Genomic DNA, 557,451 nt, shown 5'->3' on the forward strand with positions numbered 1-557,451 from the left:
GCAGCAGAAACGTGAGCAATAATAGGATTTGAGCTCTAGGGAAGTAGATGAGCAACTACTTACCTTCCCCACTCCAGTCAGCACTGGAAGCACTGTCTCTTCTTCCCTATTCCCATTCTTCCATGTGTCAGATCAGCCTGGCCCAGGAGCGCTGCAGTGCCTGAAGCAGCATCTGCCCAGCTACTCCCAGAGCAGGGGAAGGAAAGAGTCCTCAGACAGCACAAAGCACAGGAGAACAAGCTAACTAGCTGCAGCAAGCTTATAGAGCCCTCAAAAGCATAAGCTTAGTGGATAAAAATAGGTCCTATTATATAGCACAGGGAACTCTATTCAATATCCTTTGTATTTTTAAATAAAAATTTTAATGTATGTATATATATATATATGTATAACTGAATCAGTTTGCTGTGCAGCAGAAATGAATACAACATTGTAAATTAATTATACTTTAATAATATATATATGTATATATATATATACATATATATATCTAGAGAGAGAGAGAGAACATTTGTTGTTCAGTTGCTAAGTCATGTCCGACTGTGATCCCATGGACTGTGGCACGCCAGGCTTCCCTTGTCCTTCAGCATCTCCCAGAGCTTGCTTAAATTCATATCCATTGAGTCGGTGATGCCATCCAACCACCTCATCCTCTGTTGTCCCCTTCTCCTCCTGCTTTCAATCTTTCCTAGCATAAGAGTCTTTTCCAATGAGTCAGCTCTTTGTAACAGGTGACCAAAGCAAGGGAGCTTTAGCATCAGCGTCAGTCCTTCCAATGAGTATTCAGGGTTGATTTCCTTTAAATCAACTATGCTTTAATAAAACACACATGTGTATATATATACATGTATATATATAGAGAGAGAGGGAGAGAGAGTATAATATTATCTATTTCTTTTGTGTCTCTGCCTACTACCAATACTTCTAACAATGCAGATCTTGCACCCAAGACAAGTGTTATGTGACTGACTATCTTTTACAGGTTTGGTCAGGTGGTTTGGCACACTCCAGTTTGTCTGTCACCACTACTAACATGTTTCAGAATCCTTGCCTTTGTGTAAAAGTCCATTCTTCATTAGGTGGTTTACAATGCACCTAAAACTGAAATCTGACTGTTAATAAACTTTCATTGTGAGAGTTTCAGTTATAACCCTAGACTCTTTCAAGACATAGAAATTCTTCAGAGATTACAAATACCAATACCAGGCCAAATTCTCATCCTATAGAAGCAAAGAGAATATCATCAGGTCACAGTTACTTAGCATTTTAATGTTTTGGTTCTGGGGCCTTGGAGGATACTAAAAAAGCATGTGTTCCTTTTGTGGAACATTTTGGGACTTTTGCCACATCTACTGAACTCTTTGAAAACTTGCTCTATAATTTCACAGAGAAAGTGCCGGTTGCATAGCCCTTGCCTGGAAAATCCCATGGACGGAGGAGCCTGGTGGGCTGCCAGTCCATGGGGTCGCTAAGAGTCGGACACGACTGAGCGACTTCACTTTCACTTTTCACTTTCATGCATTGGAGAAGGAAATGGCAACCCACTCCAGTGTTCTTGCCTGGAGAATCCCAGGGACGGGGGAGCCTGGTGGGCTGCTGTCTATGGGGTCGAACAGAGTCGGACACTACTGAAGCGACTTAGCAGCAGCAGCAGCAGCAGCATACTCAAAAGTAGAAGTTTACCAAGGTGACTCTTTTTTTAATTCCACAGATCTTAAGAATATGGTTGGATAAGTTTAGACCAATCCATACACCAAGTAACCAACACCTTAAAAAATTAATAAAGAGAACATTGCTAACAACCTAGAAAGTGTCCTCATGTTCCTTTTCAATTTGTCCTCGTCCTCCAAGCAACCATTGTTCTGATGACTTCTATCTCCATTGATTAGTTTTGTCTGTTCTTAAATTTCACATAAATGGAATCACGCAGTTATGTTCTCTTTGGTGGCTGGCTTCTTTTTCTCAATGTAGTGGTTTTGCTATTTGCACAGAATGCTGCAAATAGCAGTAATAGTTCTTTTTTTAATTGCTGAATATTCACAGAATATTCCATTCTGTGAATTTATCACAATGTGCTTATCCATCATTAATTAATACAGAAGCTGGTTGGGCACATGCCAGTGGTTCAATAAAACAAATGCAGCAATTCCTGTTCTTTCAAATTTGCAGTTTATACTTGGCTTTTACTAATGATTATACCCAGAGTTAAATCTGATTTGTAAATCCTTCAATCCTCAAAGAGAGTATGGAAAAAAACAGGAATCCCTTGGGAGTCTGAAGAATCTGAGCAGAAAGCAGGAGGAGTAAGAGATAGGCGGTATTAGGGCAGATATCTTTAACATGAACCAAGTTTGCTCTAGCTCCTGGCTCTTGTCAAAGACTGTGAAAAGACTGAATTAAATACAGGTATAACCCTAACCATCTCTCAGTGTTATCTTCCTCTTATCTTTCCTAGCTCTTTGACCACTGGTTAAAAATTCTTTTTCTCTGCAGACAATCTAAAGACTTTCAGTTATTCAAGAAAGCCATGCTTGCTTGAGTAGTCTGTAGTTTCAGTTAGAACTGCAGTGAAGGCAATGGTGTATATCAAAAAGTATTTTCAGTCCCTTTCCTTGTGACCAAGCACACATCAAAAAAGCAGGAAGGAAGGCTGGAGGAAATTACACAATTTATTATGATTTCTCATCATCAAGAGCTCACTGTGTCCACAGGGAAAGAATAATAGTTCCTATAAAGGTTTCTTTTGGTTATTTGTGATTCTCCCTCAAGATCTTTACAATCTATTTTGAGAAAGCATAGACAAATCTAGTTTGATCTCATGTGTTGGGAAACAAATGAGATCAATCTAATTTGATCTAATTAGTTGTCCACAGAAAACATTTTTCCAGAAGAGAATGGAGCAACCAGTATAAAAAAATAATAATAATTGAACACTATACTGAGATTATAGAAACTCATTATTGCAAATACTATGGGTATGGGTAAATAATAGTTCCTAATCAGAGATTAATGTTTTTAAACCAGTGACTATTTACAAGATCAAATCTTTAACAGATTTGTAGGTAGAGTATTTTTTAATGTGTTATTCAAATATTATCCTTTGTTTCTCAGTTGAAAAAGGAATTGCTAATATTTAGAATTACTTGAATTTCAAGTTCTCACTTTGTATGATTTCCCCAACAGGGTCTGTAATCTTTCTGAAGGTGTTATTTCAGAGTGGTATTTCCCACAAAGAGCTACATTTGTAGTTGCTTAGAAAACCTAACAGGTCTCAGTGGGATATGGAGGCATGAAGAGTCAAAATCATGCAAAACCTGTAGATTAGGTTAAAAGCACTAGGAAAAGTATTGCACTGGATGTATTTTTAACATACACCATGTACCAAGGGGAAATTAACCTAATTTGAAAATAAAGACCATTAAAGTCTTCAGAACTCTTTTTACATTAGGGAAAAAAAATAAAGACCCCATAATCACAACTGTAGTGATGATATTATTACAATAGAATATAATGTCTAATTAGCATAAATGCAAAACTCCTATTCTTGTACACTTTTGAATTTATAACATCACTAAATCAACTTTTTTACAGAATTAAATTTTTCTACTTATTAAGAGACTACAAAGGAAGAACAAATGTTGGCTTTTGTAAGATTTTTATTTGAATATTCTGTAAAATTATAATTACACTTAAAGTTGTGAGGAAGAAAGCATTATTTGATGTCATTTTGTAATTTTCCTGAATATTTATGAAGCGAAGTGAAGTTGCTCAGTCATGTCCGACTCTTTGCGACCCCAAGGACTGTAACCTACCAGGCTCCTCCATCCATGGGATTTTCCAGGCAAGAACACTGGAGTGGGTTGCCATTTCCTTCTCCAGGGGATCTTCCCTGGAATATTTATGAGCCATAAAGTATTGTGCTGGTTGTCTGTTTTCCTCCTCTTAAAATCTCTACATGTTTTTTTTTTTAATCAAAACTTTATGGAGTTTATTTTAGTGTAAACGTATGGGTACTGAGGATTCCTTTTTTTTTTCTTTCTTTCTTTTCTTTCATCCTCAATTCTCAAAATATACTGAATTAAAACCAGATATTTCTGGTTGAGATGCAGCCTAGAATTCCTTCATCTTACCCATTGCTCTTAGCTAGAACTAGGGATCTGACCCACATCTACCAGGAAAACCACAGTCCATGACTACCCAGTTGTCTCAGAACGAACTGCACTGTCTGGAATTTCCGAAGAAAGCATATTAACTCACTGAGTAATGTGCTCACAGGTGGGCACGCGCAACTGGGCTCCCTGTCACTAATGAGCTCCCCGACTCCACCTCAACTTCCCCACATCGTTTGAGTCACTGCTGTGCTTATAAAGATAAGTCCAAGGGAACAACCACTTTATCTCCCATAGAAACCCAAAATGGACACGGTTTTCCATTATGTTTGATTCTGTACTGAAAGGTCTGGGAAGTGAGTGTTACATGAACTCATTCCTTCCGCTTCAGCAGACAGATGGATAGAGACATTCCAGTTTGTTTCCAGTCTTTTGTCTTCGGAGCATTTTTGGCATTTCCCTCAGGAAACTGGAGGTTGTGACCTAAGGTTTCCTTAGTGAGCACGCTTCTGTTTCCCACAGTTAACCTTACCCAGAAATGACATCTACTCTTTTAGGTGAGGCTTTATCTTCATGTCCCAACTGTGTCCTGTGCATATTCAATGACACTTGAAAGCACAAATTCTGAAAGCTAACAATAGCACTGAGGAGCCAAACATGCCAAAATACTTTGATATAATCCCCAATGAAGATGACAATAATATCAAAACAAGAATTAAAAAATTCTGTGAGGCTTGCCATTTTATAGTTGAAGAAATTAATGACTATAGATGGTAAAGCTTTCAGACAGTATGAATCAAAATTTTTCAAAAAAAAGTGTATGCTATTCAGCCAAGATTCTACAAGTTGTTACTTTATCGCTATTGAATAGTTTTATATTGTTCAGCTGGCAGACTGGGAGAAGCCAAGACAGTCTTCTGAAAGAAATAAGTAATTTAACAGTATCTCCCATAGCCATACCGCCACCTCCCAAGCATGCTGGTGGCAAGCCAAGAATATAAACTTCTGTGGATGGGTGTGAACTGACCAAAGTGTCATAATTTAACTTAGTGTCATAATTTAACTTAACAATGATATTGTTGTACATCATTTATTTTAAAACCCATGTTTTTAGACATATTTATTACACTATTGCTTCTTGTTTTCTGTTTTTCAGCCAAGAGGCATGTGGGATCTTAGCTTCCCGACCAGGGATCGAACCCACACTCCCTGCATTGGAAGGCAAGTTTTAACCACTGGACCACTGATACTTAATTTAGTTGGGCTTGAATGTCATTTAACTCAAACAATTACATTTACTTGTCAATGTGGTATTTAGAGGTTGGTGGTTTTCATCTCATTCTTTACTACTCTTCAGTGTTAACTTATTGAAGTTTCTCTTCCTGAAAAAGAGTGGTTTCTAAACAAACCACACTTTTTTTTTCCACTCTCTAGTTTATCAAGATAAAATCCCATGAAGAATAACAGAAATTTGCCTTTAACTTTAACTCTAAAGAGGCACATAGTCAGATAGAATGTCTTACTAATTATTTTTTAAAAAGGCTCTTCACCAAAGAATCTTTAAAAAATCAGTTTATTAATGTTTAAAAGTTGATAAAGCTATGTGCAAAACGATCCACATTGTCAGAAACCTTTTAAATACTATTTTTAAAAAAAAAAGACATTTCTTGATTTAATTGCACTGGAAACCATACTAAACAGACACCAATATTTTTTTTTTATTCTTTGTGACATTTATACACATCTTCAATTAACTACTTAATGTACTGAAAACCTTGTCATGTTCCCTATCAGTTAAAGTAATGCTTTTTAAGGGCACAAGAAGATGGTATTTTCTGAAGAAATACACATTCAATGGTGTTAACACAGGTTAGGAAAATCCAATAAAATGCTGAAACAAATACATTCAAAGATTACACAAAGTACTTTTAACACAACAAAATACAGCCATCCTGTTGGTTGAAATGATTCCCACAACACTCTGAAAGAAACATCAACAAAAGTGCCAAAGATAGATGTTGTATTGTTAGATAAACTAATTAAAAAAAAAAACTCTCTTGGTTTACAAAGTCACCCCCCAACCCCGAGTCAGTTTTCACCTTCTTTTGCTTGTTTGTTTCTCTTATGACACTAAGGATACTGGCTGATGTCATTTAAATAAATTGGACTTCCTTATGCAGATTTCAGCCACGATGGATATAATACTGCAACACATTTCATTGCAAAGGTTGTTTGTTTTGTTTTTTTTAAAGTGACTGCAATTAAATTCAAAAACACTCATCCAGCTTACGTGGAAACTTTGGCCACACAGCAAGTAAAATTGCTTTCCAGCTCCAAACCATCTCCACCACAGTCTACCTGCTGGATGCAGCCTACCTGCTACATATGCTCAAGACTGGACTGTGCCACACTTCCAGCTCTGAGTGCCAGGTAGTTAAAATATAAAGTAAAGGTATTCTGAGGAGGGGTGTGAAGGGGAAGGGAGGGTGGGATGCCTAGCATAGTAGGTATGTAGAGCATACCTAGCGAAGCAGAAGTGCACACACTCACTTGCGTTGGAAACTAAAGTGAAAGAAAACATCTCCTCAAAGCTCCCGTCAGAGATGCTTTCACACAGGGACATTAGTCTTTGAGGAGGGGCCAAACGAACCCTTCAGGAGCTTGACAATGCTAGACCTTTGGCTCAGTGCAAAATCAAAACTCCGGCAAGGGGAGGAAATAGATTCCAGGCGAGGACCTGATCTCCACCCTTCCCAGTGCATTGTTCACAGGAACTAAGTCTACCCACCAACTCCAGGCACTACCAGACTGTTCTGTGCTCCTTCTCCCTCCCTCTGGCTTCGGACAGCTCCTCCCTGGAAGCAGTGGAGGCACAGAGGCTTGGTTGGTTTTTATTTTTTCTCCCCAAACACTGGGGTGGTGGGTGACCATGCAAGAACACTCCCCATGGGTCGGCAGTTTCCCCTTTTAGGAAGAAGAGTTGACGTTTCCAGAAGACATAATGGTCTCTGGGTTGTCCCCATCGTCCTTCTGGGGGTGGGAGGAGTTGTCTGACTTACTGCGGCTGAATTCCATGCCCGCGATGATGGGTCGTGTGAATTTACTCGCGGAGTCTCTACTGGGGCACTTGCAGCAGGACATGATCCGGACGAAGGCCCGACGCATCTCCTTGTTGGACAAAGTGTAAATGATGGGGTTGGTGCCAGAGTTGAGCACAGCCAACACCAGGAAGTACTCCGTTCTGAAGAGGATGTCACAGGTCTTCACCTTGCAGCCCACGTCGAGCAGGAGCAGGATGAAGAGTGGTGCCCAGCAGGCGATGAAGACGCCCAGGACAATAATCACGGTCTTGAGCAGTGCCAGAGACTTCTCAGAGCTGCGGCTGGCCTTGGAAATGTTCTTGCGGAAGGTCAGACGGCGGCTGCGAGTCCTGACCAAGGAGTAGATCCTGCAGTACAGGATGACAATGGAGAGCAGGAGCAGAGTGAAGACCGTGGTGCAGAAGAGGATATAGTGCTTGTGGTAGAGCGGCAGCACAGTAGAACAGCTGGGCAGCGTGCTGATGCAGTTCCAGCCCATGATAGGCAGGCCCCCCAGGATGAGGGAGATGACCCAGCAGGCACTGATGAGCAGGAAGGAGCGGAACCTGTTGCTCCCATTGTGGAGTTTCATCTTCAGCATGGTGATGTAGCGCTCAATGGCGATGGCCAGGAGGCTGAACACGGAGGCCGAGAGGGCCACAAACATACTCCCTTCCCGCAGAAACCACTGGGCGGGGGTTAGCTTGTAGGTGGTGGCCCCAGACAAGAGCAGGTTGGCTGTGTAGGCCACTCCCGCCAACAGGTCTGAGAGGGCCAGATTGCCGATAAAATAGTACATGGGTCGGTGGAACTTCTTGGTTTTCCAGATGGTCAGCAAAACAAAAATGTTCTCTAGGATGATAAAGCAGCAGATGAGAATGAACACCACTGAGATCAGTTTAATGCCATTGTCCTTGTCCGCGCTGATCTTCAGCTTTCCCGTGTAGTTATAATGCCGGACGATGATGTCGTAGTTGACATAGTCCGAGACAGGGCTGTGGAGGGCCTTGACCAGCGGGATACGGGTGGACCCCATGATGCGCACGGTCCCGACACCCGGGGCGGCGCTTCTCCAGATGAACGCTAGAGGGCGAGGCGGAGCGAGCCTTCACAGGCAGCCGGGGTGGTTCAAGGAGAGAGATCCAGGCGTTTTTTGTGTGTGCAGGTTTTCTTTAGCTGGAGAGGGCCTCGGAAACCACAGCCTTAAACAAATCACAAACAGCAGAGAGTCAGGGGAAAAGCCACAGCACACTGGCGTAATTCATTCTAGCAAAGGCATTGCTCCAGTTTTCTTATTGTTGATTTGTTTTAAGGAAACTTGGGGAGAGTGCAGGGGGAAGGATTTTTTTAAAAAACATCAAACTCACATTTCTTGGGGGAAAAAAGGAAGAAGGGTGAGAGAGAGAAAGAAAGGAGAAAAAAAAATTACCCAAACGGAAAACTCCGATTCGACGACAAGACGAAAACGTCCCCTATGGTTACTACATACACTCAAATGGAAATGGGAAAACTGGAGGTGTGAGCCCCATTTAATTCCACTCCTGCCTCCTCAACACACACACACACACACACACACACACACACACACACACCTCCACCTTTCCCAACGCTGTCCCCACTCCCACCAGGTTTCCAGCTCCAGTAGAAAAACTAGCCCCTAGTCACACCTTCGAAGAGACCAAATCTCCAATGTGAGACGCACACCTCTGTGCTCCGGCACTACCCAGCTAAAACCACCTCCTAATTGCCATGCAAGAAGTTAGATTTGCACGAAAATCATTTGAAAGCGTAAGTCACTTTTTAGGCTCTATTAATAATCTCTAGGAGCAGGTGTGCTTAGGGTCCGAAGGCACAGCACAGTGTGGGCAGCCAAGCCCGCCCTGGCCTTGCGGTAAACAGGAAAGCTTTAGCGCCTCCGTGAAGCAACTGCCTTTTCATTCTTCTTCTTTTTTTTTTCCGCGCAAGTCAGTGCAAGAAACTATAAAAGTACTCAGTAAAAATCATTCATAAGCTATTGCAATAAATCCCAGAAGTTTCGTACACCCATTGATTGCAAAAGGAGTATTTTTAGTTACTGTGGATATAGCCCAAACATGCATACAAAAAATTAAATTACAAACGCTAAAAATACACGCCACTGCGTTTCAAATTCCGAATGCAAAATTACTCTCCAGAAACTCATATAAACAGAAGCCTAGCGGTTCGTTGCTAAGCCAGTTTTATTTACTGCCCTCCCCCAATACGTTGCCTCGTCTCAGAGAACTACAAAGTGTCGAGGGGATGAAACATGGCACGTGTGAGCAGTTTACCCATAAGTTGTTTAAATGTTTCAGGGTGACATTCACGGTAGCAAATGCGATAAAAGTGGAATTCTCAAGACCACAGCAATTCCCGGGACCCAGAGGCTGCTCGGCGCCCAGTAGCTCCGCGTTTCCCCCCATCTAATTCCACACCCGGCTCGCTCGCAGGGCAAGTTTAAGCCCTTATCTCATCTCCCGCAGTCTTTGTCTATAGGATTGCCCAAAATAAGCGCCTTCCCTCCCACTCCGCTGACCCACCGCAGCTTCCTCTATCCCCCAACCCCAGATGGTTCTACAAAGAGGACTTAACACTTTTCCAAACTTTTTAGTGAGCCCAGAACAATCCGATCCGGTTGGGCGCCTGAGTAGCCCAGAGATGCTTGTTCTCAGCACCCAGAGATGGATGGTTTAAAAGTGTTTGCTTTGCTTCTCTCCGGTTTGAAAATTTTGTTTCTGCCTCTGAAGACCTCCGGCCGCGATGCTCCCCCGCGCGCCCGGGTCCGCGCCTGCCCAGCGCTCACTCCCTACCTGGCTCAGGCGGGACGCAGCTGCGTTCGCGGAGCTCCGGGTCTGCACTGCGCGCTCGGCATCTTGCTGCTGCCCGGGACTGACTGCGTCGAGCTCTCAATTTACTCGAGTCGGGATCCCCTCCCTCCGCAGCCGCACACTCCAATGGCCAACGCTCTTGCCGTGGCCGGGCAGACCGGTTAGCTGAAGTCGCCGAGCGCCCCGCTGAGGCTGAGTGGCTTCTTTAGGAAGAAATGAGGAGGATTGAGTGCCTCAAACCCCCATGCCCCTCCGCTCGCGCCTGGGGGCCGCCGGATCTGTGCAGCTGAGACTCACTGTCCAGGAAAGATCTGCGGCAGAAACACACAGACAAAAAAGAACCCCTCCTCCCCAAGGGAACCAAAAAAAGAAAGGGGGGAAAAAAAAAAGAAAGGGGCGGAGCCTGGTGCCCCCTGGACTCTAAATGTATAAATCACGGCCCTCGCCCTGCTATCCGCCGCTCCCTGGCGGTGGAGACCGTTTTCCCCAGCCTTAGAAAAGAAGGGAGGTGACGCGCTTTTGGAAACTTTTCTCAAGAAGAGTTTTAGGAGACAGAGGACGGCCTGGCCAATCTAGTGCGCCTTTCTGGTCCCCTAACCCCGCAGCCCGTGGGGGATCGGAGTCTGAAGATTGTGGCCGGGCGCTCCGGGCCCCCACCCCCACCCCCACCCGGACCTCAGGCGCTTCTGCGGAGGCGGGGAAACCAGCTCCGCGACCCCGCGAGTCCCGGTCGTGTTCCTGGGGACGAGATGCTGGGAAGGGCTGCCAGAAGGATGGAGGAGACATGCAGCCCGGGTAGAAGAATGGCCTGGGAGGTTCCTCCACTTCAGCTCACTTCCCTCCCTCACCTTTATCCTTCTGCTGCCTCAAAACTTGCGGTCTGAGGGGCAGAAAGTGGCTTTCGCGGGGCGCACAGTGAAATGGGCCAGCTGGGGGCGAGGTGTTGTGTGGGGGTTCCCCTCACTCAACTGGGCGCAAAATCAGGCCTTGTGTCCCAGATTCTAGCCAGTGGTGAGGTCTGTGAGGGGGTGGGCAGCTGCTGGGGCCCGAGAGTTTAAACAGCTTGGGCAGCTCAGGAGTTTCCAAAGAGAAAGGGCTACCCGGCGCGGACCAGCCTAGGACCGGCAGCTGCCCAGCCTGGGGCCGGCGCCCTTGTCTGTCTTTCTACTTCGGAGGCTCAGCCTCGGTGCTCACAACTCGCCCACTCTTTCGTTTCACTTGCATGCTGCTTCAGAATGTGAGACTGAGAGTCGGCCTTGGTCAGTTCCACCTACGTGGTAAACCGAGGGCCCTTCTGCCCTGCCCTTCTGCGTGTAGCTTTGCAAGACGGTTTCCACCCAATCTCTGGTCTCACTGGCTTCCCATCCAGGCAGATGTGAACGCAAAACTTCTCCGTTGTGAAGTTTCAATTAACACAGTACAGTCACACCCTGTACCTGAATGACTCAGAAGGAGGCTGAATGAATAAACAACAACTCCTGGCTTCTGGGATCTTATGACTTTGCAAAGGAAAAAAAAAAAAAAATCAAATGACAGTTAGTATATAGTTTGCCCAAAAGCTCTCTTCAACAGCCATGGGCCCAGCACACACCCTCAAACTCAACAACAGTAAATTCGTAAGACATAGAAACCAAGATAACGGTCCTCTAGAATAAACTCTGATTGGGTTTGAGGATGTATTTCTCTTAAAAGGTATGATATATTGAGTTTGCTCAGCACAACATAATGTGTGGACTTGGCAAACTTCACCCCATCTACTAATTTATGAGTTCTTTAAAGGGAAAAGAATTAAAGTAGATGGTACACCCAGACTATATCAGGCATGTGGTAGATTATCTAATTTAACACTACTGCTCTGTGAAGCAAATGTTGTTGGTCATTTTGTTGATGAAGGAAATGTCACACAGTTTAAACCACTGTATCGCTGAGCTAGGTTTGAAAACTCAAATGCCATGTCAAATGCCTTCAGTAAACAGTTTAGGGGTTCTGTATGTATACAACTGTCTGACAATGAAAGTCCTTTAAAACCACTTATTTCCTGACTATCAAGCTTCATACATATTAACACATTTTATCCTTACCTTACCTTTACTTATCATGATCCTAACACAAGTTAGGTACTATGTTTTTTTGTTTGGATTTGGGTTGTGTTTTTTGTTTTTGTCTTTGTGGGGGTGGCGGGGCTGTGCCATGCTGCATGTGGGATCTTAATTGCCAACCAGAGATGGAACTCACGCCCCCTGCATTGGAAGCACTGTCTTAACCACTGGACCATAGGTAAGTTCCAAGATAGGTACTATTAAAATCCTAATTTTACAAACAAGGAAACTGAGTCTCAAACAAATTAAGCAACTTGGTTAGCGTGGGCGTTGACCATAGACAAGTTGCTGATTTCTTAACCGCTACCCCAAACCACCACAATAAACCTCAACCATGTCAAAGAATTATGTGGGGGAAGTCAGTCCTTTTTTCGTGAATACTGTTGGAGGACAACATTCAATACTGATTCAATATTTAGAAGAGTTCAAATACTTTGCAGATGATTACTTAGCAATATTCATCCTTAGTGCACAGCTATGAGATATAAAATGTAGGTGAACATTCAGGTAAAATTAGAAAGCAGTCACAGTGATTTGCCGTAATGGCTTCCCTGCCAGTTTGGTACCCACATTTGTCTCTTCCCATCATTCTCATGAGAGGCCCCAAGTACTGTCCCCTCAAGCTATCTCCTGGCTGTTAGCCCAGCTCCCTTTCAACTGTTGCCTGGAAGATAAGCCCAGTGTTCCTACCTTCTTCCCCGCACACTGAGCTTACCATCTGATGCCCATTACATTGAGGTGGATCCATTCCAGACTTCTTATTTCAAAGCAGCTTTGCTGTTCTTTATGCATGCTTTGGGAGAGCTGGGTTCAGTCCCTGGGTTGGGAAGATCCCCTGGAGTAAGGCAAGGCAGTCCACTCCAGTATTCTTGCCTGGAGATCCCCACAGACAGAGGAGCCTGGTGGACTACAGTCCATGGGGTTGAAAAGAGTCAGACATAACTGAGCGACTAAGCATATGCATGCTTTAATGTTTCTCTTTAAGGGCTGCCAGATAAAATACCATGCAATGTTCATCACAGCACTGTTTATAATAGCCAGGACATGGAAGCAACCTAGATGTCCATCAGCAGATGAATGGATAAGAAAGCTATGGTACATATACACAATGGAGTATTACTCAGCCATTAAAAAGAATACATTTGAATCAGTTCTAATGAGGTGGATGAAACTGGAGCCTATTATACAGAGTGAAGTAAGCCAGAAGGAAAAACATAAATACAGTATACTAACGCATATATATGGAATTTAGAAAGATGGTAACAATAACCTGGTGTACGAGACAGCAAAAGAGACACTGATGTATAGAACAGTCTTATGGACTCTGTGGCAGAGGGAGAGGGTGGGAAGATTTGGGAGAGTGACATTGAAACATGTAGAATATCATGTAAGAAACGAGTTGCCAGTCCAGGTTTGATGCGCGATGCTGGATGCTTGGGGCTGGTGCGCTGGGACGACCCAGAGGGATGGTGTGGGGAGGGGGGGGGAGGGGGGTTCAGGATGGGGAGCACGTGTATGCCTGTGGCGGATTCATTTTGATGTTTGGCAAAACTAATACAATTATGTAAAGTTTAAAAATAAAATAAAATTAAAAAAAAAAGAATATAAAAAAAAATACCATGCAATATTTGAGACATATACTGAAACAATCATGTCGTTTTAATCTGCAATTCAGATTTCACTGAGCAAGTGGTATTTTTATTTGCTGAATCTGGCAACCCTACTCTCTTTCCTAAAGGCTCCAGTCATTTTCCAATTTCACTCTTCCCCCTAGTCTCCTGCAAAGATCCAACCCTTTCCTTATTCATTTGGTCCTAGGAGAATAACTAAACTCTTACTTCACCGAGAAAAAGAGTATCAGACTTACAAATTCCAGTTTGATAACAATTTCACCCACACTTACCTCCTTTCCACAACTCTACTCCTGCCTATATCACCATGCTGCTTTCCCCTAATTTTCTAAGGTAAAATCTGCATAGGCCATCAGTATGTGTGTATTTAGTTGTGTGCAACTCTTTTTGATCCCATGGATTATAGTCCGCCAGGCTCCTATGTCCATGGACTTTTCCAGGCAAGAATACTGAAGTGGGTTTCCATTTTCTACTCCAAGGGATCTTCCCGACCCAGGGGTTGAACCTGCATCTCTCATGTCTCCTGCATTGAAAGGCAGATTCTTTACCAATGATGCCACCTGGGAAGCCCAACTATCTAAAACTTGGATAAATTATTCCTTCTCTCTTCTGTACTTTCAATTATTGCCCTCTGACGACTCTTCACTTTCAACTTACCTTAATATTCGTGTGTTTCCTCTACTCAAAACTTACCGTCTTCCCTTCATATTAGGTCCCAGTATCTTTCTCTTCTGTTTGCCAATATTCAGAACTATGTAATGGAATATGACTGAGCTTTGGAACCAGACAGACTTGGGTTCAGCCTTAATTCTGCCAGTTCCTAGCTGTGTGACTTCGGGCAAATTCCTTTAACTTCCTGGAGCCTTAGTTTCCTCATCTCTAAAATGGTATAATGGTATTTCTTTCAGGAGTGTGAGGGTTAAAGAGCTTCATGTGTGTAAAGAGTATTACAGTAAATACTTCACCCTCCCCCCACCTCTATCTTTATAAGATTCATTGCTTTTATTACCTCACCTTCCATCTTTCCATTTGCTTTCCTTTTTGATTATAATACAAAATTATTTTAATAAAATTAATACATGCACATTTTAAAAAAATTAGAAAACTCACAGGGAAGAGCATTAGTCCTCCTCCCTGACCCTCTAATCTTTCCAACCACTTTAGAATCTTATTGATCTTTCTTCTAATGGCTATATGAGCTAAGTCCACTATTTTATACCTCTGCTTCTTGATTATCAATTTTATGCAGTATCTATAGATTTTCTGCTATGTTGAAGGAGTATGTTGAATTTACTTACCCTTAAGAAACATGCTTGTGGTATAAGCTTTCTAAATTCTTGCATGCCTGCAATTTTAAAAATTCTACTTTTACACTTGACTAATATTTTGGCTGAATACAGAACAATAGAGTGTAAGTAATTTTCCCTGAGAATTTGAAGGCATTATTCCCCCGTCTTTTAATTTCTAGTACTACTGGTAAAACTTTTAAATCTATTCTGATCAAAACCTCATGTGACTACATTTAGTCTTCTTTGGTTGTTTTTAGAATTTTCTCTTTCTCCATAGTGTTCCAGAATTATACAACAATATACTTTGGTTTTCCAAGTGTTTTCCTAGGAAGTCATCTGAAATTATTTTTTGGATAACTTTATTTTCTCTATTCTCTCTTTCTAGAACTTCTACTGTTCAGATTATGGTCCATTTGAACTGATCTTTTAATTTCTTCATATTTAAACTTCAGTACTTTGGCCTGATGCAAAGAGCCAGCTCAATGAAAAAGACCCTGATGCTGAGAAAGAATGAGGAAAGGAGGAGAAGGGGGTAACAGAGGATGAGATGGTTTGATGGCATCACTGACTCAATGGACATGAGTTTGAGCAAACTCCAGGAGATAGTAAAGGACAGGGAAGCCTGGAGTGCTGCAGCCCATGGGGTTGCAAAGAGTCGGACACGGCTAAGTAACTAAACAGCAACATTTTCCATTTTTTTACATGTTTGCCTTGTTTTCTAATTTCTGAGAGTTTTCTCAACTTGATCTTTTAACTCTTCAGTTAACATTTCCCTTGCTTTTATCAGGCCTTTAATTCTAAATGCTATCTTTTTCTTTTATGAGTATTTCAGTTTTATATAACCCTGTGCTGTTGATGCAGAGAAGGCAATGGCACCCCACTCCTGTATTCTTGCCTGGAAAATCCCATGGACGGAGGAGCCTGGTAAGCTGTAGTCCATGGGGTCTCTAAGAGTCGGACACGACTGAGCGACTTCCCTTTCACTTTTCACTTTCATGCATTGGAGAAGGAAATGGCAACCCACTCCGGTGTTCTTGCCTGGAGAATCCCAGGGACAGGGGAGCCTGGTAGGCTTCTGTCTATGGGGTCACACACAGTCGGACACGACTGAAGCGACGCAGCAGCAGCAGCAGCAGTGCTGTTGATGGCTTTTTCCTATTTTCTTTATTTCTCATTTTCCTGTTTTGTTCTCGGCCCTTTGTGTCAGAGGCTTTTCCCACTGGCAGGTAATCTCTGGCTATCTATTAATATTTCAGACAGAGTCACTGAAAGCTAATTTAAACTACTTGCAGGGAGCTTGTTAATGGAAAGATGCTGGATAATCAGACTGTGTTCTTTTGTTGGAGGGTCACAAATGTAAGCACCTGGAGATCTCTATTCCTAAGCTGGTCAATTTCACCTTGTCTGCTTTCTAGCATTTTCCCAGGTGAATCAAGAAAGAGCAGGAGAGAGAAGTAGAGGGACTCTTAGTACTCAGTATTTAGATTTGAACTGAATCACAATAATGGGGATCCCCACACACATACTCTAAGCTCTGCCACGTGTCCCAAAGACTCTCTGGTTTAGGCTCCAGGAAACTTGCGGTCATCTGCTGAAATGGGGGTATTGGTACTTGTCCTGTCATACAAGTTGGAAATAGTGGGCTGGAGATATGGCTGCTAATTTTAATTCGATTTAAAAAGTAATTTTATTTAAAAACCTGAAAGGAAAATGAATGAGAAGTAAGAGGTTGAAAGCAATGAGTCTAGCAAGGCTAGAGAGAGGCAGATGGGAGGTGATATATGGAGCATCTTTTCTCTAGTAGATGTTTCACACTCACTCCTCTTATTTTCAGATCATCATTTACACCAATTTTCAGAAATACCTATAGCTTCCATCTCTTCACATTATTTCAGGATCTGTAGTGGTAATTTGGGCTTCCCAGGTGACGCTAGTGGTAAAGAACCTGCCTGCAAATGCAGGAGATATAAGAGACCTGGGTTCAATCCCTGGGTTGGGAAGATCCCCTGGAGGAGGACATGGCAACCCACTCCAGTATTCTTGCCTGGAGAATCCCATGGACAGAAGAGCCTGGTGGGCTACAGTCCATGGGGTCACAAAGAGTCTGCCATGACTGAACGGATTTAGCACGTATGTACCCACGGTAGTGATTTAACTTGCCTCTAGAATTGCCCTCCTTCTAGCACAAGGTTCAACTTTCTCCAGTCTGACAAGCCATTTACACACATTAATTTGTTTTCCAAAATTTAATTGGTATTGTCAGAGGCAATTAACCTTGAAGCTAACATAGCTCAAACTCTCCTGTCCTGCTTCCAAGGTCCTGCTTTCTTGGAGGGAGTCCTAGCAATATGTCACGAAAAGTAAGCCATTTTACCCACGGCTAAGTTTCTTCTTTCATTCCATTAGGAAGTCTCATCTGTTTCATTTCCTGATGGGTAGGGGTGCTTTTGGAGTTACTGTAGGCATTTTGGGGATCTGGTTGGGGGGAAGTTGAGCTGCATTTAGTTTGAGTAAAGGACAGGGATCTACATTTAGATTCAATGTAGAAGGATATGTGAGTGAAATCAGGGCTTCCCAGATGGCTGGTGGTAAAAAACACACCTGCCAATACCCAGTGCTGGAGACATAAGAGATGTGGGTTTGATATGTGGGTTGGGAAGATCCCCTGGAGGAGGGCATGGCAACCCACTCCAGTATACCTGCCTGGAGAATCCCCTGGACAGAGGAGCCTGGCGGGCTACAGTCCATAGGATCACAAAGAGTCAGACATGAGCAAAGTGACTTAGCAGGCATGCATTTGAACGAGATCACAGTTACTTCCAAGTTATTACTAGCTACCCAAGTGTAGAACTGATTTTCAGAATTTCTACTGTCCTCAATGGCTACTCATGCTGTCATGATATAAAATGCAAGGCCAGTGTCACATGACTGTAAGCTAGAAGCTAGTCTGGGGAAATACTTTCCAAGATGTCACATGTAACAGGTAACCGGAGCATTTGATTCTCACTGATCCCTCATGAAAACAGAAGTTCTCTTCTTTCCAGAATATACTTGATGATTTAGTATATATAATTATTAAACACATCATACACTTTTTTTCCGCTTTTGATGGAATTCACCCAAAGAAGATTGATTGGAATTTGTGTATATGTCCAGTATTTGTAGGGTATAAATAACTATTGCAATTTGGAAATAAGTTTAGCACTATGTCAATAAAATATATGAGAAATTACAGACTCCTCACTTGGGCACATATAAAAGATACTTTATTTTGTCACCTATACATTTATTTATTGAGAGAAAATTCATATTAAAACTTAATAGAATATGGAACAAAAACAATAAAATGGGCAATTAAATAAACAGAAATTTTTCTGCTGCTGAGAAAAAAGTAGTATCAGATCACACCAAGACCATAATATGTTATTAAGAAGAAGATACATGTTTTGAATAGAAGCAATGAACATGTTTTTGGATTGTTGACAATCCATAAAATGAAGGGTAAATAATCATAAAAACTAGAAAAAGATAAGTTTCCTGCTGACTTGACATACAAAACAACTGACATGGACAAAAATGTTATAAAGTTCAAGATATGTTGCTGTGACATAAAAATACTAATAGCAAATGGTTCATGATCATCTCCATCTAAGTACATTGGCAATTAGTCAAAACACAAGAAAACTTGAAATGTTTTAAAGTCCTACAGTTTATGTATGAAAAAATAGGCAACTACTTTCCTAAATTTGGCAACAGTCCTAAAAGCTTATATGACACTATCAATATTAATGTCGAAGCTAAAAGAAGTTCTTCTAACTCATCAATTTAAAAACTTTCTTTGAGCAGTATGCTAGAGGGAAGGCTAAATTGTCTTTCTATTCTAATGATAGATTTAACATTTTATCACACGAAGAGTAGATGGGAGGCAATATGGCCAAAGATGTAAAAAAAAAAAAAATCATCAAAAATGCCTAAGGCAGTTAATAAAAACACTGTTATTTTTTTGATGTCATGATGTCTGCTGGCTTTTTAAAATTAGCAGTTTGTTGTGATGTCTTTTATTCTATTCATTTTCAAATCTGATTTTGTGCTCTTTTTGTCAATGAGGGCCTGCTATTTTGTAAGCTCCTGCCTTGTTCTTCTTCCATTCTCTTTGTCCTAATAAGTTTATTTTACTGCATCTGGTAGGATTGAAAAAGGGAGAAAACACGTACAAACCTTCATGCTTTGACAGAAATTTTCATTCATGATTTTTTAGACAGTAATTTTTATTTTAATCAAGATGTGTATGTAATTTTCAAATGAAATATTTCTATAAAAGTTGTTAATTTAAGGACTTCCTTGGTGGTCCAACAGTTAAGACGTTGTGTTTCCACTTCAGGTGGTATTGGTTCAATCCCTGGTCCAGGAAGATCCTGCATGAGGCGTGGACCAGCCTTCCCCATCCCCCCGCAAAAAAAAAAAACAGAAACAGACCAAAAAAAAGTTATTAATGCATGAAATAATACTCCCCCCTCCCCATTCTTTCTCCTCAGTGATAACTGCTTTTACCTCTTTCACTTTTCCTTTGTATATTTGCTTCCATGCCCTCCCCTGGTGGTGTCAGTGGTAACGAATCCACCGGCCAGTGCAGGAGACACAGGAGACAAGGATTCTGTCTCTAGGTCGGGAAGACCCCCTGGAGAAGGGACTCACAACCCACTCCACTATTCTGGCCTGGAAATCCTATGGACAGAGGAGCCTGGGGGGCTAGTCTATGGGACTGCAAAGAGTCAGACATGACTTAGCAACTAAATAACAAACAATTTGCTTCCATGTTTTCTAATAATGTACCTATGTTGATTTTTGGATTTTTTTTTCTATTTTAATAATTGTGTGTTGACTTTATCCTTTGAATATTAGGATTTAGCTCTCAAACACGCTGCTCCCTCAACTCCTTTCCAGTTTCCTGTCCCCAAAACACAGATCAAATATTAATTTTTATATTATTGCGACTATGCAGATTTTACTCACAGCTTAGTCATGTATGTACTATGATATGTTTACCTTCAAGTATACCTTTTGGTTTTCCCTAGGCTTGAATATTGTCATTTTCTTTGTTCAGTTTCCTATATGCTTATTACTAATTCATTCCCTCACCCTGTTTATTTAACCTATATGCAGAGTACATCATGAGGAATGCTGGGCTGGAAGAAACACAAGCTGGAATCAAGATTGCCGGGAGAAATATCAATAACCTCAGATATGCAGATGACACCACCCTTATGGCAGAAAGTGAAAGGGAACTAAAAAGCCTCTTGATGAAAGTGAAAGAGGAGAGTGAAAAAGCTGGCTTAAAGCTCAACATTCAGAAAACGAAGATCATGGCATCTGGTCCCATCACTTCATGGGGAATAGATGGGGAAACAGTGGAAACAGTGTCAGACTTTATTTTTCTGGGCTCCAAAATCACTACAGATGGTGACTGCAGCCATGAAATTAAAAGACGCTTACTCCTTGGAAGGAAAGTTATGACCAACCTAGATAGCATATTCGAAAGCAGAGACATTACTTTGCCAACAAAGGTCTGGCTAGTCAAGGCTATGGTTTTTTCTGTGGTCATGTATGGATGTGAGAGTTGGACTGTGAAGAAGGCTGAGCACCGAAGAATTGATGCTTTTGAAGTGTGGTGTTGGAGAAGACTCTTGAGAGTCCCTTGGACTGCAAGGAGATCCAACCAGTCCATTCTGAAGGAGCTCAGCCCTGGGATTTCTTTGGAAGGAATGATGCTAAAGCTGAAATTCCAGTACTTTGGCCACCTCATGCAAAGAGTTGACTCAGTGGAAAAGACTCTGATGCTGGGAGGGATTGGGGGCAGGAGGAAAAGGGGACGACAGAGGATGAGATGGCTGGATGGCATCACTGACTCGATGGATGTGAGTCTGAGTGAACTCCGGGAGTTGGTGATGGACAGGGAGGCCTGGTGTGCTGCGATTCATGGGGTCGCAAAGAGTCGGACACGACTGAGCGACTGATCTGATCTGATCCCTTACTCTCAGGGCGTTCAAACACCTGAGAAAATATAGCAGATTAATGGGGACATCACTCCTGAGTCCCCTATTCTTCTCTCTAGCCTCAACTGCTGCATGGTTATTGTCCTGGGTTGTCCTCCACTTCTCTCCTATTTGGGGCCTCAGTTCCTGGCTCTGCTTCATTCTTTATGCCTTCATATTGATGGAGCACAGCTGCCAGGAGTTTCCTGGTTAAAAGTATATGGAAGATAAAATCCTTGAGAAGTTGAATATACACAAATATTCTGTCTTAACTCTTTAGTCAGAGCTTGTCTGAGTATAAAATTCCACGTCAAAAGCTGTTTTGTTTGATAATGTTTAAGGCACTGTTGCATTATCTTCTAGCATCCAATGTCGCTAAGAATTGTGACTCCATCCTCACTCCCTATCCTTGTGTGTCTGCTGTGTTTATTGCTTTGTCCTGTCCCACCCCACAAGGCCTTCCCACAATGGAACAATTTATACCTCCCCACCAAGCGTGCAGTCTCTGTTGCCTCCAACTGAACCTGGTGGCCCTTTTTAACCAGAATGAGGTACAAATGATGCTGAGGGACTTCCAAGGCTAGGTCATAACAAGAATATGGCTTCCTCCTGGTGCTTGCTATTTCTTGCTCTTAGCATTCACACCATATTGCAGACACTACATGGAAAGAGAAGAGAAATAGAAATGCCCAGGGTACCATTTGTTCTTGTTAAGATTTTAGACACATACAAAGACCATGAGGGCACTGTGTGGATGAGCTGAGCTTGCTAAGTGGTGGACAGCACTGGAAGACAACCTGGCTGAGCCATTTCACTGGGAGACCCCTGTCAGTAGCTTTAGGCTTTTTTCTCCTGGGGTACATATTTATCGAGAGGAAAAAGTCTTTCACCCTCTTTCCTAGAATACATAAACTTGGTTGCAGCATCCTGGAAAAACAGAGAGAGAATCTCTTATCTCACTGTTCAACAGAGACTTCCACTTAATCCATCCATTTGTACTGTGGTGTTCCTTGGTCAAGGTCATTCGGTAATAACAAGGATCTACTCTAGAGCAGAGAAACCTCTATGCCATAGTCTGATGACCTATATGAGCAAATGAGCTGAAAATGAATGAATACATGTATATGAATGACAATAACTTTGCTGTACATCTGAAACTAATGCAACATTATAAATCAACTAGACTTCAATAAAATACCCCACAGCTTCTGCCCCAAGAGTGAAGAGACAGTCCTTCTGGCTATGCAGGGTTAGGGAAAGTCATGGTGAGGCAGTGAGAGGTGATGTGGTGATGATAAACGCTTCTTTTTTCCTTAAGTTTCTTTTCAGCTTTTAATTTTTATATATTAGTTATGCGTTTGCTAGTTGGTTTAGTCACTGAGTTGTGTGTGACTCTTTTAACCTCATGGACTGTAGCCTGCCAGGCTCCCCTGTTCATGGGATTCTCTAGGCAAGAATACTGGATTGAGTTGCCATTTCCTTCTCCAGGGGATATTCCCGACCCAGGGATCCAATCAGGGTCTATATATATATATATAGATAGATATAGATATAGATATCTATATATATAATATATATATCTATATATATAATATATATATATAATATATATATATATAATATATATATATAATATATATATATTTGTATAGTTGATTTATAAGAGTCTAACTGCTTCTGGAAAAGGTCAGGTGTCATTCCAGTCCCAAAGAAAGTCAATGCCAAAGAATGTTCAAACTACCGCACAATTGCACTCATCTCACATGCTCAAAAAGTAATGTTCAAAATTCTCCAAAGCAGACTTCAACAGTACATGAACCATGAACTTCCAGATGTTCAAGCTGGATTTAGAAAAGGCAAGGGAACCAGAAACCAGATTGCCAACATCTGTTGGATTATTGAAAAAGCAAGAGTGTTCCATAAAATCATCTACTCTGCTTTACTGACTATGCCAAAGCCTTTGGCTGTGTGGATCACAGTAAACTGTGGAAAATTCTGAAAGAGATGGGAATACCAGACTATCTGACCTGCCTTCTGATAAATCTGTATGCAGGTCAAGAAGCAACAGTTAGAACTGGACATGAAACAACAGACTGGGTCCAAATTGGGAAAGGAGTACGTCAAGGCTGTATATTGTCACCCTGTTTATTTAACTTATATGCAGAGTACATCATGTGAAATGCTGAACTGGATGAAGCACAGCTGAAATCAAGATTGCAGGGAGAAATATCAATAACCTCAGTATGCAGATGACACCACCCTTATGACAGAAAGCGAAGAAGAACTAAAAAGCCTTTTGACTGAAAGTGAAAGAGGAGAGTGGAAAAGTTGGCTTAAAACTCAACATTCAGAAAACAAAGATCATGGCATCTGGTCCCATCACTTCATGGCAAATAGATAGGGAAACAATGGAAACAATGAGATATTTTATTTTGGGAGGCTCCAAAATCACTGAAGACGGTGATTGCAGCCATGAAATTAAAAGATGCTTGCTCCTTGGAAGAAAAGCATGCTAAAAAGCAGAGACATTACTTTGCCAACAAAGGTCTGTCTAGTAAAGCTAAGGTTTTCCCAGTAGTCATTTATGGATTTGAGAGCTGAGCACTGAAGAATTGATGCTTTTGAACTGCGGTGTTGGAGCAGACTCTTGAGAGTCCATTGAACTGCAAGGAGATGCAACCAGTCCATCCTAAAGGAAATCAGTCCTGAATACTCACTGGAAGGACTGATGCTAAAGCTGAAACTCCAATATTTTGGTCACCTGATGCAAAGAACCAACTCATTGTAAAAGACCCTGATGCTGGGAAAGATTGAAAGCAGGAGGAGAAAGGACAATAGAGGATGAGATGGTTGGATGGCATCACCGACTTGATGGACATAAGTTTGAGCAAGCTCCAGGAGTTGGTGATGGACAGGGAGGCCTGGCGTGCTGCAGTCCATGGGGTTGCAAAGAGTGGGACATGACTGAGCAACTGAACTGAACTGAATTGCTTCTAAAGCAGAATTTTCTGTTTTCATCTTAACTTTCAACCCCACTTTCAGAGATACCTAAAATCCCCAATTCTGGGTTTTTCTGGAGTTCTATACCACAACTCAACTTCTTTTGGGGTTTCCCCTGTGGCTTAGTTTTCAGTTTTCTTAATTGTACTAAGTAAATTAGCATCCATTCTCTGGTTTTCAGTTTCCAGAATTCTGTTACTGTCATCGCTTGTCATTTCTTTCTCTTTGTTTATGAGAGAGAAAAAAATATCCCGTTACTATAATGTCAATGAAGTGTCAGGAGAGGAAGGAAGTGAAAGTGTCCAACTTGCTATCTCTAAAATCAAAATCAAAATCCTAGCAGTAAGACTTCTGCTGCAGTCGTTCTCCCTTTCTAAGAATGCAAGTGACTCTAACCAACAGAGACAAAGGCCTCTCAGGAATCCCCACTTACGGGAACTTACTATAACGTTTTTCACAGTTGACTCCCCCTCGTTGAAACTCTCTACTTTTATAGTGCTGCTCTCTCTTGTTCTCTTCTGACTCAGATTTCTCTTTCCCAGAACTCTTAACTGCCTTCTCTTTTTCTATATTACCTTAAATAGTGCTGTGTGCTAAGTTACTTCAGTCGTGTCCGACTTTGTGATCCCATGGACTGTACCCCGCCAGGCTCTTCTGTCCATGGGATCTTCCAGGCAAGAATACTGGAGCAGGTTGCAATTTCCTTCTCCAGGGAGTCTTCCCAGCACAGGAATCGAAACTTTGGGTCTCTTACATCTCCTGAATTGACAGGCAGGTTCTTTACCACTAGTACTACCTGGAATATGCTTATCCCCCCAAATAGGAAATAATTATATAATCTGTATTATGTTCCAGGCACTGTACTAAATAAGCATTTTGTTCTATTAAACAACCCATTTTACAGATGGAGGAACTGAGGCACAGAATGCTTGAGTAATGTGTCCAAAGTCCCAGTTTTTCCCTACTGTGCCTATTGCCTCTTCAAGTGTTATATCCTTGGTCTACCATCTTATTCATTCATACTTTTTTGTTTTATTCTCATCTACCTCTAAGGCTGGCTTGATCTATCACATGTAGACAAATCTGAACTGTACATTTCTAGTCTCCCTTTCTCCTAAGCTATAGATTCGAGTCTCAAATATTTATTGGAAACCCTTTTTGAACAGCTCATTCCCACCTCAACATAAAAATATCCAAGGCCCAACTATCTCATTTTCACCATTCTTTTTTCAGAACAACCCAACCTACTCTGTGTCATGCATATCAGTTAATAGCAAGCATTCATCTCATCAGACAAGCTAGAATATTGAGTCCATCCTGACTGCTCCCTTTCTCTCACCCTCTATGTGAAATTTACTGTGAAGACTGTTGTCTTCAAAAGTGAAAATGTTGATCATTCAGTCGTGTCTGACTCTTTGCAACCCCATGGACTATAGCCTGCCAGGCTCCTCTGTCCAAGGAACTGGAATTCTCCAGGTAAGAATACTGGAGTGAGTTGCCATTTTCTTCTCCAGAGGATCTTCCCAACCCAGGGATCAAACCCACATCTCCCACATTGCAGGCAGTTTCTTTACCATATGAGATCCACCAGGGAAGCCTGTCATCCTCTGATAGGGCATCTGAATTCATTTCTTCATCATCCTTCGAATGTCATTGTTAGATTCTTACCTCCTGTTTATAACACCTTCCTCCTAACTGGCTTCACTACCATCAGAATTGTTTTTCTAAATGCATAAGATCTGTTTGTTCTCTGTATTGAGGTTGGACAGGTAGTCTCCATGGGAGGGAAGGGTTCCTTACATTACAAAAGGCCAACAGAGAACCCCTTAAAGAATCATCCCATGTCTATGTTTATAGGTCAATAAATGCATACCAGGAAAAGCTAAGAGCTGTGATGTTCCAAACCACCAATGATTAAGTATCAATCAGAAACTAAACTAAAGTGATTCTGGAGTCACAGAGATAAAAATAGATCTTCGTTTATTTATTTATAAATATTTATCTGTTTTCCTTTTTACTATTTATTTGGCTGCATCAGGTCTTAGTTGCGGCATGTGGGATCTAGTTTTCCTACCAGGACTCCAACCCAGACCCCCCACTTTGTGCACTGGAAGCATGAAGTCTTAGCCACTGGACCACCAGGGAAGTCCCTGGGCCTTCATTTATTTATTCAATAATTAGTAGCCAAGCCCCTACTGTAAACAGACAGACATTCTTCTAGGAATTGGCACTGCAGCCTTGAGAAAGACGGGTAAGTTCCCTTGTACCATGGAGTTTATATTCTTATGCTGAAGACTAATAGCAAAGAAATAAGTAAATAAGTTAAGATATCAGAAAGCAACAAGTAACATGCTGAGCATGAAAGCAGGATGATATGGCCTTGAATTGTTGCTCTGGGTGGCAAGGATTGGCCTGTCTGAGATGTTGGCTTTGGATACCATGCACCATGGCAGGCTCGGGCTCCCTGGCCCAGCATTGGGAATGCATAAGAAGAGCTCTGCCCTGAGAATCGTAGGCCCAGTGAGAGGAGCTCCGAGTAGGCATCATGGGACTGATCCAAGGGACTCAATCTGTGGCCTAAGGCAAGACTCCCCCACTCTCTGGACCTCTCAGGTCCTTTCCACCACTAGCACTTCATTACTTGCCTTCTTGGGTCCTGGGTCCCCCAAAATAATCTTCTTCCATTACTACCTCTATTCTTCCAGTTTAGGACTTCAACTGCAAAGCCTGGCTGGGCCTCTCCTACATCTTCATAGAACCTTGCTTGTCCAGTGGTGGGGAGAGCACCAGGCAGGCGGGGCATAGGGTACAAATGCAGGAAGCAGCTCTCGGCAAACATGTGACTAGTGGGTCGCTTAACTCAACAAGGCTGGAAGATCTTGAGAGGCATCAGAAATGCAGAGAAGCTACACTAGCCTTCAGTAAGACTGCCTTCTCCTGAAGGAGAGTAATCTCTGTCCAGTTGAAGGATTACACATCTGTAAAGTAATATGTGAGCAAAATCTGAGTATTCAGAATGAAATTTTTAAATGAAGAACAACAAAAATGACTTTTTTATATATATTTATATATAAGTTATATATATGTACATATATCAGATCAGATCAGTCGCTCAGTCATATCCAACTCTTTTTGACCCCATGAATTGCAGCACACCAGGCCTCCCTGTCCATCACCAACTCCCGGAGTTCACTCAGACTCACGTCCATCGAGTCAGTGATGCCATCCAGCCATCTCATCCTCTGTCGTCCCCTTCTTCTCCTGCCCCCAATCCCTCCCAGCATCAGAGACTTTTCCAATGAGTCAACTCTTCGCATGAGGTGGCCAAAGTACTGGAATTTCAGTTTTAGCATCAGTCCTTCCAAAGAAATCCCAGGGCTGATCTCCTTCAGAATGGACTGGTTGGATCTCCTTGCAGTCCAAGGGACTCTCAAGAGTCTTCTCCAACACCACACTTCAAAAGCATCAATTCTTCGGCGCTCAGCCTTTTTCACAGTCCAACTCTCACATCCATACATGACCACAGGAAAAACCATAGCCTTGACTAGATGGACCTTTGTTGGCAAAGTAATGTCTCTGCTTTTGAATATGCTATCTAGGTTGGTCATAACTTTCCTTCCAAGGAGTAAGCGTCTTTTAATTTCATGGCTGCAGTCACCACCTGCAGTGATTTTGGAGCCCAAAAAAATCAAGTCTGACACTGTTTCCACTGTTTCCCCATCTATTCCCCATGAAGTGATGTGACCGGATGCCATGATCTTCGTTTTCTGAATGTTGAGCTTTAAGCCAACTTTTTCACTCTCCACTTTCACTTTCATCAAGAGGCCTTTTAATTCCCTTTCACTTTCTGCCATGAGGGTGGTGTCATCTGCATATCTGAGGTTATTGATATTTCTCCCGGCAATCTTGATTCCAGCTTGTGTTTCTTCCAGTCCAGCGTTTCTCATGATGTACTCTGCATATAAGTTAAATAAACAGGGTGACAATATACAGCCTTGATGAACTCCTTTTCCTATTTGGAACCAGTCTGTTGTTCCATGTCCAGTTCTAACTGTTGCTTCCTGACCTGCATACAAATTTCTCAAGAAGCAGATCAGGTGATCTGGTATTCCCATCTCTTTCACAATTTTCCACAGTTTATTGTGATCCACACAGTCAAAGGCTTTGGCATAGTCAGTAAAGCAGAAATAGATGTTTTTCTGGAACTCTCTTGCTTTTTCCATGATCCAGCGGATGTTGGCAATTTGATCTCTGGTTCCTCTGCCTTTTCTAAAACCAGCTTGAACATCTGGAAGTTCACGGTTCATGTATTGCTGAAGCCTGGCTTGGAGAATTTTGAGCATTATTTTACTAGCCTGTGAGATGAGTGCAATTGTGCGGTAGTTTGAGCATTCTTTGGCATTGCCTTTCTTTGGGATTGGAATGAAAACTGACCTTTTCCAGTCCTGTGGCCACTGCTGAGTTTTCCCAATTTGCTGGCATATTGAGTGCAGCACTTTCACAGCATCATCTTTCAGGATTTGGAATAGCTCAACTGGAATTCCATCACCTCCACTAGCTTTGTTCGTGGTGATGCTTTCTAAGGCCCACTTGACTTCACATCCCAGGATGTCTGGCTCTAGGTCAGTGATGACACCATCGTGATTATCTGGGTCGTGAAGATCTTTTTTGTACGGTTCTTCTGTGTATTCTTGCCATCTCTTCTTAATATCTTCTGCTTCTGTTAAGTCCATACTATTTCTGTCCTTTATCGAGCCCATCTTTGCATGAAATATTCCTTTGGTATCTCTGACTTTCTTGAAGAGATCCCTAGTCTTTCCCATTCTGTTGTTTTCCTCTATTTCTTTGCATTGATCGCTGAAGAAGGCTTTCTTATCTCTTCTTGCTATTCTTTGGAACTCTGCATTCAGATGTTTATATCTTTCCTTTTCTCCTTTGCTCTTCGCTTCTCTTCTTTTCACAGCTATTTGTAAGGCCTCCCCAGACAGCCATTTTGCTTTTTTGCATTTCTTTTCCATGGGAATGGTCTTGATCCCTGTCTCCTGTACAACGTCACGAACCTCATTCCATAGTTCATCAGGCACTCTATCTATCAGATCTAGGCCCTTAAATCTATTTCTCACTTCCACTGTATAATCATAAGGGATTTGATTTGGGTCATACCTGAATGGTCTAGTGGTTTTCCCTACTTTCTTCAATTTCAGTCTGAATTTGGCAATAAGGAGTTCATGATCTGAGCCACAGTCAGCTCCTGGTCTTGTTTTTGTTGACTGTATAGAGCTTCTCCATCTTTGGCTGCAAAGAATATAATCAATCTGATTTCGGTGTTGACCATCTGGTGATGTCCATGTATAGAGTCTTCTCTTGTGTTGATATAAGCAAACTCTGGGAGTTAGTGAGGGACAGGGAAGCCTGGCATGCTACAGTCCATGGGGTCGAAGATAGTTGGACGTGACTGAGTGACTGAACAACAACAGCAATATATATTTATATAAATACATATAACTTCACAGTATATAAAAATTTCAGAAGGAATTTTGCTTCATATAAACAAAATCAAAGAAGTTTCCAGCTTTGAAAATCCACTCAACAGTTGATCTTTCTCATGAATCATTTCTCCAGCTATTTTAGAAACAAAATGAAGACAGATTCACCAACAAATACATTATGCAACTCTGTTTTTAAAGTTTCCAAACCCGCCTTACAGGTTTGAAATGAGCTGTGTTTTACATTTGTATTTTCTTTTATTATGTCATTTTCACAAGCCTCAAAAAGATCCAGTTATTCACATGAATTGCAGAGGTAATTAAGGGCACTCTAGGCTATGATTTTCTCTCTCCACTGTGCATTGCTGAGATGAAACATAAAGACAGCATCTTGTTCTGCATTGCACAGCAGACTAGGCCATGAGGAGGAAAAAACAGTGATTGCTGCCACATTTATGTGTTTATTTTTAAGAAGATTGAACTGAATTGTGTGTATATAAATATGAAGTTTAAATTGATAAGAAATCCAAAGGCATTTTAATTTCACAACTCTGGCTGGCAAATTGAAGGTATTACTGTGCTTTTAAAGCAAAGTTAACAACTTCTGTTTGTTCCTCCCATCTAAGTAGTAAGCAGGGATTGCCGTTCTTATTTTACAGGCCAGGGAAAATGCCTAGGGAGAAAAGTGAGTTGTCAGAGGTCTCACAGAGTCTATAGCAGGGTCGGATGATAAATTATAGACTTTTATCTCCTTACCAATGCTTGAAAAATAATGAAAATGTTGAAGAGATGAAGGAAAAAAGAAAGAAATGAAAGGAAGGAAAAAGAGAAAAACTCAATGAGTATTTGTTATTCTATATTGCTTACTTATTTATTGTCTGAGCTTCCAACTGGAATGTAAGTTCCATTAAGACAAATATTTTGTCTATCTCTTTTACTGCCCTATATATACTAGTACCTAGCATAGTGCCTGACACATAGAGATGCTCAATAAATATTGATGATGAGTTACTGAATAAAAATGTCTCAGATTAATCCAGAATTATGTCACATGGAATGGATCATTTGAAAACAGCTAGATTATAAATCAGTGTTATTTTGATTTTTTATTTCAGTTTCAAATTAACATTGATATAGAACTATTGGTCCATGAAAAGACATGAAGGAAGCTAAAATGCATTATCACTAAGAGAATAGAGAATAGAATCGCTGTGTGATTCCAACCACATGACATTCTGGGAAGTTATGGTGACAGTCAAAGATCAGGGGTCGTCAGGGTTTAAGGGGGTGGGAGGGCTGGACAGGCAGGACACAGAGGAGTTTTAAGGCAATGAAACTCTTCTACATGGTGCTATAATGATGAATATATGTCATACATTAAACAATTGTCCAAACCCATAGAATGTACAACATCAAGAGTAAGCCTTAATGTAAACTCTGAACTATGGTTGATAATGATGTGTCAGTACAGGTACAGTTGTAGCAAATGTACCACTCAGCTGGAGGATGTTGGTAGTGGGAGAGGCTACGCACATGGAGATAGAGCATATGTTGGCGACTTCTATACATTCCATTCAATTTTGCTCTGAAATATAATCTAGTAAAACATTTTTTTAATTGAAGAATTTCAAAAAAAGTTTCCAAGTTGCCTCTGTCTGTGGTTCCTGTTCCTAGAGACAGTAACTTTAGTCTCTCTTTGTTCCATTGTTTTAACTTCATTGAAAGATGCTAACCTTCCTTTCTGAGGTATCCTGGGACACTCCAAGGTTTTTGTGTATATATTTTAAATTAAACTATCTAAGCAGAGACATTACTTTGCCAACAAAGGTTCGTCTAGTCAAGGCTATGGTTTTTCCTGTGGTCATGTATGGATGTGAGAGTTGGACTGTGAAGAAGGCTGAGCGCCGAAGAATTGATGCCTTTGAACTGTGGTGTTGGAAAAGACTCTTGAGACTCCCTTGGACTGCAAGGAGATCCAACCAGTCCATTCTGAAGGAGCTCAGCCCTGGGATTTCTTTGGAAGGAATGATGCTAAAGCTGAAACTCCAGTACTTTGGCCACCTCATGCGAAGAGTTGACTCATTGGAAAAGTCTCTGATGCTGGGAGGGATTGGGGGCAAGAGGAGAAGGGGACAACAGAGGATGAGATGGCTGGATGGCATCACTGACTCAATGGACGTGAGTCTGAGTGAACTCCGGGAGTTGGTGATGGACAGGGAGGCCTGGTGTGCTGAGATTCGTGGGGTCACAAAGAGTCAGACACGACTGAGCGACTGAACTGAACTGAATCTTAATTATACCCTCTCATTTTGAGAAAAGTCTGTCCAGTACGTTTTTCATAATGATGTAAATTTTATTTACATAAATTACAAATAATATATTTCCTGAAATTTTGTTAATATGAGCATTGCAAAATCACATTGATCCTTCTTACCTAGAAAAGGCTGAATTAGATTAGTGAGACATCTAAATTAGAAAGCATTTTAAAAGTAAATTCATCCTAAATTCTTTAAAATTGCATAAATTACATGAATGAGGGTAACCAAGTATTGTTCAGGAGATGGCTTTGACTAAATTAAAGGAATGGGAAAAAGCCAGCTCTCATATATGTGAGGTAAACAAATGTCTCTCAAGAGCTTAAGGGATCTTAACATGTGTACCCAGAGCCCTTAAGCATTGTTTAGAGTCAGATGGCTTAGTACACTGTCTTCACAGGTTATTTCACCCTCAGTCCATCCTAATTCTTATATGTTGCATTGTTTATAATTTCAAAAATCTCTTTTCTTTGGCGGGAGAGAAGTTGATAATTGAACAGAGAGACAAAAGGATAAACAGATAAAAAATGACTTGTGTATGTTTCCACAATTGAGTCAAGGATTTTCAACCACTGGAGTTTTCTCCCTATCATTACATTCAAATTGTTGAAAACTGAGGAATTCAGGAAGGTAATGTGGTAATTACTCTCCTGGTGTCCTCCTTATTTGAAATAAAAGTGTATTACTTAGGTAATTTAAATATTTATATGTTATTATATGTTATGCATATATTAGACATATATAACTGTATGTATGTTTATACTTGTATTAGATATGAACATAAACTAAGTAATAAAAAGGAAACAATTAAAGCTTGCTATTTACATACATTAGAAATTAATTATGTGCCAATCCCTCAACCCTTGACTTTTGCACTTACTGTTCTTCCTGGAACGTTCTTACTATCCTCAAACAGCTCCCATCTTGACTTCATTCACATCTTAGATCAAATGTTATTTCCTCAGAGAAGTCAGACTGTCCTCTCTACAAATGCACAATTTTCTCTACACTTCATCTTCTTAAACCTACTTATTTTTTTCTTTTTAAGCCTAAAGGGTGTGTTGCATTTTTTCCTTATAGTATTTCAATTAACACCCTACACATGATTTGCATGTCTCCTCCTACCAAAGTGTAAACTCTAAATGTGAAATTTTTTGTTGATGGGCCCAGAAGAGTTTCAGAGACAGCAGTCACTCAGAATTTTATTGAGTGAATGAACAAACAAACAAACAAAAAAAAAAATCACAGAAAAATAGTGATATTTCTCCTTAAACACCAAACAAGCTTTTTTTTAGAAAGTGAACATTTTGTGATTTGAAAAAAAGAAAACAATTCTCATAAAAGGCCAAAAAGAAAGCATCAGAACCTCTAAACCTTTAACTGCACCCAACACTGACCTGGTATCACCCTTGTAAGAAAGGGTTTCTGCTAAATTACTACTAAATTACTAAATTTAGTCAATCCTGTGAAAGAAATTGGACTTAACTAGTTGCTTTTTGCATATAAAAAGCAACAGATTATATAGTGGAACCTTTGTAACTTTGTTCTGTACTTTCTGAGTCTCCTGTAAATGTGTTATTATACTTTCATAATTAAAAAAATTTAAAACAAACAAACCAAATGGGCTGTTTGGTTATAGTTTTTAACCACTGATGTGACTTGAGGTAATACAGCCTTGAATCTGTAAATGAAAAATCCAGTGGCTCAAAGTTGGCCTATTTGCTAACCGAATACACAAATATCCAATATTGTATATATGCTAATGCTAAGGATATCAAATCCCTGGCAATAGCATACTCACAGTCTAGTGGAGACGACTGAGAAATAAACAAGTGTATACTGTCTAGCACAGTAAGTCTTCTCATCAGTGTATGATTCCATATCCCCAGCTGAGCCTGTGTTCTCATGCACCTACGCTGTGAGAGATTTGCTTCTAAGGCAATGGCACCCCACTCCAGGACTCTTGCCTGGGAAATCTCATGGACGGAAGAACCTGGTAGGCTGCAGTCCATGGGGTCGCTAAGAGTCGGACACGACTGAGCGACTTCACTTTCACTTTTCACTTTCATGCATTGGAGAAGGAAATGGCAGCCCACTCCAGTGTTCTTGCTTGGAGAATCCCAGGGACAGAGGAGCCTGTTGGGCTGCCGTCTATGGGGTTGCACAGAGTCGGACATGACTGATGCGACTTAGCAGCAGCAGCAGCAGAGACTACTAGAGCCTGAGCTGTCTGAAACTTGGCCTCAAATCACTGAAACCTCTGCAGAAATGGAAACAGAGCGGGAAAAACTCATTTCAAAACTGCAAGCAATTTTCTGGAGTATTTGACAGTACGTATTTGAGTTGCAGAGTTGGACTAGACTTAGCGACTGAACAACAATAAATATATGAGTCAGCTTTTTCTTTTATTCTTGAAAAACCAGCAAAATGGGCCCTTCAGTTATGCAAATAAGAAGTTAAAAGTCCAAATCAGGAAAGGTCATTTTTGAGAAACTGCCATTAGTGAGTGAAACTTCTGTTGCCACAAAGTAAAAACAAGCAAAGATAACCTACTCAGTGCCTCCAACTGAATATCTCAGACTCAATGTAACTAAAGTGAAACTTGGTTGCCTTTTCCTTCAAAACCCCCCTGAGCTCCACAGCCACCCCCAACTCCCTCCCACCCTCCAGTGCTCAATAAATAGTACCACTAGTTAGCCAGTGTCATCCTTGGTTGCTCATTTCCTTTTCCATCAGATCCAATCCCTCAGCAAGTTCTGGCATCCCATCACCAAAACACATTTTGAGTCGTCCGCTTCTCTCTTGCTCCAGTGTCACCCCTGTGTCCAGCTGTCATCACCTTTTGCTGGATCACTGTCACGCTTCTTCAGCTTCCACTCTTGCTCATCTCTAGTCCATTCTCCACTGAAGACCCAGACAGAGCCTACTTTTTTTTCTTTTACTTGGCAATTTCACTTTTTTATTTAAAAATTATTTTTTTAGAACAGTCAAATTCACAGCAAAATTGAGTGGGTGGTGCAAGGAGTTTCCATACACCCCTCATTCTGGCACATGTACCACCTCCCTTGCTATCAACATCTCCCACCAGAATAGGATCTTTTACAATCAATGAACCAACATTGATGTATCATCATCACCCAAGTCAATAGTTTACATTAAGATTCACTCTTGGTGGTGTACTTTCTCTGGTATTGACAACTATATATAAAGATATATCCACCATTATAGTATCACATGGGCTTCCCAGGTGGAGCTACTGGTAGAAAACCCACCTGCCAAAGCAGGAGACATAAGAAAGGTGGGTTCAGTCTCTGGGTCAGGAAGATCCTCTGGAGGAGGGCATGGCAACACACTGCAATACTCTTGGCTGGAGAATCCTATGGAAAGAGGAGCCTGGCAGGTTACAGCCCATAGGTTTGCAAAGAGTTGGACACCACTGAAGTGACAGCACGCATGAACACACGCATAGTATCATATAGGATAGTTTCACTGCTGTGCAAGTCCTCTGTATTCCTCCTATTCATCACCCCCTTTCTACTAACCCTTGATAATCATTAGTCTTTATTTTTTTATAAATAATTTTATTTATTTTGGCTGTGCTGGGTTTTCATTGCTGTGTGTGAGCTTTCTCTAGTTGCAGCAAGCTGGGGGCTGCTGTTCATTGTACTGCATGGGCTTCTCATTGCTGTGGCTTCTCTTGTTGCAGAGTGTGGGCTCTAGGGCAGCAGGACTCAGTGGGCTCTAGAGCACTGGTTCAGTAGTTATGGTGCATGGGCTTTGTTGCTCCATGGCACGTGGGATCTTCCCAGATCAGGGATTGAACCCGTGTCTCCTGCATTGGCAGCCAGATTCTTTACCACTGAGCCACCAGGGAAACCCTCGACTAGTTTTTTTTAACTGTCTTCATAATTTTGCCTTCTCCAGAATGTCATAAAGTTGAGATCATACAGTGTATAGCCTTTCAGATTGGCCTCTTTGACTTAGTAATATGAGTTTGAGATTCTTCCTTTACTTTTAAGGGTTTGATTGCTCATGTATTTTTAGTGCTGAATAATACCCATTGTTTGGATGTACCAGTAATTTATCCATTCACCAATTTAGGGACATTCTGGTTGCTTCCAAATTTTTGGCAATTATAAATAAATCTCCTACAGATATCTGTGTACATATTTTTATGTGGACATAACAGTTCGTTTGGATAAGTACCAAGGAGCACAATTTTTGGATTACATGGTAAAAGTAAGTTGAGTTTTGTAAGAAACTACCAAATTGTTTTTCATTCTCACCAGCAATGAATAAGAGTTCCTATTGCCTCATATTCTCATCAACATTTGATGCTATCAGTGTTTTGGATTTTGGTCATTCTAATAGATGTACAGAAGTATCTCACTGCTGTTTTGATTTACAATTCCCTAATGATAAATGATGTTAAATATCTTTTCACATGCTTACTTGCCATCTGTATGTCTTTTTTGGTGAGATATCTGTTCAGGTCTTTGACCCAGACCTATTTTTTAGGTGAGTTGTTCATTTTCGTATCACTGAGTTTTAAGAGTTCTTTGTATATTTTGGATGAAGTGAAGTGAAAATCGCTCAGTCGTGTCTGACTCTTTGAGACCCCATGGACTATAGAGTCCATGGAATTCTCCAGGCTAGAACACTGGAGTGGGTAGACTTTCCCTTCTCCAGGGGATCTTCCCAACCCAGGGATTCAACCCAGGTCTCCCATATTGCAGGCAGATTCTTGACCAGCTAAGCCACAAGGGAAGCCCATATTTTGGATGATTGTCCTTTATTAGAATTGTCTTTTGAAATATTTTTTCCTAGTCTGTGGCTTATCTCCTCATCTCCTTGACAGTGTCAAGAAGTTTTAATTTTAATGAAGTCTAGCTTAGCAATGTTCTCTCTTGCCTTTGATGTTGTATCTAAAAAAGTCTTTGTATCTAAAAAGCCACCTAGATTTTCTCCATGTTATCTTCTAAGAGTTTTACAGTTTTGAACTTAAAGTTTATGTCTATGATCTATTTCAAGTTAATTGCTGTGAAGGGAGTGAGGTCTGTGTCTTGATTCATTACTTTGCATGTGGATGTCCAGTTGTTCCAGCACCATTTGTTAAAAAGACTGTCTTTGCTCCATTGTGTTACCTTTACAACTTTGTCAAGTATCAGTTGGCTGTATTTATGTGGGCCCATTTCTGTTCCATTGACCTATTTGTCTATTCTTTTGCCAATACCACACTATCTTGATTACTATAACTTTGTATTGTTGTTGTTGTTTAGTCACTAAGTGGTGTCTGACTCTTTTGCAACCCCATGGACTTTAACTTGCTGGGCTCCTCTCTCCTTGCCCATGGGATTCTCCAGGCAAGAACACTGGCATGAGTTGCCATTTCCTCCTCCAGGGGCTCTTCCCAACCCAGGGATCAAACCTGCATCTTCTGCATTGCAGACAGATTCTTTACTGCTGAGCCACCAAGGAAGTAAGTCTTAAAGTTGGGCAGTGTCAATCCTCCAACAGAAGGAGTTTTTGGAAATGTAATTGTGTTTTAAAAACAAATCCTTCAAAGGCTTTTTATTTTCCTCAGAGTGAAGTCCAAATATTTAACAAGGCTTACAAGGCCCTTTGCCAACCTCTCCATTTCTGTGTTTTCTCCCTCCCTATTTTTTATTCCTCAGCCGTAGGGGACTTCCTTGCTTCTTGAAATGTGTCTGCTCCTGCACACCTCAAGGCCTTCACAAACACTGTTTTTGTTGCAAGAAATATTCTTTCCAACCTGCCACACACACATTTCATTGCACCAGGCTAACTCCTTCTTATCCTTTGGGAGCGTCTCATCTCTGGACATCTTCCTTGACCTTCTTGACTGGGTCAAGACCCCATGTTACATGGTAGCATTTCACTTGTATTTTCATTTTTAGCATATATTAAGTCACAATTGATTGAATCTCTGTGTAGTAATTTTGCATAATGGATATTCCTACTAGATTGTAATCTCTGTGAAGCGAGAAACTTTCTCACGCTATTTGTTGTGGTCTCTGGCACAAACCCTGGCACACAGAAGGTGTCAAAAACTGCTAGTTGAGCAAGTGAATAAAACCTCTAACCCGTATCACATAATCACATATACACTGAAACAATACAAGTGTGTTTCAAATAAGATCTGCCAGTTTTTTCAATACTAGAATTCATTCACAAAGATATATAATGTTCTCATAATTAGGTAACATTAAAAAAAGCTTTATTTTGGATTTCTTGCTTATAAAATGACTACAGCTATAATAAAAAGTCTAATAATACTCCTTAGTTTTTTCCTCTGAAGTAGATATTCTGCAAACGAGAAAATTATTCCCAATTTTAATACTGGTGTTAGATGTTCTGGGCATCCTAGGAAGAGCCCAACAATCAGCCTTTTATTAATTATATCAGAAGCAGGGCCCCAAATAATACTTAGGTGGTATTTTTGCCTATGGAGACAGAAAAAGAAACTAGTTGGTGGAGAATGGTTTTCTTTGTTCTGACTCTTTAATACCTTCTGTATTTTCCTCAGCCAGATAAATGTATAATCCTCAGCATTAACTGATCTTGGAATGTGAGCACCACTGACTTTAATTTTTAATAAGGATTAAGCTAAAGCAGGTACTATATTAAAATGCAGTTTTAGAGGAAACCTTTAAAGTTTCATTAAATATTGTAAATAACTTTTTGAACTATCAACTTGAGAAGGTAAGGTCAGCCAGCCTCTTGGAATTGTTCTTGGAATTAGGGGTGGGAATAGGTTCTGCTGCTGCTAAGTCGCTTCAGTCTTGTCCGACTCTGTGCGACCCCATAGACGGCAGCCCACCAGGCTCCCCCGTCCCTGGGATTCTCCAGGCAAGAACACTGGAGTGGGTTGCCATTTCCTCGTCCAGGGAATAGGTTCTAACATAGCTCAAATCTTGTGCAAATTCTGCAAATGGCAGAGCATGTGGTCCTATAGTAGATATTCTTTGGGGGAGTAAAGAGAACAGTTTAGAACAGTAAGAGGTTAGAAGAGAATAGTTCTATTGCCTTGTCAGGCAAAGGGGGCCACAGTGGATTAATGCCCTCAAAACTGTGTGTCCCGTCTTTTTAAAGGTTATCTTTAGCTGAACTTGTAGACATGAAGAGTAGAATGATGGTTACCAGGACTGGTGGGTGGGGGAATTGAGAAGTTGCTGTTAAAGAATACAAACTGGCAACATGAAGATGAAAGTCTTGGAAACCTAATCACAGTAGAGTTAGCAATACTGTATTATAAACCTCAGAGTTGCTAAGAGACTAGATCTTAAATGTTCTTACCACAAAAAAGAAATTATAATGATGTGACGTGATGAAGGTGTTAGCTCACACTAGTGTGGTAAGCAAGCCTGTTGCAATATACAAATGGACCAAGCCAACACACTGTACACTTCAACTTACGAAGTGTTACATGTCAATTATCTTATTTTTTTCTAAAAACCTATCTTCAGTAAGGAAACATTATGTTAAAGCTTCAATTTAGCAGCATTCTAAATAACTTCTAAAAATGTTTCTATAACCGAAGGGTGGTGTGAAGATCCCCTGGAAAAGGGAATGGCTACCCACTCCAATATTCTTGCCTGGAGAATTCCATGGACAGAGGAGCCTGGTGGGCCAGAGTCTCTGGAGTCCCAAAGAGTCGGACTTGACTGAGCAACTAACACTAGAAATAGGATCAGTTCAGTTCAGTCGATCAGTCGTGTCTGACTCTTTGCAACCCCATGAATCGCAGCACACCAGGACTCCCTGTCCATCACCAACTCCCAGAGTTCACTCAGACTCACGTCCATCGAGTCAGTGATGCCATCCAGCCATCTCATCCTCTGTCATTCCCTTCTCTTCCTGCCCCCCATCCCTCCCAGCATCAGAGACTTTTCCAATGAGTCAACTCTTCGCATGAGGTGGCCAAAGTATTGGAGTTTCAGCTTTAGCATCATTCCTTCCAAAGAAATCCCAGGGCTGAGCTCCTTCAGAATGGACTGGTTGGATCTCCTGGCAGTCCAAGGGACTCTCAAGAGTCTTCTCCAACACCACACTTCAAAAGCATCAATTCTTCGGTGCTCAGCCTTCTTCACAGTCCAACTCTCACATCCATACATGACCACAGGAAAAACCATAGCCTTGACTAGCCAGACCTTTGTTGGCAAAGTAATGTCTCTGCTTTCGAATATGCTATCTAGGTTGGTCATAACTTTCCTTCCAAGGAGTAAGTGTCTTTTAATTTCATGGCTGCAGTCACCATCTGTAGTGATTTTGGAGCCCCCCAAAATCAAGTCTGACACTGTTTCCACTGTTTCCCCATCTATTTCCCATGAAGTGGTGGGACCGGATGCCATGATCTTCATTTTCTGAATGTTGAGCTTTAAGCCAACTTTTTCACTCTCCTCTTTCACTTTCATCAAGAGGCTTTTAAGTTCCTCTTCACTTTCTGCCATAAGGGTGGTGTCATCTGCATATCTGAGGTTATTGGTATTTCTCCCGGCAATCTTGATTCCAGCTTGTGTTTCTTCCAGTCCAGCGTTTCTCATGATGTACTCTGCATATAAGTTAAATAAGCAGGGTGACAATATACAGCCTTGACGTACTCCTTTTCCTATTTGGAACCAGTCTGTTGTTCCATGTTCAGTTCTAACTGTTGCTTCTTCACCTGCATACAGATTTCTCAAGAGGCAGATCAGGTGGTCTGGTATTCCCATCTCTTTCAGAATTTTCCACAGTTTACTGTGTTCCACACAGTCAAAGGCTTTGGCATAGTCAATAAAGCAGAAATAGATGTTTTTCTGGAACTCTCTTGCTTTTTCCATGATCCAGCGGATGTTGGCAATTTGATCTCTGGTTCCTCTGCCTTTTATAGAATCAGCTTGAACATCAGGAAGTTCACGGTTCACATACTGCTGAAGCCTGGCTTGGAGAATTTTGAGCATTACTTTACTAGCGTGTGAGATGAGTGCAATTGTGTGGTAGTTTGATCATTCTTTGGCATTGCCTTTCTTTGGGATTGGAATGAAAACTGACCTTTTCCAGTCCTGTGGCCACTGCTGAGTTTTCCAAACTTGCTGGCATATTGAGTGCAGCACTTTCACAGCATCATCTTTCAGGATTTGGGACCGGAATGCAAAAGTAGGAAGTCAAGAAACACCTGGAGTAACAGGCAAATTTGGCCTTGGAACGTGGAATGAAGCAGGGCAAAGACTAATAGAATTTTGCCAATAAAATGCACTGGTCATAGCAAAGACCCTCTTCCAACAACACAAGAGAAGACTCTACACATGGACATCACCAGATGGTCAACACCGAAATCAGATTGATTATATTCTTTGCAGCCAAAAATGGAGAAGCTCTATACAGTCAACAAAAACAAGACCAGGAGCTGACTGTGGCTCAGATCATGAACTCCTTATTGCCAAATTCAGACTGAAATTGAAGAAAGTAGGGAAAACCACTAGACCATTCAGGTATGACCCAAATCAAATCCCTTATGATTATACAGTGGAAGTGAGAAATAGATTTAAGGGCCTAGATCTGATAGAGTGCCTGATGAAATATGGAATGAGGTTCGTGACATTGTATAGGAGACAGGGATCAAGACCATTCCCATGGAAAAGAAATGCAAAAAAGCAAAATGGCTGTCTGGGGAGGCCTTACAAATAGCTGTGAAAAGAAGAGAAGTGAAAAGCAAAGGAGAAAAGGAAAGATATAAGCATCTGAATACAGAGTTCCAAAGAATAGCAAGAAGAGATAAGAAAGCCTTCCTCAGTGATCAGTGCAAAGAAATAGAGGAAAACAACAGAATGGGAAAGACTAGAGATCTCTTCAAGAAAATCAGAGATACCAAGGGAACATTTCATGCAAAGATGGGCGTGATAAAGGACAGAAATGGTATGGACCTAACAGAAGCAGAAGATATTAAGAAGAGGTGGCAAGAATACACAGAAGAACTGTACAAAAAAGATCTTCACGACCCAGATAATCATGATGGTGTGATCACTGACCTAAAGCCAGACATCCTGGAATGTGAAGTCAAGTGGGCCTTAGGAAGCATCACTATGAACAAAGCTAGTGGAGGTGATGGAATTCCAGTTGAGCTATTTCAAATCCTGAAAGAAATAGGATGACTTTTACTAAAATATTGTATCATTCATTCATCCATTCATCAAATATTTATTTAAGACTAAAAGTGCACCATGTCTGGGGATTTCCTGGCAGTCCAATTGTTAGGATGCAGTGCTTTCACTGTCTTGGGTCTGGGTTCAATCCCTGGTCGGGGAATTAAGGTCCTGCAAGCCGCAAGCCATGGCCAAAAAAGAGAAGAAAAAAAAAAAAGTCCATGTCCAGTCCAAGGTACTGGGGATATACATCACAAATAAAGTAGAAAAAGATTCCTGCCCTTGTGGAGATTATATTCTAGTAGGTGCATGGTCAGTCACTTTTAGTCGTGTCCTACTCTTTGCAACCCTATGGACTGTAGTCTGCCAGGCTCCTCTGTCCATGGGATTCTCCAGGCAAGAATACTACAGTGGGTAACCATGCTTTCCTCCAGGAGATCTTTCCAACCCAGAGATCAAACCACAGTCTTCTGTGTCTCCTTCACTGGCAAGTGGGATCTTTACCACTAGTGTCACCTGGGAAGCCCCATTCTAATAGAGGAGACATCAAAGTAACCATCAGTATAATCAGCAAATTATGTACTCTTAATTCATTAAAAATATTTATTGAATATTTAGAAGGCCAGCAATAAACAAATCAGATGAAGATCTCTATCCCCGGGCATTTCACCTTCTAAGAAGGGGAGATAGATGACAACCATAACAAACAAGTAAATTATATAGCACCTTAAAAATAGTTGAAACTGATCAATCTAAATTGAAAAGAGGAAATAGTTGAAATATATTTTATTTTTCTCCAAAGTTTTCAGAAGTTCTGCATACTCTCAAAATAAAAGCTATTCATTTTAAAAGAAATTTTCTACAAACAATGGTTAGTCATGAGATCTTTTATTAATAATAGGTATACTCAGTCATCGGAGAAGGCAATGGCAACCCACTCCAGTACTCTTGCCTGGAAAATCCCATGGACGGAGGAGCCTGGTGGGCTGAAGTTCATGGGGTCGTGAAGAGTCAGGCACGACTGAGCGACTTCACTTTCACTTTTCACTTTCATGCATTGGAGATGGAAACGGCAACCCACTCCAGTGTTCTTGCCTGGAGAATCCCAGGGATGGGGGAGCCTGGTAGGAGGCCGTCTACAGGGTCACGCAGAGTTGGACACGACTGAAGCGACTTAGCAGCAGCAGCATACTCAGTCATTGCTCCATTTATTTCAAAATCATGTATCAAGGGCTTATTAGGCACAGAACATGGCCCCAAATAATGTGGACACTATCTATGCCCTCATCAGCAAATATTTTATATTCATTCCAAAATTTCATGGAAAAGACATGGATTTGAAAAAGCATGGGTCTGCATAGCACATTTACCCTAAAGTTTATGACAATTTTTTAAAGACTTCTCTCCTATTTGTTCTGTCAACTGAAAAGCTCCTGAAATGCAAAACAAATCTTTGCTACTGTCAATGTTGTTTTGTTTTCACTGTGACCAGGAAACCTTTGCTACCCCTTATTGAAGATGTGTTAACTGAGTCACTGAGGAAGGTACAGGAAAAGAGATTCTTGCTGCACACTCCTCAGGAAGGCAAGCCCATTAAAGAAACTGTAGTTTCTACGAGAATTTCAAGAACCATCTCTGTGGTCTCTTTTCAACTCTAGATCCATGTCATATTCTTAATGTCATTATTGTAATTCAGTTGCTAAGTTGTGTTCAACTTTTTGCAACTCCATGAGCTGTAGCACACCAGGCTCCTCTGTCCTCCACCATTTTCTGGAGTTTGCTCAAATTCATATCCATTGAGTTGGTGATGCTATCTAACTAGCTCATCCTCTGTTGCCTCTTTCTTCTGTTGCTTTCTATCTTTCTCAGCATCAGGGTCTTTTCTAAAGAGTTAGCTCTTTGCATCAGGTGGACAAAGTACTGGAATTCAACTTCAGCACTTTTAATGTTCCAGTGTCCAAATTGGTAAAGTTATTTTAAGGAAGAAAATACACCACATCTAATATCTTAATATGTCATAAAATGCTCCAAAGATTTTTGTGGTGGAAGATGTTCTTTTTGCTGGCTTAAAGTTTCATCCCCCTTCCCCAGATTCTAGCACCCCACTTTTCCTTTGGCATACCACTCACTTCATTCCACATGTGGGGACTGCTGATCAATCAACCCAGCTCCCTTGGCCAACCAGCGTGCCTGGGACCTGAGCCAGGCCAGGCTGCTGCAATCTGAATCTTGATCAGGGTGACTCAAGGTCAGGAAACATTTGTAGTCAAGACTTTCTGATGGTGGAGCCCTGAAGAAATCACCCATTCTTTCTTGCCATCTAGATCCCCAAGCTTATTTGAATTACCACTTATATTCTTCCAGTAAAATTCCCTTTTACTTAAATATGCCTAAATTGACTTCTGTTGCTTGTGACCAAAGAATCCTAATATACTTACTCATATAAATAGATCAAGGAATGTAATAAATAATTATTAGACCTTTAAAAATATGTTTGTTGAGACCAACAAAAGTGAGAGTTCATTGTGTTTTTCCTTAGTCATTCAGAAGTTCACTTCTCATGGCATAAAAACAGAGTTCAAATATATATGCAAAAAGCATAACTTTTTTTAATGTATTGAGAAAAACTGTATTCTCTTAAAAAACCATTATTTTATAAAAGAATATGTAAATAGACTGGCATTTTTATGTAAAATTGTTGATTTTCAAATAAATTCCATAATGCTTATAAATCCCAGTTTCCAAAGTAAGATACTTAGAGCAGAAATAAAATGAGTCACTGTTATAGCTGCCTTTGGGAGCAGTTGCCATAGTACCTGCATTAAAAAAGGCCAATTTATGTATATATGTGTGTATAGATACATATATTTACATCTGTACAAAAACAATACTTACTTATTCTACTTTTAGGCATCCATTCCTTGAGGAAGGTGTCTTTAATTATGACTGGAAACCTTTTCATTCTGATAACTGTTAAAGAGGAAGCAGGGACTTTCCTGGTGGTCCAGTGTTTAAGACTCTGGCTTGCCAGTGCAAGGGATGAAAGTTTGATCTCTGGTCAGGGAACTAAGACCCCATGTGCGGCACTGTGCAGCCAAAACTTTTTTTTTTTTTAATGAAATAAAGTAAAAAGGAAGCAAATTAGGTCCCGGTGCACCTCAATAAACATAACCCTGATTATCTTTATCATATGAGTCTCAGTTTTTAATTTCTGGGCTGGAACAATCTTTTGATAAATCAGGTAAGTTTTACAAACTTCAGAATATATCATTGATGGTGAAAATGTGGCTAAATAATAATAAACACCACTAATGTGATGACATTTTTTTATAGATAGTGTTTCATAGTTTTCAAATCTTTTTGTATACTGTACCCATCAGGTTTGGAGCAAAAAAAAAAAAAAAAAAACAGAATTTCCTGAGAAGATTCAATGAAAAGAATTTAATGAAGGGACTATTTACAGAGGTTGTAGACAAGGTATAGAGCAAACAAGTGATGTTGAGGCAGTCAGAGACTAGCAAGAGGAGAAATCCATTATTTCCCCTAAAACCTAAGGGCTAAAAGATGAAAACTATGTTACCAGAGCCACATGCAAAGTTAAGAACCCAGGAAGAGTGGTCACCCAGCTGATGCCAAAGATGTAGTACGGAAGCTGTGAGAGAAGGCAGAATAATCTTTATCCTTCTTCCCACCTTCTGATCTACTGAAACAAAGGCCAGATGGCAAGAGAGCCCTGGCAGTGCAGTTAGTAGGAGACAGCAAATCCTTAGGGCACAGAGAAAGCAGAGGAGAGGGCAAATGTGTTTGTAGGAAAAACAAGAGAATAGCCAGCCACATATATTAACTCAGAATAGAAGAGGCTCAGAGAGATTAAGCGCCTGATTAAATTTACACAACTCATAATCCCTGATCTAAGGCTTAAATACAAGTTTCCAAAACCTCCAAAGCCAGCAGTTTTTTTGCAATATGCGTGAAAATGAAAGTGAAATTCACTCAGTCGTGTCCGACTCTTTGCGACCCCATGGACTATACAGTCCATGGAATTCTCTAGATCAGAATACTGGAGTGGGTAGCCGTTCCCTTCTCCAGGGGATCTTCCCAACCCAGGGATCAAACCCAGGTCTCCCACATTGCAGGCAGATTCTTTACCAGCAATATGCTTAGTTAATGGCTTAGCTGCTAATGATTGGGAAGTACTGTGTTGTTTGGGTCAAAAATAATATTGTGTTTCAAACTGAGTAACTTCAATGAAGGTCCCTAAGAAGGTCCTTTGTTGCATATCTACCATAAGAATTTGACTCATGAAGCAAGATTGTCCAATGAATCTGGTAAATACAGTGATGATGACTGTCCTGTCCTGGTGAGATCAACAGAAAGATACAGGGAGTCATGGGAGCAACAGAGGAACAAGGCAGCAAAGAGGAGGACCTTGATGGCTGGCGGAGGGAGGCGTCACTAGGGTGGGTTAAGAGCTTGGTCATAGGAGGCAGCCAGCCTGAGTTTGAATCCTCTCCCTCTCTCTCTCTCACTATCTGGAGGTCATGCGTGCTTGCTAAATCGCTTCAGTTGTGTCCAACTCTTTGTGACCCTATGAACTGTAGCCCACCAGGCTCCTCTGTCTATAGGGTACTCCAGACAAGAACACTGGAGTAAGTTGCATGCCCTCTTCAAGGGGATCTTCCAGACCCAGGGATAGAATCTGTGTCTCTTATGTCTCCTGCACTGGCAGGCAGGTTCTTTACCACTAGCATCACATGGGAAGCCCCACGATCTGGGATACTGGGTAATTAATCTAAGTCTCCATTTTGTCATGTATTGTGACTAAACAAACCTCCTAGGGTTGATATGAGGACTAAAATGCTGCTTGCAAAATGCTTAGAATATGCTTGATGTAGTCATTCTAATTAACGTTAATATGATTGGGCTCTTGACGTGCTATTGTATCCATAAAACAGATTTAAGGTAGATCTTACTATCCCTCATTTTACAGATATGGAGATTGAGACTTAGAGAATGCTTTTCCTAAGATCACACAGCTAACACCAGTGCTAAGATCAGAATTTAAAAGCACATGCATCTACTCCATTATTCAGTTCCAGGCAAGATGGGGTTCCAATAGTTTTCCTGGTAGGGGCTCAAGCCAGAGATTTCAAAGTGTGCTTAGACAGGCTTTTTCTTGAATTTCTCAATAAAATTGATGCAACGTGGGGGACATGAGCTATAAACCCTTTTCTTGTTATTGCTCTCATCAGCTTGTCGTGTCCATTGCTGACATTTCAGGGCTAGCGCCAGAGATGTTACTGTTTTTTAAATAAAGTCCAGTGTGCCCTTGAGGAATATGCCTTTCACCAGGGGATAATTGGTTTGGAATCCCAATGCCTTTATTTATCATCACGTGGAGCTGATTTGCAAGGAACATGGCTTTGATGCTTGAGGACTGGCATTGTGCCAAGAAGTCATTGTTGGGGAGTCTGACTGTTTGATGTTAAGATTCAATCTGCTGAGGGGCTGACTAGACCTATTAATAGGAGTTCAAGCACAGTGTCACAAGCTTAACTAGGAGGGCCTGGAAAAAGGGGGCTGAATAATGATTCTGAGAGCCAGGAGGTGTTATTGGACAGGACAGTGTGACCGCGACACCATGATAAGAACTCACGAAGACATCTGAAATGTGTCAGCAGTTCCTCTGCACACCAACTCTCACTCAAACACAGTTTTGGGCACTGACCCAGCATGGAATGTCACAATTAAGTGTCCATCTTTCCCACAGAATAGAGATCTTAGAGGCAGGGATTATGTCCTTAATTCAAAAAGCACTAATCGAGGGTCTTTTGCCACTGCCCGGCATTGTACGAGGAGTCTTATTCATCTTTGTACCCAGCACTTCATCCAGAGCCCAGCACATGGCAGGCATTCAGTAAGTGCTATGGGTAAAATATGATTCACTGAAGGGCTAAATACAAACACTGTGGTCATGGGCACTTGAATGTACTTTCTCAAAATCTGCTGTAATATCCAGACTTTTTGAATTAAGAAAGTCATCCTGTGGCAATTATGACAACTGTTTAATGTGTCCCTGTTTATCTGGTATTTAAGGGCTAAAGCATTCCAATTGATTAAATATTTGGTTATCCAATAGTGAAATCTATATTTGGCAATATCAATTAAAGTATAAGCTCAATACCTGAACAAAACATAAATCATTTCTTGATGATGAAAAGGCAATGTGTATCTTACAGCTGTAATTAAGGAAACATTTACCATTGTACAGCCTCTAGCTGTACATAGGGTTAAGAGCTTGGATTAATAAATGCTATTCCTTTTAACAATATTTCTTTTTTATAATCAATTAATGACACATAATTATGATGGGACCCCCAGACTACAGCCAATAATTTTTAAAATTATTAAAATAAAAGAAAATATTGTATTAAGTATTATTTATAAAGGCAAGAGAAACTAACTCTACTAAATTAAGTATTTAAAAAACTCATTTGAAATACAATGATGAACTATCAACAAAATGAAAAGGCAACCTACTGAATTGGAGAGCATTCTTGCAAATTATATATCTGATAGGATCTTAATATCCCAAATATATAAAGAATTCATACAACTCGGTAGCAAAGAAACAACCCAATTAAAAAATGGACCTGAGTAGACATTTTTCCAAAGAAGACATACATATGACCAATGAGTACATGAAAAATGCTCAAAATCACTAATCATTAGAGAAATGTAAATCAAGACCACAGTGAGATGGTACGTCATACCTATGAAAATGGCTATTATCAAAAAGACAACAATGAAAAGTGTTGACAATAATGTTGAGAGAAGAGAAGACTTGTGTACTGTTGGTGAGAATATAAATTGGTGCAGCCACTGTGGAGAACAGTATGGAGGTTCACTCCGCAGCTCCACTTCTGGTGTTTATCTTAAAAAAACAAAAACACTAAATAAAAACGATATGTGCATCCCCATGCTAATTGCAGCATTATCTTCAATAGCCAAGACATGGAAACAATTTAATTTCCATCAAGGGACAAATGAATAAAGAAAATGGAGTTTATGTATACATAGGCTATGGTTTTTCCAGTAGTCATGTATGGATGTGAGAGTTGGACTGTGAAGAAGGCTGAGCGCTGAAGAATTGATGCTTTTGAAGTGTGGTGTTGGAGAAGACTCTTGAGAGTCCCTTGGACTGCAAGGAGATCCAACCAGTCCATCCTAAAGGAGATCAGTCCTGGGTGTTCATTAGAAGGACTGATGCTGAAGCTGAAATTCCAATACTTTGGCCACCTCATGTGAAGAGTTGACTCAGTGGAAAAGACCCTGATGCTGGGAGGGATTGGAGGCAGGAGGAGAAGGGGATGACAAAGGATGAGATGGCTGGATGGCATCACCGACTCAATAGACATGAATTTGAGTGAACTCCGGGAGTTGGTGATGGACAGGGAGGCCTGGTGTGCTGCAATTCATGGGGTCGCAAAGAGTTGGACACGACTGAGTGACTGAACTGAACTGAACTGATTTATAGGAATATTAGTCATAAAAAAGAAGGAAATTATGCTATTTTCAACATCATGGGTGGACCTCAAAGGTATTATGGTAAGTGAGACAAATCATACGGAGATAAATACTGTATGATCTCCTTTATGTGTGCAATCAAAAAAAAAAAAAATAGGAAAACAAAACACCCAAGCTTACAGATACAGGAGAAATGAGGGAAAGGGCTCAAAAAGATAAAAACTTCACAAAATAGATGTCACAGGGATGTAATATGCAGTATGGTGACTATAGCTAATGAAACTCCATTGCATATTTGAAAGCTGCTAAGGAAGGAGTAGATCTTAAAAGTTCTCACCAGAGGAAAAACATTTTTTTTTTTTTTTGTAACTATGCAAGGTAGTAGATGTTAACTAGACTTATCATGGTGATCGTTTTGCGTTGTAAACAATATTGAATCATGATGTACATCTGAGCCAATACATTGTTGTATGCTGATTATACCTCAATTTTTGAAAATTGGCCAAGGAAACTTGGACAGCAGAAATCACAGCTGACGATATGCTACAGGAGCTGTATGGATTGGCTACCCTTGGATGCTGGCTACAAAGAATGTCTAAACAGTTTCTGTGATATGGAGCTGGAGTCCACGGGGACTGAATGAAACCACTGTCACAGAACAGCAGCTCTGATGCCAGGGCATGGAGGAACAGAGGATCAGACCCCCTGAGCTACTGCAACAAGAATGTGGGCTCTGCCTCTCATAAGCCTTATCCATTGAGGGAGTCAAAAGACATAATGCCCATTATATAAACTGGGTGATTTTAAAACAAATCCAAGATATATTGTTTGGTATAAACCTTAATTATAAAAGGGCTCCCCTGGTAGCTCAGCTGGTAAAGAATCCACCTGCAATGCAGGAGACCTGGGTTCAGTCCCTGGGTTAGGAAGATCCCCTGGAGAAGTGAACGGCTACCCACTCCAGTATCCTGGCCCGGAGAAATCCATGGACTGTATAGTCCATGGGGTCGCAAAGAGTCAGACAAGACTGAGTGACTTTCACTCACTTCTTCTCCCCAAAATGTAAAACTGCAAAATCATCTAATCATATCATTGATAAAAGTTAGAGTTCACAAAGAATAAAGCAATTGTTCTCGCTTCTCTGAGCAAAATTTCACTGAAATAATGTTTTGACTTTTAGTGAATCTTGGAAGGAAGAGTTTAGCTTTTATGGAATTATTGTATATTGATATATTTCAATGCAGTAAACATGATTACTTCTTATGGTGTGGAAAGTACCACTTACATTTTTAAGTGATTCAACAGACTTGAATTTCCTAGAATTAGGAGCAACCTCTGACTATGCTGATTCTTGGTCCCCAGAGGTAAGAATTACTCTTGATTTCAAAATCAACTAAGGCAGGTAGTATTGACTAGGAGCACCAATCCAGTTGTTAACATGAAGCTTGGGTCTGAGTCTCAATGCAGACAGCCTGCATATCCGGTATACCTAGAAGTAGGCCTGGGTGCAGAGAGCTTCTGAACTTTAGCATTCCCTGAATTTTTGTACTTTTGTCTCACTTTCCTTGTCTAACTCTCCATCCACCACCAAGGACTAGAGCTCAATCCTGAATATCAACTTTTAATTACCTATCTCTTATCAATCTTCTCCTTCAATCCTGCTCTCCATGTCCCCTGGCTATTGGGGTGCATCAGGAATTGCCAGAGAGATATGATACTACTGCCCTCCCTGACTTTTAGCACCATTTCCACCTCATCCTCTTTTATTTAGCTTTAGGAGCTATGACAGAGGTCTGCAGTAGACCTATTTTAGGTAGAGTTACTTTGCAACACCCAATCGGGATACTACAGACTGAATGGTGTCCCTCCAAAATTCATATGTTGAATTCGTAACTCAGAATGTGACTGTAGTTGGAGAGGAGGCCTTTAGAGAGGTAATTAAGTTAAAATGAGGCCCTTAGGGTGGGACTGATGTTCCTATAAGATTAGGACACAGGGTAAGTCACAAGGGATCAACATTCACAGAGAGGAGACCACATGATGGCACAGGAGGCCATCTGCAAACCAAAGAGAGAGGGCTTAGGAAAAACCAAACCTGCCAACATCTTGATCTTGGACTTCCAACTTTCAGAACTATAAGAAAACTATTCTTTGAGCAACCTCAATCTCTGGAATTTTGTTACAGCAACCCCAACAAATTTACATAATGGAAAACTTTTGAGGATGGCCAAATAGATGGGGAAACAGTGGCTGACTTTATTTTCCTGGGCTCCAAAATCACTGCAGATGGTGACTGCAGCCATGAAATTAAAAGACATTTACTCCTGGGGATGAAAGTTATGACCAACCTAGATAGCATATTCAAAAGCAAAGACATTACTTTGTCAACAAAAGTCCGTCTAGTCAAGGCTATGGTTTTTCCAGTAGTCATGTATGGATGTGAGAGCTGGACTATAAAAAAAGCTGAGCACAGAAGAATTGATGCTTTTGAACTATGGTGTTGGAGAAGACTCTTGAGAGTCCTTTGGACTGCAAGGAGATCCAACCAGTCCATCCTAAAGGAGATCAGTCCTGAGTGTTCATTGGAAGGACTGATGTTGAGGCTGAAACTCCAATACTTTGGCCACCTGATGCAAAGAGCTGACTCATTTGAAAAGATCCTGATGCTGGGAAAGATTGAGGGCAGGAGGAGAAGGGGACGACAGGATGAGATGGTTGGATGGCATCACCGACTCAATGGACATGGGTTTGGGTAAACTCTGGGAGTTGGTGATGGACAGGGAGGCCTGACGTGTTGCAGTTTATGGAGTCGCAAAGAGTTGGACATGACTGAGCGACTGAACTGAACTGAAGGGGTAGTTATCAGTAAATAAGCAGAGACAACAAGTTAAATTGGGATTGTTCTGGACAAATCAGGATTGAATAGTCAAGTCAATATTAAGCTCTAGGATAGCCTGCCCCAAGGAGAGGATGGGAGAAAGGAAGTGGAAGTTATTTTAGGCTAAGGGAGCTGTTGAGCAACAAACCACCTGGGTATGTTTAAAAAATATCCTTGTGAGGTTTATGTTTTCAAAAGACCACTCTGGAAGCATGTGGCAGAGTGATTATTGGCAGAGGGATTATGGAGGGAGATTGAAGCAGGAGGATATTGCAAAGTCTTGAAAAAAAGATGATGAGAACTTGCCTGATGTATGGGAGTTACAAAGGGGCTGGTAGGAGAGACAGATGCAAGGAACACGAAGAAAACAGAATAGGCCCTGGTCACAGAGTGTATACATACAGGAGAAGCGAGAGGTCAAGAAAACAAATTTCAATGTGGATTACTTAGTCAACGAAGATGTCATTTACTGAGACAGAAAATAAAGATCAAGTTTGGAGAGGAACTTACAGACTCTTTCTAAAATTGTTAACAGGTTTGTATAATTCTTAGGTTCTAATTCTAGACTATGAAATATGAAAAAGTTGTTGTTGTTGAGTTGCTCAGTCATGTCTGACTCTTTGCGACCCCATGGACTGCAGCACACCAGGTATCCTTATCCTTCACCACCTCCCAGAGTTTCCTCAAACTCATGTCCATTGAGTCAGTAATGCCATCCAAACATCTCATCCTCTGTCGTCCCCTTCTCCTCTTGCCCTCATATTTCCCAGCATCAGCTCAGATGCCCAGCTAGCAATGCAGTCTCATATTATCCAAAACTAATCCATCATCCTTCCTAAGGTTTCCTTCCTTGTGACTTCTCTGTTTTTGTGAATGATGCCATGATAGTAATGATAAATCTTGTACTTAAACATCTTATTACTTATTTAGAAATGATGAGAACTTATCCCATTACTGAGAAATGGATGCAATGTATCCATGTTCACTGAAGATGGTATTTGGCCATATCAAGTTTTGGCTGTTTGGGTGATGGGAAGATTTGGTCCATCAACCACGAAACCAGTTGCTCCCTTGTTTCTTGAATGATGAGTTGTTGAGATCTTCCCTTTTTTATGACTCATCAGCTTTCAGTAACTCTATCAACAGTCACTGATTCATTCAGTAGCTTTATCAATGAGTCATCCATTAATTCATTCAATAACTAGCTGCAAGGAGGTTCTCTGCTCCCTAGAAGGCATTGGTATGTCTGGGGGACACAGAATTAGGATACATCTGTTGTCTTCAAATTACTCAGCTTCTCATGAGGGAACCAACAAGAAAACTGACTTCTGAGGGTACGACAATTGCCTTGATAGAACTATGCACCAGGAACTCTGGTACATCCTTCAACAAGAAGCGGGCTAACTTCTCACTACCCCAGGCCTACCACATATTCATATTTTATAAATCCCCATATTTTTCAGCAGGAGAGTAAAGATAGTGTCTGAAGTTTATAAAGAAGTAATGACAGACAAATTTAAAGATATGAGCTAACCACAAGAAGAACTAAAAATAGAAAAAGTTTCAACTGATGACCCTGGCAAAGTAACTGGTAATGGGAAAGGTGGAGCAGGGGATTGCTATTTTTCACTATACACCTCTTTATTTTATCCTTTTATCGTATGAGTGTGCTCAGTCACTCAGTCATGTCTGACTCTTTGCAACCCCATGGACTGTGGCCTGCCAGGCTCCTCTGTCCATGGAATTTTCCAAGCAAGAGTACTGGAGTGGATTGCCATTTCCTTCTCCTGGGTATCTTCCCATCCCAGGGATCAAACCCACATTTCTTGTGTCTCCTGTAGTCACAGGCAAATTCTTTACCACTGTGCCACCTGGAACACACTTGATAAAAACATGGAAAATAAAAGACTAGTTTAGCTCTTTCTCTTCAGTCCTTTCTTCCATCCGTGGCTTTCACAACTAGCCCTCAATTTTAGGTATGGAGAACACACTCAGAGCTCACTGGTCAACTGTGTACAATTCTATTCGTCTCAACATATTTGTTGCCTGATCACTACATGTTGGGCATGGGGAATATGGTGGTGGGCAAGAGAGGAATGTGGTCTTGCTCTTATAGAGCTTGTATTGGTTGTAAGGATCGGTATAAGCCAATGCTGTTTAATTTTGACCTTCTCTCTCTCTAGTATGATATGCACTAGTACCAAGTAGTCATCTGAACAGTGTGATCAGTTGGGAAGGTTTGAGCCCAGAGATGGAGCACCTACCCTCATGCTGGAGGAGAAACCATGAGGATATAATTACAAGCACTGAGTTGCTTAAGAGGAATATGCGCAGTGAATAGCTTCTTGCCGCAGTGGATGGAATCACGCACAGGTAGAGTGAAATATTAAGGGAGCATGTGCTGCAGCCAGACTTCCTGGGTCAGAACTCCATTTTTTCCACTGTGAGCTAGAAGTATAATTCCAGATAAGTTAGCAAACCTTGATGGGGCTACAATTCCTCATCTCTGTAAAGAGGATAACCATAGCAGCTACCTCATGAGTGTAAGAATTCCTTACCTGAAGCACTTAAAATAGTGACTCGCAAAGTAAGTGTCCAATAAATGTGACCATATTATTGGGTACACTTGCATATTTAAAATGGTTAAAAGAATGATGCTGATTATGATTATTTTATATCATATGTAAACAGCTTTTTAAATTTAAAATTCAGCATTTTTGTCACAGAGCATATGTGGATTCACCATTTACAAATGTATTTGAATAGGGACATGAACATACGGAAATAGATGTAAGTAGATACACACAGTGTGGCTGACCAGTAATCCCCTTTTTGGAAAATTAGATTGGAAATAGTGAAGAAGCCTTTATCATTTTATTAAGTGTTTGATGTTATTTTTATGATGGAAACGTATTCATGAACTTAAAAATAATTTTAAAAGTTAAGAAAACTATCCTATTAAAAGAAATGCTGGTGGTCAGTTGGAGATGCATAAGAAGGTATATTTACATTCAGATATTTCTACCTTCATTGATTGAAAACTCAGTTTGCACTAGGCGCTGCACTTGGTTCTTAAGTGTATGCACAGTACATGTGGAGTTACCCAGTCTGTTAAAAGGCCCTTTTCTCTCATTTTGGAACTGGAATGACATAAATTTCAGCTGGATAGTGTCAAATGAAGGCGTTTCAGTTGGAGTATCTAATCATGGCAGGCAGTATAAACAAAAGCATGAGAGTAAGAGAGTGTGAGAAATGTCCAGGAAACAACAAGTGCTTGAGTTTGAACAGATCACTAGTACTGGAAAGAGAGAGAGGAGACAGACTTGGAGAGATAAATTGGATTCAATACACAGAGAGCTTCAAATTCAGGGGAAAGGCATTTGGCTTATTTCTTCAAGTGAATGGGAATCACTAAAAGATTTTGTGTAGAGGACTAACATGATGTTTGGGTTTATTTCAGGACATGTGAGATGATGGACTAGCTGGCATCTGACTTGCTAGCTGGGCATTTGTTATGAAACAAACATCAGTCATTTGAAGATCCATGTTCAGAACCTCCTGCACAGAGAAGATAGTCAAAGATGTAGGTGTGGATAAGATGGCCTGGTAGAAAGTATGTAAGACAAGAAGGATGATGACAGAGACTTGAGAAATGATTTATTTTGAGGATGTCAGAATATTAGAAAAACTAGTGAGTGACAGAGAAGAATCACTAGCATCATGCCTCTAACGGAGCCAAGGAAGAACACGATTCTTTTTAAAAAGGGACAGGCCAACAGTATCAATATAGTAAAAGAGTTAAGAAAAATAAGGACTGAAGAGGTTACTTCCTTCTCTGCCATCAGAAATGCAACCCCAAGCACTGTAGCCCACCAGTCTCCTCTGTCCATGGAATTTTCCAGGCAAGAATAGTGGAGAGGATTGCCATTTCCTACTCCAGGGGATCCGCCCAACCCAGGGATTGAATCCAAGTCTCTTGCATTTGGTGCATTAGCAGTTGAATTCTTTACCAACTGCAACACCTGAGAATGCCTTGGGAAAAGGTAATTTGAATATTAGATGAGCCTGAAGGGTACTTGACACAAGTCCCATCACATTTTAAAGGTGGAAGGAAAAGTCATGTCAGGAAGAGAATGTGAAGATACAACTGAGATAGACTCAGAATAAAAATAGAAAAAGGTCTGGAATGAAATGAAAAGAGGGCCGTGGCTGCATGAAAATCTGATTACCCAGAGAGGGGACATTTTTCCATAACCCATGTCCCAGAAGGCCTTGTTAAGTAGGATACATTGAAAACACATGTGTACTTAGTCGTTCAGTCGTGTCAGACTCTTTGGGACCACATGGACTGCAGCCTGCCAGGCTCCTCTGTCCATAGGGTTTTTCAGGGAAGAATATTGGAGTGGGTTGCCATTTACTCCTCTAGGAGATCTTCCCGACCCAGGGATTGAACCCATGTCTCCTGCATTGCAGGAAGATTCTTTACCTGCTGAGCCACTGGGGATGCCCCAAATTGAAAACACTCAATGCCTCAAACTGTGAGTCACATAAACCAAATACTCTGCAGTGGAATGCTGGGTGAAGGGCAGATTTCCTTTAAAAAAAAAAAAATACAGATTACATCCTTCTTCTGCTCAACCACTTTCGATAGCTCTTTGCTGCCCATACAATACTTTCTAAACGTATCCTGGCAGTAAAGAGCCTTGATGAACTGGGTCCCTCTCAATATTGTTTTTCATTGTTTCTCAAAATAATTCCAGGCTGGTCTACTCACTGTCTCCCCAAAGTTCTTATCATTCTCATATCTGCACCTTTGCTGGCACTATTTCTCTTGCCTAGAATCTTCCTCCTCTCTCTTTCTTCAAGAGAAGAGGCTTAAGTCAAACAACCTCTTCTCTAAAGTTTTTTTTTTTTTTTTACAATTCAATTCCTAAAAGATTTGTTTGGGGACTATTCACTTAGCACTTGGGCTTCCCTGGTGGTTCAGACAGTAAAGAATCTGCCCACAACGCAGGAGACCCAGGTTCAATCCCTGGGCCAGGAAGATCCCCTGGAGAAAGGAATGGCTACCCACTCCAGTATTCATGCCTGGAGAATCCCATGGACAGAGGAGTCTGGTGGGTTACAGTCCATGGGTTCTCAAAGAGTCAGACATGACTGAACAACTAGCAATTTCACCCTTTCACTTAGCACTTAGAGGTTATCTGCTGTTGTTTGCTATTATACTTTCTTTAGATTATAGGCTTCTTGAAGGCAAAAAAACAATTATGCAAAAAGTACCTAGCAGAATATCATGTTTCAATTTGAGGTATTTTAAAATTGTGGTATCTAAGAGTATAGTTTGATAAGTACTGAAAAAGAGTATATACCTCTGTAAGTACCCACCCTACCAAGACAGACAGTATTTCTAACAAAGTAAGTGCTCAGTAGGCATCAGGCTCAGCTCAAGGAGGAGGAGGCAGGAACAGGAGGGTGAATCTTAGATTTGAGGCCTATCTAAAGGGATTGGATTATTCGATGTCAGATAAAGCAAAAATGACAAATACTAAAAGCAAGATGATGCAGACAAGGGGATAGAATTTTGTAAATCGGAGCAGGCTTGGGATTGTGCAATCCGACAGACAGTGGTGGAGGCAGAGACACTGGGGTGGTGATGCCAAAATCAGCTTTAGTTCTCTAGAGGGAAGAATCTGCCCTCTTAGAAATCCTAGAGAGCTGAGGGTTATAGTACATGGTGCTCTGACCTGAGTTTGAGGTGATGAGATTTCTGGGAGTTTCTTTTTAAAAATATTGACTCAAGGACTGACACACTGCTGATCTTGGCTGACTTGCATGTTCGGTTGCACTATCAGTAAAATATCCCACTCGATTTCCCAAATGCAAATTGCACTGGACTAAGAATATGTGAATAGGCCAAGAGATGGACCCTAGCAGGATACTTTTCTAACATTCTACTACATTATTATTTCTACTTTATATTGATTGTTTATTTATTTTTTTAATATTTTGGCATATATTCTTCCAAATATGTGTTGGTGGTGATATATAGATGTATGTTTATTTTCTTTTTAACAAAAAGTCATTCCGAGATCTTTGCACTTGCTGTCCTCCTTTATAGGAATGCTCTTTTGTTCCAGATCTCTCACACTAAAGCATCCTTACTTCATTCAGCTCTATCAGCCTCTTAAAATCTGCCCACATTATTCTATCTTTCTCCTCCCCATTTTATTTTTCTTCATAGTTCTTAGCGCTATCTGTGACAATATAATACACGATAACTTACGTGTTTACTTGTTTACAGTCTGTTTCCATCTCTGCAACGTCAGCTTTTATAATCTGTCATCATGTCCCTGTGACTAAAACAGCAACTGAACATCACAGAAACTCAATAAATATTTGCTGAATGAATGGGTGGATATTCATATCTTCTCATACTCTCCAGTCATTCACCTACTCCTCCAAATTAAACACCACAGAGATCATCTAGCTCGACACTCTCATTTGATAGGGGAAGAAATCTGTCAGCCAAGGAGAAGGTTATCTTGGGACTGCCTCTTGCTTTTGTTCCAGAACTCTTCAGCAAACCACGCAGCCAAATCACCTTCTTCCGTTCACACTCCACCGCACCTTGGTGGTACTGACAAGGCACAATAACTTGAGTACAGGTAACTAAAGGGTATTATGCAAAGAGCCTTCTCCTCTACCTTCTATCTCTCTGAGATCTCTCAGTTTCCTCTCTCCATCTTCTCCCTCTGCCTTTCCTTCAGCTAATCCTCAAAGTTCCACACTTCTCCACTGGTCTCTAACTATTAATAGGGTCAAGCCCATTGTCATAACATCAACTGTCATCTACTTGCATGAATCTATATTTCCAGCCCAGATTCTTCTCATCTCCAACTCACACTTCTAACTGCTTACTGGACCACTCTGTCTAGATGTCCCTGGGCATCACACACTCAATATTTACAAAGCAGATTTTATTCTCCATCAAAGGAGCTCTTCCTTCAGTGCTCCCTGTCCAATGAATGAGGTCATCTAACCTGGCAAACTCCTCACTCTCTGTTCCCCTCAAACAGTATTAGGGACATGTTGATTCTACTTCCCAAATAATTATTGCATCTATTTCACTCATTGTCACTGCTACCACTTTCATTAAACCTATCATTAGTTCTTACATAAATGAATATAACAATCTCCTATGTATCAAGGTGTAGTTCATGATGAGGCATCAGATCAATTTACTGGGTCATAACAAGCAGCTTCTTGGAAAATCTCAGTATTATTTCTGTCTATAAGCCAGAAATTAGCAGGATCAAAATTAGTAACAACACAGGGATGTTTACTGGCAGCCTTTCCTTTTTGTAAAGGTCAAAGTACTCGAAATATTTTGAATGAGCACAAAGACACGGCTAAGAGAGAAAGCCAATCCCCTGCCCCCGTACACTTAAGCCAAGTGGAGAAATGCTTTCTATGAATAGCACTTAATGGATAGCACTATCAACAGTGGCAATTCAGTTTTAATGTGATGTACCTATGCGTCATGATTGAGAAAGACATTTTGTTTCTCTGCAATATTATTCCCCACATCCATATTCATCATGCTTCCTGCCCTCAAAGGGATGAGCTCCTTAGAATAAATCCTTCATTCCTTTCTAAACATTAGCTCTAACAGCTCTCTGGGATTTGAAAATAGCAGTCAGGTACTCTTGCTTCAGGTTGGGCAGTACAATTTAGTTTTCTAGTTCCAAGGTCTGGTCAGGAGCTGAATTTCTCCCACTTACTGTGAAATTTTCCCCATTGTTCACAAGTCCAGTAATCACATCTCCCTCAAATTTTCCCCTTTCCTGAAGCAACCTCTGAATTCGTATAGGAGCTGTTTTAAGCCTCTCCATACCTGCCTTGTGGCCTTGGAGGAAACACTCTTCCACTAGTCTCGGTTTCTCCCTGTCCTGTGTAAAGCCCCGCAAGCAAGCATCCCTGGGAAAGGTACTGACACCTCGCAACAGGGGGCCATCCCATAGTCTCCAGATCTACCTAGCCTGCCAGTCACGACAACAGGGCCAGTCCAGGCCTGCGGGCATGTGGGGGACAGTGCTCAGAACTCCACGGCCCAGCAAGACCACTAGGGCGAGGTCCATGACCAGATGACGCACTGAGGCCATGGAGAGAAAGGAGAGTGCCTTCCCTTTTGCAGTAGGAGGGGTCCTTGCTGTCAGGTGGCTTGTGCTTGAGATCTCATGTCAAGAACACCCCCATGACACCTCCCCAGCAAGCTGCTCAGCTCACTATAACAAGAATATTTTTAAAACATGAAATAGAGTAGAAAGTATTTGAGTGCAGCACATGCAGCACAGTTCAACTGCTGGGTATGTGGCTAGGGCGCTTTAGTCATGTCTGACTTTTGCGACGACACGGACTGTAGCCTGCCAGGCTCCTCTGTCCATGGGATTCTCCAGGCAAGAATACTGGAGTGGGTTGCCATGCCCTCCACCATGGGATCTTCCTGCCCCAGGGATCGAACTGTGTTTCTCATGTTTCCTGCATTGGCAGTCAGGTTCTTTACACTAGCGGCTCCTGGGAAGCCCAACTCTTGTGCATGGTTGTGTGTCTTCAGGGTTTACAATGCAATACTGAGGGTAATGGTCAAAACACTTGAAAGATTATATTCTAGTTTGTTACCCTGCCTTCATTTTAAACCATCTCATATTTATTTAAGTGCAACAGCAATATAGGGAATCTCTAAGTACTGCACACAAAGTCAAACGAAGCTGGGTTTGAAACCAGACCCTAATGGTGGTGTGATGGTTAGAGAGTTACTTCAACACTGACCCCTCAATCTTCTCATGTTTGAAGCAGGAATAATAACATCATGAACTCAGGGCTGTGCAGGAAGCCCCAGGCAAGACATATTAAATCATTTACCTCTAATCTTGGCAAGAATCCCAACTAACTTATTATTATCTTCCTTTTGTTAAAGAAACTGAAGCTCAGAAAAGTCAGGCTCACTCAAGGTGATGTTATTAATATGTTCCTGAGCAAGGAGTTCATTTCAGGGTTCCCCTTACTCTTTCCACTGAGTATGAATTTCTACCCATATGATAGCTGAGATTCGTCATCTCGTGGCAACTTATGTCAACTCCTCAGTCAATGTAGTACTTAAGAAACATTAAGTGCATAGCACTGGGTTGAGAACTATAGGCAACGGTAGAGTAAAATGTGGTTTGTTCTCCAGGAATGTACACTTAACTTGGAAAGAGACACAGAGCAACAGCAAACTTATTGGTTTCATGAGTACCTAAAGCACGTTAAATATTTAAAAATCGTAAGAGGTGTTATCCTACAATAAATTTAAAAGACAGCTAATGAAAGAAATTCATTATTTTACACAAGCAAATGGATCTAATTTACAGATAAGGGATCTGCTTAGGTATGAATGAGTTTAAGTTGCTTATTTCAAATTTAGCAGAAGATGCCTATTTCAGAGACCTATGATTAGTAGAGTAATGTAATTTCATTGCATTTTAAAAATAAATCACATATATTTGTGATTTACCTAATTATCAGCCTTTTGTTCTAACAAATTGGCATGCTTTCCACTTGGGAGCTATTAGGAAAGAATGGCTTTTAAAATCATTCCTTAAAGCACTCTTGGGAAGCTGTTCCTCTTCAGTTCAGTTCAGTTCAGTCGCTCAGTCGTGTCCGACTCTTCGTGACCCCGTGAATCGCAGCATGCCAGGCCTCCCTGTCCATCACCAACTCTCGGTGTTCACTCAGACTCACGTCCATCGAGTCAGTGATGCCATCCAGCCATCTCATCCTCTGTCATCCCCTTCTCCTCCTGCCCCCCATCCCTCCCAGCATCAGAGACTTTTCCAATGAGTCAACACTTCGCATGAGGTGGCCAAAGTACTGGAGTTTCAGCTTCAGCATCATTCCTTCCAAAGAAATCCCAGGGCTAATCACCTTCAGAATGAACTGGTTGGATCTCCTTGCAGTCCAAGGGACTCTCAAGAGTCTTCTCCAACACCACAGTTCAAAAGCATCAATTCTTCGGTGCTCAGCCTTCTTCACAGTCCAACTCTCACATCCATACATGACCACAGGAAAAACCATAGCCTTGACTAGCCAGACCTTTGTTGGCAAAGTAATGTCTCTGCTTTTCAATATGCTATCTAGGTTGGTCATAACTTTCCTTCCAAGCATCTTTTAATTTCATGGCTGCAGTCACCATCTGCAGTGATTTTGGAGCCCCAAAAAATAAAGTCTGACACTGTTTCCCCATCTATTTCCCATGAAGTGATGGGACCGGATGCCATGATCTTCGTTTTCTGAATGTTGAGCTTTAAGCCAACTTTTTCACTCTCCACTTTCACTTTCATCAAGAGGCTTTTGAGTTCCTCTTCACTTTCTGCCATAAGGGTGGTGTCATCTGCATATCTGAGGTTATTGATATTTCTCCTGGCAATCTTGATCCAGCTTGTGCTTCTTCCAGTCCAGCGTGTCTCATGATGTACTCTGCATATAAGTTAAATAAGCAGGGTGACAATATACAGCCTTGACGTACTCCTTTTCCTATTTGGAACCAGTCTGTTGTTCCATGTCCAGTTCTAACTGTTGCTTCCTGACCTGCATACAGATTTCTCAAGAGGCAGATCAGGTGGTCTGGTATTCCTATCTCTTTCAGGATTTTCCACAGTTTATTGTGATCCACACAGTCAAAGGCTTTGGCATAGTCAATAAAGCAGAAATAGATGTTTTTCTGGAACTCTCTTGCTTTTTCCATGATCCAGAAGATGTTGGCAATTTGATCTCTGGTTCCTCTGACTTTTCTAAAACTAGCTTGAACATCAGGAAGTTCACGATTCACGTATTGCTGAAGCCTGGCTTGGAGAATTTTGAGCATTACTTTACTAACATGTGAGATGAGTGCAACTGTGCGGTAGTTTGAACATTCTTTGGCATTCCCTTTCTTTGGGATTGAAATGAAAACTGACCTTTTCTAGTCCTGTGGCCACTGCTGAGTTTTCCAAATTTGCTGATGTATTGAGTGCAGCACTTTCACAGCATCATCTTTCAGGATTTGAAAGAGCTCAACTGGAATTCCATCACCTCCACTAGCTTTGTTCGTAGTGATGCTTTCTAAGGCCCACTTGACTTCACATTCCAGGATGTCTGGCTCTAGGTGAGTGATCACACCATCGTGATTATCTGGGTCATGAAAATCTATTTTGTACAGTTCTTCTGTGTATTCTTGCCACCTCTTCTTAATATCTTCTGCTTCTGTTAGGTCCATACCATTTCTGTCCTTTATCGAGCTCATCTTTGCATGAAATGTTCCCTTGGTATCTCTAATTTTCTTGAAGTGATCTCTAGTCTTTCCCATTCTGTTGTTTTCCTCTATTTCTTTGCATTGATTGCTGAAGAAGGCTTTCTTATCTCTTCTTGCTATTCTTTAGAACTCTGCATTCTCTTAATGAAGGTGAAAGAGGAGAGTGAAAAAGTTGGCTTGAACTCAACATTTAAAAACCCTAAGATCATGGAATCAGGTCCTATCACTTCACGGCAAAGAGAAGAGGAAAAAATGGAAGCAGTGACAGATTTTCTTTTCTTTTATGGAGCTCCAAAATCACTGTAGATCGTGACTACAGCCATGAAATTAAAAGACCCTTGCTCCTTGGAAGGAAAGCTATGACAAACCTAGGCTGTGTATTAAAAAGCAGAGACATCACTTTGCTACCAAAAGTTTTTAATAGTCAAAGTTATGGTTTTTCCAGTAGTCATGTATGATTGTGTGACCTGGACCATAAAGAAGGCTGAGCACCGAAGAATTGATGCTTTTGAACTGTGGTGTTGGAGAAGACTCTCGAGAGAACCTTGGACTGCAAGGAGATCCAACCAGCCAATCCCTAAAGGAAGTCAATCCTGAATATTCATTGGAAGGACTGTTGCTGAAACTCCAATTCTTTGGCCACCTAATGTGAAGAGCTGACTCACTGGAAAAGACCCTGAAGTGGGGAGATTGAAGGCACAAGGAGAAGGGGGCAGCAGAGGATGAGATCGTTAGAAAGCATCACTCAGTGAACATGAATCTAAGCAAACTCCAGGAGAAAGTGGAGGATAGAGGAACCAGCATACTGCAGTCCATGAGGTCGCAGAGTTGGACAGGACTTAGCGACTGAACAGCAACAACAGGAAGCTGCATACTTAGTCACTCATCAGAACAAGCCGCACCCTTCCACACTTTGTTTACCTTTTCTGTTTTCCCTATTTATTGTTTTAAATTGATTTTCCATTTCTCTAGTGAGCACCATGTTCCAAGCAAAGCTGGGGAATTCAGTTTATATACACACTACTGACATCAGTTTTTCTATCAGGAGTTATTGAATATGAATAGGATGTATAGCAGGAAGGAAAAGAATTCAGTAGAAGTGAAGAGGCATGTGGACTTGGAGGGGATAACCCTGAACCATGCTGTTGCTCTTCTGCAGCCCATTCCAGCTGCATAGAGGAAGTGAAAGGAGCCATCAACATGCCCTGGAACCTCTGCCGTGGTTGACATAAAAGAAAGAGTCACGTAGGACCTCCTTTGAAGTACTGAAAGAAAAAACAGAAACAAACACCTGACATGAGCTATATCATTACCTTGGTTTAACTGATACTTAAAAACTGTCCGTTATCATTTTTTGAAACTAAGCTCTATCATATCTTAGCTACAACCTATGAGAAAACTCTAAGAGGAAATCCCAGGAAGAAGTGACTTTTCAATCTTCTGTCTTTCAATTTCTTTGCTTGCAAATAAAATTAGTATTAGAGGCCTTAGAACAAAATCAGTACTACTCATATCCTGTTTAGGTAAGCCAGATGACATACTCGTTTATTCAGAAACCAAAAGTTCCTTTCACTTTTATTATTTTCCACCCTAGAGTTTCAAAGAATCCTTGAACATTTCTCAAATAAATGGGAATTTTCCATGGAAGTGCATACACCCAGAGGTTGATGACAAATGGGGTTCTCTGGTTTATAAACTAAAGAGTTAAAGCTTTTAAAATGAAAAACTATAAGATCCAAGATAAAATATACAGAAGAGATCTTTAAAAACATTGTCACAGTATGAAAACTAGACAAAATATTGACAAGAAAAAGACAACTCATGCTGTAACATGTACAAAATTCCCAGCTGCCACAAATATTCCCAGACTGTCCAAGATAATAGGATTCCATTCTTGTGATGTGAGGCAGTTAACACATACAAAAGGAAACAATGACTTATGCTTAATGGAGGAACAATGGCAACATGTACACACATCATACTTGACAGGAAGATAATATGGATCAGGTTTAATCCACTGGGACTTATTATAAGGTATATGGTACTAGGCTGTATGGAACTATGAAATAAAAATCATCCTCCCCTAGGGTATGATAGTTAAACATACAAAATAATAAGCCAGGAACTAAGACATGGAAAATAGTCACCCATCCTTTCTCCAAAATAATTAAAAAGATGTAGGCTATGTGGATGGGGGCTTCCCAGGTGGCATGGTGATAAGGAATATGCCTGCCATTGCAGGAGATGCAAGGGAAGCAGATTCAATCCTTGGGCTGGGAAGATCCCCTAGAGTAGGAAATGGCAACATACTCTAGTATTCTTGCCTGGAGAATTCCATGGACAGAGGAGCCTGGCAGGCTACAGTCCATGAGGTGGCAAAGAGTCGGACACAGCTGAGTGACTGAGCACACATGTGGAACCAAAGAAAATGATTGCAATATAAAGGCACACACATTAAAAAGATCAGCATATTAATAAACTTTACAGAAATGACAATCAGATTAAACATATGTTACCTTGAAGGAAATGAAAACATTGGCTTTTCAGGTGTGCCAAAATGAGGTGACTTGACACCAGGGAAGATGCAGTCACAGAGCAGAATCCTTTGTGGTTCAGTTGAAAAATATACACTGAGTGCTTCCTATGTATATGGGTTGGTGCTGCATGTGAAAAAGTCTTTTTTAAAAAATTAAAAGATGTGATTTTGTGATATTTTTGGGTTTGTGTTTTTATATGCACAAATAGTTCTGAGGTTGGGATATAATGATATTTTTAAATGATTTTTAGTTTTAATCCCTTTTAGATGTACATAGAAGACTAAATGGTAATATGGAGCAATTGCTGAACTACTCTGGGCTAAAGGGCTTCCCTGGTGGCTCAAATGGTAAAGAATCTGCCCACAATGCAGAAGACCTGGGTTCAATCCCTGCATCGGGAATACCCTGGAGAAGGGAATGGCTACCCACTCCAGTATTCTTGCCTGGAGAATCCCATGGACAGAGAAGAATCCAATGGACAGTGGGCTGTTACGGGGTCACCACAAAGAATCAGACATGACTGAGAGACTAACACTTTCACTTTCTTTTCTAGACTAAAAGCAATTTGTGGAAGAAAAAAGTGTGGTGCTGTTTGTGTATGCATGTATAAATGAGTGTGTGTGTACACAGGGGCTTGTGTATTGAGGGGGGTAGTCTCCAGTCTAACCAAGCCTATTAGAGGAATTCAGCATATGCCCCATCTGTCTTTTTGTTCAGCACCTCATAGCAACTACTCTTCAGCTTTGTTTTCCAGATTATTTAGCCACCTAATTTGGTGAGAGGAGAGTCTTCTACCAAATGTCTTCTTTATATTCCCATAATACAGACTTGCTGGTCAACTTCACAGATCAGGTGCTTTTTGTTTATAACTTCAAAGTACAATGGCTTTGGTTAGAAGCAAAGTTTTAGTCTAAGGCACAATGAACAGTTATACTTAAAAAGTTGAACATTACTTTCACTGTCAATATTTACAATCCATATGTTATCATGTAATTTAAATACAAAGTTTTTTTATATCTAACAAGTTTGATCACATATAAAATATTATTTAATTGAACATTTTACATCTAGTTTTCCAAATAATTATGCTGAGTGAAAGAAGTCAGACAAAAGGAGCGCATGCCATATGATTGTGTTTGTATACAATTCTAGGCAATGTAATCTGTATGACAGAAAGTGGGTCAGTGTTACAGCCTGAAGAAGAGAGTGGAGAAAGGAGGAGAGGAAGGGATTACTAAGGGACACAAAGAAAGTTTTGAGGTACTAGAAATATCTGCTACTTTGACTGCAATGATGCCTTCACAAATGCATACATAGGTTAAATTAAGACTTACCAAAATTGTATACTTTAAATCTATGCAGCTACCTGAATAAAGCTTTTTTTAAAAAAATCCAATCTTGAGTGTCATGATATTCCTTTTTGCATGAACTGATAATATAGCTACTATATATTAAACATATCTGGGGATTGAGGTGAAAATTCAGAATTAGAAAGCAGGATGCAGACATATAATTGGCAGGAGGACAGGTCTTTCTGCAATGCTGTATCTGGAGGTCATGTATCTGGTGACTTATTACTTTAAGCTTTTCCAGAAACACTGAACAGTTTGCTTTCATGGCCACAGAACAAATAACTATCCAAGTCCTCACATAACACTATTTCCTACAGTCTTTTCAGTTCAGTTCAGTCACTCAGTCATGTCTCTTTGTAACCCCATGGACTGCAGCATGCCAGGCTTCCCTGTCCATCACCAACTCCCGAAGCTTGTTCAAACTCATGTCCTTTGAGTCAGTGATGCCATCCAACCATCTCATCCTGTGTCGTCCCCTTCTCCTCCTGCCTTCAGTCTTTCCCAGCATCAGGGTCTTTTCCAATGAGTTGGTTCTTCACATCAGGTAGCCAAAGTATTGGAGTTTGAGCTTCAGTATCAATACTTCCAGTGAAAATTCAGGACTGATTTCGTTTAGGATGGACTGGTTGTATCTCCTTGCAGTCCAAGAGACTCTCAAGAGTCTTCTCCAACACCACAGTTCAAAAGCAACAATTCTTCAGCTCTCAGCTTTCTTTATAGTCCTACTCTCACATCCATACACGACTACTAGAAAAACCATAGCTTTGACTAGACAGACCTTTGTTGGCAAAGTAATAACTCTGCTTTTTAATATGCCATCTAGGTTGGTCATAGCTTTTCTTCCAAGGATCAAGCATCTTTCAATTTCATGGCTGCAGTCACCATCTGCAGTGATTTTGGAGCCCCCCAAAATAAAGTTTTTCTCTGTTTCCATTGTTTCCCCATCTATTTGCCATGAAGTGATGGGATTGGATGCCATGATCTTAGTTTTCTGAATGTTGAGTTTTAAGCCAACTTTTTCACTTTCTTCTTTCACTTTCATCAAGAGGCTCTTTAGTCCTTCACTTTCTGCCAAAAGGGTGGTGTTATCTTCATATCTGAGGTTATTGATATTTCTCCCAGCAATCTTGATTCCAACTTGTGCTTCATTCATCTAGCCTGGCATTTCACATGATATACTCTGCATTTAAGTTAAATAAGCAGAGTGACAATATATAGCCTTGACATACTCCTTTCCTGGTTTGGAACCAGTTTGTTGTTCCATGTCCAGTTCTAACTGTTAATTCTTAACCTGCATACAGATTTCTCAGGAGGCAGGTCAGGTGGTCTGGTATTCCCATCTCTTTCAGAATTTTCCAGAGTTTGTTGTGATGAACACAAAGACTTTGGCATAGTCAATAAAGCAGAAGTAAATGCTTTTCTGAACTCTCTTGCTTTTTCGATGATCCAGTGGATGTTGTTAATTTGATCTCTGGTTCCTCTGCCTTTTCTAAAACCAGCTTGAACATCTGGAAGTTCACGGTTCACGTACTGTTTAAGTCTGAAGAATTGGAGAATTGGAGAATTTTGAGCATTACTTTGCTAGCATGTGAGATGAGTGCAATTGTGCGGTAGTTTGAGCATTCTTTGGCATTGCCTTTCTTTGGGATTGGACTGAAAACTGACGTTTTCCAGTCCTGTGGCCACTGCTGACTTTTCCAAATTTGCTGATGTATTGAGTGCAGCACTTTCACAGCATCATCTTTCAGGATTTGAAATAGCTCAACTGGAATTCCATCACCTCCACTAGCTTTTTTCATAGTGATGCTTCCTAAGGCTCACTTGACTTCACATTCTAGCATGTGTGGCTCTAGGTGAGTGATTACCACATTCATCTGATCGTGGTTACCTGGATCATGAAGATCTTTTTTGTATAGTTCTTCTGTGTATTCTTGCCACCTCTGCTTAGTATCTTCTGCTTCTGTTAGGTTCATATCATTTCTGTTCTTTATTGAGCCCATCTTTGCATGAAATATTCCCTTGGTATCTCTAGCTTTCTTGAAGGGATCTCTAATCTTTCCCATTCTATTATTTTCTTCTATTTCTTTACATTGATCAATGAGGAAGTCTTTCAAGAAGTTAATATTATGTAATATTTCATAGGATTATAACTGCATGAACCATGGAGCAGATTTAGTAGTTTTTATTGATAAGGGGAGGGGAATGAAAAGCAATGATTCAAGGATAGGAAAAACAATTTGGTACCTTTATTTTACCATTACTATCTGAAAGAAGGAAGAAGTTGGGTTGTTTTTTTTTTTGAAAGATATGAATTTGATATTCAAAGCACCCTTGTCATGCATTGCAAATTTCAAAACTACAAATTTACTGATGTCATTCCTGCTTAATATCCTGCTATGGCTTCCTATTGGCTGCTGCCTTTAGGAAAACTCCTTAGCATGCTTTATCAGGAGCTCAGAATCTGACCCCTGTCTACCTTTTTGACCACAGCTCATCTCTGTCTCTCAAACTACAGTCATTCTGAATGCCTTGATTTGGCAAAGCTTTTTATGTTGTCATTCAGTTTGGGCTCTCCAGGAAGTAGACTCAGGCAGGGTTTAGTGTTCAGGATGTTTATTAGGGAGTGTTCTTGAGATCAACACCCATGGAAGGGAGGGGGTGGGAGCAGGATTGAGAAATCAAGCTGTGATGCAAGCCTGACAGCCTCAGCCAACTGTGCAGGTAGCTATGAAACAGAAATGGCCCAGCAGAGTTGGTCTGCATGTGCAGGGAAAACGTGACCTTGGGCAAGGGTCACATTCTCCCTGCAACTGAAGCAATGCCTGAAGAGGTTGTCAGCACTGCCGAAGGCTGGAGAATCAAGTCCTTCCTTACAGGAGGACATTGGTATGTCCACCTCACCCTGGTATTCACCTTGTGTGAAACTCTCCTCTCTTCCAGTTTACCTAGGTAATTTTTTTCTGTTCTTCCATGCACCAGATCTCAGTGTAATTCTCATTTCTTCAGAGAGCAGTTCTCAAATTCCCAAATATGATAGGCTTCTGCCAAACGCACCACATTACTGTAGTTCCTTCTTGCAATTCTTATTATACTTGATTATGATCAGTCACTCGTTTCCATTTTCTTCTTTACAGTGGTAACTCCATGAAGACAGAGATAACTTCTGTAGTATTCACTTCTGATCCTCAATGCCTACCACAGTGTTGGCACACAATAGGTACTCAATAAATATTGACTGAATAAATGAATGAGTCCAAGGTTTAAAGAGCACTGCAAGGAGCAAGGGCCCTTACCAACACATCTGTCTTGACATATGCAAAAGATTTTCTGCCTCATGATGTCAAGACAAAGACTTTGTTTGAGCTCTATAGTCAGACTGCCCAGTCCTGCAGTCCTAGCTTAATCACATCCTAGCCATGTGATAAGTTAATTAAATTCTCTAAGTCTCAATTTATCAATAATAATAATAAGAGCAATAATAGTATATTCCCCAAATGGTTGTTGTGAGGATTCAGTGAAATAGTCTACATAGAGGATTTATCAAATCTCCTAGAATACAGTACAGCATCAGTAAAAGTTAACTATAATTATGATAATTATTATTTGGCTTTTAGCTATAAGTTCTTAACATACATTAAAAAAGAGAAAAATAAAAGGAAAAGACTTTTTTTTTATATATTTGCTTTTAAACATATACCAAAATAGCAATCTTGGAAAAATTAGAAATTGTATATAACGGGCTTCCCTCGTAGCTTAGTCTGTAAAGAATCTGCCTGCAATGCAGGAGACCCAGATTCGATTCCTGGATTGGGAAGATCCCCTGGAGAAGGAAATGACAACCCACTGCAGAATTCTTGCCTGGAGAATCAGAGGAGCCTGACAGAGGAGTCCATAGGGTCACAAGAGCTGGATACGACTTAGCAACTAAACCACCACCATATATATAATGGAGAAGAGCATTATCATCTCATTAGTTAGAGTATCCTAGGTCTATATAAATATAGTCCTAAATAAATCCTATTCCTGTCTTCTCACACAACCTAGGAATTTATGACTCAGCAGTCCTTGTAGTTCAGAAGTACTAGTGGGGGAAGGGGCAGTGGCAGAGAGAAACGTGCTTTTGCCTACCTCTAAAATGCCTTTTCCTAGCTCAGGAGATTTCCACTTGAGTATGAATTGACTTTAATCAGCTCCAGAAACACGTCCTGAACAAATCCTCACATCACTTCTTCCATGCTGCTCTTACATTTTTACCCGAAAACCATCTACCTACCTGGACATTTGTTCTAATTCCTCCTCCCGCAATGTTGCTTCTACTCATAAGAGGTGAGCTTCTTGAGGCTGATCTTCATCTTTTCTATATGGCACATTCAGACACTCAATAAATGTTTGTTGAATTGGTTTGAATTAGAAGAAAAACACCAAATCTCTTCAGGCAGATATAAATGAAGAAGCAGGTTAGGTAATCTAATGTGCTTCAAAAGCATAGAACTTAATAAGCTAGAAGTCAAAAATTTTCTTTTTTATTTAAATATAACCAGCATCCATCTTTACAGAGTATTTTCTTTCATACCAGAAACCTCATCTGACCCTTTAGAGGTTAAATTTTTTCCTTGAGAAAACAATTGTTCTACCTGCTTTATTTATGGATTTCCATGGCAATTGACTGCCAGTCCCTACCTCCATCCTTCCACTGGCATCCTCCAATTCTCTCATCTTCTAAAATACACACATTTACTACTCTACTTCTGTGCCTTTATGACGTTGATTTCTAGGCCTCCACTTCCTCCTTTCCTCCTTTTACTGTGTGTTATCTGTCCCTATATTCTTCTTAATGGAAACTCCTCTCCTGGGTACTATGAAATCATCTGATCTCTCTCTTCTTCTAACTCCTCCATCACATGCTTTAAAAACTCTCCATCAGAAATAGAAGTTCTGATGAATGCTAAAAGATCCAAATATGAATTCTTTATTTAATTCTGACTATAAAGATTAAAAGAACATGATATATTAAGATGGGTCAGTAACATAGTAGAAAAGATGACAAATTTAGAGAAAGTGATATACTTTTCTGGGTGCCAGACAAAAGAAGATAAGAAACTGAAACCACTGGCAGCCTCAAAAGGGTTAATAGTAAGAATTATGCTCAGGATACATATGGCGTGGTGAAATAAACAACACCATACAGGGAGTTCTAAAAGGTAGAGTTTTGACTGAAAATGCTATTTGTTAGTCAGTCTAAAAGGAAGAAAATTAATAATGAAAACAATGAATGGCTTTTCTGGAAATGTCTCATTTCTTTATGTGTCACTATACTTTAGCTTTTTTATTTTTGTTATTCTTCTTAACGGTTCTTTCCAGTTCTTGACAATCATGTAATTTAAAGAATTGATATTTGCGATTACAAGACCTTGCACGCAAGGACTCAAAGTGCTTATCTTAAAATCTTAATGAGATGCCTCTAATTATATTTTGAACTTTAAAAAAAATTGTACTGGCATTGTTTGAGCTATTATACATAACGGATAAAAAACTGATCTGAGAAATTTAGTGCTGAGAATACATGGTGACTACAATTAGTAAGAATACATTCTGAGACCTGAAAATGCTCACATAATTTAAAATTGGTTCAGTAAAGTGTCCAAAATAAATTATTCTTCCCACTTGGAAAATAGATAAAAGATGATGCTGTTACAAAAATCCTACCTAGAATATAAATCTTTATACTGTGTCTATTCATACAAGTATCTGTCTCACTGATAGATTTTGGAAAACCTCAAGGAAGGAAATATATGTTATTCATCCGCAGCACCTAGAACGGTGCTTAAAATATGGAAGATGTCTCAGGCTTCCTAAACGAAACATCTTAATTGTCAGTTTCTCTTTCTCTCACTGGGCTACTTCCAAGAGCCACAAAATGTTTACCTTGGAAGAGAAAGATCTTTAAAATCTCACCTTTCTTCACCACTCCCAATTCTGTGCTAAAGGCTGTACCGTGGAGGTCAGTGGCATTGCCCCCTCATGAGTCCCAGTACTCCTATTCTATTACAGTATCCTCCTTCACTGCCCTCAGAGATTCCTTTCTGCATAAAAAAGGGAGAAGAACCTTCAAAACAATTATACACCAAACACAATGTCAAGCATCTAAATATATTATCTCTAATACAACATGCAGCAGCAATGTATTACCTTAGTATTTCTAAGTGAGGAAATTAAGGGAGATTAAGTGAGGAAATTAAGGGAGATTAAATAATTGATCTTAGGAAACATGGCTATTACAGTACTGGAGCTGACATTTTTCTGATCCTGGTGTCTCAGAAGGTAAAGAATCTGCCTGTAGTGCAGAAGACCAGGGTTTGGTCTCTGAACTGGGACGATCCCCTGGAGAAAGGAAGGGCCACCCACTCCAGTATTCTTACCTAGAGAATTCCATGGACAGAGGAGCCTGGTGGGCTACAGTCCATGGGGTTGCCAAGATTCAGACACAACTGAGTGACTATTACTACTACTACCTTCTGACTCTAACTATCTTACTTCCTGGTCATGTCATCTTTTTGTTAAAAAATCACTACTGGAAAAATTTTTACTCCGGCTCTCACAGAGTAATACATAAACTCTTTGACTTGCTGCTGCTGCTAAGTTGCTTCAGTTGTGTTCAACTCTGTGCGACCCCATGGACTGCAGCCTACCAGGCTCCCCCGTCCATGGGATTCTCCAGGCAAGAACACTGGAGTGGGTTGCCATTTCCTTCTCCAATGCAGGAAAGTGAAAAGTGAAAGTGAAGCCACTCAGTCGTGTCTGACTTTTATAGACCCCATGGACTGCAGCCTACCAGGCTCCTCCATCCATGGGATTTTCCAGGCAAGAGTACTGGAGTGGGGTGCCATTGCCTTCTCCGTCTTTGACTTGATATACAAGGAAAAAGAAATCCTCCCTAATATATCTCCACTATCTTAAGCTTTCTTTACATATGGTGTGTTTTAAGCTTCAGATGGCCTGGACTTCTCACAGTTCCTCAGACTTCCAGGCCATCCCATGACTCTATGCCTTTGCACGTGCTTACTTTTCTGTGGAGTGAGTTTTCTATTTTTCTTGTCTAGTAAGTTTTATTCAACTTTCAAGACTCAACTCATGCAAAAATCAGTTGCTCAGAGGTTTCTTTGGCTTTTCCAGGCTCGCATCACTTGGGCATGTGTCCTCTCTTCTTATGAAATCACTAATCACATTCATGTGGCCTCCACCCTCATATCCTAAGGGATTGTGCTATGCTGTGCTTAGCTGCTCAGTTGTGTCTGACTCTTTGCAACCCCATGACTGTAGCCCGCCAGGCTCCTCTGTCTATGGAGATTCTTCAGGCACGAATACTGGAGTGGGTTATCCTACCCTCCTCCAGCCTAGGGGATTACGCTTCAATGTATAACAGAATACAAACATGTAGTCCATAGAGTTTTATTGAAGAAAGATGAAAGGATTAAATGCTGGTACTGAAAAACAAAATTTTCCTCCTCTCCCACCACCTCCCACCCACACTTCCTCGCAGGCTTCTTTTTTATCTCCAGAAATCAGTTTAGAAACAAGCTTATTGATGAAAGCTACCTACTTATGTGATTTTCAAAATGTGACTGCTTCAGTAGGCATTTAGTAAAACCATTAAGAAGATCTAAACAGACATTTCTCCAAAGAAGACATACAGATGGCTAACAAACACATGAAAATATGCTCAATATTGCTCATTATTAGAGAAATGGAAATCAAAACTACAATGAGATATCACCTCACACCAGTCAGAATGGCTATCATTAAAAAGTCTACAAACAATAAATGCTGGAGAGGGTGTGGAGAAAAGGGAACTCTTGCATTGCTGGTGCGAATGTAAATTGATACAGCCACTATGGAAGATGGTATGGAAATTCCTTAAAAATATAGGAATAAAACCACCATATGACCCAGCAATCTCACTACCAGGCATATACTCAGAAGAAACCAAAACTGAAAGACACATGTACCCCAGTGTTCATTGCAGCACTATTTACAATAGCTAGAACATGGAAGCAACCTAGATGTCTATCAACAGATGAATGGGTAAAGAAGCTGTGGTACATACATATATACAGTGGAATATTACTCAGCCATAAAAGGAAGCATTTAACTCAGTTCTAATGAGGTGAACAAACCTAGAGCCTATTATACAGAGTGAAGTAAGTCAGAAGGAGAAAGATAAATATCATATACTAACATATATATGGAATCTAGAAAGATGGCACTGATTAATTTATTTGCAGGGCAGCAAAGGAGAAATAGACACAGAGAACAGACTTATGGACTCGGCAGGAGGGAAAGAGGGAGAGGATGAGATGGATGGAGGAGAGATGGATGGAAACTTACAATACCATATGTAAAATAGATAGCCAATGGGAATTTGCTGTATGATTCATGGAACTATAGGGATCTGATGGGGAGGGAGATGGGAGGGAGGTTCAAGAGGGAGGGGACATATGTATACCTATGGCTGATTCTGTTGATGCTTGACAGAAAACAACAAAATTATGTAAAACAATTATCTTTCAATTAAAAATAAATAAATTAGTTTTGTTTTTTTTTTTTTAAAGAAGATACAATTAGCAAAGAATGAAAACTATTAAGGGTGTCCCAGCTGGTGATAGGAGAAGGCAATGGCACCCCACTCCAGTACTCTTGCCTGGAAAATCCCATGGATGGAGGAGCCTGGTAGGCTGTAGTCCATGGGGTCGCTAAGAGTAGGACACAACTGAGCGACTTCCCTTTCACTTTTCACTTTCATGCATTGGAGAAGGAAATGGAAACCCACTCCAGTGTTCTTGCCTGGAGAATCCCAGGGACAGGGGAGCCTGGTGGGCTGCCGTCTATGGGGTCACAGAGTCAGACACAACTGAAGTGACTTAGCAGCAGCAGCAGCAGTAGCAGCAGCAGCTGGTGATAGTGGTAAAGAACCCACTGGCCAGTGCAGCAGACATGAGAGACACTGGTTTGATCCCTGGGTTGGGAAGATCCCCTGGAAGAGGGCATGGCAACCCATTTCCATATTCTTGTCTGGAGTATCCCATGGACAGAGGAGCCTGGCAGGCTACTGTCCATAGGGTCGCTAAGAATCGGACAGGACTGAAACAACTTAGCACACATGAAAGCTATTAAATCTAAATAAACAATACCAACAGCTAACATTTATTGCATAATTACCATGTTCTAAATGGAGAAGGCAATGGCAACCCACTCCAGTACTCTTGCCTGGAAAATCCCATGGGCGGAGGAGCCTAGTGGGCTTCAGTCCATGGGATCGCGAAGAGTCAGACACGACTGAGCGACTTCACTTTCACTTTTCACTTTCCTGCATTGGAGAAGGAAATGGCAACCCACTCCAGTGTTCTTGCCTGGAGAATCCCAGGGACGGGGGAGCCTCGTGGGCTGACGTCTATGGGGTCACACAGAGTCGGACATGACTGAAGTGACTTAGCAGCAGCAACCATATTCTAAAATTTGTTCTATTGCTTTCATGAGCAAGTTCATTTAATTCCCACAACACAAATGTGTGTGTGTGTGCACGCACTTGCTTAGTCGCTCAGTCGTGTTCGACTCTTTGCAACTCCATGGACTGTAGCCTGTCAGGCTTCTCTGTCCTCGGGGATTCTCCAGTCAAGAATACTGGAGTGGGTTGTTGTGCCCTCCTCCATGGGATCGTCTCAACCCAGAAATAGAAACTAAATCTCCCACATTGAAGGCGAATCCTTTAAATCTGAGCCACAACGGAAGTCCAACAACCCTATTAATCGGTTATTACTATTGTGAGCCCCTTTTGAAATTGAGGAAACTGAAACACAGAAAGTTTTCCCCAAGAATATACAGTTAGTAAGTGATACAACTAGGATTTGAACCCAAGCAGTCTGGTTGCAGAGTCAGAACCTCCACACTGTATGAATAAAGAGACAGGAAAAAAGGGATGACAGAGAGATCTTTCCAGAAAGACTAAATGATCTCATTTCTGTTTTAGTTATTAGGGGAAAGATTCAAATTAGAAAGACCGTACTGCACTCAATATGCCAGCAAATTTGGAAAACTCAGCAGTGGCCACAGGACTGGAAAAGGTCAGTTTTCATTCCAATCCCAAAGAAAGGCAATGCCAAAGAATGCTCAAACTACCACACAATTGCACTCATCTCACACACTAATAAAGTAATGCTCAAAATTCTCCAGGCCAGGCTTCAGCAATACGTGAACCACGAACTTCCTGATGTTCAAGCTGGTTTTAGAAAAGGCAGAGGAACCAGAGATCAAATTGCCAACATCCGCTGGATCATGGAAAAAGCAAGAGAGTTCCAGAAAAACATCTATTTCTGCTTTATTGACTATGCCAAAGCCTTTGACTGTGTGGATCACAATGAACTGTGGAAAATTCTGAAAGAGATGGGAATACCGACCACCTGATCTGCCTCTTGAGAAATCTGTATGCAGGTCAGGAAGCAACAGTTAGAACTGGACATGGAAAAACAGACTGGTTCCAAATAGGAAAAGGAGTACGTCAAGGCTGTATATTGTCACCCTGTTTATTTAACTTATATGCAGAATACATCATGAGAAAAGCTGGACTGGAAGAAACACAAGCTGGAATCAAGATTGCCGGGAGAAATATCAATAACCTCAGATATGCAGATGACACCACCCTTATGGCAGAAAGTGAAGAGGAACTCAAAAGCCTCTTGAGGAAAGTGAAAGTGGAGAGTGAAAAAGTTGGCTTAAAGCTCAACATTCAGAAAACGAAGATCATGGCATCCGGTCCCACCACTTCATGGGAAATAGATGGGGAAACAGTGGAAACAGTGTCAGACTTTATTTTTCTGGGCTCCAAAATCACTACAGATGGTGTCGTCAGCCATGAAATTAAAAGACGCTTACTCCTTGGAAGGAAAGTTATGACCAACCTAGATAGCATATTCAAAAGCAGAGACATTACTTTGCCAACAAAGGTTCGTCTAGTCAAGGCTATGGTTTTTCCTGTGGTCGTGTATGGATGTGAGAGTTGGACTGTGAAGAAGGCTGAGCACTGAAGAATTGATGCTTTTGAACTGTGGTGTTGGAGAAGACTCTTGAGAGTCCCTTGGACTGCAAGGTGATCCAACCAGTCCATTCTGAAGGAGATCAGCCCCGGGATTTCTTTGGAAGGAATGATGCTAAAGCTGAAACTCCAATACTTTGGCCACCTCATGTGAAGAGTTGACTCATTGGAAAAGCCTCTGATGCTGGGAGGGATTGGGGGCAAGAGGAGAAGTGGACGACAGAGGATGAGATGGCTGGATGGCATCACTGACTTGATGGACGTGAGTTTGAGTGAACTCCGGGAGTTGGTGATGGACAGGGAGGCCTGGCGTGCTGCGATTCATGGGGTCACAAAGAGTCGGACACAGCTGAGCAATGATCTGATCTGATCTGATCTGATCTGATGTACAAATAACCAGTAATGCTATTTAAGACAAAATTAAGCCTTAGGAAAGTCTATTTTGTTTCTATAGATTGTGATTAAGGAGAGTGAAACTTATAGAATTAAACTGAAAGAATACAACAAACATTGATATATCAAGAAGTCTCTACAAACAGTTGAACATTATGGTACAGGATTTAGGGATATTGAAAAAAAACCTGTAAAACTATAAAATTCCTGCCCCAAAGAACAAACATTGTTATTGCAAAGAATGTGATTCTCACATGCAAAGTAGAAAACAGATAAACTCTTAAATTTTGTGGTACAGAAATAAAAGCGATTATAGAACAACAACTATATGCTAAATAATCAAGTTATTTTTAAAAGTAATTTTGAAAATTAAACTGGGAATTCCTTTTCTCAAATGCTTTGAGAATCATCCCACCAACAGGAGAAATATTGTAAAATTGCTACTACTATAAAACTCCATGGAAATTAAGCTTAAGAGACAAAGAACAAAACTGAAACACTCAGTTCTAGATTAAATTTTGATTAAAAAAAAAAAAAAGCTAACAAGCTTTGTTTTAGGATATGAGTTAAATGGAATAGCATTAGGAAAACTGCCTCAGGAAGTCAGAACACAATATAAATCAGTCAAACTTTCCATACCTTTCTAGTCACAGGAAATCTTAAAATATCACTCCATTCTGCCTGTGTGTGCAGCAAAGGCAAAGTTTATAAGGTATTCAAAATACTTTCTAAGGCAGAGGTTGATTATATGTTTTATCAAATTAAAGTAATAACATATATTTAACCTTGCTTATAAATGTCATTTCAAAGGAGAGTACAAAAGAGAAATAATAAAAATAAAAGACATAAGAAATCTTACCAAAATGTAATAAAAGAAGAAAAGACATGAAAAGAAAATTAACTAAATAAAGGAAATAAATGGAGAAGGAAATGGCAACCCACACCAGTATTCTTGTCTGGAGAATTCCATGGACAGAGGAGCCTGGCAGGCTACAATCCATTGGATCGCAAAGAGCTGAACACGACTAAGTGACTAACACACACAGGAAATAAAAGAAAACAAGATTTTTCCTGGCCATTAGGTGTTAAAATGTTTCAAACTTGCTGAAATGATAATTAACTACAGATTCAGAATTAAATAGCAGATTTGCCATTATGCTGCTGGAAGTGTAGAGAACAGTGGACTTTAGGGGCCAATGGAGTAGGAGAGTCAGAAAAACAGGCAGCCTTGAGAATATAAGACAGAGGATATCTTGGCCAAAAATAATCTGGAACTTATATTCTGAACTTTGTGATTTCAGAGATGCTCTAGACTACTTATCTGGAGGCCACATAATTTTGTATCACTAGCTTGATTAGGAGTCTCAAAGAGCAGTGCAGGCATTAGGTCCTCAGTCTCTTGAGAAACCTTGCTAGAAAAATGCAATGTCTTTGGGAGGACCTCTAGGCCTTAATCTTATTTCTTAAGAAATAAAAGTCTTATCTTTTCATATTATTTTACATCTGAACATTCATTTTAATCATTCTTAAATTTTTTCATGTATGTGTGTATTTATAAACATCCCCTAGATAAATTGCTGTAGCTTGTTTCCAAGTTGGCAACCATCAATTTCTTCCTTCTCTGTATCTACTCCATTGAATCTGTACTGGTTTATAACAGTTTTGCCTATTAAATACAGTGAAAGTAAGGTCCATCTAGTCAAGGCTATGGTTTTTCCAGTGGTCATATATGGATGTGAGAGTTGGACTGTGAAGAAAGCTGAGCACCGAAGAATTGATGCTTTTGAACTGTGGTGTTGGAGAAGACTCTTGAGAGTCCCTTGGACTGCAAGGAGGTCCAACCAGTCCATCCTAAAGGAGATTAGTCCTGGGTGTTCATTGGAAGGACTGATGCTAAAGCTGAAATTCCAATACTTTCGCCACCTCCTGCGAAGAGTTGACTCACTGGAAAACACCCTGATACTGGGAGGGATTGGGGGCAGGAGGAGAAGGGGACGACAGAGGATGAGATGGCTGGATGGCATCACTGACTCAATGGACGTCTGAATGAACTTCCGGAGTTGGTGATGGACAGGGAGGCCTGGCGTGCTGCGATTCATGGGGCCGCAAAGAGTCAGACACGACTGAGCTACTGAACTGAACTGAATGCTGCATGACTTCCCACGTCTAGCTCCCAGGACTTCAAGCTTTTGCTTGGGTCTCTTGGAATGCTTACTCCTTAAATTGTCATGTGGTGCAAAGCCCAAGCCAGACTTGAGAGTGGCCACATGGGGAAAAGACAGAGAGAAAGGATCCACCAGTCACCAGCTGTTGTAGATATCTCAGCCAAGCAATGAGACATGAGTAAAGGAGCTTTCATGGGATTCCAACCTCAGCTGTCAACTGACTGCAACTCTCTAAAGGATCGCAGCTGAGAAGTGCCCAGCACTGTTAACAACCAGAGAAGTGAAATATAATAATTATTATTTTAACCTACCAGATTTTGGGGTGGTTTATTAACACAGCAATAAGATAACTGGAACATGTAATAAACACTTAAAGACAGATCTAATACTTCTTTATGCATTTATAATACTTAGTATAAAATTCAGCACCACTCTGTCCTTCTGAAATGTAACAAATTTGACATATCTATCATATATTTGGCTTCCCTGGTAGCTCAGATGGTAAAGAATCTGCCCACAATGCTGAAGACCTGGGTTTGATCCTTGGGTTGGAAAATTCTCCAGTATTCTTGTCTACAGAATTCCATGGACAAAGGAGCCTGGCAGGCTACAGTCCACAGGCTCTCAAAGAGTTGGACACAACTGAGAGACCAACATTTACTTTATTGGGGACAAAAATAAATTGCAATATTTTGTTGAAAGTTGTAAGGACTGTAAAATAGTACAATAAGAGTTATATACATGAATAGAATCCAGAAGCTTATATTAATGAAAAGTGGTTATATATTCATTTCAAAAAATAAACTTTATTTTTTAGAGCAGTTTTAGGTTCACAGGAAAACTGAGTGGCAAGTACAGAGCATACCCATGTGCCCCTTGCTCCCATATATGCATAGAACTCTTCTCTAGTCAACATCTCACATCACAGTGGTACATCTGTTACAATGGATGAGCCTGCACGGACACACCATTATCACTTAAATCCATAGTTTACATTACAATCACTTGATGTTTTACATTCTATGAGTTTGGGCAAGTATATAATGACATATGTTTATTATTAAAGTATCATACCAGATACGTATCATACATTGCCCTAAAAATTCTTTGCACTCCACCTATACATTCCTGTCTCCCCTCTGACTATTGGAAACAACTGATCTTTTTACCATCTCCATAATTTTGCCTTTTCCAGAATGTCACATAGTTGGAATGATATATAGTATGTAACTTTTTCAAATTTGCTTCTGTCACTTAGTAATATTCATTTAAGAGAATTCCATGTCTTTAAGTGGCTGGGTTATATATTCATTTTTAAAAAAAATACTCTATTTTCTTATCTCTCATTCATTCTTCAATGCTTTTAAATTTAGTTTCTATTCTTATTCCTCTATGGAACCCTGTGCTCTTAAACATATGCATGCTAAGTCACTTCAGCTGCATCCGTCTCTTTGCAAACCTATGGACCATAGCCTGTCAGGCTTCTCTGTCCATGGGATTCTCCAGGCAAGAATACTGGAGTGGGTTGCCATTGCTTTCTCTAGGGGATCTTCCTGACCCAGGGATCAAACCCACGTCTCTTATGTCTCTTGAATTGGCAGGAGGATTTTTTACCACTAGCTCTGCCTGGGAAGCCCCTTACTCTTAAAGGTCACAGAATACTTCCCAGTCACAAAATCCAGAACCCCATATTATCTTCTACCTAAAATATCTGAAACTTCCCTGGTGGTCCAGTGGTTAAAGGTTCACCTTCCCAAGCAGGAGGTGTGGGTTCAATCACTGGTCAGGTAGTTGATTCCACATGCTAACTGACCAAAAACGAAAGCATCAGATCAGATCAGCCGCTCAGTCGTGTCCAACTCTTTGCGACCCATGAATTGCAGCACGCCAGGCCTCCCTGTCCATCACCAACTCCCGGAGTTCACCCAGACTCACGGCCATCAAGTCAGCGATGCCATCCAGCCATCTCATCCTCTGTCGTCCACTTCTCCTCTTGCCCCTAATCCCTCCCAGCATCAGAGTCTTTTCCAATGGGTCAACTCTTCACATGAGGTGGCCAAAGTACTGGAGTTTCAGCTTTAGCATCAGTCCTTCCAATGAACACCCAGGGCTGATCTCCTTCAGAATGGACTGGTTGGATCTCCTTGCAGTCCAAGGGACTCTCAAGAGTCTTCTCCAACACCACAGTTCAAAAGCATCAATTCTTCGGTGCTCAGCCTTCTTCACAGTCCAACTCTCACATCCATACACGACCACAGGAAAAACCATAGCCTTGACTAGACGAACCTTTGTTGGCAAAGTAATGTCTCTGCTTTTGAATATGCTATCTAGGTTGGTCATAACTTTCCTTCCAAGGAGTAAGCGTCTTTTAATTTCATGGCTGACGTCACCATCTGCAGTGATTTTGGAGCCCAGAAAAATAAAGTCTGACACTGTTTCCACTGTTTCCCCATCTATTTCCCATGAAGTGATGGGACCAGATGCCATGATCTTCGTTTTCTGAATGTTGAGCTTTAAGCCAACTTTTTCACTCTCCACTTTCACTTTCATCAAGAGGCTTTTGAGTTCCTCTTCACTTTCTGCCATAAGGGTGGTGTCATCTGCATATCTGAGGTGACTGATATTTCTCCCGGCAATCTTGATTCCAGCTTGTGTTTCTTCCAGTCCAGCGTTTCTCATGATGTACTCTGCATATAAGTTAAATAAACAGGGTGACAATATACAGCCTTGACAAACTCCTTCCAAAGAAAGGCAATGCCAAAGAACGCTCAAACTACCACACAATTGCACTCATCTCACATGCTAGTAAAGTAATGCTCAAAATTCTCCAAGCCAGGCTTCAGCAATATGTGAACCGTGAACTTCCTGATGTTCAAGCTGGTTTTAGAAAAGGCAGAGGAACCAGAGATCAAATTGCCAACATCCGATAGACCATGGAAAAAGCAAGAGAGTTCCAGAAAAACATTTCTGCTTTATTGACTATGCCAAAGCCTTTGACTGTGTGGATCACAATAAACTGTGGAAAATTCTGAAAGAGATGGGAATACCAGACCACCTGATCTACCTCTTGAGAAATTTGGATGCAGGTCAGGAAGCAACAGTTAGAACTGGACATGGAACAACAGACTGGTTCCAAACGAAAGCATAAAACAGAAGAAATATTGCAACAATATTCAATAAAGACTTTAAAAATGGTCCATGATGGGACTTCCCTGGTGGTCCAGTGGTTAAGAATTTACCTTGCAATGCAAGGGACATGGGTTCAATCCATGATAAGGGACTAAGATCCCTTTTATATGCAATGAAGCAACTAAGCCACAGCTAGAAAGTCTGTGCACTGCAGCTAAAGATCCTGTGTCTCACAACTAAAACCCTACACAGCCTATTAAATAAGCCAATAACTTTAAAAAAAAAAAAGGTCTACATAAAGAAAAAAATCTTAAATAAATAAAATGATCATCTCTCTTGCCCTTATATTCAGCCAGTTACCAAAACCTGTCCATTCTCCCTCCCTGTTCAGTTCACTTCAGTCGCTCAGTCGTCTCCAATTCTGCGACCCCATGGACTGCAGCACACCAGGCTCCCCCGTCTGTCACCAACTCCCGGTGCCTACTCAAACTCAAGTCCATCCCGTCAGTGATGCCATCCAACCATAACCCTCCCTGTTACATTTTGCAATTGTCACTTCTTTCTGTTTCTTTGGTCTCTTTCCTAGTTGAGGATCTCACTAACTCTTGTTTAAATAATGGCAATAGAGTTATAGCCAATATCTCTTTTATTTAAGCCTATTTCTTTAGTCCATTTCATTCATTCCAGCTTTCTGCCTCACTGGTTAATATCTACTTCAATGTTATTTGAAATACAAATGGATATTTATTGTTTCAGGAGTAAAATGCTGGAATAATTAATGATGATTGGGAAAACTTATTTTTATACACAATTACTAATAACTTGTAAATGGATAAAAATAAACTTTTAATTGACATCAGATAAAATTTATCAGGTGAAATAAAAAGATAATATATTCAATAAATTGAATATCAGGAGAGAGTGACTTAGATAATATAAAAAACAATATTATCCCTTTTTTAAGCCAAAAATATTTACAAAATTACAAATTATAATGCAAAGTAGAATTATAGATGTTCTATTATATCATAATTCTAATCATTTTAATAGTATTTGTACAGTGACATTCCAATTTTAATGAAATTTTTGTCATTTTATTCAGTTTAGGCCATGAGTATTTTATGGAAAGGCCCTCTTTTGTATTATTCATATCTTGAGAGTTTGTTTTATAAAGCAGAATTTTAGTCTTTCAAAATTTCCTCAAAATATAGAAAAAGCTACAAACTCATGTACAATGTATATGTTATCTTTGAGCCAAAATAAAACATGTATAAAGTTGAAAGAATTAGAAAAACACTAAGTATTCAAAATACATTAAAAAAATTTTATGTTACTAAATTTGAGATTGAGTACATGGAGGTTGCAAATTTACATTAAAACCTTGCCAAAAATTGTCTTTTCTACAGTTGACAATGAAGAATATTTGAGATGCTTTTCCAAGTACAAGTCTTGGATAGAAAAATTCCTTCTAGAAAATATATCAGTGAAAATCTTGCTTTCTTATTTGTATTTCATCTTACATAAGAAGATTAATGGTAATATTAAATATGTTGTTTCAGCTTCTTGAGCCTCAGCTTTTTGGAACAAAGAATCAAGTAGTAATAATCCTGAATAGGCAGGATGATGGGTCAAAGATAAATTCAATTGTATGTTGTATTGGAAATATAGTCAATATTTTATAACAACTTTAAATAGAATATAACCCATATAAATTTTGAATCATTATTTTGTATACATGAAACTAATATTGTGAATAAAGTATACTTCAATTAAAAAAAAAAAAAAGTGACCAGATCTCTGCATTTGTCCTTGACAATCCAGGTTTATGCTTGTTGTCCCAGTATAATTGTTAATGGAAATTTCCTTTCAGTATTAAAAGTTTCCTAGTTTAAATAATAAATTTTATACTCACTCTACCTAAGAGATATATTAATCAAATGAACTGTATTTTCATAGTTAGTATATTGATTTTAAAAAACCAACTATAATAAAACATTTGAATATTGAAAAAAATCAAACAGTAAAGGATGAATTCAATTGTACTTTTGCTTACTTGCTTGCTGAGAGATTTCTGGGTCTCAGTCAAGTAGTAACAGTGAATTTGACTGAACCAGTACAGACAACATAGAAAGTTAGTAAAAAAAAAATCATGCAGTAGTCATCAACACCAAAACAAACATAACCTGTCTATTTGGCATCATACTTTCCCTTGTGATCTGTGAATCTCAGAGGAGAAACTGAGAAGCATTGCTCCCAGAATTCCCCTTTCTAGATGGTTCTGGTTAGAGTCTGCCAGCTACAGGTACTTATATGACATCGGAATGGCGAGGAACAGAAGCTATTACTCTCCAAGGGCAATGACAGATAGATGTGTGGGCTGACAGTGGACATGAACTTCACAGTAGCTTCTGGATGAGTTCCTGCAAATTACCTTCTTTGGTCCCATAGACAACTGAGATAGCTAATGGTGCTTGCTGGCGAATTACTTGATTTGGTGCTCCAAGCTTACATAGCTTGTGGGAGCTTCCAGGAAACTCTTGAGAGACACAAAATCTTCCAAGAAAGTTTTCTCAAAGCCAACCACCAACTGGACCAATTTCCCTGTTCTTTCTCAATCCTTCCAATGATTGTGGACGCCTCTAATTTCCATATTAAAACCCTTCATACTTAGTGTACATAGAGTGCCTTCTGTTTTTCTATATGTACTTTGTTTAATATAATGTGGAGTTTACTATGCATTGTCCACACTGTTTTGATAAGCTGTTCAAAAATTACTATGTACTGTATTAATATAATTATTAGCCAAAACCAACAAAGCATATTATCTATGAGACCTTTATAAACTATCCCATCACATACTTACACAATGTGTTAAGACAAGATGGAATAGGAACTGTAACTTTCTAAAAGAATGTTTAAACAAAACAAAGTCTTAAAAGCTTTTCATATAAAAAATATTAATAAAGCAAACCTTGTAAAACTCAATATTGGCTGCTTTCAGAAAAAGAAACACATTTTGAAACCTCCTAAAGAAATAACAAATCCGACACACCTTAAGAACACAAAATTTCTTAAATAATATGTGCTAAATATTATCCTTCATTCTACTGTGGATATAAACTTCCTTTTTTGGTTGTGCTGGGTCTTCCTTGCTACGTAGGGTTTTCTCTAGTTGCAGCGATGAGCAGGGACTACTTTTTGTTGTAATATGCAGGCCCCTCACTGAGATGCCTTCTCATGTTGCGGAGCACAGTCTCCAGGCATGCAGACTTCAGTAGTTGCAGCACGTGGGCTCAATAATTAAGGCTCTCAGACTCTAGAGCACAGGCTCAATAGTTGTGGCACCTGGGTTTAGTTGCTCTGCAGCATGTGGGATCTTCCTGGACCAGGGATCGAACCCAGATCTCCTGCATTGGCAGGCAGATTCATTATCATTGAACCACCAGGGAAGCCCTGATGTAAACTTAACCTTCTTGATTTTTATTGTAAAGTGCTTTCTAGACAGGCTCTAACAACCCATGCTCTTGCTAGCATTGTTTGAGAATGTCTATTTCACTATATCCTTGCCGACAGTATGATCGTTTTTTTCAACTTTCTAACTAGTAAGATTGCCATAACATTTTAAAGAAAGTTGTTTCCTTTGACCTTTGCGTCACTGGTATTCGTAACATTAGTCTTATCTAGGTAATAAAACACAAATCTAAAAACTCGGAAACATGATATTATTCTTGGTTCTGTTGCAGATTTTTGAATCTGGCCAAATATTTGTTTTCAGTTAGAAAAAGAAATTTTCAAAAAGGACTGTTAGTAGTTCTCACTCTTCTTTCTCGAAATAGTAACTTTAAAAAAATAAGAACTGAGCACAGACAAGATGGTGCTGCCAACGCATGTCTCTCCCTCATCAAGCTCGGCCACTACTCTGCTCTGTTCCTGGGCTTGACCTATGAAGCCAAGTCTACAATTACCTGAAACACTGGGCAGGAGAGGAGAGGGTAGCAGCTGAGGAGAAAGAGAAGCAGGGTGAGCTGAAACGCATTCAGAGAGAATTGGCAGAAACCCAAGAGGACTGCATATTAAAGTGATCCTGCCTTTCTCTGGAGCAGTGTGAATGAATAAAGCTTTCTGTCCTCTGTGAATGAGAGTGGATGAATGAATATGTAAATAGATAAATAAAATATAACAGAGAAAGTTGATACATTTAAATATGCTAAATCGATAGTGAATATTTGCTTAATCATTCGTTCAACATTTGTTGAGACCCACTAACATGCCAGGCAGGTGTAAGGAATCAGAGCTGATGCCAGAGACCTCAGCCTCTAGTAGAGGACACAGACTAGCAATCAGGCAACATGCAGCTCTGTGTGTCTTTATCCAAAGAATTTGGGCCACAAGTGTCTCAGAAACAACACTATTTGTGGATTTTTTAGGAAGGTAAGACAATACTTACATATAACCAGAAATGGCTTCTGCTGGAGCCTGGGACAGCCTCCCAATAAACAAATACAGCAACATTTCCCTAATAGAACAACATTACAATAGCCTCATGTCTGTTCACGTCAGATTTTGCTGTTAATATGTTTTGGCACCAGTTTTAAAATAAACTTTTGGCTTTCAGAGCTTTTTGGATTTTGGAGTTGTAAATAAGGGAATGTAAACTTGAAAACGGTGTCATACATTCTAGGAGAGAGGTAAGAATGGAGTACTATGGCAATGTATGGGAATGGCACCTGACAGACTGACAGGCTCAGGAAGATGAGTGGAGAGAAAATAGAGGTTGGTATATAAATGCCAATGAAATGCAAATATTTTATTGTATTATTGTTCCAGGGAGATGTGAGAGAAGTTGAGGAAGAGATGATCACCTGATGATGAGCTCTGAAAGACTGCTTTGGGGTTTTCTTACTTTATTGTTGCGTTACAAACTGTTAGATACTTCTTTCTGCTGTGTTACAAAGTTAACGATGAAAATACTAATGCCTGGTCTATTCAATTTCCTTACTGGTAGAATAAAAAATATTGCAAATCTGTGAAATAGCAGTATGTCATTTAAACGCTCAACTATTTCTTGCACATCTATGCTACCATACCTGTTTTTAATACTTTCTCACATTGCTCTCTCTGGCCCCAGACAGGCTAGATATTACACCACCGTGCAGAAATGGTTATCTCACTCTCATGCCTGGAAACCTTTTAGAGTGCCCCACTAGGAGGTGGTGGGGAGATTCTATATTGCTCTCTCTCTCTCTCAATATATACTGTATAGGGCAGGAACGGGTCATCAACGGACATACAAACTTGTGTAGGAACACAAATACAAGGAAGCTTTGTGAGGATGGCAAACTTAACGATAAAGGACAGGAGGGGCAAAAAGGCTAAATGCCAAGCTCAGGAGAGATGTGTGAAAAAACATGAGACAGACCAGTCAAGAGCTTACACTGAAGATGCCTTTTGGATTGAAATGTAAGGAAAGCAGAGCTAGAACTAGAATCCCTTTAACCTGGGCTTTAAAATATCTCAATGTGTGAAATATTTGTATGTGACAAGTCACTTCTAAAGTTCGTTTTGCTTAATATTTTTAAGATTCTGCTTTTCCAAGCTTAACTGGCACAAATTATTTGCACTATTTTTCAAGGCAGCCTTTCTTAAGTAAATGCCAATTCAGGACCTGATCAAGTTATACATTAGCTAAATTAAAAGAATCCATTGGGAATCTATTAAAAAGTAACCAGCACAGGAGATAAACCCTAAAGTTAGTCATTAGAAAAGTGAATCAGGGAAATTTGAACCAATATGATTTTACTATGTTGTCTTATCATCCTTATGGATGTAAAAAAATTTTTTTAATCCTTAAAACATATCTAATAGTTCAATAAATATACCTTTAAAATATTTAAAAGCTTTAGGACATTCCTTGGTTTGCACACTGCAATGTACTTACAAAGTGCAAAACATCAGCTGTTATTTTGCCTAGCTGGGACAAAGGGCACTGAATATTAAAACTTCAAAAATGGTCATTTGAATTGTATTACGACTATGCAAACCACATGAGCCTGACTAACCATGAAAAATGCAAAATCCTTTTCATTTCTCGTTCCTTAACTTGAACTTTAATATGAGGGCAAGGACAGAAAGAGAGGCATCTAATGTCTCTTTCCCTTTCCTTTTCATACATCCTAAGATATGGGGGATCCTAATTCTGCTAAGGTCTCTTTAATGCCTCCCATCTCTAAATACAGTATTTACCTAACTGGCAATTTATTTCAGTGGCAGTTAAAAAGAAAAAAAACTGTCCCATAGGGAATCTAATTTTCCTGAAGTAAGATTGACATAAAGCTTTGATTGTGAGTATATTGGGGAAGTGGGGAATAAGAAGGAATTAAATTCCTTTTTGTGCAAACAGGGGACTGCACTCCCTGAAATAATCTTATTTTTAAATAGGTTTTAAAGATTAGGAAAATAAAGCTCAGAGGTGGAACTACGAGTCCACAGTGGAGACAGTTCATAGAACGCCCAGTCAAAACCAGAATTCAGACCCCTGCACAGTATGCTTTTATTCTCTCAAATGCTATTTATTCCCTTGTGCATTAAGACAAATACTTATTAAGTAGTGATTTAGTTTTATTTAGTAGTACCTATTGAATGTCAGATACTGCACAGGAGATATAGCAGTAAACAAGTCATAAAATAATCCCTCACTTTACAGACTTCATTTAGGTGGAAAAGGCAGAAAATAAACAAGAGAAGTAAAATATATAATAATTTTAATGGTGGAAGTACTATGAAGAAAAATAAAGCAAGAAGGGAGCCAAGGCACAAAGCAAAGAGAAACTGTAAATTTAAATAAGTTGTTTAGAATAACCACACTGGAAAAGACATTTGAACAAAGGTTTAAAGGACATGAGACATTGGACATGTGAATATCCAACAGAAGAGCATTCTAGGAAGAGACATAAATGCAGAAACCCTCATCTGAGAGGACATCTAGCATATTCAAGGAAAAACAAGGAGGGCAGTGTGGCTGGAGCAGTGGGCAAGGCAGAGAGTACAGGAAATGAGGACATGTTGTATAGTATAGGGTTTGTCTGCCTTTCATTCTAGGTGAGGCTAGAAGTCAGTGGAACATTCTGAGCAGAAGATTGAGTGAGTGAAGTTGCTCAGTCGTGTCTGACTCTTTGCGACCCCATGGGCTGTAGCCTACCAGGCTCCTCTGTCCATGGGATTTTCCAGGCAAGAATACTGGAGTGGGTTGCCATTTTCTTTTCCAGGAGATCTTCCCAACCCAGGGATTGAACCCAGGTCTCCCACATTGTAGGCAGATGCTTTACCGTCGGAGCCACCAGGGAAGTCCATGAGCAGAAGATTGACAGGGTGTAAAGTACATTATAGTTGAATCACGTTGGTTGCTCTTAGCAGAAGTCTGGACATGCAGTGGTGGAAGAAAGAAGACTGGTTCAGAAATTTTCAACAATGATTACAGTGAAATGTGGGAGAGGCCAGAGTTACAGAAGAGAAAGTGTTGATATGTGGTTAGTTCTGGAGATATTTTGAAGGTTAAGTCAAGAGGATTTCTTGACTGTTTGGGTATGAGTGGGAGAAAGGAGGAGAGGAGTCAAGAGTAATTCCAAAGTTTGTAGCCGAGCAACTGAATGAGGGAGTTGTCATTTATTGAAATGAGGAAGGCTTTAAGAATAACAGATTGTGAAAAGACTGGGGAATTCCATTTTAAATATGCTGAGTTTGAGATAGTGTTTAAGACATCCAGGTAGAGATCAAACAGTCACTTATATCTACAAATTGGGAGTTCAGGCAGAAGGCCTGGACTGGAGATATAAATGTGGGATCAGTAGCTTATATATGATATGCAAGCTGCAAGATTGGATGAAGTTATTAGGGTAGCAATTATGGACAGAGAAAAGGTCACCCTCCCAACACAGGTAGAGGACTGAACTCCGGAGCAGTCCAATGTTTAGAGATTAGAAAAATGAGAGCTATCAGCGAAATGCAAGATTAACTATTTCAAATGCATCTTCATTACCTGAAATGAGTACTGAAAACTGGCCACTGCATTTAGCAATCTGAATGTCATTGGTCGTTTCAAGTGCAGTGTCCATGGAATGCTGGTTTGCCTGAGAGGAGTGGGTTCAGGAGTGAGGGGCAGAGGAGAGGAGTGGGAGATGGCCTGGTGTCAGTTCTTACGTACTTGCCTTGATATTTCTATGTGGTTGCTAAGTGTAAAGAATCTTTTAGGAATTATAACAATAACTGTTTACTAAATTCCTTTTATATTATAGGCTTGTGGTATGCACTTAATACATTTAAAAAAGAATAACTCCTTGCAACAAAATGTAGTTTACAAATGAACAAAGTGATGATTAAAGAGGTTAAGTAACTTTCCCAGCACAGCATGTCTGGTAGATGGCAGAGCCAGAATTTGAATTTAGGTCTGTTTCATGCCAAGTCTTCATTCTTAACCACTGTGTTGCATTGCCTTTAAATATGACAAGGCCGTGTTACATTGCCAATTAAATATTAAACAGTCCCGTAAAAGTAATTCCCTCCTGAGGTTAAATACTAGCTTGGAAGGAAGAATGCACAGAGGTAAATGAAGTTCCTCTCTCCTTGTTGGTTAAGGTTTCTTATTCTCTAGCAGGCACAATAGGGAGAACTGAATAGGGTTGTTCATCATTTCAGCTGTCAGCCAACTCCCACCCGGTCACTGTATATGAAGCCTTTTTTGACATAAAATGGTTTAATGAACCAATTTTGAAGACATGTTGTTAATTTCAAGTAACTCCCATTGGGAAAAATTGAGCCCTTTGAGAATTAACAAAAAAGGAGTACCAGGGTATGTCTATAAGTCCAATACACCAAATACTAGGAGAGTAATTTGTTTGTTTGTTTTTCTTATCTGGTTGTGTTGTCTTTTTGCATGAAAAGCAGTGATATACCTTAGCAGAGAAGTGAAGTGAAGTATTAGTTGTTCGATCATGTCCGGCTCTTTGTGACATGGACTGTAGACCACCAGGCTTCTCTGTCCATGGAATTCTCCAGGCAAAAATACTGGAGTGGTTTGCCATTTCCTTTTCCAGGGGATCTTCCCAATCCAGAGATTGAATCTGGGTCTCCAGAATTGAAGACAGATTCTTTACCTTCTGAGCCACCAGTGTAGCATAGGAGGATTTGTGGTAAAGTGTGACAGACAAATCTCCTAATACCCTGTAGGCCCACTTCCTGCCCACACTTTCCATTCAGTTTCAAGTGGTGCTTTAATTTATCCTCATACTCAGCTACTGAACCTTCTGGCTTGGGCTCCGTGGGATAAGAGGAGGGTAACATCAAACAGAATGTTGATGGAGAATGTTGATAGCCGCATGGCTATCAAGAGAAACACAAGAGTATCAGAATTGTCTCTGTTCTGAAAGCCTGAGCTTTATAATTCTGTTACAGCTTGGCCCAGTATGAAGGAAAGAAAAGGGTTAAAGTAGCAAATAGACCTTCCTTAGGAAGTACTACAGCTTTGTATCAGCTGACTTTGTACTTTTTGTGTGTGGTATTAGGGAGGAAAAAAAACACTGCAGTTTAGTATGATAATCACATATTAAGTAAGGCAAGAAAACCAGAAGAGCTAGTGAAAATATTTGGGGGAATTCTGAAGAGGTTACAAACCAGCAAATGTTACCAGGTAAAAAAAAAACAAGGGATAGCATGATTACGTTGTTGTTCAGTCACTAAGTTTGTCTGACTTGTTTCGACAAAGTCATAAAGCACACCAAGCTCGCCTGTCCTTCCCTATCTCCTACAGTTTGCTCAAATTCATGTCCATTGAGTTCGTGATGCTATTTAACCATCTCATCTTCTGTCATCCCCTTTTCCTTTTATCTTGAGTCAACTCTTCGCATCAGGTGGCCAAAAGTATTGGAGCTTCAGTTTCAGCATCAGTCCTTCCAATGACTATTTGGGGTTTATTTACTGTAGGATTGACTAGTTTGATCTCTTTATGGGTATAGGGTAGAATTGAAACTGAGTCCCCATAAAACTGAGTTACTCTACGGAGTTTATGATTAACCTCTCCATCTAAAACATCATACTCTTTCTAGTCCCACTCCTGTGCCCCTCAGGAATGAGGAGTTATCAAAGAAAAGTGAAAGTGAAAGTCGCTCAGTAGTGTTTGACTCTTTGCGACCCCATGGACTATACTGTCCATTGAATTCTCCAGGCCAGAATACCAGAGTGGGTAGCCTTTCCCTTCTCCAGGGGATCTTCCCAACCCAAGGATCAAACCCAGGTCTCCCGAATTGCAGGCAGTTTCTTTACCAGCTGAGCCACAAGGGGGGATCAAAACTGAGAAGTGCCCTCCAGGATACAAAAATCCCTCTGTGTCCCCTGTTTCTTGTTTGTAGAAAAAGGCTTTCGTCTTCTAGGCCTTTCTTGAGTTCCAAAGAGCAGACCCAAGCAGTTACTGACAAGGGAAGTGAGGTGAGACAGAAATGAAAGAAAAGCAGTTAAGCAAGAAAAGTAATAATAATGGTTCAGCAATAAAACAGAATCCTAGTTTCTCCTCAAGGAGTATACATAAGAATCTGATGCATATCTTTGAGTAGTTCTGCAGAAACTAAGACACCCTCACCCTCCCAACACAGGTAGAGGATAGTGACCACATGCTGACCACAAGCATGTAGAACCCAGCCTAACAGGAACCAGAAAGTTGATTAAGATCCCTGAAACATCACCCTGGTACCTCACCACCAATCAATCAGAAGAAGGTCATGCATCCTCACCCTAAATGTTGCCTTTAAAAACTTTTCCCTGAAAGCCATCGGGATGTCATGTCTTCTGAACATGAACTGCCTGTTCTCCTAGCTTTAGTGTTAGTTGGTATTAGTCGTTCAGTCATGTCCAACTCTGCAACCTCATGCACTGTAGCCCACCAGGCTCCTCTGTCCATGGAATTCTCAAGGCAAGAATACTGGAGTGGGTTGCCATTTCCTTCTCCAGGGGATCTTCCAGACCCAGGGATCAAACTTGGGTCTCCTGCATTGTAGGCAGATTCTTTGCCATCTGAGCCATTAGGGAAGCCCTCTTCTCGCTTAGCGCCTTGCAAATAAATGCTGTGTTTTCCTTCAACAGGACTTGTCAGTAAATTGGTTTTGCTTTGTGACAGGCAAGCAAATTCAAGTTTGTTTCGGTAACAAAATCTACCGATCAGGCACCTACTTTTAATTTTATAGAAATAGAGACTTACAATAAAATATTTGTATTTGTAAAGCTTTATTCTTCTTTTTAAAAAAGCTATACCTGTACCAAGAAAAAAATTAAAATATAATAGTGTAAATTGTACAAAGTCTCCCTGACTGTTAGGTCTTCAATTCTTTTCCTCAAAGGCAACCAGTTTCTAGTTCCTTATATATCCTTCCATGTATATTTTATGAATATATCCATATTTATTACATATATCTTTGGAATAAAAACAACTGAGTCTTTCTTGATACTTTACTTTTTCACATTCTGTGGATTTTGGTATGGTAATCATATCCCATTCTGAAAAATAAACAGCGTGATTTTTTTCCTCTAAAAATATTAAGACAATTCATAAATATTTAAACACTTAAGTTGTCCTTTATTTTCAAAATTTTACTTCACAATTTCCCACAAAATATGCTTGACATTGTCAGAGATCAGAATTTTAAGGTCAGTATTTGCCCAGACAAAATCCTTAAATGTTTCCTGTTCAGTGTTCTTGCAATCACTGCATTTAGTATAAAATTAGAACATGGTGAGAAACCAGTGCTTATTAATTTACCACTGTTCTTTGATAGAGCCAGCTTTATGAACGCACCTGACAGAGGCCGTGTTACGTGACTTGCCTTTGATTTCTAAGTCTTTCTTTATATAGTCCTTTAATATTTTATGAATCCAAGGAACGATTCAGTACAAAACTGAAATACACAAGCTGGAAGAAGAGAAGAAAAATGAAGTCCCTGTATCCTCTGAAAATGAAGGCACAGAAATACATTGCATTTCGTTTACCCTTTCATTTCTTCACTGGGTGTCATAATATGTTTCCCTGATTTACCTGGATGCTGCAGCATATACAGAGGTGGGCAGAACATTTTTTCATGCTTCTTTTCCATCTAGGGAACATTTGGATGACTCAGGACCTCCCCTCTGGCTAATGGTAAGTAGTCTCTCAAAATGTGTTTAGCTTTTCCACAATAATCTGGTAGCTTTTGAGGTCTTGAGAAAGGATGAAAAGGAACCTGTTAGGACTTGGGGAGAAGGAAGAGGAAACTGTGGGATATAAAGATTTGTCATACTTATAAGTTATTGATTTCACGATGTAATGTGAGAAAAGGCAAAATGCAGCTACTACAATCAGTTAAAATAACAGATGACATTTGTGCTCAGCTGAGGTGGTTCAGGAAAATGTGCACAGAGCCCTTTGACATAGGACTTCCTCTTACTCCAATGTTCTCCTGACCCTCCCCCTCTAAAACAAGACACCCACTGACCTCGTTTCCAAAATGGCTGCTTTTTAAAAAACTGAAACTGTTTTTCACTGAAAACTTTTGACTATATAGCTACATAATAAAAAGTTAGCCATCAACATACATGAAATATATACACTCAGTGAATTTAACTTAAGAAAATTTCCTAAAATATTCATGTAAATTTGGAGGGACTAGACAGACAAAATAATAGCTAATTGAATTTTTCACTTTCACCTAATTATTTTTGGTCATGCAAAGACATAGACTGAGCTTGGCTGAACACCAGTCACTCATTTTCTATAGCTACACTTAAGAATTCAACCTTCACAGCCTATGCTAGGACAAGGGAGTTCAAATCAACATTAGAAATAATGCTACAGGTGGTAGCATTTTAGCTAGAGAAAAAAAATTCCTGGGATTCTGAAAAATTGTCTATAGCAGAAAAAACGGAAAGAGATGGGACGAAATGGAGTTTATCAGATGCATAACACACAGGATGAAAAAAAGATCATGGATACAAACTGATATAAAACAACAATATGAAACTACTTATAATAAATGAAAGAGAAGGAAAGACATGGTCATACTTGAATCAAGATCTCTATTTCTTGATGTCATATATATATATAATCAAATTCTACCCTTAAATATACAAGAGGACTAAATAATTGGTTGGCTTCTGCTTTGCTTTAAACCAAGGACAGAGTACAGCGGTCAGGGGAAAAGCTTGTAATTATCGTTTCCTTTCTTTATAGAGTACTGCTTATTGCTTTTCACTTCTCAGGATAAAAAAATACCAGATTTATGAGGGCTTTTTCCTCCTCAGCTCATCCCTGGACCCAGTTTAAGGCTTAATCATCATCCCTTCAAAGAGCACAGCATTTCAGTTCATTTCAAAGCACTGGATTGGTGCTGATGAGAATAGGACCAAAGTAAAAAAAGAGATTAGCCTTCCTGAGAAATGTCCATTGTAAGTACTGCAAGAATAGTGAACCAACCAGCCAGAATAAACTGAAGTTGCCTACTGCTGTTTACAGGAAATTATACAAAACAGTCCTAGAACAGAAGGGAATGGGGCATATGTCATCGACTTTGAAGATGGAGAAAAAGTTTCTGTATAAGGACCCTCCAAAGAAAATAAAAATTAACACATTCAAATATATTTGCTTCACAAACACACACTAACTGAGAAAAAAAAAACTAATTTGAAAATAATATGGAACCTTATTGTGGAAGTTACAGTGTTCTATTCCTTTAAAAGAGTGATAAGCTCTATGGGCTTCCCAGGGGGCTTGGTGGTTAAAAAAAAAAAAATACATATGCAATGCAGGAGACATGGGTTCAATCCCTGGGTCAGAAAACTATAGTCCATGGGATTGCAAAAGATTCGGACATGACTTAGTGACTAAACAACAATAAGCTTTATGCTGTGACCACGATAGCAAAGACAATTCTTCCAAAGAATTGACCACTAAACAGTTTTTAAAAATGTGAAAATAATTACATCAGTGTATGGACTCTGGAAAATTTCTTCTCCGGTAATAAGGTCAGATAGACATTTCCTGTTTCACATTTCTAGTACACGTTGTCTTTTAAACAATAATAGTGTGAAACAATAGATTGGCCTGAGTTCAGTGCACACTAAGAAATGCCCTGGCCCTTGAAGGCTGGGATGAATCAGCCTCAAATGGCAAAGATCTCAGTGACGACAAGAAAGACAGACTGTCTGGGGTGTGGTGGCCCTAGAGAATAAGATTCAAGAAGCTGGCCCATCTAGACTTCAATCTTTTATGTTTCTTGACCATGAAGAGTGTCTATGTTTAATGTGTACATTTACAGAGACAGCATTTAAGCTTGTGTCTGCATAACTTGGCTTTTAAATAGATTTGTTTGCAGGGTAAAACTGCAATACAGAAAAAGAATGAGTTGGCAATTCCTCCTAAATTGTTAACCAAGATTGGCCATTGTTTTCACAATTCAACCTCCTGCTCTAGCAATAATCCAGTCAACAGTGAACTCTTTCCTGCTCCTTACCAAACTTTGCAACACACTGGGTTACCCTATTCACAAGTCTTACCACTACTTGGAATAGCATGAAACAGAGCCACCCAGCAGCGGACCCCTACTAAACTTCATTATTCATACACCCATTCTTCTCTGAGGCCAAACTGGGGTCCTCAATACATTTTTTATTTTTTTTGTTTTTTATGCACTTGCATGCTCATTCAATTGTGTACGACTCTCTGGGATCCCATGGACTGTAGCCCACCAGACTCCTCTATCCATGGAATTCTCCAGGCAAGAATACAAGAGTGGGTAGCCATTCCCTTCTCCAGGGGATCTTCCTGACCCAGGGATTGACACTGAGTCCCCTGCATTGCTGGAAGATTCTTTACCATCTGAGCCACCAGGGAAGACCCGAGAATATTTAAACCAGTCATTTCCAGATCTCTCTCTTTTCCAATCTTCTGCTACTCAGTTATGGAAAGTAGATAAAGAGAATATCCTAAAATAAAACAAACGATTTTAGAAGGGTTAACAATGTGACCAGCATACAGAGTTAGGAGGGGCAGAATCTGAGCTGAGAAGTTACACAGAGAAGAAATGACAATGGGGGAAAAGGTAACTAAGAGGAGGTTGCCTTTCATCCGCTACCAGAGAATGACAGGAATGAGAAAGCTGGACATCCTCCTTGACTAAGACTTCTCCTTCACTCTGTACATGCAACTCATTATCAAGCCATCCTCATTTTTTACTACAAGGGATAAAATACCTGCTGTTTTTTCCCCAAAAAAGAATAAATTTTTATTCACTTATAAAACAATAATATTTATTTTTAAATTTAAAAACGATATAAAAAGAGAAAAAAACTAAAAATCATCTCCTACCGTACTACCTAGAAATAAGCACTGTTTTAATATTTTGTGGAACAGCCTTATAGATATATCTATGTATACATACATGCACATTCCTAAACACACATACAGACAATTTTATAGAAAGTGAGGCATGTTATACAAGGAGTTGAGAAACATTCTGTTTTTACTTAACAGATCACAGAAGTCTTTCTATTTCAATAAACATAGATATACACAATATTTTTTTCATATTTTAATGGTTGTATAATTTCCGTTGATAGGAATATGTCATAATTTATTCAACGAATCTTTCGCTGAAGGAAATACTTTCTTTCCATTTTAACAGGTAAGACAGCACTGATACTAATACCTGTACATGTGGTATATGTGTGGTTGCTTCAGTTGTATCCAACTCTTTTGCGATCCCATGGACTGAAGCCCACCAGGCTCCTCTGTCCATGAGATTCTCCAGGCAAGAATACTGGAGTGGGTTGCCATTTCCTCCTCCAGGGGATCTTCTCCACCCAGGGATCAAATCTGCATCTCCTTTGTCTCCTTCATTGCAGGTGAATTCTTTACCACTGAGCCACTGGGGAAGCCCAACCTTGCACATGCGTATGTGCTATTATGAGAATTTCTTCACTAATCTGGTAATGAAAAATAGTTCTTGTCTTTTTATTTCCACTTTTTGATCGTTAGTGAAGTTTTAACATTTTGTAGGGCAATTATATTCTTTGATAAATTGCTGCATCCATTTTTTCTATTAGAAAGTTTTTTATCTTATTGAGTCATAAGACCACTTTGACTATTAGGAATATCAACCCTCTTATCTTTCATATCATTCAGGTGTCACAAATGTTTTCCCCAGTTTGCTCCTTGCTTCACAATTTTATTATGTTTTTACTGAAGCATTTAATTTTTACATAGTAAAATTGTTTCTTGGTTCAGTCCTGCTAAATTAATTTCCTACAATTCCTACCAGCACTAACCTAAATCAGATGGCTTATCATCTTTTACCCAGATAACTGTAAAAACCTGGATTGGTCTCTCTGATCTGCCACTGGGAATCTACACTAACAGAGGTGTCAGAGAGTTCTTTTTAAAATGAAAATCTGTTCAGGTCATTCTGTCTAAGACTGTTCAGTGGTGTATGTCTCAGTGGTGTACGGCTCTTCTAGGAGTCAATAAAATAACAACTAACTATGGCAAATATTCCTGGAGCATTATTTATCTGTGAAGATTTTTGAAGAAAGAAAGCACATTAATCTTATTTTAGGAGAAACATGGGAGACTTCCCTGGTGGAAGCGGATAACAATTTGCCTGTTAATGCAGGAGACATGGGTTCGATTCCTGGTCCAGGAAGATCCCACATGCCACAGACCAACTGAGCCCACGTGCCACAACTGCTGAGTCAGAGTGCTACAACTACTGAAACCCATGCACCTAGAGCCTGTGCTCTGCAACAAGAGAAGCCACCACAACTAGAGAGGGCCCCCGCTGCTTGCAGCCAAAGAAAGCCAGAGTGCTGAAATGAAGATCCAGCACAGCCAAAAACTAATTAATTAATTAATTAAAAAGAAAAACACAAATATATTATGGAGCTGCTGCTGCTAAGTGGCTTCAGTTGTGTCCGACTCTGTGCGACCCCATAGACGGCAGCCCAACAGGCTCCCCTGTCCCTGGGATTCTCCAGGCAAAAATACTGGAGTGGGTTGCCATTTCCTTCTCCAATGCATGAAAGTGAAAAGTGAAAGTGAAGTCGCTCAGTCGTGTCCGACTCCTAGCAACCCCATGGACTGCAGCCTACAAGGCTCCTCCGTCTACGGGATTTTCCAGGCAAGAGTACCGGAGTGGGTTGCCATTGCAGCAGGACGCAAATGCAAATGAATTTTTAAGATAAGAAAGAAGGTTTCAAATACATATCAGTATTTAGGAGGAAACGTTTAAAAGGCAATGGCTATAGAGGATAACTCTTTGGTGCTTTTACATGTGCATCAGGGAGTGTCTTGCATTCATCAAAATTCACTTCCCCTTGTTGACATAGATTTACCAGCCTTCCTTGAAGTTAGGTGTGATGATGAGATTGAATTCTGGCCCATGGAGGTGGAAGACATTAGGGTGATGATACAATGTATTGCCCAAATCAGGACACTATCGAGAGTGCAAGAGGACACTATTAATTGCTGTCCTAGGAATTCAGGCATAAACTGGGGCATGTGATCACCATGGGGAGAAGTGAAGTGCATCACCCCAAGGTGAGCCCAGGCCTAACTCACTCGTCTCTTCTCCAGTCTGTTGACAGATGAGGCAGATGCTGGAGGAAGCCTAAGTGCCCTGGATAGAGCCATGGCTTTCACTAAACTGATCTGAGAGTGAGAACACCACTTCCAACATTTCAAACCATTGTAGTGACATCAGTTCTTGTCCTGACTAGCACAATGTGGAATTCAAAGCTTTCTATTCGGCCTTCCTCTAGCTTTCAGCCGTGCCTTTCATCATTCTCTAGCTTGAATTTAAGCTCTAGCGAACTGAACTGCTTGCTCACATGTTTTAAGTATCTGTTTATGTGTCAATCTCTCCCACTAATCAGGGAGCTCCTTGATAGCAAAACTTAGTCTTAATTATCTTTGTAGCAAGTCACAACCTGGCACATAAGACATTTCATGAATATCTGTGGAGTGAAGAAATATTTACCCATGTAAGGAGTAAATTTTTCAGCAGTGGCTATTTCATTATACTATCATGTGTTCACATGGAAGATCTTTTATATCTGCAAAGACGTGTTATTCAAATACAAGATTTTGAAAAATGAATTAAATACTTTTGTAGCCCTAAAACATGAATAAAAAAATTTTCTTCCTCTTAGCCGTCAATGTGCCTTTATCTCTGCTTTCTCCCTGCACCCCACGCACTGCTTATAAACACACACACAGTCGTATTTGTTCATTTCCTGGGGGAATTTTTGACTTAACTAACAATAGTAGAAGTTCGAAGGAAAAGAAAGAATTACAATTTTAAGTTCAGATCCTAATGTTGGCCAATAATCCCTGCATGAGGTGCTTTTGCTCAGCAGGGGGATTTATCTCTCCTGCTACCCAAGATGATTAAGAGTTGACTTACAATTGATGATGATGTACACTAGAGCATGTTATCAACTCAAGAAAGGGGCTTTGCCTGCATGATTTAATTAACATTAATGGTAGTTAAGCTGCACACACAGAGCATAATGTCCTCTTTGCTCTAAGAAAAGGAGGGGCTTTCACCACCTACATTATGAAATATTGATGAATTCATGTATGCTGACATCCATCTAAAAATGGAATTGTTCAATCTGTCACTCCTTCCCCCTATTCACCTACAAAAACATAATGGCAGTCCTGAGATAAACAAAAGGAGTGATGAGGGGGCGCAAATGAGGAAGGAGAATGAGTCAGGAAGGAAAAACACTGCAAATGAAATATGTCAGACTATAACCACAGACACACAACATCCACAAACAATCACACATACACACACACACACAAACACCCACTCTACTAATTAATGCAGCTTTGCTTTCATGCCAGATATTGGGGAAACATTAATTAGAGAGAAATCTCATTAATCCATTTCCCAGTTCATTAATTATGCATCAATGCCAAGTTTGTGTTGGCCTGACATAAGACAATCCTGTTCCAACAAAGATCTGATGCTGCACATTGCATAACAGTTACGGGGCTTTCCTAATTCCATGGGCTGGGACTCAGGACCTACTCAATTCACATGTTATATGTATTTGTGTCCTCTGATAAGTATTTTGTGATTATGAAATGTTCTTTAAGCTCACTACAATTGTTTCTTAGCTAACACTTCATCCGTCTCTGGCATAAACACATCAGGAATTCTATTCAGATGACAAAAAAAGGGACACAACATTGCAAATGTAGTTAATGCCACCGAATTGTGCACTTAAAAATGGTTAAAGTGGTGAATTTAATGTGATACAGATTTTGTCACAATAAAATTTTTAAGTAAAAGAAACTATCTATAGATTTTTGAAGAAGTTATTCTAGGAAGTCTATGGATGTAAAGAAAAAAAAAAGTTGACAAGTTCTCAGTTTCAAAAGACCTCACAATGTGCTTCCTTGTATTCAGAGAAAATGTTTTGAGATGAATTTCAGAACCCAGACAAACTCAAATGTGCGAAGATTTGAGGAAAGCAAGGATGTTTCGTGGTCTTATCAACAAATATTAATTGAGCATCTGTAAAATTCTAGCATTGTACCAGTTGATTTGGAGCTGTTTTTGTTGTTTAGTCACTACGTCGTGTCTAACTCTTTTGCAACCCCATGGACTGTAGTGCCCCAGGGTCCTCTGTCCATGGGATTTCCCAGGCAAGACTGCTGAGCAGGCTGCCATTTCCTTCTCCAGGGGATCTTCCTGACCCAGGGATCAAACCTGGGTCCCCTGCACTGGCAAAGGATTCCTATCCACAGTACAACCAGGGAAGTCTTATCTTCTTTATTTACCGAACAGGTTTATTTACTTAAATTCTCTTCTTCATTGTATATCTGATAGGGAACATATTGGTCCCATCAGCCTTCCACTGAGCGATTGTCTGGGATCAGCCCAGCCTGTAAGAGAGCAAGGAAAAAGATAGGAGTGCCTCTTGCCTAACACTATATAATGTGTGGAATATGAGGGAAATCATTAAAGGCTATCTAAGGAGAGACTGCTGAGAGAAGTAAGTACCTGTCAGTGTCCAAATGCCCATCAAGGAAGGGTCTCAGTGGGTTAATGAACTCTTTGCTAGGAAACCAAGTGGTTAGAGAACAAGATGCAGCAGTAGGGTCAAATCGGTGGGCTGCATTTTTGTATGTTTCTTAATATTCCTGCTCTGTCAGCAGACCCAGTTGACTTGATAAAGAGACCAGAGGGTTGGGACTGATGAGGTTCAAATATCCTCCATATGGAACAACTAATACTTATGCAGCTTTCTATACATTTGCTAAGATGGTTCTCGGGAAGAAGTTTCACATGTGTCATTTCAACTGAACCTTGAATCAAGGAGATATGAATAGTATTCACAATTTACAGATGAAGATGAGACTTGAATAATGGGCTTCCACCATAGAAACACTCATATGGGGCTTGACCTTCACTCCCGGAGTCACGTAGAAGTAAGGTCATTTCTCCAACTGGAAGAGCCAGTCTTTGGGTATGTAGTCTGCTGACCACCTCCTGACTGGCTGGTCAGAGAAGCAGCAGTAACAGGAGCTGCACTCAGGATGAGGAAGATGATGGATCCTGGAGGTCTTGGTGAACTTTTTGAGATCTCAGTTTCTCACTTAAGAGGTCCTAGAATAAAAGCAGTGGGAAATAATGGTCAAGTATAAATCCTCATTAAGTTTTTCCCTGATAAATTTCCAAATTATTTTCCAACAAAATACAGAGCAATTTAGGGCATATGACTCAGAAGCAATGAAAAGACGTCAAGTAAATTTTCAATTAAAAAACAAAAAGCCCTCTTTGCAGAGCTATCTACTTAGGTATGTGCCTCAGATTTCTTAGGAAATGTGTCTCTAAAAATAAAATCTAGAAATTGTATTGATGCTCAACCTATTGGTGACTTATAGCAGAGATGTTTGGACCTCATGTTCACAGGAAATTTTTAAAATTTTAAAGTTCAATTTATATAAATATTTTTGTTGAAATATTAATAAGAGATATTTCAGTTCAGTTCAGTTCAGTCACTGTCATGTCTGACTCTTTGCGACCCCATGAATCGCAACACAGCAGGCCTCCCTGTCCATCACCAACTCCTGGAGTTCACTCAAACTCACGTCCATCAAGTCAGTGATGCCATCCAGCCATCTCATCCTCTGTTGTCCCCTTCTCCTTCTGCCCCATATCCCTCCCAGCATCAGAGTCTTTTCCAATGAGTCAACACTTTGCATGAGGTGGCCAAAGTACTGGAGTTTCAGCTTTAGCATCATTCCTTCCAAAGAACACCCAGGACTGATCTCCTTTAGAATGGACTGGTTGGATCTCCTTGCAGTCCAAGGGACTCTCAAGAGTCTTCTCCAACACCACAGTTCAAAAGCATCAATTCTTCGGCGCTCAGCTTTCTTCACAGTCCAACTCTCACATCCATACATGACTACTGGAAAAACCATAGCCTTGCATAAACATATATTAGAATAACATCTTATGGATGAGCTGGAATGGAAACATAAGTTTAAGGGAAAAAATGATGTAAATACTTATAAAGAAAGCATAAATACTTTTTAAATGGATGGTAGGGATATTAAATTGCTATGGTATTTAGATCACATTAATTTATATTAAAAAGGAATACAACATTTTAATTTTTAAGTAAAATATTTCCCTGAGAGAAATTATATCCTCTGTAACTATCTGAACTTACAATAAAAATTTTCAGCTGTAACAATGTGCAAGAGTGACACATGCTTTTGCAAAATTCTTCTGGGCTGCCTAAATGGGAAAAGAATCTGAAAAATAGATACGTGTGTGTGTGTGTATATATATATATATATATATATATATAACTGAATCACTTTGTTGTACACCTGAAACTACCACAACATTGTTAAATCAACTCCACTCCAATATAAAATAAAAAGTTAAAAAAATTCTATTAGGCTGCATGTGAATAGGAAAGTTTAAGGACCATTATGCTACAGGAACACAGCATTTGTCTACTATTTGTATTGAAAAAGCAGTTATTTCTAAAATCTTCTGTAGAAGGCAGAAAATCATATCCTGAGAGTACAGCATCATAGCAATGTATCACTAAAGCAAACATAATCTTCTGAAATAACTATTTGTGTCTCAGCCAACACCTCCTACTATTGGCTGCCTACTTCTTCTACAAGTACATCTTAAAACTTATTTGCCAGCTCATCATGCATATCAGGGAAGAAATAAGAATTTGGGAAGCTGCTGTAACATAATAATATTAAACCACACTGTGATAAGTGATAATTCTCTTATATAATTAAAGGCACATGCATACACATGATCACATAAGCCTTGACCCAATCCAGCATAACACATGTGGCTGACATGTAGGATTACATTAGTTTTCCAGGAGTTGCTCCCAAGGACTAATCAGGAAGTTGGTTACCCTCATGGAACGTCATATACCTAAATAAAATAGGCCAACATTATACACAGGAACAACAACGCATAAAACAGGAAATGATCATCTCTTTGCATGTTTTAATTTATCTTCAGGGCAAAGTGACAGTAAACCATTAAAGTTAAACTGGAATTAACTTTTAATAAAAATCCAGGGAAAAAAGTAGTTAAAACAAGTTTGCTGGAGCTATTAGAACACAGAGTTCTGCTACAAAATTGTTCAGAAAAAGCTTTACAATCTAAACACACTGAAACTCCCTAGTGTAAAACACTCTTAGCTAAATTATGGGAAAAGCCAATGTTGTATCAGCACCAAACAATCACCCAGCATCAGAATGAAAAGAAGGAAATGTTGTTCTGAATAGCTTGCCAAGGCTAAAGAAAAGTAGAACAGTTGCTGAAGACGGGTTGTACAGACCAAAAGGACGCATTTTAATTTGTGTTGCCACTTAAATTTTGAAATAGGTCATTATCTTCAAATTTTGGGTAAATATACTGCATCAGAGTGAAAGAGAGAGAAAAAGAGAGAGGGAGGAAGAGAGGAAAAAGGGCTTGACAACAAACAGTGAAAAATACATTTTAATTTTTAGATTTCTCTCAATTGATATATCCTATAACTCATTATAGGAGTATGCAGGCTGTGTTTTCCCCGTTTAACTTTTGCTGAGAGATAAAGATTAGGTTAAGTTTACAAACAGTAGATCTGGGCATCCCTATAGTAAACAAGTGATTAACAATATCTTTTATATAGTCTTTAGAAAACCATTTTAATGTTTGTTTTCAACAACTTGACTGCTTGAGTATCTAGTGAAATATTTTTAAGCAAAATCACTTGACAATTTATCATAACACAGTGGTTCCTAACCTTTTTTGAATACAATAATATTCAAGCTTATCATAAGGGAAAATTTCAAAAGCCACCAAGTTAAAAAGAAGGCTAGACTAAATCTCTGTGTATTCATCATGTGGCTTCAACAACGCTCAACTCATGACCAATCTTGTTTCATCTGTAACACACCTACTTGTTCCACCCATATTATTTTTGAAGCAGATCCAAATTATGAGATGATTTACTTTTGTTTCTAGAGTAAAATGTTTGAGGGCCCTCTCCTGTCACATTTCAGTTCTTGCATTTTTTTTTAATTTTATTTTATTTTTAAACTTTACAATATTGTATTGGTAGTTCTTGCATTTTTAATAATACTCAATTAAGAAAGTCTACAGGTCCATCTGGATTATTGCCCACCCACTTCTGCGGCTTTGCCCTGATTCTGTGCCACCCTCCCCATCACAAGGTTCTGTGGTCCGTGGCGGGGAAGCTCCTGGAATAATGAAAATAACTGGTAACATCACTTAGAAATATGCTTATTCATTAATGCCTTCACATATACTCACAACACAAACACTGCTTGTGCAGCTTTATTTCTCAGGAATATACTTGTCACTACGAGTTTATAAGTAGATTAAGAAAGATAGAATTAACAGGACTTTTTTCTCCTCTTTATCCACCAAAATGAGCATTTCTCTGCTAACAGAACAAAGAGCTAACACAGGCCACTGTTTTCTTAAGCGTTGTTACTCCCTAACAGCTGTTAAGGGGCTTTTATGACCTTGACGTTACCTTTGGAAAAAACTCCCGATCTTTGTGGGCTGCAAATCTTTGCGCAATACAGCTTGAGAGCTGGCTGTGCTTGTTGGCAGTCTCCTGGAAAAGCTAAGAATAAATGAGAGAAGGCTGTGTTCACACACTTGGAAATGACAATAGCGCACTGGAGGCCTTGGTACACCCGCACATTAATTTCCTTTATATAAAAGGCCAATATCCAATGCTATTAGTCAGTACTTCTCTCACATATGAAATCACTTTTGTAGGAAGAAAGAAAAAGAAAGCGTCTTTTTTTCTCTACATAAGAGGGATAATTTCCTTAGTTTCCTCAGTAAGGAGCTCTAAAAAAAATCTTTCCTGATTTCTGCTCAGTGCATACATGTAATACTGATTAATGCTAATAGGGTTCACGTATTTAAAAAAGAGTGCACTCAATCTCATGATTATAAATACCATTCAGAAAGTGTGTGACTGGAATTTATTGGTATGAATTTAATTCAGGTCAGTTTTAAACTCCTAAACTTTTACGTTTAAATGAACAGAATTATCTCCATTAAATCATACTTGACATTGATTGTAGTTATATAAAGAGAAAAGTTATAGCAGTGTTACAGTTATACTTTATTAGTGAAAAGCAATCATTTCCACTTGAATTTTCTTTCTAGTTTCATGGAATATCCTGTTTGGTAACTATGAATTTCTGACAAAATACATCATCACTTGAAGATTCCAATTTTGGCTTTATTTTTCTAAACATGTCCATTGTGGAGCTGAGCAAATAGTATATATAAGATAATGAAATCTTACTTACATAGTAGAATGTTTTTCTAAAACATATTTCAAACATGAAATAAGACAATCTAGCTTTCAGCCAGGGAAATTATTATCTGGTGCATATGTATCGTACTAATTAGATTATGCCCAAATCCTGGTAATTTGCATAATTGTATTTAATTTGCCAGAGGGGTCAAATTATAGCTTTGGACCTCTTCTAAGAGGTAATGCTGCTTAGTCAGCAAAAGCCTAACACATTCTAAAGAAACTGAAATGCATTTGTAACTTTAGAATAATAAGATGTAGTGTTTTCAGAGGTCCAATTTGAATAGAAATCCCCCAAGAAGTGCAAGTAGTTACATATATATAATCATGAAATATGGTTAAACATTGTTTAGAAGTTCTTGTATTTCATCCCTTTCAGTTTAGTGTCCATTCCTTAAATGTATTTTCTGGTCATTTAACTAGCGTATCATCAAAACATAAAAGGTTCAATGGTTAAGAATCTGCCTGCAATGCAGGAGACGTGTGCAAGAGACACAGATTTGACCGGAAAGATCTCCTGGAGAAGGAAATGCCAATCCACTCCAATATTCTTGCCTGGAAAATCCCATGGACAAAGTAGCCTGGTGGGCTTCAGTCCATGTGGTCACAAAGAGTCAGACATGACTTAGTGACTACATTACAAAAACAGAACCAATTTAAATTTATCAAACTGGAATCTTAGAGGTGGGGGTTCTGGAGGTAGGGTGAGGCAGAACCTGAGAATTGTTTTAAAAGTTCCCCAGAGGACCTTTTTTAAAAGCAGTTTCATCAAGATATAATTTACCTATCATAGAATTCACCTACTTAAAGAATACATTTCAGTGGTTTTTAGCGTATTCACAGATAGCTGTGACCATCATCACTGTCAACCTTAGACCACTTTTATCATATCTAAGGAAACTCTTTAGCTATTTTCTGACTGTCCTGCCATCCACACCATTCCTGACTCTATACACTTTCCTGTTCTGGACTTTCATACAATTTGTGATCTTGTATGACTGGTTTCTTTCACTTAACATTGTGTTTTCAAGGTCCAACCAAATTGTTGCATGTATTAGTACTTCATTCCTTTTTATGGCCAAACAGTATTTCATTGTATGGATATATCACATTTTGTTTATGGACATTTGGGTTCTTAGAAGATTTAATCACTAGCCATATTTGTTAACTAATGATCAAGAGTTGATCTCAAGACAATTTCAAGCTCTCACAAAGCAAGGACGGAAGAGAAGCATGGCTGGAAAGACAAGGCTTAGGATGGAATTGGCTCTGCACTTACTAGTCATATGACCTGGGCACTGTCTTTAATTCTCTCCATTTTATTTTCTTCACTTGTAAAATAGGAAAAATGATTTCTCCTTCTTAGAACTCTCAAGAGGATACATGAGACAATCTGAGTAAAACTCTTAAAATTGCCTGGCACACAGGAATTTTACACACGACAGCTATTATTTGTATTTACCCTGTCGAATGAATATATATCAGTTATTTATATACAGAGTTATATAAATAGTTGCACAGGTATTTCCATCTAGAAAGTAATTATTATAAGTAAAATAAACTTCTCCAAGTTATAAGAAAGTGAAAGAACAGATTGAATGATGCAATTTCTTCACTTTTTAAAATTAAAGTAAAGTTACACTAAAAGTCCACACTGTCATTTGAAAAAAAAAAATAGTTGCTTCTATCTAAGAATACAAATCAGATTTTTATTGTTTCATTACATTTTCAAAGCCCACATATTTTGAATACTATGTGAAATTTCTACCCATATAAAGTGCAGGTATTATATATATATGTGTGTGTGAGTACATACAAACACATGTGAATGTACATATAATTATATCAAATAGTTAACACTGAACTCTTGATATATGCCAGGCAATGTACTTTATATTCATTAATATAAAGTATTACATTATGACTCAACCCTTCCAACAACCTTACATGATCAGCTAAGGAAATCAAAGCATCAGGTAGTCAAGAATCTTGTTCTTGATCATAAAACAAGTGAGCAGCAGAGACCAAGTTGTTAACCAGAACTCTTGTAATAGTTTTTCCTCCATGCGTTTGTACATAAGATAATGGAATAGATCTTGTTCCTCAACCACAGACTGATGTTTATTACAGCTTGAAGCAGGCTTTAATAGGTATTAGGTAAACCCTCTTAATCTATAGATGAAAAGACAGAAAGCAAGGCCTTGAAGTGTCTAGTCCAATATGGTTAGTTCTAGTCTCTTGTTCTCCAGTCTAGTTTCTTTCTACAACCTCATGCTGTCCAAGTACCAAGGTTCCATTTTTGTTTTAAAAGGCAATGTAATAGGAAAATGCCAAGCACGTGTCTGCCTTAAGAGTCCTTACCTTATTCTCCCTCTGGAATACTACCCATACTTAAGGTTCAACTCATATGTAACCTCTTCTGTGACAATTTCTCCCTAGTTATTCTGTCGTTACTCTGGAGGGTCCTTATATTATTTTTACCTAGTACAGGGCTAGCTCAATGCATATTTACTGAATGTAAGCAAATGTGATGGGACACTAAAATGAAATAACTGGGGTCAATATTGAGGTTGCTGCTGCTGCTAAGTCACTTCAGTCGTGTCCGACTCTGTGCGACCCCATAGACAGCAGCCCACCAGGCTCCCCCGTCCCTGGGATTCTCCAGGTAAGAACACTGGAGTGGGTTGCCATTTCCTTCTCCAATGCATGAAAGTGAAAAGTGAAAGTGAAGTTGCTCTGTCACGTCCAACTATTAGTGACCCCATGGACTGCATCCTACCAGGCTCCTCCGTCCATGGGATTTTCCAGGCAAGAGTACTGGAGTGGGGTGCCATTGCCTTCTCCGAATATTGAGGTTAGAAGTGGATTATAAAAAGCTTGGAATGCTATGTTAAAATTTTTAACTGAAAATTTTGAAAGCTGGAGGTGCGATAATATTTATTTTTCAGCAAAATAGATCATTGTAGTACAGTGATTCTTAACAGAAGGTGCTGGGTATAGTTCAGGTTAGTAGTTAGAAATGTTGAATTTGAGTTCAAATAACAGCTCTATCACTATCCATTTAATAACTATCCATGCTAATAAAGTGTAACAAATATGATTTTAACTAAATGGCCTATCATTTCAAGAGCAGGTTTAGATTTTCTTCTATAAAGGATTTTTTTTGAAACAACATTTGCTGTAACAAAATCTGAACTATAATATTCATTCAGTTCCATACTGAATATCCAGCATCAGATTATAATTGCCTTGTTTAATACAGTTGATATTCCATATGGAATTCTTTCTGCTTTTTATAAATATTCCATCATGGATTAGATCTTTGCTTAAGCTTATTATCTGATCACAGTTTCCATTATAATTTGTCTGTGTCTGGTCCCACAGGACTGCTATGCCCAGCTTTTCTTTGCTTGTTATCAGATGAAGATGAACAGTGCAGAACTGTGAATAAATTGTATAATTGGATAAAGTCATCTTGCCTGCCTCCAGGCTGCTGTGTCCCCTTCTGAAGACCCACATTGCCTTTCTGCTCTCCAACTCTCCTCCTCCATCAAAACAAAAAAGAGTGTGATATCCTCATTTATATTTCAGGTATTTGTGTGTAAGCTCCTTATCTCTAATTGTGGAATGAAAGGATTTATCAACAGTTTAAAATTTTGTTTTTCTTTCAGAGTTAGTGGAAGGGAAATTCTAGATTAAATGCTAACCCTGAAGGCAAAACAATTTTCGTCATATTAAGGTGCTGTATGTGTTAGGGGAGGGTGAAGCTGTGGTGAGAGAGGTTTGTCTAGAAAAATATGATCAGAAAGAAAATCTCTGCTGCTGCTGCTGCTAAGTTGCTTCAGTCATGTCCGACTCTGTGCAACCCCATAGACGGCAGCCCACCAAGCTCCCCCGTACCTGGGATTCTCCAGGCAAGAACACTGGAGTGGGTTGCCATTTCCCTCTCCAATGCATGAAAGTGAAAAAATAAAATGAAGTCGCTCAGTCGTGTCTGACTCCTAGTGACCCCATGGACTGCAGCCCACCAGGCTCCTCTGTCCATGGGATCTTCCAGGCAAGAGTACTGGAGTGGGGTACCATCGCCTTCTCCGTCTTTTAAGCCTATGGTGATGTAATTCATCAGAGCACAAAAAATGGAAGAAGCAGCCAGTGACTCTGAGCATGTGGCTGGTTACCTGGCTACAAGGTGATAGATAACCAAAGTGGAGGGTCAGGATTCTTAGTTATGCAATAAGTTGGCTCCAGACAGCAGAACCATGTGAGGCACAGAGTAGATATACTATAGAAGCTTTTGAGAAATAACTGAAGGTCTAGAACACAGGACAGGCAAGATCAATGGAATCCAAGGGGATATATAAGCTGTGTTTTGTGTTTTTTCTATTTTATAAAGATTGTAAGCTCATTTTTCCCTGGTAGCTCAGCTGGTAAAGAATCTACCCGTAATGCAGGAGACTGCAGTACAATTCCTGGGTCAAGAAGATCCCCTGGAGAAAGGATAGGCTACTCAGTCCAGTATTCGTGGACTTCCCTGGTGGCTTAGACAGTAAAGAATCTGCCTGCAAGGCAGAAGACATGGGTTCAATCCCTGGGTTGGGAAGATCCCCCGGAGGTGGGCATGGCAACCCACTCCAGTATTCTTGCCTGGATAATCCCCATGGACAGAGAAGCCTGGCAGGCTACAATTCATGGGGTCCCAAAGAGTCAGACATGACTGAGTGACTAAGCACAGCACAAGTTCATTTAGGGAAGGACTATGTATTTTCACCTTTGGGTCCTTTATAACTATAACTATATCTTAGACGAGTTTGACCTCCAGGTGTACTATGATTTCAAAGTCAGCTTGTAGAAGAAGGGCAAGAAGCAGGATTGAGCAAGGTGGGAAAACCATTCAGCACTTCAAATTGGCGTTTATGAAGGAGCATGTTGAACTGGAGCTCAGTCAAAGACAAAGTTAATGGGGCCTAATTTGCCTGGAATATGATAGCAATGGGAATATTAAAAATCAAGTCGCTTCACTGGCAGGGAGTGATATGTAGCATCCCATCCAGAGGCTGATGACATAGGAGACAAGATCCAATTCCCAGGAATAGATAACAGGCTGTCAGAGATCCAGCCAACTGGACTGGTTTCAAAACAGGTTTCAGTTCCAGGCAGGGAACTGGAATAAAAATATGGGAGACCAAAGCAAAAAGAACTCTTAACTGGGCTGTATAAACACAGCAGGAATTTTACAGATAGACAAAATTACATTTGTATTAATAATAATGGTTTGTAGTCAATACATATCACATATTCTTGCAGGAGAAGATGAATGCATGTCCTTCTACTCTGTCATCTTGGAACAGAACTTACTGTCTCATAACTACTTCTCTAAATTATATTACTTAATTTTCTCAACAACTCTCCTAGATAGATACTTTTATTATTTCTGTTTCATAGATAAGGAAATCAAGAATCAGGAACATTAAATAACTAGCCCTTGGTCACACAGCTAATGAACAGGGGATTGGATCTAACTAACACAGCCTGTTCAAGAGCATATACATTCAACCACCATTGAAAGTATTAAATGAAAGAAGGCTTACAAAGCTCTTAGCAGGGTTCCAGTTACATAGTAAGGAGTCAATGAAGATTATCAATTATCATTGCTCTTGTTAATAGTATAGTAATAAATGTGGCTCAGAAGTAAAGAATCCGCCTGTCAAAGCAGGAGGTGCAAGAGATGTGGGTTCTATCCCTGGGTCGGGAAGATCCCCTAGACTAGGGAATGGCAACTTGTTCCAGTATTCTTGACTGGAAAATTCCACAGACAGAGGAGCCTAGCAGGCTACAGTCCATGGAGCTGCAAAGAGCTGGACATGATTGAGCAACTGAGCACACAAACAGAACACAGTAATAGAAGCAGTAGCAGTAGCGGTCCCTGCAGCAGCAGTAACACGTACATGGAATTTGGAGTCAGCTGTTAAGGCCTATGGGCTTCTCACATGGCTCAGTGGGTCAAGAATCCACCTGCAGTGCAGGAGACGCAGGAGAAATGGGTTTGATTCCTGGGTTGGGAAGATCCCCTGGAGAAGGAAATGGCAACCCACTCCAGTATTCTTGCCTTGAGAATCCCATGGACAGTGGAGCCTGGCAGGCTACAGACCATAGGGTTACAAAGAGTCAGACATGACTGGAGTGAGTGAGTGCACATGCATTAAGACCTATTGACTGTTTTGTTCCACAGAAGAGGACTGATGAGATGGGCACTGTTCTAGGGCACAGGGGCTGAGAATCACGTGTGAAGGATAAGAAGATACAGGGACATACAATGCAGAACCTTGCACTTTTAACAAAAGTAATTGAGAAGTAACACAGAATAGGAGTTCAAAGCATGGACTTGTTCTGTTGTTAATTAGTAGTGAGACCTTAGGGGAGTTACTCAACAGATGTGAGTTTCAAACAACTCACAACTGTGCCCAGCAGAGTGCCCAGCATATAGTAATCATTCAGTAAATGCTTGTAGAATTAACTCACTGCTAAATTTCCATTCCTTTCCACTAAAAGAACAAACAAACCAAAAACCATCCCCGTATATATCTGCTGTTAAACTTCTAAAATAATAAGGCAAAACCATCCCACTGAATGTAGCTTTTATAACAGATATAATTTGTCACCACATCCGCTTAGTATTTCAGGAGCCTCCCTAATCTATGCTCAAAAACTGTAGCACAACCAATGAAAACTGGGTGATGTGCTATTCATTCCTGTCATCCTGATGCTATGTTGCTATAGCAGGTATTCCTGTTATTCACTTATCTGAAGCTATTTTGACTTGACAAGGAGAAAACCTTTTGAAGAATATCTTATTCCTCCCCTCCCCCTCAAAGCAGGTCAGTTTTAAAGCATTTCTCATTTTAACTATGATGTAATTAAATATGAAAATATTTATTAAAAGGAACAGGTCATCTCTTTTCTTGGGTACTCTTTCACTGTGAATTTGAATTTCATTTCCTGGGACTCAAAAGAAAATAATGCTGTAATTCATGGGGGATTGAGACTGAAGGAGAGAGGAAGGGGGCAGGGTTGGGGGAAGGGGAGAACATTACTGCCACCTCTGGCTCATTTCTCTAGAAACAGAAAGTGTGGAGGAAACTTGACACTTGCTTGCCAAATGTTCACAGAGAGAGTCTGACTTTTGTTTTTACTTCCATGACCTTTAATGGCTCTCAGTGCAGCCAGACCAACTTTGCATATATATTGACACTATGGAAACCACATAGATAAGCAGTTTGGGGTTTGCATGCTGTATTTACTTTGGCACTTAACAATGATACACATATTTTCACGTTAGAGCTCCCAAGGTCTTTGTTCTAATTTTGAGTTGCTTTTCTCTTTTATTCAGCTTTTAGATTGCTTCATAATGACTGCAAAAATGCATGTATTTTTAAACTTTTTCTTTTTTTGCTAAATATAGTTCTGTTTTGTCTTGGAGTGCATTGTTTGCTTTAAGAGAAGTAGGAAGGGTCTTGTTCAAGCTGGGAAACACACACTCTGGAGGAATACAAGTAGAGGAGTGAAGAAGGCATCCTTGCAGTCACCGAGAGGACAGAGCCAGGAGCAGGATGTCCACAGCTGTGCATGCACGCGCTAAGTCGCTTCAGTCCTCTCGGACTCTTTGCGACCCGATGGATGGTAGCCCACCAGGCTCATCTGTCCTTGGGATTCTCCAGGCAAGAATACTGGAGTGGGTTGCCGTGCCCGCCTCCAGGGGATCTTCTCAACCCGGGGATCAAACCTGTGTCTCTTGCATCTTCTGTACTGGCAGGTGTGTCTTTCTCACTAGTGCCACCCAGTTTTCTATTTCTTTGCACCCAGGAGTTTCAGAGCGCACTCTGACATCTCTAATTGTCTCTCAGAACCATCCCCTTATACCCTTCTGGCAGGAGACCACTCTCTTCAGTTAGTTCTCACACCCTGTATTGTTAAGGAAAAAGTCTATACTTCTGGAAGGCTAAAGAAAGATGTATCAAGAAGGATGGTTTTTAAAAATCTGATAAATATATTCTAATTTTACATGGCTTCTATGGGACTGAATGTTTGTGTTCCCTCAAATTGATAAAATTCATGTATGTTGAAATCTAAATTCGCACTGTGGTAGTATTTGGAGATGGGGCTTTGGGAAGGTAATCAGGTCGTGAGGTGGAGCCCTTATGAATGGGATTAGTGTCTTTTATAAAAAGAAAGACAGATGATGTTTCAGCCATGTGGCCATACAGCAAGAAGGCCACCATCTACAGGCCTGAAAATAGGACTTCAACAGACACTGAATTTGCTGCCACCTTAATCTTAAACATCCTAGTTTCCAGAACTGTGAGAAATAAATATCTTTTGTCTAAACCAATCATCCTGTGATATTTTTGTTATAGCAGCCTGAGCTGATACAACAGTACTAAAATACGTACAACAATATTTAACCATTTAACTGTTTTTAAGTGTATGGTTCAGCAGTATTAAGTACATTCATATTATTATGCAACCATTACCATTATACATCTTCAGAGCTTTTTCATTATCTTAAATGGAAACTCTATACCCATTAAAAAATAGCTTCCCAGCCCACAGGCACCATTCTAGTCTCTGTCTGAATTGAACTATTCCAGATACCTCATATAAGTAGAATCATATAATTTGTCCTTTTGTGTCTGGCTTATCTCACTTATCATAATGTCTTCAACACTGTTCTGTATGCCAGAATTTCACTCCCTTTTAAGTCTGAGTAATATTCCATTGAGACCATCTGTTCATCTGTCAATAGACATTAGGTTGTTTCCACTTTTTGGCTATTGTGAGTAATACTCCATCAACATGGGTGTACAAATATTTGTTCTAGTCTCTGCTTTCAATTCTTTTGTATATGCACTTAGAAGTGGAATTGCTGGGTCATAGGGTAAGTCTCTGTTTAATTTTTTGAGGAACTGCCATAAAGTTTCCATAGTTGTGTTTCATGTGTCTAATACTGTACAATGGTTCCAGTTTCTCTTCATCTTTGCCAACACTTGGTTTTTTTTTTTTTTTTTTGGTGATAGCTACTATCTAAAATAACAAGTGTTATTGTGTGAAGGGTGTGATCATATTGTTATCTTTTAATTTTTCATAAACTACAGTTTTGGCTTAAATTTCTAGATGTTTTTTAAAAAAAGATTTGGAACTCACTATGACAGTTTAATAACAAGAAATAATAGTTTTATTTGACTGTCAATATGGTGTCATCTTACTTTAGTGAGTATCTAAAGAACTCTTAGTTAAATAAGGTGAATAAGAAAACTAAGCTTATAGACACACTTTAGTAAAATGCACAGGACATCATGCCTAATTGGATTAGGTATTCAGAAACAGCAAGAACAGAGTCTTCTCCATGTTTCTGATACGGACAATTGATAGATGGCAGTGCTATTTACCAAGATATGGACAATAGGGTATTATAATAAAATATTATTATATTATTTTATTATAAAAATTTTAAAAATTGCCAACAAAGGTTCATCTAGTCAAGGCTATGGTTTTTCCTGTGGTTATGTACGGATGTGAGAGTTGGACTGTGAAGAAGGCTGAGTGCCGAAGAATTGATGCTTTTGAACTGTGGTGTTGGAGAAGACTCTTGAGAGTCCCTTGGACTGCAAGGAGATCCAACCAGTCCATTCTGAAGGAGATCAGCCCTGGGATTTCTTTGGAAGGAATGATGCTAAAGCTGAAACTCCAGTAGTTTGGCCACCTCATGCGAAGAGTTGACTCATTGGAAAAGCCTCTGATGCTGGGAGGGATTGGGGGCAGGAGGAGAAGTGGGAAGACAGAGGATGAGATGGCTGGATGGCATCACTGACTCGATGGACGTGAGTCTGAGCGAACTTTGGGAGTTGGTGATGGACAGGAAGGCCTGGCTTGCTGCAATTCATGGGGTTGCAAAGAGTCAGACACGACTGAGTGACTGATCTGATCTGATCTGATAATAAAATATGCTGCACATCCAAGTAGACATGTTCAGTGGAAATGCTGGGTTATATGCAACTGAGTTCAGCAAACAGGAAAAAGTTGAAGAAAAGAGAATTTTGGAGTTTTCAGCTTATGGTGATGGCATCAGCCTGAAGACAATCAACAGAGAAGGGACCACAAAGAACTGATCAGCGGATACACCAGTAGTTGAGCGTAGGCAGAGGAAGAGTAAGAAGGAATGATTATAGTTACAAGAATGATTATGCAAAGAAAGATTTTGGCCCAAACTGAAGACAAAGCTGAAGACAGATAAGATTAAAAAAATAATGAAAGCTGCCCTCTGGATTCAGTACTTAAGCAACCCCAGGTAATGTTTATAGAGCAGTTTCATAGAGATACATTGGGGAAAGGAGTGAACAAAGCAAATAGAGCACAGGCTTTCATGAAGCTTGGGGTGAGGAGAAGGAGAAATGCAAGGCGGCAGCTTGAGAAACACACTTTGTTTTTTTATGCTGAGATAGAGTTGAGTCTGGTTATAGGTTAAAGGTAAAGAGCTAAAAGAGAGGAAAAGGTTAGAGGTACAGGACAGAAAAGAGGCAGCAGATGGATCCAGGTCCCAGAGGAGATGGGAGAGAATGAGATCCAGAGCACAAGTGGCTGGATTAGAATCAAGGTTTGTAACAGAGAAAAGAGGCAAGGTTATAGCCCATGCAGTTGTGTTTGTAGAAGGTAGGGAGGGGGAGAGCAGGAACTAAGAGCATTCATGCTTGATATAGTCTTTGTGAAATAGGAAGTAAAGTCATCTACTGAGAAAACGTGCTATTTTAGAAAATCAATATGGTATACACTGAAAAAAATGAGTTAAAAGTATAAACAGGAAGCTAACAAAATAGTTTAGATATGAATTTATATGGGACTTAAGTAGGGTGACGGCAATATGATTGGAAAAGAGAGGTGGACATCATGGCTTTTTTTCTCATATTCTTAAAATGAGAAGCATTGCTTCTTGTCTGACTAAAATTCCAATAGACAATGTCCATACCATGAGAATTGCCACATGACACCAATATTTTAAAACATCTAAAATAAAAGCAGTAAGATCCTTGACATCTACCTTGGTGATAAATTTTTTAAAAATCTGACTCAAAAGCAAGGCAACAAAAGCAAAACTAAATAAGTGGGATTATATCAAACTAAGCAGCTTCTGCACAGCAAAGAAAACTATCAACAAAATGAAAAGGCTACTGAATGGGAGAAAATATATGCAAAGCATATATCTGATAAGGAGTTAGTAGTCAAAAGATATAAAGCATACAATTCAATAGCAAAGAAACAACCCATTTTAAAAAATGGACAATCTGAATAGACATTGTTCCAAAGCAGACACAGATAGTCAACAGGTACCTGAAAAAAACGCTCAGTACCAGTGATCAGCAGGAAAATGCAAATCAAAACCACAGTGAGATATCACCTTACACTTGTTAGACTGGCTCTTATTAAAAAAGATAAGAAGTCAAAAGTGTTGGAGAGGATGTAGAGAGAAAGAAACCCTTATACACTATTGGTAGGAAAGTAAATTGGTGCAGCTACTACAGAAAACGGTATGAACGGTATGAAGGTTCCTCAAAAAATTTAAAACATAACCACCGTATGATCCAGAAATTTCAGTTCTGGGTCTTTATCTGAAGAAAACAAAGTGAAAATATTAAGTCAAAAATAATGCCATGTTCACTACAGCATTATTTATAATAGACAAGATAAGATAATAATCTAAGTTTCCATCAATGGATAAATGGATAAAGAAAATGTGGGATAAAATGTATACACACACAGAGACAATAGAACATAATTCAGCTATTAAAGGAAGGAAATTCTGCCATTTGTGACAACATAAATCGACCTTGAGCATATTATGCTAAGTGAAATAAGTTATCAAAGAGAAATTCTATTTGATATCACTTACATGTAGACCAAGCCAAACCAACCAAACAAAAAAACCAAGCTCATAGATGCAGACAGCAGATGATTAGTGGTTGCCAGAGGCAGTGGGTAGCAATGGGAAAAATGGGTGAAGAGGGTCAAAAGTTATAAATTTCCAATTACATAATAAATAAGTCATGGGGATATAGTGCTACATGGTGACTATATTGTTGCATGATGACTGTATTGCATATTTGAAAGTTGCTAAGACAGTAGATCATAAAAGTCCTCATCACAAGATTTTAAAAAAATTGTAACAATGTATGGTAATGGATGTTAACTATACTTATTGTTGTGGTCATTTCATAATATATGCATTATATGCACAATATATGCATTCAATATATATCATCATACTGTTCCCCTGAAACTAATACAATGTTATCTGTCAATTATAACTCAATAAAAACAAAGGTTTAAAAAAGAACAAATGCAACTAGCCAATAAACTTAAGAAAAAATGTTCAGTATAATTTTACATATATATAAATATGCACATATGTATATAGAACATCTAGAGCTAGAACAAAACATCTTTGGAGCAACAAGATTCTCTAAAGACAAGTTTTTTTAAATTGCAGAGATGAATATCAATATTAATTTGCCCTTCCCATTTCAATCTTTGAGCAATCCATTGTAACACCTTCTCTGTCACACATACACATTCCTTTTTTTTTTTTTTGATTCCAGTAACACTTTATTTATGGACACTGAAATTTGAATTTGATATCATTTTCAGGTGTCACAAAATATTCTTACTCTTTAATTTTCGACTATTTAAAACGTAAAACCATTCTTAGCTCACAGGCAGTACAAAAGCAGGCAGTGGGCTGGATGTGACCTGCAGGCCAACACCTGCTCTAGGGTCTCCTCCGAGTCCTCAGAGTTGATCTCTGCATCCTCTGTACCCAGGTGGTGATGAAGGATCTTGTAGGAGATTTTAGGGGCCAGTTGTGCTCCCACACCACCCTTCCCCCATTTCCTTGACCAGAATTAGTTACAGGCCCTACTGGGATATAAGAGGTCTAGAAAGTACAGCCTCCTATATGCCCAAGAAGAAAATGAAATGGTGTGGGGAAGAAACGGCAACATATTTGCCATCAAATAACTTTTCTATATTTTCCATTCTTCTTGCCTTTCTTTAAAATATTTCTCACTTTCCTTTTCCCTTCCCCAGCCAGATGGTTCATCATTTCATACTGTTTCAGTATGACCTTTCTTTAAATATTTCTTCAAATATTTCTTCTTTATCTTGAAGCTTTTCTTGACTCATCTAACCAAAAATAATATCTTTCCTTTGAAGCACCAAAGAACTTCTCTCATCATTTACCTTACCTAACATGGTGAATACTTGTGAACTTTTCTTCTTCCCATCGCTAGGTTATAAGATCCTTGAGGGTTGTGTTAGTGTTAGTCGCTCAGTTGTGTCCAACTCTTTGCGACCCCATGGACTGCTGGCCACCAGGCTCCTCTGTCCATGGAATTCTCTAGGCAAGAATACTGGAATGGGTGACCATATCCTTCTCCAAGGGATCTTCCCAACCCAGGGATTGAACCCTGGTCTCCTGCATTGCAGGCAGATTCTTTAACATCTGAACCATCACGGAAGCCCTGAGGGTTGGTACTACACCGATTTTGAATTACAGTTTTCTTGAAATGAAACTCATATGTGATGAAATTGACCCATTTAAAGAGTACAATTCAACATAAAATGGTGCAGCTGCTGTGAAAAACAGTATGGCAGTTCCTTCAAAAATTAAAAATAAAATTATCATACAATCCAACAATTCCACTTCTGGGCATATCCAAAAGAACTGAAAGCAAGAACTCAAACAGATATTGGTCCACTCATGTACATAGCAGAATTATTCCCAATAGTGGCATAATGGCAACCCAAATGTCCATTGACAGATGAATGGACAAACAAAATGTGCTACATATATATATATATATATTCAAAGGGATAATATTCAGCCTTAAAAGGTGGGGAATTCTGACACACACTACATGAATAAACCTGAGGCTCCTCTGCTAAGTGAAATGAGCTAGTCACAAAAGGACAAATACTATTTGATTCCACTTACATGAGGTATCTAGAGTACTCACAATTATAGAGTATAGAATGATGATTGCCAGGGAGAGAAATGGGGAGTTCTGGTTTAATGAGCACAGTTTCAGTTACAGGATGGGAAGAGTTCTAGAGATAGATGGTGCGAGATGGTGCTGGTTACACAGCTTTGTGAATGTGTTTAATGCCACTGAACTGTACATATAAAAATGGTTATGATGTTAAGTTTTATGGTATATGTATCTTATCACAAAACGTTTTTAAAATACATAGTAACAATGTCACCAAAAAAGGAGCACACTTAAGTTGTTTTTAGATATTTGTAAAGTTGTCCAACCATTGCCACAATTTTATTTTACTTTTTTAGACTTAAAAAAAATTTTTTTTTTTAGTTTTTTGGCTGTGCCCCATGGCCTGTGGGATCTTAGTTCCCCAACCAGGGATTGAACCCATGCCCCCTGCATCGGAAGTGTGCAGTCTTAACCACTGGATTGCCTCAGAAGTATGCCACAAACAATTTTAGAACCTTTTCATCACCCTAAAAAGAAAACCTGTACCCATTAGCAGTCATTCCTCATTGCCCTTCCTCCCAGCTCCTGGCAACTACTAATCAATTTTCTGTCTCTATTGATTTCCCTACTGTGAACATTTCATACAGATGGAATCATATAACATGTAACTTTTTGTGTCCAGCTTTAACTTAGCATAATGTTTTTTAAGGCCCATCCACACTATCGGATGTATCATTTACTTTTACAGCTGAGTGATTTTTCCGAAGGAGAGAGATATTGTCCATGCATGCTCAGTCGTATCCAATTTTTTTGGACCCTATGGACTGTAGCCCTCCAGGCTCCTCTGTCCATGGGATTCTCCAGGCAAGAATACTGCAGTGGGTTGTCATGCCCTTCTCCATGGGCGTCTTCCTGACCTAGGGGTCCAACCTGTGTCTCCTGCCTTTGCAGGTGGATTCTTTACCACTGAAACCACCTGAGTAGCCCCAGAAAGAGATGCTGCTGCTGCTAAGTCGCTTCAGTCGTGTCTGACTCTGTGAGACCCCATAGACAGCAGCCCACCAGGCTCCTCTGTCCCTGGGATTCTCCAGGCAAGAACACTGGAGTGGGTTGCCGTTTCCTTCTCCACATACACATTCTTATATGTGTACATATATGTATCAGATCAGATCAGTCGCTCAGTTGTGTCCAACTCTTTGCGACCCCATGAATCGCAGCACGCCAGGCCTCCCTACCCATCACCAACTCCCGGAGTTCACTCAGACTCACGGCCATTGAGTCAGTGATGCCATCCAGCCATCTCATCCTCTGTTGTCCCCTTCTCCTCCTGCCCCCAATCCCTCCCAGCATCAGAGTCTTTTCCAATGAGTCAACTCTTCGCATGAGGTAGCCAAATTACTGGAGTTTCAGCTTTAGCATCATTCCTTCCAAAGAACACCCAGGGCTGAGCTCCTTCAGAATGGACTGGTTGGATCTCCTTGCAGTCCAAGGGACTCTCAAGAGTCTTCTCCAACACCACAGTTCAAAAGCATCAATTCTTCGGTGCTCAGACTTTTTCACAGTCCAACTCTTACATCCATACATGACCACAGGAAAAACCATAGCCTTGACTAGCCAGACCTTTGTTGGCAAAATAATGTCTCTGCTTTTGAATATGCTATCTAGGTTGGTCATAACTTTCCTTCCAAGGAGTAAGCGTCTTTTAATTTCATGGCTGCAGTCACCATCTGCAGTGATTTTGGAGCCCAGAAAAATAAAGTCTGACACTGTTTCCACTGTTTCCCCATCTATTTCCCATGAAGTGGTGGGACCGGATGCCATGATCTTCGTTTTCTGAATGTTGAGCTTTATGCCAACTTTTTCACTCTCCACTTTCACTTTCATCAAGAGGCTTTTGAGTTCCTCTTCACTTTCTGCCATAAGGGTGGTGTCATCTGCATATCTGAGGTTATTGATATTTCTCCCGGCAATCTTGATTCCAGCTTGTGTTTCTTCCAGTCCAGCGTTTCTCATGATGTACTCTGCATATAAGTTAAATAAACAGGGTGACAATATACAGCCTTGACGAACTCCTTTTCCTATTTGGAACCAGTCTGTTGTTCCATGTCCAGTTCTAACTGTTGCTTCCTGACCTGCATACAAATTTCTCAAGAGGCAGATCAGGTGGTCTGGTATTCCCATCTCTTTCAGAATTTTCCACAGTTCATTGTGATCCACACAGTCAAAGGCTTTGACATAGTCAATAAAGCAGAAATAGATGTTTGTATAGAGTAGAACAATTGATTTAAGAGAAACTAGGGTAAATCACTTCAGATGGTGATTGCAGCCAGGAAATTAAAGGATTCTTATTCCTTGGAAGGAAAGTTATGACCAACCTAGATAGCATATTCAAAAGCAGAGACATTACTTTGCCAACAAAGGTCCGTCTAGTCAAGGATATGGTTTTTCCAGTAATCATGTATGGATATGAGAGTTGGACTGTGAAGAAAGCTGAGAGCCGAAGAATTGATGCTTTTGAACTGTGGTGTTGGAGAAGACTCTTGAGAGTCCCTTGGACTGCAAAGAGGTCCAACCAGTCCATCCTAAAGGAGATCAGTCCTGGGTGTTCATTGGAAGGACTGATGTTGAAGCTGAAACTCCAATATTTTGGCCACCTCATGTGAAGAGTTGACTCATTGGAAAAGACCCTGATGCTGGGAAAGATGGAAGCAGGAGGAGAAGGGGGACGACAGAGGATGAGATGGCAAGATGGCATCACTGACTCGATGGACGTGGCTTTGGGTGGGCTCCGGGAATTGGTGATGGACAGGGAGGCCTAGCATGCTGCGATTCATGGGGTCACAAAGAGTCAGACACGACTGAGCGACTGAACTGAACTGAGGGTAAAGACAAAAAGGAGCCTGACCAAAACCCCTATGTAAACTAGAAATAAAGATTGCAATAATGGATGATTTGCTTTTTAAAAAATTGTGGTAAAATAGAGGAACTAATAGAGGAACTACAGTCCATGGGGTCGAAAAGAGTTAGACATGACTTAGTGACTAAACAACGATGATACATAATGTAAAGTTTATCATTTTAAGATACACAGTTTAGTGGCAGTAAGTATATTCACATTAATTGTGCAACCATCACCATTACCTATCTCAGAACTTTTTCATCATCTTGTATATATAAATATGTATATATATATATGTGTGTGTGTGTGTATAGGCTATTGTGAACAATGCTGCTAAGAACTAAGTGTAAAAAAAAAAAAAAAGAACTAAGTGTACAAATATTTGTTCTAATGCTTACTTTCAATTCTTTGGGATATATCTCTAAAATTGGAATTAATGAATCATGATAATTCTATGTTTAATTTTTTGAGGAACCACTATATATTTGTACCATATTATATTCCCACCGTCAATGCATAGGGTTTCAATTTCTCTACATTTTTGCCAACACCCATTATTTTCTACTCGTTTGTTTTAGTAATAACTATCCTAATGGGTGTGAAGTGGTATCTTATATATATTTTAATTTATTTCACTAATGACTAGTGATGTTGAGCATATTTTCATGTGCTTATTGGCCATTTATGCATTATCTTTGTTATTGTTGTTTGGTTGCTATCTTTGGGAAAATGTCTATTAAAATCCTTTTCCCATTTTAAAATTGGCTTGTTTGTTGTTCTTGTTGTTGGTTGTAGGAGTCATAGAAGTTCTTTATGTATTCTGTATATTAATCCCTTAATCAGACACATGATTTGCAAATACTTTCTCTCAGTCTGTGGGTTACTTTTTCAATCTTTGTGTATGTGTGTGTGTGTATATGACTATGCCGACTCTTTTGCAACCCCACAGACTGTAGCCCGCAAGGAGCTCTCTGTCCATGGATTTTTCCAGGCAAGAATACTGGAGTGGGTTGCCAGTTCCTCCTCCAGGGGATCTTCCAGACCCAAGGATCAAATCTGTGTCTCTTATGTATTGACACGCAGGTTCTTTACCACTAGCACCACCTGAAAAGTGTTGCTAATTTTTTATATTTTGATTTTTTGGCACTGAGGCATGTGAGATCTTAGCTCTCCAACCAGGGATCAAACCACACTCCCTGCACTGGAAGATGAAGTCATAACCACTGGACTTCCAGGGAGGTCCCCATGATAGTTTGCTTTATGCTTTACAGGCATACCACACAGGACATGAACCATGCTCCTTCTCACCACAGCACCAAAAACTGGGTTTCCAGCCTCTCTAGAAAAAAGTAAGAGATCTAGTACACCTGGACTCATGTTCTCATGTGTCCAGAGTCAGAACACTTGTTTTAACTTACTGCTTCCAAACCTTTTAAGTAGAGGCTCAATTAAAAAATGGTAACATTTGAATAGTACACTGGAGTCAGCAGAAGAAGCTGCTTGAATGAGGCAATGAACTCAGGTTCATTAGTACCCCAAAGGCTGTTGTGATCAATATCTGGTCACATTGGTAACCCATTCTGGTGAGCTATGAACTGCTGAGATGTTTCTAAGCAAAAGAGTGAAAGTATCAGTGCTGTATTTAGAAAGATAACTATAGCAGCAGTGTAGAGAGCAGGCAGGAGGCAATCAGATCAGTTAGAAGTTTTCCTAGATGAGTATAGGGAAATGGCTATAAAGGCTGGTCATGTGGCACTGCTAAGGACAGAGAAGAAGGTATTCCAGAGACTTTTAAAGATAGAACCGAAAGGCCTAGTGCCAGTGATAACTTCAGACTTCCCTTACAGCAGGAACTTAATGACAGAGGTAAAGTCTTATTGGTAAAAAAAATACCTGAAGCTCATGTTGTCTTAAAATCTCAAATGTAAACATGATAAAAAATCAGTTAAGTCTTCTATTAACTTAGATGCTTCCGAAGATTTTAGCCCCATGAAAGGCAAATTGATAAACAGTATTATTGTTTAAAAATATTGTTCCAAGCTTATTAAATCGCCTGATAAATAGATTTTCATTTCAGATGTTTGATGTCTTAAGTATCTTTATAAGCACTGGCTTATAAATATAAGGGTTATTTTCCCCCTCCCTTCTTCATCACATTTTAGCCTTATCTGATCTAAAAGGGTGGGGTTCATGATCCACAGTAACCACAAAGCCACCTGAGAGGCAGCAGTATGGTGTATGCAAGTCATTTAAGCACGTTGTAGTAAGTATAAGTAAGTGGGTTATGTCCAGTGCTCTTGTAATTGACACTGTGAACATTAACAATCTAATTAAAATACGTTCACCATCTTCTCCTGCATTATAATTTTTACTTCGCACCATGGAGGTAGCATAGGTGTGATTTTTTTTTTTTCTAAATGAAACTGTTGAGGGGATTTCCTACTTCTTTCCTTCTTTCTTCTCTAAAACATAAGTTTAGAGATTTTTTTTTTTTCTATAAATGATTACATGGGTACTTTGAATTTTACATAAATTTTTTTTTTCCTATTGAAATCAAAATATGGTCAGATTCCCTTGAACTCTGGCAGTTAGGAACTCAGGAGACCTTCAAAGGAGAAGACTGCAGCTCAGGAAAGGAAGGACTGACCGCAAGGCTCTACTACCCTGCCCTTCAGGGTTATCTGTTGCAGGCGGCCGCTGTCAGTTTTGAGCATAATTCACTTGAAGACAACAAAAAAAACACACTGGAGTCAGACGCAGAACATGCCAACCAAGAGAATGAGTTTGATCTATTGCATGTCTCACTAGGAGTATGAAAAAAAAAAAGGCAGGAAAATAGAGTGGTTTCAGAGAGATTCCCACTCCGCTTCACTGCAGGAAGAAAGCCTGCACCTCAGAGACCCAGAGGGGAGAGCAGCACTGGATGGATACTCCCTGCAGAGTGCCGCCACACACAGAGAAGCAAATTTGCATAAATACACAGCACTTCCTCCTCTTGTGAAAGCTGCTGGGAAGAAGTGCTTCTATGCCAGGCCCATTGTGGTTGGCCTACTGTGTGATTGAAGAATCAAAGAAGAGAAAGTTCTCCAAACAGAAGAAAGTATGATGGTATGCTTCCCCCAGCCAAGGTCAGTGTCCAGACCAGATATAATCATAGTCCAGAAGCACATGTCCTGTCAGAGAAGGTCTGGAAATTCAATTGCCTTTAAAAATCTAATATTGATCTAATTATCACCTTCACTCCCAGATTTTCCAAATTTGCCAACATTATGCTTTTTTGTTAAAGTATCCAAACTCAGTCCTAAAAAAATTTCACCAGGCCCCAGAATGGGATTGATTTCCATTGAAAACCCTTGGTGTTGATGATAAAATAAATTTCCCATACAGATTCTCTCAGAGGCAGTGAGATGTTAGATGTACATTTTAAACAGGGAGTATATAACTAGTAATGCTACAAACTGTCAAGGTATCATACACAAATCATAAGTTCTCTACAAGAGGAACTCAAGCTCAGCTTCTTCCTGATTTTCTGGCCTATTTATAGCATGACCTAAAAACAGATCTGACATCATAACCAGAATTGTGGTGCTGGAGAAGACTCTTGTGAGTCCCTTGGACAGCAAGGAGATCAAACCAGTCAATCCTAAAGGAAATCAACCCTGATTATTCATTGAAGGACTGACGCTAAAGCTGAAGCTTCAGTACTTTTACCACCTGATGTGAAGAGCTGACTCACTGGAAAAGACCTTGATGCTGGAAAAGATTGAGGGTAAGAGGAGAAGGGAACAACAGAGGATGAGATGGTTGGATGCTATCAGCAACTCAAGACATGAGTTTGAGCAAACTCCAGGAGATACTGAAGGACAGGGAAGCCTGGCATGCAGCAGTCCATGGGGTTGCAAAGAGTTGGATACAACTTAGCAACTGAACAACAATAACAGTGTAAATAAAGATCTGATTTCTTTTTAAACAGATACAATTTAATGTCTTTAAATTGTACCTCTTTAAATTCATATTAGACCTTTATGTATTAAAATATTGAAGACAATATTATAAGTGTACTTTTATTATAAAAATAAGACATAGAATTATAGTATGTGACATGCAAATTGACTGATACATTTTTCCTGACTAATCAAGAATTATTTATTGTACATTTTACTCAGAAAATCAATATAGTTTCCTTTTCTTTTTGTTAGGGGAAGCACACTGATTGAAACTGCCCACCCTAGCCAGGCACCATAGTAATCATTTGCATGAGTTGTTATGACAGGAGATCCTGACAAGGAATACGGAACTAATAAGCCACCACCAACTGGAAGAGTTCGGGAAAGGTCGAAAGGAGACACCACATTTCCGTCCACTTCCCAGAATCCCTCTCGCTAACATCCATCTTGGCTAGCGATGCGTGTGCCACCAGGAAAGACTCTGAATTAGACTGATTGGCCAAAGACCACCCGGAAACTAATCCCATCACCATAAAACCCGAGACCGCGAGCCAAGCGGCAGAGCTGTTCTCCTGGGTTCCCTTACCCTACTGCTCTCCACCAGGGTGCCCTTCCCAATAAAATCTCTTGCTTGGTCAGCACCTGTCTCCTCGGACAATTCTTTTCCGAGTGTTAGACAAGAGCCCAGTTTCGGGCCCTGGAAGGGGTCCCCCTTCCTGCAACATTTTGATATGTCAAATATAATCTTAAGATCAGATCAGATCAGTCGCTCAGTCATGTCGGACTCTTTGCGACCCCATGAATCGCAGCACGCCAGGCCTCCCTGTCCATCACCAACTCCCAGAGCTCACTGAGACTCATGTCCATCGAGTCAGTGATGCCATCCAGCCATCTCATCCTCTGTTGTCCCCTTCTCCTCTTGCCCCCAATCCCTCCCAGCATCAGAGGCTTTTCCAATGAGTCAACTCTTCGCATGAGGTGGCCAAACTACTGGAGTTTCAGCTTTAGCATCATTCCTTCCAAAGAAATCCCAGGGCTGAGCTCCTTCAGAATGGACTGGTTGGATCTCCTTGCAGTCCAAGGGACTCTCAAGAGTCTTCTCCAACACCACAGTTCAAAAGCAGCAATTCTTCGGTGCTCAGCCTTCTTCACAGTCCAACTCTCACATCCATACATGACCACAGGAAAAACCATAGCCTTGACCAGACGAACCTTTGTTGACAAAGTAATGTCTCTGCTTTTGAATATGCTATCTAGGTTGGTCATAACTTTCCTTCCAAGGAGTAAGCGTCTTTTAATTTCATGGCTGCAGTCACCATCTGTAGTGATTTTGGAGCCCAGAAAAATAAAGTCTGACACTGTTTCCACTGTTTCCCCATCTATTTCCCATGAAGTGGTGGGACCGGATGCCATGATCTTCGTTTTCTGAATGTTGAGCTTTAAGCCAACTTTTTCACTCTCCACTTTTACTTTTATCAAGAGGCTTTTTAGTTAACCTTGGTTAAAATTATCATGTATGAGGTAACTCAATAGTGTATAAGTGTAGAGGGAGTTAGGGAAGAGATGAGCAAAAATGGAATCTGAAATATTAGTGTAAATTGAGATAATGCTGATATTTTGACTGCAAATAAATCCAAAATTTTCATTTCAGCTAATTAATCTTAGCTGTCAATCTTCTTTCTCATAAAGCTAAATTCATAGTTAAAAACATAAACAGAAATACATTAAGTTTTGGTAGAAACTTTAAAAACTTGAATCATGTGTTTTTTACCAGTATATTTAGGAAATAAATTGTTCTGATTGAATGAGTTTTCTAGTTTGATGAGAAAACAAAAGCTTTTTTGCTTTGATCTCTGTAGTGGAAAACTTAGCTTAAACAAACAAGTTTACTATTTTCCTTTACCAGAAAGAATATGACAAACACAAGCAAATGATTCAGGACCATTGAATGCTGAGGGTTTTACTATTTCCCTTTATTAATTCACTTACTTGACAAATATTTACTGAACTTCAACAACGTGCCAGGCACTGTTCTGGGCAAAAGTTCTATTTTATGGTCTTTATATATACTCTAGAAGTATAAATTGGAGAAGGCAATGGCACTCCACTCCAGTACTCTTGCCTGGAAAATCCCATGGATGGAGGAGCCTTGTAGGCTGCAGTCCATGGGGTCGCTGAGTGTCGGACACGACTGAGCGACTTCACTTTCAGTTTTCACTTTCATGCATTGGAGAAGGAAATGGCAACCCACTCCAGTGTTCTTGCCTGGAGAATCCCAGGGACAGGGGAGCCTGGTGGGCTTCTGTCTATGGGGTCGCACAGAGTCGGACACGACTGAAGCGAGTTAGCAGCAGCAGCAGCAGAAGTATAAATAACAGGGTTCAATGTGCAGAAATTCCAACTTATCCCTTGGAATGTACTCTTAAAAATTTGTATTAGCTTGTTTTTGGTAATATGGTGACTTTGCCTAAAAGTTTACAATGTCTTTCTTCTGCATACTTTTAAAATAAAGCCTACATAATTGAAGTTCTGGTTCACACTTTTACTGCAGCTCAAGGTAATCTGTAAAGAAATCACTACAATGTTATGGGAACTGGCGATTGTTTACTTGTGTGTGACTGTCAGAATTCCATTGTGGAACCAGCAGTCTTCACTGTCCACATAAAAAGGCCATCTCCAGATAGAAAGCACAGTCAGTGTGACATAGAAACAGTACAGCTTCAGGAGCCAGACAAACGTGGTCATTTGATGAGGAGGTGAGCTCCTCCCTTTAGCTTTAGTGTACCACACTGAAAAATAAACCTAACGTTATTTGAAGATTAGAGAAGATAATTCATTCAACAAATATTCATCACCTGTTTTAGCCTGAGTGCCCTGGAGAATCACTATAGGGTCTTACAAAGAATGAATGAGCATAAGGTAAGATTGGAATGAGCGAAATCAGTTAGGGATCTGTTATAATTCAGAAATAAGTGCAGCTTTCATTGAAGGAGAGGTGGTGAGGAGAAAGAGAATTAAATGGATTTTAGCCTTAATAGGAAATTAAGAAAGTGGTATCAACAGGAGTGGGTGAGAAGCTGCATGTGGATGGTGAGAGTGTAAGGTATAAAGGAATATTTGGATCTCTTATTTGGGTATCTGAACAGATGGTGGTGCCATTAACTGGGAGAGAAAATGTTGGAAAAGCAGCAGATTTTGTGGGAAAGATAACAAATTCTATTCTAGACAGGTAGAGTCTTCTGAGACACCCATAGGACCCCCAAGTAATAATTTACAATATGTGGTTAGAAATACACATCTGGAGATGATGCAGGGGAACACAATACAGGCTAGAAGGTCAGTGATCGGTGGCTGCTACTGAACAGACCTCCCAGCTGGCAGTGAACATCTCTGTTTCCCTCACTGGTCTAGAAGCATCCATAGCTCAGGGACCATTAAGCATCTTACAGTACAGGCAATTCATCAACTGGAAATTTTTCACAACTACTAGCGCTACCTGAAGAACTTGTCTAGATTCTGTCTCAGCCTCTTAGCTGTGGAAAAGCAGTTCAAGAAGAGTCTTGCTATTGCTTCCCTTTCAGTGATCTATTTATCAGTTTTCCACTGTGGCTTCTTATAACTTTCTTTTTTTGAAAATTTATTTATTTATCTATTTGGTTGTAGTGGGTCTTCCCTGCTGCACTCGGGCTCTCTCTAGTCGCAGTGAGCAAGGGCTACTCTTCATTGTGGTGCATGGGCTTCTTACTGATGTGACTTCTCTTGTTGCAGAGCATGGGCTCTAGGCATTGGCTTAGTAGCTGTTGCTCCACAGCATGTGGATCTTCCTGGACCAGGGACTGAACCAGTTTCTCTTGCATTGCAAGGTGGATTCTTAACCACTGGACCACCAGGGAAGCCCAGAGCTTTGAACTTTTGAATCTATATTTCAAGATGTGCTTTAAGTATGTGTGTAAACTCTATCATTTTGATTTTCCATACAGCTATTGAGTGTAATGGGTTTACCCGGTGGCTCAGCTGGTAAAGAAAGCACCTGCAATGCAGGAGACCTTGGTTCAATCCCTGGGTTGGGAAGATCCCCTAAAGAAGGGAACAGCTACCCACTCCAGTATTCTGGCCTGGAGAATTCCATGGACTGTATATTCCATGGGGTCGCAAAGAGTCGGACACAACTGAGCGATTTTCACTATTGAGTATAACATGTTGAGGTCACAGGGTAGCTAGGGAGGAGTATTATAACTAGAGAAAACACAAGCAGCTGTGAGTCAAAACATGCTCAGTGCATTGAAGACCCACCTGGAGTGATGCAACAGTGGTATGAGATGACCTGGGAAGACAAGCAGGAGGCAGATCATGCAGCGAATGTGCAAAGATCCTGTGGTAAGAACAGGAATCACTTGTCTGATTCTGGTCATTTGTCTGAGAACCGGAATATCAGAAATTCATAAAGAGATGAAGCTGTAGAAATATTTCCGCAGAAAAGTTTGGGTCAGGAAGGGCTTTACAGCCACATGAGGAATCCAGACTTTAGGCTGACGCCCATGGTAAATTACTGAAAGATTATTAGAAAGATCATTTTAGTTGTCATGTGGAGAACAGACTGGACAAAGCAAGTGGGGGCAGCCAGGAAGGAGGCTGTTGTGAAATGCCAGGTGAGCTATAACGGTGGCTGAACTGATGCCAGGAAAGCACGGAAAGAAAAAAAAGTGGATACATCCAGTATCAGTATCTGGTGAATAGCTGGATGTGGGGTGTCAGGAAAGTAAGGCTGTCATGAGGCATCAGTAAAGCATGCCTGCCCCCCACCCAGGTTTCTCAGTGGAGGCAACAAATGGTGACACCTTCTACTCTGTCCCGTTTTCTTCTACAGAGCTTTTCTCCACCTATAGTTGCCATGCTCTATTTTTCTTTGCAGTGGTGATCGTTAAAATATTTATCTGTCACTGGTTGGTTGATAATAGGTTCATACCAAAGAAAAAGCAGTTCTGCTAGGCTGCTACTTCTTCCACTGATGCAAGAAGTTTTACCCTAATGAGTCAGTGACAACTTGAAGCCTGGAAGGAAGTGAGGGAACAGCAGCTGCTCCCAAACCCACAGGGATCAGCCTGGGACCTCCTCCATGATGATGGTCACTGCATTGTCTCATTCTCAGGGAACTAGCACCAAGGGGACTAAACTTCACGCAATTTAAGTTCCCTACTGTTTCTGCCAAAGTATATAGAGTCACAATTTCTTTAAAGTGACTATTAAAGTATTTTTCTTTCACCATACAGCTGTAAAATTCTACAAACTGAGTTGCCATATAGAAATACTCGTTCTCACCAATTCTGTGATTTGATTATTTGAAACTCTAAGAATTTCTAATTCCGCAGACACTGACCACTACCCTGAGCCACAGCTTTCTGTTTAACAGGTATTTTAAAAGCTATTGTGGCTTACCACATCACCTTAAGAGGGTTTTCTATACTGAAGCCTATCATCTGATATGTTCAGAACTACCTTTTTTAAAAAATAGTTTTAAATTCAGTCATCCTGAAGCTCTTGCTTTTAGTTTGTTGCTGATTCTGTTTCAGACAGGATGTATTTCATCTGAAAAGAAAAAGGCAGTTAAGAAATTTCCAGTTTATTTCTCTGAAACCATTGTAAGAAGTGATAAAGATTCATCACTTTTTTCTAAGAACGCAGGATAGTTTTTAGTAAATGCTCTAAAGAAAATGTGCATAATTTTAAGAAAATACAATATTTTAGACTCTATTCACTAACAACTGATGGTATTTGATAACTTTTGGTCACCAAAAGGAAGGAAAGCACTGGGTTGGGGGGAGGGTACTTCATATGAGCCAAGAGGTAGAAACAAGTTACGAAATTAGGCAAATCTTCCTTGCACAAAAGCATTTTAAGGAATACAAAATAAATGTTTTTAAGGAGACAACCTAGTTGGAATGCAGCCTTTTGTTTGTTTATTCAGTTGTGAATAAAATGAAAAACTCATTTACATTCAACATGCTGTGTATTTTATTTATTGATTGATGTCTAGGAAGAATGATATTAGTGATGTTGAAACAAGAAAAAGTTTTTCTTCTGTGCATCTCATGCCTCCCATTTTAAATAGTTTCCATGATGGAAATACTACACGTTCCATACTCCCATTTCTCTGATAGACTCAGTCAATATGTAACAGGTGAGCCTTGCCATGATTAATACCTTTAGTACTTTAAGCATTTTCTCTACATGATAGTACTTGGAATGGTTGGTGGGTTTGTTTTTTTTTTTCATTTTGAGAACATAAAGCAAAACTCTGATGTATTGATACTTCCACTGACAGCAAATATTTTGTTTTCAAAATCCTTTTACTTTTTCTCTGAGTTACATTGGAATAGAAAATTTTTATACTTGCTAAAGTAACACAGAGTTATTTTAAAAATCAAAAAATCAATCTCTTTATTTGGCAAAGAAATATTTCTAAGCATACAATAACTAGGACTCAGTTTAAATATATTATGTTATTTGTATTTTCCATGTCACTTGGCTTTGTCTCCAGAGGATTTGACATTAGAAAATTCCATGAACCCTTAAAGTATCTTATTATAAAGAAATACCTGATAATCAAGACGATTTCCTCCATTTCAGCTTTTATCATTAGCGTATGTTAAAGTGGGCTTCCCTTGTGGCTCAGCAGTCAAGAATCTGCCTGCCAATGCAGGAGACACAGGAGACAGTTCAGTTCCTGGGTTGGGAAGATCCCCTGGGGAAAGAAATGGCAACTGACTCCAATATTCTTTCCAGGAAAATCCCATGGATAGAGGAGTCTGGTGGGCTACAGTTCATGGGGTCACAAAGAGTCAGAAATGACTGAGCATGCACAAACATATTAATAATTATCCTTCTTAATATTGTATTTCCTTTATAACTTTTGATTTTGGTAATACATAGCAGAGACTAGATATCTGTCTTCCTGTTAGAAAAACTGAAAATGGGCTCTCTTGCATTGAAAAGTAGGTTGAAACTGGTGACCTTTCCTAACATTATGCAATAACAAACAGATTTTAAGGTTTTTCATGTTTTATTTTCCTGACATTGCTCTGAAGTAGAAGAGCAAATACACTTCCTCTCATCTCATAGCTGAAGAAAAAAGCTGTAACTTTCCCCCAAGTCATGTTCCCTGTAGATCTGATATTTAAACCTTTGTCTTTTGACTCTCTCTCCTTACAGAATAACCAAAGTAGCTTATAAACAACTTGTCTTTCTATTATTAGAAACTTCTTAGATGACCTCTTCCTTCCTAAACTCTTGGGATTTTTTTTTTCCCCCACTAGTAATGCTATTTCTAAAATAATGCTGTTAGAGGTATGAAGTTGAGCTAATCACCTGACTATAGATGAACCATCGAAGCAACCCAGTGGAAAAATATAAAAGATAGAATTTAATCTTCAACTTAAAATCTTATGGTTAACCATGCAAGTAAAAGATTTATCACATTTATTTGTGATCATTGAATTAAATCCTCATGACAGTTAACATCATACAGCCTTTTGATAAAACAGCATTTACATTTTAGAGTGCTTGACCACAAATTTGAAATGGAAACATGTGAAAAAGGGTCACATGTTTCCAGGATCAAATGAGTAGTAAGGGCCTCAAAACACATTCTAAGATGCTAGTTAAATGTGGTTTGGGCATGATTTTACAAATATGAACTATTTGAGAAACTGTAAGTTCTTTGTAATCAAATGCATTATCTTTCAAAATGTAAACATTATAATAACAAAACAGCAGTGCTATTCTAAGCAGAACATTCCTTTTTAGGAATTAAGTTGTTTTACTATCCCAGAGATATATCTGGAACAGGGTCTAGTTCACAATAACCGCTCAATAAATATTTGTTGAATGGGTAAATAAATGAGTCTCAAGTTCTGGCGAGAAGCATGGAATGCACCATAGATTTGAGGATCGCAGCTAAAATGGACAGAGCTGAATTCACGCCAGATGGATGAAAGAAGAGTCTGTAGTCTCAGAGGTTCTCAAGAATGCACACAGATAAGAAGTATAAGTTTCCATAGGAAGAGATTTAGTTATTATTTTGATTATATCGTGTCATCTGTAATTGGAGATCAGTAAGATAATCAGAACAAAAGAAATATATAAAAACAATAACTGTCAGACACAAAAGATAACTTAGAAAATGCAAATGAAATTGTGTTATTGATGATAGTAGACATATATAAATAAACAGAAAGAAATTTCACAAAAATATATAGGATTTACACACAAAAATGATAAAGCTCCACTTAAAGACATAAAAGAAAATTTGAATAACAGAGCACTAACCCCAAATTAGATGATAAACCTTGCAATCAACATTCTAATGGCCCACTATGCACGTATTCAGTTCAGTTCAGTTCAGTCCAGTCGCTCAGTCGTGTCTGACTCTTTGCGACCCCATGAATCGCAGCACGCCAGGCCTCCCTGTCCATCACCAACTCCCAGAATTCACTCAGACTCACGGCCTCGAGTCAGTGATGCCATCCAGCCATCTCAGCCTCTGTTGTCCCCTTCTCCCCCTGCCCCCAATCCCTCCCAGCATCAGAGTCTTTTCCAATGAGTCAACTCTTCTCATGAGGTGGCCAAAGTACTGGAGTTTCAGCTTTAGCATCATTCCTTCCAAAGAAATCCCAGGGCTGAGCTCCTTCAGAATGGACTGGTTGGATCTCCTTGCAGTCCAAGGGACTCTCAAGAGTCTTCTCCAACACCACACTTCAGAAGCATCAATTCTTCTGCACTCAGCTTTCTTCACAGTCCAACTCTCACATCCATACATGACCACAGGAAAAACCATAGCCTTGACTAGACGGACCTTTGTTGGCAAAATAATGTCTCTGCTTTTGAATATGCTATCTAGGTTGGTCATAACTTTCCTTCCAAGGAGTAAGCGTCTTTTAATTTCATGGCTGCAATCACCATCTGCAGTGATTTTGGAGCCCCCAAAAATGAAGTCTGACACTGTTGCCACTGTTTCCCCATCTATTTCCCATGAAGTGATGGGACCAGAGGCCATGATCTTCATTTTCTGAATGTCAAGTTTTAAGCCAACTTTTTCACTCTCCTCTTTCACCTTCATCAAAAGGCTCTTTAGTGCCTCTTCACTTTCTGCCATAAGGGTGGTGTCATCTGCATATCTGAGGTTATTGATATTTCTCCTGGCAATCTTGATTTCAGCTTGTGCTTCTTCCAGTCCAGTGTTTCTCATGATGTACTCTGCATATAAGTTAAATAAACAGGGTGACAATATACAGCCTTGACGTACTCCTTTTCCTATTTGGAACCAGTCTGTTGTTCCATGTCCAGTTCTAACTGTTGCTTCCTGACCTGCATACAGATTTCTCAAGAGGCAGGTCAGGTGGTCTGGTATTCCCATCTCTTTCAGAATTTTCCACAGTTTATTGTGATCCACACAGTCAAAGGCTTTGGCATAGTCAATAAAGCAGAAATAGATGTTTTTCTGGAACTCTCTTGCTTTTTCCATGATCCAGCAGATGTTGGCAATTTGATCTCTGGTTCCTCTGCCTTTTCTAAAACCAGCTTGAACATCTGGAAGTTCATGGTTCATGTATTGCTGAAGCCTGGCTTGGAGAATTTTGAGCATTACTTTACTAGCATGTGAGATGAGTGCAATTGTGCGGTAGTTTGAGCATTCTTTGGTGCCTATTAGGACAGTCCAAATCCACAGCACCAACACCACCAAATGCTGGTGAGGATACAGAACGACAGAAACTCTCATTTATTGCTGGTGCAAGACAGTATATTCACGTTGAAAGATAGTTTGACAGTTTCTTACTAAACTAAATAAATTCTTACAATATGATCCAGCAATTGAGCTCCTTGGTATTTACCCAAAGGAGTTGAAAAGTTATATCCACACAGAAACCTGCACATAGATGTTTATGGCAGCTTTACCCATAATTGTTAAGACCTGGAAACAACCAAGATGTCCTTCAGGAGGTGATGGATAAAGAAACTGTGGTACATCAAACAATGGAATATTATTCAGCATTAAAAGGAAATGAGCTAATAAGCTTTGAAAAGCTATGGAGGAAGTTTAAATGTATATGTCCAAGTGAAAGAAGTCAGTCTATAACGATTACATACTATATTATTTCAATAGTATGATATTCTAGAAAAAGTAAAAATATAGCGATTAGTGGTTATTAATGGTTTTCAGGGGTTGGGGGAGGGATATGAACAGGCAGAGCACAGAACATTTTTAGGGCAGTGAAACTGTACTGTATGATATAATGGTGAATACATGTCATATATATGATCTCATTTTGGTCAAAAATATGTATGCATATATATGTTTTGAGAAGAGATGGAAGTGATCCTCTCTGAGCAGTGGGATTACAGATGAGCAGGAAAGGGTACTTATACTTCCACATTCCACACTGTGTGAACTATATTTACAACTTAAAACATAACTAAAATGACCTTGGGAATGTTATCTACATAATCATGACAACCCCATATGACATAGGTGCTAGACAGAGTAACAAACTATAAAGTCCTAAAAGATTGGTAACACAGGCAAAGCCAGACCTAAAAATTCAGACTCTGAGCCTAGGTTTTTCCATTCCCCAGTTCACAATAACAAAAAAGATAAAGTTTAGGGAACACAGTCCAGTGCTGCTGCTGCTGGTAATACTAGTGATCGTCACTCGGGATGGCCTATCACAGGCCAAGTGCTGCGCCAGACGCTTTACATACTTTATCTAATTTAATCCTCACAATCCTTTCAGGCTTCACAAATGAGGAAACTCAAGTCAAGAGAATGTAAGTATTTTGCCCAAAGTCACAGTGTTAGTAAGTGCCAGAGCCAGAATTAACATTGAAGTTTAATCGGACTCCAAGTTCTTTTCCTCACAACAGCTAAACTGCCTCTAAATAAAATAGAAATAGAAGAAAATATTAATTTAAAAAAAAAACACATCTTGAAAGAAAATTTGATCTCTAATAGTTAAAAATGTAGTATATCTTAATGAATAACATTTAATTTTAACTGTCGTAAGCATAGCAAACTCTTCTCTGTCGTATAATTCACCTATAGCTCTTCATGTTTATACTTAAGCTTCACAGTGACTCTTTTCAGTAACCTGGCCTGTAGGCCAATGTATCAAATAAAGATGGAAAAGCAACATACAATCACTTTTGTATCAGTAAAGGGCTCTCAACTGGAGAAAAAAAAAAAAAGAATTATCCTTCCCTGCAAGCATGTGAAAAGATTACATATTTGCACTCTTCATTCCTCCATAAGAGCTAATCCAAGCTTCCTTACTGCCAAGCTTCTGAACATTTACATAAATGATAGGTTTGTTATCACTTATTACCGGATTCAGTGGATCACATGCAAAATGTGCAAAGACACGATTAAAAATCTTTGATCTTTTAATCAAAAGACTAAGCAATATTAATTCATTTTGGCAAGTGTGATACAGATAGATTGTAATACTATCTTGCATTTGAGATTATCACACTACAATAATTTCTTCATTAATGAAGGTTGGCTGCTTTGTGATTTCACTGTGGCTCTAGGCAATAATATCCTTTCTAGATCATTGGCTAAATTTGGTGTGACTTTATTTTATAAAATAATCATATCCTTTATAAAAAATAAAATTTGCCTTCATGGCATTTGATTCTGTAAAGTTCTTAGGCAGAAATATCACTGCGAACTGTGTAAACGAGGAGAGTGAAAAAATCTTCAAATTGAATAAGAAATAAGCTTCAAATTCAAAAGCTCACTGTATTTCTGTTGGTATTAATTTTGTGAAGCAAGAAAGGAAAAAGCCTTTCAAATCTTATTACTGCCCCATTCAATAATGGGGATAGATTTATAATAAATAATTATAACACAAAGAAGGATTCACATTAATGTTGCAACAAAGAAGAAGTGCCATGCTAATTATTCCTAGAAGGATCCTAGCAGACTTCATGAAAAACATATCAGTCAGTTCAGTCACTCAGTCGTATCTGACTCTTTGAGACTCCATGGAATGCAAGCACACCCAGCTTCCCTGTCCATCTCCAACTCCCAAAGCTTGTTCAAACTCATGTCCATGGAGTCGGTGATGCCCTCCAACCATCTCATCCTCTATCATCCCCTTCTCTTCCTGCCTTCAATATTTTCCAGCATCAGGGTCTTTTCCAGTGAGTCAGTTCTTCACATCAGGTGGCCAAAGTATTGGAGTTTCAGCTTCAGCATCAGTCCTTCCAATGAATATTCAGGATTGATTTCCTTTAGGATGGACTGGTTTGATCTCCTTGTAGTCCAAGAGACTCTTGAGAGCCTTCTCCAACACCACAGTTCAAAAACATCAGTTCTTTGGCACTCAGCTTTCTTTACAGTCCAACTCTAACATCCATACATGACTACTGGAAAAACCAGAACTCTAACTAGATGGACCTTTGTTGGCAAAGTAAAGTTTCTGCTTATTAATATTCTGTCTAGGTTGGTCATAGTCTTTCTTCCAAGGAACAAGTGTCTTTTAATTTCATGACTGCAGTCACCAACTACAGTGATTTTGGAGCCCCCCAAAATAAAGTCTGTAACTGTTTCCATTGTTTCCTCATCTATTTGCCATGAAATAATGGGACCAGATGCCATGATCTTAGTTTTCTGAATGCTGAATTTTAAGCCAACTTTTTCACTCTCCTCTTTCACTTTCATCAAGAGGCTCTTTAGTGCTTCTTTGCTTTCTGCCATAAGGGTGGTGTCATCTGCATATCTGAGGTTATTGATATTTCTCCTGGAAATCTTGATTCCAGCTTGTGCTTCATCCAGTCTGGCATTTCGCATGATATACTTTGCATATAAGTTAAATAAGCAGGGTGACAATACAACCTTGACATACTCCTTTCCATATTTAGAACCAGTCCATTGTTCCATATCTGGTTCTAACTGTTGCTTCTTGACCTGCATACAGATTTCTCAGGAGGCAGGTCAGATGGTCTGGTATTCCCATTTCTTGAAGAATTTTCCACAGTTTGTTGTGGTCTACATAGTCAAAGGCTTTTTTTCTAAGGAAAAGACATAATTTGAATTAATCTCTGGTGAATGGGCAGAATCAGGAAGTGGAGGGGAAAGGAGAGATGTGGAGTAGGATGGAAAAAGCATAGAGTCTTGAATGCTCATCTAAATGGTGAATCTTTACTCTGTGATAAATATAAAGCTACTGGATTTTGAGCTCAAAAGTAATATGATTCAGAGTTATGAGGAGTACTCTGATGGAACTGTGAAGGGTACACAAGATTAAAGGAAGAATATGGTGGCAAAACCAGTGGTGAAGTTACTTCAGTGATTGGTTTATTTGTCTGTCTGCTGAGTTGTCACAAGCATCTCCAGGCTAGGCGCCATGTTTTCCATAATGTCATACTCCCTGGGTCACACATATTTAACAGGTGCTGCTGAATGCATGTGGGAAAGGGGATGGGTTCCTGTACTATGCAAATGGCTGTGGGAAAGCAAAGAGATGAAACAGACACAATATAACTGAGGAGGTGACATTGTAAAGAGATGTTATCTAGTTGGATGTAGATGCTGAGGAAGACAAAGAAATAAAATCCTTACATAATTTACCCTGATAAAAATTTACTGAGTACTTACTATGTGCCCTAGTGTGATAGATATTAAATATATAAATGTAAATTAATATCTTGTCCCTACTATCAAAGACTAGGGGTGACATAAGGTGAATAGATAAACAATATATACAAATAAAATAATATGCAATATTTTACAAAATAATGTGTAAACAAAGTTTACAAATTACAAAGAAATGTAATTGTGTCTGGGGAGAATGAGGGAAGACTCCATTGAGCAAATGGTGGTGGTGGTTGAGCAGGACTTTGAAGAACAAATAGGAGTTTTCAAGGTAAAGAGGTGCAGAGCCTATCTCACACAGAGGAATTAAACTTTTTAAGTATGTGGAGGTCTCAAAAAACTTCTCCCCCCGTGTGTGTTTGTATGTGTATATATGTGTGTGAGTATTTTGCAAAAGCAGATTGCAACAGGGAACTTGGAACTAATGGGAAATGAGATTGGAGAGGTGGACAGGGGATAAAAATCTCTGCATTGTAAGCTAAAGAGCATGAACTTTATTCTGTGTGTAGATGGGAGTCAGTTAAGCTATTAAGCTGTGTGTCAGCTGGTAGATTTACCCATCAGAAAAGAGAAGATGGGAAGCATGTTGATGAAAGCTTGGTGAATGGATTGGCAGGAGGGAAGAGAAGGTGGGTAGGTGTGAAGAGAGAACGGTAATGGCAGAGTCTGTTGGATGAAAGCAGGTTGGATGAAAGATTGTGAAGTCTAAGATAGTGATGAGAGAAGGCTAGGTAGAATGAAATAAAGAGATATTGAGGTAATACCATTGGACAAATTCAGTGACATGGGATGTGAAACAACCAACTCTGAGGCAGAGCTGTGCCACTAAATGAAGAGTCCATTTGGGGTATGCTGCACCTGAAGCATCTCTGGCATACCCAGGGGGATGTTTCTGTAAACAGTGAAATTTATGTCTGTGATTTAGGGGTAATATCAGTGTTAGTGCTCAAGTTACACACTCAGAAGGAGGATGACACTACTGGCCAAAGTATGGAATACAATGTAGAAATACACAATTAACAATTGTAATTGTTAATACAATTTTTTGTTAAATACAACAGTTGTTAATACAACAATTATAATTTTTTGTTGTTGCATTTAATTAGCTGGTAGAATAACTGTGTGGATATGTCCCTATGGAGTTCAGAAGTATGATACTTCCATACTGTGAAATATTTTGAAGCCTTTTAAAGGATTAGATAGCTCCATATGTATCAATTGGGCTCCCTGGCAGCTCAGATGGTAAAGAATCTGCTTGCAATGTGGGAGACCTGAGTTCGATCCCTGGGTTGGGAAGATCTCCTGGAGGAGGTCATGGCAATCCACTCCTGGAGAATCCTCATGGACAGAGGAGCCTGGTGGGCTACAGTCCATAGAGCTGCAAAGAGTCAGACATGACTGAGCAACTAAGCACAGCACACATGCATCAATTAGGAAAGATATTCATGATTTGTTGTAAAGAAAAAAATGCAAGTTGTAGAACAATATTTAATATGATTCAACTTCCATAACAAAATAGACATGAAAATACATATATGTATGAATATATTATAGACAGAAAAGTAACATACATATAGACATATATAAATATACAGAAAAAAATGTATGGGGGAAGACAACTAATATTTTACTGAATAGTCCATTGCGTTCTTTGTATTGTTATAATGCACATTTATCACTTACAAGTTTTTTTCAGGGTTTAAAAAAAAAAGCTGTGAAAAAAATAAGATTGTCAATTGATCATGTAGAGGAAGGAAAGAAGAGTGTCAAAGGCAGGAACTTGAGAAATGCTCTAAGCACAAATATAATTTGAGAGTCAGAGAGAAAGGGGGAAAAGAGGACTGAAAGATACTTGAGGTTTAATAGTCCAGGGAAGAGTGCTTAACTAGGTGATGTTGAAGACTTCAGAAAAACGTGGATAGAATGATGACCTGAAAGTGGCAAATGGGGTTGGGAGACTGGCAAGTTTTGATTAAGCAGCGTTTTGAGAGCAGGGTCAGATTGCATTTGGTGAAGCATGAGATTAAAATGAGGACATAGAGGTAGCAGTGCAGTGAGTTACCAAGGAGAGCATCTCAGGCAAAGGGAAACTAGAGCGTGCTTGTCATCCACAGCGGGAGAGGCAGTAACTGCCAGTTCATCATACATAATTAAATTTCTTTTAGAAAGGAAGTAATACTGTATACACTTGCATATTTGAGGACGGAACAAAGTATGCTTTTCTTTACCTTGATTATACCGAATCACATTTAAGTGCTTTTACAACTATTTTTTCAATTCCCAACATTGCCATTTTTCAGACAAAAACAGGAACCGGAAAGAAATGGCTGGCAATCTGTCTGTGGTCTGACGCATGCTGCTGGCCCAGACAGCTAGAGTATATGTTGTCTTGATTCTCGTGAAATGCAGTCTTCTAATGTTGGATCAAACAACTTTAATCGTTCAAAGTGACAGTAAGTGTTAGAATAAACCACAACATCTGAACCGTTGGCAGTGATATAACTCCACCCAAAGGTCGGTTCTAAGACACACTTATGAACACTGCTATTGCATGTACTGTAAATTTATTTGGTAAGAGGTTATTTTTCTGCAAGTTGTTCACATCTTGACTACATATATCCAGACACGCACACATGAGAACAATCAAAACAGCTATATATATATATATATATATATATATATTTGGTAATTCATGTGGGGATCATGCAAGACAAATTTTAGCTCTTAGACAGTTTCCTTCCTCATAATCCATCAGAAACCTATCAACACTGTCATTAATTTAACAGTTTAAATGTTGACAGCTTTAAAAAGGGGAAACCTATGGGGTATACCTCCTATGACAGATGGTAAAGTAGAAAAACAAAAAATGCATTCTAAATCTATGCACAATTTTTAAATTATCTGTGAAACAAAATTTAGATTATTTGCCATTTGGGATTATGCATAGTGCTGGTAGAAGATTGACTATATTTAATACAAAGGTATCCTATCAAATTTCCTCCCTAAAAAAAATCATGTACCTCATGACCTTGGATTACAAGACTGTAGAATGTACAAGCTGCTGCCATAGCAGCATTTGGTATACATTTAACTATGAGAAAATGACCCTCCCCCAAATAAAAATTGTTTAAAATTCCTGATGAACATTTTCCATAGTAGTCTCACATATGGTTGGAGTTTATAATTGCATAAAGAAATAAAATTGGAAAAGATAGAGTGGGCAGGTTATGGAAAGCATTGCATGAAATATTTATTATTTCAGGGTTTAGTCAGGTACTGCTTACCAAGTTTAAGATTGCAGACCTCCTCTCCTCTGCTGCTATTGAACCTCTTTTTTGTTTGTTTGTTTGGTCTCTGCCAAGCAACACATAGGATCGTCATTTCTGGAACAGGGATTGAACTTGTGCCCCCTGCATTGGAAGCACAGAGTTTGTTTTTTTTTTTTTTGATGTGGAATATTTTTAGTCTTTATTGAATTTGTTACAATATTGCTTCTGTTTTTATGTTTTGGCTTTTTTGGCCATGAAGCATGTGGGATCCTAGTTCCCCTACCAGGGATTGAAACTGTACCCCCTGCATTGGAAGGCAAAATCTTAACCACTGGACCGCCAGGGAGGTCCCTGTGATTATTTATATAGGCACGTTTGTTTTATTATTTATAATTATCATTCATGGCACTGTCTCTTACTCCCAGATTATAGGCAATCTGAAGAGCAGGGAAAATATCTTTGTTCTCATATCATTTTATCCCAGAGCCTAACATAGTGATTGAGTTCAGTAAGTGCTCAAAGGAATAAATGAACAGAAGAATGTGAGAGTGTGTGAATACAAGTGATAAGTATACACAAGACTATGATAAGTGGCTTTAAAACAAAGGCATGCTTCTAGATAAAATTGGCCAAGTTGCACTCTGGACTCTGTCCCATGACCCTCTTTTTTTTTTTTCCCTTGAAATTAAACTGATACTCATTTTGGCATTGCCTAAAATGTCCTTATCTTTAGTCCCAAAAGCAATGTGGATCACGAGGGCCGGCACTGAGGCATGGTCCAGGGGTCAAAGGATCATGCAATGGTGTAATCTCTTGGAAAAGCATGGAGGAGATAGAATAAGTTCTGTAAGGGCAAACACTGAGATTCGGAACTGAACCAAGACCATTGCTAAGACTTTAAGACAAGTTGCAATCTAGAAATGGGAGCTAAAGGCAGTTTGCATCCTAGATAAATGCAATAAGGTAACAAGAATTACGGAGGGCAAGAAAGAAGAGGGCCCAGTACTTGAGGTGTGATGAGGGCTGCTTTCCAGAAGTTCTTCCCCTTGGGCATAGCTACATGACTGGGGTAACAGGCATAACAGGGTCAGGATGAATGTGTACTTTATCAACTTCTAGAGTTTCCTACGGGCCTCATTTTCATCCAGGGGTTTCATTCAGTGAGGCATGCTCCATTCATTTACTAAAGAAACGTGTTTTGCTGCCTATGGTATGCTGCTGCTGCTGTTGCGTTAGTCGTGTCCGACTCTGCGCGACCCCATAGACGGCAGCCCACCAGGCTCCCCGGTCCCTGGGATTCTCCAGGCGAGAACACTGGAGTGGGTTGAAAGTGAAGTCGCTCAGTCGTGTCCGACTCTTAGCGACCCCATGGACTGCAGCCTACCAGGCTCCTCCGTCCATGGGATTTTCCAGGCAAGAGTTACTGGAGTGGGGTGCCATTGTATACCAGACACTAAATGAATGTGGTGAGAAAACACAACTGTGAATGAACCACAGTCCCTGCTCCCAATCTGAAAGGAGAAACAGACTCATGAACAAATAATGAGAGTAAGCAAGCAGTCTAGAGAAGTATGTACAAGTGTTATGGAGTTCAGAGGAAATGCTTGAGTTTAGTTGGGGATAGTGATGGCTGGCATGGGAAGATCTTCAGGAAAAGTTCAATGAAACAAAGTCTGGAAGGCTGGAGTAGAAGTTTAGCAGTCAAACTAAGAAAACAAGAGTAATAGAAGTAGGTAGAAAAATTAACAAATTAAAAATCAGCACCATAAAAATCCGAGGCACATGAAAAATCAGGATATACTGAGATCAGGTTGTTAGGTGAGACGGGAAGAAGCAATGGGATACATGGCTGGAACTGTAACCATGGCCTCAACCAGAAAGCCTGGGGGACCTAGAAAAATTAATGAAAACTGGAAGATAAGTTCAGTGGTGAGAAATGCAGATGTCATGAATTTAAACCAAGACACTGGTAAGAGGGGATGAAGAGGTCATTAGATTTGAAAAGCAGTTTGGAGGAAGACTGGACAGAATTTGGTAACACGACTGCATGCTGGGGTGAAGTATGGGATAGTCATATTTGAGTCCAGGGTTTTTGGTTTGGGAAAACAGGAGATGTAGCAAGTGCGGAAGAGATGAGTCTGGTTTTAGACATGCCGAGTTAAGAGTTCAAATTCATTACGTCCAAAATTAAACTCACGGATATGGAAAACCATATGAAGAGGCCATTGGTAGTTGAAAATATGATTGTATCATGACCTGAATGAAACACCTCTCTCTACTTCTGCCAAGATCAAGGATGCATTCCCGGCTTTTTATTCTGAGAAGCGCATGTCACCCACAACTTACTCACAATGTTCATTATATATTTTGCTATTCAATGAGAGTACACAGGGTTTTTTTTTTTCTTCTTGTTTAATGCCTATGTTAAAATAAGAGAGTCTGGTTAGAGGAAGAATGAAGTCCCTTCTAATGTTCTAATCTCTGTGTTTGGATAAAGTCTATGTCTTTAACAAAATTCTACAATCCCAAAATAAAAAAAGATGAAAACACACACTTTTGGTTTTTCCTATGCAAATATAAAAGACATTCTTGGTTTTGTCTTCCCAGCATTTACATCTCCAGTTTCCTTCTGGGAAATTAACTGTGTGCAGTTTAAATGTCAGAACTGAGACTTTGGCAACCTGGCACATGAACGAGGTTAATCCAATGCATTATCATGGTATTCTGTATTTCATGAGAAATGTAAGGACAGGGGTCAAGGGCAGTATTGAGGTGGCACCCTGATCAGCCCACCCAGTGATAAAGCACTGGCTGTGGGTCTGCTCCTGGCTTTTCAACTCTAGTGGCCTTTTGGTTTCTGTCCATTTACAAGCTTCCCATTCTCTAGTCTTCTATTCGTCCTGTGAGCCTGACGTCCTCTCAATAAATCCCCTTTGCTTCAACTAGTCAGTTAATTTCTGCCACTTTGGATAAGAAATCAAACTGAACATCAGATTAAATGAAGTCACTCAACCAAAAACAAAATACTAGATATATTTCCTAACTAATTGAAATAACGGTTACTACTAACACCATTGAATCTAATCCAGAATCAGAAAAAACCTCACAGTGACTTTTTATGAAAAGACAACTTAGACACATTCCTTACTATCTGTCTGGTTATCCTTACAGTAAGTTGAACATAGGCAGGATTTTTTTCTGGAAACATCTAAATTGGTTGAGGAGTAATTTCAGTAGTATTTTTTTTTTAACTTAGTTTTAAATTGTAAAGATTTAATTATTTTCTGCAGATAAGTATCTGAATAGGAAAGATATATTATTCTTATTGCTTTGGTAGCGTGTACTGAGGGCTTATTGTGGCAAAGCAATGTGCTAGATGTTGAAAGAGTATTCTTTTTCATTATTTTATATTTTAAAGAATCGAGCACATTAATGCTTCCATAGTAAGTTCCTGTCCTTGTGGAGCTTATATTCTAATGAGAGAGACAGGGGAAAAACAATGAAAACCATAACAGTAAGTCATAGTGTGTACTATGAAGTACACAGACTAGCAGCTGAGACGGTGACCTACAATGAGACGTACCTTACATACGGTAGCCAGAGACAGCTGCCCCAAGGATAGGGTCGATGTGCCAAGACCTAGAGGATGAGAAGGGGCTGCCATTACACACAGTGGAAAAGCTCATCCTGGTGTCATTAATTACAAACTGTGGGGATTTGGGCAATTTATTTAACCTCTCTGTATCTTTGTTTCCTCATCTGTAAAATATGGAACACGATAGTACCTATTCCATACTGCTGTTGTGAGGATTAAATGCATGCATATAGAAGGTGCCTAGAACAGTCTCTAGTATGTAGCGAGTGCAAAACAAATGCCAGTTATTTCTACTGTCCCAAAAAAGAAGGGCTGGCATATGCAAAAACTTGAGGCAAGAAAGATCTTTACAGATTAGTTAAACTGAAATAAAACTAGTGAAATAAGGTAGCATCATGACTCAATGGACCTGAACTTGAGTAAACTCTGGAAGACAGTGGAGAACAGGGAAGCCTGACGTGATGCAGTTCACGGGGTCGTAAAGAGTCAACACAACCGAGCGACTGAACAACAACAACAAAGATTAACGTGGCTAGAGCAGAGAGGGCGAAGAGGTGAGTGCCCAAGCTGAGGCTGGAAACACAGCCTGGATCAGATCAGGCCGAGCCTGGTGGCTCAGAGTAAAGAGTCTGGGTTTTTTTCTTAATGAAAAGGGAAGCCACTGAAGAATTTAAGCAGGAGATTGATGTTATTTAAGTTTTAAAATGATCCCTTCAACTGTAGTATGGAGAATAGATTGAAGGGGGACAGGAGTTAAGGTGGGACATGATGGTGGCCAGGCTTAGGTGGAATGAGTGGAAAAGAAGAGAGCAGTTGCAAGATATACTTTGGAGGCACTTGGCAGTATTTGTAAATTAACTGAATCTAAGTGGGGGAGGGAGAAAAAAGGGAGAAGGCCAAGGCCGGGCTGCCACATACAGTTGTACAGCATGTTTACTGAGTGTGTGAGCTGACAAGGGCACATGGGAGCTGACATCCAACACTTAGTTCACAAAATCCTGTCCCCTGGCATGTACACTTGCAAAGAGTGCCTTTTTCTGATTTCTGCAAAGGCAAGACACAGGCTGGAAGCAGTCTCACCCTTTAATTCTGGCTTGGTGTTAGATAAAAGATACTACCACTGACAGAAATGAGGGATTCATTTTCTGTATCAGTTATAAGATTCTTCAGATTTCCATATTTTTTCTCTTTCTTTAGTTTTAGTAAATTATGTTTTCCTAGGCATTTGTCCATTCCATCTAAATTTTCAAATTTATTGACAAAGTTGTTCATAATAACAATGATAAGGATAATGATATCTTCTTACTATCCCTTTAAAACCTGCATTTGTGTCTTCTCTCTTTCTTGGTCAGTCTATTCAAAGGCTTATATCAGAGAATCAGCTTTGGGGAGTGACTGTTAATGGTACAGGGTTTCTTTCTGGGGTGATGAAAGTGTTCTGAAATTAAATACTAGTGAGGATGTACAACTGTGAATATACTAAAAACCACTGAATTGTATCCTAAAAAGATAAATTTTATGCATTTGAACTATATATTCACTTATATATATATGTATTATGTTTTGTGTGCATATATATGTATACACACAAAATAACACAACCATTATAACCTGTATAAGTACCAGTGAAGTTTATAATACTTGACTACATCAAGACTTCCAGTAAAATTATTTGTCTTAGTTTTTATACACTATAATGTTCTTCTGGGGCTTCCCATTCTTTTCATCATATAGTTTTTGACAAATTAACCATCGTTAGTATTGTCAGGAAGGTAAGATTCATTAATATATGATTTCTTTAAATCCTTCAAATTTTAAATAATGACCAGTAGTTTCCAGAGAATTCTGGTACATGTTTTATTCATAGAGACCAAATGAATCTAAGAAAAGTAGGTCACAGAACACAATCTAATTCAAACTTCGCACTAAATGATGCAATGTTTTTTCTTCACATAATCATGATGTTCTAATCATTCTATGATTCTGACCTTTAAGTCAGTGGGTAGTCTATTATTACTTAGTAGCTGCTGAATCCACAGTCAACATTTTGGAGCTAAAGAATGCCCATCTTCTTTCAAAATCATTTGGCTTACAAAAAGCTGAGCCCAGCTAAAAACTTTTGCCAAGGTTTAGTTATTTCATGCATATGAACTAAATAACAAACAGAATACAATTAGCAGAGGGTAAAAAAAATAGAGACTAGACTTCTTTTCTAACATATTAAAAACATTAAATATATTAAAACATTTTTTAAAAATTACCTTCAAGCATATTATAATCTCAAGAAACTATAAATCATATTTTTTCTACTTCTCAAATGTTATACTTTCTTTTTTCTATAGATAGTAGGCCAAAATAAAATTTTAGTCAAGTTAGAAATTTTAAAAATTCAAATAACAGAGTATCTGTTCTATCTACAGGCTACCAATAAGAGAGATCTTTTGCTTCTCAAAGATATATAATGCATACATTTAAAATGTAAAATGGTAATCAGAGATTGGCTCAACATCATAAATCAACTATACTTCAATTTAAAAAAATTTTTTTAAATTTTTGAAAGGAAAGGGGAAAGTTAGCTATGCTTCTAATTTAATACATTTTGCAAAAGTGAGTGTGTCCTTTTTTAAAATTTTTTGTAAGAATAAAGTAAAACATAGTTTTCTTTCTAACAGGAGCATTTATATTAACAATATTCATTTATATTAACAATAGATTATTTAAGGGCTTCCCCAAAGGCCCAGTGGTAAAGAATCCACCTGCAATGCAGGAGACACAGGAGACACAGGTTTGATTCTTGGGCCAGGAAGGTCCCACGGAAAAGGAAATGGCAAACCACTCCAGCATTCTTGCCCAGAAAATCCCATGGACAGATGAGCCTAGAGAGCTACAGTCCAGGGGGTTGCGAAACAATAGAACATAACTGAGCAACTAAACGACAACAGAGTATTTAAGTAATTTTTAGATATTGTCAGCTTTCCTAAGATATTTATCACCTTTCCATCACATCCAAAGTTTCTATCTTAACAAAAGAACCCCAGAAATACAATATATCAAGAGGTCGTTAGAGGTGTACATAAGAACTTTTAAGAAAGAAAGGTGATTTGAAGTCTTAACTTTTAATTAATGTAATTTTCCCTTTACTTAGGAATATAGTTTCTATATAGTGATTTATTTGGTATAGTAATAAATTGCCTCTTTGGAAAGCTAGATACACAACTCTAAGATGGTCTTCAAAGACTACAATTTTTTTTTTAGGTTAGTTGATGTATAGTTGATATAAGTTTCTGTGGTACAACATGATGATTAATAATTTTTAAAGGTTGTACTCCATTTATAGTTATTATAAAATATTGGCTATATACCCTGTGTAGTATAATATATCCTTGTAGCTTATTTATGTCATACACAGTAATTCAGAGTTCAGACTATAAGGTTCCCAACAATGAGCATTTTAACCTTCTGTCTATGAAAATGAAAATCAGTTCAGTTCAGTCGCTCAGTTGTGTCTGACTCTTTGTGACACCAGGCCTCCCTGTCTATCACCAACTCCCACAGTTTACTCAAACTCATGTCCATTGAGTCGGTGATGCCATCCAACCATCTCATCCTCTGTCATCCCCTTCTTCTCCTGCCTTCAGTCTTTCCCAGCATCAGAGTCTTTTCAAAGGAGTCAGTTCTTCACATCAGGTGGCCAAAGTACTGGAGTTTCAGCTTCAATATCAGTCCTTCCAATGAATATTCAGGACTGATTTCCTTTAGGATGGACTGGTTAGACCTCCTTGCAGACCAAGGGACTCTCAAGAGTCTTTTCCAACACCACAGTTCAAAAGCATCAGTTCTTTGGTGCTCAGCTTTCTTTATAGTCCAACTCTCACATCCATACATGACCACAGGAAAAACCAAAGCCTTGACTAGATGGACCTTTGTTAGTAAAGTAATGTTTCTGCTTTTTAATATGTTGTCTAGGTTGGTCATAACTTCTCTTCCAAGGAGCAAGCATCTTTTAATTTCATGGCTGCAGTCACCATCTGCAGTGATTTTGGAGCCCCCAAAAATAAAGTCTGACACTGTTTCCCCTGTTTTCCCATCTATTTGCCATGAAGTGATGGGACCAGATGCCATGATTTTAGTTTTCTGAATGTTGAACTTTAAGCCAACTTTTTCACTCTCCTCTTTCACTTTCATCAAGAGGCTTTTTAGTTCCTCTTCACTTTCTGCCATAAAGGTGGTGTCATCTGCATATCTGAGGTGATTGATATTTCTCCCGGCAATCTTGATTCCTGCTTGTGCTTCTTCCAGCCCAGCATTTCTCATGATGTATAATTAAGTGCAAATATGCATGACTTAAAATGCAGGTGGGTTTTGAGGAATGGAAACTCAAAATGGCAAATACAATTCTAGATTCAGTAGTCCATGTTCTTTAAATAATCTTTGCTGTGAGATGTTAAAATATTGTGAGAAAATGGAAGTGTTAAAAGATGGTTTATTAGATATTCATTCTTAAGCTTCAAGGCACATATGCCTTCATGCATTCAAACGATGAACAAAAAAAAAAATAAAACTTTTAAATCACACCCAAAAGATAATCCTTCTGACTTAGACAGATGATTTATATCTGCTTTACTAAAATTTCCTACAAATCAATAAGGAAACATACAAATCAATAGACTAATGGGATTGGGGTATAAACAGGTAATTCACCAAAGAAGTACAAAAATAAAATACACATATAAAAGGATGCTGAACTTCACCAGTTAAAACATGTAAATTAAAATACATATGATATTTTTCTAATCAGACTAGAAAAATTTTAAAGGTTGATATCAACTGTTAGACAAGTGTGAGATATGGTAAAATAAGCTTTAAAGTTTTGATGAAAGTATAAGTTTGTGCAAATTTTTGAAAAATGAATTTTCCTTATTAAAATCTGAAAAGTACAGTTCCTGTTACCTAGTAATCCCACTTCTAGGAATCCAACCTATAGATATGATTTCATGAGAATGTAAAAATAAAATAGAATGTGGTTATTACAACAGTGTTAGTAACAGCAAAAATTTAAAACAGCTTATATACCTCCTGAAAAGTGAATGGTTCAATGAAGGGGTAGACATGAAACCAGGCTTCCCTGGTAGCTCAGACGGTAAGAATCTGCCTGCAGTGTAGGAGACCTGGGTTTGCTCCCTGGGTTGGGAAGATCCCCTGGAGCAGGGAATGGCAAGTCACTCTGATATTCTTGCCTGGAGAATTCCATGGACAGAGGAGCCTGGTGGGCTACAGTCCATGGGGTCACAGAGTCTTGACGTAACTGAGCACACACACAGAGACATAAAACCAGCACAACCATGTAAAAGGCACTGATAGGATTTCCAATGTACTGGCAGTGTTCTTTTTCTCCAGCTGAGTAGTGGATGTCTGGATGCTCACTATGCATATATGTATTTACATATGTAATTGTACATGTCTTTAAATGCTTCTGAATTTTAACCAAAAAATGAAAAGGAAAGGACGAAGGTAAATCTATACGGATTAATATAGTAAGATGTATGTGATATATTAATGAAAAAAACATAAGAGACCATAAAGCCTATTACAAATGGCATAATCCTTATTTTATGGGAAAAAAAAGTATCATATATGCATGCATATGGACATATCACATGCTTATATAAAAACCATGGAGAATATGTAACAAACCTCTGGAGAATGGGATTATAAGGATAATTTTGGGGGGAACAGTGTGGCATTGGAGAGATTTCATATCTTTTCTAAAACAGAATTTTGATGGTATATATATATATATATATATGGTATATACACATGTGTACATATAGATATGTATATATACACATACTTATGTATATATTTACTTCTATAGGTTTCAGCTGACAAATAAAATCTTGCCCAAGACAGTTTAGCAAGCAAAACAAGAGATCAAATTTGAATACATTCCAGTAAATATTTATACAGCTATAGAAAGTGAACTATATAGTAAAAATTGTCCCATATGCTTGGTGAGGAATAGTTTATAGAAAAGTTTAAGGCACTGTGATTAAAACTATGTTTCTCACATTGTAGTTAGACAAATGAAATCATTTTATCAACTACAGCTGATCTATTTTTATATAAAATTTATAGCAAAGAATCTGAATTCAACTGTTTTAGAAATGTTGTTCTTGTTCAGTTGCCAAGTCATGTCCAGCTCTTTGCGATCATGTGGAATATAACACGCCAGGCTTCCCTGTCCTTCACCATCCCCCGGAGTTTGCCCAAGTTCATGTCCATTGAATCGGTGATGCCATCCAACCATCTCATCCTTTGTCACCCCCTCCTATAATATATTAAAAAATTTTCCCAAATAGTAATTAAAAGAAAATACTTATTTAATTATACTTAAGTTCTAAGCATGATTCTAAGTGTTTTTATGTATTAATTCAATTATTACAACCAATTATTATAATTATATATAGTTTATAGATGAGATACAGAGAAGTTAAATCATTTGACAAAGGTCACATAGCTTGTATCAGAACCAGGATTTAAACTCAGGCATTTTGATTCTCATTTTCCACCATTCTATACTGTCTCTTAAAGAATTTTATCTAAAACCTAATATTCATTATTAAATGATATATTGCAGCACTGAAGTATGTTTTGTGTCTACCTCCATGAGATACATGAAAACATTTTGAAAAATATAGAACATTATAAAATGCAAAATATTAAGATTGTATGTATGTACACTGATGTATAGAACAGTCTTATGGACTCTGTGGGAGAGGGAGAGGGTGGGAAGATTTGGGAGAATGACATTGAAACACGTAAAATATCATGTAAGAAACGAGATGCCATCCAGGTTCGATGCACAATACTGGATGCTTGGGGCTAGTGCACTGGGACAACCCAGAGGGATGGTATGGGGAGGGAGGAGGGAGGAGGGTCCAGGATGGGGAACACATGTATACCTGTGGCAGATTCATTTTGATATTTGGCAAAACTAATACAATTACATAAAGTTTAAAAATAAAATAAAATTTAAAAAAAATAATAAAAAAACAGCAAAAAAAATTTTTTTCATTAACATTAAAACAACTTTTTAAAAACTGTGGTATGGCCATGTCTTGGGATACCATAAAGCAATGAACATGAATAAATTCCTGGTACATACATTAATAAACAGAAGAACCTCAAAAACAGTGGTGAGCAAAAGTAACAAATCACAAAAATACAAAAAAATAAAATAAAATAAAATAAAATGCAAAATATTAAGATTGTAAAGCTTTAGTTATTATCTCTCTCTCCATAATTCAAAGATTCTTATTCTTTGGATCTACAGTAGATTATATGGAATGTTATGCTTGTCAAGACAAAATTTGCTTTTGAAGGACATAGTATATAATTTTGAGATACTGATCATAACTTTCTTATTTACTTCACAGTAATATGAATTACTTCACAGACTAATATGAATTGCCCCAACAATTGTGTTTATACATTCCAGTGCCAAGGAACTATAGAGCTTGTTAAGTCATAGTTTATCTATCGAAATTTATTCTGTGTGAATAGATAAAAGTTTCAGAGTAAATGATACTGTACAGTATTTTTTTTCCAACAAATTAAAATTCACTTTAGAGGATGGAAAGCATTTTTTTTAAATTCTGGAGAATAATTACAACATTGCATATAAGGAAGAATTAAAATGAGTGTCATAAGATACATGAGGTATATAACAGTTCAGAGAAGGTAGAAACTGTTGGATTATGAAATAATTACAGGAGTTTTTATGCCTAATTAAGTTGGGTCTGCAAGGCAGGGAAAGAATCAAGAGTTCATAAAAGAGGATAATTTACTTTTGGTTCTTAACAAATTAAATATAATTATGACTTTATTTTGCCTACTTTCTTAGAACTGTTGAAAATCACTGTAATTCTGGAGGTACATTTCAGAAAAAATCTAGTAGTGAAAAGGTTGCTGGTTTTTTCAAACTATTCATGTGATAATGTTTTTCTAACATTATCACATGAATAGTTCTTCCATTTTTTTAATCCAAGTCAATTAAATGATGAAAATCCCTTCTTTTGTAATTCTTTTAGCATTAATTACTAGAATTTAATTACCGTTTCTCTGATTTTAGTTAGACAAGCCCAAACAAACATATAGACCAATTGACTGCTAGTTATTACATGTATGTTTTACTAATGAAAAATGTAGGGGTCACTGATTGGCCAAGGTTATCTGGTAACATTCAGGACTTCAAACTTTCATTTCAAAGCTTTGCCATACTTAGGTTATCATAGCTTGGAAATATGAAAGTGAAAACACTAGGAATCTGAACTCTCAAATCAATAGTGGGAGGTAGCAAAAGACAGGGGGCCTACAATGAGTTACATCTCCCAGTCCTCTGAAAAGCAAATGTAATTTATACCAGGAAAAGTCATTTAAGTAAAATGTTACATGCTGTAAGAGAGGAAAAGGAAGTTGTCTAAGAATTGGCTGTTAAAGAACATTCAGTTAGAGGCAACTCTAATGATGGAACTGCCAGGAAGTGGTTTAAAATATTTCCTTTAAAAAAAGATAGTACAGCAACTAGTTTTATTATCCTTAATAAGTTCCCTGGGCCTTATTTATATTTACCCAGAAATCTGTGAGTGCTTACATTTACAGATATTCTTAAAAGAGCTCCCATCCTTCCTATTACATGGTGGGAAAAGAGTGGGTGTTATGTCATATTGTGGGTAGGAAAGGGTAGGACAGCACAAGAGGTAGGTTTTGGTGCCAACAGACTGAGAACTTGTCCCAGAATTAATGCCTGGAAGGAATCCAAACTCGCAGTAATCAACATTCAGTCCGTATTCCACACAAGCAAAAAGGAACAAACCATGCAATAAGAAAATCAGACAAACTAAAAAAGAAACTATTAGAGACCCCCCAAAATGGTTTCTTTTTAAAATGCATTGGAGAAGTGGTCAAGGTCATATTATTTTAAAACATAGATTATCCTTCTGATGAGCTAAGGCTACAGCAAAAGCAGTATGGAGCAGTTACCTAATCAATTACGTAGGAAGTGGAGCAAAATATTGTTCACTAAGGTTGTGTCAGGAAACTGAATAATACTGAAATTTAAGTTCACTGGGGCATGAACCCAAATGCAAACTACACACTAAAAAAATTAGCTTGAACTAACTATGAAGCTGCAATCAGCAACTGGGTTTTTTAATGCATGTGGATTTTTCAGTTAGACTCATATTGCTTTGGTCAATGAAAGGATTCCTTGATTTTTTTTTGAAGAATTGGAAATGATACATCATTACCCATTAGCTAGGTCAAGAGTATAGGTAATTGGTACTACTGTTTTCTTGAACCAAGAGAGTGTTTTAGATCAGATATATTCTTTATTTTCTCTTTCTTCCAATATCTCCTTCTTCCCAAAGGGAGAGAGAAGCAGTACTTTACTAATACACAAAAATCTTTTCTGATGCTCATGCTCTCCTCTCAGTTGTGCAGATATGGATGTGAAAAGGACATCCTATAGTCTGCAATGAAAATGAAAAAGAATATTTATCAAACTTGGTTAATAAAATGCAAAATAATATACTTTATGATGAGGCTTGACAAGATTGATAAACAATATGATAAAAAGCATAAAGAACTAAAACCCAGGAAACTAGTCCACTCTCTAGTCCTGTTACCTTGTACAGATGATGCTTTCTGGGGTTCAGTTTTATCATCTATGCACCTACTCTATGAGTGGTTTTGAGGGATTAGATGAGATTAATATCTTGAAACAAATAACAGAGCTGTATACAAAGACATGCTATTACTGACCTTGTGTTCTATTTTATTATTTGTCAATTAGCATATAAATGCAGTCTCTTATGAAGCACAATGGACCTGGAATCTTAATTGAAACTTTTCTAGCCCTTATTTTTTTCTTAATAAATAAGCAGCAGTGTCACATATAGTTCCTTTGGTGAAATGCTTTTGGTGGGGGCTCTTTATATATGTCAAATAACAAGTCATAAAATTGGGAATTTCTTGGAAATTCCAGATTCAGCATCTGGATTAGCTTAGATTAGCGTTGGGAGTAAATGACAGAAACAATAGCTTAATAAAGAGAGAAATTTGTTTTTGCCTCATAGAAAATTCCAGGAAGTGGTTCATGACTGGCACTATGACCCATATTGCCAAGAACTCATTCATCTTGATATTCTGAACTGCGGGGCTTCAACCTCCTGGTCTAAGATGGCAGCATCACATTCCAGTGGAGCAAACAGGGGAAGGCTCAGGGGATAAGAGTAAAGGGGCCTGCATCTTGCTCTCTTTTGAAGAATGCTCATGAAAACTGCCACAAGAGGAACTTCCCTGGGGGTGCAGTGGATAAAGCATCTGCCTGCCAACCCAGGGGACATGGGTTCCATCTCTGCTCCAGGAAAATTCTACATGTCGCAGCCTGTGTGCTCCACCTGCTGGGCTTGTGCTCTAAAGCCAGAAAGCCAAAACTATTGAGCCTGCATGCTGCAACTACTAAAGCCCATGCACTTAAGAGACTGTGCTCGGCAACAAGTCACTGCAATGAGAAGCCTGTGCACTGCAACCAGAGAGTTAGTTAACCCCTGCTCTCTGCAACTAGAGAAGGCCTGTGTGCAGCAACGAAGACCCAGTGCAGCCATTAATTAATTAATTAATCAATTAAAAAACTGCCAAAAGACACTTCCATTTGTATGCTGCTGGCCACGCCTGCTTGCAAGCTGGAAATAAAATGTCCATTGCAAATGGTCACAAATCTGACCTTCTACAACTCTGGGAACAACTATTGGGGGATAACTATCAGTCTCTGCCATTTATCATTTAATTTATATAACTATTTTAGTTTAGAAACTTTTTCTTCTTGAATGAGTAAAGAGACTGGACCAAGAAATATGTCAGAAAAGTGAAATAAAGCTGCTTTGTGAATGTTTATTATTGTCTTTTTAATTCTGAAGAGTAGAAAGCTCCAATGGGGGCTTCCCAGGTGGCTCTAGTGGTAAAGAACCTGCTTGCAATGCAGGAGAGGAAAGAGAGGCAGGTCCGATCTCTCAGTCCAGAAGATCCCCTGGAGGAGGGCACGGCAACCCACTCCAGTATTCTTGCCTGGAGAACCCCATGGACAGAGGAGCCTGGCAGGCTACAGTCCATAGGTCACAAAGAGTTGAACAGGACTACAGTGACTTAGCACACACACACAGCCTCCAATGACTTTAGTGGTTTAAAATGCTGATTAGGTTTATCATTGTGTAATTATTATTCCTATACTTCTGAATATCTAAAATGCTTATTTCTCTGTCTGCACATTGACCTACAACATACTAAACAAAGCTGAAACTAATGTAAGCATAAATAAGAAGAAAACAAAAATTCTCAAAACATTTGCAAGAACCACGAAGGGGAGGCAGCATGAAATATGGCAAGAGCACAGGTTTTGTAAAGAGAGTCCTGGGACAGAAGCCCACCGTCCACCCATTCATGCATTCACTCATAGCATCTATAGACATTATGTGTGTATGTTTCAGATACTGTGTGTTACTCACGGGATGCACAACTTGCTTAGGGAGACAGGAAAAAACTTACAATTTTATAAATAATAATTCAAATTAAAACTGCAATAAGTAATTCAAAGTAAGAGTACAGGGTTCTATGAATATCTAAACACAAGATCTAGCAATTACACAGAATGAGGGAAATTTATATTTACTATTTGAAAGATCTTTTACACTTGAAAGTTTAGATACATTACATGAAAAAAAAGAAATTGCAAAATAGGGTGCACAGTATAATTCAATTTCATTTATAGAGTTGCCCCTCAAAATTGTAAAAATATTATTACTGTTTTTGTGACAATATTATGCATGTATAAATCCACAGAAAAAAATTGTAGGAATTACTTTGAACTATCAACAGAAGTCATCTCTGATATTTTTGTTAAATATTTTTCTAAGGATTGAATTGTTTGCAACCAGCAAATGTATTTCATTTTTACTCAGAAAAAATTCTTTAAATGCATTTAAAATATAAGTTTAGGAATATAAAATTAACTGCAACATGAGTCTGATGCCTGGACACTGACCTACATCTAGTAAATGTTCAGTTCAGTTCAGTTCAGTCGCTCAGTCGTGTCCGACTCTTTGCAGCTCCCAAGGACTGCAGCACACCAGGCCTCCCTGTCCATTACCAGCTCCCAGAGTTTACTCAAACTCATGTCCATTGAGTCGGTGATGCCATCCAACCATCTCATCCTCTGTCATCCCCTTCTTCTCCTGCCTTCAGTCTTTCCCAGCATCAGGGTCTTTTCAAAGGAATCAGTTCTTCACATCAGGTGGCTAAAGTACTGGAGTTTCAGCTTCAATATCAGTCCTTCTGATGAATATTCAGGACTGATTTCCTTTAGGATGGACTGGTTAGATCTCCTTGCAGACCAAGGGACTCTCAAGAGTCTTTTCCAACACCACAATTCAAAAGCATCAGTTCTTTGGTGCTCAGCTTTCTTTATAGTCCAACTCTCACATCCATACATGACTACTGGAAAAACCATAGGCTTGACTAGATGGACCTTTGTTGGTAAAGTAATGTTTCTGCTTTTTAACATGTTGTCTAGGTTGGTCATAACTTCTCTTCCAAGGAGAAGCGTCTTTTAATTTCATGATGCAATCACCATCTGCAGTGATTTTGGAGCCCCAAAAAATAAAGTTTGCCACTGTTTTCCTATCTATTTGCCATGAAGTGATGGGACCAGATGCCATGATTTTAGTTTTCTGAATGTTGAGCTTTAAGCCAACTTTTTTACCCTCCTCTTTCACTTTCATCAAGAGGCTCTTTAGTTCTTCTTCCCTTTCTGCCATAAGGGTGGTGTCACCTGTATATCCAAGGTTATTGATATTTCTCCCAGCAATCTTGATTCCAGTTTGTGCTTTATTCAGGCCACTGTTTCTCATGATGTATTCTGCATATAAGTTAAATAAGCAGGGTGACAGTATACAGCCTTGACATACTCCTTTCCTGATTTGGAACCAGTCTGTTGTTCCATGTCCAGTTCTAACTGTTGCTTCTTGACCTGCATACAGATTTCTCAGGAGGCAGGTCAGGTGGTCTGGTATTCCCATCTCTTGAAGAATTCTTCACAGTTTGTGGTGATCCACACAGTCAAAGGCTTTGGCATAGTCAAGAAAGCAGAAATAGATGTTTTTCTGGAACTCTCTTGCTTTTTCGATGATCCAGCGGATGTTGGCAATTTGATCTCTGGTTCCTCTGCCTTTTCTAAAACCAGCTTTAACATCTGGAAGTTCATGGTTCACGTATTGCTGAAGCCTGGCTTGGAGAATTTTGAGCACTACTTTACTAGCGTGTGAAATGAATGCAATTGTGCGGTAGTTTGAGCATTCTTTGGCATTGCCTTTCTTTGGGATTGGAATGAAAACATGTTTTCCAGTCCTGTGGCCACTGCTGAGTTTTCCAAATTTGCCAGCATATTGAGCGCAGCACTTTGACAGCATCATCTTGCAGGATTTGAAATAGCTCAATTGGAATTCCATCACATCCACTAGCTTTTGTTCATGGTGATGCTTCCTAAGGCCCATTTGACTTCGCATTCTAGGATGTCTGGCTCTAGATGAATGAACATACCATTGTGATTATCTGGGTCATGAAGATCCTTTTTATATAGTTCTTCTTTTTATATAGTGTATTCTTGCTACCTCTTCTTAATATCTTCTGCTTCTGTTAGATCCATACTATTTCTGTCCTTTATTGAGGTCATCTTTGCATGAAGTGTTCCCTTGCAGTGTTTTGTTAAGTACTCACTGTGTGTTTATTTTGTGAGAGCCAAAATCATCTCTACTTTAATTCCTTCAGTATTCCTATAAACTAAGGGAAATCAGAACTTACTTTCATTGCTTTGTAAATGGAAAAATATAGTTATCTTTAATGTTGGATACCAAATCTTGAGTTTTTACTATGAAAGAAATAATTAACATATTTTAAAATGGGTTTCCCTGGTGGCTCAGGTGGTAAAGAATCCACCTGCAATGCAGGAGACCTGGGTTCAATCCCTGGGTTGGGAAGATCCCTTGTAGAAGGGAATACTGCACTGCTGTTTAATCACTAAGTCATGTTCGACTCTTTTGTGACCCCATTTGGCTGTAGCCCACCAGGCTCCTCTGAATATTTTACTTATTTATTCTTTTGTTTGTTAATGTTTTTCTATTAGGTCTTCCCAGGTGGTTCAGTGGTAAAGAAACCGCCTGCCAATGCAGGAGATGTGGGTTTGATCCTGAAATGGCAACCCACTGCAGTATTCTTGCCTGGGAATTCCCATGGACAAAGCAGTTGCAAGAGTCAGACTTGATTTAGTGACTAAATAGCAGCACAACATTCTTCCAATTAAAAAGGGTTGCCATTCCCTTCTCCAAGAGATCTTCCCAACCCAGGGATTGAACCCAGGTCTCCTGCATTGCAGGTGGATTCTTTATGGTCTGAGCCACCAGGGAAGCCCCAGATAGAAAATGAAAAGGACAGAGACCCTGCCTTCAAAACACTTTTGATTTAGTGATAGAGACAGATACATAAATAATTTTCTAAGTATACTACTAGAAAAGTAAGATAACCACAGGCAAATTTTAGATGTAAGCATAACTCTAACATGCCAGTGCATGCAAATTCTTCTAGAGAGTGTCACAGAATTATACACTTTATTATGAGGGAAACCAAGGGCAAAAAGCATCAATGGCTTTCTCTGTGGCAAAAACACAAAAATACAGAAAAATAAATTTGAGCTGAGAAGACAAGAGGAGAAAGACAGATTTTGCTCAAATAGCTATCATACTTATAAAGCTTCATGGCTTTTGTGTAAAATGTCACTTTCTAGTCTTTATGTAATGATCCTTAATTGTGAAACAGTTTAGCTGCTGACAATGTAAAACCATCGCAGAAAAAGTCCTTCTCCTATCTCAAAAAAGTTCTGCTTTTCTCTTTTTTGTCAGTTTTTCTAGTGGTGACCGTGGTAATAAAAGAAAGCCTTAGATCCATAGTGATAAGATGGAGTGGTTTTCTGTCTTGGCAGTCAGTATGGGCATTTATATTGAGAGCTCACTAATAAGCATTTTCATTATCAGTGTAATGAAATGCCTTCATAATGGTTTTGCAGACAGAATCAGCTCTCACTGAGACATGCACTCATTCATCCAACGAACACTCTCTATCACCTACAATATGCCAAATCATTATTGGGCTCTGAGCTCTAAGAAATAAGGAAGCCAAAGTCCATGCCCTTGAATTCACATAGAGACTCATTGTATAGGGAACAAATTTCCTAAACTCTGGCATTCCGTGGTGAATAGAATCAACCATACTGTTAACCACATGGTCTTCATTTCTCCATTCATTTAATAAACGTGCATTGAACTCCTTCTAAGTAGCAAGAACTGTGCTAAACACAAAACAGCAGTTAAAAGCAGCCATGGCCTCTCTTCTAAAAGAGTACATAGTCGGGCTGGGGCAGACTGAGGAAGCAATTGTTAGTTTCCTAAACAATTTCCACTATCCCTTCTTTTTCTCTGAAAGAAAACTGATTCTTGCATGGGGAGCAGTATGTCCCTCTTCACATAATGGGTCATGATTAGTTTAAACCTGTGATTCCCAAACTGTATGCCCAGTTTCCAAGGACACTGGAGTAAACTCACTGGGGGCCATAGCATATTTTCATTTTCAAGGGGAACACAGTGGAGCTCAGTATCTGTTGGAGAGCACACACTACTAGCTTAAGGTGCAGTTTTCACACCTGTAGACTCTGCCATATCACTGGAAAACTGGATTTTCAGTGGTTGCCGACTGAAAAAGAAAGTGTGGCGTGAAATGCATGTAGAATGAGAAATGGCAATGACCAGTGTGATTCCAGTGTTTGAGAAGTTATGGAGAACCCAATACAGAATTCTCATTAATAACACATGGCTATTATTGTTCTTTCAATTTATGTGCATAATTTATTCAAATGGCTACTAAGTTGTAAATGGAATTATTCTGTATTTCTTGGGGCTTCCCTGATAGCTCAGTTGGTAAAAAATCCGCCTGCAATGCAGAGACCCTGGTTCAATTCCTGGGGTGGGAAATATGCTGGAAAAGGGTTAGGTTACCCACCCCCATATTCTTAGGCTTCTCTGGTGGCTCAGCTGGTAAAGAATCTGCCTGCAATCCAGGATACCTGGATTTGATCTCTGGGTTGGGAAGATTCCCCGGAGAAGGGAAAGGCTACCCACTCCAGTATTCTGGCCTGCAGAATTCCACGGACTGAAGTCCATAGGGTCGCAAAGAGTCAGACACGACTGAATGACTTTCACTTGGCACCATGAAAATATTTACTGAGATCCCAAGGGAGCTGTGAACCAAGAAACTTTGGGAGCCTTTGGTCAAAGCCAATCATGTAAAACCTGTTTCCTGTTTCTTCAGCTTCCTTGTCTCTAGAGGTGACCATATGACCCAATTTCGGCCTAAACAGAAATTTACTGGGCGGTAAAGGAGGAATGAAGGTGCTCAGAGAACATTTACTTTGCTGATAACAGGGGACAATGACTAAGATTGTCAGTTGTCCTTCAAAAGTCCAATTCCTTTAATAGTAAAATCTTACAAGTTTCAGCCACAGACCACATGCTCCAGTATATTTTCCAGCTACATATGACCCAATTGACTAAACTGTGGCTAAAGGTACATGAGGAGAAGTGATACATGAAAATTCTGGATCATACCCTACAAAGGAATGAGTGCACCTTCTAGTTCTGTTCCCTTCGTGGGTCACAGCCTTGTCCTGGTGAAGGGGCTTGCATCAATCAATGAAGCCACGAGCCATGCTGTGCAGGGCCAGCCAAGACGGAAAGGTCCTAGTGGAGAGGTCTGACAAAACGTGAACCACTTGAAGAGGCAATGGCAAACAACTCCAGTATTCTTGCCACCAGAATCCCATGACCAGTATGAAAAGGCAAAAAGTTATGATACTGGAAGATGAGCCCCTCATGTAGGAAGGTGTCCAATATGCTCTGGGGGAAAAGCAGAGGGCAATTACTATATATAGTATGCTAGTACAGTAAAATCTCTTTGATATGAACACATCCTATTGATTCAAAATAATAACTGGATAAATTCTCATTATTATAATGCATAAACCATATTTCTTTGGATAATAAGCAAGATTTAGTTAGTGAGTCAACTTGAGATTCTTAACCTGTACTGCTTAGGACTAGACTCCAGCTCGTGGTAGGTTAAGGTGCGGGTCACATGATTCTTGGACTATGACTAGGAGGAGCAAAGAGGCAGAGCTTTAGGCTTTGCTCCATGAATGAGTCTCTCTTCACTGAGGTAGAAATATGAATAAGTGGCATAAAGACAAAAGAATACTTAAGAACAGACATGAATCAGCTAATGTCTCAGTTTCCCCTGTCCCACGGTTCATGTTACATCCATCTGGCTATTCGAACTGGCCTTTTCTCAGTTCTTAAATATGCCATGCTCATTCCTACTTCATGGCTTTTGCATGTGCTGTTTGCTCTGCCTAGAACACTGTCATGTCCCCAAATTTCTTCCATCCCCTCCCACTCTGCCTAGCTACATCTTCATTTTCCAGATCTCTTTCTGCACCTCCCCTCAGAGAACCCATACCTGACCCTTAGCTTAAGTTATACTCTTTTAAACATGCTGCACAGAGTCTTGTAAAACCCATGACACTTGAAAAAAGTTATCAAGTTTTCTTTTATGTTAGATTAAAATCCCCATTAGGGTGTGTTCCAATTCTGTCCCAAGTCATTGTTAAAGTCCAAGGACTTTTCTCATTTGATACATATTAGATATTTGATAAATATTTGTTCCATGAATGAATAAACAAAAGGAGAAAGAAAACCTGTACCTTCAGTTGAAATGCTCATTTAAGGATTTATGGTGGAGAAAGCCTTTCAGACAGGCTCTGAAAATGGACACAATAGTGAGACGCAGTGGGAATAGTTCATGGTGAGGTTAGGAGATAAAAAAGCTTGAGGGTGGTCGGCGAGGAGTGGACAGTTCAGTTTGGCCATAGAATATGGACCATATGCTGCTGCTGCTGCTAAGTCGCTTCAGTCGTGTCCGACTCTGTGCGACCCCATAGATGGCAGCCCACTAGGCTCCCCCGTCCCTGGGATTCTCCAGGCAAGAACAATGGAGTGGGTTGCCATTTCCTTCTCCAATGCATAAAAGTGAAAAGTCAAAGTGAAGTTGCTCAGTCGTGTCCAACTCTTAGCGACCCCATGGACTGAAGCTTACCAAGCTCCTCTGTCCATGGGATTTTCTAGGCAAGGGTACTGGAGTGGGGTGCCATTGCCTTCTCCATATAGAGAGTAGGAAAAGATTAGGTTGGAAAGGAAGGTCAACATAATATGGTGGGAAAGGCCTGTCTTGAAAATATTTAATTTTGTATTTATCATGAGAAAAATGAACAAACTGTGTACATAGGCTAAATGAAAGGGGAAAGAAGATGCATGGAGGAAACCTGTCCACAAACCAAGTGATGGTCCAGGAAACAACTAATAATAATAAAAATAGAACAGCTGACAGCAGAACTTTAATGGGAAAAAAAAGGCAGTGAGAAAAAGAATTACGTGTTTAACACGTGTACATCCATGGTGGATTCATGTTGATGTATGGCAAAACCAATACAATATTGTAAAGTAATTAGCCTCCAATTAAAATAAATAAATTCATATTTTAAAAAAAGAATTATATGTTTAATGTGGATTCTGTGGAATAAGACTGATGTGTTTAGCTAAAATATCTAGGGGGAGACAAGAAAGAGAGATAAGCTGGTGTGCTTCCTGAGATTTCTGTAAGAGTAACTGGGACAATGGTGAAGCCAGGAAAGTCAGAATAATCTGGTTTTAGAGATGGCGAAGGCAATGGCACTCCACTCCAGTACTCTTGCCTGGAAAATCCCATGGATGGAGGAGCTTGGTGGGCTGCAGTCCATGGGGTCGCTAAGAGTCGGACACGACTGAAGAGACTTAGCAGCAGCAGCAGCAGCTGCAGCAGAGATGGTGAAAGAGGGGAATGATGTAACACACTGAACTGTAACAAATGTAACAATATTGAGCTGGATTTTTTTTTTTTTTACTTTACAATATTGTATTGGTTTTGCCATACATCAACATGCATGCGCCATGGGTGTACACGTGTTCCCCATCCTGAACCCCCCTCCCACTTCCCTTCCCATACCATCCCTCTGGGTCATCCCAGTGCATCAGCCCCAAGCTTCCTGTATCCTGCATCAAACCTGGACTGGTGATTCATTTCTTATATGATATTATACATGTTTTAATGCCATTCTCCCAAATCATCCCTCGCCTCCCTCTCCCACAGAGTCCAAAAGTCTGTTCTTTATATCTGTGTCTCTTTTGCTGTCACATACAGGGTTGTCGTTACCATCTTTCTAAATTCCATATATATGCGTTAGTATACTGTATTGGTGTTTTTCTTTCTGGCTTACTTCATTCTGTATAATCGGCTCCAGTTTCATCCACCTCATTAGAACTGATTCAAATGTATTCTTTTTAATGACTGAGTAATACTCCATTGTGTATATGTACCACAGCTTTCTTATCCATTCATCTGCTGATGGACATCTAGGTTGCTTCCATGTCCTAGCTATTATAAACAGTGCTGCGATGAACATTGGGGTACACGTGTCTCTTTCAATTCCGGTTTCCTTGGTGGTTTGTATGCCCAGCAGTGGGATTGCTGGGTCGTATGGCAGTTCTATTTCCAATTTTTTAAGGAATCTCCACGCTGTTCTCCATAGTGGCTGTACTAGTTTGCATTCCCGCCAACAGTGTAAGACAGTTCTCGTTTCTCCACATCCTCTCCAGCATTTATTGCTTGTAGACTTTTGGATCGCAGCCATTCTGACTGGCGTGAAATGGTACTTCATTGTGGTTTTTGATTTTTTTAAAAAAACTCACCTTGAACACTGTAGATCGTGGTTGAAGATTAATGTAGAACTTCTGCTCTGATGAGTTTATCATTACATTTCTGATAATTCCTAGTCTGTTTTTCACATGCTTTTGTACCAGAGGGGTGCTTCAAGCCGTAAGATAAACATAGTGTGCTTTTTTGGGGAAATAACTGCAGAAAATTTGAGGCAATAACCACCAACCAACTTAATCCCTTTGCCCAACTTAAAAATACTTTTTACCTTAAAACAGACAGAAATGTGTTAGAAGAGAAGGCAAGAATCACTTGGATTTTTTTAAAAACGAATTTTATTTGTTCATTTTTTGGCTGTGCTGCGTCATTGCTGCATAGGCTTTTCTCTAGTTGTAGCAAGCGGGGCCTACTCTTCAGTGGCAGTGCACGGACTTATTGTGGTGGCTTCTTTGTTGTAGGGCACAGGCTCTAGGGTGCTCAGGTTTCAGTAGTTGCTGTGTGTGGGCTCAGAAGTTGTGGTTCCAGGGCTCTAATAGGTTGTGGCACACAGGCTTAGTTGCTCTGTGACCTGGGGGATCCCAGGACTGGGGATCAGACCCATATCCCCTGCATTGGTAGGCAGATTCTTTACCACTGAGCCATCAGGGAAGCCCAGGATTCACTTGGATTTTTAAATGACTCTCTCAAATTCAAAGAAATATCATGCTTGGCAAACTGCTTTATCTTCCCATCCCTCATTTCGAGTTTATTTTGCTAAGTGACTTGTCTAAATAGTTTTTCATATCTGTTACAGCTAGTAAGTGGCATAGCAAGAATTTTAAACCAGATCTCTCTGGAGTGTGCACTCTGAACACTACTTCCCTTCAATGGTATTTGAGTTTTAACATTTAATATCACTCACCACGTAAATGACAACATAATGCCAAATACTGACAGCTAGCAATTTTTCAGTATGCATTAGCAGGGTCTCCAAGAATGCAATCAGAGCAAGTGATTTTTCACAGGGCTTGGGAGACATGGAAAATGGGATCATCAAAAGGACTAGTGTGCTATTTCCTAGCTCAGTTTCAGTTCAGTTCAGTCGCTCAGTAGTGTCTGACCCCATGAACTGCAGCACGCCAGGCCTCCCTGTCCATCACCAACTCCTGGAGCTTACCCAAACTCATGTCCATTGAGTCGGTGATGCCATCCAACCATCTCATTCTCTGTCATGCCCCTCTCCTCCTGCCTTCAATGTTTCCCAGCTCAGTGACCATTAATTTACATGGGTATGTTAAACATTCTTTGAAGGCTCAAACCATCCTTCAAACTTTTAAAACATAAAGCTGATATCATTTTCCTGTTCAAACTCTTGAAATCACAGCTTAGAAAGTCCTTCACAATCTAGTTCCAAGGACTTCTCTGGTGGTCCTGTGATTGGGCATCTGCAGAGCATGGGCTCTAGACTTCAAAGGTTAACAAAGGTTAGTCAGATTAAAGTGAGGAGACTGGGTTGGGAGGGAAGCATTTCAGGCAAGAACAGGCAAAAGCAACATCATGTGGAAGAAAGAGCGAGGCCCACCAAGGAGAGTTCACTGAGGGGAGGATGATGAGAGAGGCTGACAAGGCGGGTAGGCAAAAGCCAGAAGCTGGAAAGTCACGTGGAATGTGGGCCTTCCCTTCATGGGCAATGGGAAGTCCACAAAGGGTACTGAGCAAGGAATGACATGCTTAGATCAGACTTAGCTTCAGATAGTTCACTCTAGAGTCACTTGGAAATGGTATTAACAGGCACCACTCCATGACTGCTATTTCCAGATGTATTATCTTCCACTGACTTTTACAGGTAAATGTGGAAACTGATGAATGGATTTACTTGACAAAATTGTAGTTTGAATTCTTATCAGATTTTAAAACACAGTAATTAAAAATACAAAAGCTTTCCCCTGAAAGCCTTAGGGTGCATGTTAGTGTGTTTTGTTTTGTTTTTTATAAACTTTAATAACTATAATAAGCAAATTACTTTGAAGCACTCCATTTTTAAGATGTTGCTCAATACATAAAATGTGATATTATACCATTACCAAACTGCTTTATAATATTTTTTAAAAAGTCCTTATTTGAATACACAAATATGATCAATGAATACAGAATTACATAATCACCAAGAGAAGTTACTAGAGTTTTCATAACGGTCTTTTGGTTTTTCCTCTGCTGATATTGGTGCCAAAGAAATTAGGTTATAACTATTGTTTCTCTTTGTGGCTGAAGAAACATTTCCAAGTACAGAATGAATGGAGTTCATTCAGAGGCCTTGCAAATGGGCTGTGGCCCCTTATTATGCATAATGGGCCCCAGAGAGGAGATTTAGAACAAAACCAACTTCTCTTTTTTAACCCATTGACAAGGTCCTCACATTTTAAAGGAGCTCTACACCCCGGATTTACTTAAGTTTATCTGTCCTTTTATCCTTCTACAGAAGGATAGAAATTAAGGATCCTCGACAGTCTTCCCCTCAGAAAAGGCAGCTGATTCTTAAAAATTTATTTATTCGTTTAATTTTTGTTTGTGCTGGGTCTTCACTGTTGCACCTGGGCTTTCTCTAGTTGTGGCGTGCAGGGGCTATTTTAGTTATGTGTGGGCTTATCTTGTTGCGAGAAGCATGGGCTCTCAGCATGCAGGCTCAATAACTGTACATGGGCTTAGTTTCCCAGAGGCATGTGGAATCTTCCTGGACCAGGGATTGAACCTATGTCCCCTCCATTGGCAGGTGGATTCTTATCCACTGCACCACCAGGGAGGTCCTGAGTTTTTTTTTTAATAACAGGGTAAACTGCATGTTATTTAAAACTTTAATTACAGAGGACGTAAGTTTTTCCAATAGCCTAAGCCTGACACAATGACATGAAATAACATTTGAGAAGAAAATAAAGAGAGCTTGGTGGAGTAGGCAGGTCCCTGTAAATAGAAAAAAGGTGAAAAAGTGTTGGTTGCATCTTTCAGTAAACCTAATTTATTTTTGTTACTGTTGTTCCTGAATACATCAGGGCTTCATGCACTTTTCTTTGAATTCTTAAAAGATGAGAGAAGACACTACAAGTTGGGAAAAGAAATTGTAACCCACTTCCTCCACACCCTCTTGACACTTACTGTCAATCCTTCCTGTGGTCTTTGCTTATATAGTATTCTGTCTCATTATGACTGGACGGTGAAGAGTCAAATAACTGTCATCAACAATGTAGTATCAAACTGAAGGTCCCATATTTTTGTTAAACTTACCCATTTTGTCAACTTGGTCCATTCTTATCGCTTGTTCAACCACATAAAAATCTCCTAAAGGTACCAAAGTTCACAGCTGGCAAATTAGCAGAGAAGTAAAGGAGTTGGACATGACGGCAACTAAACAACAACCACAACAAAAAAAAAACCTGTCATCTAATGCAATGGCTTCAGACAAAGTCAAAGGATTTTAATCTGAGAGGAAAGGAATTTCAAATTTCTGACCTACGAGTTCAATATTTAAAGGTTCTCTCGTATTTTTTTTTTTTTAGCAAGGGAATTAATTTATTCCTAGATTGGCCAGAGATGGATCTATCTTTGTCTCAAAGTAGCTTACAGGTTGGACTGCAAAGGACACACAGAAACCCAGTGAAAAGAGAGTAGTGTGGTAGAAAGGAGGTGGGTTCTTGGCATATGCTTGCCCATCAGCCTGCACTTCTGAGCGAGCATTCAGGGGCTGGCTGAGATGCCTGCCTCCTCCACTTCACTGGCCAGCCGGGGACAAGCAGTGCTCCCTCGAACTGTGTCCTTTTGAAGTACTTGATAGAAACTCTTCTTAATGGAGATATCAAAGATTAAAGAACAATTCTGAAACTGAGTCATTTTGGAAGAATAAAGAAAGAAAGAAAACCATCTAAGTCAAGTGAAACCACCTCTGACAGAGCACCGATAGAGGACAGCTCCTTTTTTCCCAGGAACTCTTGAAGGGCTAAAGCTGCAGCGGAATAATTGCTAATTAACCCCTTCCTGTTTTCATTAAGTAAATATCTGTTAAACTTGTCACATATCCAGAGTTGTAGTTTTATTATATAAATATGGTGTAATGACCATACATGTACTCTAAGAATTTTATTACATAACAATATTATATACTTACAGTAGAAATAATGGTAGTCTACCTCATCAGGTTGTGGAAAGGATGAGATGAGATAATAAGCATAAAGTGCTCATAGCCATATTCCTCTTGCATCATGATTGCAATATGGTCACTACTATAATTATTGCTCTAATAGAAGCTGTTCATGTAAAGCTTTATTTCTTTGTGCAGCTACAAATATGTTTTCACGGAGATACCAGAGGCTAAATAATAACTGAGATTTGAGTAAGATCTGGAAAAAAGGATATAATTTTGATCCAGAGGTATTTATAAGACTTCGAACCACCCCAAGACTTGGATTTCTTCTTGTTGCTGTTGTTCAGTCGCTCAGTCGTGTCCGACTATTTGTGACCCCATGGACAGCAGCACAAGAAATCTAAAGCAAGAAAGCAAGAGAATTGTAGGTGTCTTAATTCCTGAAGTTTGTGAAGAGATTTTCAATTTTGAGAATTTAGGCTTTGACAATGAATTAGGAAATTTGAATCCTGGCTCCATGACTTAATCTCTCTGTTCCTGAGTTTTCTTGTGCATAAAATGGAACCAATAGTTCTACCTATCTACACCTCAGGGTTGTGTTGTTGTGAACAATTTTTGCAGACCCTCTGCTCTTCAGCACAATTACCCATGCGTTAAGATTTCCATGGCCTTCCCTGGTGGCCCAGTGGTTAAGAATCTGCCTGCCAACTCACAGGACATGGGTTCAATCCTTGGTCCAGGAAGATTCCACATGCTACGGGACAACTAAGCCCACGCACCACAACAACTGAAGCCCGCAAGCTATGCAGCCCATGCTCTGCAGCAAGAGAAGACACCACAGCGAGCGCCCACACACCGCAACTAGAAAGCAGCCCGGGTCGCCACAGCTAGAGAAAGACCACACACAGCAACGAAGACGCAGCACAGTCTAAATAAATAAAGTTTAAAAAAAGGAATTCCTTAGTACCCACCTGTTGGAGAGATAGCTTCCTTAATCTTTCCTAACTCCGTCATTCCCTCTTTATTTGCAAAGATCTAGGCTGACTCCTTCCATAGTCACAACATCCAAGATGCCCATGCACCTTATTTCAGTTCCTGCGGAACCTACAATGAACACCTATATGTACCCTGTTTTTCCCTTTAGAGTCAAAATGAAAAAGGAGAAAACAGAAGTGGTGGTTTCTATATAGTTATTAGCAGCTAAACAACAACAACCAAAAATAACTTAGATACAAAAATATTTTTTAAAAGTTACTAAAAAAAGTAACAGGTTCTGGCTTCTGGAACAAAGGAAGGAAGCAAAGTTATAATAATTGATTATATTCTACAAGGAGTAGAAATACCTTGGTCAAAAGTAAAGAAATTTGGTTGGGTCACTCCCTTTCCTGGTGGCTCAGAAGGTAAAGAATCTGCTTGAAATGTGGGAGACCTGGGCTCCATCTCTGGGTTGGGAAGATCCCCTGGAGAAGGGAATGGCTACCCACTCCAGTATTCTGGCCTGGAGAATTTCATGGACTGTATAGTTCATGGAGTCACAAAGAATCAGACATGACTGAGTGACTTTTACTCACTCACTCCCTAGAAAATGACAAGAAAACTGAGGTTCATAAAAGTTAAATGAAGAAGTAAGGATTCAAAACCAAGAAAACAAAAACAAAACACAAACAAACAAAAAGTCAGATGAGAGTGCCACTTAGCTATGTGATGGAATTCTTGCTCACTATGCCCACCTTGAAGCAAGGGAAGGGGGGTATATTACAATATCCGAAACTGGAAATACAAATATATTTTCTGAGTAAAGTTGTTAAATAGAATGATTTTTTTTTACATAATGAGATTAATAGGATTTTGTAAGTGATCTAAAAATGCATACAATAATAATAACTGCCATTAAATTAAATGACAATGTGCTTAGTCACTCAGTCACGTCCAACTCTTTGTGACCCCATGGACTTCCTCTCTGTCCATGGAATTCTTTAGGCAAGAATATTGAAGTGGGTACCCTTTCCCTTCTGCAGGGGATTTCCCCAACCCAGAGACTGAACTCAGGTTTCCCACATTGTAGGAGAATTCTTTACCATGTGAGCCACCAGGGAAGCCCAAATGCCAATGTAGTAGATGTTTTTCTGAAACTGCCATCCAAGATTCATTCTCTTTTCTTCTAATAATAAACCTATACTTTTTCTCTAGGGAACAATGTTCCCTGTGCCTTTTGTCCTCATGTTTTGGATGGAACGGAAATCATCCCAGATTTTGGAGGTAGGTATGTGATCTAGGTTGGACTTACTTAAAATAATTGTTTGGGGGGCTGGAAACATGCAAATATGAATTTAATCAAGGTAAGGCCAAGACTTTGTGGATTTTTCTGAGAGGAGCTGACCCTTTTTTCCTGTTAAATTGGAAATCAGTAAGATGTTAATATCACAGTAATCCAAGTCTATGCCCCAACCAGTAACGCTGAAGAAGCTGAAGTTGAACGGTTCTATGAAGACCTACAAGACCTTTTACAACTAACACCCCAAAAAAGATGTCCTTTTCATTATAGGGGACTGGAATGCAAAAGTAGGAAGTCAAGAAACACCTGGAGTAACAGGCAAATTTGGCCTTGGAATACGGAATGAAGCAGGGCAAAGACTAATAGAGTTTTGCCAAGAAAATGCTCTGGTCATAACAAACACCCTCTTCCAACAACACAAAAGAAGACTCTATACATGGACATCACCAGATGGTCAACACCAAAAACAGATTGATTATATGCTTTGCAGCCAGAGATGGAAAAGCTCTATACAGTCAGCAAAAACAAGACCAGGAGCTGACTGTGGTTCAGACCATGAACTCCTTATTGCCAAATTCAGACTTAAATTGAAGAAAGTAGGGAAAACCACTTGACCATTCAGGTATGACCTAAATCAAATCCCTTATGATTATACAGTGGAAGTGAGAAATAGATTTAAGGGCCTAGATCTGATAGATAGAGTGCCTGATGAACTATGGAATAAGGTTCGTGACATTGTACAGGAGACAGGGATCAAGACCATTCCCATAGAAAAGAAATGCAAAAAAGCAAAATGGCTGTCTGGGGAGGCCTTACAAATAGCTGTGAAAAGAAGAAAAGCAAGGAGAAAAGGAAAGATATAAGGATCTGAATGGAGAGTTCCAAAGTATAGCAAGAAGAGATAAGAAAGCCTTCTTCAGCGATCAATGCAAAGAAATAGAGGAAAACAACAGAATGGGAAAGACTAGGGATCTCTTCAAGAAAATCAGAGATACCAAAGGAACATTTCATGCAAAGATGAGCTTGATAAAGGACAGAAATGGTATGGACCTAACAGAAGCAGAAGATATTAAGAAGAGATGGCAAGAATACACAGAAGAACTGTACAAAAAAGATCTTCACGACCCAGATAATCACGATGGTGTGATCACTGACCTAGAGCCAGACATCCTGGAATGTGAAATCAAGTGGGCCTTAGAAAGCATCACTAAGAACAAAGCTAGTGGAGGTGATGGAATTCCAGTTGAACTATTTCAAATCCTGCAAGATGATGCTGTCAAAGTGCTGCGCTCAATATGCTGGCAAATTTGGAAAACTCAGCAGTGGCCACAAGACTGGAAAAAGTCAGTTTTCATTCCAAACCCAAAGAAAGGCAATGCCAAAGAATGCTCAAACTACCGCACAATTGCACTCATCTCACATGCTAGTAAAGTAATGCTCAAAATTCTCCAAGCCAGGCTTCAGCAATATGTGAACCGTGAACCTTCTGATGTTCAAGCTGGTTTTAGAAAAGGCAGAGGAACCAGAGATCAAATTGCCAACATCCGCTGGATCATAGAAAAAGCAAGAGAGTTCCAGAAAAACATCTATTTCTGCTTTATTGACTATGCCAAAGCCTTTGACTGTGTGGATCACAATAAACTGTGGAAAATTCTGAAAGAGATGGGAATACCAGACCACCTGATCTGCCTCTTGAGAAATTTGTATGCAGGTCAGGAAGCAACAGTTAGAACTGGACATGGAACAACAGACTGGTTCCAAATAGGAAAAGGAGTTCGTCAAGGCTGTATATTGTCACCCTGTTTATTTAACTTATATGCAGAGTACATCATGAGAAACGCTGGACTGGAAGAAAGACAAACTGGAATCAAGATTGCTGGGAGAAATATCAATAACCTCAGATATGCAGATGACACCACCCTTATGGCAGAAAGTGAAGAGGAACTCAAAAGCCTCTTGATGAAAGTGAAAGTGGAGAGTGAAAAAGTTGGCTTAAAGCTCAACATTCAGAAAACGAAGATCATGGCATCTGGTCCCACCACTTCATGGGAAATAGATGGGGAAAAAGTAGAAACAGTGTCAGACTTTATTTTTCTGGGCTCCAAAATCACTACAGATGGTGACTGCAGCCATGAAATTAAAAGACGCTTACTCCTTGGAAGGAAAGTTATGACCAACCTAGATAGCATATTCAAAAGCAGAGACATTATTTTGCCAACAAAGGTCTGTCTAGTCAAGGCTATGGTTTTTCCTGCGGTCATGTATGGATGTGAGAGTTGGACTGTGAAGAAGGCTGAGCACCGAAGAATTGATGCTTTTGAACTGTGGTGTTGGAGAAGACTCTTGAGAGTCCCTTGGACTGGAAGGAGATCCAACCAGTCCATTCTGAAGATCAGCCCTGGGATTTCTTTGGAAGGAATGATGCTAAAGCTGAAACTCCAGTACTTTGGCCACCTCATGCGAAGAGTTGACTCATTGGAAAAGCCTCTGATGCTGGGAGGGATTGGGGGCAGGAGGAGAAGGGGTCGACAGAGGATGAGATGGCTGGATGGCATCACTGACTCGATGGACGTGAGTCTGAGTGAACTCCAGGAGTTGGTGATGGACAGGGAGGCCTGGCATGCTGCGATTCATGGGGTCTCAAAGAGTCAGACACGACTGAGCGACTGATCTGATCTGATCTGATCTGAAGATGTTAATATAGAGGTTTGTAAGAGTCAGCATTAAGAACTTCTTTCAAAATAAAGCAAATATCAAGAAAAGCAGTTGAAGAAATGCATCAAAATCAAACCTTAGAGTACTGTTTGAACCCTTAATATTAATTAATTTTTAAAAATTTTAGCCAGTTTTCTTTTGCTTCCCTCTCTTTCCCCTTCCTTCTTCTTTTTTTTTTTTTCCCCTTCCTTCTTTCCTTTGCTTCCTATATGCCGGCAACTGAGAATGTTAATATAATCTGTTTTATGTTAGCCTGTATATACACTTTTTCTTTAACCCACACAACAAGCTTATAGTTGGGCATAATTATTCTCATCTTCTGATCATGACTGAGGAATTCCATGGTCATGCACCTAATAAGCCACAAAGCTATAATTCAACTTCAAGTCAGTCTGATTCCAAAGCAGATGGTCTTCACTATATTCGCTGCTCTCAGAGAACAGGGCTCCTAAGGCACCAAGCCTTGAGGTTTCAGCAGCTCATATGTACTTATAATTTAAGGGCCGTGTCTGTATGACAGACGTGATGTGACAATAACACACTTGCTCTGGCCTGTGATGTGAAAATTGATTTGCTTTTGAAAATGTACTGATTCCTTGACCAGGCCTCAGTTTTTAAAATCTATTATATTGAAATATAGTAGATTTACAATGTTGTGTTAGTTTCTGGTGTATATATAGCTGCTTCTTAGAATATTACTGAAATGATTATCAAGGACAAGTCATTTATAAAATGTATTTTTTAATAATTTTTTAATTATAACTTTCTTTGGCTGTGTTGGGACTTAGTTGTGGTACATGAGATCTTTGGACCATGCAGGATACTTAGTGGCTGGTGTATGGATTCTCTAGTTGTGACACTAGGGCTTGGTAGCAGTTGTGGTTAGTGGACTTAGCTGCTCTGAGGCATGTGGAATCTGAGTTCCCTGACCAGGGATTGAACCTGTGTCCCTTGTATTGCAAGGCAAATTCTTAACCACTGGACCACAGAGAAGTCCCTAAAATGTATTTCTTTAAAGCAAATTGTATTTTCTACTTATAGCCTAAAAATCAGGTGTATGTCCAAGAGAAATTTTTCATATTCATTCATCCTACAACAGACATTTAGAGATGTTTAGACATTTACAGCATATCAGGCAAGAAGCAAACAAGCAATGGAGTATCTGAACTGGGTTGCTTAGAACAAAAATTTGCCTAAAGTGGTTATACCCATTTTGGGATATATGTGTTATATCCTGTGTGGCAATGTACTACTTTGCTGTATTTGTGAAATTTCAAAGGAAGTAATTTTTTCAAAGGGTAAGAGTCTGAGAGACAGTACTGAATAAACCTCCTGTGTCTCAGTTTCCTCAACAGTAAAATGATGATAATAATGGTTTTATTATTGATATTAGTTTGGTCATGCCGCATGTGGAATCTTAGTTCCCTGACCAGGAACTGAACCACTGCCCCCTGAAGTTGGAAGGGCAGAATCTTAACAACTGGACTACCAGGGAAGTCCTAGCAATACTGTTATTAGTAAGACACCACCTCCTCCTACGTTTCTCAATTAAATGAACTTCTGACTTGAAACTTAACTATTTAGTTAAGTTTGAGTATTTATTGATTAGATTTCCAAAGGATTTGATTCAATTTCTCTTCTCTCTCACGCCCTTTCTTTCATGCACATAAAAATATGCTACATAATTTATCTCCCCCCCAAAAAAAACAAGTTATAATACATGCCCAGCATTGAAATATGTTAATTGTATTTTATCAAGGAACAAAAGATCATTGCTATACATGGTGAACAAAGAAATAGATCAATAGTTTTCATTACAAAAATACATTGTTTTAAAAATACCTCTCTTCTCAGATTTTCTGTCAATGTTAATGTAGCCTTGTGGCTTAAATAAGTTTTACAAAACAAAAGCCAGGTATCTTGAATCATTTAAAGTATGGTGACTTCAGAACAGCGATAGTATTATTGTTTAAATAACGTTATGTCACTTGCACATATTCTGTCTTTCTATCTATTTAGGGAGAAACTACGCTAAGACAGGAGAAGGCAATGGCACCCACTCCAGTACTCTTGCCTGGAAAATCCCATGGGAGGAGCTTCTAGGCTACAGTCCATGGGGTCGCTAACAGTCTGACATGACTGAGCGGCTTCACTTTCACTTTTCACTTTCATGCATTGGAGAAGGAAATGGCAACCCACTCCAGTGATCCTGCCTGGAGGATCCCAGAGATGGGGGAGCCTGGTGGGCTGCCGTCTATGGGGTCGCACAGAGTCGGACACGACTGAAGTGACTTAGCAGCAGGCTAAGACAATAGGGATATCTTTCAAATAAATGAAATTAGAGAAATGTTCCTTTATTCCTCTCACCATAATAGATTAGAATGGACCATTGGAATCTATTTCAAACAAATCAAAAGTCTCTAGTATATTTGTATTGAAAAGACCAAAATGTTTAAGTTGTCATCTCAGAACAGCAGATAGATTTGAAAACAAACACATTAATTTTCTAGCTTTATTGAGTTAGGTTAAATTTAGTTTAAGTGTTAGTCACTCAGTTGTGTCCAACTCTTTGTGACCCCATGAACTGTAGCCAGCCAGGCTCCTCTGTCCATGGAATTCTCCAGGCAAGAATACTGGAGTGCATAGCCATTCCCTTCTCCATGGGATGATATCCAGGTCTCCTACATTGGAGACAGATTCATTACCACCTGAGCTACCAGGGAAGCTCTCTTTAAGCTTTCAGTCAGTCAGTCAGTTCAATTGCTCAGTCACGTCCGACTCTTTGCAACGCCATGAACCGCAGCACACCAGGCCTCCTTGTCCATCACCAACTTCCGGAGTTTACCCAAACTCATGTCCATTGAGCCGGTGATGCTATCCAACCATCTCATCCTCTGTCGTCCACTTCTCCTCCTGCCCTCAATCCTTCTCACCATCAGGGTCTTTTCAAATGAGTCATCTCTCTCTTCACATCAGGTGGCTGAAGTATTGGAGTTTCAGCCTCAACATCAGTCCTTCCAATGAACACCCAGGACTGATCTCTTTTATGATGGACTGGTTGGATCTCCTTGCAGTCCAAGAGACTCTCAAGAGTCTTCTCCAACACCACAGTTCAAAAGCATCAATTCTTCAGCGCTCAGCTTTCTTTATAGTACAACTCTCACATCCATCCATGACCACTGGAAAAATCATAACCTTGACTAGATGGACATTTGTTGACCAAGTAATGTCTCTGCTTTCTAATATGCTAAGTTGGTCAAAACTTACCTCCCAAGGAGTAAGCGTCTTTTAATTTCATGGCTGCAGTCACCATCTGCAGTGATTTTGGAGCCCAGAAAAATAAAGTCTGACACTGTTTCCACTGTTTCCCCATCTATTTGCCATGACGTGATGGGACCAGATGCCATGATCTTCGTTTTCTGAATGTTGAATTTTAAGCCAACTTTTTCACCCTCCTCTTTCACTTTCATCAAGAGGCTCTTTAGTTCTTCTTTACTTTCTGCCATAAGGGTGGTATCATCTGCATATCTGAGGTTATTGATATTTCTCCCGGCAATCTTGATTCCAGCTTGTGCTTCATCCAGCCCAGTATTTCTCATGATGTATTCTGCATATAAGTTAAATAAGCAGGGTGACAATATACAGCCTTGATGTACTCCTTTTCTTATTTGGAACCTGTCTGTTGATCAGTTCAAACTGTTGATTCCTGATCTGCATATAGGTTTCTCAAGAGGCAGGTCAGGTGGTCTGGTTTTCCCATCTCTTTCAGAATTTTCCACAGTTTATTGTGATCCACACAGTCAAAGGCTTTGGCATAGTCAATAAAGCAGAAATGGATGTTCTTCTGGAACTCTCTTGCTTTTTCAATGATCCAGTGGATGTTGGCAATTTGATCTCTGGTTCCTCTGCCTTTTCTAAAACCAGCTTGAACATCTGGAACTTCACAGTTCATGTAATGCTGAAGCCTGGCTTGGAGAATTTTGAGTGTTACTTTACTAGCATGTGAGAAGAGTGCAATTGTGCAGTAGTTTGAGCATTCTTTGGCATTGCCTTTCTTTGGGATTGGAATGAAAACTGACCTTTTCCAGTCCTGTGGCCACTACTGAGTTTTCCAAATTTGCTGACATATTGAATGCAGCACTTTCACAGCATCATCTTTTAGGATTTGAAATAGCTCAACTGGAATTCCATCACCTCCACTAGCTTTGTTCATAGTGATGCTTCCTAAGGCCCACTTGACTTCACATTCCAGGATGACTGGCTCTAGCCTAGTGATCACACCATCGTGATTATCTGGGTCGTGAAGATCTTTTTGGACAGTTCTGCATATTCTTGCCACCTCTTCTTAATATCTTCTGCTTCTGTTAGGTCCATACCATTTCTGTCCTTTATTGAGCCTATCTCTGCATGAAATGTTCCCTTGGTATTTCTAATTTTCTTGAAGAGATCTCTAGTCTTTCCCATTCTATTGTTTTCCTCTATTTCTTTGCATTGATCGCTGAGGAAAGCTTTCTTATCTCTCCTTGCTACTCTTTGGAACTCTACATACAAATGGGAATATTTTTCCTTTTCTCCTTTGCTTTTCACTTCTCTTCTTTTCACAGCTATTTGTAAGGCTTCCTTAGACAGCCATTTTGCTTTTTTGCATTTCTTTTTCTTGGGGATGGTCTTGATCCCTGTCTCCTGTACAATGCCATGAACCTCCGTCCATAGTTCATCAGGCACTCTGTCTATCATATCTAGTCCCTTAAATCTATTTCTCACTTCCACTGTATAATCATAAGGGATTTGATTTAGGTCATACCTGAATGGTCTAGCAGTTTCCTCCACTTTCTCCAATTTAAGTCTGAATTTGGCAAAGGAGTTCATGCTCTGAACCACAGTCAGCTCCTGGTCTTGTTTTTGCTGACTGTATAGAGCTTCTCCATCTTTGGCTGCAAAGAATATAATCAATCTAATTTTGGTGTTGACCATCTGGTGATGTCCATGTGTAGAGTCTTCTCATGTGTTGTTGGAAGAGGGTGTTTGCTATGACCATGGCATTCTCTTGGCAAAACTCTATTAGCTTTTGGCCTGCTTCATTCCATACTCCAAAGCCAAATTTGCCTGTTACTCCAGGTGTTTCTTGACTTCCTACTTTTGCATTCCAGTCCTCTATAATGAAAAGGACATCTTTTTGGGGTGTTAGTTCTAGAAGGTGTTGTAGATCTTCACAGAACCATTCAGCTTCAGCTTCTTCAGTGTTACTGGTTGGGGTATAGACTTGGATTACTGTGATATTGAATGGTTTGCCTTGGAAACGAACAGAGATCATTCTGTTGTTTTTGAGATTGCACCCGAGTACTGCATTTCGGACTCTTTTGTTGACCATGATGGCTACACCATTTCTTCTAAGGGATTCCTGCCCACAGTAGTAGATACAATGGTCATCTGAGTTAAATTCACCCATTCCAGTCCATTTGAGTTCGCTGATTCCTAGAATGTTGACATTCACTCTTGCCATCTCCTGTTTGACCACTTCCAATCTGCCTTGATTCATGGACCTAACATTCCAGGTTCCTATACAATATTGCTCTTTACAGCATCGGACCTTGCTTCTATCACCAGTCACATCCACAGCTGGGTATTGTTTTTGCTTTGGCTCCATCCCTTCATTCTTTCTGGAGTTATTTCTCCACTGATCTCCAGTAGTATATTGGGCAACTACTGACCTGGGGAGTTCCTCTTTCAGTATCCTATCATTTTGCCTTTTCATACTGGTCATTGGGTTCTCAAGGCAAGAATACTGAAGTGGTTTTCCATTCCCTCCTCCAGTGGACCACATTCTGTCAGACCTCTCCACCATGACCCGCCCATCTTGGGTGGCCCCACACTGCATGGCTTAGTTTCATCAAGTTAGACAAGGCTCTGGTCCGTGTAATTAGGTTGAATAATTTTCTGTGATTATGGTTTCAGTGTGTCTGCCCTCTGATGCCCTCTTACAACACCTACTGTCTTACTTGGGTCCCATGTCCAAGAAGCAGTGGCTGCGTGGGCGCAGGAGGGCTGAGAGGAGCTACTCCACGTTCAAGATCAGGAGGGGCGGCCGGTGAGGAGATACCCCTCGTCCTAGGTAAGGAACAGCAGCTGCGCTTTGCTGGAACAGCCGTGAAGAGATACCCCACGTCCAAGGTAAGAGAAAATAATGCTAGATTTATAAAATAAAAATCTCCATAAAAAGACTTTAGTGATAAGAGAAATATTAAAAGTAAAAACAACTATTCATCCTTGATGTTTCTTTACTAGTAACATATGCTGCTTCTGCTGCTGCTGCTAAGTCACGCTTCAGTGGTGTCCGATTCTGTGCGACCCCATAGATGGCAGCCCACTAGGCTCCTCCATCCCTGGGATTCTGCAGGCAAGAACACTGGAGTGGCTTGCCATTTCCTTCTCCAATGCATGAAAGTGAAAAGTGAAAGTGAAGTCTCTCAGTCATGTCCGACTCTTAGCGACCCCATGGACTGCAGCCTACCAGGCTCTCCATGGGATTTTCCAGGCAAGAGTACTGGAGTGGGTCGCCAGTGTCTTCTCCACCTAGTGACATATAGACAACCATAAAATTCAGATTCTTAATATAAATTTATGAACTAGAGGTGAATCACTTAGGCATATACAAATTGCTAGATAAATGCCAGGAAGATGTTATAATGCTAGAGAGTAGTTCTTTATATCACTGTTTCACTATTTTAACTATATTTAACTATATTATTCTAACATCTTATCAGCTCAAATGCAATACTAAGTATTATGTTGCATGTCACTCTATACTTGATGTTAAATTAATCATAATGATTAATTATAGTATTTGGCATCATTTGTTATTTTTTTCAACATAATTAAAATTCATACAATTTTCACACAATAGTAGGATACAAATTCAAGTTCCCATAGACCATAAACTAGGAGACACTGGATCATATCCAGGGACATAAAACAAGGTGCAAAAATGTTCATGATCTAAAGGTATTGAAATCATACAGAGTCTGTTCTCTTATTACTTTGGGATTATGTCAGAAATCAATATTATCAAAAGATATTTGAAAATAACACATATTTTCAAATGCAATGTGACATTGACCAAGAGAGATATTTGATTTAACCATTAAAAACCTCAATAAAGTTATAAGACTGAAAAAATACAGAGGGTGATTGCAGAGAAGAAAGCACTTAAATGAGGAATTAATATCAAAATGAGAAACTAATATCAAAGATAGTTTTAAAAATCCCATGTATATGGAAATTAAATGTCCACTTTAAATTATGGCTGTATCTAAGAAGCTGTAATAAGGAAAATTAGAAAGTATTTGTAACAGAATAAAAATGAAAAGAAAAGTTACCAGAATTTGTTGCATGCAGCTGAAGCTGCTCAATGTGTAGTCTTGAGTAAGATATGAAAACAGATAATGGACAATAGCATAAAGTTTTGTGAAATTTGACAAAATTTGTACTTTAGTTAGTAATAGTATATCACATGTTAATTTCCTGTTTGTTTTTTTTACAACATAATATTTCTTTATATTCTCAGAATTGGTTTATAAATTCCAAGCCTCATTCAAAATTTTTTAATCACTAAGATAATAAATTTTCTAGATTTTAGCAGTAATACTAGATGCCAAAATATATGGAAATATATCAAAGTTTGGAGAGAATATAAATTAGAAATCTACCATTCTATTCATACTAAGTCAAACAAGTGAAATCAAAAGGTCATACATTTTTTAGCTAGGTAAAAATTAATAAATTTTCTAAAATATGCATATTGTATTACATATACTATTTATATATATGTATTCAAAAGCCTTTCTAATACACTTGATAAAGACTTGAGAAAGAACAACAATGACAATAACAACAAAAAAGAGACGGAGAAATTGGAAAACATAAACTAAATGCAGATACTTTTTAAGGTTTTTATGGACTTGATGAGCTGAACACTCAGTTTAGCTTCAGTGACACAATTATAAGATTTTTTAATCACACAATTATTCTTTCAAAATTGAATGTGTCTGTACAAATGTCCAGTGTAGACAGCTGTCTAAACAATAAGAATTCTATGTATCAAGACAGGTGCTGTCATTACCCTGCAAATCCATAACACAAGTGTTCATTTATAAAAGATTTGAAAGAAAAAGACTAAACATAAAAAATAAATAATTAAATATCTTGGTAGGAAAATAGAGCAATGAATTTCAATTTATCACATGCACAAAAAACTTTAATATATAGTCTGAAGAAAATTATAGACCTTTGTCCACTGCTGTGGAAGTATTTTGATACCACATAATAATACCTGATTTGAGAAATTTATTTCAGCTAACTAAGAAGTTCAGGACACTGCTTCACAGTGTTACTAAGAATTACTTGGTACATTTACAAAACCTGAAGAATCAACCTAATTTACAAATTTTGAGACAAGAGCTACTTCAGGGCAAGAACAAACTTACTTATCATGGTTTTGCCAGTATCTCTCTGAGGCTACTGAATGTATTCGGCTCTGAATGCATGAAGGAGCATGCCTGACTGAAGACCTACCCTACTGGAAGAAAAGTTGTAGCGTGGTCAGCTTACACTGTCCCATTGGCTTAAAATCAATGGGCAGGTGATCAAAAGCAGTTCTCAATTAGGGGTGATATGCCCCCCACAGTAAATTTGACAGTACCTGCAGTCATTTTGGGGTGTCACAACTGACAAGGGTGCTGTCATCGAGGAGGTAAAAGCTTGGGATACTGCCAAACATCCCATAATGCCCAGGTCGGCTCCACCCAACAGAAATCTGTCTGGCCCAAAATGTCAATACTGCTAAGTTAAGAAATCCCTAATATTCAGAAGTTAACTGAATATTAATGACAGCATTAGACAGTCATCCAGAGCCAAATCCACCAAACCCTACCTTGTTTAAATAAAAATGTTTCATTATAGAGTTGAGTACTCATTTTCCAAAAAGGAAAAGCTACTGAAATGGAAATGTGGAAGTAAAATGAAAAGCCTTCCATGTTCTCTTAGCTAATGGACAATATTTCACACATCTTTGTATTTATCATCAAATGTGTTATTTAGGAACTGTGGTTAAACATAAGTTACAATGGAATGCAAACACAGACATTTCATCTCTCCTAAAAAATACACACTCATTATTGTCATGAGAATACGGAAACAGGAAAGGTAAAGATGTTCATGGATATAGTTAACATCTCTTGAGTGCTTTCAATCTGTCAAGGACTACATTAAGTGCTTTCCCTGGGTTTTCATGTAAATGGTTAAGTTCTATCAATTTCAGAAATTAAGTGTTCCAGTAAGAACACTATTAGCTCATTTACTTAAAGTTGTATTGTAATTTATCTTCTACATATTTCTTTCCTCCTCTAGACTGTGAGATCTTCTGGAGGACACAGTCCCTTTTCTTATTCATCGTTTTATCCCCAAGGGCCTAGCACCTTATCACAAAATAGTGCATTCATTAGAGGTTTGTTACATGAATAAAGGTATCACTATTCAGTAAATCTTTCTCTTCATGGACTAATATTTACAAAATACTCTTATATATATGTTTGTCTATCAAATACCACTGTGAGAAAGTTAGATAAAAAGTTTCTGCCCTCTGAGTTTCTGTATTATAGGGAATAAGGGAGAAGAGAAAAAAGAGTCATTTTCCTTCCTTCTAAATGTCACAATAAAAAATAATATATAAATTATTATTGTAACCAAGAAATACTGATAATTGTATAGGTCTGCCCAAACTGGATGGAGAGTATATGCTTTCAGAGTATGGACTGGGTGAGTAAACACAAAATGTAACACCTTCCAATTTTTTCAACATAAACTATTTCTGTGTTTCTTAGATGAGAAAAAAAGGCCTGTGGAATGGTCTCTGGTCACTTTGAGCTAGTCTCCAACAGCAGATCCTTCTGTTTGCTACCCAGTGAATGGAAAGACCCCAAGATGGGCTGCCAGAGAGCTGCAACACATGCAAAGCACTTGCAGTCCCTCTTGTTTTCTTATTTTTCCTGTTTTCATTGGCAGAATTTTTTCCCTGCCCAAAGCAGAGCTGCAAATGAAAGCAGCTGCCCAAAGTGGAAGAAGTTCAAAGACTAGGGAAGAAAGAGAAATGAGGTGGGGTCAAATGAGGAAAGCAACTGAGGACAACAAGAAGACTCTTGGCAGCTCTGCCTGGTACAAAAGTCTAAAACAGAAAACATACCAGGGGACAGATGGACGGGCGGCAGCCATGGGCAAAGTGATGCACCCATAGGCTTTCAAGTGACAACTGAGCATCACACTTTTACACGGACTCACAAGCTCTTAATGCTCCCAGGGTGAGAAGTATTTCTAAATGCTTTTCTCTGAACTTCTGGTGGTTACTCTTTGGGTATCTGTCATATATTCATTCATGTTTCTGAATCATGCCACAGATGAAAATCTATTTGAAATCATGGTATGAATTTCTTCTTTCGTTTTATAACTTAAAAGTCTTCAAGGAAATATAGGTATGGTTATTTTGGAATCTAAATTCAATTCAATTTAGAAAATTGAATATATATCCTAGCTTTTTTTTTTTTTTAGCTATGAGGTTTAGTGCTTTTTTAGATATTAAAATTTAATCTTGAAATTTTTATAATAAGATTATCATTAAAATATTGTAATTACTTTCTTTTGAGGAATAACTTAAAGAAATAAAACAAATACAACTTTTAGGGCATTTCAGAATGTATTTTTTTAATGGATTTAAAGAATATATAAATATTTCACTATACTTTAAGACTTTTAGCAGACTTTTATGCAAATTATTTTTATATACTTACAATTCAATGCCAAATATATATGAATTACAGCATGCTGGAATTTCAAAACAGATTGGAAAAATCCATAAGAGTGGACAGATTCTCAGAAACAACTTATTTGAATATATTTGCAAGTTCACATATCTACGTTGTTAGCACAAAAACTATTCTAAAAGAATATATTTACAAGTAAGAACAACTATGAAATAAGACCTACAATTATTTAATCTATGTAGAAATTTCAGGAACGTAACTGTAGAATAGCAGACACTTTTTACAGACTAACTGCCAAATCTAGAAGCCTTTTCTTTCAGTCAACACTTTCCCACCATCGTGAGAACCATTTCTCATTAACAACCAAATTGTTTTCAGATGCTGTGCTATAAGGGGTTTCCTTAGAAACCGTTTGGTAAAAGACTGTGGCTTTCTTCCATAGAAATCTCAGCAGTGAAAAGGCAGATTTTCTGGCATAAATCAAACCCAATTTCTAGGGTTCACTAAACCCTTTCTCCTCAAAATAATGTTTTGTGACTTGATCTTAGCAGTTTATAGCACATGCAGGAGAGCTGTTGTGAGCCAGTTTTAAATGAATTTTATTCTACTTCTTTTGTCATTCAATAGAAATCACTCCCAGGGCTTGTTATACCTTGATGAAGGTTTGACCGCACAACTAATGAATAAAATAGTACATTTTACTGTATGGAAAATTCTGATTTTTTTTCCCCACTAAGTTTGCCCAAGAGAATCAATCTTTGTATTATTAGGGTACTATTATTTGTTCTGTTCTGATTTCAGAGTTGTTCCTACAACTATGTGCATGTATGCATGCGTGCTCAGTTGCTTTAGTTGTGTCTGACTCTTTGCGACCCTATAGGCTGTAGTCCACCAGGCTCCTTTGTCCATGGGAGTCTCCAGGCAAGAATACTGGAATGGGTTGCCATGCCCTCCTCCAGGGGATCTTCCTGACCCAGGGATCAAACCCCCATCTCCTGCACTGGCAGGTGAATTCTTTATCCCCTGAGTCACCTGGAAAGCCAGTATATACAATATATACTTTTTAAAATAGAAATTGGACAACAAAGTTTTTTGTACTAAAAACGTAGATATTTCAACTGGCTAGTTCAGTTCAGTCGCTCAGTCAAGTCCAACTCTTTGTGACCCCGTGGACTGCATAAGTATAGACTAATTAATGTTTTAGGAAGTTTCTAGTTGCGTACAAATTCATAAGAAACACTCCATAAATAAGCATATGTATCAATCACGTCTCAAGTGTGGGACTTGGCAGAGTACTTTAAATGGAAACCTAAAATTACTACTGGGATGGAATTATGTTTTTCCATGTCTCCATATCTTTCACATACATTGTACTCTTTGCCAACAATGTGCACCTCCCTCCCAAACAAACTTTATTCCTTCTTCAGATTCTGTTCAACCATCTCCTCATTCAACCGTTCATTTGTTCAATTAACTTTTACTAAGCACCCATCATTTGCTTGATTCTATACTAGATGCTGGGGGTGAATAAGGCAGACAGTGTCCTATCTTCATGAACTGATGGTTGATTGTAAATTATTCCTCTGTCCCTGAATTCCTAAGACAAAAACAAATACTTCCATCTTGGTGTGACCATTATCAATCTAGCAAGTATCTAACAGCATCTACTAAGTACTAGGCGCTTGCCATGTCATAGTACAATTATTTATTTGTGAACCTGCTTCACCTATTTCTTGCCTGGAAAATTCCATGGACGGAGGAGCCTGGTAGGCTGCAGTCCATGGGGTCGCTAAGAGTCCGACACGACTGAGCGACTTCCCTTTCACTTTTCATTTTCATGCATTGGAGAAAGAAATGGCAACCCACTCCACTATTCTTACCTGGAGAATCCCAGGGACAGGGGAGCCTGGTGGGCTTCCATCTATAAGGTCGCACAGAGTCGGACACAACTGAAGCGACTTAGCAGCAGCAGCAGCAGCTTCACCTATTTGACTGTGAGCTCTTTAAAGAAAGAGCCTTTATATCTCTTTGCATTCCAAACTAACACAATTCCTGGAATTTAATGGGTACAAAGTAAATGCTTGCTGAATAAATGATTGAATTAAACTAAAATATTTTAGCTAACAGGCTAGAATGTTATAACAGGCTTTCTTCTGTTTGAAAACTGTCCATAACGTATCATAGTTTTACAGAAGTATTGGCCCTGAAATGCTAAAAAATCAGCCAAACATTGTGAAAGATAAAAATCTAAAAATGGCTGAGCTGTTCTAAGAACTGTGGCAACTAGAGGCCCCACCAAAATACCAAGCATGTCTTTCTCAAGATTAAATAATAAGCCTATAGCATGATCCACTTAATTTCAAAAAATAATTCAAAATAGAAATTGGTCTATTAATAATTAAGTAACACAAGTCTTGTGGACATTTGATTTGAGGATATTTGAATTAAAAATGGATAACTTGCTTCCAAACGCATCTCACTGGGAATAAATGCCCTAAACCCCTACTATAATCTGTAAAACCCTATAAGATTTGCCACCCTGCCCCATCTCTCTGACCTCTCATTCCCTGCCTCTCTCCCCTTTCTACCAGACTAACCTCCTTGCTATTCCTTGAATATCCAAGCATTTCTGCCTTGGACCTTAGTACCTGTCCACCCTGCTGGGATCTTTCTTCCTCAGATACTTTCAGGGCAGACTCTCTCTTGCCTTCAGGTCTCTGCTCAAATGTCAGCTTTTCAGTGAGCCTTTCCTTGACATCGTATCTCAAACAGCAGGCCCACACCCTCCACTCCCAACCACTCCCTAACTTCCTTGCTGTTGTTGTTTAGTTGCTAAGTCAGGAATGACTCTTTTGCAATACAGTGGACTGTAGCCTACCAGGCTCCTTTGTCCATGGGATTTCCCAGGCAAGAATACTGGAGTGGGTCGAAGCCATCTCCTGCATGGGCAGGTGGATTCCTCACCACTAAGCCACCAGGGAAGCCCTTGATGATGTAGTAATCTATTCTAAAGTGAAAGTGAAAGTTAGTCACACAGTAGTGTCCAGCTCTTTTTGATCCCATGGACTGTAGCCCGCCAGGCTCCTCTGTCCTTGGAATTCTCCAGGCAAGAGTACTGGAATGGGTTGCCATTTCCTTCTCCAGGGGATCTTCCTGACCCTAGAATCTATTCTAAAGCACTAGTGAAATTCATAGGCTATAGGAGCCCCCTGTTCCTCCTCTCCTCCATCTTCCTTGGGTCTGAAGGTACTTCATAGGAAACTTTTAGCCTTGAGTTGAATGGATTTTGTCTTTCAAACAGACTAGATATATGGTGATATCTCTTTGCTGTTTGGAGGTTCTAGCAGTTATCCCTGGATACTCCCCTGATGTTCTCCTTTGTCCTGCATGACCCCTGAAAAGAACCAATGAATCATTCCTGAGGGGAGGGAGAGAGAGGCCTGAGGCCTTACATCTTGAACAACTCCAGAAGGTTAGGGGGACATTGTGTCAACCTTAACCAAAATGACTTTATTGAATCTGAAGAATCAGTTCAGTTCAGTTCAGTTCAGTCACTTAGTCGTGTCCGACTCTTTGCAACCCCATGAATCACAGCACGCCAGGCCTCCCTGTCCATCACCAACTCCCTGAGTTCACTCAGACTCACGTCCATCGAGTCGGTGATGCCATCCAGCCATCTCATCCTCTGTTGTCCCCTTCTCCTCCTGCCCCTAATCCCTCCCAGCATCAGAGGCTTTTCCAATGAGTCAACTCTTCGCATGAGGTGGCCAAAGTACTGGAGTTTCAGCTTTAACATCATTCCCTCCAAAGAAATCCCAGGGCTGATCTCCTTCAGAATGGACTGGTTGGATCTCCTTGCAGTCCAAGGGACTCTCAAGAGTCTTCTCCAACACCACAGTTCAAAAGCATCAATTCTTCGGCACTCAGCCTTCTTCACAGTCCTACTCTCACATCCATACATGACCACAGGAAAAACCAAAGCCTTGACTAGATGGGCCTTTGTTGGCAAAGTAATGTCTCTGCTTTTGAATATGCTATCTAGGTTGGACATAACTTTCCTTCCAAGGAGTAAGTGTCTTTTAATTTCATGGCTGCAGTCACCTGAAGAATAGAAGATAACATTTAAAAGACAATTAAATGTGGCACTAGTTGCTCTTCAAAAAATAAAAGTGGATGACTATATTTTCAGTTAAAGGAAGAATAAATAAGATTTAAGAACAAGGAAGACACCAGAGATAAAGAGATGTATTTCATAATGACAAAGGAGTCAACTGTCCAGGAGGATATAAGAATCTTAATGTGTATATATACCTAAGTGCTTCAAAATATATCAATCCAAAATTTATAGAAATGGAGGGAAAATATACAAATTTAGTTACAGTTAGATATTCAGTTATATCTAATGACTCAAAATACATCAAGCTAAAATTAATAGAAATGAAGGGGGAAATATGCAAATTCAGTTATAGTTAGGTATTCTAGCAAATGAAACAAACAAATAAAACGTTAAGTGTGTAGAAAGACCTAAACAACATTATCAATTAACTTGACCTAACTGACATATGGAGAAGGCAATGGCACTCCACTCCAGTACTCTTCCTGGAAAATCCCATGGATGGAGGAGCCTGGTAGGCTGCAGTCCATGGGGTCATAGAGTCGGACACAACTGAGCGACTTCAGTTTCACTTTTCACTTTCATGCATTGGAGAAGGAAATGGCAACCCACTACAGTGTTCTTGCCTGGAGAATCCCAGGGACGGGGAAGCCTGGTGGGCTGCCGTCTATGGGGTCTCAGAGTCGGACACGACTGAAGCGACTTAGCAGCAGCAGCAGCAGCAACTGACATATATAGAACACTCTACCTACAACAGAGGATTATCTAATCTTTTCAAGTGCCTATGGAACATTCATCATGAAAGAACATATTCTGGTCCAGAAAACAAGTCTCAGTGAATTTTAAAAGAATGAAATAAAATAGAGTATTTTCCTCTAACTGCAAGCTGATCCATTGATTAAAAGAAAAATTAATAACAGAGGATATCTGGAGGAAAATCTCTAGATATTTGGAAATTAAAACACCTCTAAAAATTATGGCCATAGAATAAATCATGAAAAAAACTTTATATATTTTGCACTGAATGAAAATGGAATCATTGCTAAAGTGCTAAATTTATAGCATTAAATGTTATATTAAAAAAAGAGGAAAACACTAAAATTAATGATACAACTGAAGAAATCAAGGAGAGAAGAAAAAATGAAACTCAAAGTAAACAGAAGAAAGGAAATAAAATAATGGCTTAAATGAAAGAAAATGAACAAACAAAATAAAATCAATAAAAACACATGCTTTGAAAAGATAAACCAATAAACTTCACATTGGGATAAAGTAGAAAAAAAGACATGCATCACCAATACCAGAAAGGAAAAACAGAGATGCAGCTACAGACCTTACACACATTTCTGGATTTCTCTATTTCACTATTCTAGTCACTACAGTTCAAGGTTATAGTACTGTTTCAATTTCTTTCTTGCTCACAGCAGTCAATCACCAGGTCTAATGTGCAATGCTTTTCTCATCTGTTCAGTTTTTCCCTGTCTAAAAATCACTTGAGTTTTAGATTTTATTACTCCGTCAAGAAGGGAACTCCCCTTTAACTTGCCTTGCTGCTTCTAGACTATCACCCTAAAATCCCTCTGTGCATTAATTAGCTCATTTTATTTACCCAAAAAGTATTATATAGTACTCTCCATGCATCAGATTCAGAAAACTAAGATCATGGCATCTGGTCCCATCACTTCATGGCAAATAGATGGGGAAACAGTGGAAACAGTGGCTGATTTTATTTTGGGGCACTCCAAAATCACTGCAGATGGTGACTGCAGCCATGAAATTAAAAGACGCTTACTCCTTGGAAGGAAAGTTATGACCAAACTAGACAACATATTAAACAGCAGAGACATTATTTTGTCAACAAAGGTCCGTCTAGTCAAGGTTATGGTTTTTCCAGTAGTCATGTATAGATGTAAGAGTTGGACTATAAAGAAAGCTGAGTGCAGAAGAACTGATGCTTTTGAACTGTGGTGTTGGAGAAGATTCTTGAGAGTCCCTTGGACTGCAAGGAGATCCAACCAGTCCATCCTAAAGGAGATCAGTCCTGGGTGTTCATTGGAAGGACTGATGTTTAAGCTGAAACTCCAGTACTTTGGCCACCTGATGCGAAGAGCTGACTCTTTTGAAAAGCCCCTGATGCTGGGAAAGATTGAGGGCAGGAGAAGAAGGGGACGACAGAGGTTGAGATGGTTGGATGGCATCACTGACTCAGTGGACATGAGTTTTAGTAGGCTCCAGGGGTTGGTAATGGACAGGGAGGCCTGGCTTGCTGCAGTTCATGGGGTCGCAAAGAGTCAGACATGACTGAGCGACTGAAGTAAACTGAACTACATGCATCAAACAATGAACTCTTCATTGAGAACACATGGTTCTCGTGTCAGTCTAGTGAAGGAGACTGACAATTACATAAGTGAGTACAATGCAGATAATAGGTACACTGTATGTGTGTGTGTGTGTGTGTGTGTGCTCAGTTGTGTCTGACTCTTTGTGACATAGACTGTAGCCCACCAGGCTCCTCTGTCCATGAGATTCTCGAGGTAAGAATACTGGAATGGGTTGCCATTTCCTCCACCAGGGGATCTTCCCAACCCAGGGATCTAAACCACGTCTCCTGCATCACAGGCAGATGCTTTACTGCTGAGCAATCAGGGAAGCCCAAGGACACTGTAGATATGTGTAAAGTTTAATAAGATAAACACAGAAGATGTAATGAACCCTTTCTAGAAGAGGAGAACATGTAAGGCTTCAGAGAGGTTGCTATGTTTAAGCTGCGTCTTAAATAACAAGTAATTCTCAGGCAAAGAGAATGATTTAGATATACAAGTACATTAAAAGCCTGGTATGATGCTCAAAGAAAGGTGAATGGTGGATATGGTGTGACTGGAATGTATTACTTTTTAGGGCACTGTGGCAGAAGATGAAGATAGATAGGTGGAAAGAGCCAGGGCACAAGAATTTGTATGATGAAAAGTTCAAACTTTGTTCTATAAGTAATAGGAAACCATAAAAAAAAGAGTGACATGATCAAATATGTATTTTTAAAAAGAACAGCTGAAGAATATGGAAAGAAATTAGAGCCGGAAAAAGACTAGAAAATGAGACAAGTCGGGCACTTTCTACAATGGTCCAAGCAATATGATATAGGCAGGAGGAATTAAGAAGTATCAGACTCAAATGATATTTTTTAAATAGCAGGGCCTGATAACAAAGTGCTGTGAATTTCAGGGCTAAAAGAAGTCAAAGATCATGCCCAGGTTGCTGGTTTGGCCAAGTGGAAATACAGTGGAGCCATTAACATAGAACTGAACATAAAAGGAGAGAAAAATCAGGGGGAAAGAGCCTAGTTTTGAATATGCAGAGACAGGTAGTTTGTACAGTCATATGGAGTTATCTAATAGCAGCCAAATAGAGATTTTTAAGTACTATCATCCTTCTCAAAATATGCTTTAACTGTGACTCCATGCCTTTGAACCTTCCCGTGGCCTCCCACTAAGTGCCGGACAGACTGCACATGTTTATTTTGGTACTGAAACGCCTCCACAATCTGGATCTAGTGCACAAAGTCTTTACTTCCACTACTTCTGTATTGCCTGTTGTGTATGTGTGTGTGTATGTAAATGTTAGTTGCTCAGTCATGTCCGTCTCTTTGCAACTCCAAGGACTGTAGCCTACCAGGCTCCTCTATCCATGCAATTCTTTGGGCAAGAATACTGGAGTGGGTAGCCATTCCCTTCTCCAGCAGATCTTCCCACCCAGGGATCGAACCCAGGTCTCATGCATTGCAGGTGGATTCTTTGCTGTCTGAGCCACCAGGGAAGCCCATTGTCTGTCACAGTCATTCTCAAAATATGGTACTTGGACCAGCAGCAGCAGCCTCCAGAAACTCTTTAGAAATGAAACTTCACAGGCATCACCCGAGACCTATAAACTCAGGAGTTGGAAAAAGTACTACTGATATATAGAAACTGTACAATCCAACAGAAATGGACTAATTGCCATTTACTCAAGATGCTCCTCTCTTGTCTCTGACTTATGCCATAGTCATTAAAAGACTTGCATCAGGAGAGCAAGTGTCCACAGACAACAGCTTATTATTGTCTGATGATCTATATCACTAACTTTGCTAAAAGACACCAGTTTCCTCATTTATATAATCATTTAGTAATCTGAAAAGGATTGCATTTAAGTATAATTAGGTCAAGAATAGTTTTCTGAAAAACTAAGTTAGTAGAATCTACATGATACCATACAAACAAGCCGCAGGCATAAAACAGATCTTCATTTAGATGAACGTGTACCCAGGCAAAGAGATGACAGCACAAAAGATTCCTCTAGTGTCTGTGAAAGCAGCTGACTGTATAAGCAGCTCATTTTGGTTAGAAAATGTAAGAGTGACTTCCCTGTAGCTCATACTTAGAGCAAATGCCTGAAATGGTGCCAGCCTAAGCATAGATCAAAGAGCTTCTTTTTTTTCTCTCTCTTCTTAGTCTCATTGGAATTTGAAAATGACAACGTTTCTTCTCACTGGGTTGTTTTAAAAAGAATAAGATGGTTTATGAGTCTCAAAACGGCCCTTTCCAGAAACTAGGAGCAGAGCAAGTGCACTGACTCACAGCAGACCATCTGGGTTCAAAGCCCAGTACCGTGACCTGCTAGGTGGGTATTCTTAGATTATCTAACATCTGAATGTCTATTTCCTCATCTTTAAAATGGTGATTTTCTCAACATAGGAGTATCTCAATATGTAACGCAGATACTAACAAACATAAAGGGAGAAACTGACAGTAACACAATAATGGTGGGAGACTTTAATATCTCACTTTCACCAGTGGGCAGATCATCTAGACAGAAAATTAATAAAGAAACACAGGCCTTAAATGATATTTTAAACAAGTTGGACTTAATTGGTATTTATAGAGCGTTCCACTCAAAAGCAGCAGACTACACATTCTTCTTAAGTGTACACAGAACATTCTCCAGGATTAACCACATGCTGGGCCACAAGGTGAGCCTTGGTAAATTTAAGAAAATTGAAATTATATCAAGTATCTTCTCTAATCACAGTGCTATGCAATTAGGAATAAACTACAAGAAAAAAATTCCAAAAACACAAACATATGGCAGCTAAACAATATGCTACTCAACAACCATTGGATCACTGAAGAAATCAAAGAGGAAATAAAATGGTGATTTTTTAAGAATTCAATAACTGTGCTTTCAGTGCAACAGGGTGACAGAGGAGACTCTTGGACTCACCTCCTCCAATGGACACACCAAATCTACACCCACTGACAGAGCAGTTCTCTCTTAGAAATATCCTGAATTCAGAAATCTACCGAATGACTCCTACATACTGGGCAAATGAGAAAATACTCACATAAAAATGGGTAAGAGAGACTGAGAAACACCCTTGCACAAACTAAATCCATGACATAGTGACATACAACTGGAAGGATCTCATAAATCCTAACTCATCCCTGAAAAATGAAGGGTTTGGGCCCAACATCTAGTGCTCTAAATTTTAAGATTTTCACTTGAGGAAAGTGGCCCCCAAAAAAATTGCTCTGAAAGCTAATTAAGCTGATGTCCATGAGACCCAAATGGCCATAGTAAAGAAATAGTTCTTATCTTATTTTATTTTCAGTTCAGTTCAGTTCAGTTGCTCAGTCGTGTCCAACTCTTTGTGACCCCATGAACCTCAGCACGCCAGGCCTCCTTGTCCATCACCAACTTCCGGAGTCCACCCAAACCCATGTCCATCGAGTCAGTGATGCCATCCAACCATCTCATCCCCTTCTTCTCCTGCCCTCACTCTTTCCCAGCCTCAGGGGCTTTTCAAATGAGTCAGCTCTTCGCATCAGGCGGGCAAAGTACTGGAGTTTCAGCTTCAACATCAGTCCTTCCAATGAACACCCAGGCCTGATCTCCTTTAGGATGGACTGTATATATTGTGAAATGATTACCACAATAAGTTTAGTGAACATCAATCATTATACTATAATTTTTTCTGTGATAACTTTAAATATTTACTCTTAGAGTTTTGGGTTTTTTTTGAATGGGGAAGCACCAAACCAGGGTGTGCTTAGTCACTCAGTCATGTCTGACTCTTTGTGACCACATGGATTGTTGCCTGTAAGGCTCTCTTAACAAGTTTCAAATATACAATATTGTTAAATACCTCATCATGCTGTACACACCATCCCTAGAGCTTATTTATCTTTTACTGGATGTTTGTACATTTTGACCACCTTTAAACATTGCACCCACTTCCCACTCCCCACCTTTGGCAATCACTAATACTACCAGAGAAGGCAATGGCACCCCACTCCAGTATTGCCTGGAAAATCCCATGGACGGAGGAGCCTGGTAGGCTGCAGTCCATGGGGTTGCTAAGAGTCGGACACGACTGAGCAACTTCACTTTCACTTTTCACTTGCATTGGAGAAGGAAATGGCAACCCACTCCAGTGTTCTTGCCTGGAGAATCCCAGGGACGGGGGAGCCTAGTGGGCTTCTATGGGGTCGCACAGAGTCGGACACGACTGAAGCGACTTAGCAGCAGCAGCAGCAATACTACCAATCTGTTCTCTGGTAGTTCTTTTTTTCTTCTGAAAATAGATTCCACATATAAATGAGATCATACATTATTTGTCTTTCTTCATCTGATTTATTTCATTTAGCACAATGCCCTCAAGATCTATGTATGTGGTTACAAATGGCAGGATTTCTGTTTTTATAGATGAATAATATTCCAGGATGTATATATGCCACATTTTCTTTATCAGTTCATCTCTCAGTGGACACTTAGGTCATTTCCAGGTCTGGGCTACTGTAAATAATGCTGCAATGAACATTGTTGTTGTTTAGTTGCTCAATTGTGTCTAACTCCTTATGACCCCGTGGACTATAGCCCACCATGGGATTTCCCATGCAAGAATAATGGAGTAGGTTGCCATTTTCTTCTCCAGGGGATCTTCCTGACCTAGGGATCGAACCCAGGTGTCCTGCTTTGGCAAGCAGATTCTTTACCACTAATCCACCACAGGGATGCATATATTGTTCTAAGTTAGTAATTTCTTTTTCTTCAGATAAAAATAGAAGTAGAATTGCTGGATGATATGCTAGTTCTATTAAAAAATATTTTTGAGAAATTCCCATATTGCTTTCCATAGTGACTTGCACCAATTTACATTCCTACCAACCACACAAACAGGTATCCATTTCTCCATGTCCTTGACACTTCTTATTTCTTGTCTTTTGGATGGCAGCCATTCTAACAGGTGTGAAGTGATATCTGGCTATAACTTTAACTTGTATTTGCCTGATGATTAGTGATGCTGATCATCTTTTCATGTGTCTGTTAGTTATCTGTTCAGTTCAGTTCAGTCGCTCAGTTGTGTCCGACTCTTTGCGACCCCCTGAATCACAGCACGCCAGGCCTCCCTATCCATCACCAACTCCCGGAGTTCACTCAGACTCATGTCCATCGAGTCAGTGATGCCATCCAGCCAACTCATCCTCTGTCGTCCACTTCTCCTCTTGCCCCCAATCCCTCCCAGCATCAGAGTCTTTTCCAATGAGTCAACTCTTCACATGAGGTGGCCAAAGTACTGGAGTTTCAGCTTTAGCATCATTCCTTCCAAAGAAATCCCAGGGCTGATCTCCTTCAGAATGAACTGGTTGGATCTCCTTGCAGTCCAAGGGACTCTCAAGAGTCTTCTCCAACACCACAGTTCAAAAGCGTCAATTCTTCGGCACTCAGCCTTCTTCACAGTCCACCTCTCACATCCATACATGACCACTGGAAAAACCATAGCCTTGACTAGACGGACCTTTGTTGGCAAAGTCATGTCTCTGCTTTTCAATATGCTATCTAGTATGTCTTTGCAAAAATGTCTATGCAGGTCTTCTGGCCAATTTTTAATCAGTTTTGGGTTTTTTTTTTTTTTTGGTTTTTTTATGTTGAGTTGTATGGGTTCTTTGTATATTTTGGATATTAACCTCTTATGGATATACCACTTACAAATATTTTCTCCCATTCAATAGGTTGCCTTTTCATTTTTTTGATAGATTCCTTTGCTGTGAATAAGCTTTTTAGTGATTTCATCCCATTTGTTTATTTTTGCTTTTATTGCTTTTGTTTTTAATGTCAAATCCAACAAATTATTGCCAAGACCACTGTCATGGAGTTGGACTCTCTATTCTTTTCCTTTCGAGTATATGTCCTCTTTTGCGCCAACACCACAATGTTCTGATTACTATAGCTCTGTAATATAGTATAGAATCAGGAAGCAGGATGCCTCCAACTTTATTCTATCAAGATTGCTTCAGCTATTCAGTCTCTTTTGCAGTTCTGTATACATTTTTTCTCTTTCTCTGAAAAATTCCTCTTCCAAAAGAAAAAAAACACACGACTGGGCTGCTATTTTATTACTCTAAATGTCAACGTTTATGAGCCTTAATATTATAAAATATAAACCATATATTATTGCTAATAAGTTTCTCAAGAAACTTATTCCATTCTGTTAAACTTTTATTTAAATCTACTGTTATCTAATAAAGCCCAATAAGAGTGTAAAACAGTATAAAAATATCCTCTCTGATTGGAAATAGTTTTATTAAATTTTCATCATTTAAAAAAGTTGAGAAATCTGTAAAATAAAAACTAGAAGTTTTTATAAATAAATATATAATTTTAATACATTTAATCTCCATAAATGTTTATTTTTTATCAATTTGCATAAAAGAATAAAACTAAATCAGAATCCACAAAGATATTTCATTGTAAGGAAACTTTACTTATTTAAGCTCTGGTCTATCTCAGGGAAATTCCCACAAAAGTGATATTACATTGAATCTAACCACAAAAAGGAAGAACCTGAAATGGTACTTTAACACCATCAAAGTTTTGAACTACACATGACATCATAAACATGTGCATCATGCTATTGGCTAGGATCCAACCATGTATGTACTTTTACTAAGAGAATCACTTTGAAATATACTTACTCTTAATATAGTAGGAAATTATAGGTTCTAACCCTGATGTGCTTGAAAACATATCTCTGTAAGAGAACTATAAAACAAGTTAAGTCAAACATGTTTATGTTGGTTACATTCAATTTTAATTACAGGTGATTCTTTGAGGATTTGCTTTGAAAAAATAAAAGGAATCTTTTTGAGAAATATATTACGGATATCTACAATGTGAAAATAGACAAAACAGTGTAAAAACAGTACCTACTATTTGATTGTGTGATTAATAACAATCATTTGTTTCACAAGCTGTTACTGGAACTGCAAATAGTCTGTCCTCTTATCTCAGAGAAACAGTTGTCCTGCCTCCTTTCCAGCTAACCTCCCACCACTGTACTTGATAACCTTCCCTTCTGTCACCCCCACTTACGCCTAAAAACTATTCTTAAGTTTTATAGCTACATCTGTTTCTGTGTCTATATCTCTATTTCTGATTCTATCTCTATATAATTTATTACCATGTCTCTTCCTCAATGTAGATCTTGCCTCAAACTACAATCCTATTTTTCTTTTAGCAAGAAATTTTCAGGGGGGAAAAAGTCATTTCCACTTTAAGCCCTCACCAACCTAGTTCTGAGTGCCTTGCAGTATAGCCTGCTACTTTGCCATTTCTCTGAAGTAAACAAAGCTCTTTGAAGTAATCAGAGCTCTTTGTACTGGGATGGTGTGCCCCTCCCCATATTTTGTGCCCACCTAGAACCTGTGAATGTGACCTTATTTGGAAATAGGGTGGGTCTTGGCAGATATAATTAAGCTAAGATTAGAACATACTAGATTAGAGTAGGTCTTAAATCCAAAGACTGAAGTTCTAATAAGAAGAGGGGAATTTCAACATAGAGACTCAGACACTCAGAGGGTAAGTGGCTATGTGACAAAGGAGTCAGAAATTATAACAATGCAGTGGTAAGCCAGCAACATGCAGGACTGTCAGTAATCACCAGAAACTAGAAGAAGCAATGAAGAGTTTGTCCCTAGAGGTTTTGGGGGCAGCAGGGCCCTGCTGATACCTTGATTTCAGCCTTCCGTCTCCCAAAACTATGACAGAATAAATTTCACTTGTGTTAAGCCACCCAGTTTGTAGGAAGCTTAATCACAAAATCTTTATTCCTCATTTTCCTCAACTAAAGGAAGGATTAATTATACCTTTCATAGTAAAATTCCTTCATTGGATCTGAACACTCCACTAACATCTTCATGAGCTATTTTCCCTCTTTTTTCACCTTACCATGGGCTTGCTTTACTATGAGTTTACTTCAAAATTCTTCGCCCTTCTTTTCATTCTTTCTCCCATAGAACCACTCCTACTTTGTGATTTCAACTCCTGCTTCTACGTGCTGCTGCTGCTGCTGCGGCTACGTCGCTTCAGTCGTGTCTGACTCTGTGCGACCGCATGAACAGCAGCCCACCAGGCTCCTCTGTCCCTGGGATTCTCTAGGCAAGAACACTGGAGTGGGTTGCTTCTATGTGGGTAACTTCCAAACCTAAATTTTCAACCCTTGCCTAACTTTTGTGCTTTAAATTTTACATTTTCAACAAAAATAGCTTTAAAATTCTGTATTTTGTTTTATCTTATATTTTTATAGGCATTTTTTTTCTTTTTTTTTTTAAGTAAAAGCCAGGGCTTCGCTGGTGGCTCAGTGGTAAAAGAAAAAAAATCTGCCTGCAATGCAGAAGCCACAGGAGACTCGGTTTTGATCCCTGGGTCAGGAAGATCCCCTGGAGTACGGCATGGCAACCCACTCCAGTATTCTTGCCTGGAGAATCCCACTGGACAAAGGAGCCTGGTGGGCTACAGTCCATACGGTTGTAAAAAGTTGGATATGACTAAATCGACTTAGCACATGCACACACGCATAGTAAGAGCCACATGGCCATTTACATGTGCCAAGCACTTTACATACAATCAGTTCAGTTCAGTTCAGTTGTTTAGTCATGCACAACTCTGCAATCCCATGGACTGCAGCACACCAGGCCTACCTGTCCATCACCAACTGCTGGAGTTTACTCAAACTCATGTCTATTGAGTCCATGATGTCATCCAACTATCTCATCCTCTGTCGTCCCCTTCTCCTCCGACCCTCAATCTTTCTCAGCATCAGGTTCAACTTGCTAATATTCACAACAACCTTATGAGACCATTACCATTATTGCATCCCAATTTAATGATCAGAAAGCTGTGAAAGACCCTGAGTGGTTAAATAACTTGTATGAAGTCCCTCAGCTAGTATGTGGTGGAGCTGGGACATAAAAACTCACACACTTTTACTCAGCACCACGAATCTTATGCATTTAGGCAACCTAGACCTCTTTGAGAATTTGATGAAAACTATGGTCATTTGCCACAGAAAAAATATGCAAAAAGTTTCTTATAAAATTTTAGTGAATTTATGTATCCCTTAGAAGTCCACTTGTGGATCCCAAGTTAAGAATACCTGTATTGGAAAGAACGTAATCCCTACAACACTAGTAAAAAAAAAAAAAAAAAAAACTGGATTCAATACTCTAATTTGATTCTCTCAGATCAGATCAGATCAGTCACTCAGTCGTGTCCAACTCTTTGCGACCCCGTGAATCACAGCACGCCAGGCCTCCCTGTCCATCACCAACTCCTGGAGTTCACTGAGACTCACATCCATTGAATCAGTGATGCCATCCAGCCATCTCATCTTCTGTCGTCCCCTTCTCCTCCTGCCCCCAATTCCTCCTAGAGGCTTTTCCAATGAGTCAACTCTTGGCATGAGGTGGCCAAAGTACTGGAGTTTCAGCTTTAGCATCATTTCTTCCAAAGAAATCCCAGGGCTGATCTCCTTCAGAATGGACTGGTTGGATCTCCTTGCAGTCCGAGGGACTCGCAAGAGTCTTCTCCAACACCACAGTTCAAAAGCATCAATTCTTCAGTGCTCAGCCTTCTTCACAGTCCAACTCTCACATCCATACATGACCACAGGAAAAACCATAGCCTTGACTAGACGAACCTTTGTTGGCAAAGTAATGTCTCTCCTTTTGAATATGCTATTAGGAAAGTACAATTTCTGTATAGGCAGCAAATAAGTAGATCTTTTTTTGGTAAATAAAATGGTGCACATCATGCTCATTCATTCAACACGAATGTAATAAATGACACCTAGTCTAGAAGGGAGGACAAAGCATTTAAACAAGTAATTACAAGATCATGCAATAATTATGACAGGAACAATGACCTTTGTGGATCTGTGGATAATGATATAGAAGGGAAAAACGCTGGTGAACAAGACCAAGTGAAAAAACAATCATGCTAACTAGGAAAAAATACACATGTAAGAGGTGATTAGAGGTTCTAACCTAAGACAATAGAAGAAATAATAAAGAAGTGGATTTAAGGGTTGACAAGGAGGAAAAAAATTATCCAACTTTAGGGGCTGATGAGAAAAAGAGCAATCAAGAACAATTCTGTGATTCCTAAATAAGATGATTAGATGTAGAGGTGGTGTTAAATTGAGATATGGAAAAAGGAGAGAAGGGAGTTGCAATGGAGAGAAAAAAAATTCTATTTGAACATCTTTGGTTTAGATGGGACTGAGGCAACAATGCAGAGATGCTTACTATATGGAAGTATAAATAGGAGTTCAGATAAGAGCCTGAGATAAATATTCTGGAGTCAAAGACATATTACGGACATAGTTGAAGAAGTGAAATGGATGAATCATATGGAACATGACAAACAAAATGACAAAGTGATCTGTAATCAGAGTCCTCCAGAAACACAGAACTAACAGGAGCTGTGTGTGTGTGTCTGTATTTAAAACAGATTTATATCAAGGCCTGGCTCAGGTGATTGTTGGGGTTGGCATCCTGAAGTCTGAAAGACAGGCAAGTCAGAAATATTTAGGGTGGGCAGATCAGCAGGCTGGAAACTCAGAAACTCAGGGAGACTACAAACTCAGATGCTACAAGCGTAAGGCAGAATTTCTTTTTTTTTTTCTGCTGGAAACCTCAGTTTTTGCTCTTAAGGCTTTCTAACTAACTAGATGAAGCCCAACCACTTTATCTCCTTAAAGTCAACTGATTACAGATGTTAACTACATCTATAAAACACATTGATAGCAGCATCTAGATTAGTGTTTGATTAAATTAACGGTATACTATAGCCTAGCCAAGTTTACATACAACTAACCAGCACAGAAGGGAAGACAGTACCCAACTATCAATAGGAAAATATAGGACTGTAAATACCAACAAGCAATCAGAAAAGTAGAAGGGATAACAGACGCCAAAAAGGAAGCAATCATCAAGAAGATGAACAAATTTATCAAGTACTAGGAGGGGTCATATGCTGAAATCTGTTCCCAGAACTTGACATTTAGTAGTTCATTGTGACCCCAGTAAGATGTGTTTCAGTGGAATTTAGGGAAGGGTGTAAGACTACAGTGGATTACAAAGTGAAAGGGATCTGAGGAAGTAAAAGGCTGATTGCAGTATATTAGTAGAAAAAATAATTGAAATGTTCCGAAAAAATGTTTTTCCCTTCCTTCAACTGGGGCCTCCCCACTACCAAATTACGTGGGTCTTCCCCAAGGCGAAAGCCACTCCAAGGGACCACCTGGCAACAGGTGCAGACACGGCTGTTTAGACACCAGGCATTATGGAAATTAACTTTAATGTCACAGATGACAAATTAGATATTTCATTGGAAATCCTGGTAATACTTTTAGGAGTTATAAAGAAATCAAATTCCTAGAAAAAAATTTAATTTTTTTTCAAAAAGAAAAATGCAACTGTATCCATTACTACATATTACTTAAAAAATAATTGATAACCAACCTCAGAACTTTTCTGGTATCAGAAAAGACTCAGTCTGTTACATGTGCAGTTTTGTTCAGGGGCCATACAAAGTTTGGTTGACTAAAGCACACTTAATAAAGAGGGTATTTATAAGAACTGGGCACACAGAATTTTTCATTATGATAGCTAAACAGAACTTAATTAGTTGTTTATCAAGATAAGTTCTAGTTTGTTCTATGGAGCAAGAAGTATTACTTAGAATGAAAATGTCAGCTAAAATGGAATTTCACAATTGTTAGAAATGTGTCTGGTGTATTTACTAGATAAAATAATAATTTTATGTGTGTTTCTTAACTAAAAGTATAAATACAAATTATTTGGGCCTTCCCAAGACTAAAACTACTCTCAGAAGTGCTTCTCCCAGCATTCAGGAGAAAGACCCTTGGACTTGTAAGTTAAAGCCAAAATTTGGCAAAATACTTATTTTTTAACATTGATATTGCAACAGAGGACCTACACTTAATTTATAAGCTAATTATAACATATATGGTTTTATTGTGGATGATTTTATTTAATTCAATAAATATTTCTACCAGCCTCAAATATACAAACACTGTCATAAATAAGCTGTCCCTTATTCTTATTTCCCATTTAAAAGTAAAAGATACAATATTAAATGAAATAAAACTACTTTAAAAAAGGAAGAGAAAGATTTTTTTTTTAAAGCAATAAGAAGAACAAACACTATCTAGGAGCACAGCTCAGTTCAGTAAAGTCACTCAGTTGTGTCCGACTCTTTGCGACCCCATGAATCGCAGCACGCCAGGCCTCCCTGTCCATCACCAACTCCCGGAGTTCACCCAGACTCATGTCCATCGAGTCAGTGATGCCATCCAGCCATCTCATCCTCTGTCGTCCCCTTCTCCTCCTGCCCCCAATCCCTCCCCAATCAGAGGCTTTTCCAATGAGTCAACTCTTCTCATGAGGTGGCCAAAGTACTGGAGTTTCAGCTTTAGCATCATTTCTTCCAAAGAAATCCCAGGGTTGAGCTCCTTCAGAATGGACTGGTTGGATCTCTTGTAGTCCAAGGGACTCTCAAGAGTCTTCTCCAACACCACAGTTCAAAAGCATCAATTCTTCAGCACTCAGTTTTCTTCACAGTCCAACTCTCACATCCATACATGACCACAGGAAAAACCATGGCCTTGACTAGCTGCACCTTTGTTGGCAAAGTAATGTCTCTGCTTTTGAATATGCTATCTAGGTTGGTCATAACTTTCCTTCCAAGGAGTAAGCGTCTTTTAATTTCATGGCTGCAGTCACCATCTGCAGTGATTTTGGAGCCCCAAAAAATCAAGTCTGACACTGTTTCCACTGTTTCCCCATCTATTTCCCATGAAGTGATGGGACCAGATGCCATGATCTTCATTTTCTGAATGTTGAGGGCAAATGCCCCTGTAATAAAGAACAACATGTCACCTTATCAAGTGGAAAGTTGGAGGAATAATGCAGGAAGAGTTTGTAAATCACAGACAAAAGTTTCTGAAGTTTTCACCAACAGAAAAACTAAGACTTGGCCTTTGAAGGACTTATATGGGAATTGTTACTCCCGGTCCCCAGTGCTCATTCCCGCTTGCCGGGTGCCCTGGTAGGCAGCATCAACTGTCCTTCCTTTCTTCATCCATTGTCATCAGCACCAGCTGCAGACCCCTGGGCTCTGAAAGGTCACTCTTCATTTTTTTTTTTTTCTTTTTGGCTGCGGCACGTGGCTTCTAGGACCTTAGTTCCCCAATCAGGGATCAAACCCCAGGGCCCATAGCAATGAAACCCCCGAGTCCTAACCACTGAACCCCCAGGGAATTCCCTGAAAGTTCACTCTTAACCTCAGACTTTAATTATTATCAGTTCCTCTATGTTAAACAGATGGGTTTACATAAAAGCTTTGAGTATAGGGTTTTTGTTTTTTTTTTACCAAGCAGAATTGATCATTGTTGAGCCTTTTCTCCCCATAGTGACTCAAAAGTTACGGAATATGTATCATGCAGAATACTGTGCTAAATACAGTAAAAAGAGGTGACATGATCAGCAAAGTGGAAAAAATAGAATATAAGCCCTTTCCTTAAGAAGATTATTCATTTGTTTTGTTTCTTTGCTTGAATTAAGTCAGGTCTAAAATGTGCTGGGATTGGAGATAAAGAGAAAACTAAGAGACTAATCAAGTCCTCTGGTTTCCAAGGATTCACAGCTAACTCAACATCTGTTTACTGATCTGACTAGGAATAGAATATAGTAAGGCAGATTAAAGCTGAAGGACCACAGACAGGTTGGGTAACATAGTGGTTAAAATCTTTGAGCCAAATGGAGTCAAGGTACAACTTCAGACCTAAACACTCTTTTTTCAGTTTCCTCATTTAAAAGACAGGGACTATCACATGAATCTCATAAGGCTGTTGTGCCAATTAAATGAGAAAACTGATTTCAAAGCAACTAGCATGGTACCTAGCCTATGACAGAATATTTTTAAAAGTTAGTGATTATTATTAAACATCTAGTCTAAATTTCTCATTTAGTAGATGAAACTGCTGGAACTCAAAAAGAATATCTAAGGCAAGTGAACATACAAGTTAGATGTAAAGCTAAAGCTAGTGATCAGACAAGTTAGGAGTAAAATCCAGAATTATTTCACAGAGGGGACCAAGCTTCACTCTGAGAACAAAGCCAGAAATCCTACTAAACCTTATTTTGTAATAGTAATGTAAAAGCATTCAAAATTTTTAATCAGATAATTCTTTTGCTAAAACAAGGCACAATTTTCTTTACTATCTTTTCAGGACCTGCACAAATATCAATTATTTCCTTCAATGCCAGGAACTAACAAAATTCTTTCCTATATTTTCACTAGAATATAGTTTTTTTAAAATCTAAACATACCTGTTTCAGTATACTTACAATTGCCTTTGAGTTCTTTTTTTTCTCCTCTGCTATTCTTTACAATATAGGGACACAGTCCTTTGTCCTGCTTCTGAAGAATATACGGCACTACCTTTCATTCATTCTTCTCTTTGGTGCTTCTCTATTTTTAATATTGATGAATTGCATTGGTAGAAATGTAACTGAACTACTGATCAGTCTGTGACTTACGTAGTATGTAAGGACACAGACGAACTGTAGAGATTACTTGGGGGCCTGGGTCAGGGAGTGGAAGAGACTTCTGAAGCAGTAGCCAAGAAGTCAGGATGCTTAGGCCTCACTGGAATGATAAAGCCACTGGACCCTACTGTATTCCAGCCTGCAAATCTTAACTGTGCTGCTTCTTCCATCCTTTCCTTTCTGAAATCTGGAACAGTGGGTAAAATGAAAAGAGTTTAAGTTTTGGAGTCAGTTGAATTAAGCTCAAATCTGGGTTCCAAGACTTACTAGCTTTGTATCTTTTAGCTATTCAGTCTTCCTAAATCTTAACATACTTATCTGTGAAATGGACTTTAGACTTCTTTACCAGGATTATAGTAAAGGTAACTGAAATAATGAACTTGCTACATCTAACTTGTAGCAAGAGTTTAGCAAGACTCCTCCTGCAATCCTGATTTTGATTTGAAGTCTGATACTGTAGTCTTTGTTTTTTATAACTCATTTAAAGATAGGCTTTTAATTTAGCATGAAGGAACCGACATGTGGCTTTCCATTTGGAAAAGAAATGATTTTAGATTTTATCAAATATTACAAAATAAAATATCATTTTGAAAAATACTGTAGTATGTTCAATGGTTTACAGAGGTACTAGTAAGTAGTGTTGCAAGAGATTTGCTTGGATTGGCTTCAGAAATGTTTTCACTGCAAGTTATACGTGTGCTTATATTTTGTTTTTTTTTTCCTAGTACATTTATATACAGTGAAATACACAATCTTAAGTGTAAAATAAGGTCTTGACAAATGTATAAATTCGTGTAACCAACAACCAGTTAATATATCACCTCAGAAAGTTCTATAGAGCACCTTTCCAGGCAAGTGCCACTCCCCATAGGCACCATGGATGAGTTTTGCCCAGTTTTTAGTTTCACTTAAATGAGAGCAATATGTATTCCTTTATGTCTAACTTCTTTTGATCAATATGTTTCTGATATTCACCCATCTTGCTGTGTGATCAGTAGTTCATTTTTAGTTGCTTATGGTATAGTATTCCATTGTATGACTGTATCACAATTTTTAAAAATCCATTTGACTTTTGATGGACATTTGGATTGTTTCCAATTTGTTGCAGATACAAATAAAACTGCTACAAAAACTTGTACAAGTCATTTTTGTGAGCATTTGTATTCATTTCCCTTGGATAAATACTGGGAGTTAAGTGGGTTATGTCATAGAATAGTTGCCTGCTTAATTGAAAAACAGGTCTCCAAAGTCCTTTTACCATTTTACATTCTACTAGAGAATTACAGTGCTCCACATTCTTGCAAACATTTCTTGGTGTTAGTTTTTAATGTTTTAGCCATTCTAATGGGTGTAAAGTGTTTCATTGTTAATATTAATATGCATTTCCCTAATAACTAATTATGCTGAGTACTTTTTCCTATGCATAACAGCTATCAATAAATCTTCTGATGATATGTCATTCACGTCATTTTTAAAAACTAGATAATCTTGTCTTTGAACGTTAGCATGAAATAATAAGAAAATACATAAATATTTGTGTCTGCTCCTAGTTCTTGACACAGAACTCTTAAAATCCTTGTAAATAGGGATGCTAGGAGAATTTTTTTCTAATAGTCTTTGACCAGAGTTCCTGATGCAGAGATGCTAAGAACTTGGTAATTTCCTGAGTGATATTGAGTGTCTTTTGTTCTAACAAGATGACTCTTGATGGCTTCCAGATGGGACTGGTCACCAAAGATTGTCATAATCTTGGAACCTTCAGCTTCTCTCCACTCCCTCCTCTTGAATGTAATCATCAGTCATGCCTATATAGAGCCTCTGTAAATATCCAAATGGAGATTTGGAGAGGCTCTAAAAATGGAGTTAATAATCAATCATTCCTTTAAGTTGAAGCCTCCATAAAAACCCCAACAGTATAAGCTTCAGAGAGTTTCTGAGTAAGTGAACACACCTCTGTGCCATGAGGGTGGCTCACCCCAGTTCCACGGGGACAGAAGCTCCTGTGCTTGGGACACTGCCAGGTGATGCTCTATGCATCACTTCATCTGGCTATTCATGTGTATCCTTTAACATATCCTTTATTGTACAATAAGCTGGTAAACATGTGTTCCTGTGTCCTGTAGTTGTTCTAGATGATCCAATGCAAGGAGGGGGTCATGGGAACATCTGATTTGCAGCCAAGCCAGACAGAAGTTGTGGGAAATGCTGTGATACTGGGCTTTATAGTAAGAAATACATTAATTGATCTCTGCCCACTGTTCCTTGCACATAGCTTATAAAACCTTGCAATTCCTTTTATAAGACCTGTAGAGGCATCTTTTGCTATATTTGGCCTTCTGTCATTGATTCCTGAAATAGCTCCAGAGCCATAAAGGTGAAAGGAATGCCTAGTTATTCACAAGCCCCTTTCAACTATACCTGAATTTATGTTAATGAGATGACTTTTGAAAATCTTCTAAGGATTGGGGCTAATTTTCAGGGAAACTAACCATGATTAAGCAATTGGAACTTTCAGTCCTACCACCTGAGCACTGGAGAAGGGAGAGGGGCTTGTGGTTGGATCAATCACCAATGGCCAATGATTTAATTAATCGTGCCTCTTTAATGGAGCCTCTGCTGAACTGCTGCTTAGTCACTTCAGTAGTGTTCAACTCTGTGCGACCCCACAGACTGTTATCCACCAGGCTTCTGTGTCCATGGGATTCACCAGGCAAGAATACTGTAGTGGGTTGCCATGCATTTCTCCAGGGGATCTTCCTGACCCAGAGATGGAACCTGGGTCTCCAGCATTGCAGGAGGATTCTTTACCGCTTGGTCACCAGGGAAGCCCAATGGAGCATCTACGGAAACTCAAAAGGAGGGGACTTGGAGAGCCTCTGGGTTTGTGAACAAGTGGCAATGGTGGGAGAATAGTGAGCCGAGAACATGGAAGCTCAGTACCCTTTCCACATGTCTTGCCCTCTGCATCTCTTCCATCTGGCTGTTACTGAGTTATTTTTGTAATAAACCAGTGATGTGTTTGGAGAAGGAGATGGCATTCCACTCCAGTACTCTTGCCTGGAAAACCCCATGGACGGAGGCGCCTGGTGGGTTGCAGTCCATGGGGTCGCTAAGAGTCCAACACGACTGAGCGACTTCACTTTCACTTTTCACTTTCATGCATTGGAGAAGGAAATGGCAACCCATTCCAGTGTTCTTACCTGGAAAATCCCAGGGACGGGGGAGCCTGGTAAGCTGCATCTATGGGGTCACACAGAGTCAGACATGACTGAAGTGACTTAGCAGCATCAGCAGCAGTGATGTGGTAGTTCTATGAGCTACTATATCAAATTGATCAAGCCCAAAGAGAAGGTGGTGATACTCTCCAACCTATAGTCACTTGGTCAGCAGCACATGTAACACTGGAATTATGACTGGCACCTGAAGTGGGGGCAGTCTTGTGGGATTGAGCTCTTAACCTATGGGATCTTACACTATCTCCAGGTAGATAAAGCCAGAACTGAGTTAAATTTGTGGGACCAAGTAAGAGAAATAGAAAATTGTTTGGTGTTGGAAAAAAAAAAAAAGTTATACCTGGGCATCTACTACTTGTGATTGGCATCTGAAGTTGGGGGGCAGTCTTGTGAGACTGAGCCCTTAACCTGTGGAGTGTGTACTAACTCTGGTTAGTTTCAGAATTGAATTAAATTGTAAGCACTGAGCTGGTGCTGTGGGAAACCCCCTACATCTGGTGTCAGAAGTAGTATTGTAACAGTACAGTAGAAACAAAGAGTTCTATCTCTTTGTAGGACTTATTTATCCAGATATATATAGATAGATATCTATATATAGAGAGAGAATATCTTCTCTCAATCTGTGGCATCACTTTTTATTTTCTTAATGATGTCTCTGGATGAGCAGAATAATTTTGAATTTTCAGTTTATCAATTGCTTTTAGGTTAGAGTTAGCACTTTGGGGGCCTTTTATAAGGAAATATAATCACAAGTCATTTTTATTCACACTATCTAAAACCAATGTGCTGTTTTATCCTCTGTAAATTTTTCAGAGTTTTGGAGGTTAAAGTCATAGAGAGATTTTCAGATTTCTTCCTATGAGTTATACTTCAGTCCAGCCTAACAGCTCTTAAGAAAGACTGCCAATATTGGTAAAATAGATTTAACATTGTCTGGTTACTTAAGGTAAATTTAATGCAGGTGGAAATCTTAATCAAGATTTAATTTGTTTATAAATAAAATTTTGATATATTATAAATGGTAAAAATATTAAATCAGTAAGAAATACCAAATTGAGGAAATAAATCTTTTCTAGGGAAGATAACTTTATCTATTCAATTTAATTTGTTTAATGCAGGACCTAACAAGATTTCATAGGTCATCAGCTTTATAAGAAGGAATATCCAAGTTTTATTCTCTTTAAATGCTCTTAATATTTGCATTAGCACAATTTCTGAAACATATTCTCTAAGTGAAGTTGGTATAACCTAACTCAGAAGTAGTTCTTAATTCTGATAAATTTTTCTCCTCTGGACAGCCTCTAACAGACTTTGCCAAATGGAAATTTATGCTATCAATTCAGTTTTTTAAGTGCCATTAAGACTTTTAAACTGTACATGAATGTCAAATTCCTTGCCCCACCCCATTTAAGAACATTTAAAGTCCACTGTCTTAGCAAATTTCAATTATACAATACAGTGTCATACACTATAGTCACCATGTTATATATCAAATCCTCAGACTTCATCGTTTCATAGCTGAAGTTTGTAACCTTTTATAACTTCTCCATATTTCCCACCACCCCCAGACCCTGGAAACCACTTTTTAACAACTTTTTAAAAGATTATACATATAAGTGATACCATGCAGAATTTGTTTGTGTCTGGCTTATTTCACTTTGTTTATTATCTTCAAGGTCCATCCATGTTGTTCAAATGGCAGGATTTCCTTCCTTGTCATGCCTGAATATTCCACTATGTATGTGCACATATACATGTATATGTGTGTGTACACACACACACACTCTGCATCTTCTTTATCTCTTCATTTGTTGATGGACACTTAGGTTGCTTCCATATCTTGGCTAATGTGAATGCTGTTACAATAAACACAAAAGTGCAAATCTCTCTTTGATATTGTTTTCATTTCCTTTAGACCACGGTCCTTTTTGGCATGATTAAAAAAGACAAATGAAGACAAATTCTAGGCTACCAATATAATTTAGGCTTTACCTAAGTTTCAATTCTGGTGGCCAGACTGTTTTAATTGTAGATGGTCTACTACTGGCTAGAGAATATAGCTGGTTTCTGTCCCCAGTTCCTGTGAGGTAGCCTTCTAAAGCCTTGGGCTTTTGCCAGTGATAGGAGTGGCTCTATTATTCACGGTGGGCTTCTAGAGTTTATACTAGTGAGATTCAGAATGGGGGAGAGACAGGCTAGAAAGAGCAATCACGAGATTATAAGACAGGGACCTTAAGCACACAATATCAGTACAACCTTTGTGGAGGGGAGGGAGGATGGAGATTGAGTTCAACCTATGGCCAGTGATTTCTGGGGTTTCCCAGGTAGTTCAGTGGTGAAGAATCCTCCTTCCAGTGCAGGAGATGTGGGTTCAATCCCTGGATGGGGAAGATCCCCTGGAGGAGGGCATGGCTACCCATTCCAGTATTCTTGCCTGGAGAATTCCAGGGATGGAAGAACCTAGCAGGCTACAGTCCATAGGATTGCAAAGAGCTGGACACGACTGAGCAACTAAGCTCACATGCATGCATGAACAGTTATTTGTCAGTCAAACTTACATAATGAATCCCAATAAAAACTCTGGACACTGAAGCTCAGATCTGCTTCCCTGGTTCAGTTCATTTCAGTCACTCAGTGATGTCTCTTTGCAACCCCATGAATTGCAGCACACCAGGCCTCCCTGTCCATCATCAACTCCTGGAGTTTAACCAAACCCATGTCCATTGAGTCAGTGATGCCATCCAACCATCTCATCCTCTGTCGTCCCCTTCTCCTCCTGCCCTCAATCTTTCCCAGCATCAGGGTCTTTTCCAATGAGTCAATTCTTCACACGAGGTGGCCAAAGTACTGGAGTTTCAGCTTCAGTATCAGTCCTTCCAATGAACACCCAGGACTGATCTCCTTTAGGATAGACTGGTTGGATCTCCTTGCAGTCCAAGGGACTCTCAAGAGTCTTCTCCAACACCACAGTTCAAAAGCATCAATTCTTCGGTGCTCAGCTTTCCTCACAGTCCAACTCTCACATCCATGACCACTGGAAAAACCATAGCCTTGACTAGATGGACCTTTGTTGGCAAAGTCATGTCTCTGCTTTTCAATATGCTATCTAGGTTAGTGATACACTAATTATTGTCACACGTCAAATGTGAAGCAGGTAGCTGACTCCATGAGGAAAGGACACAGAAACTTCACACACCGGGCCCTTCCAGACATCACCCTATAAGTCTCTTCTTTTGACTGGTTCCGACTTGAATCTTCTGTGCCTAATAAAACTGTAATTTATATTTAGTGCTTTCCTGAATTCTGTGAATTCTTCTAGTGAATAATCAAACCTGAGTGGGTCAAGGAAACCTCCCAAACTTATAAGCAGCTGGTCAGAAGTGAGGGTAGCTCTGGGAAATCATAAGCTTGTAGCTGGTGAATGAAATGTAGCTGGTGAACTGCCCTCAGGCAGTCTTGTGGAAGACCGTGCCCTTAACCTATGAAATTCGGCCCATGGGTAGACTCAGAATGGCATTGCAAAGGCTCTACATATTTACTGCCACCTGTATTCCTGAGCTACCTTCTTTAACCTCTAAGTTCTTTGGTTCAGAGAGGAATTTTGACCATTTTTAAAGAATAAGCTTGTTATACATTATATAATTTAATTGCAAGTGTAACAGTAGTGATTATTTCTGATGTAAATCAGACTCAGAGATTTTTTTCCCCAACAAACTTTTATTAAGGATATTCCATAGGTACGTTCTAGATGGCATGATACAGAGATAATACACAATTCCTGCTGCCAGGGAGTTTTGGTCTAGGAAAGACTCAGATAAACCATTACAGCAGAATTAATTAGTGTGATAAAAGAAACATGACATAGGAAACATGGCAATGCCAAATGAGTAAGTGAGAAAGAAAAGCAGAGGCCTGGAAGAAATGCTGTTAGAAGTAGGCGAGATGGGCAGGATAAGAAGGAGAAAGAGGACAGTGTGGAAGGTGAAGAATGGAGTGCCCTCTGGGACCTGATACAAAGTTGACTTGTACATAGGAGAGGTAAGAGGTGCAGCAAGAGAGAAACATTGGGCCCAGAACATAAAATATCTTACAGACACTATGCTAAGAAGTGGGAGTGTACCTTGAATGTAGTTGGGAAGCACAGAAGGATTTCAAGCAGGAGAATAAAGTAAAAGATGTGTTTCAGAAAAAAAAAACAAAATAGAACAGTGTTATAAATAGATTAAATATCAGATGAGATTGGAATCAGTCTTAAGAAGTGACGAGGTAATTCCAGACAAAAACAGTAAGCTTTGGAATTGGAAAGATGGAGTCAGAAACAAGAGATATAAAGAGGTAAAATGGGAATGTACTTTTTTGATTTTGAAGGGGTCGGCACTTAGGGATGCATCAGGGTTTGGTCTGGATGGTGCTTCTTGTCACTAAATGGAATCCAGGAAGAAAAGCATCCATGGTGGGAAGAGTAGAGTTCAGTCCTGTATGTACTGAGATGCTGTGAAACAACTAAGTATAGCAGACATATGGCTGAACATGTGAGATGGCAGTTCGTGTAAGTTATTGCAAGTGAAAATGCAGACACGAGGCTCATAACTTTAACAATGATTCTGGAATTATAGGAATGAATAAGGTATCAAATTGGAGTTTGTAGAGCAAGGAAAGAATGAATAAGACCAAGAAAAGAATCCCCCCAAACGCCAACGTTTGAAAAGTAGAGGGAATGAGAACATAGAAATTGAAGAGAAATGGTGTCACAAACCAAGGAAGAATCTGCAAAGCTGCAAAGATCCAGCAGCAGAATTTAACGCAGGTCATTAGAGACCATGGTTTCACTGTAGAAGGGATGAAAATCAGATTAAAGAACAGCAGGATTAACAAAATAGCAGGAAGGAGGAATTTGAGATGACCTCTGGTTTTTGTTCAAAACATGATATGTGAGGGGAAGAAGTATCGGGTAATAGCTAGGTGGGGTAACAATTAGAGGAAGGTTGTTCGATTATTTCTAAGATGGGTACACTCTAATATGCTGAAGGTAAAAAGCCAGCAGTGAGGGAGTAAGTGAAATTAGGGAAGAGGATAATGGTCTTCCCTGGTAGCTCAGTCAGTAAAGAAACTGCCTCAGTGCAGGAGACCTGGGTTCAATTCCTGGGTCAGGAAGATCCCCTGGAAAAGGAAATGGCAACCCACTCCAGTATTCTTGCCTGGGGAATCCCATGGACAGAGGAGCCTGGCAGGCTACAAGGGGGTCCATGGGGTTGCAAGACTCAGACACAACCTAGTGACTAAATCACCACCATAATGGATGAAGCGACGGCTCTGTGAACATGGGAGAACAGAGTAACAGAATGGGTAGAGAGATACATGTTCAACAAACAATCTGAGGAATACCTTGCGGTGAGCAGAAAAGAAAAAACAATGGTAGGGATGCCACTACGAAGAGAAAACTTAAATTACAACTCAAACTACTTACAAGGACAGGGCATTCCTTTACAATGGAAATCCTATTGAGCCTGCTGTTCTTTGAAAATGATACAAAATAGGCAATGACTTATATACGTCCTCTATAGAGGAATGCCATACATAATATCAGGCCCAAATATCCCTTCCACACCATGGTTTCCTTTTCCTGAAGAAGCCAGGAATTAACTACTGAAGTAGATACATAAGTGGACACTCTGTTTCTGCTGAGTAGGCAGAAGGCATGACTATATTGTGGAGGTATATTTATAACATTTTAAACTAGCAATCACTAGTACTCATTTTTCTATGAAAACAGTTTCATAAAAATAGACCACAAAAACTTCATTCATCCTATAACAAATTTTTCAATATGACTTCAGCAGTTTTCATGGAAAAAACAAAACACTCTGAAATGATGGTGTACTTAGCTGTCTGGAATCCTTAAAAGGTGAGTCACTCATTTATGAATACCAACCCCACAGGGCAACCAATTCAAATTTATGTCCAGGAAACAGACTTCTGAAGGGGAACTTATAAAAATGGGGCTCTCAAGAATCCCATTAGCCTGCATGCTGTGTGGAAGACTGATATTTCCTTATGTTTTCCCAGAATCTAGGTAATAATATTCACTTTCCTGTAAGATTGTATGGTCATCAAGTAACCTTCAAGTTGGTATCTGAAAGAAGGAATGTCTAAATTAGGAATACACACCCCCTACCTCTCCCCAAACACTAATAAAGTTGACAAAATGATGCCCAGATTTTTGTATGGCAGAAACAGGAAAATATAGTTAGTATTAGTCCATTGCTACGACACTGGTATTCTGGGTAACCTGGAAAATCTAGTTAACATGTTTGTAAGGCTGAAGTTTATCTGCAACTAAGTAGTTCATCTGCAATATAGTTCCCCCCTCCAAACTGTGACATAAACAAACTGGTTATCTGGTGATCAGTCGAATATCCAGTTTCCTTGTGTTACCTAGATATTATAAAAAGAACAGAATTAGATCAAGCTATTAGAGCATTATCCAGTTTAATTAATCCCCTTTTCACTCTCTTCTCCCACTATACACTGCCTGTACCTTTATTATTGCATGTATTGCTGCCTATTATCATATTATCAGTATGGAACACAGCTACTGATGCTGTTTTTCCCACCTGAATATAATTTCTAGAGGGCATAGATAGTAATTTATGCTTTTCTTTTTCCCTAAAAATACAGGGCACATAGCATTACATACAAGACACTCGATAAATATTTATTGTGTTGAACCAGGGACAATTAAGGTCAATAGGTATTATAGGGCTTCAAATTAGTTGTGAAAGGAATTAAGTTAAATCTCTACATGTGATGGACACTCACAGATATGCAAGAATATGTCAAAAATGCGGTGTTCCAGAAATTTGTATGTCTAGCTCTCAGGGCTTTTGGGGAGAAAGGCATAAAAAAGTATTCCAAGTAATTTGCAGAAATGAGTAATAGTCTCAACTCTCACTCTATTTATTCCTGTATCGAGCTGGTTACAAGAGTGGGGGGAGAAATCCCATAGCTCACTCTAGTTTTGTTGAATTTCACAAAAAAAACTGGATTTCATGTTTAAAATAATCAAATGTCATGACACCCTGGAAAGACTGAGAGTTTTTTAATGCTACATTTCTTTGTGGTTTTAAACATTACTAAAGTGAATGAAGAATATCATTAACTTAGGTCTGAATTTACTTTTATTCTCCTGACATTTGATATAAACTTCTAAAAGTAAGTTTAGAAATTTGTATTGAAACAGGTTCCAGTTTGGATTCACATCAGATTTTAATCAATCCTTGTCTTCCCTTCCTCCATTTAATTATGTTTCTGATCATCCACACTCATCTTCTTTGTATATTGGGATTCACTGGTGGATCAGACGGTACAGAATCTGCCTGCAATGCAGGAGACCTGCGTTCGATCCCTGGGTTGGGAAGATCCCCTGGAGAAGAAAACGGCTACCCACTCCAGTATTCTGGCCTGGAGAACTCCATGGGCTGTGTAGTCCATAAGGTCACAAAGAGTCAGACACAACTGAGCTACTTTCATTTTCACAAACCTGAGCAGCAATCTTATTACATGCTGTCTAATGAAGACTACTCTTTAAAAGTGCTACTCTAGTACACAATGATACAGCACATAATATTACCTTAAAATAAAAACAAACAAAAATCAAGTAACACAAGATCCAGGGTTTGTACTCAAGAAAGAGCATAGCAGGTGAACAAGTTTAAGAAACTGAAAACTGGTCATTGGGCCGGCAGGTGCAGCTGGGCAGGCTGTGTGCAGTCTATGTGAATGGCACTTTTGGTGCACTACCTGTTCAAAGGTACTCAGTAACCCTCAGGGTTTCAGACAGGTGAGTATTTAACTTTGTGGGGTCTCGCTTTGCAAAAGGGAGCTCACTCAGGGGGAGATGCATTTGAAGGCAAGAAATGGAAGTCAAAAGACTGAAATCGGTTGTATGGTTCGGTCTCTTGAAACAACAGGACAGAGATGCTGGTCCTTAGGAACTAGGCATAAGCAAGGAATCAAGATTAGTATGACTTCTGAGTGTAATTTCTATGTAAGATTATTACAGCTTCTTTAAGAAAAGGACTGGCCCCAGACAACACAATGCCATAATCCCCTCAAATATCCCCAACTTACTGATGGAGTTTAATTGGTCATAGACCAAAATTATTAGGACAGGAAATAATTGGAAGGAAATGTCATTGTATCATTATTAAAGGAAAAACATGTCTTTTTTTAATAGTGATTAATACCACATTTGCTTCCTTTCATTATAAATAACATTTCAGCTACATTATAATTTTTAAAAGCTTTGTGCTTTAGCTTAGAAATCTGTACATTTTCTGAGTATAAATATACTAATGGCAAGTTCACTTTTTGGGTGAGGGGAGAAGAGAGAATGGTCCCAAAGTACAGCTTTAGTTAGACACAGAGAAATCTTGTAGAAACCAACTGATCAAAAAAAATCTTTGTTTGGTAATATATCAACTAATGTTAATTGTGTAGCACACTGAAGGCCTTTTGATACACACTTTACATACATTACTACATTTAATCCTCAGAAAACATCTAAAGGTAGTAATATTTATAATGGCAGCTAAGAACTGAATGATTACTTAGTACAAGACACTGTTCAGAGCAATTCCTATGCAGTATTACTGCCTGTAATCCACAAGACAGTCCTATGAGGCAAATACCTTTATTATTTGCATTTTACAGATAATATATCTAAGGATTCAGGAATGTTCCTAAGGTCACACTTTTAGCACGGAGGGCCAGAATTCAAGTCTATTAGTCTGACTTCAAAGCCCAGGTCCTTAATCACAGCTTTCTACTGCTTCTGCAATTGGTATTCATGGCATAAACATTATCTTTGAGACTCAGACCCCTGCAGACCCCGGCGTCGTTAGTCCCCGCCCTATCGACGTCGCGCATGTGTCCTGGGTCGGTCCGATAGCTCTGAGGCGGAGCGAAAGGACAGATTTTCTTCTTATTCCCGCCCCTCTTCGTTCCCCACCTGCCACGTACTGGGCCCGAGCTCTCGCTAGGCTTGGTGGGTCAGTGCGATTGGTCGGGGCCCGCGCGAGTCTGCCAAATTTATTAAAAAAAATAATAATAATAAACAGTATCTTTGATACTACTGTTGCATTTTATCAAGTGCCTATTTAACGAATTAAATATTATTATTTATTTAATAATAATATTATTATTTAATGAATGTTCAAAGAGAAGCAATAATCAGAAGTGAAGATAAGATTAAAATAGATTCTATTAGAGTCTGGATACCAATAAGCCATTATTTTCATAAAATGTAATGAACTTGGAAAGTGAGGTGCTGAAAATTGCTGGAAAGAAATAATGCTACTCAGTTACAGCAGAAAACTTTACTGTAAATCAAGCAAAAAAAATCAAATAAAATAAAATAAAGTGCAAGGAAATAAGGTTAAGATGAATCATGCCCTATGCCTGCCTGGCATTTAGAAAATGAAAACCAAATCCACTCCAGGAAAATTAAGTTTGTGGAAATTCTGCAACTTGATATAGACAGGGGTTTAATTTTGGTTAAAAGGGTTTCTAGATTTACCACAGGAAAAAAACTGGCCTCTAAGTAACATAAGTGACCATATTATCTGAATAACTCAATGTCTACAGAGTTTATTAGTGTACATATTTAATAATGACAAGAACTTACATGGTTTAAAAAAAAATTTATATTCTGGTTATGCTAAAAAAAAGTACTCTTTTAGTCATCCATATTGAGATTCTGAGATTCATCCAGGCTGTTTTATGTAGCAGTAGTTCACCTTTTTAATTGCTATATAGTATTGTATTGTAGAATGGACTACAATTTTCTTTTTAATTGTTGCTGAGCACCTAAAATTCTAAAAAATTAATTGTTTACAACCCAAGTGAACATTTTCTCTGCTCGTCGGATTTTGTTTAGTAGAATACAAACAAAGTTCACCTGCATGCTAGCTTTCTTCTACTTTGAATATTAACATATTGGTAGGCAACACATATTTGGTGCCAATCAAGTCTACAGTGTAAAAGTCAATGACAGAATGATAGAAGCAAAGTTTTTCTCAGAAAAAGTACCTCAGAGTATAATAATAATGTTTGCTTAAGATGACTCTTGTGAATCAATAACATAGTCCACCTAGAGGTCTAATTGAATGATGTCAAGATTTCAGAGAACTATAGTGAATGAGGAAAAGAATGAGAACTAATCTTGGTGGAAGATGAGTCTGATTCTCATAATCTGATAGACATTGTAGATTACCATAAAATTAATTTCAAACCCCATATCTGCCATTATTGATTGAGTCTTTACTAAATGCCTAATACTGTACTAAGCCCTTAATATGTATTCTTTCATTTAACCTCATAATAATCCTATGAAGGATGGTATTATTACCTCTATTTCACAGATGAGACAACTGAAGTTTAGAAAGGGAATGCGCTACTGAAACCATATACAAGTCCCTTTGTCCCTGTCTTTTGAAATAAAACACTTCCCTCGTGGCTCAGATGGTAAAGAACCTGCCTGAAATGAGGGAGATCTGGGTTTGATCCCTGGGTCAGGAAGATCCCTGGAGAAGGGAATGGCAAACCACTCCAGTATTTGTGCCTGGAGAATTGCATGGACAGAGGAGCCTGGTGGGCTAGTCTATGGGGTTGCAAAGAGTAGGACACAACTGAGTGACTAACACACAACCAGTTTCCACTGAGTCTCCAAAGACTCGCTCAGTAGTTAATGATTAGGAAACGTGAAGGTACAGAAACAAAGAATAGACATTGGCTTGGGAAACTGGTAACAATTTAGACTACAGATTGTTATCAGTAATCAGTTACTATAGATTCTTTCACATGGCAGAATCACTGATCTCACAGTTCCCTAAAAGATATAAAGGCCTGACACACATTCTTAAGCTGTCTTTAGAGGATGCAGACCCCCACCAGATGAAAACAATGCCCACAAGCACACAGACCCTAGACCTGTTGAGACCCAAAGGTTGATGAAGCTTGAAACTTCACCTTGATGTCAACCAATCTGAGAACTATGCATAAACTGATCATGTCTCCTCCCTTACAATGCCTTTAAAACCCCCTTTCCTAAGCACCTATATAAATGCCAATAAAAATTAATTAAAAACAACAACAAACACTCACCTGAAAGCCACTGGGGAGTCTGGGTCTTTTGAATATGAGCTACCCACTCCCCTTGCTTGGTGCCCTGCAATAAATGCTGTACTTTCCTTCACCACAACTCAGTGTCAGTAGATTGGCTTTACTGTGCACAGGCAAGCAGACCCAAGTTTGGTTCATTAACACTACTGGGCAGAAACGCCTAAATTTAAACCAAGCTCTGAATGCTATCAAAATCTGAGTTTTTAATCATCATCCAAACTTCTCTCTGCATAATTCTTCCCTTACACATAATATATTTATAATACATTACTATATGTAGATGTGTACTCATTCATTCAACATATATCTACTGAGCATACATGCCAAACACTGTTCTAGTTTCTTTCACATTAGTAAACCAAATGGAACAACAAATTCTTGACTTTCTTGTGCTTATATTCTAGGATGGCACAGACAATAAACATAATAAATTAGTAAATTAAACAGTTATGTTAGAACGTAAATATGTGCTCTGGGGGAAACAGCAGATGAAGTGACTGAAACTGTCAGTTTTATACAGGTTAGGCCTCACAGAGGAGGTAAAACTGGGGCAAAGACTTCAAGGAAGTGCAGCCAGGAACAAACAGATATCTGTGGGGTGGTGGTGTGGAGAACACCAGGAGGTGAGGCCAGAGAAACAGAAGAGCAGTAAAATGCAATCACATATGTACTTATGTAACTCCGGTAGAAATGCAACAAAATAATAACATAAGTTGACAGCTGAGTGGATGGATAAATATGTGATTGAACACATATAGTGAAATGTTAAAACTGTAAAACCTAGGAGGTAGCTATCTGGATATTTATTGTAAAACTGTTTTAACTTTTCTATATGTTTGAAACTTTTAATGATAAATTGTTGATGGAAATGCAGTCATACTTGAAACCTGTTTTAAATGGCAAGACAGAAATCAAACACACAGAAACATTCTGCAAAAGAAAAATAACACCAATTTTTTTCTGCTTATATTTGCTGAGGTGGGGAAGAAAAAAGACTGCCATAACATGTTTACTTTATCTACCTCCAGAAAAGTCCTCCAAATCCACACTCCTTTTGAGAAATGAAGGCAGGCAGAAAGGTGTGTTTAAGAATTCTATAGTGAAAGTAAGTTCCTTTGACTGAATTTTGAAAACTAAAACATGAATTACTTCTGTATTTAAAAATACAGTATTTCTTTACCAACTCAGAATAACTTCACTTTCAATATAAATCTCCTGAAAATAGATAAAGTATACCTTCCTTTGGATTACAAATTATTCTTTATGGCAATGTTCTTTCCCTGTGAAGCTACCTTAAATCACTCAAGGAAAATCTGAAAACTGAAACATGCTAGAAATGATCAGTACATTGGAAAATTTACCTACTCAATAGTGAGCATATAAAGTATACATGATATGTCAGGAGCCTTTCAACATAAATGACTTCCTAAAGTATCATAAGCAAGGCATGTTTATGTTTGATAATTTCACCAATGATTTTTGACCGTCATCAAAATATCACTCTCTGCATTTCATAAAGACTGAAAAAGAAATCATTGTAACAAAGAAATTGCTCAGCTAGTAGTGAATAATGACCTATTTAACAAACATTTATTGAATACCTACCATGTACCAGACACTGTGATATGCCTTAGGGATGAGAATATAAATAAAATATGGCCCCTGATTTAATGAAATTTATGGTTTGATAAAGAAGATACACAACTACAAAACACCTAAATTGACCAGTAAGTATGTGTAAGGAGTGTTATTGTAACAAAAAGGAGATACCTAACCTAGTTTCAGGATCTCTGGGACTACTTCTTTGATTTAGTCTTAAAGAATGAGTAGCAGGGATTTAGGCAGGAGAAAATGGCCAAGGGTATTCCATGCTGAGGTGGCTGCCTGACTAAAGACAGAAAGGCACAGAGCAGCATGTTTTGGGCACAGAACTAGACAGCTAGAGAAAAAGCTCATGGTAAGTAGTGGAGGCTATAGAGGTAGAGACTATGGAGGCTATAGAGGTAGACAACTGTCACATCATGGTTGATCTTGTGGGACATGTTAAGGAGACTGGACTTTCTCTTGGCCTCAAAAGCATTTAGAAGGGGAGTGACACTGTCAGATTGTATCTTAGCTCAATCTCCTTGGCTCTTGAGAGAAGGATGAATGTGAAGGAGACGTGGTGACCAGCTGCAGGAGTGGCATAATGAGGACCTGAATCAAGATTGTGATGGTAGCCATGGTTTCTATTGAGAAAGACCAGCAGATTGTCAGATTAAAATGTGAGGTGACTTCCAGGTGTCTGGCTTCGATAAGAGTCTATAGATGGCAATGTCTTCCAATCAAAGCAGACAATACAGAAGGAAAAACTAAGTTGAAAGCTGATGGGTTCAGCTTTGGATGTGTTAGATTTGACATGCCTCTGGGTCACTCAGATGATTTCCAGAAAAAAGTTAAATACAGGATGCTGAGGAAGAGGTCTGAATGAGAGGTGAAAATTTGAGTCTGCAAAACATAAGAGAGAACCTGAAATCATGGTAATGAATATTACGGATTTTGTTTCTTAATGTAGCCATTCTAATAGGTGTGCAACAGTAGGAATGGTTTTTAATAATTTCCCTAATGTCTAATGATGTTTGGCATCTTTTCAAATGTGTATTTGCTACTCAGGTAACTTCTTTGGGGATGTGTCCATATTTAATTTTTTCCTATTTTTAAAATTGTTTTCTTACTATTGTGTTTTGACAGTTCTTTGTATATTCTCAATATAAGTCCTATATTGGATATATGCTTTGCAAATATTTCCTCCCAATGTGTGACTTCAATGTTTTCTGAAGACCATCGTTTTTATTTTGCTGAAATACAATTTTTTTTTCTTTTCTCTATCATACTTCATGTGTTGCACCTAAGAAATCTTTGCCTAAATAAGTCACAAACCTTTTTCTCCAGTTTTCCCTCGGAAACTTGAAGTTTTCCACTTACATCTATGAGTGAATTTATTTTTGTTTATTATATGAGGAATGAATCTAACAGTGACAGTGGATAGAACCAATCATTAAGAGTGTACAGAATGAGAAGGCCAAAGCCTGGATGAAATTCAGAGTGAAAAGATAGTCAAGGCTAAAGGAAGCAGAATTGAGCAAAAAAGCACTGTCAGAGAAGCATAATGAAAATTCTGAATAATCAACATTGCCTGCTGAGATGTGCAATGGAAATTGTCTTTTTAACTTGGATGAGGTCATTAGTGACCTTAGGAAGAACATATTCAGTCATAACAAATCATCTCGGCATTGGAACTACATTTAACCAACTTTAAGAATTCCCCCTGTGGAAGCGTTGTGGCGAGGTCTGAAATCCGTGAGCATTCTTAAAGGTCACTTCTCGGGGCACAGGAGGGTTTTGGGCTTCCCGACACTGACGATGACTGAGGCAGATTCCAGTCACACACTCCTTGGGGCACTCCAGAATAAGGTTTCAGGGACAAACCCGAGGAATCACGGCCCCGCTAGGAAATCAGAACCAACATTCATCACCAGTTTTGCCAAAATGACAGCTCGACAGGAAAGCAGCTGGTTAAATTACAGCCGAAAGAAAAGGCGAGGATGGGAAATGTGTGCATTAGGGCTATCTGGGGCAGACTAGGGAAACCCCTTCCACCCGCCACCCTCTGGTCTTTCTGGGGGAAAGAAGGAAGGCGTGGAGCTCCTTGGTCCAACCTCGCGGCTGGCTTTCCTCGCTGGCGAAAAGCTCTTGCACTTACCTGGTTCCAGGCTGGGATGTTTATAAAATTAGGGGATCGTGGGCAGGCCTCGTCCCTTCCCAAAGGCCATGCTGGGGAACTGGTCGGACTCCCCTGAACGGGTGAACTTTCGCCTCCCAGCCCCAGCACCCCGTGGGTCAACCTTAGTGGCGGTGGGACCCGGGTGCCCCAGCCCGGAGCCTGCAGAAGCCACCCCTTTCAGCTAGTCGTGAAATGCCGTAAAGCGGAGGCGCTTTGCGGCATCGTAGGTGAGGCCGGCGGCGTGGATCCTTTCTCCGGGTAAATCCTCCGCTTGGGCAACTACTTCTGGGGAACGGCGGCAGATAGGAATTTGGGGAGAACAGGGATTCAACTGTCGTTTTCTCAGCGGGTAATTGTCTACTCCTAGCGTTGTGTAATAAGAGAGAAAGCGGGTAGAGCTATTTAAAAACACTCCAGTCCTTATTTAAAAGGCGGGAAGTTCTTAAATCTCCCGCTGACATGCCGTCCCTCCTCGTGTTATTTTGGTTTTCGTTTTCATTACTAGATTTTAGGTATCCCCGGTGTAGCTGACACTTGATTTTCATATCCATTTCGTCGTGCAGTCACCCTCCCCCTGTTATTTGAGATGCTTTACATGATTGGTTTGGGCCTGGGAGATGCCAAGGACATCACAGTCAAGGGCCTGGAAGTTGTCAGACGCTGCAGTCGAGTGTATCTGGAAACCTATACGTCAGTTCTGACTGTAGGGAAAGAAGTTCTGGTAAGTGCTTAAGGCTTTCCAGCCTCCTGGGAAGACGGATATTTAACAGCTGATTCTTTTTACACTAAGCTGAATCGAATTTTTCAGGTCTCCTGGTTCAAACCCTTTAAAATACATCCCTTTCTCATGAAGAATCTGAGGAGTACAAGAATGGCAATCATACACTAACCATGTGACTTGGAAAATGAAAGCGTGCTTTTTCTTACAAGTCTAATTGTGTAGCTTTCTCCATTAAATAGGAAAGGAAAGTTATTTTACACTCCTGGGGATAGTCATCAGAATCCCTTATTTCGTGAGATAGCCAAGAAATCCTTTCTGAGTTGGGTGCTAATGAGGTGCTAACACAGCCTTAATGAGTTGGTTATGTATTCAGGGACCAAACTGAAGGCTTCGCCCTTTGAAGTATTTCCATAGGGAATGGTAATCACCTTTCTGTCTGTGTCATATCCAGAGAGATCTAACCTTTAAATAGGCTGTTCCCAGTCAAGCTTATACCCATACACTTGAATGGGTTAAGTGAGCCAGGAACTTGGTAACCATAGAATTTGCTAGCATATCATGCATTTAGCTGGGTTTGGTTAAAGGCTCAGTAAATTTTGAAAGAGGGGTCAGATTCAGGTTCATCGTCAAGTTTCAAATGGAATGTAGATTAAGATGCAAAAACTGATGGCTATATTACAGGAGGAGGGAGAAGATTTTAGGATTGTCTGGTCTATCAAGTCATCCAAAGAAAAAGGTGACCTAGAGAATTTCCAGTCTTCTGGCCTCTCAGATTAACAGCCCAGGGAATTCTGAAGGTCTCACAGTTACTTTAAAACCTGAAGAAGGACTGCTAACTTGAATTAGCCATACTTTGAAATGAAAGGTGTGTCTAATGACCAGCTTTGATTTGTTGGCTTCAATTTAATAGGATGGAGCCACAGTCTCCAGCTCAAGATGATAGAAATATTCCTTTCTAATTAGTTATCAGGGGCATTTAGAATGAACTTAAAATCTTCTTAGAGAATATAGACAAATAACAAGTCAGTAGTTTTAAAGAACTGGGCCTGGTTTTATGTTCTGTCACATGTTAACATGTGACCTTAGACAAGCCCTTTAACTTTTGTTTCTTACTTTGTAAAAAGAGGATAGAAATGCCTGCCTTACAGGATTTTAGCATAGTGGACGGCACATTTCCAAACATCTCCACATGTCAATTCCTTCATTTGTCAAATGGAGATAATAACCAGTTGGAAGGCTGTTAAGATTCTATCATTTATTAGTGTATTTGAAACTGCTTTGCAAATTTAAGTGCTAGCTAAATGTTAATTTTAGTTGCTATGATTTTTAGAGTTTTTCCCACAAAAACATTTGAACAAGTATTACTTATAGGGTGAAGATCTGGGCCTGGAAGGGGGATGGAAAGTGAGGGAAGCATGGATTAAGAGTTTGGGATAGAGAATGGATAAACAATAAGGTCTTACTCCACAGCAGTAAGTGAACTATAGTCAATATCCTTTGATAAACCACGATGGAAAAGAACATGACACTAGATATTATGCTTCTTAGAGCAGAGGTTGGGTATGTCCACACTGTTTGCAACATCATGCATAGAGCTTGGCATGGAGGTTGTACACAAATATTTTTCAAATGAGTGAATGAACAAATTCATAAATGGTTATGTTAAAAATAATGTAGTATCTGTCTATTTCTGCTTTAGCGGTTTCTTCCCTTTTTTAAGTATTCTTTTTAAAGAGGATCAACCATTTGATTATATTGAGGTATTAATGTGTATTTCTCTTTGAGGATTTTTTTTTAATATTCTGTTGTCTCAATTAGATAATGAAATATATCTTGAGTTAGGATAAGTGATAAATATGGAGTAAACATGATAGAAGTCTTAAGGAGAGAATGGGTTTTCTGTTGTTAAGTCATTTATAAAAGATTGTATCAGATTACTGCCAGCATTAAGCTAGTAACATGTGATTCCTTGATCTTTAAGGAATCTTAGAAGCTCAGAAAAGAACATCATTTCTTTCAGCTTTCATTAATCATATGTGTGTTCTCTTACATATGTGACTATAAATGTTCTGCAACTATTAAGTTTACTGGGCTCACAAAATTAAAATAAGGTATATAAAGTGAGTGATTAAGAAAAGGTACGTGGTAAGAGGGAAAATAAAACACTTTTCATCCATGAAAACGTTGTCATTGGGAACTTCTGGAACATTATCTCTAAGAAGATGTGCAATGAAAAGGAAAGGATCTTTTTTCACAATTGAGAAACTGATTGTAGTTAAGTATTAGGAAATAATTATCACTTGGAACTATTTAGCCTTTATCTTCAAATGCTTAATGATTTGTTCATTTGCTTGACAAATATTACTGAGTAGCTGACACTTTTCCATTATAGCAATCTTATAACTTTTGACATATGATATAATCCTTAATGACTAAAATAAATTTATTAGCATGTAAGAAATAGTATTTATCTATGCATCCACTTTTACTGTATTTGAGTTATATATTACTCCACAGGAAATCAGTTATAAGATTTGTGATCTTGCGTAATAGGTTGTAACCACTACCCCATGACCCCTAGCTCAGTCTTACATGCTGCCATTCCAGTTAAGGTCAGCCTCTTAGGTTTATGCATTGGGGTTGAACTTCTGGGGATTTGTTCACAAGCAGTTGGTATGGAGATTTCCTATATATTTAGAATTCTTTTTTTTCTCCTGCAACTCTGCCTTTTTTTTTTTTTTTTTACCAGAAACTAGGAAGTACAGTTTTAAATTAGTCTTTCCTGCAATTATGTAGGAATGATTGCTGGTTTTGTAAACAACTAAATCATAATTTTTTACTATTTCTCATTGAAATTATCTTTTATTTTCATCAGGGTCTCATAGATTTTCCCAAGGAAATTTTAATAAAACCCAACTACCATATATGTATGGTAAACATATGTTAAATAAACATATATTATTGTTTAATATATTTATTCTGTAGTATTGTGTTTCTGAAGCAAGTAAGGCTCATGCATACATATTTTCTATTTAAAGTACAATGTTTGGCCTGGTCTATTAGACCCAAATTTAGAGGTTAATTTAAAATGCAAAAAGCCTCAGATGTTAGGAAGTCTACCTCCTCTTGGGATATTAAGATAGCCCCAAAGACAGAATTTAATTGCAACATGATACAGGGTACTAGTTCATTGATGAGTTGTATTCAGGGATCAGTGTTTGGATGGTTGCCAGGATTTGCACCAGCCACAGACAAAGATTGTTTTGTGTGTGTGAGAGTGTGTATGTGTGTTTGTATGTGTTGAAATGGTCACCTGCTATCTCATTTTTATATTGAATTTAAATCTATAGGAAGAGTTTTATGAGAGAAAATTGATTCTTGCTGATAGAGAAGAAGTGGAACAGGAGGCAGATAATATTTTAAAGGATGCTGATATCAGTGATGTTGCATTCCTTGTAGTTGGTGATCCATTTGGGTAAGTCAAAGCAGATACTTTGACTTTTAATTTATTTACTTTTTTCATCACTAAGAATTATTATATTTAGAACTTTGTCTTCCAGGTGCTGATAGGAGACTCTGTTTACATAGGCTCTGTCTAAAATTTTATAGTTTAAACTTTGGTTATCTTTGAGATTAATGAAGAAAATTTACTTGGGAAAGATGGCATCATGTATCACTTACACTGGTTATCAGGTGTCAAGTTTATGTTGTTGCTTCTGCTTTCGTTTAGAAAGTCACTTAGGACATCAAGTAACAAAGTAGTATATTGTTATTAAATAAGTATATTGCATTATCAAGAGTCATACATGCCATTTATTTTGCAGGTAAGTGCAAGTGTCTTCTGCTTGCTTTGTCTTAGACTCCCCCCATTCCCGCCCCATTTTAATCATCTGCTATTTAGTGGTACTGCTATCACTTTACTTGCCTTGAATTTATCATTTATGAAGCCTCAGCTTTCAATTTCTTATATCCACTGGAAGCTCTGTTCTTGCCCACATTACTGCAAAGATGGGCTTGTACTTGTCTAGTCAAGCATCATCAATCTCTAATGTCAAGCCAAATAGAACAATTCTTTTTCTCCAGCTGGTGACCCAAAATTTATGTCACAGATTTAAGGAGCATAAGGACAATTAAATCACTTTGAGCCCACCACCAAGGATAGTTTTCAAAACAATGGAGTTATATGTACATGTGTCTGTCAAAAAGAAAATAATTTATATCAATATGAGGTTTCAGAGATTATGTATCATTATTATATTTGGTTGCAAATGGTATCCAGTCACTGACAAAGTCCAGGAAACCAATGCTACTTGAAGTAAGATTTGCAGACTGTTACCAGCCTATAAACTTACCAGTCCATGATGAGATAAGTACAGAAATTGAAGGTAAGCATTTAGATACTTTTATAGCAGTTTCACAAAATAATTTTATCTCTGCTGAAACTAATAATAAAGTAATAAAAATAAGCAGCAAATAATCACAATCTCATTGATATTCTTAAAAGATCACTAAATGTGTGGGTGAATGGACTTTAGGGAAGCAAAGTAGCCCTGGTGCAAGAGAGAAAAAAGACAAATTGGGGAAAATTTAGAAGGAAAAAATGCTCAGATGTATGTAATAGATGAGGAAAGGAAAGAAGTAAGTAAGTATTCTGGCTTTAGTAACTGAGTAGTTGATGCTGCCATTTTTTGAAATGATGAAAACCAGCAAGGAAGAGGGCTGGGGGAAACAGGAATTGGTCCTGGAAACGTTTTCACTTTCATGATACCTGCTAATGGAGCTCAGGGGAGAATCTATCCTGGTTATATGACTTTTAAAACCATCCATATCTAGATATTTAAAACCAGAGGAATGGGTGGAATTACTCTAGGCAAGAATAAGAGCAAGAAAAGAAGACCTAGGATGGGTCAGTCCCTAGGATGCTGGCATTTCATGGTCTCTCAAGAGCAGAGGAAGATGAAAACCATTAGAGTTGTGCTAAAGCAGAAGCCAAGGAAAGAGAATGTTTTAGAAAAGAAAGAGTGGTCAACTTTGATGTACTGCTGAAATGTTGAGTAGAAGACAAGGATAGAAAAGTCTGTGTAATTTAAAGACTTCATGGAGGAGTTGGTGCTGGGGGAAGGTCTGGTTTAACAGTTGAAGATTGTGAGGTAGGATGGTGGGGAGTTGGGGAGAAAGGGAAATTTCAGTATAAATGAAAAAACCTGAAGTCCAGAGAAAGTACTGCCGTGCTACTCAGAATCCTTCAGTGACTTCATGGCCTTAAGTCTTTTAACAGTTTATCTACTTTTTCCAAAAAGAGGCTGCTCCTCTTTTTGACTGTGGTAGAACCAAGCTATTTTGTAAATGTTTCAAGTATTCATTTTCTGTTTCTTTGCTCATACTGTTTCCTTAAAACATACTGTTCTTCCCAGTTTCTATTTAGTAAAATAATAGATTCTTTGAGACCCAGCTTAGATGCCACCTCTTCTAAGAATCTTCCCATATTTTATTCAGGAGTAAATGCTTTTTTTTTTTTTAACTTCTAGCGAATTAATTTTCCTTATGTCAGTGACTAGTCATATCTAACATTGTTTTCATATTTATGTGGTATTTACTGTACTGTAGTTGTTTTTCATTTACCCACTGGATTACTATTCAGATATATTAGTCATTGGAGATAAGATGATAAGGAAGGTATAAATTTTAATTGGGCCGTGAAAAATTTGAATTTAAATTAATTAAATGGATAAACCAGGAGTGGAATACAAAATGTAACAACGCACTGAAATGCTTCCTTATATGTGACCAAAAAATGTACTGTGTTTAAGTTTAAGCCCCTTTCTACTTTTTGAATAAAAAATTCAAAAAGAAGGGAAAATTGTTTACTCAATCTTAAATTATTTTTTGTAATTTTTTAAAAATTTCAAATATTTATAAATTTATAAAATTTATCATTTTAACCATTTTTGAGTGTACAGTTCAGTAGCATTAAGAACATTCATATCACTGTGCATCTATCGGCACCATCCATCTCCAGCAATCTTAAATTCATGAAGAAGGTACTTGAAAGTCAGTTAAGTCAGTTGGCGTAGTTCTCATCTTTGCCCTTTTATCTAGGTTGTTTAAAGGAATGTGGAAGTTAATCACATAACGAATGTAAATGACTTTAAAATATACTGCATCAGTAGATCTAAGTCATGTGAGAGATGACAGTGCTAAACTTTCTATCCCCGTAAAGAGCAGTTGAACAAGGTTGTCATTAAACGGATTCTTTCTAAAGATAGTTCTGTTTTTATTCCATTCTGTATTTTAATGTGCTCTGTAACTATATGTATTTTCTAATAAATGAACACGTAATTTTTTATCTTTATGTTGTGTGCCATTTCCTTCGTGGCATGCACGTGTATGCACGGACACACACACACACACACACACACACACACACACACACAAATCTACCTTTCTTTGCCTGTCTCCTGTGTACCTTAATGTGAGTCATTTGATTGTTTCCATTCTGCAAATTAATGTTATTATAAAGTAAAATGTAAAATAAACATACTAAGCCTTATATATTCAAATTGATTTTGGTTAGAGCCACACATGCCCAGAAATAGTAATAAATTTGTCTTTACACACAGCAGTGCACATATGCATGTACACACCCACTCACACACACACACACACAGCCTTTCTCAGTCTACTATAGTGAAATATTTTCATGAGCCACAGACTGAGGAATGCCTGGTATGAAGGTGTTAAACATGCAGTTCATTCCAGTTTTTTTCTTTTTTTTTTTAATGAAGCAATATAATCTAGGTAATTGTAATAAAATAACAGTTTTACCACAGTTTTTCATAGCAGAAATCTGAGAAGCTCATTTAATCACATTTATAGCAGTTTCACAAAATCAAATCACTTTGCCAGGTCATTAAATCTTCATAGTATACCAACCACATCTGGTCATTTTAAATGAACTTGTGAAAAGGAGAATAATTCCAAACCAGTTTTTCTTTCTGCTCATCTATTTAAATAACTCACCAAGTAACTAATTTCATTTTCCCATATCTTAGTGTTAACTAGTGAAATTCTGTTTGAAAGGGATATTAAAAACATTCTTTACAATGGGCATTTGTATTTTTTTAAAAAGCTTATTCTAAGTCAAATTAATGATTATTTTTATAGTAGCTGTTGTTTCATTTTATGTGTGTGATTAAAAACAGACTTCCCTGGTGGGCATTTGTTAATCTGTTTCTGACTGCCTCCTGGGGTAAAAGCCCTTGATCTTGCTACTTGGTATGCGCTGACCAGTTGACAGGTTCTGCTTGTTTGTGTGTAGTTTCTCAAACATGCTAATGTTGCTTTCCCCAGTTGGGCCTGGAGTTTTCATCAAGGGGGAAACAAGCTGTTAATAATGCAGTTCTAAATTGATTTGGGGTTAAGTTTCACAGTATCCATATTTATGTTTACATGTATTCTCCCTTTACCCTGAGAAACAAAGCCTTCAAAATAGAGCAGAAATTAAGAAGTAGTCTGGTTGTGCTATAATTTGAACCTTTGTCACAGAAATTATAAGAGATTAGAGGTCAAAATATTTGAGAATTGCTTCTCAAGTTCAGTTGCTGAGTAATATTCACAGATGTCTTTTGTAGGTATTAACAGAATAAAAAGAGCAAGTTAAAAGTTCCCTTTTTTCTGTAGCTGCCAAGGCTGCTTTAAGAGTGTTAAAGGCATAATTTAACATTGTACAGGGTCTGTGTAAACTTATACACTTGCCAGAATTCCCGGATGACAGCTTAAGCAGGTGCTTTGAAATATTTGAGGGAGAACAGTGTCCTTGACTGATTCTTCTTGACGATTTGGGCTCATGAAATGTTGTAGATTTACTGTCTTAAAAAGTCAGTTTTTGTTAGTTTAACCCAACCTGATCTTTTCTCACTACAGGGCTACAACACACAGTGATCTTATTCTGAGAGCAACAAAACTGGGGATCCCTTATAGAGTTATTCACAATGCATCCATAATGAATGCTGTAGGCTGCTGCGGTTTGCAGGTAATACTACAAAAGAACTGTTTTCTTAGTGGTATTTAGCAAAAATGTTTTTGTTTTCTGCAAATTCCCATAGATTTTATTATATTTCATGAGTTATAAGACAATATTATTTTATATAAGACTGTGTATTAAGTTTTTTAATACTAGATATTTTATACTAATTTTCCTCTATCTTAGATTTTCCCCCCTCCCCCTTAGAATAGATCATTGAAATTTATCTAAAGAAAGATTTTAATTCTGTATCCAATTGGTACATACAAAAAAGGGACTATAACTCAATTGGTTAAGTATTCCTAAAACCTTTTTACATTATTCCAAATGACTTACTCTGCATTGCTGAGGGCCATGTTTTTCCACACTGGTATTGTTTTCTGTGTGGTCAAGAGCACTATGATGGAGCACTTCTTAAAATAATACATAAAAGAGCTAAATGCCAGTGATACTAGGCTTTTAAGCCAACTTTGCAGTTACTGATATGCAAAGTTAGTTGTTTTTAACCCAGAAATCTTGGTTCTGAGGAGTTAAAGGAGTGTTCTGTAGCTGCGTTTAAGATTTTCTATTTCAAAGTTGGAACACGAATGCCAGGAACATTCATGTTCCAAGTTTGAAATTTGTGTTCTGATGTTCACATGTATGTAATCCATGACAGTTGTGACTGCTTATGGCCAATAGTAGTCTTAAGACTCCATTGATTGTTAAGACATAGTCCTATTTCAGATATAATAGGAAAGAGAATTTGCACCTTACAACCTGTGAAATAAATTATGTATTCTTCCTGGAATACATAATTTAAAATAACTTTGCAAAGTAAGGGACAACATGAGCTGAGAACTGTTGGCCTGTATTACTTGGTTTCCTCTCTGTGAATATGAAATAGACATTTTATTTTCATGAAATCTTAAATATTTCGTTTATATATGTGGAATATTCTCAAAATCAAATAAAAGAAAAAATAGTTATTCTTTGGGGAATCATTTATGTATTTCCAGTATCTTGGGAGGTATAAAGATAGCTTGATCCTTTCTGCACATTTATTTTAAAGGAAATATAATCATATAAAACTTAATTAATACTTGTATGCTTTAGTGAAGCCCATGGGTAAAAGCTGCTGTTAGTTATGAAGTAGTGGCATGATTATTCTGATAAATGCAGTTTAAAATTTTCTACACACTAGTTAGATGTCCCAGATGCATTACCACATAGAATAAGAGCTACTAATTATTAGGCACAAAGAGACGACTCACAGCCAGTGGATCACCTAGCTTCTGAATTCAGTGCTAGCTGTATATATGGGAAATCTCAGAAAACACTTTTTCTTTTATTCTGAGGGTCAATAAAATTCTATCTAATAATTCATCTGTTAAAAAAAAAAAATAGCTGTTTACAGCAAGAAGCTACATTACCCTTGGAACTCGGTGCTGTCTCTGGGGCTTTAGAGGGACCTATATTTTTTGTATTACCTAGGAAGAGTAGTTCACTTTAATTGACTAGTCCTGGCCAGTCATCCCAGAAATACTGCTTTTGGTTCTGAAGAACCAGAGAAAAAGTATAAATTATTTACCTTTCAGTATTCATTACTTGCTCTTGGTTATAATTATGTCCAAATTGGTAAAGAACTTTGCTGTCTGTTTTGTCTCCTAACAAAATGCATACTTAAAAAAGCCTTGCCAACTCAAGTCTTTTTTTTTTTACACTTAAAATTCTTTCTGAACATTTCTGTGTTGGAGTAAATTGAATTCTTGATGCTCAGATTCTTGAGTGATTCTCAGTCTAATATGCTTTCCTCTGGATAATGCTGCCTTTCAATCACTTAAGAGTGATTGCCAGGAGAAAGGAAAAAAGAGAGGGCAAAATTTTTCATGTGTTAGACAAAAATATGTGAATCTTAAGCTAATTGACTATATGTATGTTTTCATATTGGTTTTGTTTTTATATCTGAAGAAGGTTAGTTAGTCCCTTTCCATCATATTTTGCTCTAAATTATCTCATGATAATCTATTATTTAGAGTTTTTAAGCCTAAATTTTTAAAAAGATCCTTGTCTTTATTACATAAATCTGTTATCCAGACTGGTTAAAGTTAGACTTGTCCCTCTGATCCTCTGCATTGATAAAGAAGTGCAGAGTTATTTTTCTTATGTTTAAAATGAATGAAGGTATTTGAGAAGGTATTTACTAAGAGAATTGAAGTTTCTATACATATAAGCCCTCAAGATCATATCCACATTTACATATATTATTATTATTTTTAAGTGTAACTTTCAGTTTTACGTGAGATTTCCCTAAGCAGCCACAAAGTATTGTTTCCTCATCTTAGTTCTGTTCTCTAATCTGGATATGAAATGACTTACTGCTTGTGTGAAAAACAGAAGATAGCTTTCTGTTTTCTGGTTTACATATTTATGAAATCTCTATGAAAGTATAATTCTTGTTCCATGCAAGGTATTCATATGCCAGGAGAAGGGGGGATTGATGCCTTAAGTATTGATGCCTTTGTATAGTTTTCTAAGATAAAAAACATGGAAAAATAATTGTATGCATGGCATGCTTAAATTTTAAAATAAACATCTATCAGTATCCTGCATAATGTAAAAATTCTGGCAAAGTCTCCTTCCTTATATTAGCTGGTCTTTTTCTCTTTACTATTTTGACTAGCATTTATGGAAAAGACAGTAACCTGTACCAGTGGTCCTCTGTCTTTAGTGTTCATCAGAATTACCTAGAGGGACTATTAAAGAGTTTGCTGGGCCTTTCCTTAAGATTTTCTGATACAGTATATATCTGGGGTAAGGGTCTGAAAATTTGCATTTCTAACAAATTCTCAGGTGATACTGAAGCTGCTGGTTATAGGCACCACACCTTGAGAATCACCAACATAGATAAAACATTTCTTAGAAAGTTAAAAACTGTACTGTCATTCTTTTAGTATGATAGAGTTGGAAAAGTCGATCTTAGTTCCCAGAAATATGTTTGCTAAATGTAGAATGTTACCTTGCTGTGCTCTCTTGCTCAATTTCCTAAAAGGGAAGTGGGCACCACTTTCGAAAGGCATTCTGTCATCTCTGTGAAAGAGCTTTCCTATGAATTCAAAAACAGCCATCAAGTTATGGAAGAGAAGTGCTACTCTGGGTAAGGGGACAGGCCTGGACCACATGTACTTTCCAACACCTTTCCCTTAGGTTAAGGAAGAGTGGTATGAAATTCCTTACCTGAAAATGGGTGCAGTATTTTTCAGCTATCACTTATTATCCTTCCAAACTGTCTTTTTTGTTGTTTTTAAAAGCAGCATAGAGAGCTCAGAATCAACCATCGAGTATTTTTTAATTAACTTTGTAGTTTATTAACCAACAGGAGACTCTTAATTATTAGTATCAGTGAAGGTAAATAGTTGCATAGGCTAACACTTCTACTCACACACACAGACAGTTGCTATGTGTTTTATTACAGTATGCCATAAATACAGTTCTTTACCACAAATCACATATACCTAATGAAATTTTTGTTGTTGTTAAATGGAAAGTATATTAGAGGTTGCCAAGTTAGACATCATTAAGAGGAATAGTTATCTGTTTATTCAGCAAATACCGTTTGCCTTCTTATTGGGTTTTCAGATGGTGAAGAATTGGCCTGCAATGCAGGAGACCTGGGTTCAATCCCTGTGTTGGGAAGATCCCGTGGAGGATAAATGACAACCTATGCCAGTATTCTTGCCTAGAGAATTCCAGGGACAGAGGAGCCTGGTGGGTTATAGTCCATGGGGTCATAAACAGTCAGACTTGACTGGATGACTTTTACTTTCTTATCGTTTGCCTATTGAGTTTCTTTCAATATGGTAATAAACCTGACCAAGAAGGTCTCTGCTCTCAAAGAGCTTACATTCTAGTAGGACAGAGAAGCGATAACAAAATAAATGTCAGGTAGTGGTAAGTATAAGAAATTCAAGAAGTCTGCTAGGTTAGAGAGTGACTAGATCACTCCTGTTGTTGGGTGGTCAGGAGAGGTCTCTCAGGGTGCTAACATTTAAGATTAGATAGGAATCAGGAAGGGACAACCATATCCCAAAGTTTGGACAAAGACTCTAAAGTGGAAATGAGCTTGGCTTCTTAAAAGAAACAAAGGAAGGCTTGCTGGAGAGTTAGCAGGCACAGGGGAGAGTGATCTGAGGCTGGATAGGTGGGTGGACTTGGATCACTAGGCTGTCTAATACACTATCAGGAGTTTGGATTGTATTCTAAGTGATATAGACTAACTGCCTTTAGAGGGCTTTAAGCAGAGCAAATACTTGATCTGATAAGTGTGTTAAAAAGATATCTCTAGTTGGTATGTGGAGATAGAATTGGTACCAGGCAAGACTAGAAGTGAGGAAATCAGTTAGTAAGTTTATTGTATTCCTTTAGAGGAGAGATGATGGGGGCTTAGATCGCATGGAGAGGGTGGGGTATAATAGATGATAAGTTCTAATATCCTATATATTGGAAGCTAAAAAGTTGGCCTGTTTTCCAACTTATTTTTTTATTTATTTATAAAATATTTATTTGGCTGTGGTATCATGCGGGATCTTTCTTTGCATCATGCAGGCTTCCCTCTAGTTGTAGTGTGCAGGCTTAGTTGCTCCTTAGTATGTGGGATCTTAGTTCCCCTACCAGGAATTGAACTTGAGTCTCATGCATTGTACGGCAGGCTCTTAACCCCTGGACCACCAGTGAAGTCCGTTTGCCAACTTTAGGCAAAGGTTCCCTAGATTTTCACTGAGTTAACTTTGAGATTTTTCATAATTAAAATGTTAGTTACAAACATGTACTTTAAAATCATGTTGTTTTAAATACCTAGGCAACAGGTAACACATTATTTGTATTCTGAGGATTTTTCTAGTCAAAGAAAAATCTATTTATTTATCAAGAGCCAGACATATTTATACTTAAATTTATATTTAAACTTTCCTGGTAATGAAAAATCAAGGATTTTTCTAAGTATACAAAAGACAAGAGGAACAAGTCCTCTTTTTCTTGAAATCTTCAAGTTAAACATTTAGCAGTGTAATCATGCTCTGCTTTTGAAGAGTCATTTTGTGATTTTTTTCTTGATAATAAATGACATATATACTCAAAAAATTGGAAAAATACAGTAAGTATAAAGAAAATAAAAGCATCTATTGTCTCACCTCCTAAAGGTAAACACAGTTATCATTTTGGTATATTTTCTTTCAGTCTTTTTACTTAGCACTTACTGTGTGTACATTCTCCTGAATCTCACAAACTAAAGAACTATGTAATAATGAAATGCGCTTTTTTTGGCCTAGTATTTATTTATAAATAATAAGTTTATTTATTATAAATAACAAATTTATTTAGAATTTATTATTAGCAATTTGTGTGATAGAATGTATTAATTCCTGTAAAAGTTTGATGACTGAAATAATTTTGAGATATTTAAAGGAAATGTAAATAAAATGGTTTGATGAAACCAGGTAGCAATGATTTCTGCATAAAAACTTCCTTATCAGTTGTGGCTGACTTCAGGGAAAAAGGCTGTATAAAAGCATTTCATCATTATGAAATGCTTCCACTTTCTCTGACTGTTGCATGAGTGACCTTGATTATTGCCATATGTTCCCCTGTTTATATAATACCTTTCTACTTTGGGAAAAATATATATTACTTTCAAAAAGTAAGAACTCATTTCCTTCCTTTTGTAAAATAACATTCATTGTGATAGTCAACATTTTTGACCTTGTCCTAGTTCTTACTGTTAGTTTTCAGAAGCATTAAATTGGTTTCATTGTTGTCCAGGCACTATTGTAGAAATGATAAAACCTAATGAGTACAAAGAACACCAGATTAGGTAATAAGGGTATCAGAGCTCTGCATTACTATTGTAACCTTAGAAAATCTTAGAAAAACTCATCCAGTAAGTTCTCTTTTCTTTTAGAAACTTCAGAATTATTTTTGACCACCTGTTAAATCATGAGTACATTAAATTTTTTCCCCTTCCTTTTCATTTCCTTTTTTTTAGTCACTGTTTTAATAGCCATCTTACCATCATTCTCTTACAGTTTATAGTTTTCTGCTTAAATTGTAGGTCTGATTATGCCATTCTTCTATTCAAACAGTCCTGGTAAATCTCCATCCTAAAAGAGAGTTCAGTTACTTGTGTATGTTTATGTGCTCATCGTATTACAAACTCCTTAATTTACTCATCTTCACATCTTCCTTGCTACTTTATTGCAGTGTCATGCATGTAATCAATGTGCAACAAATATTTGCTGAGTTGCATTGCTTATTTATTTATCCCCCCCTGCTTGCCCCCTACCCCAAGTGAATCTTGTCTTTGGAATTGTATGCTTTAAATTGTGATTCTTTCACTTAATTTGTATGTGGGCTCTCTTATTTATATGTGAAAATATAAATCTTAAAGCTCTTCTGTCTACATAGTCATTCAACTTTATCTGTGTATCTACTTCTGTTTGGACTAAGGTTCATGACATTGTACAGGAGACAGGGATCAAGACCATCCCCATGGAAAAGAAATGCAAAAAAGCAAAATGGCTGTCTGGGGAGGCCTTACAAATAGCTGTGAAAAGAAGAAAAGCGAAAAGCAAAGGAGAAAAGGAAAGATATAAGCATCTGAATGCAGAGTTCCAAAGAATAGCAAGGAGAGATAAGAAAGCCTTCCTCAGCGATCAGTGCAAAGAAATAGAGGAAAACAACAGAATGGGAAAGACTAGAGATCTCTTCAAGAAAATGAGAGATACCAAGGGAACGTTTCATGCAAAGATGGGCTCAATAAAGGACAGAAATGATATGGACCTAACAGAAGCAGAAGATGTTAAGAAGAGGTGGCAAGAATACACAGAAGAACTGTACAAAAAAGATATTCACGGCCAAGATGATCACAATGGTGTGATCACTCACCTAGATCCAGACATCCTGGAATGTGAAGTCAAGTGGGCCTTAGAAAGCATCACTACGATCAAAGCCAGTGGAGGTGATGGAATTTCAGTTGAGCTATTTCAAATCCTGAAAGATGATGCTGTGAAAGTGCTACACTCAATATGCCAGCACATTTGGAAAACTCAGCAGTGGCCACAGGAATGGAAAAGGTCAGTTTTCATTCCAATCCCAAAGAAAGGCAATGCCAAAGAATGTTCAAACTACTGCACAGTTGCACTCATCTCACACGCTAGTAAAGTAATGCTCAAAATTCTCCAAGCCAAGCTTCAGCAATACGTGAACCATGAACTTCCAGATGTTCAAGCTGGTTTTAGAAAAGGCAGAGGAACCAGAGAGATCAAATTGCCAACATCCACTGGATCATCGAAAAAGCAAGAGAGTTCCAGAAAAACATCTATTTCTGCTTTATTGACTATGCCAAAGCCTTTGACTGTGTGGATCACAATAAACTGTGGAAAATTCTTCAGGAGATGGGAATACCAGACCACCTGACCTGCCTCTTGAGAAACCTATATGCAGGTCAGGAAGCAACAGTTAGAACTGGACATGGAACAACAGACTGGTTCCAAATAGGAAAAGGAGTATGTCAAGGGTGTGTACTGTCACCCTGCTTATTTAACTTCTATGCAGAGTACATAATGAGAATTGCTGGGCTGGAAGAAGCACAAGCTGGAATCAAGATTGCCGGGAGAAATATCAATAACCTCAGATATGCAGATGACACCACCCTTACGGCAGAAAGTGAAGAGGAACTCAAAAGCCTCTTGATGAAAGTGAAAGAGGAGAGTGAAAAAGTGGACTTAAAGCTCAACCTTCAGAAAATGAAGATCATGGCATCTGGGCCCATCACTTCATGGGAAATAGATGGGGAAACAGTGGAAACAGTATCAGACTTTATTTTTGGGAACTCCAAAATCACTGCAGATGGTGACTGCAGCCATGAAATTAAAAGACCCTTACTCCTTGGAAGAAAAGTTATGACCAACCTAGATAGCATATTCAAAAGCAGAGACGTTACTTTGCCAACAAAGGTCTGGCTAGTCAAGGCTATGGTTTTTCCACTGGTCATGTATGGATGTGAGAGTTGGACTGTGAAGAAAGCTGAGCACTGAAGAATTGATGCTTTTGAACTGTGCTGTTGGAGAAGACTCTTGATAGTCCCTTGGACTGCAAGGAGATCCAACCAGTCCATTCTAAAGGAGATCAGTCCTGGGTGTTCTTTGGAAGGAATGATACTAAAACTGAAACTCCAGTACTTTGGCCACCTCATGTGAAGAGTTGACTCATTGGAAAAGAGTCTGATGCTGGGAGGGATTGGGGGCAGGAGGAGAAGGGGACGACAGAGGATGAGATGGCTGGATGGTATCACTGACTCGATGGACATGAGTCTGAGTGAACTCCGGGAATTGGTGCTGGACAGGGAGGCCTGGCGTGCTGCGATTCATGGGGTCTCAAAGAGTCGGACGCAACTGAGCGACTGAACTGAACTGAACTGAACTTCTGTGTATAATCTTTCTTACTGTTAGCAAAAATCAGTGTGGTATCAGTGTTAAGCAAAATGCATGTGAAGATTAAAAACAAAAACAAGTATTCTATATAAAAAAGAAAACTAGTAACTCTTGATTAAATGGTTTTGTGGTACATTTTTGGACAGCCCTGCTGGCTCAGCTTTCTTTTACATCACAAATTTAAGTGATCTGGTTAGGATATACATACATAAAATGATATATGTAGGGCTCGCTAAAGTTCTTAGCAAGTTAAATTTTCTAATTTTTCCATATCCAAAAAAGATACTTTTTAACTTAAAAATCACAAAATATTTTCATTTGAATATAAAATGTGTGTGCATTCTCAGTTATGTCTAACTCTTTGTGACCCCATGGATGGTAGCCCTCCAGGCTCCTCTGTCCATGGGATTTTCCAGGCACGAACACTGGAATGGGCTGCCATTTCCTTCTCCAGGGGTTCTTCCCAACCCACGGGACTGACCGCGGGTCTCCTGCAATGCAAGCAGATTCTTTACCATCTGAGCCACCAGGGAAGCCCTTGAATATAAAATACCAAAGCATTAAAATCTAATTATAAAATGGAGTTTACAAAGCATCTGTGCTTCTGAAAGAAAGGAAATATCAGCAGTGAGATGAACAATAAGACTATTAAGGTCATTCAGGCAAGTGGTATTGAGAATTCAAACTAAGGTAGAGAGAAAAGAAATGAATAGTCTCTGGGTAAACTATAGAGCAAGAATTGACAGGAATTGGTGCATAATAAGATGTCAGGAATTAGACATGTTAGAGGCAAGTCAGGCAGTACTTACTTCTAGATAGTTGCTTAATGTCACTCTCAGTATTGCCCAAGATTTCCTGCCTCTGATCCTTTGTTTACATCATCTCGTTCTGCATGTTCAGCTTCCCTAGGCTAAATCTTACCCATCCTCTAAGGTCCAGCTTGTATTCTGTCTATTCAAAAGTTACCTTCAGGTGCTCTCTAGGTGGGGGAAACGCTAAACTCATAATCTATATCAAATTTTTTATTATTGTTTATTACCTCATATTTGTCTTATGCATTTTTTCACTCTTAACTAGTGCCTTATATATGATTAAATATTTCATTTTGAATTGAGTTTTTATCTTCAATAGATTAAAAAAAATCATTATTCAGTATCAAGTTAGATAAACTGCTTTCCCTATAACTTACTCTCGGTTAAAATAAAAAAAGCCTGTATTTACCTCATGTTTTTGAAAACTGCTCTTTTTATAATCTTTAAATGTAGACCTGCATCAGTAATGGTTTGAAGGGAAATGATCATAAGAACAAATGCTTACATTTTTAGAATAGTAGGTACACAGGCCTCGGCAACCTCAGTTCTCGTCAACTGTATGATTTTGTTCCAGTTTCCTTTTGTACTTTACTGGTAAGTCCTTGAATTGTGAAACACAAAGGGACTGGTCCTTCTGTTCTTTGAGGTACTGACATCTAAATGGTGAAACTGTTTGCATAATGTTCCAGAATTCATTGAAGAAGTTTGTACCACAGCCATGGAAATGGTTACAGTCTATAAATCAGGGTCCTAGAAAGCAGTGCTTATGTGAGGTTTTCTTTAATCGCCCAAATTAGACAGTTCAGAGAAGCTTTTACACAAAGTGTTTCAGCTAGTGTTTACATGTGACTAGCATCTCAATGCTTTTTTAAATGAACTGTTCCTTGCTTTTTGAATGAAGAATTTATGTCCATGACTATATTTCTGTGACTCTTAAAATATTGAAAACTTGTTTATTTATTTATGGTGACATGTGTAATTTTCTTTAATGGTTTTACCTTAAGGTTTTTTTAAGTAGAGTAATGTTAATATTCCAAAATCTGATCAGAGATGCCAAAAATCCTTTTCAAAATGTAAACGATTGAACTTGTCAGATTAAGTCATAAGCATAGTTTCAAATATTTGGTAATATTTGAGCTCATTCCAATAAGGAAAGCAGTTGGATTATAGTGTAACACAGCATTTTAGAGCATCTTCATTATAAACATTATCATTGTTAGATTATCACATCCCTAACATTTATTAAGTCTTTACTATAGCACTGGGCGCTACATACAGTATATCAGTTAATCCTTAACAAAACAGATTGTTAGGTTTATAATTATTGTATCGAATTGGCAGGGGAGTTCCTCCTGGAAGTCACCCAGCTAGTCACCATGATCATCCAGGTAGTAGGAACCAGAGCAATGCTTGCTCCACAGCGTTTGCTTGCTCCACAGCGTTTGCTTGCTGTGTGAGGTATTAGTAAGACTGCATATTTCCTGAGAGCTGGAGCTCTGTTTGCTTCTCACTTTATACCCATGCATAATGTAATGCCTGGCACATTGTGGATGATTCATAGTAAATATTTGTTAGATACGTTTGCCTCTCATAGAACAATAGCAGTGACAGAAACCCCCAACAGAGCAAGGCTTATTCCTTGTAGCCTACCTGAATGAATTCCAAAGATCTCACATTGAAACTCTACAGTTTTTTTACAGAGAAATCATATTAGGTATGGCTGGAAGGTTTATGATTTCATTCTGAGAGTTATATAGGTCTTTGTAAACTAATCTGTGAGTTTGACTGCCCTTGAATAGCATGGCTTCAATGCCTCTTTAGACAATTTTCAAATGGACTTTGGGAATAAAGCCTACTGGTAAGTAGGTTGGAGGTTGTGACCATGTGAGGAATATGATGAAATGAACCTTCTCTTGGTAGCTCAGAGTCATCATTATGAGTGTGAGTGATAGATTTTAAGCCCTCCATGTATAAACATCCAGAAGGGTCGAGCTTCTTTAGGCATGTAGAGATGGGGGACTCTGAACATGCCTCTTGCAGCAGCATTGTTCAAATGAAGAACTTTAGGCTTAGAAAAGTTAGGTGATCTCGTGAAGTCATACAGCTGTTTCAACCGAACAGCTAATTTGTGGCAGAGGACTAGGTGTGATTTTCAGCATTTAGTGCTTTCCAGCTGTATTAAACATTATTTTAGGCACTCTTTAAATTGAATAGTTAAGATCTTTATGTAACAGCTTTAGTATTAGGTTTTACAATATATTAAGTCTTTGAAAATAAAGTCCATTGTGCAATACCTAGATAAGAATTAATATAAGAATATCATTCACAGTTTAAATAACTTTTTACGTGTTATTTGGTTCACACAACTCTGTGGGTAGGAAGGGCATGTGTTATCACTGTTCCTATTATAGAGATTAAGACTTGGAAAGAAAGAGTAATGTCACCCAGCTAACAAGTTGCAGAACCAAAGCTCAAAACTAGATTTTCTCAACATAAGATTTGGAGTTGGATTCATTTAAGTGAGATGTGTGGCTAGCCTGGAAGCAAGTTGGAACAAAGACGCTTCTTGGTTGTGTGATGATCATATGGAGTAGATGGGCCACCGTAGGGGGAAAGAAGGAGGTTTGGGAAAAGGCCCTTATCATTGAACTCTAGAGTCAGGGAATAAAGAGTGGGGAAAGTAAGGGCGTAGGTTTTGAGATGTGACGACAGTGAGTATGCAGTGTATGAATTTTACTGAGCTGGCATGGTGGAAAGGAGCTCTCCCTCAGACCCAGGTTTGAGTTTCTTCTTACTAAGTAGCTGTGTGACCTTAGGCAAGCCAGTTCATCTTTCTGAGCCTTGGTGGACTCCTCCATAAAATGAGGGTAATAGGAACCTTGTGAATACTGCTCTGACTGCTCACATGTCTTTTTTTTTGGCTTCCTTCTGGGTTCTCTATATTTCAGTATTTTTAGCAGCTACCTAGCTAAATCATGAACTAGTTACATGTGTTCCTGTACTGAATACAGAAATACTAGAAGCCTCCTACCGAAAGGGCATCAGAATGACACCAGCTGCTATGGAGCAAAGGGAATTTTTATTACTTTTTTTGATGACAGAGTTGATCCCCAGTCCATCTCAAGTTTGGGTCTCACTTTTTATTTTGGTTGTTATCTATGAGACAGTAGTTAGTGAATTGTTACATCATTAACTAATGTTTTATTTCTTCTAGTTGTATAAGTTTGGAGAGACAGTGTCTATTGTTTTCTGGACAGACACTTGGAGACCAGAAAGCTTCTTTGACAAAGTGAAGAAGAACAGACAAAATGGCATGCACACATTATGCCTACTAGGTAAGTGCTCTGCAGTTTCTCTAGGGTCACAGTATGGAGTTGTCATATTGTTCTTGTTTTGATTTTGTATGAAGTTAAAACCGTTCTGTGTGATGTGGTCTAGCTACTCTGTGCATGGTGTGCCCTCCCCCATATTCTTGTGGAGAAGTGAATTTTCATTCCAAATAAGAATTAAGAGCCTGTCCTCATCAATTTACAGCAACTCAGAAGACTTATACTGAACATTTACTCTTACCAAGTTCCATCCTATCTTTCTTGAGGTGTCCTTTGAATACTGCAGTCGTGATGCTATCAGAATCACAGAATTGTAGATCTGAGAGAGACTCTGGAGATCATCTTCAGTGAAATTGAGGCCCAGAGACATTGGATCATTTTCCCACTTATTGGTTGCAGAATTGGTAGAATCTACAGAGCTTGTAATTCACAGCTCTTTTCACAGTATTATGCTGCCAAATTGTATTTCCTACCTAGTGTGGAAAGAGTTGGGGTGGCTGTCTTTGTGTACAAAGATGATGGCACTGATAGAGCTTCAGGAGTTTCAGCTACTGCATTTGCCAGCAGAGGTACTGGAATTATAATGATTCACATTCATTTTCAGTTCCTTTTCTACAGTATGTGTTGTAAAAATACTGTAATCAGAGCTTTAATCTGTGGCTGGTCAACAGAAGAGAAATAACTGTCGTCTTTGATAACTTGGAAGTGACACTTGTACTTGACATCAGAAGACAAAATCTGAGTGCTACTCTGTACTAGCTAGAGAGTATTTTGAACAGTCCATACCTTTGCCTTCTTTTTTATCAAATAGTAATAACCTTTTTCTTGTCTTTTGGAAGTGTTTAGATCAGTATATATGTGTGTGTGTGTATGCACATTCACATATATAAAATAAATACATAAAAATAAATGCATTTTATTTATTTACTTTAAAGTTTCTAGTCTTTTGTGTTGAAGTCAGATTACTATAACACTGTAATACTGTAAACACTGATTCACACTCTTGTAGTTTTTTTTTTTTTTTTTTTTTTTTATCATTTGTTGGGAACAAAATGCTCACATATTGGCATCAGTCCCTGGATCATACACTGAATTGCACTGTTTTGATTCTACTGTGTGTGAAGTTATCCAGTAGAAGGATGTCTGCCATGGAGCACAGAATCAGGGCAAAGAAAGAACCCATAATTTTGACCTCTGTAGTAAGTATAGATATTCAGAACATTAGAAGAGATTCCTATTTGCCAAAGACATTTAGGTTGTCTTGAGGGGCGGTCCTAAGATGGCGGAAGAATAGGATGGGGAGACCACTTTCTCCCCCACAAATCATCAAAAGAACATTTAAATGCTGAGTAAATTCCACAAAACAACTTCTGAATGCTGGCAGAGGACATCAAGCACCCAGAAAAGCAGCCCATTGTCTTTGGAGATAGGAAAAAATATAAAAGGTAAAAAGAGAGACAAAAGAGGTAGGGTTGGAGATCCGTCTCGGGAAGGGAGTCTTTAAAAAGAGAGAAGTTTCCAAACACCAGGAAACACTCTCACTGGCGAGTCTGTGGCGAGCCTTGGAACCTCAGAGGGCAACATAACCAGGAGAAAAAATAAATAAATAATTAAACCCCACAGATTACATGCCCAATGGTAGCTGTCAGTGGAGAAGCAGCGTAGATGCTCGCATCCACTACTAGCAAGTGAGGGATGGGCAGGGAGGTGCGGGCTGCATTGCTTAGGGTAAGGACCAGGCCTGAATGCCCTGAGGGCAATCTGAGGGAACTAACTTGAGATAGCAAACCAGACTGTGGGATAGCTATCCCACCAAAAGCCCTAACCTAAGACACCACCAGGCCCACTCACAGAACAAAGGACTGAGCAGAGCTAGCCAGCTGTGGATCAGCCCATCCCCTGCTGGAGACAGGCAGGCGAAGGCAGCCAGAGACGGAAGGGCGCAATCACGGCCCCAAAGAGGCACCATCTACCAAACTGCGAGCAGGCTTCATTGCTAACCAAGACTTCTTGGGATTCTGGACAATCAACGTCCGCCAGGAGGGTCGCAGCCAGAGATCAGCTCCGCAGAAGAGACACATGGCACACCTGAGAAGATGTGCTGGTTGTACACCCAGAAAACTGAGTGGCAGGGATGGGGGAGGTGATAAGTTGCAGCCTTCAACTGGGGGCAACCGCGCTCACCAAGCACCCGGTCACCTGAGCTGCTAGGACCTCGGAAGGGCACAAAACACAGGCCCAACTGAGTCTGTGCCTTTGTGGAGTACTCGAGTACCTGAACCTGTGTGGCTTAGACCTGGAAAGTGCATACAACCCAGGGCTGGCCTCAGACAGTTCCCGGCAGAGGAACCCAGAGCCTAAGCAGTGTAGACTGGGAAAGCACACACACTGTGAGTGGGGGCAAACCCAGTGTGGCTGAGACACTGCAAGCACACACCAGTGTTATTTGTTTGCAGTGTTCCTCCCTCCCCACAGCATGACTGAACAAGTGAGGCCTAAAAAAGTGACTACCGCCCCCTGGCATCAGGGCGGAAATTAGACACTGAAGAGACCAGCAAACAGAAGAAGCTAAAACAGAGGGAACCACCTTGGAAGTGACAGGTGCAATAGATTAAAACCCTGTAGTTAGCACCAGGAGAAGGCAATGGCAACCCACTCCAGTACTCTTGCCTGGAAAATCCCATAGATGGAGGAGCCTGGTGGGCTGCAGTCCATGGGGTCGCTAAGAGTCGGGCATGACTGAGTGACTTTACTTTCACTTTTCACTTTCATGCATTGGAGAAGGAAATGGCAACCTACTCCAGTATTCTTGCCTGGAGAATCCCAGGGACAGAGGAGCCTAGTGGGCTGCCATCTATGGGGTCGCACAGAGTCGGACACGACTGAAGTGACTTAGCAGCAGCAGTTAGCACCAACTACATAAGAAGGGGCCTACAGATCTTGAGAAGTGTAAGCCAGATCAAGGAACTATCTGAAAATGAACTGACCCCACACTGTTCACAACAACATCAGAGAAAGTCCTAGATATATTTTTACTATTATCATTTTTTAAATTAAAAAAAAAAATTTAAGTCCTCTATTACTCCTTTAATTTTCATTTTTATAACCTACTATTACTTTGCAAAAAAGAGACCCTATTTTTTAAAGCAAACTTCATATATTTATATTTAATAATTTTTGTGACTTTGTTTTTTTCTTTAATATTGTATTTTTGAGAATCCAACCTCTACTCTAGATTTTTAATCTTTGCTTTTTGGTATTTGTTATTAATTTTGTACCTTTAAGAACCCAATCTTCAGTACCTATTTTTACTTGGGAACGAGATTACTGGCTTGACTGCTCTCTCCCCCTTTGGACTCTCCTTTCTCTCCACTAGGTCACCTCTATCTCCTTCCTCCCTCTTCTCTTCTCTACCCAACACTGTGAATCTCTTTGTGTGTTCCGGACTGTGGAGAACACTTAAGGAACTGATTACTGGCTGGATCTGTCTTGCTCTTTTTGATTCCCCCTCTTTTCCTCCTGGTCACCTCTGTCTCCTTCCTCCCTCTTCTCTTCTCTGTATAACTCCGTGAATATCTGTGAGCGGTCCAGACTGTGGAGAGCACATAAGGAAGTGATTACTGGCTAGCTTGCTCTCTCCCCTTTTGATTCCCCATCTTATCCTCCTGGTCACCTCTATCTCCCTCTTCCCCCTTCTCTTCTCCCTGTAACTCTGTGAACTTCTCTGGGTGTCCCTCACTGTGGAGAAATTTTTCATCTTTAACCTAGATGTTTTATCATCAGTGCTGTATAGATGGGGAAGTCTTGAGGCTACTGTAAGAATAAGATTGAAAACCAGAGGCAGGAGGCTTAAGTCCAAATCCTGAGGACACCAGAGAACTCCTGACTCCAGGGAGCATTAATCAATAGGAGCTCATCAAAGCCTCCATACCTACACTGAAACCAAGCACCCCAAGGGCCAAAAAGTTCCAGAGCAAGACATAGCATGCAAATTCTCCAGCAACACAGTAACATAGCCCTGAGCTTCAATATACAGGTTGCCCAAAGTCACACCAAACCCATTGACATCTCAAAACTCATTACTGGACACTTCATTGTACTCCAGAGAGAAGAAATCCAGCTCCACCCACCAGAATATGGACACAAGCTTCCCTAACCAGGAAACCTTGACAAGCCACCCATCCAACCCCACCCACAGTGAGCAAACTCCACAATGAAGAGAACTCCACAAACGACCAGAATACGGAAAGGCCACCCCAAACACAGCAATATAAACAAGATGAAAAGGCAGAGAAATACCCAGTAGGTAAAGGAACAGGATAAATGCCCACCAAACCAAACAAAAGAGGAAGAGATAGGGAATCTACCTGATAAAGAATTCTGAATAATGATAGTAAAAATGATCCAAAATCTTGAAAACAAAATGGAGTTACAGATAAATAGCTGGGAGACAAGGATTGAGAAGATGCAAGAAAGGTTTAACAAGGACCTAGAAGAAATAAAAAAGAGTCAATATATAATGAATAATGCAATAAATGAGATCAAAAACACTCTGGAGGGAACCAACAGTAGAATAACAGAGGCAGAAGATAGGATAAGTGAGGTAGAAGATAGAATGGTAGAAATAAATGAAACAGAGAGGAAAAAAGAAAAATGAATTAAAGAAATGAGGACCTCAGAGATCTCTGGGACAATGTTAAACGCCCAACATGCGAATCATAGGTGTCCCAGAAGAAGACAAAAAGAAAGACCATGAGAAAATACTTGAGGAGATAATAGTTGAAAACTTCCCTAAAATGGGGAAGGAAGTAAGCACCCAAGTCCAAGAAACCCAGAAAGTCCCTAACAGGATAAACCCAAGGTGAAACACCCCAGGACACATATTAATCAAATTAGCAAAGATCAAAAACACAAAGAACAAATATTAAAAGCAGCAAGGGAAAAACAACAAATAACACACAAGGGGATTCCCATAAGGATAACAGCTGATCTTTCAATAAGAACTCTTCAGGCCAGGAGGGAATGACAGGACATACTTAAAGTGATGAAAGAAAATAACCTGCAGCCCAGATTACTATACCCAGCAAGGATCTCATTCAAATATGAAGGAGAAATCAAAAGCTTTACAGACAAGCAAAAGCTGAGAGAATTCAGCACCACCAAACCAGCTCTCCAACAGATGCTAAAGGATCTTCTCTAGACAGGAAACACAGAAAGGATGTATAAACTCAAACCCAAAACAATAAAGTAAATGGCAACGGGATCATCCTTATCAATAATTACCTTAAATGTAAATGGTTGAATGCCCCAACCAAAAGACAAAGACTGGCTGAATGGATACAAAAACAAGACCCCTATATATGTTCTCTACAGGAGACCCACCTCAAAACAAGGTACACATACAGACTAAAAGTGAAGGGCTGGAAAAAGATATTCCATGCAAATAGAGACCAAAAGAAAGCAGGAGTAGCAATACTCATATCAGATGACATAGAATTTAAAACAAAGGCTGTGAAAAGAGACAAAAAAGGACACTACATAATGATCAAAGGATCAATCCAAGAAGAAGAGATAACAATTATATATGCACCCAACGTAGGAACACCGCAATATGTAAGAGAAATGCTAACAAGTATGAAGCAACAGTTAGAACTGGACATGGAACAACAGACTGGTTCCAAATAGGAAAAGGGGTACGTCAAGGCTGTATATTGACCCCCTGCTTATTTAACTTATACACAGAGTACATCATGAGAAACGCTGGGCTGGGGAAGCACAAGCTGGAATCAAGATTGCCGCGAGAAATATCAATAACCTCAGATATGCAGATGACACCACCCTTATGGCAGAAAGTGAAGAGGAACTAAAAAGCCTCTTGATTAAAGTGAAACAGGAGAGTGAAAAAGTTGGCTTAAAGCTCAACATTCAGAAAACAAAGATCATGCCATCCGGTCCCATCACTTCATGGGAAATAGATGGGGAAACAGTGGAAACAGTGTCAGACTTTATTTTTTTGGGCTCCAAAATCACTGCAAGATGGTGATTGCAGCCATGAAATTAAAAGACGCTTACTCCTTGGAAGAAAAGTTATGACCAACCTAGATAGCATATTGAAAAGCAGAGACATTACTTTGCCAACAAAGGTCCGTCTAGTCAAGGCTATGGTTTTTCCTGTGGTCATGTTGGACTGTGAAGAAAGCTGAGCACTGAAGAATTGATGCTTTTGAACCGTGGTGTTGGAGAAGACTCTTGAGAGTCCCTTAGACTGCAAGGAGATCCAACCAGTCCATTCTGAAGGAGATCAGCCCTGGGATTTCTTTGGAGGGAATGATGCTAAAGCTGAAACTCCAGTACTTTGGCCACCTCATGTGACGAGTTGACTTATTGGAAAAGTCTCTGATGCTGGGAGGGATTGGGGGCAGGAGGAGAAGGGGACGACAGAGGATGAGATGGCTGGGTGGCATCACTGACTCGATGGACGTGAGTCTGAGTGAACTTCAGGAGTTGGTGATGGACAGGGAGGCCTGGCATGCTGCGATTCATGGGGTCGCAAAGAATTGGACACAACTGAGCGACTGAACTGAACTGAACAAGTATGTAAGGGGAAATTAACAATAACACAATAATAGTGGGAGACTTTAATACCCCACTCACACCTATGGATAGATCAACTAAACAGAAAATTAACAAGGAAACACAAACTTTAAATCATACGATAGACCAGTTAGACCTAATTGATATCTATAGGACATTTCACCCCAAAACAATGAATTTCACCTTTTTCTCAAGCGCACACACAACCTTCTCCAGGATAGATCACATCCTGGGCCATAAATCTAGCCTTGGTAAATTCAAAAAAATTGAAATCATTCCAAGCATCTTTTCTGATCACAATACAGTATGATTAGATCTCAATTACAGGAGAAAAACTTAAAAATTCCAACATATGGAGGCTGAACAACACGCTGCTGAATAACCAATGAATCACAGAATATATCAAAAAAGGAATCAAAATATGCATAGAAATGAATGAAAATGAAAACACAACAACTCAAAACCTGTGGGACACTGTAAAAGCAGTGCTAAGGGGAAGGTTCATAGCAATACAGGCATACCTCAAGAAACAAGAAAAAAAATCAAATAAATAACCTAACTCTACACCTAAAACAAGTAGAAAAGGAAGAAATGAAGAACACCAGGGTTAGTAGAAGGAAAGAAATCTTAAAAAATTAGGGCAGAAATAAATGCAAAAGAAACAAAAGAGACCATAGCAAAAATCAGCAAAGCCAAAAATTGGTTCTTTGAGAAGATAAATAAAATTGACAAACCATTAGCTAGATTCATCAAGAAACAAAGGGAGGAAAATCAAATCAATAAAATTAGAAAAGAAAACGGAGAGATCACAACAAACAACACAGAAATACAAAGGATCGTAAGAGACTACTGTCAGCAACTATATGCCAATAAACTGAACAACGTGGAAGAAGTGGACGAATTCTTAGAAAAGTACAACTTTCCAAAACTGAACCAGGAAGAAACAGAAAATCTTAATAGACCCATCACAAGCACAGAAATTGAAAGTGTAATCTGAAATCTTCCTGCAAACAAAAGCCCAGGACCAGATGGCTTCACAGCTGAATTCTACCAAAAATTTAGAGAAGAGCTAACACCTATCCTACTCAAACTCTTCCAGAAAATTGCAGAGGAAGGTAAACTTCCAAACTCATTCTATGAGGCCACCATCACCCTAATACCAAAACCTGACAAAGATGCCACAAAAAAAGAAAACTTCAGGCCAGTATCACTGATGAACATAGATGCAAAAATCCTTAACAAAATTCTAGCAAACAGACTCCAACAGCATATTAAAAAGATCATACATCATGACCAAGTGGGCTTTATCCCAGGGATGCAAGGATTCTTCAATATCGGCAAATCAATGTAATACACCACATTAGTAAATTGACAAATAAAAACCATATGATTATCTCAATAGATGCAGAGAAAGCCTTTGACAAAATTCAACATCCATTTATGATAAAAACCCTCCAGAAAGCAGACATAGAAGGAACATACCTCAACACAATAAAAGCTATTTATGACAAACCCTCAGCAAACATTATCCTCAATGGTGAAAAATTGAAAGCATCCCTAAAGTCAGGAACAAAACAAGGGTGCCCCCTCTCACCACTACTGTTCAACATAGTTTTGGAAGTTTTGGCCACAGCAATCAGAGCAGAAAAAGAAATAAAAGGAATCCAGATTGGAAAAGAAGAAGTAAAACTCTCACTGTTTGCAGATGACATGATCCTCTACATAGAAAACTGTAAAGACTCCACCAGAAAATTACTAGAGCTAATCAATGAATATAGTAAAGTTGCAGGATATAAAATCAACACACAGAAATCCCTTGCATTCCTATACACTAATAATGAGAAAATAGAGAAATTAAGGAAACAATTCCATTCACCACTGCAATGAAAAGAATAAAATACTTAGGAATATATCTACCTAAAGAAACAAAAGACCTATATATAGAAAACTATAAAACACTGGTGAAAGAAATCAAAGAGGACACTAATAGGTGGAGAAATATACCATGTTCATGGATTGGAAGAATCAATATAGTGAAAATGAGTATACTTCCCAAAGCAATCTATAGATTCAGTGCAATCCCTATCAAGCTACCAATGGTATTTTTCATGGAGCTAGAACAAATAATTTCACAATTTGTATAGAAATACAAAAAGCCTCAAATAGCCAAAGCAGTCTTGAGAAAGAAGAATGGAACTGGAGGAATCAACCTGCCTGACTTCAGGCTCTACTGCAAAGCCACAGTCATCAAGACAGTATGGTACTGGCACAAAGACAGAAATATAGATCAATGGAACAAAATAGAAAGCCCAGAGATAAATCCACCCACCCATGGACACCTTATCTTTGACAAAGGAGGCAAGAATATATAATGGAAAAAAGACAATCTCTAACAAGTGGTGCTGGGAAAACTGGTCAACCACTTGTAAAAGAATGAAACTAGAACACTTTCTATCACCATACACAAAAATAAACTCAAAATGGATTAAAGATCTAAACGTAAGACCAGAAACTATAAAACTCCTAGAGGAGAACATAGGCAAAACACTCTCCGACATACATCACAGCAGGATCCTCTATGACCCACCTCCCAGAATATTGGAAATAAAAGCAAAAATAAACAAATAGGACCTAATTAAACTTAAAAGCTTCTGCACAACAAAGGAAACTATAAGCAAGGTGAAAAGACAACCTTCAGAATGGGAGAAAATAATTGCAAATGAAGCAGCTGACAAAGAAGTAATCTCAAAAATATACAAGCAACTCCTGCAGCTCAATTCCAGAAAAATAAATGACCCAATCAAAAGATGGGCCAAAGAACTAAACAGACATTTCCCCAAAGAAGACATACAGATGACACAAACACATGAAAAGGTGCTCAACATCACTCATTATCAGAGAAATGCAAATCAAAACCACAATGAGGTACCATTTCACGCCAGTCAGAATGGCTGCTATCCAAAAGTCTACAAGCAATAAATGCTGGAGAGGGTGTGGAGAAAAGGGAACCAACCCTCTTACACTGTTGGTGGGAATGCAAACTAGTACAGCTACTATCGAGAACAGTGTGGAAAAACTGGAAATAGAACTGCCATATGACCCATCAATCCCACTGCTGGGCATACACACCAAGGAAACCATAATTGAAAGAGACACATGTACCCCAATGTTCATCACAGCACTGTTTATAATAGCCAGGACATGGAAGCAACCTAGATGTCCATCAGCAGACGAATGGATAAGAAAGCTGTGGTACATATACACAATGGAGTATTACTCAGTCATTAAAAAGAATACATTTGAATCCATTCTAATGAGGTGGATGAAACTGGAGCCTATTATACAGAGTGAAGTGATCCAGAAAGAAAAACAGCAATACAGTATAATAACGCATATATATGGAATTTAGAAAGATGGTAATGATAACTCTATATGTGAAACAGCAAAAGAGACACAGATATGTAGAACAGTCTTTTGGACTCTGTGGGAGAGGGCGAGGGTGGGATGATTTGGGAGAATGGCATTGAAACACGTATATTATCATATGTGAAACGAATTGCCAGTCCAGGTTCAATGCATGATACAGGGTGCTCAGGGCTGGTGCACTGCGATGACCCAGAGGGATGGGATGGGTATGGAGGTAGGGAGGGGGGTTCAGGATGGGGAACACATGTACATCTGTGGCAGATTCATGTCAATGTATGGCAAAACCAATACAATATTGTAAAGTAAAAAAAAAAAAAAGACATTTAGGTTGTCTCATGTACAAAGTTCTCTATTATTCAATAATATATAAATTTGTACATTATCAGAACCCCAATCAATATGTCTCTTTAAAAGAGAAGACTGTAGAAAAGTTTTACTAATGGTTAGCATTTCTTATAGGGTAGAATTTGGAAATTATGTAGAGCAAAGGTTAGCAAACCACCTCTGCTGGATCAGATATAGGCTACCACCTGTTTCATAAAGTTTAATTGGAACACAGCCACGCTACTTCATTTATGTATTATCTATGTCTGTTTCATGCTACAATGGCAGCAATAAGTAGTTTTGACAGAGACCTTGTGGCCTTCAGAACCTAAAATATTTACTACCTGGTTCTTTACAGAAACATTTACTGACTCCTGATCTAAAGTAAAATTCTGCCTAATGTAATGTACACCCTGTATTCCCCAGTGATTTTCTTTCCCATTACCTTGTGTAACTTCTTGTATTACCATTCATGTGAATTGTTTTATTAACTCGTTGGTTTTCTTCTTTACTTTGTAAGAGCAGGGAGTTTGTTTTACTGATTCCTCTCTTTCTAATGTCTAGAAGTGTAGCACAGTGTAGCTGTCCAACAGATATGTAATAGAAGTTAATTGGTTAACATTTACTTTTAGTTTCAGACTTGATCTTATTACCCATTGTCACAGAAAATCTTTAATTCTTGCTAGTTCATTCAGTTCCAGCTAGATTACATTCCTTTTTTACTGCAGTAAGAGTGATACCTAATTAGTTCTAGATCTAGATCAGGCCATGCATGCTTCTCTGGTATTTTTTTTGGCTTATGCCTGAATCCCACAATTTACTGGTATGATAATGCTTTCTTATTTTAGTTAATTATCAGTGTAATTTAGTAATTCATTATTAGCTAATTAGCTTTATAGTTTTGTGTTTGGATTTTCCATGTGGAAAGATACTAGTCTCCCTCTTTAGTAGTTCTTATTGGCAGAACTTATTTTGTGGTTCTTGTTAATTCGTGTGGAATATGCCATTAAAGGTATCCATCATGTTATCTTAAACTTAGAGCCAATTAAGGCCAGCGCTATGTAGAAAGTCAAAGGAGAATGATGCAAGAGGTACAGGCATTTAAAAAAGCTTTTATTAAAGGCAGAGGTAGAAATATATGCAACTGAGGGATGACAAATAGGGATTCATTGGAGCTCCGATATGAAGTGTGTGTGTGTGTGTGTGTGTGTGTGTTTAAACAACAGAACTGAGTTTTTAAAACAGAATGAGGATAAAAGTAGTCATAAGAGGCAAGCTACCTGTGATAACATCTTCATGTATCACGAAAAAAAAAATATAGGAAAGGGGGGAAAATTGGAATTATCTTTTGGAAGCTTTGAAAGGGCAGTTAGAAATTCAGCTCACAGTATTTATTAAGTATTTATGCCCACTGTGGAGTTAGGTTCTTCTGGAATACCAAGGAAGTATTAGACCTGGGTCCTGCTCTCAGGATTTTGAAATCTAGTTGGAACTAATGTGCTGTGTACCTGAAAGTTGAGAGAACAATTAAGTTCTATTGTATCGAGGCAGGAAGGACAAACCAGAACTTTGGCTCTTGAACTTTCTCTAAGAGCTGCTGCCTCTTTTCTTGGCTTTCCTGGGAAAAGACAAACAAGGTTAAACAATATATCTTCCTTGCTCCATTAACAAAAACAGGAACAAGGTGTGAAGTATAAGATATCATGATTCTGACTTCGCAAACCATAGATCTCATCATTTAATCACCTGGAGTTCTCATTATTTTTAATTAGTATGTATTTATTGAATGGCTGCTCTTATGGGCCATACCCTGTAAGGATTAGTGAGAATATGTCATGGTAAGAAACCATAGAGAATTTAAAATTTACTTGGAAAGGCAAGACTAATATATATGATGTAATTGGAGATTAACAAAATATAGCACTAATTGTATGTCTGTCTCAAAGGACAAAGAGCCTTTGGGAGGAAGTCTATAAAGGTTTCTGAAGGAGTTGGGACTTTTACTCTACTTAAGAGGTAGATAGTTTAAATTAGCTGTCATAGTAGAGCCACATGAACAAATTTATTCAGTAGAATTTATGGTGTATCTGCTAGGTACTCTACATTATGCTAGATGCTGGTACTAAAATGAATAAGAGAAGTTTACATTCTAGAAAGTAGAAAGGAATAAATATGGCCTGTGTAAATACAAGGTAAGATGAGTCTGGCTTGAATTTATTCACTAATACACACTTACATTAGTGAAGAAGCATTTGCCCATAAAAATTCTCCCCAGCCCTCTTCATTTTTAAAATAAAATTTTATAGAATGTATCATTTAAAAAGTGAAAAAATGGAAATATTAAAAACTTAACTATCACAAATAACATTTCAGAAGCTCAAGGTGAATGCATTAATAAATGTTTACTTTTTAAAAATGATTACAGCTATTAGGTAGAGGAGATCTAAGTTGATGTTTATATCATTAATTGTATTGCAGGCCATATTTCAATAACAGGTATACATATTTCCTATATGTGCCATACAATGAAAATGCCTAAATAATGAATTTCAAACCTGAAAAATATATTCATTGCTGGTTCTAAGAACATTTAGAATATATGTAAGGGATTATCTCTAGAGCATTTTCCAAGCAAATACTTAGTATTCTTTGTAAGAAAAACTTTTATAATCATTCGAGAAAGTTTATAATCACTTGAGAAAGTTGTCAAAGTCTATCAAAAAGACCACTCAGTTACACTCTATTTATTTTTGCAGTAACAAACTTTGGCCGAACCATTTGTTTTTAGCATGTAGAACAGGAAGCAGCTGTTGCTCTTGCTGTTGTGTACTGAGTTCCTGTGAGGATGTAGAGTGATTCTGCTCTTTTACCTTCTACCAGATTGTTTAGCTGAGCATCAGTGATTACAAAGCATAAAGAATCAAATCTTTGTGATGTTTGCATCATCAAGCTTTATGAGAGCAAGGGCTATATGTGTTTTGGCTGTTGTGGCTACCAGTCCATGCTTGGGAAATCCCCATTAAAGTATGAATATTTGGTATTAAAATGTTTCATAAGTTACTGGCATATCTTACCATTCACAGAAAAGCGAAAGTCTCTTCAATACGTGGTAAGAATTTTCTTTTATTTACATTACATGCATTTAAGCTTATATTCTAGTGCCTGAAAAATAGGTAAGAATAGGAACATGTTAACAAGAACTTTCCAGTTGGATCTGTGCAGTTACCAGCTAATAGAAATGAACACAAAGATTTTGATTAGCTGTTAGATAGTGTATATGCCAATATTTGTCTAACTCTTTCCTGTCTTCTTTTCCAAGAGGAAATTCAGTCCATTCAGGATGGTCTCAGGGCCAACCTCATGTTTGTTTTCTAACTAATGATCTTTATACAACCACAAGCTTCCATTCTTCTTTATATTTCCTTAAAAATGTGGCCAGATACAAGTGTGAGGGAAGATTGTCACAGACTCTCAAATTAGCATTTTAGAGACTTGAGAATAATATTTACCAAAAATTTAGGTGTTTCAGCTGAAGTTTACATGTAGGATTTTGGGTAAAGTACTTAATTAAAATAGAACTATCTGTTTTTGCTTCCTACAGACATCAAAGTAAAGGAGCAGTCTTTGGAAAATCTAATCAAGTAAGTTCGTATTCTGAGAATGCTTAATTCTATTTTAATTCCATGGACTATAAATTCTACTTAAATGACATAAGTTCTAAAGATTGTTGAAAATCAGTTTTCAGTAACAGTGCAAAATTTAACACTTTCAATCTTATGAAATGTTAAGCAGTATGATAGAATAGAAATAGCAGTAAATTTCATGGGTTCAGTATTGAGAACAGTGGTTGGCACCTAATAGGCACTCAGTAAATATATGTGGAATGAGTTAACTGAGAGTCAGAAAACATGGGTTTGAGTCATGAGTTGGACTCTGGTTATGTGCTCTTGGGAAAGTTACTTGCATTTCTGAGCCGTATTGTCTTCAATTGTATATTGGGGGAAATAACCCCTTTTTACTTATAGATGCAGTAGCTGCTACCCATATATAACTAACGAGAGCTTTAAATACATATGACTAATGTAACTGAGGAATGGAATTTATAATTTAGTTTTAATTAATTTAAAACTAATACTCAACTAAGTAACTAGATAACATTTAAGTATATTTAGAACAATTCAATATGTAAATCTACTTTTACAACCATGAATTTTATGATCTGAATACGGATCAAGTATTTCCAGTGAAAATTTAACATTTGAATTAAGATGTACTAAAATATAGAATACATTCCAGATTTCAAAGACTTAGTACAAAAATGATGTATAATAATTTGTATAGGAATAAATGTTGAAATATAACATTCTGGATATATTGGGCTAAATAAATACATTATTAAAATTAATTTTGTCTCTTTTTTTTACTTTTGTTATTGTAGATACTATTGAAAATTTTAAATTCTATTTGTGGCTTGCATTATATTTCTCTTAGACCTGAGTTACAGAATTGTTTTGAGAGTCAACAAAATAATCTATATGAATTTTTTTTGTAAACTGCAAAAGCAATATTTTGACCATTGAGCACATTTGATAGGCTTTTGAGGCATATGGAAGTAAACATATCTTATCCTCTAAGACTTTGAGATTTTTATTGCTGTAGTTTACTTTTCTTAGAGGAAGATATGAAAAGAGGAATATGTGGTTTAAACATGGTAATAAAAATGAACCCTATAAAATCTGATTAGAGTATAGAACAAATTTCTACTGATTAGAGTATAGAACAAATTTCTACTTATTTTGAATTATTTTTGCCTAAAGAACCACTTTGAATAAGAGTAAGTAGAGACATTACTTTGCCAACAAAGGTCCGTCTAGTCAAGGCTATGGTTTTTCCTGTGGTCATGTATGGATGTGAGAGTTGGACTGTGAAGAAGGCTGAGCGCCGAAGAATTGATGCTTTTGAACTGTGGTGTTGGAGAAGACTCTTGAGAGTCCCTTGGACTGCAAGGAGATCCAACCAGTCCATTCTGAAGGAGATCAGCCCTGGGATTTCTTTGGAGGGAATGATGCTGAAGCTGAAACTCCAGTACTTTGGCCACCTCATGCGAAGAGTTGACTCATTGGAAAAGACTCTGATGCTGGGAGGGATTTGGGGCAGGAGGAGAAGGGGACGACAGAAGATGGGATGGCTGGATGGCATCACTGACTCGATGGACGAGAGTCTGAGTGAACTCTGGGAGTTGGTGATGGACAGGGAGGCCTGGCGTGCTGCGATTCATGGGGTCGCAAAGAGTCGGACACGACTGAGCGACTGAACTGAACTGAACTTTGATTTAAGCATTTATCTTTAAGTTGTTGCACTTATTTCTGCCAACATTTCAGTGAGATGAGAGAGCATTTGAAATAGGACAATGAAGAAAGCTTAAGAAACTAAAGGTAAATGATTTACTTAAAGTGAGTAACAAGTGGCAGCTTCAAACAGAACATAGAATGTGGTAATTGACTATACCTGGGGGAATAATTACATTAAAAATGTATTATGTAATTTCATGGCTAAGAACAGTGGCATCTACTTTTACACTTACAGGGGAAGAAAGATCTATGAACCTCCTCGGTATATGAGTGTCAACCAAGCAGCCCAGCAACTTCTGGAGATTGTTCAGAATCAGCGAATACGAGGAGAAGAACCAGGTACTCAGGAATCTTCAAAGGGCTCTCATATTCCCCTCATGCTGCATTGAGATGAGTATGTAACATCTGAAACACACACATGCATTACCAACACCACTAAAGTGAGTCAGTGTGTTTGCATTCATTTTTTTCTTATCATTTTTTTCATCTTTCCCTTAAATCTCATAGGCTGAAAGTTCTACTCAAAAGTAATGGATTTCTTTCTAGTAATGGAAATGGATTCTTTCTAGTAATATTAATATCATTCTAGAAAGTAAGGATTTTTTTTTCAAATTAAATATAAATCAGATTTTATGTAAATAGGTTAGTATAAATATTTTGGTGAAATACAGAACCTCCATTTTAGCCCAAGTCTATATTAAGCTCTATCCTGCAAAAGTATACTGAGACCAGGTATAGTTGTTTTTTCAGGATAAAGACCAGAGAATTTACCCTTGCATTCTTAATATCTAGACACAATAGATGTGCTATATAATAAAATGTTCATTGTCAATAGATTTTTATTGAGAGGTTCTTAAATAAATCTGTCATTATATTCTATTACAAGGTGCTGACTGGCATTGAACACATATTTCTTGATGGGAAAGATACACAAAAAGATTCTTTAATAACCATTGGCCTCAGTAGGCCTTGTTAAAACCATGAAACAAAGAACCTGCAGGGGTGCTGTATGCCCATACCTTTGTACAGAGTTCCTTACTTTCCTGCTCGTCCTTGGAGAAGTCATTTGCCCCATTTTGGTCATTTGTCAATCAGGACAGCTTTTCCAACTAAAGAAAATCACAAGAGGGTCTGCTAAAGAGCAGACACACTGGAATGAATAATGAAGTTCACTAATGTATGTTATTTCGAACTTAAAAGCTTAAGTAATGTCATAATGTCTATTATTTCTTCAGGGCTGTGTAGTTTACTAAGTACTTTCATATCTATTATCTTAGTCCTTAAACCACCCTTTATGAAGGATAGTTTTCCCACAAAAAAGAAGAAACTGAAGGTTTGTCATATAGCGGAATGGTCAAGCACAGACTCAAATCTATGTATTTATCTCATAATCTTCTGCTTTTTCCAGTATATCTTGGTCAATGTGAAAATATCTCAAACATTTTATTTACAGTATAATCATGTAATAAACACTGTCCACTCAGAACCTAGTTAAAGACAAATGCTATGTGATAGAGTATGGATACAGGTAATTATTCATCAAGTCCTAAAATTTTAAACTAAAGTAAGTCTTTGGAATTCCGAAATGGTAAAGTTAGGAAGTACTACTTTACTTTAAATGTTAGGTAGTGCAAATGGAAATGGCAACCCACTCCAGTGTTCTTGCCTGGAGAATCCCAGGGACGGGATCCTGGTGGGCTGCCGTCTCTGGGGTTGCACACGACTGGGGTTGCACAGTCGGACACGACTGAAGCGACTTAGCAGCAGCAGCAGCAGTGCAAATAATTTAGAAAAGCCTTAGATAAATCAGCAGATAGTATGTCTATAATGAGTGACTAAAGGAGATTTAATATATTTGCGACTTATTTGGGACTTCTTTAAATGTATTTTTAGTACTAGTGTTAGTTTGAGTGGATTCAGGATAATGCATTTACTGAATTGAATGGTGGCATCTTTGTTTTTCTTTTAATAGCAGTCACCGAGGAGACACTCTGTGTTGGCTTAGCCAGGGTTGGCGCTGAGGACCAGAAAATTGCAGCAGGCACTTTGCAGCAGATGTCTACTGTGGACTTGGGAGGACCATTGCATTCCTTGATTATCACTGGAGGCAGCTTGCATCCACTGGAGATGGAGATGCTAAGTCTGTTTACCATACCAGAAAATAGCTCAGAAGCCCAAAGCATTGGTGGACTCTGAATACAGGCATCTTCTATTGTGAGATGTTAATTTCAGTCATATATACACATACATGTATTTGTGTAACAAATCCAATAGGTCTTTTGGTTTACCTAATAAGTATAAATTGAGTGACCAAGAAGAAAGATACTCCAACAGTGCTTGGTTTCCTGTGTCAATGAGTTTTTACCCTGTGATATCATCAGTTGTTGCTGCTAATTTGGCAGTTTTTCAGGATGAACATAAGTGGAACAGACCAAACTGGAGAACTTACAGCTAGATAGCCATAGACAGAATCATTTAAAGGCAATGTCTGTTTATGAAACCAGTTTATACAAGATAGAACTTTCTTCTCTCTTAAAAAGTCTGATGTCCTGACTGCAAGATACATTGTCCTGACAGCATGTGGTATTAATACATATAAACAGAGATGAGAAGAATATGTTACCAGCCAACAGTCCCACTTACTTAGGGCTCAGCTGAGCACACGCCACAGAATGACATCCTTTTGCATTGCTTTGTGTTGTTTAGCTGACGTCCTAATTATGTGCCTCGTATTCTGCTGTATTTTGGAGGTTATATAATTATTGAATTATAAATGTTCAGGCAGCCATGAACAGTTGCTGTTTGGTTTTAAATAGCATCTTTCACATCCATGCTGAAAAGTGGAAAATTTGCTGACTACAAAATAAAATTTTTAAAAATTTAAGCTTGAAGACAGCAATAGATTGGTCAAGATTTGTCATATCACTTAACAGTTAATATGCCTCCCTATGTATGCAAGTAGCCACATTCTTCTTCCTAGTTGTAAATCACACTCCATTTATTATGTTTCATGACTATGAAGTGTTACACTTTTTGTCAGTTCAAAATAGAAATAGCCTTGCTCCATGGCCTTGCTTCAGTTGGTCTAACTGATTTCAGTTGACCCTTGAACAACACAGGTTTGAACTGTGTAGGTCCACAAAATACATACTGAGTACTGCACAGTCCGGTCGGTTGAATCTGCAGTTGGTTGAATCCATGGACATGGAACCACAGATGTTTTCAACTGCATGGAAGGGTCAGTTCCCCTAACTCCTATATTGTTCAAGGTCAGTCAACTCTGTTTCCATGGCCTAATCAGTTTATCTGACCTCTTTGCTCAATAGATTCACTAAAGTTCATCAACTACTTCCCTCTTTTCTGGGAGCAACAATTAATAGGAGATTATTTTGAGTTACTTCATTTGAGATAAAAGATATTTTAATATATGTGAACCATTCTATTTTCAATCTGTCAGATGCAAAATAAGAGAGACCCAAGGACATTTAAGTAACAGTTCTGTATTTTTTTTCTAAAGCATTAAATTAAACAGTGAAGAATTATAAAATGAAGGACTTCTGATTTGGGTAGTGGTGGAATAGGTTGCAATGTACAAACTCTCCCAATGATAAACTCTGGGAAAATATAACAAATAACTGTCTAAAGGCACCAAGGAGTGACCAGAAGTAGTAAGAGAACTATACTTACATGATTTTTCCCTCAGGGAATTTACCAGTCAGTCTGGTGAGTGGGAGGCTAGAATGGAAGAGAAAGTTTAAGTCTTAATGACTTGAGTTGTTGGAATTGGCTGCTGCTGGAGGAGCTGTATACTGAAGGAGAAAATTCTAGAAATGAAGGTGGCACTGAGGGAGGAGACTTCTAATCTGCATGATCTCCTCTTAAATCTTTGGCTAACTCTGGCATTGTGCATGTGCAGGGAAGACTCCAGTGAACCTGATGGAAAGCTGTAGCTGGGAGACTGAAAAAGCTAAGCAGAGATTGTTGCTCTCTGTTGCAAGAGAACTCAAGAGTTTGAATCCCAACAAGTTAGAAAGCTTGTACCTTAGACTTTGCATCAAATCCCTAGAATGGTTGTTTATTAGCAGTAAAGGCTGTGCCTAGGGCTAAGGATTTGTGCTAAAACTAAAGACAGAATCTTTAACATAATGTGAAATCAAGCCTCCATAAAATCAAAGTGACTAGCCAATAATTACCTGCCTGCTAGAACAAAGCTTATCATTTCCAGAGCATAATAACAAAATGAATCAATCTATCAACAATGCCTCGAATGCTATAAAATATTATGAGGCATGCAATGAAATAGGAAAATATGACTTAAGGTCAAAAAGAGAAAAACACACAGTAAAAAGAGATCCTACCAACCCAGATATTGGAATTAGCCAACAAGGATTTCAAAGCAGCTCAGAACTGTGTTCAAGTATGAAAAGGAAAAGTGGTTGTAGTGAATTAATGTAACTGAGTACTCTTAGCAGAGTAATGGAAACAAAGAGAAAACCCCAAATGGTTGAAGTTAACAACAGAGTGCAGATGATGAACAGAAATTTTCTGAGGAAAAAAGGTTGGAGGGAAGAATAAAAGAGCACAGAACCTCAATGCCATGTGAGGCAGTATCAAGCAATTCAACATATATGTGATTGGGTCCCCAGAAGCAGAACAGAAAACAAATAGGACAGAAAAATACAAATTAAACAATCTTCATGAAAGCAGAATTAGTCACCAGCAGACGCACACTACAAGGAAAGCTGAGGGAAGTGTTTTGGGTTGAAGGTAAATGACAGCTGAAAGAAAGGAAATAATAAAATGTAAGTATAAATGACTATCAGATTTTCTTTGCTTTATGTTTTTAAAAGCTATTGGGCTTTCCTGATAGCTCAGTTGATAAAGAATCTGCCTGCAGTGCTGGAGATCCCAGTTCGATTCCTGGCTTGGGAAGAGCTAGTATTCTTGGGCTTCCCTGGTGGCTCAGCTGATAAAGAATCCGCCTGCAATGCGGGAGTCCTGGGTTCAATCCCTGGGTTGGGGAGATCCCCCGGAGAAGGGAATGGCTACCCACTCCAGTATCCTGGCTTGGAGAAGTCCATGGACTGTATAGTCCATGGGGTTGCAAAGAGTAGGACACAACTGAGCGACTTTCCCTTTTAAAAGACAACTGACAATTTAACATAGTATTGTGGCATGTATTTAGCTATAAAATATGTGCAAACAATAACACAAGTTGCAGGGGGAAAGGGAATTATACAGTTTCAGGATTATTACATTTTATTTGAAGTAGTAGAATAATAACTGTAGGTAGACTGTGTTAAGGATATATATTCTAATCCTTTGGCAACTACTACCAAAAAAAAAAAAAGCACACACACACACACACACACTTGGCAGAAGTTAAAAAAAATGAGAAGAATTAAATACTGAAAGACATATAATTAACCAAAAGAGGACAGGAAAGGAGGAAATAAACATTAAAAAACATAGGACAAAGAACAAGCAAATAGTGGAATGGAAGACTTAAATCCAGCCAAATCAATAATTGCTTATTGGTATCACAGTTGTAAATTAAGTAGTCCAACCAAAAGGAGTAGTTTTTTTTTCAAAGGCTCAACTATATGTTGTCTACAAGAGTTAAACTTTATATATAAAGACTCTGGATGAAAGTAGAAGAATAGGGAAAAAATAAACAATACAAACAGTAAGCATAAGAAAACAAGTGGCTGTATCAGCATAAGACAAAATAGACTTAAAAAGAAGGAGTATACTAGAGATATACTTTTCATAAAGAAAATGGGCAGTTCATCAAGAAGACAATCCTGCATGTGTATGCATTGAATACCAGCTTGAAAATACATAAGGCAAAAATTGGCAAAATTGAACGAAGATGCAGACAAATCCACAAAGTTGGGGATTTTAACAACCTTCTGTCAGCAACTGATAGAAGTAAACAATATCAGTAAAAGTATTGATTTGAACAAACCAACCATTTAGGTCAAATTGTTAGGTCACTACAGTCAACAGTGGTAGAATAGATATTTTCAAGCACACATGAAACACTTATGAAAGTAGACCGTAAGCTTGGCTATTGACCACACTGAAATTAAATAAAAATTGCTGGCAAAAAAAAAAAAATATCTCTAAAAGTCCCAAAATTTGGAGATAAAAGAATGTATTTCTGAGTAAAAACATAAACAAAATGTGAAAATTTGTGGGATTCAGATAAAGTAGTATTTAGAAATTTACTGCTTTAGAAAAGAAGAAAGTTTTAAAATCAGTGATCCAATTCTGGAAAAGCAGAGTGTATTAAATTTTAAGTAATTAGAAGGAAGCATCCTGGAATGCAAAATCAAGTGAGCCTTAGGAAACATCACTACGAACAAAGCTAGTGAAGGTGATGGGATTCCTGTTGAGCTATTTGAAATCCTAAAAGACGATGAGCTGAAAGTGCTGCACTCAGTATGCCAGCAAATTTGGAAAACTCAGCAGTGGCCACAGGACTGGAAAATGTCAGTTTTCATTCCAATCCCAAAGGCAATGCCAAAGAATGCTCAAACTACTGCACAATTGCACTCATCTCACACACTAGCAAAGTAATGCTCAAAATTCTCCAAGCCAGGCTTCAACAGTATGTGAACTGTGAACTTCCACATGTTCAAGCTGGATTTAGAAAAGACAGAGGAACCAGAGATCAAATTGCCAATATCTGCTGGATCATCGAAAAAGCATGAGAGTTCCAGGAAAACATCTGCTTTATTGAGTACACCAAAGCCTTTGTATGAATCACAACAAACTGTGGAATATTCTTAAAGAACTGGGAATACCAGACCCCTGACCTGCCTCCTGAGAAATCTGTATTCAGGTCAAGAAGCAACAGTTACAACTGGACATAGAACAGCAGACTGGTTCCAAATCGGGAAAGGAGTATGTCAAGGCTGTATATTGTCACCCTGCTTATTTAACTTACATGCAGAGTACATCATGTGAAATGCCAGGCTGGATGAAGCACAAGCTGGAATCAAGATTTCCGGGAGAAATATCAATAACCGCAGATACTCAGATGTCCCCACTCTTGTGGCAGAAAGCGAAGAAGAACTAAAGAGCTTCTTGATTAAAGTGAAAGAAGAGAGTGAAAAAGTTGGCTTAAAACTCAACATTAAGAAAACTAAGATCATGGCATCCAGTCCCATCACTTCATGGCAAATAGATAGGGAAACAGTGGAAACAGTGAGAGACTATATCTTTGGGCTTCAAAATCACTGCAGGTGATGACTGCAGCCATGAAATTAAAAGACACTTGTTCCTTGGAAGAAAAGCCATGACCAACTTAGACAGCATATTAAAAAGCAAAGACATCACTTTACCAACAAAGGTCCATCTAGTCAAAGCTATGGTTTTTCCAGTAGTCATGTATGGATATGAGAGTTGGACCATAAAGAAAGCTGAGTGCCGAAGAATTGATGCTTTTGCACTGTGGTGTTGGAGAAGACTCTTGAGAGTCCCTTGGACTGCAAGGAGATCCATCCTAAAGGAAGTCAGTCCTGAATATTCATTCGAAGGGCTGATGCTGCAGCTGAAACTCCAATACTTTGGCCACCTGATGTGAAGAACTGACTCACTGGAAAAGACCCTGATGCTGCGAAAGATTGAAGGCAGGAGGAGAAGGGAATGACAGAGGATGAGATGGTTGGGTGGCATCACTGACTCGATGGACATGAGTTTCAGTATGCTCCAGGAGTTGGTGATGGACAGGGAAGCCTGTCGTGCATGGGGTCACAAAGAGTCAGACACAACTGAGCAACTGAACTGACTGAGAAGGAAGCAAATACTTCACATAAGAGCAAAAACTGGTAAAATAGAAAATGGACAAATAGTAAAGAAAAGCCAATAGAATGTCAAAAATATTAAGTTGCCAGGGGATGTAATAACTGAAAATCTCATTACTGGTAGGTATATAAATTGGTACAACTACTTTGGAAACTAGCAGTTTCATATAAATTAAACATACAACTGCCCCATGAAGTTTCAAAGCCAGTCCTATGTATTTACTGAAAAGAAATGAAAACCTACTGACAAAAATAGTCCATGAATGTTTATAACTTTGTATCTTTATTCATTCATAGCCCCAAACTGGAACCAAGCCATGTGTCCTTTACAGGACAATGGACTTAAAAATTGTAGTATGTTTTGCAATGGAATATTACTTTACCGTAAAACAGAATGAACCACTGCTGACACAAAAAACCTGAGTGAATTTTAAAAACAGGTGAAAGAAACCAGACATAAAAGGGTACACTTCCATTTATATGAATTATAGCAACAGGCAAAACAGTGCTTGAAAACAGTTGTTACGGAGAGAGTAAGAGTGACTAGAAGAAGAGAGAGAGTGAGGAGTGACGAGTGACTAGGAGACAGAAAGGCACTGTGGTCATGGAAAGCTTCTGTATCTTGACGTGGTGTTGATTGTATGCGTATAAATATTTACCAAAATTCATTAAGTTGTATAAATTCAGGATCTGTGCATTTTTCTGTTATGTTTTCCAGATAAAATAGGCTTATGCATTTAAGCTGAATTTCAGATCAACAACTTTTTAAAATACGTTTATGTTCCATTCAATATTTGGGACACTTAAGAAAATATTTATTTGAAATTGAATTGAGTGCCTGTGTTTTTATTTGCTCATTTTGCCAAATCTAATCTTTATGTAATCTAACCTCAATAAATGAAATTGTAAAATGAAAAATGTGCACTATTCATCAAATAGTTTAATGCTATTTTAAACTATTACACAGTGAAACTGCTTTCATAATCTAGACACAGACTAGTTCTCTCTCTCACAAACACACCTTCACCCTTTCCCTTTATGTTCGCCCCTTCTACCCACCTATAATGCCTGGCAACCATTGATCTGATTTCTCTGTAGTTCTGTCCTTTTGAGAATATCATGTAAATGAGACTGGCTTCTTTCAATAAAATGCTGTTTAAGATGCATCCAAGTTATTGTTATGTGTCAGAAGTTCATTTTTTTTAAATTGCTAAGTAGCAGTCTCATATAGACACAATATTCTTTATCCATTAACTATTTGAAAGAGATTTGGGTTTTTTTCAGTTTTTAGCAGTTATACATATAGTTGTTAAAATAGTCACATACTGTTATTTGTATGAATGTAGATTTTTATTTCTCTAGAATAGACACCCCACAGTGCAATTGCTGCATCATATGATAAATGTACATTTAAGCTTATAAAAAACTGCCAAAATGATTTCCAGAGTGCCTATGTCATTTTGCTTTCTTGCAAGCAATGTGAGAGTTCCCATTGCTGTGTATCTTTGTCAGCACTTCATATTGACAGTTTTTTTATTTTAGCTCTTCTAATAGGTGTGTTGTGGTATATCATCATAATTTTAATTTGCATTTTCCTGGTGGCTAATAATGTTGAACATCTTTTCATGTATTTATTTACCATTTTTATACCCTGCTTAATGAAACATCTGTTCATGCCTTCTGCCCGTTTTTAATTTGAATTTTCTTATGGTTAAATTTTGATTATTCTTTATCTATTTTGGATATAGAGCTTCCCAGGTGGCACTAGTGGTAAAGAACCTGCCTGCCATCGCAGGAAACCTAAGAGACACAGATTCGATCCCTGGGTCAGGAAGATCCCCTGGAGGAGGGCATGGTAACCCACGCTAGCATTCTTGCCTGGGAAATTTCATGGACAGAGGAACCTGGCAGTCTGCAGTCCATAGGGTCGCGAAGAATCGGACATGACTGAAGCGACTTAGCACACATACCTACTGGATATAAGTTCTTTGTCAGATTGTGATTTGTAAATATTTTCTCCTAATCTGTAGCTTGTCCTTTTATTTCCTTAACTATGTCTTTGCAAAGCACAAGTTTTTCATTTTGATGAAATCCAGTTTATTAACTTTTTCTTGATCATGTTTCTGTTACATTGTATAAGAACCAATAAGCAAACTCAAGGACATGTAGATTTTATCCTATGTTTTCTTCTAACATTTTTTACAGTTTTGTAGTTTACACTTACCTGTAGTATATTTTGTTAATTTTTATCTGAAGTGTGAGTTTTAGATGAAAGTTGTTGTTTTTTTCTTTTTTTGCATGGAGATATTCAATTGCTTCAACACTGTTTGTTTAAAAAGACTATCATTATTGAACTGTTTCTGTGCTGTTGTCAAAATCCGTTTGCCATAATTATGTTGACCGTATTTGTGTGGATCTATTTCTGAACCCTTTGCTATTCTGTCGGTCTATGTCTCTCTCCCTTCTGTAATAGCACACTGTCTTGATTTCTTTAGCTTTATGGTAAATCTTAAAAGCAGCTAGTATAATTCCTCTAGTTTTCTCTTTTTTCAAAATTGTATCTAGTTTAGTTCCTTTGCCTTTTTATATGAATGTCAGAATGAACTTAACATTTATGTAAAGCTTGTGAATTTTGATTGTAATTATCTGATCATGTTGCATTTCATGTGGATATTTTAGCATTTATCCTTTGGGCATTTGCTTAGCTTCCTGTATCTTAGCTTTATGTCACCAAATTTGGGAAGTTACCAGCCATTGTTTCTTCAAATATTTTTTTCAGCACTTCTGCTTCATCATTGTATGTAGAGTCCTCTCCTTCTGGGCATCTGATAACAAAAGTGTTAAGACATTTCTTATTGTCCCACAGGTCTCTGAGCTCTGTTTTGTTTTGTTTTGTTTTTCTTCCAATCTATTTTCTCTGTTATTTAGTATGGATCATTTTTATTGATATATTTTCAAGTTCACTGACTTCTCTGTCTTCATTCTGCTGTTGACTTGATTTTGTTTTAATTTTGGATACTGTTTTAAAATTTCCATTTGGTTCTTTTTATATCTGCAGTTTTCTGTTTTAACTTTTGTTGCAAGATAAGTGATTGCTTGTTCAAGCATTTTTGTAATAGTTGCTTTAAAGTCTTTGTCCAATAATTCCAACTTTGGTATCATCTCAGCCATGGTATCTGTTGATTGTTTTTCATCTGGAAGTTGAAATTTTCGTGGCACTTTGCCAATTTGGATTGTAGCTTGAACATGTTGAATATTATGAGATTCTGGTTCTTGTTTAGATTCTGTGGTTTGTGTTTTAGCAGGCAATGAGCCTGGTTAGGTGCAGGATGCAATTACTAGTCCACCTTCTATGGATTGAGGTTCCAGTGTCAGTTGGGTTTTCAAGGACTGCAGTTCTTTTTTGATCTATCTCAAGTTTATGTGACCCAGGCTGGGACCTAGACAGTTGGATAATTTAGTCTTTTGGTATGCCAGGTAGGATCAGATACAAGCCTTACTGACTTGAGTGTGAAACTTGGGGTTGATCATTGACTCCTCCAAGTTGCTTTCCTGAGCTCCTCTTCATGATCTCGCTACTTCCCTGTTCCCTAGGTTTTTTTTTTTTTTGGTGCTCTGTTCAGAAACTTGGAGTTCCGTTTATTCTGTTGCTCTGTGACTCTTTCATGATTGGGCTTACATTCTGACCCATGTGCAGAGGCGGACAGAGGAAGAAAGCAACAGGGAGATACACTACCCTTTTGAAATCATAACTCAAATAGAAAAATTCTTCTCTCAGTTGTTGTTCTTGTGGGTTTCCTTAGTTGGTGGCCACCACTACCAGATTGTCTTTGGAAGCCAACGGGAAGTCTTTGCTCTGATTTAACTACAAATGTAGTGACTTTGTCTTGTTTTGAAGCTCTGAGGAAATCAATATGAACTGTGTACAAATTATTGCTTAAAGGGAAGTAGTATGATGCACATACAAGACAGATAACCTCTGTGAACTTGAACAACAATCTGATCTAACAATGCTTAGAGTAGAAAAACACCGTAATGGCTAATCAGACAGACCTTATTATTATAGTTTTAGAAGCAGTTGCAATGTTTTCAAAAGTCCGGGTCAAATGGCAGGGTTCTAATTGCACTGAAACCGTACCTATGCTTTCCTGACTTACCTAAAGTCAGGAAATATTTTGGGGAATGCTTTTGTTTTCATATTATTTTGTTTTTCTTCTGGCTTTAGCAGTGACTCCCCTACAAAGAATACAGTTCACTTTGCCTATCCATATAGTACTATTTTTCAAAGAGGTGCTAAACTTTATATTAAAAGCAAAATTCACCCATTTTTTCAATAAATTTTGATTGCTTAAACTGTGCCAGAGTATTGTTATACTATTATACCAACTGCTATTGGTTATAGGACTTTATTAAAGCCTGAACTTCATGGTAAATTATCTTTAAAGTGTAGAAGTAGAGCTGGATGAGCTGACAGAGTATTTGAATGAGCTAGAATCCTATTAAAATGGTGTTGTCTTTTTCTCTTTTTCATGCAGAATGAAAAATAGTAAATTACTGTCATTCTGTCTAATCTGTTAAACCTGCTTGCTTCTTCTCCCTTTCTTTCCTGTTTCTTTGGTCTAGAGTAATGCAAAGTTTGCTTATTCCATATCATGAGTAATGAGATTGAATAAGGAGGGAAAGAAAAGCATTACAAGTTGCTGAAATTATTCAGAGGAATTTGTATTTGATGAGCATTTAAGACAACCACTCAAGATTCTTGAGCTAAAGGAATTAAAAGTGGAAACTGGGTAGCTTACTTCATTAGTATAACACAAGTTGGCTTCTGGGGGAAGGAAGCAAAAACTCAAAGATTGGGTAATGAACTGTTATAGTAAATAATTTGCCTAAACATGTATGTAAACAGAAAGGGCTGCTCTAATGGGCTGTTGACAGACCACTGTAGACTTCCCTTAGGCCAGAGGCTGCTTCCAGAGAGCACAGGAAAAGCAGGGCAGGGCATCCCTGGCAGGTGCTTCAGCTCTAGGAGGTCAAAGTCCACTATGCAAAAGGGCCAGCAGAAGGTAGTCCGGAAACCAGGATAGGGGAAATGTTTGAAAAGAACTTAGGCGTCTGATTCAGCAGAAATTCCGTGTACTTCCTGGCTAAGGCCAGAATTGTTTTTGTGGTGTGTTGAGGCTGTTTGTGCATGTGTGCTGAAATGGAGGTGGCTAGAGTCGGACACGGAGAAGGCAATGGCAACCCACTCCAGCACTCTTGCCTGGAAAATCCCATGGACGAAGGAGCCTGGTAGGCTGCAGTCCATGGGGTCGCTAAGAGTTGGACGTGACTGAGCAACTTCACTTTCTTTTCACTTTCATGCATTGGAGAAGGAAATGGCAACCCACTCCAGTGTTCTTGCCTGGAGAATCCCAGGGACGGGGGAGCCTGGTGGGCTGCCGTCTATGGGGTCGCACAGAGTCGGACATGACTGAAGTGACTCAGCAGCAGCAGCAGCAGAGTCAGACACTATTTGAATAGGAGAGAAATCAGACAATTCCACATTGTGACTCTGCACACAGCAATGAAGTACTAGACAGGGCAGTGGGAATGCAAAGGTGAGTTTAAAAGATTCCCAATCAATGAGGATTTTTTGATAGGGGATTCAGGATATGGAAGGTGGCAAAGGCAGTATTTAGATTTCTAAGAATTTTGGCAAAGGCAGTATTTAGATTTCTAAGAATTCTTTAAGGAATTCTGAACAGAAATGGTAGTTGAAGAGATTTGAGTGGGGAAAGTAAAATTAGAGATGCTGGTAGTCCTGCCAGGGCGTGACAAGAAGTAAGCCACTGATGGCTTCTGATTACCTCTACAAACTAGGAAGGAGTGAAGCCGTATTACTAAGCACCACAGAAATGGTTAGAGAGCAAGCAGAAGTGCATATAGACACGTGAGATACTTGACAACACACACACTGAGGATAAAGCCCTCACTGTATAGCATAGATTGATGGTAAGGAAGAGACTGCTTGGATAAGAGTATGTTTGAGAAGATGGGATGAGTGGGATCTGGGGTTTTGCGAAGTTAGTTTAAAAAAGAATTTCTTCTGATTAGAGGGAAAAATTTGGAAGGATAATGGTCAGATGTTTTTGGTCTTCATTTCCTGTACGCTGAGATGATAGAGAACAAGGTGAGAAAATAATTTGAGGTTAAATATCTGGAGATACTTTGAGATTTGTTTATGAGGTAAAATAATGAGTAGGAGGATTTACAGTGAGGAGCTTCAGTGTCGAGACATTTCCAAGTCTCCTGCTAGCTCCTCTCTCCTGATCAGTTTTGCTGTCCCTGGGCCCTGAGAATCATTCTTTCCCTTACATTCCCTAAGCCCTCCAGAATCTGTTCCGGTAACTTAAATTCACAGTGGTCTTTTCAGTTCATCAAACTAATAGACAACGCAGGTTGTTGTTGTTCACTCACTCAGTTGTGTCCAACTCTTTGCAACCCCTTGGACTGCAGCACACCAGGCTTCCCTGTCCTTCATCTCTCAGAATTTGCTCAAACTCATGTCCATTGAGTTGATGATGCCAAGCAACCATGTCATCCTCTGTTGCCCCCTTCTCCTCCTGCCCTCAATCTTTCCCAGCATCAGGGTCTTTTCCAATGAGGCAACTCCACATCAGGTGGCCAAAGTATTGGAGCTTCATCAAATGAATAGACAATCCAGGTAAAGACTTTTTAACAGAAATTTTATTGGAAGAATTTTGATAACAATCATTTATTATTATTTTTAAATATATCTGAGGTTAAACAAAATACATGAATGTCTTCAAGTAGAAAAAAGTGAAATACACATTTGGAATTTGTTGTTCTTAGGCAAATCAAAATTGCTCACTCTAGTATATTCAAACCAAATTACAATATAGTCTTTGACATTCCAACCTAGCCTTGTGCTCAAATGTTTATTTAGAAATGTTTTGATGATGTACTCTTCACCAAAGGAATCAAACCCAAATCAAACTTGGCCATATGTTTAAACCATTAAAGACAGGGAGGTAAAGTGTTGTAGGGGTATTTAAAATATACCAAGAAGGGATTTGGCAGCTTTTCATTCACAGTATTTCTGATATAGAAGACTCATTCTGTTTGTTGATCAGACTCACAAATGTTGGGGCAAAATATCACTTGGGCAGATATATCACTAAATTTGTTGCTGTTAGAGGAAGCGATGAGACTACACAACAAGCTCTTGACAGGATATGTTTAGTTCAAAACAGAATACTGAGTCTAACTGACATATGATACATAAAATTCATATACATTCAAAACAAAGATTTTTAAGAGAAGTTTTACATTGGCAGCAGTAATGAAAAGAGACAAAATAAGAAACAGAAGCTCTACCAAAATTTAGTATTTAGAGGGGCAAAAGAAGATATAAACTACCGTAGGAATATTTAAATCAGTTCATGAATACATGTAGTGTTGCTTTTATAGAAGCACTTTGAAGATAGACATTTGAAAGAGTTTTGGATGAAAATGCATCTGGGATAAATGAAATAGAATGTTATACACAGGCCCTTAAAGTGTTGGATAATAGGAATATGGCAATTTCCTATAAAAAGAGAGACTGTGGTTTCTCATTCAAAATACACAAAATACAAACTCAGGTGATCCAGGCTCCACTGTCCCAGTTCTACCAAATTGCTGTCCTAACACAGCTTGCAAAATGGAAAACATCTCTGTATTCCCACTGTTCCTGTATTAAAATGAAGGAGTAGCTTACAGGGTGACTTTAAAAAAAAAAAAAAAAAGGCCATAGTGAATATAAAGTCACTTATCAGTGCAAAAATGCCAAAGAAAAGTTAAGATGTCTTCTGTAATAAACAGTAAATTACTGGTTTTACCTTACTTGTGTATCCACTGCTGCCTACAATAGTTACTCACTGGTTAACCAAACATTTAACTGAACATGTAAGTGTAAATTCATACTAAATTTGGTGATAATAGGATGTATGAGACAAAGACATTCTTTTTTTTTACAGACTTTCCACCATGATCAAAGTTACAAATATTAAAATTTTCAAAGCCATGGGAAGAGTTCACAGTTAAATATTAAGTTTAAGCATAGATTAATACTAATTATGAAATATATTTCTTCCTTTTGAAGAGCTATAAAGTCTATAAAATGTAATGTAAATCAAATTGTACAAATCCCTCTCATGCAGTGCAAAATCATCTGTACTTCTTAGAAGACAACTTCCTACCAATTAATTTAATGTCTCTTGGCCAGGAGGTGTTCCTCTTCACTCACACTGGCACTGACACTTGAGTCAGTCCCTTTTAAGCAGTTAACTCTGTATCAAGAAAACATTTTACATTTTTCAAAAAAATGGTCTCAAAAGTGCTTAAAGGACCTCTGATTATTCATTTTAGTCTGCAGAGTTTAAGTTAAATGGCAAAGGTAGTAAGCGTAGGAGAGGATCCAAAGAAGGAATGAGTCTAAACAAACGCTTTGTGCTGTGCTTAGTCACTCAGTCGTGTCCAACTCTTTGCGGCCCCATGGACTGTGCGATTTCCCAGCAAAAATGCTGGAGTGGGTTGCCATTTCCTTCCCCAGGGATCAAACCTGCATCTCCTGCTTGACAGGCGGATTTTTTACCACTGAGCCAGCTGGGAAGCCTCATAATTGTATGGGAGAGTGTATTTAAGTCTGATATAACTTCCTGGATCTTTAAATCACTATAGAATGACATACAAAAAACAGAGTAGTTGTCACTAAAAAGTACTCGATCTAGAATCAGTACTCTACTACTGGCCATTCCCCAGTCAGTTCATTTACATTCTCTCAAAACAGCCTCCTCATCTGTAAAATGGAGTTATGAATTTCTTCCTCATAAGCATATTAGGAGAATCAGAAAATAAAATACATTTGAAAAAGATCTATCAATCAAAATCATGCAACATTTTTTTTTAATGAAAATATAAGGGTTTTACATGTGATAACATGAAAGAGGCCATACAGAGAGCCTGATACATAAATACTTAACAAAAGGGTGTTCTTTCTGTATAATCTGTAGTTAGGAAACGGTGAAACATAAACCAAAGATACCCTCGTCAAAGACACATTGATTTATAGTAAATAAAACTACGCTTATCTGCAAATACTTTTTTGCCATAATTTTTCATTGTCTTGATTCTGTGGTAGAGATCTAGATCATGAAGACTTTTGGGGGATCATGTCTTCAAACAATCTTCTCTGAATAAAACTTACATTCAATGTTCTTCGACGAATAAAATCATTTCCTTTTTTTTGCCAAAGTTCTTGTGAATTGAAAAATAATTTGTTTTGAAGACAGTGACAAAAAGAAAAACAAAGTTTAACTTTCTCAAGGTAATGCTTTTAATGAAGAGTTGAACGTTGCAATTTAGCATTTGGGATTCTCTGTAAGACTTCAAAATTCTACCCTGTTAAAATTTTTGTTTTGTTCTATACAACATTTAATGCCCAATTTTGTGTGGCTCTGAGAATAATGTTAAGAATTCAAGATCCCTCCAGTGGCTGAAAATTTAAAGTAATATAAGAATGAAATGATATGACCTGTGAATTAGCCTGGTTTCTAAAAAGCATCAATTCACAGAACATAAACAAAATAAACTAAGCAGGCCTTAAATTGGATTTAGTCTTGAGCAATAAACAGAAAAATTTACTCACAAGTTAAAAGTATCCAATGGAGAGATGTCACTATTTAAAAAAAAAAAAAAAATCAGGAACTGGTTACACAAGAGTAGAAAAGTAAAAAAGAGTAAAAAATTAATTATATCTTTCATACAGAATACTATGGAAATAATATTCTAAACCTCATAATTTGCTATGAAAAATAAGACAGTAAAACTCCATTTATAAAGTGCCTTAATGTACCAAAAATGGAGGTCAGATGTCTTTTATTTAAAAATGCTTCTTCATCACATTTACATGAAGGCAAATATTATTACACTGGAGACACAGCACAGAAGAGTAGAAAGAACTCTTGACTTGGAGTCAGAAAACCTGGATTCTGGTCTTGACTGTGCCACTATAATTATCTCTGTGACCTGGAGCAAATGACAGCATTTCTGGGCTTCAGTTTTCTCATCTGTAAAATGAGAGGTAGAACAAGACTGCTTCTACGGACAGTCTCCTTGGATGTAAAATTCTAAAATTCTATGTTCAGCGATGAATTATTTTTATTCTTAAGCCCCAGAATTATGTAAGAGGATGCTACCATATTAATAATATCTATTAAATTGATTATTCTGTAGGAGGTTAAAAAAATTATAGAACTCTGATCAACTGCATCTGGAGTCAGTGATTTGGCTGTTTAACAAAGGTGCACAAAAGTCACAGTATTTTGGCTACTGGTGTACACAAACAGGCTTTGAAGAATGCTGGAGCATTCCAGGTATACGGGAAATGCCAGTTCCATCTGTTTCCACTTCCTCGTGTCTCTGCGGAAGAGGCTGTGGGGATATGAGGAACACTGAGCTACAGATAAGCTAGACGCTGTCATTCAACAGAGCACATGAGGAGCCCACAAAAGAAAGGAGCTGTGAATAGGGTGAGCCCTTCATCTCGATCAATGTATTCTTAGATGCAAAAACACAAAACTAGTTTAGGTATATTTCTATTCAGGGAAGTTTACTTGGCAAGGTAAACATTCCCTGAACAATACAAATTTGTTCTCCAGAGTATATTTTGGTTCTTAAAATATTAGCAAAATTATATCTCAGATTTCCCCCCCCAAATTAGCCCAACATTAGAATCTCCAATAGGGACATTCTAAATATATTTTATAAGAATAGTCAAGTAGTATTTCTCAGTGAAATTATCTACTTTAGCAATACATCTGTGCCAAGAAAACTGAGAAGACAAAAGTATTTCCTAAGAGTAAGAAAAAAAAAATTGTTTTCCTGTTGTACACACAGGTTTAAGAACATTTAATTAAATCATAAATGTTAATGCCAATCTGCTAAATGATATGAATTGGAGATCTCTTATAACAGGTGCAAAATAAAGAGTTTCATCTTGGTCAAATGTCCTAAAAACCACACTCACGCACTTGTGTACTGAGAGTGTAAAAGTTAAAGTGATGCATATTTTGACAGAAAACTTCACTTGGAACGGAGGACTCAGTGAAGGGCAGACGTGGATCTTCAGTGTGCGCTGGTAAATTTTATAGGCCAATGCAAATATTACCTCTGTATGCTAAGTAGCAGTACAGTTTCACATAATTAGTTTTTAAAGGCACACATCAAAGTCCCTCCCTTGATACAAACCCGTCACTCTCCACAATATGCCAAAACCTAAAGAATGTCTCAGGCTTGGCAGTGGATGCAAACTTCCAAGTGACTCCTTATACTTACAGTGAAAAAGCAGTACCGTTATCAGCACATTTCCTTTTATATTTCCCTCTTGAAACATCTTAACAACTGTTTAGTTAAAAGCATTCTGTTGACAGGAATTTTAAGCTTCAGAACTGCCTGGCAGTATGTAAAAATACTTTGAAAATACTACGCAATCTGCAGAAAAAGGAGACTATTGATAGTTCATGGCAATCTGCAGTGGTTTAGAAAAGCATGAAGCAAGTAGTCTGTAGTTTACAGTGTATTTCATAAACTGTAGGTCAGAAGTAGGGCAATAGGTACTCTGAAACTTAAGACAAAACCAACAGTGATTTCTGCCACATTAGTGAAAAAGTGCTTATTACTTATCTTCACTCTAAACATTCATTTCCATCCTGCAGGGTTCCCCCTCCAAAAAATTAAAATATTAAAAAAATTTTTCCCTTTCAGTTAAAGGGGAATGTACATTATGAGAAAATGAAGTACAGTGGGAAAATATCTATGCAGATCAATTTCTTCGTAAAACACAGAAATATTTAAGTAGAGTGTTCAAGCACTTATCTCAAATTGCAATTTTATTTTTCAAATAAACAAGAACCTAGAAATCAACTTATTTATGAACTTCCAAGATACTTGTGTTAGGAGTTCTATATTACCACATTTACTCCATACCTTCAATACTTCAAACTCAGTAAAATGCCACTTTAGGATTCCTGAAAGCAACTGTATTTTTGCAATGCTTGCATAGGAAAACAAATTATAGGACTTGGCATTTGAAGAACGAAAAAGCAAATCAACATTGTCACAACCTTTTCTGCTTTCACTCTACATGCTTTTCCCTTTCACTAAGATAATCTTTAAAAACAGCAAAGAAATACAGGAAAGTTTATCATAGACACAGTAGCTTTTTAGAAATTTGAAATTTAGCAAATGTGATAATTCAAAACACCTGTCTGTATAACAGAAGCATCTGCAAAGTTCTGAAAACAGTCCATAAAATAATTTAATAACCAAATTTGATTTAAAAAGCAAAATAACACCTTTTATTTTTTGATGAGAGAGCAATAAAAGGCAAATTTTTCTGTATCTAAATCTATGCTTTAAGTACACAAAAAGACATCTGTATATGTTACTAACAAGAGTCTTATTTTGTACAGAATACCCATTAAAAAAAAAAAAAAAAACATACATGACCTTTGATGGAACATTTCTATGCTGGCAAATACATTTTCTGATACAAAGGCACTTTGAAAACCCAATATGGTTTGGTTCATAAGTTTGCAAGGTACAAACAATTTCACAAACATATGATTATATTGAAAAACGTCAACAACTGTGACATTACATATAAAACAGATTTCCATTTCTTATTTTTTTTTTCTTTTTTAAAATAACACTGGTTTTGTGGGAATGAAAGCAGTGGTTTCCAGCAGCTTCAGTGAAGACATTCCAGATGATTAGAGACCCACAGTCTGAATTTCTTACTGGCTAGGATGAGGGGTGGGAGTGAGGGCATTTGAAATGAAAAAAAAAAAAAAAGGAAACAACAATACCGAGGAAACAATACCCTGGAACAAAACTAGAAACCTCAGAAATCAAAATGGTTTGGTGAGAAGAGCACAAAGACAAGACCAGAAGTCCAGGAGAGATCCTCTTACTTCTGACCCCTTAGCTGTAAACTCCTGGCAGAGCACGAACGGTGGACTCTGCCTGGTCTACTTGGCGCTGGGGAGGTGTAGTGACGATTTCTCTTTTTAGAAAGCTAGGTACAATGTTTAGGATTGTACAGTACCAGAAAAATTAGGTCCCCCCAAAAAGCATGGTTTCTTTTCACTCATTACATGGCCGCAAAGTCAATCTGTACATAAAGCTGTCTCACTCCGGCCTGAAAAGTTAAAAAAAAAAAAAAAAAGAGAGAGAGAAAATTAAACAAATTATAACAGACTACATATTTCTGAAAAGTAGTAGGAAACATTTTTTTTCTTTCTTTTTGAAAAAGGGAAGAATTATTTTTCTCTTCTGTCTTTGGGAAAGAATTCTCCATTTTTTATCATAAAGTGCCAATAATTTTATTTTAGAAACAAGTATATTAATAAGTTACAAAAACAAACAAAAAGGTTCTGCATATAGCTCTACAAAAGAAAGCTGTGCTAATTAATTACATGCCTTGCCCAAGTGAATTTTGGAAAAATGAGGTTACCCATCTACCTGTATTCTCCTAGAGAGAACACCACAGTGATTGATAAGTTGGCTATTAAAATCAGAAGTTAATGCCATCTAAATCTTCCTATGATGAATGATTTGTAAACACTGAAATAAGTAAAACCATCTATTAGTTATTGATTCCTTGACACTCCAACTCCTCCCTTCAATTTTGGATATAAACTTGCTATTCAAGGACACTGCTCTCAAAATTGCCCCCATCTCTTCTGTATCAATTTTTCTATATTTGCTGTCTACAATTCCTTTACTCTCTTCCCTCTTGAACCCATTTCAACCAAACTTTTGCTGCCAACCACTTCCCCTAAATAGCTCAGACCAGTGCTCAATTCTCAGTCCTCATCTTAGTAACCAGTCTACACAGGGGATCAGTTCCTCCTGCTGAAACACTTTTCCCACTCTTAGCTTCCACAGAATACTCACTGGTTGCCCTTTACCTCACTTATCAGTCTTTCTCAGTCTCCTTTGCAGGTTCTGCCTCCTGTCTTTGAACACTAAACACTCAAATACCCGAAGACTCAATCCTCAGATCCCTTCTTTTTTGGTACTTCCTTCTAGATGGTCTTACCCAATATTCAGACTTTGAGTACCGTCTACAGTCTCACACTTTTTGTAGGCTGAAACCTACCTATCACCTACTTGACACCGAAACACAGCTAAGCTGATCACTATCTCCTCCCCTCAAACCTGTTGATCAAGTATCTTCTCCATCTCAATTCCTCCCTCAATGTTGCAAACGCCTTTCTTTCTCTCACTCCCAACCCATTATTTGCAAAACCTGTTTGCCTCACCTCCAAAATAATGCAAATCCAGAGTCTGATCACTTTACCGCACCTCCACTGCTATCCCCTGGCCTGAGTCACTATCGTCTCTTACCTGTATTTTGTAACGGCCTACGATCTGGTTTTCACCCTTTTACCTTTGCACTCCTTTGGTCTGTTTCCAGCAGAGCAGCTATGGTCCTGTCGCTATCACTCAAACCCAACAACAGTTTAATCTCCCTTTAGTCCTTCAGTCTGAGTCCTTACAGTGGCCTTTAAAGCCCTCCCATGATCTGGTCCCTGATTCCCTCTCTTGTTTTATTTTGTACTCTTCTCCCTTTGGTCACTCTGTTCCAGCCACAACTGGCCCTTCTGCCTGGAACAATGGTCCTCAAGCCTGCCACGTGACATATTCCCTCTCTTGTCATATCTCTACTCATATGTCAGTGAGGCTTACCCTGACCATCCTATATCAAATGCAGTCAATTCATTCATCCAACAAATACATTTTGTGCATCTCTTAGATTCCTGGTACTGTTCTGTCCCCTGGGAATACAATAGCCAACAAAACAGGTATAAAATACCTTGTGCTCATGGAGTTTATAAGCTATTGGGAACTAGGAAGGAGAGGGAGATTATAAACAATCAAGTATATATAGTATGTCAGATGAGGTGATGAGATAGAGATCATCTATCTATACATCTATCCATCCATAAAGAAAAAAAAATACAAAGCTTGGTGCAAGAAATGGTAAATGCTTCAGCACCTCTGGTCTCCCTACTCTGCTCTTCTTATCTTTAACACTTATCACTTTCTAATATATCATAAAACTTCTTTGCTGTGATACTGTTTATTGTCACTCTCCATTGATAACAGACTCTCTCTGAAATAAAAAGATTGTCTATTTTTTCACTGCTGACTCCCAGGACCTCAAGTAGTGCCCACCACACAGTAAGTGATTAACAAACATTTGTTGGATGAAGTGAAATTGTACAAATTTCCTTCTTTCAAATAAACAACTTGAAAAACATTAAAGCATACAATCAGTTACAATAAGCACTCTGTCAGTAACACAGAATGAAAAGTAAATTAGAACATTTAAAACAAAGGAAAATCCAGAGTGGGGGGATAAAATAATGCTACCTTTTCATAGGAATTTCTGGGCTCCTCAAAGCATTGCTTCTAGCATGGCTTTCTTTCCCTCTAGCATTCAAGTTGGAGGGCTCTGCCCAACACTATAAATGCCCAAAGAGGCAGGAGCTGCTCAAATGAAATAAAAAGCCCGATAACACCCCAGTGCCTTTCCAGCACAGAAAACATGCTAGCTTTTTTTTTTTGTCTCATTAAAAAGGAAAAAAAAAATCCTTGCTGTGGTAAAGTTAAAGTTCTCTGAAAATGCATTTAATAGCACGTACTCCTTAAAGAGGTCTGTGGCAGAAAAAAGATAGAACTTAGTATCTTATGACTTTAAGCTAAAAACTGAAACAGAATCTCAGTGTTTCTAATTTTAGAATTGTGGATAAATATCAATCCTACCTATCTCACAAAACTGTTGTGTATTCACCCAGTATTTGACATTTAATAACCCTTGTTACGTAACAGGCACTATTGTAAGGATCATGTGTGAATATATGAGAAAGATTTTACATGCTATAAAAAACTTATGATTGATTATATTTGATTTACTCAACCCAGATGGGCCCCAAAATAACTGTACTTAGGAAACCCTTTTGCAAATTTCTTGTATATCTAACCTCAAGTTGTTGTTCAGTGGTCAAGTCGTATCTAACTCTTTATTGCCCAAATAAACTGGCTTAATTTCTTTTCAACAAACTTGTTAATGAAAGTTAAATGGACAAAATAAGTTGGTCTCCCATTATTATTTCTGCCACTTTCCTAAATCCTGGCCCAAATACAGTGAAGACGGTAATAAGAAATGAGGTAGCCCAAGGCAATAAAAAAAAAAAGGAGAAAAACAAAGAGGCTAGGTAAATTGATCTTTGCATAATCATGAGTTAATTACTCAAGCTGGTCACTGTTTCATACAAAAGCTCTGTCTAACAGGAAAAGTGATGTGTTTCATCCATCTGGCTGGATGGGCACAGCTCTGTCTCCCAGGTTCCCATTTTCCTTTCTCAATTTCCTTCAAAGTAGAGAGAAAAAGCGAAATTTTCAAAGACTCCTTATAGTATGTCACCTACTTTCTGAACACAAACTAGGTTTCCTATACCGTTTATTCTCATGACAAATACTCCAGGAGATCAAAATGGTGCTTGGTTCCCTTAAATATTCTACTACAGGGATGACATTAGCACTCAGAGGCCTGCTGAGGGTTGTCCTTCAAAAAAGTGAAAACCATAGAATACTTGTATCTTATATCCTGAGAATCAGGTACAAACCATAAAAAAAATCAGTTAAAACTTTTTAAAATAGGAAAGACAGTTATTTTTAACACCTATGCTTCTAAGAAAATAACTGTTAACATTATGTCATAGACTTAGAATATTTGCCATAAATATTCATTGCTGTGGCAAGGAAAATAAATCAGCAATAAAAATTTAGAAAAATAAACAAGAATATGGCTATAGAAAATTACTGAGTGTTTGTATTTCTCTACCAATTCTCAAAAACTACAGAAACTTTCTACTTTAGTTTTTGACTGAATGTATTATATTAATCTTTACCCCATAAAAATGAATTTTTTAAAAACTGCCTTAGTCTTTCATGTGAAAACAAAATCATCTCAGAATTCATGAAATAGTGACTGAATATGATGAAATTACAAGTCATGAAGAATCAAGTGGGTCTGGGCTCCTTTTTCTATAAACTGGGGCTAATACCCCACCTGTCTTATAAGGATAGACTAACACATTAGGCACCCATCGCAGTGCTTGGCATGTGGGGGGCTCTCAATAAGGCTCGCTGCTGATGCTGTTGTTATTTCTACCACCATCAACAAATGAGCACTTAAACCCTGTGGATTAATGAAAAACAACCAATACTTACAAAAGATTAACAGCCCCCCACAAACAGGAAAGGGTGGAAAAAACAGCTCACCACCTGGAAGGCTGGATAGCTTTTTCCTCCTTTCTACTCTCACCTCCCAGGAGACACAACAAGGTGGGGTGATGTCTGCTGTCAGAAACACTGAAGGGATTATGCATGCAGGAGAGTGGTGGAGGTGGGAGGTTCTGAATCTTGGGGACCTCTCAACTGGGCTAGTGAAGAGGCTCTTCAGCTTCCTTCTGGGTATCAGTGTGAACTTCTCTTTTGAGCCTAGAGACTACAGCATAGAAGGCTGAAGCAGGAAGCTGAGGAGTTAGGACTTAACAGGCAGAAACAGGCCAGAAGAGAAGAAAAAATGGAAAATATCAAGATACAGGTTCTGTTGAAGAGTAAATAACATGCATTAAGTTAAACTGTCTTTTCTGCTTTGTGGAGCTGAGGAGGGTTATGAGCCCAAGCATATTCTAGATTTTTCTTCTAACTTTATTTCTAAACAAAAGTGTGTCTAAAAAATTAACCGATGATGTCAGCCAGTTCAAAACGAGAAACATAAAATGATAACTGCCTTCCTCATCCAGTTCCCACGTCCACATCCTGTTCAGATACTAAATGTAAATAATGTTTTCTAGTTCATCAATTCCTTAAAAATACATCATTTTTAAAAAGTTAGTGCATGCAATGAGGAGAATGGACTTCTTCAATGTCAACAAAAATCTTGTAGTTTAAAACTGGATTATCACTTAACTAATAATCCCAAAGAAATATAAGAGACTTCTACCAGTTCACTTGTGTTATTCTACATTCGTGACAGCAACCCAGCTGCCTTAACCATTCATGATTAAATTATAACTATGGAAAATGAGAATAAAAAGACATGCTTAATGTACAGTTCCAAAAAGAGTCACAAAGCTTACAGATTTATAAACAAAACAAAAAGCTACAGTTCTCAAATTTAATGTTAACCTCAAAGTTATCTCCATACAAATTTTAACAAGAACAACTTAAAAAAAATTTTTTTAATCAATTTAAGATCAGCTCTAAGAAAAATATTTTAAAATATCATAGAAGCACCAGGTATTGAGAAAATTCTTCTTTTGGTCTTTTGGAACTAAGGCCACCAGTATTTAAAGTCTTTCTACAAGAAAACTACTTAAAGCATTAGTGTTATTTTTTTCTAAAAAATGAAGCAATCTGAGTTTTATTACTTTTGGTAAGTAAAATCTATGATTAAGATATAGTTTAAATATTTTAAAAATGTAAAAAAACTTAAATTTCAATTCACGAATTGAAAATGTTACTGCAAGCCCTAGGATATACTCATAGCATAATGAATATGTGTGATGAGGGCATAAGCAGAAAAGGAAAATAATTTAAAAAAAAAAACCCTTCAATTTCACATATTTCAAAACCAAAATAACTATCACACATCAACTTACAATTATTAAATGTGTGTAATGAAAGTTATGAGTAGGGTGACTTCACTCTCCCCACTGGGAAAAATGTGTTGAACCATTTTCACTGAAAGCCTAAGACAGTCTCTGGTCTTTGCAAGGAATGAAATCAAGCTGGTTTGACCTTAGCTGATAAAAAGACTTAAATATGTTTTAGAGCTGAAAATTTTCAAAACCCAAATACAGCTTCCAAAACCAAAGCAGCAGCTGAGTAAACTTTCAATTTCAGCCATTTTCAAAGCCAAGATTTCTACAGTTACCAGAAGAACCTCCCTCCACATACTTCAATTACAACTTCAGCAGTTCTTAGCATAGACACCACTGCTTGTGCATCTCTAAACCTGTAAATCACACTCCTTTCTCAGAGGGAGAACTGTGACTTAAGTGCCAAAGTTTTAGGACAGCATGAGGCATTCTAGAGCTGGACAGACGGCCATGCTGTGAGGGTGGAAGGTCATGGTACAACTAGGAGAAGATTGATAGACTGAAGGAAAGAATCATGATCTAGAAATGGCAGTGGAAAGCAAGGTTGTTGAAGGCTACTGAAGGCTAGCCACGCTCTCCTTTTTGCCTCTGAAAAAGGGAGGAAGTGTGAGAAGGATTCTGACTTACTGTGAAGGTGCATTATGAAACTCATAATAGTATAGATTTCTTACCGCATCTGCTAAGAAAAGACTTGGTTCTTCAAAGTCTAGGGTAAATAAATGGTACCAGTGTATTGTTTTGCAGTAGGTAAGTCTTGCTGTTGCCTTCGTTATAAGACCATTTCATTAATTATTCCAAAGGCACATAACCATACATCTCTCTTTTATTAGACAAGAGAGATCACTTAATTTAAGCTAAGGTCCTGAATTTAAACTGTCCATCTGTCCCTCTCTCTATTTCTCATTTGTATATGAGGCTTAGAAGGGTCTTTAAGGCTTTAGAGAGAAAGTAACAATTGAATTGGACCTTTACATTAGAGTAGGATTTTTGTCTCATACAGATAAGTAGATAGTCTAGTGAGGCTGGAGTATGAAGTACATGGCAGTGAATAATAGCAGTAGAGAAGCTGAAAAGTTAATTGGGTCATGCTAGAAAGTTTAGGCTTTATCCTGGTGGTAATGAGGAGCCACCGAAATTTTATTTTTTAACTTTTTATTTTGAAAAGACTTAAGACAAAAGAATAGCACAACAAATACCTATCTACCCATCACTTATATAAAACAATCACTAACATTTTGCCATATTTGCTTTTTTTTCTGTATGTGTATTTATTTGTAATCCTTTTCACTTTTGCTGAAGCACTGGAAAGTTAGACATCCTGATGCTCTGCCACTAAAGCTTTCGGCATGTATCTCCTAAGAACATGAGTATTCTTCTATAGCCACAATACTATATCATACCCAAGAAGTTTAACACCTACACAATTATGTGAACTATTATGTATCTATATTTCAATTTCCTGATTACCCAGCAGTTTCTTTTGTGATGTTTCTCCCCAGTTTAAGGTCCAATCAGGCACCACACACTGCATTTAATTGTGAAAGTGAGTGAAAGTGAAGTCACTCAGCCGTGTCCGACTCTTTGCGACTCCATGGACTGTAGCCTATCAGGCTCCTCCATCCATGGGATTTTCCAGGCAAGAGTGCTGGAGTGGATTGCCATTTCCTTCTCCACTTTAAAGTCTTCACTTTAATTGTGAAGTCTCCTCTAATTTAGAAAAAGCCCCTATAATTCCTTTTATTCCTTTCATGACACCTTTTAAGAATCCAGGGTGACAGGCCACAAGCTGGGTTTGTCTGGTTGTTTACTAGTGACTGGATTTACATTAACCGTTTCTGGCAAGAGTACCACACAGGTCATGTATACTTCCCACTGCATCACATCAGGAGGCTTGGGTCAGTTTTTAAGCACAGACTTTTATGGCATGGAATCAGTTTCCACATTAGATTTATGTTAGATAAATCTGGCAGCAGTGTCAACATCTACATTTTCTGACAAATATTTCCAGCAAACCAGACCCCCCTCCAAAAAAAAAAAATCTGTGGTCTCTCTCTCCTCAGATACTCTTGACATGATGTGCTTATTTTCCCAGTACGTTCAGAATAACCTAATAATCACTTTTAGTTTATCGGTCACTATGTCAACTCATGATGGCATAAACATTACCTCATATAATTTGGTTGCAGCCATGAACTAACTAATTCATGATTCCATATAAAGAATTAAGAAAAACTCAAGAGCATCTTAAGTTATTAAATCACAAAGAAGGAGCAGTGGCTTTGCTATTGACAAAAATGTTAAGAGAGTTTGCTTTAAGTTAAAGCGACTGACCAGGCATTATTCTTATTCCAAATACTATCTTAGAATTCCTAGCTTCAAACAGCATTTAACATGTCTTATAAGGAGTATACAGTAAGGGAGAATCTATTTTTTCATAAAGGACCTCAAATCAGCTCAATGATGAATAAACAGGACTATCTTCATTAAGAGTATTCACTAAAGCAAGGATCTCCCAAATTTAACTCTGTGATTGAAAAAATCTTTTATATGTACCTCACAGTGTAGAATATATATATATATATATATATTTAATATGTTAAATAGTAAATATTTTTAAAACTAGTAGATACAATAAATTCTTAGACCCTTAAAAGAGGTTAGTAAAAATATCATACCTGAGTAAAAATGTTATGTGTTTGGCTTAAAATCCACCTGGCATCAGCATCAGGCGCTACTACTAATTTCAAGGTCCCAACATAAACATCAGAACATAAGGTCCAGAAATGCTGTTCTTGTAAACTGTAAACTCCTTGCAACTGCTGCACCTAAAATATGAAGAGCAGATATTAACATGAAATCAAATATAAGTGGATGCAACTTAAATCATTACACATCAGTAAACATGGATTCTACCCTCTAAAGAAAAACGTGGGCTGGTGGGGTGGGTTTGAACTGATTAACAAATACCTATTGAATACTTACTATGTGCTGGTACTATGACACATAGTAAGGAAATATAAATGAACACCTACCAAAATTTGTAGGGCATAGGTGAGAGAGTGCCTAGGGGAAATTTACATTTTCAAATACAGCTGACGGGAGAACAGTGCAGGGGAAGGGACACCAGCCTGCCTCTCAGTCAAAAATCTGAGGATGCAACCAACCATGGATCATGTAGTACTGTGGTATTTACTACTGAAAAAAAAGAAAAAAAATTTCATGTGTAAGTAGATCGTGCAGTTCAAACCTGTGTTGTTCAAGAGTCAACCATACATCAATCAGAGGATAAACATAATTACAAATGAGCTAAGAAATTAGGAAAAGAACAACAAAGTCAACTTAAGAAATAAAAAGGAAAGAAATAAAGGATGGGAAGCAGAAATGTGGAAATGATGGAATTCTCAATGTCAAAACACTACTTCTTTGAAAAAAATCAGTGAGCTAGAGAGTCAGTGTTTTATACACAGTGGGGACATATTTTAGACAGGATGAGTCTTCATTGTGTACAACTGTCAGAAACTACAGGATCTTTGCACTCCCAGGACCCAGGAAACTAAATGCCAACATATACCCTTCCCCAACTCATGTGACAACCAAAAACTGGAGGGATGGCTCTAAGTCTTTCCAATGGCTCCTTAAGTGTTCCTCGCCCTGAGGTTGAGAACCAGTGACAAGACAAACTCTGATGGAGTTAAAAAAATAAAAATAAATATGTAATTAAACAAAGTACAAAATGAAAAAGAAAACTACCAATAACTGATTTAAAAAACCATAAAAGGGAATACTATATGAATGTATCAACATATGTGTATACAATATATTACAACTGAGCAGAATCCTAATCCTTCTCACCATCTCTAATGCTATCAGTCCAGTTAAAGCCACTCTAGTTTGATTAAGCGGTCTCCCTATTGCTAGCCTTGCATCTACCTCTTCATCTAGTCTCAAAGTAGGAGCCCAAGTGAGATTCTGTTGCTTTAAGTCAGATGCTTTCATTCTGCTCAAAATCCTCAGTAGAGTCCCATCTTACTCTGAACCAAAACCAATGCTTCCACAATAACTCACATGGACCCATGTGATGTGGCCGCTTGTTATTTACCACACTTACGTCATCTCCTCCTCCTCCTCCCCTCCTTGCTTCCTCTTCCCCTGCTATAGCAGCATTCTCACCACTCTTTGAAGAATCTGAAACACTCCTGTCTCGGGGTATTTGCTATTCCCTCTGCTTGGAGTGTCCTTCCTTCCACAATAATGACTGGTCTACTTTATGTGGGCCTTTACTCAAACGCCAAGGTCTCAGGAAGCCTTTCTACTGTTATCCTAGCTAAAACAACATTTTCATTTTTACATTTCTCTGCTTTGTTTTACTTTTCAGCAGCTAATGACACACGCCACATTACTCATGTTATTTATATTGTTTATTGCCTGTCTACTCTGACAGAACTCAAGCTCCATAAGAGCAGGGATTTATTTTTGAGTTTTATGTTTGTATCCTGAACACCTAAAATTATAAGCATCTAAGCTTGGCGTGCTCAGTAAACAGTATATGCATGTATATAAAATGAATAAACACTCAATTTTGGTGTTTGTTTTGGCAGCACATATACTAAAATTAGAATGACACAGAGAAGATGAACTTGGCCCTCGTCCAAGAATGACATGCAATTTGTGAAGTGTTCCCTATTTTTGTGGTGGTCATTTCACAATGTACATGTATATCAAGACATCAAATTGTACACTTTAAATATATATAATTTTAATTCATCAATTTTACCTCACTAAACCTGGAAAAAAAAATAAATAATAAAACCAGAAAAACAACAAAAAACACAATTTTAAGAAACTAGACAAAAATGAATAAATTTTGGGAAATCATTTCAGAAAATACAGAAAATCCCGTAATATAAGAAAAAAACCCCAGAAAATATGAATGGACCATTAAAAACTGAACAGGTAATAAAAGTTCTCTTTCATAAAGCCCCCTCAGCCCTGCCAAGTCCCAGAGGAAAAACTTTTAAGTAACCACTTAGTTTTGCCAGAAAATAAAAAAGAGGCACTACCTCATATAAGTAAAAATAATCTTGATCCCCAACCAGATAAAGACAGTAACATATAAGCTGAATTCTCTTATGAATTAAGTAAGCTAAATCCAACAGTATATTAAAAAAATAATGTATCATGACTAAGTTAGGTTTATCCCAAGAGGGAAACAATAAACATCAGAAAATCTATTACCGTTATTCTTTAATTAATGAAGCAAAGGAGAAAAATCACACAATCATTTTAATAAAAGAATTGCAATTACTTAATAAAATTCAACCCCTATTTATGCTTAGAAGGACACTTCCTTAACTTACTAAAAGCTATCTACCAAAAATGCATAGAAAACACTTAAGGAAAAAAACATTAGATATATTCCACTGAAGATCAGGAAAATCCTTACAAAGATGCCCAAACTACTGCTATTGTTCAATATCTCTGTAAATAATAGATCTGGAAGAGATGAACTAAGATCAGAACTCAGAAGTTAAAAGAGGCTCAATGTAAAAAGATCTTTATAACAATTAGATCAACTTAAAAGAGAAAGAGGTTACTCTGTGAAGAGATTAACCACTGGTTCCTGGAAATGGTCAAGAAGCTGGATGACCAACTAAATGTTGCAGAGGAGATCAAGTGAATAATAAGATCTTTTCAAATTCTGAGACTCTCTGATTCTTAAGTAATCTATTTGGGATGTTAACTAAGAAAAGGTTGAACTTTTTATCAAAATATTTATTTTTATCAGAATCTGATGCATATAGGATTACCTTCTATGAGCTCCAAGACTCCCGGTGGGAAACTGAGACAATACCCACTGTGCCCGTTAAAAAAAAACAAAACTGCTTTTACTGGTGGACTTTCTCTTCCTCTTTCAGGACTCCAATGACAGAGCAGTGTGAAGTTGATATCCTCTACATTTTTCTAAAGAGCATCCTCACAAATGGTGTGCTGCTGCTGCTGCTGCTAAGTCGCTTCAGTCGTGTCCGACTCTGTGTGACCCCATAGACAGCAGCCCACCAGGCTCCCCCGTCCCTGGGATTCTCCAGGCAAGAACACTGGAGTGGGTTGCCATTTCCTTCTCCAATGCATGAAGGTGAAAGTGAAGTTGCTCAGTCGTGTCCGACTCTTCGAGACCCCATGGACTGCAGCCTACCAGGCTCTCCTCTGTCCATGGGATTTTCTAGGCAAGAGGACTGGAGTGGGGTGCCATTGCCTTCTCCCACGAATGGTGTAGTGAAACACCAATGCTAGTGAAACAACACGTTGACTGAAGAGATTTCTTCTACCTCCATAGAAATAGCAGCACAAGTACATTCTTGCAAGTTATTCTAAAGCATAAGTTAAGAAATGACTCTTATAGAAATTGGCATTAACTTTCCTCAAATTAAAAATGTGCAAAAGTGTAGTTACAGATGAAAGTCTATGTTGCTCTTCTTGTTCTGACAGTGTGGTGTAACAAAAAGAGCAGGAGCTTCTAAAGCCAGAATTACATGGATTAGAATCCTGATTCAGCCGCTACCATCTGTGACCTTTGAGTTATTTAAATCTTCTGAGCCTCAATTTTACTCAATTTTCCTAGGGAAAGGAATAGGAAACTTAGCCTTCATGGTTAATTTGAAGAACAGAAACAATATATGTACATCACTTAGTATAGGGGCCAGCTTAGAGTAGGCATTCACTAAATTGCCCCTTTCTCTTCCACAATTATGCTGACTGGTCCTCCCTTAAAATCATAAAACCACAAAAGTCAAATGGGCAGCATTTCACTTTCCCTATTTCAAAAAGAACTATTCTACACCTTCTCTTTTTGCCTCTGGTCTTCTCATTTCTCTGTATGATTACACTGCCCTGTAAGTCAGAGAAAAAATAGAGGCATACAGAAAAGCTCTTCTGACCCTCCAAATCTACCAGTCAACCCTCATCTATTTCAGCATTCTCTGCCTTGCCTTGTGGGATACAGTACCTCTGGCTCCTAGCTACAATTAATTCCTCCCTAATGCTTTGGATCCTATCCCTTCTCATCTTCTCAAGAACTTGATTCCTTCATTAAATTAATTTGCTTCACTACCATATCATCAATTTCTTCCTCTCAGTTGGCATGTTCCCATTAGCAATACACATGCTCCCAAACTGAACTGTGCAATACAGAAGTCACTCGACACATGTGACTAAATACATGAAAATGTAATGAAATCTAAAAACTAGTTGCACTAGCTCAAAATTATTAAGCTTCAAATGCTCAACAGCCACAGATTCCTCGTGACTTCCATACTGGACAAGGTAATTATTGAACATCTCCATTACTGGGTAATGTTCTATGGGATGCTGTTTTAACTAATTCTCTTCCCCTTCTTACTATATCCATAGCCAAGCTTTCAGCTCATTTTTCTACTCCCTTTAACAACACTTCTTAAAAGAAATGACTGTAACCACTATCTCTACTTCCCCCATTCATTTCCACCCTAATCTACTATATCAAGCTTTCACCAAATCTACTGAAAATGTTTTTATCAAAGCCATTAATGCTGTTCATGATGCCAATCAACGGTCACTTCTTTGTTTCTATTAGAATTGCCTCACAGAAACATCTGGCACAGTTGATTACTTCCTCCTTCTTCAACTTCTGGGTTTTCCAGCTTCCTTTCTATCTATGCTCTAAATCTGGAGTTGAAACTTTAGCTAAAGAATAGAGCTGAACCCTTCCATGGTAATCTCATACAATCCTAATGTTTTAAAGGCTATTTATATGTTGATGAATCAAAACTCCTAGTTCTAATCAGTCCTTAAAATTCCAGATTTGCCCATCCAAGCACTTCAGTGACATTTCACTTAGAAGTATAGTAGGCATTTCAGTCTTAACATATCCAGAATAGAACTCTTGATATGGGAGGATTTTCCACCCTCACACCTGTATCAACCTCAACAAATAGTATTAGGGTCCAGGCTAGTTGCAATTCAACACTTTTTCTCCCCACTGCTAATATAATCTATCTCTAAAAACTTATCCAAAATATCTACTTAGCTCCACTGTCATTGCTACCACTGTAGTCCAAGCCATAACTTTTCAAGTTAAATGATAATAGCTTCTTAATTGGTTTTCTTTGATTTCATTCTTCCTAGCATTTATTCTCTAATAGCAAGCAGAATAAGCTTTTAAAATTTAAGTTCTGTGACACTCTCCCTGCATAAAAGCTTTCTAATGCTTCCCACAAAATCAGAATTAAATCTAAACCTCTTAGTAGACCAACACTTCTGTATCATCTGTCCCCTGTCATTCTCTCCAGCCTTTCCAGCCACTCTTCCCTCTATCTATTATGCTTCAGCCACAGTGGCTTTTCCTCACTGTTTTTCAAATACACTAAATTAGTTCCAGCCATAGAACTTTTTGCATTAGCATTTTCCTTTGCTTGAAACACTCTTCTCCAAGATTTTCATATGTCTGGCTCCTTCTAATCAACAAGATTTCAGCTTCCTTGAATATGACATTCTCAATAAATTTGATGTCGCCATCCATGTCTACCACCTCACTTTGTTTCACTTCTATTATAGTAATCATCACTGATATTTCCTTATTTATTTCTTGTTTAGTGCCTGTGTTTCCCTGCCAGACCATAAATACTTGGATAGACCCTGTCTATCTTGTTTACCATTACACCCCTAGGACCTTAGAAGAATACATGGCATAAAAGATGGGGGGTTCACAAAATACATGTTGAAGAAATGCTTATACCATCTGCTATTCATATTTATATTTTAAAAGAGCTGCTGGATTTCTAGACTAGATGAGGACAATTTCTACCACATTTCTTTAGTGAAGCTCAATATTTTCCAATGATTTTATTCTGGTTTAAGTGGCATTCATGGTCAGCTTTTAATCTTGTAAGAAATATAAAATTATACACACATGCTACCCATATTTATAAAAGTTGAAACCCCCAACAATTTGGAAACAATTAAAACCCAATGGTTTGGAAGCACTGAAACTTACCCTCTGATAGCACTGAGGTAAAGTATTTTCCAAAAGCGGAGGAGTTCTTTGCATTAATATTCCAACAGACTCTCTTAAGAGAGGAATAACACTGTAGAAAAGGAAGACAACAAACTTATTAGAGCCACATTCTGACCATCCTATCCTGCAAGAAAGTAATAATATACCTCCTGACAGTAGAATATAACAAAGATTTATCAGAATAACATGAGGAAAAAAAATCCAGTCACTGTTCCAAATTTTTCATGGGACAAAAAAGTTATTATTTAAGGTAAAAGTAGAAGAGTTAAATGAAATATATCAGTGTATGAAAAAAGAGTTAAATGAAATACTTCAGTGTATGAAATATTAGTATAATACTAATATTATACTACTGAATAGTACTAGAGCATCTAAAAATCTAAACACAAGCAGTCATTCAACTGCCATTTAAAATATGACTTCAAAGGGCTAGACTCTTCCAAGATAATCTATAAAGCATATCATGGCTGACTGGTCCTTAACATTTATCAAACATCTACATGCATTTATCTGAACAGTTCTGTTAAGGAAAATACAAAAACAAAATTAACACAGTATATTAGTTTCATTCATCCAATGGTTTCCCAATCTGATTATGTATCAATCTTCTTTGATTATTAAAAAAAACAGAAGCCTGGATATCACCACAGATCTAGTGAAGAATCAGCACCTTTAGTGATAGGGCCCAAAAGACCGTATGAATTGATGTAATTAGTCTGTAACTGGTATTTGGAAATTAAAGCTTTAGGCTATTTAGATGGTTGAAAGTGAAAGTGAAGTCGCTCAGTCGTGTCTGACTCTTTGCAACCCCAAGGACTGTAGCCCACCAGGCTCCTCCGTCCATGGGATTCTCTAGGCAAGAATACTGGAGTGGGTTGCCATTTCCTTCTCCAAGGGATCTTCCCAACCCAGGGATCGAACCCAGGTCTCCCACATTGTAGGTAGACGCTTTAACCTCTGAGCCACCAGGGAAGCTCTATTTAGATGGTTAAATGCACACAAAACAGTTAATGGTGAGGGTGACTCTACTGCAACAGTTTTCTAAACTAGCAACACATCAAATTTACCTTAAGAGTGTGGTTTCTTTTCATTCCTAACATACTGAATGAGAATCTATGAGGAAAAGGTGAAGTATAAATATTTTTAGAAAGCCCTCCAGGGGGAGTCCAGTAAGTTACTGGAGTGAGAAGACAGTCACTGCTCTAATGCTTGATGCTGATTGAAAGGCAAGGTCAGGAATAGCTTCATTACATTTAATAGCTGAAGCCAGTGCTTTGTTTTAAACTTATAGAATCTCAATGTTTCTAGAGTAAAACCCCTCCTGATTATAGCTAAAGGTTGTGTGCATGCTCAATGTTGCCCAACTCTTTGCAACTCCATGGACTGTGGCCCGCCAGGCTCCTCTGTCCATGGAATTCTTTAGGCAAGAATACTGGAGTGAGTAGCCATTTCCTACTCCAGGGGATCTTCCCGACCCAGGGATCAAACTCGTGTCTCCTGCATTGGCAGGTGGACTCTTTACAACTGAACCACTTGGGAAACCCCAGAAACCCCATAGCTATAGGAGATAAAGAGAAAACAAAACAAAACACACACCTTTTAAGGAAGGTAGAAGGTGAAGTGGATAACTTAAAAGATTAGTGTTATTTTTGACAGACAGAAAAGAAAGAGAGGATATTAATGATCAGAGGAATAGGGACAATGCTTGTCTTGCTGTTATATTCCCAAGGAGGCCCAGTAAAGTGCTGGTCACAAAGTGGGCCCACAATACTTGTTGGTTAAATGAAAGATAAATGTATGTAGCAATTAGATGTTTTAGAATCTAGATTAAAGAAAGGAAAGGCCTCAGAGAAGAAATTAAGAAATTGTTTCCACACTTTGTGTACAGAGATAAGTAGCTGGGTTAGGAGGGTAGAAGTAGGAACAGAGACAAATAGGAAAATTAAACAGACACTGAGAGATATTGAGATATTGAGAAACTGGAGTCCAGGGAAGCAACACCAAGGGCAAGTTTAAAAATCTAAAAAGTTTGGAGAGAATAGCAGTAATGCATATAAAAGCACAACATGGACAGGAGTTGAAGACACATTCAAGTGAAAATATTCTTCAGTCAGATAGTGATTTGCTAGCCAAGAACAATTAGATGCCACCTTTAATTGCTTCTTTTCCCTTAAAACCTTTATGCTCTAAATCACCAAGTTCTCATGACTTAACCTGCTAAGCATTTCTTGCCTCCATCCCCCTCCTTCATTCTATTACATACGTCTGCAATAATCTCCGTATCATTTCACCTGGATTATCAAATAGCCTCCTAAGTGGTCCCTTTGCCTCTAGTCTTATTTTCTTAAGTCCACTGTGACAGGCGGCTTCAAAGATGGATCCCAGAGACCCCTGCCTCCCTAGTGTGTGTGCTCTTGTGTCATCCCCTCCCCTTGATCCAGTGACTTGCTCCTAATGCATCAAGTATGGCAAAAGTGATGCTTCTAAGGTAAAAGACTCTGGCTTCTATCTTTTCCACCCTCCTCTCTTGCTCTCTTGCTTGTTCAAAGCTGCCACACTGTGAGCTGCCCTAGGCAGAGGCCCAAGGCAACGGGAACTAAGAGATGCTTCTGGAGAGGAAACGAGACCCTCAGTCCAAGAGCCCCAAAGAAACTCAATACTCAGTGAGACTGGAAGTAGATTCTCCCCGAGACGAGCATTAGAATGACTACAGCCCTGGCTGACACCTTGACTTCACCGTGTGAGGGAGCCTGAGCCAGGGAGCCCAGTTAGCCATGCTCAAGTTCCTGAACCAAGGCAAAGATAATAATGTGTGTCATTTTAGCTATGCTCTTTTTGTGTAAGTTGTTATCTTACCATCGACAACTAATAGAACCATTCTGTATAAAGCTATTAGACTAATCTAACTAAAATCAGAATCTGACTCTATATTTCCCTCAAAAAAAAGGAAAATCCATTAGCAGCTCCCTACTGACTGGTGTGTTGCAGTCCTTGGGGTTGCAAAGAGTCAGACACGACTGAGCGACTGAACTGAACTGCCTGGGGAATTAGATGTAAACTCTAGCTTCACTTCCTATCATTCTTGCTTCACATTTTACGCTCTCTAAAACGTAAACACACTGTACTTCACTTTCGGCTGTTTCTTCCTTTCACGCTTTGTCTCATGCTGTAACCTCTCTAAACGTCCCTAAACTGTCCTTTAATCTGGCTTCTAGTCCTTCTTTAAAATCTCAGTGTCACCCCTTGCAGGGGATATTCCCTGATCCCAAACTGTCCTCCAAACTCTATGAAGTTCTTCTCTGTGCTCTTACAAAAAATTTGTGATATCTATAGTAAGGCTGGAGGTTAAATGGGTGGATAACAACTAGAATTGGGGTTAAGGATCTTGACAGTGAAAGAACAGTGGTTATCCTTTCATTCAACCTGAACAGTAATGTCTGTTTCTATTCACTGTGCTGTTATTAAAAAGGTGAAGGTTCCCTGGATATACCAAAAAGGCAAAAAAAACCATCATAGTAGAATAACAAGGCATAATTCAATTATGACATTCTTCTTTCCTCTCTCCATCCTCATTTCTCAGGAAAAAGAAAGGATCCATAACTAAATGCTTTTATATATCTAACTTAAACAATTTTTGTTTTCCTACTTTCCTTATTGTACTTCTCAGGAGATGAGGTACAAAAGTAGTTCCCCCAGAACAACTGTTTGAGAATAGGAAAAAAGTATTTTTTTCACATGCCCACTAACTTTAGCTATTTTGATAACTTCTTCTTCAATCCTTATCTCAAGAAACTGCTAATAATGCCTGGAGATACCTGATGTGGAAAAAAATCACTCAAGTGTAAATCATACAACCTAGGTTCTAACTCTGCCATTAAACAGGTTTAGACAAGTAGTATAACCTTCCAAAACATCAGTTTTCTCATCTATAAAATAAAGGAATAGATTAAATTTCTTGGTAATTTCTTCCATCTTTATTTTCATTCAGTAAGAAAAAAAATGGTCAAAGTACAAGGAATACTAGAGAGAGAATATATTTGGAAATGAAATATAAGTTGCCTTTGTATACTAAAAAGCAACAACATGCCGGTATCATCAACTGAGGTATACTTTGCAAACCAATCTCATCCATTACTAATTAGGTAAGTCTGCAAATAGATTTTATTATGCAATCAATACAAATAAACAATAAGTACTACATGCTTTGCTTGGCATCAGATCTTCTAGAATCAGATGGAATCTTACTCTAGAGTTGTGGAAATGGAGACCTAGTGTACCAAAGTAACTTGCTTAAGGTTAAAGCTAGTGAATGGGACAGCTAGAATAATAACAGGTCTTCTGACTACAAAATCAATTTTGAACAGTTCAAGTCTACAAACATTTACTGCTTCTTTACCATGTGCCAGGCATGTGCTAGGCACCAGAAATAAAAAGATAAATAATTCACAATGCCTTACTTCAAAGGAACTCAACAGTATTGAAAAAGCCTGTAGAGATCAATGGAAACTACAAAACAAACATTTGTTGGATTGACTCACCATTTGGAAAAAGACACACATGAATAAAAAACAACTGTAGATTAAAAGCCTGTATCCGTTTTCACTTCCCAGGAACTTCTGGCAAATGGTTTTTTAATTAGTATGTTGATAACTTACTCTTAAACATACCTTTAAAAATAAAAACTACATCTTTCCGACTTCCCTGGTGGTGCAGTGGATAAGGATCTGCCTGCCAATGCAGGGAACAAGGGTTTGACCCCTGATCCAGGAAGATTCCACATGCTTCAGAGCAACTAAGCCCATGCGCCACAACGACTGAGCCCGTGTGCCACAACTACTGAAGCCCATGCACCTCGAGCCTGTGCTCCACAGCGAGAGAAGCCACTATAATGAAAGCCTGCCACAACTAGAGAGAGCCTGCAAAAAGGCAACAGAGACCAGGTGCAGCCAAAAATTAATTAAAAAACTATACCCTTTATAACAATGTGAGGAAGAAAGGAAGAGAAGAGAACATGGATTTTACTGTAATAAAAGGCATGCAATATGAGCAGTGATATTACTTAAGCAATAGTTATAAAATATAATCTTGCAAAAAACTTTTAAAATCTTTGTCTTAGTATACCTAAGGCTAGTTTAAGACTTTCCCCCAAAAGAGCTAAAGCACAATTAATACAAGAGAGTTAAGTCCAATCTAGATTAATCCTTAAGGAAATCAGTTTTAAAACAGCAAAGACATTTCTTTAATACAGTCTCCTAATAAGTCACCAAATACATGAAACAGTGACAGACTTGATTTTCTGGGGCTCCAAAATCACTGCAGATGGTGACTGCAGCCATGAAATTAAAAGACACTTACTCCTTGGAAGGAAAGTCATGACTAACCTAGATAGCATATTCAAAAGCAGAGACATTACTTTGCCAACAAAGGTCCGTCTAGTCAAGGATATGGTTTTTCCAGTGGTCATGTATGGATGTGAGAGTTGGACTGTGAAGAAAGCTGAGTGCCGAAGAATTGATGCTTTTGAACTGTGATGTTGGAGAAGACTCTTGAGAGTCCCTTGGACTGCAAGGAGATCCAACCAGTCCATCCTAAAGGAGATCAGTCCCGGGTGTTCTTTGGAAGGACTGATGCTAAAGCTGAAACTCCAATACTTTGGCCACCTCATGCGAAGAGCTGACTCACTGGAAAAGCCTCTGATGCTGGGAGGGATTGGGGGGAGGAGGAGAAGGGGACGACAGAGGATGAGATAGCTGGATGGCATCACCGACTCAATGGACATGAGTTTGGGTGAACTCCGGGAGTTGGTGATGGACAGGGAGGCCTGGTGTGCTGCAATTCATGGGGTCGGAAAGAGTCAGACACAACTGAGCGACTGAACTGAACTGAACTGTTGGAGAAGACTCTTGAGAGTCCCTTGGACTGCAAGGAGATCCAACCAGTCCATCCTAAAAGAGATCAGTCCTGAGTATTCAATGGAAGGACTGATGTTGAAGCTGAAACTCCAATACTTTAGCTACCTGATGTGAAGAACTGACTCGTTGGAAAAGACCCTGATGCTGGGAAAGATTGAAGGCAGGAGAAGAAGGGGACGACAGAGGATGAGATGTTTGGATGGCATCACCAGCTCAATGGACATGAGTTTGAGTAAACTCTGGGAGTTGGTGATGGACAGGGAGGCCTGGCGTGCTGCAGTCCACGGGGTCGCAAAGAGTTGGACATGATTGAGTGACTGAACTGAATTGAATAAGTCACCAAGAACAACCATCTACAAATTTATCCAAATCTTTGTTCAAATGTGTACGTGTATAATCCATGGTGTTGCCTCTCAAAGTCTGCTACTCTCTCTGTAAAAACAACAACAGTGAACAACAACTAGTACTTCTCTTTTTCTCCTAAAATTTACTTTCACATGTGGCCCTTAGTTTGAGGATTCTAGAACCGGTGAAGATCCATGATCACAGATAACACAGTATTAGAATTAACAGAATTTAGAGATCCCCCATTTTAACACAATTCAAAAACCATAATGCAAACACTTTAATAAAATTAATATTAGAAGCCAGCATCTATTTTAAAATAATTAAATGAAAGCTATAACTGATATAAGATAATAATATATAGAGAGTGTACCAATGAGGTTTTTACTGACTTTGCTACACTATAAAATTTCAAATGGTGGTCTACTTAGGTAGAATTTTAATAAAATGTTTACATTCAAGAGCAGCAAGCATTTCACCAAAGCACATGGAAACATCAGGCTAATTTTCTCCAATAATAATATTAAAATATTGTTAAGAATTTCAGCTGTAGGAGCTATAACTAGGTCATGAAACTGGGGTGGGGAGAAAAAAGTACTTGCTAAATCAAGTGTGGTGATAAGCAATTTAAAATCAAAGTCAATTTCTATAATAATCTCAAAGGTTATAAAAATGTAAAAGAAACCTGCAGAAACTCTATTTTTGTTTTTTAAAATTGTGTTTAGCTCAGGAGTTTGTGCCCATATTTTTCTGATTAACTACTGTAATAGGGAATCATAAAACAGATTTTAGCATGGATCTATCTAGCCATAATGAAAGGATATGGGGAAAAAGACAAACTTAGCAAATTCCTGACTGAGCTAAGACTTAGAGCTGCATCCAAACCCAAAAAGTAAGCATTTGGAAACAATTAGAGGTTCACTTCTGGTTGACTAACTCAATTCCAGCTTTAACAATGAAATACCATTTTCCTAGCATATATAAAAAGAATGACTCATTAGGTACATGAGTTTACCAGTAAAACATGCTAATATTTTTATTCCTCAAAAGCTAAGTCAAATTTACAGTCATATAATCAGAAATTTACAATTAATATGAAAGTTTACATGAGAGCAGATTAAATAAGCAACAGTTAGCTATTACTCTTTATTGCCAGTAACTCTGCAAATGAAAATTTTACTTCAAAAGCATTTAGTGAAAGTCTCACCATTTCAACAGTAAATAAAATTGTCTAGCAATAATTATAAATAAATCAAAGAAAAGGATATACATTATGAAAACTTGAAGAACAATCAGACTAGCAATAATCATAATCCTTAACAATAAAGAATTCTAGAGAGTTGAAACCATCACTTAAATCTGAGAACAAATACCTATTAATAATAATTAAAACATAATTACTGATTCAACTTTTTTGAACTGGCTAATGGACTAAGTCTTCCTGCATATTATCAGTGGTTTTTATAACCCACAAACATAAACATATAGGCTCATTTATAAAAGAGCCTATAAATTTGAAGTATTTTCTAGCATATGTCATATACTCAAAATGTTTAGTGGACAAAAGAAGCCAAAGAAAACTGGCCCTGAAAAGCAATGTATTCTACATTTAGGCATGGTGATCTTGTTGATAAGCTATAAATATACAGTCATATTTGCACAAACACAATTATTCCACTGTAAAAAACAATTATCTATAAACCCAGAATTTCATAAGCCTAATACAGAACAGAAAACCTAAAACCACAGGCATTGTGATTTACCTTATAATTATACTGAGCTTCTGAAATCTATTGTTTAAATCAGTGCATATTTACAGAGTACCTATTTTACTCAATAAGAGAGACAGTATGATATCCTAAAATACCCCTAGAACTTGGAGCCAACATCATGAAAAAGTTACTCTTTTCTCTAAAGTTCTTGAACTTAGTTATAACACTTAATGCATCTATCTGGTCTCTGGACCAAAAGCATTTGTAAATAATGTCAAATTAGCAGATAATAATGTCTTTGTTTAAACAAAACTTAATAGTTTCTTTAAGTACTATTAATAAAGTACTTTAAGTACTTTAATAAATTTTTTTCCAATTTGATCCTCACAATTTAAGTAGCTTTAAGAAAATGAATTTGTTTCCAATTGGATCCTCATAACAATTTAAGTAACGTTAAGAAAATGTTGGAATAAGAGATACACACAAGATCATAAGAGCTTATTTAGACCAAGTCCTTCATTTTATAGAAGAAAAAACCATCTCAGAGAGATTAAGACAACTCGCTCTTTGCTACATATTGGTAAGCAGCAGAACTGGAGGTAATAACTCCAACACTAAAGCTTTCTTCTCGACACTGCAGTGTCTCATGAAGACTGAGTGCTCTGGGGTCAGAGACCAGGTTGTGTTCTTTTTATTCCCAGTGCCATGCACAGTGCATGGAACATAGTAAGTGCTGGACACACGTCTGCTGAATGTACAGTCTATTGTAAAATTTCAAACACTAGTGGAAGATTATTAAAATGTCAAACAGCCCTTGTTTGATATGACTTTCAACACTTCACAATAACAGCTAAATAACAAAGCAGTAAAAAGGCCCTTAAAAGAATCATCCTCCCAAAAGAATCTCTAATAAATAGAAGCAGAAGTATCTTATCCTCTATTCAAGTATAGGTGACAAAGAATTAATTATACTTAGGCAGGATCAATCCGCATTCCCAACTCTTAACATGCAACTTGTTATCTTAATAAAGGCTTTTCATTCTCTTGAAAAAGAATATTCTCATGAATAAAAAACTAAAATCACACCAACAATATAAACAGAAAATAAAAGTGATAACATATGTATCCATGAAGCACAAAGGTGCAAATAAATATGAAAAATGAATGAGAACTCATGCTAATATCCTCTCAAGAGGGCAGGAAATGGGGAGAGACAATGGAATAGAAGTAAGAGGGCAAAAAACACCACAAGATACAGTTTTGAGAGAAGACTGGAATAAATCTTATTATTCGTATTAAATATGGTAACATTTGCATCTAAAAGCTAATGAGAACTGGAGGCACCTCTCTACTCCCTCTGTGACCCATTGAAAGCGGTGGCTACGCTAACATGGACAAAGGCAGGAGATGAAGCTCTTTAAGGAAATCTGCCATTTAAAAAATGGTGAAGAGACAGGACTTTATTTCAAAAACCAGATGAGACGGCAAGAAATATTTATATATTAATACTATCAAAACCGACTTATTATTAAATGGCTTCAGCAATTGCAAGTTTTAACTCAAAACAAAAAGGCCTTAAGATCAGTGAGAAAAATCTTAAAAGGAATGGGACCAGGGTGTTGATCAATACCTAGGTTCAATAAGGCTATTAGTAATCTGAGCTAAACTGTGTCTAGCTACTTCCAGGTTAAGCAGTTAACACTTACACAATGCCTGCCAAGTGGCAGGGCTGGTCTAGACTTAATGTATCTTAACTTAGTCCACATATAACAAGTTATGAGGTAAACGTTAACTGTCATTTCCACTTTCAAGATTAAAAACTGAGGTTAAGTGACTTGCCCAAGGTCACACAGACAAAAGGTCGAAACAGGATTTGAACCCAGGCAGCTATGCTCAGAAGTAAACACTCTCAACTGCTCGGTAAGACTTCTAATTAAGTCATCAAGGTGGCTCTGTTAGTGCTCCCAAGGCACCTCTACCTAAAGGAGAGCTCTGACTTTTGGAGAAGCTGGCCTTCAAAGTGTATTGAAGGCCTGGATCATAAAAAGAAATTTAAGCTCAGGAAAAGATGAATGGTAATAAAAATATGAAAGTCTTCTGCCATCTGAGAGGTGACTGGTACAGTCAAAAGCTGAACAGAAGCAAACCCTGACACCTACTTTCTGTTCTGTGCCCATACTCAATGATAACTTTCAAAGTCAGATGTCTGTGGGAAGCAAATCTAACATAGGAAATGAAAAGCAAAGGAAAAAGTACCTTTATTTGCTTATCCAAATTACACCTAAAATATCACCGTGGGAGTATATTAAATATCTCAAAGTAGATTTCTAATTGCTACACTGCTACACTGGAGGCTGACTACTTTAAAATATTTAGCTGCTGAGGTAGGAGTAGAAATCATGTTTTCAAAGGATAAATTAAGCGAGAGAACAGAGCAACTTAAGTGCAGGCCATACCTAGTGGTGGAGAATTTCAAAGTAATTACACGTAAATTAACAATGAACATTGAAAATGTATAATCAAAAGGGAGTAATATTTTTTCTTTTGGTAGGTATAAATTAAGAGTTAAAAAAACTCAACGTACTTTCAACCTTTTAAAATTTACTTTTTTAAAGGCTAAAAATGTCTATGATTCCAAAGTCAAAAGTATATTAAACATATAAGCCTCATTTCTAATCCCTTCCTCAGTCTAGAGGTAACTATATTTCTTATATTCGTTTTCAATTTGTTCTGTGAACATGCAGATTATATATGCATCTTTCCTTATGGAAAAGATAAAGTGCTACATTTAACCTGTCTTATGCTGTACTCTTATATATCAGGTGCTACATATCAAATGCTATTTTGTTTTCTTAACAGTATAGCTTGAAAACAATGCCTCATTACCAAAGCTAGTGGTGGTGATGGAATTCCTGTTGATCTATTTGAAATCCTAAAAGATGATGCTATGAAAGTGCTGCACTCAATATGCCAGCACATTTGGAAAACTCAGCAGTGGCCACAGGACTGGAAAGGTCAGTTTTCATTCTAATCCCAAAGAAAGGCAATGCCAAAGAATGCTCAAACTACCGCAAACTGCACTCATCTCACAGGCTACCAATGTAATGCTCAAAATTCTTCAAGCCAGACTTCAACAATATGTGAACTGTGAACTTCCAGATGTTCAAGCTGGATTTAGAAAAGGCAGAGGAACCAGAGATTAAATTGCCAACATTCACTGGATCATTGAAAAAGCAAGAGAATTCCAGAAAAACAACTACTTCTATTTTATTGACTACGCCAAAGCCTTTGACTGCGTGGATCACAACAAACTGTGGAAAATTCTTAAAGAAATGGGAATACCAGACCATCTGACCTGCCTCCTGAGAAATCTGTATGCAGGTCAAGAAGCAACAGTTAAAACTGGACATGGAACAACAGACTGGTTCCAAATAGGAAAGGAATATGTCAAGGCTGTATATTGTCACCCTGATTATTTAACTTATATGCAGAGTACATCATGCAAAATGCCAGGCTGGATGAAACACAAGCTGGAATCAAAATTATCAGGAGAAATATTAATAACCTCAGATAACGCAGATGACATGACCCTTATGGCAGAAAGCAAAGAAGAACTAAAGAGCCTCTTGATTGAAAGTGAAAGAGGAGACTGAAAAAGTTGCCTTAAAACTCAGCATTCAGAAAACTAAGATCATGACTTTCAGTCCAATCACTTCATGGCAAATAGATGGGGAAACTATGGGGGAAACAGTGAGAGACTTTATATCTTTGGGTTCTAAAATCACTGCAGATTGTGACTGCAGCCATGATATTAAAAGACGCTTGCTCCTTGGAAGCAAAGTTAAGACAAACCTAGACAGCGTATTAAAAAGCAGACATTACTTTACCAACAAAGGTTCATCTAGTCAAAGCTATGGTTTTTCCAGTAGTCGTGTATGGATGTGAGAATTGGACTATAAAGAAAGATGAGCACTGAAGAATTGATGCTTTTGAACTGTGGTATTGGAGAAGACTCGAGAGTCTCCTGGACTGCAAGGAGATCAAACCAATCCATCCTAAAGGAAATCAGCCATGAATATTCACTGGAAGGACTGATGTTGAAGCTGAAACTCTAATACTTTAGCCATCTGATGCAAAGAACTGTCTCATTGGAAAAGACCTTGATGCTGGGAAAGATTGAAGGCGGGAGGAGAAGGGTACAGCAGATGAGACGGTTGGATGGTATCATCTACTTGATGAACATGAGTTTGAACAAGCTCCAGGAGTTGGAGATGGACAGGGAAGCCTGGTGTGCTGCAGTCCATGGGGTCACAAAGAGTTGGACACAACTGAGAGACTGAACTGAACTGAATCATATAGAGATCTTCCTTATTCTTTTTTGTTATAGTGTCAAGTAACACTGTCGTACAAAAGATCTCTAGAACTTTTTTCATGTTGCAACACTAAAACTCTTTACCCATTAAACACTATATTTCCCATCCCTCCTGCTCCCAACCCTTGGCAACATCCTTCTACTCTGTTTCCATATTTCTGACTACTTTATATATGTCAATATAATTCGACTCATACAATATTTGCTCTTTGTGACTGGCTTATTTAGTTTAATGTCCTGAAGTTTCATGATGACGTGTATGACAGAATCTCCTTCTTTTTAAAGGCTTATAATATTATACTATATGTATATACCACATGTTCTTTATACATTCATCTGTTGATGGAGATGTGGGTTACTTCTACCTCTTATCTATTGTGAATAATGCTGCAATGAACACGGGCATGAGTATCTCTTTGCAATCCTCCTCTGAGTTCTTTTGGACATGTACCCAGAAATGGAATTGCTAGGTTATATGATAACTCTACTTTCAACTTTCTGAAGAACATGGATACTAATTTCTACAATGGCTGCACCATTTTACATTCCTTCCAAAAGTAAACAAAGGCTCCAAATTCTCCACATCCTTGCCTACAGGTATTATTTATTCTTTTGATAGGGGACAACCTGATGGGTGGGCTTCCATGGTAGCTCAACTGGTAAAGAATCCACCTGTAATGCAGGATTCCCCAGTTTGATTCCTGGGTCAGGAAAATCCCCTGGACAAGGGATAGGCTACCCACTCCAGTATTCATGGGTTTCCCTGGTGGCTCAGAAGGTAGAGAATCCACCTGCATTGTGGGAGACTTGGGTTGAATCCCTGGGTTGGGAAGATCCTCTAGAGGAGGGCATGGCAACTCACTCTAGTATTCTTGCTTGGAGAATCCCCATGGACTGTAGCCCAGCAGGGTCCTCTGTCCATGGGGTCACAAAGAGTCGGACAGGACTGAGCAACTAAGCACAGCATGGCATCCTGATGGGTGTAAGGTGATGTCTTGTCATTTGGATTTGCATTTCCCTATTTATTAGCAATATTGAGCATCTTTTCACGGGCTTATTGGCAGGTATAAATCTTTAGAGAAATGTCTATTAAAATCCTTTGCTTCTTTTTAAATTGGTTTACTTTGCTGTTCAGTTGTAGACCTTCTTATATAGTCTGAATATTAACATCTTACAAGATATATGATTTGCAATTGTTTGCTTCAATTCCATAAACTGACTTTGACAGTTCCAAAAATTACTCTGCCAAATGTTTCTTTTGAAGAGCAGAAGTTCTTAAGTTAGGTAAAGTCCAACTTGTCTATTTTTTATTTTGTTGCCTGTCTTCTTTGGTTTCCATCAAAAAAAAAAAAAAAAAATCACTCCAAACACCAATATCCTAAAACTTTTCTATGTTTTTGCCTAGAGTTTTAATAGTTTTAGATCATATGTTTGAAGTCTTTAATCCATTTTGAGTTTAATTTTTTATTGTGGTGTAAAGGTCCAATTTCATTTTTTGCGTGTTGATATCCAGTTTTTCCAAAACCATTTGTTGAAAAGACTGCTTTATCCCCATTGTGTAGTCTAGGCACTCTTAGCAAAAATCATTTGGCTATTTATATGCAAACATTTATTACTGGGCTCTCTATTCACCTTACTGCTCTCCATCTCTGTCTTTATGCCAGGCCACACCATCTCAATCACTGTTGCTTTGGTGTACATTTTGAAATCAGGGACTGGGAGGCCTCCAACTTTGTTCTTCTCTCTTGAGGTTGTTTTGGCTATTCACAGTCTCTCCTTATTCCACACAAGTTTTAGGATTTTAAAAAATCTAGTTCTGCAAAAAGATACCATAGATCTGATAGTCAGAGTGCCTGATGAACTATGGAATGAGGTTCGTGACACTGTACAGGAGCCAGGGATCAAGACTATCCCCATGGAAAAGAAATGCAAAAAAGCAAAATGGCTGTCTGAGGAGGCCTTACAAATAGCTGTGCAAAGAAGAGAAGCAAAAAGCAAAGGAGAAAAGGAAAGATATAAGTATCTGAATGCAGAGTTCCAAAGAATAGCAAGGAGAGAGAAGAAAGCCTTCCTCAGCAATCAATGCAAACAAATAGAAGAGAACAACAGAATGGGAAAGACTAGCGATCTCTTCAAGAAAATTAGAGATACCACGGGAACATTTCTTCAAAGATGGGCTTTTTAAAGGACAGAAAGGGTATGGTCCTAACAGAAGCAGAAGATATTAAGAAGAGGTGGCAAGAATACACAGAAGAACTGTACAAAAAAGATCTTCATGACCCAGATAATCACGATGGTGTGATCACTCACCTAGAGCCATACATCCTGGAATGTGAAGTCAAGTGGGCCTTAGAAAGCATCATTATGAACAAAGCTAGTGGAGGTGATGGAATTCCAGTTGAGCTATTTCAAATCCTAAAAGATGATGCTGTGAAAGTGCTGCCCTCAATATGCCAGCAAATTTGGAAAACTCAGCAGTGGCCACAGGACTGGAAAAGGTCAGTTTTCATTCTAATCCCAAAGAAAGGCAATGCCAAAGAATGCTCAAACTACTGCACAATTGCACTCATCTCACACGCTAGTAAAGTAATGCTCAAAATTCTCCAAGCCAGGCTTCAGCAATACGTGAACCATGAACTTCCAGATGTTTAAGCTGGTTTTAGAAAAGGCAGAGGAACCAGAGATCAAATTGCCAACATCCACTGGATCATGGAAAAAGCAAGAGAGTTCCAGAAAAACATCTATTTCTGCTTTACTGACTATGCCAAAGCCTTTGACTGTGTGGATCACAATAAACTGTGGAAAATTCTGAAAGAGATGGGAATACTAGAGCACCTGATCTGCTTCTTGAGAAATTTGTATGCAGGTCAGGAAGCAACAGTTAGAACTGGACATGGAACAACAGACTGGTTCCAAATAGGAAAAGGAGTACGTCAAGGCTGTATATTGTCACCCTGCTTATTTAACTTATATGCAGAGTACATCATGAGAAACGCTGGGCTGGAAGAAACACAAGCTGGAATCAAGATTGCCGGAAGAAATATCAATAACCTCAAATATGCAGATGACACCACCCTTATGGCAGAAAGTGAAGAGGAACTCAAAAGCCTCTTGATGAAAGTGAAAGTGGAGAGTGAAAAAGTTGGCTTAAAGCTCAACATTCAGAAAACAAAGATCATGGCATCCGGTCCCACCACTTCATGGGAAATAGATGGGGAAACAGTGTCAGACTTTATTTTGGGGGGCTCCAAAATCACGGTAGATGGTGACTGCAGCCATGAAATTAAAAGATGCTTACTCCTTGGAAGGAAAGTTAAGACCAACCTAGGTAGCATATTCAAAAGCAGAGACACTACTTTGCCAACAAAGGTCCGTCTATCAAGGCTATGGTTTTTCCAGTGGTCATGTATGGATGTGAGAGTTGGACTGTGAAGAAAGCTGAGCGCCGAAGAATTGATGCTTTTGAACTGTGGTGTTGGAGAAGACTCTTGAGAATTCCTTGGACTGCAAGGAGATCCAACCAGTCCATCCTAAAGGAGATCAGTCCTGGGTGTTCTTTGGAAGGACAGATGCTAAAGCTGAAACTCCAATACTTTGGCCACCTGATGCAAAGAGTTGACTCATTGGAAAAGACCCTGATGCTGGGAGGGATTGGGGGCAGGAGGAGAAGGGATGATGGAGGATGACATGGCTGGATGGCATCACCGACTGAATGGACATGAGTTTGAGTAGACTCTGGGAGTTGGTGATGGACAGGGAGGCCTGGCGTGCTGCTATTCATGGGGTCGCAAAGAGTCAGGCACGACTGAGTGACTGAACCAACCAAGTGGGAAAATTGGGCATCCTTGCCTTGTTCGTGATCTTAGAGGAAAAGTGTTCAGTTTTCCCCAGGTTTAGTTTCTCCTATATGGCTGTTATTACGTTGAGGTAATTTCCTTCTATTCTTGGTTTGATGAGTGTTTTTAATCACGAAAAGGTGTTTACTTTTGTTGCTTTTCTGCATTGTTTCAAGATGAATACATCCTTTCTTCCTTCATTCTACTCTTGTGGTGTATTATACTGACTGATTTTCATGTGTTGAACCATCCTTATTTTCCAAGTATAAATCTCCCCTAGTTACAATGTATGATCCTTTTTATATGCTGTTGAATTTGATTTGCCTTCTGTTTTGCTTAGGATTTTTAAGTCAACACTCATCAAGGATACTGATCTATAGTTTTCTTGTTGTGTCTTTATCTGATATCAGTATCAGGTTAACACTGGCCTCATGAGTTTGGGAGCCTTCTCTTTGCTTCAAATCTTTGAAATAGTGTGAAAAAACCGGTGCTAATATTTCTTTAAATTTTTGGTAGAATTCACCAGTGAAACCATCTAATCATGGTCTTTTCTTTGTTGAAAGGTTTTTGATTACTGCTTTAATCTTCTCACTAATAATAGGTTTGTTCAGATTTTTAAAATTTCTTCATGATTCAGCCTTGGTAGGTTGCATGCTTCTAGAAATTTAGCAGTTTCTCATAGGTTATCCAATTTGTTGGCATATAATTATCCATAGCAATCTCTTACAATTCTTTCTATCTCTCTGATATCAGTTGTAATATTCCCTCTTTCTTATTTTAGATAACTGAGTCTCTTTCTTTTTCTTAGTTGGTTTAGGAAAGTTCTGTCAATTTTCTTGATCTTTTCAAAAAACTAACTCTAGGTGTTGTTGACTTTTTCCTATTATTTTTCTATTCTTATTGTATTTGTCTCTGCTCTAACCTTATTGTTTCCTTCCTTCTCCTGACTTTGAATTTAGTTTGTTGTTCTTTTTCTAGTTCCTTGAGTTGTAAGGTTTAAGGTTAGATTGTTGACTTGAGATCTTTTTATTTTTTAATGCATGCGTTTATAGCTATGAACTTCCCTCTTTGTACAGGTTTTGCTGAATTCCATACATTTTGATATGTTGTGTTTTTGTTTTCATTTGTCTCCATGTATTTTCTGAATTCTCTTGTGATTTGTTCTTTGACCCATTGGTTGTTATAGAGTGTGTTAATTTCCACATATTTTTTTAATGCTCTTGCTTTCCTTTTGCTATTGATTTCCAGTTTAATTCCACTGTGGTCAGAGAAGATATTTCATATAGTTTCAACGTTCTACACTGTTAGGACCTCTTTTGTGACATGATGTGTCATCTTTTTGGGAGAATGTTCCACATACACTTGAGAAGAATGTGTATTCTGCCATAGTTAGGTTAGGCCCAGCAACAACCTGTTAGTCCCAACTGGTCCATAGTGTTAAAGTCTTCTCTTTGCTTATTGATCCTCTAATGACTGATTGGTTTATTTCCTAGTTGCCCTAAGGTACTGAAGTTTCTTACTATATTTCTTCCCATCTCTTCATCAGTGTTTGATTTATATATTCATGAGATCTCATGTTAGCAGCATAGATACTTACAAATGTTGTATCTTCCTGGTGAACTGACCTTTTTATCCTTATAATTTTCTTCTTTCTCTCTTGTGACAGTTTTGGTTGTCTGTTCTGGCTAATATTAAGTATGGCTACCACTGCTCTCTTTAGACTCCTGTTTGTATAAAGTATCTTTTCCTACTTTTTCACTTTTAGTCTCTTTGAGTCCTTATATCTATAGTGAATCTCTTGTAGGCAGAATAAAGATGAATCTTGTTTTTAAAAAAAATCCATTCATTCAGCCAGTCAATTCAGCCTTTGAATTAATATGCTTACTCCCTTTACCTATAAAGTAATTACTGGCATGAAAGGACTTAATATTATCACTTTGTTCAGTTTTCTATCTTTAGCTTTTTCGTCTCTTTCCCCTCTTTTGCTGTCTTCCTTTGTGTTTTATTGATTTTTTTGTAGTGATATGTTTTGATTTCCTTCTCATTTCCCTTTGCATATATTCTATAAATATTTCCTTTGTGGTTATCATTGCATGTGACAAGCTGCTTTTCTCTTTCTCCTTTCAAGATCCTTACTTTATATATAACCTCTGACAGTTTGATTATGATGTGTCTCAGTGTGGGCTTCTATATTTTTATGTTTATCCTAGTTGAAGTTCTTTACATTTCTTGAGTTTCTATATTCACTTTTCTTCTCAGATGTGGGAAAGTTTCACCCACAGTTTCTTTGAATAGGTATTTTGCCCCCTTTTTTCTTTACTTTCTGGGACCCACAATCCACAATGCATATATATTATTCTGCTTATCTGTAAACCCTCCAGGATTCCCACCCCTACTTTTTTTTTTTTTGCTTCTTTTTTATGTTCTTCTGCCTCAATAATTTTTTTAAGTCCTGCCTTCAAATTCACTGATTCTATCTTTTGCCTGGTCACATCTGCTGCTGAGGCCTCCAGTAAAATTTTTAATTTGTTTCTTCTTTTGTTTGGCTCTTGTCCATTTCTGTCTCTTTGATGATATTCCCATTTTGTTCATGCACCATTTTCCTGATTTTGTTTAGTGTCTACCTGTGCTTTTAAAAAATTAAATGAGCATCTTTATGACAGTAATTTTTAATTCTTTACCTGGCAATTCATATGTCTCCTTTTATTGAGTCTAGTTTCTGGATATCTAATTGTTTCCATGGTTGGCTGTTTCTTTATATGTCTTATTTTTCATTGTTGGGATTTCAGCATCTGAAGAATCAGTCAACTTTCCAGACTTTGTGGTCAGATTTCACACAGGGAGGACTTTCTCTGCATAACCTGGCTGGAGATTCTGAATTCTCAAGTGTTTTCTGGTATGTGCCCTCTCTGAGCTTGTGCATGTAATCTTCTGTTTGAAAAAGTAGCTGGCTCCTACTCGTGAGCTCCTCCTGGTGTCCATCTGTAATACTGCTGCCTCCTGGACCTGCAGTAAGTCACAGTCCTGGGGTTCCACCTAGTGTCTGTCTGTGGTACTGTATCCCCATCTTCCCAGGCAGCTCAGTGGTAAATGCTTACCCAGAAGATTGGGTTGGCTCCCTGGATAGGGAAGACCCCCTGGAGAAGGAAATAGCAACCCATTCCAGTATTCTTGCCTGGTAAATACCATAGACAGAGAGCCTGGTAGGCTACAGTCCATAGTGTCTGAGAGAGTCAGACATGATTTAACAACTGAACAGTATCAACAGCAACCTAAGCAGGCACCCATTTTGGTCAGTACTTGAATACAAGCAAGGCAAACCTCTCAGGCAACCCTGCTAAAAGTGAGTTTATATTAAACTCCTTTTCCTGCCCTGGAAGAATATGGGGATTGTGGGCTACTTCCCAAACAGTCTACCACGTGCAGGAAAGTAGGAAGTGCCATGAATTTCCAATCAAGCTTCCATGTGGTTAGATTTCATTAGCCTAGTGTGCAGAAACCTTTTAACTAGTTCCTGGATTTCTCACAGGGCTATTTTGTCAGTTTGCTCAGTTAAGTCTCCATGGAGGAAAGAGAATCTAGGGCTTCCTATTCTGCCATCTTGCTGATTTTACTTCCCTGGCCCCCCATTCTTGTGTGTGTGTGTGTGTGTGTGTGTGTGTGTGTGCTTAGTCACTTAGTCATGTCCAACTTTTTGTGACCCCATGGACTGTAGCCTGCCAGACTCCTCTATCCATGGGGATTCTTTAGGCAAGAATACTGGAGTGGGTTGCCATACCCTCCTCCAGGGGATGTCCCCAGCCAAGGTCTCCCGCATTTCAGACAGATTCTTTACTGTCTTGAGCCACCAGGGAAGACCCCCCACCCCTTTTTTAGGGGATGCAGAGAATTCCCTTACTAATGTACATTTGTATTCTTTCCAAAGCACATAAAGCCACAAAGAATGGCCTTAAAAATAAATCTTTATAGATTTTTGCCAATTTATCTTTAGGATACATTCCCAGAAGTAGGATTGGTTAATCAAAGGTAAACATACATTATGATAGATGTTTGTTAAAGTTCTCTCCACAAAGATAGTACCACTCTCACTTCTATCAGCAATGTATCAGAATACTTATTTTACCTATGCCCGTGACAAATATTATGCAAGTTTCTGAATAATTATTCATCTGATTGGAGAGAAGTAACATTACAATGAAGTTTTAGTTTACATTTCTTTTTTTATGAGTGAGGCTAAACTACTTTTACCCATTTAAAAGTCATTTGTATTTCTTTTCCTCTGAACTAAATGAATTTATACTTTTGCTCATTTTTCTTTCAAGCTTTTAATTTTTTAAATTTAATTTTAAGAGCTCTGTCTATATCAGGGGGATTAGTCCTTTATGATGTAAGTGGCAAATATGTATCCCAGTTTATTACCCTTTTTGACCTCCCTCATGGTGCTCTTTTTTCTTTTTAAATGCTACTCAATTCATCAATCTTTTCTCTCACTGATTCTAGGTTTTGAGTCATAGCTATTCCCCTAACAAACTCATGCTGTAAAAGTAATTCAGATGTTGAGTTTGTGTTTTACCTTTAGAACTCCAATCCATTTAGATTTATCTGGTATAGAGTATGAAGTACAATTCCAATTTGTCTTTTCCATATCATTATCCAGTTATTAAAAAAAAGCCCATCTTTTCCCCACTGACTCAAAATGCTGCCTTTATCCCTATTATCTGCAGATAAATCTACTTCTATAATTCTAACCTGCTCCATCTCACTATTTTAAGGACTTTATATCTTTTCCAAGGTTTTCTTGACTATTCCTCCTGCTTGTTTTTCCTTATAAACTTTAAGATCAACTTTTATCACCTCCTCTCTAAAAAATTTTTTTGACTCTTCAAAAACACCAAGTTGTTGTTGCTGTTGCTCAGTCACCTAAGTCGTGTCCAACCCTTTGTGACCCCATGGACTGCAGCAGGCCAGGCCTCCCTGTCCCTCACCACCTCCCAGAGTTTGCCCAAGTTTGTGTTCATTGCATTGGAAGTGCTGTCCAGCCATCTCATCTTCTGACACCCTCTTCTCCTTCTGCCCTCAATCTTTCCCAGCAACAGGGACTTTTCCAAGGAGTCATCTGTTCATATCAGATGACCAAAATACTGGAGCTTCAGCTTCAGCATCATTCCTTCCAGTGAATATTCTGGGTTGATGTCCCTTCAGATTGACTGGGTTGATCTCCTTGCTATCTGAGAGACTTTCAGGAGTCTTCTTCAGCACCACAATTCGAAGGCATCAATTTTTTGGCATTCTGCCTTCTTCACAGTCCAGCTCTCGCAACCACTGGAAAGACCATAGCCTTGACTATACGAACCTTTGTCGGCAGAGTAATGTTTCTCTGCTTTTTAATACACTGTCTAGGTTTGTCATCGCTTTCCTGCCAAGAAGCAATCATCTTCTGTTTTCATGGCTGCAGTCAGTGTCTGCAGTGATTTTGGAGCCCAAGAAGAGGAAATATCACTACTTCCACCTTTTCCCTTTCTATTTGCCATGCAATAATGCGGCCAGATGCCATGACCTTAGTTTTTTTTTAATATTTAGTCTTAAGCCAGCTCTTTCATTCTTCTCCTTCACCCTCATCAAGGGGCTCTTTAGTTCCTCTTAGCTTTCTGCCATTAGAGTGGTATTATCTGCATATCTGAGGTTGTTGATGATTCTCCTGCCTGTCTTGATTTCAGCTTATAAATCATCCAGCCTGGTATTTCTCATGATGTGGTCAGCATATAGGTTGAACAAACGGTGACAGCAGACAGCCCTGTCGTACTCCTTTCTTGATCTTGAAACAATCAGTTCCATACAGGAAACTGCTCTTCTTGACCCGCATACAGGTTTCTTAGGAGACAGGTAAGATGGTCTGTTATTCCCATCTCTCTAAGAGCTTTCCACAGTTTGTCATGATCCACTCAGTCAAATGCTTTAGCATAGTTGATGAAACAGAGATAGATGTTTTTCTGAAATTCCCTTGCTTTCTCTATAATCCAGCAAATGTTGGCAATTCGATCTCTGGTTCCTCTTCCTTTTCTAAACCCAGCTGGGACAACTGGAAGTTCTTGGTTCACATAATCCTGAAGCCTAGCATGCAAGATTTTAAGCATGACCTTACTAGCATGAGAGATCAATGCTATTGCCTGATGGTTAGCACATTCTTTGGTACTACCCTTCTTGGAAATTGGGATGAGGACCTTTTCCAGTCCTGTGGCCACTGCTGGGTCTTCCAGATTTGCTGACATAATGAATGCAAAATCTTAATAGCATCATCCTTTAGGGATCTGAATAGTTCTGCTGGAATTTTATCGCATCCACTAGCTTTATTAACAGCAGTGTTTCTTACAGCCCACCTACTCTGCACTCCAGAATGTCTGACTCAGGAAGACTAACCACACCATTGTAGCAATCTGGCTCATTAAGACCTTTTTTATACAGTTCTTCTGTGTATTCTTTCCATCTCTTCTTGATCTCGTCAGCTAGGTCTCTACCATCTTTATCCTTTATTTTGCCCATCTTTGGGTGGAATGTTCCCTTGATGTTTCCAATTTTCCTGAAGAGATCTCTAGTCTTTCTCCTTTTGTTGTTTTCTTCTATTATTAAGCACCATTCATTGAAGGCCTTCTTGTCTCTTCTGGTTATTTTTTGGAACTCTGCATTTAATCTGTTGGTATTTCTATTAGAATAGTTTAAAATTTATAAATAAAGTAAGAATTAATGTGTTTATAATGTTGACTCTTCAAAAACACCATAACTGAACAAAAAAAGATTCTGAAGGTCTACCTTGGTGTTTTTCAGAAGTGTTTAAACTTTTTCTCCTACAAGTTTTATACATTTTATCTCTAGATTGTCTTTGTTATTGCTACTGAAAAGGTGTCTTCTCTTTAATTGTATCATTCAACTGGATTTTGCTTATATATATAGATCCCTGTGTTGGAAAGATCTTCCACTACGGTATTCTCGCCTGGAAAATTCCATGGACAGAGGAGCCTGGTGGGCTACAGTCCATGGGGCCACAAAAAGTTACATATATGACTGAGCACACACCAAGTGTACTAACTTTGTATATTAATTTTGTATCTGTAACTTTACTAAACTGTCAGTTTTTCCACTGATTCTTAGGAGGTTTAAATAAATATATTTTACATAAAAGAATAATCTCTTCTTCCTAGTTTTTCAGGCTCAAATACTTTCTCTTCTCTAATGTTATTGGTTTATGATCATTAACACATTATCATAGTTGCTCTACTCCTTCTAGTATTTCTAAGACTGTCTACCAGCCTTTCTTAATTAGGATTTCTCCTCTGAACCACTGAACACACAAAATGATTTGAGTGACTATTCTCAATTCCATCAAGTGTAGTACAGGGCTTCCCTGGTGGCTCAGTGGTAAAGCATCTGCCTGCAATGCAGGAGACATAGGTTCAATCCCTGGTCAGGAAGATCCCCTAGAGAAGGAAATGGCAACTCACTCCAGTATTCTTGCCTGAGAAATCCCACAGACAGAGGCCTGGTGAGCTATAGTCTATGGGATCACCAAGAGTCCAACACAACTTAACAACTAATGACAACATACTTCATATCCAGTACTTTCCTAGATGTGTAGGTGAGAAGTTATTAATAATAATTACATACAAATGGATACTTCAGGGCATTAGGGAATTCTCTGCAAGAATGCTGCATGAGAAAAGCTGTTAGATCAATCAGTATTTACAAATGCTCTAATGGTTTTACATATAATTAAAAAATACAATTACTATGTGTTAATTCCCATCTGTTCAATTTTACAAAATGGGTACTTTTTCTTGGGGAACTGTTTACCTTTATCTTAGCCTTCAAAAGTACAGTTCACAAATTATAACCACTTGAAAGACAAACCGCAAAGGAAATTGTTAGGCAACACCCAAAACCATTCTTGAAAAAAAATCTGTAACTTCTCATATATATTAAACTATTTGAGAATATGGTAGATACTTGTTTTTAAAAAAATGTTTATTAAATTTAATATAGGCTACAAATAATTACCTATTTAACCACAAGATCAACAAGCTTTATCAAAATTAGTATCTGATCCAAATCCTGTATTCATGTACAATGATAATCATCTAGATAATCATTCAGAATTTGGAATTTATAAATTTAATTCATTATTGCACAATCTTTCCATTGCAGACCTCAATTTATGCCATTACTTGTCATTTCTAAGGCCTATAACTTCAGTTTGCTTCTAAAAGTTGGGCTATATTTTCTTCTATATGATAATAAACATATTATTTGAAATACTTTTACATCTAACAAAAAGACAATTTATTTTATTAAAGAAGCTTTTCTTTGTATTTATAAATGATTTCAGTGAAAGTCACAGAGCACCACGAGATAATAACTTTTGTTAGTTGCAGAAAACTGATTTTGAGGGAAAAAAAATAAAAAAAACAAAAAACTCCAGCAAGGCTTCAAAAATACCACACCAGTAACAAACCTTTTTTCTGCATCCTGTTTATATATTTTTTCCCATAATGCACAGGTGCCCCTTTTAGTTAAGCAAATCAAACATCAGGCTACAGATTTATGTAGCTTTTAAATTAACATGGTTCTCTTGGCTAATGGAACTATAATTTTTTTCTTATTCTTTTTTATATTTTTACCAAGTTTATCAACATAACTACTTTCAAAATTTTAGAAAACTACTTTTTTTTTTTTTGAAAACTACTTTTAAACATGCGATTTCCTTAAATAGTCAGTCTCTCCTCTGAAGAGCCATAGCATGTTGCGGCAATGGCACCCTACTCCAGTACTTTTGCCTGGAAAATCCCGTGGATGGAGGAGCTTTGGTGGGCTGCAGTCCATGGGGTCGCTAGAGTCAGACATGACTGAGCGACTTCACTTTCACTTTTCACTTTCATGCATTGGAGAAGGAAATGGCAACCCACTCCAGTGTTCTTGGTTGGAGAGTCCCAGGGACGGGGAAGCCTGGTGGGCTGCCGTCTATGGGGTCGCACAGAGTCGGACACGACTGAAGTGACTTAGCAGCAGCAGCAGCTCTACCTGAAAACTGGGTATCGCCTGAGGAAATCTTCCCCACAGCATTTTCTCTTCCATACTTCCTGCACTACCGAGGCTTGTCGGGAGGTAAATGTCCTCCTCACTTATCACTACAACTGTTCCTCCCACACCCCCCATCACAGCTCCTTTAAGGCCCACACCATCAGATTATTCCACGCTTTCTCTTTCTCTCTTAGTGTGTGTGCTCAGCTGTGTTCAACTCTTTGCAACCCTATACACTGTACCCCTCCAGGCTCCTCTGTCCATGGAATTTTCCAGGCAAGAATACTAGAGTGGGTAGCCATTCCCTTCTCCAGGGGATATTCCCAACCCAGAAATTGAACCCAGGTCTCCAGCACTTCAGGCAAATACTTTACCATCTGAGCCACCAGGGAACCCCCACCCTCTACCCATCCTAATTAACAGAGATACAATTCTTTATAGCTCTTCTTCAGACACTAAAGAGTTTAGCAACAGGATTATTCTCTTTCTACCTCTATCCTTTTCATTACTCTATTAAATATCCATGTGAACAATGCATTCCAACATTTAGCTTTGTATGATGATCCTTTGCTGAATCCACCCCTAAGATCAGACCTAGATCTTAAGATCTCAGTTTCAAGCATCTCACAAACCTTCCTACTTCTGGATTTCTTCCCCTAATCCATCCTACCTAACACTTCTCAGAACTCCAATCCAGTCCACTTCTATCACTTTTACCTTAAGAATCTATTATTACCTTTAAATCTTAAGTTTCCCACCCTGCCTTGCTCCTTTCTCACTCTGTCAGTACTCATCCAACAAAATCCAAAACCTTTTAAATCCAATTCTCTGCCTACTCTATACTTTTTACCAAGTAGCTAAACAAGAGTAGGGGGGAAAAAAAAACAACAACATACAACTGCTGGTTATTTTCACTTTAAATTCATGACCACAAATCTCACAGTGAGATTTAGTGATCTCACAGTGAGACTTCAGTGTTGCCAGAAGTCATGCTGCTCTGCTCCCCTTTACAGTAAAGAGCTTTGAAAAGCGGTTGACTACAGTTATCTCTGTTTCTTCTCTGCCAAGCTCTCTTAAAGCTACTCTGATCAGGCTTTCATTTTCATCACTCTTCTGGGCATCTTATCTAAGTTACCAATTATCAGCCCCACAGCATTTAACAGGGTTAATCATTCCTTCTTGTTTAAAACACTTTCTTTACATGGCTCCTAAAGCAAGGCATGCTTATGACTTTCTTCCCACCTCACTGGCCACTCCACTTTACTCTCCTCTGCTGGAGTTGCCTCCTGTTCCCCATCTCCCCTAGAGCTCAGTCCTCAGGCTTCTTCTGTCTATACTCATTCTCTGGGCAAACTCATCCAATCTCATGGCTTTAAATACCATACATAAATGGAGGACACCCAAATTTCTATCTTCTACCTCACCCCTTCTCCAAATTCTAGATATACCTACCCGCCACCCTGATGCTGGGAAAGACTGAAGGCAGGAGAAGGGGATGACAGAGGAAGAGATGGTAGGATGGCATGACCGACTCAATGGACATGAATTTGAGCAAACTCTGGGAGTTGGTGATGGATAGGGAAGCCTGGCATGCTGCAGTCCACGGGGTAACAAAGAGTCGGACACAACTGAGGACTGAACTGAACTGAACCTGCCGCTCTCTACCCTGCTCACTGCCCTCCCCTGTCATCGTTCCTCACATGCCAGGCATGCTCCCCTCTCAGTGTGTTTACTTCAAGTTCCCCCTATCTGGAATGTTCTTCTGACTAATCTCAAGTTCCCCTCCTGCAGTATTAAGGTCTCTGCTCAAATGTCACCTCATGCAGAAGACTTTCCAAATCCTTCTAAAATATAGCCCCTTCACCTACTTCATAGAATTTATCATCATGTGGCATTACATTATCTACCTGCGTGTTCATCTGTTTTATTGATCTACCCTCCTTAGAACATAAGCTCTACTAGGGTAGGTATCTACTACATTGTTTACCAACTAGCACAGAGTGGGCACTAAAACATTCGTCAAATGATTTAAAGATAGTAAAGTTGTCTGCCTTATCTCCAAGTGGTGGGATTAAGAGGATATTTCAATAGACAAGTTGTACATTTCAGTAACATTTGAGTTTTTTTACAATCAACATGTACTACTTTTGCTAACAGAAGAAAACAAGTAAAAGAATAACAAAATGAAAAAGAGTCAAATTATATGAATTTGAGACTATGTATTTTTGTAAACTACTGAGAAAAAGTTTTATAAACAGGTCGGTAAGACTTACACAAGGACACACAGGTTTTATAGCTTCCTCTGAAAGCCAATCTGTAGTTGATTGGTTGTGGCTGCCTGAAGCAGTACTCCCTGAAGCTAAACTGGGTTCAGGAGAAAAGACGGTGGCTTTCCAGGAAAATGGAAGTGGTATTCATGCCATATAAATGCTACTCCATGACTTTATATGTGAACTACTGGGTTGGCCAAAAAGTTCATTCGGGAAAGCCTCGAATGAACTTTTTGGCCAATCCAGTATTTCCAATCCTTTATATTCACCAGAGTGCTCCCAAGAATTCTGTACTTTTACTTGCACCACCTACTTGAGATCTCCATATAAATGTCTAACGAGAGATCTCAAATCTAGCAACAACCAAAACAGAACTTCTGATCAGCAATGCCTTTGAAACAGATAAACTCTTCCCCTAGTTTTCCCTCTTTCAGTAGAGGCACCTTCATTCACTCAGTTGCTCACATAAAACTCTAGGAAGCATCCTTAATTTCCCCTCTTTCACTCAACCCTTCACCTAAACATTTGTGTCGATGAGCAAATTTTATCAGCTCTAGGCCCAAAGCATTTTCTAACTTTAGCTAGTCTTTCCAACTCCTCAATTATTAGTACCTTAGACCAAGGAATCCAAGCCTCTTATTTGTTCCACTATAACAGCTTTCTAGCCAATCTGCCTATGTCCCCTCTTCCCCCCCCCACTTTAATCCTAATATCTTCACAGCAGCCAAAATCATTTTTTTTCAAAATCATTTTTAATGATACAAATCAAATAATGTCACCCCTTATGGTTTCCTCCTCCACCTGAAATAAAAATCCAAACTCTCAACCCTGGCTCATTTTCCCAGGTCTGTCTCCCCAACTTTATTTCAAAGCACTCTCCCCTTACTCCCTATACTTCTGCCATACTGACCTCCTTTCAGTGCCAACGTTCTTTTCACTACAGGGCTTTTACACTAGCTGTTCCTTAGGCTAGAGTGCCCTCTTAGACATTTTGACTCAAAACCCTCCCTCTTCAGAAGTCTTCCCTTATGACTCGATCTAAAGTGGTATCGCAAGGGGGCAGTCCTAAGATGGAGGAGAAACAGGACAGGGAGACCACCGTTGCCCCCAACAAATTCATCAAAAGACCATTTGAATGCTGAGCAACTTCCACAAAACAACTTCTGAATGCTGGCAGAGGACACCAGGCACCCAGAAAGGTGTCTTCAAAAGGAGGTAGCACAAAATATAAAAGACAAAAGGAGAGACAAAAGAGTTAGGGACAGAGATCCGTCCTGGGAAGGGAGTCGTGAAGGAGGAGAAGTTTCCAAACATCAGGAAACCCTCTCACCAGCAGATCTGTAGGGAGTTATGGAATCTCAGAGGGCATCATAACCAGGAGGGAAAAAAAAGCAGAATATGTGCCTAACTGCAACTCCCAGTGGAGAAGTAGCCCAGACACTCATGTTTGCCACCAGCAAGTGGGGCTGAACAGGGAGGCCAAGGGTTGCATGCTTAGGGTAAGGACTGGACCTGAATGCCCTGAGGACAATCTGAGGAAGCTAATGTGAGATGGCAACCCAAACGTGGGATAGTCAAAGAAAAAAAAAAAGAGAGAGAGCGAGAGAACTTTCCCGCAAAAAGCTCTAACCTAAGGCACAGGCTGACCCACTCACAGAACAAAGGACTGAGAGAATACCAAAGAAGAGCTAGCCGGCTGCAGACCAGCCCATCCTCCTGCTGGAGAGAGAGACGCAGGTGGGCGACAGCCAGAGCCAAAGGGCAAGGGACAATCTCGGCCCCAGAGATGGCATTCTCCACCAACTGTGAGCAGACTCCCAGTTGCTAACTAAGTCTTCCTGGGATCCTGGAGGGTTGACCTCTTCCAGGAGGGGCGCAGCCAGAGATCAGTGCCCCAGAGGAAACACACGGCACACCTGACATGGCCCTCTTGTGGCGAACCTGGGAAACCGAGCAGCCAGGACCCGGGGAGGTGATTAAGAAGCACACCCGACCTGGGACAGTGTGCTCGTCAAGCACCCGGTCGCCTGAGCTGCTCGGACCTGGGAAGGGTACAAAACGCACACCTAATCAACTTTGTGCCTTTGTGGAGTACCCAAGAATCTGAACCTGAGCAGCTTAGATCCAGGAAGTGCATGAAACCCAGGGCCAGCTTTGGACAGTTCCCCTGCAGAGCAACCTGGAGCCTGAGCAGTATAGACTGGGAAAGAACACACGACATGAGCTGGGGCAAACCAAATATGGTCCATACACTGCAAGCACTCCCCACACACACCAATGATATTTGTAGTGTTCCTCCATCCCCACAGAACAACTGAATAAATGAGCCTAAATAAAAGACTACCTTTGCCCCATTGTGTCAGGGCAGAAAGTAGACACTGAAGAGACTTGCAAACAGAGAAAGCCAAAATAAACAAAGAAGAGGGAACTGCTCTCGAAGTGACAGGTGCAACAGATTAAAAGCCTATAGTTAGCACTTACTAAGCATTGGAAGGGGCCTATAGACCTTGAGAAAAAATATAAGCTGGAACAAGGAACTATCTGAAACTGAACTGACCCCACACTGCCCACCAACAGCTCTAGAGAAATCCCTAGATATATTTTTACTACTATCATTTTTTAATTTTTAAAAAATTTTAAAGTTCTTTATTACTCCATTAATTTTCATTTTTAGAACCTACTATTTCCTTGCAAAAAAAAAAGACCCTATTTTTAAAGCAAATTTCATACATATATTTTTTATAATTTTTGTGATTTTCTTTTGTATTTTTAATATTGTATTTTTCATAGTGTAGCCTCTACTATATATTATTAATCTTTGCTTTTTGGTATTTGTTATCAATTTTGCACCTTTAAGAATTTAATCTTCAGTACCCATTTTTGCTTAGGGGGAGTGATTACTGGCTTCATTGTTCTCTCCCCTTTGGACTCTCCCTTTTCTCCCCCAGGTCACCTCTATGTTCTCCCTCCCGTTTCTCTTCTCTGTTTAACTCTGTGAATCTCTCTGGGTGTTCCAAGCTGTGGAGAACACATAGGGAACTGATTACTGGCTAGACTGGTCTGCCCCTTTTGACTCCCCCTCGTCTCCTCCTGGTCACCTCTATCTTCCTCCTCACTCTTTTCTTCTCTGTGTAACTCCATGAACCTCTCTGAATGTTCCAGACTGTGGAGAGCACATAGGGAATTGATTACTGGCTAGACTGCTCTCTCCCTTTTTGATTCCCCCTCTTCTCCTCCTGGTCACCTCTATCTCCCTCCTCTCTCTTCTCTTCTCCATGTAACTCTGCGAACTTCTCTGGGTATCCCTCACTATGGAGAATCCTTAGATGTTCTATCATCTGTGCTGTACAGATGGAGAAGTCTTGAGGCTACTGTTAGAATAAGAATGAAAGCCAGAAACAGGAGACTTAAATGCAAAACTTGAGAACACCAGAAAACTCCTGACCCAGGGAAGATTAATCAACAAGAGCTCATCCAAAAGCCATCAGTTCAGTTGAGTTCAGTCGCTCAGTCATGTCCGGAGTACACTCAAACCCATGTCCATCGAGTCGATGATGCCATCCAGCCATCTCATCCTGTCATCACCTTCTCCTCCTGCCCCCAATCCCTCCCAGCATCAGAGTCTTTTCCAGTGAATGAACTCTTCACATGAGGTGGCCAATGTATTGGAGTTTCAGCTTTAGCATCAGTCCTTCCAAAGAACACCCAGGACTGATCTCCTTTAGAATGGATTGGTTGGATCTCTTGCAGTCCAAGGGACTATCAAGAGTCTTCTCCAACACCACAGTTCAAAAGCATCAATTCTTCAGAGCTCAGCTTTCTTCACAGTACAACTCTCACATCCATACATGACCACTGGAAAAACCATAGCCTTGACTGGACGGACCATTGTTGACAAAGTAATATCTCTGCTTTTTAATATGCTGTCTAGGTTGGTCATAACTTTCCTTCCAAGGAGTAAGCGTCTTTTAATTTCATGGCTGCAGTCACCATCTGTAGTGATTTTGGAGCCCCCCAAAATAAAATCTGACTCTGTTTCCACTGTTTCCCCATCTATTTCCCATGACGTGATGGGACCAAATGCCATGATCCTTATTTTCTGAATGTTGAGCTTTAAGGCAACTTTTTCACTCTCCTCTTTCACTTTCATCAAGAGGCTTTTGAGTTCCTTTTCACTTTCTGCCATAAGGGTGGTGTCATCTGCATATCTGAGGTTATTGATATTTCTCCAGGCAATCTTGATTCCAGCTTGTGCTTCTTCCAGCCCAGCGTTTCTCATGATGTACTCTGCATAGAAGTTAAATAAGCAGGGTGACAACATACAGCCTTGATAGACTCCTTTTCCTGTTTGGAACCAGTTTGTTGTTCCATGTCCATTTCTAACTGTTGCTTCCTGACCTGCATATAGGTTTCTCAAGAGGCAGGTCAGGTGCTCTGGTATTCCCATCTCTTTCAGAATTTTCCACAGTTTATTGTGATCCACTAAAGCAGAAATAGATGTTTTTCTGGAACTCTCTTGCTTTTTCCATGATCCAGCGGATGTTGGCAATTTGATCTCTGGTTCCTCTGCCTTTTCTAAAACCAGCTTAAACATCTGGAAGTTCATGGTTCACGTATTGCTGAAGCCTGGCTTGGAGAATTTTGAGCATTACTTTTCTAGTGCGTGAAATGAGTGCAATTGTGTGGTAGTTTGAGCATTCTTTGGCATTGCCTTTCTTTGGGATTGGAGTGAAAACTGACCTTTCCAGTCCTGTGGCCACTGCTGAGTTTTCCAAATGTGCTGGCATACTGAGTGCAGCAGTTTCACAGCATCATCTTCCAGGATTTGAAATAGCTCAACTGGAATTCCATCACCTCCACTAGCCATACCTGCACTGAAACCAAGCTCCACCCAAGAGCCAACAAGTCCCAGACTAAGACATACCATGCTACTTCTCCAGCAATGCAGGAACACAGCCCTGAGCATTAAAATACTAGCTGCCCAAAGTCACAACAAACCCAAAGACACCTCAAAATTCACTATTGCACACTTCATTGCACTCCAGAGAGAAGAGATCCAGCTCCACCAACCAGAACACCGACACAAGCTTCCCTAACCAGCAAACCTTGACAAGCTGCTAGTCCAACCCCACCTTCAGGAAGCAACCTCCACAATAAAGAGAAAGCACAAACCTCCAGCATACAGAAAGGCCACCCCAAACACAGCAATCTAAACAAGATGAAAAGGCAGAGAAATATTCAGCAGGTAAAGGAACATGATAAATGCCCACCAAACTAAACAAAAGAAGAGGAGATAGGGAGTCTACCTGAAAAAGAATTCAGAATAATGATAGTAAAGATGTTCCAAAATCTGAAAACAAAATGGAGTTACAGATAAATAGAGACAAGAATTGAGAAGATGCAAGAAATGTTTAACAAGAACCTATAAGAAATACAAAAGAGTCAATCAATAATGAATAATGCAATAACTGAGATCAAAGGCACCCTGGAGGGAACCAACAGTAGAATAACTGAGGCAGAAGACAGGATAAGTGAGGTGGAAGGTAGAATGGTGGAAATAAATGAAGCAGAGACGAAAAAAGAAAAAAGAATTAAAAGAAATGAGGACAACCTCAGAGATCTCTGGGACAATGTTAAAGGCCTCAACATCCAAATCACAGGTGTCCCAGAAGAAGACAAAAAGAAAGGCCACAGAAAATATTTGAGGAGATAATAGTTGAAAACTTCCCTAAAATAGGGAAGGAAAGAGCCACCCAAGTCCAAGAAACCGAGAGTCCCAAACAGGATAAACCCAAGGCAAAAGAGCCCAAAACACATATTAATCAAATTAATGAAGATCAAACACAAAGAGCAAATACTAAAAGCAGCAAGGGAAAAGCAACAAATAACACACAAGGGGATTCCCATAAGGATAACAGCTGATTTTTCAATAGAAACTCTTCAGGCCAAAAGGGAACGGCAGGATGTACTTAAAGTGATTAAAGAGAAAAACCTACAACAAATATGAAAGAGAAATCAAAAGCTTTACAGACAAGCAAAAGCTGAGATAATTCAGCACCACCAAACCAGCTCTTCAACAAATGCTAAAGGATAACCTCTAGATGGGAAAACACAGAAAAGGTTTATAAACTCGAATCCAAAACAACAAAGTAAATGGCAATAGGATCATACTTATCAATAATTACCTTAAATGTAAATGGGTGAATGCCCCAACCAAAGGACAAAGACTGGCTGAATGGGTACAAAAACAAGACCCCTATTTAAGCTGTCTACACAAGACCCACCTCAAAACAAGGGACATACAGACTGAAAGTGAAGGGCTTAAAAAAGATATTTCATGCAAATGGAGACCAAAAGAAAGCAGGAATAGCAATACTGATATCAGATAAAATAGACTTTGAAATAAAGGCTGTGAAAAGAGAGAAAGAAGGACACTATATAATGATCAAAGGATCAATCCAAGAAGATATAACAATTATAAATATATATGCACCCAACATAGGAGCACCACAATATGGAAGGCAAATGCTAACAAGCATGAAAAGGAAAATTAACAGTAACACAATAGTGGGAGACCTTAATACCCCACTCACACCTATGGATAGATCAACCAAACAGAAAATTAGCAAGGAAACACAAACTTTAAATGGTACAATGGACCAGTTAGACCTAATTGATATCTATACAGCATTTCACCCCAAAACAATCAATTTCACCTTTTTCTCAAGTGCACATGGAACATTCTCCAGGACAGATCACATCCTGGGCCATAAATCCAGCCTTGATAAATTCAAAAAAACTGAAATCATTTCAAGTATCTTTTCTGATCACAATGCGGTAAGATTAGATGTCAACTACAGGAAAAAAACGATTAAAAATACAAACATACGGAGGCTAAACAACACGCTTCTGAATAACCAACAAATCACAGAAGAAATCAAAAAAGAAATCAAAATATGCATAAAAACAAATGAAAATGAAAAGATGACAACCCAAAACGTACTGGATTCAGTAAAAGCAGTGCTAAGGGGAAGGTTCATAGCAATACAAGCTTATCTCAAGAAACAAGAGAAAAATCAAATAAACAACCTAACTTTACACCTAAAGCAACTAGAAAAAGAAGAAATGAAGAACCCCAGGTTTAGTAGAAGGAAAGAAATCATAAAAATTAGAGCAGAAATAAATGAAAAAGAAACAAAGGAGACTATAGCAAAAATCAACAAAACTAAAAGCTGGTTCTTTGAGAAGATAAATGAAATAGAAAAACCATTAGCCTGACTCATCAAGAAAAAAAGGGAGAAGAATCAAATCAACAAAATTAGAAATGAAAATGGAAAAATCACAACAGATAACACAGAAATACAAAGAATCATAAGAGACTACTATCAGCAACTATATGCCAATAAAATGGACAACTTGGAAGAAATGGACGAATTCTTAGAAAAGTATAACTTTCCAAAACTGAACCAGGAAGAAATAGAAAATCTTAACAAACCCATCACAAGCACAGAAATTGAAACTGTAATCAAAAATTTTCCAACAAACAAAAGCCCAGGACCAGATGGCTTCATAGGTGAATTCTACCAAAATTCAGAGAAGAGCTAACACCTATCCTACTCAAACTCTTCCAGAAAATTGAAGAGGAAGGTGGACTGCCAAACTCATTTTGTGAGGCCACCATCACCCTAATACCAAAACCAGATAAAGATGACACAAAAAAAGAAAACTACAGGCCAATATCACTGATGAACACAGATGAAAAAAATCCTCAACAAAATTCAAGCAAACAGAATCCAACAACATATTAAAAAGATCATACATCATGACCAAGTGGGCTTTATTCCAGGGATTCAAGGATTTTTCAATATTCACAAATCAATGAATGTGATACACTACATTAACAAACTGAAAGATAAAAACCATATGATTATATCAATAGATGCAGAGAAAGCCTTTGACAAAATTAAACATCCATTTATGATAAAAACCCTCCAGAAAGCAGACACAGAAGGAACATACCTCAACATAATAAAAGCCATATATGATAAACCCACAGGAAACATTATCCTCAATGGTGAAAAAATGAAAGCATTTCCCCTAAAGTCAGGAACAAGACAAGGGTGCCCACTCTCACCACTACTATTCAACACATTTTTGGAAGTTTTAGCCACAGCAATAAGAGAAGAAAAAGGAATGAAAGGAATCCAGATTGGAAAAGAAGTAAGACTCTCGCTGTTTGCAGATGACATGATCCTCTACATAGAAAACCCTAAAGACACCACCAGAAAATTACTAGAGCTAATCAATGAATACAGTAAAGTTGCAGGACATAAAATTAACACACAGAAATTCCTTGCATTCCTATACACTAACAATGAGAAAACAGAAAGAGAAATTAAGGAAACAATTCCATTCACCACTGCAATGAAAAAAATAAAACTTAGTAATAAATAAAATAAACAAAGACCTATATATAGAAAACTATAAAACACTGATGAAAGAAATCAAAGATGACAAAAATAGATGGAGAAATATACCATGTTCATGGATCAGAAGAATCAATATAGTGAAAATGAGTATACTACCCAAAGCAATCTATAGATTCAATGCAATCCCTATCAAGCTGCCAACGATATTTTTCAGAGAACTAGAACAAATAATTTCACAATTTGTATAGAAATACAAAAAGCCTCGAACAGCCAAAGCAATCTTGAGAAAGAAGAATGGAACTGGAGGAATCAACCTGCCTGACTTCAGATTATATACAAAGCTACAGTCATCAAGACAGTATGATGCTGGCACAAAGACAGAAATATAGATCAATGGGAAAAAAATAGAAAGCCCAGAGATAAATCCACGCACCTATGGACACCTTATCTTTGACAAAGGAGGCAAGAATGGAGAAAAGACAATCTCTAACAAGTGGTCTAGGAAAACTGGTCAACCACTTGTAAAAGAATGAAACTAGAACACTTTTTAACACCATACACAAAAACAAACTCAAAATGGATTAAAGATCTAAATGTAAAACCAGAAACTATAAAACTCCTAGAGGAAAACATAGGCAAAACACTCTCTGACATAAATCACAGCAGGATCCTCTATGACCCACCTCCCAGAGTAATGGAAATATAAGCAAAAATAAACAAATGGGACCTAATAAAAAGCTTTTGCACAATGAAGGAAACTATAAGCAAGGTGAAAAGACAACCTTCAGAATGGGAGAAAATAATAGCAAACGAAGCAACTGATAAAGAATTAATCTCAAAAATATACAAGCAGCTCATGCAGCTCAATTCCAAAAAATTAAAAGACCCAGTGAAAAAATGGGCCAAAGAACGAAACACACTTCTCCAAAGAAGACATACAGATGGCTAACAAACACATGAAAAGATGCTCAACATCACTCATTATCATAGAAATACAAATCAAAACCACAATGAGATACCATCTCACCCTGGTCAGAATGGCTGCTATCCAAAAGTCTACAAAGAATAAATGCTGGAGAGGGTGTGGACAAAAAGGAACCCTCTTACACTGTTGGTAGAAATGCAAACTAGTACAGCCACTATGGAGAACACTGTGGAGATTCCTTAAAAAAACTGGAAACAGAACTGCCATACAGCCCAGCAATCCCACTGCTGGGCATACACACCAAAGAAACCAGAACTGAAAGAGACATGTGTACCCAATGTTCACTGTTTACAACAGCTAGGACATGGAAGCAATCTAAATGTCCATCGGCAGACGAATGGATAAGAAAGCTGTGGTACATATACACAATGGAATATTACTCAGCTATTAAAAAGAATGCTTTTGAATCAGTTCTAATGAGGTGGAACTGGAGCCTATTATACAGAGTGAAGTAAGTCAGAAAGAAAAACACCAATACTGTATATTAAGGCATATTTATGGAATTTAGAAATATGGTAACGATGACCCCTATATGCGAGACAGCAAAAGAGATCCAGATGTAAAAAACAGATTTTTGGACTCTGTGGGAGAAGACAAGGGTGGGATGATTTGAGAGACAGCATTGAAACACGTATATTACCAAATGTGAAATAGATTGTCAGTCCAGGTTCGATGCATGAGACAGGGCACTCAGGGTCGGTGCACTGGGACGACCCTGAGGGATGGGATGGGGAGGGAGGTGGAAGCAGGGTTTAGGATGGGGGACACATGTACACCCACGGCTGATTCATGTCAATGCATGGCAAAACCACTACAATACTGTAAAGTAATTCAGTCAGTTCAGTCACTCAGTCGTGTCTGACTCTTTGCAACCCCATGAATTGCAGCATGCCAGGCCTCCCTATACATCACCAACTCCCAGAGTTCACTCAGACTGAAGTCCATCGAGTCAGTGATGCCATCCAGCCATCTCATCCTCTGTCGTCCCCTTCTCCTCCTGTCCCCAATCCCTCCCAGCATCAGAGGCTTTTCCAATGAGTCAGCTCTTCGCATGAGGTGGCCAAAGTACTGGAGTTTCAGCTTTAGCATCATTCCTTCCAAAGAAATCCCAGGGCTGAGCTCCTTCAGAATGGACTGGTTGGATCTCTTGTAGTCCAAGGGACTCTCAAGAGTCTTCTCCAACACCACAGTTCAAAAGCATCAGTCCTTAGGCACTCAGCTTTCTTCACAGTCCAACTCTCACATCCATACATGAGACCACTGGAAAAACCATAGCCTTGACTAGCTGGACCTTTGTTGGCAAAGTAATGTCTCTGCTTTTCAATATGCTCTCTAGGTTGGTCATAACTTTTCTTCCAAGGAGTAAGCGTCTTTTAATTTCATGGCTGCAGTCACCATCTGCAGTGATTTTGGAGCCCCCCAAAGTAAAGTCTGACACTGTTTCCACTGTTTCCCCATCTATTTCCCATGAAGTGATGGGACCAGATGCCATGATCTTCGTTTTCTGAGTGTAAAGTAATTAGCCTCCAAAAATCTTTGTTTTCTGAATTTAATTAGCCTCCAAAAATTAATTAATTTATAAAATAAAAAAAAGTGGTATCTCAGTCACTACAACCCCATATTAATTCTCTGCACATAACTACTTGATATTGGTTTATTGATTCATTTGTGTCTCTCTCTTCTGCTGTAATGTAAGATCAAAACAGTAAGTATCTTGTCCTTTCACTACCCTGGTAAGAGGTACTTAGTTAACAAATATTTGCTGAAAATAATTTGTATAGCTTTTCAACATGTTATATTTCAACAACAACAACAAAAAAGGTTTTCTTGTCTTGTGTTTGTTTGTTTATTTATTTATTTATTTATTCATATTTCTGGTAGAACAACTGAATGGGACTAGAACTAAGAATTCCCCATTTAGGATTAGAGAAAGCATTCTCTGAGACTGACAAAAAAATACAAATTTATTTTGATTCAAATAAAAAAATATATCAAGTTTTACATGGCACAGTTATGTGCTGACTTTACAACCATGAAAAAAGAGTCTGCCCTCATGGAGCTTAAAGGAGAAAATAAGAGGCTCTAAGTAAATGCTGCAAGAGGAGTAGCAGGTGGTGCTACAGGTTTACCTAACCCCTCCTGAGACACAGGAAATCAGGAAAGGCTTCTTCAAGGAAGTGCCATTTAAACTGAAAGATCTATGCATTTGTGAGGGTGAATGGAAAGTGAGAAGGGCACTCAATGTAAGGGTAGTTTATCTTGCAGAGAGGAAAGATGAGACAGCCCCAGAATCCAGGGAACTTCTAACATGTTTCCAGGGAACTGACAGTTACTTACTATGGCTGGAGAACAAATATAAATTGAGACGGGGTGAGAGAAAAGACTGAAGAGATAAATGAATCCCAACATGAAGGCTTACTAAAGAATTAAGACTTTATCTTGAGAGCAAGAAAGCCATGGAAAGATTCAAAGCAAGATAAATTTTACATGTACCATAATCTTTATTAAAGAAAGATCACTTTGGCCACACTGTAGAAAATAAATTAGGAGACAGAAAGGCCAACCTCTTCCAAGCAACAAATGATAGAATTAGGATATAAGATAGGAGACAAAGAAAAGTTGAGATTAAGATCCAACTGTAAGAAGTATTAGAAGCAACCAAGAATTATAACACAAAATAAAATGAACACTGAACATGCAAATACAGAGGAACAGATATAAGAAACCAAATCTATCAGAAGTTTCATAGAATATGTGGTATCTAAGCTGAAGAACTTTCAAGGACGTATAGTAAGATTTCCAAAGATGCAGAAAAGAGATTCGAAGCTTTATAAAAGATTTTTACACAGCAGAGATGCTTCCTAGTACAAATAATTTAAATAAAATTTAAAAATAAGCTTCACGTTTAAAATGTATATCCTATCTTTTATGAAAAAACTTAAAAATCTACATTTATGACTAATTTATAAGATTATAATTTCATTGTAATTTTTAAGTCTATTTTATTCAACTACAAGCTATAAAAATCATCAGAGTCTACCCACTAACAGTTCTTTGTTATCATTACAAAGACAGCTTTACTAACAGTAAAATCATATGGATAAACTAGACAAAATCAGTCCAATCAAGACATAGCTATGTAAATAAGCCAAGACTGGGAAATAAAGGCACAACTGTTCCATTTTTCTGATAAAAATTAAAATAATAAATTGACATAAATTTAAAAGACAGTAACTATCTTCTAGTTCAGATAATACTTATTGAGAATTTATACACAATCATACTTTTATATAAACACTGGTACCATGACAGGCAATAGAGATCCAAAGAGCTAAAAGACAGATCCTTCCTCAAAAATTTATAACCTCAATAGAGAGGAGGACATAAATATACTTCAGTAAGCATTTTTACAGACTGGTTCCAAATAGGAAAAGGAGTTTGTCAATGCTGTATATTGTCACTCTGTTTATTTAACTTACATGCAGAGTACATCATGAGAAACGCTGGACTGGAAGAAGCACAAGCTGGAATCAAGATTGCCGGGAGAAATATCAATAACCTCAGATATGCAGATGACACCACCCTTACGGCAGAAAGTGAAGAGGAACTCAAAAGCCTCTTGATGAAAGTGAAAGTGGAGAGTGAAAAAGTTGGCTTAAAGCTCAACATTCAGAAAACAAAGATCATGGCATCCGGTCCCACCACTTCATGGGAAATAGATGGGGAAACAGTGGAAACAGTGTCAGACTTTATTTTTCTGGGCTCCAAAATCACTACAGATGGTGACTGCAGCCATGAAATTAAAAGACACTTACTCCTTGGAAGGAAAGTTATGACCAACCTAGACAGCATATTCAAAAACAGAGATATTACTTTGCCAACAAAGGTCCAGCTAGTCAAGGCTATGGTTTTTCCAGTGGTCATGTATGGATGTGAGAGTTGGACTGTGAAGAAGGCTGAGCACTGAAGAATTGATGCTTTTGAACTGTGGTGTTGGAGAAGACTCTTGAGAGTCCCTTGGACTGCAAGGAGATCCAACCAGTCCATTCTGAAGGAGCTCAGCCCTGGGATTTCTTTGGAAGGAATGATGCTAAAGCTGAAACTCCAGTACTTTGGCCACCTCATGCGAAGAGCTGACTCATTGGAAAAGACTCTGATGCTGGGAGGGATTGGGGGCAGGAAAAGAAGGGGACGACAGAGGATGAGATGGCTGGATGGCATCACTGACTCGATGGACGAGAGTCTGAGTGAACTCTGGGAGTTGGTGATGGACAGTGAGGCCTGGCGTGCTGCGATTCATGGGGTCGCAAAGAGTCGACACAACTGAGCGACTAATCTGATCTGAAGCATTTTTATAAGACTTCTACAACTATAATGTGAATTTATAAATTAAAGCTAGTTCTAGAAGAGATTTTAGTATTCTTTTAGACTTGATAGTACAAAATGCAGATGTCAAAGGAATAATATTCTAACATTAATACATTTTATATTTCCAATGTTCTACTCAAAAATATAGTGCTGGATTAAAGAAAATTACTACTGATTTGATTTACGGAAGATCAATCACTAAATACAAAAATGAAATATCAAACCTGAGGTAACACAAAAAAAAGTAAGATGAAAAGAGAAACAATCTATGTAGAAATCTGTTGAAGACCAAAAAACCCCCAACATAATAATAATTTTGATCTGTAATTTAAATAAGATGTTTATCACCTCTCATTTTAATATCTGAAAGTAATATACCAACACTTACCTTATAACTATGAGCATGGCTATCAGGATTGAACAAATAGGATCTGCTATCATCAGACCAAAATTCTGCATCATGATGGCAGAGGCAATTACACCAATACTCCCTAGTGTATCTGCTAGAATGTGTAAAAATACACCTAGAAATAAAGCATAATGAGAATCAAAATCATATTTTCTGATAAACTAAAAATGTAAATTTTTCTTAAAACTATATTCTTGGTTTTATATATTAAAAAACTAAATACTAATTTGAAAATCAGTATGAATGCTGATCCACTGTTTAGTAAAGAAGTAATAGTACCTCTGGGAATTAAAATAATCTTTCTTTTTAAAAAACAGGAGGAGCTAAAATATTTGACTTCTAAGTTATACCTGGTCTTCATAATCCTTAATATTTTGCTATAATATAAATGAAGAAATACTTGATTAAAAAAATTTTTTGTGCACGTTCATTTCTGGTTGAGTCCAGAAGTTAACTAATAATTTGTTAGGAGAGAACTGCATTAGGCTGAAACAATCAGTCAAGAAAACACTGTTTATAACTACAAATATGTGTACACACAGAGCCCTCTGCTGGTAAGTAAAATTATTACCTTTTGAGATTAAGATTTTCTTATGGACCATAACTCTACTAATAAACTGGTAAACTAATTATCCTGAAGGTATTGTTAACTAAAGTTACATACTAAACTCAAACCTGATATGAAAGAAAGTAATGGTCTGAATATTTTAAAGAGGATATAAATATATTTTTAACTTATAATAATTAAATATTACATTGAAAGTGAAAGCATTGATCACTCAGTCGTGTCCAACGCTTTGCAACCCTATAGACTATAGCCCGCCAGGCTCCTCTATCCATGGGATTTTCCAGGCAAGAATACTGGAGTGGGTTGCCATTTCCTTCTTCGAAACTATTACAATGGTAAGATACTAATACTCTAACTGCCCATGAATCTATATGTATGAACATTTAATAACTGATACTTGACAGGAAAACAATTTAAAAAGTCAAAAAATTCAGTTTAGTATACATATTTAAGAAAATTTTAACTAGTGAACAATTAAATAGATTAAGAAATCTTGAGATCACTTTAAGTTTCAAAAATAAAACTTAAGGAAGATACACATGTAAGTGGATGAAGGTCCCTAACCTGCAAAACTCTGAAGTGATATGATAAAGACTTTATATATTCTTTAATCAATGTTCTGGTAGGATCCAAATTGAAAATAGCTCTAACCACTTAAAGGAAAAAGAAAAGAATCCTTTGCTCTTGATTTTCCTTTAAGTGGCAAGTCCCTCGCTACATCTTATTTGCTGACCTAAAAACCAGTTTTATTAGCAAATATCCTTAACTAGATATGCCCTTCTTACTTTCCAGTAATCTTTTCAAGAAGAAAGTTACTAAAGAAGAAACCTAAACTAATATGTTTGACTCATATAAAAGCCAGAAGTCATATTGAAAATGCAGCAAATAACTGAAAAATTCAGTAAACTTGGTTTTCACCTGTGAGTATCTATGTGGAAAAGTGTTAGTATCTGGCATTTATACTATGGGCTGCTTTAGCCACCATAAATGGACACTCAGAAAATATCAGTTAATTTTTACAACAGCTTATATAAAAGATAATTAGGAAGGCAAATCTGACCTCCCTTTCCTCAGTTTGTGATGATTTCCATAACTAAAACTTAACTCTTATTATCAAGGTTAAATGTACAGTATTACACATGCATGATTACAAGTTATTTCAACAAATGCTGCCCTAAAACAATTCTCTATATTTCACAAAAGGAAAATTAGTGACTAGAAGGCACATTTAAGCCTCCTGAAATGAGCTCCTCAGGATGAAGGAATACAGTCCCAGGGGAAAAATAAAAAGCAAGAGCTATATCAAAAAATAGTGGAGAAAATAAAAATAAGCACAGTAGAAACAGGATCACAAGCTAGTGAGAAAGTCGGACTGTGGTCAAAAGTTAACAAAGAGGACCTCCCTGGTAGTCCAGTGGTTAAGAAACTACCTTTCAAAGAAGAGGATGTGGGCTTGATCCCTGGTCTGGAACTAAGTTCCCACATGCCTCCGGGCAACTAAGCCCACACCCCTCAACTAGAGAGCCCAAGTGCCACAAGGAGAGATCCCGCATGCCACAACTAAGACCGGATGAAGCCAAAAATTAATAAATAAGTATTTTTAAAAATAAATAAAGGCAGGAAGATGGGCAGCTGGAAATTAGGAACTTTGACAATGAAACCTATATAGAAATCCAGAGCCAAAGATCAGTTCACATCCCCAAAAAGAAACTGCCATAGTTCAGGGACAAGACAGATTGTCTCTAGCTTATAAAATTTTGTAATGTATCATTTTACATAACCTGTAAGCTCCTGTTTACATTTTACCATTTGATGCTTATGTATATGCAAAAGATCTCCTTTGCATCACATTTTTTTGAAAATATGACATTACTTTTGAGAGCAGTTTTAGGTTCACAGCAAAATAAGTGGCAGATACAGAGATTTCACTTATACCCACTGTTCCAACTCAGGCACAGTCCCTCTCATTATCAACATCCCCCACCAGAATAGTGCATTTGTTACAAATGACATATCATTATGACCCAAAGTTCATAGTTCATATTTGGATTCACTCTTGGTGTTATACATTTTTTGAGTTTGGATGCATTACATTTTTAGCACTAAATTTTTCTACAACATAAATTCATACTGAATATTATTTTTAGAAAAATTATTTAACAATTCTACAAAGGCAAACATACTATTATGGTGTTCCTAGAGTCAGTGGCATGAGTATATATATTTAAGCAGTCTAGTTTCTGAATATTTTAATCTTCTTATTAAATGTTAAGAAAATAGCTCAGTGACAGTTAAAAGAACATCTGCTAACATACCTACTAGTACACATTGGGAGAAATATCAATAACCTCAGATATGCAGATGACACCACCCTTATGGCACAAAGTGAAGAGGAACTAAAAAGCCTCTTGATGAAAGTGAAAGAGGAGAGTGAAAAAGTTGGCTTAAGGCTCAACATTCAGAAAACGAAGATCATGGCATCCGGTCCCATCACTTCATGGGAAATAGACGGGGAAACAGTGTCAGACTTTCTTTTGGAGGGCTCCAAAATCACTGCAGATGGTGACTGCAGCCATGAAATTAAAAGACTGGCTTACTCCTTGGAAGAAAAGTTATGACCAACCTAGACAGCATATTGAAAAGCAGAGACATTACTCTGCCAACAAAGGTCCATCTAGTCAAGGTTATGGTTTTTCCAGTGGTCATGTATGGATGTGAGAGTTGGACTGTGAAGAAAGCTGAGTGCCGAAGAATTGATGCTTTTGAACTGTGGTGTTGGAGAAGACTCTTGAGAGTCCCTTGGACTACAAGAGATCCAACCAGTCCATTCTAAAGGAGATCAGTCCTGGGTGTTCTTTGGAAGGAATGATGCTAAAGCTGAAACTCCAGTACTTTGGCCACCTCACGTGAGGAGTTGATTCATTGGAAAAGACTCTGATGCTGGGAGGGATTGGGGGCAGGAGGAGAAGGGGACGACAGAGGATGAGATGGCTGGATGGCATCACTGACTCGATGGATGTGAGTTTGAGTGAACTCCAGGAGATGGTGATGGACAAGGAGGCCTGGCGTGCTGCGATTCATGAGGTCGCAAAGAGTCGGAGACGACTGAGTGACTTAACTGAACTGAACTGAAATACATACTAAAAAATCAACTAGGAAGGCTAACATTTTAAACACAAATACTATGTTATTCGTTTTTCTTAAAGGAAAACTACAGTTAGCTCAAAACTATGAAGCCAGTTGCATAAAACTGAGAAATATACAAATAGCTTGTCATACCTTGTAAAATCTGTCTACTGGGTCCTGTTGTTTCTTTTAAGGAGGGGCCATCTGTAGAGAGTTAAGTTAAATTATTTTAAAACATGTCTTCAATTCCTGATTCAATTTTTGCAATTCAGAGTACTTTTCATTCAAATGTATCGTGAAGGATGCATGATTACATAGCCACATCAGACCTACAAAATTATTTTTAAAATTTAATATGGTAATTAAATGAAGATAGACATAAAAAATTTCAAAATGCATCAACAGTACAGAGTATTTAGGAAATTATTATATTAGGCAATTTGGTTAAAAAAAACCCAGTAAATTAAAAACATTATGAATTTTCTAATATCCATAGCATATTTACAGAGTTTGCTACATCAATTTACAGTTGGAAAATTCAGAAAAAACAAAACTACCCCTTGATATTATAAGAAGACCAAGAAATGAAACCAGGACATTTTCCAGGAAAACTGGACTATGGCAAACAGTTTCCCAATAGCTTCTAGATGAATGCAGCAAGATTTTCATACAGAAGAGATAAAAATACTTTTTCATTTTGCCTTTTTGATGAAGAAATAAAAATATACTGCAATTTTTATACTAAATAGTGGGAAGATCACTAATCAACATTAACGTCGAAGCAAAAATACAGGTAAACAATGTAAATGATCAGCAGTATCTGTTGTAAGGGAGCATCAGGACGACTGATGAGCTTTCTGATTATGACTAACAGAGTCCTAGTTCTTGGCCCACAGTAATGAAGAGTGGACCTACCCTTGCCTACTCCAGCTTTGATGGAACACTGTGACAATGCCAGAAGAATTATAAAAGCATAAGGTTATGCAATGATTTTGGTCTAAATATGGTACTGCTGCATGGGGAGAAAGATGTAGTCATCTTAAAAATCCTGAGAGCTAAAAGTATAACTGTTCTAAATATCAGGCTCCTGATCAGGGCATGAGATTACTGTCTATACATAGTTAGTCCAGAAAAAGACAGTCATTTTTTTTCTTTTCTATTATGGTTTATTATAAAATATTCCTGTGCCATACAGTAGGACCTTATTTATTTTATATATAGTAGTTTGTATCTGCTAATCTGCTAGTATTTTAGATTTATAAGTGATAAATATCATATTGTATTTATCGTCCTCCTTCTCACTTCACTTATTATGATAATCCCTAAATCCATTCCTGTTGCTGCAAATGGCATTATTTCATTCTTTCTTATGGCCGAATAGTATTCCATTGTGCATATATACCATATCTTTTTTATCTATTCATCTACTGATAGACATTTAAGTTGCTTCCATGTCTTGGCTATTTGGCTATTGTGCTGTGAACACTGGGGTGCATCTTTTTGAACTAGTTACACTCCGGGAGATGGTAAGGGACAGGGATGCCTAGCATGTTGCAGTCCATGGGGTCAGAGTCGGACACAACTGCAGGACTGAACAACAACATTTTCCAGATATACGCCCAGGAGTGGGATTGCTAGATCACATGGCAACTCTATTTTAAACAGAACCTCCATACTCTTTTCCATAGTGGCTGCACCAATTCACATTCCTGCCAGAAATGTAGGAGGGTTCCCTTTTCGCCACATCCTCTCCAGCATTTGTTATTTGTATACTTTTCCATGATGATCATTCTGACTGGTGTTGGGTGGTACCTCATTGTAGTTTTGACTTGCATTTCTCTAATAATTAGAGATGTTAAGCATCTTTTCATGTGCCTATTAGTCATCTGTATATCTTCTTTGGAGAAATGTCTATTTAGATCTTTTGCCCATTTTTTGATTGGGTTGTTTGTTTCTATGTTATTGAGTTGTATGAGCTGTTCGTGTATTTTGGAAATTAAGCCGTTTTCGGTAGCATCATTTTCAAATACTTCCTTCCAGTCAGTAGGTTGTCTTTTCAGTTTGTTTATGGTTTCCTTTGCTGTGCAAAAGCTTGTAAGTTTCATTAGGTCCCACTTGTTTATTTTTGTCTTTATTTCTATTGCCTTGGGAGTCTGACCTAAGAAAACACTGGTACAATTTATGTCAGAGAATGCTTTGTCTGTGTTCTCTTCTAGGACTTTTATGGTGTCATGTTCTGTATTTAAGTCTTTAAGCCACTTCGAGTTTAGTTTTATGTATGGTGTGAGAGTGTCATCTAACTCACTGATCTACATGCAGCTGTCCAGTTTTCCCAATATCAGTCACTGAAGAGAGACAACAGTCATTTTTGACATAATTATTTTATAACGTATATTCAGCTATATTAATATAATAGTTGTATAAAATAACTCCCACCTATGTAAAATCTGAAAATCCTTTTGGATATAAAATTTGTTTTCTGTGGCAGACATTAGCTACCTCCTTACCAGACCCATTTCTTCTTCCTCTCTGATAAACAGCTTAACTAGATTTCCCAGGGTCCCTGAGTTAAGGATCACCTGACTTAGGTGGTATGTGACTGAGTCATAAACAAAAAAAATACAAGATGTAAATTATTTCCAGGCTCAGCTCACAGAATATCCTACATGATCTGCTATATATTCTATCTCCAGCTAGATGCAGAGAATCCAGTGGTGGGATACAAGAGTTAAGGATCCTAAAGATGGAAAGAGCCTGGATTCCTGAATGGCCATGAGGAACAAAGCCCCTACCCTCTACGCAATCAATCCAAGATATAAACTTTTACTGTTTAAGTCACTAAGATATGAGCACTTAAAACAAACAAAAACCCATCTAACTTCACTCACAGTGCAGCATTCCAATAAATACAAAGTTCACAGTACTGCATAGTGAGACTATAATGGTTCTTACAGGCAAAATGGAATAACGGCCCTATTACTTTTGCATTCTCAGACTGGCTTATAAAATACTGAACGCAGAATAACAGTTGACAGCAGATTTTGAAGTCAGATTCCCTGTTTGAGGCCTGGCATTTCTATTTACTAGTTACTATAATTTCTTTGGGTCTTAAAGTCATTTCCAAATCTTTTCTTTTCCCATAGAAGGGCTAATTCTCATCTATCTAAAAGCTTATCACAGTGTATTCCCCAGAGTATTAGAACAAGTCTAGGACAACAAACAAGGGGTCAATTGTAAATGTTGGTGGCAGTGACTCTAAAGATTGGCTAGCAAATCTTTTTGTAAGTAACACAGTTTCTAATTCTTTGCTTCTAATAAAAGGTAGGGATTAGCTAATAAAACTACCAATTAATAGATCATCAAAAATATTTGATGATACACTATGTAACTTTTGGAATATAATTCTGAAGGTAATCAAAGAAATGACAGAAACTGCTACAACAGAATTCCTTCTATTTAAGGTTTCTTAGAACTTACATTATAAAGATGGAAAACAGGAACAGAATTGATGTCAAAACCTATTTTATGCTAATAAGTTATTTATCTATAAACTAATTGAGAAAAAGAGTTTCAATCATCTCATTAAGATATGTATTTCAAATACAATGCTGCTTTTTAATGATTATATATGTATCAAAATCAAAACATAATTATTTTAATTGAATTTATACTAGTAAAAGCTACAATAATTCCATCTGAAAGAAACATTTAAATGTTGTCTTATGTTCCTAAAAGATAAAAGATTTTAATTAATATACCTATTTTATTGCCAAGAAATATTAACAGATGACCAATTAAAGCCTTAACACAAGTATATTCCACTTTATAAAATTCTGGAAAGGAGGTAGAATAGAAATAAAAATTCCAGGAGAAAGGAGGTTATAAAATTAACAACTGTTTAAATATTTTTAAATAGGTGACAGTGGGTCTCAAATCACTAAGGTAGTTAGAGTCCACTGACTATGTTCAATAAAATAATATGGAAGTTTCATTCTAAAATACAAAGTATCAAATTATATTCTCTGCAATTAAACAATAATTTTTTTTAGAAATCATCCTAAGAATGTGAATATACAGTTTTTATCAAAATTATTTTGCGATGCGTGTGAGCAAAAAGCTTAGAAAAGCAAGGTGTTCAAGCAGACCAGTGTAATAAATAGTTTCAAAAGTATAGCAAATATTAGAGACTGAAAATATTAGGGGCTTACTCAATCCCTAAGGCCCATTTCATCTTTTCAGATTGAAAGCTTTAGGATTCTGCCTTTGTGGCAAGCACAGACAATCTTTAAGCATATAACTTATTTAAAGATTAATCAAACTGTATCACCCAAGCAGCTTCTATTAGATTAGTAATATTCTAAAATTTTGTGAATAAACTAAATATAATTTTAAAATAAAATGTTAAGTAAGTTGATAAATACCTTATAACTTAGTATCCAATACTATATAAGTTAATATAGAAAGACTTCTAAGGGAACTGGAGGTAAATATCAGGTGATATCTGTTAAAATTACAATAAAAATGTGGAAAATTGAAAACTGTTATATTTTTATAAGCCTATATATGGCACAAAAGGCCTTATCATAATTAAAAAAAAAAAACTGCTGAAATGCAATGGTCCCCATTCACTGACACTTATTTAAAATAGTGGCATTTTATTATGATAAAATCACTGAAAAAACCTACACTCACTGCCTTATGCCAAGTTAATTTCATTTTATACTGAAAATAAACTAGTCTTAGAAACCATTTAGTCCAATTTATTAGAAAGGAACTTGACTGCAATATTTTTAAACAGATTATTTCAACTTGAAAAGTTAATCTATGCCATTTCTGTTTAAGAAACTGTCCATTTGAAAGTATTTTTGCTGTACTCACCATGAGAGTGAAAGTGTCCATGTCCATGAGCATGATCATGGCTATGTGCAGCACCATGTTTCAATTCATGACTATGGCAGTGATCTCCATGGCCATGTGTCTGATCCAGAGCACCATTAAAGAGAGAATGACTGTGTCCATGGCCTAAAAACAAAGTGTGTAAGAACAAAAGGTATGTAAAAATGTATTACTTAATGGTTACAATAATACTGACATTAGTGAAAAGAATTAGTGCTCAAACCATATTCAGTTCAAATATGAATATTCAATCAATATTCAATAAATAAACATTTCTTTGTAGAAAGTGCTAAAATGATGATGCTCAGTCGCTCAGTTGTGTCCAACTCTTTGCGACCCCATGGACTGTAGCCTGTGGGGCTCCTCTGTCCTTGGGATTTTCCAGGCAAGAACACTGGAGTGGGTTGCCATTTCCTATTCCAGGGGATGTTCCTGACCCAGGGATCAAACCCATGTCTCTGACATCTCCTGCATTGGCAGGCGGATTCTTTACCACTGAGCCACCTAGAAAGCCCCACAGATTCATTAAAACAATACTGAGTTCTTAGGATAGAGTTTAGGAAGGAAATAAAAGCACAGTAAGAAGTGGCAGACTCTACTGGAGATAAAAATAAGTGAGAAGTACACAGAAGGATTTAAAGAGATTAGATAACGTTGCTCATTCATTCAAGAAGTACTTAGTTGGAACACATTATGTTACAGTACCATCCAGGCATTGGGGATAAAACAGTGAACATGGACCAAAACTTTGTCAAGTACTATCATACATATTGAAGAAGGAAATGGCATTAATACTAACAAAGTTAAAATACTATGTGAATATGGTTACATTAAGGCAGAGACAGGGAAATGGCTGCATTTGGTAAAAGGACCAGTAAAATTAAATCAGGTAGAATCCTTAGGGGAAAAAAGGCACACAATAGTGAGGAATCATTTCTCCACAGCAAACCTAAAAACTACCGAACCATCATAGAAACATCTTCTACAAACTATTTCAAAATATAGAAAATGACTGAATGCTACCTAATTAAAAAATATCACTTATATTTACAAAAATCCTAAATACCCTAAAATCAAACTCAGTAGTACATTATATGAAAAATTATGAATAGGGAGATCAACTTCCAGAATGGTAGACAGAGGCTGTTGGCAAGCTAGTTCTCCTAAAACAACTAAAATATGGGAAACACAACTAAAAACTTTCAGAAGTCTGATAATTAACCAAAACCACAAAAGGAACTGAAAATTGTCTATCCAACAAACTACCAAATCTCAGTTAGACAGCAGAGTCTTGATGTTTTAACTTGGGGTTAGTTCCATTCCACTTCCTGCCTAAGCTCAATTGAAATTAGCCCAAAGTCAGCAGCTTTGCAGACACTGGAGAGATCTGATTTCTTCTGAGGCTCTGTTAAAAGCAATATGTACAGATCACAGTCACTATTTTGTCCAAACTTGGCAGTCCCTGGAAAAAAATCTTTATTCTCAATGTGATAACTATCAGATTCAGAGCTCAGCTTCAAGAATTCAATCGACATACACTGCAGGACATGAATCAACACAAGGAAATCATGCAATAGGATAAATAACTATAATAATATCAGGAACAACAAACTTTGAGAGAAGACGGTGAATTAATCTGATACCAATGTCATTGTCGAGAAGGGGATGACAGAGGATGGGATGGTTGGATGGCATCACTGACTCAATGGATATGAGTTTGAGTAAACTCCTGAAGTTGGTAATGGACAGGGAGGCCTGGCGTGCTGCAGTCCATGGGGTCGCCAAGAGTTGGACACGACTAAGCAACGGAACTGATACTGAATGTCATTTTAAAATTAAAGGTCCAGTTTTCAACAAACAATTAGTAAGATATTCAAAGAAAGAGAAAAATATGCCATATACACAGGAGAAAAACCAGCCAACAGAAAATGTTCCTGAAGGGGACTCAGATTTTTTACTTTATAGACAAAAACTTTGATCAGCTACTACAAATACGGTCAAAGAAGGAAATCACATCTAAAGAATCAAAGTACAATAATGATTACTCATCAAGAAGAGAATATTAATAAAGAGATAGAAGTTAATAAAGAACCAAACAGAAACTCTGGAATTAAAAAAACATTATAACTGAAATAAAACATCCACTTTAGAAGGGCTCAACCACAGATCTGGGCTGCAATAACAGTAAACTTGAAGATGGATCAATAGAGATTATATACTCTGAAAAACAGGTGGAAAAAAGAAAATCAAGAAAAATGAATCTTAGAGACCTATGAAAACATCAAGTCTACCAAATTAATTATAAAAAAAAGTCCCAAAGAGAAAAGAGGGAGAAAAAGAAATATAAAAAATACCTGAAGAAATTATAGATGGCAATTCCCCAAATTTGACAAAAAATATTATCTACACATTCAAGAAGTTCAGGAAACTCAAAGTAGAATAAACTCAGATAGAACTATATCTAAAGACATCATAGTCAAATCAATGAACATCGAAATCTTGAAAATTGTATAGCAAGGTGTATGTACAAGATGTATGTATGTACAAGGGATCTTGAATAAGATTAAATGCTGACTTCACAACAAAAATCAGAGAGGTCAAAAGACAATGGGATAACAAATTTAAAATAGAAGATGACTCAGTCAAGAATTCTAAATTCAACTAAAGTCTCCTTTAAATATAAAGGAAAAATCAGATACTTCCACATAAACAAAAGTATTTCCTACAAATGAAACAACACTAAATAGTAATTTAAATCCACATAAAGAAATAAAGAGCACCAGTAACAGTAATCTTGCAAGAGAAGATAAATGTATTTTTTAATTTGCAACTTGTTTCTTCTCCTGTATGTTTTAGAAGACAATTGCATAAAGCAATAATTACAAAACTGTACTGATGGGCTTATAACATAAAAACATGTAATTTGTCTGACAACAGTAGCATAAATAAGGGAGGTGTGAATAGAGGTATATCTGAGCAAAGTTTTTGCATATTATTAAATTATTATTAATCTGAATTATTAAATTACTATTAATCTGCTTTAAATTAAGATGATGTTTGTAATCCCCAGGGCAACAATTAAGAAAAGAACTAAAAAAATATACAGTAAAAGAAACAAGAGAATTAAAAAGGTATACTAGAAAATATCTATTTAATTTAAAAGACAAGCATCAAGGATCAGAGTAACAAAAAGGACAAAAGATTCAGACAACAAATATCAAAATGGCAGATGTAAATTCTACCTTAGTAGTAATTAAATGAAATGTAAATTTTTTTAAACCTCTAGTCAAAAGGCAGAGACTAAAAAATGGACTAAAAACAATGATTCAGCTATATTCTGTCTATAAGGGGCAAATTATAGATTCAAAGACATAAATAAGTTACAAGTAAAATGACAGAAAAATATACCAATGCCATGCAAGCAGTTAAAAAAGACAAAGACCGACAGAGCCAGAATGGCTATCATAATACTATAAGCCAGAAATTACTGTGAGAAAAAAAGAACATGCTATTAACAAGTTCTATGCCTCGGGAAGATATCCATGATTATAGAAATAAATGAACTGAACAACACAGCTCCAAAATACATGAAGCAAAAACTAAAAAAATTAACTGGAAAACTTACAACAATATTACTTGAAGACTTCAACACCCTACTTTCAGTAATGGATAGACAAGTAGGCAGAAGATCACAAAGCAACAGAAGACTGAATAACTATGAACAAACTATACCCAACAGACAGCTATAGAACATCCCACCCAACAGCAGCAGAATACACATTCTTCTCACATGCACATGGAAGAATCTCTAGGATAGACAAATGGTAGGTCATTAAAATATGAAATGAGACTCAATAAAAATTTTTAAAATTTGAAATAATAAAAGGTATGTCATCTTATCACAATGGAATTAAATCAGAAATCATAAACTGAAGAAAATTAGGGAAATTCACAAATATGAGAAAATAAAAAAAGATACCACTAAATAACTAATGGGTCAAAGAAGAAATCACAGGGGAAATTAAAAATACTTTGAGATAAACAAAACTGAAAACATGATATACCCAAACTTACATTATAGCAATGCTTAGACAAATATTTATAGCTATTAAGCCTCTGCTAAAAGGAAAAAAAAAATTCAAATCAATAACCTAATCTTCCACCTTAAAATATTAGAAAAAGAAAAAAACTAAATCCAAAAGCAAGGAAAAGAGTGTATAATAAACATTACAGCAGAAATGAAATAAAGATAAGAAAAGCAATAGAGAAAAACAAAAAGGTTAAAATAATTAGACTGACCACAAAAAAAAAGTAAAAATTACTAAAATCACTGCTGACCTTATGAGAAAAAGAAAAGACATACTTTTTAATACATATCTAAAATTATTAATAAGTCATTTAGATAAAACAAATTTCTAGAAACACACAAACTGCTGAAATGATTCATTAGAAAACAGAAATCAGATAGACCTATAACAAGCAAAAAAACTGAATTAATAATTTTAAAACTGTCAACAATGAAACGCTTGGTCTTCACAAGCAAATTCTGCCAAACATTTACAAAGAATCAAGACTTCACTAGATATCCCTCAACTATGCCCCCAAAAAAACAGAAGAGAAGGGAATACTTCCCAACTCATACAAGGACAATTTACCCTGATATCAGCACCAGCCAACGATACTAAAAGAAAACTGCAGACAAATATCCCTTAGGAATATAAACACAAGTGCAGAAAGTGTTAATCGCTCAGTTTTGTCTGACTCTTTGTGATCCCATGGACCGCCAGGCTTCTCTGTCCATGGGATTTTCCAGGAAAGAATACTGGAGTGGGTTGCCATTTCCTTCTCCAGGATATCTTCCCAACCCAGGAATCAAACCCGGGTCTCCTGCATTGCAGGCAGACTCTTTACCATCTGAACCACCAGGGTTCAAAAGTCTTTTATAAACACACAAGTCTTCAACAAAATACTAGCAAACCAAATCCAGTAATATGTCAAAAGGATTACAAACCATGGCCAAATGGGATTTATCCTAAGAATGCAAAGGTGGTTTATTATCCAAAAAACCAAGCAATATAACACACTATATGAATAGAATAAAAGAACCAACTGATTACCTTTAAAAATGAAGGGAAAAAAATCATTAAAAAAATCCAATACCCTTTCATGATGAAAACACCCAATGAACTAGGAATAAAAAGAAAACTTCCTCAATCTGATAAGGAGCATTTCTGAAAAGCCCATAGCTAGCACAGCTAAAATCATATTTAATAATGAAATATTGAATGCTTTCACCCTAAAATCAGGAAAAAGAAAAGAATGTCCACTCTCACTACTTCTATTTAACTGTAAGATCTAGCCAGGGCATTTAGATTTGTTTGATGCAAGGCTGCCACAAACCTCCAATTTGTAAAAAATGCAGAACCTTCATAGCTCAATAAAATAAGGTATGCTTGTATATAGAAAATTCTAAACACTCCACTAAAAGCCTGTTAGAATAATGAATACTTCAGCAATGTGGCAGGACACAATATCAATATACAAACATGAGCTATATTCCTATACTAGCAATGAGCAATCCAAATATGAAACTAAGAAAACAATCCTAAACTTATCAGACCAGATCAGTCACTCAGTCGTGTCCGACTCTTTGCGACCCCATGAATCGCAGCACGCCAGGCCTCCCTGTGGCAGCCAAAATAAAAAACCTCTACTGGTAAAGTTAACAAAAGAAGTGTGAGATAGTTACTCTAACAACTACAAAACACTGTTGCAAGAAACTAAAGAAGCTAAAAATAAATGGAAGGGCATCCCATGTTCATGGATCAGGAGCCTTAAGATGTTAAGATGACAATAATTCCCAAATTGATCTACAGATTCAATACAGTTTCTATCAAAGCCTCAGCTTCCCTTTTTGGGCAGAAACTGACAAACTGATCCTAAAGTTCATACGGAAATGCAAGAAGGGACCCAGGGTAGCTAAAGTAACCTTAAAAAAGAATAAAGTTGGACGATTCAAATGTTTTAATTTCAAAACATACCAAAAGCTACATTAATCAAAACTGCATACTAATGGCATAAGGACAGACATACAGATCCACGAAATAGAATTGAGAGTCCAGAACTAAACTCTCAATTGATTGTTGACAAGGGTGCCAAGACAATTCAATGGGGAAAAACAGTCCTTTAAAAAAATTCTGTTCAGACAGCCACACATTTATATACACGAAAATGACATTGGACTATACTTCATACCATATACAAAAATTGACATAAAATGGATCACAGACCTAAGTTTTAACTCTCAAATTAACAGATGGTTTCTCATGAGAAAAATCTTATCAACATAATTACCAACTTTAAATTAACGAAAGCAGGGGAAAAAAATGATTACTTCAATAGATGAAGGGGAAAAAAAATTTTTCTTAACTTGGTAAAACAGTTTTATCAGAAACAGACCACAAACATCAGACTCATTGGTAAAACTTCAGTAGCATTTTCTAAATAGCAATGGCTCTGAACCTTTATTGCACATTAAAGTTGACTGGAGAGCTTCAAAATATGCTGATGTTGGGGTCTCTTCTTCCAGAGATTCTGATGTAAATATTCTGGGATTAAATCTGGGCACCAACGTTTCTTTAAAAGTTACCCAGGTGATTATACAGGTTGACACAATGATATAAGCTGTAACTATTTCTAAACACTGTGACAGAGATTCTGGCTATGTAATTAAGACAAACAGGAAAAATAGTTTTCATTCTTAATAGAAAAAACTTTTCAAATACCTAAAAATGAACCAAAGTGACTAAGACAATTTTAATAGAGGACTCAAAATTTAAGATGTTAATTCCCCAGAATTAAACATAAAGACGATGCATTCCCAATAAAATCACAAAAAGATTTTTCATAAAACCTGACAAGGTGATTAAAAATACCAAATGAACAAGACAGGCCTAAACAACTCTGGAGGAAAAAAAAGAGAGAAAGATGAGACTAGCCCTTCCAGATGTTAAAACATAAAGTTTATAGCAATTATTCCCATGTGATTCTGAAGAGGCCAAAAATAATCTGATATTTAAGGTAATTTAGGCTAAGTGTATCCTTTTATATCAGTGAGGTAATGAGCAAATTGATAAATGGTGCTTGGAAAACTGCTTATTCACACTGAGAAAAAAAAGTCCTAACTCTTCATTACAAAAATATATATAAATGAAGGACCACGTAGTTGGGACAAAAACCAAAATTTTTACAGTATTAAATAATAAGACTATTTTTAAGACTCAGGGATAGGAACTCCTTAAAAAAAAAAAAAAGCAGAAAACATACCACAAAGTATGTAAGACAAAAAAAAAAAAGGAAACTAGACTATATCCAAATTAAAAACCCCTAAATAAAAGTTTAAACAGAGAAGCCACAGACTGGGAAGAGATAACTGCAACACATAAAACAAAGAATTATTATACAAAATACATAAACAAAAGCTTGTAAATGGATTAATAATAAAACAATAGAAAAATGGGGTGTTAAGGGGGAAGGGACAATTCCAGAAAAGGAAAAAATCTGAATGATGGCTGAAAAACATACAGAAAGATTTTCAACCTCACTACTAGTCAAAAAATACCAAATAAAATGAGATATCATTTTTATCAAAATATCAGCAAAATGGTTTTAAACCCATAATAGTAAGTTCTAATATGGGTGAAAGAATCCTAGTACTTACATTTTACGCTGGGGTAAATGTAAATGAGTCATTTGGAGGGCAAACTGCTAATGTCCACTGAAACTAAACATTATATATCCTGTGTTTCAGCAGTTCTATTCATATTCGAGAAACTCTCAATTCAAAGAACTTTCTTTGGTGATGGAAATTGTCTATATTTACTATCCAATATGGTAACCCTATGTGTCTACTGAGCACTTGAAATGTCATTAACTGAATTCTTAATTTTATTAAATTTCATTAACCACAATGTAAACTTAAATAGTCACATGTGACTTGGAACTACTGTATAGGACAGCACAGCTCTGGAGAAACGTTTGCATGTGTTCATAAAGATATGCTTCATATGGAAGTATGACAATCCATAGAAGACTGTTTAAATAAACCACAGTAACCCACACCATGCAGTTTTATGTGTCTGTGAACAAGAGAAGGTACACTGATGGACACCAGGTGGAAGGATCTCAAAGACAGATTGTATAAATTTCATACCCCCATACATGGATTTTTAATATCTAAATCTGTATTGTCATTTTGGTATTTGCTTTATATAAATGTTATCATACCAAACAGATGAGCTACAGAGGTCTTGAAGTAGCCACACCAAACTGATACTACAACTCTGAGAAGCCACAAAAGGAGAAGGTTCAGAAAGACATTAACATGAGTCAATTAATATATTGTTCTTGTTATTAAAAATCAATATAGAGTTAGACTTTAAAAATCATCAATTTTCAAAAGTGAATAATTATGACAGAAACCAGAAATGAAGAAACAAAGGGTTCTAACCATCATACCAGAGCCATGAGAATGTCCATGACCTCCATGCTTGAAAACAAATATTCCTACTAGGTTTACCACAAACCCAAGAATTGAAACAAGAAGCAGTCTCTCATGATGTACATCTGGAGGGGCTAATGCTCTCTAGAAAACACAGAATACAAACAAACTGTATTGATATATTTTCTGACTAATCAATTGATAAAAATAAAAAGCAATTAAAAAAAATTTTTATTTTCAGAATTAACACCACTCCAAAATTGTCTGCCAAAACAGTTAACAGAAATAAAACCATTGCTCACATATTTCAGAAAAAGTAACAATTATTATTTTTAAGTAAGTACCCTTAAAGGTATGAATATTTGGACTAAAACCATCCTTCTTTGGAATCTTAAAATATTGTAATTAATTTTAAGTTGATTAACTTTTAAATTTTTACTTGTCTTAAACATCAAAATATTGAAGATTCATTGGCAAAATCCTCAGATTCTATCTTAAGAACTATTTCCAACAGAACTCATCACCAGGATTGTTGTGTGTTTACCTTTCAGTGTCAGAACATCATTCACAGTTTATAAAGCACTACTATGTGTCTTCAAGTAGTTTCACATATAACTTTCCAAATATTTTATAAGTTCCTCTTGTATACACATAATACTTTATGCAACCCAAGACTGGCCTCAGTAAATACTCAATGACAGTGTGAAAAAACAGCTCTATTACATTTATCTTTAGTTCATAAACATTTTCATTACAGAAATGTAATTTACTGGCTCTAATTATTATCTACTATACCTCAACTCCTTCTGAGAAAATAAAAAAAGCAGTGAAGATCAAAAACAGGCCATTGACAAAGCCAGCCAGAACCTCCGCTCTAACATACCTAGAGAAGAGCAAAGTAAACAACTGAATTAAGTTATTTCTTTAAAAGAAAACCAAATCATAAATTTAATATATTCAGAGGTACTAAACCATACTACACAGTTATATGTACCCAACAAACTCCCAGTGTTTACAGTATAGCATTTCTATTGTACATGTCATAAAATTGAGAAAGTAAATTTAATTACTATGAGTTATATTTAAAGAAGAATGCCATAAAATACAGAGATATCTACAAGCCAACCAAAAGACCTTTTTAGAGTAAGCAGTTTTAGAGAGACTTTCCAGAGAAATGTAAATCTCAAGCTGCAACTGGAGAAGGAAGAATAGGACCAGATAACTGGGCAAAGAAGGAAGGATACAAAGATAAAAAGTTGAGGAAGAGAGCTTGAAAAAGGGTATTTGTAACTTATTAATTCCTTCTTTTCTAAGAACTCCTTATGCTTTTCGCTTTGTATCTTTCAGCTTTCAAATCTCTGGCAAGTAGAGCTTTGATTTGAGGAAAAATAAAATTAGTTCTGAATTATCCCAGAGACAACTTGAGATTTCTATTTCTATCACTCTTCTTCTAAAGATGAATACATTTAAGAAAAAATCTTCGATTACCTAAATTTTAGAATCAATTCTAGTTTCACATAATTTGAATTAAACTATTTTTAAAATACCTGTCTTTTGTTCCATGGACTTCTGAAGCTTTCTGCTTCCTACCTGTGTGAAGCATTGGGGAAAGATTTTATTTTTTCATGAGCTATATTTGGCTTAGTTAAAGTTATTAGAAACAACTTTAACTTGGCAGTTTAACATGTTCAGACATTATTCAAAGGGTGCTAACAGCAGTTAATCACTCTGGTCCTTAAACAATGTAATAGGAGCATCAAAAATATGATTTTTTTCAAGCTTTCTATGTTAATTTCTAGATAACACAATTTTTACTGCAAAAATATTTTTAAAGTAAATAGAACAAACTCTTTAAAATATATTCCATACCGTTATGCCAGAGTTTGCCCTGTAAAGCACATTTCAAAGTAGTATATAAAGCATATGTCTACCTTCTAATACATATAAGTGAATTAATATATTATTTGTCAAAGCATATACTTTTTTTTATTATTAAATTCAAAGAATCTACTGCCTGCTTTCCACAATCCACACTTAGGAATTTATCTGTATCAGCAGGGTTACTCCTCCAAAGTAAAAAAGCACTTTCTTTTAACCCACTCTTCTAATACCACAGCTAATGCATGATTGAAAGCCTTTTGTCCTTGAGTTCCACTAGATTTCAAGATCAAAGGCAAGATCAGTTTTCAGGTATCTCTTTGTCCCTAATGCTTAGTAGGTGTTCCATAAATTCTGATAAATAGTTGGGCTAAAGTGATTTAATTAGGTTTAATATATTTGCTAAACTTGATTGCTGGATTAAAATGAAAAACTTGTAAAGTCCAGACACACTTGCTTTTACAAATGACTGTGCTTACTTGAACAGACTGTCTGGGAATTGAAATGTATGATCCATTAATGTACTATTACCTATTTAAGAATGATCGCACCTGTATTCCTTAGCCAAAGCAAAAAATACACAAGTATATGTACATATGTATATTAGCATGTACATATGCATCCACCTATCCATCAGATGTGTATTACCTTTATTCTGGCTTTACTATTTCAAAATTAGGAGTGTGACAAGACACAATGGTGACATCACACAAAAAAATACTGAAAAGCTTTTGCTGCCTCTGAGATTCCTCCTATTGTTTCTTCTATTACACTCAGTCTGCTACTGTGATCATATTGAATTGGAAATTTGGGGATTCATCACTGGCTTAGCCTGTTCAGTGACATTTTGATATACTGGCAAAACAGCAGTATATTTCTACTGCTGCTACCTACTACTATAGCGATTACTAACAGTTTCAAATGTTACAGCAGCTTTTATTCCCTAATTGTGCCCTTCTCAAAAGAAAAAAAGAGCAAAGAGGAAGAAGACAGGATAAACAAATTAAAAGGTGGCAAGAATATTACTCTCATATATTTTAAAGTTGAATTAGTAAAACCTGCGATGGTACTCAAAGTATTCAAAGCCATTTCTAAAAACCATCTTATACCAGGAGATTATGCATTCTAAATAGAAAACAGGATACCCTAAGAATTAAGAATTTTTAGTTACTGTCTATCCAGAAATGTTGCTTAATAAGACATTCTAATTTGATTTTTTACATAAAATATGTATGAATTACTAATTTTCCAACACAAAATTATAATTTCACACACAACCTTTCTTTAGTAATTTAAAATATACTTAAGAATCTTTGATTATATAGTGACATGGAATAGGTTCTTTTCTGAGTTTTCAAGCTGTTTGGATTTGTAAACAGGACCTCTTGCTCTATACTATAAAAACAATATAACTTGTTTTTTGTCTCACTGTTTTTAACTTTATAAGGAACCACATCACCTGGGTTATACCCCAGATCAGAAAGTTCTGTCACAGAATTTCACATATCTCTCTTTTAGCACTTGTCACACAATGTATAGTTATTACAGTATTTTTACAGAACTGTTTCCCCATCAGACTACAAGTTCCTCTGAGGCAGAAGTCATACCTTATTCATTTTGATATCATTAGAAGTAACACAGTATTCAAATCATAGTGGATCCTCAATAAACATCTGAAGAGAACAAAAGCTCATGCAAGCAGTATGTGCTTACTCAAGAACAAAAAAGCTAGAAAGAAAGAGGAAGCAGTGGAGGACTACGAGTAGAAGAGATACAAGAGACAGTTCATGTAAGAAGGTGGATGTGAATGGGAGAGGGACAGAATGAGAGAAACTGAACAAGAAAGGGAGTTCTCAGGGAAGAGGAACCTGTGAAAGAAGGAAAGAGAGCCTGAAAAACAAAAAAAAAACTACAGCTGAAGAGGTTAAGGGATGGGAGAGAAAGAAAGAACCTGAGGGGTACAGTGGAATAGTACAGAGGGACAGAATAGAAGAAAGGAAAAAATAAGAGAAAAGATGGGAGGGAAGGACAAAGAATGAGAGTAGAAGGGAGAGGAAGAGAAAAAACCTGAACACAGACCCAGGTAACTAGAAAGAAAGAATAGAAAAGGAGAAAAGGGAATTTAGGAGAAACAAAGGGGAGAAAAATGAGTAGGAGGATGGGGACAAGAATGAGAGATGGAATGAAAACAGGAAAGACAGAAAAGAAAGGTGAGAATGTGAGACAGCACTCAAAAAAGAGAGGGGGAAAGACCTAGGGCAACTGAACAAACAAGCAGGTGAGAGGGAAGTAGGGACAAGGAAGCAGGTGGAAGAGAGACAAAGCGTGAGTGCTGCCAATGCATAAATGTAACTACACTGTAAAATACTCTGGGCTCAAAAAAAAGAAAGAAAGAAAACATTCAGGCAGAGTAAATCAAATAATGGAAACCCCATTGTTCCTCCCAATCAGAGGTGGCATAAAGAAAGCTCTGACTCTAAGGTTACTAAGGCTCAGAAGTGAGACCAGATGTTCAGAGCAAGTCCCTTCAGCATAAAAACACTTTCCTAATATTTGATTAATCATCTGAATTCAGCAAAAGTAAGAGAAATATTATACATAAAGGCAGAGCTGAAGACAATACATAAACAAAAACAAAATATCAACCAAAAATGAAAAATAAAGAAACATGATCACATTCATATTCTGAAACTTTTTCTTTTTCCTCCTCTTCTCTCAAACAAAAAAAAAAGAAAAGGTTAAGAGCTGGGAAATTCCCCTATCTAGTAAGTAACAATCTCACCTGAAATTCTCTGGTAAAATCAAGATGCAAAAGAACTTAGATGCAAAAAAAATTTACATATTATGGATTCTAATTATATATTGTCCAAAAACAGGCAAAACTAACCCATCAAATCAGGAAAGTAGAAGGTGAGTGTTAAAGAAACTAGAAGGAGACACGGGGGGCGGTTTCAAGGATTCAAGTTACATAAGTGTGTTCAACTGCGAAAATTAAGTGAGCTTGAGATTTATGTATTATTTTCTGTATTTCTTATACTTCAATAAAAATGTTTTTAAAAAGGTCTTACCCATAAGAGAAAGCATCATTATCTCTCCATTTTGAAATAACAGACGCTGCCAATCCAGCCAAAATGGCAGTGCTATCGAAAAACATGTGAAAAGAGTCGGAAATCAAACCTAAGCTGGAAAAGAACAAACACATTGGCATATTACAATAATAATCAAATAGCAGTCATCCTCTAAAAATCTAAGATTCAGCCTCTGCTTATCAGGAACTAATCTTATAAAAGGACAACACTGAAATATGATATATTGAAAAATATCTAAGATAATTTTTAAGTGTTTAAGAAGACACCCTCACACCCTCCTACCCAAGGAAGAGCCCAGCTGCTACTGAAAGAAAGGTAGGAATATGCTCACCCTCTGGTGACTAGCAAAGGTCGACTGGAAAGAGAAACAGAAAAAACAGCTATTTGTAACTGGGGAAGCCAGCTTGGGCTCAAGACCTTACACTGATACAAAGCAAAGGTCTGCTGTTAGAAGAGGAGCAAGGCCCTTTCTTCTTTTTTTGATACAACTCTGGCAAGAGGGATGAGAAATGGGGCAGAACATTAACAACACTCACTCCTACACTCAGGGGTTAAGGGCCTGCCCAATACTGAGGCTGCAAAAGGAGAACCAAATACCCATCCCCCCACTTCTCCGTCTATGGGGTCGCACAGAGTCGGACACGACTGAAGTGACTTAGCAGCAGCACCAGCACTTCTCCAACCAAAGCCTTGCCTAAAGCAAAAGACAACAGCAATCTACCTCTGAGAGCCAAGAAAGAGCAGAGAGACTCCTCCCTTATGGCGCAGGTATGCAGGGCTTGCTGAAACCTGAGAATGGTAACTAATAATACCAAAACACAATAGCCCAGCTCAACTATTGACTAGATAGGTACAAAACCCCCACACTAATGGCCTGACCAAAAAAAGAAAAAAAAAAGATGTGCACACCTCTGGTCATAAATACTACTAACCTCAGTCTCTACTGTTCTTTTACACATAACATACAGCACTCAATAAATATTTATAAGGCATATTAACAAGATCAAGGGGGAAAAAGTAATAAGACCTACTGTCAAAAGCTAAAACAGTCAAAAGAAGCAGAATCTGAAAAGTCCCAGAGATTATATTATAATAGGAACTATAAAATGTGATTAATATGTTAAAGGATGTGTTACAAAGCTGGGGAAAATTTATGATCAGAGATAGAAACTAGAAAATAATCAAATGGAAATGATAAAAAAAAATTTAAATATCATAATATTGAAGATTAAAAATAATATACATGGACTTCTGAGCAGACAGGACACAGAGAGAAAGAATCAGTGAGATCAAACTACATTATCCAGAGTAAAACACAAGAAAAGGAATGGAAAATCAAGAACAGAAAATTCAAAATCTGTCAAAGCATCAGACAGACACATGTATTTGGATTCTCAGTTATGGAGGGGGAAGAATATGGTAGAAAAAGTATTTAAAGAGAAAATGATTAGAGTTTTCCAAAATTAATGGAAAAAACAAACAAACCAACAACAACAACAAAAAAAAACCAAATTCCATATCCAAGAAGCTTAATGAGATCCTAGGAAGGCCAAACCCTACATAACTCACAAATTGCTGAATACCAAACAGAAAGAGAAAATTCTGAAAACAGTCAAAAAAAAAAAAAGAAAGAAAAACTGGAAATATAAAAGCAAAGCTAAAGATTAATAGCATATTTTGCATCAGAAACTACTCAAGGCAGAATGCAATGAAGGAATATCTTTAAAGTATTGAAAAACAAAAAATGTGTCAACTAAAATTCTATATTGTGTAAAACATCTTTCAAAAATGAAAGCAAAACAGACTTTTCAGACAACCGAAACTAAGAGAATTCACTGCTAGCAGGTCTGAACTACAATAAAAAGTTAATTTAAGTACAAATATGATACCACATGGAAACTTAGATTTGTATGATAAAGATCACTGAAAATGATAAACACGTGGGGAAATATTAAATATAATTTTTCTAACTTTTAGTACCTTTAAAAGATACTTTTAAAAGTAACTTTAAAACAGAAAAGGTACCTTTAAAACAGAAAAAAGGAGGATAAAACAATAAAGTTGGTTCTTTGAAAATAATAGTAAAATTCACAACCTTTAACTAAAGTGACCAACAATAAAGAGAAAGGGCTCATTATTACCAAAATCAGCAATGAAAGTGACACACTACTACTGACTTTAGGGAAAATAAAGATTATAAGAAATTACTATGAACAACTAAATATAAGCCAACAAATTAGGTAACTTATATGATATATACAAACTCCTAAACAATCTAGCAAAATTGAGTCAAAAAGAAGTCTAAACAGATTTATAGAAAGTAAGCAGAATACATTAATGCTTTTAAAACTTTCAACAACAAAAGAAGCCTAGGCCCAGATGGCTTCACTGGTAAATCCTACTAAACATTTACAGAACAATAAATATCAATTCCTAGAAGATGAAGGAATACTTCCCAATTTATTGTTTAAGTATTACTCTGATCCCCAAATCAGACAAAGACATCACAGGAAACTAGAGACCAGTAGTTTTTGCAAACACACACACACACAAGAATCTTCGACAAAACACTAGCAAATCAAATTCACCAAAAAAAAAAAAGAGAGTACAGACCACAACCCACAACCCACAACCCCAACAATGCAAGGTTGGTTAACTACATGAAAATCAATCAATAAAATACATCATGACGATGGAATGAGAAACAAAAACCACACTATCATCTTAATAGAGGTAGGAAAGTATTTGACAAAACCCAACATTTTTATGATGAAAACATTCAACAAACTTGCAGTAGAGGGAACTTCCTGAACTGATAAATAGCATCTACAAAAAACCCACAGCTAAGATCAGCATCATTATAATGGCCAAAGACTGAATGTGTGAGTGTGTGCTCAGTCATGTTTAACTATATGCAACCCTTTGGACTGTAACCTGTGAGGCTCCTCTGTCCGTGGATTTTTTCAGGGGGTGGGTTGCCATTTCTGCCTCCAGGGGATCTTCCTGACCCAGGGATCAAATCCACGGCTCCTGTGTCTCTTGCATTGCAGGCAGACTCTTTACCACTGAACCATCCAGGAAGCCCCAAAGAGTGAATGCTTTCCTCTCAGATTAGGTACAAGATGAAAATGTCCCCTCACCACTTCTATTTAACATTGTACTAGAGAGTATAACAAGGCAGGAAATGAAATAAAAAGCACCTAGACTGGAAGGGAAGGAGTAAAAACTATCTCTATTTGCAAGTGGCATGATCTTATATATGCAAAATCTTAAGGACAATTTAAAAAACTATTAGAACTAATAAATCAATTTGGCAAGGTTGAAGGCTACAAGATCAATATACAAAAATGAATTATATTTTATGCATTAGTGATGCACAAAATGCAATTTAAAAATTTTCCATTTATAATAGCATCAAAAAATACTAAAGAATAAATTTATCAAAAAAAAAAGTGCAAAAGCTACACTCTGGAAACTGTAAATATTGTTTTAAAAAAATAAAGAAGACCTAAATAAATGGAAAGATATCCATGTTTATGGATAAGACAATACTGTTAATATGTCAATACTTCCCCAATTGATCCACAGATTCAATTTATTCTCTATTAAAATCCCAGCTGACCTCTTTGGAGAAACTGACAAGTTGATCTTAAAATTCATATGCAAAAGCAGGAAATCTAGAACAGCCAAAACAATACTGAAAAAGAAAAGCAAAGTTGGAGAACTCACACTTCCCAATTTCAAAACTTATTATAAAGCTACAGTAATAAAAACAATATGGTACTAGGATAAGGATAAACACACAGATCAATGGAATAGAATTTAGATTGTCCAACAAATGATGCTGAAACAACTGGGTGTCCACATGCAAAAAAAATTATTTTTGACCCTTTCTTCATATTATACACAATAATTAACCTAAAATGGATCAAAGACCTAAACATAAAAGCTAAACTAGCAGTCTCAACCTTTTTGGCACCAGGGACTGGTTTCACAAAGACAACTTTTCCACAGATGGGAAAGGGGTAGGCATGGTTTAGGTGGTAATGAGAACAATGGGGCAGAAGATTCAGGCAGTAATGTGAGCGAAGAGGAGCACAGGGACCCACTCATCTCCTGCTCTGAGCCTGGTTTCTGACAGCCCATGGCCCAGAACAAGTCCAGTGGTTGGGGAACTCTGAGCTAAAGCATTCACAACGTCAGGTTAGGCAATGGTTTCTTAAATATGACATCAGAAGCATAAGCGATAAAAGAAAAAAAGAGGAACACAGACTGAACATCACTGAAATTTTAAAACTTTCATGCTTCAAAGGACAATATCAAGAAATGACAATGTACAAGTGGGAGAAAATATCTGCCAATCATATATCTGACAAAAGGCTTGTATCCAGAATATATGAAGAATTCTTAAAACTCTTCAAAGGCAGAAAATATCCATTTTTTAAAAATGAATAAAGGATCTGAATAGACATTTCTCCAAAGAAGACATGCAAATGGCCATCAGCACTACAAAAGTTACTCAACATCATTAAACCCAAATCAAAATGATGGTAAGTAACAACTTCACATCCACTATGATGACCAGAATAAAAAAGTCCTTGTATACCTATGGCTGATTGATGTGGCTGGATGGCAGAAATCAACACAATATTGTAATTATCCTTCAATTAAAAGTAAATAAATTAAGAAAAAGAAGTCCAATAACTACAAGTATTGATGGAGAAACTGAATTCTTTCATATTGCTGAAATATTATTTGGCAATAAAAATAAATGAAATACTGATACATGCAGAACATGGACTACCCTGGAAGCCATTATGCTAATGAAATAAACCATCACAAAGGATTATACGTAAATTATTCCATTTATATGAAATGTTCAGAACAGGCAAATATATAGAGACAGAAAGTAGATTAGTGATCACCTAAAATTGGGACAGATCAGGGGACAAGGGAATTGGAGGGTGATAGCTAGGGCTTTAAAGCTTCCTTCTGGAATAATACAAGTGTTCCAAAATGGATTGTTGTGATGATTTTACAACTCTATAAATACATTAAAAGCCATTCACCATACAACATAAATGCGAGAATTTTAGGTATTTGAATTGTATTTCAATAAAGCTATTTTTTAAAAAGATATCCGACAATCTAAGGCAAGGTCAGCAAGCTATAGGCCATGGGCTAAATCTGGACCACCATCTATTTTTGTAAATAAAGTTTTGCTGAAACACAGTTATGCTCATTTGTTTATATATCGTCTATGGCTATTTCTGTGCTATAACAGTAGAATCGAGAAACTGTGACAGAGATTTTATGACCCTTAAAGCCTAAAATATTTACTATCTGCTGTCAAGAGGAAAGGTTTTTTATTAACCTCAGGTATAAAGCGAAAAGAACACTATATTGTGGGGTTTACATAAAAGTGAAATGTATGACAGTTAAAGCACAAAAGACAAAATGAAATGGAACTGCATTATTATTAAGTTCTTATAAGATACATGAAGTCACATATTATTTGTGATGTTAAAGATTCATATTATACACGCTTTTAAGAAAGACACTGAAAGAGGAGGGTAGGGCAGGAAATCCTTTTGGGCAGAGGACTGTGTACCAACACAAAGCACATGTTCTGCTAGCAAGAAACTCACTTTTACCCAAGACTATCCTCATATATGTGACAGACTTTCACTGTCATGAAGGGAAGAGTAAAAATGTAAAAACAATCAAATGAAAAGCACACCCTCAAGGCCCAGGCTCAAAGGGCCTGCCTAAGACTGAGGCTTTGTCAAGATAATGAATGCCCCTCTGCCCTCACCCCAAACCTCACACAGAGTAAGGATCGATAATCATCTACAGCTTGGCAGGTGAAGGGCACCATGAGCACAAAGACAGAGCTTCTGTGACACACGCATACAAGAATACTGGAAGTAAAAGGCCTAACCAACTAATAGACTGGCAGAGGACACATACCTATTCCTAGTAATAAATACTATTACTTCAATATCTACTGTTCTTTACTCGTAACATCCAGCCTTTGATCAAAAATCTCAAGAAACACAAATAACAGGATGAAAAATAACTAGTAAAGAGATAATGCAGTTAACAGAACCAGACAAAAATATTGACCCAGATATAGGAACTATCAGAACTATAACTAATAAAGGATCTATGGGAAAGGTGGGGGAAAAAAATTCATGAATCAGTAAGAAATTTCAGCAAAATGGGAAGTACCAAAAAAAAAATTTAACAAAAAATAAGGTGTCAGAGATGAAGAATTCTTCCAACTGCCTTAACCACAGACTGGACAGAGCTGAGCATCATCAGGGAACTTTAAGATAGATCAACAGAAACATTCTGAAAGCAAGTGCATCAGCAGTTCAATCTTTAAAAATAAGAAGTATCAGAATGGTTAAGAGTACTACTTTTGAAGTCAAAGTATCTGGGTTCAAATTCCAGCTCTACCATTTACTAGTTCTGTGACTGTCAACTTGCTTAACTACTTTTGACCTCAATTTAGCACCATTTAAACAGGTAACAGTAAAAAGTGTTATAATTGTTATAACTGAATTATAGTTATGCAACATATTACAGTGCCTGTCACACTAAACCCACATCGATATTCCCATTATTTCTGTTACTATTAATATTAGTATTAATATCTAGTATTCCCAGCATGATCCATAGCTCTTAATATTTGGATATATGTCAGAGCTTTCTTCAGTTGTAACTGCTACAAACTGAAAATCAAAAACCTTCACTGAAGTAGAAAAAGCAGTTTTTAAATTTCCTTGTAATTTAGGATAATTATAAACTTAGAAACTGAAGTAAAGCATATTACTCACCCACACAGAAAAGAACAAAAATTTACAAGTTCCTCAAAAATCATTTTGAAAAATGTGTTAAATTTTATCATGAACCTTGTATATTTTATTCAAATATACAGAGATGCATAAAATAGTTTTAAGTACTGTCTATACTTACCTGAAACCCAACTCAAAGCAGAACAAGAATGAGTGAACAAATGAAAAGGCTGAATGAGAAAATCAATACCTGAGGAGGACAAAGTAAGGTTCTTGCCAATCAAGTAAGCCTCTCAGATTTATAGTTACTTTAAGATTTTTCCTTGAACAGATCACTTGAAACTACACACTTGACCCTTAACACTAAAAATAATAATTTAAATTTTGAGGTACGAAGACCCATTTGAAGAAAATCTTTGTAATGTGTTACAAAATCAATAAAGATTGTTTATGATTTTGCTTTCTATGTTCTGATATGATATAGTAAGTTATTTTTTAAATTTGGTTTCAAAAAACTCTCTCTCTATTCTGATAAAACAATACAGTTGACAATGAGAATTTTTACCCACTCTGCCTTGATTTCATGAGATTTTATAACTAAATTCAAAAGTCAGTTTCAGTAACAACAGTAGTCTACATATTTAACTTCCCTGGTGGCTCAGACAGTAAAGCGTCTGCCTACAATGCGGGAGACCCAGGTTCTATCCCTGGGTGGGGAAGATCCTCTGGAGAAGGAAATGGCAACTACTCCAGTACTCTTGCCTGGAAAATCCCATGGGAGGAGCCTGGTGGGCTACACAGTCCATGGGGTTGCAAAGAGTCAGACACGACTGAGCAACTTTACTTCACTTCACATATTTAACAGGTTTATTTTTCCTCTCTGTATATAGTTTTAAATGTTTTTATTTCTTAATTGGAGGGTTTTATTGTATATATGACTTTTATTCTAAATAACTGTAAATTAGTTATAGAAGAAGGCAAGGTATTTATGCTAAATAAATATAAACTTTAAAATTCACTGATTTATTGATCTACACACACACACACACACACACACACACATATATATATATATATATATATATATACACACACACACTAAAATCTTGTTATGGGTTGAACTGTATTCTCCCCCAAATTTCTAAGTTGAAGTTTTACATCTCCAGTAACTCAGAATGTGACTTTATTTGGAAATAGGGTCACTGCAGACATAATTTGTAGAGATTAAGTCAGTCAGGTGGGCCCAAATCCAATATGTCTGCTCTGCTTATAAAATGGGACATCTGCAGACAGACATGTACACAGGGAGACGGCCAAGTAGAGATAAGGCAGAGATCAGGTGATGCTTAGACAAGCCAAGGAACACAAAAGACTGCCAGCAAAGCAACCGACCTCATCGACCTCAGAAGGAACCAATCCTGACAATACCTTAATCTCTGACTTTTAGACTCCAGAACTATAAGACAACAAATTTTTGTTGTTTAAGTCACCCAGCCTGTGGTACTTTGTTACAGCTGCCCTAGAAAATTAATATACACCATCTCTTTTATAACAGATTTATTTATATTTGGTGTCAATAGACACCAAAGACTGCCTCAATAGTGGGAAAAAAATGATAAACCTCTTCTGTATAAAGGAGGAATACAGATTCCTTTAGATTCCTCTGATAGAGGAATCAGATTCCTTTCTAACAATTAAATGTAGTGTGGCAGTTTTAATACTCATCAAAATGATATAATTTTATTTAAATTTTAAATAAATTTGTCATTAAAATGGTTTTTTCCCCAACATTTCATAAAATATGATTCTACCTGAAAAAAATACTCCCTCTTTTGAGGTGGCAGAACATGATGTTCTCTTAAAGCATTGTGATTATGAGAGCGTGAACCCCAATCGTGAGAATTACTTAGTTGCATCTATGTAGGCAAACTCATGTGAAATAGTCTGCTTCTAGCTCTCTGCTCACTTATCATATATTAAACCAGTGTTCATGAGGAATGTCAATTTTACTGCTTATCTTCAATCAGCAAATGTTTCTGATTATGAATTATCACTTAAGCTACCTGGCACAAAATCCTTAGAAAATAAAGGTAGCATAGAGAATTCTTAAGGCTATATGATTTACACACAAAATGTAACTTGATTTAAAAAACTGGTTGCTAAAAGCAGCATACTTGTTTTTGGCTCTGATCTTTAAACACTAAATATTAAAGTGTATTTTTAAACTTTGTTTAAGTGACCACGTTCTACAGGTATTTTAATAAAGAAAACTTCTTAAGATATAAAAACGGAAACGTGATCACTAAAGCAAAATATAACAAATGTGAACAGAACATCTGGCCAAAGAGACTTATGAAAGGGATTTTATCTAAGGCTTATTGAAGGAAAAGACAAAGAAAGAAAGAACCGATAAACTGAGACTTAAGAGACATATCAATCAAATACCATGCTGCTGCTGCTGCTGCTAAGTCGCTTTAGTTGTGTTCAACTCTGTGCAACCCCATAGACCGCAGCCCACCAGGCTCCCCCATCCCTGGGATTCTCCAGGCAAGAACACTGGAGTGGGTTGCCATGTCCTTCTCCAATGCATGAACATGAAAAGTGAAAGTGAAGTTGCTCAGTCGTGTCCAACTCTTAGCGACCTCATGGACTGCAGCCCACCAGGCTCCTCTGTCCATGGGATTTTCCAGGCAAGAGTACTGGAGTGGGGTGCCATTGCCTTCTCCGTCAAATACCATAGATCTTGTTTAAATTCTGATTTGTAAAACCAACTTCAAACAGAATTTGAGACAATAAGGGACATATGAACACTCACTCACTAGACATTTGATATTAATAAATTATGTATTTTTATAGGTAAGAATAGCATTGAAGTGAAGTGAAAGTTGCTCAGTGTGTCCAAGTCTTTGTGAACCCATGGACTGTAGCCCAACAGGCTCCTCTGTCCATGAATTCTCCAGGCCAGAATACTGGAGTAGGTAGCCATTCCCTTCTCCAGGGAATCTTCCCTACCCAGAGATTGAATCCGGGTCTCCCGCAATGCAGCTGGATTCTTTACCATCTGAGCCACTAGGGAAGTCCAAGAATACTGGAGTGGGTAACCTATTTCTCCAGCGGATCTTCCAACCCAGGAATCAAACCGGGGTCTTCTACATGGCAGGTGGATTCTTTACCAGCTGAGCTACCAGGAAGTCCAAGAATAGCAATTGGATTATAGTAAAAATGGGGACTCTTATCTTTTAGACCCAATTGAAGTAGTTATTGATATGTAAGAAATCATACTGTAGCTGGTATCCACATTAAAACAATTCAATGGTGACAGATACAACAGATGAAACAAAACAGGCCACATATTAATAAACATTAAAGGTGGGTGACAGAGACATGAGGTCCACTGAACTCTCTTTTACATACATTTTCCATAATAAAAAATTTAAAGGTCTATAGGTAACTAAGCTAACAGCATATTTATAGTGGCTGTTAGAGATTAACTTGAAATTGAACACAGGGAATCATCAACTTGAGTTCCATGAGATGGAAAGGGGGAAACTATTTACTATCAATTAATTAGCAAGAAAATAGAAAATCCTTAGAATCCTGATATTTGTGTAAGTTGTTAAACTAATGAGAGTTATGGCAAAAAACTCACAACTCCACTACATTCCATATAACCCCTTCCTGTAAGGTAGAATTCTCAGCAAAATGGAAGAGGAATCTATGTTTTTAAAGTTTAAAAAAAAAAGACAGAAAAGCAAAAGAAGTCATCACTGTAACCTGGTAAGTAATGTCTTTTCAGAAGGTAAAAGTCAATAAAAATTCAAGATATTTAAAATCTTTAATGCCATAGAAAAAATGTTACTAGTGGAAGCATTTTACCAAGGAATTACTTTACAAACATATGCTGTGACCTATTACACAGAAGTAGGACAGAAACAGTGATTAGTAGGGCCTAAAACATTTCTTAAACAAGTAATTACTTTGCTAATACAAAGACATTTATCTTTAGAGTTAGATGAGTTTCCTCTATGCCTAAGAGGAAAATGGTTGTTAACAGCTTTGGTAGAAAATATCATTGAAAATTAAAAATTCAAACAGTGAGGTAAACATAAAATAGAAGAGCATTAAAACAACAACAAAAAAAGGCAAACTATATTAAGATACTAGGGGAAAAAAAATCACTGTATAGTAGAAAATACTTGGGTAACTGATGCTTCTAAGCTCTTCTACTACTCTGGAAAGTAGAAAACTCCTTGGGCCTTTTATACTATTCCACCTGTAGAAGAGTTCCCACTTTCTGAGCCTACATATTTCCTTTCATCATTGGTAAAAAAATTCATGACTTTCAGAATACCTGGTTGATTGGAAAAAAGATGACATTTGCAACTAGACATGAACAATGCGATAAAGGTTTAGCCACTGAAATACTGGTGAAGAGTGTTGTGTGCCAGTGTCCAAAAAGTCTCCTTAAAAGACACTGTACATACTTTTTATCTCTTTTTGTCTGCATTCTGGATATTCTGCTGCTAGGGATGGCTGGAACTGTAATAGCCATTTTGGAAATAAAATTTTATTTTCCTCAGGCAGTCACTAATTTGGGGTTTTCCTAAAACTGAAGAAAGAATTTAATCCTAGATAGTAGAAAACCACATTGTTATATATACTATACTACCTCAAGATTACTCAACAGTAAATAAGTAAATGAAAATAAAATGCTAGAAAGAAAAGAACCATAGAAGAAAAGATCACATATGGTATTCCTACCATTTTGCTACAAATAACAGAGAAAGAAGGGGCTTAATGTTCTTCCCCGCAACCCTGCCCCAAACAGCATAGTTAGCAGGGTTAGTATTGGTAGACTAAATCCATATATTCATTATCCCTTTGTTCTTTCATTCAGCAAACATGTATTAAACATATTATGTGCCATGTAGTAAGGTGCCTGAATAAGATAGAAAAGATTCCACTTTAATAACATTTACATTCTAGTGGAAAGGTAAAAAGTACTAGATATTTAATAAGGGAAAATATACAAAGAGCTTAGCTGTTCTCCACTGATGACACAGTCTCATTATCAAAAATACAAATCAACTAAAATTAAGTTCTTATTTAAAATGAAGGTGCTGAATCAGAACCAAAACTATTTAACATTCATTCCAATGAAGTCAAATGTTTCTATGAACCTTTATTCATGAAGAGAAAGTGTGTTTTATCTATTTTTTAATTCCATAATGGAAAAAACTTTTGACATCTCATAACATCTTGAAACTACTTTTACAGAACACAAAGGAACACAGAAATAACTATGACAAAAACAGAAAACAAGTTTTGGTAAGGAATTTACTCAAGGAACTTAAAATCTAATTGAACCTTCAGGAACAGAGATAATTTAGTCATGTAAAGAAACTGCTAATCAGTCTACAAAGGGGCTCCAAATTTGTGGTGTCTAAATAAGACAAAAAGTCAGATTATGAAAAGGCCCAAGCAACTTCTAGGTCCACTAAGGCTTCAACAGAAACACATTTGTACTCCCAATCAAGTGATAAAAATAAATGATTGTGGGCGTGGAGGTTAACATAGTAATGCATACCCTCTCATTAATCTAGGCATGACAGACAGTAGTTCAGAGCTAGATTGCAAAGATACAACACAAAGAAGGGAGTAAACTGAGAAGAGGCTTAAAGTCAAAAGAACAAGCCACCTAAAGGCAGAACAAGCCATGCACCATTGATGTTTTCTTTATATCCTGATGAATACTGACTAATCGCCTAGAAAACAATGGTCCTAGTGATTTCCTCAACAGATCTCTACAGATCAAAAGAATTACTATATACCTAACTTTCCATAGACAGGTGGTTTAGGTACTTCAAATATGAATCACTTGAATAAGACATCTCACTTAGTAATTTATGCAATGGAAGGCCACAGTGAAATGTACTGTAATATAACATAACTATAGCAAAACTGTACACAGGCAAACCAAGATAGACCCTTGACAATAGCCAGCACATACGCCACAATATGGCATAACTTAGGAAGAGGAAAATGTAAAACATAAATATTGCATATTTATATGTAATAGAACATATTTATTATATCATATATTATATGTAATATTACATATTTGTAATAAAGTACGGTTATTTCAATACAAACTAAGATGATACAATGCTTTTAACATGTACAACATATCAAAGGGTATTAATATTACAGGACACATATATCTGATCCCCAAATGATTAAAAAGGGGATTACATACATTGAGATTTTATTATGTTTCAATATGCCTTTTACATTTGAGTGGTGACTAAACCAGTAACTGGCATAATCTGCTGAGTAGTTCTGATAAAATTAAATTGACATTTGAATTTAAAAGTCTACTGTTTCATATAAAAGTATACATGTCACAAAAACTGGTGGTATCACCTAATGTCATTCATTGTTCAATCTCAATAAAGACCAAAAACACCAATTCTCTCTGAAAATGGACCTTAAAGGATAAGAGACTTAGTTTATTAAATTAATAGAAAATTAAGCATAGATGGCATAGGTTCTTAAATTTGGGGTCCAAGATCTATTTCAAGGAATCCAAGAAAAAACTGAAATTTTATATAAAATTTTGAAATGTTGGCTATTATAAGACAAGTATGATATTTAAAGAAGAATCAATACACCTAGAAGTGAGATGATCTTTTCCTTAGCCCAACAATTTTACTAGACCTTAAGCATTCAACTGCAAACACCTGGATAACATTACTGCATTTCCACAGAGTTACACTGGACAGACCTCTTCCCAAAGCAGTTAAAAACAAAAACAAAAAGAATCAAAGGTGACACCAAAAACCACCAACTCAAGAGATGAAAAGCTTTTAGAAAACTATGTGGGATCTTTAAGCACAGTCAAGACCAAAAGAAAACCTTGAGAGTTTCAGCATAAAAGTAAAGAGAATGAAGCATGTTTCTCCAGATATCTCCTTTATAAACCTCTCCCTCGTTTCAAGAACTAGTATTAAATTAAGTATAAGATGTCAGGTATTCTCTCCCACAATTTTAATGGTCAATTCCTAATACCACTACCCCACAGAACGGGAAGAAAAAGATTTCTCCCAATTCCAAGAAAGTGGGCAAAGCTCAGGTGTGCAAAAACAAAAGACTCTCTCCATCTGTCAAAATGAGGAGGGGACTTGTCACCCTGGTTTGAAGGAGTCGGGGGTGGGGGTGCTTGGCGAAAGAGGCGGGGACCTAAATCTTAACTGCTGCACGTGATGGCCTCGGCTCTTAAGAAATGTAACCGTGCCAGACTGGTGTGGATATGAAAAAGCAACTGAGTGGCATAGGTGGTGGCAAAGGCAAAACCTGAGCCTCCGGTGAAGAGCTACGTGGCACTAAGCAAACAGAGCTTCGTCTCCCCCACCCCCTGCTTCCGCCCCAACCCTTTTCCCCTTTGGTTACCAGTTGCTCCAGATGCCGTAGAGTAGTTCAACAAAAGCGAAAGAGAGGTTCAGGCACAGGAAGAAAAACAGGTTCCGAGACGTCTTGTCCGACAGGATAGACCTAGGCGTGATACAAGTGGGGATGAACGGGGAAAGTCAAAGGAGTGCCAGACCCGGACGCTGGGTACCCTTTTAAGACCCTCCCAGTCCACACGTTCCTTTCCTCACACGAACGAGTGTGTCCCAGACGCTCCCTCCCTGGACCTCGGGCCATCTTTAAATTTGGGCCTTCTCCCCTTGTGCCGGTCACCCACTTCCCGCAAACACAGTTCCCCGCACCTAAACCAGCCTGAGATCTTGCGGAACAGATTGAACTTGGGTGGTTTGTATTCATCGTCCTTGATGGACAGAGGCAACATCTTCTCTGCCCGGCGAAGGGCCGGGTCTACTCCCCTCTAGTAGTGGCTCCGTGGGAGATGGTAGTGATACAGGTGACGCTTCAGATGTGATTCCCACTGCCCGTCCCGGGCCGCGCGCCGCTTCCAGACACAGACTCAGACAGACACCCGGGAACCGGGCGACTTCCGGCCCGGGCCGCGCAACGCGTCCTGGGACGGGAAAGGGGGAAGGAGGGGCCGAGGGCGGGACTTGCGCGGTGGGGCGGGGCTTACGACGAGGGCGGAGTTGCGAGTTTTACAGAAGCCAAAGAGAGGTGGCATCCTGTAGGTGGTCTCAAGGGCCGACTTGGAGTCAAGTCCCGCCACCTGTACTCAGGAAGAAAATCCTGAGGTGGCAACCCACGAATTGGGCTGGCCGGAAGGTTGAGAGCCCGCTCACGTCCACTCCGACTACCTATCACTGCTGTTCTCAGATGTGCTGGCATCCTGCGCCTGCCCTTTAGCCATTGCCCTATCTATTAGCATCAAATCCCGGTTTGTTCGGTAGCAGTGCTTAAGAATCCAGTCTGCAGGAAGCGCAAATGATAGGAAGCGCAAATGATGATGGTTTTGCTGGGTGAACTCTATGAGTACCCAAATCCTAGTAATCCACCCAGCCCTGCGCCCCCAGACAGCGCCTGACATTTCTGTACTGTCACGCAGGAGGCAAATACCTTCCGAAAGAATGTTAAATGTATTTAAAAAGAGTTCTTTTTGAAAGGAGTGCTTACGAGATCGTGTTGAAATTGAGATTCGGTTAAGGCATTGACTGATTCCCCGACCATCTCAATCCTCTGTTAACCCCAAACTCGAGTTCGTACACGTCCCTTTTACTTCCAGGTCATCCCAGAGGCCGGAGCCGCGGCTCTGATTCTCGTGAGAACCCCATTGCCCATTTCAGGGAAGCTCAAGGAAAATTCACTCGCTGGTGGGACACGAGGGCTTGCGGAGCGTGGAGGGGCGAGCCTGCGGACCAGTCTTGGGCCCCACGGTCTCCGGAACTCCTCTTCTGTGTCTTTCCGGGAAATTGGGTAAGGTCAGGTGGTCCATCACCTGAATGATTAAAACTTGTTACGTTGAGGGAGCAATGGGGGAAAGACTGGCTTTTGGAAGTGAGCTAGAAACTACAAAACCGAGCTTCTTGGGAACAGCCTTTTAATCTAACAGGAAGTGGAGCATCACTGAAAGGGAGGGGCGGCCACCCGGTACTGTCCCCAGCTTTAGGCTCTCTCTTTGTGGGCAGCGTTTCATCCAGGTTATCAATCCAGCGAATGACGCCGAGTGAATGCAAACTGCTGGGTTTGGAGAAAAAGCAAAAAATGAGTAAGCGAGACGCCCCTTGCGTTTTATGATAACCAAGCTGCAAGCAAATAAATCGCCTAGGTCTCACTGCAGTCTTTTCTTCACGAGAGGTAAGGAAATAGCAAAATGCTCTCTGGTTAAAAAATTTTTTAACAATGAAGATATTTCTGTTTTGCTCTCTTTCTTGGAACTTTATGAGTTTGTGGGGTAGTGATTCTGTGTTTTTATTTTTGAAAATATAATGTATGTATTCTACAATTTTTAAAAAATGTTCATGTTAATTAAAACTGCTGTGTAAAAACAGCTAGATTCCAGAAATTAAGTTCTGGACTGAGTATTTTGTCTTTGCCTTTCTTGGCCTATATTTCTTTATTTTAATTTAAACAGAAAAACATAAAAATATTTTCAGTTAGTAGCATTTATTTATATTTTTAGGAAGCTTTTGTGTTAGCCAGAGACTAAATTTTGCTCAACTACACTGCTGGAGAAAGGTTAAATGGGTACAAATTAGGTTAATATTTAAATATTATAAATATTTCGACTGCAGTTGAGTTTTTCCTCCAAAGCTGCTTTATTTCAATATGATGTAACTGGGGACAGAGGTTGGTGGGGGAGGGTGGTTCAGATGTATATATGCAAATAACTAAATTTCAGCAACTCATTTCCAGCATTCTCTTAACTCATCCAGATCAGCTGCAATTTGACCTGTGTTTTTGTATTCTGCCTTTGAAAATAAATTCTTCATTTTGCCTATATTGCTACAGATGAGAAATTGTTCAGTTGGTTTATGGAGAAGTCTGCAACACCGTTTTTCAAATAGTTTTGAAATAAGTTGGAGAAACTGAAATTTAATTTCAGTTACATTGGTTCTGGAACTCCTAAATTGCTACACTGCTTACTCCCAAAAACGTAAGATAGCTATTCCTGCAAAGAACTTCTTTCAAAAAATGGCAGTGCTACTTCACATTCTTTGATGGCATAATTACCAACTTCAGTTGTAAATATTTTCTTAGAAATATAATGGTTTATATAAATTTCCAATTTAGAAATATAAATTGGACACTAAATCAGGAGTTCTATGAGTGGAAAATGACGTCTGGTTTGTTTTGTCATCTTGAAATGATGTTTGTCCCAAATATGTTAACATATGACAACAATATATGTTGTCATATCAAAGTTATAGTTACTTTCTTTCATTCATTCAACAATCATTTAATGCGTCTACTATGTGCTAGACTCTGAGCTAAGCAGAGAATTAAAGTTCCTGGAGGAATTTTTTGGGAAGAGGAAGCAGATGTGAGGACAGGGCAGATCAGTCTAGGATTTTAGAACTATGTGATGCTAAGATGTACATAAGGGGTGCTTTTGGTATAGAGAGGAGAAATAAGTGTCACCTGATGAGTCTAGATACAGGCTAAGCCACCCCTTTGTCCCTTCAGTAACTGTATCATGAAAGAATATGAGTTTGAAAAGTCAAAAATGATTCTTCAGCTCTGTTCACATGGTCACTATAGATGCAGTATCTTGCAAGTCTAATCAGCTCTGAATTCCTTCATATATTATGAGTTTATAAAATTTATAAAATAGGTAGATATATTCATGAACATTTTTAAACTAATGAATGAATTTCTGCTCTGAACTTTTATATAATTGTTTAGATCATTGACTAATTAATTGTATTAGGTTAACTGTGTGGACTGTATGGGAGGGAAAGCTCTAACTTCTTAGACATGTAATTGAGGACTGTGAGAAATGAAGGCCCAGAGGAGTAAGAGGCAGAAGGTCATCTCCAGTCAAAGTTCTGGCTCCCTTTGGGCAATAGTAAGGATTAGGAAGGATGCCATCTGTCATTCCTCAGTAATGTAATTAATCCTGACCTTTACCTGCAACTCTATTTTAAACCCTGTGTTTTTCTTTTACTACTTCAAATTGAATGCCATATGAACCTTAAGTGAAAAAAGAGTTTTGATGGTAGATAAAACTACAGACACTTAAAAGTCTAGAAATTGAATACAAGTGCAGGTTGCTGCGTCTGGAGGCCTTTCTGCATGGCATATATGTTCTGGTTTCAAATGAGTAAACATTAGATCATCAGGGTGATATGGATTTACTGTTTCTGGATACTTAAGGGAAAGATGAAAACAAAAATATAGCAATGTTAGCACAAACCTCAGGAAGATATCATCTACCTAGTCACCTACATATAATATTTAGAACACAGTATAGAAAATTTTAAGTTCTAAAAATAATTCAAAGTCTATGGACCATGGCATTAAAGCATTTTTTTTAATTCCTCCTGATTGACAAAAACATCACAGGAAATTCTTTTATTTCCCTTAATAGTGCCAAGAGAGCCTGTTCCTATCAATTACTGAAGCCATAAGGAAAAATTTTTCAAAAATTAGAACTTTACCATAATGAGGTAAGTACCAGGATTTTCTTTTTACTTTTTAAAACTTGTGGTAAAATACACAAATCTGCCATCTTAACCATTTTTAAGTGTGTAGCTCAGTAGTGTTCAGTGTATTGACTTTGTTGAGCAGTCAATCTCAAGAACTTTTTCATCCTACAAAACTGAAACTCTACAACCATTAAACAACTCTCCATTTCTCTGTTCCCCGGGTCCCAGCAGCCACCCTTCTACTTTTCTGTTTCTTTGAATTGGACTATTCTAGATTCCTCACGTAAGTGAAATCATATAGTATTTGTCCTTTTGTACTGGCTTATTTTACTGAGCATGATGTCCTCAAGGTTCATCCTGTAACATGTGTCAGAATCCCCTTCATTTTTAAAGGCTGAATAATATTTCATTGTATGTCTATACCACATTTGTTTATCCATTCATCTGTCAATGGACATTTGGGTTGCTTCCACCTTTTGGCTCTTGTGAATAATGCTACTATGAACACAGGTGAAGTACCAGTATTTTTATCTGAGAAAAAAATGTTTCCTATAGAGATACTTTTGTTTCCTTGGAAATAAAGAGTTTTTATTGGAGCCAGGATCTGTTAGAAAATACTGCATCACCTGTTTTAGATCTTATCCATTGAAATAGTATTCCAGACTATAACATAAAGTCAATAAAAAGTTTATTCCTGTAAACTAGAACAAAGCTGAAAACAGAGACGACACAGAAAACACTGAAAATACAAGGTGGGACACATGGGAGGTGGGAGTTTGTTCAGACCCTCTACTCTTTCTGTGGCTCAGGAAGCATCATTTAATATTCTCAGGCTCAGCTATCCTATCTACAAAATGGGGTGGATGCATTTTAATCCCCGTGTCTCTAAAGAGTTGAGATGTTAAGTAACACACAGAGGAAAGAGGTCTGACAACTTTTGTTACTACTGGTAAGCTCTGTGAGGGCAGGAATTGGAGGTCTTACTCATTATCAACCCTAGGGTCTGACAGTGCTGGGCTGGGTAAGCACCTAGGAATGTTTGTTTGTGGACTAACCATGGATATCCTGACCTTCATCTAATAAAGTTAGGAAGCTCACATGAATTCGGATTGCATTGATTTTAGGTCTGATATCTAAAGCCATTTGCAAATTATAATTCATACATATTAAATCTGTTTCTCTTCGAGAAATGATTTTGGAATGTGAGTTTATTGCTAAAAACCAGTATTGTGTAAAAAGTAAGAGGATTCTTTAGAACATTCCAAGGATCTGTCACCCAGCAATCTTGCCTCCCCTCCACTTTCCTGTGACTAAAACAGAGAGAAGTTCAAATGAAAAGCTTCAATATTCTGGAATGGTAAAAATAATGTATTTGCAGATAGACTTGGTTTCTTTTTGACCCATTTCTTGAACTAATTTTACATGACACTGTGCTGAGCTAAAAATGCTTTTCTATTTCTAGGCTTTCTTCTTAGGATGCATTGACTCCTTGGATCCTTATAAGTAGTGGATGTTCCTCATAGGAATAAGGCCATTCCTTCTCCTGCTCTGATATATGTCCATAAGTTTGATCATCTTCAAACATCATCATCATAATTATCATCATAATAGCTACAGTTAGTTAGCAATTCCAAGAGGAAGATGCAAGACTGAAAGAAACTTTCATCTAGCATAATTGAGACCTGTGCACTTTGAGGGCAGAGAAGGCCTCTGCCTCAGTAACAAATGGCTGGATTGACGGAGGCAGTGTTTTAAGAAGACTTTCTACATAATATTTATATGTTATTTCCTCTTTAATCAATGATGAGAAAGCAAATCTAGTTAATTGAGAGTAGCTGCCTGAAGAAGTATTGAGAAGCAATTTGATGATTTGTACAGGATGCCTTAGGAAGGGACAAAAATGCCAGGACTTGACAAGCAGACTTTGCTACTGATAATAGGGCAAGACTGGGGAGGAAAGTGGAGACACAGGTCCTTGGTTTCTGCTATCTGTGTTTTATGGGCTTCCCAGGTAGCTCAATGGTAAAGAATCCTCCTGCAATGTAGGAGACCCAGTTTCAATCGCTACAGGGATCAGGAAGATCCCCTGTAGGAGGAAATGGCAACCCACTCCAGTATTCTTGTCTTGGAAATCCCAGTACAGTCCATGGGATTGCAAAGAATCAGACACTGCCTAGCAAATGAACACACATGTGCCCCCCCCCACACACACACATACATGTTTTTTAGAGTTCATTTGAACCTGATATACCTGTAAGGGAATGGCTCACTCAACCTGGCTGCCAGGAGGAGGACTTGCTTTTTAGTGTGATCAATACAGAAATTCTTTCTTATAGCTTACAGTGAGAAATGACCTGTGGCCGCAACTTCTGTTTTTCAAATGTGATATTGTAGTAAATGCAGCTATTTACCAATATGTTTTAGCAATTTTGTTTCAGAACTGTAGTCTCAAAAGGGCAGGAAAGGTCAATCTTAAGCCTTCTAAATAACAGAACTTAGATTGGCTATCAGTGATCCTATATATGTTATAGTCAGTTATACTGTTGATAAAAAAAGATGAATCACTTTAACCCTAAGAGCCAGTTCATGACACAGTAGATCAAGATTGTAGGCATCTAAATCATCCGTTCAGATCACTGTACAGTTGGTTGTAAACACAGCAAACCACAAGGTAAATCTGTGATACTGTGTGGATCCTTTTATTATTTATTACTTTAAGTCTATTCATATTCCTGCCTTTCTTATTCCTATATAAATAAAATCATTAACACAAAATAACTTATTTTGATTATTTGGACTCGTGAAAAAAGTAATCAGAGTTAAGACTCCCTGATGGGAGTTAGGGACTTCTCTGCTGGTCCAGTGATTAAAATTTCATCTTCCAATACAGGGGACGCAGGTTTGATCCCTGGTCAGGGAGCTAAGATCCCACATGCCTCATGGCCAAAAACCCAAAACATAAAACAGAAGCAACATTTTAACAAATTCAATACAGACTTTAAAAAAATATAGCTTATGTATTAAGAAAGGTGTTTCTTAAAAAGAAGAAGAACCGTAAAAAAAAAAAAATAGATGGGTTCCTTAGAAGGAAAACTGAGGGAAAATCATTTAGGAAGGAGAGGATATCATTGATTGAAAATGAGAAAGCTGAATGGCATTTATAAAATACAATGAAAAGAATGAATTCCCTGAATGGGGGGAAATACAAAAGTAAAAGCTCTTCTTAGAATACTCTCTAGCACCTGGGATAACCCAGATCTTTTATAGAGGGAATGGTTTCTTAAGTCTTGACTCGATCTTAATTTGCATTTAATTTGAGTTTATTTTTTTAATTTCAGGCATTTTTGATTCATTGTGAAGTTTATTGTTGTTATTTAGTCATTGTGTCTGACTCTTTGTGACCCCATGGATTACAGACTACCAGGTTCCTCTGTCCGTGGGATTTCCCAGACAGGAACACTGGAGTGGGTTGCCATTTCCTTCTCCAGGGGATCTTTCCAACCCAGGGACCGAACCCACATCTTCTGCTTTAGCAGGTGGATTCTTTACCACCGAGCCACCAGGGAAGCCCATTGTGAAGTTTAAGACTGTTTAAATATAGATTCCCTCGCTTTTTTCAACCACAGAGCATTGTGAACCTTGCTCAAAAAATGGCCAGGCACTGTTCTGGATTGCAGAGCCTGACAGAAAGGGCCGTCAATACAGTCCCAGTCAAAAAGGAGGCTCAGCCAATAGTTGTAATACCTGGAAACAAAGTCCGGTAGCACTGTGTTCCCCATCCCCAGGATCACTGAGGATGGAGAGTGGTGAGAGAAGCACAGGGGAGGGGATGTTTGAAAGAGTCTTTCCCGTAGAAGGGCAGGGTGTAGGAGTCTGGTGGGTAGGGAGAAAGAGCATGTACAACATGTGGAGTCATGGCCAGCCTGCGGGCTCTAGGTACCGTAAGAGGAAAGTCCTTTTGGAATTGGGTGCCACATATGCCTTCGTCTCAGTTAGAACGATGTATGTCACCTGGCCAGAAGCTGCTCATCAGGTGTACGCTGATGTCTTCTGATTCTTCTTTCATGTTCACAGAAGGGAACCCCAGATTCTAAATTAGCCTCTGTGTTCCACCTTGGAATGTTTTTATCTCGTGGCAGTGAAGGGCCCCTTTTTGAGCATCTATATGCCGTAATCATCAGTTTTTTTGGCAAGTGCGTATTTTGGAGGATGAGCCAGAGGAGAAAACAATCTGTACAATATGAGACAAATCTCATAGTGAAATGGCAGAATAGTTACTATTCTTCTACCATCTGTGGCATTAGAATGAAAATGACAGCTTCTCGGTGTATGACGTGACGCTGCTCATTGCTTTTCTATCTTGTGAGTCAGAGGACATAACTAATCTTCATTCATGCCATGCTCTGGCTAAACTAGTCTTTGTTCATGCTGCTGCTGCTTCTGCTACTAAGTCGCTTCAGTCTGTCCGACTCTGTACGACCCCATAGACAGCAGCCCAGACTATTTGTTTTCAGCTTTTGTCTAGATAATTGTTGCTTTTAATCCCAAAGAACTAGCCTGGAGTAAAGAATTCGTCATTCAGTAGTGTTCTTCCTGAGGAACTCTGGTAGAAGATGTAGTAAATAACTGAATAGCAGGTCTTTGAAAATTCAGATTGCCTCATTCATTTAAAGACAAACACTAGAGAATTTGTAATTGTTGCTTCATTGCATTATTTGCTTTCCTACTCTGTCTTAGGTCCACATTTAAGAACAATTCTTAAAATTTCAAATAATGGTTTTCTAAAAGATACCTCACTTTTCAAATATTTAAAAATTCTGATATAATGACCCAGTCATTCCACTCCCAGGTACATGCCCAAAAGAAATGAAAACATATGTTCACAAAAAAACATGTACATGATTATTTGTAACAGCAATATTCATAATAGCAAAATGTGGAAGCAACCCAAATGTCCAGCAACTGTTAACACAAACAAAATGTGGTATATCTGTACAATAGAAGGTTATTTGGGAATAAAAAAAGAATTAAGTATGGTTATATACTATGACATGGGTGAACCTTGAAAACATTTATGCTAAGTGAAAAAAGCCAGACACATAGGCCATATATTGTATGATCTCTTTTTAGGAGATGTCCAGAATAGGCAAACTATGGAGATAGAAAGTGGATCAGTGTTAGCTTGGTGCTGGGGTGGAGAATGAGGGGAAATGGAGGTGAAGAGCGACTGCTAATGAGTAGGTTTAACACTCTTCTTCTTAGAGTGTTAAAAATGTTACAAAATTAGATTTGGTTGCATAATTCTGTGTAGATACTAAAAGCTACTGAATTGTGTACTTTATATGGGTGAAGCTTATGGTATGCGAAATAAATGTTAATAAAGTTGTAAAAACAATCAACATACCAATATTAATATTTATATTATCATACAGGTACCTTAGTGACAGTCTCGTAGACTACTTTATGACGCAGCCTTGCAGAATTTACCACAACACAATGGAAAGGGTCACGGACTGTGCTATCAGGGATCTCGGTCCTTTCTGGAATGAAGTGGGGTTTCAGAAGATACCGACAGATATCACTTTAAATTTTATTTCTGTATTATTTTTGGCTGCCCTGAGTCTTCACCGCTGTGCAGGGGCTGTGTCTAGTTGCAGTGAGTGGGGGCTTCTCTGGTTGTGGTGCACAGGCTTCTCATTGCCGTTGCTTCTCTGGTTGTGGAGCGCGGGCTCTAGGGCACTCGAGTTTCGGTAGTTGTGGCTCCTGGGCTCTACAGCACAGGCTCAGTTGTTGTGGTGAATGGGCTTAGTTGCTCCCCGGCATGTGAGATCTTCCCAGACCAGGGATCGAACCCATGTCACCTGCATTGGTAGGCAGATTCTTAACCACTGGACCAGCAAGGTTTACAGATATACTTTGAAATTAAATCATTTTAGTTCTTAATTCTTTCTAAGATGAAGGTTATCCAGGTGTATTCTTTCTCATATTCCCCATTCAAAACTCAAAGCTGTGAATTAGATGGTACAGTCTTCTCTAGACAGTGAACAGAAGAAAGCTATACACTGAAATCCAAATAGCTATATGAAGTCATCACTCTCCAATCTGTTCTAAGGCTGTTTCCAGTGCATCAACAATAAAGTCCCAGACTTCAGCTGTTCTCAAAGCACAGAGATGCCGCTTGCACTGCAATCTATATAGTTCTTACTTTTCTATACAGACTACACATGTTACATAACTTTATTGGTCTGTATAACTGCATGAAATATTTGCATTGTCTTTCCAAAGATATAAATTATTCATAACACTCAAAACATTTTTGATACAAGGAAAACAGGGGGTTAGAAGCTATCTGACAGAGGAAATTTCTATGATGGATATGGAGGAAAACTCCCACTTAAAAGTATATTATTGGTAAAAGCGAAACAGTCATTCATGAATTCTCCTTGACAATGTCTATTTATAGTAGGCTATAGAGATGAATCTTCATTACTCTTTCTCCACTAAACTGGCAGGTAGTTAACCAGAATCTGCTTTATTGACTAGGGACACTGCTATATAAATTCTAGAATATGTTATTCCTACTCTGCTGTAGAAAATGAACATTAAGATCTCAATCAGGGTATACTTTAATGTAGTTGTCAGATGAATCTTAACTCTGAGTGCTTGTAACCAGCCATTTTTATGCAGAACTGAAAATACGTTTTATGAGACTTGCTTTTGATTCAGTGTTAGAAGGATTATCAAGGTCTTTGAATCAAGGCTATTAATTTATAATGGTTTCTGTTTGGTTCATCACATTAACAGTATGTGTTGTTTTAGGGAGAGGTTATATACAGTGAAGACATTTGTACTCTCAAACCTTAAATTGCCCATCCTTGAAAAATAATCATAGTAAAGCTGAGGTTACCTAAGAAACAATCCATTTTATTCATTTCTTAGAGTGAGGCCAAGATGAAAGGGGAAACACAAAATTGCTTTTCTTAACAGAACAGGCTGCAGACAAAGTCCAGGAGAGATTATCCTTGAAAGCTTTCTGAAAAGATTACTACAAGGGAACATTGCTTTTCAAATCTAGACTTTTGAAAAGTGAGAGTCGCTGAGTGACATTGACCATTCCTTTGTCCTTATGAGTAAGTTCTTCCTTTGCTTGCACAGCGCTCAGTGCACTAGCACAGTATGGGGTATGTTCTCCTTCCATCTTTGGAATTCTCCAGTACCCACTCTTGTGAACTTTAAAAGATGTTAAAGGCGTGGTCTGTATGACCTCTCTACGTCCTTGTTGATCTATATGGAGAAAAACTATTTCTGCAGTGACACCACACACCTCACAACGTGAAACAACATCAGGGGAACTGTTGCCAAGTTTCCTTAATGAAAAACAGAAGAGTAGTTGCACATCATTTGAATAGTGAAGTGAGATTTTGTTTGGAATCTAATGCCTCCAGGATGATGGCCCAGCTACAAGTGCCCAACTGAAACCACAAGGTGTCCTTCTGATGTATTCTCTTCACTACCACTATCCTAAATTAGCTCTGAGTTTATTTACTTTATCTGTCTCTCCTTACTATTTCCTCTGCTATGAACAGCAGAGACATCATCTATCTTATTCATTGCTATACACACAGAACCTAAAATAGTGCTCAGTAATTATTTAATTTATTGAGAAAATAAGCAAATGCTATGGCATGCAAAGCACAGAGTACAGGATCTAATAAGTAATAAACCATTATAATTGTTTGCTGCTGCTGCTCCTACCACTGTTACCAGATTCATATATTAGGATTCTGCATATGATTTCATTTGGAAACAAGTTTGCTGCCAAAAGATAAGTTTAAATTTAGTATACTGAAATGTTTATATATATATATGTGTGTGTGTGTGTGTATCTATATATATATAAGAATAAGTTGTACACCTTAAATATATATAATTTTATGTGTCAATGATATCTCAGTCAGTACAGGTCAGTCACTCAGTCGTGTCCGACTCTTTGTGACCCCATGAATCGCAGCACGCCAGGCCTTCCTGTCCATCACCATCTCCTGGAGTTCACTCAAACTCATGTCCATCGAGTCAGTGATGCCATCCAGCCATCTCATCCTCTGTTGTCGCCTTCTCCTCCTGCCCCCAATCCCTCCCAGCATCAGAGTCTTTTCCAATGAGTCAACTCTTCACATGAGGTGGCCAAAGTACTGGAGTTTCAGCTTTAGCATCATTCCTTCCAAAGAAATCCCAGGGCTGATCTCCTTCAGAATGGACAGTTGTATCTCCTTGCAGTCCAAGGGACTCTCAAGAGTCTTCTCCAACACCACAGTTCAAAAGTATCAATTCTTCGGTGCTCAGCTTTCTTCACAATCTAACTCTCACATCCATACATGACCACTGGAAAAACCATAGCCTTGACTAGATGGACCTTTGTTGGCAAAGTAATGTCTCTGCTTTTGAATATGCTATCCAGGTTGGTCATAACTTTTCTTCCAAGGAGTAAGCATCTTTTAATTTCATGGCTGCAGTCATCATCTGCATCTGATTTTGGAGCCCAGAAAAATAAAGTCTGACACTGTTTCCACTGTTTCCCCATCTATTTCCCATGAAGTGATGGGACCAGATGCCATGATCTTCGTTTTCTGAATGTTGATATCTCAATAAAGCCATTTAAATAATTAGTATACTACTAAGAGAAATATATACTAATTATTTAAATAGTTACTAAGAGAAATATAGGGCTTCCCAGGTGGCTCAGTGGTAAAGAATCTGCCTGCCAATGTAGATGTGGGTTTGATCCCTGGGTTGGGAAGATCCCCTTGAGAAGGAAATGGCAATCCACTCCACTCCAGTATTCTTGCTTGGGAAATCCCATGGACAGAGGAGCCTGGTGGGCTACAGTCCATGGAATCACAAAAGAGTCAGATATGACTGAGTGACTAAACAACAACAACAAAAGAGAAATATAATCCAATTTGAAAATAATCTCATTTCCAAATTTTTAGTAGCAAAATAAGGGCAAATTTTAAAATGTGCTGCTTGATTCTTCCTGTGTATAGATGTTCTTTTGTCTGCAACTGCAAAGCAGTCAGGGAAGGGAAGGTTTATTCACTGCGCTTTTTGTCTTAGGCCAAATCAAAAAGGCAGGAGGAACTGAACTTGAATAACTAAAAGGTGTTTGACCTTTCCTTAAAAAAGCAGAGGCAAAACCATGGTAACTAGTGAGAATGCTAAGATTCTGCATTTTACTTCCATTTCTACTCCAGGTGTTGCCACATCTTCAAGCTCCCAGGAAGAGTGATGGGCATTCGTGTGCTTCGTCTCTCTTTGGTGGTCATCCTTGTGTTACTGCTGGTAGCTGGGGCTTTAACCACTTTACTCCCTAATATCAAAGAAGACAAGATGCTCACTTTGCGTAGGGAAATAAAATCTCAGGGCAAGCCCACCCAGGATTCCTTTACTCTCATAATGCAGACGTACAATAGAACAGATCTCTTATTGAGACTTTTAAATCATTATCAGGCAGTTCCATATCTGCATAAAGTGATTGTGATATGGAACAATGTTGGGGAGAAGGGACCAGAGGAGTTGTGGAACTCCCTAGGGCCTCACCCTGTCCCCGTGAACTTCAAAGCACAGACCACAAACAGAATGAGAAATCGACTCCAGGTCTTTCCTGAACTGGAAACCAAAGGTGAGTTGCAGCTGGGTTTTTAGTCTGACAGGGCTGCAGTTAACCAGAACTGGGGACTCCCGTGTGGCTTTAGGGCCTCCTGCTTACCTTAATTGTCTGGAGAAAATAGGGAAGTTTAATCATGAGAAAGCATTTTGAAAAACTTAAGAGGCAGTTTCCCAGATGTCAAGAAGCAGTCTCCTGGGGAGAAATCACATATATCTTGCAACAGTGATAAAGAGGTTAATTAATATTGTAAAAGAAGACATGCTATGATTACATCTTATTGCAGCACATAAGTTAGTAAAATGCTATTTAACTTATGCTTGATGTGTTTTGCCACCTTCTTTTCCTCCCACTCATAGCAGTTACATGAGCTTGTAATTTGCTTAAAAGAACCTTGGTTTTATTTATTTATAGGTTCATTAGTTTCTAGGATAATGGATGATAACTACTTGATAATCTCCCCCTTTGGAAATTATAAAATCAATTATAGTTCAAGTAAAAACTTCTTCTGCTAGAAAAATCTTTAAGAATACATTTTTTATTTACTGATTTCATTCAGAAAATACTTCATCTGAATGATCTATAAAGACACCACTATGTCTTACAACTTCTGTCTTCACTTCCAAACTGTTTGATTTAAATTTTTTTCTTTCATTTCAGCGGTGTTAATGGTAGATGATGACTTGCTGATTAGCGCCCAGGACCTTGTTTTTGCTTTTTCTGTGTGGCAGGTAATGTTGCTACATGCTTTATGAAATCATTAGTATAAAGTCTGATCTAGAGTTTAACCAGAGCAACATGGTTTAATGTGGAGGTTACCCAGACTAGTGTAGACAGTATTTATCTAAAAAGGAGATTACTTTGTCATAAAGTAATCAGATTTCCTGAGCTCAGTTAAGCTAACTGACAGTTACGGTATCTTTTATCTATACTTGATTTATATTTGGCATACTGGGGAGAAGAGCTAGAATTGCCTTCCAAAGAACAATGAGGAAATTATCTAGTATAGGACAGAGCAAAGACTAAAATCCTGAGACACTTTCCACAAGGCCACAGACCTGTATCTCAAATGAGAAGTATATTTCTGTATTACTGCTGCATAGAGCTTCCTTTGAAAGAAATAATTATATCCACAAAATTTAATTCTGAGATCATTGTTTAAAAATTAATATTAATAATAATTCTACATGCACCATTGTGGTGGTAGACTTTTCCCCCCTTAAATCCCAGCTGGTATAAATAGGCATTAATTGCCTGGTATTCTATAAAAACACCTTTTTTCTGTTGAATATTTGTTCATAGTAGCCAGCTTTTTACAAGTTTCACTACAAGTACCTGAAAGCAGAATTACATACTAATACTCTGAAGCGTGTCCAGTAATTAAACACTGTACTACCCAATAAATGGTTTAATTTGCACTGTAGTAACTCTCCTTGATTAGCAACTTGAGATGTGACAACATTAGGTATTAATGGTAAGCGGTCACAGTACTCTACAGATACCAGAATATTCAAAACTTCAGTTTTCAGCTTCATGCCTAGCATACTAATCAACACATTTTTTCCATATCAGCAATTTTTCCAGCCCTATAAATAAAAGCTTCCCAGGAAAAAATTTCTAATGTAGTACTCCAGCTGTGAGATTTCTATTTCAGGTGAAAAACTCAATTTTCTGAAAATGTCAGGTTAGAACAATCCAAGTAAACCATGATTAAAGATGGATAAATATGATTTTAAGTTTCATCCATAAAACTGTCAAGAACAGTTTCAATCCATTGCCCAAGATAATCTGACTCCTAAAGTTTGGTCCCATTCGTGCCCTATGGAGTATAGAGATTTGGGGCATGGAGACAAGCAGGATCAGAACAGACACATGTCTGTGCCTTTGCACTTAACCATGACCTCTGTTTGCAGTCCTTCTCCTTTTCCTGCTCTAGCCATCTGTGAAATCTCTGTCGTCCTCCTAGGTTATGTAAGTGGTGCCTCGTCTCTGAGGCCTCCCAGCGTTTATCCCCCAACCCCTGACGTTCCCCTGTACCTCCCTGCGTCCTCAGTGCTGTCCTGAGAATCCCTCAGCTGCTTTACAGCGTCCTCAACAATGTGCTAATTCCTAGTCCACCTATCTGTATCACACTCTCCCTAGACTATGCATTCTTTGACATGGGATTAAATCCAGACTGATTTGTGTGTGTGTGTCCCTAGTTTAGCATCTGTTGGTAAATGAATGAAACTCAAGATATTTATGAGATTGAACTGAACCTTTTTCAGTTCATATTTCTTTTCCATGACTCACTGCTTTTCTTTGTTGACTTTTGTTTTATTTTTAGTCATTCTCATCCTACTATTATTGCTTTAATACCATCCTTTCTTCATAGATACTGACACATCTCTTCATACATATATATATATATATATATATATATATATATATATATATACGAGCACATATATCTATGACTTCCCCCGTAGCGAAGCGGCAAAGAATCCACCTGCAGTATAGAAGATGCAGAAAACACCGATTTGGTCCCTGGGTCAGGAAGATCCCTTGGAGGAGGAAATAGCAACCCACTCCAGTATTCTTCTGGGAAAATCCCATGGGCAAAAGAGCAAGCCGGCTGTGGTCCATGGGGTTGCAAAGAGTCAGACACAACTGAAGTGACTATATACATATACATATTGACCTTTGAGCAACACAAGCTTGAAGCATACAGGTCCACTTACACTCAGATATTTGCAATAAATACATACCATATTACTACATGATGCGTAGTTGGTTGAATCTGTAGATGCAGAACCATGTATATTGAAGGCTGACTGTAAAGTTATACATGGATTTTCCATTATACTGTCAGTTGGCACCCTTAACTCCTGCATTGTTTAAGGGTCAACTGTATATATGTATGTATATATATATATATATATATTTGCGTGTGTGTATGTATATTTTTTTAAGGAAAAAGAAAAGGAATAAAAATAAAACATTGTTTAAAACCAACAGTGACTTTCAAAAACATTGAAATCAACATGGAAAAGCAGTAAAATGATACATGTACATCCATAATTTTATTTACTCCTATGAGATTAAAACAGTTTTCCAAAATAATCACGTATCTTCTTAATCTCCTATAATAAGCATTGTTCATATAGTCAACTTCTTTTACAGTAAACTCTGAAAAACCAGACTCATTGGTGACTAGAATTTATTAATATCAGATAATGTGTGTATTGGGAGACTATTTGAGAGGTCAGAAATTTTTTAAAGAGATTTGGGTTATGATGGAATTTGAACTTTAAACTTACCAGGACATAGATTTATGAAGTTGCCTGGAGTTAAAGGAAATTGAGGTGTAGAAGCCAGGAGTAAAATAACACTGACAAATCAGTTTAATTCTTTCTGTAATAAATCATTGCCTTTTTCACCATGTTAGGTCTAAAGAAATGCCACACTGAGTTATTACTATTTTTTTTATCTTTTCAGCAATTTCCTGATCAAATTGTAGGATTTGTTCCCAGAAAGCATGTGTCTACTTCCTCTGGTATCTACAGCTATGGAGGTTTTGAACTGCAGACACCAGGGTTTGGAAATGGTGATCATTACTCGCTGGTCCTGATTGGAGCCTCCTTCTTCCACAGCAAATACCTGGAACTCTTTGAGAGGCAGCCTGCAGCCGTCCATGCTTTGTTAGATGAGACGCAGAACTGTGATGACATTGCCATGAATTTTATCATCGCCAAGCACACTGGGAAGACTTCAGGGGTATTTGTGAAACCTGTAAACATAGCCAATTTAGAAAAAGAAACTACCGGTGGCTATTCTGGAATGTGGCATCGAGCTGAGCACTTTCTGCAGAGGTCTTATTGTATAAATAAGCTTGTTAACATCTATGACAGCATGCCCTTAAAATACTCCAACATTATGATTTCTCAGTTTGGTTTTCCATATGCCAATCACAAAAGTAAAATGTGAGAGTGAAACAGGCAAACAAAAACAAACCTCAGAACTGCTTGTTATTTGAGTAGCTGCTTCGTGCTCTGGTTGGTCTTTTTATTTATTTATTTTTAAGCACCATCACGGACTTTTTTTCTACTCCAGAAGTCTCTACAAAAGGGAAGAATGCATGGGGCTTCTAGGATGTACAGTTTACATGTGCTTCAAAACCCAAGAAGCTGATATTATCCGGATAGGTCTTGTGATAAGTCTTCATTCATGGATATAATTCCTTGGTCAACAATTTTATTGTTTACATGCTCAGACTGTTCGACAATTTTTTAAAATTCAAGTATAGTTGATTTACAGTGTCATGATAATGCCCTAATATTTTGTTTTTTGACTCCTGGCACTTGCCTTAAGGACCTTTAGCAAGCCGTTTCCAGGATCAAAATCTCCAGAGAAGTATTTCTCAGCTTTTTCATTCAAGGATGATTATTTTCATGTGAAGCCTGAAATGCCTCTTTCTCAAAAGACTGTGGTGTAGGGAAAAGCCATGTGAGGAGATAACAGTCTCAATCCCATATAGAAACAAGTGGAGATTTTGTGACAATCAGGGTTTCCTTTCTGGTTCTTCCAACCAGCCCTTTCTAGGACTAGCTCGTCCCAGCATGGTTTTGATGCAACCATCAGCACTTTCTGTGGTTAAGTCTGTTGTGACTGGTTGGGTTAATTTTAGTAGCTGAATGATGTCTAGTTGTTTGCTTGACTTTTGTGAACATTTACTGCATGGATCACAAAAAAGTGCAGCCTGTATTTTTTATAAGCAACTTCTATGCAGCAAGGAGTTAATGTGTTACTAGATTCAGGTCCTGCATTTTGGCACTTAATCTGGCTTTTAGATTGTACATTAATTTTTAGATTTTATATAAAAGATGTATTATTTAAGAAACATGCGTAAAATAACTCTTCTGACAGAGTGATTCAGTAAGACCAGGCAGAAATTAAAACCCTTACTATCAGATGATCTTTATTGCTATAAAAGCATAAATTATCTCATGGATACTAAAATGTTGGTGTGTGTTACACACAAAGTCAGTCTCTTGGATTCTGAATTCCCCCTCCGAGCCCCTGCTGCCAAACGATTCAGAGATCATGATTAAATTTGAATTACATAGATGTAGAAAAAAAAAAAAGACCTGAGTCATAGCAGAGAAATTCCACAGGGAGCCTGCATCAGTTCATTGTTAAGTTGCCCACTTTCATGAATGTGTGAATGAATGTTACATGAATTAGTGTCTGTTCACACTGTCTGTGTTTGGTCCTTAATTCACTAAAGGAATACTTAATTAAGCCTCTTTCCACCACATTCTCCTCTTCCTATTCCCCCTCCTTCTCCCATATTCCATAATGATCTCAAAATGGCACAGCTATGAAAATAATCATGGTTAATGTTCCAACAATGAGATCTCTTGTGCAGTTAGCTCAGTGTATATTGTTCCTTCACATGGGCATGTGTATGTGTCTTAATGCCATCTGAGAAAACCAGTAGAACTTGAAGCCTCACTAAAAATCTGTAGTGTTAATTATCTGCTTTGTCAAACCTTGGTAGTGATTTTTTTTTTTTTTTTGCCTCTTGAGATTGACAGATAAATAAAATAAACTTTTACCATCCAGATGTTTTTGTTAATTAAGCAGACTCATGCTTTTCTTGTCCGGATTCACACAAATTTTCAAATATTCTCATATTGCTTAGAGTAAGGTAGGGATATCTGCTACATTCCCCATGAGAAAATTTTCCAGTGGGAAAATATTCTCAGATTTTTTCATCTTCTATTCTTAAACATCTATTCTTCAGCATCACTTAATTTGCTCATATATTTTTCAGACGTTGTAGAGCAAATATGAAAACAAAGTGAAGTTCAATCTGTATTACAAAGACTCTTGCATTGTTTGGGACTAAACTTCTACACAGGTGGCACTAATGGTAAAGAACCTGCCTGCCGACGCAGGAGACGTAAGAGACACAGATTCTATTCCTGTGTCAGGAAGATCCCCCGGAGGAGGGCACGGCAACCCACTCCAGTATTCTTGCCTGGAGAATCCCATGGACAGAGGAGCCTGACAGGCTACAGTCTATAGGATCACAAAGAGTCAGACATGACTGAAGCCACTTAGCACACATGTATAATTTTCCCTTCATGCCTCTTATTCTTACTCCAGATGATCTGGAGCAAAGATGATGCTCAGGCTTAAAACTACATAGGAAAAGCAACATAGTTTAGAGGTTAAGTGTTCCAGTAGAGTACTTGGGCACAAATCCTTCCTGTATCTTACACTTACTTAACCTCTTGGAGCTTCAGTTTCCTCATCGGCAAAGGTGAGAATAATATCTACATAGGGGTTTGTTTTAAGGAATAAAGGAGATAGCATGTATAAATATAAGCACAGAGACTTGCCCACTTTAAAATGGTCAATAAAGGAAAGCTGTTGAGATGTGTATGGACAATGAGTGTACACTTAGTCATGTCTGACCTTTGGGACCTCATGGACTGTAGCCTGCCAGGCTTCTCTGTGGGATTATACCGGCAGAAATACCACAGCAGGTTGCTATTTTCTCCTGCAGGGAATCTTCCCAACCCAGAGACTGAACCCGCATCTCCTGCATTGCAGGTGGATTATTGACCACTGAGCCACCAGGGAAGCCCATCATTGACAATAAGGGCAGTTAATTCTGTTATCAGAAAAGCCCTGAATCCACCAGGTGAGATATTTGGGAAATTGTTTCTACATAACAGTATTTCTACATAACAGTGTTCTACATAACCATGACAGTTTTCATCTCATTTTCTTTATCTCAAATGCCTCTCGTCTTAGTAAGACAGTACATACTCATTCCAGCAATTTTGGGATATTCAGAATGGTATAAAGAAGAAATTAAAAGCCTACGACGTTAACAATCACTAAACATTTTTGTGTCTATTCCTTCTGACTTTTCTAGGCATACGTTTTAATAGCATGATTTGTTTGGTATTTAATTGGATGGATAAACCATAGTTTATATAATCAATCATATTGCTATTCTGTTAGATAATATCTTATTATTCTAACATTTGGGCAAGCATCCTTGCCTTGAACAAATACTTTTGAGCATACCTATAATGATTTCTTCAAAATCAAGTCTAAAAAGTCCAATGCCTGGATCCATTTAGTAGTTGTATTTTAGGGTTTTTAATACATATTTATGCCCCCAGAAGCATTCCCATAGCTACAGTATTTCTGCATCTGAAAGCACCCGTTTCTCATCAGACTTTCCAACATTGCATATTATTTAAAATATTCTTAATTTCATTTTCCATCCACAAAATACTCAAATGTTGCAGAATTTGGAAAGACTTGGGCTATGTTAAGAACTCGATGTTGAGAAGGCTGAAAAACAGGCAATCAACTGTCAGATGAAATATTCCAGGACAGTATAAACTTTGGGAATCTTCTGAAGTGCTTCCAAAAGTTCTTTGCTCCCAGGATAGAGTATAGGCAATGAATTGTTGGCTCTTTGCTGGTCCCAGGAATCAAAAACTTGGAAGCAGCAACAACAACAAAAAATACACTGGTTCCTCTTAAAAAGACCTAGGGCTTTGACCACAAAGTCAGGAGTGGATAAGGGAGTATGTGTATGCATGTGTGTGTGTGTGTGCTGTGTGTGTGTGTACATGTTCACATGCACACAGGCCTACACACACACACCTGCATGCACACGTGTGGTGGCAGAGGGCAGGGTAGGAGGCAGGAGTGGCAAGGAGTGGGGATGGAGTAGAGGACAATGCTGTCATGGACGAGGAAGAGAGAGGTGCCAAATCCCATTGGTCCCCAGGAGGACATGATGGTGAGATCTGATCATCCTCTTTCCCATGCTATTTCTTAAGCCAGTTTTTGTTTTTCTGCTAGGGTTCCCCCAACTTTCTCCCCTTCCACCTCTTCTTTCATGAAGGTTCTGTCAATATAAAACCCAATTTTTTTTTTGTTTCTTACTTTTATTATTCTTTCGTGCTTTCTCTCTGGGAGTAAAAATAATAAGCCTACACCTCTGCACATTTCAAGCCTATACCTTCTTTTTTTAAAATTTTTTATTGGAGTATAGTTGCATAACAGTGTTGTATTAATTTCTATTGTACAACAAAGTCAATCAGCTATACATATACATATATCCCCTCTTTTGAGGGGTTTCCTTTCCATTTAGGTCTCCAGAGTATCAAATAGAGTTCCCTGTGCTTTACACTAGGTTCTCATTAGCCATCCACTTTATACACAGTAGTGTATATACGTCAATCCCAATCTCCCAATTCATCCCACCCACCTTCTTTCCTCTTGGTGGCCACACATTAGTTCTCTTTGCCCATGTCTCTGTTTCTGCTTTGCAAATAAGTTCATCTCTATCATTTTTATAGATTCCACATATATGCATTTATATAAGATACGTGTTTTTCTCTTTCTGACTTCACTCTGCAATATTTAAAAAATATACCTATTGTGGATGAAACACAAAGAACATTTAATTCATTGGAAACTGAGTGCACTGAGTCCTGGACCCACTAAATTTCCTCATCTGCTGAATGAGGCTGAAAATACCTGCCCTAAAATCTCACCAATGGCTTTTTGTTTCAAAGAGCACAGTGTGTAGGAAGAACTTTAAAGTATCAAGAAAATGAAAGAATTTTTTAAAAATCATTACAGATAAAGAGCAGCTCAACAGAGAATGAAAGAAACTTGTTTGGGAATTACGAACAGTGTCAAAATTATACCTTAGACCATAAAAAAGCAAAATAAATATGCAAGCATCAAAAACAATTTAAGGAACCTTTTTTATTAGCTCTGGTTCAGAATAAAGTATTTAAATGAAGTATTTAAACTAGAGATGACATGAGGCTCTTTTGTATTTCACATGTCAACATTTCTTTTATTTGGAAATAAAAAGGATCATATTTTTGACTGGAATGCTTTTAAGTAGTTTAAAAAAATAAATCTGAAGGAAACAGCTTTAATTTACAGCAGTGGTTCTTCACTTTGGCTCATTTCCCCCCTGGGGTCATTAGCAGTATCTGAAGACACATTTGGTTGTTACAAATGGGAGCAGCCTACTGGGATATAAGAAGGATGATGCAGCCCTCCCTCCACAAGAATTAGCCATCCCCAAATGTCAGTAGTGTTGAAGTTGAGGGAAAAATGTACATGGCCTCATATTATAGAATATTTGGTGATTTTTGTATATGACACTTTTAAGACAATGGAAGTTGCATTGCTAAAATTTTATATAACAGTGCCTATTAGAACAAAATTAAGGGGGGAAACATGTTTATATTAGAGAGTTCCAGAAAAACATCTACTTCTGCTTTATTGACTATGCCAAAGCCTTTGACTGTGTGGGTCACAACAAACTGTGGAAAATTCTTAAAGAGATAGGAATACCAAACCACCTGACCTGCCTCCTGAGAAATCTGTATACAGGTCAGGAAGCAACAGTTAGAACTGGACATGGAACAACAGACTGGTTCCAAATAGGGAAGGGAGTACGTTAAGGCTGTATATTGTCACTTGCTTATTTAACTTAATGCAGAGTACATCATGAGAAATGCTGGGCTGGATGAAGCACAAGCTGGAATCAAGATTGCCGGGAGAAATATCAATAACCTCAGATATGCAGATTATACCACCCTTATGGCAGAAACTGAAGAAGAACTAAAGAGCATCTTGAAATTGAAAGAGGAAAGTAAAAAAGTTGGCTTAAAACTCAACATTCAGAAAACTATGATCATGGCATCACTTCATGGAAAATAGATGGAGAAGCAATGGAAACAGTGACAGACTTTATTTTTTGGAGCTCCAAAATCACTGCATATGGTGACTGCAACCATGAAACTAAAAGACGCTTGCTCCTTGGAAAAAAAGTTATGACCAACCTAGACAGCATATTAAAAAGCAGAGACATTACTTTGACAGCAAAGGTCCACATAGTCAAAGCTATGGTTTTTCCAGTGATCAAGTATGGATGTGAGGGTTGGACTCTAAAGAAAGCTGAGCGCCAAAGAATTGATGCTTTTGAACTGTGGTGTTGGAGAAGACTCTTGAGAGTCCCTTGGACTGCAAGGAGATCCAACCAGTCCATCCTAAAGGAAATCAGTCCTGAATATTCATTGGAAGGACTGATGCTGAAGCTGAAACTCCAATACTTTGGCCACCTGATGGGAAGAAATGACTCTTTGGAAAAGACCCTGATGCTGGGAAAGATTGAAGGTGGGAGGAGAAGGGGATGAGAGAGGATGAGATGGTTGATGGCATCACTGCTTCAAAGGACATGAGTTTTAGTAAGCTCTGGGAGTTGGTGATGGACAGGGAGACCTGGCGTGCTGCAGTCCATGGGGTGCAAAAAGTTGGACACAACTGAGCACCTGAACTGAACAGAATTGAAGACATGTGCTGCATAGTTGTGTGATCCCAAATATGATCAAAGAGCCAGAAGTTTCCATGATTAAGGTTTATTTTTGATTCTTTTTTTTTTTTTTTTGATCCACTTGCCTTTTTCTTTTTTCACATCTGAAGAAATAGACAGTGGAGTTTCAGTTTCTAGGAAGAAGTTATGAATACATATACATTTGTGAAGAACTACAAAACAATATTACATAATACAGTATGTATTTTCAAAATACATGTCTAGTTAGAGAAAATAAACTAAGTACAAATTTTCAAATAATCATATTTGTGTATGTTCAAGCATTTTTGGTTTCAACAAACAATAAACAACTAGTCAAGACAATTTATATAGGAAAGAACCCTGGAATGAGAGAATTAAGAAACATTTTTCTCATATAGCTAGGTAATGAATTACGTAAATTTATCTGGGGCTCAGTTTCCACATCTACAAAAGACATGGGTGAATTAAGTGATTAGGAAATTTCTTTCCATTTATAAAATTATGTGACCCTGAATCATTGTTGAATTGGTATGTTTTAAAGGATTTATGTTATACTAATCCCCTAAAGTTTAGCTCTGCTGTAGCTTACAACCTTCCCTACACCATAAGCCTATTTTCCTAGGAATTCTTCCTCGAAGCGAAAACTAACTTAATAAACATCACTACTGTTGTACTGATTTCAGATCAAAAGAAATCATCATGATGATGGGATGAAAAAGAAGTTGATGATGTAATTGTTCAGTGGTAAACACTGGAAGAATTTATGACTTAAAAGATATTTTACTTCATAACTAAGCATCTGTTGCTACGTCCTTTAGGAAGATTCCCTCAAAATTTACAACAGGTCGACAAATCACTTGAATCAAATTGAAGTATGAATCAGATATACAGCCGTTAACCTATTAAACCCAGAATGCAAATATAAATTTTAAAGACTAAACTATCTGATTCCTTTGAAATTAATGAAACATGATTTTAATGAAATTTTCTGTTTTACCAGCAGATGTCAGTGCAACCTAATTAACTGAGTAACTTTTTTTTTTTTTTTTTTAGCAGATTAAATACTTGCCAGTGAAAACAGTCTTAAAATAGCAGTTTAAAAAACCTACTGTCAATGTGTTTGATTAAGAATATCTTCCTAGGTGGAGCTATAGAGAAAAAACCAATCCTTAAAAAGATATGAAGTTAAAATGGGCCCTTGCCTAGGTAAATTGTATTATGTAAGTTATAACACATTGTTATTATCATCATAATTTATGTGACATTAACATTTCTCAGTGACATACAAAAGACATAATCTTAATTAAGTACAAAATGCTAATCTGCAAAGCATAAGAATGTATATGTGTTAGTCTCTCAGTCGTGTTCAACTCTTTGTGACCCCGTGGACTGTAGCTTGCCAGGTTCCTCTGTCCATGGGATTCTCCAAGCAAGAATACTAGAGTGAGTAGCCATTCCTTTCTCCAGGGATTTTCCCAACTCAGGGGTCAAACCCCAGGTCTCCCACAGTGCAGGCAAACTCTTTACCATCTGAGCCACCAGGGAAGCTCCAAAACATAAGAATAACAGTATTTTAAAACTCACATGCCACAGACACTAGAGCCGAAGGAAACTCATTTGTCTCTGGGTGACATTTTTATAGCTCCGGAAGAAACACATTAATTCCTAATGAAACCTGAAATATATATTGTGTGATACCATCTGTTTTCTAGAATGTAACTTGTAGCAAAAGTTGTTCATCTAATGGCAGTAACAGCAATGTCTACGATGCATGTATGCATCTTTGTGACAGCCTGCAACTATATACCTGTATCACTCACCTTTCAGGATGTTCTGGAAGGTTAGTTAATTTGCCTAATAAAGAAAAGTTATGCAGAAAGTCAAGGTGACAGACCTCAGATGATTCAAAGTCTATATTCTTTCCTTTATGCAATTCTCCACTCTTCTAAAAATGCTATTTCGTGACACTGTGTAAAAAGAGGCTTCTTGTTGCATATTTGTCACACATGGAACTCAAGCTATATTTTGTACAAAAGATTTCTACAACAAATCTACAACAAAGTTGTGTCGTTTGGGACACAACTAGAATAAAGCTAAAATAAGGATAAAGTAAAGAAATACATGTAAAACCACTTTTATAAAGCAAAAGTCAGGTGTTTTTTTTTTTTTTTTTAAATAAAGTAAATGTGCAGTTACCATGTAACCTAGCAATTCCATGCCTGAGTATTTACCCAATAAATATGAAAATATGTATTTACACAAAGACATGCATAAAACTGTTTATCACAATTTAATCATAATCATTAAAAGCAGGAAACAACTCATTTCCATCAGGTAGTTAAAGGATAAATATACTGTGGTTTACCCATGAGACAGAATGCTGCTGCTGCTGCTGCTGCTGCTAAGTCACGTCAGTGGTATCCGACTCTTAGCAACCCCAGGGGCTGTAGCCTACCAGGCTCCTCCGTCCATGGGATTCTCCAGGCAAGAGTGCTGGAGTGGGCTGCCATTGCCCCATTGCCTTCTCCAAAGACAGAATGCTACTTAGCAATAAAGAGGAACCAAAGACTGATACATGCAACAACATGGTAGAATATCAAATCACTAAGCCAAGTGAAGGAAGACTGACACAAAGCTACTCACTATATGATTTCGTGTATATGAAAACACACAGACCTTCTGGAAGAGGCAAAACTGTAGAGATAGAATACCGATCACTGGGTGCCAGAGCCTGGGAGTAGCGAAGAGGTTGACTATAAAAGAACATGAGGACAATTTAGGGGATGATAAAAATATTCTAGATCTTGATGGTGACGGTGTTAATGGTACTATGTACACTTATCAAAACTCACAAAACTACAAACTTAAAATTGGTGAATTTTATGTAAATTTTACCTCAATAAACCAGACTTTTTAAAAAGTTAAAAGACATTGGGCACATACAATAATAATTGTATGTGTCTTAATAATTTCATAAATAGTAAACTTTATGAGGAGTTGAGTCAAATAACAAGAGACAGAGAAGTTAACAACCTGAACCTCGCCTTGGAATAGTTTGCCTAGTCTGGGAATGTAGAACAGAAACCCGGTGCTAGTGTTAGCTGGCCAGGCCACCTGTGTGTGATCTCAAGTGCGGACCGCTGCTGCTTAGTCGCTAAGTCCTGTCCGACTCTTTGTGACCCCATGGACTGTAGTCTGCCAGGCTCCTCTGTCCATGAGATTTCCGAGGCAAGAATACTGGAGTGGGTTGCCGTTTGCTCCTCCAGGGGATCTTCCTGACCCCAGGATCACACTTACATCTCCTGCTTGGAAGGAGGATTCTTTACCTCTGAGCCACCTGGAAAGCCCTGAGTAGGATTACTTTTCTCCAAATTTCATTTAACTTACAGTGAAAGACACTGAATTAAATAAAAATTTTAAACCTTCTTGAGCTCAAGACAAAAACAAAACAAAACAAAAAAAGGACTCGATTCACCATTCCAAAAAAATCTTACTTGCTGATTAAGGATGATTAGAGAAAATCTAATATATGAACCCTAAGCAGGGAAGCAGTGTTAATTAACTTTATTACTCTCTATTCCTTTGGAGAGGGAAATTATATAATTTGGCCAGCAGGTGTCATGCACTCATCTATGAAAAACTGACAACTCTTCATATCAAAATGCTTTCTTAATATTTTCCTGCTGCTTTCATTTGTAATGGTTATGAACATTTTTTCCTCTCTCTCTCTCTCTATATATATATACACATATCCTTAAAAGGAGGAGGAGGTTTGAAATATTCAATCTTTTCCTCCTTTTTTTATCAGCTCTAATCAAGTATGATAATTAAATGTACATATTAAAATCGAAAAGAAATCACTCTTATTTCATTATGTTTAATGTTTCAAAGATTTTTGGAAAATGGAGCAACAGCTTCACAAACATTATTTGCATAGTTTTGGCAAACTCAGTCTTTTAATAGCATTCTCTTTATTGTCAATGTCATTTCTTGCATGAAGCCTTCCTCTGGGATCTCATATACCATAAAATGTTCCATGATCTACATAAAGCAATCGCCATGTTGTCTTATAACTGTTTATGTAAAAGATCTATCTTTCTTCTCTTTTGACCACTCCCCAAACTAGGAGTGTCTAGCGCTGCATCTCTAAGTATGTAACATAGTACCTTGTACTCAAAAATGTTTGTTGGTGGTAAGCAAGTAAGTGATTAAACCCTTGAATCAATTTTGCCATTTCCAACACAGTGGTTTTTCAATAACCAGGTGAAAAGTTAAAGGACCAATAGTTAGTTGAGTCAATAGGAAAGTGCATAGAGGCAAATGGCTATTTTCCCTGGAGGAACATTTAGGACAATTGTGGCGTGCTGAAAAAAGGGCAGCAGCATACAGAATCCAAAAACAGGATAATGGAGCAGTAGATGGCTTCCGTGATGGACTAGCAGGAAGGCTTAACTTTTTTAAAAAAAATCGAAGATGTTTTATTGCCTCATTAAAATACCACAGTGGAGTCCATAGAACCATCTGGCATCTTGCTGTTTCTGCAGCCGGACCACTCAGATCTTATTAGTCAGCCTGCTGAATTGTTCCTTTTTAAGAAACATAGATGCCATCCAAAAATTTTCTGAAATCGTTGTTTTTAACTGTGGTGGCTTGCTGAATCAAAGCACCTGAATTTGACACAAGTTCAATGACATTTCTTTCAAGAATCAACTCATCTTCCTGAACTTGAGATACTGAACAAGCTACCCCTGGCCTCATTCGAATCCTACGGGTGTATTTTTCATCCCCAAAATAGCATCTCAACAAGAAAACCATTCTCCTGAATAACAAAGTTGATGGGGAAGTGGGCATACACAGACCTCATCTTGTAATGGAAACCCAGTGTAACACCCTTGATCATGCTCTGTACATGACTACAGATCATGTGAACAGTTGCCAGTTCCTTTCTGTTTCCGAACCATTTGTCAACCCAGAGCCTCTTTTTTTTCTTTCCAAAGAGACTCAGCTCTACATTGATGTGATTGAAGTCCCTCTACAGGGTGCCTCTGGGGTCCTTCACAATAACTGTCCGTCCCTTCAGAGTAACATCGACATTTTTCTGGAATGTGGACAGTCTGATTGCTGAGAAAAGGCTTCATTCTCACAGTAGATGCGGCAAAGAGCAGTCTTAACTTTTTAGTACCAAAAATTCTTTGACACCTGGGGAAGACTACAGATCCCTTCTTGGAAAAATGTTTTTAAAGAACATAAAACAAAACATGTAAGATTACAAAGGAAACTAATTACATATAAATACAGTTTTCAAAATAGGCTTAAACAATTTATTAATAATAGCAGTAGGTTTGATGACTACCATAATTTCTTAAAAGTAGTAAGTATAAATGATATTTTAAGAAATCTGTGACAACTGTAATATGATATGAAAATATATTTTTGACAGTCACAGGCACTGCTAATCTTTTGTGGTTTTTGCCTACATTCATAGTTGATGAAAATGCTAAATTTCAGGCTAGTAGAATTAAAGTCATAATTTTTTTTTCCTTTTAAAATATACAGGCCCCTTAAATTCTATTCATAAACCACCTGAAGGGGTCTATGGACCCAAGGTTAAGAACCTCTGGAAGGTTAAGCTTCCCTGGTGGTTGAGTGATAAAGAATCCACCTGCCAATGCAGGAGACATGGGTTCAATCCCTGACCTGGGAAGATCCCACATGCTGCAGAGAAATTAAGCCTGTGTGCCACAACTATTGAGCCTATGCCCTTCCCAGCATAGATAAAATAAATAAATAAAATTATATTAAATAAGAATCTCTGGATGAAAGGGAAGTTAGGGTGATGGAAAATAGGGAATTATGAGGGAAGAGGAAGCAAAAGGAGTTTCCTTCTGCAAGTAGTCATCTCTATTTTCCTTCAGAAGGCTCACGGTATTCGCTTCCTAGCTCTCATTTGTTCTCCGCTCCACTACAGTGAGGTTTGTACCCCATGCTTCCACAAAACCATCCTTTCCCAAGTCATGTCTGGTGTCCAGGCAGGACGCTGACCAGAGTGTGTCTCGGTCCTTACTTCATTTAATTTCTCTTTGGCTTTTGTACTGTTGGCTACTCTCTTTTTAAAGCTTCTTTTCCCCTTTGGCCTCTTTCTTTTTCTCATGTCTTTGTGGTTCCTTTTCAGCCTCCTATCCTACTTCATCTCATGTCTCTGGATGGGTCCCTGGAGTTCTAACTACCCTATATACCTGCTCTCATTCTGCGTTCTTTCTCTGGATTGTCTTGTCAATCTAATCTACATCTTTAGCTGAAGGCTCTTTCCTGATCCTAAGTCCCTATGTTCAGCTATCCACAACTCTTCTTAAATATACCAGGGATCCCTCAGACTCAGCGTATCCCCCAATTAAATTTATTCTCTTCCCCTCTGCTTCTTCTCTTATGTTCCCCATTTGGGTGAACGACACTGCAATCCAAATCTCCCCAAATTAAAGCTCCCAAATATAAAAATAACTGCCAAATTTTCCAGAGTAACTATCTTGAAGACTGCTCGAGTTTGTCCCTTTTTTTCCATTTTACTATGATTGCCTTAGATATTTTAGCAACTAGTAACAATTCATGTTTACACTTGGTATTCTGCCAAGTGTTTTGTATAAACTGTTTATTTAATCCTCATATCACCCCACCGGATGAAAATGATTATGCCTTAAATTACACATGAGGAAATAAAAAAAAGGAAGAGAAGGAATTTCCCAAGTTTACAAGGCTTTTAAACGGCAGAGCCAGGATCGGCACATTGGTCTGTTGGGTTCCAGGGCCATATGCCTGGCTGTTGTTCTTAGGGTCTCCAGGATTGCTCTAGTAAATTTTATTTATTATGGCACCACCTAAGTTCTCTCTCTTAGAGGCAAATCTTATTTGGCTGCCTAGGCTTTTCAGTGTTCCCAAGACCCTCCCCCATGCTGCTCAATTCCTCAGCTAGGCTCCAAGAACTCACCCTGCTTATGTCTCTAGCCTCTTCTCTTGCAGCCACCTAGCTTCCATTCCACACCCACATGCTTTTCTTCCCAGGGGCTTTTCTTCCTGAGCCCCACAGCCCCACAGGATCAGTTTGCTAAGGTAGTCATAATAAAGTACTATGGACTGGGTAACTTGAACAATGGGAATACATTTTATCACAGTTTCAGAGGCTGAAATTGTCACGATCACGGTGTGGGAAGGGCTGTTTCTTTTGAAGTCTCTCTCCTTGACTTGCAGATAGCCGTCTTCTCATTGTGTTCTCACATAATCTTCCCTCTGTGCTCATGCATCCCTGGTGTCTTTTTGGGTGTCCATGTTTTCTCTTCTTTCTTAGAAGGACATCTGTAAGATTGGATTAATGGCTCTACCTAATGGCCTTATTTTGACTTAATTATCCCATTAAAAGTCCTAACTCTAAATACAATCACATGCAGAGCTCCAAGGGGAATGGCATTACCAAATAAAATCCTGGGAGGACACTATTCAGTCCACAACACCCGCTCACATAGCTCATTTTGACTCATCCTTTTCAACTCATTCTTTCATGCCACCCACTCTGGGAAGTCTTCTCTGGCTGCCTCAGGTCTGAGTTAAATGCTTCTGACATTAATTCTGTTATAATCCTTGAACTTCTTCCTGTTATACTATTCTGTATTGCAATTATTTTATTTCTCTGACACCCCCATTGCACCAAGCTCCTTGAAGGCAAGAACTGTGACTCATTTTTCATTTTTCTAACCAAAGCCCAAAACCCAGTACCTGCATCATATGTGTATTTAATCAGTCAATTAGTTAACAATTTGATAGTTAATATTTTCCAAAAGCTTATTTTAGTCAGATACTTTTCAAGAAATTAAGGACACAGCGGTGAGCAAGACCAAAGAAAGTTCTTCCTCTCATGGAACTGACATTTAGCTAGCAGTCAATAAATAGGTGAAAATAAATGAACAGTATAATTCTGGTACTGAAAAAGAAAATAAAATGGAGTAATTTGGTGGAAAGCAGCTTTTGTTGTTGTTTAGTTGCTAAGTCATCTCCAACTTTTTACAACTCCCATGGACTGTAGCCACCTCTGCTGTCAAAGGTCTACATAGTCAAAGCTATGGTTTTTCCAGTAGTCGTGTATGGATTGTGAGAGTTAGACCATAAGAAAGCTGAGCACTGAATAATTGATGCTTTTGAACTGTAGTGTTGGAGAAAACTCTTGAGAGTCGTTTGGACTGCAAGGAGATCAAACCAGTCAATCCTAAAGGAAACAAGTCCTGAATATTCATTAGAAGACTGATGCTGAAGCTGAAACTCCAATACTTTGGGCACCTGATGTGAAGAACTGACTCACTGGCAAAGACCCTGATGCTGGGAAAGATTGAAGGCAGGAGGAGAAGGGGATGACAGAGGATGAGATGGTTGGCTGGCATCACCAACTCAATGGACATGAGTTTGAGCAAGCTCTGGGAGTTCGTGATGGACAGAGAAGCCTGGCGTGGTGCAGTCCATGGGGTTGCAAAGAGTTGAAAACAACTGAGCGACTGAACTGACTGACTGACTGGACTGTAACTCACCAGGCTCCTCTGTCCATGAAATTTCCCAGGCAAGAATACTGGAGTGGGTTGCCATTTCCTTCTCCAGGGGATCTTCCTGACCCGAGGATCAAACTTGCATTTCTTTCACTGTGGGTAGATTCTTTACCTCTGAGCCACCAGGGAAGCCCTAAAAGGCAGTGTTAGGGGACTTCTTTCATCGGGGGTTCAGGGAAAGCTGGAGAAGACATTTGAGATGTGGCTTGAATGATGAGATGTAACCATGCATGATCTATAAGAAGAGAGTTTCAAGCAGGAAACATCACAGGCAAAGACCCTGAGATGGGAATTAACTTGGCAAGTTTGAGGGACAGTAAGAAGTCCAAAGTGACTTTAGATCAGTGACTGATGGTGAGAGCAGAAGATGATGTCAGAAGCTCGAGCTGATTTCTAAGTACAGAGGAAGCCACTGAACTGTGTTGAACCAGGGCTGGATATGATATGATTTGTGACCTTAATAGTATTCCTCTGGCTGCTGTGTGCAGTGTAGATTTTAGAAGGACAATGGTGGAGCTGGGAGTCTAGTGAAGAGAGTGCTGTCAATAATAGGACAATGGTCTCAGTTGGGAGTGATCTTGTACCCCCAAGCTCTCAAAGGGCATTTGGCAATGCTGGAGGGATTTTTGGTTTTCACAGCTGCGGGGCTGGAGTGCTACAGCAGTATAGTAGGTAGAGGCCAAGGATGCTGCTAAACAGCCTCCAATGCACAGGACAGCCCCCAAGACAAAGAATTATTTGATCAAAATATTAGTAGTGCTGAGTCTGAAAAACTCTGATTTAGAGAGAAATGATGGTGGTTTGACCCCAGTGGTAGCAATGGAGGTTGTAAGAAGGTCTTAGACTAAGATATATTTGGAGGTAGCTGGTAAACTGTACGGGACTTGTAGACAGATCAGATGTAGGCTCTTAGGTTTGGGGCCTGAGAAACTAGGTGGGTGTTGGTAATGTTTACTGAGATGAGGAACACTGTGGGTTAGTCATTAGAGCATAGATGATATATAAACCATGAGACTAGATGAACTCATTCAGGTAGATAATGTAAAGAAGGAAAGAGGCCTCAGACACTTCAGCACTGGAAATCCTCTTAGAGGAAGTATAGCCAATGCAGGAGACAAGAATGAGGTCCTCAGAAGGCCAGAGAGGATGGGCTCCAAACTCAGGAAAGGTCACCCGAGAAGCAGGAACATTTCTTCCACTAAAAATGGGAGGAAGGTAAAGTTCATGAATGCCTTCTCAGATGTCTCAGTGGTAAAGAATTGCCGGCCAACACAGGAGTCATAGGAGATGTGAGTTTAATCCCTGGGTCAGGAAGATCCCTTGGAAGAGGAAGTGGCAAGCCCCTCCAGTATTCTTGCCTGGGAAATCCCATGGACAGTGGAGCCTGGCTGGCTATAGTCCATGGGGTCACAAAGACTCAGACATGACCTAATGACTAAGCATGCACAAAGTTCATGAATAGGTGTATAGGCAGGTGAGTGGATTTGGTAACAACAAGGAGGGTAGCTTTAATTGCATTTATTGTTTTTATTAGACTGAGTGACTTTGGAGAAGGCAATGGCACCCCACTCCAGTACTCTTGCCTGGAAAATCCCATGGACGGAGGAGTCTAGTAGGCTGCAGTCCAGGGGGTCTCAAAGAGTCGGACACGACTGAGCGACTTCACTTTCACTTTTCACTTTCATGCATTGGAGAAGGAAATGGCAACCCCCTCCAGTGTTCTTGCCTGGAGAATCCCAGGGATGGGGAAACCTGGTGGGCTGCCATCTATGGGGCGCACAGAGTCGGACACGACAGAAGCGACTTAGCAGCAGCAGCAGCAGCAGACTGAGTGACTAAGCACGTACATATTGTCTTATGAACTTAGGTCTGAGTGTGAGTATCAGTTGAGTGTGAGTGTGACTGTGTGTGTAGCAAGGGGAGATGTTTGAGATTTGAGAAGGGAGAATGTTATTTGATAGCAAAATTGGAGAGAGAGAGAATGAAATAACCACGGAAATGAGATAGAATTCTCAGAATTTTGAGCCATTTGAGCTTTGTAGTCAAAATTTAAAACGAGTCCAGTCAGTATAATTTCTGAATTAATAATTAATTAATAATTTGTATTGAATAAATAAAATGTCATAGTAACAATAATATGAACACCTACCATTTCTTGACCGTTTGTAATGTAGCACGCTTCAATCTTTACAGAATACTCTTATTTAATACTCTCAAATAACCCCCATGAGATAGGCAACATTATACTGAACTAACTTCTAAGGAAACTAGAGCTCAGAGATATTAAGTGATTTGTTCAAGGCCACACAGTAAAGAAGAGAATCCAAAACTGGTTCCATCAAACCAGAGCTCATATTCTTCACTAACATTTTATATCCTCCTCAGGCTGTGGTTGTTATTGCTGTTCAGTGGCTAAGCTGTGTGCAACTCTTTGTGACCCCATAGACTGTAGCCCGCCAGGCTCCTCTGTTCATGGAATTTTCCAGGTAGGAATACTGGAGTGGATACCCACTCCCTTCTCGAGGGGATCTTCCCAACCCAGGGATCAAACCCATGTCTCCTGCATTGCAGGCAGATTCTTTATCATCTGAGCCACCAGGGAAGCCTTCCTCAGGCTATGCTTAATGACAATCACTGCCCTGAGCAGGGCTTTGTCATTTCCCTACCTTTCTAAAGGCCAAAAATGCTAATACTCCAAGAGAAGGGGTGGGAGTAAAGGGAGGCAGTGCTAAAAAAAATCACCAGTTTTCTTAAAAATGCGTATAATTGATACTATGATTTATTTTGTTGTAATGTGTCTCTCTCAAGATTCTTCTTGAGATTTAACGTAAACCCAAGTGTCCTGTTTATCCACATGGGTTCAGGAAGGCCTGTGGAGAGGGAACAAGACACCAGAGAGGGAACAGGCACAGGCTGTGATTTGCCCTCAGTCTCTAACCTCCCACGGGATAGTCTTGAGTACAGAAGAGCGACTAAGATGACTTCTACCAAGGAAACAATCCACTTTCCCCCACGCCTCCACCTTCGGGTGGAAGAAGATGTGAGAGTTGAGAAAGAGATTATCTAAAACCTCAAGAGATTCTCTGAAGAGAATGGAGATTTTCCTTTGTAATTTGACTTCTACTGCACACCCAGCTCACCCCACATTCTTGACAGTGATGTGGTTCACTTAGAGATTTAATGCAAAATATGACATGTCCTTTCATTCAAAACCATGAAAGCAAAATGATGCATTGAGTTTCCCTCATTTTAAATCGCTGTCAGCCATACTCTTTATTTCCCTCCCTTTAACAATTAAAATGTTTTAGGGCTCTTATTTTTTTCTGCCAGAGGAGATGAGGACAGAAGGGGACAACTGCTAAATCTGATGAATTTCCATATAGTATTACTGATATACATGTATATCCCATTAAATTTGGATTTATTCTTTCTGTTCCTGTTATATTTACCTACTGCTTGCCATTAACTATGCCAATGTGGCCCTATTATTAAAAAGTTGTTTCTAAAAGACCAACTTTTTTGATACCTTTGTTTAAATACTTATGAAAGTTAAAACTCAACATTTGTTTACTTATAGAGCTATTTATTTTTTTCTCTGAACATTGTTTCAACAATTTGTATATTTTGACTACATACTTTCTCACCTTGTCAGTCATGATGAAACATATTGGCTAAGATGGGGCACCCTACATGACACTGGGAGAGTTAATATCTCTCACATGTGTGTTAGGTTAAGCCCTGATGTATCTGGTTCTTCCTGTCCAGGAAAAAGTTTAAGCGATCATTTAGCATTCCACAAATATTGATTATACACCTACTGCCTAGCACCCTGTTAGGTGCTTGAGATACAAAGAAGGGTAAGACCTGGTCATTGTTTTCAAGGAACAGAAAGAGACAAGTACATCAAGTGTTACTGAGAGTATAATAGCTTCATCTGAAGGACAGAGTGGAAGGAAAGAAAGCAACACACAACCTGCAGAATGTTCTGGCGTTTCTATCCTAAGATGAAGACATTGACCTTCTCTCACTCTCCAGCTCCCTCATGGCTAAGAGAGCTCTGTGAAGGAAAGTGAAGTGAAAGTCGCTCAGTCATGTCTGACTTTTTGTGACCCCATGGACTATACAGTCCATGGAATTCTCCAGGCCAGAATATCGGAGTGGGTAGCCAGGGATTGAACCCAGGTCTCCCACATTGCAGGCGGATTCTTTAGCAACAGAGCCACAAGGGAAGCCCGAGAGAGCTCTGGAGAGAGATTATCAGCTGGTACCACCCACCACCAGAAGACTGGGCTTAGGAGTCAGATAGACCTCATTCAAATTACATATCCATCCATCACTTAAGAAGATGTGAATTTGGCAACTTTTTTAACCTCATTGAGCCCAAATTTCTTTATCCACAAAGTCAGGCTTATTGTAAGGTATGCAATGTTGTGAAGTGCCTAAGAGGTAAAGGTTTGCAGCCAGGCTCCCCCGACTGAGCCAGGGGACCTCAGACAATTAATTGAATCTCTCAGATTTACAAGGAAATGATTATCCTAACCTTTTGTGAACTCTTTGTGGCTTTCATTTGTAAAATGAGGACAATAATGCCATGTATCTCTTTGGTTTGGGGGTGGATTAAATGATTAAAGTGCATAGAATAGTGCATAGTACATTGTAACTGGTCAATAAATGTTAACTGTTATTATTATTAGATCTGCCTTACAAAGCAGTTGAAAATTAAATGAAACAGTGTGTCACAATAGCTAGCACAGTTCCAAACCCTAATACTCCCTTACTAAATTCAACAGATGAACCTAAGTGAACTAAATGTGGCTTTCTCACTTTTCTTTCATCAAGTCTCTGACCATGACTTCAACAGAGGGAGCTTTTAAAACCTTAAATCAGTCCTATCACAGTTCTCGCAGTTCTCCAGGGGTTTCCTGGCTGACTCAAAATAAAAGGCAAAGTCCTTAGTTCAGTTCAGTTCAGTCGCTCAGTTGTGTCCGATTCTTTGCGACCCCATGAATCGCAGCACGCCAGGCCTCCCTGTCCATCACCAACTCCTGGAGTTCACTCAAACTCGAGTGTCCATCGAGTTGGTGATGCCATCCAGCCATCTCATCTTCTGTCGTCCTCTTTTCCTCCTGCCCCCAATCCCTCCCAGCATCAGAGTCTTTTCAAATGAGTCAGCTCTTCGCATCAGGTGGCCAAAGTACTGGAGTTTCAGCCTTCCAATGAACACCCAGGGCTGACCTCCTTTAGAATGGACTGGTGGGATCTCCTTGCAGTCCAAGGGACTCTCAAGAGTCTTCTCCAACACCACAGTTCAAAAGCATCAATTCTTTGGTGCTCAGCTTTCTTCACAGTCCAACTCTCACATCTATACATGACCACTGGAAAAACCATAACCTTAACTAGACAGACCTTTGTTGGCAAAGTAACGTCTCTGCTTTTGAATATGCTATCTAGGTTGGTCATAACTTTCCTTCCAAGGAGTTCAGTGCAGTTCAGTTCTCACTCAGTCGTGTCCAAGGAGTAAGCGTCTTTTAATTTCATGGCTGCAGTCAGCATCTGCAGTGATTTTGGAGCCCAGAAAAATAAAGTCTGACACTGTTTCCACTGTTTCCCCATCTATTTCCCATGAAGTGATGGGACCAGATGCCATGATCTTCGTTTTCTGAATGTTGAGCTTTAAGCCAACTTTTTCGCTCTCCTCTTTCACTTTCATCAAGAGGCTTTTTTAGTTCTTCTTCACTTTCTGCCATAAGGGTGGTGTCATCTGCATATCTGAGGTTATTGATATTTCTCCTGGCAATCTTGATTCCAGCTTGTGCTTCTTCCAGCCCAGAGTTTCTCGTGTGTACTCTGTATATAAGTTAAATAAGCAGGGTGACAATATACAGCCTTGATGTAAAGTCCTTAGAGCAACCTACAAATCCAAAAACAACTGGTCCCACCCTGCCTCCCTAACCTCCCAGCCTCTCCGTCCAGGCCTCACTCACGCTGCCTTAGCCACAGGGGATCTGGGTTGTTCTTTGTACATGCCAAGCAGATTCTTATCTCCCATCCTGGCTGTTTCCTCTCCCTGAAAGGCCCTTCTTCCCTCAGAAACTGGCACAGCTGGCATCCTCTCATTCCTCAGGTTGTCTCCCCAGTGAGGCTATCCTTTACCCTGCTATTCCCTTGCGTATGTGCATGCTCAGTCACTTCTGTCGAGTCCGACTTTCCACAGCCCTGTGGACTGTAGCCTTCCAGGCTTCTCTGTCCGTGGAATTCTCCGGGCAAGAACACTGGAGTCGGTTGGCATTTCCTTCTCTAGGGGACCTTCGGGACCCAGGGATGGAAACTTTGTCTCTTATGTCTCCTGCACTGGCAGGCAGGTTCTTTACCACTAACGCCGCGTGGTAAGACTTCCAGCTTTGTATTTCTGCTTAGGACACTGTTATCTGCTGTACCACATATCTCACTGTCTATTTATCCAGTTCTGTCTTCCTTCACTAGAAGGTAAAGTATTCTTAACTTTAATATAAAAAGTTAAATTGGCTAGACATATCTGTTTAAATACTTATCAGTGCTTATTTACAAAAACTGACTACAATCTGGGTCTTGTGGCAAAGCTTGACAAATTTCAAATTGTTCTCATGCAAAGCATGTTCTCTAAACATAACTTAAAATAAAAAGTAAACAATGAAAGACATGCAAAAAAAATTTCATATACTTGGAAAGGAGAAGTTAAATTGTATACTACAAAGATTTATAACTAAAAATATTAAAATTATTACATATTAAAATATGAGCAAACCAGCAAGAGTAGTTTTTAGTAAAAAATATGTAGCCTTAAATGTTTATATTAGGAAAGAATAAATGAGCTGTACTTGCGAGCTTAGAAAAAAATATTTAAGGAGGAATAAAAGTTAAAAGCAAATTTAAGTTTTAGAAAATATAAAATATAATAAGATTTACAAAGTCTTTGGTTCTTTGAAAAGACTACTAAAATACACAAACTGCTAGCAAGCTTGATAAAGATTAAAGATGGCACAAATAAACAATGTTATCAATGGAAAAATAAAATGATTTCATATTCATGAAAATTTATAAAACATAATTTTGATTAATTTTATGCCAGTAAGTTTGAAAATTTAGAAAAAAAATATACAAACTTTAGAAGTAGTTCAACAACCTATTAAGAACACTGACAAAGAAATTTTCCCATAAAGGAAACATCAAATCTCAGATAGTTTTATTGATGCATTCTACAAAATTTGCAAAGAAAAGTTTATTCTAATCTTTTGAAATCTCTTCCAGAAAATAGAAAAAAGGGAATATCCCTTACCATACTCTGTGGGTTTAATATAATCATGATAGCAACCAGACAAGGATTGTATAAGAAAAAAAATTGCAGGCCAACTTTACTTATGAATATAAATTTAAGAATTCTAAATAAATATTAGATACATCACGATCAAGTTGGATTATCTCAAGAATTCAAGACATATAACTTTAGAAAATTCTAGAATGCTATTCATCAGAAGAATAGATTAAAGGAGGTATAACTTATACATTTTTTCTCAAATGTTTGGTGTTATTCCAAGGAATATTTGAAAAAAAACAATGAGTTGTATGGATTTAAAACCGAAGTTTCTAAGTTTCCCTGGCTCTGACTTAACTGTTCTTTTATCACCTGGCAGAATGAAGGAGTTAAAAAAAGAAAGAAAATTAGACTTTCCTATCTGAGTTTTGTCCTTAAAATATCCTATTCAATAAGCCTTCCACTGGAATGGCTTTATTTTCTTATATTGTGAATTTTCCCATCCAAATTCATGCAAAGTATACAAGAAAACTCTTATGAGGAACTATCTTATTACTAAGTTTGCTGAGCAGCATCTCCTCCATTCTTTTGTAATTCATAATTTTAAAATTACAAAATTGTTAATTGTGTAGCATGACTTGTGATTGATTTTTTAACGACTAGAATAGTTTGTAATCAAATTTCTTTTGCCAGATTAAAATAGGAATAACGTAACATATTTACTGAACTTAACTTGCTCTATAGACATTGACTTGTAAACTCCTATGAGGTTACTGATGCTTGAAAAAATGAAGAAACTGGCCAACATTCCCTGTTTCTAGCATAGAGTATTATTGGAACTTAAGCAGAGTTTATTTGACTTTAGAGATCAGCCTCCATCTGCCAGACTTGGGAGGAAAAATGACATACTAAGACAGTTTTCTTGATAATTAGAGAAAATTTTCACTTTCTTTCACATTTTTTGTTTTGTTTTGTTTTCTTTTTTACTTTGGTGCTTTTGATATGGGAATGTTAACCAAATCATTTCTGCAATTTTGCTGGATTCTCTATTTATATATCAAAGTTTTTATTGAGTTTTATATAGATTCCCATTTTGATAAGCTCATTACAAACTGTAGTAAAGGTAGTAGGAATTTAGTTTGATATCCAAAGGCACTGGTAAGTTTTTGTACTAGAGGAAATGTATTTGACTTCTATGTTTGACCTGGGAAAAGACTAAAAGGTAAGAGAATTTTTGTTTGACTTCATAGCATCTTCCAGGTTTCTATGGCTCCCCTCATTGTATTGCATTCTACTCTATTTCTCTTCACTTTTCACACTCTATCATTAATCATTTAAAATAGACTCAATAGCTCATGCAACTCCTCTGCCTCTTTACCATGAACCCACCCTATCTGAGGATGGACAAGGAAATAGCAGCCCATCCAGAATTCTTGCCTGGAAAATTCAACGGACAAAGGAGCCTGGAGGGCTGCACAGCATGGGGTAGTAAAGAGTCGGACACGACTGAGCACAATACCACCTGACTTCTGCCCCAAGCCTGGAAACCCTAAAAAAATCCTACTGCTGCTATTCTGTTCTGGCAGCTAAATTCTAAAAAAGTTTCCCAACCATACAGTCGTTCACACTGTAAATTTATGTTCTGTAAATTTGCTGAGCACTCAATATTGCTTACCAAGTTATTTCTTATTAAAGCTACAATTAGCTATCTTAGTCTTCTTGCACAAGGCCTGGTAACTTCATTTTTCTATCCAAGACTTCAGTGTATTTCTTCTCCACCCAGTAACAGAAAAGAATTTCCCTTTCTCTTTTTTTTGGAAAATATTGAGGCTATTAGGTTATCATTAGACCCATGGTTTTAAAGATCTAGTTTGTTCATGCTTCCATCCTGGTTAGCTGCTTATATTTACTTTTGTTTTCAAAGACGTTGCCCAGATACAACACCATCCATGGAAGAATGTAACTTAGTTACTACCAAAGATGTTTTCTTTTTTTTTTTCCTGGAAGCTGTGCTATTGTTTCTAATAATTCGCATTAATTCCAATTCTCAGTGATTCTTCAAAACTCATTTTAAATGAATTAGTTAATATGTACACAAAGCCCTTAAGTATATTATAATTACAAGCAGGTAGATTGATGGATCTGGCTATATCCTCATTGTTTTATTTACTATTTTTTTATACTGTTTAGAAAATATTATTTTTTAAGTGTTTATTCACTAATATGTTTGCTTGTAAGTATAGGCAAATGTTTAACCGTTTATTATAATTGACATGATTCTTTTTATAAAATCATATTGAATAGGTCCAAAATAAATAATTCAGTGAATCTCTGTTGCTGTAACTCTTCTATTCAGCTTTATATTGGGACCTACATGAGTTTTATCTCATGAACATCATTAAAATGCCTCAGGTAATCACAACAATGGAAATTTCAGACATCAGAATGATTACATGCAAACACACACACACACGTCTTGTAAAGGTAAACTAAATCTATAATGTAGTTTAAATTGTGAGCTGAAGTAGAGAATATATCTTGTGCTTTACTGTATGATTAGAGGGCCTAATGTAGGCCTGTGAACAGAGTACATACTCAGTACTTGGATGAATGAGTGAAAGGACCTGTGGTCATCAGTAATGCATCTAGACACGGAAGCCAGTTGCTTACACACATATCCTAGCTCCGTTGCTCCACAACTGTGTGATGCTAAGCAAATGACATGCATACTCTGAATCCCAGTTTCTCAGTCGTTAACTGTGGATAATCAATATATTCACCTCAAAAAATTTTCTTGAGCATTAAATGAATTAATAATACCCTACAGATAATAAGCATTCAGTTAGTATTAGCTATTACTGTTTGGTACAGTTACACTAAAATGGAGCCTTGTCTTTATATTTTGTATGTAGATATGCTTTTTTTTTATTCAAGAACTTAAAAAATGTTTTAAATTTTATATCTGGGTATAACCGATTAACAATGCTGTGATAGTTTTGGGTGGACAGCAAAGGGACTCAGCTATACAAATGCATCATATGTAGATATTTTCTAAAAGTATTACCCCAACAAGATCTGCACAGAATAATTGTTCAACGACGTTCTTGCTGCTATGTGGGTTCAGTTCAGTTCAGTAGCTCAGTCATGTCTGACTCTTTGCCACCCCATGGACTGCAGCACGCCAGGCCTCCCTGTCCATCACCATCTTCCAAAGTTTACTCAAACTCATGTTCATTGAGTCAGTGATACCATCCAACCACCTCATCCTCTGTCGTCCCCTTCTTCTCCCACCTTCTCTCAATCTTTCCCAGCATCGGGGTCTTTTCAAATGAGTCAGTTCTTTGCATCAAGTGGCCAAATTATTGGAGTTTCAGCTTCAAAATCAATCCTTCCAATGAATATTCAGGACTGATTTCCTTTAGGACGGACTGGTTGGATCTCCTTACAGTCCATGGGACTCTCAAGAGTCCCAACACCACAGTTCAAAAGCATCAATTCTTCAGTGCTCAGCTTTCTTTATAGTCCAACTCTCACGTCCATACAAGTCTATGGGAAAAACCATAGCCTTGACTAGATGGATCTTTGTTGACAAAGTAATGTCTCTGCTTTTTAACATGTTGTCTAGATTGGTCATAACTTTCCTTCCAAGGAGCAAGTGTCTTTTAATTTCATGGCTGTAGTCACCATCTGCAGTGATTTTGGAGCCCCAAAAAATAAAGTCTGACACTGTTTCCACCGTTTCCCCATCAATTTGCCATGAAGCGACAGGACCAGATGCCATGATCTTAGTTTTCTGAATGTTGAGGTTTAAGCTAGTTTTTTCACTCTCCTCTTTCACTTTCATCAAGAGGCCGTTTAGTTCTTTGGTTTCTGCCATAAGGGTGGTATAATCTGCATATCTGAGGTTATTGATATTTCTCCCAGCAATCTTGATTCCAGTTGTGCTTCATCCAGCCTGGCACTTGGCATGATTTATTCTGCATATAAGTTAAATAAGCAGGGTGACAATATATAGCCTTGACATACTCCTTTTCCTATTTGGAACCAGTCTGTTGTTCCATGTCCAGTTCTAACTGTTGCTTCCTGATGTGCATACGGATTTCTCAAGAGGCAGGTCAGGTGGTCTGGTATTCCCACCTCTTAAAGAATTTTCCACAGTTTATTGTGATCTACACAGTCAAAGGCTTTGGCATAGTCAATAAAGCAGATGTAGATGATTTTCTGGAACTCTCTTGCTTTTTCGATGATCCAGCAGATGTTGGCAATTTGATCTCTGGTTCCTCTGCCTTTTCTAAAACCAGTTTGAATACCTGGAAGTTCATGGTTCATGTACTGTAGAAGCCTGGCTTGGAGAATTTTGAGCATTACTTTACTAGCATGTGAGATGAGTGCAATTGTGCGGTAGTTTGAGCATTCTTTGGCATTGCCTTTCTTTGGGATTAGAATGAAAACTGACCTTTTCCAGTCCTGTGGACACTGCTGAGTTTTCCAAATTTGCTGGCATATTGAGTGCAGCACTTTCACAGCATCATCTTTCAGAATTTGAAATAGCTCAACTGAAATTCCATCACCTCCACTTGCTTTGTTTGTAGTGATGCTTCCTAAGGCCCACTTGAGTTCGCATTCCAGGATGTCTGGCTCTAGGTGAGTGGTCACACCATCATGATTATCTGGTTTGTGAAGATCTTTTCTGTATAGTTCTTCTGTGTATTCTTGCCACCTCTTCTTAATATCTTCTGCTTCTGTTAGGTCCATACCATTTCTGTCCTTTATGGAGCCCATCTTTGCATGAAATGTTCCCTTGGTATCTCTAATTTTCTTGAAGAGATCTCTAGTCTTTCCCACTCTATTATTTTCCTCTGTTTTTTTGCAGTGATCACTGAGGAAGGCTTTCTTATCTCTCCTTGCTAGTCTTTGGAACTTTGCATTCAGATGGGTATATCTTTCCTTTTCTCCTTTGCTTTTGGCTTCTCTTCTTTTCACAGCTATTTGTAAGGCCTCCTCAGACAGCCATTTTGATTTTTTGCATTTCCTTTTCGTGGGAATGGTCTTGATCCCTGTTTCTGTACAATGTCATGAACCTTGTTCATAGTTCTTCAGGCATTCTATCAGATCTAGTCCCTTAAATGGGTTAAATAAATGTTACATGGGTTAAATGAATGTTAAAGCCTAGTTAAGCTCCTGACACATGTTAGATATCAAGAATACTAGTTTTTCTCCTCCCTTTTTCTCCCCTGACTTACCATGTCCTTAACCTCATATTTCTTTCTGACCACTGCTATTCTTATGACTGTATTATAAATAACATTTTGGCACTGCTAATCCCACAACTTTGATCTCCAGACATCTATTATTCTCTGGGTCTTTATGTTCATTTACAAGAAAACTTTGATTCTATAATCAGGTAAACCAGAATTTAAACCTTGGTATTACCACCTGATCTCCTCAGGCTCTACACACTCATCTGCAAAAAGGTCCTTAATCTACTTTACAGAGTTGCTGAAAGGATTAGGGCAGTTATATGCTCTGTTCCCATTATAATGCCTGGCACACAGTAAATTATCAAAATATATTACTCTAGTTCCTTCTCTCCTTGAACTGCTGCTACTGCTGCTGTTAAATCGCTTCAGTCGTGTCCGACTCTGTGCGACCCCATAGATGGCAGCCCACCAGGCTCCCCCATCCCTGGGATTCTCCAGGCAATAATACTGGAGTGGGTTGCCATTTCCTTCTCCAATGCATGAAAATGAAAATTGAAAGGTAAGTCGCTCAGTCGTGTCCAACTCAGCGACCCCATGGACTGCAGCCTACCAGGCTCCTCCATCCATGGGATTTTCCACGCAAGAGTACTGGAGTGGGGTGCCATTGCCTTCTCTGCTCCTTGAATTGACTTCCCTCATTTTGCATTTTTCTGCTGTACTTTATTTCTTTAAAGGATTCAAAGGAAACTATTGACTCTGACCCATCTGTTTTCTGGCTTCCCTGGTGGCTCAAGTGGTAAAGAATCTCCCTGCAATGCAGGAGACCCAGGTTTGATTCCTGGGTCGGAAAGATCCCCTGGAGAAGGGAATGACAACCCACTCCAGTACTATTGCCTGGAGAATTCCATGGACTAGAGGAACCTGGCATCATACAGTCCATGGGGTAACAAAGAGTCAGACATGACTGAGAGACTAACACTTTCATCTTTTCTCACAGCATTTTGCATTTTGTTTTCCAAAAGAACTTGAACAGTTTTAGATTCTCCTGCCTCCTTTAAGAACTGTGCGAGGGCCTATAGAGAATACAAAAAAATTTCCCAGTGGAAAATTTCCCTGGTGGCTCAGTGGTAAAGAATCTGCCTGCAATGCAAGACACAGGTTCCATCCTTTTGTTGGAAAGATCCCCTGGAGTAGGAAATGGCAACCCACTCCAGTATTCTTGCCTGGAAAATCCCATGAACTGTAGCCTGCTAGCTGCTACATGTCACAAAAGTGTCGGACACAACTTAGCGACTAAATAACAAGAGGAAGTGGGGTCTGGGAAATGTTCCTGGAGATTTTGAACAATATCTTAATAATCTTGTTTCCCATCTCCATTCAAACACTTTCATTAATCCAGAAAAATTTTAAACTGTCTTCTCTGGGGAGAGAAAATGCCTAGGAAATAATTAATCCTTGTATATTATAACTGGTCATTTGCAATTGAAAAGCCAAGAACTTGATATCTTTAATTTTTGGTTTGCGCTGCAACTATGTCCCCTGCCCTTCTTTCTCATCCTGCTTCTTGGGAGAATGGAACAATCCAGTCTAGTGGCCGGGACAGGAAAGGTTCAGGTGGAGGAAATACTTCACTGTCTCCACGACACAGGGATTTTATTTATAGTTTAAAATACTTCAGTCTTAATCAGATTTGGGATTTCTGGAAACTCAAGTACATTTCTGAGACAATATTTCATGCTGTCACATTGAAATTTGTTCCTCTAGGCTTTATTTTCTGACAATAGGCTTTACAGTAGAATTATTGTGTTTAAACAGTGAATATTGGGCAAGTAGTTGGCGTTAGTAGTAAAGAACCTGTCTGTCAATGCAGGAGACATAAGAGATGTGGATTCGATCTCTGGGTTGGGAAGATCCCCTGGAGAAGGGAATGGCAACTCACTCCAGTATTCTTGCCTGGAAAATCCCATGGACAGAGGAGCCTGGTGGGCTAAAGTCCACGGAGTTGCAAAGAGTCAGACTCGACTGAAGCAACTTAGCATGCAGACTCATGGAAGTAACTTAAACCTCTTCTGTCTTCAATAATCTGGCTTGATATAATATGTGATGTTTCAAATAATATGTTCTTTACTCCACAAAGTCTTCTTTGATCTCTGAGGATTAGTTCTGTATTTCCAGAATTCCAGGTATTTACTTCTATGATAACCTTTAGCACTCTGTTCACTATACTATACTACTATACTAGTAGTCTTATTAGACTACTAGACTACAAGCTCACTGAGGTCAGGGCCAGTGTCTATTTCACTGTTCATCCCCAGTGCCGGGCACAGCATCTGGCTCACAGGACAACTACAAACACTGCTTGGAATATAAATGAACAAATTCACTGATATTATCCAAACCATTCCTCACCTACCCTCAATATATTAGAAGAAGAAAATAAGTAATAAAGTGTTGTGGATGTCTTTTAGTCCAATCACTGACTCAAAGTAAAAATCCTTTATATAAAATTGCTACAGAGAGTCAAGCTTTTGCTAAAATATTTCCCGAAGACAGAATATATTTAGCATTTTTCCATTTATGGGTAGTTTATATTTTTAGAAAGTGCTTTTAATAATTGAATCAAAATATGCCTCCTTGGTTCTGTCTGCCTTTTGGAGTTTTATATATTTGCATTTTCTGTACTAGAATTCTCCAAATTTGTTAAAAAGACATAAAATCAAAAAGAACTAAAAAGTGATAAGGACTATTATTTTGCACAGAAATCACCATCAACCAGAATGTCTGCTTTTTCCTCTAATAAAATACACAGGTCTTGCTTTCAAACTAAGGTAGTCACAGTCATGTCAGGGCATGTAATAGGGCAGGAATACTGAAAGATTTGGCTACTATATTCCAAGAGGGGAAACTGTCATGACTTTAAGCCTTGTCTTTGTTGTGAGAGAAGCATTGTTTAGGTACTTTATAATATATGTCATACAACACAAGATGAGGATTCATTTCTGCTCATCAATATTTCTCTATGTGCTTTTGCTCTGTCCCCATTTTGCTACGGAGAAGGAAATGTCAACCCACTCCAGTATTCTTGCCTAGAGAATCCCGTGGACAGAGGAGCTTGGTGGGCTGATGTCCATGGGGTTGCACAGAGTCAGACACGACTGAAGCAAAATGCATGCATGCATTGGAGAAGGAAATGGCAACCCATCCAGTGTTCTTGCCTGGAGAATCCCAGGGACAGAGGAGCCTGGTGGGCTGCTGTCTGTGGGGTCGCACAGAGTCCGACACGACTGAAGCGACTTAGCAGCAGCAGCAGCAGCATATTGCTACTGCCTACTTGTCATTGTCACCTCAATTCCTACATCTAAAAGGCCCAAAGTGCCTTCTTGTCTTAATCAATTTCTTCAGCCAGTTGTTCTATCGTTGACATCATTATTCCGACAGGCTTATAAAATATGGGATTAATTTGTCCTGCTCATTCCCCTACCCTGTCAGTTACCCAGTCATTCACATTTCTCCTCTGTAGTATTTCTCACATCTACTTCTTTCTCTGCAGTGAGGCTGACAAATGGCCTTCATCAGGCACATGCTTTGATTTCTGCGGCCCTTCCTCATTCCAGCTTCTATCCCATTTTAATGCAGAAGGCATACCACAGCCATACTAATTTCCCTTAAAATCCTCTGTTATCAGTATGTCACCTAGTTTAAAATCTGTAATGTATTGATGTTCTACTGCATTGGATGCCAAACTCCTCTGCCTCCATTTCAAGGTCCTTCTTCAACCCCTAACCCCTCAAACTGTCCAGGTTTATTTTAGCTACTGCACCTCCCAACCTACCCCCCCTCCCTTCACACTCCAGGTCCACTCCTGTCACCCACTTTTCTCACTGCAACCCACCTGCTCCCCCACCCTCTCACAACCCTGCTACATCTGATTTGTATCATCTGCGGTCTCCTCTGGGCCAGTTCTGAAGCCCACCTTTAGTCCTATTTTCTCCACAGGTTTTTGTCTCAATTTTTCCAGGATTTATCCAGCTCCTTTCTTCTCTCTCCTCTATTATTTTTATTGTGAATTATACACAAAAGTAAATAAAACTTATGTGTACAGTTTAACAAGTAGTTGTAAAAAGAACACAATTCAGAAGGGAAACACAACATGCTGGAACTCCGGGAACCCATCCCAGCTCCCTTCCCAATTAATGTTCAGTTCAGTTCAGTTCAGGCGCTCAGTCGTGTCCGACTCTTTGCGACCCCATGAATCGCAGCACACCAGGCCTCCCTGTCCATCACCAACTCCCGGAGTTCACTCAGACTCACGTCCATTGAGTCAGCGATGCCATCCAGCCATCTCATCCTCTGTCGTCCCCTTCTCCTCTTGCCCCCAATCCCTCCCAGCATCAGAGTGTTTTCCAATGAGTCAACTCTTCGCATGAGGTATTCAAAGTACTGGAGTTTCAGCTTTAGCATCATTCCTTCCAAAGAAATCCCAGGGCTGATCTCCTTCAGAATGGACTGGTTGGATCTGCTTGCAGTCCAAGGGACTCTCAATTAATGTATCCCTTCCCAATTAATTTTACAGTACTAACAGTCTGTACCTCATCATTTAACACTTACAGTAAAAGTACCAACTTGCTTTGCCTTGTGGCTTAACTGTGTTAATTTTATTCCTCCTCCTTGACTGTAGGCTCCTAAAGGGCAGGGTCTGTATAGATTATTCTTCACAAACCCTGCAATATCCCAAGCAGTGCTAAGCATATATGGGTATTCAATAGATACTTGCTCATTGATTATAGACTAAGAAAAACCAACTCTGAGGGCACACAATGGTGTTTGTGTCCCATCTGTATTTTTGTGTCCAAGAGTGAACGCTATGATATCTCTTAAACGCATGCTAATGTTTAGAAAATGGCACAGTTCTACTTCATTGAGTCCTTGCCCCATATATTATGCTCTGTGGTTTCAGTTTTCTTTTCCTTTATATTGCACTCAGCTTCCTTGGAAATTCCTCAGGGAATTTCCAGTTTTGTCAGGCAGAATGTAGAGGAATGCCTTGTTAAGGAATGTTGTCCATGGCAACATTGCAGAAACGCTAGCAATTTTCTATTTCAAAGACCTGCTGTAATCACAAAACAACCTTCTCTCTTCCACTGCACAACTCTTCCTCTCATGAAAGAACTTTGCATCGCATCTAAATGTCTTTAGGACTAAATGTTTTAAGGAATGTTAGTAACATTTCCTATTTTGGAGGTTTAATCACACAGGACTTCTAAAGAAGATTCCATGCCAGGAATAGAGAAGAAAAGATATATATATATAATAAACAAATAAGGTAATAATAAACAAAACACACATAATCAAAAAATAAATAGTAATTTCTGAAGAAGCTCTCTGTGTAAGTAAAATATTTGATTCAAGGAAATGATACAGTGTAAACATAAAAAATACATACAGTATGCCAATGATGGTACTGAGAAAAATGGCATATATATCACAAAACCATAACAATTCTAGTCACTAGTGAGAAAATAATGCAAAATAAGCATTCTTGCAAGAAGAACCTGGGATTTAGCAGCAAAAGGAAGGAAATCCACCTTTTGTCTTATCCTAGAACTTTTATGACTGGGGAAAAACTCATTGTATTGCAGAATTATTTCTGTCTTGGGATAATTATAATGAGGCAGTGGAGATAAGAAGGAAGGAAACCAACACTTATTGAAATGGGTTTTTTGTTTTTTTACAATAGCTTAGCTCATGCTCGGCCAGTGAAATGTCTATGTCAGGTGGGATAGAAAGCTACAAAGAATAGCACCTGACAATCACCACTCTATTAGTTAAGCAGCTACACTTAACCACCAAACTTCAGATGTGAGGAGGACAAGCACTATTGAGAAGTCCCAGATTTTCATTCACTCAGTTTACTAATGAAGGAGCTCCTCCCATGTGCCAGATCCACTTTGGATACATCGTGGAACAAATAGGTGAAATTTTGCTCTTGCGGCGCCCACATTCTAGCAAAGTTATGCTGATCGTGATTCATACAGTGTGATACGAATCTGTGAATAAGAATCAACTTTTAGTTCTTCGGCCCATTTTTTGATTGGGTCATTTATTTTTCTGGAGTTGAGCTGTAGGAGTTGCTTGTATATTTTTGAGATTAGTTGTTTGTCAGTTGCTTCATTTGCTATTATTTTCTCCCATTCTGAAGGCTGCCTTTTCACATTGCTAATAGTTTCCTTTGTTGTGCAGAAGCTTTTAAGTTTAATTAGGTCCCATTTGTTTATTTTTGCTTTTATTTCCAATATTCTGGGAGGTGGGTCATAGAGGATCCTGCTGTGATGTATGTCGGAGAGTGTTTTGCCTATGTTCTCCTCTAGGAGTTTTATAGTTTCTGGTCTTACGTTGAGATCTTTAATCCATTTTGAGTTTATTTTTGTGTATAGTGTTAGAAAGTGTTTTAGTTTCATTCTTTTACAAGTGGTTGACCAGTTTTCCCAGCACCACTTGTTAAAGAGATTGTCTTTAATCCGTTGTATATTCTTGCCTCCTTTGTCAAAGATAAGGTGTCCTTTCTTCAAAGAAGACATACAGATGGCTAACAAACACATGAAAAGATGCTCAACATCACTCATTATCAGAGAAATGCAAATCAAAACCACTATGAGGTACCATTTCACACCAGTCAGAATGGCTGCGATCCAAAAGTCTACAAGCAATAAATGCTAGAAAGGGTGTGGAGAAAAGGGAACCCTCTTACACTGTTGGTGGGAATGCAAACTAGTACAGCCACTATCGAGAACAGTGTGGAGACTCCTTAAAAAACTGGAAATAGAACTGCCTTATGATCCAGCAATCCCACTGCTGGGCATACACACTGAGGAAACCAGAAGGGAAAGAAACACATGTACCCCAATGTTCATCGCAACACTGTTTATAATAGCCAGGACATGGAAGCAACCTAGATGCCTATCAGCAGATGAATGGATAAGAAAGCTGTGGTACATATACACAATGGAGTATTACTCAGCCATTAAAAAGAATACATTTGAATCAGTTCTAATGAGATGGATAAAACTGGAACCTATTATACAGAGTGAAGTAAGCCAGAAAGAAAAACACCAATACAGTATACTAACGCATATATATGGAATTTAGAAAGATGGTAACAATAACCCTGTATATGAGACAGCAAAAGAGACACTGATGTATAGATCAGCCTTATGGACTCTGTGGGAGAGGGAGAGGGTGGGGAGATTTGGGAGAATGGCATTGAAACATGTATAATATCATGTATGAAACCAGATGCCAGTCCAGGTTCGATGCACGATACTGGATGCTTGGGGCTGGTGCACTGGGATGACCCAGAGGGAGGGTATGGGGAGGGAGGAGGGAGGAGGATTCAGGATGGGGAACACAGGTATACCTGTGGCGGATTCATTTCAATATTTGGCAAAACTAATACAATATTGTAAAGTTTAAAAATAAAATTAAATTAAAAAAAAAAGAATCAACTTTTACGGATTTCAAAAGCAAAAATATATATTGTTTACTTCGTGGAGAAACCATAGAAAGCTTATAAGTAAACAGAAGCCTTAGATAGTGGTTGAGTAGGTAAGGATGAGTGAAAGCAATAGGATCAGAAAGGAACAAACAGGTAACTTCAATAACATCTGTGATGTTAAAGTTCTGAGCTTGGGTAATGGAATGATAGGTGCATGTTTTATTATTTGGCTTTACAAGCTAAGTAAGAGTTACATAATATCCTTTGTACATATAGGATATTATATCATAAAGTTTTGTTTGTTTGTATGTTTTTAATGAAAGGGGAGAGAAGATGGCAGTGATTTTTTACAAAGGAGCAAGAGGGTAGGGCATGAAATTTATTTTCTCACACTTTTGGAGTCTGGAAGTCCAAGATCAGGATGACAGTATGTCAGCTTCTGATGAGAGCTCTCTTCCTGGCTTGCAGATGGCCATCTTCTAACCATGACTTTGCATGATAGAGAGAGAGAGCAAGCTCTCTAGTGCCTCCTCTTAAAAAGACACTAATCCCATCATGAGGGCACTACCTTCATGAACTTACCTAAATCTAATTATCTCCCAAAGTCCCTATCTGCAAATACTACCTCACTGGGGGTTATGGTTTCAACATATGAATTTGGAGGACAAACATTCTATCTATAACAGACTCTGCAGAGGATTTACTGAGGAGTGTTTTCAGTAGACATAAGAAAGTGAAAAGTCAGAACTGGACAGAAGTAGAAACGACCAGGAATGAGATTGCAACTGAAGCCTCAATCTATTTTACGAGGAGTTGTGGAGCTGGGACAGACCTTCAGAAATATAGTGAATTAAAGGCAAGGGGATAGTCATTGGCTGTTGGTTGCTCCCTAAAGGGCATAACCTGAGCAAGACAGTATCTAGGAGAGATGCAGTTTTGAGCCATCAATGGCTGATGTTTCCAGCAGCTAGAAGACTGGTGTTTAAGCCGTGAAGAAGTGATCTGGGAAAAACATGACTGTAATCACCAGAGTTTAAAGAGCTAGAATATCATGGTGATTAAAACAGACTGAACCTAAAATCAGAACTCTGTGTGGTCTATGAAATTTCACTGAAATCTATCAAAATTTTTTTCTCATCTGTAAAAAATGGTTATAATACTATAATCATATAAAATAGTGTAATATATTTTACATTATAGTTATTATATATGCATTATTCTAACAATTGTTATAAGGATTACATAAACTTAAAAATATACAAAGAAATTTATTGTAGTACCTGACTTGTACGTTCAATAAATGGTAGCAATTATTACTATATTAATATCATATACTTTCTGAAACAAGATTGAGTATATACAAATAAACAGTCAGATGCCTCAATTAGTTCATAGGATAAAAATTTTATTTGAGAAATTTTCAGTACTTATTGATATCAGTGCCTTGGGATGTTCTGAATTGTAGTGTCAGATTTCACACAGGGGTCTGAGATGGCAAATGGATTTAATCCCAAATTCCGGCAAAGAGTAATCTGTAGTAGCTGCTGGGAGGGTAGTGTTAGGAAACTTTCTAAGGAGATTTCCACTTCCAGTTAGATTGTAGTTAGATGGGAAAGAACTTTGAACCTAGTAACAACTAGGAAAAACACCCAAGTAAAATTTTAAAAATCACACTTTTTTATGGAGCTAGACATAGAGTTTGAGCAAACTCAGGGAGATAGTGAAGGACAGGGAAGCCTGGCGTGTTGCAGTTCATGGGGTCAAGGAGAGTCAGACACGACTTGGCAACTAAACAACAACAAGCAAGAGAGAGGGACATAAGGAAGCCCATAAGAACTAAATTACAGGGACTTCCCTGGTGGTTCAGTGGCTAAGACTTTACCTTCCATTGCAGGGGGTATGGGTTTGATCCCCGGTTGGGGAGTTAAGATCCCACAGGCTTCTCAGCAAAAAACCAAAACAACATAAAACAGAAACAACAGTGCAACAAATTCAATAAAGACTTTAAAAATGGCCCACATTAAAAAAAAAAAAATCTTTAAAAAAAGAACTAAATTACAGAGCAATATGTGCCACATCTATTTGATCTGGGAGCTGTGGTTGCCTGTATACCTGGGTGGAGAGGAGGTGCCTGTTCTATGTCCAAATGAATGGTGGAACTGGCCTGTCATGGTTAGAGAAACAGAACAAATAAGGATAAATCAGCTAAGCCTTTTCCTTAAATAACAGAATGCATTAATGAAACAGGATGACGTCTAGAAAAGTCCCATATACAAAGCAAATTGCTAGGTCTGATAATTCTCTATAACCTAACTCTGAATTTGTGCTGAGAACACAGTGGGTGTTGTGGGGGTGAAAGCGTAGTCCTTAGCATTCTTGAGCATTCTTGTGATAATTAGAGTTCAGGGATCTGCCCAATTAAGTCCAAAAAGTGAACCAAGTATATCTTAAAATTCAGCACAATTGACTGCCAGATCAACTATCAGTGGAAAAAAAAAAAGAAGACAGAAAGAGAGGCATATAAGTTGGACTAATCACAAATGAACTTTAAAACAAAACCAAGAACTATTTCTAGAATTGTTAGAATTTCTAGAACTGAAAAGTGTAATGTTTGAAGTTAAAATTTCATTGGACGTGTTTAACAGCAGATAGATCACTGCAGAAAAAAACCAGTAAATTCTTTTAAAAGTTAATAAAAATTATCTAAAGAAGAGAGATAAAGTGATTTTAGAAAACAAAGTATCAGGAATTGTGGGATAATGTCAGATGGTCTTACATACATGTAATTGGGGTCCTGGAAATGGAGGAGAGAGACAAGGGGACACAAAAGATATATGGTGAAAGAGAAGCCTAAAATTTTCCAAATTCACTGGGAAGGGTGACATATAGGTATTTGCTTTATCAATAGATATATATTTTAGTTTAATTTCTTAAACTTTTAATATTAGAAAAGATAAATATTTAAGTAAAGAAGTTTTGAAATTAGACTGCTTGTGTTTGAATCTCTGATCCATAATTATTAGTGTGTTACCTTAGAAAACTTTCTTTAGCATTCCAGGCTCTTCGTCCCTCATCTGTAAACTGAGTATAATAGCATATTAACCTCATAGAGAACATTATGAAATAATACATGTTAAGCTTTTAGCATGGTTCCTGGCACCTAGAAAGAACTCAATAGAAGTAAAATTTCTCCTCTTTCATATTCTATTTCTCTTCTTTATCATCTAGGAAATCTTCAGCCGTGGTCATGTCTATGCCCAAAGGCCAAGTTCATATGAGATACAGCAAGCTGTAAGACTCTTTTCTGATGACCCCAATTCAAGGTAAAGTTGCTTCAAATTCATCATAAATAAGGCATTATATATGATCCTCATCCAGAGAGGGTGAGCCAGCATATTGATGGGAGAGACTGGAATAATTAGGTCTGTCCATATCTGAAGACTTATCCTCTGGCCAAGCACACCTCTCTGCTGAACATACCACAAGGCCTGGAAAATGGTAAATAGTAACCTGCTACTAGGTGACTAAGCTTTTGTTTTGGAGAGAAAGCAGAACAATTCAAGCAACCTATCAACGACACCATGGTTTTCTACTTCCTTCCTAACCAAGTTTAGCTTTCATTTTGCCTTTCCAGCAGAAAAATACACTAGAATGACGTCTGTTTGGGCAGTCTGGACCAACTCTGTGTCCCTCCCCGATGGTCAGTGATCCTTTGTGTTTGGACTAGTTTTCTCTTTTGCACCATCTGGCATCTTCCATGTGGAAAAACAGGGCTGATTTTCTAGCAGACACAGCCTTACATTATTTACGCTGTTTATTTTGGTTGGTTTTAAATTTCTTTTGTTAGGAAGAACTATATGCCTTCTAAAAATCCAAAAATTTTACTAGGTTGTCTTTTTTTTTCAGATAATTTCTTAAAATATCAAGGGAGAGCATTTCCAGCTTTTATCATTGGGAAAACCACTTGTTTATACATTTGTTAAGGTAGTGTTTATTTCTACCCTAAATTGTGATCTTTAGACCAGTTTATCAATTCAAGCATTTTAATATATGTAACAACTATTCATTTGAGTGCCGAAGAATTGATGCTTTTGAACTGTGGTGTTGGATAAGACTCTTGAGAGTCCCTTGGACTGCAAGGAGATCCAACCAGTCCATTCTGAAGGAGATCAGCCCTGGGATTTCTTTGGAAGGAATGATGCTGAAGCTGAAACTCCAGTACTTTGGCCACCTCATGGGAAGAGTTGACTCATTGGAAAAGACTCTGATGCTGGGAGGGATTGGGGGCAAGAGGAGAAGGGGACGACAGAGGATGAGATGGCTGGATGGCATCACTGACTCGATGGCCGTGAGTCTGAGTGAACTCCGGGAGTTGGTGATGGACAGGGAGGCCTGGCGTGCTGCGATTCATGGGGTGGCAAAGGGTCGGACACGACTGAGCGACTGATCTGATCTGATCTGATTCATTTACCAGATACCTTTCTTGGTGAGGGGATGCACTAATGAATATATCAAACACATGGTAAAGATCTTGCCTTTGTTGATCTTACAGCATAGTGAGGAAGAAAGAGAACAGTAGAATAATAACACTGACTTGAGGGCAACAGTCTTACAATGACAGAAAACCGGCATCTACCATTATATAAAGTCAAATCCTTGGAACAAATATTGTTGTGTTGTTGTTGTTCAGTCACTTGATAGTGTCCAACTCTTTGTGACCCTATGGACTGCAGTGTACAAGGATTCTCTGTCCTTCACTATCTCCCTGAGTTTGCTCAAACTCACATCCATTGAGTTGATGATGCCATCCAACCATCTCATCCTCTGTCGCCCCCTTCTCCTGTCCTCAATCTTTCTCAGCATCAAGGTCTTTCCCAATGAGTTGACTCTCTGCATTAGGTGGCCAGAGTAGTGGGACTTCAGCATCAGTCCTTCCAATTAATATTCAAGGTTGATTTTCTTTAAGATTGACTGGTTTGATCTCCTTGCAGTCCAAGGGACTCTCAAGAGTCTTTTCCAGCTCCACAGTTTGAAAGCATTGATTCTTCAGTGCTCAGTCTTCTTTACGGTCCAACTCTTACATCTTTACAGGACTACTGGAAAAACCATAGCTTTAACTATACAGACCTTTGTTGGCCAATTAATGTCTCTGCTTTTATAAATATGTGTCATCAGTCGTAGTCATAGCTGCTTCAGTTGTGTCCGACTCTGTGTGACCCCATAGACAGCAGCCCACTAGGCTCCTCTGTCCCTGGGATTCTCCAGGCAAGAACACTGGAGTGGGTTGCCATTTCCTTCTCCAATGCATGAAAGTAAAAAGTGAAAGGGAAGTCGCTCAGTCGTGCCGGACTCTTAGCGACTCCATGGACTGCAGCCTACCAGGCTCCTCTGTCATGGGATTTTCCAGGCAAGAGTACTGGAGTGGGGTGCCATTGCCTTCTCCGATAAATATCTGTAGAACCTCCTTATGGCCCTGCTTCCCTGATTGAATCCTGACTGATATAAGTATTGAGCAGATTTCCATAGCTGTTCCTCATCTGAGAAGCTCCAGGCAAAGCAGGAAGTAAGAGACAACACAGGGAAAACCATCAGTTTGCTCCTGTGCAAAATTGCCTAGAGCAGATATTGGAAAGGTAGCTGCAGCAGTGGTGGGAATAAGAGGTGAGACTGGAAGTGTTTGAAGTGGCACACAAGAGGTGTCTGATACAGCATTCTATAATAAAAAAAAAATATATATGCATTGGATGCTAAGGAACTACTCAGTTCATTTGGAGAAGGGCATATCAAGAGAAGGATTCATAGATCTCTATCCCTGGAAAACAATGTACTCAAATAAACATCATCACACTTGTTATAATCATTGTAACATTCCAGTATTATCAGTAAAGTTTGTTCCTTACCTTAGTCTTGGATCCTTTCAGGTTTTAACTGAATATCCATATTTGGTAAGGAGATCAATGTTTCTGCTGCTGTAAAAAGTGCAACTTGTTGACAACATGAAGAAATGAACTCAAATGCTCTTTGTTTGATAGTGCGGAACACCAAATCTATCAAATCAACACAGCACAAGACCTTATGGAGTCTCTACAAAGAGGATGTCTTTTTTACTTCTTGGACAGATTCCCAGCACTTCTTTCATAAATGCAGGTTTTAATACTGTATTTTTTCACTTTTCTTTTCCTTTCTTATCTGTGGCAACAGGAGAGGATTTTGGAGCTGTAACAAAATGGTGACCAAAAAAGTAGACTGGGCTTAGTATGGATTGATAGTGACATGTGCAATGTTTGTAAAATTTGTGCTTATATTTTGCCTGGACACAAATATTTACAACATAAACCAATGCCTGTTGTAAACAGTCATTTTTATACCATTAAAAAGAAACTATGAAATCAAGTCTTTCATTAACCAGCTTTGTATCTTTGGGTAATGTAAATTCTCTGGGCTTCTGCTTCTTCTTTTATATATAATAGATGTTTTGGTTAAAGATATTTTCTTCTATTTCAAAAATTCTATTAAGCCTTAGGCTTTTGTTTTGCAATAAAATTTCAAATCACCAAAGAAACCCAGGAAAATAACATTATTTCATTTTTCTTACTGGGTTTCATATTTCACTGATGTTAGTTTAATTTATCAACACCTTGTTAATGGAGTTGTTTACTCTCTCAACAGGGGAAAAAGTAACTTTAAATCCTTATTATACTGGACATACTGTTTTTAGATTTTTATCACTTAAAAGCATCAGAAAAAAAGTTACTTTTCATAATATTTAAAAGAAATTAAACAATTCACTTCTAGTAGCAATAAATCAGTTAAGTTCTACACACCACACCCCTTGCCAAAGATCAAAACCCTTGCAAATTTTTTGTAGCCCTAAAAATCCCATTGTTTTGAGAAGTTCCCTTGATTCCTGAAATTCAAAGTCTGAAGAGTTGTATCTGATGAAAACTGAAAGTAAATCCCCTAACAATTGTGTTTAGCAATATTTTAAAAGAGCAAAGTTTAAAATCTTAGTAGGTGAACTGAACCGGATGTGAGACATTCTGAGATCATCTTTGACGTCTGTGCTATCAGATGTAAAAATAAGTCCAACCCAGTAGCCAGGAAAGGCTGCAGTTCTCTGCATAAGAATAAAAGCTATTCAAACTCTCTGACAGCAATGAAACAAAAGAATACAACAAAGATAAAGAGGAGGGAAAAAAGCCTCTAAAACTTAGAAACAAGAAAATGAAATATACCATGCAGGTGATGGCTCAGCAGTAAAGAATCTTCCTGAAATGCAGGAGACATGCAGGAGACAAAGATTCAATCCCTGGGTTGGGAAGATGCCCTTGGAGAAGGAAATGGAGATCCACTCCAGTATTATTGCCTGGAAAATCCCCATGAACAGAGGAGCTTGGCAAGCTACAGTCCATGGTGTTGCAGAGTCCGACATGACTGAGTGACTAAGCAGAAATAACTGCTTTTGACTCCAACACGAGCGATACCACCCTTTATTAAATTTCTGTTTCCCACTCCGTTAAATACTTTACATACGTGATGCTCTGTGTGCATGAATGGATAGTCAAGTTTGAGGCTAAGTACCTCCACTTAAGCATTTCAGTTGTGGTGATAGATTTGGGCAAATCTATTTTCATGAAGGTGCTCAGTATCCCTCCAGGAAACAGCTAACTAAAGAAGGAACTAGATCATGTGCCTAACCCATATCAAAGCCTTTGTCATCAGAAAAGAGGAGAGAAGACTTTGCTCACTCCTTGGGAGACTTATATTTATGCCTTGCTCATGGACTCTTGTTGCAGCTTCTCCTTTGTCCTTGGGGGTGGGGGTGTCTTTTTCTGGTGGGTTCCAACATTCTTTGATGGTTGTTCAGCACCAAGTTGTGATTTTGGTATTCTAGCAGGAGAAGATGAGTACACCTTCTACTCTGCCATCTTAGAGATTTGGACTCTGTTTGAGTCAGGGAGAGAGAGAGAGTCAGGTGAGAGTAAGAGAGAGTATGCCCTAAAAGAGCATTTCCACTAAAACCAGAACGTATTGCTACTCCTCTAATGCAGTGTAACATACGTGAGGGAGAGAATTACATCTCCTATTTATTACAATCTGACAAATAGTTTTAGTATATTGAGTGAGAAATGTGTGAAGTGAGTGAAAGTGTTAGTTGCTCAGTTGTGTAAACTCTTTGCAATCCCATGGGCTACTCTGTCCATGGAATTCTTCAGGCAAGAATACTGGAGTGGATAGTCATTTGCTTCTCCAGGGAATCTTCCCCACCCAGGGATTGAACTGGGGTCTCCCGTGATGCAGACAGATTCTTTACCATCTGAGCCGCCAGAGAAGCCCGAAAAGTATGTCAGTTCAGTTCAGTTCAGTCGCTCAGTTGTGTCGGACTCTGCAACCCCATGGACTGCAGCACACCAGCCCTCCTTGTCCACCACCAACTCCTGTCCATCACCAAACTCATGTCCATTAAGTCGGTGATGCCATCCAACCATCTAATCCTCTGTTGTCCCCTTCTCTTCCTGCCTTCAAACTTTCCCAGCATCAGGGTCTTTTCCAATGAGTCAGTTCTTCCCATCAGGTAGCCTAAGTATTGGAGTTTCAGCTTCAGCATCAGTCCTTCCAATGAGTACTCAGGATTGATTTCCTTTAGGGTGGACTGATTGGATCTCCTTGCAGTCCAAGGGACTCTCAAGAGTCTTCTCCAATACCACAGTTGAAAAGCATCAATTCTTTGGCGCTCAGCTTTCTTTATAGTCCAACTCTCACATCCATATACGACTACTGGAAAAACCATAGCTTTGACTATGTGGACCTTTGTTGGCAAAGTAATGTCTCTGCTTTTTAATATGCTGTCTGGGTTGGTTCTAACTTTTCTTCCAAGGAGCAAGCATCTTTTAATTTCATGGCTGCAGTCACCATCTGCAGTGATTTTGGAGCCCCAAAAAATAAAGTCTGACACTGTTTCCCCACCTATTTGCCCTGAATGATGGGACCAGATGCCATGATCTTAGTTTTCTGAATGTTGAGCTATAAGCCAACTTTTTCACTCTCCTCTTTCACTTTCATCAAGAAGCTCTTTAGTTCTTCATTTTCTGCCATAAGGGTGGTGTCATCTGCATATCTGAGGTTATTGATATTTCTCCTGGCAATCTTGATTCCAGCTTGTGCTTCATCTAGCCCAGCATTTCTCATGATGTACTCTGCATATAAGTTAAATAAGCAGGGTGACATTATATAGCAGAAGTGTGTTGCAGGTAACTATAGAGACCTTTGGTGGGAGGTAGCAGATGCTTAAGAAGTGGCAGTGGGATCTGCTGGATGCCCCTTGATAAGTGGATATATTTGATAGTGCTTCTAGAAATTCACTTTTACTTCCAGAAAGCTTGTAGGCAAAAAAAAGATGTGTGTATTCATCAGGAGAGGCTAAGTGGTCATAACAAACATGTCACTTCTGTTTACAAGCCGGTGATGAGAAGTCCTATAGCCTTGCCTAATAGTAAGTGGGCAAAATGGGGGAGTAGATAGTGTCTCTGCCACCATAAAGGGTGGATCTATAAGAAACAATTAGGTGAAGGCATTAACTTGTGAAATATGCTCTTAATTTGACCTCGTTAATTCCCACACATACCTGAGACCGGATAATGGTAATGGTCTGTCTTGTTGTTGTTTAGTCACTGGGAGTTGTCCAACTCTTTGAGAACCCCATGGACTGTAGCCTGCCAGGCTCCTCTGTCCATGGGATTTCCCAGACAAGAATACTGGAGTGGATTATCATTTCCTTTTCCAAGGGATGTTCCTGACCCAGGGATGGAAATTGAGTTTCCTGCATTTGCAGGCACGTTACTTACCACTGAGCCAGTAGGGAAGTTCCTTAGGTATATATAATACCTTTTATTTATCCTCATGACAAATTCAGAGAAGTTAGGTAATTGACTAGAATTTATATAGCTGTCCAGTTCTCCATGACTCCAAAACTGTTTTTTTTATTGTTCTGCATTTGCCACAAAGCTATATGCTTTAAAATAACCCCAAACATTTACTAAATTCCTACTCCCTTCTTTATTTTTTTCCTTTATTTTTTCACAACAACCTAGTGAGGTAAGATTGGTATTACCCTCAGTAGGCTCAGAGAGGTTAAGTAACTTGATCTAAGTCATGAAGCCTGCGAGAAGAGACATGGCTTGAGCCCAGATCTTTTGCCTTCACTTGGAGAACTATTTCCATTCACTCTTTGAAGCAAGTTCACCCAGAAAGGTTAAGAATTTGCCCAAAGTCACAAAACTAGCAAGCAACAGACTAGAATTCAAATTCAAATCATACAACTCCCAGACCCATGCTTTTTGCATCACAACACTTCTCCTTAGGGGGCTGATTCATTCACACTCTATTTACATGCATTATCAATGTTATCAATCTCAGACTATAAACTTAGTTCACTGCAAACTCCTAGTTCATTTGGTGAATGCTACTATAGAGAACAATATCTTCTTTCTAGTTTAAAACTTTATTTTTCATTTGAACAAATCATTGAACATCTCTAAAGCATAGATTCCTTTGTTCTTCACAAATTGAACAAAAACACCTTTCCCGTTAATTGTATTAGACATCAAATATGCAAGACGAATGATTAATCCGTGGGATGTTTTTGAGGCAGAATCTATAAAGAAAAGTTCAAACAACATCAGTTGACATAAGCTGAGAAGGAAAACAGATGAAACACTAACAGGAAAACTAATTTAAGGGAAATAGATACTAAATACTAAGGATTGAGCACAATTAATTTTTCTAAATGTGTGACATGAAAAATGGTAGAAAACACATCCTAGTAAGACTATACTATGGTGTTGTTTAGTCACTAAGTCACGTCTGACTCTTTGCAACCCTAAAGACTATAGTCTGCCAGGCTCCTTTGTTCACTCCAGAATACTGGAGTGGATTACCATTTCCTCCTCCAGGAGATCTTTCCTACTCAGGGATCAAACCAGTGTCTCCTGCATCTCCCGCATTGGGGGCAGATTCTTTACCACTGAGGGCTTCCCTGGTGGCTCAGACAGTAAAAGCGTCTGCCTGCAGGAAAATCCCGTGGATGGAGGAGCCTGGTGGGCTGCAGTCCATGGGGTCGCTAAGAGTCGGACACGACTGAGTGACTTCACTTCCACTTCTCACTTTCATGCATTGGAGAAGGAAATGGCAACCCACTCCAATGTTCTTGCCTGGAGAGTCCCAGGGATGGGGGAGCCTGGTGGGCTTCCGTTTATGGGGTCACACAGAGTCAGACATGACTGAAGCGACTTAGCAGCAGCAACAGCAGCAAGTTCAATCCCTGGGTCAGGAAGATCCCCTGGAGAAGGAAATGGTAACCCGCTCCAGTACTCTTGCCTGGAAAATTCTATGAATGGAGGAGTCTGGTTGGGCTACAGTCCACGGGGTCCCAAGAGTTGAGCAACTTCACTTTCACTTTTCACTTTTCTTTACCACTGAGCCACCAGGGAGGCCTACACTAGGATGTAGATAGAATCAAAGAAGGAGGGAGAAAACTAGAGAAAGTCAAGAGTTGTTTGCATACCAACTAATTCGTAGGTCATTTCCAACTGCAAAATCTAGCCCTATGCAGATAGGGATTGAGACTTGTCTGAGGTAGATTAACTTTGTTTATCTGCAAACAGACTGATTTCTTCATACAGGCTCTCAACTACACTCTTTATTTAAAAATAACCTTTATAACAGGACATATTTGTAAGATGACAAATTGTACAAAAATACCTTTTCCATTAATTGTATTAAACATTAAATATGCAAGACGAATGATTGACCCATGGGATGTTTTTGAGGCAGAATCTATAAAGAAAAGCTCAAACAAGGTCAGTTGACATAGCTGAGAAGGAAAGCAGATGAAGCACTAACAATAATCTATCATCTTCAAATTATTGCAAAAGCAAGAAATGTTTAGATTTAGCTTTCACCATTTCCTGTCACTGGTAAAGAATCTGCCTGCAATGCAGGAGACCCAAAAGATACAGGTTCTATCCAGGGAAAATCCCCTGGAGCAGGAAATAGCAACCCACTCCAGTATTCTTGCCTGGGAAATTCCAAGGACAGAGGAGCCTATCAGGTTACAGTCCCTGGACTCACAAAGAGTTTCTGACACGACTTAGCAAATAGACAACAACAATTTTCCCTAAAGGGCAAACAACTGACTCCAATCAGAGACACCATGAAAATGACTGCCTTCAAATCCAAAGTTGATGCAGAGGGTCTGCAGTAGGGTCTCAATTATAACTACTCCTTTCTTTTCTTTTTTTTTTTTTTTACTTTGGCTATGTACAGTTTTAACTTAAAAATTCCATTTATTACCATTTAAAATATTTCCTTGGGACTTCCCTGATGGTCCAGTGGTTAAGAATCTGCTTGCCAATGCAGGGCACACAGGTTCGATTGATTCAAGAGGATTCTAATCCAAGAGGATTCTACATGACTCAGAGCAATTAACCCTGTGGAATACAACTACTGAGCCTGCTCTCTAGAGCCTGGGAGCAACAACTATGAAAGCCTGAATGCCTAGAGCCTATGTTCCTCAACAAGCGAAGCCACTGCAACGAGAAGCTTGTGCACGACACTGAAGAGTAGCCTTGGCTCACCACAGCTAGAGAAAGCCTATACACAACGAAGACCCAGCGCAGCAAAAAATAAATAATAAAAAAAATTTCCTGGCAGCTATGTCATCACAAGTGTGAAAACAACAACAACAACAAAACAGAAAGATAGCTACTTTGTTAATAAATAAAAAGTTTGCTGAATAGTGAGGCTATGCTATTTTTGGAGACATTCATGTTTACATTCAGTTGAAAATCCTTATAATTCACTATAATTATTTCTGAATTAACATCATGTAGACCACAGGCTAATTTCTGCTACTGTCATAGTTAATTACAATCATTTCTTTCTAAAATGCATTTATTTATTATTTTTAATTTTTATTTTATATTGGAGAATAGTCGATTAACAATGTTGTATTACTTTTAGGTGTACAGCAAAGAGCAATGTAGGTCAGACAGAAAAAGACAAATATATAATATCACGTATATGTGAATCTAAAAAGATGTTACAAATGAACTTATTTATAAAACAGAAGTGGACTCACAGATTTACAGAATGGATTTATTGTTATCGGGGAGAAGGTAGGAGAGAGGGACAGATTGGGACTGACATGTGCACACTGCTAAATTTAAAACAGATAACATACAGTATCGTGTGTAAAGTAGATAGCTGGTGGGAAGCTGCTGTATAGCACAGGGAGATCTGTGATGATCTAGATGGGTGGGAAGTGGGGTGAGGTGGAAGGAAAGTCCAAGAGGAAGGGGACATATGTATGCATATTTCTGATTCACTTGGTTGTACAGCAGAAACTAACACAATATTGTAAAGCAGTTATACTCCAATAAAAATTATTCTAAATAGATAACCAACAAGGACCTACTGTGCTATAGTACAGGGAGCGCTACTCAATATTCTGTAATAACCTAAATGGGAAGAACCCTTAAAAAAGACTAAATACATGTATGTCAATACCTGGCTACTCTTTAGAATCACCTAAGGCATTGTCAATAAACGTAGCCACATAGGCCCCACCTGTAGTGGTTCTAGTTTAACTGGAGTATACCAAGCATCTGCTGCTGCTGCTGCTGCTGCTAAGTTGCTTCAGTCATGTCCGACTCTGTGCGACCCCATAGACGGAAGCCCACCAGGCTCCCCCGTCCCTGGGATTCTCCAGGCAAGAACACTAGAGTGGGTTGTCATTTCCTTCTCCAATGCATGAAAGTGAAAAGTGAAAGTGAAGTCGCTCAGTCTTATCCCACTCTTAGCGACCCCATGGACTGCAGCCTACCAGGCTCCTCCGTCCATGGATTTTCCAGGCAAGAGTACTGGAGTGGGGTGCCATTGCCTTCTCTGATACCAAGCATCTAGGTATACTTAAAAAGTTATTCCTAGGTAATCTGACACCTGATCTATAGCTGTCTGGTACTGGTCCTGTATGAGCCTATGTTTTCTTGATAAATTAGCCAGCCCACCCAAACAGACACACCAGAAGCCCTAACACGTGGAAGATTAGCCATGTCATGCTATGACTGGTTTGAGTTATTTTTTTTTTTTTTTAGTTTAACAGTTTAGTTATTAGTGTATTCTTCACAAATGCATATCACGACTGGTGATGAATCACATTTTTAATGTGAAAAATCATAACAAGTTGGTGTTATATCTTTTACCTTAATGAATAAGATAAAAACTTTTCCCACATCTTATTATTAAATTTAAAGCTTTATCTTTAGCAATTCTCTCTGTATAACTCTGTGGCTTTCCTTGGACACAATTTGATGCTGTTCAGCATGTCTGCTGTCTTTGTTCTTATATTCATCTATTCCCTTGCAATGTGGTATTAGTTTTAAGATTAAAAGCCAATCCTGACTGGGAGAGCACTGAGCTATTATTACTGCTGGCTAATGTACCACTGGAAGGCCGTGCACAATAAGTCAGAAAAAAGGAGTTTCTTATGTTCTCTCATTGGTTTATTATTACAGTTAGGGAAACATCCTGCACAATTTATTTCTTAAGCAGAGTAGGGATGGAAGAAAGTAAAGAATATAAAAATGAGAAACAGTGAGTTTCTAGGAAGCAATGACTAAATCTAAGACATTTTATGTCCCAGAAGAGCAGGGATTCAGCATCCAAACCCTGATCTACTGGAGAAGAGGGAATCTCCAGATTTCTATAAATCCTCTGAAATGACAAGCAAAATAATGTGTGTGTATGTGCAGTTTGGGGAAGGTAGATGTGCTTGACATCTACCAAAGGCTTAGCAGTGAGGTATCTACAAATTGATCTGAAGGAACAGTCTCTTCTCAAATCTTCTCCTTCTTACCAGTAACCAATTCTGGCTCCTTTGACTACTTTTCTTTTAGGATCCCTCCGCTGGTACAAGCCGTAAGTACTTTATGTATTTCTTCAGTGTGTCCTTTCAGGATTTCCTGATTAATGAATACTGGAATCAGGCTTGCCTCTATGTACAAGGACCACTGTGGCCAGGATCTTAATTTCCTGAAAAACAATTGCTGCAACTTCTCTTCCTTTTCTGCCAACACTGCCTCTATTTATACTGTCTTCACTTTCTTTTTCCAGACTTCTGCGTGTCTGCTTGGTTGGTAGGTGGACCCACTAGCTAGGTGCCATTGAGGCTTAGTATCTACCTAGCTCTAGGCTCTTCTCCCTTGCTCTGTGAAGGAACAGGTTGACATCTTCTATGAGAGGGCAGGACCTCAGCTCTCCTGAGTGAGTGGGAAGGTAGAGAACAGGGTCCTCATTTCTTTATTTCTTAACACTGCATCAGGGTCCATCCATTTATTTATCCATGGTCCTATTATTTTGCATGGAGAATTCTATTTCTTATTTCATTTCTGTTGGAGTGTGTGTGTGTGTGTGTGTGTGTGTGTGTGTAATTGCATGGAGGGTGTAGTCTGAGCACTTAGGCTGTAGGAGTGGGCCTATAATGCTGTTTTTCGATAATCAAGGCTCAAGACCAGATGGTTTACAAAAAGATCTCTGATATTTAAAGCAAGCTGTAGCCTTAACTCTACACATCAGGAGCCTGATGCCATGAACCATGTCAATCACAATTGCTCCTATTTATTGAGATTTACTGCATATAAAGCATGTGTGTGTTCATCAGTCCTTCGTGTCCAACTCTTTGTGACCCCATGGACTATAGCCTTCCAGGCTCCTCTGTGGAATTCTCCAGGCAAGAATACTGGAGTGGGTTGCCATTCTGTTCTTCAGGGGATCTTCCTTACCCACTGATCAAACCCAGGTGTCCTGCATTGCAGACAGATTCTTTACCATCTGAGCCACCAAGGAAGTCCATAAAGCATGTAATTTGTATTATCTCATTTAATCTCCACAATAATCTCCACAATAATCCAATTATTATTCCCAGATTATTATCTACAGATAATAAAGATTTAGTGTAACCAAGTAATTTGGGTGTCATACAACTAGTAACTGGTTGAGTTGGGAGGTCTGTCTGACTCCAGAGCATCATGCTCATCAGCATTAACTCTATGTCACCTGGAAGGATCCAGAATCTCTAGGGTAGGTAGAGTCACAGTCACAGAGGATAGTCATCGTGAGCTGGAAGCCCAGGGAATAAATACAGCATTGGTTACATATTTCTCACAGATTTTTAAGAGGTATTTTCTTGTATAAAGAATATTGAAAGTAGCAAGTTTTAATATGACCTTGCTGCTGCTGCTGCTAAGTCACTTCAGTCATGTCCGACTCTGTGCGACCCCATGGACGGCAGCCCACCAGGCTCCCCCATCCCTGGGATTCTCTAGGCAAGAATACTGGAGTGGGTTGCCATTTCCTTCTCCAATGCATGAAAGTGAAAAGTGAAAGTGAAGTCGCTCAGTCATATCCAACTCTTAGCGACCCCATGGACTGCAGCCTACCAGGCTCCTCCGTCCATGGGATTTTCCAGGCAAGACTACTGGAGTGGGGTGCCAATATGACCTTAGACATCATTAAATCAACAACAGCAAACAATGTATTTAATCACTATAGACCTTGAAAACATCTAACCAGCCCTTTCAGAATACCCACAATTATTTATCTGCTCATCACAATTTATAGTGACATTTCTTCAGTGTCCTTCCTCAAGGAACAGCATTTTAAAATTAAATCTAATAACACTTTGTTTAATTTTCAGAAAATATCATATACCACTACTTACCTATGTTTAAATAATTCTATTTTAGCACTGATGATCATGTGTCCAGCTATGTTAGAAATTATTTTATCTTAGGATATGATATAAAAATTATGGAGCGTCTCTTTACTTAGTTCTCCATAAACTATATATCATGTCTGCCACCAGATTACAAACTTGATCTTCTGCAGTCAGTAACAAGGAGCTGCCAAGTGCTAAAATAACTTTCGTAGTGACTTTATTGTTTATTTATTTAATTTTGTTCGCTGTTCTGGGTCTTCATTACTGTGCGGGCTTTTCTATAATTGCGGTGAACAGAGGCCACTCTCCACTGCAGTATGCAGGCCACTCTCTAGTTGCAGTGCACGGGCGTCTCATTGCGGTGGCTTTTCTTGCTGTGCAACATGGGCTCTAGGACTCTCGGGCTTCAGTAGTTGCTGCTCCTGGGGCCTAGGGCACAAGTGGAATAGTTGTGTTAAAAGTTGTGGTACATGGACCCAGCTGCTCTGCGACACGTGGAATCATCCCAGACCAAGGATCGAACCCATGTCCCCTTCACTAGAAGGCAGATTCTTTACCACTGAACCACCAGGGAAACCCTGTGGTGGCTTCAATATCATGATAATAACTCTCACAATGTGAACAGTCATTCATCAATTTTTTGTTTTGTTTTGTTTTGTTTTGTTTTTCGGTGTGTGCCAGCCATTATAGAAGGTAAAGGCTTCATAGTTTTCTATAGGAAGTCAACGACAGAATTTTGATGCCCTTGGAATATTTCCCAGGGATGCTTGATCACCTAGTAAAATTTATTTTAAGAACCGTGATACTACTGATCAAAATAAGATATCTACCATACACATTTTACAATATCTAGTAAATGCATATTTTTATTATTAATAATTTACGGAAAAAGGGAAAAATGAATGTGAAGTCTAAGTGACATGAAAAGGACATAAAGTAGTTTTTTGAGAAATCAAGTTGCCTGCCTTATAAATGAGCAGTCTTGCTGATACAGTAGGGCCCAAACCCATTTATTTCTATGGAGAAATCATGTTTTCTTCAAATTATACACATCTTTTCATATTCTAACTGAGGCATATGGAAATCAGCCCAGAATATAATCTCAGAGTCATCATAAAATAAGAAACTCTTTTTTCTGCTGTGTTTTTTAGGTATTCTTTTCTGTATTCCTACTTCACTAGAAGAATTACCTTTTTTGAAACCTACTTACAATAAAATTCCTCTTCTCATTTCATAGTGTTAGAATCCTCAAAGAGCACTTAGGGAGATCCTGATGACCCACATGAAAAAGGATCAATCAGTAGTGACTCAATGGAATTCCATCAAATTGTACAAAATAACTCTGAAATCATAAGCCTAAAATAGAGCTAAGGGTATTCAACCCGTCATGACAGACTGATTACTGCCTTCATATCTCTGGAATATAGTCATGACCTATATTCCTACAAATACCCAACAATTTAAATAATCAAACCTATGAGCTCTTCCTAAAAGTTTGCCCCACAAGTCCTTTTTCATAAGCATAAGCAATCTGTTAAGAATTCATGGTTTCTGCTCCTTGTTCTGCTGTCATAGCAACCTTCATACCATAGACATATGCAAAGAACCGAACACCACCTAACCAGTAAAATCAAATTGTCATGACGGTTGCTATGTTAAATACAAAATGACAAACCAATTTCCAATTGCTGAAGCATAAAATCAAGGTACAACCATACTTTCAGATCTCTTTTAGCAAATATGTATAACAGTGATAGTGGTGGTGTTGGTAATATGTGATGGGACTAGAAAGGGGAGTTTGGAAGAGATAAACATATTAGACATCTATGTAAGATGAGTTTGTGCAAATATTAAAATTCAGTGCTAATTGAGACTACCCATTGAAAGACAAGCAATTATAAAGTGGCCAGCTCCTATGCAAATATAAAGTATGAAATCTGTTTTACCCATCTATTAATAATAATAATAAAAAAAGCTCACCTCTTTTGTACATCTTTCAGTTTGAAAAGATAGTTGTAAAATATGCCTTATGGTCTGATAGTCTGATAAGTTATTCCACTAAAGCTAGGAGAATCTTAATGTGCCTCCCTAGGAGCTCCCCAGGTGGCACTAGTGGTAAAGAATCCACCTGCCATTGCAGTAGACGCAGGAGATGAAGGTTCAATCCTTGGATTGGGAAGATCCCCTGGAGTAGGAAATGGCAACCCACTCCAGTATTCTTGCTCACTCTCAGCAAGTACTTCAGCTGGTTCTGGTTCTTCACCTGATTAAATATTCCTAATCTTTTGGGGCTTTCCAACTGGCAACCCACTCTGGTACTCTTGCCTGGAGAATCCCATGGACAGAGGAGCCTGGTGGGTTGCAGTCCATGGGGTCGCTAAGAGTCGGACCCGACTGAGCGACTTCACTTTCACTTTTCACTTTCATGCATTGGAGAAGGAAATGGCAAGCCACTCCAGTGTTCTTGCCTGGAGAATCCCAGGGACAGGGGAGCCTGGTGGGCTGCCGTCTATGGGGTCGCACAGAGTTGGACAGGACTGACGTGACTCAGCAGCAGCAGCAGCAGCAGCAGCAGGTAGCTTAGTGGTAAAGAATTCACTTGCCAGTGCAGGAGATTCAGGAGATGCTGGATCGATCATTGTGTTAGGAAGATCCCCTGGAGGAGGACATGGCAATCCATGCCAATATTCTTTCCTGGAAAATCCCCATATCCCATGTACAGAGGAGTCTGGTGAACTGTAGTCCATAGGGTCAAAAAGAGTCGAACACAACCGAGTGACTGAGCATACAGGGTTCTAGAGCAAAATCATGCCTTGAGCAGGGGAGAATTACACATTCAGACAGCAGCTCTTGGCAAGCTACCAGGCACATGGAAAATGAAAACTTTGATCATGAGGCAATAAGTAACTATCTGGCTAGAGTTGCTCCTCATAAGTTGACTTTTGTCAGACCTACAAAGTCATAAGATCAAATATGAAAGTGTTAACTGCTCAGTTGTGTCCGATTCTTTGCAACCCAATGAATTGTAGGCCAAAAAATACTGAAGTGGGTTGCCATTCCCTTCTTCAGGGGATCTTTCTGACCCAGGGATAGAACCTGGGTCTCCTACATTGCAGGCAGATTCTTTACTGTTTGAGCCACCAAGGAAGCCCAAGATCAAATATGCTCAGCAACAATTCACTGTAGGATAGAAATGGAATACCTGGAAGCAGGCATAGAGCTGGCTGGAAGGCACAAGTAAGCTACAGAAGTAAGTATACCAGACCCACCTCTCACTTGGCACTTTCATGGGCCCTCGCCCTCACCTTACATCTATAGCCATGAAAGTGGAGGGGCAGGGCATCCCTTTATAACAAGCTGATGGAGGACAAAAAAGACCAAGCTTAGTTTATAGTTTATGGATAGGTTGACTCAATGTGTAAGTGCAAGCTAAAAAAAAAAAAAAAAAAAGACTGTTGAATACTAAAATCCTACTGAGGACTGGCTCCAACATTCAATCGTTGAGGGTAGGTCCTCCCAACAAGCAGAGCTTTATAGAGTACGTACTATTCTTTCTTAAAAGTGGCCTAAAATGAGAATATACATAGACTCATGGGTAGTGGTGAATGGATTAGCTGCATATTTAAAGTGCCTGTGGAAATAAATACTTGAAGATCAGGGATAAGAAAGTCTGGAGAAGAGACATGTGGATAACCTAAAGAAGTGGACATAAAATATGAAGGTCTTTGTATCACATATCAGTGCCGAACAGAAATCACCTATCATGGAAGAGGCACTAAATTACCAAGGAGACAGAATGACTCAGCCAGTTGACGTCATCCTGTTGTCTCCAATCATTCTTGTGCTAGCACAATGGACTCTTGTAGTAGACATGGTGATACTGATGAAGGCTGATGTGCAGGGCTTATGTGGGCTCCCATTGACCATGGCTGTTCTAGTTACTGCTGCTGTCAAATGCTCCACCTGCCAGCACCTGAGCTCCATATATATAGCCTTATCCCTGCTGCTGCTGCTGCTAAGTTGCTTCAGTCGTGTCTGACTCTTAGCAACCCCACGGACTGCAGCCTACCAGGCTCCTCCGCCCATGGGATTTGCCAGGCAAGAGTACTGGAGTGGGGTGCCATTGCCTTCTCCGAGCCTTATCCCTAGAAGAGACCAATTGGCCTGCTGGAATGAGCTTAAAAGCAATAAGCTCAACTAGAAGATCACAGACGGCCATTTAGAAACCCATCACAGGATCAAGCTATTATGCTGGGTTTATACTTGGAAGTTTCGATTTCCATTCGATTAGTCAGATGTTAGAGATATTTACTTCAATCTGCCTTTAGACCCACTAGGCTCTTCTGTCATGAAATTCTCCAGGCAAGAGTACTTGAATGGGTAGCCATTGCCTTCTTGAGGGGCTCTTCCGAACCCAGGGATCAAACAGAGGTCTCCTGCATTGCAGGCAGATTCTTTACTGTCTGAACCACCAGGGAAGCTCCCATTTAGCTTAATAGTTTTCACCAAATAAAATGCTTCTGAGTCTTGCTCACTAAGATGGAAACTGTCCAAATTGAAATCAGTCATCAATTAGTCCAACATATGACTAACTCATTTTGATTAGATCTGGGTATTAATGAGACAAAAGTTGAAGTCACTGGCCTTTTTAAAATTTTTATTTTAAGAAGGCATGTTTTATTTTTAGAATTTGTGTGCAGCAGAAACTATCTGGTACAAGCCATCCATCTTCTGCTTGCCACACTAATCCTCAGTCAAACTGGTATAATAAAATTACTTCCTTCTCCTTCTGGCCCTAGGTTATGGAACTCCTTAATGTTATTCCTTGGTGACCCATATTTCTGAAGTTGAACTCAAATTAAGTCAGTGGCTGCTACTTAAGTTTAGCATAATACCACTGTACTGTGATAGAACTATGCCTTAGACACAGCAAGTACTCAAAAGATGTTTGTTGAATTAATATGAATAATTTCACAGAGCATTAGTATTTGTAGGAGTTTCAGAAAATATTTTAAAATCATCTCTATCCCTTATCTTCCACACCCAACTTTATCTCCTGAATACATCCATCTGCAATCCATCTACTTCTTCTCAGTTTTACAGCCACCACCTAGTGTCTACCTCTATCATCTTTTACTTGCAGTACTGCTAATTGGTCTTAGGCCTCCTTCAGTGTCCCTTGGACATCAAGGAGATCAAACCAGTCAATCCTAAAGGAAATCAACCCTGACTATTCATTGGAAGGACTCATGATGAAGCTGAAGCTCCAATACTTTGGCCACATGATGCAAAGGGCTGATTCATTGGAAAAGATCCTGATGCTGGGAAAGATTGAGGGCAAGAGCAGAAGGGGTGACAGAAGATGAGATGGTTGGATGGCATCATTAACTCAATGGATGTGAGTTTGAGAAACCTCCTGGAGATAGTAAGGATAGGGGAGCCTGGCATGCTGCAGTCATGGAGTTGCAAAGAGTTGGATATGACTTAGTGAGTGAACAACTCCTTCAACCTAGCCTTTACAGGGCAGTTAATTGATTTTAAAGTGAAAACCTGATCACTTTATACTCCTGTTTAAAATACTTTAATACTGCTCATTGCTCTTAGGATAAAGACCACAATACTTTGAGATCCTCCAGACCTGTCCTCTGCCTATATCTCTGGCAATGGTGTTTCTAGAGTTCAGTTAGGGCCAATGACCTGAAAAGTGAGGGTTGAAGACTTCTCCAGAAGGTACAACTAAATAGTAAACATCCTGCTTTTCCTATTGATGTGGGGTGGCTTCCAGGACTAATGGCCCCTAGGATGGAGCTGCTTCCCAGCTTCACTCCCTTCCACTCCTCCTCATTCTCACTCTGCTCCCTCTTTGCTAGCTTTCTTTCAGTTCTCAGAACATCCCAAGTACCTTTCATCTCAGAGCCTTTTTTTTTTTAATTTAACTTTACAATATTGTATTGGTTTTGCCATATATCAAAATGAATCTGCCACAGGTGTACATGTGTTCTCCATCCTAAACCCTCATCCCTCCTCCCTCCCCATACCATCCCTCTGGGTCGTGAGCCTTTTTGTTTATTGCTCTTTCTACCTAGAGCCATTTTATTGCTCTAAATATTACTCAACCCACAATTCTCAGATTAAATGTCATTTCCTTAGGGAAAACTTCCCTGGAGTAAGGTGGTTCCCCAAATCATAGGCTCTGCTCTTCACACAGGTAGCCTAGTCTCTCCCATCAGATCAAAAGTTTTGGGGAAGCAGGGGCAATTTTTGCCTTGTTTACTGCAGTCTTCATAGTGCCTGACTTATGTTTGTTGAATGAATGAACTGCTTTGCAGTTTGCACTGCAATTGGAAGGGACTTCACTGATAATGAAATTGGGATTTTGGATGGTTGCTGGTATTGCTCATGGTCTTATAGCTAATTAGCAGCAATATCAGAAGTGAAATGCTGTACAGAATATTGATTTTGGACCCAGAAAGCTTTCCAAGTATGAACTCATTGAATCCCCTACAGCTGCAGGACTAGGTACCATTAAGGTAACTTGCCTGAGGTCACACATGATAGATAATGGAATCAGGACTTGAACCACTTTTACTCTGAAATAATTGGCCATTCCAAATGCACCAGTAGGACTGAGAAAACAGACAGAATGTAGCCTCATCATAAGGCAGAGAGAAAATAAGAAAAGGCAAGAATGTCGGTTAAGAATTCAAGGGCAGATCACACTGAACAGATATATTCTTTTCAGCTGAATGTGTATCTCATGAAGTTACCTGTGTTCCAATGGGTCCTGTTAATTTGGAAAGTACCATCGGTGCCCCAAATTAAGGATGGGGGTGCATACTGAGGCTAAGGCAGTTGGGGCAATAGTGCCTCAGATTTGATGAAGACGTGCTTTGTGAGAGCTACTGACATTTGAATCCTCCTTCTGTAGGAGAAAGCCCCCAACGCCCAGGAATGAAGCTTGTTGCTGTGACAGGAGTGGGGCTAGTAGACCACCTGCTGCATGTTAACCTCTTCCAAAGACACTCTACAACATCCTCAAAACCAAATGGGAGAAAACATTTGTGTTTCAGAGAAAAGGGTGAAGAAGCAGGGAGAGAGGAGAATAGAGCAAGGAGTGAAAGAGGAAAGAGAGAGCTGAGGAGAGACAAGGAAAGACAGGATGAACAGTAGAATATAAGACAAGGCAGCCTTTTTGCAATATAGGATTTAATGATTGTCGAAAGATCTAAGAGATTTCATTTATTTAGAATGTGAGTGATAGGATTAGTGGTTTTTGTCTTATTAATTGTTCCACTGCTGTTTCTAATGCATACCACTTTTAAAACAGTAATGGCATCTTTATAATCATTGTCAGTCTCAGTCTGTCTCCTTTACATATATTGTTTAAATGCAATATTTATGGAATTGTCCTCATGGATTAACCCATCACTTTTCTTAGAGTCCCTAGAAGCTCAATATTTGTGTTGTACCCCAGACCTCAGGACTCTTGGATATCTAGGCCTCTGATACTCTGTAAACTGGTAAATGATTAAGACAATCAGAATTACCTCATCACAATTTCTACTAATAGAAAAACCAGGAATTGTCTCATTATGGGCTTTCCTGGTGGGTCACATTGTAAACAATCTGTCTTCAATGCAGGAGACCCAGGTTCGATCCCTGGGTTGGGAAGATTCCCCTGGAGGAGGAAATGGCAACCCACTCCAGTATTCTTGCCTGGAAAATCCTATGGACAGAGGACCCTGGTGGGCTACAGTCCATGGGGTCACAGTGAGTCAGACACAACTGAGCGACTGGCACTTTGATGAACTGGTGAGACTTTTAGATAACTCAGTATGTATAGAGCAACTCCAGAGAGGGTGGGATTCTGATTCCAAGAGGGAGAATGTAGTCTGACCTTCAATCAGATGTGAGGGGGAAAAAGCAAAGCTCACAATAGGAGGGTTGGTTCATGTGTCATATATAAACTGGGCATTGTATTGTCTTTCCCCAAATTCCCTCTAATAAAATAGATGTCATGTGCAGTACAGTTGGTGTATTTCACAGGTGAGTATTATAATCCTATAAAAGCATTTTGAGACTGCAGGGTGTGAGTCATGATAAAAATCCCAAGAATTATTATCCTTTCTCTTCCACCCAGGAGGACTCATTTTTGCATCTCATCTGTAGCAATGTATGTTTTGAAGAACTATTAAGATGAAAGCAATATCAAAATATAAAACCAAGGCTAGATCATAAAGAACTAATTTCTCCAGTTAAATTATATTGTTAATGTTTAATGCAATATTTACAAGATATAAAATCTGACATTACATTTTTAAAATCAATCTGAGAGCCTCAAATTTTATCTTAATATTTTCTTTTTGTACTCTAAATGTCTTTCATAATGAAATTATATTTGAAATATATTTGGTCTATTTGTCAGTTTATCTTTTATTAACTTGATTTTGTTTAGTGGATTATTTTTTGCTTATTTAACTAGTTCCAAACATGTTACAAAGCAGAATACCCCCCAATCAAATCTGCTACAAATATAACTTTTACTTCTGTTTTATACAGAAGCTAGGTTATTAATAAATTTATTCTAATTCATCAATATTAAAAGTTTACTTAGTAAATGCCAGTTGCTAACTTATTATAAAACTATTTTTATATAGATAGCCTACTATTATTTAATACACATTAGGAAGTCCTTGGAGTTTTTCTTATGACAATTATATTATCACTTTAATCTTACATATAATGGGTCAAAAATTTCTTATTTTCCCATTCAGTTACCATCACTATAATAATGGTACTTATCTTCTTGGATATATTTTCTCCCTTCTGTTTCTTTTCTTTCACTCTATCTTCTGTGTGGTCTGTTTTCTATTTTTATTTGCTTTCCCCTATTTATCTGAATTTTACCAACCTTGAACTTGGTTATATTTAGCCTTCATACCCAAAAAAGGGATCAGGAGGGTGTCTGGGGGAAGTGATACAGTGACCACTATACTAACCAAACTCTGATGGTAGTTAGTATCTGAATGTCCCTCAGTGCTGTGTTTTGCATGAAAGCATCTATAGTCCCCTAGAAAATGGAAAAGAAAAGAATTGACATTTCCTTATGCACTTGAACTTGTTCTTTTCTTTAAAGAGATATTCATGTTGCCTGGATTGTGGCATTTATAAAATTTGCTTTCCACTGAAATTGTCATTTGTAAATTTGAAGATATGTACTAATTCAGAATTTTAATTCTGTATTTAACAAAAGAGGCATTTATTTTGAAAAATATCCTCTAAGTTGTAGAAAAACCATAGTAATATGTGTGACTGTCTGGCAGGATGATTGTCTGCTGATGATTGACTTTAGCCATTGATCAGTTCTACATTGGTTTAACAAATTCATCTCAGTGTTTTGATTGTCTGTATATGTGTCTACTCTTCCAATTCTCCTTTGAACCAGTTACAATATCTTACTGACTCCACTATAAACTAGGCTGGTTGAATATAATCTTTGACACTTAAAAATTCTTTATCTGCAAGTTTATTAATAAACCAAAACAGAAGAAGAACAAGGTCCCCAAATGATCCATATAATTAAAAGTGCAAATTTACTCCAAACTGAAATAGAAAACATGTGGCAGGCCTTGACAATTTGGGCCATAGAAATTGTGTGATTAAAATGCCTTTAGCACACAACTGTAGTGCTGAACTATATTTGATTAACTCTTTGGTTTATGCTATTGAAAAAAATATATGCTGTGACTGCTGCTGATAGATTGCATCATAATATACAATTTAGGGTCAGAGCATCAAAGATAACAAAAATAAGAGCAATGTTTTAAAGTCAAGTAGCTGAATTAAGGCACATTTTTAACAGCAAAGGGTACTAAAAACATTCCTGAATATCTGATACATCAAAAACAAGATTATGTATAATTTAACTGCACATTTTGGTCTATTCTGTGTATACATGTGCAGTCGCTAAGCTGTGTCTGATTTTTTTGTGACTCCATGGAAGTAGCCTGCCAAGCTCCGCTATCCATTGAATTTTCTAGGCAAGAATGCAGGAATGGGTGGCCATTTCCTCCTCCAAGGCATCTTCCCTACCCAGGAATCCAATCTGTGTCTCTGACACTGGCAGGTGGATTCTTTGCCTCTGAGTCACCAGGAAAGCCCATTTTGATGGCATATTCATCACACTCTCCCAACTTATGCTTGCTTACCCCCAATAAATCATGTGCTATCTAGGTTTAAAAAAATGAAAATATCTAAGTAACAGACATGTGAGTTTTAAAAAACTAACAATACACCATGATGATAACAACTGAACATTTTTCTTCTGAATGCGATTGCAAGACATTCCATTCACAAATATTATAGTTCAATAAAAACTTTGTACACATATCCCCAAAAGTCCACACCAGATTAGACCACTTTACCAAATCAGTAAAATTAGAAGTAATGAAAATTTTCTTTAAGTAATACTTCTTTAAGTAAGAAATAATCATAATTTTTTTTAAGAGCCATAAAGATCTGAGGCACTCTGGGAAAGATGTTTTATACAAGTAGAACATGTCAGTGATATCAAATTATCTTACAAGAAAGTCATAAGATACCCAGTCATCAAGTACACTCATGACAATGACCTTGATCTGATATGACTTCACTGATGCATGCCCATTTGGACTGAACTGTTAAAAAGGAACACAGACATTGGGCAGCTAAAGTGGGCTTGCCCTCCTCCTTGGTATTATATTGAGAATTTAGGAAATTACTCTGAGTTGCTTATTGTAAACCACTATGTTCCCGAGGCCATCAATTCTCCTTACAAAATGTTATTTCAACATAATTTGACAAAACTTTCAAGTGACTGTAACTTATAGTTATTCTACTAGCAAACATTCTGTTTCTATACTGAAATGAGAGGGAAATGGGAAATACAAATCATTTTAGCTGCCTTGACATAACTGAGCGGCAAACACTGAAGCCTCAAGGTCAGCATTCGTGCATTTTCCAAGTAGTTGCTATAAACACAGCCTTCCTCTTCCTAGTGAACTACCAGGTTGCTTCTACAGCACTGCTCCATTTCTCATACTTCTGGTACCTGCACTGTCTTCTGTTTGTTTCGCTCTGGCTGTTTGAGATTCTAAGAGAATCTACTTAGAAAGATCTTGGCCTTCATATAATTAATTTTTAGGAATATGAAAAGCTGTGGAAACCATTAAGAAGTAGGTGTTAGTAACAATGAAAATAGAGTAATCATATTTTTCTTTATGCATCATATTCAGTGAATGCATAGCAGACAATATTTTATTTTCAAGTTTGTTTCCTGCAGAATTGTTCCTTGGGGAGATACTGTGAATTCTCTGCAATATGTCAACATTAACAGAGCATTGAGAAAGCATGGATGAATAATTACTGGTCTGCTCATCTGAGGTGAGGGATGGAGGCTCATTTCTCTCTGTCTTTCAAAAGTCTGTTTACTTAATCAATGTAAGGAACATATAGAATTGTACAAAAGACTTGAAGAGACAGAGTCTTATAATTGGCAAAACTTGCTCATTATTCCAAAGCAATCAATTCTATTTCAGGCCAAATGATAGTGATAGTCATTTCTGTCCCATTCTAGGCTCATGATGGGCTCATACTTCTATGCCCTTTATTGTTAGGAGGAGAACCATATGACTGGTTCTGCAGAATGAGTTATAAGAAAAATGGAGTGGGTGACTTCTGGGTTGGACTTCTTAGTTTTCACAATGAGACCCTCCAGATTTTACTCTTTCCTTTTGCATGGTGATAGATAATTGTAAGAAAGGTAGTGGCTGTTCCATCAACCTGGGTCCCTGAGTGACTAGAATGCACTGAATCCATCCCCACCTCACTGTCCCCAAATAGATTTGAAACATGAGCAAGGAATTACTCTGTTGTTTTAAGGTACTGAGCTTTAAAAGTTTATTGGTACTACCTTCACACGTCTCTACTCATGCAGAATAAAGTCATAAATTGCTAGTTGGATGTAACAGGAGAAGGTAATACCTCAGGCAGTGCATATCTGACCACAGAGATTGTTGGACAACTTCCCTCCAATTTCACAATCTTGACTAGGCTCAAGCTTACATTAAGATTCCTTTAATAGAAGCATGCTTCAGTAATACATGCCCTAACAACGTGCTTCTCAGATAGCTTCCCAATGGGACTCTATGCACAAGATAACATAGAAAGGCCTAAAAATAATGTGGTTAAAATATGTTCATGCTTTGAAGTGAGCTCTCTGCAATTTCTAAATTTAACTCAAATCATCACACTGTGGCTTTGCAACCTCCTGGGGGTGCTTCCCAGGTGTAACCTGAAACTGGTTCTGGTACTCAGTATTCCTGTCCTCTGAGAGCACAAGTAGAGACCTAAGAAGGAGGTAGATCCCTCCAGGTTTTAGGTGGGAGGTTTGATAAACAAGGGAATTCACATAGAAGACTTATCTTAGGTGGTCACAAATTGAGTAGATCTCCATACCCACAACCAGAATCTTAAAAAGTTTATGTAGAGGACTTAACTGAGTTCAGTTACATATGTAGTCCAAATGATCTCATCAGCACATTATTATCTCAAGGTTGTATCCTTGAGGGAGCATCTGGAAGTGGCAAAGGCAAGTGGAACACACATTCCAAGGACAGGGATATGGAGCCTCCAATGCCTGGGTCAAACCTGCAATCACATCTCTTGACAACTTCCCCCAACATGCACTCTGCATAGTGGTGGAGACAGACATCATGTAAAATACATCTTTATACTCAAGAGCTCAAATTTGTGGGTGAAAAAAATCCACTTATTTTTCTAAGTATTTTGTGCTATGGACTTAAAATACATTTTCTCAATGAATTCTGAAAACTTTCTTGCAATCTGGCATTGTGAGCTAGAACTCCATGAACTAGTGATGTTGACAATTTATTGTTTTTATGTACAGGGCATTATGCTGTGTGCCTTATATACATTGACTTATTAATTTATCATAGCAAGTTCACTAAGAGGAAGCTGAGATTCAGAGAATTTAAGAAAGTTTTCCAAAGAAATACATGAGTAAGTGTTAGATAGGGACTCATCCTCAGGTCTAATTTCAAAGTCTGGAATGCTTCAAAATTGTGGGTACTACAGAGGGATTATGCTCATCAGGAATTTAGTATCTGTTGGGAAGATGACTCACACAGACATTTCCTGGTATGAAACTGAGAAAACCGATGGCAAAGCTAAGTAAATATAGCCAGTAAATTCCTTTTATAAAAACTATTCCTGTGAGATTTACGCCATTGTCCATAAGTTGCAGCAATAGCAAGTATTCAGTGGTATGCTGTTGCTGTTATTCAGTCAGTAAGTCATGTCCGACTCTTTGTGACCCCCATGGACGGCAGTATGCCAGGCTTTCCTGTCTTTCACTTTCTCCCAGAGTTTGAACTACCAGAGTTCAAATTCATGTCCACTGAGACAGATTCTTAGAAAAGTTCAATCTTCCAAGACTGAACCAGAAAGAAATAGAAACTATGAATAACCCAATTACAAGCACTGAAATTGAAGCTGTGATCAAAAATCTCCCCAAAAATGAAAGCCCGGGACAAGATGGCCATTACCAATGGCATTTTTCACAGAACTAGAACAAAAAAATTTCACAATTCATATGGAAACATAAAAGACCCTGAATAGCCAAAGCAGTTTGAGAAGGAAGAATGGAGCTGGAGGAATCAACCTTCCTAACTTCAGATTATACTACAAAGCTACGGTCATCAAGACAGTATGGTACTGGCACAAAAGCAGAAATATAGACCAATGGAACAAGATAGAAAGCCCAGAAACAAACCCACGCACCTATGGGTACCTTGTTTTTGACAAAGGAAGCAAAAATATACAATGGGGCAAAGACAGCCCCTCCAATAAATGGTGCCTGGAAAACTGGACAGCTAGATGTAAAAGAATGAAATTAGAATATTTCTTAACACCATACACAAAGATAAACTCAAAATGGATTAAAGACTTAAATCTAAGACCAGAAACTGTAAAATTCTTGGAGGAAAACATAGGCAGAACACTCGATATTATAAATCAAAGCAAGATCCTCTACGACCCACCTCCTAGAAGTAACAGAAATAAAAACAAAAGTAAACAAGTGGGACCTGATTAAACTTAAAAGCTTTTGCACAGCCAAGGAAACTACAAGCAAGGTGAAAAGACAACCTTCAGAATGGTAAAAAATAATAGCAAATTAAACAACTGACAAAGGATTAATTTCCAAAATATACAAGCAGCTCATACAATTCAATGCCAGAAAAACAAACAACCCAATCAAAAAGTGGGGAAAAGACCTAAACAGACAGTTCTCCAAAGAAGACATACAGATGGTTAACAAGCACACGAAAAGATGCTCAACATCGCTCATTATTAGAGAAATGCAAATCAAAACTACAATGAGATATCACCTCACACCAGTCACAATGGCCATCATCATAAAGTCTACAAACAATAAATGCTGGAGACAGTGTGGAGAAAAGGGAACTCTCTTGCACTGTTGATGTGAATGTAAATTGACACAGCCACTATGGAAGATGGTATGGAGAGTCCTTAAAAATCTAGGAATAAAATTACCATATGACCCAGCAATCCCACTCCTAGGCATATACCCTGAGGAAACCAAAATTGAAAAAGACACATGTATCCCATTATTCATTGCAGCACTAATTACAATAGCTAGAACATGGAAGCAACCTAGATGTCCATCAACAGATGAATGGATAATGAAGTTGCGGTATATATACACAATGGAATATTACTCAGCCTTAGAAAGGAATGCATTTGAGTCAGTTCTGATGCAATGGATGAACCTAGAACCTACTATACAGAGTGAAGTGAGTCATAAAGAGAAAGGTAAATATTGTATTCTAACAGGAGACACATGAGTTTGGGTGAACTCCGGGAGTTGGTGATGGACGGGGAGGCCTGGCATGCTGCGATTCATGGGGTTGCAAAGAGTCGGACACGACTGAGAGACTGAACTGAACTGAACTGAATGCATATATATGTAATCTAGAAAAATGGAAATTCAGAATTTAACAGACATAGAGAATAGACTTATGGACATGGGGAGAGGGGAGGAGAGGGTGAGATGCATGGAAAGAATAATATGGAAACTTACATTACAATATATAAAATAGATAGCCAATGGAATTTGCTGTATGTCCCAGGAAACTCAAACAGGGGCTCTGTATCACTCTAGAGGGGTGGAATGGGGTGGGAGATGGGAGGGAGGTTCAAAAGTGAGGGGATATATGTATACCTATGGCTAATTTATGTTGAGGTTTGACATAAAACAAAACAATTCTGTAAAGTAATTATCCTTCAATAAAAAAAATTAAGAAAAATTAAAAATTCATGTCCATTGAGATTCAGAGATATGAATAGTCATTAACCTTATTTATCAAGAAATTGTTAAACATTAACTAAGAGTCAAGTATTTTCATCCCTCTTTCTGTGCCCTGGATCTCAGGGGCTCTTGTATCCACCTGTGACCCTCTCTAAATTCAGTATCTGTAAATGTTTCCCTCTCATTTACTCAACTTGTACCTGGAACTGAGAATGTAATCAGATGAGAATATTTTTTGGTAATATAGGAAGGACTTTATCTTTACTTGCAAGTGATTAATTCTCCTAATTTATTTGGACCCATGGACTTCCCTGGTAGCTCAAATGGTACAGAATCCTCCTGCAATGCGGAAGACCTGGGTTCGATCCCTGAGCTGGTAAGATCCCCTGGAGGAGGGCATGGCAACCCACTCCAGTATTCTTGACTGGAGAATCCTCATGGACTGAAGAGCCTGGCGGGCTACAGTCCATGGGGTTACAAAGAGTCAGACATGACTGAATGAGTAAGCACAGCACAGCACAGTTGGACCCATAGAATGTGAGGAAGCAACTGGAGAAGCTCAGACACTATGAAGCTGAATTTGGAATGTTAACTAAAGAAATGCTAGGGCCGTAAAGGCAGAAAAGGGCATTCCTGACATAGGTAAAATCTTTTCATGCATGCTCAGTTTTCTGCTGTGTTTCCCAACTATATCTCTTCCTGTGAGTATAACTCTTTGCAACTACCTCTACCAACTCTTTCTCAGGTACAGTGGTTTCTCTGTTCTTGTCACCATTTGCTTAACTCCAGCCCTTACAGCTCCATACCTGGTGGTTCAGTGGTGAAGAATCCACCTGCCAATACAAGAGACGTCGGTTCAACCCCTGGATTCCATCTCTGGGTTGGGAAGATCCCCGGAGAAGGAAATGGCAACCCACTCCAGTATTCTTGCCTGGTGAATCCCATAGACGGAGGAGTCTGGTGGGCCACAGTCCATGCAGTCGCAGGAGAGTCAGACACAACTTACTGACTAAAACAACAACAACATAAGTCCTCACAGCTCCATACCATCAAAATCGCTTTCATTCTGGTTCATTTTCTGCATCATAGCCTGAATTTGCATCCTGAAACATAAATCTAGTCGCTTGTCTTTCATCCTTCAGATATTTGTTGGTTTCCTACTACCCACAAGGGATAAATAATCAAGCATCGCAGCCTGATGTACAAGACACTTTGCAACTCAATTCAGTCCCAGCTTTCTTCTAGAATCCCCTTTCCTGACATTTCCTCCCTGAACCGCTTTCATTCTCCCATTTCCCACCTCACCCATTACCTGACAGGTTAATCATAGAACGCCTCGCTCTTTCCAGAGTATCTCATGACTTTTCAGGTCAATGTGATTTGGAAGCTGGTTATAACGACTTTGACTTTTCAATCTAGAAAATGCACACTTACTCTTTAAATCCAGTACAAATATCAGCTCTTTGGTAAAGACTTTCCCAGCTGCCCCAGGCAAAGCTCATCAGCTTCTTTATGGGACCAGCAAAGCACGTTGTTCCCATTTATAGTATAGACTTCATTGTGTTATAACTCATCTGTTCGTGTGTCTCTCTTTTCTACTAAACTGGGAGCAGGACGTATAATATCTCAGACATTACTGTATTCCCTGTGACTTGTATAAGGCTTGACACATAGCAAATGCTCAAAAATGTTTGCCTAGTAAAAGGAAAGAGTTTTTTTCCTTAGTATCTAAATTACCAGTCCAAGATGATAACTCGATCATAAGAGACAGACACTGTGGTCCCATCACAATAACGTGCCTCTGATAACCGAATTTGAACAAGTGTTCCACTGAAACAAAACAGGCAGTTCTCCTGCAGCAGTTTGACACAAATACCTAGGTAAGCAGCACTGCTATTTTGGGCATCCTGTCATCTCCCACTTGTGTCCAATACAACTGTAGACAGAGCTTGTGCTGGCGCTGATGTCTTAGGAATGTAAGCTCCGTGCGCAGCCACTGCTGTTTGTCTCCATGTCACCCGCCGTCCTTGGAGCAGGCCCTCTGCATTGTGTGAAGTGTCCTGATTCAGAGCCCATCAAGACAGATGGCACGGTCTGCATGCTGGATTTTGATAGTTAAGCTTCCTAGCTCTTAGGTTAACAACACTTTTTTCCCTTGCTGCGTGAAAATTCAATAACGTCAATATTCACGCACAATTGCTGCTAGGAAAAAGAAATATACAGCAAGGATGTGAAAAACCACACACATCTATAGTCATTTACTTTGGACACATTCCTAGAAAAATTTGCTTCTGTATATTATCCTTTTCCCATCCACGAAGGCCTAATTTAAAATCTATCTGGGAATCCAAAATAGGACACAAATGAAACTATCTATGAAATAGACTCACAGACATAGAAAACACATTTGTAAATGCCAAGGGGGATTAGGGTGGGGGCGGAGAAGGCAATGGCACCCCACTCCAGTACTCTTGCCTGGAAGATCCCATGGACAGAGGAGCCTGGTGGGCTGCAGTCCATGGGGTCGCTAGGAGTCAGACACGACTGAGCGACTTCACTTTCACGCATTGGAGAAGGAAATGGCAACCCACTCCAGTGTTCTTGCCTGGAGAAGCCCAGGGATGGCAGAGCCTGGTGGGCTGCCGTCTATGGGGTCGCACAGAGTCGGGCACGACTGAAGTGACTTAGCAGCAGCAGCAGCAGGATGGATTGAGAGTTTGGGGTTAGTAGATGCAAGCTATTACATATGAGATGGATAAACAGCAAGGTCCAACTGTATATAGCACAGGGAACTATATTTAATATCCTGTGAGAAACAATAATGGAAAAGAAGATAAAAAGGAATGTATATATATGTGTCAGTTCAGTTCAGTCCAGTCGCTCAGTCGTGTCCGACTCTTTGCGACCCCATGAATCGCAGCACGCCAGGCCTCCCTGTCCATCACCAGCTCCTGGAGTTCACTCAGACTCACATCCATCGATGTATACACATATGTATATATGTATATGTATAATTGAATCACTTTGCCATGTAGCAGAAATTAGCACACCATTGTAAATCAACTATGTTGCCCTTGCTGTTTAGTCACTAAGTCATGTCAGATTCTTTGCAACCCCATGGACTGTAGCCCACCCTCCAGGCTTCTCTGTTCATGGGATTTTCCAGGCAAGAATACTGCCATTGGTTGCCCTTTCCTTCTCCAGGGGATCTTGCTGACCCAGGGATCGAACCTGCATCTCCTGCTTGGCAGGCAGATACTTTCCCACTGAGCCACCAGGGAAGCCCAAATCAACTAGACTTCAATACATTTTTAAGAATGATTGGTAAACGTAAAAAAAGAAAAGAAAATCTGTCTTGTTCAGGAAGCTTCTCCACTATGTAAGCACAGTTGCAGTTTGAGATAGACCAAGTTACTCTTTTGAAGAGCTCAAAACTTACCATTGTCAATATTTTCCCCAGTGACTGCCAATTATGTTAATGTGTCACTGCCAAAATTCATTTTCAGTCATCTGTGAGTTTCCCCCTTGTAGACGTCTGTTTATATGCTCATATTCTAGAGACAGAGAACATATGGGCTGACTCATTTTGCTGTAGCAGTGCAGAATCAACAGTTTGCTTTAACTTAGCTAATTAAACTTTAAAATTAGATAGCTGATTATATTGCCTGCACACATGGCCAGAGTATTTAGGAACATACTATTATCGCAATCCTAACTGCTATTCTAGTTTATTTTATGTTTATGGCTCTTCATTCCTACACTCACAGTTTTAAACAGCAAGCATGGCTGGAAGTCATTTAATCAGTTCAGCATATTAAAAAGTGCCCCCAAACTGTGCTGATTCATCAACATTTCAATGTTACAACTCACACATGCATATAATTCCAGCTCCAGTTCTCCTTGCTAGGAAAAAGTAGAAGATGAGAGTTTGTACTTTTAAGAATTTAAAACACACACACAAACATACATATATATAGTAAAAAAAAAAATAAAAGGACAAAAGACATGGTTAGTGTCTTTGTTGTCTAATAAAAATTCATGTTAAATCTTAGTATATAGTTTAGATTATCAAAACGGTCATTGCTGAAACAATTTTTTATATTAAAAGTAAAAAGGTAGCAGACTGTCAGTATGCCTACACTATAGGCTCAGGGAGATTAGACTGTAAGATTCTGGAATCTTTAGCTTTCCAAAATTTCATTTTCATAGCTTTAAATGAGAAGATGGAAACCAAAACAGTATTTAACTTCTCCTTATCCCCCCTTCTTCTCTTCCTCTTTTTCTTTTCCTTCCTCTTCTTCATTTTGACATTGACCTGGGAGAGCTAGCAAAATTGTATGCATATGAACGTAACCAGAGGAACAGAATACCTCCCAATTTACCCTTTGGGGTATTGCAAGCATAGGACTCACAAATGCATGCTTCCTCCCTTCAGCTCATGGAGTGTAATTAGGCCTTGCCTGGAAATGCTACTTGGGGCCTAAAGGTGTGAAAACTGTAACTTCACAGTTTCTACCAGCTCTTTGATAGGTAAATTTGAAACAGATTAGAAACCAGAGGCTCAACAGAAGGGCTAGCCAGTGGATACAACTAATACTTTTTTCATGCGTGAAGGGCTGTTCCTTTTGTAGGAAGAGATCTGTACAGATTCTGTTACATGTGAGGAAAATGCTTCTTCTTAAAATATGGAACTAGGTTACACTGTTTCCAAGAACAAGTTTGTGTCTTTGGGAAACAGTTTTGCCTGCAGGTGTATTCCGTGGTTGAGACTGGATGATCAGTATGGCTTGTTCTTTTATTTTCCACTAGGGGGAGATTTTGAAGGGCTATGCTCTGGACCATCTTATTCAGGCTCAACCAATGGGTTAAGCTGCACTGAATAAACCAGTCTTTGGAAATTGCATTGTAAGCGAGTTTTACATTCCACAAATTGTCTCATGGGGGCAAGACATGAATTCTGATGCAACTAAACATCTGTTTTTGTATCTTCATATGTTTTGGGTGGCAGACAACTTAGCCTTAGTCCTTGCTGTGTAACTTCCCTCAAACCCCATAATCTCAGGTGTGTGAAGTGCTGTCGTTTGCAGAGAATGTGTGGGGAGGGGAGACTATTTAGCTCTGATCATTTGTCCACTCACATAATGCTGAGACACCACCATTCTTTACAATATGGTCCCTTCAGGCCTCTCCTGATTCTACCCCTTGGCTCTGGGAAATAAAGTTATTTTGTTAAGATCCCATTTTTAGCCACCTCTCTGTAAACAGCTAGAAATCAAGCCTCGGGTATCCTGCCTGAGAATACAGACAGCTCTCTCGCTTGGGCTCTCTCCCTTGCTTTCCCTCTTTCTCCTGCTTCCCTCTCTTTTTTCTTCTCTTATCCCTTTTCTCTTTGCTTTCCCCCAGTCCAGGGTAAACATCTGATGTGATTGAACAAGCAAAACCCCATTTACTCAGATATTTAACAGACAGCTTAAGTTTCATATGGGCAAATCAAACCTTCTGAGTTTAGTTCCTCAAACTGCTGCTTCTTCAATGTTCCGCCTCTCAGAAAAATGGCACTTCCTCACACTCAGAAGCCCTAGACTTGGAATTCATCCATGATTCTCCTCTTTTCCTCATCCTCTTCATGCTCAGTCTTCACCCGTTCATCCTTAAGTCCAAGGCTTAGTTTCCCCTGTTTGCTTTGTATCACAGAGGGACTGATTCCTGCAGGATATCCTTCTGGGGGCCCCTGGCAGCCTGCTGTCTGCATTGGCAGCTGACCAGAGGGCAGGAAAAAGAGCGAAGCCAGGGTGTTTACCCTTCCTGTGTGTGAGCCTCAGTAACGTCTGCATCTCCAGCCTCCCAATGAACAACTTCCACCTCCCGACCCCGTACCAATTTTCCAGTTTCTGCCAAAAAGCCCTGACTTCTGGGCTATAAGACCATCACTTCCTCTTTTCAGTCTCCAGCATACAGTCAATAGTGGCTTTCTGTTGTTACTAACTTCTAGGATGTCCCACCATCCTATATGGCTTCTTGGCTCTTTGATCATTGGTACAAATAATTCTTCCATTGCCTAACTCCCCCCATTGCATCTTACTGGTCAGGGTGATATCAAATGTCCATGCTTAAACATATCCCTGGTAAGGGGAATGATATGAACACAGTTGACTTGCATTAATCCACTTTCATCCTCTGGGACTGGGGAAGAGCCATGAAGCTCATAGTTGCTGAATGTTCTGCTGCTGCTAAGTCGCTCCAGTTGTGTCTGACTCTGTGTGACCCCATAGACGGCAGCCCACCAGGCTCCTCTGTCCATGGGATTTTCCAGGTAAGAGTACTGGAGGGGGGTGCCGTTGCCTTCTCCATGCTAAGTGTTCATTTTCCCATTAAACACATTCATCCCCAGCAGCTGTAGCCACAATTTCTTAATCAAAAGAGAAAAAGATAAAGATATTCAACTGTGTTTATTTCTCTACATATTTGGAGGTATTAGTAAGTATTCTCAGAATTCTTTCTACTCACTGAAAGATTTATGAGGGCAGAATTGGGATTAGAAACTAAGACTTGTTCTGCTTTTGTATTTTGCTAGAGAATTTTATCTTTTTTCTCTTGGTTGTCATTTTTTGAAATGTACTACTTTAGGCTATGTCCTTGTTTGATTGTTGTGAGTGACAAAAACCACTGTTTTAAAAATGATTTTCCTCATTTTTGGTTGGGAAAGAAATTCTGTGACGTTTTTATTGATCGTCTTAAGGTAGAAATCAAATGGAATTTATACAAAATGTTTATTGATATTAGACTATATTGTATAGAGATGCATTGCTAAAAAGTAAAACTATAAAGAAAATTTCCAATACTTGGCCACTTGCAGAAGACCCCAGTTCTAGGAAAAATTGAAGGCAAAAGAAGTGGGTGGCAGAGGATGAGATGGTTAGATAGCATCACCAACTCAATGGACATGAATTTGAGCAAACTCTGGGAGATAGTGAAGGGCAGAGCAACTTGCTGTACTGCAGTCTATGGGGTTGCAAAGAACTGGACATGACTGTGACTGAACAGCAACAAGTAGTCTCAGGGTTGTGGTTACTCTGGAGGGGAGAGAAACATGGAAGGACCATGTGCTGGGGTACTTCTGGGAATTGGCAGCATCCTATTTCTTGCCTGCATGGTAGATACATGACCTTTGCTTTATAATTATGCACTAAACTCTATATGTGTGTTTTATGTATTCTTTTCTATATATGTTATACTTCACAATTGAAAAAAAAGTTAAAAATATCAACAACTGTTGCAAACTGTAAGACATTACTCCTTAGGAGAAAATCTGATTATGCCACTCACACACTTAATCATGTCCAATAATTTCCCAATGCACTTGGAATCAGACCAGACTCCTCACTATGGATACCAAGGCTTTACAAGATCTGGTGTCCATTCACCTTTCCAACTTCTCCTCTTGCTCTTTAAGCCCCACCCACTCAAACCTTAAATCCTTTGAATATGTCCAACTCAAGGTTTCTGTACTTGCTGTTTCCTCTGCTTAGAATATTTCTTCCCAAACTTCATGAAGCTGATGCTACCTTAAATGTTATATTCAGCTCCCAGTTTATCATCACTCAGATACTTTCTCTTAGTATCAGAGCTATAATACCCGCTGCCCCACCATCCACCTCATCCTCTCCCCATCACTGTGCTCTATCCGATCACCTTGCTTTGTTTCTTTCATGTCCTTCTCATTACATGAAATTATGAATATAAGATATTATTTCGCATACTGATCATTACTCGAAAGTAACTTGTTGCTGGGTTTACTTGTCTGTTGGCACCTGTGCTAGTACAGAAATGCTTCTCTCTTATTCATTGTTTTTATCCCCACCCCCAAAACCTGACTGACACATAGCAGATTCTTATCTGTTGAATGTTTTTAAATATATATTTTGAATATAAATTTTTTAAATTGCTATTTTTATTTTTGGTTATGCTGTGTCTTCGTTGCTGCACGAGGCTTTTTTCTAGTTGTGGCGAGAAGGGGCTACTCTGCAGTGGTGATGCTTGGGCCCCTCATTGCGGCAGCTTCTCTTGTTGTGCGGCACAGATTCTACGTGCACAAGCTTCAGAAGCTGCAGCCTGTGGGCTTGGTTTCTTTGCGGCATGTGGAATCTTCTTGGACCAGGGACCGTGTCCTCTGCATTGGCAGGCAGATTCTTATCCACTGTATCACCAGGCAAGTCCAAAGTGTTTCTTTAAAACAGTCTCTGCCTGTGAATTTGGAGAAGGCAATGGCACCCCACTCCAGTACTCTTGCCTGGAAAATCCCATGGACAGAGGAGCGTGAATTAAATAATCTTTTTTTAGGGTGTCTCTCAAGCACAGCTAGCATACCTCCTTAACGGCTTTAATCCAGGAGCCAAGCAATGCTGACGGGGGCAAGACAGATGACGTAAGTGAGTGAAGTTTCCCGAGTCAAGAAAAGGATAGTGGTGAGAGCTGAGGTTGCAGCCTCTATTTAGACACATGAAAACAGCAGCCCAGTGTGTCAAGACCGTCTAATTTTTAAGAGACGACAGAAATTCAAGTCTCTCTATGAAATGTGCCAAATGTTGGCTAAAGTTTTTAAAACATTCCATATGAACCTAACAAAACATATATGTGGACCAAATTTAACTCTGGAGTCTCTGGCTTGAGATCTGGTTTAGGAAATAGGAAAGAAAATGCCAATCAAAAGCCTCCTCTTGGGCAAAAAAATATTCAAATTGAATGGAGGGAAAGTGGAAGTCACTCAAGAGTGTACAATTCTTTGTGACCCCATGGACTGTAACCCACCATTTTCCTCAGTCCATGGAATTCTCCAAGCAAGAATCCTGGAGTGAGTTGCTATTCCCTTATCTAGGGGATCTCCCCAACCCAGGGATTGAACCTGGGTCTCCTGCATTGCAGTCAGATTCTTTACCATCTGAGCCACCAGGGAAGCCCAAATGGAGGGAAGAAAAGAGGATAATAAGGGTAAAACAAAAGTTAGATTGATGTCTCAATTGTCATGCCCCATAGTCTTTCTGAGTGAATAGTTCATGTGCCATTTGGTTACATCAAGGTGCTAAGAGTGGTTTTAAAGTGAGGAGCAGGAAGGCAGAGTTTTATTTGAGTTTCACAGATAAAATAAGACAAAATGATGTCTTGAGGAAGGGAGGAAGGATGGAAATAGAGGGCTTCTTTCCTTATAAAGTCCATCATTGTTACATTTAGAGTAAGGAGCACCATGTGATGAGGATCAGAAATCCATTAGAGACAATTTATGAAAGCCCTGGTGTATAAAGCAAAGCAGGTAAAAACTGTGTTGACTTGGATGTATGCGCACACAGATTGGAGTAGCTTGCATGGGAAAACTAGCCAAATAATGAAATGGCTAAAGAAGAAACTTTGCTTTGTTAAACCAAGGACTGTTTTGATTAATTAGTGATGTCTTGATCATTTAGGGACAAACTATAACTACTCAATAAATATCAAATATGATTCTATTTTGAGCATTATCAGGCAGAACAAACTAATCATCAGCTAGGGCTGTCAGTTCCCACGGGGGATTAGGTGTATTTCTCAGAATAAAAAGTTTTCATAAATATAAATAAACATCAGAGCGTTCAGATAATGAATGGAGGAAGTCCAGCTATGCTACTGGAGTGGGTCCTGGAACTGCTTTCTAGTTAACAGATTCCAAGTGCTTTCATGTGATGGTGAAAAGTGCCTGCTATAGCCAAGCCTACAGTCCAACAACAACCAAGGAGATTTGATTTTAGCCATAGGCCAATATAAACGAGTGACTCAGTCGTAAAGAATCCACCTGCCAATGAAGGAGATGCAAGAGACTCAGGTTTGATCCCTGAGTCAGCAAGATCCCCTGGAGGAGGACATGGCAACCTGCTCTAGCATTCTTGCCTGGAAAATTCCATGAACAGAGGAGCCTAATGGGCTACAGTCCATAGGGTCGCAAAGCACTGGGCATGACTAAGCAACTGAGCATGCACACACTCACACACAATAATAGAAACACTGACAGTAAAATTAGAATATTGGAGGAGGGAATTTATGTAAGTAGAGAGAGGATGATGGTGATGAGGAATCAGTGGATAAGAATCAGAATAATCTTTTTCAGGTGGAAAGAGTGCAATTCTGAATTGTGAAATTAATGCTGAATTGGTCCTATTTGTGAAGGGGGAACAGCACAGACAGCGTCTTCTGGATGATAGAGTTATTAAACTTTCAAGTGGAACACTAGTTGTTGGCAATGCAATTGAAGGAGATGGGGGAATCTATCACTGCATAGTTGAAAGTGGTGGGCCACCAAAATATAGTGATGAAGCTGAATTAAAAATTCTTCCAGATCTTGAGATTACATCAAACTTGGTATTTTTGAAACAACTTTCTTGCTCAGAGTCATTGGTTAGAGTATAGTGTTGCCATGTGCTTCTTCGGGACTTCCTACTCCAAGCAGTAGATGGATGAAAAATGAGGAGGCACTCAACACAGAGAACTCTGAAATACTGGTATTTCTGGCAGGTGGTAGTCTGGAAATCAGTGATGTCACTGAGGCTGATGCTAGGACTTATTTTGGTATATTTGATAGTGAAAATGAGACAAGTGAAACTCAAGCAGAGCTTACAGTGCAAGGTTCTCTGATTGAGACGTCAAAGAAAATGACCATAGCATATACGAAGCATAATCTCCCCACCTCCCTTACTTTTCCTCCATATGGAAATGTATCCTCAGAGGAACATTGCTCTCTCTCCTATGATTTGTCTGCAAATCTATCTTTGTTTCAAACAAAAATCTTTAAGACCTTCGAAGAAAAAGAATCAGCATAAAAACAGGGCATGGAGAGAAAATCAGAAAGGAAAGAATGACTTGGGGATAGAGGGTTGGACATGAGAGTGAATAAAGGACACCACATTTAAAAAAGCAAACAAACAAAACAGTGTGGAAAGGAAGACAGAAGGCAAGAGAAGCAGGATAGGAAAGGTTAAACAGTAGCAGGAAAAAGTCCGCTCCCAGATGTGGGAAGCCTCATAAATTTTGCAATGATACATATGAAACAGACCGTCCCTCTGCAGAATGTATAGTTAGAACAGAGTTGTTTTTCTCATGTTCTTATGCTGACTTCTGAGTTCTGCTGTAGATAATAAACAGTTACCAGTAGACTGAGTGCCTTAAATTTCAATTTTCTAAGTGGAGCTTGGGCAAGTGAGAAGCTTCTTCCCAAGGAGGCTCCCAATTTGTGTGACAAAGAACTTTCTGAGGCTGCCCTTAACATAATACTCCTCACTGGGGAGCACTAGCTTCCCACAGGACTTCAGGGCCCTATGATCACTGGAGCACAACCAAAACCTCTCAATTATCACCACAAGTGTTTATTTCTTAGAATCTTCCTCATTTTGTCCTTCTGTGCTAATAGTGTTTTCAAATACATAGCTTGACACACTCCAGATGGTGTTTTATTGTAGTTATTATCCATAGGCAGAGAGTTGGTCACATAAACATAAATACATACTAATAGTCTGGTCAGTGAATAGGGAAGGCTTAAATACAATGCAAGAAATCACAAAATAAAGATACCAAACAAAAGACTTTCATAAATAAAAAGACAAAGTTAAAAAAAAAGACAACAAGCTGAGGGAAATAAAATTTTAAATTTACTATGTGTTTCTGTTACCCCACCTCCGAGGTCAGGGGAAGCTGCCGAGAGTACCATACTGCGACTGCACAGGAAAGGCCGAGAGGAGCGACCCCGCATCCGAGGTCGGAGGCGGCGACGAGAGGAGTTACCCTGCGTCTGGGGTCAGGGGCGGCGGCCAGGAGGAGCAACCCCACGTTCAAGGACCGTGACTGCAAGGGCACAGGAAGACCTAGAGGAGCTATCCCACGTTGAAGGTCAGGAAGGGCGGTGGTGAGGAGTTACCCCTCCTCCAAGGTGAGGAGCAATGGCTGCGCTTTGCTGGAGCAGCCGTGAAGAGACACCCTACGCCCAAGGTAAGAGAAACCCAAGTAAGATGGTAGGTGTTGCAAGGGGGCATCAGAGGGCAGACACACTGAAACCATACTCACAGAAAACTAGTCAACCTAATCACACTAGGACCACAGCCTTGTCTAACTCAATGAAACTAAGCCATGCCCATGGGGCCACCCAAGATGGGCAGGTCATGGTGGAGAGATCTGACAGAATGTGGTCCATTGGAGAAGGGAATGGCAAACCACTTCAGTATTCTTGCCTTGAGAACCCCATGAACAGTATGAAAAGGCAAAATGATAGGATACTGAAAGAGGAACTCCCCAGGTCAATAGGTGCCCAATATGCTACTGGAGATCAGTGGAGAAATAACTCCAGAAAGAATGAAGGGATGGAGCCAAAGCAAAAACAATACCCAGCTGTGGATGTGACTGGTGATAGAAGCAAGGTCCGATGCTGTAAAGAGCAATATTGCATAGGAACCTGGAATGTCAGGTCCATGAATCAAGGCAAATTGGAAGTGGTCAAACAGGAGACGGCAAGAGTGAATGTTGACATTCTAGGAATCAGAGAACTGAAATGGACTGGAATGGGTGAATTTAACTCAGATGACCATTATATCTACTACTGCGGGCAGGAATCCCTTAGAAGAAATGGAGTAGCCATCATGGTCAACAAAAGAGTCCGAAATGCAGTACTTGGATGCAATCTCAAAAAGGGCAGAATGATCTCTGTTCGTTTCCAAGGCAAACCATTCAATATCACAGTAATCCAAGTCTATGGCCCAACCAGTAATGCTGAAGAAGCTGAAGTTGAACAGTTCTATGAAGACCTACAAGACCTTTTAGAAATAACACCCAAAAAAGATGTCCTTTTCATTATAGGGGAATGGAAAGCAAAAGTAGGAAGTCAAGAAACACCTGGAGTAACAGGCAAATTTGGCCTTGGAATACGGAGTGAAGCAGGGCAAAGACTAATGGAGTTTTGCCAAGAAAATGCACTGGTCATAGCAAACACCCTCTTCCAACAACACAAGAGAAGACTCTACACATGACATCACCAGATGGTCAACACCGAAATCAGATTGATTGTATTCTTTGCAGCAAAAGATGGAGAAGCTCTATACAGTCAGCAAAAACAAGACCAGGAGCTGACTGTGGCTCAGACCATGAACTCCTTATTGCCAAATTCAGACTGAAATTGAAGAAAGCAGGGAAAACCACTAGACCATTCAGGTATGACCTAAATCAAATCCCTTATGATTATACAGTGGAAGTGAGAAATAGATTTAAGGACCTAGATCTGATAGATAGAGCGCCTGATGAACTATGGACTGAGGTTTGTGACATTGTACAGGAGATAGGGATCAAGACCATCCCCATGGAAAAGAAATGCAAAAAAGCAAAATGGCTGTCTGGGGAGGCCTTACAAATAGCTGTGAAAAGAAGAGATGCGAAAAGCAAAGGAGAAAAGGAAAGATATAAACATCTGAATGCAGAGTTCTAAAGAATAGCAAGAAGAGATAAGAAAGCCTTCCTCAGCAACCAATGCAAAGAAATAGAGGAAAACAACAGAATGGGAAAGACTAGACATCTCTTCAAGAAAATCAGAGATACCAAGGGAACATTTCATGCAAAGATGGGCTCCATAAAGGACAGAAATGGTATGGACCTAACAGAAGCAGAAGATATTAAGAAGAGGTGGCAGGAATACACAGAAGAACTGTACAAAAAAGATCTTCATGACCAAGATAATCACAATGGTGTGATCACTGACCTAGAGCCAGACATCCTGGAATGTGAAGTCAGGTGGGCCTTAGAAAGCATCACCACAAACAAAGCTAGTGGAGGTGATACAATTCCAGCTGAGCCATTGCAAATCCTGAAAGATGATGCTGTGAAAGTGCTGCCCTCAATATGCCAGCAAATTTGGAAAACTCAGCAGTGGCCACAGGACTGGAAAAGGTCAGTTTTCATTCTAATCCCAAAGAAAGGCAATGCCAAAGAATGCTCAAACTACCACACAATTGCGCTCATCTCACACACTAGTAAAATAATGCTCAAAATTCTCCAAGCCAGGCTTCAACAATATGTGAATCGTGAACTTCCTGATGTTCAAGCTGGTTTTAGAAAAGGCAGAGGAACCAGAGATCAAATTGCCAACATCCACTGGATCATGGAAAAAGCAAGAGAGTTCCAGAAAAACATCTATTTCTGCTTTACTGACTATGCCAAAAAACCTTTGACTGTGTGGATCACAATAAACTTGGAAAATTCTGAAAGAGATGGGAATACCAGACCACCTTATCTGCCTCTTGAGAAATTTGTATGCAGGTCAGGAAGCAACAGTTAGAACTGGACATGGAACAACAGACTGGTTCCAAATAGGAAAAGGAGTATGTCAAGGCTGTGTATTGTCACCCTGCTTATTAAATTATATGCAGAGTACATCATGAGAAACACTGGACTGGAAGAAACACAAGCTCGAATCATGATTGCAGGGAGAAATATCAATAACCTCAGATATGCAGATGACACCATCCTTATGGCAGAAAGTGACGAGGAATTAAAAAGCCTCTTGATGAAAGTGAAAGTGGAGAGTGAAAAAGTGGGCTTAAAGCTCAACATTCAGAAAACGAAGATCATGGCATCCGGTCCCATCACTTCATGGGAAATAGATGGGGAAACAGTGGAAATAGTGTCAGACTTTATTTTTCTGGGCTCCAAAATCACTGCAGATGGTGACTGCAGCCATGTAATTAAAAGGTGCTTACTCCTTGGAAGGAAAGTTATGACCAACCTAGATAGCATATTCAAAAGTAAAGACATTTCTTTGCCAACAAAGGTTCGTCTAGTCAAGGCTATGGTTTTTCCAGTGGTCATGTATGGATTTGAGAGTTGGACTGTGAAGAAGGCTGAGTGCCGAAGAATTGATGCTTTTGACCTGTGGTGTTGGAGAAGACTCTTGAGAGTCCCTTGGACTGCAAGGAGATCCAACCAGTCCATTCTGAATGAGATCAGCCCTGGGATTTCTTTGGAAGGAATGATGCTAAAGCTGAAACTCCAGTACTTTGGCCACCTCATGCAAAGAGTTGACTCATTGGAAAAGACTCTGATGCTGAGAGGGATTGGGGGCAAGAGGAGAAGGGGACAACAGAGGATGGGATGGCTGAATGGCATCACTGACTCGATGGACGTGAGTCTGAGTGAACTCTGGGAGTTGGTGATGGACAGGGAGGCCTGGTGTGCTGCAGTTCATGGGGTCGCAAAGAGTCAGACACAATCGAGCAACTGATCTGATCTGATCTGATCTGATCTGATGTGTTTCTGAATTGCCAAAGTAGTAAATACTTATTGTAAAAAAAAAAAAAATTACAAGCAATATAGAAGATATATATGGAAAAGTGGAAGTGACTTCCTTTCCCTCACCCGTACTTACTTTTGCTTAGTTAACCATTTCTTGAAAATTCTGTACACACATAAAGGCTTTGTCTATGCACAACATACCCCAAGTGTCTCTATCAGCCTCACAAACTCCTCTCTCATCTCTCAAGTGTGACCTCTCACCAGCATATGCAGGGGAACAGATTTTCCTTAATGAAGGTTTCCCTGGAGAAGTATTTAGTCAGCAAAGAACCTTGATGTCTTTGCTTCTGCTTGGACCACATTCATGTTGTTAAAGACCAGCCTCAACAGGATGCTGTTTGCTCTCTGAACATTAACCATAGGACTGTTTGGAGTGGGCTGCACTTCCCTTTACTACCTCAGCTTCTTATCCTCCACAACACCACCACAAGGGTTGGAAATTTTACTGAAGAGGTGAACTTAGGGAGAAAGCATAATGCTGTATGCTAAATATGACTTTCCCCAAGGCTTAGGGAAAATAGAAAGCAAGAGGGATGCCATCCATGGGCAAAACTCAGTGATTCTTAGTTCCATATTTTAGCTCTCTTGAAAAATATCTTCTTCCAACTTTCACCAGGGAATTTTTTCTTTAAGGAAACTGCAAACTGTAACCATAATGTTGTTTTTTTAAGTGAGCTATTCCTAGGATGACTTAACCCCATGGACTGGCTTCCCTGGTGGCTCAGATCATAAACATCTGCCTACAATTTGGGAGACCCAGGTTCAATCCCTGGGTTGGGAAGATCCCTTGGAGAAGGAAATAGCAACCCACTCCAGTATTCTTGCCTAGAGAATCCCATAGGCAGAGGAGCCTGGTGGGCTCCAGTTCATGGGGTCGCAAAGAGTCAGGATGCCTTAGTAGACAATCAGAGATAGCTGTTGACACACAGAGCCCCAGACATTAAGCCAGGTGGAATGAGAACTAGGCGGGTACTCCAAATTTAGCCCTTTCAAGATTTTCCTGGCCTATGAGACTCGGACACCTGTTTATTCTCATTAATGTGTAGTAAATATTCAGCTAAACTTACACATGCACACACATATTCAAAGTAAAATACTAACTCTCAGAGACTGTGCTGGGTGAACCATTTAGGAGAACTGGAAATATAGTCTTAACTGACTTAAAATTTGTGATGTGCATATTTCACTTTGGAATTCATATTGCACATTATTTTGCAGGAGGGAGTTAATTGCTTTCTTTCAGTCTGAAACTTCCTCATTCTCAAACTTTCTAATTGGGCTTCTTTTGCCGAGATGGGAGGGGAGTTTGGGGAGAATGGTTACATGTGTATGTACAGCTGAGTCCCTTCACTGTTCACCCAAAACTGTCACAATATAGTTAATTGGCCATACCCCAATACTACAGTCCATGGGGTCGCAAAGAGTCAGACACGACTGAGCGACTAAGCACAGCACAGCACAGTACAAAATAAACAGTTAAAATTTAAAAAACGGGCTCCTTGTACCTGAGTGGGAAAAGAAAAGAATTCACTGGAGAGCAATGTCCCTTTCAATGGCTGTGCCACAGTGCCGTGCCATCTCAGTCATGTTCGATTCTTTATGACCCCATGGACTACAGCCCACCAGCTTCTCTGTCCATGGAATTTTCCAGGCAAGAGTACTAATCAGTTTAAAATTAATCTGGTTTATAATAACTCAGTTAAATTCTTAATTAAGAATTTTCCATTTGAGAGAAGTAAAAAGACTGATTTTATTCTTCCAGTAACAACTATATCCACTGAGATATAGTGTTCTATTTTATGAAAGGGAGTAATACTGTACACATGTAAAGATTGTTAAGAAATAATTTGTAGAAAAAATATAAAAGAGTTAATATCCTTGATAAAAAGAGCTATCATAAAATCCATTTTTTAAAAGTTTGTAATACCTAGATGGGCAAAATAACAATATCACTTATAAAGAAAACTAAAAGAATAATGATATGTGTATCCTAAAAATACAAAAACTAAAATGAAGTAACAATAAGACATAATTGCTGTTGATAACATTTACCAAAAAATAATTTTAATGACAGTCCTGGTAACAGTATGATGAGATAAGGCCTCTTATCTAATGGTAGAATTATAATTTAGTAGAGCTGCTCTGAAAAACAATTTGGCAATATGTATCAAGACATTTCCCTAAACTGCTAGTTTATTATTATCTTCTATATAAATTATAAGAACTATTGACTTAAATTTATGCATAAAATTTTATTTTGATATTAATTAGAATATATACAAGTTATAACCAATCTAATTATCAAACTTTAGGGGGAAATGCAGGTATATTATGGTGCACATGTAACACAGAATATTATGACTCAAAGCTATAACGTTTTCAACACAGGGGCTATGATGTGAAATCGTAAAAACTCTTAAACTATGGAAGTTTCATCTGTAGACCCATGGAAAAGCTTTGGAGTGATAACGTGCAAATCCAACTCAGTTCAGTTCAGTTCAGTCGCTTAGTCCTATCCGACTCTTTGCAACCCCATGAATCGCAGCACACCAGGCCTCTCTGTCCATCACCAACTCCCGGAGTTCACTCAGACTTATGTCCATCGAGTCAGTGGTGCCATCCAGCCATCTCATCCTCTGTTGTCCCCTTCTCCTCCTGCCCGCAATCCTTCCCAGCATCAGAGTCTTTTCAATGAGTCAACTCTTCGCATAAGGTGGTTAGACTTTCAGCCTTAGCATCATTCCTTCCAAAGAAATCCCAGGGCTGATCTCCTTCAGAATGGACTGGTTGGATCTCCTTGCAGTCCAAGGGACTCTCAAGAGTCTTCTCCAACATTACAGTTCAAAAGCATCAATTCTTCAGCTTTCTTCACAGTCCAACTCTCAAATCCATACATGACCACTGGAAAAACCATAGCCTTGACTAGACAGACCTTTGTTGGTAAAGTAATGTCTCTGCTTTTGAATATGCTATCTAGGTTGGTCATAATTTTTCTTCCAAGGAGTAAGCGTCTTTTAATTTCATGGCTGCAGTCACAATCTGCAGTGATTTTGGAGCCCAGAAAAATAAAGTCTGACACTATTTCCACTGTTTCCCCGTCTATTTCCCATGAAGTGATGGGACCAGATGCCATGACCTTCGTTTTCTGAATGTTGAACTTTAAGCCAACTTTTTCACTCTCCACTTTCACTTTCATCAAGAGGCTTTTGAGTTCCTCTTCACTTTCTGCCTTAAGGGTGGTGTCATCTGCATATCTGAGGTTATTGATATTTCTCCCGGCAATCTTGATTCCAGCTTGTGTTTCTTCCAGTCCAGTGTTTCTCATGATGTACTCTGCATATAATTTAATAAGCAGGGTGACAATATACAGCCTTGACATACTCCTTTTCCTATTTGGAACCAGTCTGTTGTTCCATGTCCAGTTCTAACTGTTGTTTCCTGACCTGCATATAGGTATCTCAAGAGGCAGGTCAGGTAGTCTGGTATTCCCATCTCTTTCAGAATTTTCCACAGTTTATTGTGATCCACACAGTCAAAGGCTTTGGCATAGTCAATAAAGCAGAAATAGATGTTTTTCTGGAACTCTCTTGCTTTTTCCATGAGCCAGTGGATGTTGGCAATTTGCTTTCTGGTTCCTCTGGGTTTTCTAAAACCAGCTTGAACATCTGGAAGTTCACGGTTCACATATTGCTGAAGTCTGGCTTGGAGAATTTTGAGCATTACTTTACTAGCGTTTGAGATGAGTGCAATTGTGCGGTAGTTTGAGCATTCTTTGGCATTGTCTTTGGGATTGGAATGAAAACTGACCTTTTCCAGTCCTGTGGCCACTGCTGAGTTTTCCAAATTTTCTGGCATATTGAGGGCAGCACTTTCACAGCATCATCTTTCAGAATTTGGAATAGCTCAACTGGAATTCCATCACCTCCACTAGCTTTGTTTGTGGTGATGCTTTCTAAGGCCCACTTGACTTCACATTCCAGGATGTCTGGCTCTAGGTCAGTGATCACACCATCGTGATTATCTTGGTCATGAAGATCTTTTTTGTACAGTTCTTCTGTGTATTCCTGCCACCTCTTCTTAATATCTTCTGCTTCTGTTAGGTCCATACCATTTCTGTCCTTTATGGAGCCCATCTTTGCATGAAATGTTCCCTTGGTATCTCTGATTTTCTTGAAGAGATCTCTAGTCCTTCCCATTCTGTTGTTTTCCTCTATTTCTTTGCATTGGTTGCTGAGGAAGGCTTTCTTATCTCTTCTTGCTATTCTTTGGAACTCTGCATTCAGATGTTTATATCTTTCCTTTTCTCCTTTGCTTTTCGCATCTCTTCTTTTCACAGCTATTTGTAAGGCCTCCCCAGACAGCCATTTTGCTTTTTTGCATTTCTTTTCCATGGGGATGGTCTTGATCCCTATCTCCTGTACAATGTCACAAACCTCAGTCCATAGTTCATCAGGCGCTCTATCTATCAGATCTAGGTCCTTAAATCTATTTCTCACTTCCACTGTATAATCATAAGGGATTTGATTTAGGTCATACCTGAATGGTCTAGTGGTTTTCCCTGCTTTCTTCAATTTCAGTCTGAATTTGGCAATAAGGAGTTCATGGTCTGAGCCACAGTCAGCTCCTGGTCTTGTTTTTGCTGACTGTATAGAGCTTCTCCATCTTTTGCTGCAAAGAATACAATCAATCTGATTTCGGTGTTGACCATCTGGTGATGTCATGTGTAGAGTCTTCTCTTGTGTTGTTGGAAGAGGGTGTTTGCTATGACCAGTGCATTTTCTTGGCAAAACTCTATTAGTCTTTGCCCTGCTTCACTCCGTATTCCAAGGCCAAATTTGTCTGTTACTCCAGGTGTTTCTTGACTTCCTACTTTTGCTTTCCATTCCCCTATAATGAAAAGGACATGTTTTTTTGGGTGTTATTTCTAAAAGGTCTTGTAGGTCTTCATAGAACCGTTCAACTTCAGCTTCTTCAGCATTACTGGTTGGGCCATAGACTTGGATTACTGTGATATTGAATGGTTTGCCTTGGAAACGAACAGAGATCATTCTGCCCTTTTTGAGATTGCATCCAAGTACTGCATTTCGGACTCTTTTGTTGACCATGATGGCTACTCCATTTCTTCTAAGGGATTCCTGCCCACAGTAGTAGATATAATGGTCATCTGAGTTAAATTCACCCATTCCAGTCCATTTCAGTTCTCTGATTCCTAGAATGTCAACATTCACTCTTGCCGTCTCCTGTTTGACCACTTCCAATTTGCCTTGATTCATGGACCTGACATTCCAGGTTCCTATGCAATATTGCTCTTTACAGCATTGGACCTTGCTTCTATCACCAGTCACATCCACAGCTGGGTATTGTTTTTGCTTTGGCTCCATCCCTTCATTCTTTCTGGAGTTATTTCTCCACTGATCTCCAGTAGCATATTGGGCACCTATTGACCTGGGGAGTTCCTCTTTCAGTATGCTATCATTTTGCCTTTCATACTGTTCATGGGGTTCTCAAGGCAAGAATACTGAAGTGGTTTGCCATTCCCTTCTCCAGTGGACCACATTCTGTCAGATCTCTCTACCATGACCTGCCTGTCTTGGGTGGCCCCATGGGCATGGCTTAGTTTCATTGAGTTAGACAAGGCTGTGGTCCTAGTGTGATTAGATTGACTATTTTTTGTGATTATGGTTTCAATGTGTCTGCCCTCTGATGCCCTCTTGCAACACCTACCGTCTTACTTGGGTTTCTTTTACCTTGGTCATGCCACACTGAAAAAAAGAATATCCATTGATACTATTTTATAGTTTACATAGGAAAGAAAAATTAATACCACAAAGACTATAGTGAATCAGACATTTATATTTAGAACCTAGTGCTTACTTTTATAGTGTTAATAATTAACACTGAGGAGTATATTAACAAGCACAGAGGCAAAAAGTAATTCACAACCACAGAAAGTTTTAAAATAATAAATTAAATTAAATTCAAAACTATGCAAAGTAAGTAAAATATATCCCTATTGTAGGGAGTTTTCACACTGAATAGACCGAATAAGTCTTATTTAGTAAGATCTCAAAGTTTTGTAATACATAAGTAATTCTCAGTGGGTAGGCTTCAGGATGAACTCAGCATTTCTAAAAACAAGAAGTTCAGCATGAACTGAGGAAGCAAAGAATCCCTGTGTCCTTTCATTTGAAGGGCAAAGAGCCAAATAAGAAGTTCATGGAATTTATACTTGAAATTAGCATTCTCTACAGAAAGCAAAAAAGAATTCACAGTTATTCCTTAGGGTACATGAGTTGGTCCTCAAGATGTTTCCCAATACTATTGAGCAACTAAGAATGTAAAATGCAACAACACCCTGTATGGCAACAGTGGAGATATTTGAAAGCTCTTTTATATTCTATTTTTTAAAATTTACTTATTTTTTAATTGAAGGATAATTTACAGAATTTTGCTGTTTTCTGTCAAACCTCAACATGAATCAGTCATCAGTTCAGTTCAGTCGCTCAGTCGTGTCCATCTCTTCGCGACCCCATGAATTGCAGCATGCCAGGCCTCCCTGTCCATTACTAACTCCCAGAGTTCACTCAAACTCACGTCCATTGAGTCAGTGATGCCATCCAGCCATCTCATCCTCTGTCGTCCCCTTTTCCTCCTGCCCCCAATCCCTCCCAGCATCAGAGTCTTTTTCAATGAGTCAACTCTTCACATGAGGTGGCCAAAGTACATAGGTATACATATATCCCCTCACTCTTGAACCTCCCTTCCGTATCCCTCCCCATCCCACCCCTCCAGGTTGATACAGAGCCCCTGTTTGAGCTTTCTGAGACATACAGCAAATTCCCATTGGTGATCTATTTTACATATGGTAATGTAATTTTCCATGTTATTCTCTCCATATATCTCACCCTCTCCTCCTCTCTCCCCATGTCCATAAGTCTGTTCTCTATGTCTGTTTCTCCACTGCTGCCCTGCAAATAAATTCATTAGTACCAGCTTTCTAGATTCCATATATATGCATCAGTATATGATATTTATATTTCTCTGTCTGACTTACTTCACTCTGTATAATAGGCTCTAGGTTCATCCACCTCATCAGAACTGATTCAAATGTGTTGCCTTTTATGGCTGATTAATATTAGGCGATCAGTCCTGGGTGTTCTTTGGAAGGAATGATGCTAAAGCTGAAACTCCAGTACTTTGGCCACTTCATGCGAAGAGTTGACTCATTGGAAAAGACTCTGATGCTGGAAGGGATTGGGGGCAGGAGGAGAAGGGGACAACAGAGGATGAGATAGCTGGATGGCATCACCGACTCGATGGACATGAGTTTGAGTAAACTCCGGGAGTTGGTGATGGACAGGGAGGCCTGGCGTGCTGCAGTTCATGGGGTTACAGAGAGTCGGACATGACTGAGTGACTGAACTGAACTGAATTGACTGAATAGTCCACTGAGTACATGTACCACAACTTCTTTATCCATGCGTCTGATGGACATCTAGGTTGCTTCCATGTTCCAGCTATTGTAAACAGTGCTTCAATGAACAGTGGAATACACGCGTCTCTTTCAATTTTGGTTTCCTCAGGGTTTATGCCTAGGAGTTTAAGGACTCTCCATACCATCTTCCATAGTGGCTGTGTCAATTTACATTCCCATCAACGGTGCAAGAGTATTCCCTTTTCTCCACACCGTCTCCAGCATTTACTGTTTGTAGACTTTTTGATGGTGGCCATTCCGACTGGTGTGAGGTGATATTTCATTGTAGTTTTGATTTGCATTTCTCTAATAATGAGCGATGTTGAGCATCTTTTCATGTGTTTGTTAGCCATCTGTATGTCTTCTTTGGAGAATTGTCCGTTTAGGTCTTTTTCCCACTTTTTGATTGGATTGTTTGTTTTTCTGATATTTATGTTCTATTTTCTCATCATAATTGGTCAGTAGATAATTAGACCAAAAATGGATGAATTATATATAATATAGTCACACAATCAATAAATCTTTATTGAGCATTTATTTTAGGGCCCAGAGATATAGCAATAATCAATAAGACAATGCTGTTATTTGCAAGCAGCTGATATTCTAGTGAGAGAGCACAAAAGTAAACAATAAATGTATCATTTCCAGGAAGCACTAAGGGCGATGAAGAATAAGCAGGACAAAGGGTTACAGGAACTATATACTATTGTGTGAAGACCTACTTTAGATAGAGAGTATTGAAAAGGCCTCTCACAGGAGGCCCGATTTAGACAGTTTGGAATGAAGTGAGAAAACAAACCATGACATGACCCAAAGGAACAATGTTCCAAGCTGAACAAAGAGGACATAAAAAGAGCCAAGTTGGAAACAAGCTTGACACAGTTTAAGGAGATAAACACGGCTGAAGTAGAGTGGTCAGGAGAGGAAGAGCTGAGGAAGCCACTGGGTCAGATTATTTGGAATCTTAACAGCATAACTATGACTTTATTCCAAATTCACTGGAAGCAGTTGGAAGGCTTTAAGAGAGGGTTTGATGTGAGCCAATTTACTCCGAATTTTGACTGCTGAGAGGGAAATAGATTTTTAAAGGAAACAAATGTTGAAGTAAGACCTATCAAAGAAGCTACTACTACAGTAGTTCAGGTGTGAGATGACAGTGTCTTGGATACAGTGATAGAGATGAAGGTGATCAGATTGAGGCTATAGCGAACAAAGCCAACGGAGTATGCTAATGGGCCAGCTTTATCATATGCGATACACAGAAAGGCCAAGGATGATTTCCAGGGTTGATAATGGAATATCACTAAATTGTGAATTGCTAAGGGAGAAACACTTTTGGGGATGTCAGGAAAGAGGAAAATTGGGAGGTAGTCAGGGAATGAATCTATTTCAGATATATCAAATTTGAGGTGGTTGTTAAATATCCAAGTGAACATAGCAACTAGGCAGTACAGCTGTTTACTAGAGTCTGGAGCTCAGGAAAGTGGTTTAGACAATAGATATAACAGTTACACATTTGAGAGTCATTAGACTATAGATGGGATTTAAACACAGAGGACTAATTGAGATGGCTAGGAAGTAAGGGTATCAAACAGGGTCTATGGTTTTTTCTGTTGTCATGTATGGATGTGAGAGTTGGACTGTGAAGAAGGCTGAGTGCCAAAGAATTGATGCTTTTGAACTGTGGTGTTGGAGAAGACTCTTGAGAGTCCCTTGGACTGCAAGGAGATCCAACCAGTCCATTCTGAAGGAGATCAGCCCTGGGATTTCTTTGGAAGGAATGATGCTAAAGCTGAAACTCCAGTACTTTGGCCACCTCATGCGAAGAGTTGACTCATTGGAAAAGACTCTGATGCTGGGAGGGATTGGGGGCAGGAGGAGAAGGGGACGACAGAGGATGAGATGGCTGGATGGCATCACTGACTCAATGGACGTTAATCTGAGTGAACTCCGGGAGTTGGTGATGGACAGGGAGGCCTGCTGTGCTGCGATTCATGGGGTTGCAAAGAGTCGGACACGACTGAGCGACTGATCTGATCTGATCTGATCTGATAGATATAATAGTTATAAGTTTGAGAATATGATGCTGCTAAGTCACTTCAGTCGTGTCCCACTCTTTGTGACCCTATAGCATGCCAGCTTCCTCTGTCCATAGGATTCTCCAGGCAAGAATACTGAAGTGGATTGCCATGCCCTCCTCCAGGGAATCTTCCCAACCCAGAGGATTTAAAGACAGAGAACTAATTGAGATCGCCAGGAAGTAAGGGTACCAAGAGAAGCTTCTCTCCAGTTTGGCTGCACGAGGAAAGAAGCAGGAAGAAGCGTCAGGATGGCAAGAAGCTGCTGAGACCAGCTAAGTCCAAGTACCGCATGGACTTCATCCAGTAGCAGAGGCTGCAGCTTGAGCACTGGCATGTCATACTGGACAAGCTGGGTAAAGTCACCATCGGGGGCACCTTCCAGAACTGGACACCCGACCTCACCAACCTCATGACGCGGCAGCTGCTGGACCCCCCTGCCATCTTCTGGTGCAAGGAAGACTCCTAGGCCACGGATTGGAAAGAGGCCAAAGCACAGGAGTTCAGGGAGCGCTTGTCTGACTTGGCCAAAATCTGCAAGGTGGTGTACTTTCTCATCACCTTCAGCGAGGGCCTTGAGCACGCCAACCTCAAGGCCTCTATGGTCTTTAACTAGCTGCTGTCTGCTACCCGCTCCTCTTGGCTACCTGCCTGGCCCCTGCCCTTACCCCATCCCCTGGGTGTTTGGGGACATTCTTTTAGCTGCTGGTCTGAAGCTGGGCCGGAACCCGAGCCTGCCTTCATCTTCCTCTGCTTCCCCTGGTGCTGACGCTCCTGCTCACGTGAAGAAATGCAAAGGCTCCAAAGTCCAGAAGCTGGCCTGGGGGCCGCTGCTTCTGCCTTCGACCTTGGAGGCCTGGTCTGGGCCAGTGTGGGAAGATGAGAGACCATGGGAGATTACTTTTTCTCTGCTCCATTGTTGGGAGACAGAGAGAGACAGAGAAACAAATCTAAAGAACCAGGCATTGGGTTTCGTCCTGAGACGGGGAGGTGAAGACTTCAGAGCAACCTCCTTGGAGAGTCTGACCAACAGGCACTTACTGCCCTCTTGGCCACAATGCCTTTTCCCAGAGTCCGTGTCCAGAGGTGAGCACCTAGCTTGAGAACCCAGAAAGGTGCTCTGCATGCACCATGTGTGGTCCCAACATGCCTCAGGTCTAAGACATTGGGCAGGGTTGCTGTGGGGCTGATTTGGGCAGTAGTGAGGGGCTGGCACTCCGGAGGCTGTGCAGGCCAACTCTTGCTTCTGGGAATGACTTCAGGAGGGGAGAAGTGAAGGGGGAGAAAGAAAAAGTCATGTAGAGATGTATCTATCTTTATGCATACATGCGTACTGAAAGAAGAAAAGAGAAGCTTAGGACTGAGTAGTATTGGACAACTTCAATAATTAGAAATTGGATAGATAAGGAGGAGCCATTAAAGACATAGGGGCTTCCCTGATAGCCCAGACAGTAAAGAATTTGCCTGCATTGCAGAAGACCCGGGTTAGATCCCTGGGTCAGGACGATCCCCTGGAGAAGGAAATGGCAACCCACTCCAGTATCCTTGCCTGGAGAATCCTGTGGACAGAGGAGCCCCCTGGGCTACAGTTCATGGGGTCACAAAAAGTTGGACATGACTGAGCAATTAACATTAACATGAAAGACATGGAGAGGGAGTGTCTAGTGAAGGAGGAGGAAAACTAGTAAAGCATAGGATCTAGAATCTTAAGGAGAGAGTATTTCTAGGAGAAGGGGAGTGCCAAAAAGTCAAGGACAAGAACTGACCTTTGTATTTGGCAGCTTGGAGGTCACTGATGACTATGAGGAGAGCAATACATGGGAGGTTAGGTACAGAGGCCTCACCGGAGTGAGCTAAAAGACAGTAGAAGGTGAGGAAGTGGAGACAGCAAAAACAGACTACTCTTTTAGGGAATTTTGCACCAATGGCAACCCACTCCAGTACTCTTGCCTGGAGAATCCCACAGATGGAAGAGCCTGGTAGGCTGCAGTCCATGGGGTCGCTAAGAGTCAGATATGACTGAGCGACTTCACTTTCACTTTCATGCATTGGAGAAGGAAATGGCAACCCACTCCAGTGTTCTTGCCTGGAGAATCCCAGGGACGGGGGAGCCTGGTGGGCTGCCATCTATGGGGTCACACAGAGTCGGACACGACTGAAGTGCCTTGGCAGCAGCAGAAGCTGTTAAGAGAGCAGAGAAATGGAGCCATTGTTGTATGGGGAAGTGTCGGGAATGAGGATTTTAAATATATGTGTATATATATATATATATGCCTTTTTAATATTGAAAGATGCTAAAGCATGTGTGCATGCTGATAATGGGAATGATTTCTCAGTGAAGAGTAAAGATTCTCTAAGAGAAACAATGTAAGAAACAACGCAAAAGTTTAACATTTTCAGGACTTACCTGGTGGTACAGTAGATAAGAATCCACCTGCCAGTGCAGGGCACATGGGTTCAGTCCCTGGTCCAAGAAGATTGCACATGCTGCAGGGCAACTAAGCCTATGCACCACTACTACTGAAGCCTGTGTGCCTAGAGCCTGTGCTCCCCAACCAAAGAAGCAAATTTTTTTTCAAATACTGAAAAAATCTGTTAAAAATTTAATATTTGAATAAAAGAGGTTTTCCCCCATGTTTTATGGGCTTCCCTGGTGGCTCAGACAGTAAAGAATCTGCCTGCAATGCGGGAAACCTGGGTTCGATCCCTGGGTTAGTAAGATCCCCTGGAGGAGGACATTGCAACCCACTCCAGTATTCTTGCCTGGAGAATCCCCATGGACAGAGGAGCCTGGCAGGCTGCAGTCCATGAGGTCACAAAGAGTCTGACACAACTGAGCAACTAAGAACAGCACATGGGAAAGAAGTCTGAAATTTTGTGGAAGGATAGAAATCAATTGAATGGCATCGTTAAAGTGCAACAGGAAAAAAAAAAGCATCAGTTAAGGATTTTACATTCAGGAAGTTATTCTGAATAACAAAAATGAAAACAACAGATTTAAAATAATTTGTGTCAAAATTCCAACAGATTTTTTTTACAGAAATGGGAAAACTGATTGTCTAATTCATATAGAATTACAAGTGGTCCTGAAGAGCTAAACTAATCTTAAAAAAAAGAATAAAATCTGATGCTTCACACTTTCTAGTTTCAAAACTTACCACAAAGCTGCAGTAATTGAAAGAGAATGATACTGGCATAAGGATAGACTTATTAACAAATGGAATAGAATTGAGAGTCCATAAATACACCAATATACCTATGGTCAATTGGTTTTTGATAAAGGTGCCAGGTCTGTTCAATAGTGAAACAATAGTTTCTTCAACAAATGGTGTTGGGACAACTGAATTACCATATGTAAAAAAATGAAGTTGAACCCCTGCCTCACACACATACAAAAATTAAATCAAAATGGATGAATGACTAAGTATAAGAAGTAGAACTGTAAAACTCTTAGAAGAAAATATAGAAGTGAATCTTCGTGAACTTGGATTTGACAATATATTCTTAGCTATAACAACAACAAAAATAGATAAATTGCACTTAATAAAAAAAAAAACTTTTGTGTATCAGACAGCATGATTAACAAAGTGAAAAACCAACCTACAAAACGGGAGAAAATATTTTCACATCATGTGGATGGTAGGTTTAACATCCAGAATATGTAAAAGCTCCTACAACACAACAACGACAAAAAAAAGACAATCCAATTTTTGAATGAACAAAGGACCCAAAAAGATATATAAGTGGCCAATAAACACATGAAAAGATTCTCAACACCATTGGTCATTAGGGAAATGCAAATGAAAGCCACAGCGAGGTCGCACAGCAGAGCTACTAGGACGGTGATCATTTCTTTTAAAGGAATATAGCACATGGTAAGAATGTGGGGGAAATGGAACATTTGCACATTGCTAATGAGAATGCAAAATGTTGCAGCTGCTATGAGAAAATAGCTTAATCTTTCCTCAGAAAGCTAAACATAAGCTATGATCCAGCAATTCTATTTTTAACTCTAAGAGGAACTCAAATAGACATTTATATACCAATACTTCTGGTGGCTCAGATGGTAAAGAATCTGCCTGCAATGTAGGAGACCCTGGTTCAATCTTTGGGTCAGGAAGATTCCCTGGAGAAGGAAATGGCAACCCATATTAGTATTCTTGCCTGGGAAATCCCATAGACGGAAGAACCTGGCAGTCTACAGTCCATGAAGTCGGACACTTGGAGTCGGACACAACTGAGCAACTAATACCAACATACCAATACTAATTGTAGCACTACTTATAATAGTCAAAAGTTAGAAACTTCTCCAGTGTCTATCAACAGATGAATGGATAAACAAAATGTGATCATATACATACAGTGGAGTATTGTTCAGCCATTAAAAGGAATGAAATTCTGATCCATGTTCATTCAACATGGATGAACCTTGAAAACATATTAAGTGAAATAATCCAGACAAAAAAGACAGATACGCTTGGTTCTGTTTGTATGAAATATATATAATAGACAAATTTATAGGGACAGGAAGTAGATTAAAAGATACCTCTGGCTAGAAGTTATTGCATAATTCTTGGCTACAGTGTTTTTTGGGATGATGAAAATGTTTTGGAAATAAATGGTGGTGATAGTTTCAATTATGAATTCAATTAATACCTTAGAACTGTACTCTTAAGGTAGTTAAAATGGCAAGTTTTTTATATATTTTATCACAATAAAAATTTTGAATAATTACTCAGCCATTAAAAAGAATACATTTGAATCAGTTCTAATAAGGTGGATGAAACTGGAGCCTATTATACAGAGTGAAGTAAGCCAGAAAGAAAAACACCAATACAATATACTAATGCATATAAATGGAAATTAGAAAGATGGTAATGATGACCCTGTATGTGAGACAGCAAAAGAGACACAGATGTATAGAACAGTCTTTTGGACTCTGTGGGAGAGGGAGAGGGTGGGATGATTTGGGAGAATGGCATTGAAACATGTATAATATCATATAAGAAACAAATCGCCACTCCAGGTTTGATGCATGATACTGGATGCTTGGGGCTGGTGCACTGGGATGACCCAGAGGGATGGTACGGGGAGGAAGGTGGGAGGGGGGTTTGGGATGGGGAGCACGTGTATACCCGTGGCGGATTCATGTTGATGTATGGCAAAACCAACACAATACTGTAAAGTAATTAACCTCCAATTAAAATAAATAAATTTATATTTAAAAAATAAATCATATAAAAAAGAAAGCAATTTTAGATAATCAGAAGCAGATTAAAAATGTTTTCAGCACCTTGGCTTTACAAGAAATTTCAAAGGAAGCCTTTCATCCTGAAAGGAAATGATATAAAATGGAAATCTTAATTGAAAGGAAGGAAGGAAGAGAACAAGAAATTGTAAATATGTGGGTAAATATAAAGGTCTATCTTTCTCTTCTTAATTTCTTAAAAATAAATTGACTAAAGTAAAAATAATAATGGTGTATTTCAGGTTTAGAACATATTTGGGGCTTTAAACATACAGTGTAAAATGTGTGACAATAATAGAACAAGTGATAGGAAGAGATAAAATTCAAATTGTGCTGTTATAAGGGTCTTACATATATATCAAATAGTATAGTATTAATTATAGATAGATAAGAAAGCTCTAAATATAATCATGTAAAGAGGTAGTTAAAAACATAAATGGAAGAGATAGAATGAAACTCTAAACAATTCTCAACTGAAGGGAAGATAGAAGAAAAAAGGCCCCACAAACAAAGGGAACAAATAGAAAACAGAGGGTGAGATGATATTAATTTAAACCCAATCATGTCAATAATTATATCAACTATAATTGAACTAATAATGTTAAAAACTGGAGATTGAAGACTCATGAGGAAGCAAGACCTAGTTAGAACAATATACAGTTTAGAAGGGATATATTCTAAATGTAAAAACAGTTTGAAAATAAAAAGGTAGGAAAATGAAAATTCAGTGTCAAATGTATACCCTAGGTTTGACATTTCATTTTTAAAGGTTATAGCTATCTCAGAGGGACTGAACTAGATGTACTCTTATCCTTCCTCTGAAGCATAACAGTACACCACTGCACAATACCACCCAATCTGAAGACCAATAGTAAAGGAAATTCTTCAAGAAAAAATGAAAATCCATCAGTATGAACATCTAAATAAAAAAACACATAGAAGTGTATCATCAGGATAAAAAATTTTTTTGCCAGTTTGTATTGCCAATTTCCAAAACAATGCAGCAAACATAAACCCAGTCCAGATGTCAATTATAAATACTAATATAGCTTGGGGTTTTATTTAAAGGCAGCAATTTTTTGAAATAGTTAATGCAGCAGTTGCTACATGATAATAATAGTACTTCAACTCTTCCTCTATCCTTTTAAATTAATTTTCCAAAGTTGGAGTGTAATCTTTTCCCCCTTAGACTATGCATTAATTGAGACTTCTCACCACTCTTTGTAATGTCTAGTATACAGTATTTCTACTTCTCATATCTTTGCTCTTCACAGTCACCTTATCCTGCCTCCCACCATCTAAGAAGAAAAGATGGTCAGACTAAGAAACAAGTGAAGTCTACAAGATGTCTGTATGTTTTGTGTGGCTTCAGAGTTAGATTGAAATTGCCAGGCACAGATTTAGTCTTGTAATTTTGTTTACACATTGGGGAAGAAAAATTCAATTTGTTAAATGTTTCATGTAACTATACCCAGGTTTTACCAAGCTAGGAACTTGGACCTTCTCTGTGTGTGTTAGTTGCTCATTTGTGTCTGACTCTTTGCGACCCCATGGACTATATAGCCCACCAGGCTCCTCTGTCCATGAGGAGATTCTCCAGCCATTCCCTTCTCCAGGGGATCTTCCAGAGCCAGGAATCAAACCTGGATTTCCTTCACTGCAGGCAGATATTTACCATCTGAGCCACTAGAGCTGAGAACTTGGACCTTTTATGTGTAGTGAATTTTTAACCCTAGTTTTCATAACCTGGAGGTCAGACTGTTGCTTTTGCATGATGTATGTAGTGTCTCTGGAGAAGGCAATGGCACCCCACTCCAGTACTCTTGCCTGGAAAATCCCATGGATGGAGGAGCCTGGTAGGCTGCAGTCCATGGGGTCGCTAAGAGTCGAACATGACTGAGCGACTTCACTTTCACCTTTCACTTTCATGCATTGGAAAAGGAAATGGCAACCCACTCCAGTGTTCTTGCCTGGAGAATCCCAGGGGCGGTGGAGCCTGGTGGGCTGCCATTTATGGGGTTGCACAGAGCCGGACACGACTGAAGCGACTTAGCAGCAGCAGCAGCAGCAGCAGCAGCATGTAGTGTCTCATGACTGCAGTTTGCTTTGTTTTATAGTATCTGTACTTGTATTTTTCAAGAGCTAATTTGTAAATAGATGATGTTATTTCTCCATTAAAAACACACTTTTTAAAAAAGCAAAATCCCCACTCCCAAAAAAAGGGTAGAACAATATGCAATAAAAAATTAAGTGTGATATAGTCACACCAGTCTGCTATTAACATCAAAGAGTCTTCAAGACAGGGAATCAGGGATGAAGTTATCTGATGATAAAAGGTTCAATTCATCAAGAATGATCCTAAATGCTTATATCCTTAATAACAAAATTTCAAAATATATGAAACAAAAATTGACAGAACTAAATGAAGAAACATATAGATTTGTTTCTACATGTTGCTGGATTTGATTTTTTAAAACATTTTTATGTCTATGAACATGTGGATTGGAAGACTCAATATTATTAGGATGTCAGTCCCTCTCAGATTGATGTATAGATCTAAGGCTATTCAATTTAAATTCTAAGCAGCTTTTTGTTTGTTGGTTTTTTGAAGAGACTGATAGGCAAAATCTAAAATTTATCTGTGAATCCAAAGGACCTAGAATATAATCTTTAAAAAGATAAATAAAAGTGAAACTCTTACACAAACTGACTGAACCTATCAACTTATTAAAAAGCTTATTATCAACTTATTAAAAAGCTGTAGTAATCAAAGTAGAAAGGTATTGAGAAAAGTAGAGAGAAATAGGATTACATAGAGAGAACAAAAATATACATGCATTTTTAAAAGTTAAATGATTTTTGACAAAGCACCAAGATAGTTCAATGAAAAAAGAAAAGTCAACAAATAATAGTGCAATATAGGATATTTGTGTGGAAAAAATTAATCTCAACTGCCACATTATGTGATACATAAATATTAATTTGAAATACATGATGGGACTAAACTAGAAATTTAACACTATAAGACTTCTAGGGAAAAAAATAGGAAGTCATCATGATTTTCTGGTACACAGGGATTTCTTAGAACTCCAGAAGACCTAACCATAATATAAGATTTATATTTGTAATTTATAAATGTTAAGAACTTCTTTTTGCAGTGAGACACTGATAATAAAACAAAAATATAAACCACAGACTGGGAGAAAATATCTGAAATATACATATAAAATGAGAAAAGACTTGTTTCCAAGTCATATAAAAAACACTGACACAGCATCACTATCATCATCATCATCATCATTACCACCGTCATTGTCATTCAAATAACCTGAATTTTTAAATGGGCAGAAGATTGGGGGGGGGAACCAGTTAATAAAAGAGTATATATTAATGATAACTAGACATTTCAAAGTCTCTTCTCTTACCTGCGAATCAAAACCACCATGATATGACACTCCCATTATCTACCAAAGTGGTTAAAAATAAAGAGACCAACAGCACTAAGTGTTGACAAGGATGGGAGCAAGAGGAGCTCTCCTACTTTGGTGGTGGCCGGGTGAAATGGTATGCCCATTTGGAAACAGCTTGCCAGTTTCTTATAAAGTTAAATGTATACCTGTTCTATGACCCAGCAATTCAATCTTAGTTTTTAAAATCAAGAGCAATGAAAACACAATAGATGGTACTTGTTCTGAGCTCTTTAAATGAGATTTTCATAAACAAACTTTCTAAAAGGTTAAAGCAGGGGTCCCCAACTTCTGGGATCTAATGCCTGATGATTTGAGATGCAGCTGATGTAATAACGATAGAAATAAAGTGCACAAGAAATATAATGTACTTGAATCACCCTGAAACCCCTGTCCATGGAGAAATTGTCTTCCACAAAACTGGCCCCTGGTGCCAAAAAGGTTGGGGACTACTGGGAAACATACTTGCCAGCTCGACTTTCTTGTTGTTCGGCTGTTAAGTCTTGTCTTACTCTTTGCAACCCCAGGGACTGTAGCACACCGGCCTCCTCTGTCCTCTACTATCCCCTAGAGTCTGCCAGGATTCATGTCCGTTGAGTCAGTGATGCTATCTAATCATTACATCCTTTACCACTCCCTTCTCCTTTTGCCTTCAGTCTTTCCCACATAAGGGTCTTTTCCAATGAGCTGGATCTTCACATGCGGTTCGTCAAAGTATTGGAGCTTTACGAACAGTCCTTCCAATGAATGTTCAGGGTTGATTTCCTTTAGGATTGACTGGTTTGATCTTCAGTTCAGTTCAGTCACTCAGTCCTGTCCGGCTCTTTGTGACCCCGTGAATTGCAGCATGCCAGGCCTCCCTGTCCCTCACCAACTCCCAGAGTTCACTCAAATTCATGTCCATCAAGTTGGTGATGCCATCCAGCCATCTCATCCTCTGTCGTCCCCTTCTCCTTCTGCCCCCAACCCCTCCCAGCATCAGACTCTTTTCCAATGAGTCAACTCTTCCCATGAGGTGACCAAAGAATTGGAGCTTCAGCTTCAGCACCAGTCCTTCCAATGAACACCCAGGGCTGATCTCCTTTAGGATGGACTGGTTGCATCTCCTTGCAGTCCAAGGGACTCTCAAGAGTCCATTTTGAACACCACAGTTCAAAAGCATCAATTCTTCGGCACTCAGCTTTCTTCACAGTCCAACTCTCACATCCATACATGACCACTAGAAAAACCATAGCCTTGACAAGATGGACCTTTGTTGGCAAAGTAATATCTCTGCTTTTCAATATGCTATCTAGGTTGGTCATAACTTTCCTTCCAAGGAGTAAGCGTCTTTTAATTTCATGGCTGCAATCACCATCTGCAGTGATTTTGGAGCCTAGAAAAATAAAGTCAGCCACTGTTTCCACTGTTTCCCCATCTATTTGCCATGAAGTGATGGGACCAGACGCCATGATCTTCGTTTTCTGAATGTTGAGCTATAAGCCAACTTTTTCACTCTCCTCTTTCACTTTCATCAAGAGGCTTTTTAGTTCCTCTTCACTTTCTTCCATAAGGATGGTGTCATCTGCATATCTGAGGTTATTGATATTTCTCCCGGCAATCTTGATTCCAGCTTGTGTTTCTTCCAGTCCAGCGTTTCTCATGATGTACTCTGCATATAAGTTAAATAAGCAGGGTGACAATATACAGCCTTTACATACTCCTTTTCCTATTTGGAACCAGTCTGACCAACCTAGACAGCATATTTAAAAGCAGAGACATTACTTTGCCGACAAAGGTCCACATAGTCAAAGCTATGGTTTTTTTCAGTGGTCATGTATGCATGTGAGAATTGGACTATAAAGAAAGCTGAGCACCAAAGAATTGATGCTTTTGTAATGTGGTGTTGGAGAAGACTCTTGAGAGTCCCTTGGACTGCAAGGAGATCCAACCAGTCAATCCTAAAGGAAATCAGTCCTGCATGTCCATTGGAAGGATGGATGTGAAGCTGAAACTTCAGTACTGTGGCCACCTGATGCGAAGAACTGTCTCATTTGAAAAGACCCTGATGCTGGGAAAGATTGGAGGCAGGATGAGAAGGGGACGGCAGAGGAGGAGATTCTTGGATGGCATCACCGACTCTATGAACATGAATTTGAGTAAGCTCTGGGAGTTGGTGATAGACAGGGAAGCCTGGCGTGCTGCAGTCCATGGAGTCACAAAGAGTTGGACACAACTGAGTGACTGAACTGAACTGAACTGAATCCTTGCCAGGTAGTGCAGTGGTAAAGAATCTGCCTGCTGATGCAGGAGACGTGTGTTCAATCCCTGGGTCAGGCAGATCCCCTGGAGAAGGAACTGGCAACCCACTTCAGTATTCTTGCCTGGAAAATTCCATGGACAGAGAAGCTTGGTGGGCTATGGTCTATGGGATTGCAAAGAGTCAAACAGGACTGAGCACGAAGCACAAAACAAAAAAAAATAGTCCTTGTCTTGACCTGACTCTTGCTTTGTCGTTTTGTTATCATCTTAACCACCAGCTCTATTACTTTACTTCTCTCTTACATTTCAGTCCCTCTGATTATGGCTTCCTGATTTTTTGGCTTTTTTGGTTGCCTTTGCCATCATTTTCTTTGAGTTCTGTGTGCTCATCACCATGACGTTTGTCCAGCTTTCCTGTTTGTTAACTAACCCTTTGGCTTGTCCTCTTGATGCCCTTCTTAGAATTACCACTACAGGAAGACTTTTTGGCACTGATTCCAGCAGTCTGAGCTCTGTTCTGTTGTTTCGCTTTGATATAAGATCCTGGGCATTCCAAACCTAGCCTTCCTGGTTTATTATAAAATCATGAGGTAGATTTCCTAGAATCTCAAGTTTAAAAGGAATCCTAAAATCTGTAACAGTACAACCTCTGAGTTAAAAACTCTATATTCTTTCCATTATTTTGCCATTCTTTTTAACAGTTCTTCAAATATTTGATGGCACATTTCATATCTCTATGTCTCCTCTTCATAATCTAAATATCCCAGTTCTTTAGTCATCATTTCCAACTTGAGTGATCTCCCCGAAATTGGCATCATTTTTATTACTTACCCTTTTACAATGATTTATATGATCTGAAGAGAAATCAGAATGAAAAAGTTGGTTTAAAAACTCAACATTCAGAAAATTAAGATCATGGCATCTGATCCCAGCACTTCATGACAAATAGATAGATAGGGAAATAGTGGAAACAGAGACAAACTATTTTCTGGGTTCCAAAATCTCTGCAGATGGTGACTGCAGCCATGAAATTAAAAGATGCTTGCTCCTTAGAAGAAAAGCTATGACAAACCTAGACAGTATATTAAAAAGCAGAGACATTACTTTGCCAACAAAGGTCCACATAGTCAAAACTATGGTCTTGTCAGTAGTCATATATGGATTTGAGAGTTGGAACATAAAGAAGGCTGAGTGCTGAAGAATTGATGCTTTTGAACTGTGATGTTGGAGAACTCTTGAGAGTCCCTTGGACTGCAAGGAGAGCAAAGTAGTCAATCCTAAAGACAATCAACCCTAAATATTCATTGGAAGGACAGATGTTGAAGCTGAAGGTCCAATACTTTGGCCACCTGATGTGAAGAGCTGACTCATTGAAAAAGACCCTGATGCTGGGAAAGATTGAAGGCAGGAGAAGGGAATGACAGAGGACAAGATGGCTGGATGGCATTACTGACTCAATGGACATGAATTTGAGCAAGCTCCAGGAGATGGTGAAGGACAAGGAAGCCTGGCATGCTGCAGTCCATGGGGTCACAAAGAGTTAGACACAACTGAGCAACTGAACAACAGCAAATTTTACAATGAAAGGTGGAAAGAATTTTTTTTTTTTAAGTCTCAATTATGTTCTGACCAGTGTGGGCTAGAAAAAGGCTTTATATTACTTACTATTAACTTTTACCTAACTTTTTCCGTGGTGATGATCAGGATCTTTTAAAATCTTTATTCTGGAATCAGCATATTCGTTACTTCCTGCTTCAGCTTCAGCCTCCTCTCACATCTGAATCATGAAGCTGGGGTCAGTGTCATGCTACTTCCCATGAAGGTAGACGCCTTCACTAATTTCTCTGCAGCCATGTGCAGATATACAACATGTTGCCAAGGATATGTCCAGATATGTTATGAGTGTTGAAGGGTTCTGTATAATTCTCTTCTGCTTATTGTAACTCCCTCTCATCTCCTATTCACAGAAACCATCTGAATTCCAATGAGGGAGATATTATCAGATGGAAAATCTTGAATCCATGTTGATTTACTCTTTAGTGTTAGTAACAAATTTATTTTCACACAGAACTGATTGAAACACATCCATGTGTCTATCACAGAAGAGATTCTTGCATGTGTGAGAATTCCTCTAGGTACTGCTCCATTCACCCTGTACACATTGTGTAGTCATTAAAGCAGTTATCCTAAGTGTCCACATCCTCCCCAAAGACTTAAAGAAACTCTCTCAGACCCTTGCCAAAATTCTGATTTCATCACATTTATTGTACTCCTTTTATTTACAGGCTTCAAAAAAATGAAAGCTAGTTTGGCATAACTTTCTTTCCCCTTTTAAATTTTGATTATTACTGCTCCATTTTTATTTTAAAAGCTTTAGAATCTTAGCAAGGTCCATGTCAAGCTCCCCTTTTCATGCTGTTTAGCAATCTACCTATTTAAAGAATAATCCAGAATTAGTGGATTTTTTTTCTTTGCAATTGGGATGTGATTTCTAGGTCTTTATTATTAAAATAGGCTTCCCTGATGGCTCAGGTGATTGGCTCAACCTGCCAATGCAGAAGATGCAAGCTTAATCCCTGGATCAGGAAGATCCCCTGGAGAAGAAAATGGCAACTGAATCCAGTATTCTTGCCTGGAAAATCCCAAGGACAGAGGAGCCTGGCAGGCTACAAGTCCATTGGGTTGCAAAGAGTCGGACATGACTGAGCACACTTACACATTATTAAAATAAAGAAAAGTTATTGATATTTGAATATTTATCTTGTATCCAGCTATTTTGCCATTACTGCTTGTTATTGTTGTGGTTTTACTCAAATTCATTTGGGGTTCTAGGGTTTCAAATATAATCAGCAAAAGCAGATAACTTGATCTCATCTTTTTGAAACCAGTTATTTTACATTCTTGTTGCTTTGCCTTATCTAGAACTTCCGAGACAATGTTTAATATTAACAATAGAATGAACAAAAATTTGGAATTTCTTAGAAATTAAGACTGATATTACTAGATAATTATTGGATCAAACAGAAATCAAAAGTGAAAGATAACCAATCTATCTAGAGAGGAATGAAAAAGATATTCTGCCAAAATCTATAGAAATAGCAAACACTGAGGCAGGGGAAAACATAAACATATATGTGTATAGATATATATATATATATATACACATTCATATATATATATTCTTAGATGACTTTGTCATTAAAGAAAGTAATAAAAAATCAAAGGGGAGAAAAGAACTTAGTATTTATTTTAAGAAATTAGGGAAGAAAAAGAAACAGATGAAATTAATTTTAAAAAGAACTTAGTATCTATTTGAAGAATTTAGGAAATAAACTAAGATGAAATTAATTTTAAAATTTTAAGTAATGACTCTGTTCCTGGAAAATCCCATGGGCAGAGGAGCCTGGTAGGCTGCAGTCCATGAGGTCACTACAAGTTGCACACAACTGAGCGACTTCACTTTCACTTTTCACTTTCATGCATTGGAGAAGGAAATAGCAACCCACTCCAGTGTTCTTGCCTGGAGAATCCCAAGGACGAGGGAGTCTGGTGAGCTGCCGTCTATGGGGTTGCACAAAGTCAGACACGACTGAAGCAACTTAGCAGCAGCTGTTCTTCCTGTCTCCCTCTTACAGGGAGCTTTCTGATTACTTTGGACCCACTTCTCAAGTCTAGGGTAATCCACCACCCGCCCCCCGCATCTCAAGATCCTTAACTATATCTGCAAATGCATTTTTACCATATAGATACCATATTCATAGGTTCCAAAGATTAGAACATGAACTCTTTATTTGGGAGGTTGTTGGGGGCGGGGGGTCATCATTTGGCTTACCACTCAAAAATTTGGGCTAAGATTCTCTTTTCCAAAGTGATCAGTTTCTGCTAAATGCTTATTAATTAGGTTTTCCTTACCATCTGTATCTTATGACCTTTTTTGCTTGTTTGGTGCAATGGCACCAATTTGGTGTCAGGCCAGGTCTCTTTGGGCAGCTTTAATTCTTACTTTCACTAGTACAGAACACTATAAAGCACTTATTTTGCCTTTCAAAATTGTTCTTTTTTCTTTTACATTTGCTTTCTTGCTGACTTTTAATTTCTTTCTTTCAATGTTTCCAAATTCAAAAGGTATGAATATACATTAACCGTCAAACACGCACTCAAGAAATTCACTCATGATGACAGATGGCCATTTCAACACAGTAGCTCATAAGTTTCTTTTAATGTCAACAGAAGGAAGTTAAGTGTCCAGTGAATAATCTTGGATATTTAGCATTAATAATCTAGGATTCTTTTCTCTTCAGAAAACACACAACAAAAACTTATCTAACAGTATTATCAGCCCTTTGTCCTTTCCATAACACACTGAATACCTAAGACAAATGTCTTTTTTAAGGTTGCTTTCAATCTGTCCTTCAAAGATATCTAAGCCTGTAGTTGTCTATTTCATGTGCATGAATTAACAGTAACACGGTATAGAGAGTAACAGTGCCAATTCTAGAATCAGATCAAGCATAGTCTGATTCCATAGCTCTATCAATTACTAAATTTAGGGAAACTACTTAAGTATTCCAGTTCAGTTTTTCTATTGGCCAGATAACAGTACTTAGCTGGATTAATGTGAATATTAAATAAAATAATTCATGGAAAGCACTCAGTCCAGGATAGTAGTAGTAGTGTTAGTTGCTCAGTCGTGTCCAACTCTTTGCAACCCAGTGGACTATCGCCTGCCAGGTTCCTCTGTCTATGGGATTCTCCAGGTAAGAATACTGGAGTGGATTGTCATTCCCTTCTCCAAAGGATCTTCCCAAGCCAGGCATCGAACCCAGGTTTCCTGCACTACAAGCAGATTCTTTACCCTCCAAGCTACAGGGAAAATCCTTAATCCTGGATAGACATGCCATAAATTCTCAACAAATATTACTTATCAGTTGTTTTTACAAAGGTACCATTAAAAATGTGCCAGACACATCAAACAGGGATTTGTTCCCCAGCTTTGATCAGCCTGAAAAACAGGCACCCTAATTCTGGAAGCAATGGGACCACTGCCGAAAGAAAACTTAGGTTCTTCTTCCCCTAGGCATGTCATTAATGTTGACATTGTTTATTGAGTAAAAAGAAATATGTTGGCTTATGCTATCATTATCCTTAGATCCTGAAGGTAATAGTATTAGTAGCATCATTGCTCAATTGTGTCCAATTCTTTGCGACCCCACGGACTGTAGCTCACCAGGCTCTCCTGTCCATGAGATTCTGCAGGCAAGAATCCTGGAGTGGATTGCTGTTCCCTTCTCCGAAGGATCTTCCTGACCCAGGGATCAAACCCAGGTCTCCTGCATTGCAAGCAGATTCTCTACTGTCTGAGCTACAGGGAAGATCCTGAAGATATATTTCTTCAAAAGGAAACAGAAAAAAGAAAGATATAGTCCTCTAGAATTTCTGTTACCATTAGTCATGTTTCTCCATTGTCTTCCTGATAAAGCTATAAAAACTCTTTTAAGACTCCAAAAGTTCCTTTACTTGTTTGGAGAGCCTGAAAAATTAGGACTACTGTTATTCAGATAAATGCTAGTAGCACCCATGTCTCCTGTGCCTGGCTGGAAGAAGGGCCGCAAAGCAGAGTTTGCTTAACAAGGGTGAAACTGGAAGAGATGTAAAGCAGAAGAATTTTCTTATATCAAAGATGTAGACACAATTGTACAGCTACTTGATTGAAAATTTCTGAGGAAATCAAATGAATTAGTAAATTCAGTTGGTCAAACACAGTAATTTAATAAAATGACAGATTTCTCCTTTCCCAGGATTTCCTTAAATCCTTCTTTATCTGCTTAAGTGTTATCAGATTCCATAGTAGCAAATTATGCCAGACTGGAAAAGAGTGAGCAAATGATTCTTGAGGCATAAAGTCAAAATTTGCATAAGGCACCTACCTGTGGTTTCTCGGATAGCTGTTGAAATCATCACTGTACCCTGATGTTTAAACCTCAATATTTCACTTCAGTGTGGCCAAGCAATTCTGATTGAGTCCTTCCCCAAGCCCTGTGAGAGTGTGCAGTGACGGTGTGCAGGCTCTTCATGTCACCTTCCCTCCCTCCAAGCTTTATTTAGAAATTCCAGAGGAGGTTTAGTGGTGAAAGGTTGTTCAAGTACTTTCCTCTCCTTTTTATTCCCTTCAGAGCAATTACTCAAACACTCAGAAAGCCAAAGCAGCTGTCTCACTCCATGTCTGGATCACAGAGCCCTAAATATTTATAGGTCTCTGAGAATTCCAAGTCTCAAGTTCAGGTAGGATGCTATTCTTACTTGCTGTTTGAAGACTTACTCGCCATGGTTAACACACTAGAAAATAACTGTTTTGACTGTGTAATACATTCTAATTTGGAAAATTGATATGGTATAAATAAAATAAAATTACCCATAATACCACCATCAATGTTACACTGAGATCTCTTTTCATCGCTCTATGTATATATGCATATAAAGTCACATCCAACTCTTTGAAGCCCCATGGACTATATCTAGCCAAGCTCCTCTGTCCATGGGATTTCCAAGGCAAGAAAACTGGACTGGGTTGCCACTTCCTTCTCCAGGGGATCTTCTCAACCCAGGGATTGAACCTATGTTTTCTGCATTGGCAGGAAGATTCTTGACCACTGAGCCACCAGGGAAGCCTGTATATGCATATAGACACACAATATTCAGATTTTTATGATGTTTTCAAGTTTTACATACAATTCTTATTCTGTTTTTGTTAATCTATTTGGCAGAAACATGGGAGAATGTAAAAAAATTACAGTAAAAACTGTCATTTTTTTACTGTGAGTTGTAACAAATTGTGGGAGGCCTTAAATGCTGTCGTGGAAGTTTGGACTTTGTTCAGTGCTTTAGAAGGTTGACACCTCATGTTCACTTGGTATTTTCTGTTTATGCCTTTCTGTGTGTGTGTCTGTATGCACAGTCATGTCTCAAAAAGTTTGACATGACTGAACACACAGACACACACACACATACAAAAGAAAAGATAGAAAATATCAAGCAACCATGAGGTGTCAATCTCCTAAAGCACTGGGCTGATCCTGTTGGTCCCTTTCAATGCTCTTTTTCATGAATAAGGCCTTTCCCCTTCATTTTGAATGTCCCTGCCCTTCCTTACAGTGACTTGTCTACATCTTATCCATTGATTCATGATGCAGCTCAAATAGTACCTTCTTCATGGAGCCATGCTTGAGTCCTTCTGTCTCTCCTGGCCAGAGTCAGTGGTTTTTGCTTCTCAGTTCTATTTTTACCCATGCATCAGTTTTCTTGAGTTATGACTATTTGGGTACACATCTTATTACTCCTTTTTGATTATGCATCAAAGATTTTGGACATTTTCATCATATCACAGTATCCTTTTTGGTCATTACAGTTTTTCTTGGCACATGCTAAAGAATTAACAGCAACCACGGTTATACTACTCACTTAACATATGGTGTCATTATTTGAGTAAAATTGCCCTGACTTGTCTTTTTTATATTCATCAGAGAAATGTTTTGTGGTGGTAGCTTATCTCCAAAGACAGTCCCCAATATTTCCTCTTCACTCTGTAGATACAGGCTCCCACACACATCAGGACCTGGTGCTACCTCCAACCCTCAACCATGGGCTGGCGTTATGGACTGACTTTGACCAAGAGAATGCAATGGAAGTAATAAGTCTAGGGCTTCCAAACCCAGTATCAGAAACCCATACTATAAAGCAAAGGGCCAAGGTTGTCTTTGACCTCCACAGCTAGTTCCCAGCTGACAGCCAACAGTAACTGTCAGGCATGTGGGTGAATCACACTGAACATTCCAATCTAATTAACAACTGACCCAAACCCATGAAGAAGAAGCAGAACCAAACCCATGCAGCTAACCCTAGTCAACCCAAGAATCATTAAACATAATAAAAGGGTTGTTGTTTTAAACCATAGAGTTTGGGTGTAGTGTGTCACACACAACAGATAAACCTAACACTGATTTACAAGTTAAACCATATGAATTGCTGGATTTGACAGGTTTTGACTGGCAAGTTCATATAGTTCAACCTAACATGAATAATGCCTTGATATTGCTCTATTGCTCTCAGCTCTTATTCTAAGCAAGTTATAACACTCTTGTCTCAGAATCCACTCAACAAAGAGTAGTTAAAATTTATCACCATAATGGTAAATAATTACAGTATAAATAAAAATAAATATTTTGTATTGATCAATATTAAGCAGTTCTACAGAGAAGCATGCGTTGTAAATACTAGTGTTCTATATACAGCATTAAGGAGAAAAACTCCCAAGTTCAGTTTTTTCAAACTTCAGTTCTTTACATGCCACCTTCATGATTTATGGCACGTCTTCATTCTCACCATAAGATTGCCTACATTGTGTTTACTCAGAAAAATCATTTTAATAAAACATTATATCCCTCACATAACGATCTATTTAAATCCTTACCAAAGAGACTCAAAGTTATGTAATGTTACTGGCCCTCTTTGAAGCTTATATATTTTGATAGACACATTTATATACCCACAGGCTCTGGTTAGATCATCACACACACACAAGTATCACAACATGTATTATCAAACACAGAAGATCAGAGTTCTTTCTTTGCAAAAACTGTGAAAAAAATAAGCCTTTCCTTCAGCTCTAATTATCACTCTCCAAACCACAACCTGAGACATCCATCTTCTTTCTAGTACCCCAAATATCACTGTTATACACAATGACAATTGATCTAGAACCCTCCTCAGTGGACAGCACTTAAGCTCTGGAGATTTCTTGTCTCTTTTTTCCAACCTCATTTATCCTGTTCACCAACTCATTGAGTCTTATTCTCAAATGGAGAAAAGTTAATATAAAGAATTCATCTAGACCACTTTGTTCATGCTTATGCTTCCAAGCTACCACATATAAGCCTATTATTTTAATTTTTGGCTTACTTCTTTGTATTCTGGTCTTTCCATAAACTATTTGAGGCAACTTATGGGAAAGTGTTTAATAGAATAATAAAACACAAAAGTAAGTAAAAGGCACAAAAGCCAGAAGAAAACACAAACTAGTATAGATGTAACCAAGGTGGAAATAGCACTCAAACAAAATAGTCCATAAAATACAACACAGATGCTACAGTTAAGGTATAAATTTGACTAAGAAGCTCTTAGTTGATCAATGAAGAAAGAAAAGTGGGTCTTTTATATTAATCTCCTTAGTCATGATTTAGAATAAAAATAATTTTTTCAGGTAAATGTTTTCCTGCATTATATTCTAAAATTAGTTTTTCATATGGGTCCTTATAATTTGGAGCAAAGAAATATAAAATATAAAAACATTCCCATAACAAATAGAGAAATCGTTTCTAGAAGGTGTTTCTAGCAGTTGTTGTTTTGTAGCTAAGTTGTATCTGACTCTTTTGCTACCCTATGGTCTGTAGCCCCCCCAAGTTCCTCTGCCCATGGGATTTCCCAGGCAGGAAGACTGGAGTGGGTTGCCATTTCCTTTTTAGGAGAATCTTTCCAACCCAAAGATTGAAGCTGCATCTCCTGCATTGGCAGATGGATTCTTTACAACTGAGCCACCAGGGACACTCATTTCTAGCAGGATGCTTTGATTAAAAGTGAGTTCAGACTTCTACTTTTGGCCAAGATAAGAGGTTAGATTTACCATTACAGTTGAAAAAAAAAATGACAAACCCAGAGAAAATATATGAAACAATGATTTTTAGTCATTGGACAGGAGGTTGCAAAAGATAGTGATATCTGTGAGAGTGGAAACAAATGAAGTATGTCTTCTAATTGCCCAGACTTACTGCCTGGAGAAAGTTTCCAGGCTACAACTGCAGGAGAGAGGAAACCCAGGCAGAGCCTAGTGACTTCCTGAAACTACGGAGAATGACTTGGAAGTTGAAAGAGGCCAGGGTTGGTAGGGTCCTGAAATTGTTGTAATACAGCAAGACTATAGTTATATCAATAAGTGGTTACATCATAAGATAAGGTGGACGTTGTATCACTACAAAGGAGCAGACATTATACTGAGGGTTTAAACAAGATGAGAGCATGCATTGTTCATAAGTCACTACATAGGGTCCACCAGTGAAAGTCATATGTACATTAAGTTTTCCAGAATCATTGGTAAAGAGAAAAACATAAGGAGAGGGTAGACGAGCCAAAACAGAGTAAGTAGAATTATTTTCTGGTTGGAGTTCGTGCTGCAGCAGCCCCGTCAGTCTCGCTGGGATCTCCATGTTTATCTTGCCTCCCCTTCCGGCGGGCGGGCTCCTCTTTTGTGATCGAAGCAATGGGGGAACTGAATGTCTGGGGGACTGCAACATGGCGAATCAGCCTGTCCCGGATGTAAATTGGAAAATCTGCATCCTGTGGAAAAATACAAGCACATCCTCGACCACTAGTTAATAATGGGTCATTATTGTCCCTTCCATTGTCCTGACAGGAGGTCCTTCCATTTGACTAATGGTTTTGCATTTAATTGCTCCAGGCACCAATGACGAAGCATTGCAGTAGTTCCAGCCAGATCAGTATTTAGAATATTTATTACAAAAAGAGCATGTTGCAAGATTTGATGGGGAGAGCTATACTTAAACTCCCCTTCTTTTAGTTTTTGAATTTGGATTTTTAATGTTTGATGCGTTCTTTCAACAATGGCCTGTCCCTGGGGAGATTATAAGGGATGACAGTATTATGTTTAATTTGAAACTTTATACAAAATTCCTGAAAAGACTTAGAAGTGTAAGCAGGAGCATTGTCAGTTTTCAGAGCTTTTGGCAGGCCCAAATATGAAAAACAAGTAAAGAGATGTTGTATCACATCTTTAACTGCCTCTCTGATACGAGCAGTTGCAATAATAACGTGAGAAAAGGTATCTACAGTTACATGAACAAAGGACAGTTTTCCAAATGAAGAGACATGAGTTACATCCATTTGCCAGAGTACGTTAGGTTTGAGACCGCGAGTATTAACTCCCATAGGTAGACTATTATAAACAGTGGGGCAGTGTAGGCAAGAACACACAATCTCTCGAGCAGTCTCTCTGGGAATTTGGAATTGATATCTTAAAGCAGTAGCATATTGATGATAAAGTAAGTGAGAGGCTCTGGCCTCCTCAATCACAGTAGCCACTGTATTTCTGGTTAACAAGTCAGCCAAATCATTAAAGGCATTTTAAGGGCCGGGCAATCCGGAAGGAGCCCAAATGTGTCCAATGAAAAATATTTTATTTCTTTTCCAAATTTGTTCCTGTAATTTAGTTAACAAATGAAATATGGTAGTTTTATTTTCAGGCAAAACCGCAGTTTTTATTTTTTTATTTTTTTTAACATTATAAAAAGGTAGTATTTTTGTGTGTGTGTGTGTTCTTTTTTTTAATTTTATTTTATTTTTAAACTTTACATAATTGTATTAGTTTTGCCAAATATCAAAATGAATCCGCCACAGGTATACATGTGTTCCCCATCCTGAACCATCCTCCCTCCTCCCTCCCCATACCATCCCTCTGGCTCGTCCCAGTGCACTAGCCCCAAGCATCCAGTATCGTGCATCGAACCTGGACTGGCATCTGGTTTCATACATGATATTTTACATGTTTCAATGCCATTCTCCCATATCTTCCCACCCTCTCCCTCTCCCACAGAGTCCATAAGACTGTTCTATACATCAGTGTCTCTTTTGCTGTCTAGTACACAGGGTTATTATTACCAACTTTCTAAATTCCATATATATGCGTTAGTATACTGTATTGGTGTTTTTCCTTCTGGCTTACTTCACTCTGTATAATAGGCTCCAGTTTCATCCACCTCATTAGAACTGATTCAAATGTATTCTTTTTAATGGCTGAATAATACTCCATTGTGTATATGTACCATAGCTTTCTTATCCATTCATCTGCTGATGGACATCTAGGTTGCTTCCATGTCCTGGCTATTATAAACAGTGCTGCGATGAACATTGGGGTACACGTGTCTCTTTCCCTTCTGGTTTCCTCAGTGTGTACGCCCTCTCCAGCATTTATTATTTGTAGACTTTTGGATCTCAGCCATTCTGACTGGTGTAAAATGGTACCTCATAGTGGTTTTGATTTGCATTTCTCTGATAATGAGTGATGTTGAGCATCTTTTCATGTGTTTGTTAGCCATCTGTATGTCCTCTTTGGAGAAATGTCTATTTAGTTCTTTGGCCCATTTTTTGATTGGGTCATTTATTTTTCTGGAGTTGAACTGTAGGAGTTGCTTGTATATTTTTGAGATTAGTTGGTTGTCAGTTGATGTGGAAACAACCTGACAATAGACTGAGAATCAGAATAAAGGTTAAATTCCTCATCTGCAAACATAGGAAAAGCCCCTATGACTGCTGTTATTTCAGCTCTTTTAGCTGAAGTTTTCTGTGTTTCTAAAACCTTTTGGTGATTTTTAGTAACTATGGAGGCTTTACCGTTTGCTGCCCGTCAGTAAAGGCTATCTGAGCTTTTGGAATAAGAGACTGTTTACATCTGACGGGAAAAATAACTGGATGTCTGGATATAAAATTCAGCAAAACATGCAAGGGTAAATGATGCAAAATTTTGACCAAAATAGTTTCCTATAGCAATCTGCCAATTTTCATCAAACATTAGAAGAGCACCAAGTTGTTCCTTATTATATGGGATTACAATTTCTGGTGGCTCTTTACCAAATAATCCAATGTTCCGCTTTTTTCCTTTAATATCAAAGTAGCTGTCAATCCTGGATAAGAAGCCGCTACTTTTTTAGTTTGAGTGGGAAGATGGACCCACTCTAGGGGGCCGTTTTGCTATAAAACCAATTTTTTGTCTGGTTACCCCAATTACACCTATGGGGGTTTTATGGCAAAGGAATTGTCAAGCAGTTGTCAATTTAATTTTTTAAATTTTTAAAATTTACATTTTAACAACATAAATTTAGAGATATGTTAATTTAGGTCTAACGTTTAGTTTAGGTCTCTATAAATCTAAATAATAAATGTATAACCTCCTTATCTCATTTTGGTATACAGATATACCTAAATGCAAAATGTATTTATATGTATTTATATATGGCAACAAGTATAAACTTACTGACATAATCAATATACTTGAATTAATCTTTATAATTAATATGTTAATTAATATATATTACAGCAATACAACACGTACACAGCTAATACCAACCAACACAAACCAATGTACTGCATTAGTACATGTCACATATATATAATTATACAGTATATAGAACATATATCACAGCACATCAATCCATACCAATTAATACCAGCCATACACACATTATATTACTGCAATATACATTTAATTATACAATATGTATAATATGCATATATAGTATACATATTAATTTATATACAAATTAAGTATAGATCTATAAATAGAATTAGGTATACCTTTATTATATTTTATTTATACCCATACCTAATTAGGCAAACTGTAATTAGGCAAATATATTTATATTATGTATTTATAACAACATATAGAGTATTATTAATTGTACCGCCTGTTGATAACTAAGAAATTGAGAAAACCCTTCTCTGAGGATTTCCTATTTGAGACAGCATGTCCCTCCCCCATAGGGTAAAGGGGAGTGTAGGAACTACATAGGGTTGGAAAGTTCCACAGATATCCTCAAACTGCCAATCTAACATTTTTTAACTACTGTGGGGGCTTGAAGGCAAATGAAACAAAATTTGACCCCTGAAATCTATCAGGCAACTTGCCAATCATCACTATTTTGTAAAAGACTTGCAGTTGATCCTTATTGAATGGAATTACTATATTTGCTACTTCTTTTCTAAAAAGTTTCACACTTCTTTTTTCCTCCTTTTATAATTAATTATGCCACCAAGTTAGGATAAGATAAAACTATTTTTCTTGGGGTCACTGGTAGATGGAACCAATGGGTCTTTTTGTCACAATCACCCTGTAGGTGTATGTTTTATGGCAAGAATAATTTAATCTCATCTTTTGGTAATATTAATCCTAATTAACTGATCATTTAAAGTCTCATCTACTTTAACAAGAGCCATCTGTCTTATTAGTCAACTTTCTCTTAGAACTGGAATTAGTATCGCTTTTTAAGCAATCAAATAAAGGCTTTAAATCTGCAGTAGTCAGTTTTAAATGAGGGCGTATCCAATTAATGTCCCCTAATAATTTTTGGAAATCATTTAAAGTTAGTAAACAATCTCTCCGAAGCTTCAAAGAGGCATTATCAGTTTTTAAAACTTTTGGCAGACCTAAATATGAGAAGCAATTAAACAAGTGTGGCACAACATCTTTATAAGCTTCTCCAGTTATTGTTTTGTAACCTAAATCTGGTCTATAGCTTTTTAGATGACAAGCAACCATCTAATCTTCACTTGAATACTTCCAGCAACGGGGAACTCACTATTTTTCAAGGTTTTAAATGCTCCCTCACCTTTTTCTCTACAGCATTCCCACCCCGCATACCACTTTCTCTAATCTCACCAACTCATTTTCAGTAGTATGCGTTGGCCAGGAGCTGGGTCAGTCTTTCCCAGCAATGTTAAGAGACGTCTGTTCCTGTGTCTAATAGCCCTGACATTTTATTTTCTTGAATTAAAAGATCTTTTAAAGGCCTTGGAGCTGTAATTTCCTGCACCCAAAAGGCTAGATCACTAAATCCAAATGTTCTGTGGCTCCTAGCCTGAGAAGTCAAGGTTTTTTCTTGTCTGATACTAAGGTAAAAAGCAAAAGCTGTGTTACTCTTTGAGCTTTATTAATTTGCACAGTTTTAGTAGGTGATGAGATCAAAACTTTAATTTCTCAATATAATCAGAATCTATTACACCATGCACCACCGAAGTTCCTTGAAAAGAAAGCAAGCTACGCCCTAGCACAAGTCCTACAATGCCCTCAGGCAGGGGGCCAGCCACTCCCATTGGAATTGTTGCTAAATCCCCTAGCTTTTTTCTGAGCCTAGGTGAGACCCCCCCTGAGGGGGTTTTCTCCAAGGAGCACGCTCTGCATATTGTGCTTGCAGTCTGTTTTAAAAGCTCCACTGTTGAAAAAACTTTTTATCTTCCTCAGGCTTAGGCAACACTTTGAGAGGCTTTGGAGGCAAAGTGGGGAACTCTTGGGCCCTGGAAGGCGCAAACGGAGGCGGCAGTGATGGCCTTAAATCAGAAAGTGGTGGATAAGTTTTTTTTTTTTTTTAAGGTTTGCGCAGAGGGGGAGGGAGCTCGCCAGGGTGCCTGGTCACAGCGTCTCTTACTGTCTCTCTCTCTCCTTCTCTTCCTGCCTTTCTCACTTTTCTCTCCCCCTTCCTTTTTCGCTACCCTTCTCTTTCCTTAGTTTCTTTCCCTTTACCCTCTTTCTCTCTTTTTCTTCCCTCCTCCCTCTCTTTCTCTCTGTATCTCTTTTTCTAACTTCCTTTCTTCCTTTCTCAATCTTGCTGCGTTCCCTGATTCCTTCCTTCTCTGTTGCTCTCTCCTTTTCACTCTTTAGCTTTTTCTCTATCTTTAGATCTTTCTCTATTTCCTTTCCTTTTTTCTTTTTCACTTTTTTTTCTTTTTATTTTTCTCTCTTTTTTTTTTTTTTTGCTTGGGTGAGGCCCCTGTGAGGGGGTTTTCTGCAAGGAGCAGGCTCTGTATATTGTGTATTTTTTAAAGGCTCCTTTGTTTAAAAGAAGTTTTTATCTTTTTCAGCCTTAGGCAATGCTCTGGGAGACTTTGGATGTAAACTGGGGAATTCTTAGGCCCTGGGAGGTGCAAGCGGAGGTGGGGTAGTCGCCTTAAATCAGAAATTGTTGGATAAATTTTTAAAGGTTTGTGTAGAGGGGGAGGGGGCTCACCAGGGCGCCTGGCCGCAGCATCCTGTAAGCCCTCTCACTCCTCAGGAGGTAGAGCACAGTCTCCCTCCTTTTCTTCGTCAATGGCAGAAAATATGATCTGCGCAGAAGGTGGAGACCCACTACCATCCACCGCTATAGCCTCTCTCATAGGCTATCCCACAGCCTCATGACGAGGGTCCAGAACATTTTTAATCATATTTATAGGATAAGTTTTTAGTTGTTTTTTACTTTCACCCAAGTATCTAAATTAACAGTAGCCTCTTTAACAGTTTCAAATACTTATACAAGTAAAGAGTTGCCATTCTTAGATTCAGTGTTACCCATGTCAGAAAATTAAGTATAATAGAAGATAAAGCTTTTAGCTTTCAAAAGATCAGGCTTTTCTTTGGCCTTTTAACGTCAGAAACCGTTTTTTCTCTCTAACTCTAACTTTTTAACACTTTCAACACTTCCCACTCCTACTCACCCTGTCTATCCTACAGGGGGGTCCGCGGCACCCTGAGTGGGGTCCTATCCGCCCCTAAAATTCAACACTGGGGGAAAGGGTTGGGGACCTACCTTCGAATTGTCCCTGTTCGGGCGCCACCTGCTGGGGACCAGCCCCGGCTGATCCAGGGTATTCGAAGTGGGGATGGCATCGGCGACCTATTTATTTAAATATTTTATCAAAGATATAAAGAGTAATAGGATGAGGATAGCTCAGTAGGAAAATTCAGTGGAGAAAAGAGGCTGAGTAGCTTGGTTTACGCGGGAGACCAATAAAACTTCAAGACAAGAAGTTTGCACCACTTATGTAGGCCGCAGGCGTCCTTCCGTTCTCCCGAAGGAGAGGAGACACTGAGGCCTCCCCGGTCGGATCTTAGAAGCCCAGGCATAATTAGCAAGCATGGCGGGTTCCACGCTCCAGATGGAGAATTCAGCCAGAATTTGAGAGAGAGAGCGACATGGGGAGACCAAGTTTCAGTGAACAAGGCCCGCACTTTATTTTCCAAAGTAGTTTTTATACCTTAAGTTGTGCATAGAGGATAATGGGGGAAGGCGTGGAGTCATGCAAGGACAGCAGTTCCTGGTCCTAATCGAAGCCAGGCTTTCAAACTTATCATATGCAAAAGTTCAGGTGAATTACATCATCTTCTGGCCAGGAGGCCTGTTAACATTTTAAGAAACTTATCTTTCTCTAAAGGTGATTATTCCAAAGTCAGGCACCAGCCTCCAAAAAAGCATTGGACAAAGCTGCATTCCTATAGGGCAAAGGTGAGGTGGGCTCAATCAAGAAAAGAATTAACTCAAGGGTCCAAGGTTACAAACATTGAGGCTACTACTTACATTTCTATACACCCATTATATCAATCAATACACTGCCAAGGACACAGTAAGTAAGGAGTATGGAGACTTAGCAGCAATCATTGGCCCAATAAGTGAAAAACCCTTCACCAATACAATTTCTAATCAATCTTTTAACTACTCAAAAGAATCTGTGTTTAGACAGTTTAGAACATCTCCTGCCTCTCACAGTTGGGAGGCTCTGAACAATCACATGTGGCCAGAAAAACCTATTCAGGCAGGTTAGAGGATTTCCAAAGGAGTTTGTAGGTTAAACACTGTCACACCCAGGAATTATTAACTGGAGCTGTAAGCTAACTCTTTTTTCAGAGAGAGGTAGTGGGGGATAGCCCCCCGTAAAGTCAGACGTGTAGGTGAAAGCACAAAGCAGAAAGTAGGCAGACTCTGGTTTTGGGTGTAAATGCTCGAGAATTTCCAGGGGGACTCCTGAGGCTCGATCCCGCCTTTGCGTATGCCGAGCCTCCTTCCTCATGACCTTTGTCATGGGCGGAGTTCCTCACGCTGGCTCCCGGCAGTGATAGAATTCCAGTTGAGCTATTCTAGATCCTGAAAGGAGATGCTGTGGAAAGTGCTGCACTCAATATGCAATATGCCGGCTCCCGGCAGTAGGGTGTGCAGGACAGAGTGCCAGAAAGGAGAGAGCTCTGGAAATCTTCCTCAAACTGGGCTACGGAGGTTTCCTATATAAGGAAACTACCCAAATCTGGGAGAAGAACCACCCAGTAAGAGGAAGGGGAATGATTGTTGGAATTCCACAGGACAAAGAATAGTTTGTGCTACCTCCAACAAGAGTGGGAAAACTTGTAAGTCACTGGGTATCAGGTAGAATACTCAGAAGAGTTTTGATTTAGTGATAAAATTAGCCCTTGACTAAAGGTTGCTTCAGTCCCTCATAACAATACTTAAAAACAAAATCCTAAAAAGTGTCAACATTTCTCCAAATAACTTAGCAATCACCTAGGGAAAAAAGCTCAAGAACAGTTATAAGAATGTGAATATATTCAGCACCAAGCAAGGTAAAATTCATAATGTCTTGAATCTAATAAAAATTAAAGGTCACAAAAAAGCAGATGACAAATATGACTCATATTGAGGAGATGAGTCAATCAACAGAAACAGACCCAGAAATGACACATATGATAGAATTAGCAACAAACACATTAAAAGTTATAATGATATCCTTACATTCAAGAAGGTGAAGGAAATTTGAGCACAATAAGTAAAGGCACAAGCAGAGCTACTAGCCATGAAAATTACAATGTCTATGATTTAAATACACACACACAGAATGTGGTTAATAGCAGATTAAACAATGTAAAAGAAAAGGCTAGTAAAATTAAAAACATAGCAATTGAAACTATTAAAAATGAAAAACAAATTTTAAAAAAGAATAGAACAAATAGGCAAAGCATCAGTGAGCTATGGGACAATGCCAAGCACTTTTTTGTACCTGTATTGGGGTTTATGAAAGGGAAGGGCTGTGTGGTACAGAATAAAATTTTGAAGAAACAATGATTGAACTTTATCCAAATTTAATGAAAACTCTTTGACTGTGTGGATCACAATAAACTGTGGAAAATTTTTCAAGAGATGGGAATACCAGACCACCTGACCTGCCTTGAGAAACCTATACGCAGGTCAGGAAGCAACAGTTAGAACTGGACATGGAACAACAGACTGGTTCCAAATAGGAAAAGGAGTACGTCAAGGCTGTATATTGTCACCCTGCTTATTTAACTTATACGCAGAGTACATCATGAGAAACGCTGGACTGGAAGAAGCGCAAGCTGGGATCAAGATTGCCAGGAGAAATATCAATAACCTCAGATATGCAGATGACACCACCCTTATGGCAGAAAGCAAAGAGGAACTAAAGAGCCTCTTGATGAAGGTGAAAGAGGAGAGTGAAAAAGTTGGCTTAAAGCTCAACATTGAGAAAACTAAGATCATGGCATCTGGTCCCATCACTTCATGGGAAATAGATGGGGAAACAGTGGAAACAGTGTCAGACTTTATTTTTGGGGCTCCAAAATCAAATTAAAAGATGCTTACTCCTTGGAAGGAAAGTTATGACCAACCTAGATAGTATATTCAAAAGCAGAGACATTACTTTGCCAACAAAGGTTCGTCTAGTCAAGGCTATGGTTTTTCCTGTGGTCATGTATGCATGTGAGAGTTGGACTGTGAAGACAGCTGAGCGCCTAAGAATTGATGCTTTTGAACTGTGGTGTTGGAGAAGACTCTTGAGAGTCCCTTGGACTGCAAGGAGATCCAACCAGTCCATTCTGAAGGAGATCAGCCCTGGGATTTCTTTGGAAGGAATGATGCTAAAGCTGAAACTCCAGTACTTTGGCCACCTCATTCGAAGAGTTGACTCATTAGAAAAGACTCTGATGCTGGGAGGGTAGGGAGCAAGAGAAGGGGACAACAGAGGATGAGATGGCTGGCTGGCATCACCGACTCGATGGACGTGAGTCTGAGTGAACTCTGGGAGTTGGTGATGGACAGGGAGGCCTGGCGTGCTACAATTCATGAGTTCACAAAGAGTCGGACATGACTGAGCGGCTGAACTGAACTGAACTGAACTGATAGAGTCATAAATCCAAGAATCTGAACAAATCTCAAACACAAAAGAAACCGTAAAGAAAGTGATATAAAGGTGTATCACAATCAAATTTCTTAAAGCCAGTGTTAAAAATGCCTTAGAAACAACCAAAGATGAAAAAGATGTTACATTAAAAGAATGAAGGTAAGCAGATTTAGAAGACAGTGAGATATTTCTGAAGAACTAAACAAAACAAAACAAAACACCATATCAAGCTAGAATTCTATACCAATAAAACTATCTTTCAAAATGAAAGACAGAAAAAAACAGAGACTTTCTCAGCAAAGAATTCATCACAAGCAAACATGTATATCCTATGAGGAATGTTAAAGGAAGTTTTTAAACAGAAGGAAAATGAGGGCAGAGGAAATTCTGAATCTACGGAAAAGAGCGATGAGTGCTAGAAATGGTAAATATCTGATTAAACACAAAATTTTTTAATTTTCAAATATCTTTACAAAATAATCGACTTTACAGTAAAAACAACAACATCATATTGTGGTTTTTATTACTTCTATAGAATAAAAATGTCTTAGCACAAAGGCTGGAGGCAGAGATAAAATATACTGTTATAAAGTTCTTATAAAAGTGGTGTAATAGTAAACTGATGAGTTAAAGCTATGGACCGTAAAGCAATGGGCTTCCTTGGTGGCTTAGTGGTAAAGAATATACCTGCTAATGCAGGAGACACAGCTTCAATCCCTGGGTTGGGAAGATCCCCTGGAGCAGGAAATAGCAACCCACTCCAGTGTTCTTGCCTGGGAAATTCCATGGACAGAGCAGCCTGGTGGGCTACAGTTCCTGGGGTCACAAAGAGTCAGATATGACTTAGTAACTACTAAAAACAAAAACAAGTAAGCCAACAAGAAGGATAAAATGTAATTGCTAAAAATATAATAACCCAAAAAAAAGCAGAAAAAGAGGAAATACAAAGAACAGATGGGATTATCTTACATCGTATAAAAAATTTAACTCAAAATAGACAAAGACATAACCTTAAGACCTAAAATTGTAAAACTCCTAGAAGAATACATAGGGGAAACCAACAAAGGACTAGCATCCAGAATAAATATATACACGAATATACATATAAATATTATATATATTGAATATATATATATATATTGAATTTTACATGCGTGCCTGCTAAGTTGTTTTAGTCAAATCAGACTTTTTGTGACCCCATGGACTGTTGTCTGCCAGGCCCCTCTGTCCATGGGATTCTCCAGCAAGAATACTGGACTGGATTGCCATTTCCTCCTCCAGGGGATGTTTCCAACCTAGGGATTGAATTCCTGTCTCTTCCATCTCCTGCTTTGGCAGGTGAGCTCTTTACTACTAGTGTCACCTGGGAAGCCCATATAAATATATATATATATATATATTGACCAGGGATCAAACCTGTGTCTCCTGAATTGGCAGGCAGATTCTTTATCACTGGGCCACCAAGGAAGCCCATTGCTTTAGGGTAACATATATACATATTCCAAAATATATAAATATATTTTAAGATCTCCCCCAAATCAATAAAAGACAACCAACCACCAGGAAAACAGCAAAAGAAATGTACAGATGCTTCACAAAAGGGCCAGCTCCAATGATCCTAAACACAGAGTCCTTAAATATATGATAAGATGTTCAACCTCACTAGTAATCAGGAAAATGCAAATTCAAACCATAGGGAAAATCATTTTAAGGTATAAGAAATGTAAATTTCAAAGTCAGACAATGTCACCGATAAGCTATTTAGTAATGTGAACTCTTTTTTGCTGCTGTTGGGAGTATAAATTATTTCAACTACTTCAGAAAATAGTTTAGCTTTCCTTACAAACCTGAAAGTCTACATTTCCTGCAATCCAGCAATTTCATTAGAATGTATACACTATAGAAGAATTCTTGCACCCTAACTTCATTCATACACATAATTCAGGAATATGTAAAACAGTGTTTATAGAAACTTTGATCATATTGTAAAAACTGTAAACAGGTCAAATATCCATCAATGGTAGGATATATAAACATATATATATCCTATATAAATAAGTTGTGGCAAAATCCTATAATAAATAGACATAGCTAAATATAACAATATGGATTAATTAAGAAAAAACATAATTTTGAGTGAAAAATAGTCACTGTTAAATATACCATTTGATTATATTTAGGAGAATCCCATGGACAGAGGGGCCTGGTGGGCTCCAGTCCATGGGGTCGCTAGAAGTCAGACACGACTGAGTGATTTCACTTTCACTTTTCACTTTCATGCATTGGAGAAGGAAATGGCAACCCGCTCAAGTGTTCTTGCCTGGAGAATCCCAGGGACGGGGGAGTCTGGTGGGCTGCCGTCTATGGGGTCGCACAGAGTCGGACACGACTGAAGCAACTTAGCAGCAGCAGCAGGGGCTTCCCAGGTGGTGCTAGTGGTAAAGAAATCACCTGCCATTGCAGGAGACACAAGAGACAGGAGTTTGATTCCTGGGTTGGAAAGATACCCTGGAGGAGGAAATGGCAACCTACTCAAGTATTCTTGTCTGAAGAATCCCATGGACAGAGGAGCCTGGCAGGCTACAATCCATGGGGTGACAAAGAGTCTGACTTGACTAAAGCAACTTAGCAGGCATACATGTAAAATTCAAAAGCTGGCAAACAAACCAATGTTCTACTTCAGTTCAGTTCAGTTCAGTTCAGTCTCTCAGTCGTGTCCAACTCTTTGTGACCCCATGAATTGCAGCACACCAGGCCTCCCTGTCCATCACCAAATCCCGAAGTTCACTCAAATTCACGTCCATCGAGTCGGTGATACAATCCAGCCATCTCATCCTCTGTCGTTCCCTTCTCCTCCTGCCCTCAATCCCTCCCAGCATCAGAGTCTTTTCCAATGAGTCAACTCTTCACATGAGGTGGGCAAAGTGCTGGAGTTTCAGCTTTAGCATGTTCTACTTAGGGTTACCTATATAGGTATAAGGGCTTCCCCAATGGCTTAGCAGGTAAAGGATCTTCCTGCAAATGAGGAGACACAGGAGATGCAGGTTTGATCCCTGGGTTAGGAAGATCCCTTGGAGGAGGAATGGCAACCCACTCCTGCATTCTTGCCTGGAAAATCCCATGGACAGAGAAGACTGGTAGGTGGGCTACAATCCATGGGGTCACAGACTTGGACATGACTGAGTGAGTAAGCATGCATATAGGTATAAAATTTGGGGATTTTATACCCCAAAGAAAGGGAAAGATTAATGTAAAATCCAAGATATTGTTGAATCCTCAGTAACAGAGCTACAATCAATGAGTGGCATCTAAAAGGATTTGAAGAACAATTATGCTCTATCTCTTCACTTAAATGGTACATACGGGTGTTCACTTGCTGCCCTTTAACATGTCCATGTTTATCTGCATTCACTCTTTCTGTGCATACTATATTTTAAAATTTATTTTAAAATTGCAGATTCCAAGGCTACGTACAGATATTTCAATTCAATAGGTTAGGATGGCCCCAAGACAAGTAAATATTTGTAAAGTTCCCATGGTGATTTTGATAAAAGTAATATGAGGACCACACTTCAAGTATCTGCTTATTATCACCATGGGTTTCAACACTTCGGTCTTGGGACTGACAAAAAGAGTTACAACATGACTAAAGGAGGCAACTTATAATAAATAAACACACAACTCTTTCAATTTCAGAAATCATCGCTTTACTATACAAAAACAAAAAAGCCCTAAACATTTACAAAAGAAAATCAAAAGAAGTTACATTTTTAGACCACTTGGGAAAATGACACAAGAGTCTGATGAACAAACAACATCAAAAAACGTCTCCGTACCGTGTCAGTACCACCCAGAGAAATCCAGTTAACCATTATACTATAGGTTGAAGTGTTTAGTACCTGAAAGTCAACCCAGTGCCCCGAAAACCCTGGCATCTTTACACAACATGAAATTGTTTCCCATGAACTTTATAGGAATAAAACTTTGTTAAAGGAAATAAAATATTAAAAAGATGACATAGTTCAGCTGCCAGTTGATATTAAGATGCATTGTTATAACAATCAGTTCAAGCAACATTTAATAATTTTAGATATAGTGACTCTAGTGTGCTGATATTCCAAACAACCTTGCTACAGCATAGTTTTACATATATACAAATCATGTTATTGTATGTACACATCAAGAAATTACTCCAGTCATCTCAGTGGTAGTGCCTAGTTTTTAAGTAGAAATTTTCCTTTGGCTTCTTGCTCACAGTAAGGGCCATAGGCAGCTATTTCTTTCCAAGCCTTCACTGCATTCAAGGAAGCCTGAACCCCCAGTTTCTGTTTTCCTTGTGGAATGATGAGCAGTATTGAGCATCTGAACTGATAGTATCTTTGGTAGAACCTTTCACGCAGTAGCTACACTTGTATTACAAGCATTAGCAGACTTTCTGTGCTTCTACAAGACTGTATGACCCTGTCATGTTGGCTCTTCTAGCAAAGTAAATAATCATTCCAATGGCAGGTATTATTAAGGAGGATGCACAATAGAGCACCAGAAGTTCAGGAGAAAAATAGTCCTTGTTACTTTCTCTTCCTGGAAAATAACAAAATGGATGCAATTAATGTCTGGTACAAAAAGAAACTGTTTAATAATAAAAGTCACATGTTTTATTTTAATAGTACCATTAGTTCTCTAAAGAAAAGTGAATCAAAGCAGTGATAAGAACCAATAGAACTAAAAATGCACATTTCTTTGAATTAATCAAATAATCAGTTAGCAGTTGCTATGGTCATGATGAGTCTAAAGATGTTGTTGACTTCTGCAAACTTGGATTCAAATAGATGCTGGTTTAGTAACAGGGTGGAAGAAAGGGTGCAAATTTTTAGGGTTCATTTGAAAGAGTAAGAACTGGAGAAGAGTGTTTGCTTTGGGAAATATAAGTACATACTAAAGAACTAGAACTTTGATCATTATGAACTAAAATAACTAACTGGTTCTCCAAGAAAAGTATCATAACTCCTAGTATGCCACCATTATAGTCAAACATCACCTGTAAGATAGTAAGGGAAAGAATTCTTGCCGATGGTGTTTTTAGAAATATATAGAAAACTTCATATTTTGTATCTCTGAAGTAGGGCACCTTACTATACATTATTCCTCTTCAGCATTTATATCATTTCATGATAATATGAAGTACTTTGGATAGTATTATATTTTAGCTTGAGAACCCCATGAACAGTATGAAAAGGCAAAAGGATAGGACACTGAAAGATGAACTCCCCAGGTTGGTAGGTGCCCAATATGCTACAGGAAGTCAGTGGAGAAATAACTCTAGAAGGAATGAAGAGATGGAGTCAAAGCAAAAACAACATCCAGTTGTGGATGTGACTGGTGATGGAAGTAAAGTCCAATGCTGTAAAGAACAATATTACATAGGAACATAGAATATTAGGTTCATGGATCAAGGTAAATTGTAAGTGGTCAAGCAGGAAATGGCAAGGGTGAACATTGAAATTTTAGGAATCAGTGAACTAAAATGGACTGGAATGGGTGAATTTAACTCAGATGACCATTATATCTACTACTGTTGGCAGGAATCCCTTAGAAGAAATGGAGTAGCCCTTATAGTCAACAAGAGTCCAAAAGGCAGTACTTGGATGCAATCTCAAAAACGACAGAATGATCTCTGTTCATTTCCAAGGCAAACCATTCAGTATCACAGTAATCCAAGTCTATGCCCCAACCAGTAAAGCTGAAGAAGCTGAAGTTGAATAGTTCTATGAAGACCTACATGACCTTTTAGAAATAACACCCAAAGAAGATGTCCTTTTCATTATAGGGGACTGGAATGCAAAAGTAGTAAGTCAAGAAACACCTGGAGTAACAGGCAAATTTGGCCTTGGAATACGGAATGAAGCAGGGCAAAGACTAATAAAGTTTTGCCAAGAGAATGCACTGGTCATAGCAAACACCCTCTTCCAACAACACAAGAGAAGACTCTACACATGGACATCACCAGATGGTCAATACCAAAATCAGATTGATTGTATTCTTTGCAGCCAAAGATGGAGAAGCTCTATACAGTCAGCAAAAACAAGACCGGGAGCTGATTGTGGCTCAGATCATGAACTCCTTATTGCCAAATTCAGCCTTAAATTGCAGAAAGTAAGGAAAACCACTAGACCATTCAGGTATGACCTAAATCAAATCCCTTATGACTATACAGTGAAAGTAAGAAATAGAGTCAAGGGATTAGATCTGATAGAGTGCCTGAAGAACAATGGATGGAGGTTCGTGACATTGTACAGGAGGCAGAGATCAAGACCATCCTCAAGAAAAAGAAATGCAAAAAGGCAAAATAGTTGTCTGATGAGGCCTTACAAATAGCTGAGAAAAGAAGAGGAGTGAAAGGCAAAGGAGAAAAGGACAGATATACCCATTTCAATGCAGAGTTCCAAAGAATAGCAAGGAAAAATAAGAAAGGCTTCCTCAGTGATCAGTGCAAAGAAATAGAGGAAAACAACAGAATGGAAAAGACTAGAGATCTCTTCAAGAAAATTAGAAATAACAAGGGAACATTTCATGCAAAGATGGGCACAATAAAGGACAGAAATGGTATGGACCAAACAGAAGCAGAAGATATTAAGAAGAGGTGACAAGAATACAAAGAAAAACTGCACAAAAAAGATCATGATCCAGATAACCACGACAGTATGATCACTCACCTAGAGCCAGACATCATTGGCCTTAGGAAGCATCACTATGAAGAAAGCTAGTGGAGGTGATGGAATTCCAGTTGAGCTATTTCAAATCCTAAAAGATGATGCTGTGAAAGTGCTGCATTCAATATGCCAGTAAATTTGGAAAACTCAGCAGTGGCCACAGGACTGGAAAAGGTCAGTTTTCATTCCAATCCCAAAGAAAGACAATGCCAAAGAATGCTCAAACTACTTCACAATTGCACTCATCTCACACTAACAAAGTAATGCTCAAAATTCTCCAAGACAGGCTTCAACGTACGTGAACCATGAACTTATAGATGTTCCAGCTGGATTTAGAAAAGGCATAGGAAACAGAAATCGAATTGCGAACATCCACTGGATCGTCGAAAAAAGCAAGAGAGTTCTAGAAAAACATCTACTTCTGCTTTATTGACTATGCCAAAGCCTTTGACTATGTGGATCACAGCAAACTATGGAAAATTCTTAAAGAAATGGGAATTCCAGACCACCTGACCTGCCTCTTGAGAAATTTGTATGCAGGTCAAGAAGCAACAGTTAGAACTGGACCTGGAGCAACAGACTGGTTCCAAATCAGGAAAGGAGTCCATCAAGGCTGTATATTGTCACCCTGCTTATTTAACTTATATGCAGAGTACATCATGAGAAACTCTGGGCTGGAAGAAGCACAAGCTGCTGGAATCATGATTAGTGGGAGAAATATCAATAACCTCAGATATGCAGATGACACGACCCTATGGCAGAAAGCAAAGACGAACTAAAGAGCCTCTTGATGCAAGTGAAAGAGGAGGGTGAAAAAGTTGGCTTAAAACTCAACATTCAGAAAACTAAGATCATGACATCTGGTCCCATCACTTCAAGGCAAATAGATGAGGAAACAATTAAAACAGTGACAGATTTTATTTTGGGGGGCTCCAAAATCACTGCAGATGGTGACTGCAGCCATGAAATTAAAAGACACTTGCTCCTTGGAAGAAAAGCTATGACCAACCTAGACAGCATATTAAAAAGCAGAGACATTACTTTGCCAACAAAGGTCCACATAGTCAAAGCTATGGTTTTTCCAGTGGTCATGTATAGATGTGAGAGTTGGACTATAAAGAAAGCTGAGCGTCAAAGAATCAATGTTTTTGAACTATGGTATTGGAGAAGACTATTGAGAGTCCCTTGGACTGCAAGGAGATCCAACTGGTCGATCCTGAAGGAAATCAGTCCTGCATATTCATTGGAAGGACGGATGTTGAAGCTGAAACTCCAGTACTTTGGCCACCTGAGACGAAGAACTGAATCATTGGAAAAGTCTGATGCTAGGAAAGATTGAAGGCTGGAGGAGAAGGGGATGACAGAGAATGAGATTGTTGGATGGCATTACTGCCTCAAAGGACATGAGTTTGAGTAAGCTCCGGGAGTTGGTGATAAATGAGGAAGCCTGGTGTGCTACAGTCCGTAGAGTTGCAAAGAGTAGGACACGACTGAGCGGCTGAACTGAACTGAACTGATATTTTAGCTTAAGTGTTACTTAAACATAGAGGCATCCTCTGACCTGCATCCCTCCAGCCTAAATTAGGAAACTTAATATACATTTTTTCCTTAATATACTTTTATAACCACTACATTTTCCCTCCATAGTTCTCATTATAGCTTATAGTTAAACGTTTCTTTGCTTATCTATTAATTTAGTTTCCTCCTTCAGACTGTGAATTACATGAGGAAAGAATCTAGTTTCTTATTGATCCATCCCTGTATAGCCAGTAACTGGCTCACTGCTTGGAGTAGCTTGCACCCAATAAATGTGTTTTTTTTTTTTCGCCAATAAATGTCTTTTGAATAGTAATACATTTTTTCTTTCTACATCCTATCATTTTGTCATTTAGTTATAAATTGAGTACATAAAGTAATAGTATCCCCAAACTTGAAATTTAGTACTCTTTCTACTCTACTAAAAATCATCTGACAGTTACAATATTATTTAACATTTTAACCTTATAAGAACTTCTGAATAAGACATCATGGTATTTACTGGAGATTCATCTCTATTTACATTTATGTTTGCATAGCACAGTATGATCTCACAAATACTGTATTTTCAAGTGGTATATGTATTGTTTCAGTCCTGGAAGAAATGAGTGATTTGGCCTTGGAAGTCATTACTTTCCTTCTAGGCGTTTCTAATCACTGGAGGTCAACCAAAAAGAAAAGAATAATTAGATGAAGGGAAACCCATTTTTGAATTATTGAAGTCAAAAATGTATCATGACAAATATAATGATAGCTATCTTATTTTTCTACTTTCCCTTGCTAGAGTAGAACTAGTCAGAGTATGAGTCCTAATTTAATGGGATATTCATTATCAAAATTATAGTTAGGCATCAATATTGATGACATGGTAGGTAAGGTATTTTTGATCCTATTGTTTTCTTTTCAATTTAATAAATAGTGTGTTATCTTTTCCCTTTGGTTTCTCCCTCAAGCATCTATGGTAAAATTTTGCCAACGAGTTGGTTACCAGGGCAATCTTCAAATACGATTTTCTATTAGCTGTGTCAACACTAAAATTCCTAAAGACTCCCAACATTTCTATCATTGGACTACATTTGAGCAAATGTATTTTTAAAACAAAACTAACAAAAAAATAGTTTAAAATATCAGTTAAATGCAAAGGTTGATTAGATAAAAATTTCCAGGAAAATGACAAATTTTTGTTTCCATTCTTTTACAGTTCTTTGAAACCATACATAGTTTGGGGGTTGTAGCTGAGTGCCTATAATATACTTCAATTGTTCATTTAAGTTATGAGTGAAAAATAGCAAATATATAAAGTTACTAACTTAAAAAAGCAATTAGAAAAGACAACAATGTATGAGAAAGAGTTAAAAAGTGGAAAACTTTGATGTGTCTTTAAAAGAAAAACATTAACTACAGAAAGAATTATAAAAATGTTAGGAGTGCAAGTTCCTGGAACCAGGCTTAATTAAAGGTGGTCTGGAGCCATCAGGGATTAAATAGGAATAGGTGAATTTCAATGTACTCATAATGGAGATCTCAATCTGTCCAGAAATTTCCCCAACCTCATTGGTAGCACTAATTACATACACCCCTGTATCATTTTGAGTGACATGATACAAGGTAAATGTCCCATTCTCTGAACACATGGTAACTTCATTGGCCAGGTCAACTCTTTTCAGAATGATCACTGCATGTGGATGACTAAAAGTTTTACACGTAACAGTGATATTTTCCCCTTCTTTAACATTTCTAGATGGATGTATTGATATTGTTTCGAGGAGGTACTGTGAAGACAGACCTCCTTATGGTAAGGAGCTCCTATATGGTAAGACCTCCTATATGGTAAGGCATGTAATCTTGAGAGATTTGGCCAGATGAGTAAAATTTTAAGTCATTTTCTGACCCAGGTGTAAATTTTCTTTACATTGATGAGTAGTTGCTGTATCTGGGAGCTCAGTGCCAGAGGCTCTTAAGAGTTGGTGTTTGTTTACAATCATGTTTATTTCAAGTTTGGCTTCCAGTACACAAAGGGGGCTCATTAGCACTCAAGGAGTGGAAGACTGATCAGTAAAGGCTGACAGATTCTATTTCCACTGATAAGATCAACAGATCGTACAGTGTGTTCACAGTAGGATTAGCTGGGTTAGATTAAGAGGCCCCTGAAATTCCTCTGCTGAGGCCATTGCCACCTCCCTCCATTTCTCCAGCAGAGTACAGCAGGATGAACAAGGATCTTGGATATCTAAGGAAGCAGTTCTGCATTCTAGAGACTCATTATGCTGTTCAACATTAAGATCACCGTTCTCAGTTATTATTCTGTAAAGAGTCAATCCCAGAAAATATGCAGTCACTTTGTGTTCAGAGAGTGGCAGTCTCTTTGGGTAGGAAGGAAAAGGGCCTGGATAGAAACTTGCATTTTCAATGCACCAATTCTACTTCTTCGTTTCCTAATAACCCTCAAGGAAAGATTTTGAAAATGGATTTAAACACATAAGAAATGTAAGACCTCAGAGACAAATGCTGAATTGTCAACGTCTTAAAAAGCAAATGGGAATTCTACACTGACTTATGATAAAAAGTCAACATCCTGGCTAAACTCCTTAGGACAGAGCACCTGTACATTATTATTTTAGGAAACACTAAGAAATAACCATAATCAACATGGAATTCAGTTCCATTTTGCCAACTCATTCATCTGACCCTTGAAATTCTTTACAATCCACCAAGCTTGTTATAAAAATAACAAAAAAATAAACTAACCTTTAACATCAAGTGTTAGGCTTCTTAGCTGTGAGCCAACTTCATTTTTAGATTCACACTGGTATACTCCCGCATCCTCTAACTGAGCCCTGTGGATGGTATATGCACCACCTGTAGACTTTAGCACTGTGTAGCCAGTCTCTGCTTTTTTCTTCAGAATTATCAAAGTTGGGGGAACATTTCCACACGTACAGGAGATAATGACAGTGTCTCCTTCCTTGACCCTCTCAGAAGGAAAAGCTGTAAGTTGTATATCTTTTGGAGCAACTGTGGAAAGAATTTAAAGATACCTCTGATTGAATGACAATCAATCATCATTGAAAGGACAGAGGAGACTGGTGGGCTACAGTTCATGGGATCGCAAAAGCTGGCCACGACTTAGCAACTAAACCACCACGGATTGAATGAAATATAAACAAATTCCATATTAATTTAATGACAGTAGCAATAGCTGTCAAAATAGTACTTGTGCTTACTGTTTGCATTAAATATTTATAGAGGCTATTAGAGAAGTCAAGCATTTACTGACTTCTTGTAAAATGATCATGTTTTAATGAAAGAAGACATCTTATATTTCTCTCGTGTTCCTTAATACAAAGGTCCCCAACCACCAGGCCATGGACTGGCCAGTCTGTGGCCTGCTGAGAACCTAGTCACACAGCAGGAGGTGAGCAAATAGTTATCAAGCTTCTTCTGTATTTACAGACCCTACCCATCGCTCAAGAAGTGAGGCGGAAAGAATACACAGAAGAATTATACAAAAAACCCAGATAACCACAATGATGTGATCACTCACCTAGAGCCAGACATCTTAGAGTTCAAAGTCAAGTGGGCCTTAGGAAGCATCACTATGAACAAAGCTAGTGGAGGTGATGGAATTCCAGTTGAGCTATTTCAAATCCTAAAAGATGATGTTGTGAAAGTGCTACACACAATATGCCAGCAAATTTGGAAAACTCAGCAGTGGCCACAGGACTGGAAAAGGTCAGTTTTCACTCCAGTCCCAAAGAAAGGCAATGCCAAAGAATGTTCAAATGATTGCCCAATTGCACTCATTTCACACGCTAGCAAAGTAATGCTCAAAATTCTCCAAGACAGGCTTCAGCATACGTGAGCCGTGAACTTCCAGATGTTCAAGCTGGATTTAGAAAAGGCAGAGAAACCAGAGATCCAACTGCCAACATCCATTGGATCATAGAAAAAGAAAGATAATTCCAGAAAAACATCTACTTCTGCTTTTTGACTATGCTAAAGCCTTTGTCTGTGTGGATCACAACAAACTATGGAAAATTCTTACAGAGATGGGAATACCAGACCACTTTACCTGCCTTCTGAGAAATCTGCATGCAGGTCAGGAAACAACAGTTAGAACTGGACATGGAACAACAGACTGGTTCCAAATCAGGAAAGGAGTCTGTCAAGGCTGTATATTGTCACCCTGCTTATTTAACTTATATGCAGGGTACATATGCAGAGTACATCATGCAAAATGCCAGACTAGATGAAGCACAAGCTGGAATAACATTGCCGGGAGAAATATCAATAATCTCATATGCAAATGACACCACTTTTATGGTAGAAAGTGAAGAGGAACTAAAGGGCCTCTTGATGAAGGTGAAAGAGTAGAGTGAAAAGCTGGCTTAAAACTCAATTTGCAAAAATGAAGATTGTGGCATCCGGTCCCATCACTTCATGGCAAATAGATGGGGAAACAATGGAAACAGTGACAGGCTTTATTTTGGGGGTTCCAAAATCACTGCAGATGGTGACTGCAGCCATGAAATTAAAAGACATTCCTTGGAAGAAAAGCTATGACCAACCTAGACAGCATATTAAAAGCAGAGATGTTACTTTGCCAACAAAGGTCCATATATATAGTCGAAGCTATGGTTTTCCAGTGGTCACGTATGGATGTGAGAGTTAGACTAGAAAGAAAGCTGAGTGCCAAAGAATTGATGCTTTTGAACTGTAGTGTTGGAGAAGACTCTTGAGAGTCCCTTGGACTGCAAGGAGATCCAACCAATCCATCCTAAAGGAAATCAATCCTGAATATTCTTTGGAAGGACTGATGCTGAAGCTGAAGCTCCAATACCTTGGTCTCCCGATGCAAAGAGCCAACTCATTAGAAAAGACCCTGATGCTGGGAAAGATTGAAAACAGGAGGAGAGGGGAGGACAGAGGAAGAGATGGTTGGATGGCATCACTGACTCAATGGATGTGAGTTTGAGCAAGCTCAAGGACAGGGAAGCCTGTCTTGCTGCAGTCCATTGGGTCACAAAGAGTCAAACATGACTGTGCAACTGAGCAACAACCCATTGCTTGAATTACTGCCTTAGCTCCACCTCCTGTCAGATCAGCAGTGACATTAGATTTTCATAGAAGAATGAACCCTATTGCACTTGAGTCTCCCCAAAACTAGCCCCCTCTCCCATCCACGGAAAAATTGTCTTCCACGAAATCAGTCCCTGGTGCCAAAAAGGTTGGGAACTGCTGCCTTAATGTAATTCTTACCCAGCTTAGCCAACAAACAGCTGTTTAAAAACAGTCATAAATTTCAAATGTGGAAAATAAACTTTTTTTTTGTCACACAGTTGTGCAGATATTTCTTTAAGTATAAAAGCCGTTGCTGGACTCTGAGTTTTGAGATAGACCATTCCAGATCAAAAAATTAAGCTGTGCAGAGATGGCCCTTACAATCCTTAACACCAGTTGTTATCCTGAGCTAAGTACCTGACATACAACATCTCTGTTAATATGCAACCTGTGGAGGGAGGTCTTGTAAGTGAGGTTCCCATTAAGATTATCTGTTTTGCAATTTGATACTCTTTCTTCAACCAAAACTACAGTCTAAGGGCTTTCTTTAAGGTAGTGCATTGCTCCTCCAAGTTTCTTCCCTTCCTTTAAAATACAAATTATTATTGTAATGGTAACATGACAGTCATTAACACCTTAGTGGAAATAATACCAAGGGGTAAGAGAGGAACTGACAGCCCTAGTGAAGAAGAGGACCTCGAACCCCAAAAGGGAAGATATGAGGGAAATCCAAATGGACCACTTCGTGACTTTCACCAAAACTGCCCAGAGCTTCAATGTGTCAACTAGAAATTATTTTGTTCTCAGTTTTGCCTCTCCATCCTGGAAAGAATGGGTCTGGATCTCCTAACTTAATCCATCCTGGTGATTCTATGCCATTTTATTGATGAACCAGAGGGCAAGGTCAGTGCTACTCAGTCTCTGAATTTATAAAATGTTTAAGTGCCTTTTTAGCCTTCTAAGCAAATCCTAGCAGTCATTTTATGAGATTACCATGAGGAATTTAATCAGTTAGATAAGGTGATTTTGTGTGCTAGGTGCCAAGTTGCTTCAGTCATGTCCAACTCTTTGCGACCCTATGGAGCATAACTTGCCTGGCTCTTCTGTCCATGGGATTCTTCAGACAAGAATACTGGAGTGGGTTGCTGTGCCCTCCTGCAGGGGATCTTCCCGATTCCAGGGATCAAACCCATGTCTCTTACATTTAGCCTGCATTGGCAGGCAGGTTCTTTACCACTAGTGCCACTTGGGCCCTAAGTAATTCCAAAATATATATATATATACATCTTCCTATCCTTTTTTCAACACCATAACCAATGCCTCGTAAGTATAACTGGAACTTTTGGCGCAGTTCCTGAAGCTAGCCTTCCACATGAGGTTGAAAGAATTTTAGGATAAGTGACTTGGAATGGTTCATGGGTATAACTCTTCCAGGAGATTTCCATGCAAAGGAAATATCATGAGCTCTTCAAAAGGCTCAATACTTGTTATTTTAGAAAATCTTATTTCCAGAAGGACTTTGTTCAAAACCAGTAACACAACCAAAATAAGACTAGCACTAATAACTCATTTAATCACTTTAGCTCACCTTGGATAATTAAGTTGACTTCTTTTCTGCTTGTTCCAACCTGGTTAATGCCTTCACAGACATAAATACCAGAATCTTCCATTTTTGTAGACATGAAGCTGAGAGTTGCATTCTCAGAAATAGGCTGTAGATCCCCATTACTTAGCTGCCTGCTCCACAAGATTTTGGGAGCTGGAAGGCCATTGCTAGAGCATGTCATATTCACAGAACTACCTTCCTCCAGGATGGAGGAGGGACTGACCAAGATGGTTGTATCCCTGGGAGCAACTGAAAAGGTAAAAGACACTTGTTAGCTTGGCTGGTTACACCCTGCCAAAGAGTTTTACTAATGTTATAAAACTTGGCTTTGAGTTTAGTGGATTAGACCAATTTGTATCTTGATAACTTTACCAAAGGAAGTTTCTGCCCCAATTTACTATAACAGATACAGAGTAATTGTTGTTGCTATTGTTTAGTCCCTAAGTCATGTCTGCTTGTTTGTGAGCCCACGGACTGTAGCCTGCCAGGCTCCTATGTCCGTGGGATTCCCCAGGCAAGAATACTGGAGTGGGCTGCCATTTCCTCTTCAGGAGATCTTCCCCACCCTAGGATCCAACTCGCATCTCCTGCACTGGCTCTTTACCACTGAGCCACCAGGGAAGCCCAATACAGAATGAAAGAGTAGAACATGGGTGCATCATGGGTATTTACTCTCTTGCTATCAAAGACTGGATGGTCAATGATAGTGTGTATTGACATTTATGGTAGGTTAAACATGACCATGAGCCATGTAAACCACCTATGAAAAGGTGGACTCTATTTTCCTACCTCTTGAATCTAGGCTCCCCTTGTGATTAACTTTGACCAATATACCCTGGAAGAAGTAACACTCTAGGACTTCCAAGCCTAGACCACAAGAAGCCACCTTCATTATCACTCTCTTGAAACACTGCACTCTGGTGACTAAATCTACGCTACCTTCCCTGAGAGACACCACATGGAGAAAGGAAAGTCCAGACACCCCCAGCGAAGGCCCAGATGTGTGAGTGAAGCTACCTGGGACCACCCCTCACTGACCTTCTAACCAACTAAATGAATACGTAAACTCATCTAATACCATAATGAACATACTACCCGTTTGACCTCTTCTCAAAGTGTCGGCTTAGAATCATAAGCAAATAAACAGTTGCTTTAAGCTTGGAGGTGCTTTTTTTTAAAAAAACAATCAATATTTTGTAGTTTCTTTTCAATTATTTTTTCACAATGGTTTCAACTATGAACCTCATTTTGACTATTACCTGGCAAACATGATAAAAAAAAAATCATAATCTATTGTGAATACATCACACATGTACTTACCATTAACATAAAGTGTTTGTGTACTCTGCCTTTGTTTGAGTTCAAATTCCATTTCATCAATTGGTAACCGAGCCAGACAAACAAGAACATTTCCAATATCTTCAGTGGTGGGGATGAAGGTCTTCTCCAAACTCTTGGTCTCTAGGGCTTTCTTACTTACATCTTTCGAGAAGGTTTTATTCATCATAATACTCTCCCCTTTAAACAATTCAATCTCCAGCTGGTCAGAAGGATACACATTAGGAACCCTGCAGCTTACAGTGACTGGGTTTCCACTCACTAATGGACCACTCATTTCAATTTCTGGATTGCTAGGGAAGGCTGCAAATATCAAGCAAAATATGAGGTTTATACGTGACACTAGAAGAAAAACAGAGCTAATCTTTATTAAATGCAAAGGTCTCAAAATGAAGGTTTTAATTCACCTGGGATAAAGTGATTACTAACAGATGCATCACAACATTAAATGTAAATATTTATGATATGAAATATAAATACTGCTGGAAACAAAAAATACCTAGCACATCAAATCATCAAGAAATAAATATACTTCTTACTCTTCTCTCCTTAGTGATACAGTCTTGCTGACAGCTATGGACTAGTCTTTTCAAAGGACACAGCAGCTTCTACCAACTTACTTAGTAAATATATATTCTAAGCATTGTATTTTTTTGTGATATATTAGATGTTTACTGTGTACTAGTCCCTTAATATTCATTATATCTGTCTTCAAAGCAGCTTAATCTAATGGGTGTTAACTTATTTTAAAGCCAGAAAAATGTACGAAGACTGTATTTGATAGCTAGGGAGACTTATAAAACTTATAAAGGCTGAGAGTCTGCCATTTAATGTCATACCTAGTAAGTCACCCAGCTGAGATCAGAATTCCTATTTCCTTGAGCTCAGAGCCCAGGCTTGGGTTCACAGAGCCATGCAGTTTAGACATTTTTATTTCCAACAGCCAAATTTAGGCAGATAGTTTTAAGTGTTCCTTGGCTAATACTTGTAGTTCAGAAAAAAATATAAGAGATTTAGATTCTAAATAATGTTTATATTACATCTGATACAAATCAATAAATGTGAGATTAGAATGGTTATGAAGAGCAAGAACAATGCTGAATTCTTTCTTTCTCCTTATGCAAAATGTCATCAAAGTGATAATGTTTCCACATGACCATAAGGCTTCACTGCTGGTTCTCAATGCTATTGGGAATGTGCCTGCATCAGCAGCTCCTGGACTCTTGGTAACATGGTAAAGCAATCATATTGCTTCTTTGGAGAGATTCAGATATCTTTCTGGACATGCTCTAACTCATTTTGAACAAAATCCTGAGGGGTAACACAAGTTTGGGCAGGATTTCTGGAGGAACATGCCCACAATTGTTCTCTTGAATTCTGCTGAATAAAAACAAGGAAGAACGTATGGGCTGTTTGCTGTGCTTAATCATTCAGTCGTGTCTGACTCTATGCAACCCCATGGACTATGTAGACCCCCAGGCTCCTCTGTTCATGGAACTCTCCAGACAAGAATACTAGAGTGGGTTGCCATTTCCTCCTCCAGAGGATCTTCCTGACTCAGGGATCGAACTCGCATCTCCTGCATTGCAGGCGGACTCTTTACCATCTGAATCACCAGGGAACTTTCTGATCACTTTGCATATATAGTCCCTCATTCATTACAAACCAAGTAACTCCAGCAATGGCAATTCACAGAGAATGAAGCTATTCAGGATTTTTGTTAAGGTGACAGGAATAGCAAGAAGAAGTGTAGCATATGTATGTGGTATAAATCAATGCTCAAATCTAGTGCAGTCTCCTCGTGCTTCTTTTCACCTGAGCTGCTGTGCTGACCATCCCTGGTGATCATTCTAACGCCCAGGTTTGTTCTTGCTCATCATTGCCTCATGTCTCCATCCTGCCAATCAGCTTTCAAATGTGCCTTCAAAACTGGAGGTTTGGGCCTCACCCCCAATTTGAATAACTGAGCAACAGTCATCCCACTCCATGATCTGAGTGGGCACTGACACTACTCTTTACACACAACCATCTCCATATACACCATATACACCCAGAGCAGGGTGGAAAGCAGGGAGTATGAAGTTTGTTCAAGCCCATGATGAGAGAGTATCGACACGACACAAACTAAGGATTGGGGATACTTGGTTCATACATAATATATACTTAAGATTTAGGGCAATGAAGTTGCATCAGAAACTCTGGTTTGGAGATTTAGGAACCATTCCCAATGCTAAGTTTCCTTCTTAAACACAAAGATCTTGTGTATCACAAATTTCCATTCTGCTTCTTCCAATGGAACTGGGAACGACAACAACAGCAAAACATTAAACAATTCTGAAAACCACTTACAGTAGGGCTTCACCTGGATTCTCTTTTCCAGTTTCTTTTGCCCACACATCACAGTGCACAGGTAGAAATGTTCGTTCTCAAAACTCACTGGGCTCAGGGTCAACGTGGACTTGGAGCCCTCACTCCTCACATTCCCATTCAGAGGGCTGTCTATCAGTGTTCTCCAAGAGAAAGATGGGGACTCGCAGTCCCTGACATCACAGGTCAACACGACTGAGTCGCCAACCTGAGCAGCAATCTGGGGTCCAGGAGAGATCTCAACAGTAAAGTTTTTCTCTGGGGTGAGGGAAGAAAAGAACAAGAAAAAATAAAATAAATTTTCTTCTTTCACCAAAGTTTAATACACTGTTATTTTTTCTGGCCTCTTTTTAGTTAACATCTGTGCTGAGAACATATTACTCCCTTCCACTTTGAGACTATCAGGAAGGGAACCACATCTTTCAAGAACAAACCCATAAGACGCTGTGATTCATTGATTAAACAGATTGAATAAGGATAAAAATTTGTAGAGGGAGACTGGCATATTTCCCTAACAAAAATTCATTCTCCACTCAAATGTATTTATCAAATTCCTATAACTGTGGAACAATGGCTAAAAAATATGAGGTTCCAGTGTATCAAGCACTATTTAAACCACTTTACATATATTAATATTATCTCATTTAATCCATACAACTTCAGGATCTGGTATCATTACTTCTCCTTGACTCTCATTTTCTGTTTTTACTTTTCCTTATTTTCCTTCCTTTCCTCCTCTTCTTCCTCCTCCCCTTTTTTCTTGAGGAAAAATGATAATTTCACCCAGCTTGCAAGTAGCAAAATTAGGACTTGGAACCAGGTGATTTAAGACCCCAGTTTTTAACTTGAACAACTAAATCAAAATATCCTCATGTGGAAATAAAATCTAAGAAAAGTACTGAAAAAAAGCCATATGAATATGCCTTCTGATTAGAAGCAGTACCCATAACGGACCAGTACTTAGAGCTTCTATATCAACAGAATAAAGTTGTACTGTTGAAAGTCACACAGAATGACACTGAAAACAAAGTCAAAATCTAAGCACTAAAGTGTTATGCAAGCCACCTTTTAAATTTGTTTAACACAATGCAAAAGTACAATGAATTCAGGGACTGAAACCTGAGATGCCGGGTCCAATTCCTAAGTCTCAAATATCTAGACAATCTCTTTGGCTGCCAATGCTATCCCCGTGGGGCACCCTGGCTACTTTGGGATGACTACTGTTCCCGGAGAAAAGGAATTTCAAATCTTGACTCTATTTCTCTGGCGAAAGTGGGAATCCTTGAGCACCTCTGAAAGTGGCAGATGAGACTCCGCAGAAAACTCGCCCTTATGAATAGCCAGCTGGAGGCAGAAGAAAGCTCAGCATATTCATGATCCAAAGGCACTACATTTTGAAGGGTTCTCATCCGTGCCAGAAGATTTTTTTCGGTTTGATTGGTCTAACAGGGCCATTATGGTCTCTTCCAAAGAATGCTTTCCTCAAATTACCATAACAAACTGATGTGTTATCAGATTTTTGAAGAGAAATTTCATTCAGAACAATAAGCACTGTTTCTGAATTCCTTATACACTAGTGTGAGAATGGAGAATTTAAAGATCTACTTCCTGACGGTGAACAGTCTCAGATTGTTCTTTACAGTTGCTGCATGTGTTAATGGGTAAACTCATGACTCCTGGAAAAGCAACTCTGAGATATTGCAACCCCATGGATTATAGCCACCAGGCCCCTCTGTCCATGGAATTCTCCAGGCAAGAATAACTGGAGTGGGTAGCCATTCTCTTTTTCAGGGGATTTTCCTGATCCAGGGATCAAACTCAGGTCTCCTGCATTGCAGGCAGATTCTTTACCATCTGAGTCACTAGGGAAGCCCCCAAGGGGCAGAAAGAAAAGGAAAATTCAAGGGATGAGACAATGAAGGAATGCTGCTGCTGCTGCTGCTAAATTACTTCAGTTAAGTCCGACTCTATGCGACCCCACAGACGGCAGCCCACCAGGCTCCCCCGTCCCTGGGATTCTCCAGGCAAGAACACTGGAGTGGGTTGCCATTTCCTTCTCCAATGCATGAAAGTGAAAAGTGAAAGTGAAGTTGTTCAGTCGTGTCTGACTCTTAGCGACCCACCAGGCTCCTCCATCCATGGGAGTTTCCAGGCAAGAGTACTGGAGTGGGGTTCCATTGCCTTCTCCGAATGAAAGAATGATGAACAATGGAAAAGAACCAAAACAGCAGAGCCATGGAAGCTCTGGCAGAAAAGATTTCCAAGAAACTAGAGTAAGGTGAGTATATAATTGTGCTAAAGTACATAACAGTCAGATGGATCATCAATAAAACTTAACGAAGTAACTTTGACATTGAAGCTATTTCACTATTGCTTAAATCTGAATGACAGCACCTTTTTCACATTTTGCTTACCTTGAACAGTTAATTTCACCTCTTTTCTGTCTTTCCCAACAGGGTTATTTCCTTCACACACATAAATCCCAGAATCTTCTGCCCTCATAGAAATTAAAGTGAGAGTTGCATTCTCAGAAAGGAGCTGTCGGTTCCCATTGTCTAATTTCTTGCTCCAGAGAATCCGTGGAGCTGGTAAACCTGCACTGGCACACGTCATCGTCACGGAGTCGCCTTCCTGCAGCCTTGTGGAGGGATTCACGGATATAGCCGTGTCTTTGGGGGAGACTGAGAAGGCAGGGCACAGTATTAGTCATTGCTAGGCAGCATAATGGTCCCACAGGGCGACTGTAAATACTCTCATGGACTGTATTTACAGCTTTCTCAATCTGACAAACTTACTCTGCCAAACTAGTATAAGAATTGCTGAGTCATGAAAATTGGTCAATCCAGTTTCTGACTGATTTGATGGAGTTACTTTTTTTGATGGTTGGTGTTTTCAGACGGCCATAGACACTCAGAAATTAAGAAAAACCCTTAGAATTATGTGATTCAATCTCCCAGGTAAGGTACAAATTCCAGCTCAGCTTCCTCGCCAAATGTTCACGCAAGACAGCTTCAGTACTTCTGGGGCACAAGGCAGTCCACGGCCTTATAGGAAATATTGTCCATGTGATTTTTGGACAGCTCTGATTGTTAGAACGTTTTCCCTCTATTGAGCTGAAATCTTTCTCTTTGTAACTAACTTCTATACACCGGTCATAGTTCAGTCCTCTATTGCTAAAGAATAATCCAAATTTCACTTCTACATGACAGCCATTCAGATACTTAATTATAGCTCTCATTTCCAAGTTTTATGTTCCTAGGAAAAATATCTCCTATTTCTGACTATTCTTCTCAAAGCATTGATAAAATTCTTTCCATCGCATTCTGTCTCAGCTGAACATGTTGTAGAAGGCAATGCTCCTTTTAACTATGGTGTCTAGAGAAGACCAGGGCATTTTAGTCTAGAAAGAGCACAGTGAGTCACTCCTACACGACTTTGGGATGACAAGACTGCCTCAAATCCCCCAGCCATCTCCGAGAGAATGGAGACAATCAAATCTCATCTCCTCTCTCCCACCCCATGCACACGTGTCCAGGTGTGCACACACATATACACTCACACACAGACTAAATACTGCTTATAAAACTTCTATACTTTGATATCTCAAGCCATGATATAAGAGTTTACAAAACATAATTTAAAATTTTTTATCACTTGAGCCTATTATTTCCCACTACCCAATCAGGTGGTGGTGATTTAGTCACCAAGTAGAGTCCAGGCTATAGTCAATGGGATTTAATAGGCAAGAGTACTGGAGGGGATTGCCATTCCTTTCTCCATGGGATTTTCCCAATCCAGGGATAGAACCCTGGTCTCCTGCATTGCACGCATTCTTTACCGACTGAGCCACCAGGGAAGCTTCCCAATCAGGTGGTATTATCATTATTCCCCTTTGATAGACTGAGAAATTAAGTGACTCTAATTCACGGTTAATGGAGACAGAACTTAAGCTCAACTTTTCTCAACCTAATTGGGTGCACTTTTTTTTGAATTACGTAGTTGACAAGAATTATGCTCTCGGTGAATCAAAATGGTATAAAAACTACAAACATGTTTCTTCTTGACTATAGCTGCTCAGTTTATTGCTGTGTACCTCCAAGAGTATATTCCCATAGACAGACACAAGTACTTACTGTAGACTTCCAGTTCTTTTGTAGTTTTCCTTACTTTGGGTGGAGAATCATCATCATAAATGTGTAATGTAGCTTGACAAACAAGAGCTGTCCCAATATCCTCATCAGTAGGCGAGAAGGTCACGTCCAAGCTCTTTGTTTCCTGGGCCTTTTTTTCTGAAGGCTCCAGAAAGTCCTGTACTTTCATGGGACGGTTGCCTTTCAACAACTCTATCTCCAGCCTTTCAAATGGGTAAACATCAGGCACCGAACATGTGACTGTGACTGGCTTCCCGACCTCTGGGGGGCTACTCAAATGAATCTCTGGATCCTTAGAGAAAGCTGCAAAGGTCAAACGAGTACATGCATGTGGATTTTTTGTTCATATTATGTAAAGTCCCTTACTGATTTAAATCAATGTAATCTGAGTCTAATATTTTTGTGACTACAATCTTAATACAGCAGAATGAATTGTTTAAATAGCCTTTCATGGTTTGGGGTGTGTTCAAAATCAGAACAACCGGTTAGAGAGTTCTTCAGTTCTGATTCTGCATATACAAAGGGTTTTATGTTGCCAAAGTAAAAGGAGGGAGAAGAAACTTATGTTTATTGAATACTGATACATGCCCATCCCTGTGCTATTCATTTAACATTGATGACTTAATCTGATACTCACAAGAACCCTAAGAAATAGATACCACATTTCGTAGATATGAAAGCATAGACTCAGCATATTTGCATAATTTTCCTAAGGTCACACAGCTAGTAATGGTAAGCTGGGATTTAAACTCAAGATTTCATCGTGTTATATCACAGTCTTTTATTTTAGTGAGGGCAGATATACTTCATTTTATAGATAAGGAACCTGAGGCTTAGAATGTCACGGCAAAGAATAACTACTGGGATAGATAGGCTAAGAAATGAAAAGAACAGCTCTAAATAATTAGCTTCTGAAAATGGTGTCTCTGAAAGACATTCATCCTCCAGAAAGGTACACCTGTGTGATCTTTAAGTTATGGAAGGAAGATTTGCCTCCCAAAATATCTAACTCAACATCTACCTACTATTCCACTTGAAATTTTTAGTGCCAGGGAACACACTAGTTCAGTGAGCCATTGCTGTCTTTGCAAGGCTGCTTTCCATTGCAAACCGCCATGATGATAACACATTGTCTTGATTCAAGACTGTGAAATAAGAAGAATACAAAGGTCCCAACTCCAAAGAATTTTACAATCAAATGTGGAATGGAGACAGGACTGTTAAACATAGTGAAAGACAGACTTTTTGGGGAAAAAAAGAAAAACTTCAGGCAAGATAATTAAAGCCAGAAGAAACTTCTGTTCTCTATTTAAATCTTCAACTATATGGTTCCTGCAAGGAGAGGCAGAGGAACTGGCAAATATTTGCTGTATGAAGAAACAGTACTTTTCATTTTTCCACCCAGAATTCTGTCCCTTGTATTCTGAAAGATATGCCCCTATAATTCATATGGTTTGCTGTCAGCTGATACAAGAACTGGCTACTTTCCCCTGTATTTACATAAGAGGGCCTTTCAAGGAGCTCAGAAGGCTGTACAGATGTAAACTCTGCATGTACAACCAGCATAATTGAAAACAGTCAGCCAAGCACAGTTTCTTGAGAAGCATTAGCAACATATGGGATTATTGAAGAATCAGTTAAGGTTATTGGATCAAGTTGAGCTCTGCTATAGCAAAAGGAAAAGAACATAATTAGAAAAGATAATCAAATGATGTTTTCCTGAAGAGATGACTATCAAGAATTCCAGTTTTCTGACAGGAGCAGTAACCAGAATGCAAGTGATGTATTTCAGGTTATTTTTTTTTACTCTTTTTTTCTACCTTTCTTTACTAGTTTGAGAATGGATTGAAATACATTTTGGTAGGCTAGTAAACAAAGGCTATTCATTCACATTCACTAGGCAAATCAAGTTCATTTTCCAAATACCCTTGAGTTTGAGCTGTTGAGCATTAAGACTTAATGGCACCAAACAAAAACAGAAATCAAATCTCCTAAATTTATCTCTGCTGAAGTCAAATGAGTGAAAAGTTTGCAGATATTTTTCTTCCGTCTAAGGGGGAAAGTTTTGTACTGAAACCCATTAATAATTATAGCTCTCCTACTTAATCTTTAAACTAATTTTAAGTACCAAATTGCTTTAGAATAAATAAATAGAAAATCCTTGAAGCATGGAATTTATAGATTATTTGGACACATGGACAGGTAAACATGTAAGAATCCAACTGAAAAGAATTAAGAAAAAATAAATAAATAAATAAAAGAACCTTAGAGAACTTCACTTTATGGCTAAGAAAACTGAGGCCTAGAGAAGCTGAATCTTACCCCTTACCCATGGTCACCATATTCATGGCAGAGTTGGAAGCAGAAGCCAAGATTTGGGTCTCTAGTCTGGTGGTAGATTCAGCTGTCTTCTAAATTTCTTTTTGTAGTATGTCCCCTAGCCAAGAATCTGGACAAGAACATCTTTTTAAATTTTTTTCTCTTAAAACTATCCTTTTAGTCATTAAAAAAAACTGTAATTTTATCACTGACTCAATGAAGATGAGTTTGAGCAAGTTGGTGATGGACAGGGACGCCTGGCGTGCTGCAGTCCATGCAGTCGCAGAGTTGGACATGACTGAGTGACTGAACTGATTCTTTTCAAAAACTTATTTTAAAGCAAAATGGAGAGAAAATCAAATATTGACTAAAGTACTCACAGTAGATCTCCACTCGGATTGCTTTCTCCAGTTTCTTATCCTTGCAAATCGCTGTGCACAGGTACTGGTGTTCATCCTTGAAACTAACAGGATCCATGATCAGCATGGATGTGGTCCCCTCAGTTTTCACCTTTCCATTCAGTGGACTGTCAATCTGAGTTCTCCAAGACAATGATGGGGACTCACAGCCTGTTGTGCTGCAAGTCAGTGAAACAGAGTCACCAATCTGCGCAAAAATTTTGGATTCACTTGGGAATATGTCGATTTGGGAAGCTTGAGCTATGAAAACAGAAAGAGAAAAACAAGCTTACCAGTCGTTTGTCTAGTATTCTACTCCTTCTTCTCTGTTCTAGTATAATACCCAGATCTGGCTGGTCTCTTTCCTAAACTGCTTCTAAGTAATGCAAGGCAGCACTGGAGTCCCTGCCAAAGGAAGGTATTGAAATTATCTTCACTTAGGAGAACTTTCACTTCCGACCTTAATGCCCGCTTATCAGCTGTTTTAATAGCCAACTTTGATCTCATTATCAAGTACAGGACGCTAAAAAGACAGACCTTCCTAGAGATAGAATCCAATTACTCATTGAACATTGCAAAAATCCAAAAACTATCAACTTTGCTGCTCTAACTATAACAATATAATGGTATAAATTAATAGCAATAGTCAATAATATATTAAAAGTTAGGTAAAGTTTTCCCACTCTTTAAAAATCCTTCTGCCTTTCTTTACTATCATAACAAAACTGACTGAAGCCAAAGTCAGGGCTAAAATGGAATGCTAGCATTTGGAACAAATCAAGGAGAAGAACTTACAAACTGCAAACACCATCCAAAGTACATCTGAGGCTCCAAAGATCACAAACATCTTCCTAAGCATTTTAAGTTGCTGCTCTTAAGAGAAAATTATTCCAAAATGCTTCTTTCTGTCCCTCCTGAAGGTGCCTGGGAAGGGTCTTGAGCTCCTAAAGCCAGTGAGGTTTGGTAAGGAATGAAATAGAAAGTCGGCTCTTTATAAAGTGTCTTGTTGCAGAGGCGGAGGGAAATCCCTTCAAGGGGAAACCTGGAGCAGAGCCAGGAAAAAAGTTTAACTGACACCCAGCCAAGTCCAGCGTTAACCCCTTCCATGGCGCTCAGTACCGAAACTGCTCTCTCCATCATAGAAAAAGAAAGCCCTTCCATGGCTATAAAATTAAAACTTTTTCTTGCTTTTCATTCCAAAAGGATATCTTGCTTGATAGATAAATGCTAATGCTTGTTTCAGAATGAGGCTTTCTGAATCTAACAGGGGAGAAGAGAGTCAGAGAAATAGTAAGTTACACTCTAGTTCTTGAAGTGGCTGAACAAGCACTATGTCATGTGAACTGATTTTTCTCCATTATGAAGATATATTTGCAATTCTAAAACAGAGACTACATTTTCTCATGCAAGCAAAAGGAAAAGATCCTTTCTTTTGATTTATTATTTTTAAAAAGGGAGACAGCATAGCTTCTGAGTTTTATGCTTTTTATTCACACAATAGGTTTTTGGACAACAAACATCAAGTTTCTGAAATTATTTTCTTGAGTAGAGAATGAAGGAATCCTACAAAAAGAAGAGAAATAATTTTCTTCTTTTGTTTTAGAAAAGTTACCAATTCTCGGTTCAGTCACTGGATAATTGAGAGTCTTAAATACAAATGTATGGAATTCCTCTGAAATGGTAAGTCTCTTAGACTATGAGACTTATACAATAAAAACAAGAAAAATAATTTGTTTTTCTTACATAAGAGATGAGAACGATAATTTTATGTTCTTTTCCCCCTCCAATAAAATGACTTAAAGGATATTTTTTAATAGCTGTTTTTGCCTTGCACATACATACTTAAGTTTTTGCAAAAGTTTCCCCATCAGAAAGAAACCAGAACAACCACTTCCTTGTATTATACATGTGCAAGTCTTTCTCCTTCTTCAGAACATCAATTCCTATCATGGTCCCTGACCAGACAAGAACTGGCAGAACTACTTCTGCCTTCCCAATGTCTAATGCATGGTTTACACTTAGCAATTACCAAAAAAGTGCAACCATAAATAGTTTAAATTAAAATTTGGAAAAGAAGATCCCAAAAGGTTAGCAATAATATGTAACTATTGCATGAGAAAAAATGTTGGATTCTACACACACACACACAAAAATCCCAAGCTCACTGACTCCCAGGGATGTGTACAATAAACAGCTCTGTGCCTTTTGACAGAGGAAGACCATAACTGAGATTTGGAACTAATAACTGTTCCTCAGGGCTGGAGGGAGAAGGCAATGGCAACCCACTCCAGTACTCTTGCCTGGAAAATCCCATGGACGGAGGTGTCTGGTAGGCTGCAGTCCACGGAGTCGCTAAGAGTCTGACATGACTTCACTTTCACTTTCACTTTTCAGTTTCATGCATTGGAGAAGGAAATGGCAACCCACTCCAGTATTCTTGCCTGGAGAATCCCAGGGACAGAGGAGCCTGGTGGGCTGCCATCTATGGGGTCACACAGAGTTGGACATGACTGAAGCGACTTAGCAGCAGCAGCAGCATGGCTGGAGAGGTTCTGGACCTCCTCTTGGGTGCAGATGAGGCTCCCATTCAAGGATAAGGGGAGAAAAAGAAGTGGAAGCAGCTACTGACTGTAATAGCATGTAAGTGTGACTTCATCTGCCAAATAGCTAAGGATCAGAAAAGTAGTTTCAGGCAAAATTAGCTGATGAATAAGTAATCTACAGGTCCTTTACAAGCTCATGTCATGGAAGAAGATGACAAGAACTATGTAGGTTGACTGCTTAACTCAGAAGAGATAGAAAGGGAATTATGGAATTTCAATGTAATTCTCTGGGCTGTAAACACAAAAGTGAACAATAGGATCCCAAAAATGTTATCACCAGGAACAAGTCATAGCAAATAACTTCAGTTTCAAGCTTGAATAGGATTCCAGGCTGGGAACATTGGAGAAATATCTAATCTATTGAATTAGTTCATAGTTGTTTCAGTAAAGTCCCTCATGGTATCTTTGAGTTGGATGCCATTTCTTTTTTTATCATTAACATATGATTATCTGGCATTCATAATGCAAGATAAAGATAGCTAACCTTAGAAATGACAGAATCAAGATAAGGACAATCCTAAAAGATGTAATAATTGTCCAGATGATGAAGTGAAATGTAATGGGAATGCATTAAAGTCCTGCAAAAATGTGAACATCAAAGTCTTGAATAAAATATGGAAGAGATTTGACTTGATGGTTATCATAGGAAGATTGTCTGATGGTGTTAGAGAATCACAATGTGTACACAGGCCAAAAGTGCCATGAGAAAGCAAAATAGATATTGATAACCTCAAGGTGCACTCATAGCGTTCAACCTTCATGTCGTCTGAGGTCATAGTCTCTAAGACCATACTGGGAGCAGAGGTGTCAGTTCAAGGTTCTAGTCCTTATGTGAAGGGCTGACAAAATAGAGGGTGTCTAGAAGAAAGTGATAAGGCTGACAAATGACTACAAAATCCCTGGCCTGGTAGGAGCTGTTGAAAGAATTGGATATTTAGTTTGGATAAGACACACACGAAATCATGTGATAATTGAATGACTGATGTGCAGATGAAGGAATATACTTGCTGCTCTGTGTTATATCAAAGGCTAAGTGTAGAGCTTTTTGATAGGTAACTGATAGATTATTAGCTGCAGGAAGTCCAGGAGTGTGTGTGTCCTGTTCACTGGTAGATCCTCAGCACTTAATATAGTGACCGGTAGATAGTAGTGATTCAGTAAATTAATGCTGAATAAACAAATAACAGTTTGAAAGAGAGCTTGACTCAGATCTCATTAGTCCTGAATTCAAATCCACTGCTCCATCTAGGAATTGTGCAACCTTGCACAAACATAGCTAGTCTCTCCACAAGGTTGTTTGCATGCACGCATGCTTAATCGATTCCGTCGTGTTTGACTCTGTGCAATCCTTTGAACTATAGCCCGCCAGGCTCCTCTGTCCATGGGATTCTCCAGGCAAGAATACTGTAGTGGATTGCCATGCCCTTCGTCAGGCGATCTTCCTGACCCAGAGATTGAACCCACGTCTCTTGCAGCTTCTGCATTGTGGGTGAATTGTTTGCCACTGAGCCACCAGGGAAGCCTGCATTTTTGTTTGTTGTTGTTGTTCAGTCATGTCAAACTCTTTGTGACCCCATGGACTGCAGCATGCCAGGCTTCCCTGTCCTTCACCATCTCCCAGAGCTTACTCAAAATCATGTTGATTGAATCGATCCAACTCCGCTTCTCTTCTCACCTTCAATCTTTTCCAGCATCAGTGTCTTTTCTAATGAGTCAACTCTCTGCATCAGGTGACCAAAGTATTGGAGCTTCAGGTTTAGCATCAGTCCTTCCAATGAATATTCAGGACTCATTTCCTTTAAGATGGACTGGTTGGATTTCTTTGCAGTCCAAGAGACTCTCAAGAGTCTTCTCCAACACCACAGTTCAAAAACATCAGTTCTTCAGTGTCAGCCTTCTTTATGATCCAACTCTCACATCCATACAACACTACTGGAAAAACCATAGCTTTGACTAGACGGACCTTTGTAGGCAAAGTAATGTCTCAGTTTTTTTAATATGCTATCTAGGTTAGTCATAGCTTTTCCTCCAAGGAGTACTTTTATTTACACATGCTCAAATAGGGATAATAGTATTTCAAGTGATTCACATGACTTTTATGATTATCAAATCAAAAGTGATGGTATGAAATCTTTCTAATTATAAACAGCAAAGTGCTGTGTAAACAACATGTAACAATATTAGAATATGGGCTTCACAGGCGGCACTAGTGGTAAAGAACCTACCAATGCAGGAGACATAAGAACTGTGGGTTCAGCCTCTGGATGGCGAAGATCCCCTGGAGGAGGGCGTGGCAATCCACTCCAGTATTCTTGCCTGGAGAATCCCATGGACAGAGGAACCTGCTGGGCTACAGTCTACAAGTTTTCACAGAGTTGGACACAACTGAAGTGACTTAGCATGCACAGTATTGAAAAACAACCCTATTAAGTTCATTGTGGAGAAGGACATTCTAATTGCTAAATCTTTTCAGCAGTGGAATGGATCTCCTTAGGAATTAACCAACTCCTAGTCACTGCAAGTTGTCAAGCAAGGTTGGGTGACACCTCCTAAAAATGTGCTAGAGGTCAAGTTTTGCTTCTATGAGGTATTCAACTGGGTGACCATTAAGGTGCCCTCCGATGTCAAGATTTTGTTTCTGTGTTATCCATCCTTTCTATTCTAACTTAAGCAATCCCCTCATTGTCCATTTCAAAATTCTAAGCATTCTGATGCTGCTCTGGTTGGATCCTAAGAAGATTCAGGCATACTTCTCTCAGCTGGTTTCGTAACCACCACGTTTGTAGCAAGTCTCTTTTAGGACTTCTAAATAATCCATCTGTTATGGGCCTCCCTGGAACTAAAGTCCCTCACTTTTTATAACACATCTGAGGCAAATGACACTCTTAGTAGTAAGAGGGGCTCTTTATGCAGTACCAATAAGTACCAATGAAAGAAACATCATATCCTGATGAGCTAAAATACCCCCATTAGTCTTGCCATCTTATCCAATTTAAACATCCCATGTTCAAAGGTTAATTGAATTGTAGAAATATTTTATAAATATATCTCATATTTGTAAAGTGCTTTCTAATTTTTGTTAATTCTTTAATATGTTTTATCTCACGTGAGCCTTCTAACAATCCTCAGGGTGAGTATTTTTATCTTCATTAGATGGAGGAAGAAACTGAGAGTCAGAGAGGTAAACTGACTTCCTCAAAAACACACAGCTAGGTAATAGGAAAGCTAGGACTAGAGTGAAGTTTTCTGATTCCCTGTTTAAGTGCCCTCTTTGTGCTAGCACCGTTCAGTTCAACTGTGGACAATCTCAGTTCAGCTCAACCGTGGACTTTTTTTGGTCTTCCTGGATCTTTTTTGGCTGTCCAGGAAAGCCTTGGAGATAACGAAGTCATTACCTTTTCCTGGGATGTGGTGTTGTCAGATGCAAACTATTTTTATCCTTTTGCTTCTGATTTCACAGAACAAACTTTGCATTTCCAAATCACACTTAAAGTTCACTGCCCTGATTAGTAACTATATTTGTAAGAAGTAATGTTGTGAAGTAAATCAACTGATTTCAAAAATTCCCTCTGTGTATTTTTGTTGGCTTGGAACATAAGCTGTGGAAATTCCAACGCTTTCATATAAAAAATTAGAAAAACCTGCCTATGATTTGCCACATTATAGCTAAAGTATGACTTAAGGAGAATATCCTGTTTTTGAAGACTTTGTGCCAGAATAAATACAATAAATACTAACTGGTTAAAATGTTTAAAAAGAAAGCTGTAACAAAAATTTCAATGTCCTTATGGAGGTTAAAAACATTTTCTATAAATTTCCTAAGTATGGTTTTTAAAAACCCAAAGGGTTTAAACAAGTAGGGGGAAATGCTGAATGTAAAAATGAAAGTAGATAGCTTTTTAACCTGAAAGATTTTCAACTTAAAGGATTTGGGCTCCTAGGAATCAGTGGGTTCTGTCTTTTCCTCCAAACCAGGACCAAGGCCATCTTTGCTTCAGATGACAATAATCTTCTTAAGCCAGATGACACTGGCAGCATGACGTTTTCCACACCCCTCAGGATCCTGCAGGAGCAGTGATGAAACTGGCAATTTTATTCTCAGGGATGTTCTTAAATTTTTTCAAGGAATTGCTACAACAACTTTTCCTTTTAGATTAGCAAACTGAACAGAACTTAGAAGTAACGGTGCTGTGTAACTTATCTTCCAAGCAGTTGATCCAGAAAGACCATTGTGAAAGTCTATCGGACAAAAGTTTCAAGGCCACAAAGGAGGTGTTTGTGTTGGAAGAGATCTGAAAATCATCTTATCCTGTGGTTCTCAACCAGAGTGGTGATCAGGTGAAGTGCTGCTCTTTGGAGATGACTTTAAAAAAAAAAAAAGATTAGATTGCAGATAATGCCTATGATGATCATCAGGCTTACTCACTTGCTTTCTGAAATGCTTTCCTGATTGAGAGTAAAAAGGTAGAGTTACAGCAAGTTTCCTGTGAGTTGCTCATAACCCGCAGTCTATCTTATCTGCTACTGGTGAGTAAGACAACAGACATTCTGTTCATTAGTATAGTTTTTGTAATTAGGGAGAAAAAAGGCGGGCAATCATTTTTCCTGCATCCTTGGAAAATATTTACAGATTTCTCTCAAGTCTGGGTTTGTGAAAATGAAAATCATCCATCCTATACTGTGGTGGAGATAAATTGGAGTCCTTCTGATGAAGCTCAACACCATCCAATGTTAAATGCAGGAGATAGTGACCACCTGAACCACAGATAGCAGCAGCAAACTGGAGTGGAACTCGAATTCTAAGTGAACTCTTTCTACTGGTCTCTGGTGACCTCAGAACATCTGCCTTTAGGATTGGTTACACATTAGAAACAAAGTAATTTTGAGTAGCTCCATTGAATATCAGCAAGAAAAAGGAATGCATGACCATTTTGAGAAGTACATAAAAATAATTCTTTAAGGATCAGACATACAAAGAAAGTAAAAGAAGATAAGTTTACAGAATGTAGCCATTTGATTTGTTGTAGTAAATAAATAGTACAAAGTGTAATATCTTGTAGGCATAATGTATCCTTTCTCTGTGGCCCCTGACAAGTCTGCTGCTAAGTCACTTCAGTCCTGTCGGACTCTGTGCGACTCCATAGACATCAGCCCACCAGGCCTCCCCATCCCTGGGATTCTCCAGGCAAGAACACTGGAGTGGGTTGGGTTGTCATTTCCTTCTCCAATGCATGAAAATAAAAAGTGAAAGTGAAATTGCTCAGTCGTGTCCGACTCTGTGGAACCCCATGGACTGCTGCCTACCAGGCTCCTCCGTCCATGGGATTTTCCAGGCAAGAGCACTGGAGTGGGGTACCATTGCCTTCTCTGCTGTCTCATTAATTCCCACATTATCTTTGGGCAGCAGGTCCCATTTTACAGAATGTAAATGGTAGAATGTTTCATTTTTCCAGAATTATATATTTGGAGGCAAGATGCTACTGCAAATCTTGATTCCACCACTTCTTTTTTGAGTAACCTGAGGGAAGTTACTTTGCCTCTCAATGTAAAGATTTCCCCATCTATGAAATAGGATTAAAAAACACTCATCTAATAGGATTGTCTCAAGGGTTACATAAGATCCTGCAAATAGAATTAATAACACCTTTCACAGTAAACAGAAAATGCTCAATAGATACCAGCTACTCCAGAGAGAGGGGAGAACATATCTGAACTCTGATTTGTGATATTTCTGTTGAATTCTTCTATAAACCGATGAGATGCCATCCAAAATATACCAAGCATTTAAAATAATTTTTGGCCAAATAGTAAACCAGACTGTCGACAGTTTTGAACCATGCAGAGAGGAAGAGTGGAGAAATTGAGTGACTGTATATGAATTTGCCCTATTCTCCATTTTCTGTGTTGATGGTGTGTGTGTGGTGATTATTACCGGAAAACAGTCTTCTGGAATCTGAACTAGAAGGTCATGGTATCATCGCAAAGGCTGCCCATCACCTGTTGTATAACCTGGGGATGATATTGACATGGAGGGATCAGATCACTGCCTCAACACTGGGCAAATGATATTCTAGAACCCTGTAGTCCCAGACCAACAGCAACACATCACCTGAAAATTTGTTAGAAATAAAGTTTTCAGATCCTGCCCCAGATCTCCTGAATCAGCAATTCTGGGGGCAGAACCTAGCAATCTGTGTGATGGTGATGCTGCTAAAGTATGAAAACCACTGTTCTCCAAACGAGTCCAAAAGGGACCAGAACCATATCCCCATGGCCTGATCTGCTTCTTAGCACAGTGCCTCCACAGGTATCGATAGTTCTGTTCTGGGGAATATTAACTCATAAAAAGAAATGTCAAAATGACAAAAAATGTTATTTTACGGACTTGATCGAAAAAATTTAAAAATGAGGGCAAGCAGAGGCCTAATATTCTAAGTTCCTATTGTAATTTGATTTTTCCTCTAGGTTTAATACTTTAACAGCTTATGAACTAGACAAGATCTTGGCATTTGTCTACTCCAACTAAGGCCCACCATCATGTGTCCAAATACATACGACTGTTTAGAGTAAAAAGCATAATTACTACCCAGGCCTCTAGCCTAAAATTAGCTCGGTTTTTCCAGTGGACTTTTTGAAAAATAAAAATGTCATGGCAATTGAGAGAACTTAAGAGGAATTTTTTCTGAAATTCTAATCTGGCCTATCCCTACACCTAGTTTCCTAGTGTTTGTTTTACAAATTCTGTACAAGACATCTGCTCAAGTGACTGGTGATGTTGCTATTGTCCAAAGAGTCAAAGAGCAAATTTTCCTAAATTATGAGGATGAATAGAAACCATTGAGTTTGGGATAAGAATCTCTTGGGAAGAGGATTACAGTGTTTAAAACCTTCAACTCCCCAAATACACACACCTGCATCCCAGGGGACTCTAAAAGAAGCCTTCTCCTCCCTCTCCCTGAGTTGAAATTGGAGGAATCTTTGATTTAGCATGAAATTCAAAGCCCCTGTTAAAGACAGAAATGTCCATGTAAGAATGTCTGGAATGACTGTATCAGGTTTTCTTAGGGACTGAGACCTCGCCTTGATAAGAGGTGTTGCAGTGTGCTCACTGGGGCTGCCATGCGACAGTATCAGAAGAATGTGGCAGCTCTGTGTGGAATAACATTAAAACAATACACACAGAATGACTGAGTCAGCTACAAAATCTAATTGTTCTAACACTCAGATGATTAACACTAAGTATTTATGAAATACTTCTGAGAACTCTATCATAAGATGGCTTTATTCTATTTTCTTTTCCCAGTAGATTTAAACCTAGTCTCCCCCTCATAAGCCTGTGACATCAGGCTTTCCGTGTGTCTCATATACAAGGGGTACTAATTAAAAGTGTTATTACCCTTTTTTTTGACAAATCTTCATAAGTCAACCATCTTAATTATCTTAAAAATTCACCTTAAGACCTTTGCCAGCAAGTTGCCTGTGTTTGACTGTCCCGGATTTTAATACAGAGGCCTTACTTCTAGTCCACCAGGAAACAGTTAAATGAGATCAGTTAGAGTTGCTTTCAGCCAAAAGGGATCAGTATATCTCCCTTCTCTAACCTTGCTAATTACAGTATAATCACAAATGAAGGAGCGTTAGACAGTCCCCAGGAAATGTAATAAAACAAATCTAACCCACTTCCCAATTTCGGGATAGGACAAGCTTGTGGAGGCAACGTGACATGATGCTAAGAGAAGAACGTTGTAGTCAGAAGAGAAAGTGTCACTCTTGACTCACTGAGTGACTGTGGCCAGCTCAAAATCTGATCTCTCCATTTATTCAGCTGTTAAATGGTGATGATAATGACAACACCAAATTTACATATAAGAAAAAGGGGCTACCAACCCCCAGACTAGAGTGTTTTAAATATAGTCTAGCCTTATCACCAGCAATTCTACTCCTGGGGTAAAATTAGAGAGTCCAGAGAGATTCTTACACAGGTTCTTAAGGATCACATACATGAACATTGACTTCGGCACCCTTTGGAGTGAGGTAACTAGAGGTAATCTGGGTGCACATCACTGAAAGACTGCATAGAGGAAATTATTCGTCATTAAGGAAATGTATCACAAGGAAAATATACACACTGTATGGTAGTTAGAAGCAAGGGACTAAATATACACATAGTACATGTTGTTGTTGCTCTAGGTGCTAAGTCATGTCTGACTCTCCTGGGTCCCCATGGACTGTAGCCCATCAGGCTCCTCTGTTCATGGAATTTCCCAAGCAAGAATACTGGAGTGGGTAGC

General features: G+C 38.6%; 6 protein-coding genes, 2 non-coding genes and 2 pseudogenes across 16 annotated transcripts; 5 read left to right on the plus strand and 5 right to left on the minus strand.

The window, feature by feature from the left end:
• Window positions 1–5,672: 5,672 nt before the first annotated feature.
• S1PR1 (sphingosine-1-phosphate receptor 1) lies at window positions 5,673–10,328 on the minus strand. Its single transcript, NM_001013585.4, has 2 exons — window positions 10,018–10,328; window positions 5,673–8,391 (listed from the first exon to the last, which is right to left on the minus strand). The coding sequence occupies exon 2, from the start codon at window positions 8,223–8,225 to the stop codon at window positions 7,077–7,079; it is 1,149 nt and encodes a 382-aa protein (NP_001013603.2). The 5' UTR covers window positions 8,226–8,391; window positions 10,018–10,328; the 3' UTR covers window positions 5,673–7,076.
• A 77,968-nt stretch (window positions 10,329–88,296) lies between these two features.
• On the plus strand, window positions 88,297–88,567 carry LOC132344993 (ATP synthase subunit e, mitochondrial-like; annotated as a pseudogene).
• A 79,221-nt stretch (window positions 88,568–167,788) lies between these two features.
• LOC112445982 (craniofacial development protein 2) lies at window positions 167,789–230,015 on the minus strand. Of its 2 annotated transcripts, XR_009493907.1 has the most exons (3): window positions 229,816–230,015; window positions 174,826–175,201; window positions 167,789–174,068 (listed from the first exon to the last, which is right to left on the minus strand). XR_009493907.1 is itself a non-coding variant. In XM_059885062.1 (2 exons), the coding sequence occupies exon 2, from the start codon at window positions 185,667–185,669 to the stop codon at window positions 184,746–184,748; it is 924 nt and encodes a 307-aa protein (XP_059741045.1). In that variant the 5' UTR covers window positions 185,670–194,703; window positions 229,816–230,015; the 3' UTR covers window positions 177,721–184,745. The 2 variants fall into 2 exon arrangements, 1 of the variants encoding a protein (XP_059741045.1); XM_059885062.1 differs by lacking the exons at window positions 167,789–174,068; window positions 174,826–175,201 and adding an exon at window positions 177,721–194,703.
• A 38-nt stretch (window positions 230,016–230,053) lies between these two features.
• DPH5 (diphthamide biosynthesis 5) lies at window positions 230,054–275,863 on the plus strand. 5 transcript variants are annotated; one of them, XM_005204093.5, is made up of 8 exons: window positions 230,054–230,185; window positions 230,342–230,557; window positions 233,908–234,032; window positions 238,481–238,589; window positions 251,072–251,192; window positions 265,132–265,171; window positions 267,117–267,220; window positions 268,854–275,863. In XM_005204093.5, the coding sequence occupies exons 2-8, from the start codon at window positions 230,423–230,425 to the stop codon at window positions 269,075–269,077; spliced, it is 858 nt and encodes a 285-aa protein (XP_005204150.1). In that variant the 5' UTR covers window positions 230,054–230,185; window positions 230,342–230,422; the 3' UTR covers window positions 269,078–275,863. The 5 variants fall into 5 exon arrangements, with proteins under 5 accessions (XP_005204150.1, XP_005204153.1, XP_005204151.1 ...); XM_005204096.5 differs by having other exon boundaries at window positions 230,400–230,557; XM_005204094.5 differs by having other exon boundaries at window positions 230,054–230,094.
• Window positions 275,864–287,067: 11,204 nt separating this feature from the next.
• Window positions 287,068–381,101, minus strand: SLC30A7 (solute carrier family 30 member 7). Its single transcript, NM_001083760.1, is given in 11 exon segments — window positions 287,068–287,932; window positions 296,147–296,296; window positions 302,500–302,590; window positions 344,207–344,342; window positions 348,075–348,125; window positions 352,800–352,943; window positions 361,335–361,461; window positions 362,113–362,200; window positions 366,264–366,377; window positions 380,534–380,635; window positions 380,854–381,101. Coding segments are annotated over 11 exon segments (1,131 nt in total). The 5' UTR covers window positions 380,934–381,101; the 3' UTR covers window positions 287,068–287,884.
• Window positions 298,054–298,159, plus strand: LOC112446080 (U6 spliceosomal RNA). Its single transcript, XR_003034158.1, has one exon. It is a non-coding gene; the product is annotated as a U6 spliceosomal RNA (small nuclear RNA).
• On the plus strand, window positions 326,094–326,164 carry TRNAC-GCA (transfer RNA cysteine (anticodon GCA)). The gene has a single exon. It is a non-coding gene; the product is annotated as a tRNA-Cys (tRNA).
• A 99-nt stretch (window positions 381,102–381,200) lies between the features above and the next one.
• On the plus strand, window positions 381,201–399,923 carry EXTL2 (exostosin like glycosyltransferase 2). Of its 3 annotated transcripts, XM_024989638.2 has the most exons (7): window positions 381,201–381,982; window positions 382,195–382,363; window positions 383,018–383,162; window positions 384,597–384,675; window positions 393,906–394,333; window positions 394,979–395,049; window positions 397,796–399,923. In XM_024989638.2, exons 4-7 carry the CDS (start codon window positions 384,671–384,673, stop codon window positions 398,282–398,284), a joined length of 993 nt encoding a protein of 330 aa, XP_024845406.1. In that variant the 5' UTR covers window positions 381,201–381,982; window positions 382,195–382,363; window positions 383,018–383,162; window positions 384,597–384,670; the 3' UTR covers window positions 398,285–399,923.
• Window positions 399,924–404,967: 5,044 nt separating this feature from the next.
• Window positions 404,968–410,031, minus strand: LOC107132305 (large ribosomal subunit protein uL6-like; annotated as a pseudogene).
• A 114,724-nt stretch (window positions 410,032–524,755) lies between these two features.
• On the minus strand, window positions 524,756–547,522 carry VCAM1 (vascular cell adhesion molecule 1). Of its 2 annotated transcripts, NM_174484.1 has the most exons (9): window positions 547,353–547,493; window positions 546,540–546,818; window positions 543,823–544,143; window positions 542,104–542,370; window positions 539,672–539,947; window positions 537,305–537,625; window positions 535,967–536,233; window positions 532,066–532,332; window positions 525,182–525,652 (listed from the first exon to the last, which is right to left on the minus strand). In NM_174484.1, the coding sequence occupies exons 1-9, from the start codon at window positions 547,414–547,416 to the stop codon at window positions 525,495–525,497; spliced, it is 2,220 nt and encodes a 739-aa protein (NP_776909.1). In that variant the 5' UTR covers window positions 547,417–547,493; the 3' UTR covers window positions 525,182–525,494. The 2 variants fall into 2 exon arrangements, with proteins under 2 accessions (XP_005204136.1, NP_776909.1); XM_005204079.5 differs by lacking the exon at window positions 532,066–532,332 and having other exon boundaries at window positions 524,756–525,652; window positions 547,353–547,522.
• Between the last annotated feature and the right edge of the window lie 9,929 nt (window positions 547,523–557,451).

Source organism: Bos taurus, chromosome 3, assembly GCF_002263795.3.
Source record: "Bos taurus isolate L1 Dominette 01449 registration number 42190680 breed Hereford chromosome 3, ARS-UCD2.0, whole genome shotgun sequence".
Taxonomy (NCBI): domain Eukaryota; kingdom Metazoa; phylum Chordata; class Mammalia; order Artiodactyla; family Bovidae; genus Bos; species Bos taurus.

Excerpts from the sequence above, each read along its gene's own strand:
- S1PR1 (NM_001013585.4), bottom strand. The coding sequence starts at position 8,225 with ATGGGGTCCACCCGTATCCCGCTGGTCAAGGCCCTCCACAGCCCTGTC.
- LOC112445982 (XM_059885062.1), bottom strand. The coding sequence starts at position 185,669 with ATGCAGTGTGGGGCCACCCAAGATGGGCGGGTCATGGTGGAGAGGTCT.
- DPH5 (XM_005204093.5), top strand. The coding sequence starts at position 230,423 with ATGCTTTACATGATTGGTTTGGGCCTGGGAGATGCCAAGGACATCACA. Across the intron at positions 234,033-238,480 it reads GTAGTTGGTGATCCATTTGG|GGCTACAACACACAGTGATC; the intron begins GTAAGTCAAAGC and ends TTCTCACTACAG. Across the intron at positions 238,590-251,071 it reads TAGGCTGCTGCGGTTTGCAG|TTGTATAAGTTTGGAGAGAC; the intron begins GTAATACTACAA and ends TATTTCTTCTAG.
- EXTL2 (XM_024989638.2), top strand. Across the intron at positions 394,334-394,978 it reads TCCTGAACTGGAAACCAAAG|CGGTGTTAATGGTAGATGAT; the intron begins GTGAGTTGCAGC and ends CTTTCATTTCAG. Across the intron at positions 395,050-397,795 it reads TTGCTTTTTCTGTGTGGCAG|CAATTTCCTGATCAAATTGT; the intron begins GTAATGTTGCTA and ends TTATCTTTTCAG.
- VCAM1 (NM_174484.1), bottom strand. The coding sequence starts at position 547,416 with ATGCTTAGGAAGATGTTTGTGATCTTTGGAGCCTCAGATGTACTTTGG. Across the intron at positions 546,819-547,352 it reads TTGGATGGTGTTTGCAGTTT|CTCAAGCTTCCCAAATCGAC; the intron begins GTAAGTTCTTCT and ends CTGTTTTCATAG. Across the intron at positions 542,371-543,822 it reads AAAAGAACTGGAAGTCTACA|TCTCCCCCAAAGACACGGCT; the intron begins GTAAGTACTTGT and ends CTGCCTTCTCAG.